The sequence below is a fragment of the Lissotriton helveticus genome, chromosome 4_1 (assembly GCF_964261635.1).
Source record: "Lissotriton helveticus chromosome 4_1, aLisHel1.1, whole genome shotgun sequence".
NCBI lineage: Eukaryota > Metazoa > Chordata > Amphibia > Caudata > Salamandridae > Lissotriton > Lissotriton helveticus.
In genome coordinates, this window is record NC_136063.1 from 433,732,131 (window position 1) to 434,308,846 (window position 576,716).

Genomic DNA, 576,716 nt, shown 5'->3' on the forward strand with positions numbered 1-576,716 from the left:
ATAGAAGTGCACTTTTATTAGAGAGAGGATGTGCAGGAGTGAATTGCACCTCCCAAGCCCTCCACAAAAAACAGGTTAACAAATGTAAAAAAAAAAATAAAGAAGGTGGTGGGAAGGGAGTCTCAATAGTGGAGTGAGCAGTTGTAGTAAGATCTTGTGAATGGCTGGAGCAGCATTGGGGGAACAAAAGAGGGACCTGGGTGGGGTGGGTTGTAGAAATAAAAGAAGACAGAAAAAACAATAATCACAGGGAAGAATGGGGAAAACAATGGGTGAGCTGGGAATGAGGGTTAAACAACACTGGGAATGTGGGGGACGGGGATTTGAGTGGGTAAGCAGCACATGAGGAAAAGTGCAAGAAAACACACGCTCTACCTTGGAGTTATGAGCAATAGAGAAAAAAGTAGTTCCTTGCATGTAAACAGTAGATGGATGCAAGTCATCCAATCAAAAGGATGGTAAGGAACCCATTGTCACGGGAGGGATAAACCCAAAAGGGAAGGTAAGCTATAGGTAAGCTCAGTCAATGGTAAGCTATGGGCTGACCCAAAGCCCACTGTTGTTATTGCCCAAAAAAGGGTTCCACAACAGGAGGTTTAGCCTCTTTGGCGCAGCGGACATTCCGCCAGGGTGTGGCCAAATCATACAGGTGCGCAGATCGGACAGCCGCCGGCCATCCGACGCATGCGCCCACAGTGACATCGAAAAGGTTATAGCTGTCTATAGGCGAGAAACATTCATCCAACGTTCTTAGCATACTACTGCTGAGGTTTGTGAGTTAGGGAAAATTATAATTCTGCACTTGGGATTACTAGTTCTTGAACAAGTGCAGATTTACGATTCCCCTTGTGAATCAGCGCCCCTACCTATTACCATTTCTCCCATGCCCACCACCTGTGGCTCAGCCAAGGGAGCTGCAAAATTGTTCAGCTCTTGCAACTATTCTCTGCACTCCTCCTTCACACTTATCATACAGGGTAGGAAAGGCAGACCAAGTTCAAGTTCAAGTTCGGGCATTTATACAGCGCACTACTCACCCAGAGGGTCTCAAGGCGCTTGGGGAGGGGTTCATTATTTGTCGAAAAGCCAGGTTTTAAGTTCTTTTCTGAAGGAGATGTGGTTTTGAGTAAGGCGGAGGTGAGTGGGGAGTGAGTTCCAGGTCTTGGCAGCAAGGTGGGAGAAGGATCTGCCACCCATGGTGGATTTTCGGATGCGCGGGACTGCGGCGAGGGCTTGATTGGACGATCTTAGTTGGCGGGTGGGTTTGTAGAAGGACAGTCGAGTGTTGAGGCATTCGGGTCCCAGATTGTAGAGGGCCTTGTGTGCGTGGGTGAGAAGGCGGAATGTAATTCTTTTGTTGACTGGAAGCCAGTGGAGGTCTTTTAGGTGTCCGGTGATGTGATCTTGGCGAGGGATGTCTAATATGAGTCTCGCTGATGCGTTTTGGATGCGTTGGAGTTTATTCTGTAATTTTGTTGTGATTCCGGCGTATAGTGTGTTACCATAGTCCAGACGACTCGTGACCAGTGCGTGGGTGACAGTCTTTCTTGTCTCGAGGGGGATCCAGCGGAAGATCTTTTTGAGAATGCGAAGTACGTTGAAGCAGGAGGATGAGACTGCGCTGACCTGTCTGGACATCGAGAGAGAGGAGTCTAGAATGAAGCCAAGGTTACGTGCATGGTCTGTTTAAGACCACAGCTCTTAAACAGAGATCTGCCCATTATTCAAAGTACATTATAGATAAGAAATGCATTTTGTATAGTGATATCAGAGGTAACCTTTTTGTCTTGTCATTACTTGATCCACAGTAAATCATAATAATATTTTAACAGCCTATGGAGCTCACTATTCACACGTAATAGCATTTGTGACTCTCAGACATGTATTTTTCTACACGTTATTGAATTATCTTGGTCTTTGTTTGTTCATATAGCAATGAATTCTACTTTTGACATGCATTTGGGTTTCCTATTGTCCATGCTGATCAACAGTAACTGAAATTATTTATTAGAATTGTAACTATCATGGCTCGGATCAGTTGGTGTATTAGTGGCTTTGGCTTATTATAATGTTAGTCACAGACCCACTAAGTTCAAATTAAATATTGTTTTTTCAAGAATTCAAAATCAGGATTTTTACTTTGAGTCGGTAACAAATGGAATCTGCATTTTTGACCAAAAGTGTGCCATATATGAAATATAATTAGGTAATTTTTTTTACTGCACGTCTCAAAATGAAGCACTGGAACTTCAGACATAATCATAATCACGAAGTATGATATAATTATGACTTTTCGAACAGCTTGCGAGTTGAGGTTGGCATACAAAATGTTTTTCACTTTGATAATATTTCGGATTTAGCCAGCAACAAAATTGCATTTGTTTTCGGCACTGTCATACTGCACCATCTGTCTCGGCACCCTAGACATCAGTTCCCAGTCCTAGGCGCCTCCGCTTGCTGCCTTTGGAGATAAGTCTTTTAATTGCTACAAGTTAATGCGGCTGTAGGGCACTGGGTATGGCTATTGTCTCACAATGAAAGTGAGGATGTCATCAGACTGCTTTCAAGGTTGTGTAGTAGGAAAAGGGGAAGGCAGTGACACACAATATAATTTTAGAAACTGGTATGATTATTTGCAATAATTTTTCATGGCTATTCAGTCCACACAATTGTGATGGCCATAGCAGATGTCTATATTGTGCTGGTATCATCTATTACGTACATGTCCAAATAAATAAATACATAATAGGAAAGTGAAGGGCCCCAACGTTTATCTTTGAAGCCCTGCACAGGAGTGTCAAATTCCAAGATGTTCATTGTCCTGATTTCGCCTCCTGCCTCTTTCTTCAACCATTCCACACATACACGTGGTCAAAGTCTAATGGAAAGAAATAAGCCCGGGGCCTCGGAAATGAGTGTCCATGCCCTCCATCGGTAAACACATGCACAAATTAAGCTCTGGCTGTTTCTTAAAGAGAAATGTGCCAACCAGACTTGTGTACTATGGTCGTTGAATACCCAAGAATTTCCCTTTATGCCAGATGTATAGTAGGCACCTAATGAAAGCAAGAAGGTGCACCAGGAAAAACAAATCCAGTCCAGTATATTTCTTGTAGAAATTATTTATCCCAGATTCATGTACAATCAATGAAAATTAGCCAACGCGTTTCGTTCCCAAGAAACACTCATGGGACTTCGTCAGGGCTCTATATTAGAGTAGTAAAATATGCCATAAAAATCCATAATGATCCAGCAGCAACTGTTAGGATAATTGGGAAATCCCAGGTCTGATGTGTGACACCTTGATAAGTGTCCTTTCACGTGTGACTGCGTTTCTATATGCGGGCAGTAATTTGCTGCATTTCGCAGAGTTGGGAGGGCAATGAGGACAGTAGTCTGACAGAACCACACATGCCTAAACCACACGCGTCTTAACAACGCAGTCTAAACATTGAATGTGTTGTTGCCATGAGTTTCTTTAGCATGCAAGTCGTTACAACGACTTGTTTAGGGAAGCGCTGGACTTTGGAATAGTATAAATTACTATTTAACCTCCAGTCTGTGTATCAGTAGGGAAGGTGTTGGAATTACAATTCAACACCAGTCCAGCACTGCATTCCCTAAAGCAAGTTGTTGTAATGACTTGTGTGCTAAAGGAACGTGTGGTGACGTTGCAGTGGTTGTGGTGCCTACGTTGTAAAGGCACTGTGGGGTTTTGACTGCATGACAAAGGATGTTTCTCAATGAGGACATTTCCAAAATATCAATTTTTTTTTATTTTTTTACAGATGTCAGTGCTGTCTGGAGGCTCTGATTCAGTGTAATGTAAGTTTTAGCATACAGAAGATTAAACTGGAATGTTTTCGTTGAAAGTGTTTTGCTGAGGAAAATGGCATTAGCCTTCAGCATGAAATACCAGGATGTCAACAATTTGTTACACTACTTCTTGATTCCCAAAATTACTTGCAGCACACCATAATATCAACTCTCCATATGGTACATGTAGCGTTATGGCAAAATCCTAACACTTTTATTTGTTTGCTTTGGTGTTTTGAAGGCAAAATCCAATGCACGTTAATTATATAGACATATTTGTGGGCTCTAGTAACTCAAAAACACTTCTCTCTGCAGATACCAGAACTGTTGTTGCAGAAAACAAAATAAGAAATTTGGAAAAACAATTGTCCCCCCTGTTAGGCAATATGGAAAGTTTTGTCCAACTTGAATTAAGTGTTTTTTTGCTATACATGTTCACACACGTCATCTAACAGTCACAGAAGAGAGAATGTAGAATATCTGGAAATATTTTTTGCAAAGTGTGCATTAACTCCTCGTCCATCTTCCTGGCCCAACTTCATTTCTGGAGTTGTTTTCCTTCCCACAGATATTGATTGCCTAGCCCAACTCCAAAACATTCCCCCAATATGCCGTCCTCAGATCCCAGCATGCCATAAAAACCGGACGATGACTGTAGTATCGGGGTGAAGCTGAAATGACTTCAGGCTGAGGCAGTCAAGTAGATAAACAGGCATTTTGTTGGGTAAAATCCAATAATCAAGAACCCACAACTAGGCTACAGACGAGCAGGAAAGCAATGGCCCACCTCAACTCTGCTAGGCAACCCAAGCTCTAAAAATCAGAACCACAAGACATGCCAGAGTTCTGGTAGAAGGTTAGAGCAACAAAACGAAACTTACCCACATCTTATCTACCACATTACCCCCAGTCCTCCCACAAAAAATCAGTTAAGAACATAATCCAGCAACTTAGTAGGCAGCTTTATGGTACGCTGGCTGCGAGAGGATACACACTCCCAAAGATGACCTGGATTGCAACGATGAAGCATGGGAGCAGATTAACCAGCAACAACTTCAGACTGGGAACCTGAGCCACCACTATCAGGTCCAACAAGTGATGAAGGAACATTCAAATCAGCAATCTCAGAGGAACCATGTTCAAGAACAGCTGCATTAAACGTGATACCAGCATGGATATCAAAAGCTGGATTTGAGCCACTTTCATCCTCTCTGTCAGCATACGTACGCCTGAAGATGTCTACTTGACTGTCTGTGAGCCTGACAACATAATCTTTATTCCACCAACCTCTCCCTTCTGACAATACGGAGGGTTTACTAACCGTTATCACACTTACCAGAAGAGAAAATCTAGATTGCACTTTAGGAACCCTAAATAGTTTCATAATGAGAACCCAGTCATTCACGGCTAAATGCTCATCTCTGACTCCTGAATTGCTGTGATATTGTTTCTTTTGCATAAGTTGTTTGGCAAGAACCCTATCTCTAATGAGTTGTTGCTCTTCTCCCTGATTCCTCCTACTGACTAGAGCAGAAACCGCAGTTAAATTTGGAAACCACTTAGGCATTAGCTTAGACCTTGCTTCTTGCCCCTGAGAGCTTTGAAGGAAGTAGTTTAATGAGGCGAAGTGATGTATGCCCAAACCTCTTCTTGCAAAAAACCCACAACATTAACATTGGCTGCAATGGCAGTCTGATTGGACTCCTTCAAAGTATGATTGGCATTTTCAACAAGACCATTAGAGGATGAATTGCACGATGCAACTTGACAATGCTTGATCTCAAACTTTTCCAAAAATCTTGTCATCTGTTTTGAGATAAATAAACCATTATTTGTAACTAAGAAGCCAGGGCACCTTCAATCTTGAATATATTTTTGAGAAAAGTGATCATGTGGATGAATTAGCAGTCTCTACAAACGAGTAATATACCCATTTAGAAAAATGATCAATGGCTACCGACAAGTACCTTTTGTCAGACGGAAGAAGTTTGAACGGTCCAGACAAATCTAAGGCAATCTTCTCCCAAGCCACTTCAGGAAATGGAACAGGAAACAAAGGCTTCTTGTACAACTTCCAGTGTTTATCTGATACAATACACTGGAGACATTTTGCAACAAAACTGGCAACTTGTCCATCCAGACCCAGCCACCAGTAAATTTGCTTGAGCTTCTTCCCCGTAGCCAAAATTGCCATGTGCCCCTCATGAGCAATGCCAATAATCCTCTCCTCAAGTGTACGGGAGGTACAAACTAACCATTCATTACACAAATACCATTTTCAAATGACAATTCATCACTGATTTGTGCAAAGCTCCTCAATTCCACAGTGCTTTACTAGCAGGCCATTTAGTTCTAATTAAGATCTCCACTTTGCTCAAAACTTCATCTTCCCCCATAGCTGCAAACCATTTGTCCTGAGTGCCACTCCCATCACAAGCAGACATAGCATCAACCAGACCAACCACACAATCATTGTCAAAACATCAACAACATCACTATAACAAGGTAAAGGAAGACGAGACAAACAATCTGCTCGGATATTTCTTCCACCTTGAATGTACTTGACCACAAGATCATACTCTTGTCATTTGGATAGTAATCTTACTAAGCGTGCCGAGGCCTTACCTACACCATTCCCAGCTAACAAGAATACTAAAGGTTTATGATCAGGAAATATTTCACATCCTTTTCCCCAAATATATGTCTTAAATTTTTACAGCGCCCAAACAATTCCTAACACCTCCCTTTCAATGTTGCCGTGATTGCTCTCAGCCCTAGACAAAGCTCTAGAAGCAAAAGCAATGGTCTTCTCTTGCCCTTCGACCCACTGACCAAAACAGCTCCAAGGCTTTTAAGACTGGCTGTCATGAAAGACTTTCCACTGGACTCAAACGGGCGTAAAGTGGGTGCATTGACCACTAACAACTTCACCTTCTCGAACACCTCTTGAACAGAGTCCCTCTAGTCAAACTTCACACCTTTCATGAGAAGACATCTTAACGGTTGAACCATTAGAGCATACCCTGGAACAAATCTAGTGTAGTATTTACATGGGCCAAGAAAGGAAAGTAGCGTATTCTTGTCCACGGGGGTGGGGGTGGGGCATTTTTTATGGCTTCCACATTGCAAACTTTTTGCTTGATATCTTTCTCAGAAATTAGATGTCCTAAGTATTCAACCTGTCATACTAAAAGTTTGCACATTACTAGCTTTCACAGTCATTCCTCTGGTTTCCAACACCTCCAAAACTTTGCGTAAAGTGTGAATGTTTTCATCTCTTGTTTCGGTAAAGATCAGGATATCATTCTGAAATACTTGTACATGCGGCATATGTCCGAACAATTCAACCATTAGCTTTTGGAAAACAGTCTCCGCGGATGCGAGTCCAAATGGCAACCTCATGTACTTGAATGCACCAAATGGAGTCACAAACGCGGTGAGTGATTGGGATTCCTCTGAGAGCTGAATTGTGGTGATACGCCAAGTGCAGATCAATAGTTGAGAAGTACGTACAGCTACCAATGTTGGCAATTATCTCTCGAATATGTGGAAGAGGGTGACAATCAACCAGGATGTTTTGGTTGAGAGAACTCAAATCCACGCATAACCTGAGATCCCCAGTCTTCTTTTTGGCCAAAACGACTGGAGAAGAACCTATTTTGACAGGGTGCGCCTTTTTAGAATGGGGAGGATAACTGACACAGCGTGCCTTAGGTGTCACCAGCAGAATGGCGACTTCTTTCACACACTCTGGGGTTGCGAAGTCATACAAGTGTACTGGGAAGGAATATTCACAGAATTAGACGAGGTCCTGGGAGTGAACCTACCGCGCGACCCTAGATTGGCTTTGCTGGGCATGACAACCGAAGTAGACCTGGCTCGCCCCTTGATCATCTTTCTGGTACTTGCTTTGGTGGCGGCGAAGAGGGACATTGCACGATACTGGGGGGCACCCGAACCGCCAGATTTGGAGGAATGGAGGAGGGGGCTGGACTTGTATATGGCGGCAGAGAGAGTGACTTACAAGGCCAGGGGCTGCCCCAAAAAGTTTCGGAGACTGTGGGCGAAGTGGAGACAATACCATGGGCTGGAGTGAAACCCCAAGGAACTCAAGTGGGTGGTGTGGAAAGACCCCCAGTGCGACAGGCCTAACGGCAGTGACTTGGAGAGGCCATATTCAGACTTAAATGTTTAGACCATGTATGAGCGGTGGGTGGGAACGCAATAGGGGGAGCGGGGTGGGCCCGGGGGAGGGGGGGAAGAAGGGGGTATGTGGGCTGCTGTGTTAGGGATTGCTTTCTTTTCTTAAGTTCTTGTTATGTTTTCTGTTAAAGGTCCACACGTTCTGTTGACACCTATGGAACCCAGAAAAAGAAAATGTTGCATAACTGACGGACATGGCGGAATGTTGACGCCTGGCCGTGTGCTCTATTTTTTCATTTGTGATGCTTTCAATGCAACAATAAAAAGAATTTACAAAAAAAAAAAAAAAAACGACTGGAGAAATCCATTCCGAGGCATCAATCGGTGCAATGATTCCCTCAGATTCCAGTCTCTCCAACAGAAGTTTAAGATACTCTCTTATACTGAGTGGAACAGGCCTAACCTTGTGCCCAACAGGCACAGCAACCTTCGTGAGCTATATGCGATGCTCAAAACCTCTTACAGTGCCGACAACATCCTTTAAAACTCCAGGGTAGGATGCCATCATGCTACCAACCACGTCTTCCTCCAAATATAAAGATAAAATATCAGTGGGAGGTGGTCCTAAAACAATTGGAGGATCTTTCCCCGGGTGCAAAATGATCCCCAACGGTGCAAGATATTTCCATCCCACAATATCTCTCCCATTCACTGCCACATATACTTTAGTTTTGCTAGATCTGCCCAGGCATTCAACATCATTCCAAAAGAAACCTAACAGGTCTACATCTTGTTCCCCAAAATCCTTGGGCTTAATGTCAGGAGTGGGAAGAAGACTATCGGTTGGCACAAATCATAAAATGTATGATCCCCAAGGAAAGTAATAGGTGCTCCTGAATCCGCCATTACAGAAATTAATCTTCGATCAACAGTAGCGTCAACAATGGGCCCCTTGATTATTTTCTCTCGACTGACACCCGAACTATTGGGAACATCAACAGTAAGTAACATATTCGAAAATGTGTTGCCACACTCTTGCACCTCACACTCAGAATCATCCTTGCACACATTGGAAATCTTGACTTTGCTCAGATTACTTCCAACCCCAGCCGCTCCTCTACTAACTCCTTGAAAATGCCCCATCTTGCTGCAGCGATTACACTTCCTACCAATCACAGGACAATTTGGATTGTTTCCTATGTGATTCTTCGAACCACAACGAAAACAAACCAACTGCCCTCGACCAGATTGGTTCTTTTGATACTTTTTATCATAACTCAGTTTGCTACTCACTGCACAAACAACATCTTTATCTGTCACAGCATTAAATAACAAGTGGGAATGAGCAGAAGGACTGGACAGAATCTTAGAAGTAACAATTGATCTCACAATGCTTTTGGCAACATCTATAGTTTCAGCTAAAGTTGGATTGCGACATACCACAATGACATCGCATGCTCCTGTGTTTTTTCTTCTGTTGAGATAAATCTGCCTTCCCGAGTTGGTGAGTGTAATTGATGTATTTTATTCATTTTAATAAATTGTTTTGTTTTTGTTTTTAATGATGGTTTGAAGCTCGCTCTACAGACTTCTTAAGTGGGAGTCTTCTTAATTTCTTTGGAGCAAACATCTTTCCATAAGTTATATTTCCTTTTCGTTACTTTCTGTCTTGTGGGACGGGGTCTTCATCAATCTACCTCGACCCTAAACAGATTGGTCAAACAGGCTATCTCCAAAGCTTATGAGTTAGCAGTGAAGGAGCTTCTGAGTGCAGTCCAGAAAGATCAACAACTTCTTCTTGGGCAGCCTTCAATGGTGCTAGTGCGAAAGATGTTTATTGTGCGGCCACTTGGGCTACACCTCACACACTCATGAATAACTACTGTCTTCAACTAGGTAGTTGTTCTTCAACAAATGATGGAGGTTGTGTTTGGTCTTCAGTGCATGATACTTGAATAGCTGAAGGCGTGGCTTGGATGCCGAGGAAACAGGCGGCGTGAGCCCGGAGCTCCGCGCTCGATCCCGGCTGAAATCCTGATAAACGGCACGTAAACCGGCGGACAAGGAGCCTCCTGTCAGTAGTGTGCATCGGAGGGGCGACGGAAGCCCAGGGTTGGAGCTGATAGCCACTCTAAAGCCTAGAAACCCACCCGACGGACCGATCGAGGGAAGTGGAGCTGCGACCCAAAATGGCGGATGGTGATCGGGGCTGGTGCAGCTAACCGCCGAAGTGTGTAGTACACGTATCGCCGGAGACACTGAGGCAGTGGGGGACGCCACCGGAGATACTCCTGCGTGACCACAACAGCAGAGATCACAGTAGGGACCCCTCGAGGACGAAGCGGAGGCACCGGGAGCAGGCGGGGGGGTTCCCCCACAAGTGTGAGTAAAATGGCGGCGGCCTCAGAAGTCAATAACTGAAGCGATAGCGGTACAGGAGGGCCAGGACATTAACCCGCAGCGACCGCACTGCACGGGGCTCGCTGGTGGAGGTAGCGCTCTGACTGCGCGCTGGGAGGTTCAACCCCCCCGGAACCTCGTAGTGGGAGAGCCGACCGGCAGCGGGAAACAGACCTCCTTTGCTTGCCGCCCAGAGCCAGGGGGAGCGGAGTTGGGCGCTCCTGACGCTGTAGGACCTGCTGGGAACTACGAGTGGCGGCCACATCACTGAGGCAGAGAGTGCACGGAGCCATCTGGCAGGGGCGGCATAGTGGCGGAATTGACCCGCGCCGCAGACACAGCAGGAGACGGTGGCATAGCCCGGAGGGCTATGAGTGGAGAGGCGCACCAGTAAATACCACCACTGCCTGAGAGACCTGGGAGACGGTGGAGCGACTGGGTCCCAGCTTAACGGCTCGCTAGGGGGTGGAGAACAGCAAGGCAAGGCTGAAGACGGCAGAGGGCACGGCTAGCACTGATTGAAGGGATAACTATTACCCTTTGATAGACTGGGTCGGCCCAATAGGCGCCGGATGGAGGGCTGATGTGAGGGGCCCCCCAAACTGGGATTATAGCAGTGGAGCTGACCGGTGGGTGCTTACCTGAAAGTGGACCGGACAGAGCGGGATAAAGCCCGTGGTGCCCTTTGAGTGACCCGCGGAGGTGTGGTGGAGACTGCATTCCCAAGCAGAAAAACGGTGAGAGCGCCCCCCCCCCCTCCCAGCCTTGACCCTCCGGGGAAAGAAGGTGCCGGCAGGCGACGAAATCGAGATGGGGAAGCCGAATAGAAGGGTGGAAGGAACTGCTACCTCCGAGACGGCAGACGGCACGGAGCAGGGCCCCACAGAATTACAACAAATGCAGGATCGCATATTGGAAGCTATCACGGCCACGAAGGAAGCTCTGGGACACGATATAGCTCAAGTTGCGACAGGGCTGGGGCTCCTGAGAGCAGACCACGATAAATTGAAGGATCGGGTCAAGAGCACGGAGGTCACTCTAAAAGAGATGGTACCGGAGCAAAAATCTATGGAAGGACGGTTGGGCAACGCTTTGGACCGGATACTAGCGCTGGAACGGCGGGCGGAGGATGCTGAAAATCGCAGTAGGCGCAATAATATACGCTTGGTTGGCCTGCCGCAGAAAAAAGAAGGTGACGACATGGTGGGGTTTCTGGATAACTGGTTGAGAACAGAAGTGGCGCCAGAAGGGCTTTCACCTTTCTTCACGTTGGAACGAGCACACCGGGTCCCGGCTAGACCACTGAATCCGGGTCTTCCTCCCCGCCCAGTGGTGATAAAACTGTTGCACTATAAGGACAGGGACTGGTTGCTGCAGAGGGCCAGAGAAGCGGGCCCATTCCAAGTAGATAACAACAACGTGACCTTGTTTCCGGACTTTACGTTCGAAACACAGAAACTGCGAGCCTCCTTCTTGTCACTCAAGCGGGAACTGCGGGTGGAGGGAATAAAGTACTCACTTCTATTTCCGGCCAAGCTTAGAGTTGTGGTGGGGGTTAAAGTACTCTTCTTTCCCACATCAGCGGATGCCTGGACGTGGTGGGATACTGATTAGAGCTGAGGAGGAAAAGCGCGAACAGCCGGCCCGAAAATCGCAGCGACTCCGGAGGCACCGAGAAAGAACTAAGAAGCCGACAGCAATGCAGACGGAGATGGAGAGAAAAGCGGCTCTGCAAGCGGTGGTGGACTTATCGGGGACAGTGAGCAACCGGTCGGGTAAGGGCTCAGATTCTGAGGACCAGGGCACGGGTTCAGAAACAGATCATTCGGTCCTTGACGGAGCCAAAGGCCCGGTGGTGACACCGCAAACATCAGGGGAAATTATAGAAGCTTGAGAAGGAAAGCGGCCAGAACTGACTTTGCGGAGGTCCTGGGGGACCGGCTCCCTCCGATGCCAATGACTATGATGAAGCAGATCGGAACTCGTTAGTGATTATGGGGGGATTGTGGGGCGGGGGGAAGGGATTGTGGCTGCCGTCCTTGGGGTCACGTCACGCCCGTTGGCCCATAAGGCCACCATAGTGGAGACTGCGGATTGTAAGGGGTAGAGGTTGCGATAGCTGGCCTTTTTGGAGTTTGGATGGGAGCTGATTTTGTACAGTTAGGTCCTGTTCTGGGGGGGAGGTTGCCTAGAGTAGTTGGGGGGGCTCGAGGCGAAGGTTGGGAGGGATGGGGGACTGTTAGATGGGGGGGAGGGGTGAGTTGGGGGGCAGCCTGCATAAGTGCCTGGGAGTGGCCTGTTGACACTGGGAGTTGGTTGATATGGGAAAATGGCTAATTTAGGGGCATTGAAGTGTGTGACCTGGAACGTGCGAGGCCTGCACACTATGGCGTGAAGACACAAGGTGCATGCTTATCTGGTGCGTAGAGGAGTTCAAATAGCGCTGTTACAGGAAACGCACCTGATAAAACAGGAGGGAATAGCACTTCAGAGGAGGTGGAGAGGGCAATTGTTCAACACCACATACTCGCATTTGCAAGGGGGGCACTGATTTGGATTAGGGCCGGGGTTCCCTTCCAAGCGACTAGACAAGTAATTGACCCGGAGGGCAGGTATGTGGCCGTGGAGGGGAAGCTTAGAGGACGAGACATAATATTATGCAGTGTGTACGCACCCAATATTGATCAACCAGCCTTTCTAACAAAGCTTTCAGGCACACTAGCGAGTTACTTGGCAGGCCCTATAGTCATGGGGGGAGATTTTAACTCCGTAGCAGACACCATGTTGGACAGATCCCACCCACCACTGGGAGCCTCACCAGTGCATCGACTGGTGAAGCGCAGGCTTGAGTGGCAGAAGAGTTGGGAGTTGGTGGATGCTTGGAGGTCACTGCACCCGACGTTGAGAGACTACTCATATTACTCCAGTCTGCATGATCTCCACGTCCGTCTGGAGGTGTTTTTGTGCTCCCCGCTCGTGGTCTCTACTGTGACACATGCTGAATATTTGACTCGCACGTTGTCCGACCACAATCCCCTCTTATTGAAGTTAAACTGGATGACCGAGACCTCACAGGTCCCAACATGGCAGTTACGACCAGACACCCTGGACGACCCACCGTTCAGGGAAGCACTTGGGGAGAGAATCACTCATTACTTTGAGGAGAATGATGGCACCGCGTCCTCCAGAGCGATGGAGTGGAATGCCTTCAAGGTTGTCGTCAGAGGTCATTGTATCGGTAACTATGCGGGAGTCCGTAAGACGCTCTTAGATGACTTGGATAAGGCAGAAGGAGCGCTACGGAAAGTCGAGTTAGCTCGTCCTAACCATCCCGAGCTGCAGGGCAATGTTAGTGAGGCCAAGGAAGCGGTAGAGATGGAACAGTTCAGGAGTTTTGATCATAAGACTTATCTCACGAGGGCGCTGGCCCAGGGGGACAAGGCACGAACGATGCTGGCCTGGTTAGCTAACCCAAATAGGAGTAATCACCCGATCTTGGCCATAGAGGGAGATGGGGGAGGTGTTTTCACTACCCAAGCTGAGATTTTGGACAGTTTTCGGTTATACTATGAAAGACTATACGAGAGCGGACTAGAGAGACGGGGGGCTGAGATTGACTCCTTTTTGGAGGGACTGCATTTTCCACAGCTGGATCAAGAACAATCAGACGACCTGGGCAGAGACATTACTTTGGGAGAAATAGGGAGGGCGGTGAAGCAGATGGCTAGAAACAAGACCCCGGGACTGGATGGCTTACCCATAGAATTTTACAGTAAATACCTGGAGCAATTGGCTCTGCGGCTCCAAGCAGTATATAAGGAAGCTAGGTCGAGAGGGAGGTTGCCTCAGTCCATGTGCTAAGCATTAATGATCCCATTGCTGAAGCCAGGGAGGGAGAGTAGATACCTGGCATCTTATTGACCGCTGTCCATGTTGACGACGGACTATAAAATCCTGAGCAAGACACTGACCAATAGACTGCTGAGTCACATGACGAAGTTGATACACAGTGATCAATCCGGCTTTATTCCCACACGGAACACCACCATTAATATTCGACGGTTGATACGACTAATGGGCGACCAGCTGTCAGAGACGAGCAAGCCTCTAGTGTTGTCCGTTGATATTGAAAAGGCGTTCGACAGTTTGGAATGGGAGTATCTTTACAGGGTCATGAAGCGATTCGGCTTGGGAGATGGATATATAGGTTGGACCAAAGTGTTATACACGTCGGCGACAGCGCGGGTCAAAATAGGTTCCCTGATCTCGAGCCAATATCAAGTGGGTCGTGGTACTAGACAGGGCTGCTCGCTTTCTCCTCTGCTATTTGCATTGGCGATGGAACCATTTGCGGCGGAAGCACGTTCGAGACGATACTACCAGGGATTAGTCCACAGGGGACGCCGGCAGGCTATATCGCTGTATGCGGACGACCTTTTATTATTCCTGGAGGATGCGGGTGAGGAGCTAGCGGGAGCTGAAAGGCTTCTTGAGCTTTTTGGCGGGCTATCAGGACTAAAGGTTAACTGGGCCAAATCCTGTTTATTCCCACTCCGACAAGGAGAGCAGCGTCCTACTAACCGTCCCCTACTCAAATGGGAGCCTACCTGTTTGAAATACCTGGGAGTCTATGTGTACCATTCGGCGGCAGATATGCTAGAGGGCAATGTGGGCCGCTGTGTCCGGGCGTTGAGGGGAAATATGACCTTCTGGGCCACTCTTCCACTCTCGGTGACAGGCCGTATCGCTTTACTGAAAATGGTGGCTCTACCGCGTCTCCTCTACTACTTCCGTACATTACTGGTGTGGATACCGGGCTCTGTTTTCCGGCAGTTGAGATCGTTGCTGATATCGTTTCTATGGGGTACGGGCAGACGCAGAATAGCGTTGGATACGTTGATTAGACCAAAAGATGAGGGGGGCATGGCAGTGCCAGACTTTGAGTTTTATTATCTGGCGGCCCAACTGCAGGTCTTTACGCAGGAGGTGGCGAGGGAGTACAGAGGCCTGGAACATGAAAGGGACGGAGGGGTCCCCCGGCATGTGCTTGCGTACATAACCCTACAACAGAGACTCCTCCTTAGAGATCTCCCCCTAGAGGAGCAGACGTTCAGGCTCTGTTGGAATCGAGCGCGGCGACGAGCGGGGTTACGACATATGTATGCTCCTGAGATACCGTTGGGAATGGTGACTGCACTGCCCCACGGCGGCGACTGGTCGCGGCTACAGGGGCTGTTGATGCTGGGAGACCTATATGAGGACGGGGTATTGCTGCCATATCAGACCTTGCAGGACCGATTCGACCTACCTAGAGGAGATTATCTGCTGCACGCTGCAGTGACCAGGGCCATGCAGGCGCACTGGGGGGTAGGCCTACAGGAACCTACCATGTCCATGGCCTGCCAATACTCTATGATGGCGGCTGGCACTTATAAGGCAGTGACCTGCCTCTACTCTCGAATGGTGCGAGAAACGCTACAACCACTGACTACACTGAAGGCCAAATGGGAAACAGATCTCCAGATGGAGATCCCTGACACGACTTGGGTGCAGCTGTTGAGGCGAGCAAGGAAGAGTACGAGGAATGCCCGCTTTCAATTGATACATTTTTATATCCTCCACAGGGCCTACCTCACACCGGGAAAAATTGGGAAATATTTTGGAGTGGAAAGTGCAGCCTGTCCCAGATGTAACACAGCGGGGGCGGACCTGGGCCATATGCTATGGGACTGCCCGCAATTACGAGATTATTGGCGGGAGATTGGAGAGACATTAAACATGGCAACAGACAGGGAGTTGCAATACACTAAAGCGGTAGGGGTGTTGCATTGGTTTCCGCATACACCCAGGAACAAGGTCACTAGTCAGTTTATAGATATGGGGTTACTATTGGCCAAGAGGGAAATAACTAAGAATTGGAAATCGAAGAAGGGACCCACGTATGATCATTGGTTTAATGAATGTCTTAAATGGGCGGCGAGCGAGAGTATGTTAAGATATCAACTGGCCCGCCGCACAGCTGACGAAAAGGTGCTGGAAAGGGCAGCAGCATGGGAAGCACTGGTGCAGGCGCTTAGAGATAGTACTGTGGAGGAGGGCGAAGAGCACACTAACTCAGAACCTGAAGATCCAGCAGTCGCACCAGGGGCACACTCTTTGTGAATAACACGTCCCTCCTGGTACAGACCACACTTCTATGATCACGGCGCATCCAGGCACAGGCAGGGGGAGGGGGGGTGAGGGAGTTGAGGAGTTGGGAAGTTGGGGAGGGAGGAGAGGTTAGGGGAGGGGGAGAGGGTAAAATGGAAAAGCAGATTGTAGATATTCTAGCAAGAGGAAACACAGAACTCAGGGGTTGTTGAGAGATGTTTATTGATGTTTGATGCCGCCCGACCTCCGGGGTGTTGGCCGTTTGGCTGTGTAGTTGGACCGCCCAAACTCACAATACGCGAGAATGATAAATATGGAAAGTACTCATCAATGTATGGCATGTGTAAGATTTGGATCTGCAATAAAAATGATGTTAAAAAAAAAAAATGATACTTGAATAGCTATAAGCATGGTGTGGCATCACTCGGGAGTCTCGAATAATTTCGGGAACTCCGACTCAAACATAATGTTCTCTCCTGCTTGGGTATTGACTCAGGAAGTAAGGACTGGACGAGTAAGACGGATGAAGAGGTAATGTCCCGTTGACTTACCTGTAATCTCCATTATATCGAATCCAGATCTTCCTTGTCACAGTCCTGAATTCCCCCACTCCCAAATCCCTAGCAGCTTTTATTGGATTTGATTCCTGGTCTGATTCGGTTCAGCTTGAGGATGTGTATTAGGATGTGATGTCATCTTCCAGTTTTTAAGGCCTGTTGGGATCTGAGGGCACCATATTGGGGTAATTTTTTGGAGTTGGGCTGGGCAATAAATATATGTGGGAAGGAAAACAAATCAGAAAGTAAGGACTTTAATGAGGAAGACCTTGGATTGGAGTAATGAAGATTATAGGTAAGTAACTGGGTCAATTCCTGGTCAATAAGGAGTATTAGTAACATGAACTAATTCTTGTAAATGTGCATTCCAACAAACGTGCTCTTGAAATTACTTTCTACCCCCTCCCTAACCATATTGTATCTCCGTTCACTCCATGAATGCCACTCCCTAACCTCTGCCTAAACTCAATAAAGCATTGTGCACCCTTCCTGACCCTGACACAATTTAGCATGTTGGAAATGTCAGTCTAATGTTTGCACATGGCATTATACTTGTCATGCCTATTAGGATTGCTATTAGGGTCATAATGCTTAGCTCCTGGAGGCTGGCTGCTTCCACCAGCCACTTGGCTGTTCTGTACCCCAGTGTCACCACTCAAATCCAGTTCCAGCAATACAATCTCCTTCCCAGTGCCTGAGGGTGTGCCAATGTGGTCAGCCGCCTCTTGTATCCAGGCTCAGGCATCTGTGTATGGAGATGCCCTTCTGTATGCACCACTAAGGCCATACACAGCGAGATTTTTGCCTTAAGAGTGGCAAAGTGATGACCACGTTCTTTCACCATGTTGTTTAGGCGGCAGAATTAATTATTTGCCCAAAACATTGAAATGTAAAGCCCTTCCTGGTTGGATCCCTTCTGTGTTGGTAGGTGCACTAGGAGAAAAGGCCTACATCTTCTTCCACCAGTGGGTTAAGGAGTATGTGTGTGGAACCTGGGTCACAAAAATGGCTGAGGAGCTGGCTCTGTGCCCCAAGAGACTGCAATGCTCCCTCCTATGACTTCTAAATGACACTCCTGTTTTTGGCATGGCCCGGCAATGACTCTGCAAATGTATGATCTTTGCTGTAAGACACAAATCGCAACTGCAAAACGTACCAGTGGCAACACCTCATGTTCTCATGTGTTATTTTAGCCAACAATTTATTGAATTCTGTCTATTGAGCCCATGCAAGTACCAAAGTGCACTGTGCTTTGCCCTAAAATACCCAGAACCTACGGTCTCTTGGCAGTAATGGTCAGTTAAGTGCTATTCACCTATTTTTGTTATGCCAGTCAAATAATTTAATAAAGGTTTAATGTGAAAAATGGATTGGACATTAAACGAACCTTTAAGAATCCTTCAGGAAGTCACGTGACTCCGGCAGAGCTGGCATGTCTATAAGGTGAGGTAAAGTGGCAGCCTTACCACGCCACAGTAGCGTCTGGAACCCGCAAACACACCTTTTTTGCAAGGCTGGGAGGGAGGGAACATATGTTTGCACAAGGCTCCGATAGTCCATTTAATAAATATGTTCTCAATGCGCAGTAAACTGGATTATAAAAATGGTTTCAAATTGCAAGCCAGCTTCAAATAATACATTCAAAATCAAGGAAGGCATCCGTAGATGTCTTGGGAAAATGATTAATAGCTTGGAAACAAATACAGTTACAAATTAAATTTGATCTAATATATATATTGCACTATTGGGGCTACGGAATCAGAACTGCTGTGAGGAACTCCTTTCCAAACATACATCCATGAACAAGCGCCTCATTTAAATATTTATATCGTAATACTTGTCTCACCAATCGGTTCCAAGTGCCTGCGCGCCCGGTCCTCTTCACTCCGCTTTCAAAACGTCCCCAGTGAGTTCAAATTCAGATAAGGAAGCGTTTCAGTCTATAATTGTTAGGCAGGACGTTACAAAAAAGGAATAATCACGCTTGGCAGTGTTAGAGGATAGCAGGAAGTCGATTTGTGGCATGGAAACAGTGGGCTTTTGTGATTAAAGTACTATTGAGGACTTGACACATTTCCTATTGCGCCGTCCTTCACTTTCTGTTCTGCAGTGGGTTGGTGCACTCCCATCCCTTTGTTAGCAACAACTGGGAAAGGTTTGCTGGAGTGGGTTTGGATGCAAAAAGGTTTGGAGATAAGGGAAATTAACATCTAAAACATGATCATTGTATTCATAATTGCATCATTGTTGTTTTGCGAATTGTAGTTTTATTCTGTTGTTTTAAAATCTTTTCATTGTTTTTTTCAAAGAAAAAAAACCAAGGGGTACATAGTACGAAAACTGGAGATCAGAAAACATGCAGCAATCAGGCATGGTATCAGGGGATTAATTGGCACATGATTCCCTTCCAGTGAGGCTGGATGTACAGCAGTGGTTGAAGTGGGGGGAAAAAAGTAGGGGAACTGTGGGTGAGATTTCAAGGGCGGTGATAACCCAAGGACTGGATCAGTGGGCGGAGTCAGAGGTGTGGCCAGAATGTGCAAAACATCCCAATTTTTAGTATTTGTTTGGCGTTTCACCGACCAGTTACAGCTTATTGTGTTATTCAATTAAACCCATGGATACACTTGATTATTAAGGTTTAATAGGAGTTATTGGCATTTAAATACATTCAAAAAGTGAAATATATTTCCAATCACACAATGTCCCATTTACGCTTAAAAGTGGAATCACAAGCCATTTGTCTCCAAGCCATGCAGTTTCTCTCATTAGCACTTCTCCTCCCTTCTTCCACAAGAGCAGTTCAAACATGAATGGCAAAATATCCTAGTTTGCAAATGTTTTCTATATAATTATGTCTCTGCCATATTTGTCACATAATACATCATCCACTGCATAATCTTGCAGTTTTAACTAATCATTTTTGTAGCTCAAACGGATAAAAAGTTACTAAAAAACGTGACTTGAGTTGCTGCAAAGTGGAGGGCCCTTTGCAAAGGTTAACTGATCACCTTTCTCACTGCTGCATTTGTATGTTATACTGATACTAATGGGGCAGATTCTTTGCAGAGACTTAACATGTGTAAAAATGTCTAAATAATAAAGTATAAGAAAGTATATTGCTGTACGCTGCAGCCTTTTTTTGTTGCATAATTTAGTCAACGCTGCAGCATCATTTTGTCCCCCATTGCTGCATAATTCCAGTGGTTCCAGAGCACGTAGCACATGTTAAAAGTGCCTGTGCATGAAGCAGAGAGTGTGAAGTTTGCAAACTTAGTTTGGTGTGTGTGCAAATCCTGCATTGCGGATCCTTGGTGAGTTGCAGCTACTACTGCTGAAACTAGGCCAATGGAGGTATCAATGGGTGAGGTAGACTGGCCTCGATGGCAGGGCCGGCTTTAGTGCTGGTGGCGCCCTGTGCAACAATGTTTGTTGGTGCCCCCAAAGATCACCTACGCCTGGGACACTACACAGAGACAATCATTTATACGTGTGTAAATCACTGAATAGGAAATGTTACATAAGACAAAGGACTACAAGGTGTAGAAACCACATGACAACCATACTAGTAGGCAGTATAGTTTAATAGCTCACTGTTCTATGTTAGAATTTTAACTTATAAGCTGCAAGTAACAAAAGGATCTCTCTGACACAAGCAGTAACCTACTAGCCTAGTTAACATTATGTGCACTTTGTAACCTACATGGTACATGTTCTTTGCAGCAGGCACATTAACCCTCTGTGCCACCTTTCCAGGAGTCAACCCTTTCATTTGACAAAACTCCGATCTCTCTCTAGGAAGAACATTAATCACCGAAGTTATCATGACATCTTTATTGTTGCTGAAAGTTGCTGGAGCCCAGGAAGGAGGCAGCAAGTTTTTAAAAAACCATAATATACTTGCAAACACTACGCACCCACCCGAAATAGGTACACAGTATGGTCACACTGTTGGCACCGCCCTAACATGCTCAAGGTTCATGTGACCTCAGTGACAGAGTCACAGTAACAGAGTCACTGTCATTCTAGGGGATCACTGAAAAAATATCGAGGGACATAATATCGACTTGAAAAAATATTGTTGACAAAATATCGACAGACAGCATATCGAGTTTGTATCTACAAACAGGTAAGTACAAAAATATCGACTACAAAATATCGTTTACAAAAATATAGTTAATTAAAATATCGACTTTATTAAAAACAGTGTTAAATTAAATTAATATTAAAAATTAATTACTAAAATATACTTAAAAATACTTACATTACCTTATAATATTTAAATAATTAATGAAAGTTATAAATAAAAAAAATTACAATCATATTTGTTAAAACATATATATAGAGTAACATAATATAATTAAATAATAATCAATATTATTACCGTAGGATAGCATAAGTGTAAAAATTACTATTCCCACTCCAGAGAGTGCAACAGTAGGGAAAGCGTTGGATAGCGTAGGGGTAAAAATTACTATTCCCACTCCAAAGAGTGCAACAGTAGGGAAAGCATTGGATAGCGTAGGGGTAAAAATTACTATTCCCACTCCAGTAAGTGCAACAGTAGGGAAAGCGTTGGATAGCGTAGGGGTAAAAATTACTATTCCCACTCCAGTGGGTGCAACAGTAGGGAAAGCGTTGGATAGCGTAGAGTTAAAATTACTATTCCCACTCCAGTGGGTGCAACAGTAGGGAAAGCGTTGGATAGCGTAGAGGTAAAAATTATTATTCCCACTCCAGAGGGTGCATCAGTAGAGAAAGCGTTGGATAGCGTAGAGGTAAAAATTACTATTCCCACTCCAGTGGGTGCAACAGTAGGGAAAGCATTGGATAGCGTAGGGGTTAAAATTACTATTCCTATTCTAGTGAGTGCAACAGTAGGGAAAGCGTTAGATAGCGTAGAGGTAAAAATTACTATTCCCACTCCAGTGGGTGCAACAGTAGGGAAATCGTTGGATAGCGTAGGGGTAAAAATTACTATTCCCACTCCAGTGAGTGCAACAGTAGGGAAAGCGTAGGGGTAAAAAGTACTATTCCTACTCCAAAGAGTGCAACAGTAGGGAAAAGGTTGGATAGCGTAGGGGTAAAAATTACTATTTCCACTCCAGTGAGTGCAACAGTAGGGAAAGCGTTGGATAGCGTAGGGGTAAAAATTACTATTCCCACTCCAGTGGGTGCAACAGTAGGGAAAGCGTTGGATAGCGTAGGGGTAAAAATTACTATTCCCACTCCAGTGGGTGCAACAGTAGGGAAAGCGTTGGATAGTGTAGGGGTAAAAATTACTATTCCCACTCCAGTGAGTGCAACAGTAGGGAAAGCGTTGGATAGCGTAGAGGTAAAAATTACTATTCCCACTCCAGTGGGTGCAAAAGTAGGGAAAGCGTTGGATAGCAACAGGTCCACCCGCTGGTGCTAAGACACCTGGGCTTCTAAGGTCTAATGGGTCTTTCTAAGGTCTGGCATGGGAATATGCTCCCTCAGTAGAGTGGTCTGGTGGACTGGTCATGAAGGCTGAACCCGACTCCCCGGTTCCAAATTTGACAGCTCTGGCCATAGTGCCACATCCTCTCCCCCACTGAACACCATACTACCCCACTGAGAAAAACTCGCACTGCCTTCAGCGAAAACCGAATTGTACCCCGCTATAAACACCAGGATCCACCTTAATTCAAATTATGCATTTGATAAGAGTAATATGCTGCCTGAAAAACAAAAAAGTAAAAGCAAACACTCATAGGGATTGCAATATTAAGTAAAGCATGTGAAATGTAATCTCTCACTCGCTATTCAGAAATCAGTGAGTGGTTTTACCTAAACAGTTAAGGACATGACTACAGGGCCCTGAAGGGAACTGTTTTCAATGTCCATTGCTTATATCCTTAATAAACGTAAACAGTACAGTTTAAAAAGACCACATCCATAAACACAGAGGTACACATTTTGTTTTCCAATCGACCCATCAACCAGGTATTGCAATACATCCAGGAATGGTGCACTTCCCCATCTGGGGACAACAATGCTGTTCAAAGAAGGATGAGAAAAGAAAAGTAGCGCTTCACTGTAAAGTCTGTAAAGTGAGGCTGATGTGTTTGGATGTGAATAAAGCCAATCTGGCCACTTTGCAACCACTCTGTCTTGCTTTATTTAGTTATGTATTTATTTTTCATATTTAAAACCTTTTATTTCTCTCTGTCCCGAGGCTGCACATTGGAATAGTAAAATGTCAGAAAAAAGGCATTTCCCGCAAGAGTGTTTTTCTTTTTTGGCTCCATTTCACAGAGAAGCAAATGAAATGAAAGAAAGAAAGAGAGGTTGTGAACCGTTTCTTCAAGTCACGGAGGTTGTGAACCGTTTCTTCAAGAGGTTGTGAACCGTTTCTTCAAGTCACGGTTTTCAGTAAGTGAGGAGCAAGACAGAAAGAGAGGGAATAATAGGCAGGGGGGGGGGGGGTCAGCTGCCAGCACAGAAAAGAAGAGGACATTGTCCGTGTCTTCTCTGGGCAGTAAGGAAGAGACAGAGTCCTTTTCCTTCTCTGTCTGTCCCCAATCGTCCGCAAAAGCAACCACACTCACACATGTTGCCCCCTGCCCCCCTCAGAAGTATTCTCGAGCCTCATTGCGTTACAGCCTTAAGAAAAGAGGAAGAAGGAGAGGCATAGTGAGCATTGGAGAGGCAGAACGAGGCGCGTAATAGCAAGCTCTAGGCTGCCACAAGCAAAAGCGTGTGGTGGCATTTTCTGGAGCCACACACTAAATGTCTCGCAGAGCAGCGCATGCGCTGGCTCAGCGAGACCTAAACATGGTAAAAGTAACGTGCAGTGAAAAAAAAACTAAGCCATGATTGTAAGCTCCCTAAGGTTACATATACACTCTCAGCATTGTCCACCTGAGCTTCAGTGGCTCAGTGGATCCTACTTTCTTACTCCAGAACTTGAAAGCAACTTTGGCGGCTGAAGAATGACCGCCCTAAATGTCTTACCAAAACAGTGATGTCCTGCCTCTCCAGCTATCTAATAAATCCTGTGACTTTCTGTGTACTGGTTATACTGGCTTCAAATAGCACCTAGAGCAGAGATTTACACTTGGGCATTGTGCTCATGAGACACAAATGAACAACAGCAGTGGCAGCACTGGCCCGCGCCGGGACCGGGCCGAGGGCCACACCCCCTGGCCGATTGCTATGTACTGCAGACCTAGCTTACTCGCAAACAAAGCTGTTAGAACTTAGACCACCGGCCAACGCGCTCTGTCTACGACGGGATCTCTCTAACGGTAAACACGACCTTGGTGCAACCTGCCCACATTGCAGTTATTCTATCCCTCTAGATATGGCCACTGAGCACTCTAAACACTTGGCCATCACTAAAGAGCACTCATTTCTAATAGCACTTATCAACGCCCGCTCACTATGTAAACATAGCCAAGAAGTAGCCGACCTTATCACGGATAACAAACTTGACATCCTTTTTGTGACTGAAACCTGGACCAATGAGTCATCAGAGCCAGACTTAGTTACCGCGGTGCCCAGCGGTTATAAAGCCTATCGGCAGGATAGAGCTAGGAAAAAAGGAGGTGGTCTAGCTATTATAGCTAGAGACCGCCTTACCGTTACCATTACCCCCATTCCTTCTACTCATTGTGAAGCTTTACAGTTCAGAATAAAGCTCTGCTCACTAGCCAGTTTTAAGGGAGTATTGATTTATCACCCCCCTGGGACAAAAACTGGCTTCCTCGCCAATCCCACTACAAAGATGGAAACGTTAGCTACAGAAAAAACGCTAACGGTCTTAGGAGACTTTAACTTTCATCTAGACCAGGCTGACCAAACAGATACAGCCTTTCTTATAGCGGACATGGCAACCTTGGGGCTGAAACAATTAGTCGCAAAGGCCACGCATGTAGCAGGTCACATTTTAGACGCCATATTTTCCAATCTGGACGACCTCCAAATAACGGACATCAGCCCAATGCCGTGGACTGATCACTACGCCATCTTTGGTAAAATTACCACTAATTCCCTCCAAAACAGGAATCCTGCCACAATAGTCCATGCTCCTTTTAAAGACTGGAAGAATATTAATCCAACTGAACTAAAAACACAGCTGGATAATACCAGTCCAGTAATTTCCACCGACCCTAACGTGGCCACACAACAATTTTATACATGGATTGCCCAGGCCACCGAGAACACAGCTCCCATTAAATCTGTGTCTAAGAATAGGTCAAAACCAACTGCCCCATGGTATTCCATTGAGCTAAGACAACAAAAGCAAACTAATAGGAACTTGGAAAGATGCTGGAGAAAATCATATGATACAGCAAGCAAGAAAGTTTATAAAGATGCTCTAGGACTTTATAAAGACATGATCATTAAAGCAAAAAAGGTATATTATACCAACCAAATTGAGCATGCCAAAAACTCCAGTAAACGACTTTACGAAATCACCAAGACATTGGCAGGTAATGCCCCGGACATTATCCCCCTTCCTTCCCAAGCCCTCTGTGAGGACCTGGCAAAATTCTTTTTTACCAAAGTGAATGATATTTACCAAGCCTTCACAACTAATTCATCTAGGATGAACGGCGCGCCATCATGTCCGCATCAGACTACCGTTTTCTCTAATTTTCAGAAATTATCAGATGACCATATAACAAGCATAGTCTCTACAATTAAATCAGGCTCTGCTTTGGACCCCTGCCCCCTGTCAGTGCTACCACTAGTCTGGGACTCGATTACACCAACGCTGACACAGGTCTGCAATTCCATCATGTCCTCAGGGAACTATCCCAATTTATTAAAGAAAACATTACTGAAACCCCTACTAAAAAAACCTGGCCTCGACAAAAAGGAACTCAAAAACTACAGACCTATAGCGAGCTTACCGTTTCTGGCCAAATTGACCGAAAAGGTTATGAGCGCCCAACTCTCGGACTACGTCGAGAAACATCGATTGTTGGATGACTCGCAATATGGCTTCAGGAGATTCCATGGGACAGAGACCGCCCTTATTAAGGCTGCTGACGACGTTAGAGCTATAAGGGATCAAGGTGGGACTGCTATCTTAGTCCTACTTGATCTGTCAGCGGCTTTCGACACGGTCGATCACAACACCTTGATCGATCGTGTCGGAAGGCTAGGCATCAGTCACTCTGCTAAAGACCTCCTTGCCTCTTTTCTTGCTGAGAGAACTCAAGTGGTCACTCTCGGACTATTTCAGTCGGCTCAATTTACGCTGCCATGCGGTGTCCCCCAAGGCTCATCCCTTAGTCCGACACTATTTAATATCTACGTGTCGGACCTTGCAAATGTCATCAGAGCATACGGGATGAGCCTAACATCATACGCGGATGACACGCAGCTGGTCCTGGCCATTAAAGGGGATGGAAGCCAGGTGGCCCATAATTTTAAAAACGGAATGACGGAAATAAGTGCATGGATGGCCACAAATTGTTCAAAACTCAACTCGGAGAAGACGGAGGTAGTCATCTTCGGTCCTCTTCTCCCAGAATGGTCATCTTGCTGGTGGCCACCGGCCTTTGGATCACCTCCCATCCCAACTGCAAAGGTCAGGAATCTGGGAGTCATTTTTGACAATGGGCTCAGCTTTATGGACCATGCAAATAAAGTTGCTACAACGGCTCATTATAAATTAAAAATGATAAGGAAGATCAGCCCTTTTCTCCCAGAAGCATTAATTAAAACATTGGTATGCTCCTTGGTCTTGTCCTCATTGGACTATTGCAATGGACTCTTTCTTGACGCACAGGTCAGGGTCATAAACAAGCTTCAGTCCATTCAGAATGCGGCGGCACGCCTGCTCTCTGGGACTGCCAAATTTCACCCCATCGCAGAAACAATAAGGCGATATCATTGGCTCACCATTAAAAATTGCATAAAGTTCAAGTCCTTATGCATAGTCTACAAAACCCTTAATAACCAAGGACCTTACACCTTGAAGGATCAATTAAAACCTTATATTCCCCGCAGACATCTGCGATCCTCGGAACAACATCAATTAGTTGTTCCGCGCTCAAAGACGGTGTCATGGGGAGATCGCCGTTTCCTTGTAGCTGCACCCAAGCTATGGAATGCACTTCCTCAATATATTAAGATGAGTTCCTCTCTCCTCCAGTTTAGGAAACAGGTAAAGACATGGCTGTTCAACCAATGAAATTATCTGCACAACTAGGAAACAAATGAATGGTCTAGCGCCGAGACGCCTCAGGGTATTTGTCGCGCTCAATAAATGTAAAAAAATAAATAAATAAAATAAATAAATATTGCATAGTCAAAGAGGCACCAAACAGCCTATGAGGTGATCTTTAGCATCAAGCAGAGGAGACCAGCTGCTTCCGATTTAAATGCAGGTGATGTCATGCACAGGCATACACATGCCCAAAACATCTTCAGCAGGGGACAGAATGGTTGCCAATACACGTGCCACTCGCTCCTCTCCAAGGAATTCAAAAAGAAAATTTTCTTTTTCCAAGGCAGCCCCATGCTCATGGGGCTACATTTTCCAAATGGGAACATTCAGAGACACTAATGTACAAAGAGTGCACCAAGTAAATAAAAACATGCCAGGGGCTACATTAAGGTCAACAAACAACCTTGCTGTGGTCAGAATATTAGTGCTTGCTAGCACTTTATTCCACCATAAAGCCACTATAAAGGGGGCAGAAAAGAAGGAAAGGCAGTAAGACAACTTATGAAATAAGCGATCTTCTACAAAGCGCTTTTACAGTAATTTGGGGATATGCAAAATGTTGACACGGAGTGAGCTCGAGTGTGACTCCTAGACAGCATGAAATTCCAGCACAAAGGAAATGAACACTTTACCGCAGTGCATCTCCCTTCTACTAGGGCATCAGGAGGGTGCAGGTGCAAGGTAGGGATAGTTTAAGAGAAAGAAAAAGAGAAAACAAAAGAAAACTGTTGTTCCTATAGTTTTTAGATAATTGGAACCCCTTATAATCACCAAGTTAAGACACAAGAGGCTGGACGGACGAGGGGGGGTAATGAGGGGGGGGGCGAACATGACCATCAGCAGATAAAATTTCCTAAAGGGAAAGGAATGCTACATTCCAAATGCACCAGGATTTGGGCAGCACGTCATGCACACTTCAGCCAGGATGTGTACAAGTAAATACAAGCTCCTTCTGCTATCTGCCTTCTTAAACCTTTAAAAGGGAATTCTGAGCCACAGCTGCAGGTATCAGGGCTTAAATCCGGTCTACAACGGCTGGTAAGACTCTGTATCTGGATAAGAGCGCAGTGATTGGTGAAGGAGTGGTCCTAGAGGCTCAAGATACCTCTGCTGTGCTCCATGTATGGCGCAACACTACAACCGAAGCAACCCGAAAAAGCTCTACGTTGTGCCCTCTGTCAATCAGTAATGCCCCACAACACTACTGTGAATGTTCCCTTGCAATCGAGGATATAATCCTACATTGCACTAACAGTGTCAGACAAAAACTGGGGATGCACTGTTAGAAGAGCAGTTTATTTTGATAAATCAGTGAAGTTTTACATTGGGTCTTAAACTGCATGGTGCAGCTCAGAAATGAAAATAAAACTATCAGGAAACACAGGCTCTCCCAGGAGAATCATACCACATACTGGTCACCAACAGTGACGGTAACCACACATTTGTTTAACAGGGTGGTGAAGCAACGCTTCCCATCAGCTGAAAAATATTCAACAAGCCACTGACCACAATCAGAATCATAACAAGCATTGGCATAGTCAATGCTTGTTTTCTTTTCCAGGTGGCGTCCCTTGGTCTGCGTGAGCCCGAAAATAAAGGGCAGAGGAGTTCAAGGGGGGCTACCAAAGCATCCTGATGTGACCACTGAAATGGTCACAGTGGGGCCAGGCAGGTAGCCTCGGCAGTGATGAGCTGTAAATCACTGCAGCAGCAGGGCCATCAGAGGTAGCCGTTTTTGCGTGCTAACCCAAGACTGATGGCCCTTTCAGTGTTGCTTTGGAGGCCCCTGCTGTTACAGAGGGGGAGGAGGCCGTGGGCACTGCAGAGGCCTTGCTGGAGGCACCACACTGGGGACACGGCTGAATGCTAAAGCTGTAATTTTCAATTAGGTAAATTCCTGCCGTCCCGGGACGCTTTAAAAAAATAAATAAGTAGGGGAACGGACTGTAATCATTTTTCAAAGTAGGGGCACGCCGTGCCCTTCCAATCCCGCCCACTTCTACCACTGATGTACAGTGGTAGGGAGAAAAGTGTGTGTCGCCGTCATGGTGTGACGTGAATGGTAATGGAGTAGCTTAGGGCCTGATTACGAGTTTGGCAGTAAGGGAACCGCCGTTGAAATGGCGTTGGAAACCTCACCGCCTAGTTGGCGGACCACCCGCCATATTACGATGTTGGCGGTTTGCAGAATGAAAGACCGCCAGACCACTGCCGCCACGGCCAGCCAGGGCCAGCTCTAGGGCGATGAGATCAGTGCCACCGCACTGGGTGCTGACTTGGGGTGGGAGCGTCATTTTTGCAACTATATTAACATTTTAAAAGCACCTGCTGCTGCGTTCCTGGCCTCCAGCAATTTTCACTTAAAATGTCAAATAACTTTGGTGATTAATCGTCTTCCTGGAAAGAGACTGAAGGTTTGTCTAGTGGAAGTTTTGACTCATCCTAAGGTAATGCAGAGGGTTAAAATGCCTGCTGCTAAGAACATGTTCCATGCAGATTAGTAAGTGCCTATGATGCAAAAAAAAAAGGTCAGTGGGTTACTGCTTCTGTAAAAGAGTTCTTTTTGTTACTTGTAGTTTATAGGTCAACATCCTTATATAGAACATTGAGCTATTAACTGTCATCAAAAAATTGTATGCTAACTGCAAGGTATATGTAAGAGCACAGTCTTTCATTATCCTAACCTTCCCAAAAGGGTTAATTTGGATAGAAAACAATTCTTATTATTAAAAAGTACCCCTAACAATGGTGTTACATTTTATATTCTGAATTTGTGCTTTTCCAGCATAAGGACTTTTAAACTATATTGCCTACCAGTAACAATGACATGTCACTCCTACACTACACCTGTAATCCTATCTGATGTAACATTTTCTATACACTGATTTATACACATATGATTGTCTCTGTGCAATGTGTGTGATGTAATGTGCTCTGACACCTTACACTGGTATGAGTGGTGCTATAAAACTAAATTAGTCTGAGAGACAGTGGTTACAGAGACTTGAGGGGCACTGTTAAAGGGTGCTAGTGAGGGAATTCGTGGCAGAGGTGGTCATAGGGGGGCGACAACAAACATTGTTGCACAGAGCGCCACCAGTGTTAAAGCCAGCCCTGCCGCCAGCCATTGGCCATCCGCCTCAATGGGGTATGGGGAAAGCAGCTACCAAAAGACGGTACAGACAATGATTATGGAGTCCGAAATATGAAGTGGCTTTCTGTTGAGCCGACTGAGGTGCAGAGACTGCCTGCTTCGAGTCCACGGAAACAAAGGAAATGCGGTGCACACTCACCCATTTCCTTCTTTTTTCTTCAGTCTTATATTTGTGTACATATCACACACCTGCATTGACACATATGGAACTATATATTTTGAATTGCTGACCGCGTCCTGCACTGGTCCCTGCTGTCAGGGACACCGCCACTGAGAGACCGCAGCCAATCAGGAATATCGTAATCTGCTTGGCAGTAAACAGTCAACACTGAGGTCGCGGAGTGCTATAAGATGTTGTCAGCCACAACATCATAATACGGTGGGCGGGAAGATCTTCAGGGCGGTGGAGTAACACCGCCAAATTCGTAATTGGCCCTTATTCCGTAACATTCAGGGGATGTGAATCTCAAATTTCCGAACTAAACTAGATTCGGGATGGACTGTTTCCATAAAGAGAAAGGCCCGTACTGGTTTGTGTTAGGTGGGCCTCTGGGGCTGATTTAGAATTTGACAGATAGATACTGTATGCCGCTGGAGTAAAGTTACTTTGTCAATGTAAAACCTCCTTTGACGGTCCAATGGATAAGGTGTCACTGGAAGTACGCCATCCAACCATCGGCCCTATTTAGAGTGGGTGAGCAGGTGGCTTTTTTTGTTACTGTCCATCGTGATGGACAGTAAAAAAAGAAAGTGACCACACATAATAGAGCAAAACTGGTGGGAAGGGTCATAAGTTTTTTAATTATTCAAACAAACTCCTGCTTCGAGAGCTTGTTTTTGAAAAATAAAAAACTTTGTAAAACTCCTGCTCGAGAGTTTGTTTTTGAAAAATAAAAAACTTTGGAAAAGTTTGACGGACAGCTTTCGGGTTTGATGGAGCTGGTTCTTAAAGGTTTCCCGCTTTGCCAGGAGCTGCTATGTTGGTGGTTCCTGCCAATGTGCAGATAATGTCTTCCAGGAGGGCAGGCTTCTCTAAATTTGGAGGGTAGTGTAAAGGCAGTAAAGTCCTCCACAACTCTGTCTGCCTTTACTCCGTCTGTTAAATCCTAACCCACACCCTTTGTCCATAGTGGCACAGTGGGTGAAAAACAATGGTTTGGAATACTAGCCAGAGGGATTAGCAGACTATTTGCAAGTATTCATCCACTCACCTTTTGCGTGTTTGATTGCCAGTGGTATACCTGGAAACTGGAGTAGCTAATGCCTGGAAATATGAGACTGGTGTAGCATACCCAGCCTACTACTGTCAATATTTGTTAATTCTAAAAATCTTTTAATTTGCATCAATTCAAGGAGTATTTCTATTGGTGCAGATTTGCTACTTTTTTGGTAAATGGTTATTGAAGGGCATATTTACACACAAGTGACGCAACGCAGAGCTGAAAGTAAAGTTGCTGCACTGCATTGAATCATCTCAATAGAGCAAAACTGAACCATATCTTTAAAACAAGCATTGGCATAGCCAATAGGTCTCGCCTTTGGGTTCTTATAAGTATTTAGTTATACAGCACAATATCCTTGGTGCAACAACATCAACTGTTGCATGGCTAAGCTAAGCAGCCCTGTGGCAGGGGGCTGTCACACAACTGCTGGTGCGCTGCCATTTGTTGTTTTAACTGATCTCTGCTGACTACGAGCAGGTACTTTAATTTACCTCGGTCCTGCTGATTGCAAGCAGCGACCTTTACTTTTAAAATCTTCCTACCTCATCCGCTGAGTACAAGCGGGGACGCTCTTCTCCCGATTGTATCTCCTCCCGCGTGGTGCCTGGCCGCCTGCTGTGGTTGGTCCGCCTAACGGGCTCCCCAGCGGCCGCGGGCGCCATCTTGAAACGGGTTGGCCGCGAGCTAGAGCCTTGCCACACCCCCTCGCCATCCTCCTATTTTAGGTCCCTCCCTTCCGCTCCCCTGTGATTGCTAAGCAGCCCTGTGGCAGGGGGCTGTCACGCAACTGCTGGTGCGCTGCCATTTGTTGTTTTAACTGATCTCTGCTGACTACGAGCAGGTACTTTAATTTACCTCGGTCCTGCTGATTGCAAGCAGCGACCTTTACTTTTAAAATCTTCCTACCTCATCCGCTGAGTACAAGCGGGGACGCTCTTCTCCCGATTGTATCGCCTCCCGCGTGGTGCCTGGCCGCCTGCTGTGGTTGGTCCGCCTAACGGGCTCCCCAGCGGCCGCGGGCGCCATCTTGAAACGGGTTGGCCGCGAGCTAGAGCCTCGCCACACCCCCTCGCCATCCTAACCGCCCCTATGTGTCAGCGCAGCGGACGAGCGCAGCGGGCGCGTCGTAGGCGCGCCGGAGTTGCGCCTGAGTTAAGCCCGTCTGCGCCCGTCCGCGGCCAACCGGGGGTAGGGGCGCGTTACTCTGTCCCTCTCCTTACGTACACCCGTGCATCACTCGTTTTATGTCACAATCCCGCGCTTCCCCCACCTGAGTCTGTCCCCAGGCTGGTCTCTTTAGGCCTGCTCACTACCCGCAACTCTTTTCCTGAAATAATAAGGCCATATTCTACTCCAAGGCCCCTGATCACGGTGCCCAGACCTGGTACCCACCTATCGACAAAACCCTCCCATCATTCCCTCTCGGTGTTCTACCTTAATACCCGGTCTCTGGTCAGTCACCAACTTGACATTTTCCATCTTCTGGAGTCAGAACAACCTGACATCTTATTTTTGACCGAGACCTGGTTAACAGATGACACCGCCCCCGATATTTTGGCCGCTATCCCCCCCGGTTATCACATACTACAAGCTAATCGTGCCCCCGGCAAAGTCGGAGGGGGAGTTGCCGCTGTCTTCAAGCACCCGATCCGCTTCTCCATAGTGCCTACTACCAGCATTCCTTTGGTAGACTGCCTGGTACTCAGATTGGAACTGCCAGGATCCTCTCTTATATGCGCTCTGACCTACCGTCCCCCCCTATCTATGCCCAACTTTCCTGCCCAGTTTGGTGACCTCATTTCTCAGCTCACCATCAACAATTCTAACATCTTGGTTTTGGGCGATTTTAATTATTGGCCTTTGGACACCCACGAATCCCCCAGTTCACTGGCCTTCTCGGACCTCATGTCAGGCCTGAATTGCACTCAGCATATTCATTCGCCCACGCATATAAAAGGGCACATCTTAGATCAGGTGTGGACATCCGGCTTGGACATATCAGTCCCTCTCGTCCTGCCATGCTTATGGTCAGACCATTTTTTAATCACATTCATATTAGGGATCCCCAGGCCTACCATCAAGCCTCAAGAGACGAATTTTCTGGACCGCAACTGGAATAGGTCAGATTTAAATACTTTTCACTCAATTCTTAGCTCCTCAGTCCCCTCTACCTCCGATCCACCTGCCTCTATTGACACCCAGTCATTAAACCTTACTCGCTGGCTTACTTCTGCTGCCGACGCAGTAGCTCCCTTAAAATTAGTTAGAGCCAGACGCTGCCATGACGCTCAAAGGTGGTTTACCGAGGACCTGAGAGCCCTTAAATTAGGTCTCCGCCAAGCAGAACGACGTTGGCGTCGAGGGTACTCCCTTGAGAACAAGGAGGTATTTTCCTCTTTACTTAAAAATTATAAAACCGCTATAGCCCTTGCCAAATCTACCTATTTCTCAACTAAAATTATGGACTCCACAAATAAGTCGAAGGACATATTTGCCATTGTGGAAGAACTATCCAACCCAGCCAGACTTACATTAGGGCCACTCCCCTCCCAAACCCTGTGCGATTCCCTGAACGCATTTTTTATCGAAAAAATAGCAAAAATTAAATCCAGCATCGCTGCTCGAACTTCGTCTGCTCACCCCCTAACTACTGAGCTCTCCAAATACTCCAATTCTCACACTCTTACTGTTATCCCTCCCATCTCGACGGCTATTTTCTCCTCGCTTCTGCACAAAATTTCCTCTGGCTCTCCTCGTGATTGCTGCCCTCCCTCGGTCCTTCGAGCAGCCTTCATCTCCTGCCCCGAGCCCCCTCTGGCCCTTATAAATAGCTCTCTGGCCACCGGGGCTGGCCCGTGCTCCTTTAAACAAGCCGAGGTGGTTGCCATTTAAAAAAAACCTTTGGCAGATCCCTCCATCCTGAGCAATTACCGTCCTATATCCCTTCTCCCCTTCCTCAGCAAAGTCCTGGAATCGCACGTTACCCACACACTCAGTTCCTTCATTGAGGACTCGTGTGTTTTAGATTCTAAGCAGGCAGGGTTCAGACCTGCACACTCAACGGAGGCTGTCATTCTCTCCGTGATGGACGAACTGCGCAGAGGGGCTGATGTTAACACCCGACAAGCCCTTGTCCTTCTGGACTTATCGGCCGCCTTCGACACGGTCGACCACGGGATTCTGGTCGACCGTGTCGGAGAGGCCGGCATCCGAGGGACCGCCCTTGACTGGGTTCAGTCCTTCTTGATGGAACGACAACAAGCTGTCAGGCTGTCTCAGTTCTCCGCCACCCAGGTTGAGCTGTCCTGTGGTGTCCCCCAGGGCTCTTCACTATCCCCTCTCCTTTTTAATTTGTACTTAGCCCCGCTTCTTCGTGCTCTCCGCGGGTTGAGCGTTACTGCGTTCAACTACGCGGATGATATTCAATTGATCTTTAATATTGATTCTTCCGAGGACTCCACCTCTACTTTTCAAAATACACTTTGCTTCATCAGTGACTGGATGAGCCTAAACCACCTGAAGCTTAACCCCGACAAGACTGAATTAATTCTTGTCGGGGGAGCTTCCAACCCCTGGCAATCTTCCATCTGGCCTGCCAGCCTTGGAAGCCCTCCCTCTCCAGTCAACTCTGCCAAAAGTCTGGGTGTCATCATTAGTAATGACCTCTCAATGACTCCCCAGATCAGTGCAGTGGTGTCAGCCAGCCACTTCCAACTCAGGAAACTCTGGAAAATATCCCGCCTTCTTACTACCGAAGCGCTCACGTTAGCACTTCTGGCGTTAGTGATCAGTCGACTCGACTATGCTAACGCGTTGTACGTCGGCATCCCTGAGTACCAACAGAGAAGACTCCAGCTGATACAAAATCAGGCTGCCCGCCTGATTTTCCACCAGCCAAAAGATCAGCATGTCCGTCCACTCTTAAAGAGTCTTCATTGGCTGCCGGTATCCGCCCGCTGCAAATTTAAGTTAGGCTGCACTATTTTCAAGTCTCTCTCTGGTCTAGGTCCCTCTTTTATTTCCTCCCTCCTCCACTCTTACACCCCGTCCCGCAACTTACGTTCATCCCAAATGGCCCTGTTATCCGTCCCCAGGTTCAAGAGGAAAAAACACAGGGGCCTGAGGTTCTCTCTTCTGGCTCCGTCCCTCTGGAACTCCCTTCCACTTTCCCTCAGACTTGCACCTTCATACTCTGGCTTCAGATCACTTCTTAAAACCTTCCTCTTCACTATCTCATACCCTTAGATTCTGTTTCATTTCTTTTTACCACGCCCCAGCACAGCGCCAAGAAACCTAACGGTGTTAGCGCGCTCTATAAAAATTTTTCAAATCAAATAAATACTTATAAGGTCCCAAAGGCGAGACCTATTGGCTATGCCAATGCTTGTCTAATTTTTTTGTCTTTGAGTGACTTGTGATCCCTCTGGTCTGCCATGATTGTGGGCCGTCCAGTGCTTTCTAGTGGAGTAATGAACAGAGGTGGAAGACCTTGGGCAGTGTGGTTTGCACCAGCCCATTCAAGGTGGTGAGTAGTAGGGAATCAGGATGCAAGGAATCAGTTGAGACATCAATCTGGAGTCACAACCTTACCATAACTATCCTCCCTGGTAACAGCGTGGTCCTAGTAGTGGCCTGTATGGGAGAAACCCCTCTCACACGGTGCAGAGTGCTAGCTTGCCAGTATGATTGAAAGACGCACTAATAGGCACTGTACACAGAACACTGAAAGTTGAGCACTGTTTGTCGAGATTATGAGGCCAGCTGAAAGATTCAGGTCTCAGTTGTAGATGATAGGGTGTAAACAGTACTGCAGTGTTAAAGCTAAATAATAATTGCGTCCAAATATTACTGAAGAACCAGGTCAGTACCCAGGCATTCAAAAACGTTCAAATATTCCTGCAGAGACAGGTCAGAAGGCAGTTGAAGCCAGTTGGAACCACGGGCTTAGAGAGCAAAGCAGGAGGAGAGGCCAGATGGTGCCAGGTAGGCATTCCAAACTCAGACTTGGTCTCATTCAATGGGTTACGGCAGACCTCACAGTTTATGAGTTATTACTATGGCAAGCTGAAACCATTCCGATGCAGGATCAATAGATAGCCATCCAGGTAGGGGTTGAAACGTTAATGGCGATAATGGCAATGATAGGGGCAGCGCTAATATACCGGTGGAGACTGAGAAGCAGGGGCCGCAAAGGGCACTCCCTGGATCACGCTGCAGATGCAGATCAGCGTGCACGTTCTTTAGGCATGGGGGAGAAAGAGAGGCTCACTGGGTAGGCACAATGATATCAGCGGTCAACCTAAGGTTGTGGCGTCATTTGGAATGCCTACTGTAGGTCTCGTGGGAGATTTGGTGTTATCCGCAATCAGTTGCATTCGATCACCCGTGAAGCACACGCCGTCACCTTAGTGGTTGCACCGGGAGGCGTGTCGGGAAACAGACCTCGCAGGGGAAGGGTGACCGCGATTATAGCAAAAGTAAAGAAATAGACTTTTTTTCTATTTCTTTACTTCTGCTATAATCGTGGCACCCGCGCTTTACTTTTAATGTTCAAACTAAAGCGCCGGTGCCGCGATTATAGCAAAAGTAAAGAAATAGAAAAAAACATCTATTTCTTTACTTTTGCTATATTTGCAGCACACGCGCTTTACTTTTAATGTTCAAAGTAAAGCGCGGGTGCCGCGATTAGCATGAAGCTGACGAGGAGGGAGTGGGAGGTGAAGTACTGGGTTTTTCAGAACCCAGCGGTGCCAGGGAACACACCCTAAGACTTCGGGTCCTTCCTGTCCTAGACTACAGAAACACAGAGTCTTCTTGGTGAAGTCAAAGATCGAATTTATTGGCTGCAGCCAGTAACAGATATCCTAGAAGTACAACACGGTGTATATTCTCAGGAGACTGCTCAAACTTACAAAGCCAGCCTTCTCTTTTTATACAAAATATTATGCTTCAGGCAAACATTCCTTATTTTACAGTAGACCATTCACATATTTTCACTACAAAGAAAAAGCAGAATCATGATGACAAGCTTATTTTCAGTTTGTCCAACCCAAAATAAATCACCCGGCAAGGCCCAACATTTTCATCAGATATCGACAGACCCCTAATAAATTCGGGCACCTCCTCCTCGTAAAGCAGGTCATAAAGTAAGGAGCAGAGACAGGTGTATGTAAGATTAGGCGTGGTTTGTGTGCGATGAAAGGTTTATGGCATGTTGTGCCTTGATACTATCTCGATCGGCCACTGGGAGAGGAACTGACCGAACAGGTTTTGCCTTGGGCAGTGGAGTCAGCTTGCCCAGGTCCTGCAGGAGTCAGCAAAGGTAAACGTGTTCTTCAGACTCGTTTTTGGCCTTAGTCACCGGCCTATGTGAGGGCAATCACAAAATGGATGCCGTATACAAAATGGAACCCGAGGGTTCAGGACAGAGTCCCTGATTTAATGGTGACTTCGCCACCAACATATGACGAAAATTGGAGTATGTAGTCTACTCGTCATTCTCGGTCTGCTGATACCAAAATCGTCATGATACGACGATGTTTATGACACAGGTCCAAAAATGTTCAGTACCACAGAACCTCCTTTTGCCCTTACATAGGCAATAACCTATACTCAAGCTAATCTGAGTCCAGGTCAATATTCATAAAGTCATTGAGATGTTGCTGTAGCATCATCCTATTACTTAGCTCGTCCCTCAATACAGGTTTCCCTACACACGATGTAGCACAGAGGCCACATATAGCAGGAGCACACTGTATGCACAGACACAACAGGAAAAGAATGGCTAAGATCATCCCAATGGCCATCAGAATCTTCCATCCCCAGGCGGATAACAGTTCCCAGAACCACCCCATCAACTACCAATCTCCTTTATCCACATGAATAGATTCAGAGATCTTATGTAGTTTGGAGATGGCCTGGTACACTGTTGGAGTGTTATTTGGAATGAAAACACAGCAACTCGATTGCATCACTCTACATACCCCACCTCGGTCTGCAAGTATGACGTCTAACGCGACCCTGTTCTGAAGGGTCATAAGGCGATCCGACTGGAGCTCAGCAGTCAAGTTACTAAGGGCACCGGCAGTTACAACTACGGTGGATTCAACCACTCTCGTCAATTGCCTTATGTTCCTGCTGTTAACCATAGGTCCCCAAAACGGCAGAAAACCCTTAAAGAAATCTCCCAATTCTTGTCCTGCAGTGTCTTCGTTACTGAAAACACCTCTAATTATCCTTGTTTTATGGTAATCTGCCGCAGCTGTATAGGTGGGAGGCAACAGGAAAGAAACAAAGCATGTGCCCGAAAAGTCAGGGGGCAACCATGTATAGGCTCTATCATGGCAGATGAAATAGGTACCCTTAGCTGCTAAGAACGAAGGGGAAGTCTGGGACGCGAAAACATATGTCTCAGTGCAGACGCTGTTCCCTAACTGAGCTCTGGGATTCTTGCCAGTACCTTGCAGACATAGGTGACCCTGTTGGGGTACAATCCAAATCAGGGAGGATCTCTTAGCTCGCTGTTTCTCACCCAGAGTAACTCCATATCCGGTCACGTTCCATCCAATATATGCTAGTGTCTCATCTCTCGGGATAGTCTCATAGGAAGTATCTTCCCTAATCATATCTACTATACCCTTAACTAGAGCACTATTCTTTGGATTATCTTTTTCAGAACGTAGGGGGTAGACTTCATGTGTGTAGATGAACATTGTTCTGTATGCCCACACAGAACCATTATGGCTGAAAGGCAGGACCAGATAAGGGATACCTTTATCCGTTGTGTGAGGCATAAGACCACACACCCAACAGTTAGTCGTGTTCACTACTAATTGGTGTTGGTGTAAAAGCTGAACGAAGGAGTTATTGATAAACTCTAATCTCCTAGCGGACTCATGTTCAGGTAAAGGGTGAAAAGAATGTGAGGAAACAGTAGAAGGAGGCATGGGCTCTGATGTGGGTGCAAATGTCACTTGAAAAGAGAATAAAACATATCCTATTAAAAATATCATTACACTAAACAACGTGAAAATGCATAATATCAAAAAGCGTTTCTTGGTCATCATTCTACAAATTTTAGCTTTAAGGTTCATTTCTTTGGCAGGTCTCTCCATCTCGAAAAACTCCATCCTCTCTAATTGCTGCTCGCGATGGTAGGGTGTTTTATGCTAAGGAATGCTTCTGGCAGTCCAGGGCAACTCCCTTAGACCAACCAGAACCGTCGACCTAACGTCTTCGGCTGCACTCCAAAGACTTCGGCAACCGCGACCCTACAGCTGAACCCGTATGGTGGTTCAAAAAACAAAAATAAAAAAGTTTCTCAGATGAGAGAGCTGCACTTCTAAAAATAGCAAAGAAAAAAAATCTTTTTATTTGTCCATAGTTCTCGGCCTCAGGTTATAACGTCTTTTTCCAGGTAATGTCTGGTCCTGGAACAGGATTTCAGGCTCTGTAGTGTCCAATTGAATTGACGGTGGCACAGCTTCTTGCAAAAGATTGTCACTTTCACGTTCAGAAATTGTTCCTTTTACACGTGCATCACTGAAAGGCAGAAAACGAGGCACAGTCTCAGTTTCAGAGTCAGCAACACCCTCCTGGACCCACCGGTCATATGGCAGAGGCAAAGGGACCCTCTTGCAGTGTACGCCGTGGATCCAGTTTTTCTTTCCTTCCACTCGAACGGCTGATCTCGTCGAGAGTAGGACTAGGTGAGGGCCGGTCCAACGGGGCTGGTCATTCTTTGTCCGCTGGAAATTCTTGACCAGCACCCAGGGTCTAGGATCGATAGTATGTCCTGGAGCTTCAGAGACCTGAGGCAGAGTATCGTGAACCTGTTGGTGTAAAACACGCAATTTAGCCGTCAATTCATACAAATAATCAAGCAGTACAGGGTGTTCGATTTCACTGAATTTTGTCGGCCTTGGCACTCGCCATATGTTGGCCGGGCGGCCGAACACTATTTCATATGGACTAAGTCCCACTCGCGAATGCACAGTCATTCTTGTTGATAGGAGTGCTAAAGGCAGAGCGTCAGGCCATTTAAGACCAGAGCTCACTTGAATTTTGGCCAATTTTAGTTTTAGCGTGCCATTATAGCACTCTACTAGTCCAGCTGATTGGGGGTGATTTGCAGCGTGGAATTTTTGCTGGATTCCTAGCCCTTCACATACTTTCTTCATCACTTGACCCACAAATTCGCTCCCATTGTCACTCCAGACCATTCTCGGCATTCCAAACCTAGGGAAGAACTCAAGGGCTTTAGCTGTGGACAAGGCGGTGTTGTCCTTCAGGGGATATGCCTCTACCCATCTTGAAAAGGCACAAACAACAACGAGTACGTATTTTAAGTTGTTGCACCTCTCCATGTGGATGAAATCTAGCTGAAAAACCTCGAACGGATACGTTGGAGGCGCAAAATGACCAGCTGGAGTTGGGGTTCCCCTACCAGGATTGTATTTCAGACACACCATGCAATTCTTGACTACATTCTCTGCACACTTAGGGATTCCAGCATTCTGCCATACTGGAGCCAACAACTTAGAAATCCCTTTCACACTGATGTGAGCCATTCCATGGGCCATTGTAACCACTGCAAGCACATACGCATCGGGTAACAACCATCGCTGATGCTCTGACAATTTAACCCAACAACCATTTGCATCCAATTTACCCGTACTTTCTCTCCACACACTCAACTCTTTCTCTGTAGCTTCAGCTTGAATAGACTTCACACTCTCTATCGTATCTTCACACATTCTAATGTCACCAACCCATCTTGCAGGGCCTGCAACATACATTCGACTCATCACATCCCTTGCTGGTTCTTTTGCGACTTCGTCAGCAAATGCATTACCACGACCAACATCATCAGTAACCTTCTTATGTGCACTGCATTTCACAATCGCGACTTGCAACGGCGAAGTAAGTGGCTCAAGAAGCTCATTCACCAACTGACCATGCTGTATCTTGGCTCCATGCGAAGTCAAAAACCCACGTTCTTTCCACAATCGTCCAAAACTATGGGCCACACCAAATGCATAATGGCTGTCGGTATATATGGTCACTTTCATTCCTTTTGACAACACACATGCTCTTGTAAGTGCAATCAACTCTGCTGTTTGAGCTGAATTATGTGGGATACGTGCAGCTTCAACAATCGTATGCAAAGTCGTGACAGCATATGCCGCAGTCGTATCACCATTCGGAAGCTTGAAGCATGAACCATCCACCCATAAGGTACCATCACACTTCACAAGAGGAGTGTCCTGAAGATCTATTCTCCCTTTCGTTTCTTCTTCTGTTCTGAGAAAACAATCATGCTGTTCAGAAGCATCTGTCTCTGCTACGATCGGCAACAACGTAGCTGGATTCAACGTGTTGCATCTCTTTATGTGTACATGACTCGCTAAAAGTGTCAACTCATAACGTGACAATCGAGCACTATTTAAGTGCTGTGTCTTGGTCCTGTCTAACAACGTGTCCACTGCATGTGGAACCATCACAATCAATGTATTATTCATCACTAAACCAGCAGACTGCCGAATAGAAACAGCTGCTGCCGCTGTGGCTCTTAAGCAACTCGGCAACGCTTTAGCTACCGGGTCCAAAGTTGACGAAAAATACGCGCATGGACGCTGCTTGTTTCCGAACAACTGTGTCAACACTGACAATGCACAACCTTCTTTCTCATGGACATACAATGTAAAAGGCTTACTGTAGTCGGGGGTACCCAACACAGGAGCCGAACACAATGCATCACGCAATTCGGTAAAACTTTTCTGACAATCTTCAGACCATGGAAGGGGATTCGGTGTATCTTTACAAGTCAATGCTACCAAAGGTTTGGCCAGCAAAGAAAAATTCGGTATCCATTGCCTGCAACAGGACGTAATGCCCAAGAAAGCGCGTACTTCTCTCTGTGTCCGTGGCACACTCAATTTTGCAATTGCCTGAATTCTTTCTGGGGTCAGTTTCCTTCCCTCCTTCGATAAGAGATGACCTAAGTAGGTCACTTCTTGTCGACAATACTGCAATTTCGAAAGGGACACTTTGTGATGCAAATCAGACAAATGACGCAACAATGACAATGTTGCTTCTTTACAAATCTCCTCAGTATCTGTAGCAACTAGCAAATCGTCAACGTACTGAATAAGGGTGGCGCCATCAGGTAAAACAACCGTATCAAGCTGTGTCTTTAAAGCCTGACTATATATTGATGGACTTTCACAGTAGCCCTGGGGAGCGCGTTTGAAGCGGAAGCTTCGACCTCCTAAACTGAAGCCGAAAATATCCCTACTCTCTTCGGCAATCGGGATGCTGAAGAAGGCATTCTTCAAGTCAATCACCGAGAACCAGGTCGCGGAAGCTAGAATCATAGTTAATAGGGCAGTAATGTCAGGAACAACTGGAAATTGTGGCACAACGATTTTGTTCACTTCTCTAAGATCAATCACAAATCTGTATACGGGTGGCTGAGAAGGGTCAGTACGCTTCAAAACAGGCAGAACAGGACTATTGCAAACATTGCCTCTTGTCTCTTCAATTACATCTTTTTCAATCAAATCATAAATGATCGCTAGCAATGCTTTTTCACCTTCACTAGAGATTTTGTATTGGGGAATGCATGGCATTTTAACATTGGCTTTCAATGTCACAACATATGGCGGTATTTCCAAAAGACCCACATCATTAGGACCAGTAGCCCAAAGAACATCAGGAAGAGATGACAATTCTGTCGGAAGTTTATCCTTCGACAAATACATTGGGGAGACCACTTTCTTACCTAGTGTAAGTTGCACTCCTGAAGGAGAACAATACAATGTCGCATACAATCTTTTCAACAGATCCAATCCTAACAAGTTTTCACCACAACCTGTTGTCAGAATAAGGGGTGCTTCTAATTCACAAGGTCCAACAGAAAGTGACATAGGACTAGAAATTGGGTTCCTAACTGGGGCGCCAGAAAAACCTACTGAAACATTCATTTCGCCAGACAAAGGTGCACCAGGGAGTTTAGAGTGCATAATAGAACTCTTTGTAGCACCAGTATCCAACAGAAAAGGCTCTGACACACCTGATGTAATCACCTCAACATAAGGTCCACTCTGATCTACTGGAACTGAAACAAATCCCTCTCTTTGTCTATGGCTGTCCTAGCAATCATTACCTTCCATATTCTCATCTTCCGCATAGTAGTCATCAGCATAGTACTGAGGCGTCCTACCAGACGCGTTATTCTGCTGATCAAAACTATTCATTGAATTCTGTGTCGGAAAAGAACGCGCGTTCTGGGGGAAATTTCCACGTCCTCTACCTCTAGGCGCTTGAGGAGTACCTCGACCTCGTGCGCTAGAAACACCATTCATACGCTGTAACAAAGCAGGGCAACTACTTTTAAAATGACCTTCTTCTTTACAATATGCACACTGATTAGGGCCTACAGGAAAACGTGGTTGAGAAAACTCGAACCTTTGCGAGTTGCTCTGAAATTGCTGAGGTTGCTGATAATCACGCTGGCCACCACGAGGCGGATAAGCTTGCTGTAAAAGAACCTTTCTTTTTAACTCTTTAGTTTTCTTTTCTACTCTATCTTTTTCGTCCTTATCTCTATTTTCATAATACTGTGCAGTAGCCAATATTTGTGCTGAAGAGGAAACGGCCCAAGAACTCTCTGAATCTTTTAATTTTTTACACAACTCAGGAAGCAGATTGTGCACAAACTTGTCAACGAACAACCGTTGACCACCTTCTGTACTCATGTCTTGACCACTGTGGTCGATAAACGTCTCTTCAAACCTGGTGAAGAAATCAGACACGGTTTCCTCTTTCTTTTGCTTACATGCAGACAATTTATCCCAGTTCACTCGCATAGCAGGCATTAAAGTCTTCATGTAAGTAACGATTTTGCCAGGAAGTTCTGCAACTAAAGGCTCAGGTTTAGCACCACCAACTTGTCGGCCATCTGCAGCAGCAATATTAACCCAGGTATCACCTAATTCCTGCGCATGATCAGTATGACGAATCAAACCCCATAAAGGCTGTGGAACAACATTTCCAAACAACATGTCTATATCCGCCAAATTCATAACACATGAGTCTGCAGTCTGTGATAATTCCTTGTAATATCCTGCAGGATTTTTGCGGGGGTCAGGTAAAGTCTGCTTGAGGGCCAAAACTTCAGCTCTTTTCCAAGGAACATGTACCCAAACACGCTGAAAATGAGGCTGAACAGGTGGGTTAGCTGCTAGGTCCCCTTCTTGCCAAACTGGGGGAACTTCTCTCATCGGATATTGTCGCACTTTTCTCCTAGCAGAGGGATCATGTTCAAACAATGACCGAGAAACACCTTCACTCCTAAACGACAACAATGTCGCAACTGCTTTTTCAACATCAGAACCCACAATTGTGCCTTTTGCAAACTCGTACCGTACACGACACAGCTCAGGTGGATTGCATTCTAAATCATTTTCCTCCAATTCCTCACAAAGAAAAACACACATTTTCTCGAAAACGTATCTCTGTTTTGGTTCTTCCCACTGATGGAAGACATCCATAACAGAATCGAGCTCATATCTTGTAGGGTCAGTAACCCATTTGTGTGCCAAATAATTCAATGTTTCCCGCTCTCTAGAGTCGGGCAGTTGACTACGCAACTGTTTGCTTGTTGAAACAGGGGTCATACTTGTTGCCCCAAAAAGAGGATACAGAAGACTAGCAACAGTGTCAGTCATTCTCTGTCGAACAGACGGAGAAGTCGACGAAAGAACAGGAGGAAAAACAGAGTGAGGCAAAGCAGATGCAGATGCAGATGCAGAGGCAGTAACAGGAGGAACATCAGAAGAGGTAGTCGCTGCAGTAAGCAAAGTCGTAGGAAGTACAGGGGGAGCAGGTAGCAAAGTCGGCGGCCCTTGAGGAGGCTGCGCCGTAGCAGTAGGAGCCAACTGAAGAGGAGCTGGCGGTTGTGGATGAATCTGAGGCAAAACAATTGGAGGTTGCACAACTAAAGGTTGTGGAGGTGCAGTAGCACTCTACACATAAGGGGGTGGTGAATTCAATAAGTGAGACATTAAAGGATCTTTCTCAAGTTCTTTTGCTGCATCTTGCTGAAGAGGCGGCAAAACTGGATAGCATTTATCAATTGCTAGTTTACGTTGCCTGTGCAACTGCTCACTCGCTTGCTCTTCTTCGTCATCTTTATACTGCATAGCAGCTTGCATTATCGAGATACCCTTTTCTCTTTTATTTTTCTTTGCTAATTTAATTTCTTTCTGTTTGGCTTCCTTTCGCCATAGGCGGAAAGAGTCAAACATCGCCGGCCGGGCTTTCTTCTTAAAAAGTCTAACCTCTAGATTATCTAAGATTTCCGTGTCAAAACTACCATATTGGGGCCATTTTAAAACACCATCCTTTCTGGTGTATCGGATCCATACTTCATTATATGTGATGGGGCCCACGCCGTGTTTCACATAGAGCTCATAGGTCGGAGTTCCAATCGGAGGAACCGGACACGAGTCCTCCAATCGGGAATCCCTATTACAACCAAGACAAAACAAATTTCCAAGTCTGCTAAGACCAGGCATCTTCGCTCTCTAGTCTAGCTTCAAACTTCAAAGGATTATCGAAATACGATAGTCTCGTGAATACCCGAGTCCCTCGGCTTTGGTACTTGCAAGTTCCAAATCAAAGATCCCAAGGGGATACCCAAACTAAGAACCAAACTAAGGACTGGGAGACGCTCCACTTATACTTAACTGAGGTATCGATGACGTCACCAGAAGACTCGTCTATCGTTTCGCTCTACAAATCATCAAGGGTCCAAAACAGGGCGATAGTCAGGGCAGCAGTCCTTTGTAGCCGTCGGGAAGCGGGGAACCTCGCAGCAAAGACTTTCGGACCACATCGACATGCAGGGGTCGATGAAGTGGCGGCCTTCCTCCAGAATTTTCACACGAAGCTCCTCACGAACCTCTGGCTTGGACCGGTACCGCTGATATCGCCCCACGTTGGGCGCCAACTGAAGTACTGGGTTTTTCAGAACCCAGCGGTGCCAGGGAACACACCCTAAGACTTCGGGTCCTTCCTGTCCTAGACTACAGAAACACAGAGACTTCTTGGTGAAGTCAAAGATCGAATTTATTGGCTGCAGCCAGTAACAGATATCCTAGAAGTACAACACGGTGTATATTCTCAGGAGACTGCTCAAACTTACAAAGCCAGCCTTCTCTTTTTATACAAAATATTAGGCTTCAGGCAAACATTCCTTATTTTACAGTAGACCATTCACATATTTTCACTACAAAGAAAAAGCAGAATCATGATGACAAGCTTATTTTCAGTTTGTCCAACCCAAAATAAATCACCCGGCAAGGCCCAACATTTTCATCAGATATCGACAGACCCCTAATAAATTCGGGCACCTCCTCCTCGTAAAGCAGGTCATAAAGTAAGGAGCAGAGACAGGTGTATGTAAGATTAGGCGTGGTTTGTGTGCGATGAAAGGTTTATGGCATGTTGTGCCTTGATACTATCTCGATCGGCCACTGGGAGATGAACTGACCGAACAGGTTTTGCCTTGGGCAGTGGAGTCAGCTTGCCCAGGTCCTGCAGGAGTCAGCAAAGGTAAACGTGTTCTTCAGACTCGTTTTTGGCCTTAGTCACCGGCCTATGTGAGGGCAATCACAAAATGGATGCCGTATACAAAATGGAACCCGAGGCTTCAGGACGGAGTCCCTGATTTAATGGTGACTTCGCCACCAACATATGACGAAAATTGGAGTATGTAGTGTACTCGTCATTCTCGGTCTGCTGATACCAAAATCGTCATGATACGACGATGTTTATGACACAGGTCCAAAATTTTTCAGTACCACAGAGGAGGGAGAAGGGAGGGGTTAGGGGAGGGCATTCACGAACGCGCTGAAATAAGCCAAATGGCAGCTGTGCATGTCACGCGCGCTTGTGCGCGTAATAGCAAGCTGGTGGCCGGCAAGGTAGCACTTTTAAAAGCAGCTACTAAATGTCTCGCCAGAGCAGCGCATGCGCTGGCTTAGGTGAGGCCTAAAAAGGGTGCAGTTCTGCTCTTTCCATGCGCAGGCACACTTTGAGCTGCCTAGCATTAATGCAGGCACTCTTGAGCCATAGTGCATGGGTGTCAGTGTTACGTTCAGGACAGTTATCGTGCAGAAAGGGCTATGTTCCTGAACGAAAACTCTCCTTGGAGGGTTTTTCCTGTTTGAATGTGTGCTGTGGAATGCACACATGCAAAGATGAAATAACAAGGAGAATTACAAATATTTCCGACTCATGGCTCCCAGACCCAACTACAAAGCCATGACTAAATTTATTAGGAGGGTGTCAAACCCCACAAACACCCCCTCAAAGCTACGTCCCTTGTGAATGAGTAGTGTGTGGGCCTGCACCGGTAGTCATGTCTGTCTGGCAAAAAGGGGAGGTGCTGAGGTCGTGGGTGTAGGGGGGCTTAGGCTAGAGGTCATGGGGCCAAAAGAGCCCAAATATGCATGGCAAAATTAAAGTAGTGGGGTTCGCCGTCAGGTGATGGGAAGTGGTGGGTGAGGCTCATGTGGGCAACCATTTGAGAGTTACAGTTAATGTCATCATGCAGTAGTATGGGAACTGGGTCCGGGGGAGCAGGTGGATACATAACGCTGAGGGGAGGACGGTACCCCATTTGGAAATGAAAATAAAACTGTTTAATGGTTATATCAGCCATTCAAGTGCAACTGTGAGTGCCACTCTCTCCAGCCAGTCCTCCTGAGTCCAGACTCCTGTGGGTGTAAACCATTGTCGGAGTATGCACAGTTTAGCAGCGGTCAGTACAAAGGTTATTCAACAGCTGTGTGTGTGGTGCGAGTCTGCAGGCCTTAGTTGTCGTGGCGGATTGCAAGCAGAGCCTGAATGGCGGTGATATGTCAAGGTCATCTCTCAATAGTCAGCACCGTTCCAGAAGGTAGTGATCACAAGACAGGACCAAAGAATGTGCAGTATGTCGCATCCTGTACGGCAACAGCGCAACCCATCGGACGTGCACATTGGCAGAAGACCAGTTGCATACTTGCAGTACCTTGAAATAACAACATTTCATCCGAGTTTCCCTCAGGCCAGGAGTCTGTCAACTTGTAGTCAAACACAACAAACGCATAACATCCCACTTGACCGGTATTACTTCTATAGTTGCTCAAATTGCTCACCGACCTGACCAAAGACAATAGTCAAAGAATGTGACTTTTATTTTTTATTTATTTTTTAGTTTATATTCATTCAGACCATAGTGGATATATCCTACCACATTTTCCAGTTTATATATTCAATATACAATAGTTATCCATATACATCTACATTTTTGGGGGTTTGACAAAAATATTTTTATATAAGAAATAGAAAGAAAATAATTTCATACATTTCACATGCATTTCATTTAAAAACACTTTACAATGTACATATCACCAGTATTTACCATTGTAACATTTTCCTCCGCCATATCACAATCCACTCTATCATTCATGCGGAAAACACGCACATCCTCTAATGTACACCACTCATACTCATCCCAGCTACATATACATACACTGCAGATAACAACTGGTAAAGGTCTCTAAATTCTGATGTTGTGATGTTGTGGACTGGGATTCCTCGCAAGACAGTCAATGAACATTTCAGTGGGTTTAAGGTAATGCCCATCAACCTTCTTCAGTACCACACAAAAAACTGTGTACATAGGTGGGTCAATATGGGGTGATCTTTTTCTCACGTTATGGCAACATCCCGTTCATCACGTTGTATAGCGACAAATGTATTATAAAGATTCTGGACTTCCGGATAAAGAATATCGCAAAAAAAGTAAAGAAATCCTCTGATTCAAATTGAAAATACATGAAGCTATAAATGGTTGTTAATAAGAATGACTGTATGGAGCTCCTTCTTCCAAAGACACTTGGATATAACCTGTTCACTTGCTTCAGTAGGGATGTCTGACGCCATCACAGGCTCCCATTGTGTTGTGGAGCCTGAGGTATTTGTAGTCGATTGTGCCATCGAGTCCAGAGGCTCAGAAAACAATTTTGACACCAGAGACCATTTTTGTTATAGCTTTCCCATTGCACTAAGTAGGAGAGAAGCAAGGAGTGGGTGAGGACCATTCCCCCAAGCAGTTTGGGGAATGGAGGCAATGTCTGACCTAGAGATATATTCAGAAGTCGGAGCTGGTACAATGCAGTAAGATCTGCAAAAGACTTGACAGTGGGCTCTTTCAGTAGGTGTTCTACCTTTAGGACCCGGCACGGACCCAGTTTGGCCAAGACAGTGGTGTGTGATCAATGGTAATGGACCTCTTGTGCCACAGGGGTGTTTTAGGATGTAGGAGGTTGTCCTCTTTCTGGAGGGTGTGGGATGATTTCCAGACTGTGTTTATCTCCATTAGCATTGGATTGCATAGATCCTTCTAGGCTCGGTGACCTACATAGAGGACTGAGAGGCCCTGTGTGCCATTATGGAGTTTTTGTTTAATCTTAACCCAAAGGGGCATTTCAATGTGTGGATTCAAATGATATGCCATCTAGGATAAGTGTTGGGCTCTTCAGTAGGTTCAGAAATGAGACAGATGGAGGCCTCCAGAGGATGTGGTGGCATACAGTTTGCCGAATACCAGTTTCGGAGGCATGGGGGGCCCAACGAGCACTTGCTGATCATCAAGCCAATCCGAGAGAGAAGTTTGAAAGGGACATTTAAGGGGAGCATGCTAAACAGATAGGTAAATCTCAGGCCATCACCAGCTTAACAATTTCAACTCTCCCCCATATGGACAAGTGGAGCACTGACCATTTGGGAAAGTCCCCTTTTATAGCTTCCACAAGGGGTTTGATGTTATTCTTCACCATGATACGAAGGTCCTGCTCACCAATACACACAGATATTTCAGGACGTTTGATAACCACTTTTCCAGGAGATGGGAAAAGGATTGTTCCAAAGTCCAGGGTGTCAGTGGCGTAGCCAGTCTTGCTCAACTTCATCTTGGAGCTGGAGAAGTGGACAAAGGAGTCAACCAGATTTATGAGAGCTGGGATCGATTATCCAGGGTTACTCAGTGTCAGTAGGATATCGTCCATGTAGAGCAGGAGTTTCCATTCCCCAGCCCGCGTTTGAATGCCTGTGATGTGTGCAAATTATCTGACGGCTATGGCCAGTGGTGCCAAGGCAAGGAGAAGAGCAACAGGGATGGGGGTAACTCTGTCTCGTACCCAGGGTGATGACTAGCAAGTCAGAGGGGAGGCTGTTGCAACAGATCACCGGACCATTTGGATACATTTGGGTCCTATTCCAAATGTGGCCATGGTTCGAAACAGATACGGCCATTTGACTCAGTCGAACACCTTCTCTGCATCAAATCATTCTTTTGATGTATTTTGCCAGCAGCCTCAAAGGGAAGAAAAGCTAATACAAGACAAATATGTTGCTTAAAATATACATAAACAAGAGTGCATAAATAACTCTGATTAATGAACTGTATTATGATAATTTTCTAAGACGACAGTAACAGAACTCTCTATGTGAGTTAGTTATGAACAGAAGTGCTGCTATGACCAAAAAGCTAGGAGTTGGTCAAAAGAACATTATTATGGATTATTTTGGATATGACCATCGTTACCAGTCATGCAGTAAATATAAAACAGCTACCGCACCCAAAGAAATTCATCATCTTGGATTAAAAACTGTACCATGATAAACTTTTTACAGCATCGTACAGAATGTGAATTTATCATATGTGATAAATGAAGAGTGTCAATATGTACAGCATACTATGTCACAAAAGGTACTCCCTATACAGCCTAGTTCACCATCCGAGAATTAATTGGATAACTAGAACAGTATGTATCCTATTTGGGTAGGTGGTATGCCCTATCTGAAGTGTTAACATCACTGCTGCGTGGGGAAGGAAGCAATTCCTATTGTTATTTTATTCCCTCGCACACCCTAGTGGTGTCATGCTTCATCATCGGGACACCCTAACGCCAAGAAGTTAGGGTGGGCTCGACCATATTTCAGGGAGCACTTAGTGAGATAGTTTTTGGCCAGGGGGATAAAGATTAAAAATCACTGTGATACCCCAGTGTCCCTTTATTCTTGGCTCTGGCAATGATATTAAAAAAATGATATATAGGGTCTCTCGGGATATTATGGTCCTAGGACCCTATTGCCAACATGTTTCTGTCCTCTGCCGCCCCATGAAGGGTGCGTGGACGTTCTTCAGGGCATGACCCCCTGGAATAAGACAGTATGGAGAATTTCCCTATACTGTACCGCGATAAGGGCAAATAGCTGCTCCTTATTTGAACGTGACCTTTGTTGCAATTATTCACTCCATCTGTAAGGGGAATATGAAAAACAAACATAACAAACACAAATTGGTATTTGGATGTAATCATAAACATATTTCTTTTTCAGTATTTGTGCTCATACCACCGTGTTGCAATGTCTCCGGTGTTAGTGATACCCAGATGTCAACGTGTCTATGGAAAGTTGACATGTGCACTCTGTCACTGACCACATCTTTTGCAGCTCGTGTAATCAAATGGTGGCGGTCACTAGCCGCAAACTATAGTCATGTATTCACTGGTGAGTGACTATTGTTTAGAAAAATCGGTCTTTCTTAATACATTCATACATACACAGGCACGAAAACAGGTACAGGCCGCACCCTCAAACTACATTCGGTGAATATTTAAAAGCATTCATTCTCAGGGTGAAACATCTTATACTCGAGATTACCCCGATTTGGAGGAGGATCCACTTCACGTAGGACCTCTAGGGAATGGGGTAGCCCTGTAGTCAAACCCTGACGGTGATAAAGTATTTTACACCAACAGGATAAATGGCATATTCGGCAGTGTTGATTGATCAATAATGTTGACCAGGAGGAGGAGAAAGTAAACAAAGCCCATACGGGTACATTCACATTAGTATTTTGTTTGGCGTTTGACATACCTTCATTTTCTGTTCGTCATATACTCACATCATCAAGGGTCCTGCTCTGTGTTACCACCTAGTAAGTTGAGGATCCCGCCGCTTGGAGCGGTTACTGTACTCGTAATCCTCTCTTTTAAACAAAGTGTAAGCTGCTGGCTGTGCTCGCCGGCCCGCTTCCTGGACTGCTTGGCCACGCCCCTAAGGGGACGTGCTCGTGTACACTGTGCTGAATGGTTACGCTTGGGTAATTTTGGGTAATGTAGTTTTCCAAACTATCGGAACTTTTAAGCCTCAAAAACTTTATTATGCCTTTTAGAATTTCGCTGACACTGCCTTCACATTGCTTATTAAAGAAAGGAGATACAGCTTGTAACCTGTCTATACATTGCTGTTCTCTCTATTATAAACGGAACAAAGTGCTACAAATTTAAAGGTCAGAAGATATAGCTATAACACATATCTATCTGGACCTCGATGTAAAACCTCACACAGTGTTCAATTCGGAAACGCTACTATCAATGTGTGTGCCTCATATCTAGCATTTTTCATTTTCTATTTAGTAATGTATTTTATTTGCTCAGAAGTCCATTGATATCACAATAGTGCTATGTACAATCAGAGCGTGTCGCGTTGTGTTTGATGCCCATGACGTTATTTGTAACTCGAATGATAATGGACTTGCCAATATCTTGCTATAGGTAGTGATAATCATGGGAATGTACCAACTGGTAGAAGTAGGTGGAGAGACTCCAACAGAGCTTGAGATTTGTATTCTTGTAGGTAGCTATATGAGCGAGATGTATGGTCTCAGTGGATGGGTGCTAATAACAACCTCAAAATACCCTGTGCATGCCCTTAGTCATGGAAGATTGATAATCAGGGATGTGAGAGGAATGGACAGCCTTTTGCCCCCGTTAGTATCTTGTGTTTACTTGTTAGGGACAGAGAGTGTGAGAACGTTTATAGCATGGGTATTTTCTATTTAGCTGGTTCCAAGGAATGCCATCGTTGAGGCCAGAAATATGGGTCTGTAATCTGTACACCCATCTTTGCTCACGTTCTAACAAGGTCCTTGTGACATCACCCTCACCCTTAACCTTTTCAATCACGACCACCAAAGATCTTTGCCTGTATGTCCTTTTTCTACAAAGTGTGCGGTTAACTTGGTGGCAGTTACAGCTCTCCTGATAGTACTTCTGTGTTCGGTTATGCGTACTTTAACCTTTCTCCCGGTCATCCCTATGAACTGGCGAGGAAGATCGAGGAGACCAAGAAGAGGCAACTACAATCAAGGCTATCAGCAACCCCAGTTATATCGATGGCCAGGACCATATGGACAGATTCCGTTTCATGGACCCCACCACTGTTTCAAGGACCACAACATTTCCAACCGGGCCCCTTCTACCAGCCAAACTACAACCAGAATCATTTTTTTATTACATGACGGGAGGAGAGGAAAACGGGGCAGAAGAAACAACACGAACAAACAGGTCCAATGGGAAGACAGCAACACACCAATGGGCACACGTAGTACATCAAAGGGCCCGACAGCAGGGACAAGCAACCAACGGGATTGATCTTAAATCTTACTGACAATATCCTGACGGCAGAAGAAGCGAGAGTCCTGAACAAGGACCTCGGATTCGTGCCAACTGCTTATGCAGACAAGTTCAAGACAAGATGCGAGCTGAGTGAATTCTTCCGCAAAATACGAGTAAAGACTTTCTTCATGGACAAGGAAAAACCAAGTGAAGATCTCAAGTACTCTACGGCCGAAGTCCAACTTCTTACCACTGGCATCTTTGATGCCCCCAGAGGTACTCACCTTCGAGGAAAGTGTGACCAAAGAAATTGAGGAACTGCCCACGAAACGGGGCACATATGACAATCTCAGTAGGAGGGAGAGAGAGGCATTAAAGAATCTGAGCACTAGGAGTGATATCATAATCAAACCAGCGGACAAAGGCGGGGCAACGGTGATCCAAAGCACCACGGCCTATCGCAGTGCTTGCTTATCACTACTGGCAGACACTAAGTTCTATAAACCAATCTCCAGAGACACCATCACACGCCTTAGGACGACAATCACCTCTATAACAACCGAAGCATTGAATCAGGAGTGGATAAGTAAAAAAGAACATGACTTTTTGAACTGTGAAGACCCCAGAATTCCGGTGTTTCACACGATACCAAAAATTTACAAAGGTAAAAATCCTCCCCCAGGCAGACCCATCGTATCGGAAATAGGGTCCCTTTTGGAACCCCTGTCAAAATACACCAATTGGTTCCTTCGTCCTCTTGTCACCCAGATCAAGTCATACATTCAGGACACAAAGTATCTCCTGAATGTCGTCCAAGGAGTCATCTATAATCCAGAGCACCACGTACTGGTATGTCTGGATGTGGAAGCTCTTTATACAAGCATTCCACAAGATGAAAGTATCCTGACAATACAGACACTACTAAATCAAGGGACTTGGGACTGGGAAGCCCCAGTACACTGGATCATCACCTTGATGCAAGTTGCATTAAAAGAGAATTTTTTCAGATTTGAGGATCAGCTATACCTTCAAGTCCATGGTACATCGATGGGCAACACGTTTGCACCCAGTATAGCCTGTTTGTAACTGGGCCAATTGGAGAATGAATACATCTGGGCCCCCAACCCGTTTTCTGACAATATAAAAAATTGGTGGCGCTACATAGACGATATTTTGGTAGTGTGGGAGGGTGACATTACCACTTTGGAACTATTCCATACATGGTTGAACCAGCGAAAACCACATCTTAAATTCACCATGTCCCATGATCAACACCAAGTTTCCTTCCTTGACGTCACCATAAGGGCAGAAAATGGAGGACTAGTGAGTTCCCTATACACAAAGCCAACGGATAAGAATAGTCTGTTACATTTTGACAGCGCACATCCCCGTGCACTTAGAGAGAAGCTACCGGTAGGGCAATTTCTGCGCATACGTAGAAACTGTTCCGAGCTCAGCGAGTACAAAACCAAGGCTGAGGTATTGACAAAAAAATTGGAAGATCGTTTCTACCCAAAAAGAATCATAGAAAAGGCAAAGAAAAGATCCCGCAACACACCCAGGGAAGCCATATTAGAAACACGACAGAGGGAGGAACCCAACACACTCATATGTGTCATAACTTTTAACACATCCTCGAATGACATCAAAAAAATAATAAATAAAAAATGGCAAATATTAACATCGAACAATTTGAAGTTTGACAAACCTATGTTTTCCTTTAAAAGGAACAAAAGTCTAAGAGATGCACTTGTGCATATCGACCTACAGAAGACAAAGAAAATGAATCAGATGACACCCTGGAATCAACCACAGGTTATGGGACACTATCCATGCGGGTCATGTGTGGTCTGCGCCTTCACAGAACACACAAATACACTTGACCTTGGCATGCACCATGCGTGGGAACAAAGATCACATACTAATTGTAATTCAGACAAAGTGATCTATGTGATCAAGTGCCCATGCCAGTTGTTGTACATAGGGATGACTGAGAGAAACGTGAAAGTACGCATAACCGAACACAGAAGTACCATCAGGAGAGCTGTAACTGCCACCAAGTTAACCTTACACTTTGTAGAAAAAGGACATACAGACAAAGATCTTTGGTGGTCGGTGATTGAAAAGGTTAAGGGTGAGGGTGATGTCACAAGGACCTTGTTAGAACGTGAGCAAAGATGGGTTTACAGATTACAGACCCATATTTCTGGCCTCAACGATGGCATTCAATGGAACCAGCTAAATAGAAAATAACCATGCTATAAACGTTCTCACACTCTCCGTCCCTTACAAGTAAACACAAGATACTAACGGGGACAAAAGGCTGTCCATTCCTCTCACATCCCTGATTATCAATCTTCCATGACTAAGGGCATGCACAGGGTATTTTGAGGTTGTTATTAGCGCCCATCCACTGAGACCATACATCGCACTCATATAGCTACCTACAAGAATACAAATCTCAAGCTCTGTTGGAGTCTCTCCACCTACTTCTACCAGTTGGTACATTCCCATGATTATCACTACCTACAGCAAGATATTGGCAAGTCCATTATCATTCGAGTTACAAATAACGTCATGGGCATCAAACACAACGCGACACGCTCTGATTGTACATAGCACTATTGTGATATCAATGGACTTCTGAGCAAATAAAATAAAATACATGACTAAATAGAAAATTAAAAATGCTAGATATGAGGCACACACATTGATAGTAGCGTTTCCGAACACTGTGTGAGGTTTTACATAGAGGTCAAGATAGATATGTGTTATAGCTATATCTTCTGACCTTTAAATTTGTAGCACTTTGTTCCGTTTATAATAGAGAGAACAGCAATGAATAGACAGGTTACAAGCTGTATCTCCTTTCTTTAATAAGCAATGTGAAGGCAGTGTCCGCGAAATTCTAAAAGGCATAATAAAGTTTTTGAGGCTTAAAAGTTCAGATAGTTTGGAAAACTACATTGCCCAAAATTACCCAAGCGTAACTATTCAGCACAGTGTACACGAGCATGTCCCCTTAGGGGCGTGGCCACGCAGCCCTGGAAGTAGGCCGCCGAGCACAGCCGGCAGCTTACACTTTGTTTAAAAGAGAGGATTACGAGTACGGTAACCGCTCCAAGCGGCAAGATTCTCGACTTACTAGGTGGTAACACGGGGCAGGACCCTTGATGACGTGAGTATATACCGAATGAAGAACAGAAATTTAAGGTATGTCAAACGCCGAACAAAATCCTACTGTGAATGTACCCGTATGGGCTTCGTTTACTTTCTCCGCCTCCTGGTCAACATTCTTGATTAATCAACACCGCTAAATATGCCATTTATCCTGTTGGTGTAAAATACTTTATCACCGTCAGGGTTTGACTACAGGGCTACCCCATTTCCTAGAGGTCCTACGTGAAGTGGATCCTCCTCCAAATCGGGGTAAGCTCGAGTATAAGATGTTTCGCCCTGAGAATGAATGCTTTTAAATAATCACGGAAGGTAGTTTGAGGGTGCGGTCTGTACCTGTTTTCGTGTATGTGTATGTATGAATGTATTAAGAAAGACCGATTTTTTTAATCAATAGTCACTCACCAGTGAATACATGACTATAGTTTGCGGCTAGTGACCGCCACCATTGTATTACACGAGCTGCAAAAGATGTGGTCAGTGACAGAGTGGACATGTCAACTTTCCGTAGACACGTTGACATCTGGGTATCACTAACACCGGAGACATTGCAACACGGTGGTATGAGCACAAATACTGAAAAAGAAAAATGTTTATGATTACATCCAAATACCAATTTGTGTTTGTTATGTTTGTTTTTCATGTTCCCCTTACAGATGGAGTGAATAATTGCGACAAAGGTCACGTTCAAATAAGGAGCAGCTATCTGCCCTTATCGCGGTACAGTATAGGGAAATTCTCCACACTGTCTTATTCCAGGGGGTCACGCCCTGAAGAAAGTTCACGCACCCTTCATGGGGCAGCAGAGGACAGAAACATGTTGGCAATAGGGTCCTAGGACCATAATATCCCGAGAGACCCTATATATCATTTTTTTAATATCATTGCCAGACCCAAGAATAAAGGGACACTGGGATCTGACAGTGATTTTTAATCTTTATCCCCCTGGCCAAAAACTATCTTACTAAGTGCTCCCTGAAATGTGGTCGAGCCCACCCTAACTTCTAGGCGTTAGGGTGTCCCGATGATGAAGCATGACACCACTAGGGTGTGTGAGGGAATAAAATAACAAAATGAATTGCTTCCCTTCCCACGCAGCAGTGATGTTAACACTTCAGATAGGCATACCACCTAACCAAATAAGGTACATACTGTTCTAGTTATCCAATTAATTCTCCGATGGTGAACTAGGCTGTTTAGGGAGTACCTTTTGTGACATAGTATTAACCTAAGGAAGGGTGTACTCCCTTCAGAGTTCCTCTCGACCCCTAACCAAGCAATGGACCTCTTCCCTCGCATGGCTTTGTGTTTCACAATATGTACAGCATACCATAACTGTTGCATTGATGGAATTTATTAGGAGCACATTCTACAACGATCCTAAAAGAAGGGTGCATAATTTTGTAGTGAAACATAAAAGGGAGAGCATGGCTAAAGGCTGAAGCTAAGAAGCGGGCAGGAGGATGCAAATAAGAACAGATAACATCAATTTAGTGGTATGATTAAACCCTACCACAGAAAGAAACTGCCTGCCGCACACCAGGCCATAGGTAGGCACAGCGCTTGAAGGGGGGTGGGATGCTGAAGTCATGGAGAGTGGTTTGTGGCACATGTGTAAGTGATGTCAACAAACATTTGCCCTTGGGGTAATACCTCAATTATATCAAGCCCCATAAACCACACATATACCCAGGGAGACTCATTGAAGTAGTGGGTGATGAATGAAGTCAGGCTGCAGAAAGAATATGTCAGCCACACGATATGAAGTAAGTACATATCACAGAATATTGGCATTGTGTAGCCTTGAACAAGCCAACAGCATTTTGGATGAGCTACATCACATGCAACCAGAGAGAGTCCTTGGTAAGCTTAAAGAATTCCTGAGGTATCTCTCAGAATCATAATATTATGTATGTGTGCCTAAGGCTCCCTGCGCAAGGTAAGGCAGTTAGATAAGAGAACATACCTGAAATATCTTCGATTACAGTGAATGAACCAACATAGAGATGCAATTCTCGCTGCTACCTCTTTCACTGCAAGTGGCTCGCAACATAAAGAGCCAGACAGCAAAGATTCCACATGTTCCAGTCACTTAAAAGCAGCATGTGTGTCAAAATCTGCAGTCTCGAAGACAACCGTCATCAAGAATTACTGACCCCAACTCTGCTCCCCCTACAAGGTGACAGTCGTAAGTAGAACTAACTCCCATGGCACTGGTCTATCAAAGGACCCTAACTTAAGCAGCAACAAGGCACATCCTGCTAGCCTGTCCAATGTTCCAGACCCAACTGGCCTCTACCCCAGGGCCCTCCAAGGGAATACTAAGCACTCATGTCAAAGCTATGCCAGCTGATACATGACAACCATCAACCCACCACAGCTTTGCCAGCAACTGATAGTGCAAGGAGTGGTACAAGCACAGTAGACCCAAGAACAGCTACCACCACTGCGTTAGCCTCCAATACCGCAACACCACAAAAACATCCTCAGGTAGACTCAGTGTGGCAAGCATCACTATTGTCATAATCAGAAGCAGCACTGATGCCATCGCTACTACATGTGAGGTCCTCCCATAACGCCAGACAAAGCATAGTTCCACATCAGGCCAGGGGTTCTGGCCCCAATGACTGTAGAGAATTTGCAGGGGATGACCTTGGAGAAATTATCCATCAAGCCAATATGCATATCAGGAGTGCAGAACATTTAATGTAGAGTCCATCGCATGAAACTGTTTCTCTGCTACAAAAGGATCCTCTGAGCAAACCTCAGCCAACCAAGAACATGCTCAGGATACAAGTAAGTTTGAAAAAGGACACACGTATCTGCTCATCATTTATTAAAAGCCACCGAAGTCTGTTGGCCATCCTGTTGTAGTTGCCACTGTTACTCCTGTGAGTTAGCCTCATCACTATTGTTGTCTCCGTCCTTAGTGTCATCATGAACGGGTAAGCACCACCTCATTGCTATTCTATGTAGCATGGTGCATTTGATGACCACTTGACACACCTTGTTAGAAGTGTACTTTAGCGTTACTCCTTTCCAATGCAAATGTCGATCAGACTTTCAGAAGTTCAAATGCTTATTCAATTGTATTGCAGGTCGGATTTGAGTATGGTAATCCATTGCTTGTGCACGGTAGCTGGGTCTATCATTAGCTATTGTTTCAGGAGGCATCCTGCACCATCTAGGATATCAGTGTGGCAATACCAATGCTTATGCACTGCAGCGGAGTCTGGTACATGCATCATTAGCCATTGCTTCAGGAAGTATCATCTACAACATCATCTAAAAGTGTTTCCTAAATTGTGGGTCACAAGCACATTTTTGGTGGGCCGTGAAAGTAAGTGCAATAAATGAAGATGCCTTTAAATTCTGTGTTTATCTTGTCACATTTGCTGCACAGAGGTCAAATGTCATGTTATGTCTTCTGAAAAAAATTATGTTTATTTTAAAAAATGAGGATTGGTTGTTTGCAAACTCTACACTTGTAGTTAGAGAAGGACAAGTAAAGTGAATTAAGTGACAATCATGCTGGGTTACATGAAGTGTGAAAGGAAAGGCTGTAGGATGGTATGTTTCTGTAACACACAACAACATGTAAATACATGTAAATAAACTATACACATTCAGCCGTTAGGAAAACAAAAATGAAGCACATTGTTTGTAATTCTGAAGTGTTATGGAAGCTAAGATTTTAACTTTTGTGATGCACAAATTAAATATTCACTGAAACCTGGTTTCCACACATTATCATTTGTGTGCAATATAGTTTTATCAGTAATATTGTATGTCTGTGCAAATGTAATGGACATTTCTATGAAAAAGATGCTGGCTATAAATGACAGTGTTCTACCATACAATGTTTTAGTTGTACTAAAAAGCCGTCCACCTCTTGCCCATCAAAGCTAGGTCGGTCACTAAAGTTTGTCATTTAAAAAAAAAAGTGTGTCAATGAAGCTACACTGCCTGGCCCTTCAATGAAACTACACTGCCTGGCCCTTCAATGAAGCTACACTGCCTGGCCCTTCAATGAAACTACAATGAAACTTCAATGAAACTACTATCCCAACTAGACGACCACCCAGACAATTTGGCAAATTGCCTTACGAAAATCTATGGCTGGATGTGTGAATCATCACTCAAATTAAACGGGTCGAAGACCGAAGTGATGCTCATGGGAAAGCAATGGGTGACCATCCCCCCATCAGCCTGGCCAGACGTGTTCGGGGAAATTCCCACCCCGAAAAAAGAAATTAAGACTCTAGGAGTCTGGCTAGAACCCGAGCTCTCAATGAAAACACAAGCGGCCAAAACTGCAGGAACCTGTTTTGGGCTTATGCGCACCACCCGCAAGATTCTTCCCCTACTCCCGCCCACCTCCAGAAAACTCCTAGTCCAAGGGCTAATACTGTCACGGTTAGACTACAGTAACATGGTTTACCTGGGTGCCCCAGAGGCCACCTTGGCTAAAATACAACGAACACAGAACGCTGCAGCCCGACTACTCATGAACCTTCCCTCCAGAGTGTCAGCTAAACCTGCCATCAAAGCCCTGCACTGGCTCCCGGTGCATCAAAGGGTGGAATTCAAAGCCATGTGCACGGCTTACAAACTGATTAATGGAGCTGGCCCTCCGATTCTCAGCGACCTGGTAACTCCTTATATAGCTCCCAGATCCCTGCGGTCCGAGAATGAACATCTAGCCAACATCCCTAAATTTAAAAAGACACGCACTGGAGGCCGACGCTTCTCTGTGAAAACTTCCACCGGATGGAACTCACTCCCCCGTACCCTCAGACTGGAACCCAGCTATCTTATTTTTAGAAAAAAATTGAAAACACTTCTATTTCCGAAATAACGTCCCCCCCTTTTCTTTTTTTTTCTCCTCCATCTCATCTGGATATCAAAATCATTACAGCGCGGGGATGCCTTCGGGTCACCAGGCGCTCTACAAGTCGTTAAAATAAATAAATAAACACTGCCTGGCCCTTCAATGAAACTACACTACCTGGTTGTGAGCATGTTGCTACATGGCATGCTGTACAAGAATGGTTATCTAGTGCAGCATTAGGACGTGTTCCAGTACAAGTACAAGTGCATCCGTATGGTGTTGTTGTGAAGAATGTTTCCATGAGGGCTGTCTTTAGGCATACACTTCCCCATGTGTGTGCTTCCAAGAGGGCTATTTTAAGGCACGTGTCTCGTGTCTCACAAGTGTGTCTGAATGGTGCTTGGTGCAGGTAATTGTTTTCCCACATTGGTGTTTCCAAGTGGTCATTTTTCACTTGTCTTTCTTTTCTCCCACAAGATATAGCTGTACTCTTTGATGTACATGACATATGGTTGACATCAATGTGATTTAGCACCTGCTATGAGGTCGAGATATTTTTCTGGGGTATATTGAGCTGCCTTTCACGTGAAAAGCAGACTTCTGCTCACTTTCTGTTTACCACATACGAAAAAAACATACGATAAATAACACGCAGGATACTTTTCTCCTATGGTAATTATAAATGGTTATCTTTCCAGATGTAATTATTATTGTATGTGTTTCTTTTACTTGTAATGGCGTTTGTTGGCTTCTACATGCAACTTTTTCCACCACGTGTAGTAAGGTTCTACTTGAGCGTGCATGTTTATAAGCCGGAGTGTGAGTATTAATAATGGTGGGTATAATGGTGGGTAGGATGTAGCCTGTTGCCCGATGGTACGTTACCTTTTTAACAACACCTAATATAAAATACCTGTATAAGTATATCCCTTTTGTTACAGTTGAGAACTTTTATATTCCCACTTGTTCTTATGAAACCAATAATTGAGTAAGTGCATATAAAGAACTTTGGCTCATGAGAGCACGAAATTTGCCCTTTTCCGATTTTCCGAGCGGCAGGTGTTCCCATGATGCACTGGGCCAGGGACAGACTAATTTGCATATAGCCAGGTTCTGAACTGGGATGGTGCAGTGAGCTAAAAAACGGTGATGGATCAAGCCCTGATCTGTTGACTGGGTAGGAGTGTTCTGATTAACTCAGATACTCTGTCCATCACCACCCACTTTTTGTAATTATTTTGGCCACCATGAGTGTGGAAGGGTATGCTCAGACATGAGTCCCTTGCTCATTGCACCATCAGGATTCAAGCAAGCCGGGCTGAAGACGGCTGTAATGCCAGAAACCGGTCCCCGGAAGCTTGTTTCCTTTCCAGTGAAGAATTGGCTTGGTAGTTTGGTCTGCCCTGTTCCCATGATGCACTGGGCCAGGGACAGACTAATTTGCATATAGCCAGGTTCTGAACTGGGATGGTGCAGTGAGCTAAAAAACGGTGATGGATCAAGCCCTGATCTGTTGACTGGGTAGGAGTGTTCTGATTAACTCAGATACTCTGTCCATCACCACCCCCTTTTTGTAATTATTTTGGCCACCATGAGTGTGGAAGGGTATGCTCAGACATGAGTCCCTTGCTCATTGCACCATCAGGATTCAAGCAAGCCGGGCCGAAGACGGCTGTAATGCCAGAAACCGGTCCCCGGAAGCTTGTTTCCTTTCCAGTGAAGAATTGGCTTGGTAGTTTGGTCTGCCCTGTTCCCATGATGCACCGGGCCAGGGACAGACTAATTTGCATATAGCCAGGTTCTGAACTGGGATGGTGCAGTGAGCTAAAAAACGGTGATGGATCAAGCCCTGATCTGTTGACTGGGTAGGAGTGTTCTGATTAACTCAGATACTCTGTCCATCACCACCCCCTTTTTGTAATTATTTTGGCCACCATGAGTGTGGAAGGGTATGCTCAGACATGAGTCCCTTGCTCATTGCACCATCAGGATTCAAGCAAGCCGGGCCGAAGACGGCTGTAATGCCAGAAACCGGTCCCCGGAAGCTTGTTTCCTTTCCAGTGAAGAATTGGCTTGGTAGTTTGGTCTGCCCTGTTCCCATGATGCACTGGGCCAGGGACAGACTAATTTGCATATAGCCAGGTTCTGAACTGGGATGGTGCAGTGAGCTAAAAAACGGTGATGGATCAATCCCTGATCTGTTGACTGGGTAGGAGTGTTCTGATTAACTCAGATACTCTGTCCATCACCACCCCCTTTTTGTAATGATTTTCCGAGCGGCAGGTATTTTTAAACCTGCAACTGGGATAACAGCAACAAAACCCAAAAGCAACAATGTTTCTAGTACCCCCGCTAGTAATCTGGTGATACTTTTCCAAGCCTTTGAGAAGGCACAAGAACGAGAAATTCCTAAATGGTGGGAGCCCACCTCCCTGCAAAGATACATAGACTGTGACCGCATCCAGAGGGGCCTATGTATTTTTACGGTTCCCTCTAATGAAAATCCTGACCCCCACTCTTAAAGGAATGGGCAGAGCACAGTGCAGAGTCTGCCAAGGGGATGGTCAGGATATTAATTAAGTATGCATGAAGCGACCCCGATAAATTCCTGGCAGAGATTAAAAGGCTGCAGGAAACTATCACGAAAGACAAGGATATGAAACAGAGTGAAACATTGAGGGCTGCCATGATGAATCGTCCGAAAGATTATGAAGCTGTAATTAGATGCAGAAAGCAGACCAAATTTCAGATAGATTAACAAGATTACCTCACTGGCCGCACAGAAATTTGATGCCCCACAAAAAAGGATGACCCAACAGGGCACCTTATTTTCAGGAATATCAATTAATAAGGGAGACCCGACAAAGACCCATGCAGAGAACCCATCCTTCGCAACAAGCCCAACAAAAAGGCGCAAAACAGGGAGGGGCAAGAAAAGAAGGGGAAGAAGTATTGTATCCGAGGGTCACGCGAAGCTAAGGGAGGAGAGGCAAATGGTAGAGGAAGATGATCAGAGGACAGTCATCAATCTCTCTAATCAAACTCTTTCTGAAGAGGAGATTATGGTCCTACAATTGGGCCTAACCTTCTGACCAAAATCTGAATACAACTTTGTACAAACTAGGATAGATCTGTTCAGATATATCAGGAAGTTAAAACTGCAAAAGAGCTTTATCCTCTACCACAAAAAAGATGAAGCAGCTGGAGGTCCTAATCTAGAGGATTCAGTTTCTAACCTACTGAGTGGCCACGATTTGGAGGCTCAAACTCTGGACTCTGGTGAAACACAATATGGAGATGTGGGAAATTGTCTTGAAGCAGCAGGTATAACACAGTCCAGCGGACACAGCATCCTCAAAAGAAAATCACGAATCATTCCACAGACTCCTTTTGATACTATCAATGTTTTTAATGAGGCAGTCCTCCAGGACCTTAAGGATCTGGTGAGGTCAAAACAACAAAAGAAGAGTAGCTATAACATCCCAAGGAACCAATGGGAGGCTACAAAGACACGTAAAACTGACCCGACTCTGCAGATAAAGCCCTCGGATAAAGGGGGCAATATTGTCATTTTTAACAAGGAACACTATCTTAGAGAAGCCTTTCGACAGCTGGAAGATAAAGAATGTTACACAACCATCAACAGGACAGAATATCTGGAATGTATTAAAGCGTATCACATATTTTTGCAAGGTTGGAGGGACGAAGGAATGTTAGATCAGGACGAGTTCTCATTCCTTCATTGAGAATCTCCGGCCCTTCCAACCTTCTACCACTTACCCAAGATACATAAGAACTCCACCAACCCTCCTGGTAGACCCTTTATGGCTTCTATTAACAGTCTCTTAGAGAATACCTCTACCTATATTGATTCTTTTTTAGCACCTTTGGTGAAGGATCTGTCTGTATATAAGGGACACCCTGGACTTTTTTAGACTGATGGAGGGTATCACTTGGGAATCAGATAAGCTCCTAATTACTTTAGACATCACCAGTCCATATACCTGTATTAATCATGATGGTGGAACTACAGCCACCAAATGGTTCTTAAATAAAAGATCACTCAGATTCCAGAAACAACGTAATGCTCCTGCAAATGATCACCTTCTGCTTAAATATTAACATCTTCCTGTTCATGGGACAACTGTACAGGCAACAACGGGGAACAGCCATGGGTACCTGCTTCACCCTCAGCTATGCAAATGTTTTTGTTGGCTGGTGGGAGAAGCACGTAGCCTGGGGGGAAACCCATGAACAATGGTTGGACAGCATTATGTTATGAGCAAGGTACACAGATGACCTCTTTATCGTTTGGATAGGGAGTCGCTCCTCGGCTGAGGAGTATATTACTTCCCTGAACAATAATAATTTGAATCTAAAATTCACAGGAGAAATCAGTGATAGATCAGTCAAATATCTTGATCTAGTGGTCTTCATAGAAAATGATGCTTTACAGACACGACTCTATAGGAAGCCCACAACCGGCAACACTGTGTTGCACACAGCCAGTTATCACCTCAAAAACCTGGTTAAAAATATCTCATTTGGGGAGCTCTTGCGTTTGAAACGCAATTGCTCTAACCAACAAGATTTTGTAACAGCAAAAAATGAAGCTTTGGGGAGATTTAAACGAAGAGGATATACCAACGCCACTTTAGAACAAGCTGAGCAAAGAGTGAGGAAAATAGACAGAAAGAATCTATTGGTGCCCAAAACAAAAGGAAGCCCCACCAAGGAAGAACATGCTAGAATTATTACAACTTACAATGACAGGTTGAGTGAAGTTGTACATATCTTCAAGAAAAACTGGCATATCCTACAGACCGATACCAGCCTAAAAACCCATCTTCCTTCCCACCCTTTGATTACATATAAATGCTGCCAATCTCTCAGTGACCATTTAATCCAAAGTCACTACGATACATCAACAAAGGCAAAAAATAGAATTAACATTATGGGATTCTACCCATGCCTTCGATGCAAAGCCTTTTAGAACAGTCACAAAGTCACTACCTTCAAAGGGAGACAAGGGGATCCTAGGCCTCTCAGACAAATTAAAAAGCTTCTCAACTGCAATTCGGATTTTTCCCTTTATTGCCTGGAATGCCCATGTTCCAAATGGTATATGGGAAGCAGTATACACTCTGCCAAAAAACGCATCCTCGAGCACATGTGTGCCATAAATAACAAAGACGCCACCTATCTGGTAGCACAAGACTTTGAAAAATTCCATCAAAGTCACCATGATCTCTTAAAATTCGCTGTATCGATCAAGTAGAGAGAGGTGAAAGGGAAGGTGACAGAATAAAAAAACTGCAGGTGTTTGAGTCTAAATATATTATTGACCTACAAACAAAGGCTCCTATAGGGCTTAACAATGACGAGGAGATGTGGGTCAATTTGGAGTAAGGTGGGCATGTATCGATTGAACTTGGAGATAGTTCATATATGGGGAAAATAACAGGTTTAACCACATTAGATTACAAATCCTCTGAAGTGACACCAAACTGCCCATTCAGGGATCAATTGTGAGATAGGGGAGCAAATGTTAGTACCTCATATAAGCAACTTTTGCTTTCAGGCATATTTGATTCGGAGCATTATTTGCGAAACTGTAATACATTATATATGAAATGAAAGCTTTTTATGCTAAAATTGTTTTTTAAAGTATTCGCTAAAATGCTTGAGGAATGTATTTTGCTCCCCCGGTACACATGGTTTTAATATCACTAAATCACTCGTACACGTCTTTTTTATTCTTCTTTATTTTAGGCAGTATAAGAATTGTATGAATGTAAACATGTTCAAAGATGGCCGCCATGTATTTGGCTAACAATAATATGCAAGTCCGTCTTTAATGTTGTCATAAGATCATGTGACATGTAATTTGAAATACTGCCGCTTTTGCCCAGGAAATTGACATCGAAAAAGCCAAAAGGCGAATCACGTCTGTCAGTGCAGGGGGTCTGCACAATAAAGCACTTTGCTACAGGCGCAGCGGCAGTGGTTCTGGTTGTTGGAAAAACAATTAAATAAAAAAAAAATATATATATATATATATATATATATATATATATATATATATATATATATATATATATATATATATATTATGCTCCAATTCTTTCACAGTATTGAAGAATTACCCACACTCACGGGGTTACCGTTTTCAAGGTTGCTTTTATTTACAGACAAGACAGACGCCCTCGCGTTTCGGCACTCAGCCTGTCTCGATGTCGGTAGCCACCAAACACCGGCATGATTTTAAACAATGTTCCCACAATCAAGGAAGGACTACTCGCTAGTGAACACTATACCAGCGCCATCTTGGAGTGGTGTGCTATTTACAAGGATATAATCTCATTCTATACATATCGTGATTTAGACGAACATGTAAGCCACTCCTAATGCAAGTGATTTCAAACTATGAAATGTACACATATTTTATCCATTTCAGACATAAACTTTTTGTATTTAGTCGAATTACATTGCGAACAAACAAAATTGTATATATTACCTACTGGCGGTCGCCAGTAGGTAGTTATAATTAGGACCTAGCTACCATAGGAAATCCGCAACATTCTATTAGGAATAACTCTGGCGCCGGTTGAGGAATTTGCGTGTAATTTTCCAAAATTTTGGCCAGCTCCGCGCCTCTCTGCTCCTTCCCTGAAAGTTTCGGGGATTCGTGAAGTGGGGGCTGAGAAAAAAGGCGGGTCCCAAAACGTGTTTTCCCCATGTTAATTCCCATAGGACGTTCTGACACGGCATCTTGACGGTAGATGTGCTTCTAGTCAGATGAGTTGTGGAAATTAAATGGCAGTTTGAAAGTAGGAATTATGAAAAAAAGTGGTTGAGATTCAGTGCACTTGAAAAACAAGAAATGATTGGTGCTTTCTTAAAATTTACCACTGAAAATTAGGGTGCATGCTTTTTTTTTTTTTAAAGAAGTCATTTTAATTGTTGAGAAAAGGTCATTTAAAGAAACATTGCACATGATTAGCTAGTACATTGAGAGGTCAAACACCCTTGCTAAATTATTTTGCAACATAATATGATGAACTTTTGAACTGTGTGCTGGGTTAGGTGGGAGTTACCATGGTAACAGGGTGAATGAGCACTGGGGGGATGGGTGAATATTATGTGAGATTCAAAGTGTTGAAATATACAACCAATTAAAATGTGCAGTTTGGTTTTGAATTTGTGTGGGAAGAATTTTGATTGGTTATGTACAAGAATATGGGAATCTGTGCCATTATTCTGAGGTTGCAGTGACAGAAGCATTATTCAGAGATTCCGCTTAAGAAAATCTGGTGTGTGTGACTGACACTGTTCTAAATCTTCCAAAGCATTTTTATAGGTGAGTAATGATTCTTTTAATAAAGATAGAGTGCTGTATGCAGTATGGGGAAGATTTTCTTGCATTGTGTGTCATTTTTTTTGTAATAATGCTGTTTTAAAAATTGAATGGTGCATATTGGAAATGTATTTTGGAAATGAGTTAGGTTTCTGCTTTGTTTTGTAGTGGTCATTTAAATGGGCTGTGCTCTGTGTTAAAAACGATTTACTATGGAAAATGTTTTCTGGTAAAAAGTCTGGCTTTTAAATTTTGGTCAAGGATTACATTGAGTGTCTGTGTGAAATAAGGAACTATGTTTTCACATTTTTCAATAATGTCACCTGTGTGTGCTGACAGTTTGCCTCTATTAGCCTAAAGAGTACTCTGTGCCTGTGTGTCATGTGCCTAAGATCACACTGTGAGTCAAGCATGATTTTAAATGGATCTGGATGAATAATTTGCTTAGTTCAAGTGTTTACAAATATGGAAATACATGTTTTTTAAAGTCAGTTGGGCTTTAGTATATGTACTAGTAGGGAATCTTAGGCAGCATGTCTGTTAGGCCTCTTACTTCAGAAGTAGGCTCTAAGCTGTGCAATCAAGATCCAGGGTGTGCCTTTGAAACGAAAAATGAATGTTATATCTTGCTTATATATATGTGGTCTGTTTTTTGCCAGTAGAGACAGTGAAATAGTATGAGCACAAACACACATATTGCATGCAGAGACAGACATGGTAGATTACATGTAACATCCTGGTCATGTGCCTAAGATCACACTGTGAGTCAAGCTTGATTTTAAATGGATCTGGATGAATAATTTGCTTAGTTCATGTGTTTAAAAATATGGAAATACATGTATTTTTAAAGTCAGTTCGGCTTTAGTATATGTACTAGTAGGGAATCTTAGGCAGCATGTCTGTTAGGCCTCTTACTTTAGAAATAGGCTCTAAGCTGTGCAATCAAGATCCAGGGTGTGCCTTTGAAATGAAAAAGGAATGTTATGTCTTGCTTATATATATGTGGTCTGTTTTTTGCCAGTAGTGACAGTGATATAGTATTAGCACAAACACACATATTACATGCATAGACAGACATGGTAGATTACATGTAACATCCTGGTCATGTGCCTAAGATCACACTGTGAGTCAAGCTTGATTTTAAATGGATCTGGGTGAATAATATGCTTAGTTGATGTCTTTAAAAATATGGAAGTACATGTTTTTTTAAAGTCAGTTAGGCTTTAGTATATGTACTAGTAGGGAATCTTAGGCAGCGTGTCTGTTAGGCCTCTTACTTCAGAAATAGGCTCTAAGCTGTGCAATCAAGATCCAGGGTGTGCCTTTAAAATGAAAAAGGAATGTTATGTCTTGCTTATATATATGTGGTCTGTTTTTTGCCAGTAGAGACAGTGATATAGTATTAGCACAAACACACATATTACATGCAGAGACAGACGTGGTAGATTACATGTAACATCCTGGTCATGTGCCTAAGATCACACTGTGAGTCAAGCTTGATTTTAAATGGATCTGGGTGAATAATATGCTTAGTTAATGTCTTTAAAAATATGGAAGTACATGTTTTTTTAAAGTCAGTTGGGCTTTAGCATCTGTACTAGTAGGGAATCTTAGGCAGCATGTCTGTTAGGCCTCTTACTTCAGAAATAGGCTCTAAGCTGTGCAATCAAGATCCAGGCTGTGCCTTTGAAATGAAAAAGGAATGTTATGTCTTGCTTATATATATGTGGTCTGTTTTTTGCCAGTAGAGACACTGAGTTACTATTAGCACAAACACACATATTGCATGCAGAGACAGACATGGTAGATTACATGTAAAATCCTGGTCATGTGCCTAAGATCACACTGTGAGTCAAGCTTGATTTTAAATGGATCTTGGTGAATAATATACTAGTTGATGTCTTTAAAAATATGGAAGTACATGTTTTTTTAAAGTCAGTTAGGCTTTAGTATATGTACTAGTAGGGAATCTTAGGCAGCATGTCTGTTAGGCCTCTTACTTCAGAAATAGGCTCTAAGCTGTGCAATCAAGATCCAGGGTGTGCCTTTAAAAATGAAAAAGGATTGTTATGTCATACTTATATATATATGTGGTCTGTTTTTTGCCAGTAGAGACAGTGAGTTACTATTAGCACAAACACACATATTGCATGCAGAGACAGACATGGTAGATTACATGTAACATCCTGGTCATGTGCCTAAGATCACACTGTGAGTCAAGCTTGATTTTAAATGGATCTGGGTGAATAATATGCTTAGTTGATGTCTTTAAAAATATGGAAGTACATGTTTTTTTTAAAGTTAGTTAGGCTTTAGTATATGTACTAGTAGGGAATCTTAGGCAGCATGTCTGTTAGGCCTCTTACTTCAGAAATGGGCTCTAAGCTGTGCAATCAAGATCCAGGGTGTGCCTTTGAAATGAAAAAGGAATGTTATGTCTTGCTTATATATATGTGGTCTGTTTTTTGACAGTAGAGACAGTGAGTTACTATTAGCACAAACACGCATATTGCATGCAGAGACAGACATGGTAGATTACATGTAACATCCTGGTCATGTGCCTAAGATCACACTGTGAGTCAAGCATGATTTTAAGTGGATCTGGGTGAATAATATGCTTAGTTAATGTCTTTAAAAATATGGAAGTACATGTTTTTTTTAAGTCAGTTAGGCTTCAGTATATGTACTAGTAGGGAATCTTAGGCAGCATGTCTGTTAGGCCTCTTACTTCAGAAATAGGCTCTAAGCTGTGCAATCAAGATCCAGGGCGTCCCTTTGAAATGAAAAAGGAATGGTATGTCTTGCTTATATATATGTGGTCTGTTTTTTGCCAGTAGAGACACTGAGTTACTATTAGCACAAACACACATATTGCATGCAGAGACAGACATGGTAGATTACATGTAACATCCTGGTCATGTGCCTAAGATCACACTGAGTCAAGCTTGATTTTAAATGGATTTGGGGGAATAATATGCTTAGTTGATGTCTTTAAAAATATGGAAGTACATGTTTTTAAAGTCAGTTAGGCTTCAGTATATGTACTGGTAGGGAATCTTAGGCAGCATGTCTGTTAGGCCTCTTACTTCAGAAATAGGCTCTAAGCTGTGCAATCAAGATCCAGGGTGTGCCTTTGAAATGAAAAAGGAATATTATGTCTTGCTTATATATATGAGGTCTGTTTTTTGCCAGTAGAGACAGTGATATAGTATTAGCACAAACACACATATTGCATGCAGAGACAGACATGGTAGATTACATGTAACATCCTGGTCATGTGCCTAAGATCACACTGTGAGTCAAGCTTGATTTTAAATGGATCTGGGTGAATAATATGCTTAGTTGATGTCTTTAAAAATATGGAAGTACATGTTTTTTTAAAGTCAGTTAGGCTTCAGTATATGTACTAGTAGGGAATCTTAGGCAGCATGTCTGTTAGGCCTCTTACTTCAGAAATAGGCTCTAAGCTGTGCAATCAAGATCCAGGGTGTGCCTTTGAAATGAAAAAGGAATGGTATGTCTTGCTTATATATATGTGGTCTGTTTTTTGCCAGTAGAGACAGTGATATAGTATTAGCACAAACACACATATTGCATGCAGAAATAGGCTCTTAGCTATGCAATACATGTACTTCCATATTTTTAAAGACATCAACTAAGCATATTATTCACCCATATCCATTTAAAATCAGAAAAGACGGAACTGAAGGAAATGTGGGAGGAAATTTCACATGAAAAGAGTCTAAGCAAGAAATTATACAGTTACAGTCTGAAGATGTTGTCGCTTCGAGAAATTGGAGCATATGAATGTTCTGATCGGTTATCATCAGCAAGTCTATATGCCAAATCTAGAACCATCATTTGGGTGAGTCTAGGTCTTACTGCAACACGAAACCGAGTTTTGAAATCTGTACAAGAAATAGAGTATTTGTCGGAGAAAGAACCAGACAGTACAGATATTTTGAAGACAAACATGTTGGATACATACTATCCAAATAGAAGTAGTCATCTTGAGAACGTTTGTCTCTATGAAGTTCTGCAAACCTATACTTTTAAAAGGAACGTCACAGAAGACATAAATAAAGGTGTATCTGCAGTAATTGGATGTGAAGGCTGTCTGGTGAAACAAAGAAAAGGCCATTTGGTTAATCATCGAAAATTGAGTTGTGAATCTCCAGACAAAAGGGAATTTTATTACTTAGCTCTTTTGCAACTCTTTAAGCCTTGGCGTACAGAAGAGGAATTACTTGGAGATTTTCTTACTTATGAAGATTCGTTCAATGCAACCAAGGATACCATAGAATGTCATGTTTTTTCAAATTATCTGCAAATGTTGAATGAGGAAATACAGCCAGAAGCTACATTTGCAGCAGAGATTGCTAGAGACAGTTCTCAAGACAGTCAGAGTTCTGCTTCATTGAGTCAGGATCCACTAGGAGGACCAATTATACAAAATGAAGCTGCCACTGCCATGGATGAAATTGAAAGAGCCATGGAACAAGCTCAGGAGGATGTAGTTAACTTAGAAGATTTGGAAAAAGAACTAAACTTTGAGCAGAGACAAATATATGACGAAGTGACAGAACACATTGAGCATGGTTTATCTCATGAGAAAAAAAGAGTGCTCATGTACATCATTTATACCTGTCCGACTGTACGTGAGTGGAGAAGCAGGAACTGGAAAAAGTTTCCTGATTAAAGCAATTGCAACGTATCTGCAGAAAAGAATGGAGTCATCGCTGTCTTGTGTTGTTACCGCTCCAACTGGGTTGGCAGCACACAACATTAAAGGGATTACTTTACAGTGCTTATTGATGCTGCCAGTAGAGCATGATAATAAATTACAATACCACAAGCTATCTGGAGAAGCTTGTTGTGAAGTTTCAAGAGTCCTAAAGAAATGAAACTTCTTATCATTGATGAAGTAAGCATGGTATCAAATGTAATGCTTGCTTTTGTGCATTTAAGAATGCAAGAAATTCTTAAAACAGAGTATGATGTGTTATTTGGAGGCAAACAAATCATTGTTTTTGGAGATCTACTGCAACTAACTCCAGTGAAAGGACAGCCAGTGTTTAAAATGCTTACGCATGAAGATACCAGGAAGTGCTTAGGAAGCATTGGAAATGTTAACATATGGTTACATTTCAAATATGCAGAACTACTTCAAAATATGCGACAGGCAAAGGATGAAGATTATAAAAATATTCTACAAGATGTAAGAATTGGAAAACTAACTGAGCATGGCAAAGAAGCTTTACATGGACGATTAATTTCAAATTTGTTTCCAAATGAAAATATTCTCCCAGAGAATATTTTTATGAAAATTCCTGAAAACAAATCTGTCATATGCTTGATGCCAACTCTGCAAGAATGTTCAATCTTCAACAACAAAATGTTAAAGTTGGAAAATCAAGAGATTGTGAAACTGGAAGCTATTGTTAAAATAGAACATGAAGGAGCAACTATTATTTTGTCAGAAAAGTTGAAATCAAAATTGGATTCTTTAGAGAAGACAATATCTAAAACTGCTGGTTTGGAAAAGCCTCTGTATGCATCTTTAAATTGTCGTATAATTTTACGACGTAATTTACATGTGGAAAGAGGTTTAGTAAATGGAGCAATGGGTCATGTTGATGATTTTGTGAATTACCGAAATAGAGATGGAATTGAATTTATAAAAATTAAATTTGATGGTATTGAAGAAGTACAACAAATCAGCCGTTGTTCTGCCCGATTTTTGCTTGTGAAAGATTTATATGTCCGCAGAAAACAGTTTCCTGTTTCTTTGGCATATGTAGTGACTATTCATAAATCTCAAGGTTTAAGTGTAGATAGTGCTTTGGTGAATATTGGAAGTTCTGTGTTCAAGGAGGGTATGGCATATGTTGCTTTATCTCGAGTCAGAACTTTATCTGGATTGTACTTGATTGATTTTGATGACACAAAGATTAATGCAGATCTAAATTGTGTAAAAGAATATAATAGGTTAAGAAGAGAGTATGCTCCAAATTTACCTCAATATCCTCTATTTGAAAAGCGTGTGCTAGGCCGAAAAAGAAGAAATGAGACAAATTGTAGTGAAGTTGTAGCAAAAAGAAAAAAAGTAGAGGAACCAGTAATTGTAAGCAGAAAGGAAAAAGGTTCAGTTAAAGATGTTGTTGGATTTCAGTTTGAAAACAGTTCTGCTGTCAACTGCTATGCTAATGTAGTGGTTAATGTTGTTTTTTTTCTCCAAACTGTACAAGAACAGATTGCTGAAAATCGAGATCAAAGATTTTGTTGTTTGTTGAATTCTGTGTTTGAGAAATTTAGCAGTGATAGAACAAAAATACAAAGTGTTTCTGAAATTCGAAATGTTTTAGACATATGTTCTGGTCTAAATCAATTTTCACAGAATATTCAGCAAGATTGTCAGGAATTTCTAATGTATATGCTTGTTGTATTGCAAGATGAAGGTGTAGATGTAGAAAATCTTTTTGGCCTTTCTTATAAATGGCAACAAGACTGCGACAATTGCTCCTTTTCAAGTAGTACTACAATAGACACTGAAAGATTTATATATTTGACTCTACCAGACTGCAAATCAGTGTCTTTTAATAATCTAGTTAGAGAAGCAAATCAAAACATGGTCTGTACTCGATGTAAATCTGCAATGCTATCAACATTATTTATACAAAGATCTGGACAGTATGTAATTTTAATGTTCCAACGATGTAGACCTGATGGAACTAAATTGACAACTTTAATTAAAAATTTTGTGGCTTCTCAATTATCAATTTCAGGAAGAACCTTTGCAACTGCAGCAATTATTTACCATGATGGTCCTTCAACAACATCAGGACATTACACAGCTTATTTAAAATGTCAAAAAGGCTGGAGTAACTGTAATGATACTCAATTGACTTTCAAACAACGTTTGCCTTCTGACTTACAAAATTCTTACCTTGTGTTCTTACAACCGAAATTTTAGGGAAGGTAATTGGACTATGAAGATTGGAGCAGTTAATAAAATTTAGTTTGTTGTTCAAAATTACTTTCCGAGTGAGAGTGATGAAGATAACAAAAAACATGTAGTTGTCATAGAGGTAGTATAAGTGTATCACGTAGTGTGTGATGTGAGTATTGTAGGAAACATTCATGAAAAGTAAGCGAGGAGTTGGAAATAAAACTATTGTTTCATAACAGTGGATCAAAAGTGACTTAAGATAAGTTTTTTCTAAATTTTACATTATTTATTGAAACGCTGCATGGGTTTTTTAAACACAATCATTTTGATTGTGTTTTTTTGCCCGCTGTCATATGATGAGTAGTATTGAAGTCACGGTTTTAAGTGAAATTCAATATATTCTGAGAACAGCAAAAATAAACCATATAACATGTTGTACAAATTATTTTGTATTTTGTATTCTCAAATATATATTATTCTCCCCTTGTCTTATGCTCACTCACCTTTTTCCATCCTTTATCACTCCTCTTAACTCACCCTCACTGGCCTTCTCTCACTCTCCCTCACTTATCCTCATCCTCCATTTCTTCACTGCCCTTTCCCTCTCTCCCATCCACCACTTTCCAGCTTTCAGTCACTCTACTTCACTCCCCCTCCCCTTCTTTCCTTTCTTTGCTCCCTGAATAATTCCCGTTGTCTCACTAACCTTACTCCACTTCAGTCACTCCTTCTTTCACTCCCTCTGTCCTCTCACATCCTCACTACCTTTCCCTCACTCCCTCTCTCTTAGCCTCACTCTCTCGGTCCCCTCACTCTCTCACTCCTCTCCCATGATGCTCACTCCCTATAACTCAACCACACTCCCTCACTTACCTTTCTTTGCTCCCTTACTCAGTTCTTTTCTCTCACTCTTTCATTCACTACCTCTATGTCCTCACTCCCTCAGTCCCCTTGTCTTATAATCACTCGCCTTTATCCACCCTCTACCACTCCTCTTTCCTCAACCTCACTGCCCTTCTTTCAGTCTACTTCACCCCCGTTCCCTTACTCCACTTCCCTCAGTTATTTTCATTCCTCATGTTTACTGACCTTTCCCTAACTCCCCTCCCACACTCAACTTCTTTCAGTCTCCCTTCTTCACTTCCCTTCCCCTCTTTCTTTCCTTTGCTCCCTCACTCATTCTTCTTCCTTTACTCGCCTCACTCAAATTCTCTCACTCCTTAAGTCACTCCCTCTGTCCTCTCGCTTCCTCAGTCCCCTTCCCTCAGTCCCTCTCTTTTAGCCTTACTTTCTCCGTCCCTTGAGTCTCTCACTTCTCTTTTGTCTCGCTCACTCCCTCCCTATAACTCACCCACACTCTCTCACTTACCTTTCTTTGCTCTCTCACTCAGTCTCTTTCTGTCTCTCTTTCTTTCACTACCTCTGTGTCCTCACTCCTTCACTCCACTTGTCTCATGCTCACTTGCCTTTATCCTCCCTCTATCTTCCCTCTTTCCTCAACCTCACTGCTCTTCACTCACCCTCCCTCACCCTTGTTCCCTTACTCCGGTTCCCTCAGTTATCCTTATTAATCATCCTTAACTCCCCTTCCTCTTTCTCTCCTCAAGCACTCAGCTTTTCCCAGTCCCTTTGCTTCACTTCTCTTCCCCTTCTTTCCTTCCTTTGCTCCCTCAGTCATTCCCCTTCCCTCATTCACCTAACTCCCCTTATTCACTCTTTTTCTCACTCCCTCTATTCTCTCATATTCTCACTTGTCTTCCCTCACTCCCTCTAGGTTACCCTCATTCCCATTGTCCCCTCACTGTCTTACGACCCTACACTCACCCTCACTCATGTTCCATCCCTCAATGTCATGAATCCACCATCAATCACTCCTGCTTCCCTGTCACTCACTCCCCTTTCTTTACTCTCCTTTCTTTCTTTAGTTTTCCTAATGCATATTCCTTTAGTATCTTACTCACTTTCACTTCATTTCTCTCTCTTTCTCTTGTTCTCTGTCACTGAATGTATCTATGACATTTTCCTCTTAGTAATTTGCTCTCCCTCTATTTCTTTTTCACTCTCTCTAACTTTCACCATTCCTTTGTTTTCCTTTGAGTCCTTCACTCCTACTTTATCTCTTACTACCCTTTTATGACTTTTAATCTCCTGCTTTCTCTCTTGTATTGTAAAATATATATTATAAATATTATAACTTACTTTTTTTTCTCTTCCACAGATATTAAATTTACTGAAAATATGTAAGTAAGTTTACATTACTTATAAGGTAAGTTTGACGTACAAAATTTAGTTTTTTAACACTCTTTTCCTTAACCTCACTACTCTTCTCTCACCCACCCATACCCCCGTTCCCTTACTGCGCTTCCCTCACTTATTCTCAATCCCCATGTTTACTCCCCTTTTCCTCACTCCCCTCCCACACTCACCTTCTCTTTCATTTCACTTCCTTACTCTTCCCTTTCTTTGCTCCTTCACTCTTTTCCCTTCCCTTACTCTCCTTACTCCACTTCACTAACTCCTTCTCTTACTCCTTCTGTCCTCTTACTTCTACACTCCCCTTCCCTCATTCTCTCTCTGTTAGCGTCATTCTCTCCGTCCTCTTAGTTTCTCACTCCTCTTCTGTCACGCTCATTCCCTATAACTCAGCCACACTCCCACACTCACTTTCTTTCAGCTCTCCTGTTTTACTTCCCTTCCTCTCTCTTCCCTTCCTTCGCGCCTTCACTCTTTTCCCTTCCGTTACTCTCTTTAGTCCACTTCACTAACTCCTTCTCTGACTCCCTCTGTCGTCTTACTTCCTCACTCCCCTTCCCTCACTCTCTCTCTCTTACCCCCATTCTCTCTGTCCTCTTAGTCTCTCACTCCTCTTCTGTCACGCTCACTCCCTATAACTCAGCCACACTCCCTCACTTATCTTTCTTTGCTCCCTCACTCAGCCCCTTACTGTCACTCTTTCCTTCAGTACCTCTATTCCCTCACTTCCTCACTCCCTTTGTCTCACCCTCACTCACTTTTATCCACCCTCTTTCATCCCTCTTTACTCATGCTCTCTGCTGTTCTTTCACTCCCATTCTCTTAGTCTGGTTCCCTCACTACCCCTCATTCCCTATCTTTCTCTCCCTTTCCCTTTACTTTCATCCCCCACTCACCTTCTCTCAGTACCTATGCTTCAGTCCTCTTCCCCTCTATTCCCTTCATTCGCTTAGTCACTCATTCCCCTTACCTCACTCACCTTACTCCACTTCACTCACTCTTTCTCTCACTACCTCTGTCCTGTCACATCCTCATTCTCCTTCCTTCAGTCCCTCTCTCTTAGCTTCACTACCTCCATCCCCTCACTCTCTCACTCCTCTTCCGTCACGCTTACTCCCTATAACTCACCCATACTCCCTCACTTACCTTTCTTTGTTCTCTCACTCAGTCCCTTTCTGTCTCTCTTTCACTACCTCTGTGTCCTCACTCCTCCACTCCCCTTGTCTCATGCTCACTTGCCTTTATCCTCCCTCTATCTTCCCTCTTTCCTCAACCTCACTGCTCATCACTCACCCTCTCTCAACCTTGTTCCCTAACTCCGGTTCCCTCAGTTATCCTCATTCATCATCCTTAACTCCCCTTCCTCTTTCTCTCCTCAAGCACTCACCTTTTCCCAGTCTCTTTGCTTCACTTCTCTTCCCCTTCTTTCCTTCCTTTGCTCCCTCAGTCATTCCCCTTCCCTCACTCACCTAACTCCCCTTTACTCACTCTTTTTCTCACTCCCTCTATTCTCTCATATTCTCACTTGTCTTCCCTCACTCCCTCTCTGTTATCCTCATTCCCATTGTCCTCTCACCGTCTTACGACCCTACATTCACCCTCACTCACCTTCCATCCCTCAATGTCATGAATCCACCATCACTCACTCCTGCTTCCCTGTCACTCACTCTCCTTTCTTTACCCCCCTTTCTTTCTTTAGTTTTCCTAATGCACATTCCTTTAGTATCTTACTCACTTTCACTTTATTTCTCTCTCCTTCTCTTGTTCTCTGTCATTGAATGTATCCATGTCATTATCCTCTTAGTAATTTGCTCTCCCTCTATTTCTTTTTCACTCTCTCTAACTTTCACCATTCCTTTGTTTTCCTTTGAGTCCTTCACTCCTACTTTATCTCTTACTACCCTTGTATGACTTTTAATCTCCTGCTTTCTCTCTTGTATTGTGAAATATATATTATAAATATTATAACTTACTTTTTTTTCTCTTCCACAGATATTAAATTTACTGAAAATATGTAAGTAAGTTTACATTACTTATAAGGTAAGTTTGACGTACAAAATTTAGTTTCTCAACACTCTTTTCCTTAACCTCACTACTCTTCTCTCACCCACCCACACCCCCGTTCCCTTACTGCGCTTCCCTCACTTATTCTCAATCCCCATGTTTACTCCCCTTTTCCTCACTCCCCTCCCACACTCACCTTTTTTCAGACCTTTTCCTTCATTTCTCTTCCTTTCTCTTCCTTTCCTTCTCCCCTTCACTCTTTTCCCTTCCCCTACTCTCCTTACTCCACTTCACTAACTCCTTCTCTTACTCCCTTTGGCCTCTTACTTCTACACTCCCCTTCCCTAATTATCTCTCTGTTAGCATCATTCTCTCCATCCTCTTAGTCTCTCACTCCTCTTCTGTCACGCTCACTCCCTATAACTCAGACACACTCCCTCATTCACTTTCTTTCAGATCTCCTGTTTTACTTCCCTTCCTCTCTCTTCCCTTCCTTCACTCTTTTCCCTTCCCTTACTCTCCTTAATCCACTTCACTAACTCCTTCTCTTACTCCCTCTGTCCTCTTAGTTCTACACTCCCCTTCTCTCATTCTCTCTCTGTTAGCCTCATTCTCTGCGTCCTCTTAGTCTCTCACTCCTCTTCTGTCACGCTCACTCCCTAAAACACAGCCACACTCCCACACTCACTTTCTTTCAGCTCTCCTGTTTTACTTCCCTTCCTGTCTCTTACCTTCCTTCGCTCCTTCACTCTTTTCACCTCTGTTACTCTCCTTACTCCACTTCAAAAACTCCTTCTCTCAATCCCTCTGTCCTCTTACTTACTCACTCCCCTTCCATCACTCTCTCTCTGTTACCCCCATTCTCTCCGTCCTCTTAATCTCTCACTCCTCTTCTGTTACACTCACTCCCTATAACTCAGCCACACTCCCTCACATATCTTTCTTTGCTCCCTCACTTAATCTTCTTCTCTCACTCTTTCCTTCACTTCCTCTGTCTCCTCACTCTCACTCCCCTTGTCTCACGCTCACTTGCCTTTATCCACTCTCTATCACCCCTCTTTCCTCAACCTCACTGCTCTTCTCTTACCCTTCCTCACCCCCGTTCCCTTACTCCGTTTTATTCACTTATCCTCATTCCCCATGTTCACTCCCCTTCCCCTCACTCCCCTTCCCCTCACTCACCTCCCACACTCACCTTCTTTCAATCTACCTACTTCACTTCCCTTCCCCTCTCGTCCCTTTCTTTGCTCCCTCACTCATTTTCCTTTCCTCTCTCACTGCACTCCACTTCACTCACTCCTTTTGAATTTATAAAGAATACAGCTCTTTTTTGGAGAATTGGAGGTAGTTCTAAAAAGAACTGGGTTTTTTCTTCTTTTTTTTTTTTTTTACTTTTTCCGAACGTTTTTAATTTGTTTTTTTTGTTTTTTCTGAACAAAATCAAAAATAGGGAATGCCAAACTGCTCAATAGGAGCAAAAAAAAGGGGAAAAATTAGGGCTGAGTAGGGCAGCGATGGTCTTCTCTTTTGCGTACAATTAGCATGATACTCTGCTCTCCGTAGCAAAGCAGTTCGTCACACTGCTTACATTTAATGGTGATGTCAGTAAATACAGGTTGAATGTTGGGTATCAGCTCCACTGCTCTTCCTCTCCCCGATGATGTTGCTCGTCCGGTGGAAGTTGAGGCGCCATCTCTCGGGGGATTACGTGCCAGGTCCCTGACACTCTCCCGGGCATAGTTCTGGGGGTGCCTCCTTTGAACATGCCTGATCATTGTTGAGTTGCCAAAACTATATTTTTTGGTGCGGTCACCACGAGAAAGAACAGTGTGGCAAATCTTACACTCCACCTTAGGAGCATTTACCTTCTTTTCCCCTGGTGGAATTGTAAAAAATTTCCATATGAAGTGCTCCTTCACCTTTGGCTGAGGAGGGTCCTCCTGGATAAACTCATCAGAGTCATCACTGCTGCTTGGTGGTCTTGCAGCCATTCTTTCCACTGAATTGAAGAGCAGAAGGGAATAGGTCTTGCTGTCTCCAAAGTGAAAGAGGTAGTGAAGGAAATGGGTGGGGTTTTCATTAGTTGTAAAAAAAACTGTTAACAACTAATGAAAAGTGTTATTTTAAGGTCACATGACTTGACGCGCTTGCGCTGTGCGCACCGGAGCACTTTCGGGGGCGCTTACGCGGCACGAACGTAGGCGCTTCCGGGGGCGCTTACGCGGCGCGCCTGAATGACGTTTTGCTAGGTTTTCGGAAATGCGTTTAAAGTTAAAATACGGTTATTTAAAATCAAAAATACTACTTTTATATGTATGCCACTGAATGTCTTGCATTATTATTTACTTTAAATACATACTTTTTTTTCCACACGCGGGAATAGCGCTCTCGCTGCGCTCTCGGGTGCGCTCACCGGTGTGCGCACCCTGAGCGTTCCAAGACAAAATGATAAAAAAAACACATGAAAAATACATTGACAAATTAATTTTAGAAAAAAAAAAAATTAATAGTTATAAAAAACAGCTACTAAAAAAACTTAATTCACTTTAAAAATCGCAGGTTACAAACTCGATATAGCAAGGAATTAGCTTTATAAAACCTTCGAAATTCACTGAAAAAACCATAGGTTTCACAATCGTTATAGTTAGGAATTAGCATTTAAAAAATCTTTGAAATTCACTAAAAAAAACATAGGTTTCACAATCGTTATAGTTAGGAATTAGCATTTAAAAAACCTTTGAAATTCACTGAAAAAACCATAGGTTTCACACCAGTTATAGTTAGCTGAACATTTTACTCATACAAAACCATTGAAATTCCCACGTTATAATTAGTTGGACTCACTATAACTCGCGCGCCCGCAATCCACTGCTGATGATGTCACATATTACATCATTCATGACATGGTCAGTGACATCACTGATGACATCTAAAATGACATCACTGATGACATCACTGATAACATCATCCATTTGATAATATAATGCACCTCCTCACACTCTAATCTAACCTTTGATACATCCAGTGTTGAATACAGACTACCATTCCTGAAACCATTGACACACCAATACCAGTTACTACATACACACTCACTGATTCCTAATTCTACACACACATCCACTCAATCACCCATCCAATCACTCATACATACAGTCACTCATAAATACAACACTATCATATGCACTCATACACCTATACAGACACTCACACACTGCCACTCATCCATGGAGTTACTCACACACCTAGTCAGTCATGCAAAGAATCAATCACACTCCCATTTCCTCATCTATACAGTTATACAGACAACACCTCAAATATACAAATCTATACTAACACATACTTACTCTCTTTTACAATCACTGATACAAGTACACATTGATCCATACAGTCACTTATGCAATCACAGGCTCTCATGTATAGTCATTTATATATGCCAACTCTCATATGCACTGTATTTTTCATATGTACTTACTTGGACATGTAGCACTGCGATATCCATTCACTCACCAACACACCCATGCACACAGTCAACCACCCATACAGTTGTTTTCACATGCACTCTTGAACCCATACACCAACTCAATCAACTGCTCACACATGTATGCACAGAGTCACACACCTCCTAGCCACCCACACACACACCCAGCCTCACATATAAATACTCGGGTAACCAATCAATAACTCATATAGCCACTTATATAGCTATTGATCAACACACGCAGCAGCTTACACAACAACAGACATACTGATGCACACATTCAGACAGTTTAGTCACTAACCCATGCATTCAGTAAGACACATTTAATTACTCACTCATACAGTCAGTCACACACCTACTAAATCCTTCATCCAGATACTTATACATCCACTCATTCTTCAATATGTAAAACATATTTAAACTTTACAGAAACACACAGACACTGGATGATGTAATCAGTGATGTCATTTGAGATGTCATCAGTGATGTCATCAGTGATGTCACTGACCATGTCATGAATGATGTAATATGTGACATCATCAGCAGTGGATTGCGGGCGCGCGAGTTATAGTGAGTCCAACTAACTATAACGTGGGATGTTCAATGGTTTTGTATGAGTAAAATGTTCAGCTAACTATAACTGGTGTGAAACCTATGGTTTTTTCAGTGAATTTCAAAGGTTTTTTAAATGCTAATTCCAAACTATAACGATTGTGAAACCTATTTTTTTTTAGTGTATACATATATATATATATATATATATTTATTACCTACTGGCAGTCGCCAGTAGGTAGTTATAGTTAGGGCCATGTTTACAAAAGAAAAGCGTTTTTTGACTTGCCTATATCTTTGGCGCTGTTTCGAATCTTCATTAATTTTGCCCCAAAAAAGTGTGTTGCTGATTCTGTTGCGCATAGAAAGTTTCAAGGCGATCTGTCAAGCCGGGGCCGAGATAAAGGAAGGGGTCAAAAAAAGTGTTTTTCCAAACTTCATTTCCATCGAAATATTTAGACACTACTACAGCCCAAACCGCTGGATAGAATTATACCAAATTTAGAAGAAAGGTAGCTCTTGGTCCAGAAAGAACCCTTATTGTTATTCGGTGTAAATCCATTCAATAGTTTATGAGAAATAAAAAAAAGAAATTGTATATATAGGGACCCGGATCCGCTGTGGATTTGACAGTCCCTGTGCTGAAATGTGTTGGCAGCCATCTGGGGACTAGGCTTTAACCGAGTCCCACAAAAAAAATTCAAAAAGAGAAGGGGGCTGGGTAGGAATACCCTGACCCCCTAGGTCTTCTGGGGGTAGGGTCCCACAGAGTTGTGCTTGATCTCTACAATTTAGCCACTGGGTGGGACAGGTCCTGGGGGCATGTGGGCTCATAGAAAATTTAAAGGAGGGGGCACACTGGCACCCCTTTGGAGGCTCATTGAGCCCTGGGGGCCACCACCTCCTGGGGCTAAAGAAAGATTCATGGGGAGACCCCCCCCACGAGCTCCAGGTACCACCACTACCACCCCATGGCAAAACAGCACCCACAAGTGAGTTCACCCACAGAATGATTGCTCAGACCTCTTTGGAGGCCCCAGCCCCTTTCTCAACCAGTGTGAAAAGGAGAATCCTGGTGCAGTACTGGTTGGGGGTCGTTGGTGGCCAAGAACCCCTACTGTTGTATCAAGTAAGTCCCTCACAATGGGATTGCTGGGACCTCATTGGAGGCCCGTCCCCCTTTCTCAACCACTGCAAAGGCACACCCTGGCACAAGACTGGTTGGGGATGAAGTTCCCTTAGCTGCAGATGGTCATTGGGGGGTCAAGAATCCCTTTTATTGCTACAAGAAAAGTACCCATAGCAGGATTGCCGAGACCTCATCGGAGGCTTTGGCCCCTTTCGCAACCACTTTGCAAAGGGGTCCCCTGGCACACTACTGATTGTGGGATGAAGTCTTCTTGGCTGCTGTGTGTCGTTGGTGGCCATGAACCCCTATTGTTGCTACAAGTAAGTCTCTCACAGCGGGATTTCTGAGACATTGTCAGAGGGCCCACCCCGCCCCCTTGCTTAACCACACTGCACAGGAGCTTTCTGGCTCACTACTTGTTGGGGGGTGAAGTCCCCTTGGCTGCTGTGGGTTGTTGAGGACCAAGAACCCCTATTGTTGCCATAAGTAAGTCCCCCACAGTGGAATTGCTCAGACTCGTCAGAAGCCCTGCCCCCTTTTTCAACCACTCTGCAAAGAAGGCCTCCTGGCACACCACTGGTTGGGGGATGAAGTCCCCTTGGCTGCTGAGGGTTGTTGGGTGCCAAGAACCCCTTTTGTTGCCACTAGTAAGTCCCCCCATGGTGGGATTGCTGAGACCTTGTTGGAAGTCCCATCCACTTTATCAATCAGTCTGCAAAGGGGGTGCCTGGAGCACTACTGTTTGGGGGATGAAGTCTAGGGGGAGCGTGCTAGCAAACTCCACTCTGCCGAAGGTTGGTGTCGTTTTTGCTGAACTCTGCACTCCAATCGGAATGTCAAAACTCCACAAACTCCACCAGCGGAGTGGAGTTTACTGCCCCACCCCATCACAGACTCACCAATCGACTTAGACACTCATATCCCCACTTACAGCCCACTCATACTCTCTTACACCCACTTATAGACTTACTCAGACACTCATACACCCACTGCGATACTCATGCACTCACACACACTTAGTGTCAAAGGTTAGTGGTTACAGTTAGGAAATAAAATTTAAAAAACTCACAAACTCTCTTAAAAAACAAAGGTTACAGAGATGCTATAGTTAAGAAATAGATTTTTTTTTAAACAGGAATTCACTGAAAAAACAAAGGTTATAGGGACATTATACCTAGGAAACAGAGGTTTTTTAAAAACCTTAGACATTCACTGAAAAAAACAATGGTTACAAAAACATTATAGCTAGGCTCAGATTTCTCCTGTACAAAACCAGCGAAATTCAGCAGTTATAGTTATCTGAGCTAACTGTATCTTATACCCAGCTTATGCACTGTTTATGTCCTCACATATTACATCACTCATGACATCTCAACTGGAGCCCCCCCTAACAGGAAAAGGCCTGGGGCCTAGAAACTTACTCTGACTCCCACTTTCCCAGCAGTTGAAGAAAAGCGTCACTTACTGTCTGGAGGACCAAGTGAGTTGAATCTTGCCAAGGTGGGCAAGATATCAGGTTTGCCACACTTTGAGTTTTTGCTGCTCGCAAAATGGGTACAGCAAGACATGGAGAAGGAAAATAGTGACTACGTTTGAGTGTAAAACCTTGAATAGATAAGACGGCAAATCTATATCAGTGCAAAGCAACCTCGGCAAATACAAAATCAATTGTTCTGCTCTATGCTTTTGACGCCAAAACAAACAACTTCAGCATAAAAGCTTGACAACAATGCATAGAACTTCGAGGGACACTCATCCGCTTCAGTGTTGGACCTTGCCCCACTAGAAGGCATAGAGCACCAAAAAATTTACTACGTTTCAATGGTGCAACTCACTCGATATATTAGACTTTCACTATATTCGGTGGGCCTAAAATCGCAATTAAGTCCCAGTCAACCACAAACTGACATTTTTCAATGGTGTTTTACCTTTTTTTTTTTACATTCAGATCTCAAATTTCTTATATCAGATTTGATCTCTTTGGTGTCTTTTTGCTTAATGAATGTTTCTATATTTTTATAAATAGTTTTGGGAATTTATTTGTCTTGTTTTTGAAATTGTTGGTTATGCTTAAACTTAACACACATTTCTCTGGGGAACTACTTGCTGCTTACAACTATTAGGGGATGGCCAAAGTTTCACTAGGACTTGTGTTGAGACGTAACCACCCGACTTTCCAAGTTAACCCACTTCCTGACATTGAAGATTCACAAGTGAATTGTGACCTATGCCATAGTTTCTTTATTTTATTAATCATATACGTGAATTGTTGTGTTGGCCTCCATGTCTAATTGTCTTTCTGTTCCTTGTATGCCGAAGCACTCTTTAGTGGGCAAAGAGGTTTTAAGACTTGGTCAAAGTGGGCAATTAACCAGGACCGCCAACTTCCAAGTGGCCCCCTAAGAAAGTGAATTTTCTCTCTGCCTTACATCTGTCTATTGCTCCATCTCAACCTTTTCTGTATTATTGAATATTGTTTGGCATCATATGACTCGAGTTAGCAGTAAATGAATAATAAAATGCAAAGCTGCTCCAGACAGGGGCCTCTAAAATATGGCTTGCCAGGACCCCCTAAAATCCTTAAGCTGTCACTGTTAGTGGGAGTAATAGGTCATTTTCCAAATAATTTGATAATGATAATGAAATCAAGGGTGAAAAGAATGCATGTGTCCAAATTGTTCTAAAAGACACAGCTTTTTAACGTATACAATATACGAAGACAGTTTGTGCATTGTGAATGTGCAGAATTCATGACTGATGATTTAAGATACTTTGGTAATGTCTATTGAACTTGTAATTGCTTTGGTAAAAAACAGAATAATCAAGTATTACTTTGACCACCATACACAATGTGCTTTCCGTGCATTACCAGAATTACAGTAACTTCAAGAAAAGTAATGACATATTTTAATACTTATCATGAATTTGGAGGAAAAGTAATGAATGACATATTTTAATACTTATCATGAATTTGGAGGAATGTAGAAGTCTGTAGTTTATATGCAGGCCAGACTGGCATGGTAGACTTTGTTCTGGCACTAAGTCTGAGTTCTAACAGTGGCACACAGAAGAGACTTTGTTTTCCGAGTGGAGTCATTCTCAGGAGATATTATTTCAACTAAAAACTGTTGACTCTTGCTCATTTTGGTCTCCTTTCTTTGGTTATGATCAGTGCATAATTCTTAGCTGTTGTATTTGGCTTAACTGTCTACTAGTTATGACAATTACATTGGTTAAATGAACATGTACCATAATGATAGTGCTAGGTTGTTTTTATAAGCAACATGAAAGACGAGAACAACTGGTGTAAAAACGTTTACACAAATGGAGACTTATTTATTCACTACGGTATGTCTTCTAACAAGTGGGCTCTGTCGAGGAAAGACCTCCTCCATTTATTTAAGGCGTGTAAGTAGTATATACATCACTTATACAGCCCGGCCTAGCCACAAAGCTTCAGAACGCTGAGCACTAGGGTCTAGTGCAGACCAAGCGGGAGGTGGTCGGTGGCGGGGATAAAGTATCAGGGGCGAGGCTTTAGGGTGGAGAGGGGAAGTGTTCTGCATGGAGGGTTACTGAGTGTGCTGGCAGAGCTGTGCGTGGGAGAGGGCTTGCAGTGGGAAGGGCAAGGCTTGAACACTATGCTGTACTCCACCACAATTAATGTCACCATAAGATGCTATGTAGAATTTTACATAAGTATATCCTGGAACATTTAAAGTGATACTGCTACCTACAATATCAGTCAGTCAGTCAGAAAGGCTTTATTTCGACATATAACAATATCTTAAAAAGCATACAATCAATAAAAAAATACTTTTCAGTACATTTAAAATAAACCGTAACTTTCTGCTATCAGAAAATGGATCTATAGGTTTTAAAAATAAGCATTTAGTTTAAAACAGACCATGGTAAAAAGTGTAATTAAACAATTTGCCTAAGTCTTTTTGACCGGATTCGCCATGCCCACCCAAGGTACTTCGAGGTGGCACATGCGTAAAAAGTACGAGTGTCCGAATAAAGAATTCTTAAGGCCACGTTGCAATGCCTAGTGCCCAGAGTACGACACATGGGTTTGAGCCATTTTGACCGTGGAACTATATATGCAGGACACTCGAATAAAAAGTGAGGGACAGATTCTCTGCGCTGTGGGCAAAAGGGACACCACGGAGCAGTCTGGTATGGGATTTTCCAGTGGCAAGTAAATTCCATTACGGGGAGAAGACCAATTCTGAATTTAAAGTACAGGGACCTTTCCCAAGAGGCTGAGATGGTGTCCAGATACAGTTCTCTATAGGGGGTATCTTTGGACTCCATGAAGTTTCTAGTCGATTTGCATATCGAGGTGGAGGAATTCCTTCTGTTTGTCACCCAATTCCAATAAAGTTGTTTTATTTTGGATTTGGGGGGGGCTGACTGTTGGTGCCAAGCTTCTTCCAGCCCCAGATTGGTAAGTAAGGCTTTGATATCCGTTAGCCACTTTATTTTCGCCCACCCTGCCGAACTTTGTAACTCCCGTAGACCATCCGCATAACTTGAGAGTTCAGGAACTCTCCAGATGCGAGCCCACAGAAGCAAAGGGCGTAACTTCGCTAGATCTTCTATAGCCCGACAGCCCATGTCCAATTGCAGAGGCAAGATGGGGACAGACGGGCCAAGGGACATCAAGCTTCTCAAGAAGGAATTCTCAGCTCGAGTAAGGTCTTTCAAGTTCGACATTCCCCATAATTCCGCCCCATACAAGGCAGCACTTACTCCTCTGGCCGCGTAGATGTCCAATACTGCAGCTATAGGTTTAGTTGAGGCTGCTCTCTGCTCTTTAAGCAGGGTCCCGGTTATTCTTTTTAGGTTTAGCAACATTTTGAGCAGATGCTGGTCCCATTTCATGGAATCCACCAACCTGATGCCCAGATAATCGAAGGTTTTAGTCCTGTCCAATGCCACGGAGCCCAATGTTGGCGGAGGGCCCAGTTTTTGCGGAGGGTTCAAAATAAGGTACTTTGTTTTATCTGTATTTATACAGAGTCCTCTTTGTTTACAAAAATCGTCAAAGCCTGAGAGAAGCTGTTGTAGGCCCATTGGCGATTTTGAAAGGAGCAAAGTATCGTCCGCAAAAAGCAGGGTGGGGATGGAGCGACCTGCCAGACGAGGGGCGTCTGCTGGAATCCTTGACAAGTGGTCCACCACCCCATTAACATAGAGCGAAAAGAGTGTTGGGGCAAGAACGCACCCTTGCCGCACTCCTCTGTTCACATCTATTCTTCGGGTTTTTTGGCCATTGGGACCCCAGCGAATTTGGGCGTAGTTGGTTTCATGGAACTTCATGACCAGGTGGAGCAGGTAAGGTGGCAGGCCAAGATCGTTAAGAACCTTCCAGAGTTTATTTCTGGGGACCAAATCGAAGGCCGTCCGGAGGTCGATGAAGGCCAGATATAATGTACCCTTCCCAATTGTGACGACCTTCCAGTGGATCATAAGAAGCCTTAGCGATTGTTCAATTGTTCCAGTGCCAGCACGGAACCCTGCCTGAAAATCCGAAAGGATCCTGTTCTCATCTGCCCATTGCTGTATTCTTGTTAAAAGAACCTTGCCTGCAACTTTTTGTGAGCAGTCGATCAGGCTGATTGGCCTGTAGTTCCCTGGGTCATCTCTCGAGCCTTTTTTGTGAAGGGGAACCACTTCAGCGGCCATCCAAGAGGCAGGCAAAGGTGCGCCTTCCAAAGCAGCATTCAAAACCGAAGAGATCAGTGTGCTCCAATCATCTATGTCAGCTCGGAGCAAGTCACCCGGAAGACCATCGGGGCCAGCCGCCTTGCGTGGAACCAAAGATTTTATTGCACTTTCCGCTTCTATCTTAGTAAACAGACATTCCTCGAATCTTTCCATCACTCTTAGGGGCTGTGGGAAAACAAAATCCAACGCTTCAACTGCGGATGCCGTATACAATTTCGAAAAATGTGTAAACCATAAGTCCTCGCTTATATTACAGTTGATAACTGTATCAAGGGGTCTGTTCTTCTTGTGAACTAAGTCCCAGAAAGCTTTTGCGTTTTTTCCGCCGCTGGCAGCTCGGAGATCCTGCCAAAACTTGTCTTCCCAGTCTCTCTTTGCTGTTTTGAGCTCCAATTTATAGCCCTTCCGTTCAGTGGATATTAAGGTGGCATTACCACTTTTCACCGCCAGTATCAGGGCTCTCTTCTTGGCACGACACTCCTTCGTGTACCATCCTGGCTTGCCTTGTTGGTTATTACGATTAGAGTTCCCATTTTTTACTTTGGCCTTGAAAAGGTCCCCAATTGAGAGAGAGACCTCACAGAACAATGCTGTAATCTGATTAGGGCAAATAGGCTGACTTTTTAAAATGGCACAGGCTGTGGAAGTAACAGTTCTGATACATGCCATTTTCTCCTCATCTATTGCCACTTTGTCCCATTTCAAGCGTCTTAAGCAATTTGTTGGGACCACTCCTCCCAGTGGCCCTGTTGCGAGAGCGTCATGGTTTCCATTTCCAGGGAAGTTCTCTTTCCACCAGGTTGATAGTGTCAAAGAAAGGGCGTTATGGTCACTGTCCAGGGAGGGTAGGACTACCATATCCTTCATGTGAGCCCACAAAGAAAAGTTTAGAAGGATATAATCGATCCGGGAAGAATGGCCGACCCTATTATATGTATGAGCCCCCACTAGGTCTGATGGTGTCCTCCCATTGACTGCCCTTAGACCATGCTCTAAAGTGAGGGAATTTAGTTGGATGATTCTGGGTGTCCAACTATTTATGATGGGCAAGTCAAGTGACGGGACACCTCTCCTAGAATCTTCATCATTTAGATCCAGGGATTCATCGGGTAACAAAGGCTCAAATGTGCAATTGAAGTCCCCCATGACCAAAATTAGGGAATCGCTACAGCACTCACCCAGGGCTACCTCCAGGTCCAAGAGTGTTGGTGACAAAGCTCTCCCGGTGGCCCCTCGTGTATAGATATTAAAAATCTCCAGTTTTTCTGCTCTCCTTGGGCAAGTTACAGTGAGATGCATCAAATCTGGAGTTTTTTGGGGGTGATGGTGTACCCTCCATCCCAAAGTAATGTTTATCCAAACCAAGAGACCTCCGAAGGGGCGACCTCTTCCCGAGGCTGGAATTTCTGCCGGGACAAAAAAGGTGGCATTACCTACTCGGTGCCTTGGTTCTACGCACCATGTTTCTTGAAATGCGCAAACTGAGTGGGGTTCAACGAGCGCCACCCAGTCTGGGACATCTAGCTTGCTGCTTAAGCCTGCCACATTCCAACTAATAATTTTCAAAGGGGCAGGATGCTGGGGCTCATTATAACCGCTATTCCCACCCTGAGGACCCGAAGTTTGAGGACTATCCCCTAGTTCAAGTTTATCTGTCCCATCACCTGAAGGAAAGGGTAGGATTGGGATAGGCGAGGGATCGGGCACAACAATGTTGGTCAGCGGTACCTCCCCTACCAGAGAAGTTGTCTCAGCCCTTTGGGGGGAGACATTTGTTACCTCTAAGGTGTTAAGTCACCAACCCCAACCCTGTGGAGTGGTTGGTTGGGAGGGGGTCCATGCCCTTGCTCTAGGATCCAAGGTCGGGTAATGAGAGAACCATACACCTCTACCCCCATCTTGAAAGAACTTATTATTATTATTATTGAGCCCCATTAAGGGGGGAGGGTGATAAAAATACCCCAAATCCCTAGTTTGTATGTCGCAAAAGTTGTGCTGCGACTGTTGGTTACAAATCATGCCAGCAGCTCTGGGATCATTAAAATTAATCAACACACAGTCCCCGGTAATAGCCTTGCGTCTGTTACCGATCCAACCCACCCTTCGGACGAAGGCTATTCTACCATCAATGTGCCCTGGGAGGGGTCTATTAGCTTTTAGCCAGGAGAGCGTCTTGTGTTTGAGTTCAGAATAGGACTCACAAGAGCCCTCGTCAAGCTCAGGTACCCCTGTTAGAATAACCACATAGGGCTTGCAGCCAGGCGGAAGGCTAGCATTTGGCGTACGCCGTTTTATCCTGTCTTTGGCTGGGGATTTTATTGTAGTTTTTGCTGGGGATTTGGGCGCTACATGCGAAGCAGAAGGGGATGTGATTATAATTGCGGCGCCCTTGCTTACGGTCACTATATCTCCAGTTGCCTTAGTTTGGGAAGTAATAGGCTTGGGATTTGCAGCAAATTTGACCTTGGGTGCCTTTGGTACATGGGTGCTGGATTTGTTCATTGGACATGCCAAACTAGGCTCAGGGGTAGGGGTCGGTGGGGGGGGTATGGTTCCAGTAATAGGTTTGGGAGCCTTAGCCGAGGCAGGCATTTTTGAACTAGGTGAGGGATCAGGGAGGGCTGTCGGATTAGACGGAACTGTTGGAGCGGCACCGCTCCTTAGCCCACCGTTTTCTTCAGCCTGAGTTTTAGCGTGAAATTTAACTAACGATTTCACTGCATAAAAATTGTCCAGCATTGACTGCTCGAGTGAGGCTAGTTTGCGTGTGAGGCCATCGATCTTATCTACGAGTGGCATCACCACAGACTTAATGATGCTCTCAACTTGGAGGAAAATGCTAGCATCTATAGGGGCCAGTTGCCCAGGAGTGCCCTCGACAGCAGCGTCTCCAATATGTGGCGCTTGGGGTTTTGAGCGAAGAACCTGATTCGGGGTAATACCCCCTTTTGGTGTGATGTTCCTACTAACCTTACTATGGGGTTTTAGAGAGCCTCCCCTACGGGGACTAATGGGGCGCTTTCTCTTCTTTCGAGGGACGATGCCTAGGGTTAGATTACCTACAGGTACAGTTTCGGGGACTACCACTCTAGGAGTGTTAGTATCAGAATGGCCTGCAGTGGATGGGGAATTCACAGCTGTATTAACAAACACAAGGGGGCTCGAATCATCAGGGGTATTGGGAGTGCAATCTGGAATCTGCCTCTCTGGTGATGGAACACTAAAAAGAGAGGAAGTGGAGTGTGTCGGGTCGAGCACAATACTTGGAGCTGTGGTGGTTACCCTTTCTAGGCTAGCCCTAATCCGACTCACTCTCTCATCAATGGTGGGGGAATCAACTATTACTAAGGGAGTTGATGGAATATGACCAGGGCTATCAGCTAGGGCAATGGCGCCCAAAGAAGAGCGCTTATTAGACGTGCTAAAGGAGTCCCGAGACAACCTTCGCTCAGCCAAGATTATCTCCTTCTCAACTATGGAAACAGCACGGGTTATGAACTGGTCCATAGTGCCTATAACAACGTCTCCAGCAGATTTCTTTGTCTTACAAGACCGGGTTCCTGAAGCCATAGTCCTGGTGGCTGGAAGTCCGCTTTGTGGGGCCAAGGGATGTGGCCCAGCCCGGCCTCCTCTGGCCCCGGACGGCCACAGACGGTCCCGCCCTTGTCCCGGGCTTCTCCCGGCGCGCTCCCGCTCGCTCCCGCGTAGCGGTAGAGCAAGCGTCTGTAAATAGATGGTGTGATTGGTGAAGGGGCGGGGCTTGCAGGGAGAGCGGCCCAGGTGATTGCAGGCGGGCTATCAGGGACTCCTGGGATATGGAGTCCCTGACCACGCTGCTCGCAGCCCTGCAAGGCTTACCGGCACCCTTGGCGTCTGCACGCACTCCCGAAGTTCCTCTGCTCCCAGACACGGAGCGGGTCCGGCGAGGGGTAGCCTGGGTCCACAAGAAGGAAGCTGTTCCACCAGCAAACGGGCAGCAGGTACGCACAAAGAAAGTCCCCTACAATATGACTTTCCAGATGAAGCCTTGGCCTGTAATTGAAGGGTGATGACAATGGAGTGTCACAGCCGGACAGTACAGAACCCCATCCAAAACTATTGGAAGGGATAAGAAAAAAGCATGGAGTTTTCTCATGCAATATTTTTTGTTGTCTTCAAAAATCTTTTAAACCTTTGCGAGAAACTCAGATTATGACTCATGGTGATAAAGTACTGTATGCTTGGAGAATAAATGCAACAGAAGCCTCAATGAGCTAGAAGCTTGAATGCTCATCCCAGGTTTTTGAGACACCTCAAGTTATATTATTTTTAAAAGACTGTATTGTTTCGCTAGAAAAGGGATGCAAACTTCCTTAATTATTTGACTAATGAACATGTGGTGTACTGTCTTTTCTGTTTTATTCGGTCACTGACTGTAATTGTGAATATCTATACGTGTGTTTTAATATGGGTGTTTCGACTAAATAAATGATAACTCGAACACACTACTAGACCGCTTTTGCTGCTTTTCTGAATAGCTTTATCTTGCTATAGTCCACTGAGTGAACATGGGATTCCCTGCACAGGAGGGGAATAGCTTATGGGGACTGATATCACCCTCTCCGCGTCAGTGTAGCCTATCTTACCTCAGTGGCTACAATGGTGGGGCTCAGCTGGGTCACTTGCATGATCTAAGATTGCTTGTCTTAAGCTTCTTAATGCATGAACCTTTACTCTTCAAAATCTATCTCGAGGAGTCACATAATGCAGCGCGCTGCCTCCCAGACTGTGCCCTCAAAACAGTGAGCAGGAAAGCAGGTGGGTCTCCTAAAGGGGCGTGGCATATGTAGTTAAGGACATGGCTTAAACACCTAATTTGTGTGACTCCCATAGAGTGTATTTTGGTAACTCTCTAAGCTTTCTGCTACTGAAGCCAGATACATAACACATCGGACATACCGCTAAAACCAGACAAGACTATTGTCTTTGTCAATGGTTGTTGGTTTTTTAAGATAAATGAGTAACAACAATGATTTTGTGGCAAATATTGAAAATGTTTCCATTCTGAAGTTGTGAGACTGTGAATTAAAATGAACGGGGGTCTGTGGAAGAACTAATGGTCTTCTGAGTGTCTCAATCACTCTCATTACGTGCACTCTATGTTAAACATAAATGCCCTTTTCCTCTCTGCATCTCGTGCATCTGCACGTCACCTCTTCCCTCTGCAGCATCCTCTTTTCATTCTCCCCTGAACGCACTTCCTCGCATCTCTTTCATTTCACCACCTCCAAACACACAATGCATGCTATCACCTGTAAGCACAGCATTTTCATCTTTTCAATTTTCATCTTGTCAAAACTGTGTACCTCCTTCACACACATTTGCTGAGACTCTCAATTGCAGCTGGAATACGTGATCATTCTTCTGTGAGCTCTGCAGGGAGTTCAAGGATTGCATCCCATGTATTCTAAGCACCTGTTTGACCCACTGATAGGCACTGTAAGAAACTCTCACTGTCTTAAGCCTTTAACTCAAGACCTCTTCAATCAAGGCTCATCGTAAAGACTTGAAGGCGACTCAGCTCAAAGTATGCACTATGCAAGAGTAACATGCTACACAACAAAAAACAATACAAAATACAGCATCCTGGAAATAGATAACACTCTTAGGGAATGCAAGATTAAGTATAGCAAGTCAAATACAAACAGGAACTAAATCGCAAACATGGATTACCTTAACGTTTTTCACATTCACTGTTCAGAAATGTATGTGTTTTGCCATTAGAGTTAAGGACATGTATATAGGGCCCTATATGGACTCTTTTGAATGTCTGATTAGAATTATTTCCAGGTCTGAGACCTGTGGGTACCAGGCTCACTTAAAGCTCATTTTGGAAAGACTCGTCAACCAATCACAAATACAATGAAAAACTGAAGGAATGCAAAAAGAAATAGCACAGCTGAGAACCTAAAATGGCTTCTTCGCAAGCAAGGTTGTAGACCAGGGAACTTTCTACAAACTTGTGCAGAGAAATTAAGAGGATGCTGGACCTATTAAAGAATGTGATTATGAACAGCAATCAGAGGGTAAAGTGAGTAAATAAGGAAAAGGGAGCTGCAGTTACTGTCAGCAAAGGAGCCATAGCGGAGTGAAATACAAGGTGGAAGTGTTGCTGAAACAGTGAATGATGCACAGAAACTGCTTCAGCTTAAAACTGCACAGATGCTGTTGAGACAAAAACTCTGAAAAACCCCACATCAAATACATATATAATAAAATGCTTTGAAAGAAAGATAGAAAAGAAATAGGGCCAATTACCTTCAATAAGTGAAGCGAGAGGCAGCAGTACATATTCCCAGGCAGGACCCAGGATGCCACCCAGAGGATAAAAGCCTTCCTATGCCACTGGTTAAAACCAAAAAATAACCATCAAATAAAAAATCCTAGATCAGCACCATTTATAGTAACGTGTTCCAGTTAGAAGATCCCTCGGAAGCAGCAAGGGTGTGATCATTGGGTCATTTTTAATGAGAAGATTTGACCAGCTGGTGGGAGTTTAGGAAATAATATATCCTCTAAAATTGATCATAAGAGAGGGAATGGAGACTAACTTTGATTCCAATATTCAAACACCAAAATGGGCCACTGACTGAACATACAGTTAGGCTACACTGACTGAACATACAGTTAGGCTAATAGATATATAGTACATTAGTAATCAAGCATCAACCACCCCATATCCACGTCGTGGTAAAAGGCTGTCAGAGCTGGACTAACTAACTGCAGCACATTTGATAGATGGACCTTGAGCTGTTGAAAAACTGAGGGTATGTAATTTTGAAGGCAATTTTACGATCTTTAATTAATGTTTTCCAGGAGTGGGCTAAGCGAGGATACTTGTAAAGGTAGCCGCAACAAACTCCATACTCCCAATGGCTTCCCATGCAGCAGAACGGTTGCAGCAGAGACAAGGTGCCATTGTGACATGAGAGGTGTGGGAAGCGAGGTTTTCTCAGGTATTGATGTCTTCCACTGATAGGATTGTATGTGGAATGAAATATTGGTCTCCACGAAGTATCCCTCCCCTGCGATAAGAGCTCTAAAGATGGTCACCTGCAACATCACACAAATAGGGTGGCCACACAACTAAGGTAGTGGGTGCTCTACAGGGGAAGAGAGACAGGAACAACTTTAAATTATCATTTGAGGTATGTACAGGAACTTGTCTGGTAATATGCAGATCATATGTGTACATTTGTATTTCAGGAGAATTGGTTTCTTTTTACATGTTAATCTCCCTGCATCGACTGTGATGTATAAACTCCTACAAGTAGGAAGTAGGACGGAGATCTTTATCATTCCATTTGTTGCAAGTTAAGGAGGTAATACAACAATGCGCATGATATTGTTCTTCCTTGATATGCTTTCCATTTATGATACATGGTCTGTGAAAATAGGCGCACATGTGGAATTATTCCTTCTCTGTTTCATTTTTTTTAATGTTATCTTTTGGCAGTATTCTTTTCATTTTTCTTTCCAGAGTACATTTGCACACATCACCAGATGGGTTGTGAGATCCCTTTCATTTGCTTATGTGACACAGTTGGGTGATTGCATGGGATTTTTTCTTGATTTATTCACTGGTGTGAGTTATGGACAATATCTAGAAGTGCAGTTAATGGTTACACACATTGTATCATTTACCTGTTTGATTTCCAGAGGTCTTATATTTTCCATTGAAATATGGCTCCTGACAAAGGCCTGTGAGCCGAAACGTGCGTAGAGAGATCTTCTGAATATATTATTCATCAATCGCCTATGATATTTGGCTTTTGGAATTTCTGTCATGTGCCATATCTTGTTCTAAATAAGAAAATATATGTTTGAATGGTAATCTTCCAGATTATGACCTGTATGCCAGCATAATAGTGATTTGTAGACATTTTGGAACTTTATTTGTTTATTAAGTGGATTTTATGAATGTGTAAGGGTTATGCCAGATGTGGATGATTGTACTGTTTTGTTTTAGAGCTGTATTTTATATATTTATGTATGTCATGTGTGTGTATATTCTGGAATATTGATAATAAAATAATGTTTGTAGCTTTTAAATATTCATGTGTTTATGAGCTCTGTTAATCATGAAATAATTTATTTGTAAGTAAAGAGAGTGGTTGCCTGAGGATTTACATTATAGTTCTTCATTAACCATTCTATGCCTTCTGCCAGTCTCTGAATACACATCTGGGGTGGGTAACAGCTGGGCCTTGTGCATACCCTCTAGGCAGCCACACACAATGGGAGCTTAGGCGTGACTTGATAGGCATTAACTGGCATGATCGAGGGCTGGAGCAAAGCACAGCCCTACTTGCACCTGAATAGGCTGAGTCCTGTCTCCACACAATAGGCCTAACGACCCCTTATTGTCACTCCAGCCAGCTTGGAGCCAGGGGAGGAAAGGAATTCCCTGCACTTCAAAGCCACTGTATTGAAGCTTTTCCCACCATCCAGAACCAGAGCACCAAAGTATAAATACTGTACCTCAGACATCACCACTTCAGTACACTTCTGGACTCTGGATTCTGGATACTCTGCAGGAAGAGTGACTGCTGTGCTCCTGAAAGGACTGTCACTCTGCTGGGCTCTTGCTCTGCTGCTCTCCTTGCCTGGTTTTCTCCAACCCATAACCAAAGTGACTCCAAGGGCTTGCCTCCTGTTTTCTGTCTCAGGGACACAAAAGACTTACAACTTACCTGCTGCAGCACCTGGACTCTGCAATCTGTGAGTCTACCCTGCCAATTGGAGCCACCCCGGTCCGGGACCCTTTCAAGTGGGCCTACTGTGGTCATTCTCTGAACCAACGCCAGACAACGTAAAGCCTTGCAAAGCAACGCTCCACACACCAGGATTTAACCCCTTTAGAGCTTGTAAATAAACCTCCCCAGTGCTGCGCTGTCCATTGGAACTAGTGCTGAATGGACGTCCAACGGTCGTGCGCAGCACTGGGGAGGTAGTGGCCGTGACGACCGTTGGCCGACGGCAGCAATTAAGGGGTTAAGGTTCTGTGATCAGTGGGTGCAGATGGGTCCCGGTAGCTAGTCTATGCTCCATCGCAGTCGGCCTGAACTTGCGACTTTGTCTGGCAGGACAAGATAACCACAGTTGATGATTTGGCTTGGATGCACCTTTTTCACCTAAATCTTTAAAATTGCATATTTCAGGATCTTCTTATTGGATTTTTGTTGTTATGGTCTTGTTTTGTTCATTAAATTAAGTTCTAGGTTATAACCAGGCATTGTACCTTTTTGTGTGGTGTTTTCACTGTTTGAAGTGTTGCACAGTGCTGGCAGCCTAAGTGTACAGAGGCTAATTTTCAGGATACCACCCCTGAACCGGTATGAGGTGGAGTGGAAAAAGGGTGCAAGGCACCTGGGGTTACTCCCCCCACCTCTTTCAGAAACCACAGAGGTTAGAGATCCCTGAATGGCCTGGGGCCTGGTTTTGTACCCAAACAGAAGTCTCTGTTAGTTGTTGTCCGTAAGAACAGTGTTTTCCCTGGGTTGGGTACAGAAGTCAGACCCAAGGGGTGGAATAGGCCACATCACTTTGTTGGCCATGGTGGTACTGCCTGCCTACTGGGATGCATCTGTGAGCCGGTGTCAGGAGTATTTGACGTGTGTTAAAAACAACCAACACCCGTATGTCCCAACTAGATTTAGATGTGGTATGGTACACCATTTGGTTGCATTTCCGAATATGAATGCCTGACAAAACCCCTTGTCCCTGTGATGGAATGAGTAAGCAAAGCACACAGCACTTAATTGTATTATGTACATTTTATAAGGAGCAATGTCAATATTTAAAACCCCTTTGTATTATGCAGAATGCAAGAAACTATAAAGATCAACTAAATGTTCTGCTTGCACTAAACAATTAATTTGTGTGTTTTAGTGTTGCCCTTTTTATTTTAGAAGCTATTTATTAAAGGAAATGTATTGTGTTAGATTCTGTCCAGGGTTTATGATTATATGATGGTATCCTAAAGGATTTTATTGTTCTATGAATTATATTGCTTGAATTGCTTTTTAATTGTATGTACTTTTATGGCAGTTTTTACTCACCACATAAAGTTCTTGAATTGAATTTCCTCCAAGAGCTTGCCTCCTGTTTTCTAAAGTCTCAAGTACACATACAACTTCCAACTCACCTGCTTCAGCACCTGGACTCTGCCATCTGTAAGTCCAAGTGGCACAAATACTTAGCACATTGCCTCTTAAATTAAGCATGACTTCGAAGCTACCAGAGGGTGAGCAAAGGTTAATTTAGGATGTGCATCTGACTTTTCCTGACTAGGAAAGGGTGCACACCTCTGCCAACCAGAACCCCATTTCTAACAGAGGGCCATTAGACATGGTCCAGAGAAGGACCTAAAAAAAACTGGTCCTGTGGTTGAAAATGTTTAAGTATAGGCCCTCGAGTGACACTTGATGAATCCCTGTTAACTGGTTTCAGTCTATTATAACTGGGTGGGTCCGACCTCAGCTGTCAAATGTCCTACGTATACGGCTTAACCAAAGTCGTACTTCTCTTGTATGCAACTTACTCTGTTGTGGTCAAATTAAGAGGTGACACTCCACTGGGGGAACCGTAGACTCTGCCTCTCCCATGAAGCTTGCCCAATAATATATTGGGTGATTTACTCACTATTCTGGTTATCTTTGTTAGAATTACATCAGCAAGTAATTGATGAAGCATTACCCTAAAGCATGTTTTTCCGTTTGTTCAAATGTTGCAACATACGGTTTAATTGCTTTTTTGTTTGTTTAAGCCAGGAGGATTGTAGGTGGATTGTTAATCAATCATGCGCAGCTATAGCTCCTTCAGAAGCAATTATGACGAGGAGATAATTCATATTATTGAGAAATGGTCTCCCAACAACAGCACAGAATGAAGGGTCTTGAGAATTCAGGATTTGGCGGGCGGCACCAGAGGGACACTCATGTAGAGCTTTGTACACTTGCCATGGCCCACAAGGACACGTTTTGGTGCAATGTAAGGGATTGGCTCTCCAATTAAAAGAAAAGCCATATTAAAGCTGGATATATACCAAAGGGGCAAAAGGGCTATTGCGCAAAAAGACATACCTTTTGCCTGCTAATGTCCCTAGGCTGAAGTGCAGATTCTGTCCTCTGCAATATCACTCCACTTCGCAAACGATAGTCAATGCGGAATGAGAATAAGTTAGGGTGATCATTGTGAGGAGCTGAATGTATGCTAAAGCACGGGCAATCTTATCAACAAATGACAGTCTGGTTCTCCTTTGGACCCTTTACCACCCAGATTCTGGAAACACTGTCGTGATGAGCTGTTTCCACCACTGTTTCTTACATGCTGTCAGTCGCTCACCACGGCACGGGTACCAGACTATTGGAAATTGGCGGTGGTTTCCCCACTGCTAAAAAAGGAGAACCTGGATCCTACATGTCCAGCTAATTTTAGGCCCATCTCCCTCCTGCCATTTCCCATCAAGATCCTAGAGAAACTGGCCACAAAACACCTATCCAACTTTCTCGAGCAGAACGACCGCTTGGATGTGGCTCAGTTTGGGTTTCGACCGGCACACGGGACAGAGTCAGCTTTGGTGTCCGTTCTAGACGATCTTCGGACGCGGGCCGACATGGGCCAGGCAACCTTTCTAGTGCTGCTTGACATGTCGGCCGCGTTCGACACGGTCAACCATGTGACTTTGATCAGGAGACTGTCAGAGGCGGGGGTGTCTGGGTCGGCCCTTGAATGGTTGGTATCTTATCTTGAGCAAAGACACCAGGTAGTTGCACTACCACCCTACCAATCTAACATCAAGAGGGTAGGCCAGGGAGTTCCCCAGGGCTCGGCCATCAGCCCCATTCTTTTCAACCTGTACCTCCGGCCGTTAATCACACTGATCAAGTCCTTTGGCATCACGGTCACTAATTATGCTGACGACACCCAGCTTATCTTCTCGCTCGAGGGTAAGGGGGGGGGGGGGGTGTCACAGGAGCTGTTCCATATTTGCATGAGGGCCACGGCAGTCTGGTTAGGAAATAATTCTCTTCAATTTAACTGCTCGAAAACAGAGGTCCTACACTGCTCCTTGGATCGGGCTCCCAGACCCCTTCCCCATGGTTTCTGGCCGCCTGACTTCCGGGGCGCAAATCTGCCGGCTGATTCAGTTCGGAATCTGGGGGTGATATTCAGCTCCGATTTACAACTGGGCACCGCAGTAAACAAGACTGTGGCTACGTGCATGGGTCTACTTGGATCCCTGAGAAAGATCTTACCTTTACTTCCAGCACCGGTTAGACCAGAAGTAGTGCGGAGCATTATCCTCAGTCGTTTGGACTATTGCAACGCACTGCTTCTGGGGGCTCCAACTACCGTGCTCGGGAAACTTCAGCGGATTCAGAACTGTGCCGCTAAGTTAGCGCTCTCACGGCGCCGCTCGGACTCCTCTACTAAGGCACTCAGGGACATTCACTGGCTCCCAATTTTCCAGCGAGTGAACTTCAAGGCTCTCTGTATTGTTTTAAGGCTCTGCATCTTCAAGGCCCGGCCCCTTTACAAGATCTATTCTCTTGGTATACCCCCGTAAGATCTCTTCGGTCGGCCTCGGCCTTTCTGGTGGTGGTACCTAGGTTTCGGAGGACCAGGATGGGAGGTCGTTCCTTCAGGACGGCTGCGGCGCGACTATGGAACTCCTTACCATTGAGCCTTTCCCATCTTTAAAAAGGAGTTAAAAACTCACCTGTTTCCTAGGACAATGCAGTAAGAGTAGAAGCTGGTAATATCTCGCTCTGTGTCAGAAACAGTCGTAGCGCCAGGATGCCCGGTGGGTGACAGTGATAGCGCTTTATAAGAACGCCTATACATACATACATACATGAAAATAAAGAAGCTTTTTCTCTGGAAATTCTCCCCTCAGTAGCAAGGATCGCGGTGAGCAAATAATACTTGGCGGGAGATTTTATGGTTGCACTAAACCCCTCCACAGTCTTCTACATGGCAGTGTGCAATGACTCTGCAGTCACTCCTCAATGATTTGACTGACTTAAACCTAGTGGACGTACAGTGTCCAATCCAAAGGGCTCCAAACTGGAAATTAAACATAAAACACATGCTCATAAAGGGCACATCATGAGTTTCAGAAAGCTAGAGGAGAATTTCGAGCACTCCTTCGAGAAGTAGCCCACGTATGGCTGCACATGAAACAAAAATACTATAAAAGGAGAAATAGCAGATAGGCTTCTAACATATGAATCATGTTAGCCAAAACTTGCAATTATATAAAACGTGTCCAAAAGGTAGAAAGACCGAGCCAAACTTCTTATAAAGATGTCACACCTTCTCACGATATTACTCACACATCTATCAAGCTGAATCTCTTGATCTGGACCATCAATACACATATAGCAGACTGTGATTTTCCCACATTAAGTGTCTTCCACACACTAAAGCCCCAGGACTTCATGCTGTTCCAGCTTCTTTCTAGAAGGCCTTCTGTATCATTCTGGCTCCCCACCGGATAAGTGTGTTTAATTCAATAAACAAATTGAGAGAAGTGATATCTACCATGATGGAGTCCCCACTGACCAGGCTTTTGAGGCAGGTTAAGGGCCCCAGTAGGAGACATTTGGCCAATTATATTCTCCCTGCATCAGGCAGGTTTTATCAAAACTCGACAAACGGGGGCAATAGCAGATTGGCATTGCTTGTGATTGATAAGGCTACCAGTGACAAGATGCAGATGCCGCTTCTCTCACTGGACCCAGAAAAGGCAGTTGATTGAGTGAATTGAATATCTTTGCACAAGACCCTCGATATATCATGCCTGGGCCCGAGAATGCTTATGCTTAAAGCCAATTTCAAGCAACAATATACAATGCTGAAACATCATTCACTGATGACTAAACCTATCATTCATGCAATAGGGTTGCCTCCAGTCTCCATTGGTGTTCACTCTTTCAAAGTATCCCCTCAGATGCCAAACAGAAAACAACCAAAATGTTTGAGACCTGCCAGGTTAAAATGTTGTTATTCACAATATTTTGTGCTTCTTAACCAACCAGCTTCGGTCTTGACCGTGATATCAGAATTGCAATGATTCTCAGAAGTGTCTGGCTTTAAGTGAATTATCAAAAAGTCCAGAGGGATGGGCATAGTAACACACTAAGAAAAGTGTGTAGACGTAATGCAAAGCAATGGCTTTTGTGAAGCCTAGTCTGGTGTTAAATCTTGAAATGATTATTCCGCCCGCCGGTCTCTTCCATTGGTCTATGAAAGTGGTTTACTGCTGCTGCTAGCTGCCTTGTTCAAACATCTCTATAACTGGTGAAAGAGATTTCCTGAATCTGCAGTATTAACTGTTGTAAAATGAACTTTGTCTAGAGAAATTTACTAGTGTCTCCAGCAATAACTGGAAACTGTTCAAAGGAAACTTTGGGCATTTATTTGTAAAGACAAAATGCCACGAGTCGACACAGCAATACTTCTTAAGACCATTTACAAGGGGCCGGGGGGATTGGGGCCCCTAAAACGAGCAGATAGAACACAATTATTCCCTTCGCTAGCCTGGCCCATAGTATGAATGATAACAAAAAGTGTGTAAAACACCTCAGAAACAGCCTATTATATCTGTCTCCACAAACACCAAGAACTTCCCCTCCTGCAGTGCACTATTATCACATTGATGTACTGGAAGGCAATGAGAACTCATTGGATAACTCGCTTTCCCTCTTCCATTGACTTTAACTGTACATAACTCTTACTTCCTACTGGGTATGACAGACAGGAGGTACCTAAAATGGACCAGTTGTGATCATCCCAAAATGGGTGACCTATTCGCCAACAGCTCTTTTAAAATGGAGGACCATCATGACCCCAAAGAAATCAGGGAAGCTTTTAAGCGGTATTATTCCGAACTCTATACTGAGCCAGGTAACAGCCAGGTTAACATTGATGCATATCTAGAACTAGATACACGGCCCTGCTTATCCCAATTGGATCAAGATGTTCTCTCGGATACTCCGGATTGTATAGAAATTCTACTCTTGATAAATAGTCTTCCTCCAGGCAAAGCAACATGCCTAGATGGAATCCCCTTGGAATTTTATGCCAAATTTAGCAGTACACTGAAAGATATTCTAACTAATCTTATTATCCACATTTTTCAAGGTGGACACCCTCCGGCATCTTGGGCCCGGGCAAAAATTATTGTTTTCCCCCCCAAAAAATAAAGACCCCACAGAACTTGGGGCATATCGACCAATTACATTAATTAACAACGATTCAAAAATCTACTCTAAATTATTAGCCACTAGATTATCAACAATAAGTCACAAAATCATATCGGTTAGACAACACGGATTTGTCCCAGGAAGATCCACCACAGACCATATTCAGAGGGTGATCACACTTTTTGACATGGCAGAAGTAGCAGGGGACCCTATGGCCCTGATACTGCTAGATGCAGAAAAAGCATTCGATAGGGTCTCCTGGCAATATCTTTGGACAGCCATGTCAAGAAGTGGGATTGGAGATCATTTTATTAAAGCAGTTCGGGCGATGTATACCTCCCCTGAAGCCATGGTTATGGTGAATGGAGACACAACAGATACTATTAAAGTAACTAGAGGGACAAGGCAGGGTTGCCCCTGCTCCCTTCTACTGTTTGCTATTTTTATTGACCCATTTATTTCGAGGCTAGAAACAAATCAATCTATACAACCTATAAAAACCGCTAATGGTGAAACAAAGACATTGGCTTTCGCCGACGATATTGCAATAGTTACAGTCGATCCAAAGGAGGCAGCTAAACAAATGAAAGAAGAAGCTGAGAAGTTCGGAGCTATTTCAGGGTACAAATTGAACCAAACCAAAACTCAGATCATAATCAATAAGCAAATCAAATACTCGGACGATAGGGTTGTCGACAATGCATTATATCTCGGCGTCAATATTACCTCAAACTTAAATAATTTAGTAAGCCTTAACTTGAATCCACTCTAAAAAAAACCTGAAAAAAGCCTAATTAGCCTGCACAATCTACATTTAACGATTATAGGAAGATGCAACCTTATCAAAATGATTTTTTTTCCTAAATTCCTATACTTTTTTCGTACCATCTGTTTAACTTCGACCCATCGATATTTAAATCTATACATAATATTTTTACTCGTTTCATCTGGGGATATGGAAAAACGCGTAGAGCTCAAAGATTCATTACCCTACCAAGGGAAAGAGGTGGTCTAGGATTTCCCAATTTTAAAATGTATTGGTGGGCTACTATTCTTGAGTACAGTAGAGCTCTCCTAAACCCAAGGCAAGAGTCTAATCCGGACTGGTCAGTGCCAACCCCACAGGAACTCATTCTTGGCAACGAGACAGGTGATCATTTGTGGAGGCTAACTTACGACTGCCATTTCAAAAAAATGCGCTTTAAAACACTAAAAGGTATCTACATCGTCTGGAACCATGTACGAAAACTCTTGGGGCTCGGTAGGTTTTCCTACTATACTACCCTAGATAGAAACACTAACCTTCCGGAGATTTTTACCGATCACTGTATGATGAGATGGGTCAGATTGGGAATCACACAATTCGGCTCGCTGTATGACGGGAAGGGCTTTTGCTCTTTCGATACCTTAAAAACTAAATTTGGGTTAGAATCACGTGATTTTTATAAATATCTACAAGTTAGGGATTTTATTTTAAAGAAGGGCGGTGGCAGTATGGCTATGAAGAAAATTCCAGCAATCGAAACATTGGTGTGCATGGACAGGGCCAAAATTGGCGAAATTTATAAAGATCTAGTTGTAAATCTTCCAGATGACTTAGATAAACATTCTCTTAACTGGCAAAATAAATTAGATATAACAGAGACACAAATACAAAATGCACTAGAAAGTTCAAACTCCTCATTAATGTCAACAAAACTACAAGCCCAATTCTATAAGACATTCTTCCAACTATACTATACCCCAGATAGAATATCTAAATGGAGTACTGGCAAAGGCACACTATGTCCTCGATGTGCGATGCCCGAAGTAGATCTGATACATATGCTGGCCACATGTCCGACCCTAAGCACTATCAGGCGAGAAATTTCTACGTTCTTATCCGGAGTCTTTGAGAGTAACGTCGAGATTACCACAGCAGAAATAATACTAGGGGTCGATAGGAATGCTAGACCAGATAACATGCAGGGATTGTTGTTTATATCAATGGCGGTTCTTAGAATTTGCTTGACATCTGCATGGTTGGACCTGTATCCACCTACATTCCAACAATGGCGGGCACGACTTTTAGCCACCTATAGTCTGGAAATAGCCATTTACAAACAGAAGGGCTTAAAAAAGAAAAGAAAAGGATTAACAATTTGGTATCCTATCACACAGTGGATAGGGAACCCGGATGTTCAATGCTAAACAATTACTATACCAGCTGTGTTTTTCTTTTTAATCATTTTTTGCCCTTACATCCTGTTTCTTGCTTATTACTTGTTTGTTATAGACTTTGTTTAGCCCTATGGAAATCTATTCTTTGATTACGATATCTCTCAGAAGGATATATGCACCTAGTTTCTAATGTTGCCTGTATGGGGGGGAGCATTTTACTCTATATGTGGGTGGGGTGGGTGGGACAGAAATGTAAAAATTCCAATAAAGAATTGAAAAAAAATAAAAATAAAATAGAGGACCAAAGTACAAATATATACAGATTAACACAGCTTCTGAATTAGGCTGAGAAAGCTAAGGTGCAACAGGGAGCGAAAAGGGAAACCACGCAGATAGAAGATCTGGTGTTAGATGGAACTCAAAGAAGAGCATTAGCCTTCCTGCATGGAATACTTGAAATAGGGCAGCCATATCAAACACTAACATAAATTAAGAACTGGCAAGAGGAACTTCAGGTGGACATCTAGTAGAGTTCCTGGGTGATAATCTAGCAATGTTTAGCCAAAGCCTTTAGCTGCAAGAGGTATAAGGAAAATGCACAATAAGTAATGCTAAGAAGGCATGAGATTGAAGGTTATGTTTGGGGCTCTGACCGATGTTGGAAGAGATGGGACTAGGAAGGGTCCTATTTACATAGTAGTGGACATGCAAATGTATCAGATTTGGAGATGCAACCCTAGCCCTCATTAAAGACATTACTAATATTCAAATATTACAACACCCTTGCTTAGTCCTACTGAAGGATGTTGATGAGGATTGTTCATACGCCCCATCTGCGCTGACACTCAGTTTCGTACTTTTTGCTGGTGACAAAACTATAAATAGCTCACAAATGGAAAGCCTCCGACCTCTCAAGCGTGGGTTTGTGCTAAACTAAAATCTTAAGGTCGCAGTCCCAAGTGCTCTTGGGCTGTCTCACTGGGCACAGACTTGTTGTGCTAAATAAAAAGATCTGCGCGATTTGTTCTTATTTATGTAGTTTATTTCCAATTATTCCATATAGTGTTTTCTTCACACTAATACAATGCTTCTTGCATGGCTGTTGTGCATATAACTACAATATCCATAATGCATTATTCTCCTTTCTTAGTTCATGCAATTCATGCAGTTCTCCCAATTCTCCCAATGCATTTCGGCACGTCGTGCCTTCATCAGGGCATACCTAAACAAAAGATATGTTCCTTTTAATACTGAGAAAACTTGTCGTTTAATATGTCACCACCTTAATACTAATGTTAATGCGAGTGAAAGTTAGCTTCATTATTTGTCTCTAGTGTGATGTTAAGGTCTTTGATTGAGAAACCACACCTGCTTGTTAAACGTTGTGAAACTTTGAAATCTTACGCGGGGTGCGCTGTTTGTAATCATTAATCTGTTACGTGTAGCCACTGTTCTAATGGATGTGCCGTTTCCGTACACTGTTTACATGTGCTCGCGTTAAATGCTAACCCGGCTTATGATTTAGTTACCGTGACATGCTGTCATCTCTACGTTTATAAGGTGTGTTACAAAACGCGCTTACCAGGTCCTCTATAATGCCGCTTTCTCCGGTTCTCCTTTACTCCGTGTTCGAATAACGCTGCACCTTCTCTAAGCTGCTATGTCGCACTGATGACGTCTAATGTTAATCAATTAATTCTCGCAGGCCGCTCTTAAAGGGGCCATGCGTTTCATGTCAATGCTGCTGTGTTTGCATAAAGTGGAATATATAAAAAAAAAGAAGAAAGTGATGTGCGTAATTGGGATCTAAAAAATAATCGCGACTACGCGCATGTGATAGCTGAATGTTACTTTAAAATTTAACATCTGGGTACATATATACATTGGTGTTCACTCGACCACATTATACAACTGTGTTCAAAACCAATTGCTCAGTCGGGTAAAACTACAGATATCACAAATGTTCAACCCTTTCATTTAACCCATGTGGTTTGAGGGTATTAAGATGATATATCCAGTGATTTTCCCTCTTCAAAAGAGTATTTTTATTGTCTTTACCTTCAGTTCTTGTGATTACCTCTAGAATGCAGGCTTTTAATTGACTTATCTGATGATTCGCTTACAGAAAATGGGTGACAATGGTGGATTTCATCATTTTTGTTTTTATATTGCTTTTGTGCTCATAGAGTCTCGTTTTCAATTTCCGTTCTGTCTGTCCAATGTATGCTTTCCCGCAGGGGCATTTTAACATGTAAATAGTGTTCATAGTGTCACATGTCGCGTTCACTTTCAGTTGAATTTTATATCCTTTCATTGGATGTGTGATGGTGCTTCCTGTGATTATATTGTGACAATTGCTACAATTCCAACATGGTTTAGTTCCCATGTATTCAGTGGTATCTTCTTCTTTCGGCGATTAAGATTTCTCCTATGTTCTTAGATCTAGTATATACAAACAGTGGATCCTGTGAAAAAATGTTATTGAAATCTGGTTCCGCTCTTAGGATCTCCCAATGTCGTCTAATAATCTTTCTGTAATGTTGACTCATATTTGAATATTTGGTCACGCACGTGATTCTTTTGTCATCTTTCGCTAACTTGGCTTCAAATAAGACTTCTCTGGGCTTCTTCGTCGTTTTCTCAATGGCGTCTTGTATCATCTTATCAGGGTACCCACGTTGTTTGAAACGTGTTGTCATTAATGTGTTCTGTATGGAATGCTCATTTGGATCCGAGACAATCCTTTTTACCCTCAAAAATTGAGAATACGGTAGGTGGAGTTTTAATGGTTGGGGATGATAGCTTTCGTACCTTAAAATGTTATTTCTGTCCGTTTTCTTTTTGTAGAGGTTTGTGGAAAATCCTGTGGGTTGTCTGGTTATTTCTACGTCCAAGAAATGAATGGTTTTATCTTGTATTTCTGAAGTGAATTGTATTCTCTCATCTATGAGATTAAGTTTTTCAATTTGGATTGCCAACTCTTCTTTCGTACCTTGCCAAATAGTAAAGATGTCGTCAATAAATCGTACATATAATATTATATGTTCGTTCCATTTGTTATTTTTCAAAATGTGTGCCTCCTCGAACTCATGCATGAAGATATTTGCGTATGTGGGAGCCGCACAATTTCCCATGGATGTCCCGCTTTTTTGGAGGTACCAATTGTCATTCCAAATGAAATAACTGTGCATCACTGTAAATTAAAAGTTCCATAAGTAATACCTTCATTTCATCCCGATAATCCATCTGTAAAAGGGCCTTCTCTACGGCTTCAATTCCCATTTTGTGCGGTAAGGATGTATACAAGGCTTTAACGCCTATAGTTCCCATTACTATTGGTTGTTGTTCTTGGATAATTACTGAAGACAATTTTTTGAGGAAATCCGTTGTGTCCTTAATGAAGGAGGTCATTTCGGTCACATATGGTTGTAAATACTAGTCTAGAAGTTTGCCTACTGGTTCATGCAAACTATTTCTGGTCGATACTATCCGGCGACAAGGTGGTCTGTGTAAGTCTTTGTGCACTTTTGGCATCATGTAAAAACTCGGACTCCTCGGGTGTTCCTTTGTCAGATATTTTTTGACCTTGTCATGTACAGTTCCAGCTTCAACAGCTTTCTGTAGTATTTGTTCCAGAGTCTGTTGTATTTCTGTCGTGGGGTTATTGTCCAACCTCATGTAGATATTCTCGTCGCTTAAGTGTTGTATTATCTGTTCTTCATAGTATGTTCTATTCATCAGTACGAGAGCGCCTTCCTTGTCCGCTTTCTGACATATAACATGTTTGTTATTAGCTATAGATTTTAGTATGCCGAACTCTTTGTTAGTTAGATTATTGTGTCGGTTCCTTTTGCCGGTGTTTAGTTTAGATATGTCCTGTTTGCATAGTTGCTCAAATAAATCCAATGATTTATGACTAACTGGTGGCATGTAAATACTGGTTGGTCTTAGACCCCTTAATTGGTCCTCTTCTGGTTCTGGCCTTTGATCGGTTATTACATTGTCAAAAAAATGTCTCAATCGTAATTTCCTGGTTAACTTAAACAAACTTACATTCATTTCTAGTTGATTCGTATAAGCTGTGGGGACATATGATGTTCCTTTTTGGAAGGTGTTTAATTGTTGCCTGGTAAAATGCCAATCCGATATATTCAATAGCAAGTTGTCCTCTTCTTTCATTTCTTGACCCTGCCTCTCGCCGCTGTCACATTCCTCGTCTGTGGTGGCTCTTCTCTCTCTTTTACTCCCTCCTTTTCCCCTCCTGGGTCTCCCCTGTCCTGCTGGCCTACTTCTAAAAAAGGACCAGCTGCTGTTCCTGATAAGCTTGCTTCGTCTTGTGGTTTCTCTGCCCGGTCACTACGTTGTGTTCTCCTTGATGATCCATCGCTTTCCGTAGATGATGTATCGGTGTGCGGGGTAAAAGGTCTATTTTGTCTTTTTTTAGCATACACTTCGGCCCAGGTGTACACCTCTCCCAGTTTATAGTCGATAGTGTCTCGTCTATACTTCCTGATCTTCCTGTCATTTACTTCTTGAGTATGTTTCTATAGCTGGTTATTTACGTCCTCTAGAATCTTCTGTAGTTATTCCGTGGTTATTAGTTTGTCTAATTCCGATTTGACATTATCGGTCTCTTTCTTTAGTTCAACCAGTATTGACGATAATTCTTCTATAATTAAGAGGATTAGGTCTAGACTGCACTTGTTTAATATTGCATACCATCTTTGAGTGAATTTGACTGAATTCTTACATAACGATGGTTTGAGGGATATTCCGAGACCTCTCGGAATCCTTTCGGCTTTATGATATTTGATCATTGTAGTAGCATGTAAACGTTGGTTGATTTCTTTGCGTGATAAATATAGCAATTGTTTAATGTACTGTTCCTTGGTTTTGGTGGTGGCATATTCGGAAGTTTCCTCCTGTATTAACGAATATATTAGTGAACTAGATTCTTCGGTAAATGCGAATGTTTCTGCACGTGCTTCCGTGAGTTGTGTAATATCGTCGTATTGCATCTTTGCTTCAGTGTGCGTTCGATCCCTGAGTAGGAATGTTGTATTGAAACTAGTAGAAGTGGATAGTGCACTACGGTTTTTTGACGTTATCTCAAATGTTTGTCGTGCTCCAGTGATACTCTCCCTACCCAGGAGTGTGTAGAATAAAGTCTTAAGGTCGCAGTCCCAAGTGGTCTTGGGCTGTCTCACTGTGCACAGACTTGTTATGCTAAATAAAAAGATCTGCGCGATTTGTTCTTCTTATTGATGTCGTTTATTTCCAATTATTCCATATAGTGTTTTCTTCACACTAATACAATGCTTCTTGCATGGCTGTTGTGCATATAACTACAATATCCATAGTGCATTTTTCTCCTTTCTTAGTTCATGCAATTCATGCAGTTCTCCCAATGCATTTCGGCACGTCGTGCCTTCATCAGGGGATACCTAAACAAAAGATATGTTCCTTTTAATACTGAGAAAACTTGTCGTTTAATATGTCACCACCTTAATACTAATGTTAATGCGAGTGAAAGTTAGCTTCATTATTTGTCTCTAGTGTGATATTGTTACGGTCTTTGATTGGGAAACCACACCTGCGTGTTAAACGCTGTGAAACTTTAAAATCTTACGCGGGGTGCGCTGTTTGTAATCATTAATCTGTTACTTGTAGCCACTGTTCTAATGGATGTGCCGTTTCCGTACACTGTTTACATGTGCTCGCGTTAAATGCTAACCCGGCTTATGATTTAGTTACCGTGACATGCTGTCATCTCTACGTTTATGAGGTGTGTTACAAAACGCGCTTACCAGGTCCTCTATAGTGCCGCTTTCTACGGTTCTCCTTTACTCCGTGTTCGAATAACGCTGCACCTTCTCTAAGCTGCTATGTCGCGCTGGTGACGTCTAATGTTAATTCATTAATTCTCGCGGGCTGCTCTTAAAGGGGCCATGCGTTTCATGTCAATGCTGCTGTGTTTGTATAAAGTGGAATATATAAAAAAAGAAGAAAGTGATGTGCGTAATTGGGATCTAAAAAATGCTCGCGACTACGCGCATGTGATAGCTGAATGTTACTTTAAAAATTAACATCTGGGTACATATATACATTGGTGTTCACCCGACGACATTATACAACTGTGTTCAATACCAATTGCTCAGTCGGGTAAAACTACGGATAACACAAAAGTTCAACCCTTTCATTTAACCCATGTGGTTTGAGGGTATTAAGATGATATATCCAGTGATTTTCCCTCTTTAAAAGAGTATTTTTATTGTCTTTACCTTCAGTTCTTGTGATTACCTCTAGAATGCAGGCTTTTAATTGACTTATCTGATGATTCGTTTCCAGAAAATGGGTGGCAATGGTGAATTTCATCATTTTTGTTCTTATATTGCTTTTGTGCTCATAGAGTCTCGTTTTCAATTTCCGTTCTGTCTGTCCAATGTATGCTTTCCCGCAGGGGCATTTTAACATTTTAAATACTATTTGAAGTGTGTGGAAACCTTTGCAGAAAAAACAGAGCCATGGAAGGGATTATATATAAATTTCAGATGCAAAACTACAATCGCCTTTTGATGTGAAGTAAGCCATTGTTTTGACTGTCGATGCCAGTACCCATGAGATGGAGCAGTACTTTCTCAAGTGAGGGGTGAGTGGGTGCAATGACCAGTGGCTTTCACCCCCAGATTATAGAGGAGTGCAGAAACAGAATTATTCAGAGATAGAGGAGAAGGCGTTGGCAGTAGCTTGGGTTGGATGTGAGGTGTGAATTTCAAGCTACATACAGAGCACATGCCACCTTTGAAAACCCTAGCCAGGAGGAGCATGCTGTGGCTCGGTGATGCTGGAGGCATTGCTGTCAGGTTACAACAATTCAAATACGATGTTGAATATGCACTGAATTGGAAAAATGTTTAAGGAATACATGTATATACTTGAGGTAAAAGGTGATTTAATGGAATGCACAATAGCAAGCATGGAGGATGCACACAAAGAAGAAATGGGGATTGTACTTGTGAAGAATGGGAAAATGTTATTCGTAGGATAGTGTGTTGGAAAAGGTGTTGAGGTGTACAACGGCTGATAGGAAAAGGGAGAAGGAAAAGGGAGAGCAACCTGGCTTCTGGGTTGTGCAGTTCCAGTATGTTGGAGGTTGAGGTAAGCATGGACGTGATAGGAGAGTTGGTAATGAGGTGGGAGATTTGTTTCTCTGGAGGGAGTTAAGTGAAAATAGATAGTGTTAACCCATGAAGGACATTTGGGGAAGACGTTGACTAAGGAGATGTTTAAAGGAAATCTTTTGGCTGCCAGGAGTATGTAAAGGAGGTTAACTTGTAACTTGAAAATGCCAAGAGATTGAAGGTAGGTTGGGAGAAAGTGGGAAGGTATGATAAGGCCAGTTAGGGAAAAGGGGTTGTTTGGACTTTTTATGACAAAATGTACTGCTTATATGAGAGGGAATGGTTTTTAATGGTTGTAGTGGGTTTGTTTTTGCATTGGTATAAGATTAGGATATTACTACCCGGAGGTTGCGAGGCCTCCGGGTAGTTACGCGTTATACAAGTGCAATTTTTCATTTCATTTCATTTCATAGAGAGAGGTATCCCCACTAGGTAGTAATGAAATGGTTACTTAGTAGGAGTAGTTTTGCAGCTTGAAGAGTTTTCTGGATTCACATGCTGCACATTACTCCGCCATCTAGTTGTCTGTTTAGAGAAAAAAAAATGCCATTTGGTTCTAGGTCCATCCCTTGTGTGAAGTCAGATGGCACCATGGAAGTTCCTGTGCATGGTAACCATCTTCGGATTCTTTTTTTCACATTTTTTTCCTCTCGGGTCTGTCGTAAATCCTGTTGATTTTAAATGGTAGTTCTTTGGTTTCAGTGATCTTTGGCCCCACCTGTTAGCATTCTACCTCTGAGGGGAGGTGGGTGGGTCACATGTGAATCTAGAAAACTCTTCAAGCTGCAAAACTACTCCTACTGGTAATCAACCATTTTGTTTTGCAGCATGAATCCTTTTCTGGATTCACATGCTGTTGGGAAGTAGGATCTGCTTCTTATGGTTACCCCCACTTTTTGCTTGATTTTTCACTGTTATGACTAATCTGACTAGAATCCTGCTAATGAGACCCCAGTCTGTCTGCTTTCTCCTTTAAATTGTTTTACATGTACTTTGGCACACTCCAGATTGGATACTGGGGTACCCTTATAAGTCCCTAGTATATGGTACCCATGTACCCAGGGCATAGATACCCCAGAGGCCTCCTATGGGCTGAAGCATGCATTATGCCACCCATGAGAGGCAATGCACAATGGAACTACAGGTCTGCTACTGCAAGATGTGTACACTGGTGCTTGCACCACTTACTTTAGATGTAGGTTCACTATATCTGTAGGTCACTACACTTAAAAAAAGTATAAATCACCCCAATAGTATGCCTTATCCATCCTGAAGGCAGGGTGCTGGGTTTTACGTGAGAGGGTGCCCCTGCATGAGCAGAGCCCCTCTGCAGCCTTCAGAGACCATTCTCACGGGTTGTCTGTGACTCAGCCAGACATATAAGTAGAGGTGCATTATAACTTCGCGGTAAATGCTATTTCGGAAACGGCTGCATGGAAACATATTGTGTTTGGTATGAAACACCTTAACCGCTGTGTAGGTATGATTCCACCCTTTTGAAGCGAGCTTCGTGGGGTCACTGGTCTATCCGGTGCCAGCCTTCTCGAACCGGACAGCACAAAGTGGATTCTGCCGACCAGAGACACATTTCTGCCCTCCTGCTGCTGAGCGAAGCTCGAGCAGAGGAAGGCAGCACGATAGGCATCCGGTACAGGGAGGTGTGACAACCTCCCAGGCCGGATTTAGTGTATTGGGGCTGGGTGGGTGCACCCAGAGTGCCTGAAAATTTGCACCTGGGGCACATTTGGTGTCCCTGTGCATGGTCCAGCTCAAACCAGTTCTGGTAGCCATTGGTTCCTTCTCTGGTGCAAAACTGGACAAATGACATGGGAGTAACCTCCCCTCTGTCCTGCCCCTCCCCTAAGAGGATCCCCTGAATCTGTCCAACCCGCTCCTGTGGGTACAAAAGAGTTTACCGGACTGTAGCTCTTTAGATTTTACGTGGACAAGATTCTACAAGAAGAAACCACTGACCTTCGAATGCGTGGACACTCTGGACTTCATCCCTCTTTCTGCCCAAAGCTTTGTCTGTGCCATTGCTCCATACAAGCTCCGTGTAGGACCTGTGGTGCACTAAGGAAACCGACGAATCTCCCTTGGGGTGAAGGAGTCACTCCCCTGCATTCGCAGCCACCTCAACGCAACTGACCGGTCTGCTGCTCCCGAGCTACTGCGGACTCTGAAGATTCCAGCAACACAGAAGGTGGGTATCGAAGGTCACTGAGGTTGGTCTGCCCTCTCAGCAAGTTTGAGGCCGGTATCCCCTGTGGGGACTGCATAACCTGAACCCCTGTGCACCACGTCTATTTACAAGTGCATATGCTTGTTGGTGATTCCCGAGCTTGTGCATTGGACTCCGTGTAGTCTTGACCCCGAGCAGTATTTCCACCAAAGAACTCCGGCCTCCTCGTACCGAGTGCTCCGTGGGATGGTACTTTTGTGATCTTGCTCGAGGTCCCCTCGCGACTACTGCTCATTTGGCCTGTGGGTCCTCCTGAGGGTCATCCTGATTTCTGTTGGGCTTTCCTGGTTACTCCAGACATGCCCTTACTCCCCATTGCTCCAGCCGGACACCATCTCCTCAGCCCACAACATCCTTCGTGGGACAGCTCGCATCTGGCTCCTGGTCATCGTCAACAAATCATGGTCCTCATGGCTGCAGAGTCAAGCATCACTTCTTCGCACCTGAAGCACCCGACATTGGTGGCCCCTGGTCAATCTGAAGTGACCCAGGCTCTGTCCCCTCTGCTTTCAGATTCCTTCCTTCCAGAATCCAGGCTTGGATTCCACCGGACCCTTTTCACATTCACGGCAGCAGCACTTCTTTGAAGCCTTCCATAGAGAATGATGGTGGTTTCAGACACCACTTGAGCCCTATGAACCCGGCTCCTCTGGGATAGGTAACTCGGGTACTTCGGTATCCACAGCTGGGGTGGCTCTCCAACTTCTTATGTTCTGAAGGGTTTCCTCGAAGTCCTCCTAAAAGGGTCCTTAAACTGTAAAATTGCAACCGCGACTTCCCCATAGAATTGTACGGAGCCCGCGATCGTGTTAGAACACTGCACCCGTCCTCCGTGGGGTCCCTATCTACTCACCTTGGGTGGTTCCTTGGGGTCCCAACGATTCTACGTGCTCCAGACCTTATCTTGACCAGAGTCGTGTTTCTTATACCACTATTTTAGTATATGGTTTGGTCTCCCCCTGAAGCCCACTGTGTATTGTGCTACTTACAACTGTTCTGTTGATATCGTATTGTGTGCTTTGTGTTCTATCCTAGGGTAGAGGATTCTAGAGAGTGTTATATCAATAAATACATATTTTTATATAACTACTGTGTGGTTCTCCATTCATATAATTAATTCAGGAGGTGATATTCTGGTAAAACAAGCTGCTTTACATTCCTTCAAGATTAAGCCTGAAGGCAGCTCTCCACAACTACCACTAGGATAGCTTTCGAAAGGTTATCTTTGACCTCATACATAGTAAGGGTCGTTTGGACTGGTGCAAGGTGCCCACTTTAATTAGTAGACATCATATAGGCCAACCTCTCACACATGCTGTGCATTAGATCATGTAGCGGTTTTTCCCTCCTTGGGGTGGTTGTGGTAAGATGAGGAAGACTTTGCATACAGGTGTTAAAGTACCTTTTGTCCCACTTGAGCTTCCTTAGTTATCTGTATCCACACAGTAATGTTTGGTGACTGTGTGAGGGGATGCCCATGTTGCCGCAGCACATATGGTGTCTATTGGCAAATTGGCAATGAAAGCAAGGGTTGCCCCTTTTTTCCATGTTGAGTGGGATTTTGGCTGTGTGTTTAGAGTTTTTCCTGCTGAGGCATAGCATACTTGAATTGCCAATACAATCCAACGTGCAATGTTCCCCTTTGTCACGGATGCCCCATTGTTGGACTTTGATTGAGAGACGAACACCTTTACTGAATTGTTTCGTCTCCTGTAGATAATATAGTAAAGCCTGTCTTGCGTCTAGGGCATAAAGACTCCTTTCTAGTCGTGTTTGTGTGTTTTGGAAAAAGACTTCTAGCTGTAGGCTTTGGTTCATGTGAAATTTGCTTACTACGTTAGGTAGGAATTGAGGGTTTGTCCTTAGGATAACCTTGTCCTTGTGGACTTGCATGTATGGTTCCTCAATTGTAAATGCTTGTAGTTCACTTCCTCTCTGTAGGGATGTTATAGCTATTAAGAAGATACGCTTATTAGTGATGTATCGGAGTTCTGCTTTGTTCATGGGCTCGAATGGTCCTGTCATTAGTTAAATTAGGACTGTGTTAAAGCTCCTCATTGGGGCTGGAGACTTTCTTGGGGGTGCAATCCTCTTGGACCCTTCAAGCAATCTTCTGATGACTGGTGCTGTGAAGAAACTTTTACATGAATCTCCCCTGGTGTAGGCTGCAATTGCTGCCAGTTGCACCTTGAGGCTTGAGTAGTTGATGTTACTGTCAAGCAAGAGCGTAAGATATAAACACTGTTTCCAGTATGGAAATCGAATTTAGGGAATTCTTTTCTGTACCCCATATGGTGTACCGTTTCCACTCAGCTGCGTATCATTGTCTTGTGGGTTGTTTCCTTGCCTCATTTAGAATTTTCATTGTTCTTTGCAGTAAGTTCAAATTTCCGAACTCTATGAATTCAGGCGCCAGGCTGCTGGGCTGAGCGTCGCTGGTTCTGGGTGAAAGATTTGATCCCTTTGCATTGTGAGGAGGTCCTTGTCTGCCTTCAACTTAATCATCTGTCCCCTGGACAGTTCGAGTAGGCTTGAGTACCAGGTTTGTCTTGCCCACTGCGTGCTATGAGTATTAGGTTTGTTCCTGGTTGTCTGGCTTTCCCCAGAACACTTTGTATCAGAGGAATTGGGGGAAAAGCGTATGCAATGTCCCTGACCAATTTAGTGACCGGGCATTCCCTTTTGATAGGTGGTGTTGAAACCTGGAGGCAAAACATTGCCATTTTTTATTCTCCATTGTTGCAAATTGGTCAATTTCTGGAGTTCCCCAGAGGTTGAAGACCTGTTACAGGCTCCTTTGTTTTATTTCCCATTTGTGCAAGCTGCTCTCTGTCTGCTAATTTGATCCGCTTCGGTGTTGTCCTTTCCTGGCAGGAGAATTGTCTTTATGCTGATCTTTCTTGAATTGACCCATTTCCATATTTCCTGAGCTAGTTTGCTTAGGGTGAATGATTGTGTTCCTCCTTGTTTATTTTTGATTTATTGTGCTTTGATTTAACTTACGGGGTTCAAACGTAAAATAACACTTAAGTTTACATGCTTCACATCACAAGTCGCTCCAGCCGGAGGACTATACAATTGTTTGTTGTACATTATAATCAGTAAATAACATAGACCCGCCTCTTTTATTCACTTAAATCCAACGTTGATTCAGGAGGAGGTGGTTCACAAATGCTCCCTCTAAAGTTGTTCCACTTTCCCCATACCCATTTCCACTTCTTGGGGCACCCCCTATGCATATTGACTGCCTTCATCGCCCCATCCATATCCCTACTCCATTCTCAACACGTTGGTGTATCCTGCGGCCCCAATGTTTAGCGAGGTTGCGTTTGGCTAGCATCATAACAAGCGCTTCCCAGTCTTGATCTGTGTGGTTAAGGTCTGTAGGTTCCTAAATGTTAAGGAGGCATCTCTTGGGTTCAGGTGACACAGAGACTCTGCTAACCTGCGCAATTGTGTGCATAATTGTTCCCCAATATGTCTCTATCTGCGGGCACTCCCACCATGTATGATGAAATTAACCGAGTGCCCCGCAGACCCTTAAGCAAAATGAGGCAACAACCTTTCCTATTTTATGCAGGGTTGCCCTCGTGTAGTATATTCATTGGAGTACTTTTCACCCTTGTTTGTTGAAGTGAAACATTGTTATGGTATTTTGTCTGTCTAGATAAATACTGTCCTCCCTCCAATGTGGGCTTGGAATGCCTTTAGTACAAGGAAAACACGATCTTCATCTCTATGAAGCTGATGTGCTTTATAGAGTCTGCATTGTTCATCTGTTGTGATGGTCACTGAGGGAGTTGGTGTTTTGAAAGACCTGTCTAGTGTTATGTTCTTGGATGCCCACCATTCTATCTCCATCTGAAACTTTTCTGTTACAACCACTAGGTTCTCCCAACTCACTGTGGTTTGTGACCAACTGCTGCATAGCCACTCCTGCAGAGGGCGTACATGGAGGCTTGCATGAGTGATGAGGGAAATCCATGATGCTATCATGCCCATGAGTTTCATGAAAGTCCTCACTGCCATAGACTGACCCTTCTGATAGAGGAGTTTGTCTGATAGATTGTATTCTCCTTTGGATCCGGTATGCCCATGCAACCTTGGAGTTTAATCTTGCTCCTATGTAAGGCTTGTCTGTCTGTTCTGGCTCTGTTGATTACTTTTTATGGTTTATTGAAAAATCTAATTTTTGCAGTGTCATGATCACCTGATAAATGTGTGTGTAACATCTTTGCTTTAAATTTTCCTTCACCAGCCAGTCATATAGGTAGGGCTAGACGTGGATTCCTCTTCTTCTTAGGGATGCAGCAACTGCTGCTAGGCACTTTGTGAAGACTTATGGTGCTGGTTTTATCCCGAAGGGCAGGACCTTGGATTGGGGTAGTGATTGATCTCATGGAAGAACCTGAGGTATTTATTGTGAACTTAGTTCATGGGGATGTGCAGATAGGCATCTTTTAGATCTATTGTTGCCATGAAATCCCCTTTTTGTAGCTGTGGGATTACTTCCTGTAGTGTTGACATTTTAAAATGCTGCATGTGAATGAATTTGTTTATGAATCTGAGGTCTAAGATAGCTCTTAGCGTGAGATCTTGCTTTGGTACCAAGAAGTAAGGTGAACAGTTTCATTTGTAGTGTTCCCTACTTAGTACCGTCTCTATTGCTCGTTTTTATAGGAGTTCCCCTATTATCTGTCTTACTTGTAAGAGATCTGTTCCTTGGAACCTCTTCTTTTTTTGGTGGATTTGGTGAGGGTTTGTTTGTTGGCTCTATACAACAGCCGTGGCGTACCACATTTAAAATCCAACTGTCTGTGGTGTTGTCTTCCGATTGAAGTAGGTGGTGCGCTATTCTGCCTCCTAATGGTGTTGTGTGGGGGTCCTTTGTTGTGGGCAAGTCACTTGGAGCTTGCTCCTCCCCCTCTCAAGGGATGTCACCTGGCTCTTCCTCTGCCAGACAGGGCTGCCTTGGTTGCTGTGCCAGGCTTGGTATCCGGACTGCTGGTTAGGTTGCAGTCCGCCGCCCTGTGTTAGCTGTTGTTGGCCTTTTGAGAAGACTCCCCTCCCTGTGGGTCTTCGGAGGGAGGAGCGGAAGAACATGGAAGAGGCATTACTCCTCTCTAGATTTGACCTCCCATCCTGCGACGACCTCAAGGCAATTGCCTTAAGTATTAAATCTGGTTCACCTAGTGACCCCACAACTCCGAAAGTTCTGAGGGAGAGCATGGACACCTTAGTACCATATATTGGCCATCTCCTTAAACTCTCCTTTGAAGTGGGGGTGGTCCCTAAAAGGTGGAAGGAAGCAGTGGTGATCCCAATTAAGAAGAAGCCAGGGGTGAGCATGAGCCAGTTGGAGAACTACCGCCCAGAGTCACTCTTGCCTTACTTTGCTAAAATAGCTGAAAAAGTGGTCAACTCTCAACTGACAGCTCACATTGAACAGCACAACCTACTGCATCCTACACAATTGGGATTCCGGGCCTCCTCCTCCACTGAGTCAGCACTGCTCCTGTCAACTGAAACTGTTCGCAGACACGTGGATGAAGGTCAGACGGTGGCTCTGGTCCTGTTGGACCTAAGCGCCGCCTTCGACACGGTCGTCCATTCAATGCTTTCTTCAGCGTCTTAGGGAAAGCGGGCTAGATGGTTTGTCCTTGGACTGGATGGATTCTGGATGAAGCTTCCAGGTGTCTCAACAACCTTATTATTCAAAAAGTATGGCGATGACACAAGGGGTCCCCCAAGGGTCTATACTGAGCCCAACTCTATTCAACCTATATATGGCCCAGTTGGCAGATATAGTTGATAAATATGGCATCAGTATTGTGACATATGCGTATGACACACAATTGGGGTCTCACTGTCTCAATCTGAGGAAGAGGTGGCCACCAGTTTTGGCACGTTTTTCAGGAACTTGCAACCTGGATGTCTAACCACTGCCTAAAGTCAAATGGTAACAAGACGGAGGTTTTAATTGTGGGGAGGACTCCCTCATTATGGTCATCGTGGTGGCCTCAAACACTGGGCACAATCCCCCCCCTCCCAGTAACCAGGTGAAGAACATGGGGATGTGGTTGGACTCCAAGCTTTCCTTCGATAGCCAAACAAGAATTGTGGCGGGGAAATGCTTTGGACTGATGAGAGGGCTTCGGAAGATTCTGGATGTGCTTCCAGTAGAAGCCAGGAAACCCCTAATACATGCACTAGTAACTTCCCGCCTGGATTACGGGAATGTCCTATATTTAGGAGCAAGTGGCAAGAGTGTGCAGAGACTGCAATGCATACAGAATGCGGCAGCACGCCTTGTGCTGATGCTACCAAGGAGAGCGTCATCTAGAAATCGCTACCCTACACTGGCTCCCGGTGAAGGAGAGGATAATCTTTAAAGCCTTATCAGTATCTTGCAGGGTAAAGGACCTAGCTACCTACATAGCCTACTGCTCCCTTATCTCCAACTCAGGCCCTGCGGTTCTCGGGGGCTGGACTGATTAAGATGCAAATTATTAAAACAGCAAGAATGGGTGGCCGGTCTTTTCGCCATCTGGCAGCTAAACATTGGAATGCCCTCCCTTTCGACCTCCGGACTAAACCAGTGGAGAGGATCTTTTGGAAAAAACTAAAGACCTGGCTTTTTCGAACATAAGGGGCTCCTGCTAACAAGACTCTGAGGGTACCACACAAGATGGGGTTAGGGGCCGCAGCCCTGGGACACACTAGTTAAGTGTAACCAGGCGCTTTATAAGCTCATTATTATTATTTTATTATTAAAACCTCCTCTCTTGAAGTTGCCCCTCTGTTGTAGGGTTTCCAAAGCCCTGGCCATCTCATTTTCCTCCTTATTTGTTGAAGGGATTCATCAACCTCACTTCCAAACAGGGTGTCTCCAGTGAAGGGTTTGTTAATTATTGACCCCTTGGTTGAAGCCTGATTTTCTGAGCCAGGCGTGCCTCCTTAACGTTAAGCCTGTGCACATTTGTCTGCTGTTTGTGTCTCAGGTTGATTTCCACGAAGGCGTTTGTTATGTTTTTCCCTCCTGTATGATGGATTTTGCCCTCTTTTTACCCTCTTTAGGGAGCTTGTTCATCAGTTCTTGGATGTCATCCAATTGTTGGTGGCTATACTTGTTCAGGAGGGCACTGGAGTTAGGAATAGGCCATTGTGTTGCTGCTTCCTTCTCCATCTTTCTCCTCACCATGTTCACTTTACTCCTTCTTGCCTTGGTGACAATGATGGAGTCTGGCACTGTATCCCTGAACGTATTTAGGGTCTTTTGTGGAAGACTTATATTTTTACTCCACTCTTGGGGTTACCCCCTTTGTTGAAACAGGCTCATTGAAAGCCTCCTTGCCCTCATCCAGGATGCTTGGTAGCATTGAGAGGTATTTGGTCCCCTTGGCGGATGGTGTCAAAGTCTCTAGGAGGAAGCAGGTGTCTCCATGTTCCTCCTCTAAGGGAACCGGTAAGGTATCAGCAGCTCTCTAGATGAAGCGGTTGTAGAATTCTATGTCGTCTGGTGGCGAAGCATTCGAAGGATAGCTACAGACCATTTTTGGGCTGTGTCGGGGTCCTCGAAAGGCTACGGGGCTCTCTCCTATTCTGGAGCATCGAGCTCCTCTTAGACATCCTCTTTGTGAGGTTCGGGGGTTACCGGAGCTTCAAGGATATCTTCCTCCTCTTTTGCGTTTTCGGCTGCAGCGGGTTCCACCAGAATTCCTTCAGTGACCCGTTGAACTCCTTTTTTTCGTTGAAGGAGTGCCACCATTTCGGCTTCCAGGCATCTCTTTTTCTCCACCTCGAGGGCCCTTTTGGTGTCTTGAGGCCGGGGAGATCCTCTTCTTGGGTGTGGTGGATTCTGCTTCCGAAGGTGTGGTCCTTTCCCTAGCGGCCTCTTGTTCGGCACCTGCCTTTGTCAATTTCCATTATCTTCCCTCGTCTGTATCCCTGGGGTGGGATCTGTGGGTTTCTTTTGATCACTGTTGACTTTCGGTCGTCGTTTTCTTTGACGCATGGGCTGCCCTTTGCACCTTCTACTTCATCCACCTTTTTTCTGTATCTGTTGTCGCCTTCTTCGCGGTACGGCTCTTCTCGTTGTCCCCTTCGCGGATCTCGATGTTTGACACCCTGTGTATTGATTCTGTGGACACTACCTGGTTGTCCTGGTCACTAGAGAGGCCCAAGTCCCTCAAAGATGGTTGTTTCAGGCTTTGGAGCATGGCTGTGTAATGGTCCTCCCTCTGCTTTCGTCGTACCTCGAGTGACTTCAACACGAACACCATGCAGGCCTCACAGTCTTTATCCTTGTGATCCCTCGGCAGGCAGAAGTTACAAACATTGGGTGGCTTGTGTTAAGCAAACTTCTGGTGGCACTTTGGGCAACATTTGAAAGGGGTACTTTCCATGGCCCCTACCCCTGCCCTTTGATCCATCTGCATCAACTTCCAGGGTGCCGTCTGATGTCACACAAAGGACGGACCTAGCACCAAAACAAAGACATAGCACGAAGACAAAGACAATTCTTGACCCAACCACTAGATGGCGGAATAATGCACAGCAAGCGAGTCCAGAAAAGGATTCATGATGTAAATACTATAATGGCATGCAACTTGCTTTCAATGAGATGCAGACATTTTCGAGTACTGATGACATACAACATATCAGGATCTTTTTATACAACCCGCAAAGTATTGATGTGGTGGAACTGCTCGGTCAAGTTTGTATTAAAGAACAAGGGTACCCCGTATTTTGACCCGGGGTGGAAATGTATTTTGCAAAACAAAGGTCAGGATGAGGCCACTAAGGTTCTCGTGTGGCCTGGGCCACTAAATGATTCTAAACAACTGGTTTAGTTCTGGTGCTCACACAATTGAGTGAGCACCAGAACGATTACCAGATTTCTACTATGATACTTATGCTGTTAATAAATGTGAGTACACACTAAAACCCTGTGTCCCTGCATACATTGCCTAACCAGGCCAGCCTGGATTACTTGTCTTTATGTTAACCTGACTAACGTTGTTTAGAATCATTTAGTGGCCCGGGCCACACAAGGACCTTAGTGGCCTCATCCTGACCTTTGGTTTGCAATATTACCGTTTGGTCAAGAGCACAATCCAAAGGACTATCAGATACAGGATGAATGTGAGAAACAAGTTGGATGAAATGGAGTGCGCTTGCCAAATCACATAAAGCTAATGTGATGGCTGACACCGATTGAGAGTATGGAGGTAGAGCAGCAAAGAAAGTATTTGTGAGACAGATAGTGGTAGAAGGTTTGTGTGTACAAGCTGGTGACTGATGAACGGATTGTTTGTGATTTCATAGAAAAACAATTTTATGGAATACCATTACTGAGAAACCATTTCATCTAAACTGTTTAATGGAATTTTCAGAATGAATGGCATTCACCTTTTCGTAGAAAGTTTTTGGGTCAAAATTCGCTTTTGAATGCTTATTATTTAAGTGCAAATGCAATGTTTGCAGGTCTTACTTTCACAAACCATTTTATAGGAGGTTTTTATTACAGTGTTTCACGTTAGGGGGACATTAATTCATATTTATATCATTTACATTATCAGACAATTACTATGGATGCTTTTAATTATCTGATCCATCACTACCCATAAACACCATCCATTGCTGACCCCTGACAACACCTAACCACCATCAATCACTGCCCCCTAATTTCCCTCACCACACCTTAACTACACTCATCCCTGAAGCCTAAAAGCCCTTTCTAATTCAAAAATTACACCATCCCTAAACCATAAAATCACTCACTACCTCTAACTCCACCCGCTCCGGAATCCTAAAACACCATTCTATGCCTAAACCCTAACCATCTCATACTCGAAACACTTCAGCAAACCCAAACGCCACCCATACGAGCCCTAATAAAATCCTCACCACCATTAAACACCAGCCATCCATGACCCATAATAACTCATCACCCTAAACTACTCATCCCTGAACTCTAAAAACCCTTCCTACATCTAAACTCCACTCATCCCGGAATCCTTAAAACCCCTCACCACCCTCTACTTCACCTCTTCCTGAATCCTGCAAACTCTTCACCACCCCAGTCGCTACCCATAATTGAACCCATAAAAACCCTCACCAGCCCAAACTCTGCCCATCTATGAACCCTAAAAATCTCTCGACACCCTTACACTCCACCCAGCCCTGAATCCTAAAAACAGGCCACACACCTAAATGCCACTGATCAGTGAACCCTAAAAAACCCTCACCACCCCTGCACTCCACCCATCTCTGAACACTAAAAACCCCTTTTTATGGCCGAACACCAATTATTCCTGACCCCTAATACTCACTCATTAACCTAAGCATTGCCCATCCCAGAACCCAAAAACCCCACAGTAGTCCTAGACTCCACCCAGTTTAATGTTTTTTTTGGATTTTCCTTAAAATTACCTTTCCTTTAAAATGTTTCCTTTCATTTTTTTGTATTTCCATAAAATTGTCTCTCTTTAACATTCGTTTTCAATGATTCGATTTCCTCCACTGTGGTTTCTCAGTTTTTGTTTTCCATTAATTCACACACATCAGAGTGAAAGTTGTTGGGTAGGAATGAAGATGGAGCCAGCAACGTTTCTGAACCACTTGACGCGAGTAATGTGCAACAACGGCACATGGTGAAAATGGGCAGAAGTGGAAGAGAAGGAAAGTGGCTTGTATTGTAGTAAAGAGAAAAGAGATGACAGGGATAGTAGAATGGTGGAGGGTGGTGTAGAATATGGTGGTTTCATGAGGATGCCTACATTTTGGAGGGGAATTCAGAGTGAGAAGGAAAGAGCAAAGATTGGAGTAGAGAATCGGCTGTGGTGCAGTCCTGAAGTAGTGCACCATATATCATGAAACTCCAAGATTATGTTACATTATAGTTATCAGTTTCTTTTTTGACAATTTCTATGGCTATTGCCCTTATAAAGGCTGATGGTGTCAAAAGGGAGGTGAGTCAGTTGTGCCTGAGCAGGTACAAGGGATTTCACTGTGCTGCTGGATATTGAATAAAAAGTTCATATGCAACACTTGTGTGGGTCTACATCACTTCACAAATAGAAGTAGTATGTCTTACTTTGCAAGGTGTATTGATAAGAACACATCGAAGGATGTCATCAATGAGATTATTGTTAACCCAGGAGTCTTTACACCTCATACAAGCATTTACGGGTCTGTTGTCACTGATGCTGTTGTCTACAAGCTTGTCACTGAAGAGAACGTTATCAACGAGAAGGGGATCAACTACGAGGATGCTGTCCATAAGCTTGTTATTGACAAGTACCTCATCCATGAGGATGTATACAAGAATAACGTCTGAGGATGTGCTCTAGGAAGAGGTCGCTTATGAGCATGTATAGGAGGTTGTCCCTGAAGAGGAGGATGTTGAGAAGGTAATTGTCTGCAAATATGTCATTTAGGAGGATTTTGGAAACTAGGGTGATTTTTACAGGAAACGCACAGCATACACTGAGAAGTTTGATTTGTGGTGGCAATTGGGATTTTTTTTCTCAGTCCTAAGACTGTTTTGAAATCAGCAAGGGTGTGTCAATTTCTCCCAAGAAGCCTCTATCAAGGCACGTTCACTTTACAAATGTCCAATTTACAATATTTTTTGGAGCCTTCACTTTTGTGACTTTAGCATGAGATCAACATCTCTGAAGAAACACTTTTGAAGGCATCTTATATTTGGCAGTTCCAATCAGGGAATTTTGAAGAACATACATAGTATGCCATTTTATAGGGTATGCATCCTTAGGGACCTCCGCTCTAGGGAAAGCTCTTGTAAGGACAGTGCACAGTGTTGCAGCATTTGGGTCTTGGGAAGACTTCACAATCCTGGTTGGTCTCAATTTTCATGAATATGTATTGAGTTTCGATTCAAGTGAAGTAGTCCTGTTTTTCTTGAATTTCTGAACTCATCCAATAGTATTACCTGGATTGGCACACGTTAAGGTAGTAGGGTTACTGAAACATCACAAAATAGTCGCCCATTGTGCAGAGTTGTTTCCAGCGAGGAAGGTGCAACGTTAGGACTGGGAAGTGGAAGCGAATGCATCCTCATTCTGACTTCTGCACAACCCATCTGTAAATCCTTGAGCAAACTTAGGAAACCGATAGGAGCTTCCAGAATTTCATGTGCTGCTAGCCAGCAATTTGTACAATGAGCAGATTCCTTTCCACTGCCACTCATCGACTCCTTCCCTGGGCATGCACAGTTTACTGCACCAGCGCATACAGTGTGCCCAGCTTGTGCAGGGAAGCCATGCTACTGAGTTCCAAGTGGGATCATCAATTGGACCCTGGTGCAATCCATTGGACTCTAGTTATGAGGATCAGATCCTAGCATTAATAAATGTATTCTGTGCGCGTTTGGGCGCGCAAGCACCTTGGAAGGTATAGCTGTCAATCAAACATAGATGGTTACATTAAAAAAGGCATGCCAATATATCATTTAATATTAGGCCACTTGTTTTATTCAGTAGTGTTTATGTTCCCAAATTACAATTTAAGTCTATCGATGTAAGACTACAAAAGTTACCATTAGAATTGTCTGTGCTTATAAAATACCAACTTTTTTTTTACTGTTATACACGTATTAATACAAGTCTGAAACAAGTTACATAGAATCATAGGCACTTAAAAGGCTTCAAAGGACTTTTACAACTTAAATTCATTTTTAAGAACAAAACAGGTTTTTAAAACCCCTACTCGTACCTTCAACCTGGAAAGAAATTAACTCGAAAAGTGGCCATAAAAATCCGCAGTAACTTCTCAGAATACTGTTAAGAGTCTTTGGGTTTGCTTCGGCTTGCCAGTAGCTTACATCAAATCTTTCTTAAATAAGATTCGCTTGGTAAGAACACGACTACGCAGTTTGTTCGGAACAATCATCCAGTTATACACATAGACCGGTTGCAGCAAATGTGCCTGATGCGACACAGAGAAACAAAGCAATGTGTAAAATGGACTGACGGAAAGGAGGCAAAAGAATGAGAGAAAGAAGAGGCTAGAGTTCACACAGCTGAAAAGAAACACATTTACAATAAGATTATCTGAATGAACCGAAGACAAATTGCAACATGACTACTACAGAAAAGGCATTCTATTTTTTTGGAAAAAGATAAATTAATGAAATAAAATGAATTTAACATGCTGACACAATTAAACAACTTTCATAGAACTGCAAGATAAAAATTATTTCTATTGTAATTTTTATATTTATGCATGAAGTTTGTTTTCCAGTGAACCTCAATGGCCTTTTAACTTAATAGTTGCCACTGCTATTCACAGAACAATGCAGACGTTTAAAAGTGTGAATTTTACACCGTTTCAAAAGAATACATGAAAAAGTTTTAAATACAATGGGATTTTATCATAAAGGGCCGTACTGGTTCCTTAATGAAAACATATCTTCAATATTGTATGCAAAAGCTTTATTTAAAAAAAGTTCAGTGATCTCATTAATAGAGACACTAGGTTGGCGCTCTATGCATAAAACTCTTTAGTTGGTGCCTTTTGGTAGGCTGCACTGGATGGTTTACGCTCCCCAAGGTCATAGCTGCCTTCATCCTTCTTCCTCATGCGATACACCAATAGCAAGATCAGGAAAATTGCAAACAAGAAGCCAATAACTCCACCAGCAATGACCGCTGTAAAACAAGAGAAGATTTAATAAACTGTACAAATATGTTTTCATAATCACATTAGTCAATATCTTGTTATTTCATATGATCCCAGAAAGACATTAGCAAATGAATATTTTTGACTAGGAATAACAGTGGGAGATTCTTGGCGTCTCTTTATAGCTTTGTGCGACTCGTGCTAATGCTTTAAAAATATCACTCCTAAAGCCTTCTTTTTTATCTGGTTCTGCAAGAAAATATCATGAACATATCACACTTTGAGAGATCATAATCAGGGTACCCAACATATAGAATTAAATATATGGGTAACGATGTCATTCACGGAGTGTTATCATAAAGTCAATGAGAGCAAAGCTTGAGTTGTCTATAATGTCACTCAGGAACCATTAGTGAAACAAGCTTTTGCAATGCAATAGGTCTCGCATTTAGGCGTGTTTAAGGTATTGGCATTGTAAATGACAATGCCTTTTATTTATGATTTAAAAAACTAAAATAATAGGCATTGTTATTTACAATGCCAATAGATAAAACTCGCTTAAAAGTGAGACCTATTGCATTGCAAATGCTTGTTTACATACGTAATTTGCCTCTTATTGTGAAGCATTAAATCTATCGATTTCTTTAAATTTGAGACAACACATTTTTGTGATGTACAATCAAAAGACTGAAAAAAAGAAGGTAAATATGGGGCTGGAGACTGGGAAATGATTACATCACTCCCATATCACAGAGCATGCTAGCTCAAATAGACTTGCAAAACGGGGGCTGCTAGCTTTCACAGCATGATGGCCTGCCTTGACCGAAGCAAATTCCCGGGCCCTATTTTAATGGTGGCCCATTGTAGTGCGGGCTCATTTTAACAGTATTGTTGATGCTGTTGATTTCGGTTTCTACTTATGTTCGGCCTGCATGCGTGTTCTGAATCGACCTTTGCACAGACACGCGGTTCAGGAAGTAGTCTCTCGCACTTTTGGCAGACATGCAAGGGTTGGGCAGTTCTCGCTCTCTTGTTTGGGTTGACTATTCGGGTCACACCCCACAGACTGTCACAAATACCATTCCTGCTGGTTTCACCTCAGCGGGGCTTACTCAGGCACCAGTGAACCAACTGCTAGCACCAGACTACTAGATGCACACGGTTAGATCGCGCCGAACTAGAAGCGCACGAGCCAGCAGCAGCAACACCATGGCAGTCAGGTCACAGCAGAGGATCATCATCCTGTCGCTCCTGCAGCCAAGGCTCGCGGCGTGCGTGTTGGACATCCAAGGGTGAGACATGGTATTTTAACGTACGCTTTGAAAGTCGACCGCGGTTGTCTTGACTTTGGTTCTTGGGCAAATGCCCTAGTTACTGCATGGTTAAGAATACCCACCGCAGACTATAGAAAAAGCAGTTTTTGATTTCAGCTATGACATTTGAAGTTGTTGATTTTGGAATGCTGCGTGCAGGGCGGCTAACCCTAAATCTTGTGGATGATCCAATATTTCAGCTGTGGTGAGATGGCCTGTAGGCTTGGGGCGAGGAGGTGGTCGTGAAAGATGGTGGCGGGGAAAGGAAGCCATAAACACGGAATGGTTGGGGGGAGGGAAATGCTGTGAAAGAGGGAAATAAACAAGGAGGCACTGAGCTGGTGCCCTGCGCACCGCTGCTCGCTCCCACAGGCAAAACGCCGTGGGAGTGAACATTTTAAAAGAGGTGGGACATGCACCCACGTTTATCCATTTGCGTGCTTTCATTAAAGAAAGACACACGCAAAAGCCAATCAAAGGTGTGGGAGGAGTCACACCCACACAGAGCAGTTACAAGAAGCCTTTCAGAGCAGCGCATGCGCGCTGCTAGGCTCAACCTAAAAATCACGTCTCGTTCACTGCTTAGCTTTCTTGTTCACTGCTTATCCTTCTATAATTTTATGTTATATATGGCCCCCCCAAAACATTAGCCTCTGCTTACAACATACAGACAGCGACAGAGAAGGAATGGGGGAGCTACACATAACATGACCAACTCTTCAAATGATAAACAAAAACTGTTCACCTGCTAACCACACCCATCACCGTCTCCAAATAACCCCTCCCCACCAAATCAAATTATAAATAGAAATACCTCAGCTCCTTCCATCTGTGACTTCCCAGAGGAGTGGGATCCGTGCAGACAGTGATTCTGTTTTCTACTCTCAGCACCGGTCCACACAAAAAGCAGCACAACAGTGGACAGCGCTGCCCGTGTCCTCATGCCTCCCTCAGGTCTGTGGAGGCTCGGGACAGGTGAAAGGGGTGCGTGAGACCGTTCTCCTGACACCAATCTCTGGTCTCCTAAGACCCAGGAAAGACGCGGGAAGAAAGGGGAAGCAAGCACTTCCCCAGGTGACTACTTTTGTTACCCAATGTTACATATTATTATTATTATTATTATTATTATCATCACAGCAGTGCCTAACCGGATTTCAATCTGGTTGTTCATAAAAGAGTCTTCCAATGGAAGCCGTCTATAATAATCATTCTAAATGAGGATCATTCTCTGAAACGTTTCTCTGCCCAAACTAGACAGACTTTGAAACTAGCCTACTCTGGAGGTTTTATTTTAAAGAATGTTGTGTGTCCAGCACAGAATAGTAAAGATGGTCCATGGCCCCCAATTCTGAAAGCCCAAATGTCATTTATGTTATATTCTATGCTACAAATTACAAAATGAGGAGGGCCTATTTACACATCTGCAGAAGCTAGGTTGATTGAGAGAAAACAAGCTCTACGAGTCTAGTAAATACACCAGTGGCAGAGCTGAGACAATGACGTCTTGTTTTGTGTTTTTTATTTTTTACCCAGAGCATTCCCAACTTAATTTGGGCGAGTACGGAGATGTAAAGAAGAACCAATGACCGGGAACAATGCATTCTGTGCAACTCTGTGGCGGTGCTAAACTATTTTTTCTTTTCCTCTATTTCAGAAAAATGACTATTGTTACTTTTCCAGCGTTTAAGATTTTTTTTGCTGTTTTTAAAAGCACACGCCTGGCTTAAAGGGCAGTAGAGCTCTTTAAAACAGAACCAGAAATAAATATAAAACCTATTTTCATGGAAACACAGTATTCAACTGATGGCAAATCGAGGATTTTGGCTCATTCTCCTAGTAATACTTGACCAAAAATGAATGTACTAAATACGGAGATGTAAACGGATTTGACAGAATGCTTGGCTGAATTAAAGGCATTTGTACTTGTAAGTCTCAGTGTGAGAGCCAGGTTACGCGCACTGCTGTATTCAATACACAGAATCTCTATGACAGCAAATAGACCCTTAGGAATAAAAGGAAGATTGTTTTTTAAGTGCAGAGACACGATTCTAAAAATACTAACCCATTGTGTTGATCTCTGGTATAAAGGACAAGTCAGAATTCAATAGAAATGCAAGCACTTGCAGTAAGAATAATGGTGCGGACTAGCGAATGGAAAACAAAGGCAGTCCGGCTTTGGGCACACCCCTAGGGATTCAGGTTAATCTGATTACAGGTTCGGTTGTCAGGCTTGGCCGATATGGCCACACAGGCTACGATTTACATTATGAGGACATGTTGTATCCACATAAAAATCAGGTGGAAAAAGGTCGGAGGCTAAGGACACTCACTCAATGTAAACCAATCTGACGGATACCAAAAAGAAGAAAAACTAAAATAAATATTGGAGTGCGCAAAAATTCTATTAGACATTTTCCTGGCACGGCAAAGCATGCTCTGCCACACCCACACACACAGCAAGCAGGGCTACTGTGGAAAGCAGAAAAAAGAAAAACCAAAAGGAATTGAGCCCAGCCCTGCTCGTTCCGAGCAGGGTTGGAATGCTTTCTCCAGAGTGGCATAATGTAAAAGGAGCTGTAGAACTCTGGGAGGGGCCCTGTCACTCTATGCCTCAGAATATCCTAGGCTTTGGGCTGGGTGGGTGGCTCCCTGAGGGTGGAGCCCGACTGAGTCGCAGGGCCACTGAGGCATGTAAAGTTTTCTTTGCATTGGTCTGAATTCTCATCACTAATACCGCTCCAAAGTCGTTTAACGCCTTCAACAGTATCTTCTACCAGTTACATAACTTGAAAGGAACTCAGTATATAGTCACAATCAGTGTTTAAACTGGTTAGAGAAATACACATAAATGCATGGACTCCAAGTTCTCATTATGAGCCCGCTGTTGGTGCTGTCACATGGCAACATAACACAATAGCAAGACTGCCTAATCTTTAATCCACCACATGTCTTTTTGGAGTACTTATTCCTGCCTCTATTTTTTGTAGGTTCTTTTTCATCTCAGTTTTTTATCTTTGTCACGGTTTCCCTATCCTTCTCTTCTGTCATCTCCCTTTTTTACCTTTCTCTTTTTCTGGGTCAAAGTCTGGTGATGAAATCTAAGCACAAGGCCCTGAGCACCTATGCCCGCCACGTCAGACCACCAGCTCAAATTCTTCACTGTTCACAACGTGCTATCCTTATTTTCAAGCAACAACTGGCAGATAGAAAACAAATATGAAATAGTCAAGGCTTTTCCACATCAGGTTTCCTGTTTTCTCAATCGCATTTTGTCTTTACCAGTTATGGGAGGCTACATTATTTACATAACTGGAAAAATGTATTTATAAAGTTTTATATAGCGCGAACATGACCCAAGTGGGCATTAGAGCGCTTACATATAGTCAGGGAAAAGAAACAGGTGGACCAAAAATAAACAACAAATTCAAGAACGAAACTGGATGTCCCCCAGTCAAGGAGAGGGGAGAAACCCCCCCCCCCACCCCCCACAATGCCCACTAAGGACAAGGCAGATATATAAACAAGCAGGAAGGAGAATAGGTAGGAAGTAGTAAGCATGGGTGAAGAGAATGCTCCATAGAGTGGTCCGGAGGGTACAGTCTGGGAATTTTAGTTCAGAAAAGTATTGATCAGAAAGCAGGAATTCAGTCTGGTTTCGGGGGCGAGGAGTTCCAAATTTTCAGGGCAATGTCTCAGAAGGCACAATTGTAGGTTTCCTTTTTATGAAATTTCTGTGGCTTCAGTAATAAAGTGTTGGTGCTTCTAGAGGACCTGCAGTCGCCAGATAACTCCAATTTGTGTGCAAGGTACAGTGGGGTGTTGAAGTGTGGGGCTTTGTAAGTTATGCAGGCAATTTTTGGCTGAATCCTAGTCTTATATGGGACCCAGTTTACAGACTTTAAATCCAGTGAGATGTAGTGGTTTCTTTTGGATCCTGTGATGGGTCTTGCTGCAGAGTTAAGAGACACCCTTAGCGGAGCCAACTTGCATCTCGGTAAACCACAGAGGGTTGCACTTCCATAATCCAACCTGGAGATTACTAGGGCTTCAACAGCAGACTTGAAGTCATCTGGGAGGAAAGAGGGTTTAATTTTTCTTAAGATGCTCATTTGGAAGTTCGCTCGTCTGGTGGCAGTGCGGATGTGATCCTGCATGTTCACACTCCTATCTAGTGTTATTTCCAGTGATCTTGTGGAATCTATGATCTGTGGTACACAATTAAAAGCAGTTTTTGTTTAAAATATTCTTCACTAACGGGAGACAGCTTGGGTGGGGCGATTAGGAGGAATTGTGTTTTGAGAGTGTTTAGTTTGAGGTGGTTGGAGGTCAGCCAGTTTTGGGTTTGAGAAGAGTTGTGTTGGGGCACGTTATATACTCAGGGGGAAGAGATTTTCAGGTACAGTTGGGTGTCATCAGCATATATGATACTGGATGCTAGATGATTTCAAAATTTCATGTAAAGGCTACATGAACAGGTTGCAGCGAGTGCGTAAGAGCGTGGACCCCCTGTGGTACCCCTTAGTATGACTGGTGTAGAATTGGACCGGGACTGATTGACCTTGATTCTTTGCATTCTACTGCAGAGAAATGATGCACACCAGTTTAAAACAGACCCAGATAGATCCAGCCTCCATTCTAGAAGGTCTAGGAGACTGTCATGTTTGACAGAATCAAGGAGGCAAGATTCATCCTAACCCAGCATTTTTAATGTGTCATCAACTATGTGTGTAAGGGCCGCTTCAGTGTTGAGACCCTGACGGAAGCCAGATTGGAACTGGTCAAGGAGATGGAATTTATCTATGTGGTTACAAAGTTGGATATGAACACATTTCGCGAGGAGCTTCACCAGAATTGGAATTTGGCGATTGGGAAGAAGTTGGTGAGGTCCTTGTGGTCCGCTGTGGATTTTTTCAAAATAGGAGTTAGCTGTCCTGACTTTAGGCAACCTGGGATCATGCTTGGAAGTAGGGAGGCATTGACTATCTTGGCTCAAATTGGAAGTACAGAATTCTTCATCTTACTGAAGAAATTCGCAGGTAGAGGATCTCTGAAGTGGTTTGAGGGTTTAAGTACTGTAAGAATATTGCAGATGGAAACGTTGTCAAAAGTTTTGAACTTGTTCCAAGAACCGTTTCTATTTAAGGAGTGGTCGAGGGGCATGGAGTGGGTCAGGGGTGGGTGGGTGTGGGGACGGGGGGGGGAGGGGGGTGATCTGATATGAGGAAGACTGGAAAGTGGCCCATTGTTGATTGCAAATCACTCATTCTTCATCTTTTCAAGAAAGGAGGCAAATTCCTCGCAGTTTGGCAGCAGACTAGACCCTATTGTGGGACGGTTGGGTTAACTATTGGATTGTAGTTTAACAAACTCGAACAGTTTTTTGGGGCAATTTCTGCCTTTATCTAGTTGATTACTAAACATATTCAATTTCGCACTTCTGATTCATTTGTTGTAGATGCTCCTCATCAATCTCAGGTGCTAAAGGTGATCGAGGGATGGTGAGAATCTCCACGAGCGTTCAGCTAGTCTCAGATTGCCTCTATCAGCATTTAGGCTGCCATTAAACCATGGTTTGGAGTCTTTGGTGGAAATTCTTTTTAATTGTAGTGGGGCAATCATGTCAAGAATGTTTACCATGGAATTGTTATAATGGACTGTGAGGTCATGGACATCAGACATGTCTACACAAGGAGGCAAGGCATTATTGATGAGGGATAACATTTCATTCAGGTTTGTGTTTCGCATGTTTCTTTAGTTTAGTTGAGTCAATTTTGTAATCCGGCATTCTGAGATGTGGAAAGTGATGCAGTGGTGGTCAGTCAAGTCACGCGGGACGAACGATTCAAGCTGGATGGAATAGGCCTTAAAAATTATTAGGTGCAAGTTCGCACTCATGATGTGGATGGGACTGTTGCAGATTTGGATTAGGTTGAGGTCCACTAGAATGTCTTTAAGGCTATTCACTACTGGGTTATTCCAGTGGAGGTTAAAGTCTATAAGGAAGAACTGGGAACAATGTTGTTCCATGTTGGATGAGATTATTTCCATAATTTTTCGATAAATGAGGGGTTGTCACCTGGTGGATGGTAAATAGCGTGCAGTTTGCATATAGGCTTGTTGTTACTTCTATCTAAGCATAGGTATTCACAAGAAGATAGAACCATGGTTTGAGCCGGTTTCACTAACAGACATATGGTGTAGACAGGCGATGCCACCCCCTGATCTATTAGCTCTGTCCAATGTAATGATGATGTTGTTGTTGTTAGGTGGGACTAGGGTGTCCAGGATTGGTCCAGAGGGGTAATTTAGCAAGGTTTTGGTAGGGGAGCAGGAGGTCAATTTTCTGTGCAAGGATAAGGTCAGTAACGTCTGCTGCATGTTTCACTGCTGATATTCAGTTGAAAAGCATGCATTTCAGGTGTGGATTGGTGCCAGCTGAGGTAGTCTGTGTGATGGGCACTCGCTTAAGGTTGGCCATGTTTATAGTATTGGAGTTAAGTCTGATGTCACGATGTGAGTTTAAAGGAATTGTTTGGATTTGGCCTAGATGGTCTAGGTTGACGTAGTGTGTGGAGTTATAGGACAGGAGGAGAGAGTGAATGTCCTTGTTAGTAAGTGTATCTTTCATTCTAGTGGGTCTAGAGAATGCATTAGGGTAGGATACAGTTCCCCACCTCAGATGGGAGATGCTGAGATGGAGGAGATCGACTTAGATGAAGGAGGTGACAGCAGCCTTGAGTGGTAGGTAGTAGATTGTAAAACAATAAGGTGGATATTCTTTAATCAATGGGTTATACTCTCCTGTACTGTACTAATAGCTAGGAACTGTAGACTCACATCTGTAACACAATAAACTAATTATTTTACACTAAAAGAAGAAAAAAATATTTTTGGGATGTGATTCTGCTAGCTTCGGTTTTTACATGTTTTTTAAAGAAGCATATAGAAAAGAGGTTTGTTCCACACTAAAACGGCAGCCTCCAAAATTTTAAAAACAATTTAAACGCACTCTTCTTAAAATCTTTAAACGCTGAAGTATTTGAGAAGCCTTAAAATGTCAGACATCTCTTGGTAAGCCAATAAGTTCCACCTTTAGGCATGCTATCGAGTGTGGAATACTAATCCCAACTGCTCAACAATGGGCTATAAAAGACATCTGGATTCATAAACGAATCTGGATTCACTGCATAACAATTTTTTTGTAGTTTTCTTTTGGTCTCTTTTTCTTATCCCTGGAAATCAAACACCAGATAAAAAACATATTTCACACTTAAAGTTCTACTCACCAGCCAGCACTTCTGTTTTATGGAAGAAGCCCTCCGAGTGTTTCTGTGTGGTCACATCACCGTCTTCAACTTTTTCAAACTGGCGCTTCTTGTTATCGGCGTTGCTCTTGGGAACGGTAACTTTGTCGATCTCATCCGGTCCCTGCAATCATAAAAATAATGATTAAAAGCAGGAAACATTAATCAACACAGACATGTAACCAACAAGAATGTAATAGCAGCACCTGTGACCTCAAACGTGTGGAGCACGTGATCCATTCCAAACCTTCATCTACGACATACATCCTGCCATTGTATCGACTATAGGTCAAAATATACATCCAGCCGTAACACTCACATTTCTGTTTTTGAGCACTATACAGAAAGACCGTCACAAAGTGGCCAAGCATGCACCGATTTTCATGTGCATCCTACATCTAGACAACATGTGCATCCTTAGCACAACTCCTTTCGACAGAATACATAATACATGCAACCTGCATGCAACACTTAGTACACACTAGAGACATCGTGCGCAGCCTGCACTCAGCACGTGCTACAGATTCACAGATGTGTAGCTTGCACACAGCACGTGCTACAGATTCCAATCATCATGCACAGCCACCTAGCTATAGATTACAGGGATCATACGCAGCTTGCATGCAGCACATTGCTACAGATTACAAACATCATGCACAGCCTAGCCGGCACACAGCGCATTACCACAGATTCCAGATACCATGCACAGCCTATACGCAGCACATTACTACAGATTCCAGCATCATGGGTAGCCTGCATGTAGCACGTTACTACAGATTCCAGGCATCATGAGCAGCACATTGCTACAGATTCCAGAGATCATGTACAGCTTGCACACAGCACGTAGCCAGATTCCGGGCATCACACACAACAAATTGCTACATATTCCAGGCATTTCACACAGCCTGCATTCAGCACGTTGCTACAGATTTCAGGCATCACGCACCGCCTACATACAACATGTTGCAACAGATTCCAGGCATCACGCGCCAAACATTGCTAAAGATTTCAGGCATCACGCACCGCCTGCATACAACACGTTGCTACAGATTCCAGGCATTATGTGCAACACATTGCTACAGATTCCAGGCATGACGCACAGATTGCATACAGCACATTGCTCCAGATACCAGGCATCACGCAGAGCCTGCATACAGCACGTTGCTACAGATTCCAGGCATCACGTGCAACACATTGCTACAGATTCCAGGCACAGATTGCATGCAGCACGTTGCTACAGATTCAAGCATCACGAGCAACACAGTGCTACAGATTCCAGGCATCGCGCACACACTGCTTGCAGCACATTGCTTCACATTCCAGGCATCATGTGCAGTACATTGCTACGATTCCAAACATCATGCGCAGCCTCCTAACTATGGATTCCAGACATCATGCGCAGCACATTGCTACGATTCCAAACATCATACACGGCCTGCATGCAGCACGTTGCTACAGAGTTCAGCCATCATGCACAACAATTTGCTGTAGATTCCAGGCTTCACGCACAGATTGCATGAAGCACGTTGCTACAGATTCCAGGCATCACGCACAAAACATTGCTACAGATGTCAGGCATCTTGGCTGCTTAATTGAAGCTCGCTGATCGACTCGAATTTGCAAATTGGGAATTAAAATAGCTCCTGGGAGGATTGTGAATTGTTAGTAATGTTTTGCTGCTCATATTTTTTTAAAAAAAATTTGGGCACATCAACTAATTTCAGTGTTTTTTTAACACTGTTTTTATCGTGTGGAGCAAACCTTTATCACCATTAAATTGTGCCTCACCTGGGGATTGTATTACGGCCTTCTGAGCTCGTGTGGGACTTGTTTTTGGTCCAGGGCGGCCATCTGGAAATTGCCGTGCGCTGACGAAGGTCAGCGTTCTAGTGTTTGCACGACCACCGGCCCTATTACTATTTAAGGGGCTTGGTTTGGTCGGGTGAGCTGCTTAATTGAAGCTCGCTGATCGACTCGAATTTGCAAATCGGGAATTAAAATAGCTTCTAGGGAGATTGTGAATTATTAGTCATGTTTTGCTGCTCATATTTTTAAAAAATAATTTTTTGCACATCAACCAATTTCAGTGTTTTTTTTTACACTGTTTTTATCTTGTGGAGCAAACCTTTATCACCATTAAATTGTACCATGGTATTGACGCGCAGCGGTTTTGTGCGGCGGTCGCGCCAATGTCACGACTAAGCCGCGACAAAGGCAAGACCGTCTGCGACCGTCCGAGACCTACGGGACCAGGGGCCAGGACTCATGCCCAATTTTCTCCCCTCCCTAATTCAAACCTACATTACTCGGCAGATTACTTGCTCAGCTTGCAGGGAAGGAAGGGTGAGGATTGTAAGCTATTATGTCCATTAGCAGCCTACTCTCGGTGCAGTGGTTGCAATTTTGGCTTTAATAATCCCAGCTTGAATAACATATCGTACGCGGAACAAAACGTACAATTTTTGGAGCATTAACTGCCGCTCCCTACCAAAACACGGGGAGGATGTGTTTAATCTATTACATAGTGAAGGACCTGATGCGATCTTTCTAACGGAAACGTGGTTGAATGACAGTTCAGGTCCTGTTGGCGCCCTCCCTGATAATTACTCAATAATAGGGAGAGAGAACTCCCAGGAAGGGTGGTGGAATCGCGATTATTTATAACAAGCACTATTCATGCAAATTTGAGGATTTTCCTCTACAGGAGTGTGAAGCAGCCTTGTTCAAACTTATGCTTTCTCTCCAACTCACCCTATCCGGGGCCTTGATTTATCGTCCCCCAGGACCAGCTGGTGCCTGGGTGCCCCAGCTGTCAGACCGGTTGGCTCCCTGGCTACTTAAGTTAGCCAATTTTACCGTTTTAGGAGATTTAAATCTTCATTTAGAAGACATTCAGTGCCCAGCAAGCAGGGCGCTCATTGCGGACCTTTCTGCATTGAATCTTCCTCTTTGCAATGATGGCCCCACGCACAGAGCGGGTCGCTTGCTGGACCCTATTTTTTCTAATCTGCCTGGCATTAAATGTTCGCCTGCATTACCACTGAGTTGGTCAGACCACTATGTGGTTAAATTCCAATATAGTAGTGCCACCCTGCCACCTCTGCTTCCTGAATTACCCGGTCGATCTAGAAATTGGGGGAAATTGGATATTGCTAAATTTAATCAAATGTTGTTAAATAATGCCCCTGCACAGGAATCTATTTCTCTCGCCTCTTTGAATACTATTTATAATTGGATTGCCTCTGCGGCCAATGCGTGCCTGCCATTGTTGGCTAAAACATTTAATGGCATCGCCCCCCTGCCCCATGGATTACGGAGCAGTTAAAAATCGAAAAAAGTAAGTGTAAAGCGGTGGAAAGAAGGTGGAGAAGTAACTATGCTCCAGAGGCCAAACATATTTACAAGGCAGCACTGAAAAAATATCATGCATTGTGTAAAAAGGCACGTGCTGAATATGTTTCATTGTCCATCTCGGGGGCAAAAAATTGCTCGCGGACTCTGTTTTCTATGGTTAAAAAGCTGGCAGGTGCTGGGATTGTACCCAGTCCGCCTGTTCTTGATGAACTTCAATGTGATTCCCTAGCCGAGTTCTTCATAAACAAAGTTGAGCAAATTTATCAGAAACTAGGTCGAATTAATGTGTCAACCCCAGCCCTCCAGAACACTGCCCGGATGTATTCCGGTTCAGAAGGCCCGCGGTTAAAACTGGAGCAGTGGGATCTTTTGGATATGGGTTCCCTATTAAAAAATTTTTTTAACTGGTATTAAATCGGGTTCTCCTTGTGATCTGCTTCCAGCTACAGTGCTTCTTCAGATGGAACAACCTGCTCTTGAAGTATAGATGGGGTTATTAAATGCCTCTCTTGGAGAAGCACAGATGCCCACAGTCTGGCAACATGCGATGGTCTTACCTCTGTTAAAAAAGCCTAATGCAGGTCCGACCATGCCATCCAATTTTAGACCCATTTCCCTGCTCCCGACTTTCTCGAAGGTCTTGGAGAAGCACGTTAATGGACAGTTATCCTTGTTCGTGGAAGCGTCTCAATTTCTGCACAGCTCGCAATCAGGATTTAGAGCAGGGTTCTCCACGGAGACTACTTTGCTGGGCGTTACGGAGATGTTACGCCAGCGCTTGGACGCTGGCGACACAGTTGCCCTTATTTTATTAGATTTAAGTGCCGCTTTGGATATGGTTTCTCATACCGTATTACTTGAATCTTTACAGGCACTGGGTATTGCTGGGACGGCGCTTGGTTGGGTGTCTTCCTTTCTAGCAGAACGAACATTCCAGGTGTGCTCCACCAGGGCCTCGTCTAAGTCTTATTCCTCCCCGTATGGTGTGCCACAGGGCTCTATTTTGAGCCCGTTGTTTTTCAATATTTATGTGCAACCACTAGCAATTATTGCGGAAGCGGCAGGGCTTGCATTTTTTTCCTATGCTGATGATACACAAATCATATTTTCATTATCAGCAGGGGGGAAAACAGGACCCTTCTAATTTGCAACTAGGCTTGCGCAGGATTGCAGCTTGGATGCAATTAAACTTGCTCAAGCTTAACGGGGAAAAGACGGAAGTACTCATTTTTGGGAAAGAGTATGAACGCTGGGGCCCCCAACATTGGCCAGCGGAAATGGGACCTTTACCCACACCTTCCTCTCAGGCACGCAATCTAGGCTTTATCATTGACAATACATTGTCAATGAAACAGGCAGTTCAGACAGCAGCCACCTGTTTTACCATCTTAAAATGGCAAAAATAATTATCTGGATGCTCCCTGTAAACACCTAAAGAACAGTCGTCCAGGCTTTAATACCATCTCGCCTGGACTACGGTAACATTCTCTTTCTGGGGTCTAACAGAGAGGAACTACGAAAGCTTCAGGTGGTGCAAAATTGTGCTGCTAGATTGCTCTGCGGCCTTCAAAGAATGTCCAACATGGGAAATGCCCTGAGAGAACTGCATTGGCTCAAGGTAGAACATTGCATAAAATGTAAAGCCTTATGCTATATGTTCAGAATAAAGATCGACTCTGCCCCCAAATATTTACAAGATCTGGTTCATGAGTACCACCCCCGACACCTGCTTCGTTCGTCATCAGGAGAACTGTTTGAAATCCCGAGGTTTAAACTGTTGAGAATAGGAGGCCGCTCCTTTGCTCTTCTTGGGCCAACCCTATGGAATTCCTTACCTGATGCGATGAGGAGGGAGAAGCTGTTTCCCGTCTTTCGGAAACAATTGAAAACCTGTTTTTTTTAACCTACATTGCTAATTCCGCTTGTCTCCTAGCTTATGTTATGGCCTGCGCTCGGAAACCCTTATTGGGTAGCTGTGCACATTACAAAATAAAATAACATACACAGCCTGCATACAGCACATTGCTACAGATTCCAGGCATCCCGCGCAAAACATTGCTACAGATTCCAGGCATCACGCAGAGCCTGCATACAGCATGTTGCTACAGATTCCAGGCATCCCGCGCAAAACATTGCTACAGATTCCAGGCATCACGCAGAGCCTGCATACAGCATGTTGCTACAGATTCCAGGCATCCCGCGCAAAACATTGCTACAGATTCTAGGCATCACGCACAGCCTGCATATAGCACATTGCTACAGATTCCAGGCATCACGCGCAACACATTGCTACAGATTCCAGGCATCACACACACAGCCTGCATACAGCACGTTGCTACAGATTCCAGGCATCACGTGCAACACAGTGCTTCGAATTCGAGGCATCAAGCACAGCCTGCATGCAGCACGTTGCTACACATTCCAGGCATCATGCGCAGCACATAGCAACGATTCCAAACATCAAGCGCAGCCTCCAAGCTATGGATTCAAGACATCATGCGGAGCCTGCATTCAACACCTTGATAAAGAATCAAGTATGCTCTACAACCAAAATGTGTTCCAAGGTACGTTCATGAGGCTACAGCAGCTCTGTCTGTAGCAGTGTGGCTTTCTTAATGAGCAGTGCCGGGTGGTTCTAAAATCAAACTACTGTCACTGGTTTTACGCACTCTAATAAATGGTTTCTTCCTTGGGGAACTCTCTTATCTGAACCCGGGGAGGCTTGTGGGTAACTAAATAATTATTGGGAGCTGCGTGAATAAGTCTATTGGCGCTATAGTTACTGTTGTTTTGTAATAGGGTCAGGGTGTGCTCACACTAGGAGACCCAGAAATGAGGCCAGCTCCTGGGGTGACTTACGAGCGACAGGACAATAAGGAAGAGTGTGGGTGTAGCATGCGCACAGGCGTTGTAAGTTCAAGAGATATCTTATAGGAAGGTCTCTTCACAGACACAGGAAAGGTTACAGCCCCTGATCTTCACCCTCTGTGCCGGAAGATTCAAGCCAATCATTCATAGTTCACTTCTCTCGCCCACCGCTACAAAGGCTCAACTATCAAGCATTCTCCTTCACCTCTACATCAGCTGCAATATTCGAATGATGACAACACTGTGCGCGCTGGGACCTTCTACATTGGCAGACAATATACACATACAAAAACAAACGAAAGCAGGATAGACTCACTCCCAAAAAGTAAATCGCTCCAACTCTGCCTTGAACCCTGCTCATACCAGCTAAAAATCAGCCGGTGTACTGACCTGACTATCACATTTCAGGGTTTGAAAAGTAAATAATCCACCAGAAAAGACTTTTAGCAACATATTGGGAAAGCACTAACATTGTATGGCCTCTTTGGTCACACTTAAGTGATAATTGTGTGGATTATCAATATGGTACTAGACTTTTTTCTTCCCCAGATGCTCATCCCCTACCAAATCCTTAGAATTTGCCATAATTCTTCTTTATTCTTTGACGTCATATCAAGAAAAATCAGTTGGTTTCCTCTAGTGTTATGTTATAGTGCAAAATTAAGCTCTCTCTTCCGGCTACCAACACTACTAGGCCACAGTCCAGACTCCCCGCGTCCTTTCACACATTATCAGAGGTAATGCTCTTCTCATTGCCATCCCTGATTTCTTAATAAACCCACTTCTCATTAATACTAATGAAATCATTTCTCAGGCAGCAGCTCAATTAATTACCAACCAAAGTTTGAGCACATTTTCCCTACTTCGAAGATTGATCCCGACTCCCTCTCGCTGCCAGACTAACAGTTGTGCGTTATACAAAGCTCCCGAGAAAACCAGATGATCTAGCCTCCAAAAGTAACGCTTCTGGTGGATCACTCTCTACTAGGAGCACAATCCTTGCCAAGCATGAAGTCCATAAGCCAACAAGTCGTTTTGTCCATAAGCCAACAAGGCTCTGGGACGACCACCCCCTGAATCTTCCACTTTCTCCCTCACCGGTGCAGTTCAGGGAAGAATGGCAAAACCGACTTTTCACTATCTTCTTCCTTTTCTGGCCGCAATCTCTTCTTCACCTTCCTTCTCTCTGAAATAATTATATTTTTAACAGTTTGTTTTGCCTGACTTCTTATTGTAAGTTAACTGAATGCTTCTTGTGTACACATGTATCCTTGTTTTGCAGTACACAGTGCTGGGCCACACTCCAAAAATACCTCCAATAAATAAAAAATAAAAAAATCAATAAAATATGGATTAGGTGGCAGCATCATTGGCAGCATGATCAGCATCCTCGATTGCTGTAGAAATGTTGGTCTGTCAATGTTCCAGTTCAGTAGGACAGCAACTTCTCAAAGTGAGTGATGGAAGAGCACGAAGAAGGACTATGTCAAATATATTGGACTCCATTTTTTAACAATGCCATCGTTACAAATAGTTGACTATACACATTCTTGGATGTATTATAAACGTAACCAGTACATATGGAATTACAAACCATACATTCCTCCGAAAATATAAAAACAAGAATGGAAAGTTTGTCTTACATAAACGCAGACATAATTTTACAAATAACAAAAACACTAGGCATCAAGTAAAATGGCTACCAAGTCAAAGTAATACATACATAACATACTATACATATATACACACACACAAATAAAATGTCATCATTCGTTATAAGGTAAACAACTCACATCTACATTCTACCTTTTACAACTAATCAAATTAATAATTGGAATAAAGTAACAGTCCTTCATCCAGTTTCAAACAGTTTATCATCTTATCGTTGCCTGTTTTATCATGATTTTAGATAGTAATTGTGGTAATCTCAATTTGAGTTTACCTTCTAATGGATGTCATGTTATGTTATCATTACACTTCAATTAGACAAATCGCAGTTGTGATGCCCCGTATAATATATTGTTACTCGATAGTTCATGCATTCTCTTCTGATGGTGCCATTGTGTTCAGCAATTTTTATTTTAAGTTTGTGTATTCTGCTGCCCACGTACAAAAGACTACAGAGGCTGTGCAACACAGACGCAATGAGTACTCCTACAGTGGAGGAAAGACAGGATATTAAATGTTCTACTATTACTACCAATAACCTTACTTAATTCGTTCAAAGGAGCATACATTACAATCACGACAACAGAAAAACAATCGGGGGTACTGTGAGGTTTGCACATAATTCTCATGAATTTGTTTCCAAGTTTTTCTTCTCTCAAAAACGTCCTTTCAAGTGACAGGGACAGAGAGTTTTCAAATACTGCGTCCAGCATTTATAGTGACCGTGTTTATTAACAATAGTCCTAAATCTTCCACTGTGATTCAAGAATGCATTAGGAGAAATATTTCATTATATGCAATATTAGACCTTGCAAACTGTCCCATATTTGCTTTAGAGTTTGGATAGTCATTCCTGCTTTTTAAATCCATCTCTTCTTAAAGGTGATTATGCAATGCTTTGAGTGTTTCATATGTTCCTTCTCAATCATTAAAGCTGTTTTAATATATTTGGTATTAATACAGCAGTTTAATTTTTAGTCTTAACGAATTCACCAATTCTTCGGATGGCTAATTTCTTCCAATCCTTGAGACTAGGCGTTGATTTATTTTATAGAACCCCCTCATTAGATTGGCATATGAAGGGACGAGGGTGCGCCTATGGTGGTACCACATGGATATCGGTAATAATTGCCCTTGAGGAGGAAGTAGTTATTTGATATAAAGGTAGCCACATCCATTAACATCTTGGAGATGCTCAGATAATAGTCAAGTCAAGATAATAGAACTATCTATGCCTGTGCCTAGGTTTTCAGCGGGTTCATGCTGAATGGATACAGTGAGATCTGGGACTGGAGGACTTTTAAGTGTCTATGACAATGTAACTGTTGAGGTGGCTTTCAGGTAAAGAAGATCATCAATGTAAAGGTGAAAAGAGATGTTGGAATGCCACAGTAGGAAGCAGATGAGCTCCAAGTACAGACTGAAGAGTGTCATGGACAGCAAATATGATTATGATTCTCTTTGGAGAAGGGGGAGGGCCTTGTGAAGGAATTTGCCAATTGTATTTGCTGGAATTAACTAGTCACACATGATTTGAATTACCTTATGACTGTGGCTCTAATGTCCATTTGTTATTCCAATGTTTTCAGAAACGGACGGAGAAGTGTTCAACACAAATGGCAACTCAACAATAATCACAACGGCTTACACATCAAACCATCTCGGACATGATACAAAGGGACAGCCGACAAACCTTTGTTTGAGCAGGTATCTTAGACTGCGTTTTAAGTGTAGTTGCCTCTTTTGGAGCATCACTAGTTGGTGGGATGTCGGGAAATATTCGAGATGTTATCAATATTTCATCATCCTCGTCGTCTACTCCGAAAGCTCCTGTTTTGAAGAAAAAACAATAGTTATTTGAGATACTTCTTTTATCAAAGTTGTTTTTGAGATAACTTAAAAAAATATTTAAGCAATTACATTCATTGCCATGTATGCCGGTAAGACCTGCACATTAGCATTCATATTGGAGCACTTTCAATAGTATTTACATAAAAATATTTTTACTAATTTATTTTAAAGTTTACAAAACTTTTATAATTGTTCTTGTACTTTACCATAAGGGGAGATCTACACTGAGACTGTGCATTCTCTCTTTGGAAAAGTATAGAGAAAGTAAAAAAGTTTATTTAACTAAAAAGAATTAGCAAAAATATTTTATATTAAATATTTCTGGTTTCAAAAGATCTATTGTGGGCTTACCAAAAGCTTACCTGGGATTACAGCTCACCGATTCCGCACCACTGGTTGATTTGATTGTCAATTTCATTTGCGTGCTTCTTTCTTACTCAATTAGGGTGACCAGATTCTCAAAACAAAAAAATGGGGATGTCTATGTCTATGTTCATAGACATAGAAGTAGGACTACATTTTGCAGTAACCGTCAACATAAAAGTAGGACTATTTGACAGCTGTCAGACATAGAAAAAGGACTACAATGACAGCTACCTCCTAAGACACAGATGAAGAATTACAGAAGACAAATCAGATGTGTGAAACAGACAGCAATGGATTTTTAATTGTATTGTATTGTATTTATTATTTGCATCGCGCAACTGTCACCCTACGGGTATCCTGGCGCCCAAACAGGAAGTAGTCAGATGGAACAACAATACACTGGCTGTCATGACATAAAACAGCCGCCAGATCTATTAGATAGAATCAAGGGGATTATACTTTGGCAAACAGCCATGTTTTCAGGCTCTTTCTGAATCCTAGCAGAGTGTCAATTTGCCTGATGTTCTGGGGAAGCTTGTTCCACAGCCTAGATGCGGAATTGCAGAAAGCTCTGCCTCCCATCCTCGATCTCCTGATCCTGGTGGTTGCTGCCAAACCCAGGCTAGAGGAACGCAGGGACCTGGTGGGCTTATACCACTTGAGCCTTTCCTGTAAAGGAATAGGTCCCGTGTTGTGCAGGGCTCTATATACAATACATAAGGACTTAAAAGCGACTCTACTCCCGATTGGCAGCCAGTGTAGATCTCTGAGCGCCAACGTAGTGGAAGAGCTGCGAGGTCTTTTAAGTGCCAGCTTGGCCGCTATGGACTGGACCCTCTGGAGCCCCTGTAAGATGTATAAGGGGGCCCCTAGATATAGGGAGTTGCAGTAGTCCAGTCTGGCCAGGATCACACTCCTAACCACTAGCGGTCTAGACTCATCAGGCAGAAGGGGCAAAATCTGTCTGAGCGCTTTAAGCAATCCAAAGCAGACACTGATGGTTTTATTGGTCTGAGAAGTCATTTGGAGATCCGCATCAAACATTACCCCTAGATGCGCACGGTCTTGACTGGGATGCAAGGATCAGCTCCCGGCGCAAGCCTGATCTCGTAGGAGGGTTACTGACTCAATTTGGCTGACGAGCAGTAGACTACCTCTGTCTTACCCTCGTTAAATTGGAGGGAGTTTATTTTCAGCCACCTAGAGACCCTGCTCATGCAGTTCTGAAAGGTCTCCATGGTCACCGCTTGTCTTCCTTCTAAGGAGAACACCAGTTGGGTGTCATCGGCGTAGTTTATCAAATCTATTCCATAGGATTTGATCATGGGGATCAGAGGCTGCAGATAAAGATTAAAAAGAATAGGGCTGATCGAGGAGCTCTGAGGTACTCCATGAGTGACTGGGGACTTGGGAGATGAAAAGGGTGCTAGGGTCACCACCTGTTGTCTGCCTGTCAGGTAGGATTGTATCCACCTCAGGGCCTTGCCCTTCACGCCCAGTTTTTCCAGCCTACTTAGCAGAACTGCATGGCTAACCGTATCGAATGCGGCCGACATGTCCAACAGCACCAAGACTGAGGAGTTGCCAATGTCGGCTCGCATTCGAAGGGTGTCCAGCATGGTTGCCAATGCAGTTTCTGTTCCGTGGCCTGGGCGGAAGCCAAATTGGTCCTTGTCCAGTAGACAGTTGTCTTCCAGATATCCTGATAGGGATTTACTGACCACCTTTTCCACGATTTTTATCGGGTAGGGCAGGAGGGATATGGGCCTGAAGTGCGCCGGAATAGTAGGGTCCAGCGAAGGCTTTTTAAGCAGGGGGGTAACCACTGCCTGCTTCCACGCTTCCGGCACTGTGCCTTCCTCAAGGGATTGACGGCAAATCTGATGCATCCAGGGGAACAGCTGTGGCCCATATTCCTTCCAGATCCTATGCGGAAGGGGGTCTAGAGGCGACCCTGATGACACATTATGGGCCAGACTAAAAAAGAGCTCCTCTGTAAGAGGGGTGAAATTTTCCAATGATGACAATATTGGTAGAGGTTCCTCTTCTTCTATCTGTGCCACTGCCTCTTTACAGCTATCCCTTTCCTCCTTCAGTCCCCCCACAATTTTAGCAATCTTTTTCTCAAAATGGAATGCAATCTCATCACATAGTTCTTGAGTAGGAACCACCTTATTACTCATACAAGTGGGGTGTGAGAGCTCCATTATGATATTAAAAAGGGTTTTAGTACTGTTAGGGGATTGAAGAATAGTAGTGGCATAGAAGAGTGCCTTAGCTTTGGCAATAGCTCCTTTATATTTTGCCTGTTCCATTTTCAGCAGTTTTTCATCCGGCTCTGAATAGCATCTATGCCATTTCTTTTCTGCCTGTCGGCATGCATTGCGTAGGGATTTCAGCTCCTCATTAAACCAGGGAGCAGATGGTTTCCTCTTATTTTGTATATTTTTCAGAGGGGCAAATGTATCCAGGGTATTTATGATGTGTTTACAATACTTTTGATAGTTCAAGTCTACCGATTCCTCTGGATCATAGGATATATTGCTTATAAATATAGGCTTTGTTTTATCCTTTGGTAATTTAGACCAATTCCGTCCCTTCCTATAAGTCACCAGGCACTCACTTCCGTTCCCCTCAGGCAGTATGGCGATCTGTAGATGGATTAAGGAGTGGTCGGTCCAGCACTGAGGTAGGATATCAATCACCTTAGTCTCAGCCTGGTTGGCAAAGACCATGTCTAGGATATGTCCCCCTGAGTGGGTTGGTTTTTGTACCAGCTGATCAAGGCCCCAGTTAACACAGATGTCCTTCAGACCCCTCAGATGGCTCCCCAAGGATCCATTGTCCCATAGATTAAAATCAAACTAATAGGACTGTCACGCTGTTGCAGAACTTCTGCTGTTTAAAAATAGTTTTAGGAGGATTTGCTTGTTTTTAACAAATTTTCAAATTGTTTGTGTTGTGGTGTTACATTAATAATACTGACTTCGTGGCTATCTATAATTGTATTCCACGCTCCCCCTATGCCCGCATTGCCTACAAACTAAGAAACACCCCACAGGACTCACCAATCGGGTGAATTTAGCGCTGCCTCACTCCCGACCGCCATTTTGGGTGTGGGCTTAGAAACGCTCCAGGGGCTAGCGCTCTAGTGTTTGCGAGTGCCCTTGACAAACACTATTTAGGGGACCAGTCAGCTTCGCGCGGACAAACTAATAGGACTGTCACGCTGTTGCTGCTTTTGTAGAACTTCTGCTGTTTAAAAATAGTTTTAGGAGGATTTGCTTGTTTTTAACAAATTTTAAAATTGTTTGTGTTGTGGTGTTACATTAATAATACTGACTTCGTGGCTATCTATAATTGTATTCCACGCTCCCCCTATGCCCGCATTGCCTACAAACTAAGAAAGACCCCACAGGACTCACCAATCGGGTGAATTTAGCACTGCCTCACTCCCGACCGCCATTTTGGGTGTGGGCTTAGAAACGCTCCAGGGGCTAGCGCTCTAGTGTTTACGAGTGCCCTTTGCCACACCTCATTTAAAGATCAGTAAGTCAGCGCGCAGCGCACGCGCGCATCGCGCCGGAGGAGCGCCAGAGGAAAGCCCGTCCGTGCTCCGGACAGGCTTAGGGCCAAGACCGCTGCCGATTTTAGGTATTCCAAGGACGAGCTATTGGCCATAGGTAAGAGCGTGGAGGGAATCTCTCAAAATGCTCTACCACAGTCCTCTGTAATGCTGGATTGTGGGCTGATCAATAGTAGATCCTGGGTAAAACATCACCAGGAGGTGTCAGACTTGGTAAATGACATGGACCTAGATGCCCTATTCATCACGGAGACGTGGACTAGTGTGGACACCTCTGTAGAGTTGGGTTTGTCGTCGTGCCCGGAAGGGTATTAATTATTCCATAAACCTAGGCCACTGGGTAGAGGAGGGGGGCTTGGAGTGATTTATAAAGACAAGTGGGACTTTTCCCCTTTACAGATTGACGGGGTGGCGGGGTGGAGCTACTGGGGTTCTCCTTGCAAGAACCAAAAGGTAGGATCCTGACTGGATTGTTATGTTATAGACTACCTGGTGTGGATACACAATACCAGGCGCTGTTTGACACTATTGCTGCCCTTGCCCTGTCTCACTCCAGAATGCTGATTTTTAAGTTAACAGCATGTGCATTATAGGATGTAGGGTTTTTGCTTTAACAATGGCAAGAATGGACTCCAAACAAGCAACTTGCAAAACGGCTATAAAGCTTGCCCCATGCCAGAAGTTGAGAAGGTGAAGGAAGAGAAAGGGAGACAAAAAATACTATGATGCGGTAAAGGCTGAGGAGGTAGGTCTGTCTGTGTCTCTGAGATGAGGAGATGTATGAGAGAAGGACTGTCTGTGCCCTTTGAGGTGTGGGATCGGCTGTGACTATAGGCCTGTCTCTGCCTCTCAGATGAGGGACAGGGACTGTGGCATTTTTCAGGTTCAGGGCTAACTCTAAAATAGATGCAGGATGTTATTGGTGATGTCCGCTCTGTGTAAGCTGCTGTCAAACATAAATGTCTCCTGTTGAGCTTTAAAAATACCTACAGGCACTGTGTATGCATCCATTCTTTGCTGTGATAAAACCCATGACATCATTGTGCTCAAAAACATTTCCCCAAGTGCATTTTGGGGACTGCCTTTCCTCAGGGGACAGTTACTGTCCAATTACATGGCAGCATTTCTGGTCGTCTGGTAGAACCGTCCAGCGCCCAACTTCCTCCTAGGTAGCTGGTCTGAGTAGTGCAGAGAAGGGAACTACAGCACTGACGTGTTGTAGGTCACAGTAAGCAGAGCTTGCCTCTGACCCTGTGTATCTCACACAACCATGTCCCATGAGACAACTGCACCCGCAGACGTTTCACCGCTTCTACGTCACACAGGGCCTTCAGATGTAGTAGAAATACTACCCGAGCAGGCTTGGAGGCTGCAGTAACTTGACCACATCACCACTCCGGCGATTCCCCCCCTAGACTCCCTTCAACCCCTCATGCACCCTGTGCCCTCCCAGCGCTCCCAAACAGGGCAGAGCACTGAAGTCCCATACAGCACTCTATGAAGACCAGGTGACATGACAGAAGTAAGTGGGATAAAACAAACTAGGGAAGGTCTCTCAAAGGGGTGTGGCCGATGTAATTAGGGCATGGCTTATAACACATAAACTAAAAAATCTATGCTTACCATGGTGTCCCGCCTGAAAAATTTGCTGTTTCTGTCATTGTATTCAGATAAATAATACAACATGTAACATTACACCTACAACATGCCAGGACTATTAGCTTTGTCCGTTGCTGCATAAGATAAATAAGCAACAACTTTGGCTTTGTTGTACATAACATTGAAAATGCTTCAGTTCTGGAATGATGAGACTGTGAAAGAACTATAACGGGTCTCTTTTAAGGCAGTGCAGGGTGGTATTGTTGCAGTGGTAAGATTTTGTCTTCATCCTGAGGGCAATAATGGAGAGTCCGATAGAGACCCGTCTCAGCACCTGTGCGAAGTAAGCAGAGAAATGTCCCCCGCTTTTTAAATAGTGTCTCGGTGTGAGCCACTATTTAAATACCGGGACATTTCTCTGTTGAACCCGGGCACTGCACAACAACTGGGACACTTATGTAATTTGGAGCAAAGTGTCAGGACACTGCTCCGGAAACCGGGACCGGCCGGGGAAAACCGGGATGTCTGGTCACCCTATACTCAATGGCTTTCCATGTTGCAGCTTGTCAATCTTGTGTTTGTCCCTCTCCTAGAGCATTGCCTTTTTAGATTGGCTGGCTTTCATAACTTCCCATGCTGACTTCTAGTGAATTCTTTTTTTCTTTTAGCTTAAGCACTTCATGTGATACCATGTGTTTTCAAGATGTGTCTCGTGCTTCTCACTCCCAAGCAAAGCTTGTGTTCTTCGGTCACCTGTCATCTTCTCTACTCCGCCTCTCAATGTTTCTTTTCTCTCTTTGTGCTCCTCTACCCCACCTGGATTCATATTCTGGTGTCTCACCTGTGTGCTTCTCCCTTTGCCCAGTCTTGTTTTTCCTCATATTAGGTTTCTCCCATCTTCTATGTCGTTCTCCCCTGCCCCTCCGTGTTGCTCTCCCACTACCTACCCTATAAGTTGCGTGGCCCTCACCCACTCCCAGACCTGGTCCTTCGCAGATATTTTTTTAAAAAAAAGGAAAAAAGGCTTTCCTGCAATGGTTTTTGTTTTTAAAGCCCAATAAGTCCCAAAAGTGTGACCTTCTGGGCTTGCCAATGCACGTTAGGTCTGGAGTTAACAAAGACATTTTGATTTTACAAAAAATATACATTATTTACTTACTTACTTATGGCTCTTTCAGCTAGCCCTCATCCTCTTTGGTCTATTTTTTGAGTAATTCATGTTTTTATTCTGCTCACTGCAGCCCACAGCACGGGGCAGCTCTCTTCAGCCGCTGGCTAACTTCACTGTGAGAAAAGGCATGTTGCTCTTTTACAAGAAGCACCTGCTCAAACAAAGTAGCTCCCTACAATGCCAGGGATTAGTATAGCAAAGTGCGCTTCTTGAGACCAAAAATATGATTTTGCTTTTAGCCAATGATATTGGCGAAAGCCTGGCATGTCCTACCACAATAATGTTTTGCAAAAACTTTGAAAAATTAAAAAAAACATTTACAAAACCAAAAGGCTGTCAGCCAAGGCCAGACCTTTTGCCTTTGCCAATTCTTGCTACATTACATTTCAGACTATGGGTCTCGCACAATAAATCTTTGTAAATAGAGGGTACGAATAATTCTTACAGTGAGCCTAGTGCTTCAACCCTGCTACTGAGATATACACAGGCTGCTGCAGAAAATACCAGACTCCCGTGGCTCATGTTTCGACAAAAGTTAGAACAGCGCCCCTAATGAAAACAGAGGACGCAATCCTGAGGTGAGACACCGTGATCACTCTACTAAAGAAAGACTCTTGTATTCTTACCTTGCACAATTGCAAAGCTGGCTAGTCCACATATGGCCCACTATTCTTAACCTTTGCATGGATTTACCATGAATGAATGCCTCATGGTATTCTTCTCGGAATCCCTAAACAAGCATTGGCAAATCCAATTGGTCTGGCCTTTTACCTAGCTACAGTAAGTCAAGTACTTACTACGTTCCTCTAAATTCCAAAGCAACTGCCTCAACTGTACTTTGCAAAGTTGAGGGGGTGTGACTTCAACATAAAAATGTACATACACTATGTTTACTCTAATAAATTGTGAATATTTCCGCCTGTATTTATCATATTTATTTTTGGGCCATTTTATCTGTATTTATCCATATTTATTTTGTGTCTTGTGTATATATAAAGGTATAAAACTGTACATTTACATATTTATTTAACCCATAGACGCGCACTCCTACTTTGAGGTCTGTCCTGTTTTAGCTCGTTAAGCTGCCAAATATTACATAACAATACATCCACTGGTAATTATTATCATTATACCACAAATATATGTTGACACCTGCAGTTATTTAAAAATATGTCATTGTGTTTTTAATTTCCCATGCTGTCCATCTGCTCAGCTCTTGGGCTATAATTCATGTAAGACAGCACGAAAAGTCACTTAAAAGGAGTACGATTTTCTGTATTTATCCACTTTTAAAAATAAATGCAGACAGAAAACACATTGTGTTCGTCTGTATTTATTTGTAAAAAGGGAACACAGGGAGCCTTAGTTATAAACCCATTTTTTGTGGGTCAGGAAATTCTAAACAAATAAAAATGCATTTATATTATGTGTTTATCTTCTCACATCTGCATGCTTTAGCGACAGAGGTCAAATATCAGTCTATGACTTCTGACAAGTTGCTGCTTATTCTTTTAACATGGGATTTGTGTTTACTTTACTTTCTCAGACTGCAAAGTGAAAGGACTTTTTAAAATTAAGTTGTATTTTTTTGTGACACAAAAAATTTAAATATATGTAATTAACTGTATGGGTTCAGCTATTAGGAAAATAAAAATGAAGTACATGGTTTTGTAATTCTCAAGTGTCCTGAAGACAGAGACTGTAATAGGCTCAAAAGACACTTTAATTGGTAATGCACAAAGATAAAAATTCACCGAGACCCCATTTTCACATATTATCATTTGAGTAATGCATGCATGCAAAGTTACTGTCCATTATAATGGAAATGTGCTGTCCGTAAATGTCAATGCGGCACCATCGCTTTAGATACATTCAAAACCACCCCTACTCATGTCCATTAAAGGTAGGTGGGTCTCAAAAGTTTGTCGTTCTAAAGGGTGGGTGTGGTTCTAAAACATTTGGGAACCACTGGTCTAAAAAGAGTTCTATTCTTGGGGAACTATTTTTTTATGTAAATATACATGTGAAAGGTTCAAATGTAGTCACTCAAAGTGAAAGCATCTAATGGCTAGAGGGGACTGATCTGTGGATTTATCCTTTGTGCTTTGGTGGGAGGAAGCATAAAATGAGTGATAACTCAGCATACCAATGGTAAAAGAGTGAGGTTAGAGAAGTTGGAAACAGATTTTTGAGTTGTTTTTTTTTTAACTCTGGTCTGGAAGAGGCGGACATATTTTTGGCTTTGTAACTGCTGGTTTTATTCTGTCAACCTCTTCAATAGCTAAAATCTGCCAACTCACACTCCGCTCCAACAGGCTGTTAAAAGAGCTCACTAGCACAGATAAACGTCAGCAAAATCTTTCTACGATCTGAACTTCAGCCTGCATAAGGCAGTTGGGGAGTGGGGGGTGAGTTGGTAACATTTGCTAATGCGGGTTGCGTTCGTGACACGCAGCAACTTGTCCTGTAGGGGTCTCAGTGCACTATCAACCTTTACATAACATTAGTGCAGTCATCAGAGGATAAATCATGAGAAGATTAATAGGAGAGGTTTAAGGACTTTCCAAAGTTCCATGTGATCTGAGATTGTTCTAATCTTAAATGGCACAAAGTCCAAGACTATGCAAGAAATCTTGGCAATGGGAACGGCAGGTGCCTGTACATAGGCTGTTACAGAAGATGCCCAATTCTAACGGTTCCGGTGATACATATGGTGCTTGCTACCAGAAGATGCAGTTCTCAAATGCGGACACTCCATCAGCTCTACCTGCAGCACCTTGAGGCATTAACATCTATGCACCTGGGCTTTATGTGGAATTCAGGTTCTGCATAGCAACTAAATAATCAGTTACATAGACACTCAGATGACCAATGTATTTTTATTCAACCAACACTACGCTTTCAGTGTATTTTCCAGGTATACTGTTTACATTTTCAAATGTCCTTGTATATCGAGCAGAAATCTAATCACACATCATACTCCCTTTAGAACTCTGCACATAGCTATCCTGTTGCTCCCAAATCCCCTAGTCTCATTTTTCTCATTCATTCTTTAGGCGTTTAACCCATACTTTCTCAAACGTTTCTGAAGCACCTCAATGGATACAAAGCCATTATCCTATCATTAAAAACACCAGGAAAAGGCTGACTATTTGCTCCCAATCAGGGTTATTTTGTTACTCGATTTCTAGCTACTTTTATGGATTCCCTGAGCAGTTGAAGCAGAATTTGAGAACAAAGGTCGCATAGGCGTTTCTTACATATTCCAAGTGAAGGGAAAATTAGATGCAAGGCTGGACTCCTCTTAGAAAGCTCCTCAATAGGCCACTAGAATAGGACGATATTGAAAACAAACTTCAAATGTTGTCTGTGTTATGCAAATATACTCTCATACAATGCTGTGTTGGTAAACGCCCAAATAGTCTTGAAAATATCAACTATTAGAAGCAAATATGGATGTTTTAAATTAGTTCGAGGCCTGGCCTCCTCTAACATGATGATGAACAGTGAAAGCTTGGATATCACTAACTCTCTTGGCGGATGTTAAGGCTAAAAGCAGTGATACCTTCCACGAAAGATACTTCAAGTCAGCTCGATGGATGGGCTCAAATGGGTGACGCATGAGTTGACCCAGGACCACATTCAGATGCCACAAAGGAGGTGGACGACGTACTGGAGGGAACATTCTAAAGAGGCCTTTAAAGAACTGTTGGATAATTCTAGATGAATACAGAGAATTGGACCCATCCTGTCGATATCTGGATATTGCAGCCAGAAATACCTTCAAAGTAGCATGGGACAGACCTGTTCGTGCCAACTGCAAGAAAAAAGGAAGAATTTCCTCAGGCTTTGCCAAAAAGGGGTGAACACCTGCTGAACGGCACCAGATACAGAAGCGTTTCCATTTGAGACTGTAAGTCTTGATGGTTGCGGGTGCTCTAGCTTTGGCCAACACCTCTTTACAGTCTGCAGGGATGTTCAAGTGTGCAAGCTCATGGTGTTCAGGAGCCAAGCCGCTAATCTCAGCGATGCTGGGTCCGGATGGAAGACTTGACCTTCCTGAACACTGAGCAAGTTCGGGATTGGATGTAACTGAATTGGTTTGCTCTCTGATAGTAGGAGGAGCTCCGTAAACCAATACTGGCGCGGCCATCTGGGCGCGATCAGGATCAGTCGGCAAGGTTCCTTCCTCATCTTCCGCAGAACCTTGGGGACTAACGGAATCGGTGGGAAAGCGTACGCAAACCTCAGGGACCAATCGAGGGAGAATGCATTCCCCAGAGAATTCTTGTGGGGGTGCCAGCTGGCGAAGCTCAGGCATTTGCTGTTGGTACTTGTCGCAAATAGGTCCAGGTCTGGCCAACCCCACTGATGAAAGATGTGGTCCACTGTGTTCCGGTGAAGCTCCCATTCGTGGTTGGTGATTGTTGTCCTGCTGAGTGCATCCGCAAGGACGTTTTCCGTTCCCGGAACATGCACCGCATGCAACTGTACATTGTGGTGAAGAGCCCATGTCCATAATTCCTGCGCCTCTTGAGACAGGAGAAGAGATCGAGTTCCTCCCTGTTTGTTGATGTAGTGCATACTTGTTGTGTTGTCTGTTCTTATCAACACATTGGTGTTCTGAATGATGGCACAAAACGCCTTGAGGGCAAGAAAAATGGCTCTCAGTTCCAAACGATTGATGTGCCACAGTTTCTGTTGCACAGTCCATTTGCCACTGATCGTGAGGCCTTGCAGATGAGCCCCCCAGCCCTCGAGGGATGCATCTGTAGTGATGGTGAGACTTGGTGGTTCTTGAAGGAACGCATGACCCTGACTGAGATGACACCTCTGTGTCCACCACAGAAGAGACTCCTTCATGAGTGGTGTGATTTGAATGAGGTCCTCGAAAGTGCCTGAAACCTGTTGCCACTGCAGGGCTAGTTCCTCCTGCAGCGGCCTCATTTGAAGCCGGCAATTTGGAAGTAATGGAATACAAGCCGATGCCATCCCCAGAAAGGATTTGTATAGTCGGACAGAAACTGACTTTCTTTGCATGAGATCTTGTGCTAGCCGACTTATTTTCATTTGTCTCTCCTTGGAGACGAAAGCTTTGCATTTGTGAGTGTCCAACATTGCTCCTAAGAATGCTATTCTTTGAGACGATTGCATTTGGGATTTGGAGAAATTTATTGTCAGGCCTAGAGACTGAAACAGGTGGAGACACTGGTGAAGGTGACGTTGAACGGTGCCATGAGAATTGGCCTTTATAAGGCAATCGTCCAGATATGGGAAAATTTGTATTCCCTCCAGCCGGAGGTGCGCAGCTACTGGAGCTAAAACCTTCGTAAAAACTCTTGGAGCTGACCGTAGTCCAAAAGGAAGGACTTTGAATTGGTAGTCCCTGCCAGCCACCCTGAAGCGAAGGAATTTCCTGTGGCGAGGTAGGATGGGGATGTGGAAATATGCATCTTGGAGGTCTAGGGTGACCATGCAATCTCCTGCTGTTAGAAGATGCAAAATTTCTTGAAGAGAGAGCATCCGGAACGTCAATTTCCTTAGATATTTGTTTAATGCACGAAGATCGAGGATCGGGCGCCACTCCCCGTTCTTCTTTCTGATCAGGAAGAACCTGGAGTAAAATCCTAGTCCTCTCATCCTCTGAGGAACGGTCTCGATAGCTCCTTTTTGTATCATCATTTTGATTTGGGTAAGCAGCTCCTTCAGGTGAGCTGGAGGCGGGCCCTTTGGCGGTACATTTGGGGGAAATTTTTCGAATTCTAGGGCATGGCCCCTGGCGACAATATCCAGGACCCATTTGTGCGTTGTTATCGACTGCCAATTGGAGTAAAATTTGGAGATTCTTCCGCCAAGTCTTTTGAGAGGGTGGAAAGACGGTGGTGGCAGGTGAAAAATATCATTGTCGCTTGTCCTTGCCGCGGTAGGTAGCCTTACCCCTGTTTGGGGTGTATTGGGATCTTTTCTGCCCATAAGACTGGTAGCGCTGATTTTGGTAGCGCTGATTACCCTGACGGTATGAGGATTGTTGATGTTGTTGCTGGTATCCACCTCTATTGAAGGACGTTCCTCGTCCTCTCGCTCCTCGAAAGGGCGGCTTGTGAAATTGTAGAGTGCCCAAGGATTTGGCCGTTTCGGTATCCTTCTTGATAGTCTGTAAGGCCTCCTCTACCTTGGGGCCGAATAAATATTCGCCATCAAATGGCATGTCTAGAACTCGGTTTTGTACTTCCTGTCTGAAGGCAGTGGAACGTAACCACCCCTGTCTACGGAGAACCGCAGCCCCTGCTAATTGGCGAAAACCTGTAGATGCCACATCAACAGCTGAATCAATTATCTCTTCAGAGGTCCTTTGACCTTCATTGAGAATCTGGAGTGCCTCCGCCTTGGATGGCTCAGGGAGCAGATCGATAAATGGTGAGATGTCAGACCACATTTGACGGTCGTAACGACCTAAGATGGCTAATGCGTTGGCAGCACGGACAGTCGTTGCAGCCATGGTGGAAACTCGTTTTCCTATTGAGTCTAGGCGTCTGCCATCTCTATCCGGCGGCGCCGTAACTGCAGAGGACGGATTTCTGGCCCTTTTCTGAGCCGCCTGGACAATTACCGAGTCAAGTTTTGCTTGTCCAATGAGACAGGCAGGCGTCTTGTCTGGAGCTTTATATTTTTTATCAATTCTTGGCAAGACTGGAGGAATGGAAGCCGGCGTTGACATCACCTTAACACCTTCCTTCCAGATGAATTCCACAATGGGTATTGTCCTAATTTGTCGTCTGGGCTGATCTTTAAAATCGTAAAGGAAACATTCTTGTTGAGTATGCCCCATTTTCATATGAAAACGTGCGGTTGCACGCTCCATCAGCAAGTGAAAATTTGCTACATCAACAGGAGGGGAGGCCGACGCAGTCTGAGGAGATGTGGAAGGAGATTGGACCTGATAGTCCTCCCACTCCGATAAATCATCCACTTCTCCTTCTTCCCGTTGGTCGTCATCTTCCGAGGATTGCGGGTCCTCTTCGTGAGCAGGTTGTGGGTGTGAAGGTGGGCACACCGATGGGAGCACGGGTGGAGGCGTTTCCGAAATTGGAGTTGCTTGTCCAGAACCTGCCGATTCCGAAGGTGGAAACCTCCGATAGTAATCGTCCAGCATAAATTGTAAGTTGGATATTAAATCCAAAGGCACTTGAGCAACAGGGGTAGTGACAGGCATCGATACTTCAGCAGGAGAGTGAGGATCCTCATATTCATCATCTTGAAGTTTAATATGTAACTCCGATGGACTAGTGGCTTGTCCAAAAGTATTCTGGACCATCTCATTGTCACTGTCAGAATCCAGTAGTTGGTCAGGGACTTCAGAGGACACCTTGTGAGGTGAAACACGCAGGGGTGAAAGCCTCATTACAGTGTTGCGCAGTTGTTCTGCTGCTTGGCGTGGTGTTAAAAACACCGTCGACGGAGACCACACCTGTAGTGCCGTGCATGAGGATAACTGCGGCGTCGTCGGAGGGTTAACTTCCGATGGATTTGTCGTCGACGGATCACCTCTCGTCGACGGGACACTTTTCGGCAACGAAATAGACGTCGTCGACGGGACACTCGTCGTCGACGGAAGACCTTTCGTCGACGGAACACTCGTCGTCGACGGGACAGTTTTCGTCGACGGGACACCCATCGTCGACGGGACACTCTTCGTCGACGGGACACTCTTCGTCGACGGGACACTCTTCGTCGACGGGACACTCTTCGTCGACGGGACACTCTTCGTCGACGGGACACTCTTCGTCGACGGGACCGTCTTCGTGGACGAGTCACTCCTCGTCGACGGTGTTATTTTCGTCGACGGCGTAGAGCCTGACGACGAGCTCGTCGACGGAGTCTTTTTCGTCGGCGGTAAAGCCTTTAAAGGCGTCGACGACGAGGCGTCGACGACGGACGTCGACGAAATAGGCCTCACAGAAACAAAAACCATCGTTGGAGATGCCGTAGACGAGGACATAACCATACTAGGTTTATGAGATGAAAATGTTACCGTAGATGTCACTGAAGTCGTCGTTCTCGTCGACGAGGAAGCTGAAGAAGACTTCACAGGAGGCGGAGATGAATTCTGTGGTAACATCCTGTCAGAAGATAGGGGAAGCTTGAGTTTTTTCCCCTTTGAGGAAGCAGAAGCGCCTTCCATGCCCCTGGAGGTGGGGACAGCCTGAGAAGTGGAAGGTTGATCCAGTCCTTTAGCAGGTGGTTGTTTTTTAGGCAGTTTAGCCTTGGGAGATGACATTCCCTCAGGCGCAGATCTCTTCCTGGAGGCTGAAGTGGAAGCAGAGGTGACACTGCCTACTTCAGAAACAGGATTAGAAGAATCCTTTAGCCTCTTCAACCACAGCAGTAAACGACCCTCTCTATCTCTGAGAGTCTTCTGAGGCATGGTTCTGCAGATCTTACAATCAGAGGCCTGGTGGTCTGGGTAGAGACAATAGATACACTTTTTGTGTGGATCCTTCTCAAAAAGCCGAGGCTTACCACAGCAGTCACAGGCTCTGAAGAGAGATTTCTTTGAAGACATCCTGAAGAAAAGACACAGATGAAGTTAGAAGTTTGAAAAACTGAGCAGAGCTCAGGGAGACTCCCTTCACACGACGTGCGGTAGAAAATCTGAGAGCCTGAGCCTCTGGGGAGAACATTCTGGTGGGTGCTGGCGCTTGATTGGCTGTAGTTTGGACTATACAAAATGACTGTGATAGTCATAGATGGGAAGTTTTTGCCTACTGTACCATTGGCTGTTTTACTTCCTGGTTCATTTCTATTGGTATTACTATATATTTATAGCATTTTATTGCTTTTTTATGTACCGTGGGACTCCCACTCCGACGACGGGGAATGATTCAGGCATGTGAATCTATGAAAGACACCCCTAATACTGAAGAACTCAGCATACCAATGGTAAAAGAGTGAGGTTAGAGAAGTTGGAAACAGATTTTTGAGTTTTTTTTTTTTTAACTCTGGTCTGGAAGAGGCGGACATATTTTTGGCTTTGTAACTGCTGGTTTTATTCTGTCAACCTCTTCAATAGCTAAAATCTGCCAACTCACACTCCGCTCCAACAGGCTGTTAAAAGAGCTCATTAGCACAGATAAACGTCAGCAAAATCTTTCTACGATCTGAACTTCAGCCTGCATAAGGCAGTTGGGGAGTGGGGGGTGAGTTGGTAACATTTGCTAATGCGGGTTGCGTTTGTGACACGCAGCAACTTGTCCTGTAGGGGTCTCAGTGCACTATCAACCTTTACATAACATTAGTGCAGTCATCAGAGGATAAATCATGAGAAGATTAATAGGAGAGGTTTAAGGACTTTCCAAAGTTCCATGTGATCTGAGATTGTTCTAATCTTAAATGGCACAAAGTCCAAGACTATGCAAGAAATCTTGGCAATGGGAACGGCAGGTGCCGGTACATAGGCTGTTACAGAAGATGCCCAATTCTAACGGTTCCGGTGATACATATGGTGCTTGCTACCAGAAGATGCAGTTCTCAAATGCGGACACTCCATCAGCTCTACCTGCAGCACCTTGAGGCATTAACATCTATGCACCTGGGCTTTATGTGGAATTCAGGTTCTGCATAGCAACTAAATAATCAGTTACATAGACACTCAGATGACCAATGTATTTTTATTCAACCAACACTACGCTTTCAGTGTATTTTCCAGGTATACTGTTTACATTTTCAAATGTCCTTGTATATCGAGCAGAAATCTAATCACACATCATACTCCCTTTAGAACTCTGCACATAGCTATCCTGTTGCTCCCAAATCCCCTAGTCTCATTTTTCTCATTCATTCTTTAGGCGTTTAACCCATACTTTCTCAAACGTTTCTGAAGCACCTCAATGGATACAAAGCCATTATCCTATCATTAAAAACACCAGGAAAAGGCTGACTATTTGCTCCCAATCAGGGTTATTTTGTTACTCGATTTCTAGCTACTTTTATGGATTCCCTGAGCAGTTGAAGCAGAATTTGAGAACAAAGGTCGCATAGGCGTTTCTTACATATTCCAAGTGAAGGGAAAATTAGATGCAAGGCTGGACTCCTCTTAGAAAGCTCCTCAATAGGCCACTAGAATAGGACGATATTGAAAACAAACTTCAAATGTTGTCTGTGTTATGCAAATATACTCTCATACAATGCTGTGTTGGTAAACGCCCAAATAGTCTTGAAAATATCAACTATTAGAAGCAAATATGGATGTTTTAAATTAGTTCGAGGCCTGGCCTCCTCTAACACTGAAAATGCTTGCCACTTTTTGTGATTCTAGCAGGCCCTGTTGCCATAGGGCTTAGGGCGAAAAGTGCTACGCAAACAAATGATGGACGGAATGCTGAATAAATCATACACTCACACCCAGTCAAGAGACCTGGGTTAAATCCATTGTTCTTTTGCTCACCATGCCACCCTAGTTTAGAGCCAGCCATATGCAAATCAGTCTTGATCCTGTTCCTTATGGGAACAGTCCAGCCCGAACTGCCATGCCAGGTCCTCCCTGGACAGAAAACATGCATCCTCCGACTTGTTTCGGGGAATTTTACCTTGCATATTTCCTAACCGCATTACCTCACTTTCCAACTTAGCAAGTGGAAGTGGGATTTGGGGAGAATAATTGTTTACATAAGAAGGATATTTCCCCCTCAAGACCGTTCAGCGTTTTCTCACAGGGAAGATCCTTCCGCCTGCATACTAGATAAGATTTCAGCCACCTGAACACTAGTCAAGTTATCACTGAGAAGAACAAGCTACAGTCACGTGATTAAGCTTCAATGCCTGTGGCATCACACAAAATAATGACCCACCACCCCCCTAATAGAATGTGATGAGGGCACATCACATCACATTCTGGGGGGGGGGGGGGGGGGGGGGGGATTATTTGTGTTACGCCACAGTTTATTGAAGTGTGTTGTGAGAAAACATACATATTTTTATGAATTTTAGCTCTATGCTCCAACTGACTGTCTTCTAGCAAGAGTCCTAGTCAGCAGAAATTACAATTGTCTGACATTTTGCTGTGCTGTTTGCTATTTTGCATTAAATGCTAGTTGGAGTTCGCAGCTCTCAAGGTGTTGTTTTTTATTTTTAACAAGAAACTGTTTTTGTGACAGAATCGGGTGTTAAGCAGGTGAACGGTTTTCAGTATCAGACACAAGCATGGCCCTAATGGTATGTAGGATTCTGTGAGACACAACCTTTTGTAGTCCCCAAATTATGTTTGTGCTGGTCTTCTAATGCTACACATGCATCAAGACACTTGCACCAAAGCTGGGAATTTCGATCTGTGCCATGTGATAAGGATGTCCCCCAGTATTTTGGAAATGTGGAAAGTGGATCTGCACCTATTCCTTTTTGTTGAAAAATCCTAAATACCCTAAAGGGCAATTGCATACTCAGATGTCCCTTAAGACCCCTCATAATCCTGAAACTAGGCTGCCTGGGAAGGCCCCTGCACTTGTAATGAGCTATTTCTCACTAGAAACCTTATGTACTTTCTTCAAATTGGTGTATAAAAGTAAGAAAATACATACTCCGGCCAAGGGTGTACAAAAGACCTGATAAACGTATCCATCAGGAAGTAGCCTTTTTTCATGAAGAGGTTCATCAAGCCGGTCCAATACTAGATAGCCCTCTGGTCTTTTGAACAACAAAGTATCCTGAATATAAGGCTCATTCTTGTTTGAGGATTCAGGATCCACTGCCTCTGAAACATGCAGAAATAAGCTCCAACTGCAATACATGTAAGGTTTCACATTGTCGACGGTTGTCTGGGCAGGAAATAAGGGTGAAGCCCTCCTCTCTGATAGGAGGGCACAATTTGTCACTATGGGTGTCAGCGTTGGAGTTTGCCTTTAGAATTTGGCCAATGACCAGCCTTCTGGTAAAGCATAAGGCTGCATCAGTCCTAGAGATAGGATATGGAACCACAGTTAAGTTAAAATTTGGACGCAGTGTTTGGTGGCCACTGCTTTGCAAGTTTCTCACTGTTCTTTAAAACATTCATCCCACTGGGTGCTGTGCGCCCAAAGCTCCATTCTCCAGCACTGATTGAAAGCATCAGCCACAATCCTTCCATGATGCTTTTTAAATTCATGCTCATTTGCAGCACCTAAGCAGGCGGGTGCCAATAGGAATGTCTTTCTTGCATCCTTGCCTCTTCAGAAGTTGGCCGTAGACAACCAGTGTAGGTTTACTGCTCGTCACAATGTCATACCCAGGCAGTTTGTGCCTGTGCTCTCCGGATCAAGGCCTAATATGCCTAGTTTGACAGTTGAAGTTATGCAACGTAGCAGTGGAAAAACACTTTGGTTGTTGACATGGCTGGTGCTTGTGAAGGACTGGAAGGGTGGAGCCATCCCCATTTCTTGAAGAAGAACTTCATTAGGTCATGCTGACATCAACAGGTTTATGAAGCAGCTTATGTGGAAGCGGAGTATCAGTCTGCTAACTGGTGGTGGGGTACCTACTTGATCAAGCTCCAGTGAGTAGGGGAGTCATGCATAGTCACAGTGCTAGCAGTAGTCTGTTCTCCTGTGTGCATGTAGAGACATAATTCAACCCAACATAACCCCATTCAGCCGCTGGTTTTCAGCATGCCATCTATCAAATGCTGGAAGATTTTGCAGTGTCTGATGTCCTAGAGGGACTATTCAATTAAATAAATAAAATAGCAAGCCAGGACAGTTTTTTACAACATCACTGTCGTTACTTGTGTATGCCTTGGAGTATAAACGAACTACTGCTTTACAGAGAATGGCTTATTCCTAAATCAAGAGGAAACACTAGAGCCAACTGGCTGAAAAGCAGCAATGAGAGAACTTGTTTATAATTCAAGCAATATCCTGATCAGGTAACTCGGAGTGACTTCCAAAACTGCAGCACGCGACAAACTAAGATGTGCCAGGGTTTGTACAATGGGAATCATGTAGTGGTAAAGCTTTTTATTACATATCAACAGTGTTGAATGTTTCACTATTTGTTTATACTTTGGCAAACTTACTTATAGTCAGGCATTCTAAAAAAAAAAAAAAAAAAAGTGGAGTTTTATATAGCGCAAACTAGACCCAAAGGTATCAGAGCGCTTTACATGAGCACAAGTTACACTTTAGTGTACACTTCAGTTACATTTCAGTGTTTCAGTGTTCTGCGCACAGGAGCAATGCAAAAAGAGAAAACACATTCATTTGACAGAAGGGAAGCTTTATTTGCACGTCTTTTGACCCTACAAAACACGTTATTTTATCAGGTCTGGTGTTAGCCACGACCTACTGATTTTACTAAAACTAGATGTATAATATAATTACTTATAGGTGATTATATCCAGCCCTCTTCATCCATCGTTCTGTTATTTTGTCATTTTCACTTTTCTTCTACCAACTACAGAATACAGCATGGGGCAATGGAACAGCCCAATTCAGCCATTGGCTAAATTTACTGAGAGTGACGGCACTCTGCCCTTTCACAAGAAGCGCCTCCACAAAAAGTAGTTCCCTTCAATGCAACTGCTAAGCAATATGTGCTTTCGGAGACCAAAGCATACTTTTGCACTTTATTTAATTTTATTTTTTAATGGCGAAGTCCTGGCAGCTGCCCCAATTTTTTTTTGCAAGATCCATGACAAAACAAGCATTGACAAAGCCAAAAGGCTGGCAGCCAAAACCAGACCTATTGTCTTTGCCAATGCTCATCTTATTCGCAACTGTGCAACATGTCACCAAGTCCTCTCTGAGAAATAACAGACGTCCTCCGAACCTTAACTTCTCAGGAAATGTGGCACAATTTTTCCCTTTATTTTACAAAAACATATTTACGCACACTAGTATCTACAGAGAATTACATGCAAGTCTTCAAATGCTGTCAAGCTCTGTAGCGAAAGGCCCACCAAGTTGAGATTTTGCTTGAATAGAAACTGGGACCAGATGCCTTTCTATGAAGGACCATGGCCAGTGGTTTAACATTAGCCCCCACGGTGCAGAGGGATCCCGAGCTATAAGGTGTCCCCTCCAGAACTGTGCACGAGTGGCGGGCCCCTGGCCTGAGAGCTCCCGACTAGGTCCGGGTGGGGGGGGGGGGGCTCAATGTATTCTGCAGGGGGACCCCCTCAAGTTTCATTACGCCACTGACCCAGCAGGAGATCTCTGGTCTTATAGTCTCAGGAAAATAACTACAACTGATGATCCCATTCGTTCTCTGAAACATTGACAAGTGCACTGTCTTACCTGAGCCGGACCCAGAATAGTCGTCATCGTCAATAGGATAAAGTCCTGAGCTGACAATGTAGAGGTCTTTATCAGACGTCGTGTCCACACTCTAGAAAAACAAAAGGAAAGAGAATTGAGTATCAGCCACCAAAGGAGACAGAAAAGTACCAGCACACGGATTAAAAATCCATACAGCACTCATGAATTGTCAATGTGATGCATCTGTACAGCTGCGACTATCGCTTCATTCAACTCCTGAGGGAATACGGCTGGAATACAGAGACGTGGCAGCACCAGCAATTTCTGATATACACATCACACATGGGAAGTTGTGTTAAAGCAAGCCGGGCCGAAGACGGCTGAAATGCCAGAAACCGGTCCCCGGAAGCTTGTTTCCTTCCCAGTGTAAGAATTGGCTTTTGTAGTCTGGTCTGCCCTGTTCCCATGATGCACTGGGCCAGGGACAGACTAATTTGCATACAGCCAGGTTCTGAAACTGGGATGGTGCAATGAGCTAAAAAACGGTGTTGGATCTAGCCCTGATCTCTTGACTGGGTGAGAGTATTCTGCTTAATTCAGAGACTCTGTCCATCACCACCCCTTGTTGTAAATATGTGTTTAAACTTAAGCTGGGGCAAGCTTGGAATGCTGGCTAAGGAATAAAGGCGATCCAAACACACGGGAAGATATATTAAAGCGAAATTGACAAAAACTATTTTGAACGTAAACAATTCTAAAGGTCATGAAAAAATATTAGAGGTTGGCGGGCCAACAAAAGGACGGTGCGAGTCCGTGCACGAGCCACGACCTGAAAAAGTTTTCCATGACAATTACACAACAAACAGATAAAATATGATGAAGTCAAATCACAATTCAAAAAACGTGTATTTCTTTCACATGTGAAACCCTTGACATTAATATGTCAATTACATCACTGCACTGAAGAAACACTTATTTAAAAAAAAAATTTAAACATTAACTTAGAACCCTTCGGCCCATGCCCCCAATCTTGTGACAGTGTCATTAATGAACTAAGACAGTTGTCACGTGAACCTATATATAGCCCAGATTCTTGTAGATAGGACAACAGTATAATTTATTAAACCCAACACAATAGGTTTTGTACAGCTGGTATTCGGAACTCGCCTTTTTGAAGGTGCTTTCATTTGCAATAGTGAAAAAAAAAAAAGAGGATGGGTAAATTGCCTAAGGTTACACAATTTGGTTGAGCGGGAAAGCCGTGATTAATGTGGATGTTCTGGCTTCACTCTGTACAACTCAGCCAATAAATGCGTATCTATATGTCTCTCCTTTTTACAAAAAAATGAAAGTGTGTCCTCATGTAACGTAACTGGTGCTATGTAAAGCGCTCTGATAACTGATTCGGTTCGGTTCTAGTTCGCGCTATATAAAACTCTGCCAAAAAAAAAAAAAAAAAAAAAAAGCTTCATTTTTGCCTCTTTGTCCATGACGGTAGAAGAGCGAGTGTGGCAGGCACAAGCCCCCGGAATGCTTGGTTCGTCTTTGGCTCGAGGTACCAACAGAACCTGGAGCCAGGCTTAAGCCCAGCTCAAGCTTTCAGCGGCTCGGCCCCTCTAAAAAATGATTTAACAAACTATACCATACTTTTTTCATATTATATTTTTCGTTTTTTTTTTGAGGTGCAGCTCTCTCCCCAGTCTCCCTTTGTGTACGTGATGTCAAAATCCCTCCTCCACCAACAGGTCTCTCCCCAGCCTTTATGTGTCCGGATTTCAAGGTTTTTGCCCCATTCCTTGCCTGACTCATACAGACTCAGACACATACTTGCCGCACCTGCTCTACATAAAGGCTTGTTGTGCTGGTAATCCTACCACACTGGGGAACAGAAGAGAACCTCCAGTGGGTGGCACAGTGTCTTGGGCTGGGCAGCTTACCAGAACCCCTGGTGTCTCTCCCTTTTCGGCAGGTGATGCTCCACCGAGGCATGCACAGATACCATGTATACATGTTATGATCTACTATTAGCTGCTGGTGTTAGATATCAATAGGAATTCCGGTGGTGTGGGGAATTCCACTCCCAGGCCTGTAGGATGCAGCTAGGCCAGCACAGTGTGTGGCCTCCATGGTGGTTACAGATGGTAGATGGAAATATGTGAACAGAAGAGACCCCGCGCCAGCCCATAAAGCAACCCTTTTATCCAAGCAGGTAGGCGGGCTTTCAGAGACTTGGAATAGGCATTTGCCATGCAAGGTGAGCCACGGCGCTTCCCTTGTCCTAAAGCTATTAGGAGCTAAGGATGCTCTTGCTGGTCCAAAGAAAATGAATGTGCAGAGGAATGTTACTCTTCCCTAGAAGAGAACAGCAGAGCGATCAAAATTCAGGGGCATGCTTACTTAAAGCAGCATATCTTTCTCAAGAGAATCTTATGCAGTATCTTCACATAAAGGTACTAAATAAACTGGATGGGAGGATAGTGGGGGCAACTAAGATCATGGGGCAAAGGACAATGATACTGCTAGAGATGGAGTTCTGGATAAGGGCTGCAGCTATGGGGAAAACTTCCTGTCATGCATCAATAATACTGTCCCTCGAAAGGAGACAAGGCAGGGAGAGCGAGAAATCCCCCAGAAAGCTTTGGAGGAAGTCTGAATACAGCCAGGGCTTTTGCATCCTTGGAAACTGAGAGGTAAGCTATGGGGGAAGTTCTACTGGTAAGGCGGGTCCGCCTGGCGACAGCCTGAAGAGGGCCTGTCAGTTAAGGCGGGAAGGGACTGGGAATCTTCCAGTATGGAAGACGGGGAGAGGGGCATGGATGGAGTCAGTTACGAGTCACACCAGAAGGAGCTGGGTACTGGTAGTATGTACTGGTACACAGGGTGTGTCTGATGGTGCTGCCACACTGCGGCTGTCTGAGGGCAGTAGTGTTCTTAAGTCTGCGGTAAGGGGGTAGTAGATTGGGGTAGTTAGCCCAGAGTGCACGCCGGTGCAAGGAGACAGTGTTAATGCCCCCATCTGCCATTAACAGAAGACAGTAACGCCATTTTTAAGAGAATGTTTCCGAGACCTGGTACAGGGATATCGTGCATAGTCCTTGTAAGAAAACCATCAATTTTAAAATCAAGAACATACATTCAAATAAAGATCCTACGGCTCTCATCCTGTTCTCTCAAATCAAGGGAATGAACAGTGTTAAGTGGGGAAACAAGTTCACCGAAGTTGTCACGTTCAACAGCAGTCACAAAACGCGAACGCCACTATCAGTGAAATAATCTCAACATATACGGTTCAAAGCCCTTCCTTCAGAGGAGTAATTATACTTATAAACAAAAGTGCCACAGCTTCCTTCAAATACAATGTTACAAAAAAGCTGCTTAAAGAGGAAATGTCTTGCGATTTCCTGGCACATGAAAAGACTGCGCGGATTTTAATTCATTCTTGCCAAAAACATAATCAGCTTAGCAATATAATATTTCAGGCAACCCGATACGTTTGGAAAGGTTGTGAATGACCAGAAAGCTACAATGCAGATAGTATATTTTCACACTGTGATGGCAGCTAATGTGAAATTAGCCTCCAGTGGCTTCAAGCCTCTTTGCATCCTAGTTTCAGTACTTTTGAAGAGGCAGGCAAACCAGGAGGGAAGTGGAAACGTTCGGCATTGCATGCCACAGCCAAGAGGCCCTCGAACTAAATAACCTCTGATACAATGCAAAAAATGTCCACTATTATAGGTAAAAGCGACACCAAATCATTTCTCATATCCAGTGCAAAGTAGCCCCTCACTAGGCTTTCTGGTGTATGTATATCCGCCCTCAGAATGCACATGGAAAAATAAATATTTTGGGAAGTAACCATTGTATTCCAACCAACAGGGATCTGAGCAATCCACATATATCTGCAATTGTAATGCTACAGTTATCACATTTTTATTGTATGAAGCCTGCATCCTATGAGCCTTGCGAAGTAGTGCTACCTCCACAAGAGATAGGCAGCTGCGTCCGATGTATTTGTTAGGGATGGGGGGAAAACTGGATGCTTCCTTTTGGACGCTTCTTCTGTTTTTTGCCAAGTGCCATAAGTCCCTGTTTAAAAGTATTAAATAAACTCCAAAAAAAAGACAGAAAACATGGCATCTGGAGCCATAATAGCGGGATCGCCACATAAGATGCCTTAATATTAATTTAAGACAGTAGGCTGGCTTTAAATAAATAAAAAACTACAAGTACATTGTGGGGCATAATGCCAGCAGCCCCTCCCTACTCCCAAATACACACGCAGAGGGTCAATGGGTTGTCACTCAGCATGATTCCAAGTTTTACCTGGTGTGAGAACGCACTTAAAACTCAATTCAGAACACATTTTCCACCTGCTGGGGGCAGGTGGGAAATGGCTACGGTAAAAGACCCAGAATCAGGGAATCGCTTGTGGAACTGGGCCTGAAAATTCTCTGCATCCAGAGTCAGGGAAAAATGTGGAACAAACTTTTTGTGGCCATTAACTGGGGTTGGTATATCAGCTGGGATAAGTAATTCTCGACTCTGTTTTCATCCTTCAGGTACAGCCATCTCATAATGAGGGCCCAACTGTTGCATGCGTCAATTACCAAAGCCTCGTACCCACTGCATTTCGGATGCCATTTAGGTAGTCTTTGCTACTTTGACCCACTTCAAACATAAAAGTTGACCTATACAATTGAAAAATTAAAACTAACGAGAGCGTGAATGTACGGAAGTATATTTTGCTGCACTAAAGAGACAAACGCACCACCGTGTGCATTAGGTATGAATATATCAAATATTTTCAAATCAATGCAACATGTACAAGGGAAATTAAGAGATGGTTCTCGTATCACAAGAAAAAAAAAGTTCCCTTGAATCTTGTCAGTCACAATTAACTTCAAAATACTTTAAGGTTTGTCCATGTTGTCGTCATAAGGATCACCTACTGGAGCCTAAATACTGCAAGTCTTTACATAGTCCACCCCCAAAAACCAAAACCACAAGAATGTTCTCGACAATCTAGACAACCCAAAAGGCAGACGCGCAAATACTTCCCGGGGATCCCATCTGAGGCCCATATGTACTAAATCTTTTTTACAGACGCAAAATGGGTAAAACCCTTTAATTTATCTGTCCCCAAGTCTTTACATTGGCTTCCATTGGCACATAAATTACAATTGAAGATGTTTCTACGATCTACAAGTCCTTCTATGGCAATAGTATGCCTACGGCATGCTGAAGAGTAATATGGACACCATACTGACTACAACAAACGATTGCTTTCCAATTTATCCTTTTTTTCTGACCTCCCGCTTTACTAAAATTTTATTTTTTGGGTTCAATCCCTTTATGTGTAATATGGCCAACAGACCAGCACCTTTAATTGTATGGATATATGGAAAACAGTTCCCTCCTCTTTCCTCATGGGTTTTCCGTCTGTCACACGAGTAATTTTTATCAAGTCCTTATTTCCAGGACCTACGGTGAGTGAGCCACTGAGGCAACACCAACCTCGTGCTTAAGTGTATGTCGTTCTCTCATACCCAGGTCTGGGTTCAACTGAAGGAGGTAGGGGACCATTACATCTCTGGTGCCGGTGTATGCAAATTTTACTAAGCATAGGCAGTTACAAATGAAAGTGACCTAACTCAGAGGTATTTAGTCATCATAAGTAATCAGCTGCACGAGACAGCGCTGCTGGGGTAGGCACACAACTTCACCTTCAAGGGCACATACTTTCTGTAGATTTGGGACACCAATGTGAACTCGAAATGCTCCACAAGATGCAATTTGTTTATACATGGACTAAAGACTTTCTGAACCGCATCAGAAACTGCTGCCATATCTCAAGAATATTTTCTCCATGATCTCCAACCCTTCAAAGGCATCCTCTGAACCTTATAAACTACCCGTTTAAAGTAAATAGGCAGTAATTACAAAAGGAACAGAAGGCCAGGCTCAAGCACAAGGAAATATGCAGAATCTTGGAACTAAAGGTTCATCACAGGGCCACTTCCCAAATGAAGGCTTCTTTCACGTGCTCAGCTCGTCATCAGCACAGCGCAACCGTGCCTCATGACGAGCTGAGCTTGTCATGAGCACGGGAGGGGTTAACAAAAATAATAACAGACAAGAAACACATTGTTTTCTAACTATCTGTAAAAATCAGTCAAAATAGAAAGCTGAGAGCCTTATTCATAATGTACGATAGTGGTTATTTTATGTGCAGTTACCTGAAGATAAAAAAGTTCATTATTTTGCTTTTTAGCCACGCCTTTGACCCCAACACCATGCTCACTCATCCCCTCCCCCATTGCGTACCCTAGAGCCGGTCCAGGATGCTTGTTTCCGGTCCAGGGAGGACCTCGCCTGGCAGTTCGGTCTGGACTGTTCCCATGAGGCACAGGGTCAAGACTGATTTGCATATGGCTGGGTCCAAACTGGGGTGGTGTAGTGGGCAAAAGAACAATGGATTTAACCCAGATCTTTTGACTGAGGGAGAATCTTTGCATTGTCAGCATTCTGTCCATCATATGTTTGCTGTAACCCATTGCGTGCAGCATCACTGTTCCCATACTTTTTTTAATGCACTTGTGTATGTTTCGTGAATGAGGTCAGTCTGTGACAGAAAGCACTTTGAATATGTAAGTTATTTTAAACTTGCTGTACAAACATTTTAGGATAGGCTGCTACAAAATGCGAAAAAAGATTTAAGATAAATAAAAATTCTAAAATATAGATTTTGGTAATACCCAAAACTGAATGTAGTGCAATTTATTTTTATAACTATCTTTTAAAATCATGCACTTCACAGCTCAGATAACTCCTGTGTGCTGTCACTCAAAACGAATAAATCTGTGCCATGAGGAAACTTCAAATAACTGTTAAAGTCAAAACCAGCTTCCAAGCTCAATTTACATGTGCAGATTGACCAGTTGAGCACATTTACATTTCTTTCAGGCAAGCAGGCACCCTGACAAGAAGCATTACTTAGCTGTCTGCCCTTCCTTCTGATTCACAAAACAGGAGAATCCCTGCATTTACACTTCAGTTGTTGGAATGAACCGCCATGGGAGGGTCGTCATTCCACAAAAAGTAGGGTAAATATTTTTTATTAAAATCATGTCCCTCAGCTCCTGGCCACTATGACAACTGGGGAAAATCAACAGTAAAACCGGCCCAGCAGACCATAAAACAGGCCTACAAAAGGCCAAAAATACAGGCCAAAAATAACCAGTCAGACCAGCCCTTTGGGCACTGCCTGTTTGCTCTATAGGTCAGTCTGACTCTGGTACCAAGTGACAACTGTGCCGAGCAAACAGTGCTCTGCACTGGCGAGATAAGCTGCAGCTCAACCCAGTGGTGCTGGAACAATTTTAAGAACTGAGGTGCTGCCATCAATGAAGTCCGGGATTTTGAAAAAAACAAGCCATCACACACACAAAATAAGTTTAGTAAATGTGCCATGCCCATTCAGGAGGAGAGTGGTGCGGGTGTCGTATGGAGCCAGTGGTGCATTTAGGGGCGCTGGTGTTTTAGAGCACTGCCATTTATAGACAACGCATTTTATGCTAAAGTTGCCACTGAATTTGCATAGACATGCAGTTTTACTGATAAAACTATAGTGCACAAATGATAATGTTTAGAAATCAGGTTTCAGCGAATATTTATTAGCAGATCACCAAGTAAATGGATTCAATTTATTTTGATCCTATTAAAATCTGTGCTTCCATCACACTTCAGAAATACAAAATAATTTGCATCATTTGTGCTTTCCCAATTGCTAAAATATGTTCTCTTCTTTAATTAAATATTGTGACTTTGAACAAAAAAATGACACCCTTCATCTTTTTCACTCCCTGTAGGTCAGAAAATTTCTCACTTAGGTAACTTTTATAAAATCTTCTCACTTTACAATCAGAGAAAGAAAAGTAAACACCGTCTTTCCAGTTAAAATAAGCAGCAATTTTTCAGAGCAAATTCAGAGCAAACTGCCGACATTTGACCTTTGTCCCTGAATGCACAGCAAATGTGATAAACAAAAAAATGCACAACCCTCTTTATGGCTCATTCACCAAGTGTTTTATGGGTGCTGCAGCACCCCTGCCCCCCTCCTTCCAGTGCCTATGGGTAAACCAACAAATCCTTCAAAAAATGTTTTTAAAAAAAGCTTTACAGACAGTGATTGAACACTAACTTCTGATCTACACTTCATATGACAGTATATGCACCATACACACTGCAATACTGGCTCTATTCTTTACAGCACTGTCAAATACACAGTGACGATGAGGTGTTAGCACACAGCGTGGGCCCGTGACACGATGCCCGTGTAATTCAGGTGGCACACAAGTAGTCACCTTGGCTCATCCACCCGACGTCTAATAAAGCTACTGTGCATTGATCCATCAAGGCCCAGAGCTACATTGCTGGGCAGGAGACACCATCTATCACACTCACTGCTAAAAAGGATTTTTTAATACAGCAGATCCATTCCAACTCATTTAGGTTCAGAAAATGAAATCCCATTAGGGTTTGGTAAAGCAGCTCTTACCCTGGCTTCAATCACAGAAAACTAGTTTTAATTCTCATGAACATTGATTAGGTTGAGTGTTAGTCATCTCAGATACTCTTGACATGCCTTAGCTTCGATCTGTTAACAGTACATAAACCTTAAGAGAGCGGCCAGGGGAGTAGCAGCTACTCGACAAAACCCATACTCCGGGATTATATGATGATGATCTTAGCAAGGGTGCAAAACCCTCTGACTCACGCCCTCAGTTGCTCCAAGCCTGTAATCTTTCACAACCCAATGTGGCTATTGAATAAAATCTTAAAAATACGGGGAGACAACCTTGTGCTCCAGAGTGACGTGAATCGGAGATGCTATAGAACTGCTTGTGCTGCCACCTAGATGGCATTCTAAGGCATGACATATGAGCAGGGTGCTGGAATTATGCGATTCTGTGGCTGTTGCATTTTCTACCTAATTATGGATTTGCTGCATTCGCCGCATAATACCACCGTCTGCTGCATAATCTGCAGATGTTGACCAAAAAACCTGTCTCTAGCTCAAACGGATCAAAAGTTACTAAAAATGCTACATACGACCCCCTGTTGCTGTGCCATGGAGGCCCTTTCCAAACATTGGCTGGTCACTTTTAAATTGCTTCGTGGTGTGTTTGGGTGTTAATCTGAAACTAATTTGTTGAAACCTTTGCCCAGACAGTATTTATATATGTAAAGATGACAAAACATTGAAATAATGCTGTCAAAAAACATGCTGCATTATGCTGAAAAATGTGTTTTGTTGCAGCATAATTTTCTCAACCTTGCTGCACAATGTGGCCCTCCGCTGTCGCAAATTTCCAGTGGCCGTGCACATAATATATTATCCGCTGTGTAATCTGCAGATTTTAACAAAAAGATGCTTCTAGCACAGTGGTTCCCAAACTTTTTAGAACCACAATCCATTTTTTATAACTAACTTTTGAAACCCACCTACCTTTAATGCTCATGTGGCAGGGCAATTTTTTTATGTTACTAAATCATTGTGTGGTAGTGTATGGTCATTTACAGACAGCACGTTTTCCATTGAAATGGGCACTAAATTTGCACAGATACACAGTTTGAGTGATACAACTATATAGTACTCAAAAGATAACGTGAGGAAACGAGGTTTATGTGAATACTTATCATTTGGGCAACACCAAGCAAATGTCCTGATTTGTTTTGCTCCTATTCAAATCTTTGTTTCCAGCATACTTTGAAATTACAAAAAATGACTTCGTTTTTACTTTTGTAACTGCTAGATGCATATAGTGTATGTACAATATGTTGTGTAGTGCAAAAAAGCAACTCCCTACATTGTCACATAATTCACTTTAAAAACGCCTGTCATTTTGTGTAGACAGAAAATTATACATCAATGCTCATGTTAAAAAGATTATAGCAGCCTGACATTTTACCTCTGTCTTTGAATCACTGGCAAGTGTGACATACTAACCACAGAATTTAAATACATCTTTATTTAATTCTCGAGACCCAACAAAAATCATCTTGCGATCAACCAGTGGGTATAAACCAGAGTTTGGGAAACGCTATTCCAGTTTAAACAGATCAAATGTTTCTAAAAACGCAGATAAAAGTGCTGCCTCGCAGAGCAAGGCAATTTTCAAATATTGATTGGCCCCCCTTTTGTTGCTTATTGCTGTAGTTCAGTTTTAAAATGGTAATAATGATATGAAACCTTTCCTCGGAGTTAATTGGTGTAAAAACAACAAATAAGAAAGTAATGCTATAACAAAATGTACCGCATTATGCAGCATAATTAGCATTTTCTTGCTGCTTAGTTTAGTCCATCCTACTGCATAATTAGGCCCTCCATATGAGGTGCAGTGACTTGGAACTACAACCACCAGTGTGTGCGGCACAGCACCACTGTGGGTGGTCTGAACTAATGGGACAGGCAAACACCAACTTTATTTCACTACACCATGTCCTCCTTCTCTACTCATTCATCGGCATGTAGTATTTTTCTGTTTTGTTTAAACAATAAAAAGGTTTTGTTCAGGTTCTGTATTTCATAAAGTTCTGCAAGTTTAAGGTTGCCCTCTCGGTACACATTTTTTGACAGCGCATAATGAGAAGATTCTTACTCTCAGCAACCCAGCCAAAACACCGATTTGCAGTTTTCCATTAAGAGAAATAAACCTAGCTAAAATGCTTCTTTTCAAGTTTACCTTTTGTAACGTAAATTGTTTCGGGAAATGCGCAGTAGTGAGCAATTTGGGAGGCTTTCTACAGAACCTCATGACACTTTGCAACGCCGCACACCTCTACACTCCACTGGGTTTTATCCCGCAGAACCTGAAGTCTTTACTGCGTGCAGGTTGTAATTCTGGAAGCCGACGCACATCCTTCACCTCAGACTGAGAAATGAAACGAGCTTAACGCGGCAGCGATGGTTTATTTATGTGTGCGCGCCGGTCCCGCCCCGTCCCCCTACTGTCTGCCAGATTGTGCTGACTCCAGGTCTGCCGGAGCGCGGGAAGGCCCTGAGGCAGCAGCTCACGCGCAGCTCTTGATCAGAGCTAACTTTCAACCTTGTAGCCGTCTCCCCTGGTGAAGCACACAAACAGAATACAATAAACCTCGCGCTGGAACTGGAAAACAACTTACAGGGACCCCGTCAATGGGGGGTCAGGTGTGGCGGAGTCAAGGGCGGGGCTTGAATAGTAGAGTTTGACAGTCATTGTATCCATTTATTTTTAAACAAAATCTACTGCAAAGAAATTGGCAACAAGGAAGGACAAAATGTGTGGGTAAATCTGTTCTGGCTGATCTAATTGATCACAAAAGGCTGCATTTTAAATATCATACACCTGCAGCAGATATCTTTGTGTGCTGTGCAATTTTGAGAGGATATTAACAGCAGTAATATAACCCTGGTGGTTAGTGCAGTTCTGGGGGGGGTCTGTTTTTGTTCAAGTCACAGTTTTGCCTCATGAGGTAACATATAGTACATGCCTTCTGTAAAGCACCCTGGTAACATGTAGATCACACATTTTGTATTATGTAGAGAGATCAGTGTGTTACTGCTTTTTACACCAAATTTCATTGTATTATTTCCAGTTCATAAGTTGCAATTGTTCTAATATAGCACAGTGACATATTTACGGGCATCAAGGAGCTGCATGCAACCTGTAAGTCGTGTGTTTGGGTCCTTATTGTTTTTGCTCAATCTGTTATTTAAACATCACAAAGAAGGGTTCCTTTGAGAAGTAATAAAGTCTTGTTAGGAGAGATATCCCCAACTACTGTGTTATGTTTTATATCCAGACTTTGTGTTTTTCCTAACCAGTCACTATTCAAGTCTACAAGTATAAACAGTATGTGATTCCTACACCTTATAATCGGTAGATTGATTTACACACTAGTATGATTTATTGTATCTGTGAGTGATGTAAAGTGCTCTGGTACCCCACACTGGGATTAATTGCTCTATAAAAGATTTTTTTATATATAGCAGGTACCATTTAAATCAATATTTGTGTAATTACTCATACATGCAGATACATCTGGCATTATTACACTGCATCCACAGGTCTTATTTAGGATAGCTGTACTAAGTGAAAAACCTGCCTCCAAGTCCTAGTTTCTCTAAAGCATTTGTGAAGTGATGAGGTAGGTGGCTTTGTTTTCTCCATTGCATTGGTGTGCAGGTGTTAACCACGAGATGGTTCATATCCAGCCTGATACTTCAACAAAAGAACGACTGATGGCCCTCTAAATCAGTCTATTGTTTTGGGCCCAGATGGAAGTGAAAAGTATAAAGCCCCAATGCCACCTGTTTATGGTTGCTGCTCCATTCAAACAGAAAGCAGACAACATGCAGGTGTTGCTGAATTGTTTCCTGGTGTCAAAAAATTAGATCAGGACAAATTCTGCATAGTCCCCAGATCAGCTTGATCCCTGATCTGGCCCAGAAATGGCTACCCGAACCGGGATTCACCACAATTCCCTTACTTTCCGGCACTGACTAAACAATTTGCATTTTTTGTTGGGATTCTCCAAAACGCATATTGAATTCCAACTATTTGAATGAAAAGTTTATGTTGCACCAGCATTCCAAATTCATTTGGAACTAGCAGACCTATATGCAATACATTGTTAAGTACTCTGAGTATATTGTTTGATCAACACATTTAGACATTATCAAATGCTCTCTTTCAATCAATTGTGTTTCACAAAGTTGACGGCTAGGCTAATTATCTTTAAGTTGTGATGACTCATTTCAGAAATATACATTAAACTGCAAGCCAAAAACCAGGTCGCCTGGTTCGAAATAAGAGGTCCCAAATCCGAGCAACCTGTAACATAGCTATAAACTGATTTTGCATAAAGGGCTCTTGTTTATTTTCCTTTACTGTTATTTTAAAGAGTGCATAAAGAGTTAACTAACTTTGGGTCTCTTGGCGGCACTAAGGCATGAAAGCACTGAATGGCCAAGGAACGCTCACAAAAAATAATGTTTTCAATAACTTGCAAAACTAGGGATGGTCAATGGACAATTCTGTCCATCTTGATGCAAAAGACAGAATTTTCAGCAAAGGACTAGAAGCTCTGAGTGATCAGTTATTGACTTATTTCACAAATGGTGTTGTTAGAAACCAGGGTCCAGTCAAAAAATAATCCTGATGTACCATGCAGAGTGTTGTAAACTTTGGGGGCTCAATTCACTAAGAAAAGTCTCACATGCTCATAGCAAAACCTTTGTAAATAGGGCCAAATGTTTTGTGGAAAGGGCAGTCAGTCACTGAATGGAATATAGGTCAGAAGCAACATAGCTAAATTTCAAAGGTGTCAGTAAGTCTCTGGCTGGAATGTGTGCTTGCAAACATGTTATGGTACACTTCCGAAGGCCAAAGTCAATGTGTGCAGATACAAAAGCAATGCAGAGAGCAGCAAAACAGCGCTGCCAGTTTGAAAATCCATGGAAAGACCTGAATCCTAGACACTACCTAAACTGCAAATCATTTCCACCAGTCCCAGGTGACGGCCTATAAACTGGGGACAAAAGTGCAATTCTCACCAGGGGAAAAACAACTAGAATTAACAGAAGGTGTGACATGGTGGCATTCACAAACTATTGGAGACCCTTTGCCTGTGTGACTTGGACTGCATGATAGTGAGTGAGGATTATAGAATAGCCCTGTAGTCAACCGGACTCCTCCTACTCCACAAATCTAGACTTAATTTGCTCTGCACATCACTCTAAAAGAGCGAGGAGGCGACTTGTAGCACTAAATAAAACTTACTAATAAATAACATTTTGTCTACTGCCACCTTACAGAATTTAGCACTTCGCAAATGCAATGTCACTTTTGGTTAGATCACTGCTTTTCTTTCACACTTTAATAAGACAAGCACAATGCTGTACAAAATATTCTCGCCCCTAAATATGTGAAAATTGCCAGCCTAAGGCTGAACATTTATGTTAACCACAATGGGCAAGACAGCCAGAACCCCACACCCCTGCTTGGCTTAACAGGTGGGGGACCGGCCAGAGACCTACTCAAATCATCCCTCCCCTCAAATGGGAATTCCTTTAAGGCAGACAGAGACACACAGACACCATCACTGCGTTAGAGAATATACCATTCTCAGGCCGTATTTATTACAATCAACATAAACACAACATTTTACATCAACAAAATGATTTGATTTTCCAAGCTTTCACATGACATTTACAATATGTACATCAAGAGACTTTGATTAAGGGGAACTAATACATGTCTTTTCCTAGCAACAGATCCTCAAAGGGAGTCATGGCTGGCCAGCCCTCCAGGCACCATGACATTGACTCTTCCAAACGATTCGAGACTGTGGTCCCCATAACTCAAGTTGCATATCACAAGGCAAACTCACCAGCCCCCTCAAGATAGAGGAAGCGTGGGCCAGCATGAAAACTGGACTCCCACCATAACCATGCCAGACCCAACCAAAGAAAGGGATGATCCCCTCTGGCACCCAATGGCGATGGGCCTGGGAAACCGGGCCATACCTTGAACCCCTGGCGCAGACGCCAACCCCCCCCGCCCCAGCCCCTGAAAATCCTCCAGGGCCATGTAATGGAGTACTGTGAGAGACTAGGGACAATCGCTGTAGCAGGAGTCCCAACTCTACTCTACACCCCCACGGCAACACCACCTGGTTTTAAGCCAGAGGCTTCCTAATTCAGAATACGCCTATACATCAGTAACTGATGCCAAGGTTTTCCGCCTGTTTTGTGACCAAACATGCCTCCATCCTTGCCCCAAGAAGGAACAAGACTGTCTAAGGGGATGGGAGGGTGGGAAAAAAGGCAGCTTCACTGCCGTGTTCAGAGCAGCAGCATGGCAAGGTCCAGGGCGAGGACACAGCAACAAGGTCGTTGGAGGCAGCCTGGTGAGGCAAACCAGGTAACTATGTGGGGATGCACTCCCCACTTTTATCCTCGCCTGGCTGCCCCTGCGCCTGCCCAGGGGCCACCTCGCCCCCACCGGCCAATCACAGGTCCCGCCCGTGAAAATTCAAAATTGCAGCACCACTGTTGCCGCCGCCGGGCACTGATCCGAACTGGCCCGCACCTGTCTTGGGGGCTCGCCATCAGTTAGCGTTGCCACGTGGGCCAAAGGGAGTGGTGTCCAATGGGGCCAGCACCACATTCTGTGATTGATTGGCAGGATATGATTCAGCCCAATTCAGCGCTGCAGCAGAGAGGACAGCACTCGCTCAGGTTGCGTTGAAAGCATGATGCAAATGGGTTAAGAATGCTATGCTTTGCAGAAGAATCGCATATCCAATATTTCATGTGCAGTGGATTAGGTATCTAATGTTGAAACCAATATTACTAACAGATTTCCTGGCATTTAACTGAATAGAACTCACCAGGGGACAGAGACTGCTAGAGGCCAATATAGAATGAACATTGGCCTCTGAAAAGATTAGAAAACTGGTGGACAAGGGGCAAGGAAACTTTTCCTGGTGGATCTGGAAGACGTTGTTCTTTCAGTGGTTCAAATGGCATTCAATGGCAACTAGAATCTGGGTGACCTTGTCTAGAAAAACAAATATGCTGGCTTTTTACAACGATCCAGTGAAATTCATTTCCGAGATGAATATGCCAATTGAAGAAGAGGCTTTTACCATAAATGCTCTTACCATTACCACGGATAAAAAATAATGTTTAAAATTCAATCAACACCATTAATTAAACAAAATAGTACAAACCCTAGGAACTTTCCCTCATCCTTGGTGGGTCCACAAGTCCATGCCCGACAAGAAAAAATGCAAGATTGTCGAGAGATAAATCAATCAGGTTATCCGAGGTGTACATATGAAACTGAAAGAATATGGCTGCATGAGGGTACATTTTGACTGATTACACAGACCACATTCAGGTGTTAATGGCTCTGCTGGAGTTACAGCGATCAGTGATGGAAAGCATCTGTTTTGTGTACTTAAGGTTCGCATGCTGCAGAGATTTATGCCCTGGTACTCAGGTTTTGCCAATTAGTGACTAGCCACTGGTCAGTAGGCAGCACCAAATTCTGTGTGACTTCTTATCATAGTCCTGGTGACAGATCATATGGGGGCGCGGGTGCTTCCGTAAAAAGTGAAGAACTCATGCAAGATTTTCTCAAATGTAGGCAATAATACAAGTTGGTGTCTAGGGAGTGCAGAATTCGCAAAGGTTGATGGGACTTTTCAAGAAAGTGGGTGCTACTAATGATTTGACAGTGCATGTTGTACTGAAATACACTTTCCAACTAGATCAGAGGGATGGGGGGGGGGGTATGATCCAGGAGTAAAGTGGTATCTAGGCACATTTCCGCTTCGTTATGAAATATTGCTGCTCTGCTGCTGGCCAGCAACTGCACTTAAATGCTGTGTTCTCCCTTTTGATAGTCAGAACCTTAAACAGATGAATTCCACTCCTAACACCCCTCCGCAGTCTCCTTTGACCTCAGCAGTAAAGCCTGCTGGGCACAGTGATCTCATTGTTACAGGCGGGTTGTTAGTAGTATGCAGAACAAACCAACTGTATGAATATGTGTTTATAAGAAAGCTGCCAGGGTAGAAACTAGGTCAAATCCTGCAAGCAAAACACTGAATGGAATTATTACTCCACTGGTACCTCTTTTTGTTTGTTAGATCAGTCGAAAAAGTTCCAAGTGCAGCCAGTATACTGCCTGCAGAGTTTGTACAAGGCAGCTTTGGTAAACACAATCAAACGTTTGTGTGTTGTTCTGAAATATATACCAATGTAGATAGCCAAGTCCAGTGCCTCAATTAGAGTCTGAAATCTCTGAACAAAAAGTTAATTTCACACTAAAAATATCAATTACTAGAGTACATTTAAAATGCATAAGATGAGTAGATCTAGACTAAGAAAGCACATTTCTTCTCAATGTCCCATTAAGGGTTACCACTGGAAATCTCTCTGAATGTTTGGCATCGGTTGATTAATCCACTGAAACGCTCAGAAATGAACACCAGCTGTACACCCGACTACACCCACCGCCAACACAACACTCGCTGTATGCTCTTTCAAATCTATCGCCTTTACTGAAGCCAGGCATTATTCTCAATTCTGAATATAGCACACATGCAAAAATTCCAAAACTGAGAGATTTTGGAAAAAAGAAAATATGATGCCTTGCATTTTCCCCAGCGGCTTATTCTGAAGCAGAGGCACTTTTAAGTGAGACACATCCAAAATAAAGTTACTTTTGGCTTCAAGAATTCGGAGTCACCTGTCTGGATGGGGACAATCTATTGGCATGTATGACAATAAAATGTAACTGTAGAGTGTGGGCCAAGCAAGGCTGGACTGGCCATACCATCATTTTCAGGCAACAATAAAGGTGTCATGATAACTCTGGTGATTAATGTACCTGCCAGAGACAGATCGGAGTTTTGTCTAGTGGCAGTTTTAACTCATTCAAGGTAGCCCGCAGAGGGTTAATGTACCTGCAGCAAAGGAGCAGCAAAAGACGTGTGCCATGCAGATCACAGAACGTGCATAGCGAGTTACTGCTTTTTTGGTGTGTAGTTCATAAACTACAATCATAATCTAGCATCAAAGAGACTGCATTCAAGCTACATGGTACAGGTTAAAAAATAATGTTTTTTCCCCAGACTCTTTCATTATCCCAATGTTGCTAAAAAGGATTTGTTTGGGTAGAAATTATTTCTTATGAGTAAAAGCCAACCCTAACCACTGTGTTATGTGCGGATTCCTGAGTTTGTGCTTCCCCAGACCAAGCACTCTTAAAAAGTGCCTATCACAATGGATTAAATGAATCCTACACCTTTAGTCTCCTTTGTCTCACGTAACATTTTCTATACACCGAGTTACACATGTATGATTCATTGTCTCTGCATTTGTGTGTGATGTAAAGTGCACCGACACCCTACAGTGGTATGAGAGGCGCTATAAAACAAATGAAATGCATGTGAGAGAAAGGCTATAAAGTGATGAGGGGCACTATTGGAATATGGCCTGATATTGCAGAGTCACCCTCTCCTGACATGATCAGTTAACCACTGCCCAACACCCTCTCCCCAGCAGAGGCATCAATAATAATATCCAACACAAGTTCTTTTGATTAGGGGTCGTATAACCCCAGCAGTGTTTATTACAAATTAATAAAACATTATTAAAATTCATAATCAATTTTTTTTTAAGCATATACGCAGAAAACTCAAACACATTCAATCACATTTAGAAATACAGAGATTGATACATTTTATGGCTAACATTAACAAGAGTCTAATACATATCCATACCTAACCGAATCAGGTATCAGAGCGCTTTACATAGCACCAGTTACGTTACATGAGGACGGACACACATTCATTTTAGGCACAGGGAGATTAAGTGATTTGCCCAGAATCACAGGAGGTTTTGGCGTCGTTACCGAGGCTCCGAGGTCGAGCGTCCTAGCCGTTAGGCCAACTCCTCTCCAAGTATATGGTCCCTTAAACTGTAAATAGAACAATGCCTTCAATGCTTTACTGGCCGCCTTAAGGTATAACTTTCTCCAGACGGTTTCGGCCCCTTCATCACAGGAAAAAGTCCCCCGTCGGCGGATTCCCCAAAATTAAGTTGTTTCTCGATGTCAGGTTGTTGGCAGCAGTATACACGTGATATACAATGTAGAAGTGAAATTTAAGAGAACGGTTGAAATGCAGTTTCTGAGACGGCTTTATGTACTGCCTGGAGACTGCGGGAAAAGCAATGGACTTGATTTCCCTTCAGGTGAATGAGAAACGCTATCAGGGAGCAGTGTTACCGCCGGGGAGGCAGAATAGGAGGCTCGCACTGTAGCGCTGACAGGGCCACGTGAAGCTGCTAATCCCGAGCGCCATTTTATGGACCAATTAGAGTTAAGCCCCGCATTTTCCACTTCCACATATAACAAGCAGAGAATCCTAAACTTACAAACCCTCCTTGTCTGTGCTCCAGCTTTCCATCGCCGGGACGTAAAGCCTCATAAAGCGACTGAAACACAAATGGCCTTGAGCGTTTTCTTCAATGGAAAACCACCTGCCACGAGGGCTCTTGACACAGAGCAGCAATGGAACATCTGGGGCTCGGAAGCGCGCGCGCCCCTCCCGCCATGTTGGGAAAGTCGACAGGGCCAGGCTGCTTTGATGTTCGGTGGAGCTGCCAAATGAGCTCCAATCAGACGCCAGAGATTCCTCCTCCACAACAAAGGCAACCATGCACACTTTCTGGAAGCACCCGCCCGCTTGTTACTTTAAATGAGCTACTTAAAATTGCATTTATATAGCACTTTCTACCCCTGGCGAGGGGTTGAAGATGGGAAGGCGGTTTAGTGGCTTGAGCGCAGTGGTCTTTTCTTTTGCCTTAGGGAAGGAAAGTGAAAAGCAATACTTCAATTATATTCAACTAAACTAGACCAACGCGCATAAACAACTACTGGAAGAAAAGCAACTGAAAACATGAAACTGGCACAACATGATGAATATAGCCAAAAGGTGCTCAAGCTTTCCGTGCTCCAAATTTCGACAGATGAGTAAAGGTTTTATTTAGCCAGGTTTTCTGGTTTCCCTCTGTATAAACCAGACAGTAAAATAGGTAACTATTTGGCTTTCCTTATGCTAAGGCTTTGTTTTTACTTCTTCAGCATTTTTCAAAATATTCGGTGAACTCGACCCAAAGGTATTGGAGCGCCTTAAATGAGGAGCAGCTACATTAGACAAGGTCACATGCATGGTTTATAGGCATTATGTGATTGAGTTGCCCAGAATCACATGATGTTGAGCCAAGACTCCCCTAGTTTCCGTATTCCATAGTTCAGGACCATGAGCTGAGCAAAAGTCAGGCGGCAGGCTCAAGCTTTCAGTGGCTCGCCCACTTCTACAGATGAGTGAGTAAGAGAAAGTAGAGTGGAGTTCATTTGCTCAGGATTTGGTTGGTTATATCCGAAATCTGCTGTTTTCAGGAGTCAACAACTTAAGAGAGTCGGCAGAGGGGGAATATATTCACCAACTTCAAAAAGTATTACAGATACACAATTAATTGGTCGAAATCCAAGATATACGGCCTGCGCAGCCGGTCACAAACCCTGCCACCGGAATGTGCATCGCAGGTGGTAAAAGACGGCTCCCGATACCTTGGGAAATACATTACGACAAAACCAGATCTTTTTTACACCCACAATCTTCATGCCCCACTGACACGACTGCAGGGAGAGGTTTGGCATTGGAAATCACTGCTGCTCTCCTTACATGTACGGGCGGCCTTATTTAAAATTATGGCACTTTTGCGGTTTCTCTACACTCTACAAAATGCACAGTTCCCAGAGTCGTATTTTAAGGCCATAGAAGGTGAGGTAGAGCACTACTGTGAAGCCCGGCAAATAGCCACAGTGAAACGGACACAGGGTGGTGTAATGGGGGAATAGTACTACTTGATATCTGGAAATATTATGGGCTGTGCAACTAACAGTCATCAATCAGTTGGTGCACCAGCCTCAATACAAACCTACATATCTAATGGACAGGAATTTCCTACGTCCAAGAGGATATGTACATGCTCTGTATACTAACCCCAAATGCCTCCATTTCACCGGACCAACTGAATAAATGGTTTGAATCTTGCACTTGGAGCATAGAATGCTAGGTTGACACGACACGGTTACACAAGCCACAGGCTATGGGAAACTGAGACTAGGCACGTTGAATGAGTGCCCAGGTTTTGAGAGATGGGATCTTCAAGGCATCTCAAGAGTGGGAGACCTGTGGTCAGGGATAAAGTGGTTCCATTCACCACTTTGCAGCAGGAATATGACTCCGCAACAACAGAAACATTCCGATACCTACAAACAAGACACACCCTCCTTGCGGTTATCACATGAGGAGACGAGCTTCCAGAGGCATCTCCATTAGGAGATAGTCTAACAACGGAGCATACAGATCGTAGGGCAATCTCCCTAATCTACCAAAAACAAATCAACAACTCCCCGGATCCTCTCCTCCATCTTCGAGAATAATAGCAAACAGATTTGGGGGACGTAGCAGTTGTGAACTGACCTGAAGCCCTAGTCTCTCCTTAGGAGGTGACCATATCAGCAAGATTTAGACTGCTTCAACTCATGACACTCGATAGATCTGATCTCTTCTGAAGTACCTTTGTTAAGATGGGCAGAGGTTAGGACTCTAGCTGTCGTAGACAAAGTGGGAGGGAGGGTACTTTTTATCACATACTAGGAAAATGCCCAGCGATGAGTGGTTTCTAGGAGGCCATAATGCACTACATGTAGGAAGTGTGTGGGAGTTGTTGGCCTCACCTAAGTTGTGTCTCTTAAACATATGGGAAGCTACAGATCTGAACCGAAGGAGCAATCCTGGGTAACCTTGGGGATGACCTTAGTCAAACATAATATTGCCCGCCTGTGGGGGAGCGCCCACTGCACCAACTTTCTTGAGACTGGGAAAAAGACATGGACAGGTGCATGGAGGCCGAGAAAATTGTTTACGAGAGCAGAGGTTGTCACAGAAAGTGGGAACAGGTCTGGGGTACATGGAATGTCTATTGGGGAACTTTGTGTATAGGCCACTCTGCAAGGCAGAGTAGTGCTGTAAGCCTGGGGTATGTCGTCTTTGATGAGAATGCCGGTGGGGCCGGGCGGGGGAGTCTGGCCTAATACTGGAAATATGGATCTGTCCGTTGTATACCCTGTTGACACCCAAAGCTATCTGGGTGCATTTGCTGCTGAATACTTTAACAACTTAGTCACTAGATCACATGCTCTTTCTAAAACATGTATGTGTAATGAGTGCGGCGTTCACAGTAAGGTTAAACTTGCAGTAAGGAAGTGGAGGAACACTACTTCCTCAAACTCTTGTTCCTCCCAGTCTTTATCTCCATCAGATAGTATGTCTGCGTGGAGTCACCATGCACCTTAAACATGTAACACCCACCTCTACTCCCATCTAGTGGTGCCACCTTTCCAAGAGGAAAATACTGGTCATTTGTTGTTGTTTTAAAAGGCTGCTAAGGCCCAGAAATTATAGTGAATACAACTTTAAACAAGACGGAATGTATTCCTTGGTAACATCACTATTCTGCCTTTGTTAACTATAATTTAATTATTTTCAAGGGCTGTTAATTTAATGCAGCTCTAGAACACATTTAAAAGTGCTGGTTATTTAGATCTGCTGCTTCAAGTACGTACAGATAAGGGCTAAATATACTGTCGTTAGGTGATTTTTCTTATTTTTGGAATCGCCAGGACATTACAATACCAGGCTGCTGGTAGAAAACCGACCAGGTGGCAACTCGGCTCCCATCTTCTCCGTCGGGCCAACTGTACTCCGATTGATGGCCCTCTAAAGGACGGGACCATCCTTCCACTGGGCGGTATCTGAATGCACAACATTTTAATAGGGGAGCAAAATATTAAAAGACATTTTGAAGGATACTTGCCTTGCCCTGGCAACCCACACAGCGCCCGCTGGCTTGGATATATGATTTCTAGGAGTGAGGTGTCGACATATCCCAGAATTTATATCAGGGCTGGGAAATGGAAACCTGAGTAATACCGAGTACCTGTAAGTAAGGGGCATGCTATTCAAGAAACGTTTTCTAAGTGCCCTTTCAACCTATGCTCTTGCCAGTATGAGGCCATCTAAGTACAGAAAGAGCAATGTATGCGAAAAGCTTCCAACAGATCAAAATATACATGGAAACGTGCCATACCACAGGCAGATCTAAGTTTACCAACAACATAATTATTTGTGTAAAACAAGCATTTGCAATGCAATAGGTCTCGCATTTAAGTGAGTTTGAGCTATTGACATTGCAAATGACAATGCCTTTTATTTTTGTTTTAAAACATAAATAAAAGGCATTGTCATTTACAATGCCAATAGCTTAAACTCGCGTAAATGCGAGACCTATTGCATTGCCAATGCTTATCTTCTATTGTGATTAATGAAGCAGTGCAATGCACTTGAAAGATGCTTCCACAGAAGACAGATGTTGACTGAGGGACACTCAGGCTTCCACAGAATCGGATGGACTACAATTTGCATTTTCAAATTTATATTAGCATTTCCAGCTGTCCTTTGTCACTGCCAATCACGTGTGCGAGAGAGTGTTTACACTGGTCGAGGCAAATACTAAGAATCCTATCTAACGTTATTCTAGTCGGCTAGGAATAGGAAAACTTTCTGATATTTTTAGGTGTAAAGATGGCATTTAGTCAGGTTGCGTTTGTGTTTGGCAAGTTAAAGATAAGAGGCTAATTATGTGTTGATTACATGGCCTTACGAGCATAGATAATAGAGAAATACTATATTGCCAGTGTCAAGATGGCAAGAGTAACTGTAGGATGTATAGGAGTTTCCTTAGAAAAGTCTCCTTGGGGACACAATAAAGTCTATCGAGGAGAACACAAATGAGCACTGATACAGTGAAGTAGCAGTGCGATAAATCTAAGGAGTGCCGTTTAAGAGTGGTGCATGTAATATAGATTGTGGCAGGAGAGTTGAACAGCACTGAAATATATATAGCATCAAAGAGTAGTGAAATGATGAAGTGACGACAATACTGGCACACAACACTTAGGTGTCTGTTGCGCTGAGAACCCAAAGATTTTCCAAGATGAGAATCCAGTATATAAACGAGAAGACAGTCTGTGAGACTACAGAACGCCAGCTATTCAAAAATCTTAGATAAGTTCAAAAGTAGCAAAGAGAAAATCGATGGTTCAAGTGGTGTGAGTGCAGCAACCGGACTACTCTCCACTATGGCGAGGAGGCCTGCGTCTATCAAATCTATATCATGAAATATGTTCCTTCCATAGATTAAATTTACAGGATCCAGCTGATACAACTGCGCTGCATAAATTAGATACTACTCGTTTAAGGCGATTATACTTTACTGGGGGGAAATAAAAAGCACACTTTAGTCAACCGGGTCTTTGGCTATTTATGGCACAAAAGAAAGTCACCAGTTTTTCGCATATCCACGGAAGAAAAACCAGCCCCGTGACCTCGCCAAAGAATCCCCCTTTGTAAATAAACATGGCAGACCAAATCTGCCCTTACCGCTCGTGAGATAAAATCATTCCAAAGGAGGTGAAGCCAGGCCGGCAAGGAGAGCAGCGTTTGCCCACTCCCGCTCGTGGAGGAAGACAGCCCGCCCTCCCCCCGGCGAGCCCGGCTTGCTCGTCTGCTGCCCCAGAGCCCCTCGCCGGGGAGCCGCGGTGAGCGCGCACGCAGGAATGGCAGAACCATTGTCAAGGAGCAGGCAGACCACTCCTTTCTGAACGGCGGAGCGTGCCTTCGAGGATTCAGCGCTGATTAAATAAATGCCCCAGAACACTTGACATCGGATCCGCGTTAGCAAAAAATTATCTGTGTGGCGAAGAATTCATTTATGTTTATTAAAAGCGTTTTAACTACAACGAATCGACGAGTTATTAAAGGCTTCCGAATTGAGCTAATATTATAACGGAGGCACTAAAGTATCAACGATTGACCATGATCACACACTAGTTGGTCAAGGGGAGAATCCGGATTTTGAACTCAGGTCTCTATTTCAGAGAGTAAAAATTTGAGCTACTGGACAACACATCCCCAATGCAATCTCAATAATGAAATTAAACAAACTGTGAATCCATAAGAAATAAATACATGTACCTGAAACACAAGTCACGTTTAAAGTACTCGCACGGGTGTCTCTGTACGTGACGCTGCCTACGGAAATAATAAGCAAAGCAACAAAGGTGATTGGCCCATGCTGCCGTTTTTGCTGGGGTGCACGACGCACTGTGCAGTTAAAATGATGGCGGACCAGAGAGGGAGCATCTCTTCAAGGAGTTCTGCCTCCTGATTGGCTGTTGAAATAAACACTAAATAGAAATCTGTGGTGCGCACCACAGAGGAGCCGACGCGGGAATCGAAACCAGTGGTGCGCGCGCACCAGAGGAGCGGGGGTAAGGGAGCTGGAAGACGCCGAGACAAGGTAGGGGATGTGTGTGTAGGGGGGGGGTTCTCTGTGTGTGTGTGTGTGCGTGCGTGTGTGTATGCTGGGGGGGACAGGGGGGGCGGTATGTGTGTTTGCACGTGTTGTGCACAGCCTGCCGGAATCTGAGCGCGCGCGACCTGATCCCGGCAGGCTGCTGCTGCCTGCGCGTGCCAGTCTCTTGTCCTCTCCCTTTCAGTCCTTGAAAGGGAGAATGATTGCAATAGTCTCGCTCTGCGACAGCAGGCCTTTGGCCTGCAATCGCAGGGCGAGACCTAAAAATGGCTACTGCCTGGGCTGCACGTTGAAGTACCAGTCAAAGGTTAAATAATCTCTTTGGACTGGGAGGTAAAGCCTACGCACTCCACCAACTTCTGCCACTCAAAATGACTGTATCAGACACATTTTTTTTACCAATTTAGAAGGCCGTTGCTGAATGGCTGCGGCTGCCCGGGAAACGTCCTGGAATGCGTGCCACTAACTCCTCACCTAACCAGCCTCTCCGCCGCATGACTGACTGCCCGGCCCACGTCTGATCACCACAAGCCTTCAAGTGCCCGGATAACAGGCCAGGCCCCGTGGGGACCCTTTGTGGGCTGCCCGGGCTCGCGCTGAAGAGTGAGGTTTGCAATCCCGATTGTTCTCTTTAAACGTGCTGAATGGCGGCGGTCATCAATCGCGCCGGAGGCGCCGTTCAACATTCCGGGCTCTCAAGGCGCTGCTATTGATCCCTTTCCAGCCCAACGGTTTCAAGAAAACAACCCCCATGCCGAGGAACTAGAATCAATTTTCCAGACCCCGCGAACATGAAAAAGAACCAGAATTAAAAGCGACGCCACGAGACGCACACAAACACTTGGTTACACTGACCGCCGTGTGCACAGAATGGGATAACAAGTGCACAGAGACACAGACTCCTGTCCAGCTAACCCACTAATTACTAAACCCGTGTGGTCGTTGCGCAATGCAGCCCCATTATTTTAGGTGGTCGAAGCTAGCTTCCTTTGACTTTGGAAAGAAAAAGTTAATTGAGGCAAGCCTGGAATTATGCGGGAGGGAAGGGTCAGATTATGCGGCAGGGTTGAGTACATTTTGTGCAAGAAAATGCAAATTATGCAGCATTATGTTTTACTTTTTGTCATAGTATTTCTCAATTTTTTGTTATTTTAAAGCTTGTTACCACTGTCTGGGCATTAGTTGTACATCATTAGTACCAGTTTAACACCCAAATATAGCAATAAGCCACAGAAAGGTAGCCAGTAAAACTTTGCAAAGGGCCTTCCACTGCACAGCAACACGTGTTGCTGTGCTTTTACCAACTTTTGAACTGTTTGAGCTAGAAACATTTTTTTTTTTAAAATCAGCAAATTATGTAGCAGATGATAAATTATGTGGCAAACGTGGTAAATCTACAACTATGCAAAAATCTCTTTCGCCATACAGTTGCACAATTCCAGTGGCTCTGAACATAAGGAAACAAACCATTACTTTTTAAAAATTATTTTTTATTAAGCAGTACAAAATCAACAAAGTAGTGTTTGACAGCGAGTAAAAGCATTGTAGAGCACTCGCAGGGGGCCTGGACATCACTGGTTACCATTGTGTCGCCCAACCCAAGAGTAGCATATTACACTGCACAGAAAATTGTCGACAGCTCGCCTGCGGGCCTAAATTGACCACTTCCCTCCCTGATCAGCCTGCAATGTTAACCCCCTGTGTTGCACCCACGGTCCCCAGATCTTTTCGAATTTGTGGGGTCAACCTCTGGCCCGGTATGTTTAGCGTTCTGGCAATTGGCACTAATTAAGGTCCTTTTCCGACTTTCTGACCGTAGATGGTCTGGCGCTTCCATGAATCTGGCCAAGTTGTGTTTCGCCACCCCTGCAGCCGTGTTCAGCCACGGGCTAGAGTAGATGTTTGGGCCATTTTTCTTCCCCTGCAATACCTAACAAGAGCCATTTAGCTTCTAGTGGGATTGCTAGTCCTGCAACTTCCTTCATCACCTCTATAACCCTGTCCCAGAAGCGCTGGATTAATGGACAGTGCCAGAGTGTGTGATAAAAGGTTCCTATGGTGCCACATCCCCTAGCACAGGCGGCTGAAATGCTGCGGCCCATCTTGTGTATCCACAAATCATTACTTTTATGGTCTAACCCAGTGCTTTAAATAAACAGGTACGGTTGGGTACTGAGTACCTGCACTTCCTTCATTTGAAAGGGAGAGTAGATGCACTTTTAAGCTCGGCTGCAATACATTTAATGGGAGAGTACCAGCACTTCTCAGGAACAAATCAGTACTTTGAATAGAGGATACCAGGAGTTATGTATTTCCAGTTAAAGCACTGGTCTATCCTTGTCTAAAGCTGGTGTTGCAACTATGTGAATACAACCTGCATCCTTCAGTATGGTGCTCCAGTGTTTTACAATGCAAATAACTAACAGCCTGACATAGAGGCTGGGTCAAATGACAGCTGGGGAGCCAGGGTTTGGTGGACTCCAGTCCTGAATCCTCCCCTCCATTCTGTGTGCCATCAACATGGCATACAAAAGCACATTAGTTAATTTTTTTAAAATATTTTTTTAAATATATTTTTTAAACACATTAGTTGCTTTGTCTCCTTATTGACCATGGATTTTTTTTCTGAGAGTGAGATTTATCATTTTATACACAGAAATTGAACATAGTGGTATTGTCCTGCACTTCCACTGTTGGGATCTACGCATCTTCCCTGTGCTCTTGAAGAGTTTCCTAAGAGGCAGAAAATAAATGGGTTGCAGCAGAATGTGGTGTGTGGCAAGGTCACATCTATGATGCACCTTACAAAATATACGCAGAATAAGTATCTGCTTAGAAGCAATCAGGTATGCGTAGTTGATCTGCAAAGCCACATGTGGCCACAGTATTCAGAAAAGGCTTACAGAAATGTATAGACCATCTTAACCCCAGCCTCAGCCCGTTACATTTATATGTAAAAACAAGCACTGGCTAAGCCAGTAGGTCTTCCCTTTGCCACCAGACTTGTGGCTTTGTGAATGCTTTTTTTGTCCTGGTTTTGGCAAAACTTTATTGTAGGGAAAGCTGCCAGGCCATCGCAATCCGAAAAACAAAAAATAGTGGCAAAAAGCAAGAAATATGGTTTTAGTCTCAAAAAGCACACCTTGTCACAAAGGTCCCTTGGTGTTGTGTAGTTTCTAAAAATCCATAGAACATGCGTGTTTGGACAACATAAAGTAAGGGATGGGTGTCCACACTGATTCCGGACATCCTCTGATGATACGTTGGCCTATAGACCAGCTAGCTCACAGTGCCACCAAAAGACCCTTAGCCTTACCAAGGAGCGAATAGTTTCTGGCAACCATCGAACATGACTGTAATCAAGCGTACCGACCTGAGTGTACCTAGCATGTATGTGGGAATGGAGCCAAGAATCCCCTAGGAAAGAGACTAACCCATTACCTGACATGAGAGAATGAAGGACCACGTCTTGGTCTTGAGTTGGACACCTCGCAAGGGATGTCAGACTGCTGCGTGTTAAAGCTTCAGCAGGCTGGGACCTCAGTGTCTATGTCAGCGTGGTGCATTTATTTTATATAAAAAAAAGGTATCCTCAGGGGTTCTACCACAATTGATATGTTGTGAGTACAATTATGTAGATGAGCCTAAATCAATAATTGCAACTATGCAAAGTAGCCTGGTCGCCCTAGGATTAAAGATAGTGATTACTTTTGTACAGAGATATGTACGTCATGGGTATGGGATTTTACTAAGAATCCTCATGCATAATAAATGAGGCTAGTTTCAAGGAAACCAATCGACAGTTATTCAGCAGGTAATCTAGGCAGTAGGTCAGTGCTAAAACCGTTCTACAGAGTAAGGTAGGACAAATGTTGGTAAAAGTTCACTTTGCTACTTACGCCAAGTTTAGAGAACATAACACTGGCACTTAAGGGACCTACAATGTCTGTGGGGATGTTGTCCTTGTGAAAGGGGAGAGTGCAGTGACTCACAGTGAAGTTAGTCAATGGCATATGTGGGCTAATCCACTGCTTCATGCTATATGTTGTAGCGGCAAGTAGTACAATGTGAATTACAATAAAAGACCAATGGATAAAGAGGGCTGGATGAAAGACCCTATAAGTAACCTATACATAAGTATATTATACATATATAGGATGGAAAAGAGATCATAGTTTAACCAATAATTACAGAAAAAGAGGCAGGAGAAGAGTGAGTGATCTCACGAGGGCACATCTGGTTCTGTTCACAACAGAAGTACATTTCAGGTCGTACACATGGCTTAAAAGCAATGCTGTTTATGAACCTCAACAAGAAGAAAAACACAAACATGGGGTGAAACACCTTATAGGTTTCATCAAAGTCTTCAACCAAATCAATTCATGGTGTGCAAAGGAGAAACACTGTATAACCTCTAGGAACAAAGCACTAAGGCAGGCAAATGCAGTGTTAAAGTTAGCACATCACTACTCTCCCGCTTCACTAATGTGTGGTGCAATATGTATATAGCAATCAGATAACATACAATATTAGAGAGGGCTTTCCCTTTTCGGAACTCTCAATTACCGCATGCTTCGTTTTTTTTAAATTAAAAGCCGTGAAAATGAGTTTTAGTGCACATTAAAACAGGTGAAATCACAGTAGAAACCAATGTTGTTCCTATCTCAGAGTACTGCAAACAAAGTATACAAACAACCAATTCCCACGTTGATAGTTGCCAAATCCTCGCAGGGACAGAGCGCCGAGCTGGGTGTTGGAGCCCAATAACATCCATGAAAACATTGCTTCAAAGTAGCAAAAATCAAAACCACAATAACACATTACATTCCCCAAATGCTTCTTTGTTTTCTGTGCAGAGTCAACTAGCCGACACGTTTTGGCTGAACTCAGCTTTGCTCGTGGACGGTTGTGTTCAGCCGAAACATTTGCGGAATGTTTTTGCGAGCATGGTTTTGCTTTTTTGCTACTTTGAAGTAACATTATCTAACATACAGTATAGAACCTCTAGTCCCTCAGTTTACAAATGTTTAACAGGCAATACACAGAGATATTGCCACATAATCTGTATACGTTTACATATTCAGGCACCTTTCAAAAACATTGGCCACAGCACTTAACCTGAACGCAAAGCACTGAATCTAATTTGGCAAGATAACTATGTACCGTTACTGGGTTGCTGTATATAATCAATCCTCCTCAAATACATCAATATCTCACAAAAGATAATGAATCCTTAAATAGCCACGTATACATTGTCAGATCAGTGGCGTACTACATTATAGCTAATGAGAGGAGTATATATACCAGTCTACTGTGCCGGGTCACCTGAAGGATGTACATACAAACCCATTCAGCTCCAGATCACCTCAAAACCACTTCTTTCGTTCGAGTGATATGGCTCGAGGGCCACAACTTCATGTAAGAAGCGCACTAAAGAGCCAGTTGTACCAAGCCTGATACCCATGTATCTCAACTGTGATCTAGGGCTGTGCCCAGTCTAGGCGGTCTTACTCTAAAAGGAAATAACATTCTTCTAAGATTGGCTAATTCTGGCGATATAAAAAGAAATACAGTTCACAAAGACAAACGACCCCAAAGCTTTCAGTACTATTACTTGACGTTTTAAAGCCTGTAGTCACTAACATCAAGGCCGAATAACATCTCTGCTGAATGTGAACATTCTGGTGTGTCACCCTGATCCCCTCCAACTCCACTTTTCCACAGAAACAACTTGCACCTCAGAGCAATGCTGCACTCCGGTACTATGGGTATCACAGCTCCTAAGAACACACAGGTCCCCTACATCCAATCTCACATTCAGTCAGTATATGGGAGAAAACGCCCATTGTCCTGATTCCACCTGCGATCACGGGGTTCCCCTTCCAGATGACACATTAACACGAGAACTAACTGTACTGACTCACAGGCCAAACATCCAGGAGCCTGGGGCCCTCTGGTGAGCTAACAAGCAAGAGCGCCCAGGTAGGGCTTTTACATCGAAATCTCCTCCCTGGAATCACCTCAAATGAAGGCTCTTCAGGACAGTAGGTGAACCCCTCCCTCCCCGTCCTCAGCTCAATCCCAACGGTCACCAACTGTCTCAGACAGCTGCCTGCCCCAGCATTCCGTGATGACATCACAGACTCCACAGCTCTGGTTGCACTAGAATGACAGCACCTCAGTCCAACTGTAAACACCAAAATAATCAGGAATCTGACATGAAAAGCACATTCAGACTAAAATAAAATCATGACACAGGACAGCGCACATCAGGTTCACTTCTGCCAAGCAACTCAGAGAAAAAGAACTCAATGGCACCCATAACTCGAGTTACAATATTGATTTAACAGCAGGTGTGTCCGTCTCATGGTGGGTGGTTTGACCTTTTGTAGGGTCTTTAATAGATTTGGGCCACTGTGGTTGCAGAAAGGAGTAGAGAACAAGTAGACTGGAGAGGTGTACCCACATGGACAAGGACTCCCAGCATGACTTTAGATTAGAATTTTAAAGCGTACCCCCTCTTGGCAGATGGGACCCTTGAGGCGATGTGTTCAGAAAATTGAGAACAAGTGTTTCTGGATCCTGTCAGGCAAATTCTTGAACAATGAGCAACTGGCGCAGGCAGAATGTCCTTCATTAAAGCAGACCATTCAGAGCAGGGGTCGGACGGCTGAAAACTACCAAGCCAAGAGAAATGCTGGAGCGTGTCCATAGCAGTGGAATAATTGGAAGTGAGGCAATAATCAGCTATGTTATATATATTTAACTCATCGAGAGCCAAATGGCACTGGAGATCACCTTACACTGGACATCTGACAATTAGCGAGTAAGGGAAAGGTGGCATCCATGCCTCCAGAGAAGTAGGACAAACAATCCTTGGCAGAGGAATTTTAAATTCTTACCAGAAAACATTTAAAAATCAGAACCATAGCTTACTGCTTCACTGTCTCCTGCATGCGTTTGTGGGACAATATGGGACCCGGATGGGAACATGTAGAGGTTTGTCGCCGACCCTCAAGCCTATCAACTGCTAAATGTAAAAACTGTATTTATGGATATTATATAGGAAAATACAGTCACAACTATTTACATCTGAATATTTATGCACACTGTCAGTAATTGGTGGGTAATGAGTGGCTAAGGTGTGTACACAACAATCTGCATCCACAAACTAACGTGGAGATTTCTGTTATTGAAAAGGCCCTTTTTTGCTCTGCTAAACTTGAGTTTGACGAATATGCATATATTGGACTCATAGTTTGTGCATTCGGTTAAGTTTCAAACGTCCAGTTTTATGCAGATCTGTTCACAGTGAAAACCTTAAAATGGGTGGGGTGGTGGGTCCAGCAAACTAAGTATATTTAATTCTAGGCCCCGTAGGAATATTTGCTTTCTACTATAGCAAAATCCCCTCAATGCAATGGCACCATACTTGGCATAGAATTTTACTCAGACCTTTTAGGGTTTGGAGTAAATCTGTTTAGTTGTATTAGAGATATCTCCCTTTTAGGAAACGGGTCAAAACTTGTCTGTTTCCAAAATGTTAACTGCCTATTATTCAACTGTTGTCTCCCAGTGCATCTTTCTTAAGAGTTATCTTGGCGCCAGGATACCTGCAAGGTGATAGTTGCGCTTTATAAATGTTTTAAATAAATAAATAAATAAATAAAATATCTGATAAATAAAATGGTGTCAGGTGGGCATAGATAGGTTAAGCTGGTTATCTAGTGACATTCACAGATTTTTGCATTCAGTCAACCTAAAGAAAGATGTGATTGATATATGAAAAACAAATGTATTTTTCCTCTGTCTTCAATTGGTGTATATAAAAAATAATTTTATAGATGCTGTGGAAAGTATTTCAAGGGGTAAGTGGTGCGTTTGATAATGAATATTTCTGCAACTGAAACAAGCAGCCCTCTGTCAATGTGGAAAATTCATTTTTCTGGGAGAGGGAAAAACGCTTTCTGAAAAGTCGAGAAAAAAAATCCCACTGCATACAGACATTGGGAGAGCAAGGAAAATAATATGTCAAGTGAGCAGGGTGCATTCATGAAGAACAAGCATATGCAAAGCGCATAGGTATTACCAGTAAGACCTATTGGTTTTGCCAGTGTTTTTATCTATATTGTACAGCACTCCAAGGTTGCACATACCTCTAAACAGACATGTTTTTGTTATTTATTTACCATTTTGAGATGGCTCAGTAAATAAAGTAAAAAAGTAGGACAAACATGCTCTTTTAACCCGTTAACCGCACTGTAAATTCCGCCTCAGTGTGGGCGGTTGATTGAGCGGGCGGGGCCGCGTCGGCCAACAGACGTGCGCAGAACTACGGAGGTAGTGTTCACGACGGCCGCTGGCCACGGGCGCAGCTAACTGGTTAAGACCAAGCAAAAGCGCTTGTTTTTTTCAAACAGATGAGCGGGTTGCAGGAGTGTGTTGGGGAGGGGATGGGGATGAAGCAACACGGCGGTTGGGGAAAGAAACAGTGGAAGCAACACGGCGGGCAGAGAAGAAATATGAGTGAGAAAACATAGGTGAAAGCAACGTGGAGTGCGGGAGGAAAAGCGCATGGGAAAGAGCAATACAAGTGTGGGTGGAGGAAGAGAAACATGTGAAAGAGCAACGTGGAGACGGAAGCACAAAACGGGGACTGCTGTAAAACGCATACATTTTTCATAGTCTATAAACAAAAAGAAAATAAATTCCCTAGGGCCAAGCTGAAGGCCATGGGTTAGTGGGGTAATCTACTGGGTTACGCCAACATCGGGTCATCACACTGTTCCTGCAAGCAGGACTACTGCAGTTCTTAACCTCACTGTAGACCCTAATCCAGTTTGGGTGCCCAGTGAGTTATGTCAACCCATGTTTCTGCACACAGATCCATCCCAAAACCAGGTCTTCTGCCCAACCTATCTTCTGCTTAACTGAAGGGTGTGCACTATTTATTAGCTATGCATGAGGGCAGAGAACAGGTTTGAGCCGCAGGCCTACCCTAGTGGGGTTAGCCTCTGGGTTATGCCCAAATGGGGTTCAGCATAAGTGATATGTGCAAGTCTACAACTGTAGCCCTAACGCAATGTGTCAGGCCAGGCGCGGCACCTGGCCTAGAGCTAGGCTCTATCTTCAAGCTCCGCTGCACCTGGGGTACTTGTTAACTAGTCTCAAAATGGTGTGTTGAAATGATGACTCCTATTGCATGTTACTGGCAAGGTTAAGGTAGAGTTGAGTATTTTTATTGTGATGGATTATATTGGAATAATGGATGGATTTGTGCACCGAAGGACATTTCTGCTGGGGTGTACATTTATCCATTGCTTCAAGTGTAGGTGAATTTTCAAAACATCTTTGTCTTTTAGGTGGCATTGATGCCAAACCTTGCGTATGTGGGTGTAAAAGGTCTTAATTAGCGTTAAGGGATGATTAATGTGTGTATTTTTGCAGTACCTAACCCTCAACTAACTATAATACTTGGGACTATATAGGGTACACATGAAGGTGCCAGGTGATGGGCCGAATGTAAACTGTTATTTAAGGGTGAAGGTGTGATTACAAATTGATATAAGTGTGCCTGTGAATTGGCAAACGCTTACCCAACCGGATGGCTCTTTGCCGTGTGGCGTGCATGATGGTGCTTAGGGCTTTGTCCAATGTGTAATGAAGTTGCAAGGATGAGAATGCATGTGGCATGAACAAAGTGTGCCATTCAGCTGTCAAACAGTTAGCCAGGTACATGGTTTAGTGCAGTGTTTTTTTGTTTAACCCCTTAAGTGCTGCCGTCGGCCAACGGTCGTCACGGCCACTACCTCCCCAGTGCTGCGCACGACCGTTGGACGTCCATTCAGCACTAGTTCCAATGGACAGCGCAGCACTGGGGAGGTCTATTTACAACGCTTTAAAGGGGTTAAATCTTTGTATTAACAGTTTTGCACATTTTAAGAAAACATACAGTCAGAGCTGCGCTCTTGCATCTTTTAGAAAAGAAACGAAAAGAGGTTGCCAATAACATGATGCACAATGTCCAGTATTATCAGGAAAGACAGATGCGTGAGTGATGGCGAGCATATCGAATCGTGAAGCAATATCCTAGACAGGGAGGAGCAGTACTAGTATGTCACACCAGTGTGGCATGTAGGTGAGTTAAACATAGTGCAGTTTGAATCCAACTGAAGACATAGGATACAACAAAATGAGGACAACATAAGTCAAGGAGGGGAAGGGGGGTGTCGCTTGAGACCTGCTGCCGCATCTAGCGTAGCAGGGTGCCAAGGCTGCCAGAGACCAGTGGTAAGGAAGTTCTGGAACTGGAACTAAGGGGCTAAGACAGCTGGGTGTCAGTGCTATTCAACACTCTCGTCAACTGGGGGTGCACCCTGAGTCCCATCCCCAGGCAGGGCTTTTGGATTCCTAGTACGGGTAACCATGTCCTGGAGCTTCGAAACCGTTGTATCTCACTGAGGCACAAGGGGGAATTTGCGAATGCCAAACAGGTCCTCTCTACGTAGCGCCACTCCCTGCACCCATGCCCAATTAAGAAGGGATTGGCGCCAAGCAAGCGGGTGAGGTGACAGAGGGGACTTCCCAACGCTTGGTAAGCAGTTGTTAGGTTGTTATTAGACCCAGGTCTAGAAATCGCGTGACGGCTCTGTATTTTTTTTTTTCTGCTAAGGGGGTGTAATATATGGGTTTCCCAGGTAGGGGGATGGCTCAGGAGGTGCAAGAGGTGAGAGTGATTGTCACAGTGTTCCAGTAGTCCTTCAAAACCAGACAACACCAGAGTATGTGGAGTATGTCAGCATCTCATTGTCAGCAACGGGGACAAGCTGCATCCGCGCGAAGGAAGAATCTATTGATTTGAGCAGGATGGTTAAGTGCAGTGTTGTGTGCGTGATGGTACCAGGTGCAGCGTCTGATGCATACTCATGGACGTTTATCTAGAGTTCCTGTTGAGTTGGCAGGCACTTAAATGAACTACATGGTTTGAAACCTTGTTGTGCACAGGTTTGTGCCTGGAGATGTGTACAGTATGTACTGCTGGTGTGACTTCAAGGTTTTGCTTGCCATAGTCCACTGTACGGAGGACTGTCCTTTGGGAGAGGAGGTGTTACGCAGGGACATCTATATGGTCATATCATACATCTGTAATGCAGGACATTATGGGCAAAGGATTGAGGGGGCGGGGATAATGAAGCTGCGTTGCTCACCCACTCTCAATGGTGTCTATCTAGGTTTTGCCTTTTAACTAGAACATCACTAAGTGACATTAAAGAAACTGTGGTTTTTAAAGTGACTTCATAATGCTTCTATAAATAAATGTGTATTTCTTGTGGGCAAAGGTATAACATAACTTAATTCCAACAAAGTGTTCAAGTTAAAAAATGTGTCTGCGCGCGCACACACACACACACAGCAGATTCAATTACATGCATTCATGAAACCAGAAATGTTGTTCCATTGCTACCAAACTGATAGCTCTATTTCTCCTACTAAATCCATCAATACAGCTATTAGGACTGCAGCAGAGAACCTCGGCGCCCGACCATCCATCCATTCGATCCTGCGTGCTCCAGGCCCGAGCCACAGTAGCCGAATAAAAGAATAAACCTTTTAAAGCCGTCGTGCCTACAAACCTCCCGGCGCTGTTAAACATGCTAAGGATTTCTCCGCATTATTGACTCGGGCAGCCTTTTCATCCTCGGCGGGCTATTTTAAGGAACTTTCTGCCAGCAAGAAAAGCTCTTTGTCAAGCTTTGTCAACATAGATGTAAAAGCCCTGCTGGTTACCAGCACACATTAAAATAAAAAGATAACTTGTAAATAGATGCGCGAAGGCTGCATAGAGAAGCGCAGCTAACCAGAAGCAACCCTGGGAAAAACGCTCCAAGCGGCCCCCCCACTCTCTTCCTTTCCCCGCGCTCTCTCTTTTCATCCACCGATTCTCTCTCTCCTCTCCCTCTTTGGTCGCTTTCTCTCTACCATGTACCTCTTTCTCTCGTGAAGCCTCCTACAAGTAACCTCTGGGAGCTAGGGAGATTGACAGAGGCAACAGGAGAGGTCCCAGGCTTTCAAACCCCGCCTCCAAGCACTCCAGCCTACCGGGGAAATGCCCGGTGGAATAAAAGGCCTGTCCATCTGTAGCACTGCATAAATTCGGAAGTGAGACAGCAGAGCCTGTTTGCTCAATTTCAAAGCACTAAAATAGGTATTTATGATTTTTGTGTCAAGAGCGTGAACGTTACTTAGTGGCGTAGCAATGGGGGGTGGTCTGCCCCAAGCGACACGAGTTTTGGGGTGGCGGCCTCACCCTCCCTCTGATCCAAGGCCCTCGCGGGGCGCAAACGCAGGAATCGCCACCCCACCCCATGCTCTTACCTGCGGCCGTCACGGGGCGGCAAATGCAGGGACCGCCATGGGTGGCAAAAGGTCTAGACGTTACTTTTGGTATTTGTTTGTTGGAACAGGCTGAAAACTATACGACTAAACTGAACACTGCATGCATTTATTTAGTACTTTCTTGTATAGCGAGCAAGCATATCCACTGAATCGGATTAAGAGCATTCGTATGTACGCAGCTTAATTGGCGCGTGCAATGAGACCAACAGAGGAGCAGATGACATGAAGATTCAGCCAACGTGATGCCCCTCGGAACTGAGCATTACAAATGACAAAAGGACACACAGAGGGGCCCATACACAAAGACATATGTACATCTGCAGCCACAGGTTTACAATCTCAGATGGGGGAGGACTTACTAATATCCGGAAATCACAAAACTTTCAAAGAGTACTCCTGGAAAATTGCAACTGTCTCACTTTTCCGGAAATATACCTGGAAATGTTTTGAGAATCCCTAATTACATGTAAAAGAAAGGCGTTCTGCATGTATACTAAAACATGGTCTATGTAAAATCGTGTTTTTTAAATTCCAAGAGGAAAACCTATCCCCTTCCTGTGCAAACCTGTCAATTTCGGGAATCTTCCCTTCCCAATTCCTACCTCAAATTTACTCTTGTTCTTGACAGGAGAAATCTAGCGTTTCAAGAGTTTCAATCGGTCAGATAACTGTTGCCAGTAATCACAACCTCAGGTTTGTGGGTCTCCTAAACTTTACAGGGCACTGCCCACTTCCTACCTATAGAATAGGATTTACCCATGCGTAATATTGCAGCATCGTGTGGAAATATTTCACATGGGTAAATCGATTTACGAGTGCAATTTCACATTTTATGAATTTCTCGTAACTGTAAATCAATAACTCTGCATTTATAAATTGAATTTACATATACAATAACTGTGAATCAGATCCAGAGGGTTGTTACAAGATCAGATGACCAAAAGACGGGATTACTCATGACCCATCATACGTAGTTAGAAATTACGGATCATTTCAGGGGGAAGGAGGTGTGTGTGTGTGTGTAAAAGCCTTGATAGCTAATAGATTACAAGTGACAAATCCCAGGTTAAGATTAGAGACCGGAGACCAACACTACAAAATATCCAAACATTTCTTACGCCGATATTGAGAGCTACTGATTAGAACTACCTTCTAAAGAGCTTTTTACTGCTGTAGTAAAAGCTATCTGAGGGATCAGGGAATGAATGGATAATACTGCTAAAACGAGAGGCAACTAGATTGGTTACCAGAGATTTCATCTGTTGTGAACATTTTTGCCCATAGGCCGTCATCAGTCTATCAATATATTGGAAGTACTTTTAAAAATGGTACCGTGTAATAAATGAGAGCAACTCAAACAGTATTAAGAAACCCCTTCTTGCACTGCATTTTGGTGAATAACATAATTGAAATAACAAATTCCTTAGGTAAATGGAGTTATAATACTACCACTAAACCGAAGATGGTGAAATGGTCCACAGATAATTAGAATCCAAAGTTATAATTAAAATGAGAACTAAGACTCACTGTGGAGAGGGACTTCATCTTTCTGCTTACATCATAATGATTCATGAAAGTTGGGGGTTGTTCTTTCCTGTTAGAGCCAGTCTATTGGTTAAGAGCTACAGCAGATAAACTTTAGAGACAAATATACTTGCATAGGGATCTATGTTCACCCATATTTTATAGATTTCTTGCCAATATTTTATGATCCGATATGATGAGTGGGGTATCTGATGTTATGGTTTCCCTGATTAAATAAATGATCTGAATGGATGCAGCATACATGACTTAATAAAAAAAACTATTTTGTTCCTTTCTTTGCTCTTCTGGTACTTGCCTTGGGCTTACGCCATAAAAAAAAACCCTACCCAAAACTCCGATTATTTAGCATTACCTGCACCTACGAAGGGGCTATTCGGAAACAGAGTCCATTTAGACCCAGGGTGCTACCAAGATGGATAAAATGATTGCATCATGGCGACATCAAGAGTTCATAAAGGATGTTTCTTCGATTCATGATAGCATGCACCGGATAAACCAGATATTTGTCAGTATAAAAGGGGATACTTTTTCTCTGCAAAATAAAATAAAAGGCCAATCCAAGGACGTCTTTTGACACCAGCTCCATGACAATTAGAGGAGATTTTGACCTAATCTCAAAAGGGTTGGCAAGACAATGTAATGCTCTGGTAGAGGATGCCAGTGGGATTAACAGACAATGAAGGGCAAAGCTTTTTCAGATGATGCTCAGAAAGAAGGCTGCATAAAGCTGTGAAACTTCACTTAGTCCAACTTTGGATTTCTTGAAAAAAGTTCAAATGTTTATGGGGAAAAAAAGAGTGGAAAGATTTGCTAGAAGTAGGTGTCTACAAGATAAATACACACATAAACCTATATATCTTTATGATTGAAGTGCTGCAGTGTAGTTTTGAGGGAGGGTTAGTTTTTGGAGTGGTGACTGTTTAGGAGAGGTACGTAATGGGTTGGGCGTTGGTGGGCTTTAGGGGTGCTCCATGTTAAGGACTGTCCTGTTGTTATGTTATGTTAAAAGTATTTGTACAGCGCACGGTCACCAGGCGGTTTCATGGCGCTAGGAGCAGAAGGGCAATAGTGGGAGGCAATATTACTCATAGGCTTGCCGAAACAGATGAGTTTTCAGGAGTTTCCTGAATAAAGGGTAACTGGAGGTGAATCCGAGTTCATTTGGGAGTGAGTTCCATAACCTGGGAGCAAGGGATGAGAATCTGAGGCCACCATGTTTTTTCCGTTTGAAAGTTGGAATGGTAAGCAGATTGTAGTGTGAAGAGCGGAGGACACGGAGGGGAACGTACCGATGAATCCTGGAGGAGATAAAGGCAGGGCCCTGATCAGATGGCTGTAAAATGCAACGCTTAGCCACGGGAAGTCAATGGAGGTGCCTCAACAGAGGAGAGACATGTTGGTGTTTGGGCTGGCGGAAGATAAGCCTGGCTGCTTGGTTCTGCACCAGCTGCAGGCGGTGAAGCTGGTAGGCTGGGATGCAGACGTAGAGAGCATTGGCATAGTCGATACAAGAGGTTACCAGGGCCATGATGACAAGAGTGAGGGCCTCAAAATTCAATAGAACCTGCAGATTTTCCGGATTCTCCGGAGATGGAAGAAGCATGAAGAGGTAACAGCGCTGATCTGAGATTTCATAGATAGATCTTTACAAATAATAACACCGAGACTCTTCACGGAGTCTGCAGGGTGAGGGGGGGTGGGGGGTGCCCAAAGAAGGTGGCCAGAAACTAGAGTTCCAGGGGTTGGCAGGTCCCCCAGTAAGGATAAGCTCTGTTTTGTCTGGATTAAGTTTCAACTGGCTGTTGTCTACACATACTTCATAGGAATGGTTTGTGTGTTCCGGGGAGCCGCTGCACAATTAATAATTGGTCTGTGATTTGTGACATCAGCTAAGATCACTGCAATCCACCACTAGGAAAACAAGAAAATTACAATTTCTTCTCTAAATCTGTATCATCCATCTGCAACTCGCTTCCAGCCGATCTGAGAATACTTTAAGAATGTTCTACAATTCTGTCAAGGATTAAAACTTCACCTGGTTGAAATCTTTCTACAGTGACCTACTTTGAACTCTGATCTCACATTCTATTCCCTTAGCTACCTCTCCTCTTCCCACTTGTCTCTCTAGATACTACTCAATTTTCCTGCATTAGGTCCTAAAATATTATCCTAAGTATCAGCCTCATTTATACTGAAAACCTCTCTACTCCATTGCTGTCCCTCGTCCTAATTTTCTACCACTGGCTGCATCTTAGTAGCTAGTAAAATTCCTGCCTCTCTCACTGCATCCTCTATTTTTCCTCTGCAGATTTTAGCATATAATTCATATTTTTGCCCAGTGCTTTAAGTGGGCAGATAATGTCCATTACTGAGTACCTGCACTTCTTTAATTTGAAAGGGAAGGGACATGTACTTCTCAGCACTCCTTCAATATATTTGGTGGGAGAGTAATAGTATTTCTCAGGAGCGAACAGGTACTCTGGATAGTGAGTACCCGAACCTCTAGATTTCCACTTAAGGCACTGGCCTTGCCAAAATACGAGCACATGTAATGGTGACTGGTTCATTCTATTCTCTTTTATGGATTTGCTTACAATAGTTTACTGTGCGTTTCATGAAAGATTTTTTGGCTCATGACTGGAGATGTTTTACTGTACGGCACAGTGACACATTCCTGGAAGAGTGGTGCTTTATAAAAATGAGAACAGAAATCGAAAGAATAAAAGATAAGGAATGAAAGAAAAGAAACAGATGAAAGAAAGGGACGAAAGAAGGAGCAGCTAAGCAGGATTTTCCACAGACTCTCATAAGACCCTAACACAAAGAAGAAAAGTCAATGGCATCCTTCACAGTTACTGATAAATTGCCGACCTGTTATGTGTTTTTATAAATGCGCACTATCACTCGGAGGGTAAGTTGGAGCCGAGCCGGGGTGTGTGTGTGTGTGTGTGTGCGCGCGCGCACGCACGCACAACAAGCCATGCCTATAATGGGTTGGTTAATTGAAAAGGCAAATCTTCAGCTTCTTGCGGAATTCAAGAAAAGCTTTCAAGTTCTGAATGGTTTGTAGTCTTCTGGCGAGATGCTTGGTGATCCTGGCATAGAGTGTTCCCATGGTCCATCTTGCTGGGGACTAAGGCGCGAGTGTTCCCATGGTCCATCTTGCTGTCGACTAAGGCGCGAGTTACGGTTTTTATAGGGTTGCCTGGGTCCCATTGGAAGATCTTACTCAGCGTCTGCAGGGAATGGAAACAGCATGTAGTGATGACATTGATTTGCGTGCTCATGCCTAGTCTGCTGTTGATAGTGATTCCAAGGTTCCTTGAGTGGGTGCTGGGCTGGGGTCCAGGTTCTGCCAGTCACTAGTTGAAGTCCCAGTTTTTCTCAAAGATTATTACTTCTGTTTTGTTGGTGTTGAACTTGCGGCAGCTGGCTTTTCTCTAGTTGGTAACATTGGTCATACAGACATTGAACTTGTTTCTTGTGTTGGGGTCTTGTCCGAGAGGAAGAGTATGAGTATGAGTTGCAGGTCTTCAACATAGGAGAGGATGTTGATGTGTGCGAGGATAACGTTATCCAGAGGGATCAGTTATGCATTGAAGAGGGTGGGGCTGAGCGATGAACCTTGAAGTACTTCACAGATGACTTTGCAAGCTTCCGAATACTAAGGTGTCAGGCTTACAACTGGTGTTCTTTCCGTTAAGAAGGCGCAGAGAGGGTCCTTGCATGCCAATCTCTTGCAGGCGCCTGATGGGGTGTAAAACTGCATCAAATTCTGCAGAGAGGTCAAAAAGAATGAGAGCTACTGTGTCTCCTCTGCCAAGGATCATGCCGGTGTCATCTGTGGCAGTGATGTGTGTTATTTATGTACTGTGGTCGGGCCTGAATCTGGAGTGCATGGAATCACAGAGCTGGTGGTTGCTGAGGAGGTAGGTGAGGCACCAATAGAGTAGTTTCTCCAAGACTTTTGCCGGGGATGGTAGGAGGGAGATGGATCTGTAGCTGGAAAGCGTAGCTGGAACAGTAGATGGTTTCATGGGCAGGGGCAGGACGCAGGCATGTTTCTAGGATTATAGCTGAGCTGATGGATGTTTTAAGGATGGATGTTAGTGCTTCCATGACTGATATTAGTTCTTTAGTGAAGGAATGGTAGAGGCAAGGGTCAGAAGGAGCCCCGGAGTTGAAGGTCTTCATGGAAGCAGCAGTTTCATCAGTTGTGACAGCGCATGCCCCAGTCGGGGTTCGGTCTTCGGCTGTGATAGGAAGTTGAGTTGTGATGATGAAGGTGTCTGGTTGAGGTTCCAACTGCCATATATGGAGACGATTTTGTTGCACAAGAATTCGGACAGCTTGTCGCAAAGGTTTTGCTGGGTGATGCTGCTGTAGGCGGCAGGAGGCATGGTGAGATCTTTGATGCTGTTAGTGCCAGAGTCGCTGCGCAAGAGTTTTCCACTTAGTCTTTCGCATCTGCTGGTGGTAGTGTCTTTAGGTGGATTTGAACAGGTCTTTATTTGTGGTGTCTTGACTTGATCTCCATTTGAGCTATGGTTTCATCAGCTGGAGTTCTTCTGTGTACCAGCTGGCCTGTGGCTGGGTTTTTGCTGTTGGATTGCACTTGAAGGGAGACTTGGTGCACAGAGAAGGTAGAAGCCCACTCCTCTTCCCTAATGAAGGTCCAGTGGTGGTAGGTCAGTGGTGGTGCGCGATGGGTATGCTGAAACTGATGAGGGCGTGGTCTTTCAAAGAGTTGCTGGCTGGTCGACTGTGATGCTGCGGGTTGAGAACATTGGGTCCAATAGGTGTCCAGCAGTGTAGGTGGGTTTGGTAACATGCTGGTGTTGAGGCAGAGGTTTCCAACGCTTTCTAGAAGGGCCGTAGAGTTTGGGTCAGTGAAGTTGCCTAAGTGAAAGTTAAGGGCTCTAAGGAGGATGAAGGTGCAGACATTGATGAGGGGTGCAACAAAGTCTGTGATGTTGCTGGACAAACTGCTGCGCATCCTGGAAGTCTGTATATCAGGGTTCCGTCCAGGGAGAAGATAACTGTGATGCTTAGCTTGAACATGAGGTATTCCATGTAGCTGTGTAGGTGGTACAGCTGATGGTATTTTTGAATGATAGCGACTCCACCTCTGAGCTTGCTCTAATGGTCTTGCCTCTTTCTAGATCTTGTATCTGGTGGGGATGGTTGAAGCAATGTCTGGAGCAGAGTTTGGGTTTAGCCATGTTTCTGTGAGGAAGAGGAGGTCCCGAGTGTGGTAATGCAGTTCATCCCATATCTCTGCAGATTTTTTAGTGAGCAAGAGGTTTTTGAGGACCATGAATGGTGGTGGCTGGTCTCAGAGTGGGTGGGGTGCTGTCAGTGTAGGAGTGGTGGGTATGAAAGGGTGCATATGAAGAATTTGCAGGAGGTGCATGTGAACTCTCCTTCATTGTGCAGAGCGGCAGCAGTGCGGCCAGGGGAGCACCCTGAGTATCATTCTTCTTTTATAGACTGTTTTGGTGGAACATCAGAGATATCACTTCCTGTACAGATGGGTGATCGGAAATTACGACCATGTGCTTGGCTTCTTCTTTTAAAAACAGTTTTGGCAAGAAACTTGTTCAGTTTCATTATAGTTGTGGGGACTTGATCCAAAGCAGCTATCATTTTTTTCGAACTTCAACAGCTGAAAGGTTAACAATTACAAGTATAAGAGAGGTTACTTTCAGTGGAGCATGATGCAGTGTCATGCCCTATGAGATGCTGTGGAACAGGACCGGAGATGGCCTGCCTCAAGCACTGGAGGGTGAGGCGATTTGGTCAAGGGGATGGTAATGTGCCCATCTGCTAGGAACTGCTTTGATCAACGTACTTGCGCAGCAAATCCTGGTACTAAACTCAGCAATGCAAGCTTTCATGTAGCCGGGATTCAAAAACAGACCTACGCAAAACCTTAGCTCACATTCAACCCAACTGAGTGCAAAGTGCACTGCGTTAAAAGTATCGATCAATTCAGTTTTATTTTTTATTTTATTTTTAAAGTTTTATATTGCGCTAGCTTGACCCGTAGGTATCAGAGTGTTTTACAAACAAACGGTAAACAGCAGCAGCAAAAAGTTAAAAAGTGCGCGGATAAGCTTTAAAATTGAGCTCGGGTCTATATTTATCTATTCTCGAGCTAGAACTCCAGTCCCATACCTTGGCGAAAAACAACCTCACTGCCAACTTAAGAAACGAAGCTGTACAGAACACGCGTGACTGCCAAGCTGCAAACATTGAGGCCGCGTCAGACTGGAGGTGGGTGAAAATAACACAGCTGAGATCGTCAGGTAGAGAATACTTGTTGCAATTAATTAACTGTGAGGACGCCCTGGGGGTGTTGTACAGACTAATTCGATATTGGCCGGGAAATGAAGTACAGATGAAAAACAGTACAGAAAATCTGCGGTTTTACAGGAAAATAACGGCACACACCAACCACGAAAACCCTCACACTGCATAAAATACGGTTCTAAATAAACGAGATGGACTAGCTTAGTGGGGAAAAGGGGCCTCTCTTTCCGACGTGGGTGTCAAGTGTCCAGGCTTGGGGAAAGGCCAGTGAGCCGGCCGGGGGCGATCTCCTTTCGCTCACTTAAAGAATTGTTTCTGTTCCAACACATGCAGGGAGAAGAGCCTGGGGATCACATCCGGTTGGATCCGTTGCTGGGCAACCGCAGGCTGACATGTGAAGGCATGAAAGTCTGGCAGGATCATTACTGAGGGTTGGGAGCGATCGCAGATTGAGGGATTTTCACTGGGGAAACCCACCTGCGACGCCTGCTCCGTACTTTAAGCACAGACCACCACTTAGGAGCATTAAAAAGTAATGGCGGCAGAATCCAAGCGTGACAGAAGGCAGGCGCGTGGAATCTAAACAAGTCCTTCAGCTGTGTCATAGCAAGCGAAAGCAATCGATGGAGGATGAAATGCAGGCCACGGTTCAGCGGCAGGAGAAAACTTTAGACACATACATAAGTGACAAGGCACAAGTCCATCGCTAGGTGTGTGGGACTCAGCTCGCTGTTGAATCCTTGGGCTCTAGGCCCACATTCCGTGGAAATAGACAGACGCCAACACCGTGATTGTAGCTGCTAGTAATCGCCCCGAGCACTGCACTCGGGCTCCTTTAATGAAGGGCACCTAATTGGTGGCACCTGTGTTGGATGGGTGTGGGGTGAGTATGGGCCAGCCCTCGAGGGAGTGGCTAGCGAAACATGCATCTGTGTCCAACGGGACACAACACACGCAAGTCCTATTCCTCACCTTCCAATACCCCCAGGTGCCAGACAAGATTCAGACTTCTGTCCAGCAACAGCTTCCGCGTGCGGACAGGTGACGCCCTCGCTCCCAGAAGTGGTGACGCAGCATTGTACAAAGGGGCTTTTTCTGCAATCTGGACTCAGTTCCATCAAGACAATTTCTGAGCCCATAGATGCGGAGCAACCAACCAACAGCGTGCCAAATCTAACATGGAACCGTATGGCCTATTAAAAAGTCCACTTCACAGAAGGGAGAAGAAGAATGGTTGCCATGGAATCTGTGGTTATCTCGTCGTATCCACTAGAAAGAGTGCTACCAAAGGAATCTGTGGTTAGAAGTATACATCTGAACAAAAAGTTAGTTACCTTCAGCAAGGTTATTTCTAGTGGATGATGAAGGGTGATGCCCTGAAACCGGTCCCAAGATGCTTGTTTCCGGTCCAGGAAGGACCTGGCTTGGCAGTTCGTGCTGGACTGTTCCCATAAGGAACAGGGTCAAGACTGATTTACATATGGCTGGGTCCAAACTGGGGTGGTGTGGTGAGCAAAAGGATGATGGATTAAACCCAGATCCTTGTGACTGGAATTGAATGTTTGCATTATCCAGCATTCTGTCCACCAATTGTTTCTTTTACAAATGGAAGGGCAACACTACCTGCAGAAGAAAGGATATTTGAGTCCAGAGCACAAACTAAGCTGGAAAAAGGTGGTACACTGTGCCTGCACTGACAGTGCCTGCTTTTCACTTCCAAAGATGCCTTAGTAATCACAATTAAGAATGGTATTAAGACTTGGCAATCCTAAAAGAAATAGCCCTGTAAGGACCAAATTAGGGCCCCCATGTGCCATAAAAAAACACAAAAGATGTAGAAGGAAACATATACAACAGGTGAATTAAACAGAGGGCTAATCAGACAACATAAAAAGGCTGAAAGGGCTAACATATAACCTTTAAAAGTGCTCATAACAAGGCCTTGCTGACCAGAACAAATAAAATAGCATCAGAAGCCTTCACTTGCAGTAGACTAACCTGACAGTCCTCACTTTTGCCACAAACTTTGCCCAGTGTGTAAAATATATCAACTTGGTGGACAGATGACTCAACCAAAATCGCGTCTGCCTCTTCCGAAAGGCAGATCAAAATGACAAAACTGGTTCAGCTCAATCTTCATGCATGGAGGAGTATGTTGTGGGGGTATAGATGAGGAGCTCTACCCTGTTCTGACAGCAGGCTTTCCCGCAGAGGCAGACTCCACAGCTTAGAGTACCATACCCTCTGAGTCCAGCCCGGGGTCATTAAGATGAGCATAGCTCGCATCGCATCGCTCGCATCGCATAACATGGCACCCCAACCCAACCTCAACATCATCTCTTACGCCGACGACACCCAGCTGATCCTCTCCCTCACCAACGACCCCGCCACCGCCAGAGCCAACCTACACGAAGGGATGACAGACGTAGCCGAGTGGATGATGAACAGCCGCCTGAAACTGAACTCAGACAAGACGGAAGTCCTCATCCTGGGCTCTTCACCCTCCGCCTGGGACGACTCCTGGTGGCCCACCGCCCTGGGCAGCGCACCCAAACCCACAGACCACGCACGCAACCTGGGCTTCATCCTGGACTCCTCGCTCTCCATGACCAGACAAGTCAACGCCGTCTCCTCGGCGTGCTTCAACATCCTGCGCATGCTACGGAAGATCTTCCGGTGGATCCCCACCGAGACCAGGAAGACGGTCATCCAAGCCCTCGTCAGCAGCCATCTGGACTACGGCAACTCCCTCTACGCCGGAACCACCGCCAAACTCCAGAGGAGACTCCAGCGGATCCAGAACGCCTCAGCAAGACTCATCCTCGACATCCCCCAACACAGCCACATCTCCGGACACCTGAGAGACCTGCACTGGCTCCCGGTCAACAAAAGAATCACCTTCCGTCTCCTCACCCACGCACACAAGGCCCTACACAACCAAGGCCCAAGATACCTCAACAGCCGCCTCAACTTCTACACTCCCACACAACAGCTTCGATCGAACAACCACGCCCTCGCCGCCGTCCCCCGCATCCGAAGAGCCACCACAGGAGGAAGGTCCTTCTCCTACCTGGCCGCCAAGACCTGGAACTCCCTCCCGACTCACCTCCGCCTGACCCAAGACCACCTCGCCTTCAGGAAGCAGCTCAAGACCTGGCTGTTCGAGCAGTAGCGGACCCCCCTTCCCCAAGCGCCTTGAGACCCTCCGGGTGAGTAGTGTGCTATATAAATGCTTGATTGATTGCTCTGTCCCTCCTGATCTTCTTCAGAACTTGGGGAAGCAGTGGCAGAATGTGGAAATGCATAAAGGAGGCCGGAGTCCCATGGAAGTCACAGCGTTTCTCCTAACAAGTCTGAAGTGGAAACTTCATGGCACTAAACACAAGGCAGAGACTGTTCTAGGTGGTGACGAACAGATCCACCAAATGCACACTCCATAGGGTAAATACTCCTTGAGCCACCTCATGCTGCAAACACCACTCGAGGCTGGCTAGATGACATTTACTGACTTTGTGTGCTCCAACACTGAGGGAGCATGCTAGATGATAGACTGCTAGGAGAATCTTGTGAAGTTCCTGACATTTTCAGAGTCTTTGCACTTCCTGGCACAGGACATGCAACCCCACTCTAACCTTCTGGTTGCAGTACCACCTGGTGGTTATGGTGTAGACCAGGCCCTTAACAGGTTGGCTCTCTATGCAAGTCAAAATTGCTTTGAGTGCCAATCAGATGATACACAGCTCCAGGATTTTGATATGGTGCCACTACTTTAGTGTAGTCTTGAGGTAGCTGAATTACACCTCTTCCAGATGGCACTCCCCAGCCCAGAGATGATGCATCACCGCGGGTACTGGCTGAGGAAGAGAAAACGATCGGACGCAAGGGTAGGTTGGCCACCATCATCCTGAAAATCTTGGGCTGATTCATCCAATAAACAATGTTGTCTGCGAGTCTCAGGCGGTCTCATAAAAAAAAAATAGATATCTCCAGTGATGCCATCTTTGAAGGTGATGCTTCCACTGCAGCACCCTCACATGCCAATTGGCACTAGTGAGAGGCATAATGCCAGGAGACCAAGACACCTTAGAACCATCCAGGCCGGAAAAGAGGACTGAGCTCGAAACATCAAGATCATATCCTGAATGTCCTGGACTCATGAAGTGGCGGAAAAAACTTTGAAAGCCGCAATGTCCAGATGGACCCTTTAAAGGGAATCTTCTGAACTGGCTGGAAAGAATTTTGGTTTACTGACAGACAACCCAAGGGAAGACTGTAACAAGAAAGTTGTCTCTAGGCGGTCTGCAACTGACTGTGTTGATTTCGCCTTTAATAGCCAGTCTGTTTGGCTGCAGTAGGCAATGAAGATGTGGATGACTGCTGTCCTTGCCGATGGCCTTGGCCTCTGGAATCACCTAGTCCTCCAGAGAGGCAAAAAAGCTCTGCGGGCAGATATATAGGTTGAGAGAGTTGCCTCTGGCAACAGGCAAGAGTAGTCTCAGAATTTCGGGTACTACTGGTGAAACTGGCAGGCCGGAGACAATAAGCTTATTAAGCAAGCCATAGCATCAGAGAAATCTTAAGGATTTTGGAGGCCCTGGACCAAAAGTATTTTGGGGGCTGCAGTTTCAGAACAGCTTTGAATTTATGATCCAGTTTCAGCTCTTTCATGCCCTCTTTGGCCAGGTCACTGAGTGGCACATCCTACATGTGTTTACATCTAATATTCAGGGATAGTGACGTGTGTTTTCAATATTGTAATATAGCCGTAGCTCACAAATATTATTGCAAATAATCTTTGCGACCCCCACCCATTTCTCAATGTGAGGTCCCGTTTTGATCTAAAATAAACTTTTTTGTGGATGCTGCATCAAACAAACAGAACATTTCTCTGCAAAATGTATGTTTTAAACTCCCATGATCACCCACATTAATAATAAAATAAAGGAAAATGGTATTTAAAATAATCTGTTTGAGAATTATTCAAAGCCATGAGGCCAAGACTCTCCAAGGAACAGAGCTGGCTCATTCAGGGGGCGCCTTAAAAGACTGGGGTCCTGGACTAGAGTCCACTTTGCCCATGCCTTAAAATGTCTCTGCGTAGTAGCATGGCTATCTCTGAAACACTCCAAGGCTAAATCAGACATAGCAACTGACAATCACACGGGTACCCACAGCAAGGCCAACATAATCTGTGGTGTCCAAACTAGCTCACAATATCTACGTGGTTGCATCTTGTCCATTAGGAACCATCTGAGCGAACTAAATCCAAAACTCCTTGGGTAGAGTTGGCAAGACCTGGCTCACCATATTCCAGAGGGCATGAGTGTAGTGCCCCAGAAGGCAAACAGCATTTGGCAGATCTGAGACAGATATCAGTTTTCTAAATGTGCAGCACGGTTTAAAGCCTACTGTCTCCGGATAGGGCATTATTCCTAAGCACACTGTCACTAGGTTTTTTGGAAGTCTGTGAAAACCTTTGAAAAGTCCATTTGGAGAGCTTTGAATCTGGCGCCAATATACAGCTCTGCTTCATAACTTCTGAAGGTGGTGCAAGCCTGCTGCAGAGTCCAAGGGCACCACATATCAGCACGTGGGAGCTGTTGCAGGAAAAAGTTTCCAGATCCAGCCTGGCACGTGGGTACAATGAGGAATCTGTAGTCCGAAGCATCCATCAGAATCCAAGCTCCCAGTCATTCATTAACGTTGGCATGAAAGAGCACTGAAATACACAGAGATAGAGTTTTGGCTAAAATTCAACAGCCAATGCACTAGAATGAGGCCACATCTCTACAGACATTTATTAGGGATTATAAGAAGGTGTTCAATCAAGGCATTTCAAAACAATAATATCTCAAAGTTTCCTTTTGCTGCATACACACCAAGTGTGCATTTGCAGGTCCCTAGAAAAGGCACAGCACAGGCAGTAACGGGTTATGTCTCACCCGGAGGCATTTTACTCCTTTGGCAGTGGTCTTTCAAGGGCGGCTGCTAATACAAACATGACAAACAGTGCTGGAGCCTGCTCGTCACTGCCACATGACGGGGTGGGATCCTAAGCATTAGCTATGTTAACCAAACCTCCCCTTCCTGTGGCTCTGCAGACACCTGGGCCAGGAGTGAATCCTTGGCCTACAGGTGTAACGCTCTCTGTTGGCTAATCCTGGCTGATGAAGGCTGATAGCCAGAAACCGGTCCTAGGATGCTTGATTCCAGTCCAGGGAAGACATGGCTTGGCAGTTCGGTCTGGACTGTTCCCATGAGGCACAGGGTCAAGACTGATATGCATATGGACATGTCTGAACTGGGGTGGCTTGGTGAGCAAAATAATGATGGATTAAACCCAGATCTGTGACTGGGGGTGAATGTTTTGCCATTGTGCAACATTCCGTCCATCATCTTGTGTGTTTTGCTGTTCACCCTATGTGGGAAGGGTATGCCCAGACGTGGGTCCCGCGCTCACTACGCCACTGGAGTCAAGCTATCCTGGCTGATGAAGGCTGATAGCCAGAAACCGGTCCTAGGATGCTTGATTCCGGTCCAGGGAAGACATGGCTTGGCAGTTCGGTCTGGACTGTTCCCATGAGGCACAGGGTCAAGACTGATTTGCATATGGCCATGTCTGAACTGGGGTGGCTTGGTGAGCAAAATAACGATGGATTAAACCCAGATCTCTGACTGGGGTGAATGTTTTGCCATTGTGCAACATTCCATCCATCATCTTGTGTGTTTTGCTCTCTGTTGGCTCTGCAGGAGACCCTGGCAAGTTAAGCCAGTGACATCACATCACCATGCAACTGCAGTGGTTCAGGCAGCAATTACACGGAGATGATACAAAAGCCAATTTAGAAGGGAGCAGGGCATTACACACTAACGTGGTGCGGTCGAAAGCAAATGACTAGGTAAGATTAGGAGGGTATATTTTTAAACAGCTTTACAAAAACAGAGAACACACTCTGACCACAAACAAAACGTTGCTCTCGTTTACTATCTTCTTTGGGGGCTTCAAAACGTAATATATAGCCCTGACTGCAACGCAGGCCAAATCCGAGCTTTGCTCCCTCTCGACATACGCAGCGCACAACAATCTTTTAGAGCTGAGAATGGATTAACTTCTTTTCAGTGATTAATTTGTAATTGTGCATGAACCGAAAAGCTCCCGGGGAGGGCAGATTAATCGCGCTGCTTACCGTGGCTAAACGGAGACCAGTGTTTTCCTCTACGGCCTAGCAGGCAACAACACTATGATATTTTTTTTCTGGTATGTGATGTTCGGCGAGTATAATTATATATTGTGCTTCAGTGCAGAATCTTCCGTACTGCTCCCGCGGCGGCCGGAAGCAGAAGGGTGGCCGCGCGGAGTCACCTGCCGCGCTTCGGCCCCATTAAAGAGGTGCAGAGGGATCAATCCGCGTCTAGCCTCCAATTACAGAGTCACAGCTCTCGGCCACCAGCAGTCTTCAGCACAGCTTACACCAGCTTTGGTGCACACAGATATAATTTCACATGTTTTTCAATACGGTCGGGGCATAAACCAGTCCATTCCTTTCAAGGTTGGACAAAAATGCGCGTTTACAGCTACGCCAAGGGACGGTTTGTTTTTGAAATTCCGAAGCTTCCCACAGACAGGCACTTCAAGGGATGCACATAACTGAAAACGAGCAATGGCAAACCAATGGGTCTGGTTTGGGCTGTCATCCTTTTGGCTAGGCTATGCTGTGGCACGTTTTTTAAAAACATTGTTGGGGGAGCTGCTGGGCCCGCCGCAAAATAAACAAGCATTGACAAAGACCTATTGGCATTGCGAATGTGTTTCAACAATGTTGAACACCACATGGCTGCTGTTCAACATGATTAAAAATTTCTGGCATAGAGAAGAGTGGCAAGGTGTAGAGTGTCTTGAAGTTGCGTAGAGAGGAGATGGTGTAGATGTTGTAGATTTGATGTATAACTCCACAGACTGGATGTTGCAGGAACAGCTTTATTGCAGCACAGAACAGGTAAGCCCAATCCTCCCCTGGCCAGAGCTCCAACTGCCAACAGGGCAACGGAGAATTCCAGAACAAAGAACATTACAGAGATCTAGAGTGTTAGCTCAGTAGATGAGCTAAGCACTGTACAACATATCTTCCCCCCTTAACAAGGAAAGAAGCAACATCATACAAAAGATCAAACACAATCAATGTACATAATCATTCAAGTAAGTAGGTGGACGACGAGAACGAGTACACCTCAAACTAGCTTCTGATGAGGAAGAAGAAGAAGTAGTGGGAATAGTTGTAGTAGAGGCAGTTTCAACTGAATAATTATCTTGTGCACTCAAGGAAGTGGAAGCATCACCACTACCCACCTCCCCCCGTACAATTGGTTGAGAAGCGAAAGAGGCGCTACCATCAGAAGTTAACAAGTACCCATTGCATCCCTCAGTACTACCAGGTATTACGCCATCAAAACAGTCATTCTTTCTTTGGTATAGTGCAACTCTCCTATAATTCCAACTTTCCCCATTGGCCAAGACAACAAAATGTGGAAAAACCCTTTTGACTCTAAAGGGACCTCTAAACTTGCTAAGACCCTTGGCACATCTCCCTGGCTTTACCTTGACCAGATCGCCTACAGATATAGGTAAAGAAGCACTGCCCTGGGATAAGGACACCTCACTTGCAGAGCCCCTTAACCATGCAGGAGTCAATCTTGACACTGGCGTACGACCTCGCATTAGCTCAAAAGGGGATTTTTCTCCATACTTATGGGGCGTTGACCGGTAGGCCCAAACAAGTTCTTGTACCCGTTCATGGGAAAAACAACCACCTTCAACAAACATTTGAATCACCCCTTTTACAAGACGGTTTACTCTCTCGCAAAGGCCATTTCCTTGCGGATTGTACAAACTCGTCCTCTGATGTTTGATGCCACATTCACGTACAAACTGAGTCATTTTTGAAGAAGTCAGTTGTGTGCCATTATCCGTAATAAGAACAGAAGGGTATCCTTCATTCAAAAACACTCCTTTAAGGAAGCTAATGGTAGTATCAGTGTTTATCTCTCTCACAAACTGTACACAAAGCCACTTCGAATAACAGTCTATTACAACAATAGCGTAACGTTGATTTAATGGCAATTCACTCATGGGACCTATAAAGTCCAAACACACACTGTGCCATGGTATATTTTCAAAACTAATTTTCTGTGTAGACTGAGACCCCAACACTTTCAGACGTTTCTCCCCTTCCTTGCAGAAATTACACCTTAAAACACAATCTACTGCATCACAATCGACAGAGGGCCACCAAAAATGTTCCTTAACTCGACGTTGCGTGAGACTTTGGCCCAAATGTCCCTCATGGGCTAAGTTTAGGATCCTACACCTTAAAGAACTAGGTGGAATATAACGGTCACCTCTCATCAAAACATGCTCCCCTTCTAAGGAGAGTTCGTCTAAGACTTTTAAAAACGGTCTGACTTGAGGTTCTACAGTACTCTCTCTTCTTGCTCCTTTTGACACAAGATTTATGACAGCTTTTAAAACCTGATCATCTTCCATACCTTTTGACCATTCACTACAAGAAAAAGAACCACCACCTACACTCATAACATCATCCATTACAGCAACTGCTACATCATCCAATACATCTTCAACTGAATCTTCACCACTAGAAGATCGCACAGGAAGTCGTGACAGGCAATCCGCTTGGATGTTTTTCCATCCATGAACAAACTCAATTTCACATTGGTAATCTTGTAGGCGAGAGGCTAACCTTGCTAAACGTGGAGACCCCTTTCCAGCACCTCCCGGAGCCAACACGTTTAAGAGAGGTTTATGATCCGTGCGAAGGATAAATTTGTAACCCCACAGATAGGTCCTAAAATAACTCGTGCCCCAAGCAGCAGCAAGAGCCTCACGTTCTATAACCGAGTAATTCGACTCTGAGACAGATAATGGCCTAGAGGCAAACGCTATGGTCTTTTCCACTCCACCATGTTTTTGTAAAAGAACTGCACCAAGACCTACAATACTAGCATCTACCATCAAAATAGAGGACCGAGCAGTGTCAAACGGTGTAAGGACATTGGCAGACTTTAGCTCTTTTTTTATCATATCGAAGCAAGACTCGTGCTCAACAGTCCAATTGAACTTAACACCCTTCTTCAACAAACTCCTCAAAGGAGCAGTCTTTGAGGAAAAATCCTTCACAAATTTCGAGTAAAACTCGATCAGACCCATGAATGATCGAAGTTGATCTTTATCAACTGGAGAAGGAGCTTGTTCAATGGCCTCTAACAAATTCTTTTTTGGTTTAATCCCCTCTTCGGATAGGCAAAAACCCAAGTACTCTATTTCTTTCAAAAGGAATGCACACTTCTCTTTTCTCAATGTCAGACCAGCAACATCCACTCTTTGTAACACATTCCACAAAATCTCATTGTGTTCTTCTAGTGAATTTCCATATATCAAGATATCATCCTGAAAGTAAAGGACTTTATTTAACCCTTTAAACACTTCAGAAACAAGTCTCTGGAATACACTAGCGGCAGAGACAAGTCCGAAGGGCAATCTCGTGAATTGGAATGTCCCCTCACTAGTGATGAATGCGGTAAGATGTTTGGAGCTGTCATCTAAGCAAATTTGATGATAAGCATGCTTTAGATCCAGTTTACTAAAGAACTTGGCCCCTTTAAGTGTCGAAACTAGCTCATTAATGTTTGGTAGGGGAAATACATCCGCAACCACACATCTATTGAGTGAGCGTAAGTCCACACAGAACCTAATTTTATTGTCCGGTTTCTGGGAAATCACTACAGGGGAAACCCAGGGAGATGCTTCAATTGGTTCGATAATACCACCTTGAAGCATTTCTTCTAAAGTGGACTTAACTTCTTTACGTAGGGCAAAAGGGACTTTCCTCACTTTATGTTGGACAGGACAACTACCCTCCTTGAGTATTATGCGATGAGAATATCCTATAAGTTCCCCCAATTGGTCTCTGAACACATTTTTAAATTCGTCTAGTATCTCACCAATAGAAGACTTATCAACTATAGACACAGGATCATCAGACCTAGGATCTACTACAATGTGTAGGTCAAATTGGTGGTGACGACCTAATATGGCCGGTCCTACAGTCGATATGTAAACCTTTCCAGGCACCGATCTATTCTTGAATTCAATTTTTGACTCGAAATATCCCAATAGATCAATTTTCTCGCCTTGATATCCAGACGGAAAAATATCACACTCTTTCAATGCTCTCTCGCCCCACACACTCTTCATTAAGGATAGTGGGATGATGGTCCACTTTGAACCTGTGTCCACCATGAGGTTCACTACCCTCTCATCAATTTTGAACTCAGCTTTAAAAGGATTCTCTCTTCGATCTTTGCATGAACATACAGTGTCAGACAAAATTAATATCTTGTTCTTTTCACGTCTCACATCAGTACAGTCATTAATTACAGTCACCCGTGAACCGTTTGAACTGTTTTTGTTTTTACACATCTTTGCAAAGTGTCCCGTTTTCCCACAACGTAGACACTCTTTATTATTTGCAAAGCAAAACTTAGCATCTGAAGAATGTGAAAAACTCCCACACCTCGAACACACTTTCTGACTATTCCTACTACCTGAGGTTTGTTGAATATTCTTCTTCTGAAGAATATAGCCCTTTTTTCTTACTATAGCAATCGCCATAGCTTCATCATCACTATTGTCACTAGTCATACTCTTATTGGAAACTTCTGCCACTTTAGTTTCCAAGCCACTCTTCTGCAACTCTCTCATACATTTCTCACTCTCTTCTACTACTTTAGCCAATTCTATCGCAACTTTCAATGTTGGATTTTTTGCCGCCCATAATCGTTCTTGGACTTTTCTGTTATTGGCTTGAACAATCAGTTGGTCTCTTATAAGTTCATCCGCCATTTGGCCGAAGTTGCATTTCACTGATAGTTCGCGTAGACGCGCAACAAACTCATCAATGCTCTCTTCCGCTAACTGTTTGTTCTTGTAGAATTTGTATCTCTGTAAGACAAGGTTTTCTTCCTTACCGAATCTGGTTTCAAGTCTTTCTACCGCCTCCTTAAATTCATCTAAATCTGCTTGTGACCCAGAAGGTAATACTTGTGGTAAGTATTTAAACAGACGTTGTCCTTCTTTACCTAATGTCGTCATCAAGAGAGCTTTCTTGCGCTTAGGTGAGAAATCCTCCCCGTCTAAAGCTTGGATATAGTTGTTAAACATTATTATCCAGTCTTCCCACATTATGGGTGGATTCCCTGGTTCGCACAAGAATTGTGGTGGTAGTGCTACATTAATTATTCAAAATGGCCGATTTACGTCAGTTACGTCTGACGTCTGTTGTCACACGCGCATGAACGTGTGCGTCTCTGGCATGCGCATGAGGACAATGCGTACAGTGTCAGAGAAACGCAGTTGTGCGTTTCAGTGTGCGCTTTAGCATACGCTCCAGTAGTGCGCGTAAGAGATGCGCAACTCACCCAGTCACGTCGTGCGCTTCAGCGTGCGCTCCAGCAGTGCGTGTGCGCGACTCACCACATCTCGTCACGAAAGACGTTGGAGGGTGTGACGTCACCTTCGTCGGCACATAGAGGAAACCTCGTATTCTCCCAAAATTCACGATCGGTTCCACTGCAATTAACGCCAATACGCTGAAGGCTCCTCTCGGTCTGCTTACCACGCGGGTTCGTGAGGAATCGGTGCTGCCGTTCTGTAATTCCTTAATTAGCTGCAATCTTCAACAGGAAGCTATGGCCAGATGTCTTTTAAGTCCAAGTCGCCAAATGTTGTAGATTTGATGTATAACTCCACAGACTGGATGTTGCAGGAACAGCTTTATTGCAGCACAGAACAGGTAAGCCCAATCCTCCCCTGGCCAGAGCTCCAACTGCCAACAGGGCAACGGAGAATTCCAGAACAAAGAACATTACAGAGATCTAGAGTGTTAGCTCAGTAGATGAGCTAAGCACTGTACAACAGTAGACTGGCACAGAATGGAGGGATGTAGAGTGGTTTAGAGGGGCACTGAGTGGTGCGGTACAGAGTGGAGTAGACTGTCGTACAGTGGAAGGAAGGGCATAGAGTGGCATAACCTGGGGTGAAGTAAAGTGTTTTAGAGTGGAGTACAGTGTCGTAGAGTGGAGAACAGTGTCAGAGTGGAGAGGCATAGAGTGAAGTGGAGAGTAATAGAGGTGAGTGTCATGACTAGAGTGGAGTGTCAGACTAGTGTAAAGTGGATTAGAGTGTCGTAGAGTGCAACGGAGTAGAGTGTCAAAGAGTGGAGTCTCAGAGTGGAGTAGAGAGGCTTGTAGTGCAGTGTAGAGCGGCATAGAATAAAGTGGCATTTAGTAAAGTGGCGTAGAGTAAAGTGATGTAGACTGGAGTGTTGTAGAGTGGAGTAGACTGGAGTGGCGTGGAGTAGAGTGTCATAGTGTGTTGTGGAGCAGAGTAGATTGGCATAGAGCGGAGAAGAGTAGAGTGTCAGAGTAAAGTTGCATAGAGTAAAGTTGCGTAGAGTGGAGTATGCATGCTGTAGTAGCACACTGCCATTACAGACAACACATTTTCAATTAAAATGCTAATTACATTTGCACACACAGTTTTGCTGATAAAACGATACCTTGCACAAACAATGTGTGGAAATGGAATTGATTTGTTATGATCGTAATAAAATATTTGTTTCCTTCACACTTCAGAATAAAAAAAAATCAGATATAGTCTGAAATATTTGCAGTTAATTTACAGACATTAAAAAAAAGAATCTATAGCTTTTGCTCTCACATGGGTTGCTAGCAGGATTGCAACATAAATCCTCTCACTTGCAATGTGAGTTTAAAGCTATGCAAGGGACTGTTTTTTAAAAAAAATACAGAAGCTGCCCACAAACAGGCACTTAAAGGGATGCACATAAGTGAAAACGTGCAACGGTAAACCAATTGGTCTGGTTTGCGCCGTTGGCTAGGCTATGTTGTGGCAAGTTTTTGTAAAACTTTATTATTGGGGAAACTCTGCTGGAACCTCCACAATATAAGCAAGCATTGACAAAGCCAATAGGTCTTGCCTCTGAAAGACCGATTGGCATTGCCAATGTGTTTCAGCCATGTTGTACACCTGCATGGCTGCTGTTCAGCATGATTACAAATCAGACAGATCCTGACATCTGACCACTGTCTTTGAATGCATAGAAAATATGACAAGATAATAACAAGATTTTAGGGCCTGTTTACAGAAAGTGAACATTTGTGGAAGAATACAGTAAACAGGGTATGCTCCACAAGAGGGACAAATTAGTTGGACAGCCTAAAATAAATTAATTTGGCAAATAGAAAGCAAATAAATGTGAGTAACAAGCTACAAAACCATCAGCAATTGGCGGAATGCATTCTCGGGTAAGCTTTCAGAATGTCCCCAAGAAGTCTTCTACATACCAGACAGGTGAACGGTCTGGTAGGCTTCAGCCTAAAACGTAAAACATTGGCTAAAGTCAAATATTTTGTTTTTATCTAAATCAACACACATTGCTATAGTAGTTCTTGGAAAAGAAGATATCTACTTTGTGTGCAGATGTGTTTATTGTGAAAGAGCAGAGTGTACTTAATTACAGTGAAGTTATCCAATAACTGAAGTAGTGCTGTAGTGGGAGAATGACAGCAACAGACCAATGACTGAAAGTTCCTAGAAGCATATTATATATATAATTTTATTAGTGCCAGACCTACAAATAAAACGGTGTACATGGCAGTGGGTGCACGCCAATACTAGCTGCTTAAGAGTAAATAGGCATTCATAGATCGTGAATCAGGTTACTACCATGCGCTTTTGGCTTAACACAGACTGACTTTGCACATCTGCAAATAAGTGTGACAAGATACTATGCTAAGTAACAATTTATCTACACAACCTCCTGTACACACTATACACTTGTTAGTATAGACCATCAATGTTCACAAACCACAATTTTGCCACATCACATCAACACCATACTAAAAGCTCACAAGCTAATAATCACTTTTAATAGGCCTCTGCCCTCAAAGCCTTGATGAAGTCCTATGGACAAAACATGTGTTGGCTGATCCTTGAAGTAAATTTGCTCTAGGTTGAATCAAACCCCCATCAAGAAAAGCAAGCCACTAATTCCTCTTGAGGAACTACACTGTTGCGTCCCATTGCCATGTACCCTGTTATGAGTGACTACCTTCCAGTCACTTTTGTAGCTTCTGTGAGTAGGATACCCAAACAGTAAAGCACCACTTGGATATGTAGAGACAAAGAAAATTCATATACAAAAACATTTATTTTTACTATAGCTACTCTTGTGGGTGTGCAACTCGTATATCCCTGAACGACTCCTCTTGGTTTTTTACTCTTAAAATGGTAGCCAACACTAGAGCTAACAACAAGCAATGACAATGCTAATAGGTCTGGCAGTGGATTCCAGCCTTTTAGCTTTGTCAAGGGTAGTTGTGTTTTGTTATTTGTAAAAAAAAAAAAATGTATTATGAACTGCCTGGCCCTTCATAAGAAAAAAACATAAGTGCCTAAAAGCAAAATGTCTTTTTGATCTCAACAAACACACATAACCATTCTAGCAATTGGCACTGAAGGAACATACATTGTGCTCCTTAGCAAGAAAAACAGAAGAATGTTGTAACTCACAAAGAAGTTAGCCAATGACTCACTGCCCCAAGTTGTAGTGGGCAGAAGAAAAATATTAGTGTCTCAACAGCAAACCAACCGATGAAGAAGGCTGGCTAAAAAAAAACTAAGTATATTCTATAAATAATTTTAGTAAAATCCTACAGTCTTGGTTAGCAACAGACCTAATAAAGCAAAAACAAATCAGGACCATCCGAAAACACCACACATTCAAACATACCAAACAAAGGTAAACTATTCTGTATATGACACCGAAATATTATACCCTTGCACTATTATATAAAGGTTCTATGTTTATGCCGTGTACTAGAAATCAAGATAATGAAGATGATGGTTAATACGAGGGTTTGCTTTTGCATCACTTACCAGTGAGCAGTATCGAGCAGCTGAAGAAGTAGAAGGCTGACAATTGGTTGGCAAACATGCTGATTTCCTTCATTATTTCCTTAGCCTACCCTTAAAATAAAAAAATTGCTTGCATATTACTCTCTGGTACTGTTGCCTTGAATTTACGCCCGCCACCAATTTACAATGCAGGACGGACTGCTACAAACATTAACATTTGAAAATAAATCCATATACTTATGATTAGCCCAACTCCTCCAGCTTTAAAAATCTTTCTTTATTGTGGAGAATGCCAATGAGGAAAAAAGGAAAGAGAGAATCGACAAGTGCAGGCTTAAGGGTGGTGCCACTAGTGCCACTGCACTGGTCGTTAAGCTCGAGGGGATGCCCTTTGCATGACAGGCCAAAGCAAGATTAGAGCATCCTACATAGATGTTTTTGTGCCTGGCATTTTCCAGTAAATAACAATGGCATGACAACTCTGGTGGCTAATGCACTTGATAGAAAGATCTGTGATTTGTCTAGCAGTTTCGACTCTTAAGCTACTTTGCGTACCATAGGCGGCACAAGAACGTTCCCATGCAACCACTAATGGGTTTTGACATAAACCCCTGTCTACTAACTGTGGTAGAAATGGATTTGCATCCAAAAATTCAACCTCCTCAAGGAAGGCATAATGCTAGAGAAAAGGTGTATTTTCTGTTCATTTATTTGTACAACACACATACAAAGTGGTACAGTGTTAAACTCTGTCAAAGCATAGAAAACATATGCTTAACATTATGCACACATCGTTGCACTATGCTGCAAGGGTGTGTGCAGTGGTGCAAGGCAGCCTAAGGTATGCCAGGATAAGAGGAAAGATCTTAGAAGATATAGTGCATGCGGTTGTGCTCTCTCCTTTTCATGCACCACGCGCAGTAACTTTTGTTACTACACGGAGTAAAAACTGCTCAATTACGAGTTTGACGGGAAAGAGTACTCCACGAGCTGAAGGCATTCCCGCCCGCCATATTAAGATGTTGCAGCTGGAGTACTCCGCCGCCATCAGGCTGGCAGTGTACCACTGAGCCAATTTGAATGTTCCCGATGGGCTGCTGGTCTCTTGGCAGCAGTGTCCTGACGGATGACATGTCGCTGCTTTAAAGATAGGTAAGTACTACATGTCAATATCAGAAAATACATATATATGTTGTGTATGTGTCGTTATGCATATGTAGGTTATGTGTACGGTCTGTTTTGTTGCATGTAAAATAACAAGAGCCAAAAGTAACTGTCAGCATACATCAATAACATAGGAGACGTGACAGAGAAGCCTACCTTTGATTCCGGCGACAACGGGGTTGCCGAGTGACATGGTCTGGGGCAGTAGCACAGGAAGGATCTGGACAATGGCGTCCGACATGGATTCCGAAAAAAGGTGAGTATGCATCTCCTTTCCTACCTTTCCACCGAGTTGCTCATGACGATTGTAGGAAGGTGGCTACCTGACTATGGTTACCCCAGATTTTTTGCCTGTGTTTAGCTGGTTTTTTGACTTAGTTGACCTGGTTCCCTGCTAATCAGGGCCCCAGGCCATCTGCTCTCTCTGTAAAATGGATTCCATGTACCCTAGGTACATACCACAATTGGAAATGGACTCCTTGTCAGCCCCTGTATAATGCACTATAGGTGCCCAGGGCATAGGGGCCACCAAGGCCTACCAGGGGCTGCAGCATATCTTTTGCCACCCCTGGCTGGTTCTTAAATTGACACAACTGGCTGATCACTCAGCTGGGGTAAGGTGGTGTAATCACCCCTTACTTAGATATAGTATACCTATATCTAAACCTATATCTGGACACATATAAACCTGTGAGCCACTCCTATGGAAGGCCTCATCAATCCTGGAGGCAGAGTGCGTGGTTTAATGTGAGATGGAGCTCTAGCATGAGCTGAGCCTATCTGCAGCTGTCGGGAACAACTCCCTAAGCTGTTTCAGGATACTGCTATACCATATACTCTTAAGTGCCTTATAATCCTCGCGGTTATATAGCAACTCTGGTTTGGCTTTATCAAAACATGTCGTGTAAGGTGTCATACGATTTGGAATACTATCCCCTCGCCAGTTCTGGCGGCGGGGATAGCATTCCACCCCTCTAGAGGGGTAAGACATGTTACTTTACTTAAATGCGGTTAATTTCTAACCTTAGATCCACAAAATGGATGCCTCTGCCACAGACAAGAGTCTGACCCCCTGAAGCTGACCGAAACTCAGCCAAATGGGGCCTGGACAAAGGGTTTCCTGTCGCAGGAGGGTGTCACCACCCTCCAGACAGGAGATAGTGGATTGTAGCAGGGAGGTCTGAAAGAAACCAGACACTGCCTGGGGCGCACAAGGCTGCCCCTTGCATAATCCGGCCAAACCGGTTCTGGGGCACTCCAGCCCTCGTGCCAGGGCGGCCTGGATCAAAGGAAAGGGGTGTATCCACCCCCTTCCTGGGTCCCACCCATAGGAGGGGACCTAGCAGGTAATCCAGCCCCCAAAATTAGTATAAGACTGGGAGCAGTGCCAATGCACTTCAGATTATCCTGAGGAAACATAAGAAACGAAATTCTGGACCCTTCGACATCCTACTCGACGTAGAAGCCCGAAGAATCGCCCTTGTGGTCAAGGAGTGACCACCCTGTGCAAACAGGCACCATCCAGCTATCGACGTCTACTTTGTTGCAGTTCCCGCCGGAACTCGAGCGACAGAGATCGACGAGATCAAGCTTGCCTGCTTTCCAACAGCCCGATCCACAGTCCCTGCAGAGCTGAGACCCGTGGAGGCGACCGGAAGCGTGGGGCACGCCATCTTGAATTGACCACGAGACGCTGACCGTGCAGCCCACGAGTGACCCTCGAAGCTGTACACCGGGGTTTGAGAAGCCCCAACCCTGAGCCACACTTGCACCGAAGTTCAGCCCTCCACACTCGACGAGTGCTGCGTGGGGCCCTTCTGCTTCTTTTGGCTCAACGCGTTGGCCCGGTCACTTGCCAGCCGGCTAGTGGCCCCTGTGCCGACGAAAACTTGAAATCGACTTGTGAATCTGGTTGCTCCAGATTTGCACCAGCTCCCCTGAAAAGGAGCCCCCACTCTGACCCTCCTGGTTCGAGTGAGAAGCAATCTCCCAGTTCCGCGTGGATTGCTTTTGCCAAGTGTTGTTTGCTCCAATCTTGAAGCCGACAGCGCCGACGGCGAGAGCCTGCGTGGGACAGATCGTGACCTGCTCCTGTACGTCGTAGATGCCCCAGAGCCCACGTGACAGCGGAGAGAAGCACCTCGACAGCGACCTGATTGCGCCCGACATTGCCTGGTTCCGTCCTGGTTCCACCCTGGTCACTGCTGAGTGACCCAGACTCTGTCCCCTCTGCTTTCAGGTACTTTTCGACTCGAGTCCACCCTTGGACTCCACCGGACACTTCGCTTTCACCCCGCCTGCAGCCCTTTCAGCTTCAAGCACCAAGAGCCTGCGTGACGAAACCCGACTCAACTTCGACCCTGTGCACCCGCTTCCTGTGGGTGAGGTAACTTTGCTCCGCCGGTGTTCCCACACTGGTACACATCTCTAGGGTCTGTGTCTTAAGTTTTGTTCCTCTAGGTTCAGCGGAAGTGTCCTTAAACTTTAACTTTGTAACTTTTACGCACCATTGGTTAACATTGGTGCATGCGTGCGCTTTCCGCACTGCTCCCGAATCCCGTGGGCCTCTCCCGACTTCAGCACTGCTTGTCCTGACTGCTCCCAGAGATTCCCTAGGCCCTAGGCCTAACCACTGTTCGATTGGTATCTCTTATACCACTTGTTTAGTATATGGTTTGAGTGGCCACCCGCCCTCATCCATAATTGTGCAACTTGTATGTTTAAACTGTGCTTTTGATTTAACGCCTGTGCCCCTTTATTCATAAAGAATACTGGGGATTGTTTTTAGTAATAAACACATATATTTTTATGATATATACTTGTGTGGTGTCCTTTCATTTGATATTACAGGATTGTATGTGGTAAAACAGCTCGCTTAACACGACCTCTTAAGTTAAGCCTTTAGGCTGCTTAGTCCATGCTACCCCTAGGATAGCTTGTCTAACAAGGTTGACTTACAACCTGACACCATAAGGGATTGTTTGGTCTGATAATAGGTGGTTCCAGAATTGGAAACATCACCTATCAGGCCAACTTCTCACAACGATGTCCCCTACAGGAAAAAGCTCGATGGAAAGGCAAATTGTACTCTGGACGGCGGGAAGTTTGGTGGGGCAGACTCCTAGACCTGCCTCTGGCCTCCAGCTGTCGATGTGGGAGCAGGAGTCTTGGTGGTGGTGGCTGCGGGACTGCAGCAGTCTTGCAGCCGAGTTCCCACCAAGATCATAATCGGGCAGTCCGCCCTCCACAGCAGCGGGCGGGAAGACCACCGAAAAAGCGAAGGCAGCACCATTCCGCCAAACTCCTAATCAGGCCCTTAGTAAATCTGTCCCCTTCATTTCTCCATGTCAAACAACTCTCAACACATAATTCCTACCAGGATGACACGTGACTCCTAAACCATTTAGTGCACAATCTTTCAAGTGGCATTTCCTGTACATTGATGTACGCAATTGTATGTCTCTTGTGTCTGTATAATATGGTTTGTAATGTAATGTGCTCTGACACATGCAAAAAGAACAATTGATGGACAGAATGCAGAACAATGTCATACATTCACCCCAGTACAGAGTCCAGGGCCTAAATCCATCGTTTTTTGATCACCATGCCATTCCAGTTTGGACCCAGCCATATACAAATCAGTCTTGACACAGTGACTGGGGGTGAGTGTCTGAATAGTTTCAGCGCTCCGTCCATCATCTTCTTGTGTTTGCTTTGTGCTCTGACACACCACACAGGTATGAGTAGCATTATCTAGTAAATAAATGTGAGAAAGGAGCAACACTTGAGGATGGTAGTGAGGGAATCCGTGAAGAAGGAGGTAATTGCAAGGTGGGGAGACGCTAATAAAGTGTATCGCACCGGGCCCCACCAGAACTCAAGGCAGCCCTGGGGGCAACATTTCGGCTGCTAAAACATAGTGTTATTCAGCAATTGGTGCACATACGAAAATAGATTGACAAAATTAAAAAGATATTCGACAGAAAGCTGCATCTACGAAAACAATTAACATCATATACGGCGAAAGGGTGAATCTAAAAAAAAAAAATCAAAATCATATTTGACATAAAGATACGCCTACAAACAAAAGAATCCTGTTGTCAGTTTTTGGCAGACGTGTGGTGAATGAATCTCGGTAAACTTCCAACTGCCCGCCATTCACTAGAAATTCATGCATGTAAACAAATTGTTCAGCTGTAGCTTCACAAGCGCCCTGGAGACACGAGGGAACACACTCACTCCTATCGCAGCCAATGGGCGTTGAGGTAACAGCTATGTCTAAACAAACCACAGGCTGATGTCTAAGGCGGGCACACATTCCAGGGCCCGGGCCTTGACAACAGGCGCATTGTGCTCAGGTTTCAGGCCAGCCATTTCAGAGTCTGGCTTCACGAAAACTAAAAGCCCGACAGGAAATATCGCCTGGTTCCTTCCTGCTTTAGATCTCGAAAACACCCAACAAAGTCGGTCTTCTTTAATATAAATCAACTCCCCACCGACCGGCCAATCACACCAAACGTTAAGCGCGCCATGCAAATTAAGGAGAGTGCAAATGTTTATACAAGTCAAAATAAGTGCTTTCACATCCCTGCAAAAACGCGCTACTGTAATTAAAACAGTTTACGCGTTCAGGTGTCCTGAACAGGACAAAAAACATTTTATGTAACCAGCTATTAAGAAGCCAAAACAGTAACTCAGCTCACCTCCTCTTCATCAATATTGGTTTCCAAACATTTACCCTTAACCGAGTTTTCTAAATAATTATTAGGTATACTTTGAAAACTGCAAGATAAGATGTAACGATGCATTATTATGCATAGCAAGAGTCACAGGTGGACAGTTTAGGGACTACATTGCCGATTTTGAAACCAGGAGACATGGGTAGTAAACATAACTCACTTGAACACAATCCCGAGTACGGGACTGCCGTTCCTTTCGTGTGTTGATTTTCTTCGGTAACAGATTAGCGCCAGTGTTAAGCTCTATATTAATTTATTCATTTGACGTACATAGCGTCACAGAAGCCATTTTCGGTGCAAGCAAAACATGAACAGGATGTATAAGACGGTTGATGGAAACCTGGTATTGCAAGGGGTAAGTGGACTGAAAATAACAGAGTTTAATTAGTGACTGTGTTACCGAAGCAGACAAAGTACATCTTGAATGAGAATAACAAAACCGGGTGGGATCTGGAAGGGTGCAACCTATTTAGTCTTAACTCGAGTTGGCCGATGGTGTGGTGCTCAGTGTGGGTGTGCGTAGGACTACATAGCGCCTTCCCCAGGCGCTTTCCTGGTGCCGGACCTGGGCACCAGGGTCCCTCCCGAAGACCACAGACACTAGAGGTAGAAGTTGGGGGAGTAAAGAACATGGAACAAAGTAAGTAAAAAGGTAAAGAACCCAAGATAGCAGTTAGCTACGAGCACATAGGCAAAACACACAGCAGCATTTACAATGAATGAATAGTGGGATTTGTAGAGCGCGCGGCTACTGCTAGAGTGTCAGGGCGCTTGGACGTGGCAACAAGGGGGGTCGTCAACTTAGTGCTAACGGGAGAGCATTCCAATGCTTAGGTGCTTCAACAGAGCCGCCCCATTTCTTTCGTTTGGTAGAAGGGATACATAGCAGATGGGATGATTGAGATCTCAAGGGTCTATTAGGGCAGTAGGGTGTCAGACGGTCCTGTAGGTATTTGGGGCCTGTCCTGTGGAAGGCTGTGTGCGCTTCTGTCAGTCCTTTGAAGATAACCTTCTTCACTGGCAGCCAGTGTAGCTGGCTGAGGTAGGGGGATAGTGAGGTACATTTCGGCAGTCTGCGAATTAGTAGGGGAATAGCCATGCTCTGTACCTTTTGTAAAATGTAGTCAGATATATATATATATATATATATATATATATATATATATACACACACACACACACACACACTTCAGCTGCCAAAGACGACCAGGACTTTCGTGCCGCAAAGTTCTCAAAATCAAAGAAGGACTACTCTCAAGGCGAGTCACTTGCTCCCTTACTGCACTCGCCATCTCAGAACAAACAAAGACATATAGAAATTCGATTTCATCCATTGCAGCGAGTACTAGAGTTGGTTTCCATGTTCATGTAAACGATAAATGTCACACTCAATATTATATGCGTGATTTAAGATACTTTATAAATTACAAAATGATGGAGCAACGAATGTGTTGGCAAGAATTACATGATCGCAAAATGAAAATCACAATGCTAGACTTGTGACAATCACAATGTTCTTACATGGGTCTCAGATGACCAACTGAAACATTGACCTATAATGTGAGTTCACTAAACCCCTATATATTACATCTCGGCTCAGACAAGTGGAGCATGAAGCTCTTTCATGATGCTATTGGCTGTTTGGGTGCATCCTTCCACCTCCAAACCAGTGCTTTCCCTACACTGTGTTACTTTACAAATATATCTCTCTATGCCCACTCCTGCCGGCTTTCTCCTCTTAATTACACTTGCGTGTGTTAACGTTACAAGACTTAGCACCTTAACTCTACACCTACGGGGCTTGCCATGCCTCGTTTAGTATTTGTGGGGAAATTTGCTGAAGCAAGGACGAAACCATAGTCCGGACAGGAGATAACCAAAGCACCCACTGCCAGCTTCAGACCATGGAAGGAGAGAAAGTATTTAAACTTCTCAAGTTAGTTAGGCGTATGGAATGAGGTCTGGGAGCATGAGTGTAAACAGCGTCCAAATAGAAAGTACTATGAGTGGATAATAGTTCCTTTGCATTTGGCAGTGGAGGATAGCATATCCGTAGTTCCTTCCTGGTCATAGAGGAAATATCCAGCCGTTTGTGGTTGGGGAGCTTTGCACCATACATCCACAGCTCACACAGAAAAATCTGGTTATTGCCAATTTTAAGGACTTGGGGTCTTAGACAATGTAGACCAGCTCTTCTTAGACTCCAAATGTTGGAATCAGAAAATGTTTGTTATTTCTTGAGCAATTTTTTAAAATGCATCTTGAAGCACAGAAATAACTTATAAACCGTCTTACTGATGCTACTTCATGCATATTGTTATAGAAAAACTTTTTAATCAATCTTTCGATAATAGCTTCTTTTTTTTAACCATACAAAAATGTAATGAATGTTGAATATTGTGTCTTTTATGGTTTTTCCACTGTGAACAAACCGAAATAAAGAACTTATTATTATTATTATTACCATACATCCAACTAAGCAGGACCTGTATTTTTATTTTATTACAAGTCTTGAAAAAGTTCCAGGCCTGCATGCACCAAGGGGGCAAAACTGGTGTTCACTGTATGAGAATTATAAGAAATCTGGAGGCAAATCAAGAAGGTTGAGACAACTCTTGTCATCTCTCCCACCAGCTATGTGACTCAATTTGTACCATACACAACGGAAAACTATGTAATTAATGATTTAACAAGTTAAATAGTGTAAGCATTTGATCGGTATCCAAGCTGGCATTTGCCTGGATGGGATGGGTGAGGGGGGAGGAAACACGATTACCAGGAACATACGGTACCGAGGTAATAGGGGCATGCCATAATTTCACTCAACATTACAGAGCAGCCTATTTACGAATCATTGCTGAATGGGCACATAAAAACTGAAAACAAATTGAGGTTTATGGACAGAGCCGTAGCTGGGCGAACTCTGTGCGACCTTCTGTGGCCCTCGAAACGTGTATCTGCCATACCATGCTGAAGCAACGCTTCAAGTGAGGGACTAAATAGCAGTAAACGGGAGCTTAACACTCCCATCTTCTCATACATCATAATCCAGATTGTACATCAGCAAGCAGTACTTCAACATTCCAAAAGCAGAAGGGGTAAGTGTAGAGCCCTAGGAGGCTGGTTCACCCAGCGAAAATTGAATAATTTAAGGAATGCAAGGAAAATGTGGAGTTCCACGTGAAGACCGGGCCCGATTCTGCCAGCTCAAGCATTGAGCCTTGTACAAGAGCTGCCATAAGGGACCCTCGCTCATTCCGAGAATCCGATACGAAAAAACGCATGGTCAAGAGGTCCCATGTAGAGTGCTATTGCTCCAAATTAGATGTTAGATGTATATCTGAAAAGCAGTGGTAGTCACTGTGTTCGGATATTACCAAGACATTCAGAAATAGATCTCAAAGAGAAACAGCATTTAAGATAATGTATAATGATACAGGACTCATTCATGCTGACATTGCATTTACCTCACGACCTCTGAACTCTGCTGGAGATGCAGGGACCAAGAGGGCTTCTTTCTACACACATGAGGGCAGTGTTAAACGATACAGACATCTGGACCGAAATACGGAGTCACATCAAAGGGATTGTGGGATTCTCGATCCCGATGGATCCATCCGTGGTCATTTTGGGATTGCGGCATGCCAACTCTGAAGAAACGCCACAGAGTGAAAGTATGCTGATCTACCACATGTTAAGAGCATGAAACCACTCAATACTAAATAAAAAGAGGCACCACGTGTAGCCCAATGGCTTCTCAGGTTATGGTATGTACTCACACTAGAGAAATGAATGAGTAGTATATGTTCTCAAAAGAGCGTGCTGCGAGTTTGCACTATTTCACCAGACTAAAACATTTGTGTCTCTTGCCTCCAAAGTTGTGAGATTTGCAGCTGCACGACCTGCATGAGTCAGAAAGCCTAATGAATACAGAAGGACAAACAAAAAGAAAGTAAAGAGGTCAAAGAAACAAAAGGGGAAATTGTCCCAAGTAAGCGTACACATAATAGTGGACACCACGGACAGCGTAGAACAGTACAGTGATCTGAATTCATTTACAATGAACTGGGCACCTGGTAGTGGGGGAATAAAGTAGAGGAAGGGGAGAACTACTCTTTTCTGTTGAATACAATCAGAATAGTGTGTGGTGAATTGTTTGTCTCTATATGTTTAACTGTAAAAATCTACCACAACCATTTCTTGAACGTACTTGACTGTGACCATTGTCAGTGAAAGGTGACAACAATTTGAAAAATCCAGAAGCATCAGGCCAGAGGGGCAGGATGCACAGATTTGCAAGTAAAAAATATGTAGCCCTTTTTCACTCCGATCTGTTACAGGAGAGATTGATTTCAAAGTGGAGGCTTGCAGCTTTAGCTGAGAGGATGGAGGATTTGCAAAGTTCCTCTTCTACTTTGAGCTGGGTGAGTGACAAAGGAATTTTGTTTCATCATCATTTTCCAGCTCTTCTGAGCTAGCAGCTCTTGAAAAGAAGGACAAGAATCAACTAGAGGTTGTGTTTCTGTGCAAGTTCTCTTGGAGGAGGGGTTGATCTCGTTGACAATGGCTTCAACGGAAGAACTGAATGTATCAAAGAGATTAGTAGTTCGGATGAGACAGGAGGGTAGCGGGGGTGAAGGGGTCCGACAGTTTCCAACAGTCACTGCCCCAGGAGTACTAGATCTTGGTTTGCGAACAGGTGGCATTTGTGGTGTTGGACACGAAGAAGGGGATAACAAAGCGGGTCAGAGCAGTCCAATAGGACTGAATCTATAGTTTGGACATCATCTTGCATAGAGATATTACCGTCGTGTATGGAGCCTTTGCCAGGAGTAGATTTCTTACAGAGTTTAACAAGAGTTGCAGTGTGCAGGTTATTGTCAGTGCAGTCTGTTGTCTAATTATCCATAGGTTGCCATGTTGTGTTCTGGATTAGCGCTCCTAGGACGAAGTGTCTCAGAAGAACTTTCTCAGGTATGCTTCACACCAGCAAAAGGAGCTAGAGATCTGAAAACCAGAACAAACTACAACGGGAACCCGAGAAAAACTCTTGCTTGCAGCACTTGTACTCAACTTCTTTTGATGTAAATTAATTACCATGGCAAATCCGGAAAGGTGTTCTCTAGCCAGACCCAAAAACCACATTGAATGAAGCTATCATTTAAACTATGTCAGCAGCCTGAGCATTAACCCACAGAGCGCGAGCTGTGCGTGTGGTCAGCTGGTCACAGGTACACAGCCCAGCAGAACCAATGCATCCTTCTAAGTGCATCGAGATGGTTAATTAAGACACATACTATCAAAGTAATCAATGTCATTCAGTTTGTGATGTTAGTTATTCGAAAGAGGACTGTTATTGTGACTAATTAGACGTGTGCATTGTTTCACTGCAGGAACGAGGGGAGCAGTACTTACACCCCAGGACGACGAAGCAGTGGTGGTGGTATCATTACTGCACCGCCACCTTGTGCGGGTCACCACTGCATCAACACCCTGGGGTGCATCATCACTGCACCGCCACCTCGAGTGTGTCCCCACTGCATGGTCACTGCAGGGTGTATCAAATGTGCACTGCCTCCCTAGAGTGTATTACCACTGCATCACCCAAGGGTCCATCACTATTTCATCGCACCCTAGGGTATATCATCACTGCATCGCAACCGTAGGGTGTATCACCATTGCACTGCCACCCTAGTGTGCATTACCACTGCATCTCCCTAGGGTGCATCACTACTACACTGCCACCCTAGTGTGTATCATCACTGCACCACCCTATGTTGCACCACCGTACTGTCACCACTGCACCACCCTATGGTGCATCACCACGGCACTCACCACCCAACGGTGACCACTGCACCACCCAACGGTCACCACTGCACCGCCACCCTAGTGAATATCAGCACTGCACCCCCACCCTAGGGTGCATTACCACTGCACCGCTACCCTAGTGTGTATCACCACTGCACCACCACCCTAGGGTGCATCACCACTGTACAGCCACCCTAGGCGGTATCACCACTGTACAGCCACCCTAGGCGGTATCACCACTGCACCACTACCCTAGGGTTTATAACCACTGCATCACCACCATAGAGTGGATCGCCATTTAACTGCAACCCTAGTGTGTATCATTACTGCACCCTCACCCTAGTGTGTATTACTACCGAAACCGGTCCTAGGATGCTTGTTTCCAGTCCAGGGAGGACCTGGCTTGGCAGTTCTGGCTGGACTGTTCCCATTGGGCGCAGGGTCAAGACTGATTTGCATATGGCTGGGTCCAAACTGGAATGGCACGGTGAACAAAAAAACGATGGATTTAGGCCCATATCTCTGTACTGCGGTATGACATTGTTCAGCATTCTGTCCATCAATTGTTCTTATTACTACTGCACCGCCACCCTTGGGTGCATCACCGGTGCACCCCCACTCTAGGGTATATCACTAATGCAGCCCCACCCTAGAGTGCATCACCACTGCACCCCCACCCTAGGGTGCATCACCACTGCATCCCCACCCTAGAGTGCATCTCCACTACCCTAGGGTGTATCCCCACCGCAGACACACCCTAGGCCCAGAGAGTGCATCACCACCACACCTCCACCCAGGACGTATCACAATAGCACTGCCACCCTAGTGTGCATCTCCACTGCAGCACCACCCTAAGGTGCATCACCACTGCACCGCCACACTAGGGTGCATCACCACTGCACAGTCATCCTAGGGTGCATCACCACTGCACAGTAACCCTAAGCTGCATCGCCACTGCACAGTCATCCTAGGGTGCATCACCACTGCACAGTCATCCTAGGGTGCATCACCACTGCACAGTCATCCTAGGGTGCATCACCACTGCACAGTCATCCTAGGGTGCATCATCACTGCACAGTCATCCTAAGGTGCATCACCACTGCACAGTCATCCTAGGGTTCATCACCACTGCACAGTCATCCAAGGGTGCATCACCACTGCACAGTCATCCTAGGGTGCATCACCACTGCACAATCATTCTAGGATGCATCACCACTGCACAGTCATCCTAGGATGCATCACCACTGCTCTGCTTCCCTAGGCTGTATCATCACTGCACAGTCATCCTAGGGTGCATCACCGCTGCACAGTCATCCTAGGGTGCATCACCACTGCACAGTCATCCTAGGGTGCATCACCGCTGCACAATCATCCTTGGGTTCATCACCCCTGCACAGTCATCCTAGGGTGCATCACCACTGCACAGTCATCCTAGGGTGCATCACCGCTGCACAATCATCCTTGGGTTCATCACCCCTGCACAGTCACCCTAGAATGCATCACCACTGCACAGCCACCCTAGGGTGCATCACCACTGCACAGCCACCCAAGGTGTATCATCATTTCACAGCCACCCTAAGGTGTATCACCTCTGCATAGTTACCCTTAGGTGTATCACCACTGCACAGTGACCCTAAGGTGCATCACCACAGCACAGTGACCCTAAGGTATGGCACCACTGCACAGTGACCCTAAGGTGCATCACCACTGCACAGTGACCCTAAGGTGCATCACCACTGCACTGCCACCCAGGGTGTATCATCATTGCACAGTCACCCTAGAGAGTACCACCCCTGCACAGTGACCCTAAGGTGTATCACCACAGCACAGTGACCCCTAGGTGTATCACCACTGCACAGTGACCCCAAGGTGTATCACCACTGCACAGTGACCCTAGAATGCATCACCACTGCATAGCCACCCTAGGGTGTATCACCACTTCACAGTGACCCTGAGGTGCATCACCACTGCACAGTGACCCTAAGGTGCATCACCACTGCACTGCCACCCAGGGTGTATCACCACTGCACAGTGACCCTAAGGTGCATCACCACTGCACAGTGACCCTAAGGTGCATCACCACTGAACAGTGACCCTAAGGTGCATCACCACTGCACTGCCTCCCAGGGTGTATCATCATTGCACAGTCACCCTAGAGAGTACTACCACTGCACAGTGACCCTAAGCCTAAGGTGTCTCATCACTGCCCAGTGACCCTAAGGTGCATCACCACTGCACAGTGACCCCCAAGGTGTATCACCACTGCACAGTGACCCCAAGGTGTATCACCACTGCACAGTGACCCTAAGGTGCATCACCACTGCACAGTGACCCCAAGGTGTATCACCACTGCACAGTGACCCTAAGGTGCATCACCACTGCACAGTGACCCTAAGGTGCATCACCACTGCACAGTGACCCCCAAGGTGTATCACCACTGCACAGTGACCCCAAGGTGTATCACCACTGCACAGTGACCCTAAGGTGCATCACCACTGCACAGTGACCCCAAGGTGTATCACCACTGCACAGTGACCCTAAGGTGCATCACCACTGCACTGCCACCCAGGGTGTATCATCATTGCAGAGTCACCCTAGAGAGTACCACCACTGCACAGTGACCCTAAGTTGTATCACCACTGCACAGTGACCCCCAAGGTGTATCACCACTGCACAGTGACCCCAAGGTGTATCACCACTGCACAGTGACCCTAAGGTGCATCACCACTGCACAGTGACCCCAAGGTGTATCACCACTGCACAGTGACCCTAAGGTGCATCACCACTGCACAGTGACCCCAAGGTGTATCACCACTGCACAGTGACCCTAAGGTGCATCACCACTGCACAGTGACCCTAAGGTGCATCACCACTGCACTGCCACCCAGGGTGTATCATCATTGCACAGTCACCCTAGAGAGTACCACCACTGCACAGTGACCCTAAGCCTAAGGTGTCTCATCACTGCACAGTGACCCTAAGGTGCATCACCACTGCCCAGTGACCCTAAGGTGCATCACCACTGCACTGCCACCCAGGGTGTATCATCATTGCAGAGTCACCCTAGAGAGTACCACCACTGCACAGTGACCCTAAAGTGTATCACCACTGCACAGTGACCCCAAGGTGTATCACCACTGCACAGTGACCCTAAGGTGTATCACCACTGCACAGTGACCCTAAGGTGCATCACCACTGCACTGCCATCCAGGGTGTATCATCATTGCACAGTCACCCTAGAGAGTACCACCAATGCAGTGACCCTAAGGTGTATCACCACTGCACAGTGACCCTAAGGTGCATCACCACTGCACAGTGACCCTAAGGTGCATCACCACTGCACAGTGACCCTAAGGTGCATCACCACTGCACAGTGACCCTAAGGTGCATCACCACTGCACAGTGACCCTATATCACCACTGCACAGTGACCCTAAGGTGCATCAGCACGGCACTGCCACCCAGGGTGCATCATCATTGCAGAGTCACCCTAGAGAGTACCACCACTGCACAGTGACCCTAAGGTGTATCACCACTGCACAGTGACCCTAAGGTGTATCACCACTGCACAGTGACCCTATGGTGCATCACCATTGCACTGCCACCCAGGGTGTATCATCACTGCACAGTCACCATAGAGAACACCACCACTGCACAGTGACCCTAAGGTGTATCACCACTGCACGGTGACCCTAAGGTGTATCACCACTACACAAGTGACCCTAAGGTGTATCACCACTGCACAGTGACCCTAAGGTGTATCACCACAGCACAGTGACCCCAATGTGTATCACCACTGCACAGTGACCCTAAGGTGTATCACCACTGCACAGTGACCCTAAGGTGTATCACTACTGCACAGTGACCCTAAGGTGTATCAGCACAGTGACCCCAAGGTGTATCACCACAGCACAGTGACCCCAAGGTGTATCACCACTGCACAGTGACCCCAAGGTGTATCACCACCGCACAGTGACCCTAGGGTGTATCCCCACTTTACAGTCACACTAGAATGCATCACCACTGCACAGCCACCCTAGGGTGGATCACCACTGCACAGTGACCCTAAGGTGCATCACTACTGCACTGCCACCCAGGGTGTATCATCATTTCACAGCCACCATAGGGTGTACCACCGGTGCATAGTGACCCTAAGGTGCATCACCACTGCACAGTGACCCTAAGGTGTATCACCACTTTACAGTGACCCTAGGATGTATCGCCACTGCACAGTGACCCTAAGGTGCATCACCACTTTACAGTGACCCTTGGGTGCATCACCACTGCACCTCCACCGTAGGGTTTATCAAGTACGCTAAATATTAATGGAAATCCAGCAGTACCGAATCAAAGTGGCGAGTTAAAGCGGAAGGTTTCATTACTGGGGTGGCAGAAGTCGTATCGAGACGATGCAGAAGTCGTATCGAGACGATGCAGATACAAGCATCTTATTCTGAACTAGCGCTACGAAGAGGGTGGAAGACACGCAGCCCTTAAATAAATGCATTAGCCATTTATGGTCAAAATCAAAACTAGCGCCTGGAGGAGTAGAGTTGACGCTACCAGAATACTGAAGTGGTCTCGAATCGTTGGTTAAATGACATACTTATGACCACTGTATGGTTCCGAGAACAACCGAGCGAGTCGACCAAGATCACACTTGCTCTGCTCGCCGCCTCAGCAGATCGGCCACGTTATTCAATAAACAATAGTCCCGGTGTAGACTGCAGGCCTCGTGACTCTGTCAGGAAGGAGGAAATGCGTTTACTCTGTTCGTCTTCTTCATAGCCTTGGAAGCGCTACAAACAACTCTGTGAGTGAATGCACAAAACAAAACAGCCCGAAGGGTCATTTTCATCCGTCAAAACGTCTGGCCTCCCGTTGACTCGCTGACCTCTGGAAGTAACCCGCTTCTTCAAATAAAGTTTCAAATAACAAATTCAGTACGGAAAAAACACAGAAGGAAACCCCCAGGCTGCAGTAACCGTTCTCACGAAGATAACTCACTGAATATTAAACGTAGTGGCTATTTCCGCTGCGAAGCCTATGTAGGCTGCATCAATTAGAAATTAATGTGTGCGAAATTAGAATTCCACCCGCAGATGTATACGATGGGTGACACAAATCTCAAGATCCGAAAACTGAAAAATGCGATACCCTCTAAAGTCTAAACTGTAGGACAACTAGCTCACCAAATGTCCCCCTTCCACCGAGAATTAACCTCGACATCCCCTGAGCCACTTACCCCTTAGTCAAAAAGTCAGTTTTGTGGGATTTTGTATCCCCGGTTTTTTGAGGCTCAATAGGGTTGTTTAGTTGCCCACGTTTGAAAAGGTTCAAGTTCACCCCATTTGATCGCCTCCCGTGAGAACGGTGCTTGGTTTACTGTTCCCTCTTTGGAACCTAAGGCCAGGTCTGTAGTTTACATTACTACACGGCCAGTGAACGAACACCTGCTCACGGCCAGAGTTTACTACTGTTCTGCGCGCTTGCGTACATTTCCGGCCGATAGACGATTAGGCTGGGCAGGGTGTATTGTAGATGTAAATATGCATGGTGTTCGCATGGACGGGTGACTATGAGTGCACAGACAGACAGATGCCCTCCAGAAGAGGAGACCGATGTCAAAGTGTTAAAGGGGTACAAATTCCTCTCCAAACGTCCACTTAATGCTGTCCATTCCTGCCGACCCAGCGCCCTCATTCCTCCTCGCACCGCCTTTCCATCTTTCGCAGCTTCTGATCTTCCTTTTTATGTACAATCGTTGGTTTTGAATTCTGTCAATGTGCATTCTTCACTTTTTACATTTCTCTGTGCAAACCTCAACGGGCTCAATGCTGAATAAACACCTGAATCGATCGGACCAGTATCCTCAAACCAAAGCGACCTTTAAATACACTTTGTGTTACTGGCCTACTACTGTCAAATGAGTAAACACTGCTCCATGGCGTGGGCCATGGTCTCAGAGTCCAGCCTGAAAATTACGAAGATACAAAAAAAACAAATTCGACCACGCAGGGGGGGGGGGGGGGGGTTGTGGGGGGGGGTGCGGGGGGAGAGAAGGTGCGCTGGTGGTAGTGGGGTCTTACTCTCACGATGGTGACCTAAACTCTTGTGAGCCTCCACTCAACCTAAGAAACTTTAGGCATTGCGTGAGACAGGCAGAGATCTTTCCATGTCTCTGGTAATATCCTACTTCTGAGGGAGAATAAATACAATGGATAATATATCTAATAGCTAAGTGACATACTCATCTCAGGCACTGATTTAAAATGAAAAGATTTCATTCGGTGCTGGATTACCTACCTCACCTGTTAACATAAATTTATTATTCACGGATTAAAAAAATGATCTCAGATACCTTCATACAATGAACGTGTAAACTGATAAATAAACAGCCCATCTAATCTAGTCGTTTAAAATGGGTTAAAACATCAAGTCTCAAATTCCGTTTCACAAACAACTCTTGCTTTTGATTTTCTGTATCAACAAGACATGCAAGAGGGTCACATAATAAAACCTTTAGTGCCACTCACCAGATGTTCTCACTGGAATGGGTCTCTTATACGCTGAAGGTATCAAGGTTTTCTTAGTTAAGAAGTTCCTACTAAAGCACTTCATAGCATAAAGCAATCATTGTGTTGTTGATGCCTGAGCGATGCCTTTCCACAGTAAAGCTATTAAAGAAAACTATCAATGCATAAACATACAGCTAGCTTCACACTAATGCATTGGAAACAAATGCAGGTGACTCTCCTGGTCTACATAATAAGACTTGCCTTCACCCCATACATGGATGTGTGGGTGGTTGCAGCTGAGAGATGCGCGTCGGCACTGCCACCGGCGCCTCTTTGTCTACTGTCACGTAGTCTTCCCTCTCTAGTGGGATGAGTCTTCTAAGTCACCAGAGAACCTCTGCAACAGCTTAGGTGCTGCTGTGGACTCTTCTGATAACCACCACTAAACCTGGGAGAAACATCTCCGAGGTATGAAGCTTTGACGCATGCGTCTACCAAACCGACCTGATTCTCAGCTTTTCTCCCCAGATTGAGCCACAGGACTTCCATAACAATATCCTCCTCCGGAGATCCGTGGCATCTCTGGGAAAACTCTTAAATATTAATACTGGTAGGCTTTCAACTAGGAAACCCCTGTGAATGCCACAGCAAAGAATTTCAGGTTCACAGGCTAGGTGAAACCCTCTCATACTGGAAATACAAAGGTACTGTAGCTCATAGCACAGATATCTCATTGTTTAGAAAGGACTGTAAAAAATATATGAAACATTTTAATAAATGTTGAAGGAGGTTACGTTTTAAAAAAAACATGATGTTTTCAGTACGCCTTAATATACAGCACTCATTGTTGAATATAAGGGTCCAAGTTAATATTCTACTTGTTCTGAGTTTTGTACCAAAGGTTGGTGCAATGAGATATTTTTGTGGACAGTTAAGAGCATATTCCCACAGTGCTCTCATTCTTGTTCTTTTACTAACAGATAATCCTGTTTTTGGTGTTTATGTATCCAATCTTGCGACTTAATGCAGGGACGAAACAATTGAATTTGTACAGCTGCATATGAAAGTGACTTGATTAATGGCTTCCCATCGCTCTACATTGATTCTCCACAGAAGTCCTGTGTCTCTTCAAGGTGGCTGCTAGACGTCCAAAGAGGTCCAGCTGAAGACTCTACATTAGCATGAAATATGGCTTCCATCTCTGCATTGAAGTGCTATGTCGGGAAACTCACAGCGGTACAAGAGAAACTCACTCTCTCTCCAACGAAACATCAAATGTCCCTACACCAATAGGAATTTAAAGGCCCTTGCTGGAACTGCAACAAAGGAAAGGGGGACTTATCACACCTCATCTTTTACTGCCCCAAAATTAAAAGGGTCATAAAAAAAGTGCTGGGGTACACACTAAAGCCAGAATTCGCTACCCATGCCACCGCGTTTATGACCACAGAGCTAGATCTGTTAGATCTCCTTCTGACAGCCGCAGTGAAAATAGTACTGTCCAAATGGAAGGACACAGCCATGGCGACATTCAAAGGTTGGCTTAATTGGGTGACGTACCTCAGAGGAGCAGACAGTACAGCCCTGCGGAACTCACCCTGGAGACCAGCAACCAGAAGAATGTGGGCATCACTTGACGAGTACCTCGACCCCTACGAACCCCCATGAACACAGCTGGAGAAGAGCGTTTGCTCACGAGTATACCCCCATAACCCAGAACAGACCCACAACTGAAATCTACTTATATAGCGCCTTGAGACCCTCCGGGTGAGTAGTGCGCTATATAAATGCTTTGATTGATTGATTGATAGATATACTATCTCCTCCTTTCCCTCTTTTATTTTCTATCTTTTCCCTTCTCATCCACTCTTATTCTTTTAGCAAGACAGTGGAAAAGGGAACAGCCAAACATGTATACCACTTACCTCGTTCCTTGACAAATACAGCCAATTTGGGCTGGTACCCGGTAATGATAAAGCGATGATAACTGTATGTATAAAAATTTAATAAAATACTTTGACATTAAAACCTTCCTATTAAAGACATTCCTCGCGTGCAAGCAAAGGGCATGCCATTTTCCAAACCAAGAGGCCAGTTAATGTCCACTAGAGCGCACTGGAGGACCCTTCAACCAGCACGAGAGTGAGGTTATTCATGAGTTTACCTGCCTTAGCCCACACAATGCGCATCCTCTGAAGCCTACAGCAAAACATACTGCATTTCACTGATCTTCAAAATAAAGATTTTGTTAACCTGTGCACTGTTACTCTACGAAGGTAACAACTGTACAAATCCAAGTGACATGCAGCCTATTCAGGGTACCACAATGGACAGCTTGTATTCCTTGTACCACGGCTCAGCATTAGGTTGCCTTACCTAAATTAGTTGCCATACTGATGCTTCCATTTCACTCTTTAATTCATCCAACACGTGTACGCTGTCGCAATCAAGACCCTGTTAAACCTCTGGGTGATGTAAACTCAACCGCCCTTTGAAGACCCGTATAGCTGATTTTGCTCTATACCAACTATCTCTTCATGATTGTGTAATTGAGGTGTTTTCTATTCACTGTGGTATTGAGATCTTTACTTGTACACCTCCTTTGTGGAGCTGCTTACGCATAGTACACTGACGCACGTTACATCCTTGTTCGCACTTTACAAAGCCATGAACTTAAATACATGCATAAATACCAGGATACAGTGTTGAATCCAACTCCTATCTATTAACTGATATCCTAGATTGTTTGGAATCCGCCTCTGCGGGACTGTCTTTTGACTCTGCATAAAAAGACCTTGGCAGCTCACCCTGGAAGCTCTTGGCCCAATTAAACACTTATATTTGGAACTTGCATACCAATTTCAACCTACAGTGTCCTTCCTGTTAGCCGGGCGATCACATTACATACAGATCCTTCCGCAGTGCCTGTACAGGGTGCTTTTCTCTGCATGTCTGAACTGGGGTGGTGGACTGAGCTAAAGAATGATGATGGATTAAACCCAGATCAGTTGACTGGGGGAGAGTGTTGGAATTGCTCAAACGCTCCGTCCATCATCCTCTTTGGTATCGCTTTGTTCGCCCTAAGTTGGCAGGGTATGCCCAGACGTGGGTCCCTTGCTCGCTTTGCCACTGGATTCAAGCTAGCCTGGCTGATGAGGGTTATGAACCCGAAACTGGTCCCATGATGCATGTTTCCGGTCCAGGGAAGACATGGCTTGGCAGTTCGGGCTGGACTGTTCCCATGAGGCACAGGGTCAGACTGATTTGCATATGGCCATGTCTGAACTGGGGTGGTGGAGTGAGCTAAAGAATGATAATGCATTAAACCTAGATCAGTTGACTGTGGAGAGTGTTTGATTTGCTCAAACGCTTCGTCCATCATCCCCTTTGGTATCGCTTTCTCTGCAATAACTTTATATCAGGTGTGTTCAAGGGCATCTCCAACATGGGATTTTGTTCAAGAGTTTAGGCAAGGAGCATTGGTAAGAGATTAACTTGAGGGTTCCATACAGGAATGGACAACCACCGGCCGGATCATTGCAAGCTGATCTTCAAGGAGCCCACAATGTCTGCCAATCCAGATATCTCTACTAGACATTGCTTTTTTAGGGTCTCTGTAACACATTCTTTACCTCAAACAAATAAACGAGCTACTTCCATCCCCAAGAAACTCAAAGTCATGACCCTGGTGTTGCCATTTTATTATTAGGCAACCTTCTCTGTCCTCTCTGGAATGTTCAGGGATTCGCAGAGTACAATAAGCCCAGTCTCTATTTTACAACCTTATACTCCGAGATTAACCCACAACACACTACCATTCTTTCTCCCTTCAGTAAAGCACTCCGTCCCTGCTTCCACAGCATGTCCAGGGCATAGAAAATGCAGTTTCTCTTTTCTTAAAGCAACACACCACAGACTATTTGGGGCTCACCAGTTAGACACTCAATACTTCTTGAGACGAGTCTAGTCTCGTCTAGACTAAATTAAAATTGGGTGCAGCAAAAGTGCCATGCGATGGCATAAGGGATCTGAAGATTAACTTCAGCAGATGGAACGGACTACCTAAGAAAATATGTCAGTACAACAGAATCTACAATTTACTCTTTTTTAGGCTTCATGCTGCCTCCTGTGTGAGACCTTTTGTTGCCTTACAGAGGTCCTAGAGGCCGCCCACTAATTATGATTGTTTGGCTTCAATGTCACTCATTTGCATGCTTCTTATGCAACTACGAGAGGTCTCCTTCCTCTTAAGGAGTTTGTCGCTCTCTTCGATGATGGACGCATTACATTGTTTTTCCAATGCCTACCTTTTCAGGGATACTACACTCTAGGGAAGATGTTTTCCAGCTGTCTCTCTCATAAACCTCTCTCTCTCTTATGTGCTCCTCCCCCCAGATCAATAGCACTGGCCAAGTCATACCACTTTTTATCATTAGTTTTTTGGCCATGCTGCACAGCATAGCTACAAAACATTGCTAAAATCCATAGTTCTTACCGGTGAGACCAGTTGGCTTTGACAATGCTTGTTGTGGGTAGAGGTGGGAACGGGTGTTGCCAGAGGAGGTGTAAATGATAATTAGCAAGAAGACAGTAAGCGGCTACTACAGCATTCATTTGTAGGGATTTGCAAGCCTTCCTGGTGGTTTTTGAACAGAGGATCTAGGAAAAACTCGATTCATGTAACCTACACAACACAATCCAGGTTCTAAATCTTCCACCTCTTCCCCCCGTTTGGTGGCTAGGCTAATGTCTGACTGGGTGACCCTATATCAAAGCTCAGATGAGACTGTGGCCTGGATTCACCCTAAAAAATGGCGTAGCGGGAGCAGAGTTATTCAAAGACATGCATATGCAGATACCGCCAGGGCTGGAAGCCGGCCTGGTCGCCCTACAGCCTGTGGGCATGGGTCTTGGCTCAATCTGGCTAAAGGTCTATGAACAAGGAGTGGGACACCACCCCAGAGGTCAATGCAAAACCCCGGAACACACTCCATGCCAGGCCTGGCGGGCAACACCACATCAAATCTGACTTGAAGGACGTTTTCAAAGTAGCGTGTGCTGTCCACAGTGCTTTGGGGATACCCTCTACCCAAGCAGCTGAACAGAAACAGCCATTCTTCAAATAATCCACAGCATTGCACTTCTGCAGGTTTAAACTACTGCTACACCAATAACCTGCACCCCCGGTTCAAGACAAGGACCTCACCACACCTGTGCATGCATTGCCCAGGGTGGTCACCTCACTCAATGGCCATTGAAAGTGGTAAGAATCTCGACCATTTTACCTTTAAGTAATTCAGGTAGGTCAGTCTGTTTCAAAACCAGACTACAACTCCCAGAGTACATCAGGCTGTCATACGAGCATAGAGATCTGGAATTAGAGTGTGCATGATTGCATGGATTGTAGTGGCCCCCCGAGGTTTGTCCCTTAGGGTCTGAGGGCCAGCTCCTCACTTCTGCTTTCAGACCGAATCTAAAAGCATGACCGCTAGCCACCCGCTGGCCTTCAAGTCACACAGCAGCCGCTACTCTGATTTCACCACTACTGTTTGATTATTATTTGGACTACTTTACAAACACACCGAAGTCGCCATGTGGTGTCAAGCGGAGGTTACATAAAAACACAACCATCCAGTAAGAAAACACAAAAACCTTTTCTAAGGCGTGCTCTTATTTATTTATTTATTTTGAAAGTTTTATATAGCGCGAACAAGATCTTTGCAGATATCAGAGCGCTTTACAAAGCCGGAAATGCCAGCAAGAGAGTGGGGTTACACATAATAAGTGGGAAGGGTAGGTACGTGAGGGAGCAAAGTAGTACAGCACATCAATAATACAAATATAACAGTTAAATGTGTGCATAGATAGTCAGTAGCGTCAATAATACAGGTGAAATAAATAGTATAGAGTTCGAACAGAGTAATACAGGTCGGTGTAGAGTCTTTCCAGATCCACGCTAATAGGTCAGGTGTATTTGGCCATAAAAATAGCTTTTACTTCTTTCTTAAAAAGTGTGAAGGAGGAGATGAGCCTGGTTTCAGGAGGGAGTGAGTTCCAGATCCTGGGTGCCATTCCTGAGAAAGAGCGTTTATAAGTTTTTACCTTCCGGAATCTTCGAGGTTTTAGCAGAAGATTGTTTGTGCCTCTAGTGTTTCTAGAGCCGCCGGAGATTGACAGCTTCTGAGTGAGGTATCCGGGAGAGCTCAGATGTAGAGCCTTGTGTGTCATGCAGGCGATTTTCAAATGTATTCTGGCTTCAAAAGGCAGCCAGTCCAGTGTTTTCAAGTCAGGGGTGATGTGCGAGTGTTTTTTTGATCCAGTGATGAGTCTGGCTGCAGCGTTTAGAGAGGCTCTTAGGGGTGCAGTGCTGGTTAACGGGAGACCGCAGAGGGCGGTGCTGCCGTATTCAATTCGCGGGATTACTAGTGCTTGTACTGCAGTTTGGAAGTCTTTGGCTGGTAGGAAGGGTTTGAGTTTCCTCAGGGTATTGATTTGGAAGTTCGCTCCCTTAGTAGCCTTGCTGATATGATGCTGCATGTTGAGGTTGGAGTCGAGGGTTATGCCTAGGGATTTCGCTGAGTCCACTATGATGGGTTGGACATTGAGTGCAGTTAACTGTTTAAGCCAAGTTTGCGTGGTGGGGATATTCGCGGGAGGTGTGATCAGCAGGAATTCTGTTTTCAGAGCATTGAGTTTGAGATGATTATCAGCAAGCCAGGATTGGGTGCTTCTGATCGTTGAGTTCAGTAGTAAGATGTCATTGGGGGATTGTATTTTGAGATATAGTTGGGTGTCATCTGCGTACATGTGAAAAAGTACATTGGATGCTTGAAGCAAGGTGGTGAGAGGTTCAATAACTAGGTTGAACAAAGTTGGTGATAGGGAAGATCCTTGGGGGACGCCTAATGAAACAGGTATTGGAGAGGACATCAGGTTGTTACTCTTGAATTTCTGCGACCTGTTGTGTAAAATGGAGGTGAACCACTTGAGAACAGTCCCAGAAAGACCCATTCTTGTGCTCAAAAGATCGAGTAACTTCTCATGTTTGACAGTGTCGAATGCTGAAGAGAGATCAAGCAGGATGAGGAGGCAGGTATCACCTTGATCTAGGATTTGAAGGGCGTCGTCGATTATGTGAGTCATAGCAGTTTCAGTGCTGTGTCCTGCTCGGAAGCCTGATTGATGAGGGTTGAGGAGATCAAACAGATCGATGTGTTTAGTCAGTTGTAGTTGAGCGCATTTTTCCAATAATTTGGCGAGAGTGGGAATATTGGTAATGGGACGGTAGTTGTTAAGGTCGGATGGGTCGGCAGAAGGTTTCTTTAGCAAAGGTGTGACTTGTCCAACTTTGAGGGAGTCAGGGATGGTTCCTTCTTGGAGCGAGCTGTTGATAATTTTAGTCCAGAGAGGAAGGAGCAGTGGGGTGAAATCTTTGACAGCGTTTGCAGGGAGGGGATCCGTGAGGTGATTGGAAGGTTTCAAGGTGCTGAGCAGTTTGCCAATTTCTTCTTCGGAGTAGGTTTCAAAGGTTGACCATGTTGCATTGTTTTTAGGTTCGGTGGGTGTTATGCAGTTGAGTGTGTTGTGGAGTCTTGCGTCAGCGCGGAGATCATTCTTTATGTTGTCAGTTTTTTGGGTAAAGAAAGTGGCGAAGTCTTCACAGGAGGGTGCTTCGTGCAAAGTACTGAGAGGTTGGGGTTGTTCCTTGGCTTGTGTTCTGATTAACTCAAACAGTTTTCTAGGGCGATTTTTTGCTTGGTCGAGCTGGAGGCTGAAGAAGTTTGCTTTTGAGCGCTTTATTTTCCTGAAGTAGGCGTTTCTCTTTTTCTTCGGGGTTTTCAGGTGCAGTGCAGAGGGAGCTTCCCTCCAGGTGCGCTCTGCCATCCTCATGGCTCGTCTATCTTCATTGAGACTCCCGTCGTACCATGGGTTAGACATTTTAGCTGAGACTCTTTTTAGCTGCATGGGAGCAGCCTCATTAATTATTGAGGTCACGGCGTTAAGATAGTGGTCAGTCAGGGATTGGACATCTGTAGCGCCCGTAGGCGGGAGTAGGAGGTCGCGACTGCTCGGGGGTATGGAGAATGGGTTGAGTTTTTTCAGGTCTCTTTTCCAGACTTTAGGACTGGAGGGTTGAACCGAATTGAGTTTGACTTTTTCATTGATGTGGAATGTGACAATATGATGGTCTGACCAGTCACAGGGTTGAATAGACTCAAGTTGAGTAGCGTCCTCTTTGGCGATGACAAGGACGAGGATAGAGCCTTTCTCGTGGGTCGGACTGTTGCATAATTGTGTGAGGTCCAGGGCGCTGAGGAAGCTTTTAAGACTATTTACCACCGCATCATTGAGATCGTTCCAATGGAGGTTGAAATCACCCAGGTATATTTGGGTGAGCTGTCGTCCTGCATTCGTTGAAATCAAGTCCATCATTTGTTGGGCGAAGATGAGGTGGTCTCTGGGAGGGTGGTAGATGCCATGAAGAGAGCATATCGGTTTGCCATCGCTGATGATATCGAGGCAGATGTATTCGTAGGAAGTTGGAGAGGGTAGGGACGGCACGGAGACTTTCAGAACAGAAAGGCTGTTCCTGTATATGCATGCGATTCCGCCACCTATCTTGCCAGACCTGTCAAGCCTAATGATGTGGTAGTTAGGGGGGACCAGAGTGTCCATTATAGGTGTAGAGGATTCGGTTAGCCAGGTTTCAGTCAGGATGATTAGGTCAAGGTCCAATGTTAGGATGAGATCAGCAAAGGAGGAGGAGTGTTTAGAAGCCAATCTGCAGTTTAGGAGAGTGCATTTGAGACGGGGTGTGTCGGGGGAGGAAGAGGGTACTAGAGAGAGGGGGACTTTTCTAAGGTTATTCGGGACGGATATTCTGTTGTTAAGAGTCGAGGGTCTACGGGGATTTGAGTGTATTGTGGGGATGGGGAGGTGCGAGGCGGTTGTGAGGTTTAGGGGAGCTGGGTCATAGGAGCGGAGGAGGGAGAGAGTGTGGAGGTCCGAGAGAGGGTTGCATGTACGAAGGGGGCGGTTGTTGCGATTGTGGGCAGGGATCGCGGTCCAGTGAGTGCGGCGGGTGTGCTTGTTGCGATTGTGGGCATGGATCGCGGTCCGGTGTGAGGGACGTGGCTTAGGAGCGTCGTCGGGACGGGAGGAGAGCAAGTTGAGAGGGGGGGTGGTGATGAGTGAGGTGAGTCTAGGGGGTGTGGTGAGCAGCTCTTTGATGGTGTGCATGTCTTCTTTGATGGTGTGAATTTCTTCTTTGAGTTGTAGGAGGAAGGACATAATCTTGTCTAGCGTGGGGTAAGTGCTGGGGGTGGAAGTCATGGTTGGGTGGCTGACCTGGGGCTTATCGTGCGGGTGGGGGTTGGTGTTCATGCAGGGCTCCGTGTTGTCGTCGTACGGGTTGGTGTTAGGGAGTAGAGAGGGTAAGGGGGCGATGGGAGTGGATGAAGTACGGAGGAGGTTGGAGGCGTCGAGGCGGGAATTCGTGGTAGGCGGAGAGAGCGGGGTGGAAGTGGAGTGTATGATAGTGGTGAAGGGGGAGCCTGAAGGGTAGTGAGGGCAGAGAGTGGGGGGGAGCTGGGGTTGGAGATGGTCCTGTCGTGGGGAGGGGGAGTTAAGATAGAAGATGTGGTAGATGTGGTGTGCTCTGCATGCTCTTTATTATGGGACCTTCCTGCCTCGCGCAGAAACCCTGCTGGAAACGGAGAGAAAGTGTTCCTGTCCTGAAACCAGAGACACAGCTTCCTGCAGCCTGAAGTGAACATCTGTGAAAGAAGTTGAGGGTAATTGGACTCTGCTCGCCCCAGTAACTGCCAACTCTGCTTTCTGCCAGAATCAAGCAATTAGCACAGCCACAGTAATGATCACTGGCACAGAACTGGGTATTTTCCTGAAGTGGCGTGCACTGCTGTGGGCAACATGGCAGACTTATGGGATGTGGCAGTGTTCAATCATCGTAGACGTACATGAGGCGCTACACAATGGCTTCTAAGCCAACGTCAGCCAAAGGCTGCCAGTGTGGACTAGGCAGGGTCTGTGTTAACTGTTCGCTTTCTTGTGGTCAACAGGACTTTAGCGATGAGGAGGAAGATAATACACTGTAATAATTTATACACTTTTGCACAAGTACAGTTTCTCTCAAGAAGTTGAACTCCAGTCAAAAATTATTTGGGATCATGTGTCTGCTGCAGGTCAGAGGTAGATCACAGAGGGTAGGAGAGGTTGGCGTGACTAACATGGCCTCCACTCGAGGCAATCCACTGTAAGCAGCATAGCCAGCACAGTAACTGCGCTACTTATGGGAACCGCAAATGTGTGGTGCAGCCTTCTGTATGCACCAGCAGGTCCCAGTTCATGGACAGAGTCCATCTGATTGACACAGGAGGCAGAAGCGGGCAGTACTCTTGCAGAGCCGAGGGTGGCAACACGTGGTTCTCCGGTTTCAAACAGAGTGATGTGTAGCCTCACCTCAGCACACTTCTCCAGAAGAGTAAATCATGCTGCTTTTAGTGAGCTCCCTTTTCTTCTTTCGCTCGCCGCCAGGTTAGGGACGGGTTGGTAGGGTGTGGTTCCTCTGCCCTGCTACCTAAAGTCCGCCGACAGAGATGCGCTTTCTGTGCAGGTTCAGCAGCCATTATTGTGGCGGTGCAGCATCCAGGGCCTGCTCGCGGTGCTCCTTCAGAAGACCGAGCTCCCGGTGGCCGGAGTGAGGGCCGGCTGGCTTCCGGTGAGACCCTGCTGACCCCGGGACATGCGCAGGCAGATTCCCTCTGCCAGACTGAGCCCGAGACCACGCCATCTTGAGCTCTCTAGAGGAAGCTCGTCACTGCCAGAGGGATCACAAAATCAACTCCAAGCCCATTGTCAGTCTTCAGAATAACCAGAGGTAATTCACCCAATGCCCCTACATCTGCCAAATGATAACGAGGAGGGTATTCGGATGGCGACTCTAGTTTCTCAGGTTTGCGTCAAGTTATGAATATTGTTTATAGTTGGTAATCCAAAGCACCATGGACACATGGAACAACTGCCTGCTGCAATGTAGAGCAGGTGAAGACAGTTTCCTCGAACAGTAGACACTGGGAGCTGATCATTCCTGGCCACTCCCAATGAATAGAGTCGCATGGAGGACTGAAACAGATAAATACAAATATATACACACAAGTGCATAACCTGCTCTGAGAACATCCTGCTTCTTGCAGCTCTAGCATATTTTCTTATCATACTTCAGTTTGAGTAGCTCACGCTTTGCCATTTAAACGTGTGTGATGTAGATAAAAAGAAACTAAAAAAAAAAGGTAAAAAAAAGGGACTGCTGTTAAATGTGCACGATAGCATTACAGGTTACAAATTACATTATTGCAATGGGACATATCAGTGTGTAATGGAATGGTGCTATGCCATTCCTTCACTATAACCGGTGTCCCAGAGAGATGAATGGAAATTAGGTTAGAAGAGCACAGAGTTCACAGGCCACATGCTCATAGAGTCTTCTAACATTGGGTGGCCACCATACCCCAGACATCGGATGTCCTCTGCTCACAGGGCAACCCACTGCCAGCCATTATGGTGGCCCAGTCATGAGAAGGCCTACTGTGGGCATGCTGTCCTTTAAGGTGTCGCCGCCAAAGTGTCAACCTTCTTTGGCATTCTGGGAACATTTCCATTATTTCTGCCATTCTGTGCATACTAGTGGCCATTACTAGCATAAGGCTACGCTTGACATATGAACTGAGATGACATTCCTGAACAAATAGTGCATATTTTCAGAAATCATGAAACAAAATTATGACACTATCATAATATATGCACAGATTATAAACGTGTAGTATTTAAAGCAGAGTTTGAATTTGCATTGTTGCCTTTATTTCCTTGGTGCCAGCGAGCACCTGCTGCTATAGCAGATATTTCATGACTCACAACCCAGGCAATTCACCCTACATAGTGGCAGCTCTTTCATGGCATTTTCAACGCAGACCCTGTGTGATTGGTGTAACTTGATAGCTATGGCTGCTGTAGGAACAGGAATGATGCCTACTCCAAAGGGTAGCTTTACTGTCTGGGCCTGTGTGATGTGTCTAACTCAGCTCTCTGGCTGAGACTATGTAAGTTATTTAACTTTTTACCACTTTCTATGCTTCAAAAGATTTTCAGTCGTGATACAGGAGTGAAAATCGACTTGGAAGGGCAGGATAGAACCACGAAGGAAGGTGGATTGTAGAAGAGAAGAAAAATACAATGTACTTTGTGACAAAAAGATGATAGGACGACATGTCCCGATCCATAGTCCGTTTTAAAGCTTTTCCCCAAGAAGGATCAGACTTGTCTGGTACACCATGAACCTATTAAACTATTTCCTTCTTTTTTGCCAATTTATTTGAAATTCATACAGTCTGTACATCATAATGAACATTTTGACATTCTGACCCCATTTATTCAAGATGTTCTTTGCAGGGAGAACCCAAGCCAAACTACCAAAAGAAAGTGATCCTTTCCAGCTTCCCTCATTCTGTACAACTTGGACAGGCCAGTGACTGCCCATCGTGTTCACCAGTCACTGCTCCTGGTCCCCTGCTCCATGCCGGCACCTTCCTATCCAATCTCAGTCTCTCTGCTCCTTCTCTCCAGGGTCTACATCCTTCTGTGTCCGTCTCACCCCTCCTCAGCTTCTTCACTCTTCACCACCATGATCCTCTCATCAGTCAAAAACCCTTCTACGCATGACGGCCCTCCGACTCCGGCCTTGAGCCACACCAAAATCCTCTAGGGCACGCCGTTGCAAGGATTATCGCATATTTACATTTGGACAGTGACATGGATAAATGTGCCTAAAATCGGTGTTACTTGTTTGAACACTTGTTTGAACACCTTGATCCTTTCAAAAGCAAACACTGCGATAAATTTCAAATCCCGCCAAGCCTGCACTCTATCTAGCTATAATGCTGCAATAGACATTTATTATACAGAAATCCCTACCTAAGAATGCATCAACCAAGATTTACCCACAGCTTAGCTTCAGCAAGAGAATTCAGAAAGCGGCTACAACAAGGTGGGCTGGATGATGCTCACAACTCAGAGCTCAGAAAGAAAGTATTTGGGAATTAGGCAAACTCAAAAAAGGATCTATTTACTCCCGCCTTTTAGAACTCGGATTACTGAGAAAATGCCCTCTCCCTTTATTGGCCCTTTAGTCTCAAATGGCTATTCATAGATTCCTGACATACCTGCGATTCTTTTCATTTATCATCCAGGAACTCTCATAAGATTTAATGAATTGAGGAAACTCTATATGCCACCAAAGACAAGATGCTTCAAGACACACAATGATGTGTTGTTTAAGATCGCAAAGCAGTGACGGCTCTTTCCACGTCTGGTAGGAGGAACTAGGTGGATTTTGGAAATCGATTTAAAGAGAAGACCAAGGCACGCTTTTTTCACTGAAGAGTAATTCAAGCCAGTGATCAAAGGTCAAATACAGCTACAAAGAAACTTGGCAACATTCCCAGGGAGTCTTGGGTAATTAATGGTTGTCCCTTTAAAGAGTGGCTTAGTACAGAATTGTCTAGCGATTCCTATATATGGTACATGAGTGTCTGTCGCACACACTTCGACATTCCTGGCAAGCAACCAAGCTGCATTAAATAGTCTCTAGTAGAAAATTTGTGGAAAATACTTCTCATTCATCTCTGCAGGCACAATATCCAAGATAATAGTTTAGGGAGTGGGTCCCATCACTCAAATAACACATGGGCGGAGGCGCTGGCACCCCAAGGGAAACATTAGGAGTACATTCTGAGGCAGTGGAGGGAAACGGGGCTTGTGCAATGGAATGCATGCTTTACTCAAAGACTTAAAATAACTGCAATGCATTAAACTACAGATTGGCAGTGGTCAGAAATGTGGTGGGTGTCCAGCCAGAGGTCTAAATTATGTCACACACGAGAGTGAAGCGCGAGTTATCTGTTGTTCCTTGGAACCACGAGGTGCAAACTGTCAGCCGTTGTAGTCCACCTGCAAATTATGCTATGCATGCCCTCCATTTCAGCTGATCCCATGGATAAGCTATGCAGAAGCTGAAATATTACGGGAGACTAACAAATGCACTTCTATGCCCTTGGGTCCAAAATTAAAATTAAACAAACACTTGTCGCTTTGCCACCCTCCCCCATTTTTCTTGTACACCCTCCCAGTCTCAAACCCAGATATTTTAAATAAATACCTGGAGTATAGTGCTCCCCCACTCTCCCTCCCCCCACCCCCCAAAAAAAAGTTTGTCTTTCCACCCTCTCAGTTTCCTTGTGGGACTTCCCTCTTTCTTTCAAGCCGAATGCCAAACTCTACACAGTCCAACAGAGGACAGAGCAGGTGTGAAGACTCTGTGACAGCTGCTGACAGCACAGAGACATCTCGCCCTTGTCACAGGTCAACCGAGATCAGGCAGTGGGCTGATAGGGGCATCGCCGACACTCCCTACATCTCTCGGGGTTCCAGAGACCCCAGAAATGCAGGGAAGTTGAGTGACAATAGTGAACTACGATCTGCCATTCCACCGCCCCTCAGGTGTGTGGAGACCTGCCACAATTACCATCAGCCAAAACTCTCGACACTTTTATTCCTTATTGTTCTTTCTAGGAGTGATCAAACAATTTCAGTTCTTTAGCAAGACAAATATAATATGAATAAAATTCACGATCCCAAATTAATTCACAACTTCCCTTGTAAATCTTACGCAAATGCAACCCAGAATCCAAGTATAACTTAAATGTGAGGATCTAGAATGTTTTGCTAACCAGCAATGCTGGTTAGCAAAACATTCTAGATGCGGTGCGTCCATTGGGGCGTAGGGGGGTAGCCCCACTAAGCCTGGACGCACCGTGACAAGAGCATAATTGCTGCCTGCAATTATAATTCACAAATATAAAGCGCTGCAGCGCAGCGCTTCAATTTCGGGACACACCCGATGGAATGTGGAGTGCACAGGGTGGTGGGGCTGGCTGTCTGCAGCAGGCCAGCAGCAGTACTACAGTTACAGTATTGTCTGCGCATGAGGATTTTCGGGCTGTATCTAGCCCGAGCATGCGCGTTAGTGGCTGGCAGTCAGTGGCAGTGTGAAGTTCCCATTAGAGAGGGACCGAAGGGACGGAGGGTGCTGCTTTAGCCGGGCCCCGGGGTTTGAAAGGTGCCAGGGCGAGCAGTCAGTTTGCCCCCCTAGCGCCAGGATTGGCTAGTCCACCGCACAGAAGGGCAGGTAATCCTATTGGATGCCGCGCGTCGTTGGTGGCACACAGCATACTGCCTCTGCCTCAGCACTGCATATCATGGCCAATCACTGTGTGACTTCAGCAGGTGAAGCCATGCAGTGATTGGCCATTCGGGACGCGCGCCGTGACGTTTTCAGTAAGTAGTTCGTTTTCTACTGTACTTTACTTGTACTTCTAGTGTGTACTAGGGGGCTGTAGTTGTCACCATGTCGCTTATCTAATCCTAAACTGTCACGGGGGTTGTCGAGTCAAAGCAGTAAAGCACACGTCTGAATGGCAGGCTAACACGTGCCGGCTTCGTATAGGAAAGAAGAATAAACCTGATAAGGAAAGCACAGCGCTGGCGGCACCTTTGTGTTTGTGCTACCATCTTTTCAGTTTCTTGTAAGAGAACGCGTGGCAGTCACGATATACCATCAATGAGCCAACAGGAGTCTGACAGCGGGTAGCGTGAGCTTCAGCGCCCCCGCCGACATGTAAGTCAACATAAATAGGGAGGTCTGTTTCACGCGCCATAATTTTTCCTCTTTTTGCCGATGCTAAACAACATTAGTGAAGTAATTATGTCTGCATTGGCAAAGACAGAATGTGCCAGTTCTTGTGTTTTTTTGGGGGGTGGGCGGGCAGGATTATTTTCTTAAGAGGCAGGTTTACCTTGAGGGTCAAAAGAGGCCTGAAATGAGTAATATTGGCAAGCAACTACGTTGTTTAACTTTGTATTGCTCTGGTCCTTGGTTCACATCCTATATCGTGTAGGATGTGAACCAAGGACCAGAGCAATACAAAGTTAATGCTATATCTGTTTCAGGAGTTGATTCTTCACTACGCCTGCCCGGGCTGCGCTTTCCATTGGGGCTTTGCGGGGGGTGGCCGACCGGAGGGAGGCTCGCCCCCCCCGGGGATTTTGGGGCTCCGGGAGGTAGGGGAGGGGGAATAATAAAATGAGGACACAGGAAGGGATATTGGGCTGGTTGGGCTTGGCGGCGTTTTTTGGGCTTCTTTTGGGCTGGGAGGGTACTTAAACGGCCATTTTGGGTCACTGGTCACCATTTGATGGGACAGTGACCCAGCAGCCGGGGAGGTGTAGGGGTTTTTTGTGAATTTGTAGTATTAGTGCGTACTTGGGGTAGTGTGGAGGGCGATCGTGTTTTGTTAAGCCTTTCAGGACAGCGGCGGTGATTGGAGCGGTACGGGTGGTTTCCAGTAGGTTTCAGGCGTAGTGACGGGCTGTGGTGCGAGGAGGCGGCGGTTGACGCGAAATACCTGAAATGGCGGCGGACGCGTTAGCTGATCCTCGGGTGCAGGAGGCGCTGCGCCTACTTGAAGAGGCGGGCAGGACCGATCTACTCTGTAGCGGAGTGCGGGTAAGGCCACCGCGGCGCGCTGCTGATGGCGCCGCGGCGACTGTGGTTGCCTGTGACCCGCCGAGGTCACGTGCGCGTAAGGGGGAGGGGGCGGGAGCTGTGAAGAGGGCAGCGCGCGGTGGCGGCCTACAGGCGGCTGGTGCGCCGAAGCGCAGGAAGGCTCCGGGGAAGAAGCGCGGTCCAGGCAGGAAGGCGCCCCTGGTGTTTGTGGGGGATGTCGTGGGGCTGGGGGAGGTTAGGCATGACGGGGGGGCGGGGGGGGATGGCCCAGGAGGATCGGGTGTGCACACAGAGGACGCGAATGCGGGGGTGGAGGGAGGGCACGAGGGGGGAGGAGCCAGGGGGCTGGGGCAGACGGTGGTTGAGGTAGGGGGGGATTAGAGGGGGAGGGGGGCGAGGGGCTTTTGGAGGGGGTACAAGGGGGACCAGGGGGGGCAGTGCAGGGAGGTGTTGAGGGGGCTGGAGGGGTGTTCCCACTGTTAATTGAGGATACTGAGGGGGAGGAGGAGGAGGGGGTGGGGGGTGAGAGTGGGCAGGAGGTGGAGGAATCTGAGGAGGAACAGTATAACCCGTCAGGCGGTAGGAGTTCACCGCGGGGTGGGGGGCGGGGGGTGATGGGGGGAGGGGGTGCACAAGGGGGCAGGAGGGTGCAGGTGGGGGGTTGGGGGATGCGACGGGGGGTGGGGGCGGAAGGAGGTGGGGGGAGGTTTTTTGGGGGACCCAGCGGAGGTGAGGGTAGTTTTGAGGGTGCGGGGGGAGCAGGGGGGGGGGAGTTGCGTGGTTGGGGTGGGTGGGGGGGGTATGGGAGGGGGCGCGTGGGGCGGTCCGGGCGGGGTAGGAAGCTGGGGGTGGGGGGAGAGTGGGTGGGGGGGGGGTCGCCCGGCGTGGCGGGGAGGACATTCTGCGGCAGGGGGGAGAGGCGGTTGGGGAGGTAGTGGAGATGGTTTTGCCCCGGCTTGCTGGACTTCCCCGTTTTTCTCTTGGCAGGAGCAGTGGGGGAGGGGCTCGGGTGAGCAGCATGCGGCTCCACCCCGCCGAGTGGATGGGCCGGCTCTGCCTAGTACGGGCGGTCGCGCTCCAACGAGGGACCTGGGGTGGTCCGAAAGAAGATGGACGGAAAGTAGCTCTCCGGCGCCCCCCTCCCGATGGGTCGATCCGGCCGCCGGGGGACGGGGATGGAGCAACGAGGCAGCTGTTTCTTCTGATTACCAACATGAGGGTAGACGGAGAGTGAGTGTGGACCTAGGGGCCTTGATGACGGAGTGTAGAGCTAGAGCAGGGTTGAGCAGGGTATCTCCTGGTAGGATTGTGGTAGAGGGGGCAGTGGGGGGCCGAGCTGGAGTCGGAGGAAGAAGGGGAGCTGCGGGAGGCCGGGGAGGTTTGTAACGTTGTTGCCAGTGTTTTACAGGACTGCCCCCGGCAAGTGGTGCCGCGAGTGACGGCCCCCCCTGATGATCTGGTTAGGCGGCGGGATCCGGTGAGGACGCCAGCCTTGACGCCAGGTAAGACCAGTACGGGGTCGGGGAGTGGCTTGGGCACGCCTCAAGGAGGCAAGGCGGGAGGGAGTGGTGTAGGAGGACACCACGTGTCGGTTGGGACGGATGCGGAGGGTGGGGATACAGTGAGACTGGTGAAGGGTAGGTATGTGATGGATGCCGGTGTGTGTACGGAGGCGGTTTGCGGGTCGGCGGGGAGTGCGGGGTCGAGCGGGTCCTCTAGTGAGTTAGTGGCGGCGAGTGTCGGAGCGAAAGGGAATGGCGAGGGTCCGGTGGCGAGCGCGGCGGTGGGGACCGCGGGGACGGACGTGGCTTTAGGTGGGTCGGCTGCGTCGAGTGCCGGGGCGAAAGAGAGCTGCGACGTTCCGGTTAAGAAACTGCCGTACATGGGAGTGGCGAAGCCGTTGGGGGCGCATTTGTCATTGGCGACCAGGGAGAAGATATGGAAGGGGGAGTATGTCGAGATCTTTCGGTTGTTGCATCGGGAATTGATGGCCAAAGAGGGGTCGAAGGAAGAGGAACAGGAATTGGCACGGCGGCCGAGGGTGCCGGTTACTATTGAGAATTGGTCAGCGGCGTTCTTAATCTATGCGAGCGTCTATTGTGAGAAGTATCCTGACAGAGCAGTCGCGCTGTTCAAGTACATGGATGTAGTGCGGAGGGCGCAAGTGACTTACGGTGGTAATGCGTGGTCGCATTACGACGAGGAGTTTAGGGCGCGCATGGCGTCGGACCCGGAGGCTAAGTGGGGGGAGTTGGATGCGGACCTTTATCAGCAGACAATGAGTGGGGCGAAATTTGGCCGCACTATCTACACGGCAAGTGGTTTGCCACTGGCTTCCACACCCTTTTCGGCTCGCCCCACCCGAGGGGGGGTGGGACCGGGGGGAGCCGGGAGCTTCCAGAGTGGGGGGGCCTGCTGGGATTTCAACAGGGGTTCCTGTCTCCGGCAGACGTGCAAATTTAAGCACGAGTGCTCCTCTTGTGGAAAACGCCATCCAGAATCACGTTGCTGGGGGCTTTGGGGAGGCCCCACGCAGGGCACATACCCGGCTCCCGTGCCAGGCAGTGGGAGAGGGGGGGGAAGGGGGGGTGCGAGTACCTTGGGAAAAGGCTCGTACACCGGTTAGGCTGGACCGGTTGGAACCCCTCTTGGAGGTTTATCCGCGGGCGGATGATGCGTCGGGGTTTCAGGGAGGGTTTCCGGTTGGGGTACGAGGGTCCGCGGATTGCTCGTTGGGCGGAGAACCTGAAGTCTGTGAACGCACACAAGGGCATCGTCCGGGAGAAGCTTTTCAAAGAAGTGAGAGAGGGGAGGATGGTGGGACCTTTTGAGGTGGCGCCGTTGGAGGATCTGATCATTTCACCCATTGGAGTGGTGCCAAAGAAAGAGCAGGGTCAATTTCGCTTGATTCAACATCTCTCGTGGCCAGAGGGCGCGTCGGTGAACGATTTTATATCAGCAGACTTGGCGTCGGTGTCATACTCGTCCGTGGACGTTGCGAGAAAACTGGTGACGACGGCGGGACGAGGGGCGCTCATGGCAAAATGCGATGTAAAGTCGGCATTCAGACTGCTGCCGGTTCACCCAGAGGATCATCAGTTGCTGGGAATACAGCTGGATGGGTTAATTTTTGTGGACAGAGCGCTTCCGATGGGGTGCTCCGTGTCATGTGCCTTGTTCGAGCGTTTCAGTTCTTTCTTGCAGTGGGCGTTTTCCTGGCGCACAGGCTCTGAGGCGATTACGCATTATCTGGACGACTTCTTCCTGGTGGGTAGCCCCGGTTCAACGGACTGCCAGCAACAGCTGAGTAGTTTTATGGACCTGATGAATTACCTGGGGGTGCCTTTGGCGCCAGAGAAGACACAGGGGCCCAGCACGGTGCTGTCGTTCCTCGGGATTGAGCTCGACTCAGCGGCCATGGAAGCACGCCTGCCGGAAGACAAGAGGTCAGCGATGGTGGTTCTGGTGAGGGACATGTTGGCCAAACGGAAGGTGTTGGTGCGGGAGGTACAGGTGTTGTTGGGGCACTTGAATTTCGCGTGCCGCGTGGTGCGGGCGGGGCGGACCTTTTGTCGACGGTTGGGACTGGCTTTGTCGGGGTTGTCGATGCCTCATCACCACGTACGGCTGCCGGCGGGCGCGAGAGAAGATCTGTGCATGTGGTTAGCTTTTTTGGAGAGATTCAACGGTGTTCCCATGGCGCCGCCGGAAGAGTGGGAGTGGGACGTGACGATGTCATCGGATGCGGCGGGAGTCGGCGGTTTCGGACTCTACTGGGCGGGCCGGTGGTGCGCGGAGCAGTGGCCGGAGCAGTGGCAAGCGGGGGGGAGAAGCATTGCTTTCTTGGAGTTGTTCCCGCTGGTGGTGGCTGTGACAGTGTGGGCGCGTGAGTTGGCGCACAGGCGCGTGTTGTTCAGGGTGGACAATATGTCGGTGGTGCAGGTGGTGAACCGGCAGTCTGCGAGGGAACCTCAGGTGCTGAAGCTGATGCGCGTGTTTGTGTTGCGGTGCCTGGAAAACAATATCTTGTTTCGGGCACAACATCTGCCGGGAGTGGACAATGACATTGCGGATGCTTTGTCTCGTCAACAGTGGCAGAGATTCCATGGGCTAGCCACGGAGGCGGGTTAAGACGAAGGTGCCGGAGGAGATGTGGTTAGTGGGAGAGCGCGGGTCGTTCGACTGGTGAGGTCGTCAGTGGCGGTGTCCACGTGGAAGAGTTATGAACAGGCCTGGCTGGAGTTTCTGCGTTTTGGAGCGGTAAGGCAGCGGGACAAGTGGCGTCGGGAGGAACAGGTGGTACAATTCATGCTGGGGTTGATGGACAGAGGTCTGGCGAGAGTGACCATTGCGGGTAAACTGGCGGGTGTGGCGTTTATGGGCAAGCTTTGGTGGGGCTATGCTCCCTCGGCGGGGGAATTGGGAGGGCGTCTTCTGGAGGGTTGGGAGAGAGAGAAGGGGGCCCGGGTGCGGCAGAGACGGCCCATTACGGAGGCAATGTTGGAGGGGTTGCTGAGTCGGTTGCCTGTGGTGTGTAGAGATCAGGAGGAGGCGGTGCGGTTTTCTACGTTGATGTCGTGGTTGTATTTTGGGGCCTTTCGGGTGTCAGAGCTGGTGGGTTTGAAGGGGCAGGCGGGATTGAAGTGGGGGGACGTGGAGTTTCGGGGTAGGGAGGTCGCCGTGCGGTTTCGACGTTCCAAGACCGATCAGCGGGAGAGGGGCACGTGGGTGGTACTGGGTCCGGGGGACAAGGAGGCGGTGAGTCCGGTGGAGTGGGGGAGGCGGTTGGCGGCAGGTGGAGCGCAGTCGGGTGCGGAGGTTTTTGACAGGGGAGAGGCGGGACGTGTGACGGCCGCGCAGTTGCTATGGGTCCTGCGGCACGCCCTGCGGTATATGGGTGAGGATCCAAAAGCTTTCGGGACGCATTCTTTCCGTATCGGGGCGGCGACGGAGGCGGCGCGCCGGGGTTGGGGGAAGGAGGACATAAAGCGGTTGGGGCGCTGGAAATCGGATTGTTTTAAGACATACGTCAGGTTGCGAGGGGTAGTGGTGGAATGAGTGGGTGTGTGGACTTGCTGCTTACATGTGTCTCTTTTCAGGTGCAGTGGCGGGGCCTACGGCGGCGGCAGTGTCCATTTATGTGGTGGGGCATTCTTTTGTTAAAAGAGCGGAAAAGGCCGAATGGGATAAATGCAGGAACCTGAACCTGGAATTAGATGAACAGTTGTTTCAGTGCCATTGGAGAGGAAAAGGGGGTATGCGTTGGCACGAGTTGGTGCCGGTTTTAAATAACGTTCGGGGAGGGGTGTGCCCGGATGTTTTAGTGGTTCATCTGGGTGAAAACGACCTGGTGCAATGTAAGGGCTTGGCTCTGGTGAAACAAATGCGGAGGGATCTGTTGGAAATCAAGAGGCAGTGGGCGGGGTGTCACATTATCTGGTCTGAGTTTATTCCGAGGAGATGCTGGAGGGGGGCAGTGAGGCCGGGGGCGATTGACAGAACTAGGAGGAAGATCAACAGGGAGATGAGGACCTTTTGTGAGAAAGAAGGGGTGGGCAGAATGGAGCACCCGGAGCTAACGTATGGAGCCATATATTTTTTCTTGGAGGATGGGGTACATTTGTCCAGGTACGGGATGGAACTTTATGTGGTACAGTTGAAGGAGGCGTTGGACAGGGCGATAGGGGTGAGACGGTATCCGAAGGTTCAGAGGTCCTAGGGGGGGGGGTCGAAAGCAGTAAAGGCTTTCGAGTGGCGCTTTCCCTAGTTATAATGGGGGGGGTAGGATAGGAGGAAGGAGCTTTACTGGTTGGAAGGGAGTGAGTGTACATAGGGCAGAGGTTTTAAAAGACATTGAGCCAGGCGTTTGTGTAAATGATAAAGAGGTTTATGAGGTTGTTGGGGAAATGTTTAGGGGTGGGGGTGGGGGGATTTGCAGATATGTGTATATTTAGTTAGGCCTAGTTTTGTGCGGCAAAGGCCAAGGTTGGGGTTATGTTCAGGATGCACCTGTTTCCAATAAAAGCGGCCTTTAACACACCATATACCTGTGTCCGGTCGGTTCTTCCCCTCCCCGTCTCCCGATGGGCCCCAATGGGGCTTTGCGGGGGGTGGCCGACCGGAGGGAGGCTCGCCCCCCCGGGGATTTTGGGGCTCCGGGAGGTAGGGGAGGGGGAATAATAAAATGAGGACACAGGAAGGGATATTGGGCTGGTTGGGCTTGGCGGCGGTTTTTGGGCTTCTTTTGGGCTGGGAGGGTACTTAAACGGCCATTTTGGGTCACTGGTCACCATTTGATGGGACAGTGACCCAGCAGCCGGGGAGGTGTAGGGGTTTTTTGTCCCACCCTCCCTCCCTGTTTTCTGGTAGCTAGGGTTGGGGGGGGGGATAGCTCAAGGGTTTTTGTTGGTTGCAGGTGCTTTCTGTGGTAGGGATGACGAGTGTGTCGCTAGGAGCAGGTGCTGGGGTGGTTTTCTTGGGGTTGGCGCTTTCCCTAGTTATAATGGGGGGGGTAGGATAGGAGGAAGGAGCTTTACTGGTTGGAAGGGAGTGAGTGTACATAGGGCAGAGGTTTTAAAAGACATTGAGCCAGGCGTTTGTGTAAATGATAAAGAGGTTTATGAGGTTGTTGGGGAAATGTTTAGGGGTGGGGGTGGGGGGATTTGCAGATATGTGTATATTTAGTTAGGCCTAGTTTTGTGCGGCAAAGGCCAAGGTTGGGGTTATGTTCAGGATGCACCTGTTTCCAATAAAAGCGGCCTTTAACACACCATATACCTGTGTCCGGTCGGTTCTTCCCCTCCCCGTCTCCCGATGGGCCCCAATCAGTGCTTTAGGAAATACCACAACGAAAGAATTCACATGTATACTGAAAGTTTCTTTTCTGAACGCAGCTCGCCCATCTTTTTACTTGCTGTTATTAGGGTAACAACTAGAGAGACAGCTCAACTGATCCCTCGCTTGCTGAATGTGGGCGCTGGTTAGCCTCAGACCGAAACCAGGGATGGTCGTCTTAGCCTGTCACCCTTCAGTGTCCCCACCACGCACCACCTTGAGCTTTACATCATTACCTCGGAACAGGTGCTATATGAATAACGAGATATGAACATCATCGCCCCCCCCCCCTGCGTTTTCTTTATAATTAATTAACCGTGATATAAATGCTTACGTTGCCAATATTCAAAGGTGAACAACAGACTGAACGTTTACTTATTTCAGTTGTTTTTATAGCGTTTGAGTCGCCAAAAGACTGTTTCACAGAATTCGATCCCACTTGTTTTGTTTAAATATCACAGACTCGTTTCTACTCAAAGTACAAGCACCGCGATCGAATTAAAGTAAAATTGCTGACCCCCATCTTTCAATGGGTGTTCATAAACTTCAAAAGAGGGGAGTCCACTCATATGAGAGTTTCAAACCCCGTTTAGGGGCGAAGACTCCGAAAAGCCCCACCTACCCCTCTATCGCCACTGTCTGCCATACCGTCCCTTCACATATGCAGCGGAGGCAGGCTGCATTTACTAGAGTTCTCGATATCTGTAAAGTAGTCATTGTATTGTAATTGCATCTATATAGCGCTTACTACCCCGGGCAGGGCGTTGAAGCGCTTCTTTGGCGAGTCACACTGGCAGAGGCTGCAGTGTATGCTGTTCATTGACAGTTACTGAAGCAATGTGTTTGTGGGCTTCAAGGGATGATGTCAGAAATGCTGAGGAGCCCAACCCTGGCCTCTGAATAGGTTTCGAAATAGGAGGCAGGCTGCCTGTTTTTGGGCAACACTTTCATTTTCCTGGAACAAACCAACTTTCCACTTGATGCCCCCTAAGTAAACAAGCATCTGCACTGCAATAGATCTCGCATTTATGGGGGTTTGAGCTATTGACATTTCAAATAACAATGTCTTTTTTTTGTTTTAATTTTTAAAACATAAATAAAAGGAATTGTAATTTACAATGCCAATAGCTTAAACTCGCGTAAATGTGAGACCAATGGCATTGCAAATTCTTGTTTAAGTGTTCCCAAAACTCATAGTGTAGTTACGCTGTGCCTGCAGAGTGACGGAGACGTGGCTCTAAAGATCAGCGCTTTCTCATTTCTTGCATAATCTTTATTGAACCCCTCCTCATAACAATAGTGCATTTTGACATAGCACTTGCTGCTACCGAGTGCTTTCACTACCACTGCACTGACTGAGCCCAACCCAGGGCCGCTCGCTTTATTGCCCACCCAAGGCTGCCTTGCAGGCTCTGAAGCCTTTCTAACTAGAAAAGTGTTCGAAAAAACATTACACATTGGAAGGCCTGCGATAGGCTCTGCATTCAAATGATTTACTCAAATTTAGTTTACCACAACCACAGCGTGGAAAGGAACATTATCTGCCCATCATACGTAAGCACTAAATGTGGCTCGTGCGTCTATTTATGTTTTTTACTTCTGGTGCATCTGGCATTTTCACTCGACTCTCTGAATATCCTCAAAGCTACTTTGAAAGTAATGTACATGCTCTCGTTCATTGTGTCTGGTGGAAGAACACCAACAATTGGCAGAAGATAACCGTATTACATAGTACTTTAGTGGTGCAGATAAACCAGAGCGAATCTAGTTGCATCATTTGGGATGCGTCCAGCAAAGGGAATTGTGTAACTACTATTTGGCTAAAAGTAGTTTTCCTCCAGAGGAAAACATAGGGCAAGTTGATTTCACATTAAGCAATTTAAAAGAAATTACGGGTCCTGATTTTCAAACGTGAAAAGACAGAGCGGAGTGCAGGGCAAAATCAGTTTGCTGCACTTTATCGCACACTATTGGCAGACAGAGCAAAATCAATTCGCCCTATTGGTGTTCCATTGACTGAGATGTAGTGACTAAAATCTGTATTACAGCTAGGCCCAGGTGAAATCTAGTTCATGCCGGTGTAATAATTAGTCTAATTGTGGGGAGTTAGATGTTACCCTTCTTAGCTTAAATTCCACTGTGAAGCCACATTGTATATTTATGCTACCATTCACTGTAAAATTATAGTGACAGAGCACGAGGGCGATGCAATCAACCAGAATGTGAGCAGCCGTGTTTTTTGATGCAATTATGTATTGTCCGATTTGTTTTGAGCAAAAAGTATACTTTTGTCAAATTGATGTGAGGACGCACTTTACCCTAAAACACAACACTAAATAATAGATTTGTATTTTGTGTAATTATGTGTAATTTTCCTACATTTCATGCAATTATGCTAAAGCAACTTTTTATGATGTATAGGTGTAGCAGTAGTTAAGAAAATCATTCTGTCATTTGTGCCCTGATGCAAAAATCTTTCTGTAGAACTGGCCAGAGGAAGTTCTGTTTCCAAAACTCCTTATTTCCCAAGCAACACCATTGTGTAAAATGGATTTGTCTTGTTTGTCACCAACACAAGGGAGCTGTACTATGTCCCTCTTACCATTGTCACCATTACTTTTTTCTGTGGCTATGGAGCCACTGGCTTGCCGCCTCAGGACGATGCTATGGGGTGGGGTATCCAGATTGAGGATGCCACCCACGTGGTGTCTCTCTATGTGGATGATGCATTAATATACCTACGAAGCTTAAGTTACTCTGTTCCCATCATCCTGGCAGTTCTGGTGTAATTTGGTGAGAACACCGGGCTTCATGTAAGCCGCACCAAGTCCAAATTTGTTCCTTTGGGCATACTAGCAGGGAGGCAAAAACATGATCTGCCATCTCAGTGGAGAAGTGTGACTCAGGGGTTAGAGGCGGCAGACCCGGAATCTGAGATCGGTCCTGGACCAGGGTTCAATTCCCCGCCCCGGCGGGTCTTGGGCTAAAAATTCCACGGACTCGATAATTCTCGCCCCGGTGCCTCCTCGACTCACGGGTTCACACTCTGCGACTCTGGGCAACAGCTTGCTTAATCTCCACAACGGCCTCTCGCGGCAGGATGCCTGACTTCACCTTGTGGATACCCTGCTATCTCACAGGGGAATATCAGGAAGGGTTCCCTAAGCAAGCGCCGGGAAACCCACTGCGGGTAGCTGTGCGCTATATAAGCTCAACTACATTTACATTTACATTTACATCTCCTGATCTCCCCAGGGAACTGAGGATAGCCAGGTATCTGGCAATCCGAGTTGCACACGGGGTCAGGACTTTGAGGAGGCAGACATGGGTAAAATATGGTACTACTTTCCAGGTGATTATACATCTTCCAGGGAACCCTGTTTGATATACGTAGACAGATCTTTACAGACCTGGATACATTGATTGTGGAACTATTGTGGGACAGCAGGAGGAAAAAAGTCAGCCTGGCAAGATTGAAATGTACCTGGCATACCTGCAGTGCTTAGGGTATTATTATCTGGCCGTGCAGCTCCAACACATGGTTCACTTAATGGCATGTTAACCATTTTATGAGCAAAAAATAAATTGTGGTTGTTACTGACGTTTGCAGTTATCGTTTCTGTTAAAATGTTAAAGGTGTTTTCCACGAGCAATTTTTTATCTTTGGTGCACAAACACAGTGTACATCCGTGCAATCTTCATTTGTAGTACATGCCAGTATTACTTTACTAGTACAGAGAACTTATTTATTTCCAGAAAGACAAGAATGCATAAAGCACTTTATATAGGTGGAAAAGTGTAGGTATCAACCAGTAGGAGATTTGTAGATTCTGGTACATTGAAACTTTGCCTGCAGTCTCCGCTTTCCCCACTTGACCCAACTGTGTGGTCTTGATCAAACTCCCTTTATCTTTCTGGGCCTTGTGTTTTTTTTCCTTAAGTGACAATGCCCTGCTAACATGGTTAGTCATTCAAGATATTTAGAAAGCCACATATTACCATGAAACTCCCTGGCAACAAAGACTGCCAGAAACACCTGGTTTGTGTTCGTGTCTGGAGATTAACAGAAGTTTTGCCGAATTTATAGCAGGATCTTCCGATAATTTCTTAAGGCTTAAAATGCTCTAAAGTAGCAAAATTGCTGGGGTGGTAGTCCCCCTTTGTTTTTGCGCTTTAAAGCTTCCAGTATATAGTGCTTGTATATACTAAGAAAACTAAAGCAAATTATCTGATGAAAAGCAAAGTAGGTTCCTTTAGAGAGCATGGCAGGCTGGAGCCAAGTTAAGGATGTGAGGTTTAGGTCATAGGAAAGAAAACAGAGCAGCCCTCCCCCCACACAACTTACGCACTCCAAGATGCTTCAATGTAAAGCACATACAATTAGTGGCAGCAAATTCTTCCCATTTGTTTATCTAGCATAATCAACCCCAACATCACTGCCTGAAAATTTGCACATCGCAGTAATGTCAGGCGTATCTATGATTTGATTTCTTATATGAGACGAAAGCATTAATACTGGGCTAGGAAAATGAATGGATGCCAAATGACCACCATCAATTTCTATGCAAGGGGGAGTGAGTTGCTGGCTACTCTACTTTCTATTACCTTCTGTGTGTTTCTTTTTCGCGCTCCCTGCTTAGATACAATTCTCTGGAACCGAGTTTGCAGTTGCTTGCTTCGCCGATGGGAAGACGTCAGGGAAATTACATTGAACGAATTCACCTAACACACCTGAAGTCAGTCATTTGCACCGGAAAAGCTCAAGACTGGAGACAATGTCCATAGTGACCTGGGATGAAGTGATCGCCCTAATCACGCCCCAAAGAACTTAGGGAAGTTTGGACTGTGGCTCTTCTTTGTACTGCACTTGCTTGTGAGGGAATCTGGTTCTATGAATACCTGCACCTGTGTGTGAGAGACGCTTTCTCAGCAGACGCCTGATTTGTATCTGCTGTGAACGTTATGGCACCTTTTACTGTTATTTCCAGTATTATAAACAGTCTGATAACTGGAATCATGCCATCCGGGCCTGGTTCTGTGTGTGGGAAGCTTGCAGTGCAGATCTGTATCATGGAAACAAATATTTAGTGTGTTTGTGCGTACGTGTGTGTGAGGAAAGCTTACGAATGCACCTGCTTTTTGTATTAGGGCAGTGTGTGTGTGTGTGTGTGTGTGTGTGTGTGTGTGTGTGTGTGTGTGTGTGTGTGTGTGTGTGTGTGTGTGTGTGTGTGTGTGTGTGTGTGTGTGTGTGTGTGTGTGTGTGTGTGTGTGTGTGTGTGTGTGTGTGTGTGTGTGTGTGTGTGTGTGTGTGTGTGTGTGTGTGTGTGTGTGTGTGTGTGTGTGTATGAGCAAAAAATAAATTGTGGTTGTTACTGACGTTTGCAGTTATCGTTTCTGTTAAAATGTTAAAGGTGTTTTCCACGAGCAATTTTTTATCTTTGGTGCACAAACACAGTGTACATCCGTGCAATCTTCATTTGTAGTACATGCCAGTATTACTTTACTAGTACAGAGAACTTATTTATTTCCAGAAAGACAAGAATGCATAAAGCACTTTATATAGGTGGAAAAGTGTAGGTATCAACCAGTAGGAGATTTGTAGATTCTGGTACATTGAAACTTTGCCTGCAGTCTCCGCTTTCCCCACTTGACCCAACTGTGTGGTCTTGATCAAACTCCCTTTATCTTTCTGGGCCTTGTGTTTTTTTTCCTTAAGTGACAATGCCCTGCTAACATGGTTAGTCATTCAAGATATTTAGAAAGCCACATATTACCATGAAACTCCCTGGCAACAAAGACTGCCAGAAACACCTGGTTTGTGTTCGTGTCTGGAGATTAACAGAAGTTTTGCCGAATTTATAGCAGGATCTTCCGATAATTTCTTAAGGCTTAAAATGCTCTAAAGTAGCAAAATTGCTGGGGTGGTAGTCCCCCTTTGTTTTTGCGCTTTAAAGCTTCCAGTATATAGTGCTTGTATATACTAAGAAAACTAAAGCAAATTATCTGATGAAAAGCAAAGTAGGTTCCTTTAGAGAGCATGGCAGGCTGGAGCCAAGTTAAGGATGTGAGGTTTAGGTCATAGGAAAGAAAACAGAGCAGCCCTCCCCCCACACAACTTACGCACTCCAAGATGCTTCAATGTAAAGCACATACAATTAGTGGCAGCAAATTCTTCCCATTTGTTTATCTAGCATAATCAACCCCAACATCACTGCCTGAAAATTTGCACATCGCAGTAATGTCAGGCGTATCTATGATTTGATTTCTTATATGAGACGAAAGCATTAATACTGGGCTAGGAAAATGAATGGATGCCAAATGACCACCATCAATTTCTATGCAAGGGGGAGTGAGTTGCTGGCTACTCTACTTTCTATTACCTTCTGTGTGTTTCTTTTTCGCGCTCCCTGCTTAGATACAATTCTCTGGAACCGAGTTTGCAGTTGCTTGCTTCGCCGATGGGAAGACGTCAGGGAAATTACATTGAACGAATTCACCTAACACACCTGAAGTCAGTCATTTGCACCGGAAAAGCTCAAGACTGGAGACAATGTCCATAGTGACCTGGGATGAAGTGATCGCCCTAATCACGCCCCAAAGAACTTAGGGAAGTTTGGACTGTGGCTCTTCTTTGTACTGCACTTGCTTGTGAGGGAATCTGGTTCTATGAATACCTGCACCTGTGTGTGAGAGACGCTTTCTCAGCAGACGCCTGATTTGTATCTGCTGTGAACGTTATGGCACCTTTTACTGTTATTTCCAGTATTATAAACAGTCTGATAACTGGAATCATGCCATCCGGGCCTGGTTCTGTGTGTGGGAAGCTTGCAGTGCAGATCTGTATCATGGAAACAAATATTTAGTGTGTTTGTGCGTACGTGTGTGTGAGGAAAGCTTACGAATGCACCTGCTTTTTGTATTAGGGCAGTGTGTGTGTGTGTGTGTGTGTGTGTGTGTGTGTGTGTGTGTGTGTGTGTGTGTGTGTGTGTGTGTGTGTGTGTGTGTGTGTGTGTGTGTGTGTGTGTGTGTGTGTGTGTGTGTGTGTGTGTGTGTGTGTGTGTGTGTGTGTGTGTGTGTGTGTGTGTGTGTGTGTGTGTGTGTGTGTGTGTGTGTGTGTGTGTGTGTGTGTGTGTGTGTGTGTGTGTGTGTGTGTGTGTGTGTGTGTGTGTGTGTGTGTGTGTGTGTGTGTGTGTGTGTGTGTGTGTGTGTGTGTGTGTGTGTGTGTGTGTGTGTGTGTGTGTGTGTGTGTGTGTGTGTGTGTGTGTGTGTGTGTGTGTGTGTGTGTGTGTGTGTGTGTGTGTGTGTGTGTGTGTGTGTGTGTGTGTGTGTGTGTGTGTGTGTGTGTGTGTGTGTGTGTGTGTGTGTGTGTGTGTGTGTGTGTGTGTGTGTGTGTGTGTGTGTGTGTGTGTGTGTGTGTGTGTGTGTGTGTGTGTGTGTGTGTGTGTGTGTGTGTGTGTGTGTGTGTGTGTGTGTGTGTGTGTGTGTGTGTGTGTGTGTGTGTGTGTGTGTGTGTGTGTGTGTGTGTGTGTGTGTGTGTGTGTGTGTGTGTGTGTGTGTGTGTGTGTGTGTGTGTGTGTGTGTGTGTGTGTGTGTGTGTGTGTGTGTGTGTGTGTGTGTGTGTGTGTGTGTGTGTGTGTGTGTGTGTGTGTGTGTGTGTGTGTGTGTGTGTGTGTGTGTGTGTGTGTGTGTGTGTGTGTGTGTGTGTGTGTGTGTGTGTGTGTGTGTGTGTGTGTGTGTGTGTGTGTGTGTGTGTGTGTGTGTGTGTGTGTGTAGCTCGAAGTGCCAGCTTCTCGCCTTCTGTGTGTGCTACAGGGAGCTTGCACTGTGGATGAGTTTATATGACCTACTCTTGCTATGAGGAAAGTGGCAATGGTATACAAAGTGTATACAGTGGTGTGCATAATATGATATCTTAAAGCAGGTCTTTTTTTGTGGCTGATTCACCCAAGGACAAGAATCTGTGTCCTGTATCTATGTTGAGAGAAACATGTTTGCGTAGCCAGTCAGTGTGCTAGGGATGCTTACACCGTGGATGCCTGTAGTATGCCTGCTGTACGTTTGAGGGAAGCCCGAAGTACGGATGCCTCTGTGAATTGTACACCTTCTTAGGTATTTTGTGAAAGTGTTTTATTTTTTTAATGCGCATGCTACCTATATTGAGTCTTTTTGAAGCTGCCTACATATTTCATTACAACTCGAACATGGCGGTAGTAGATAGTGAGACTTTTTCTTTTGGACCTGGGACATTAGGTGGTTACTGGGCACTATATGTGGTGGGCACTGCTATGTGGTGGGCACTGCTAAGGACCGCAGGATGGCACTGTTCAGGACGGCATTTGTTTTAGCACTTTGTGAAAGCTGATAATCTAAATCATTGCAACTGACATGCCTTTATTTAATTGCCTCAAGCTGTGCATGGTGCGAGCGTGAGCCACACTGTTAAAACATGGTATTTCAAGCTGGTATTTATTTAAAGTCTTATAGTCTGAATTCAGCACCTGAGCATAATAGGACGGAATGTATGCAGCTCTGTGGTTATACTGAATAAGCAGCTACCTATGTTATGACATCTATTAATCTAATAACTGCACTTTCACAATTGCTTTATTAACCTTCCTGCTTTCTCAAATTTGCTTGAAAATGCACAATTTTTCTTCTTTTTTTTCAAAATTTTCTTGGGGGGGGGGGGGGGGGTAATGCCCCCAAACCCCCCTTTTGGGGTTCGGGCTCGCTCGCTGCGCTCGATCGCTACGGTGCTGTATGCAAATCACTTTTCGCCCCACCGCCCCTGGCACCTATTATTGTAAGTAAATCACGCAGTATCAGTGTAAAGGCAGTGCAACTCCATGAGTGACTTTCCAACATAAATGAGGTCTTAAAACATTTTCAAATATCAAAAATGTTTGTCTTTAGCAAGACGATCCACAAACCGGCGAAACCACACACTTGCGACACAGGTTTACCTAGCAATTCTCCTACAGATTATGTAGAATGAGAATGCAGTAAAATACAAATCATTCAGATGGAGAAACAAAAACTACTGAGAGCAGCTCCTGAAGAGAGAAATGCATTAAGATGCAAACAAAAATGGAAGTGCAGCATAACAATGTGCAAAACAAATTATATACAAGGCAACATTCACAACAGGTCTCCCCTTTAGTCCAAATATGTGAATTCTAGACATCGAATCCCTCCAAACCAGTTTCATATGTTATATCTTCCTCAGCAATCTCTCGACCAATATCAGTACAAACAGTATATGTTTGCCTCGAAAGCTTCCTAGAACGATTTGGGGTGCAGAGTTAATTTTCTCTCCCAGCTTCTTTGGGGTCAGGGTGTGATTGCTAGCGCAGGACTTTCGATCACAAGGGTTCCTCATCATGTGTCTAGCTAGAATGGCCATATCCTTCTTGAATTGTATCTCTGGCCTTTTACGGATGGCCACCACGTACGATACGTTATGTTGAGGCTCTCCTGGGTCAGCTACTAATATTCATATTCATGATTGTATTTATAGAGGGCCCTATTCAATGACTGCTAGACTTGAGAGCTGAATAATCTTCTGCCCCAGAGGCACCACAATTTGAATGTTTGGTCTAACTCATAAATAGGGCTCCCAGTGTTGTTTTTACTGATTTTTACAGGCAAATAAAGACAGAAACAATGTGTTTCCTGCCTGTACTTATTTTAAAATGAGGAAAAGTATTAAAAACTGTGCTTCATGTGAGTGACTCTCCCAGCTGTTCTTCGTGAATTCCTGGCAAACAGATGAGCAGATAGACATCATGAGCAGTAAAATAGCAGAGCGAGATTTCCTTAAATACAGGCATATGTTAAGATATATGTGTGTATCACGCATATATTTACCTATGGGTGTAGTGTTTTGTCATATTTAGCTGCTTAATTAGCTAAAATGTGACATGAATCAAAGTATGACTGCATGTTTATCAGTGAAATACACATGGAACTATACAGTGCTTTAAGAGGGATGAAAAAACTGGGGGGTCTCTCAAAGGGGCGTGGCCAGTGTAATTAGGGGTGCGTGCGGCTTTAACAAACATACGCTAAAAATCTGTGCTTAGCATAGTGAGCCGCTTGACTTGTATTTTGCTGTTTCTGTCATTGTATCCATATATGTGAGACAACAAGTAACCTCATACCTACAAGTAAGTACTATTGGCTTTGTCAATGGTTATTAGTTGCATAAGATAAATAAGCAGCAACTATGGCTTGTATATAATATTGAAAAATCTTCCACTTAAAGCCCTGGTGAAACCACGACAATGTTGATGCTCCTGAGTTTCAAAAAGAGAAGGGAAATCCAGAAAGAAAATGACTCTTTAAAGGATTTCCCTTCCCCCGTAACTCTCACCTGGCATGACGTCATGCCGTAACTTCCCCTCTAGTGAGAAGTGAGCAGTGTGGGCAGCGCACATCGATGGGCCTGCTGTCTCGAAATGGGTCTCTATTGGGCTGTTTTTCGCCCTGGCACTTTTTCCGGACTGCAGAGACAGCAAACTGCTGTCACTGCAGTCCGGAAAAAAACACAGACCACCTGTGCCAGGGCTTAATACAGAGCCCGATAGAGACCCGTTTCGAGGCCCCCTTTAAAAAACTGTCGGTGCTCAGACCCCTTGAGACCCGGCCCACTTAAAGCCCTGGAACTATACCTTTTTACAAATTCATAGTTTTTTCAAAACACAAAACAATTTTGGATAAATACAGACGTAAGTCTGGAAAAGATTAATACCATAAAACTGCGAGCCCTCTCTTCTGCTACATCACGTAACAAACTAAGATCAGGTGGCTGGTGTTTGTGCCCTCAGCTGACGAGTTCTCCAATGCAGGATGGATTTCATTAGATCTGTACCAGTGCAAATTCCTTTCTTGCACACAATACGCAGATGAATGAACTCTAAGACTAGCTTCTTGCGGTCTTTGGCAATCAAGTGGCACATGTAAACTCCCAGTTTGCCTAGCAGCAATTTGAGGTCTATTGCCTGAGTCGGCATGATCCTTTATGCCATGACATGCAGACTTCTTTGTGATGGGATGTATTCCATAGGGCAGGGGTTTTTACCCTGTGGTCCAAGGAACTCTGGGGGTCAGCAAGGCCTACTTTGGGGGCCGCAACCGTTACAAAATTAAGACTAACATTTACCAATTAAATAAATAAACTGTATACAAATAAAAAAGCTACATTGAAAATGTAAAATTGTTTTTATAATGGATTGTGAATTGAATAAATTATTATAACAGTTGGTGTATACTAGTTTTTTTTTTAAGTTCAAATCATAGAAATTGCTTAGACTGGGGGTCCCCAGCTTCCAACAATGCCTCAGGGGGGTCCCTGGACTCCAATTATGGGTCCACGGAATCCAAAAGGTTAAGAACCACTGCCCTAGGAAAGTTATGGGCGATATTCAAAAGAAGGAAAATAAGAGAGCGAGACAAAAGAGCGAGAGAGAGACTTGGTGTGAGAAAGTGCATCTCTGTGTGAAAGTGAGCATGTGAAAGAGAACTTGAATGTAAGAGTGTGTGTATGCTTAGGGTGGGGAGTTTGAGCAGTTTGAAGGGACAAACTGATTTCTTAATTTGCATCTTCCAATCACCAAAAGTGGAGCAGCCGAAAACATTCAATTGTCTTTGTAGCGAGCCCCAGTAGGAACAGACAGCTAGTACCAGAGACAGCTGCCTCGCGACAGCATCTTTATTAATACTCTCGCTACTCTACTAAGCACCAATGTGTTCCTTAGGCTCTCTTCAGATTTGTTCAGAGGTTCACAACGTTCCTACATAGCTTCTGGGCAATGCCAGCAAGGCTCCCTTCCGGCTGCTCTGGGCACTTCAGCGTGAGCCCCTCCTGACTGTTTGTCCTGTTCTGGCTTGCTTTTACCTTCACTGGGCAGCCAGCGAACGCGCATCTAGTACAGGGCTCATTCGGCACCATAGGACATTTATGTTCCAAATGCTTTGAGATAAAGAGACCTGTGCCACATAGTTACCAAGGGTTTGGCATGACCCAATCAGCCGTTCAAAACTGTACCTTATACATTTTTAAATATTTTCAGACTTGCCTGCTCCTACATTTTATCATTTACTCTATTTCAAGAATGGTTCATTGAAAAGCAAGTGGGTGTACTTTTTCAGATACTGCAGTGAGCACATTGTTCCAAGCCTGGGTTTATATCAATTCCTCATCTAAAGTTTACATTCTTCTGCTTGCTGAGACTCATGTATTTTTGCATACAGATAGTAGAAGTCAAACTGAGAAACTAGCAAATAATATTGGCCACTTAACAGTCACGATCCAGACACTTGAGTGAAAATGATGTTATTGCAGTTCCAAATGTTTTGAAAACAGTATGAAATAGACATAGGATTTGCACATTGTCTGGGTGGGTAGGACCGTTTCTAGGCTGCGGTACTCAAGATGAACTCTTTAACAGCAGCACACATGACTACTGTTGGTTTCGCATGTTCTACTAATACATTTACTCCAGTAAATATAGCAACAGAAGATCTACATTGCGATCGGTTTGGCAAGCTAGAGCAGCAAGGCGCATACATTTATGTTGGTTTATAACAGCGGGGTGTCATGGCCACTAGTCCTTGTGAATGAGTGACACATGATAGCAGTTGAGGTCCACAGAGAATGAACCACTAGAAGGCGCACCCAAAGAAAAGTCCACAGTCCTTGGTTATAGATTAATTCTCTCCAGCAAAGAAGTTGGGAGTAAAGGAGAAAACTCATCTATAACAAAGGACTGTGGACTTTTTTTGGGTGCACCTTCTAGGGGTTCATTCTTAAATATTTCGGTTTAAAAGAAATGCCAAGCAATGGCTGACACTTTGGTTGTAGTGCACCATATTTTGAAATTGAAGGGAAATGTGTGGAGGAGCGGGCCCATAGTACCGCTGTTGCTAGTGTTGAGGTCATACAGAGACTTGGAGGGGTACAAAACCTACGGACATAAGTTCTCCTCAGTGGAGACCCCACTGTGATCTGGTATATGTATTATGAAGCCATTCTTACCCCGGACTACGAGCTGAAGTGCTCTATGGACAGACAGAAGCCATGTGTTCGTGATTTAGCCACGCATACGGTTTACAGTTTGTCGGGCTGCTCCCGTTTAGTGGCAAGCTATCTTGAGTTAGCGGGACAGTTCTCACTATTACTAACACATCTGCACAGGGATGATCACTTTGTCTGCAGTCTACTTGACTTGGGAATCTGTGGACCGATTTCAAGCCATTCTTGTAGAGATACATTTGTTAGACAGAACTTAAGAGTGACGGTTATTCTGATGGTATGATGGGTAAGATAACTGCCCCAGGGGACAGAAAAGCACACTATTTAGACACATTCACCACTCTACAGCTATGCCTCACATATTAAATTTGAAACACAGAAATGTACTTTCATTTGGACTGCCATGGAATGGGCTATACTGCTAATCCAATACACAGTTTTTGAGGTAGGTGATGGGGTAACATGCAGCACAACTAGAGTATTCTTTAATTTTTTTTTGCAAGTGGTATCAAGTTAGGTTTTTTTGGGGGGGTTTAACTGCCAAAACTTTACTGTCCGTTACTAACCAGGATGAAGGACAGTTTTGGAAAACGTCCCAAAATGAATCTCCCTACCACACAACGTTTATGGCCTGCCCTAGAGTCTCCTCCAACACTGGCTTTGGACTCTAACGAAAAGTGGATGACATTAGTGGGTTTCCTCTGGTGTGATGGATTCGGTCTATAAACAAAAAGGCACTAAACACGCGTGGAGCACTGCAAGTAACAGCCTCTCTTGTGTTTTTAGACTGTTACAAACAACTTGCAGGTTCACTTCTGGGAATCAAATCTGCAGGACGGTCTTTTCCAGAATAAAATGAATGCTATAACAATTTACAAGTCAATAAAAGTTTTCCTTTGCAATGGTTGGAAGAATTAGGCTTTACAAACCGTTCTGACAAACCCATAAGTGCCGCGAGGGATGAGATGATAAAAAATACGACTATGTAAACTTTCAATCACAAATGCATTTTAATCGGACAGGTGATTTTTTGACATAAGAAAACTTACAGTCTAAACTGTTTACAAACATTGGCTACATGAGCACCAGCCTGAACAGAACGGTAACAAATACAGCAGGTACAGCTAACAACTCGGGCCTGACAATTACAAGTTTCAAGACACTGTACCCAACAAACTGAAAAACAATCGGTCCGACTTTCTGTAGAGATGCATGCAGTAGAAAAACCGGACTGCAAACACTGGACAATTATACTTTCGCCACTGCACTATTTTGCTTTAAATATATTTTTAATACAGAGGCCATAGAGGCTTCTCATTTTTTAAACGTTTATCATAGCAATAGTCCCTAAACTGTTTTAAAAAGGCCCCTAATTAGTAAGATCTCTTTCGTGGGTCAACAGACCAGCCTCGTATATACAATTACCAACTGCAAGGGACGTTGTTCTTATTACTGGACAATCAAATCAAGGATCATTTCTCTCAAATTCTGGATCAAAATGAAAGTCAAACTTTAATTATATATATATCAAATAATCCATTATTATACACTTTACGTGTCTAATTCGAATGTTTTTGCTCAGAGATTCACCCTCTGGATTCAATATGCACTGGCATTACCAGTCTATTATTTGTGGTTACTGCACCTGGTCTGCTTTTCTGAATATGGTGTTTGTTCCACTTGCTGGTGAAATGGAAAGGTTTCATTTTATTAGGGTGTCATTTCCAATGAAAAGGCATCTAATGTAGTTCTCCATCAATGAAACAGGATGCAGCCCTTACTGGAGCACATTGCTGAATGTGGTTCTGTCCAGGTTCCTGCAAGTGAACAGTGTATAGAGAGATCCTTGCTGGACAATTGTTGAGTGTGGTTTTGCTGAGGTCCCTCCAGAAAGTAGAATATAGAGAGGCAGGTTGAAAACAGGCCCCTCGTGAAACAACTACTGGTCTGAGTATTCCAGCAGGACTGTGGGTGTTGCCACTATAGAGTACTCCTTGTTGCAGCATCAATTTTTCCTTTCTCCAGTAGTCAACAACCTCCTCCACATTCGTTGAATTTGTTAATTTTTTGCTGGTGTGTACAAGGATTTTGATGGCTCCTCGCCTTTCGCTGTTTCTTGCATCAATGTGCTCCTAGCAGCCCTGCTTGTTGCATTTCTTCATTGAAATGGGTCTGCTTGCATTGAATGCTGTCCAAAATCTGGAGTTCACCATTATGGGAACAAAAAACGATTTGGTGAGTGGGATGGTGGGGGTGAGGTGAAATAGGACCAAAGCAAAGCATATCATTTAATCTCTGGTCCTTGTCTGGAAATATACTGCTGTTAATCGAGGCATCCCGTCAATCTACACACACGCTTAGATTCAATGTCTGTAAGAAAGTGGACATTTTATGCAACACTTGATTCCATCTGGCACCACATGACGGATTTCTGTGCCCTTGCCTCAGACTGAAGCATCACATTACGAGTTCCGGGAATTAGGTCTATCGCAATGGTCGGATTCATTTTAAAATCAACTCAGTCTCTGCAAAAGCCTCTAAATTGCACTTGGTTCCATGAATAACGGTAGGCTACCAATCGGTGCTGTGTGTGAATGAGCGTACAACCTCTGCGAACCAACTCCTGGGGATCATTCTGAAGAACAGACTGTGTGCAGTGAGCAGGATTGTAGGGAGTGTTTATGTGCACACTATCTTTCAACTATGCTGTCTAAAGACAAATATGCTCTTAAAAAACTCACATACCGCATAATTGTTATTAATGGGAAATAATCCAAACAAACCAATGGTTCTCTACCAAACCGGTGTTGGCTGATGGATCGTTAATTTAAGGAAGCGGTCTGCCCTCGTGAATCCGTAAACATTTTTGGTTTTTGTGCATGCACATTTATTTTACTTGGTCTTGAGTCATACCAGTTGAAGCCCTCCTGTGCTTGTTTGTGTTCAAATAATAACCCCTCGTCTAATGTGTGCAACACACTGGTAGCCAGGATTACAGCCGAGTAAAAAGGACTTCATCATTGTATAAACTGACATTACTCCACACATGGCTGGCTTTTAACCTGGGCGAGCTGGGCCCACGCCCAGGGCGCCAAACTTGACTTGGACGCAGGAATTTGGCTGCATACAGATTAGGCAGCAGTCTCCATTTGACCCGACTCCAGAGCTTCAGCCCACATAGCAATTCCTCATTCGGGTATTTGCTCTTATAGCGGCTGCAGGCGCCCTGTTTAGCATCCTTTCCCTCTCCCATTTCTTTCACACCTCCACCCTCCTGGTAGGTCACCTACAAATCAGCGCCTTTGGGAATGAATGAGACGCAAACAGGCCCTGGCAACTGAGTCGGACTGGCAGTGAGGGGTGTTTGGGGGTGCGAGTGGAAAACACTGCAGCTGCTTTTGTTACAGAGGGGCAATATTGCAGCTATGCTGCAAAACCGGCTCCCGGTAAAAAAAAAGGTCCCAGGGGTCAAAAAGCAGCACCCACCCTGGCGGCCCACCGGGGAAACGCCTGGTGCCCGCTACGGCCAGTCCGGCTCTGAATGAGATGAGCTGTGGGTGATTCAGGTAACGGTTAGTGAGGTAGTTGGGAAGTGTGCTTACTTAGCCAAGGTAACGATTACAAAAGCCACTACCCCATTATCAAACAGTTGGCACTTTTTAGGTCGAACCTAGGCAGCAGGCATGCACGGTCTCTAGACATGCTGGATCTACTTCTGTGGGCTTTCACCACACCCATCACATGCCCATCACTTTCATTTGTTCCTTGGCCTTTCTTTCAAAATTCTTTTTGTTTCTTTGGTAAATGCTTTACATTTGCCCCTCCTTTTAACTGTTTTGTTCCCGCCATGAAGACTGGCCCTATTACATGGATCAATCTACTTCTGCCCATGTAGTTAGTTTCAGGGCACTCATTTTTCATTTGACTCCGCTCGTGGGGCGGTCTCCCAACCACCTCCTACGCGTCACAGCGGTGTTCCTGCTCATGTCAGCGCCCGTTGCAAACACTTCTCTGTGTTAGTGGCTGGCGTCACTTCTCTACTGCTCACACTGTGATTTAGGATTGTTTTAGTTGATTTTCTTTCTGCTCCCACCCAGCTCTTCTCTGCCTTGCTGCCCCGCCCCACACCCTCCCCACCATCCATGTTTGTTTTATATATACACGTCGGAAAGGGAGCAGACCTGGGCAAGCACTGGTTCCAATTCTGCATTCCCCTACCAGAGCTTAGTGTAAATAGTCCGCGTCGGCTTGCTGTAATCTCTGGAGTGCCTATTAATACCAAGAAACTGTGCAAACTTTGTTGTGGGAATGCAGCTTTTTCTTCAAACTGGTTTCCAACAGAAGATTATGCGTTCCTTTGCATAAATGCATTGTTTATTTTAATGCATATAGTCCCTGCATAAATGCATGCCGTTTCTCAGGACAAACACAATAGCCTCACATTTAGCATGCGCGACCCTCACAAGACGTTCATAATTACGGTTAGGCGGAGGATTTAAACAGCCAGAAGCATCTCCTCAATGTTACGGTCAATAGGACAGTGGATTTCTTCAGCGTGCGACACATAACTCAGTAACATAACATAATTCATATAGCAGGACTGTTTACAGCGTGTATTGTGTTTATTTTGTGCACCATAAATTTTAGTTATCTTGTGTTTTTTGCTTGAACTTCCTATGATTAGGAGTTCTGCCAATGTCCATCTTTTGTTGAAATTCCGTCTAGGACCCAACTCATTGCTGACGCTCCCTGGGGAATCAGCTGTGCGGTGTTTTCGTACAACTTCACATTAAGAACTTCCAGGTAGATGCTGAATGTAACTGTGTGTCAAATCAGGCAACTGCACGAGATTCTGACCATTCACAGTAACTGTTAAAGGGTTTAACCTTATGCACAGAACTCGAAAGAAGTTTTTTTTTAACACACTGAATTACCCAATTTTCTTATAAATCAAGATGCTCTGTGTGCATTCATACGTGGCTGCCACTACCTCTGTCCTATTGATCTTACAACGCAGGCTTGGTCATCTCTTCTGGGACAGCTCTCTAATAGAATGCACATTCCCAGCATGTGACACAACTTTACAAGCATCTCGACATGGGTGGAGGCATTAAAACGTGGTGATTTCACTTTTAACGGCCCAGTATTCATCAGCTTTTTTGGAATTGAATTTTAGTGCTTCGACTCCACTCTGGTCCTTGATGAATCCAAAAATATAAGACTAGTGACAGATTTCAACTAATATTACAGAGCTCATTTTGTTTGTCAAAGTGTGGCAAAACAGTATGGCATAATTGGCTTAAAGAAAGTCTCTCATAAAACCAAAGAGGGTTAGGACTTGGGTTTCCCTTAAAATTGGGGTGCCATTCTGGATATATTGTACAGAGTTCATTCTGCTTTTGCTATTGACAGAGAAAACCAGAGTTTGGTTTATTACTTTATGAAATTGGCTAGATGCGAGCTGATATGGGAAAGTACTTGTTGTAGCTATTAGTTCTTTAATATATGTGAAGATTAGGGTTTGGGCAAGTTAGTGGGTTTGATTTCAATGTTTTATCTGTTGAAAGGACTAGGCAGAATCACTGTGGGTGATTATCTACATGTGTGGCTCGCATCTACACCTTCAACGACTTCTGGTCAGGACTCCTGCCTTCCATCTTCCCTCTGGCACGTTGGGTTCTACCAGTACTATCCTGTTTCGGCTCATCTACACTTTCTAGACTGATCCCTCTTCTATCCCTCCATCATCTTTTTCAATCCAACTAACAGACCCCCATGTCCACCGCTCAAATTGACTCATACTTCCCTATACTAATTCACCACTAATCCTTTTTGGGTTCTGTAGTTGCGTGTTACTTGTCGAAAAGCACTTTGACGCCCCGTCAGAGGTAGTAAGCGCTTATATAAATACAATTAAACTCGTTTTGTTTTTTTATAAATACGGATGCCTAGCAACATCTGACTGAGGCTATGATGATCCTAAGGGAAGGAAATGTATGTGATCATTTTAATTTAAACAAGCCATCGATATGAATGGGGACTTACTTTTTATAGGGTCCTTCTCCTGCCCAGCACAATTCCTCTTGCATCAATATCATCGCGCAGCAAACACTCTCGTAATGAACTGGGTACCAGTCACACTTGGCACCTTTTATACCCAATTCTACACTGCCCAGTGTTGGCCTACCCTACGGTATTGTGTGTCACTCTGCAATTGGCCACACCGTGTATGTATGTGCTGCATAGCTAAACATTTACAAGATCCCAAAGGCGAGACCTGTTTGATATGCCAATTCTTGTTGCTTAGTAGTAGTAGGGAAGATGAGGTCAGACAAGACAAGAGCGTGTCAGGCAGTGAAGGTCTCAGTCTGGAGCAGCTGAACCCTAACTGCCAATTATTGTTTTCTAAACCTGAACATCTTTCTTTCTAGTCAACTGTTTGCAAGTACAAAATTAGTGTTTATGAATTTCCACAGTTTTTCTTTGGATTCTAGTACTTGCTGTCTTGCTTGCCCTCTATACAAGTACCAGAATGCAAAGAAGGCATGTATTTCAAAAGTCAATGCATTGAATGGTGTGCACATTGTTTAGCTTGTATACCAAGTTGTGGCTACAGCTGGGGGAAAAGTGGGCAAGGAAGGGGGGCCAAATTTGATTCCGCCCAGGGCGCTCTCTGAGCAAAGGCCAGCTCTGACGCCATGTGTGGTAGATGAGAGCCACCTATTTCGTACAACAGTATGCCATTTTAAAAAATGCACAGGGGAGACAAAAAATGTCTTCCCCGGCTACAGTGTTTCTGCAGTTCTATTGGCTGTATGACTGAATGCAAGATATTTCAATGAAAAATGCAGGGTCATTTGCATTGCAACTTGTAAAAATAGGTTTGTAGAGCTGGGGTTCAAATTTAGCATCTTCTATGGCTATAAAATAGTAACTAGAAGTTAAATCAGCCTTCGATGAATAGAGGCTGTCCGAGCAATTCCCCGATGAGCTGAACAGATGCGGGCATATGCTGATGAATCCTTCTGGGGACCATGTGCAGCACAGCCCTTAGGAGTGTGACCTGGAAAATCATTTCAAACACATTAAATAGGTGAGGACACTTCTGTGGTTGCAGGGCGCTGGCCTAGCTGCCTAACTATATCCAGCATCGGCAACTCTTTCTGCTCCGTTTTACCACAGAAAATTCCTTTGATGGCATGGACACACTAAACAAATAGTAATTGAGATGTTATCAAAATCAGAGCTTTTCTTCATGGGATATTCAAGAAATCACATGTGAGTGGCCTGAAAACTTTCACTAGATTTTTTCCGAAGTCATATTAAAGTAGCTCTACGTTTATGTATTAACATGTGATCACCCAAAGTTATGTTGTCAGAAATCACCAACAGGAATCCAATAAGTACTTATAGTGACTTGCCAGGGACCACCGAGCATTGTACCTTGGAACCAAAACACTGTCCACTCTGGAAGAGGAGCTCCACATATCTAATGTCCAGCTGAACTTGACCGGGACCATCAGAGTTGGTTCAGTGACCAATTGAGCCTGGTTACAATTGAGGGACCCATGTTTTGCCCTGCTTGCGTGTGGTCAGGCACTCAAGTGCTTGGAGACAGGAGGTGAATTGGTATCGGCGAGACCAAGAGCATCGTATATTTTAATGCATTTAGAATTTTGCTCCTCGATACTTCTAATAAAAGGTTCAAACACACTGAAATATGAACCCCATCACTAAATCCCAGTTCAGTCATTGGATGTATGACTAGATGACCGCAAGTCTGCAATGCCACCCAGGATCCCGGAAATCCCAGTCTACCAAACATTCACTAGAAGACTGTCTGGACTGCCTTAAGGAAGATTGCCTTGGACAGGATATTAAAAATGATTCCTTTTGTGCTACGACACTACTTTATGATCGCAGCAAAACGTGTTTGAGTTCACAGTGTTTATAATTTACTGAAATGTAAATAAAAAAGTGAAGTAGTTATAGGCTGTGGTTGAACACCCCTGAGAGATAAAAGGCTTAGCTGTACTTTCCCTTCTCTGCCCTTGCTGTGGGCAGGAATGGAGCCTTTTCCTGAAATATTTCAGGGAGTTATGTAAAAAAAAAAAAAGGTCTGCCAAAAAGTCTTTGGTGTGCAGCACTCAAATATTGCCAAAATCAAATGGGAGAGAACTTACAAAGTTTGGGCTCTCTTTGGAAGACAAAGTTTCAGGAACTGCATCAAGCGGACAGCCCTTCTCCTTTTCCAAAATCTCCAACATGCATGCCTGCAAACTGAATAAGAAGTCAAGAAGCCCTATTTATCCTTATCCATCCAGGTGGGAAGAGCACATTTTGGTAAAACAAATAGAAAAAATAATTAAGATGGAAACCAAGAGAAGCCGTCAAGCGTATCTAGCATCATCAATTTAACTCCATCAACGTTGTGTTTTTTCTCTTCACCATGTTAGCCGAAACAGAGTACCGGACCTCCTCAGAGGGCCCTTGCATAATTAATCCTTTTGATATATCCTATTGGTTGTGATTTTAATGCAGAAAAAATTATTTGGTCCATAGACAACTGTCACCACTGGGGTTAACCAATCTTCTTTCCCAACAGTGTACCACTTTCACGTCAGGATTTTTTTTATTGCAACCAAGGCACTGTCAACAGCATCTGTAAGGACACTTTGCATGCTTTACCATCTGGTGTCTCTCAGAACCTTCCTCTGGCTTTAACATGATCACTTCAACTAGTTTTCCTCAAATTCATTGGGTCTATTAGTTAACTACTGAAGGGTGAGGTCTGCACACCTTTAAGAAATCTGTGGTTAGCCTCAGCAGAATTCCCAAACCCAGATTTTTGTCACAGTTTGATTTCAGCTTTACTGCCCAAGAAACTTTACAACTGATAGAAAGATACTTATTTTCAAACAGATTAAAAAGTGATCATCTCTCTGTCCTTTCTCATGACGCACCACCCTCAAGCCATTATGTAGAAACAAGTGCCTATTTTTTTTCACATTCAGGACATACGAGGCCTTTAAATCTACAAACTTTAGCTAGATTTCATCCCACATCTGTGATATATCTCATGCTGGTGCCTAAACATTGCTGCCTGGATCACCATGGTCATCTTGTATATTACTAGGCCAGCCTTTACAAACACTACGCACCATCTGCACCAGAATTTCATAAGTGAGGTCACTCTGTTACACACTTCCAAATAACATGCTTAAAGTGGTTTCATGAATGCTGACAGCATCTACTAAAAGATACTCAATGAATGTGCCAAGAAGATATGGAAAAGCGTCTACCTGGACTATCTTCAGCTTCCCAACTAAATGGCCTTCACTTTGCTATCTTCATGGCTTCCCTCTCCCTACCCCACAGGCCGCCTTCCCTGGTTTCCCGATTCCTTACCACTCCTCACTGTGAGTACAGCTCTCTAAGCCTTCTTCGCCTGCCAATGTACCTTCTCTCACATCTCTCAGTCCACCCCCTCACACTGGTACTGCTCTACCTCCCCTCTTAGGATGGACCCTCAGTATTTCCATACCGTCTCGGGTGTTCTGGCCTTTGCTCTTCTCGCGTTGTCTGACCTAGGACTTGACCTCTATTGGACTCAATCCCAACCCCCTATTCTAACTCGAGCACCAATCCTCGCTGGCTTGAAGATCTTCCTTTCCTCGAACGTTGTTTACATGACATTGCAGCATAGAGGCTACTTGCATCTTCACACCGTTTCTGCTTCTCCGCATAGTGTGCAAACTTTCCAGTCAAGTAGTAGTTTATAAACATTCAAAATAAATGCAGAAATGATTTAGGCGGACCTGCTAAATACATCTGTCTGAACAAATGTAAGTAACTTATTTTAAAAAAAAATGGTACATGCTAGAACAAATTGTTAGGCAGACCTGGAAGTTATCAATGTGTTAGTGGAAATGCAAATGAATCACCCTCGCATCCAACGCAGCAGGTTCGTGACACACGTCAAACTCTTTCCGGCATCGCAGCCCAAACATGCTCTCGGAGAACGATTTTCTGCCCAGCGATTCCTCATTACCGACATCCGGAACACACATAGTTCAAATACCGCACTATAAATACTGTTGGCGCCAAAGGGCAATGAAACAACTTTGTCGGGGCGGCCTCCTTCATGTTAACAGCCGAAATGATTTTCTCATCAAAAAGTCATTACGCGTGCCTCGTGGATACGATTGAGTTTATCCTCGGACCTCATTTCCGCTTGCAGCAGAACAAAGCTCTACAGGTCTGCAGAACTTTGTTTTGTTTAGGTTTAAACGTATACTGCCTTGCCCCGGCCCCCGAAGCAATCGCTGTTCAACGCGCCACCGTCGATAACATAACCAGTTTCCCCCCATCATTTTGTGGAGGGGGGACAAGCTCACACACTCGACTCGTGCGAAGACGCTTTGATTTCCATCAACAGTCCTTGAAGGGCGCGAGTCTGCCTGCAGGCGTGCCGCGTGGCCGCCCCACGTGCATTCGAAAATGGCGATGCACACACCGCGCGTGAGGAAACTAGGCCTCTAGCTAAAGATGACACCTTATAAAGCGGACAACTTTTCCAACCGCAGCCCCCCCCCCAGGGAGTGGTGCCCTACCCACCAACATTGCTTTCAGCGCCTTGTCCGGTGTATGAGGCGCTACAGAAATGAACAACACAAATACAAAGGCCTCCTGCCCTTTCCTAAAATTTCTTGCATGACACCCTAGACAGATGAATGGCATTTGAAACCGGTTACATAGGTGTTGCCTTAGTATCGCAAAAATCCCTAAAACAGCTTCAGAAAAGGTAATCTCCTCTATAGGTTCTCGCTTTCAAACTATATGCATACAGATATGCATCCATACAGGTACATATTCAGAAATGCTCAAGCTAAAATAAATACAACAAAAATTCTACGGTTTAGGTGCAAATACGTTAAGTAGAAATGCGTTTCGTTGCACCGCACTAAAAAGAGAAAACCTCTCAAAACCATGGCAAAGACCAGGCACCACACGTCCCACTGGATGCCTCCACAGCTTTTTTGAGAGGAGGACCAGTTATATATTTAAAGTTCACTGGAGGCTCCAACGAAGGGGAGCCGTGAAAGGCCACGTCATTATGAAATCTAGTTCAAGTTCAAGCATTTGTAAAGCGCACTACTCACCCAGAGGGTCTCAAGGCGCTGGGGGAAGGGGATTAATTATTTGTCGAATAGCCATGTTTTGAGTTCTTTTCTGAAGGAGATGTGGTTCTGGTTGAGGCGGAGGTGGGTGGGGAGTGAGTTCCAGGTCTTGGCAGCCAGGAAGGAGAAGGATCTGCCACCCATGGTTGATTTCCGGATGCGCGGGACTGCGGCGAGGGCTTGATTGGACGATCTTAGTTGGCGGGTGGGTTTGTAGAAGGACAATCGAGTGTTGAGGCATTCGGGACCCAGATTGTAGAGGGCCTTGTGTGCGTGGGTGAGAAGGCGGAAAGTAATTCTTTTGTTGACGGGAAGCCAGTGAAGGTTTTTTAGATGTCTGGTGATGTGATCTTGGCGCGGGATGTCTAATATGAGTCTCGCTGACGCGTTTTGGATGCGCTGGAGTTTTTTCTGTAATTTTGATGTGATTCCGGCGTAGAGTGTGTTACCATAGTCCAGTCGGCTCGTGACCAGTGCGTGGGTGACAGTCTTTCTTGTCTCGAGGGGAATCCAGCGGAAGATCATTTTGAGGATGCAAAGTAAGTTGAAGCAGGACGACGAGACGGCGTTGACTTGTCTGGACATCGAGAGAGGAGTCTAGGATGAAGCCAAGGTTGCGTGCATGGTCTGTGGGTGTGGGTGCTGTGCCCAGAGCTGAAGGCCACCAGGAGTCGTCCCAAGCTGAGGGGGAAGATCCTAGGATGAGCACCTCCGTTTTGTCTGAGTTGAGTTTTAGGCGGCTCTGTTTCATCCATTCGGCTACTTCTTTCATGCCTCCGTGAAGATTGGTTTTGGCGGTGTTGGGGTCTTTGGTGAGGGAAAGTATTAGCTGGGTGTCGTCGGCGTAAGAGATGATGTTGAGGTTGTGTTGACGTGCGATGGAGGCGAGAGGACTCATGTAGACGTTGAAGAGGGTGGGACTGAGTGAGGATCCTTGAGGTACGCCACAGATGACTTTGGTGGCCTCTGAGTAGAATGGGGGAAGTCGGACTCTTTGAGTTCTCCCAGCGAGGAATGAGATGATCCAGTCCAGGGCTTTTCCTTGTATGCCGATGTTGTTGAGGCGATGTATAAGGGTGCTGTGGCGACTGTGTCGAAAGCGGCGGAGAGGTCGAGTAGGATGAGGGCCACTGTTTCCCCGTTGTCCAGGAGTGTTCGGATGTCGTCGGTCGCTGCAATGAGGGCGGTTTCGGTGCTGTGTTTGGCTCGAAATCCGGATTGGTATGGATCAAGGAAGGCGGCGAGCTGGGTGTTGACGGCTTTCTCGATGACTTTGGCCGGGAAGGGGAGGAGGGAGATGGGTCGGTAGTTTTTCAGTTCTGAGGGGTTTGCTGTGGGTTTCTTCAGAAGGGCGCTGAGTTCGGCGTGTTTCCAGATTTCTGGAAAGGAAGCAGAGTTGAACGAGCAGTTGATGACATCACGGAGATGGGGTGCGATGACGGAGTCAGCTTTGTTGAAGATGTGGTGGGGGCAGGGGTCGGTGGGCGAGCCAGAGTGGATTGAGTTCATCAGGCGAATGGTGTCTTCAGTGGTGATTGGGTTCCAGGCGCTGAGGTTGTTAGTTGGCGGAGTAGGATCTGAGGGGGGTGGGGAGGGTTGATCGCTGGGAGAATTCTCGAAGCTGTTGTGGATGTCGGCGATTTTGTTGTAGAAGAAGGAGGATAGCGCATTGCAGAGGTCTTGGGAGGGAATGATGTCGTTAGATGCTGCGGTGGGGTTGGTGAATTCTTTGACGATATTGAAGAGTTCCTTGCTGTTATGAGTGTTGTTGTCGAGACGGTCCTTGAATGCTGATTTCTTGGCGGATCGAATCAGTTGGTGGTGTTTGCGGGTGGCTGTCTTGAGGGATGTCATGTTGTCTGAGGTTGGGTTTTTTCTCCATGTTTTCTCCAGTGTGCGGCATAGCTTCTTGGATTTTTTAAGTTCGTCATTGAACCAGGGAGCCTTTTTGCTGGTTGATTTCGTCTGGTGTTTTTTCAAGGGTGCTAGTTCGTCCGCACTGTGGGTGATCCAATGTCTGAGGTTGGTGGCCGCTTGGTCTGGGTCCATAGAAAGGGTGGGAGTGTTTTGGCTGAGTGATGTGAGGAGTTGGTGGGTGGTGATTTTGTTCCAGTTTCTCCGAGGGATAGGTTGAGGACGGTTGTGGGTCAAGGTGGTTTTGTAGCTGAAGTGAACACAGCTGTGATCCGTCCAGTGGAGAGCTGTAGTGCGATCGAAGGAGATGTGTTTGCTGGAGGTGAAGATAGGGTCCAGCGTGTGTCCAGCTAAGTGGGTGGGGGTGTCAACAAGTTGTTTGAGTCCTAGATTGGCCAGGTTGTCCAGAAGGGTGGTGGTGTTGCTGTCGTGTTTGTTTTCAAGGTGATAGTTGAGGTCTCCTAGGAGAATGTAGTTCTCGGATGTGAGGGCATGTGGGCTGACGAAGTCCGTGATGTCATCGCTGAATTGAGTGCGGGTGCCTGGAGGTCTGTAAATGAGGGTGCCTCTAAGTGTGGTCCTGGGGTCGGTGTGGATCTGAAAGTGGAGGTGTTCGGCGGTTGCAAGATTGTCGTCGGAGCTGGTAGTGACTTTAATGGTGTTTCTGTGGACGATGGCGATGCCTCCTCCTGTTTGATTGGTGCGGTCTTTTCGGATAATCTTGTAAGCGTCCGGTATGGCTATGGCGATGTCGGGAGCAGATGATGTGTTCATCCATGTTTCAGTAAGGAAGGCGATGTCAGGTGCCGCGGTGTCGATCAGGTCCCAGAGTTCTGTTGCGTGTCTGTGGACCGAGCGGGTGTTCAGCAGGATGCAATTTAGGCGGTTAGATTCGGAGTTGTGTTTGGAGGACGTGGATTTGGTGAGAGTCCTGAAGCAGTTGAACTTGCAGGAGAGGCAGGCGAAAGGGCCGTGGGTACTTTTTGGAGTAGCTTCGCAGCATAGTGGAGTACGTCCGGGGTTGAGTTTAATTTATGAGAATTTATGAGATGACCCAACGTGAGCTCATGGTCTTTACAAGTTGACATGCAACAATCAGTCAAAGACAAACTATCGGCCAACGCGAGGAAAAGACAAATTAGAGGATTGTCGGTTTCTAAATAGATTTTTTTTAAAGTAATAAATAACAGCGTCGCACAACTTTTCACCTTGGATACACCAGGCAGGTGAAGATGAGGGGTTTCTGAGACTAACGTCTCAATGCAGAACCTCGGAGCGCAGGTAGTGTTGCATGCGCCCACAGGTCTGAAAACGACCAGGATCAGAAAGGGCTGTGTGAGAATAATCTGCAGCTTGACATTAGAAGTGTACTGAACCTTCAGCTCAGAGGACATTAGGCTGAAAATGTATCTAACCATTGGAGAAGTTCGGGATATTCCATGGATCTGGAAACTCTAAACTGTCAAACGTGAAACAGTTATTTTGGTGGCTAGGAAGACCAGATTTCTAGTCTTGGTTTACACACTTCAACAAATTGTTAATTCGGGCAGGTCTCTGTATCTCTAAGCACTTCTCTTTTAATACGTAAAACAGTTGTATTTACACTTGGGCGAAGTCACAAGAGGTTGATGGTACAAGTTTCCGTTGAAGTCAAAGATCATCGAGTGTCCACAACGCTAGCTAGGGAATCAATGATACCAGAAGGAACAGAAGTGTTGCTGCAAAGAGACTATTGGGCAGGTTATTGGATTCAGATGCGGTTCGCTCTGGCGAAGGATAACTAGAACCTCAAGTCACCAGTACATACCCAAAACGGGAGCAGGTCTGAGGGACAATATGTGACGGCTCAACACTGGCCAGGATACAGTCGGAAAGCAAGGAATAGTGCATGGACGGACACGGACACACACACGGACACGCACACACACACACACACACACACACACACACACGCACACACGCACACACGCACACACACACACACACACACACACACACACACGCGCCCTATACAATTCAGATAATAAACAACTACTGCAGTTACAACTAATAAAGGCTTTTTCTTTCTCTTTTTAAAATTATTGGATTATGGCATAGTAGGACCTGCACCAACAGGGGCTACAATGTTTTATTTTCACATATTATGTGGAACAGTGTTAATAACCCTTTGTCCACAATATTCAAAACATGGTACCACTGACTAGTTACGAAGAGCTTAAGGTTTTTCTGGCATCTGCTACACCCGGAACGGACGTCTAGTGGGGGAGGGGAGAAAGGAGAGACAGCAGTGTGAGAACATAATGCTTACAGAATAATGCCATGCAGCCACTGGCAAAACCTTACCGTACAAAAGGTAATATTTTAGTCAGGTACAATACTGCTCAGAAAAGTAATAAATCACTAGGTAACTACAGAGCGCAATATAAATACATTGTCCATGTGGTAACTTATGGATGTACGTAGAGAAGTCATAATGGATCAGCTGAGAGGACACACGTCTAATTTAGAGATACGGAAGAAACTAGGCCGAACATACAGACACAGTCCAGGGAAGAGAAATGTCCATCAAGTGCTAGAAACTTGTCAATGAAAGGAGAACAGATGGTGGGGGGTGCACTGTGAGTGTATGAAGATGATGGGAGGCCAAGATAAAGCTGCTTACAGGATGACTGATAGGACCAACATGTTTAAGAAGGCAAATGCAGGCGAAAAGGCTGGCACACCATGCCATCAATGTGATCATTTAAGTTCAATGAAAAATGCTAAGAGGTCTCTATATATTTGAAAGCACTTTCAAGTGTGAGGAAAAGAAAATATGCACTAACCAGGCATGTGATGGAGGGGTGCATTGTGTAAACCAGGATCAATGTGGCTTTGAAAGACTGGGGCAACGTGTGTGGTATTATATGTCAGTAAAAAGTGTATCCCGTTTAAAGTCCCAATTACCCACTATTCATTTATAGAAAGGAGTATTTTGGAACTCATGTTCGAGGTATATCATTAATGGATTACACTAGTGCTGGGGAAAGGCTCTAGGGCTTTCAACATCACCGGATATTATTTAGCCATTTTCTCAGGTAGGCTTGTCAACAAGAGATTCTGAGCTATTATAAGAGTGGGTTCAAAATGAAGCCATATAAAGCAATGGCGGAGGTAGCCCCTTTCAGGTGGTAAACAGCAAGGGAGGCTTCTACAGACAATACAACCTAATGCAGTGAATGAATGTTATTAGCAGAGAACGATCTTAACTGAATAGTGGCGAGTTGCACCCCATAGAGTTCTTAGAGAATTTAAAGTGCTCCCACAAGAGATAAAACTGAAAAGCTGTTATACATAGTGAGGATTCTATTCGTGAATATGAAGGAACAGTGGAGCGAGAAGCTGAATAGGCCGTGCGATCTGGACGCCAATGAACATATGGAGGCATCAAAATGACTGACCTAAATTTTGGTCACGTGCAAGCTGAATAATTCATAGCTGACATTTTTGCAACCACTAGCAAATATTAATCAGTTGTTGGCTTCAATGGAAATAATGGAGTGATTCCAACTTCAGACTTCTCGCCAGTGCATCATCAGTCTTAATTCAAGCAAGAGCCCGATCACCTGACAGTTCTGTCAATCCACTTGAAGCATTCCAGTTCAATGGCTTGTCATTTGGGTTTGCTAGTGTTAGAAATGTGAAAAATATTTGATAGGATGCAAAGTGCAAGTCGTTTCCATCAATATACATTGATATATGGGTCAACATAGAAGCAAGATTTTCCAATGGCCACATACTATCAGGAAAAGCAGTGATTATCATGTGGTCATGGAGGAGTTCAGTGGTATCTTGGGTTGTGTCATTGACAAATATTGGTACAAACCATGCTTCGGATGGTGCAGCTAATAAAGCTGGCCCATAAATGTTATTTACAGAGGAGAAGATCATGAAGTGAAGGTAGGTGTTTGTACTCATTGATAATTCCAAGTGGCTAGTGACAGTGTGTGTTAGTGAGGGGCCTACTCAGAACGTAATACCTTTGCAGAACTGTTGGTTTAGATGACAGGGTGGTCTCTCAGAAGTGGTAATGGATTACAAGGGATGACAGTGCTATTCAAATAGAGGCTATTAGGTGTCCAGCACTGTACTATCCGCAGGTGAATGGGTCAATGAAGAGGAACAGCAGAAACATCAAGGGGAGTATTCAACTGACCAGAATGAGATGATTACTGTGAAGGACAAGATGTAAAAAATGTGTTGTGGGCTTACTATATCGGAAAATACAATCTGGCGGTATCAGTCAAAGTGGATGGGAAGAGACACAGAGATCAAGATGGGTCGGGAGCTTGTTATTGTACTGGTGAAGAAAGAGCTGCTAACGCATATGATATACTACGAAGAACGAGTTAAAAGACAGAGAGAGTACAAGGTAGGAAATGAAGGAAGGGTGCATGGCTCCAAAATGGTGATTAAAGAAAGACTGAGTATTTTGCCACAAAGTATCAAAAGGAAGGTGAGAAGAAGGCAAGTCAGCTGAGAGGATAGGGCAAAACATGACGAGGGACAACTAATTGAATGGACTGATGACGGAGGATGTGGATGAGAGAGCAGAACTGCATAATGAGAACAAGGTTTAAGAAGTCCGATCAAGTCCTGCTTGTGTGAGAACTGCATTTAAGCAGTCAGAGGACTAGGATAAGTTTTGGGGCAATGCACATATTATGAAACCTGGTTTGGTGGCTCTTTTACAATCATAAATAAGGAATATGTATTGTGTTTATACAAGTAAGACTTGCAGCCTCCATGCTGAAGATGAAAGAATGAGGATATTCTAGAAGGATGGTGGGCGATGTCAAATGATCGGAGGGGTAGAGCTACCTCTACTGTGAAGCATCTCCAATGCAATAGACATTAAACATTCTAAAACTATACAAACTATTAAAAAATTGCCTATCACAAAACATGGTGCTTATATCTTCCAAGATCCCATCATAACACAGTTTACAGGAGTTTATGATTGGTCGTCTGAACTCTGCTTAGCGGGTCACCCACACTCCAAAAAGGGAACATTTCTACCCTCCTTCATTGCGGAGTGAGTGCTTACAATAGTCGATCAGATGGTACATTAAGGATTACTGTCGATGCTTGGACACCCTCTTCCTTTATAGACTTTCATATAATCCAATTTTCTGTAGCTATTAGATGCAACTTTTCTTCGCTTTGTGAAATATTTTTTATATCGTTCATCGAAAATAGCAGCTCTACTGCTCAACAACGACCTCAACATGAACACAAGCTGATCAACGCTCCCAAAGACCCTACCCTTATCAACTAGACCTGCAGAGGCAGCCACCCGATTCGTTCAGTCTATATCCGGTCTCCAATGTCATTACCTTAATGTTATATATTATTGTGACTATTTAACACTACTTCAATTCTGAATTTTATATGTTTCTTTACTTCATTGTATGAAGACTGTTCTGTCCCATATGAATTCCCACATGTACTTCAAGTCAAATTACTCACATAATATGTAAAGCACTCCGATACCTTCTTGTCTAGAAAGCGCTATATAAAAAAAACCTCAAAAATAAATACGTTTTCAGGCAGAAAGTACTAAAAAATGATTGTACATGAGACACTTTCCAAAACGAAACTAAAAGGCAGGTAAATCAAAGTTTAAACTAGTGGAAGGCCGAATTAATACCACCTGTGACGGAAGGAAGGACCAAAGATTGTTGTCTCTGGGATAGCCACATCTGCACATTTTACACCCCTAGTTAGTAAATCCCTCAGATAATTGATTGTGTTGAAATAAATACACTCAACTCGGCTTCAAGCATTTCGCCGTTTTTTAGATGTCAAAGAACACCGCAAACCACAAATATGAACAAGGAGCATCACTGAAAAACAAAGATTGCAAGAGGAGAACCCTAATAAAAATGCCACATTTCAATTATAGAAAAATGAGCTCAACTAAACTATTTCATATGTATGGAATACTTGGAGGAAATCACTTAATCCCAGGATCTGGAGACAATGAGTCACAGCAGCGAACACTAAGCTCTGGCAACATATACCAGAGAAAAGACCCAACAGCCTATCCTCCCTCTCTAACCACAACAGCAAACAATGGATGAAGTTACATTCTGAGAAAAACAGGGAGACCAAGGGGAAGGTCAGGATCAAAGCCAACGCTTCCCGGCTAAGGCGTATTTGTGCTGGCAAACATTCACCGAGTCACGGAACCACAACTCCAAAAGCAACCACAAATTACAGTCCATCTAATGAAAACAAAGCTGAAGTGTATTTCTAAATGTAAGTAACTGTATGCTATGGTTTTGCCACCTATAATTTGTGATCACTCACCTGTACAGAATGTGCTGAATTGAGAGCATTCCTCACTCGCCCACTGGGTAGCTAGGCGCATTTGTAAGGGTAAGTGGACTGAACTTCAACGAGCACCTATTTTCATACCCTCAAAACTGTTGCAATGCGCTTGCACTTCAAATGTACAAAAATATTACTTTTTTTGTCTTCTTTCGGAGACTGCAATTTTACACAAGTAGCATAATCATCTGCTCCCATGTATCAACACTCAAAGACACCAAGATTTCGAAGGGAATAGGATTGCTGCAGATACTAAACCAGTGTTTAACTACAAGTGTGGCTCAGTTGGTCAGAGGTGCTCCATGAGCAGGAAACAGCTAATCACAAATTGTTGCTTGTATCTTCTTAGGTGTGCTCCGTGGCCAATCAATAGAATTGGTACAGCCTCTATTCAATTTTGATTGGGCAGGATGCCGCGCACAAGAATATCCCGACTCTGAGGACATAGAGATGCTCTTTTCAGGAGCAGGAATAATAAGGGAGGGTCGTTTAACTATGTACAAGGTAAAAAATTGATAAACCGATGCCTCTATTTTAGTGATGGCCTGGAGGATAAAGGGTGGATAAAGAGAGATGAGGGGAGTGAAGATATGAGGAAACATGATGGTAGCTGTTCCTATGGGAGCAAGAAAACCTATGACCTGTATATGGGTGGTTTCTTAAGTTATTTTTTATTTTAAAAAGATGAACTGGTCTGGACTGCAGCCCCAATGGTCACCATTTATTCAATACTTCAACCATCACTTTTTTTTTTTATTTACCAGGCAAGTATGAAAGGTTAAAAAATACACTTCATCCTGTAAGAACCAGGCCTAGACATACAATCTTACGTACATTGCTCAGATCATTGTATGGGCAAATGAGTAATCAAACCAAAATAATATTCCTAATTTCTCTTTGAAGAAGGAGGCATGCTTAATCTTGTGTGGCCCATGAACACATTTAAACAGTACATCCTCACAATGCTCTCTGCCTTCCCTCATCACCTCCATCATCCTTGCTGGTAAGTTCACAAACCTACTATGGCAGAGAAGGCTACAAAAGTCACCAGCTGTCGGTATTATGATCTGTCAGCAATTAATATCATTCATGTAATTTCCACTTACTCCAGACACATCAGGGTGGATTCTCCCGACAGTTCTTGGTTCAGCTATACAAACAGTCTGTGCACAGGTATGGGAAAAACAAAAAACTGACCCAAAAACTTTTAAGCAGCCAGGGTTGCCCTGGTGGATGGATTGAGATGGAAAGAGCACGTCTCTGGTGGTCAGAGAGCTCTTCACGGGCTTAAGATGCAGCATCTCTATACAAGGCCTCCAACAGACTACAGACGGTCACATACACCTTCACTACAGAAGTAATTGTAAACACTAAATCCATATAAGCAATCAAACTTGTTAGTGTTTTTACTGCACCTGGAGCTCTTTACCAGGTGGAAGAGATGCAGAGCAGACATCGATTGTTACTACAAAACAAGGTTTGAATGAAACTTTCATTACTCTTACAATACAAGCCCACATGCTACTCTCCAAATACACAACGGGCACTTTCAACTTCTAAGTATGAGCAGTATACATTGGGTAACCCCTTAAGTCAATCCTGATCAGTCCTCATATTTTCCTTTATGGTCTAACAATCTGACGACTGGGATCACAAACTGAAGTCTGCCTATGTAATTGTACTCCAGTCCATGCGCTACCTACATATACCCGTCCCAAGACAGGGATCATAAACAACTGAACAAAAAATAAGAGAAAATAATCATATATAGTATATATTCAGATGACCAAGTACACGTGGCGCCGGGAGCTACTATTACCTGGGGCCACTGTTTTACGTGTGCTCCAATGAAGGGTGCAAGAGGGTTTGCTGTGTACGAGGAGAGGGTCAGCGAGAGTACTTTCAAGGGGAGGTTTAGAGGGGGAGCTGCCCCCACCCACCCCCGACCTCCCCAAGAGCCACGAAGGGGAAATGTTTAAGTATTAGCTGAGGACATATAAATACGACCCAAGAGCGTACAATGGCCACGTAAAGGTTTAAAAGACCACTTTCCAAGTTTTCACAGTGGCTCACAAGGACCTTTTCTTTTTAGAAAAGAAAGGCAGAATAGTGTTAAAAGAACATTCTAAATTTAATAAGATTTGCAGCTCACAAATCCCCCAAAAATAAATATTTAGTAGATGTCGGCAAAACAGTCATTTAAAGAATAATGGTGAAATAACCTGGCTCAAATCTGGATGGTATTTAAAGATCACTTTACTAGGTTTTGGTTTCATATCTATTAGGAAAATGTGTTGCAAATTGTGCATTTTAAAACACACTTGAAAATTGACAGTGAACATTCCATAACAGATAGACCTTTGTATCAGAGATATTAGTGGGCTCTCCATATAGCACCTATAAAGAACACATTGCTGTGTACTACTCAACCAGAGACTGCCACACCAGGTTCCACATTGCCTTAGCATGGCACATACGTCTTCAATGATAACTCAGGAAAGCACAACTTGCAGTGTCGTATTACAAACTGAACCAATAAAGCATATATACATCCCGTGGATGGCTCAACTGGCTGGGCGCACACTCAAACTTGCAGATCGTGTTCAAATACTGGAAAGTCAAAATCAAACTTTCATCCTTTGGGGCTTGATAAGTACAATTAAATAACACTTCAGTTTAGCCACTTGGAGATCAGTCAGATTGTGGTGCGTACTATACAAGTAGCCATTAAAATTATCGGTCATGAGCAATGTTAACCATGTACAATTGGACTCTTTTTACATAAGCAAAAAATTGGTCTCTAATGAGTGAATGTAGGCAGCGCTGAAATACTGTGAAGGGTTCTGAAATGCTTAGAGGGGTTGATTGGGGATTTGCTAATACAGTACAGTGGCGAAGAACCTCTTAAATCCATATTTCTGTGAATTTCTATCCTTTATGCTGTTCTGGCTTATGACTGGCAAGGCTATTGAGCATGAGACGCCCTTGAAGAGGAGGAACTGAACGTGCAGCTGAAGGAACTAGAAGCCGCTGGGAAAGCAAGACAAGAGCTACTTTTTGTTGAAATTTCAGGCCGGTACACACGTATTTTGTTCGCTGCTGCAGTACTCACATATTTTGTTAGCTTCTGCTGTTACATATAACGAAGTTCAATCTCTGATTAAACATGCGTTTTCAGACATGTGACAGCATTGTAGAAGGGAGTGCCACTAGACTAGATGCCAGCAAGTGACACCCTAGGCAAGCCATGCAATCTTCATCATCACCATTGTTTTATTACTTTTTTTCATATCTTTTTCCTAGATTCTGGAATACCTGGATAATGCCCTGTTTATGTACATTGATGAGTTGAGAGAGGTCACAAACACTATGCCAAGATTTGGCCAAAGGTGCGGATTTGGCCAACGTTCAATATTTTCTGTCTCATGTACTCATTGTGCGACTCTACATAATAGCCATTTCACAGTAGCTACATTGCCAGTCGAGAGAAGTACAGCACACCAACAAAATGTTGCTGGGAGAGTGGGAGGGCATGACCACTTCCAGAACCTTCCTGCATCTCCAAGAGATGAACAATTGGCCATGATCAGACTAGCCTTGACAAAAGAATCTTACTTTTGTCAGATTGGACTCTGGGCCGACCCAGCCCACTTAAAAGGTTGCTTGCGTTTAATAAAAAGATATTAAACAAAAAAGGTTGCTTGCGGTACTGCTCATGCTGCTTTTGCCACACTTGGCTACTTTTGCAAGCAGGAGAGAAGAAGGGGGAAAGGAGGGAGAAACACGGCTAGGAGAAAATTTTGCTTCTGGACATCAGGGAAAAGGGTTAAAAAATATATATCTGCATTTTCTAGGTTGCTTTTGTACGCCTCATTGCTAGGTTTCTCTATATATTCATACCTCTTGTGTCCAAACGAAAAGCAGCTCTGATAAGGACCGCAACAGGTGCCCCAGAATTGTCCAAGTTTTAAGTGCAGGATTTCTGGAGTGTTAAAAGTCTGCCACTGGCAACCTGTTCAGTCTTCCGCAACCTAAGCTCACCTGAGCTGCTCTTCTAACAGCAACCTTTTCCCTGACAGACCGAAGACCTCAATAACAACCTCCCGTCGGTGCCTCTTAACTTCTTTCCTCCACAGCGCTGCAGCAGGCCAACTCACCTTCCCTTTAGAGAGAGATTCCATTGGCACACAGGTCGTCAAACTCTATGGAATCCTCTGTTTCACTGAAGCTAAGACATGAAATCTAAATCTCATTGGGGTTTGCTCCACCATGGCGCCCTCCTCTAGCTCAGATAAAGGGCTACTGCAACAGCATCAGTTCAATTGCAGATACATGCTGCAGTACGAAGCTGCAGCAGCCATGGTATGTTGAATCAATGCCCAAGCTAAGTGCAACTGCTGCAGCATCTGTAACAGGGCAGAACTTCCTCATGGCTTTAGGTCTCACCCCATCATCCTTCAAAACCCTTAACCCTGGGCGGAGTTCGCGGAGTTGGACTTCACAGAATTCTGTAAAGTGCAAAAAAACTCTGCGGTACTACGCAGCGCTCCGCAAGCAGCGGAGTACGATAGAAAAATGCAATTTGCGGTGATTGCACAGTGCCGCATGCTTGTCTGCACTGAGCAATCATTGTGAACGGCACCATGCACAGTGCAAGTTGTCCCTGCTTTCCTTTTCTGCCGCTCAAGTAGATTTTTACTCGAGCAGCAGTTTTCCCCACACGAACGGGTAGTTTCTGAACACGAGTGGTCGCGAGCATACGCAACCACTCGCAATGAGAAACCTGCCCCCCCCCCTCCCCGGTTGAGAAATTTCACCGAGATGTTGATTTTCCACGCTCGCCAACTTGATGTTGACGATCGCGAAAGAGGAAAAACCTCACCGGGAGGTTGATTTTCCTTGCTAACCGTTGCCAACTTGATGTTGACGAACACGAGCGAGGAAAAAAAAAACTCTCCGCAGGGCGGAGTTTTTCGGAACTCTGTGAGCTCCGCATAATGCAGAGTGCAGAAAACTCTGCAAACTCTGCGAGTGGAGTGGAGTTCACCGCCGATGGTTAATAACCCTTGCCAAAATCCCTAGGCTTGTTGGGTTAGGGCTATGTCTGGAGCAGTATCCACCAGTGGAACTTCATGCGCCATAAAACTTTGATGCCGCAAAAGAAACCAAGGGTGGATCCTCTGGATACTGCATTTTCTCCAACTATCGTAGGATTTTCTGTCACCACACAATTCTAAATCAAGGTATATGGTTTAAGAACCCAATTCACAAAATATTTTTCCTAATAGACGAATTAATGAAAATTGCATTTTTTTTAAAACAATTTAAAAGTTACGTTCAAAAAATGTTCTGCATGTGCGCAAAATAAACTATGGATAAGGAGACAGCTTAATCCTTTGTTTTTGTCTGGAGGCCAGAGCAAAGCCAAGCATTCCACCATACCCAATGATGCTGCTGCCTACGTGAGCTATATCTCTGCTGTCCATCACCTGCATGGTCAATCAAGCTCTCCTTACCTCTCTCTATTTAATGCCCTTGTACTCCTCTACTCTCTTTCACAAGCAATCACGTAAGTGATTTTCTTGCAACTTTCCAACTGACATCTATATAATTACCTGACCTCTTACTGTGTAACTACTTCATCGTACTCTACAATTCCTGGATACCTGTGGGACGTTCACTTCTCTCTCCTATCTCCCCTCTGCCTACCTTCTTTCTCCCTCATCTGGGACATGGTGCACTCTTTGCTGGTATGTTCAGGACCAATGTGCTGGGGTTGAAGTTGGCGAGGAGGTTGTGCCTTTTGTGGGTCTTCGGGGATATGCGTCACACTTTCATAAATACCAGTTCTGTTGCAAATCAGCAACTGTCAAAATCGGGACAATGCTGGTATATACGCCACAGATGTTTCTTCATATGCGACAAGTTAATGTTTGGTTGTTTTCTTTTGTTAAATATGCATTGTACCAAGCCCTGAGAGCCGGTTTCGAGTTCACTCTTCATAAGACAATAAACTAAATGGGAAGCGTGCACGGGTCTTGCTTTGGCCAGTAGTCCTGGGCCTGCCAACTCACCCCTCCACCCTCCCCGTGTCCCATGGCAACCAGCGAATACTAAAGCGCACGAGCAGGGATGGGCACTTGTCATTTCCTTTGCGAATGGCCATCTGAGTCCGGGTCTACGTGGACGCAGATCATCAACAAGACACCTAGAGCAGCCAATGCGCGCCACTCTGAACGGGCCCGCGGCGCTGCGGAGACGCACGCCCGAGCGCATGCCGATGACGCGTGCTTCCAGTGATCTATCAGAGTGTAAAAACCTTAACTTTCACTCACTAAGAAGCCATCAGACCAGTTCTTTTCTTGGGAGTTCTTTCGTGCGTCTGTAATTTTGTTCCCAGCCAACCGAAGGGGGGGGGGGGGCGGGGGGCGGTGCATGCACCTGGTCAGACTTCAGGCTCACTAATCCACAAACGAGGCCATTCCACACATAGCTGTCCAATCAATAACACACACATCCAGGGACTGCAGACCCCGAAGGCCACTCGTGCAAGGCCGGGCTGGATGTTCAGAAATGCACCATCAGAGCTTTGGAGATGGGACCGCAGAGCAGCCACTCCACCCCAGAAGAGACCGCTTATTGAAGAGTGCACTGGGAGAACACACTGCCAAGCAAGCCACACATCAAGACCCAGGATCAGGACAGCTTATAAGAGAGGGTTAAACTCAGGGGGACCAGCCTACCACTTAAGGCCTAAAAACTTTAGAGTAAAGATGCTTCATAGATGAGAGTGAACATATAAAAAAAAGAGACTGAAGTAGGGGTAGCGTGCATGTATCACACTGCTTGTGCAAAGGTCTGGCAGGAACTCCCTGCATCCTTTCGACTCACCCCATAGCCTCCACCCCTCAACACAGCCTCCACAACTTTTCAAATTCAAATTAACATAACAAGAGGGGGCAGCAGCTGCTCTGAGTGCAAGTGTGCACTGAAGTAGGTACTGTAGTAGAATTTGCCGACAGCATGTACTGCACTGTGGCATTTACACAGCACTTCATCCCCGGGCTGTGGAGCGCTCCGGTTTGCACGGAGGCCCTAGCTAGGTTGTTGTAAAACGGTAATTGCCGAGCCTTCTCTTGTAACCGGCGCATTAGGGCTAAAGGGTGTGATATTGGCACTTACTAAATGCATTATATTCACCTTGTCTGAACTAAATCTCATGATCTAGCTGATGTAAAGTGATTGGCATACCACTGGAATGCAATTACATATGTAGGCGCTAAAAGTGCAGGAGGCCACGCCACCGGCTACTAGTATGGGAACGTTAAAATAACTTAGAAGGCAGAGCAGGAAGTCAGTGCGTTACATAAAAGAGCGCCGAAATAAGGCGCAAACGAAGCAAAGGGCAGCGAGGAGCTGGAGGGGGCTGGGCGCGGGATGCTGCTGGAGGGGCTACGGACGCATATGCGGCTTGAAATGACAGGCTGCAGAGGTCCAGGCCAGCCTGACTTTTGCGTTCTCTCCGGCCCACGTGCCTTTCAGCGGCTGACAGGAAACTAGGCTTGTGGCCTCCGCTTATAGTGATATATTTTGGTAGCTAATGTATGGAATTATCCCTGACAATCCATCAGTCACAGGGCTGTTTATCACCGTGCCGCCACAAGCTGAAGACACTGAAAGTAAATCTTTGTCTTTCTTGTGACTGTGAATGGCGAGGAGTAAAATAGTCCCCTGTGACTGATATTTTGTCATCAGAAACTGAGTCTTTCATGCACGCTCCATCACTAACTCACACCCCCTACTCCTTTATTGCAAAGGTTTTAAAGAAACATGACCTAGGTCTCGATGTACTAACGCGTTTTGCACTCGCAGGACTTGTGGTAAACAAAAATGGAGCCAATCCAAGTGCATAACCCACCCAGTGTCATTATGTACTGAAAACAGGAGTCACAAATGGATTTGCACTTCGCAATGCCCGTTTTGCAACTGCTTGCGGTTTGCAAGAAAAAACAGTAAATAAACATGGCGCCCCACTTCCTTGTGACTCAGAAGGATATATAGCAATGGTTGCTGCCCCCATTTGCAGTCACAAAGCATTGAAAAGATACCACCACCGCATAATTGGTGGTATACATTTGCAAAGTGGAAGCTGTCCTTGAGAGACAGTTTCCACTTTGGGAAAGTGGCCTGAGGGCATTGAGGGAAGCATACATCAGTGCAGCCTGCTGCATGCTCCCCTGAAGTTCATTGACCTCATATATAATACTTTTGAGCCAGAGGCTTTCAGTTAGCTCTCTTCATCCTTTGGTCTGCTGTAGTGTCATTCAAATTTTGCTTCTGCCAACAGCAAATGCGTCCATCTAGTTTAATGTTTTTTTCCCTTTTACTATTGTTTCCCTTTGTGAGGTGGGTAGATCCCCACATTGCTGCACGGCTGCTCAAGTGTATATTTGTATTTATATCTGCACATTGCCCTCTTGCTGCATTATTTTTTCTGTGGTTTTTGGAACATTTTATTACAAAAGTATACACAGGCAGCTAAATTAAAATTAATTTTGTAATAAATTTGATTTTTTTTTTCAAACGAAGAAGGAACTGACAAACTTGAATAGTCTGAAAGCCATGTCACGTGAAGTAGTGGGTGTGTCTGCGTTATTCAGGAGAAGGCCTGTCTGGTCTTTGTTGAAAAAGGAGATGTATGTATTTGAGGTTTAGTGTGGGATGTGTGCTGTGTAAAGGATTCAAAAAGTCGCTATAGGAGGCAAGTGAGAGTTGTTTGTAGTCTGTGATGAGTAATTCAGCTGGTGTACAATGTGCGGTGAGCAGAATGTGGGCGGTATCAGAGGTGTTTATCCATTCACTAATGGCAATCTATTGCTCAGCAAAGGCTGTTTGTTTATTCAAAGATTTTTATTGAAATTGTTTTCTAAACAAAATAAGACCAAACTGAGGCAACTTCGAGATGCTGGAGTAGCTAGTTGCATGGGAAATAAGTAAGTAAGCAGCATACTTTGCAACCGGTAATGATATAGGGGTTCTACAGGAGCATAATATAAGCAAAAGCACGAGCTCAGCCTCATAAGACAATATGGGAAAGAAATTAAAGATAGCAAAATAAGTAAAAGAAGATAGATGGATATGGTGATTCAATCATGATTTGTTGTTGGACTTTGATATATGATGCATAGGGGTAGTAGGTGATTGTAGGCTAGTTGATGGAATCTAAAGTCCCTAGGTGGACAGGAGTGGGAACTTAGTAAGCAGCCATAAAGGGTGAGATGGCATTGCACTAGTATTTGCGTATTGTTTAGTAGATGTGGGAAAGTGCCTTATTTTAGATCGTTCCTAAATCTTCGGTATTCTAGAAAGTTGTAAATTAATCTAGGAAACATGTCTCATGGTATTAGCTGCTTGGAGTGAGAAGGGTGTTTGGTCATTTCCCCTCTTGTGGAAAGGGGAGGTGTCTACATACTGACCCTAGGTTTTGGTCAGGGACATTCACGTCTCATGTAAGCTCAGTAGGTGATTTAGTGGACTGTGCAAAGCCCTTCGAAGAAAATCCTCTGAGAAACTGGGGGCTATTGGAGGTGTGACATACGTTACTAAGCTCTGTGGCTGTAAGATGTAGAAGAAGCCTTACTGCTGCCTTTTGTACACGCTGGGTTTTGCACTTGAGTAACAGAGCAAGGCCTACACACAGTCTACTGGATTCTTCTATTTCTGTCACTATGCTGGGTAATATGTGGAGATCTTAACCCTGGAAATTTATGTAAGGTTTATATTCAGTAGGGTCTTGAGGAAGAAAAAGGATTCTTTCCATATTGGTTTGACGTGTTAACGTGTGAGATGAATAGCTGGATGGAGATAAGGATGGATGGAGAGAAGAGGGAGTGTGAGCGTAGCTAGGTGGGGGCGGTCCGCCCCAGGCGGCACTATTTTGGGGACAGGGCTGTCTAGACCTGGACCGTGTCATGTTTCTGCATGTAACTTGCATGATCGAGGTAACTATTAGCGGCGATACTACGTGTCTCTCGGACCTCTTTCAGGTGCTCGCCATCCTTTTTCCCGAGCACCCTCCCAGGGGGGCGGCAATCTGAAGGATAGCCCCGGGCGCCACAAGCTCTAGCTACGCCCCTGCTAGGTGCAAAGGTTTAAGATGGCGTGGGTTCGAGCGGGATCAGTGCCTGGGATGCTGGGTTGACACGTGTGAGGTCTGGAGACGGGTAGTCTTTGCGCAAGCGCAGATCGACCCTCTTACATGGATGGTTATACTACTTTGCGCAAGCGCAGACATGCCCTCCCTCTTATATGGCTGCAGCCAAGTTTGAATGTGCTCCAGTTTTCTTGCTGTTTGCAAACTCCTCTTATTCCAGCTGGCGAGGAATGGCGCATCTTCGCCGTTTCACCCGGTGCGAGATTTGTTGAAGGAAGGAACAGACAGGCGAAGGGGCACTCCATGACACAGTGGTTGACTTGACAGTAGGTGCTCACTTTTTTTTGCTGGCGGGAACGAGGTCACGAGCTGTGGAGAGCATGACGCACTATGCGCTAACTTTAAAGGCGATAGATACATCTAGGAAACGCTAGAAGACTATGACAAGCGCGAGTATAACTAAGCGCGCCCTTAGGACCCGGGCCCCCCGGGTCACGCCCCCCGGTCACGTGGTCTAGGGCGGCTGGTCGCCCAATAGGCGCCGGCCGCCAAGTACTTCCGGGTCAGTCAGTACGTATTTCCAGGTGGCAGGGGGCGGAGACCTTTGCCCTATTTAGGGTCAGGGCACCGTGGCCTCAGTCTCTCTTCACCCTCTGCCACTCCAGCTGACGAGCTCGCCGGGCGATTCCATTCTACCCCCCCCTTTTTTAGCTTTAAGTTTAAATTGGATTTCCTGTCCCTCGTCCCTCGTGCCTCGGCGCTCGCACCTCCCGTTGGATTGTCGAGGGAGTGCGAAGATCTGCGTCGGAGGTCGGCGATCAGTGATCCGAGCCCGGCGGCGAGGCTCTGCAGCTGGGAGGAGAGACGGCGGAGACCGGCACGCTGCAGCGAAGAAACGCCCATTTGGCCAGGTAAGGAGCCGGGCGCTCTGGGGGCCTGCTTGCAGCCGCTGATTGCGGGAGGGGGTTCGAGTGTGCGGGTCGCTTCCGGTGGTTGGTGGCTGCCGGTGGGGCTCCGGGGTGCGGGCTCCTTCGAGGGCGACGTGGGCGGTTCTGCAGGGGGGGCTGGGTGCGGGGCTTGAGGCTGCGTGGCAGGAGAGATTGAGGGCGCGCGAGGCGGGCTGTGAATTTGTGGTGATAGCGCTGACCTCGAGGGCATAACACGCGGCAGGCGGGGGTGATTAGACACGCAGCAGGCATTACCGCGTAGGAGCAAGGAAGTGCGCGTTTGACACCGAGCCGTTTAAAAGCTCATAACCCGGTTAGAGAAGCGATGGCCCCTAAGAAGGTCAGCCACAAAAGGAAAGGGAAGGACCCCGAAATCGCCCAACTATTGAAATTAGTGCTGGCTAAGTTAGGAAATGACCAGGAGAGTGCGAGCGATAGTGATGCCTCGCAAGAGGGACCGGAACAGGAAGACATAATAAATGAGCGCCCGCGTAGAGAGGGGGTGCCACCCAGGGCTGCCTTCCCCCCGTTGGTGAAGAAGCCCAGAGCCCAACAGAAAAGAAAAGGGGGGACATCACAGAAGAGAAGGAAGTCTCAAGACATAGTAACGGAGGATGTGAGATCAGTAGGTCCCGTCCCCCCTCCATTAGAGGATATACCTGCCCCTCCCCTCATGCCAGTGATACCATAACGCGAGTTGAGGTGGGAAGCTGTGTACCACTGAGCGGAGCGACAAAGAATTTATACCCTACGCTTTCATCGAAGACACGGGCACTCGATGTCAGATGCGTTCGGAAAATAATCTTGAAAAATACACCCGTGAACACATGCGTTGGTATAACTTTGGATACTAGCATATTGTGAGTGCGGATCAACCGTCGCACGTTTTTCTTGTCAAGGCACCACTGAAGGGTGCCCTATGATAGCCGTTTTTAATTGACGTGCACTCTGAGAGACATTCCCCTACTACTCCGTCCTGATGAAGACCCGTTGTTGAGGACTTGAACCACCCACTATATGGTTGGGTCGAAACGTCGACGACATTCCCCTTTGGGAGCCTGTACCTACTGACCCTTGTCCCTTGTCCACCCCCCACCCCCTCTTTCCTGGCATTTTGATTGCCATTGGTGCAATTCAAGGACCAAGGAATTGTAGATAGCATTAAGCTAGTAAAAAAGAAGTATTTTTTACAAGCATTACCGAGGACAGGCTCATGTTTCTTTGTATATAAATGATCCACACTGTTTTTCTGATCCTCTTGATCATTCACTTGAGCACATACTTTATCTTTCTCTGTGCACGGTCTCTCTTTTTTAAAAAAAAGTTTATTTTTGCCTTATGATTCATGTAAATATATGTATATAGATACATTGATTGTTATATTGTGTATTAAATTGATCGTCCGATTTGGACTTTTTTCAGTCTCATTGGTTTATTGGCACTTATTAAAAAAACTTTGGGGCTAGTTTCATCTGTGTTATTAAGACTATAGAGTCAATCTTGATGTGGAGTGAATTAACTTGACCAAATGTTATGATTTTTTTCAATGGTGAAATTGTGTCGAGGACCAATTGTTGTCTATACTACTGAATACCCAGGTCCTTGGACTAAATTGGGTCCACCCCTGTTTTTATAACAGTGATACCAAGGGCAGAATTGCCAGTAGGGACAGGACCTGCCGGGGGAGCGCCCGGGCCAGCATCAGCACCAGCTGACCCAGTGGGATCAGCGTTGGAAGAGATTAGGGAGGCACTAAAGGCATTGGCACCTGTGAATGGGCCTCGGGCAGGAATTGACTTACCAGCACCTCCTCCCCCTCAACCAGTGGTACAGGCAGCGGTCACACAGGACCCTATGGCGGGCCTGTTGGCGTCTGTGGCTACCCTAGTAGGGCAACTGGCGCCCCCGGCAGCTGATAATACCCCCAACACAGTGGCAGCAGCCCCTTGGACACCAGTGCAGACTGTAGAGCAGGGTGCGTGTTGTAAATAGATGAATATATGATATTTATTATGTGCTACAGAGAATAACTGGTGTCCCCATCAGAAAGCAGGGAGCTAACTGACAAGACAGAATACAGAGACCTGTGACATCAGAAATATAGAATGTGGGTCTTAAAGCAATACAACAATATAGAAGTGATGAGAATACAACATATCCTCTCTCCTTCGCGTAGATAACAAAAGTGAAATTGACAAATAATAAAGAAAAAAAACAGAACTCATGCTCTTCATTACAAACCCACATCAATGTGAAACAAAATCTCGTAAGTAACTAGGAGGCCTCCTTTTCCTCTGACCCCTACTAGCCTCGGCAGAACTTCTACTATCTGGTTCTAAAATATGGTCAGGTTGAGGTGGCTTGACCTCTTTTTCAGCTTTCTTATATAATGCTACCCGCCTCAAGTTCCAACATTCACCATTAAATAAAGTAACGAATCTTTTATGAACAGACTTAACTTTAAACGGACCCCTAAATTTCGTTAACCCAACGCCAACCCTTCCAGGTTTCACTTTCACCCAATCATTCACCGACAGATTACACTGGCTCTCTGACACCTTTCCTTCTTTCAGCTTGTCTACGCCCGTACCACCTTCATGTTTCTCAAACACCCCAGTACTCAAACATTCCTTCATCCATGCAGCAACTAGTTTGGTACCAGCCGAGCGTCCTCTCATCATGCAAAAGGGAATCTGCCCAGTTACACCATTTTCAGTAGTCCTATAGGCCCAAACCATGTCATTAACCAATTCCCTCACATTTGCTTTAGATGAGAGGGCCATTTGAATTGCACCTTTGACCATACGGTTCGCCCTCTCCACAATGCCATTACCCTGTGGGTTGTAAAGTGAAGTTCGTGAATGTGCAATGCCACATTTTTCCAAGAAACTAGTCATTTGTGTGGAAGTTAATTGCGTTCCATTATCCGTGATGATCTTCATGGGAAAACCATCTTCCCTGAAAATGTCCTTCAATGTATTGATAGTGCTGCTGGTGGTAATTTCCTTAATGAATTTAACCACCAACCACTTTGATGAAACATCTACAACCACTAAACCAAACCTCATGTCCTGACTTAACTGATAAAAGGGCCCAATAAAATCAAGACATATGGTGTGCCATGGGCACCCTGGGTCTTCGATTTTACCACAACCATTCTGACTACCCACCTTAAGCCTTTTCTCACTTTCTATGCAATCTGAACATCTTTCCACCCAATCAGAAATCTCACGGTCCATACCTGGCCACCAAAAGTGCTCCCTCACTCTTCTTTTAGTGATAGACTGCCCCAGGTGACCCTCATGAGCTAACTTGAATAGGGTAAATCTCACCTCTTGTGGCGGGATGAACTTATCCTCTTTTAGGACAATCAAACCCTCATCATCTAAGATAGACAAATCCTCCAGCACTTTTAGATATGGGCGAAGAGCAGGAGATACACAACTCTCCCTCCTTGAGCCCTTGACAATAAGGTCTTTCACTCCTTTCAACACCTCATCTTCCGCTATAGAGGTATTCCACCAACTCCTACTAATTGCTCCAGCACACATCTCTACTATCTCATCCACAGCTGCCACGGACCCTTCTGAATTAAGTGAATCTACACCTGGTTTATCCACTGTCTCCCAGGGCAGTGGTAGTCTGGAAAGACCATCAGCTTGGCAGTTTTTCCAACCAGGAATATATTCTACTGTGTACAGGTATTCTTGGATTCTAGCAGCTAGTCTGGCCAACCTCGCCGATCCCTTCCCTGCCCCACCAGGTGATAAAATTTTAACCAAAGGTTTGTGATCCGTTAACAGTGTAAATTTAAACCCCCACAAATACATTCTATAATACTCACAACCCCATGCTGCAGCAAGGGCCTCTCGTTCTATAATAGAATAATTCCTCTCCGTGGTTGTGAGTGTTCTTGACGCAAAGGCTACAGTTTTTAAACCGGAATCATGTATTTGAGCTAGTACTGCACCGACACCCACAGCACTTGCATCCACTGTTAAAACAGACTTACGATTGGTGTCAAATGGTGTCAAGATACCAGCCTCACATATTTCTCTCTTGATTTCTTGGAAACAATTATCCTGTTCCAGATCCCACACAAACTTGCATCCTTTTCTCAAAAGAAACTTAATTTTTTCAGTTTTCTCTGCAAAATCTTTTACAAATTTCGCATAATATTCGATGAGGCCAAGAAAAGATCTCAGCTGATCTTTGTCACATGGAACTGGTGCATTTCTAATGGACTCTAACAAATCTCTTTTTGGTCTAACCCCTTTGACTGACAATGTATAGCCAAGGTATTCTACTTCCTCTACTGCAAACTTGCACTTCTCCTTTTTCAATGTCAACCCCGCTAGTTCCATTCTCTCCAAAACAATCTTCAATATGAGATTATGTTCCTCTACAGTCTCTCCGAAGATTAACACATCATCTTGGAAGTAGACAACTTTGTTTACTCCCTTTAACACAGCACCCATCATCCGTTGAAAGACTCCTGCCGCAGACGCAAGTCCAAAGGGCATGCGAGTGAATTGATAAATCCCTTCAGTGGTTATGAAAGCCGTCAGTGCCTTAGAGTCCTGATGTAACTTAATTTGGTGGTATGCACTGCGGAGATCTAACTTGGAAAAATATTTTCCACTCTTTAGCGACAGGACCAACTCGTTGATATTTGGCAACGGAAAATTGTCCACGACAATGTTCTGGTTTAATGTGCGAAGGTCCACACAGAATCTGAAACTGCCATCAGATTTGGTCGTGATAACGACTGGAGAAATCCAGGGTGATGTTTCAATTTGTTCTATCACTCCCTGATCTAACATCTCCTTAAGCAGTTTCTTGACCTCTTCTCGCGCAATGAATGGAACCTTCCTGACCCTGTGTTGTACTGGCATGGCACCATCACGCAGTATAATTTTGTGCTCATAACCCTTCAATTCCCCAATGTGTTCATCAAACAAACTTGTCATACTATTGACTATTGACTCAGTTGTTATGCTATCTACCACCATCACTTGTGGTACTGCTCTGGGGTTGATGATTATACTGAGGTCGTACTGTTGTTCCCAACCTAAAATTGCGGGACCTGACTCTGCTATGTAAACCTTCCCTGTTGTGAGACGATTTTCAAATGAAATTTCACACTCCATGTATCCCAATAACACTATACTCTCCCCTTGATATCCACAAGGACTAATATCACTAGCCAACAACCGTACATTCCTCCAATTTTCCAAATACATATCCTTTGGAATTATAGTCCAGAATGACCCTGGGTCAACCATCAACTGGACTTCTTTCTTATTAATAAGGAATAGGGCCTTGGGTCTTTGCCTCCTGCCAGGTTCTCCTTTACTCATGTTCTGTCCACCTAAGCATAATAATTTATTGGTGCCCTCAACCCCAGTGTCATCTCTCAACATTTCCCTCTTTTCTACCACTGCTACTTTTTCGCCAATTACTCCTTTACACATTTTAAAAAAATGGCCTTTTCTCCCACATTTCCTACATACTTTGTCTAGGGCAAAGCACCTCTTGTAATCCGAGGTATGAAATGTGCTACCACACCTACTACACATCCTTGCTTGGAATCTATTCCTCTCAGTACCCGGAAATCCATTACTATATCTCTTGGTGTTCTTTTCTCCTGTATCTACATTTTTCTTACTCACAGCCGCAACTTCTTCCTGTTCTACACAAGAAACTCCATTCCTACCCTCCTTCACTCCATCCTTTTTTTCCATCTCTTTCATACATGCATTAGATTCTTCTACCACTTTGGCTATGTCAATGGCTGTCTGTAGAGTGGGATTCTTCGCTGCCCATAATTTTTCTTGCATTTTCTTGTTCCTACACTGTACTATCAGCTGATCTCTTATCATTTCATCCCTTATTTCTCCGAAATTACATTTGATGGACAGTTCACGTAATCTAGTCACAAACTGATCCACAGATTCCTCTGCTCTCTGTGGTTGTGTGTAAAACTTGTGTCTCGCCATGACAATGTTTACTTCTTTTGAATACTGTCTTTTCATCCTCGCTTTAGCTTCAGTGTATACATTGGACAATGTTCTGCCATCTTGGTTTAGACCTACTGGCAAGTATTTAAAAGTGTGCTGCCCCTCTTTCCCTAGAGCACTCAACAACAAAGCTTTCTTTCTAACAGCGCTGAAATCTTTCCCATCAAGTGCTTCTAAGTAATTTTCGAAAATATCGATCCATTCATCCCATTCGATGGGAGGATCTCCAGCTGACTGTAGGAACATGGGTGGTGTTATGACGTTAATGTTCTCCATGGCACTGGTTCTTTCGTGAATGTCACGCCCTTGTAGTTGCTCAATATCACACACTGTCTCGATGGGGTATGATACACAACTAATGCAGGACGTTCAGTTGTGACTCTTGTATGATAAATAAATAAACGTAGCTTACTTGTGAAGACAACTCTATTTTGTCTTTAATGCGGTATAATTTGTTGTCCCCGCTGCTCTATGTAGGTCGCTACTCGTGGAGACAATGCTGTTTTATTTTCTTTCCAAAAATAGTTCGTCGTTTCTGTTGCTCCGATCGACAAACCGGTTGCCAGGTAACGTGTGACACACAAGATGGCCACTACGTAACGTCCGTCGCTCCGCCGCTCACGTGGTGACGTTGGCTTTTGTACGTTCAGTTGTGAGTGCGAGAAGAGCAGCACGGTTCTAAGAAAGTCGCGGGGAAGGCAAGTTCCAACCGTGAGTACTCACGTGCAGGAGCGTTCATGTGATTTTCAAATGATGCTGTACCTGGCTGAACTGGTTCCGTAACTGCGCTAGGTTGAGTGATTTTCAAATAATGCTATTCCTATGTAAGTCAATGTACATGTCACAATCCAATTAATTTCACCGCAATTCTGCCGCAATCTCAATCTCAGTACAGCGTAAATCAATATCAGGGCTTGGGCTCACCGGTTGTCTGGAGTCACGCTTGGCACTTAACACGAAGTCTCAGCTTCATCACCTCACTGCGTCCGCCTCGTGAAGTATGAGTCTATTTGTCTGAACAAACAAGTAGCGCTTCGTCCACAGTACCTTCAGTTGTAGCGCTTGGTCCACAGTAGCTTCAGTTGTAAATACACTCTCCAATTAGCAATAGTTCTTTTCAATTGACAGTAATTTTCATATCTCACTCTTCTAGGGTACGATTTCTTCCCTTTTTTTTTTTGTTTCTCCTTCTTCTTCTTTTCTTCTTCTTGGTAGCAGTAACTGGTTCTCAACTTTTTTTTTTTTACCAAGAGAGCTTGCGTGGTTCTTTTCTCACCAGTGGAGTCTCCTTCTCCCTCTGTAGTTGATTAGCTCTTCCTGCTCATCGTCGCCATGTGTTGTAAATAGATGAATATATGATATTTATTATGTGCTACAGAGAATAACTGGTGTCCCCATCAGAAAGCAGGGAGCTAACTGACAAGACAGAATACAGAGACCTGTGACATCAGAAATATAGAATGTGGGTCTTAAAGCAATACAACAATATAGAAGTGATGAGAATACAACAGTGCGCTTATAGAAATCCAGAAACAGTTAGCTCTCCTAGTAGAAACGCGGAGTGCGAAGCCCAGTGGGACTCCAGGAGCGGCACCCCTGACACCAGCGATAGCGACAGTACCTGTAGGAGGTAAGGCATGCGAGGCGACGACCAAAGGTGGGGAATTGGGTGTAGCGCCCAGTGGGGTACACGGGAATGTATTGTCCCAACCGGGAATGTTAGCCACGCATGTTTCCCTGGAAATGAAAGAAAAGATCTGGAAGGGGGCATATGTTGATATATTTGCGCTCATCAGACCCAAGAGGAGGGATATTGAGTTCAGGGAGAGGGAGGGGAAAGAGGGCTCCTTCAAGGACAGGAAGCCAAGGGTAGAGGAGTCCCTGACTAATTGGCTCTTTGGTTTCCACGTGTACATGACGGTGTTGTTGGAGAAAAGGCCCGAGTTGGCAATATCATTGGTCTTTTACGCTAATAAAATTGTGAAAGCGCATGCGACTCTTGGTGGGACAGCATGGTTAGATTACGATAGGGAATTCCGGTGGGCGAAAGAGGAGAACCCTAGCATTGGTTGTGACCAGGTAGAAATAAATGCCTGGCTAGAGAACGTTAATGGTGGGGGACACCACACGAAGCAGCCATTTCGGACCTCACAGGGAGGCCCGGGGGAAAAGAAAGGATCTTGCTGGGCATTTAATAAAAAGGCGTGCAATTGGCCCGCAGGGCAGTGCAGATTTAAGCATGCATGCTCCTTCTGCGGTCACCCCTCCCCATCCTGAGTTCAAATGTAATAAGAAGTTCAAAGAGCGTGGGGGGGCGGGGGCAGAGAGACCAAGCCTGCACAACATTAAGCTACCTTCGCCTGTAGACATTGGGAAACTGATTTATTGGCTCAATCAGTACCCAGATAAGGCAGCAGCCAAGATATTGTTTGACGGTTTTTCTGTAGGCTTCCGCATTCCCGCCCTAGGCGTTCCTCCCGTTGACCAATGCAGCAATCTCCTGTCAGCTAGAATGCATCCAATGGTGGTAGCAGCAAAGGTGGAGAAAAAAACTGGCCCTAGGCAGGGTCGCTGGCCCTTTCCCCGCTCCTCCGTTAGCAGGCTATGTATGTTCCCCCCTAGGGGTAGTACCTAAGAAGGATCCCGGGCAGTTTAGAATGATACACAACCTTTCTGCCCCTAAGGGTCACTCTGTTAATGACTTCATTGACCCAGCTTTGTGTTCTGTTACTTACTCATCTTTTGATGCCGCAGTGCAAATGGTGAGGGACCTAGGGCGGGGTGCTATGTTAGCCAAAACCGATATTGAGTCTGCCTTTCGGCTGTTACCTGTACATCCTGAGGATTACAATCTGCTGGGGTTCCAGTTTCAGCACCAATTTTATTATGATAGGTGCATGCCCATGGGTTGTGCTGTATCCTGCAAGTATTTTGAGACCTTTAGTTCCATGCTGCAATGGGTGTTCTCGCGCAGGACGGGTTGTGTTAATGTAGTGCATTATCTAGACGATTTCATGGTGATGGGGCCTACAGCCTCTGAGGAGTGCGCTAGGGCTCTCAACAATCTGGTGTCGATGTTTCAGGAGTTTGGGGTTCCCCTGGCACCGGACAAAACAGTGGGCCCGGCCACGTGCATGTCTTTTCTGGGCATTGAAATTGACACAGTTGCGGGGGAGTGCAGGTTACCTTTGGATAAAGTGCAGGCTTTTTCCCCCGAGCGATTGACGCCACCCTGGCGGGAACGAAGGTTACCCTTCACCAGCTTCAGGTGCTGGTTGGCCAGCTCAATTTTGCCCTGAGAATCATTCCCATGGGGCGCCCTTTCTCAAGATCCATAGCTAGAGCCATGGTGGGCTTAACGCACAAGCACCACCATGTCCGCTTGAGGGCCGAGGTGAAAGACGACCTTAGAATTTGGCGCAGTTTCCTGAGTGAATTTAATGGTAGGGTGGTGTGGCCGGCCCCATTGGTGTCTAGCTCTCAACTCGGCCTGTTTACTGATTCGGCTGGCAGCATCGGTTTTGGTGCTATCTTGGGTCCTGCCTGGTGTGGGGCAGAATGGCCAGCGGATTGGCACAAGGCGGGCCTGACAAAGAACATAGCTTTCTTGGAACTCTTTCCCATAGTTGTGGCTGTGACGATTTGGGCTGACCGTTTCAGGGACAGGGCGGTGGTGTTCTGGTCAGACAACATGGCTGTGGTAGAGGCTATTAACAGACAAGGGGCCTCTTGTAGGCATGTGCTGAGATTGTTGAAGCGTTTGGTGCTAATGTGCTTGAGGCTGAACTTGACTTTCAAGGCGGCACATATACCAGGAGTTGATAACAATGCTGCTGATGCTTTGTCTCGTTCCAAGTTGCAGGAATTCCGGAGGTTCCACCCGCAGGCGGAGGAGCGAATGACGGAGTTCCCACCATCACTGTGGACAATTGGTGCCCCGCACTAGCGGGGCTGGTAGGTGCTTCTCTGAGCGATCGCACCAGGAGATCTTACCAAAGGCATTTTAATTCCTACAGGTCTTTCGTGGTAGAGGCTGGGTTGGCACAATTGTTTGCCCCAGAAGCTATTCATGGGCACTTGCAGGCGTTAAGGGATCAGGGCAGGGCTGTCTCGTTCGTTAAGGCAAACCTGTCGGCAATAGGCTTCTTTGCGAAACTTGCAGGGTTACGAGACCCGGGGTGTTCCTTTTTAGTCAGGAAGGCTGTGGTGGGCTGGGCTAGACTTGAGGGACCTAGGCGGGATCCTCGTAGGCCTTTAGACATCCCTACCTTGTGTGCCATGGTTGATCTGTTGCCTTCAGTTTGTAATTCACCTTTCGAAAGTGTCTTGCTGGGGGCAGCTTTCACTCTAACCTTTTACGGGGCCTTCCGTCTGGGTGAAGTGGTTGGGTCATCTAGAGCTGACCAGGAGGGGGGCCTGCAATATAGGGACACTTGCCTGGCTACGGGGAGTCTGGTAGTAATTTTGAGGAGATCTAAGACTGACCAATTAGGCAAAGGGGTCCCCATTCGCCTGGGTCCAGCGCCAGGGGTCTCGGCCTGCCCGGTAACCCGGATGAGAGCGTACCTGGCCCTGTGCCCGGTTGGGAGCGGGCAGGCCTTGTTCATTCACGAGAATGGGGACTGTGTCGCAATTCCAGTTTAAGGCAGTCTTTGGGTTGGTGCTAGCGCAACTGGGTCTGGGGACAGCAGGATACTCATCCCATTCATTTAGAATTGGCGCGGCTACATTGTTATTGTTATTGTTGTTTTGTATAGCGCCAATTCACCTGCAGGTCTCAGGGCGCTTTGACCGCAAAACACAACAACCGAGTCAGCCGAAAAGGAGCGAAGGAACTGGGTAAGGCTAAGCTGGGCTAAGCGTTGCTCTGAATAGAATTGTTTTTAGGGCTTTCCTGAAACGGAGTAAATTGCCATCCTTGCGGAGGGCCTCAGGCAAATCGTTCCAGAGCTTGGGTAGTAGGACGGAGAAAGATCTCCCGCCCTTTGTGGCCAGTCTGAATCGGGGACATAACAGTAATTGGGCGTCGGAGGATCTGAGACTTCTTTCCGGTCTGTACATCTCTAGTCGTTCCTTAATATACGCCGGGGCTTGTCCATAAATGGATTTGTGAGCTATACAGAGGCTTTTGAAGACAGACCTTTGCCCAACTGGCAGCCAATGAAGGTTACGTAATAACGGGGAGGCATGTGCTCTTCTTGGGAGTTTGAAGACGAGTCTAGCCGCGTCATTTAAGACCACCTGCAGTCTGTTGATTAAAGTTTTAGGTAGGCCCAGGTAGAGCGCATTTCCGTAATCAAGCCTCGATAGTATGGTGGCAGAGACTACCGTACGAAGCATTGACTGGGAGAGGAGTGGAACTAATTTGCGCAGCAGTCTTATGAGACCGGTGCAGGTTCCAACCACAGTGGAGATCTGGCTGACCATTGAAAGGGCGCTGTCTATCTTAATGCCTAGACTTTTGACCGCGTCAGCTGGCTTAGGGGTCGGGCCCAATTCCTGAGGCCAGTACAGGTCACTCCAAGGCGAGCAATTTGAAGAAACTATCAGCACCTCAGTTTTTTCGGGGTTTATTTTTAGGAGGTTCGTAGACATCCAGTGGACTGTGTATCTAAGCACCTCCTGTGCGTGTAGCTGGGCCTGTATAGTGTTGTCTATGCTCAACAACAGCTGTGTGTCGTCGGCATAGTTAAACACACGGCAGCCCATCTCAGCTAGTGTGTTTATCAGAGGTTGGAGATATAGGTTGAACAGGAGTGGGGACAATGCTGAGCCCTGGGGGACTCCACATGTCAGGTCTCCCACTCCTGATATCCTATCTCCCAACTGAATCCTCTGTGTTCTCCCGGTTAGGAAAGATTCCAACCATCGGTAAGCTGAGTCTCGAACCCCAAAACCGGACAACCTGTCCAGAAGTAGGGTATGGCTGACAGTATCGAACGCCGCTGAAAGATCTAATAATATCAGGGCGCTCGGTTTTTTCCTGTCAGCCATCCCTCGGAGCTCGTCTAGCACCGAGAGCATGACTAGCTCGGTGCTATGATGTGCACGGAAACCTGCCTGCATCTCATGGAGAAGATGATTAGATTCCAAGAATGATGCCAGGGATTTCAGCACATGTTGCTCAAGCACTTTTGACAGGAACGGGAGCTGGGAAATGGGTCTGTAGTTTCAGAACTTTGGTGTCTGCCCCGGCTTTTTTTAGTAGTGGTTTCACTCGTGCTTCTTTGAAGCTCGTGGGAAGCCGTCCGGTATCTAACGATTTATTTAATATTGTCAGTATGTGATTCTCTAGACTGGGGCGGGCTAAGCGAAACACACTTGGGGGGCATGGATCTGCTGGGGAGCCAGACTTTGTCTTTCTCATCAGGGATTCAAGAATTAATGGGTCAATCGGGGGGAAATTTGACATGAGAATTCCTGTCGGCTTTATGACAGCTTGTTGCTCAATGGGATCGACCACCGTACTTTTTATTTCTTGTAGGATGATGTCGACCTTTTCCAGAAAATATTTCTGGAAGGTGTCGCAGCTAATATTGGTTTCCGTATCTTGAGTTCTTTTGGTTAATTCTGTGAGAATTTTAAATGTTTCTTTCTGGACATTGCCCGCCTTATTTATGCGGTTTTAGGCTGCGGGGGAAGGCCTTCAGAGCAATGCAGTTAAGAAAGTAGGGCGCTGGTCTTCTGAGTGTTACCGAAGATAGGTGAGGCCTGAATTGTTATAAATGACTGATCGATGACTCACTGCGACATGTGCTTGACTTTTCCATTTCTCTCCTCTAACTTAGTATGCCCGCGAAGGTGGTGTGGGTATTGGGGCACTCGTTCGTGCGTCGCGCTACGGTGCGTTTACACCAACGACGTGTGGTGAAGCCGGCAGACTTAAGGGAGACGGAACTCCTGTGGCGAGGCGTCGGGGGCATGCAAATTCGTCACCTGAGGCAGCTCGTAGAGGAGTTAAAGGAGAAGGAAGGTCACAAATCTCCAGATTGGATTATCATTCACTTGGGAAGCAATGACATGGTGGATCGTGGACGCTTGGCAGTCAAAGAAGCTTTGCTGACAGAATTTGCGTGGTTGGGGCGAGTTTTTCCATTTGCCAGGATTGCTTGGTCAGCAATGATACCGCGCAGAACATGGGGCCCTGGAGTTCGAACAAGGTCCTTGAATGTGTCAGTAAGGCGGCTCAACGGGGAGATGGCAAAGTTGTGCTCAGTGAAGGGCCGCTTGTGTCATATCCCTCACCGGATGATTTCAGGAGATGCCATGTACCACCACGACGGAGTGCATTTGTCGGACTTGGGCACAGACACATGGATTAAAGGACTTTGGTCATTTGTACAGAGCGCAGGTGGGGAGGGTGGCAGACCTGAGGGCTTTGGCCAACCTTGTGGCGGTAAAGAGACCTGCGATCAGTGACATTGACTAACACAATGGACGGGAGTCCGCCTTGCGTACTCCCTAGGCCAGCACTGAGGGGGGAGACGGTAAGCTCTTCGCTGGGAAGATGTGACCACCGGCTGGGGAGGCTAGGGCGACAGATTACGAGCCTCCTGGGTCCCTGGGCAGCCTGGTGGTCGGGGGGGTGGGCCCTGGATTGGCGGACAAGGATCAGAGGTTGGGGCCCACCTCTCTTGGGCGCAGGTGCGCTGCACCTTGATTGGTAGGCTCAGTGCGAGATGCGAGCCAGAGGGCCCCCTTGGTGCTGGGGGGCGATGAGATTATTTTGCATTTATGAAAGTCAATATTAAAAGTGTTTGTGAATTTTAATTATGCATGTTACTTTGCTTTTGTCATGTTTATGAAATGTTGAAATTAAACATGGCCTCTTTTTAAAACCACTCAATTCTTTGATGTTTCAATTGTGGGTTGGTGTGTCAACTAGGGGGAGGCGGGGCCATGCTGGGGGGATCCGGGTCCTATGACAAGCGCGAGTATAACTAAGCGCGTCCTTAGGACCCGGGCCCCCCGGGTCACACCCCCCGGTCACGTGGTCTAGGGCGGCTGGTCGCCCAATAGGCGCCGGCCGCCAAGTACTTCCGGGTCAGTCAGTACGTATTTCCGGGTGGCAGGGGGCGGAGACCTTTGCCCTATTTAGGGTCAGGGCACCGTGGCCTCAGTCTCTCTTCACCCTCTGCCACTCCAGCTGACGAGCTCGCCGGGCGATTCCATTCTACCCCCCCTTTTTTAGCTTTAAGTTTAAATTCCCACCCACCCGTCCCTTTGCTTAGGAGTTAGAAGGGGTGGTTTGCGGTAAAGAGACCTGCGATCAGTCACATTGACTAACACAATGGACGGGAGTCCGCCTTGCGTACTCCCTAGGCCAGCACTGAGGGGGGAGACGGTAAGCTCTTCGCTGGGAAGATGTGACCACCGGCTGGGGAGGCTAGGGCAACAGATTACGAGCCTCCTGTGTCCCTGGGCAGCCTGGTGGTCGGGGGGTGGGCCCTGGATTGGCAGACAAGGATCAGAGGTTGGGGCCCACCTCTCTTGGGCGCAGGTGCGCTGCACCTTGCGTGGTAGGCTCAGTGCGAGATGCGAGCCAGAGGGACCCCTTGGTGCTGGGGGGCGATGAGATTATTTTGCATTTATGAAAGTCAATATTAAAAGTGTTTGTGAATTTTAATTATGCATGTTACTTTGGTCATGTTTATGAAATGTTGAAATTAAACATGGCCTCTTTTTAAACCCACTCAATTCTTTGATGTTTCAATTGTGGGTTGGTGTGTCAACTAGGGGGAGGCGGGGCCATGCTGGGGGGATCCGGGTCCTATTGCAGGACGGTTGTTCGGACTACTAGTATTATTTGATTTGGTGGTCGCAGAGTTTTCTGCATCATTTTGGATTTGATGCACTTGCCACATAATCTATCATCAATATGTAGATTTTAATAAAATGTCTTTAGCCCACCGTATCAAAAGCTGCTAAAAAAAACTGCCATACGTGTTGCAACGCAATGGCAGACCTTTTGGAGCACAGAGGCAGGTCACTTGACAGTTGCCATTTGCTGTATTTCGATGTAAAACTGATATTAATGAAGTGAAACCTTTGCCCATACGATTGTTAAAGTGTAAAAACTGCAAACAGTGAAGTAATGCTGCCGCAAAATGTGCCACATTACGCTGCTTAATTTGCATTTTCCTGCCGCATAATTTAGTCAACCCTGCCACAGAATTCCAGTGAACCTGGTGATTGGTAGCTGGTACTACCGAGTCAAAGCTAGTTTGTTTCGGTTTTTTTAGAATGGGTTTCGTAGATACAATTAAAATCACTCTTATTACGAGCACTCATCATCGAGTACAGCAAACAGGTCGACGTTCGCATAAAATGGTAGAAGAATTTGCATACGCTGCCGTGACAGCTTGGCACATAAGACATCCATGTCATCTTTCAACAAGCCTGCAAAAAAGACAGCCTTGGGTAAAGAACACCCGGGAATTCTGTATTTTTTTGCATTCACAAAGTGCTATAATTAAATAAATCACGACACTGATGCCAAGAGAAGAAGGAGCAAACGGAACAGTGTTATTTATTTTAAAAAACAGCTCTGGGTGTGCGTTGAGGGGTTCGGACGGGGTACAGGGCTAGTTACACATGGTCTACGGTTTATGCTCCATAAATTAGGACAACACGTCAGCCTTGGCGCACATGAGAACTGAAAGGCCAGGAAACATCACAGATTTCGTAAGGAAATACGTTTTATGAGCGGAGGAGCAATCACACACCGTTCCCCTCAAAAACACTCAAACTGGTCCAATTCACGAGGAACTACTCGGACTCCGAGAGCTCGAACTGGGTGTTTTTGCTACAAGTTTCTTCTTTCTTCCTCTAAATTATCCACCCTGCTCTTTGCACGCCGCCCAACCTTTCCAATACTGACCCTCCTGGTCTGACTTTCCAATACAAGGAGCTATTATTATTCAAGCAAGAGGCTTCACAATTCAAGTGCCCATCCGAAAGATGGGAAAGTCAATCACCCAGCCCACGAAAAAGACAAAAATTAGTATATTAGCTGGAAAAATTTGAGGCTATCCAATGCTTGTCGAGTGAACCTATTGATTCTTTTATCAAATATACGCAATTTTTGCAATGATTGATCCATTTTAGTTCTCCTTTAAGCAGATTGGTCAATGAAGGCGCTCCAACACTGCAATCTGCAGACAGACTGCCAGGCATCCCCCATGTCTCCATCCTAGCTCAAAGAGGCGACCGAAGAAAGGGAGACATTCCAACCCCAGGCCCAAGCAGCAGGTGGGGACCGCCTCTCATTCAAGGAAAAGCTAATCCCCGTGCAGAGACTCATCACCACAGTTACTGGCCAAGGCATTCCAGGGCGAATTTATCAAATGTTAATGTTTGGAAGCTACTTAAGCTGATCAGAAAGGCTGAAAAATGACCCTGCACACCACGCGAAATTCCACACCCATGTCCTGCTGGTTACTCAGAATGAAGATCTACTTCACTTGCTGTTTCACACAAATTATAAGATTTTTCAATGAAAAAAGATAAAAAGAGGTTTGTTATCTTGCAAAATTTACAGAGATCAGGGTATAGTAGAATGCCCCCCTTTATCGGCTTGATATGCATTAAAGAAAACAATGCATGAGTACAACATATTATGTGGGGGCCTAAGAACAAATCGAGGCAGCCCCTGCACAAATATACAAAGCCCTTAGGCCGAGCAGGAGTACCATTAGGGTGGCACTCCCTTGCACTGGAGCACCAAAGGCGGAGGTGTTACGCCCATGATGCAAAAAAAAGGTTCACAGGAAAGTCCACAGTGTATTTGCTGTGGTCAACTAAATCCATCCGAGTTTGTTGTGCAGCTCCTGCAAAGGGCTTTCAGGTGAATATATGACGTTACAACGAATTCCGTTGCAACGCATGCCTTTACCACGCATGCGTTACAACGGAATTCGTTTACCACGCATTACATTTACCACAATTACTAGCGTGGTGACGTCATACGTCGTTAAGAGAAAGCGGAAGTTTATTTTCCGTTTTCTCTTAAACGACGCTGATACCCGACGTGACTTCAGGTGAGTTTCTTTTTTGGGGGGGGAGACCCCCCCAAGCCCCCCTTTTTTTTCTTTTTACCTTTACCACATATACCTTTACTACAAACCTCGTAGTAAAGGTATGCGTGGTAAAGGCTTTCGTGTTAACCACGCATGCGTTGTACTGCATGCGTGGTTAACGATTTCGTTGTAAAGGCTTCGTTGTAATGGCCGTTTCCCCTTTCAGGTCGCACCTAGGAATGCACTGATGCAAGTTCTCCAGCACCGGTTTTGAATTCAGATGTGACCAATCGCCAGGGCCGGACTGAGAACCAAAACCGGCCCTAGCAAAGTGCTCGGCCAGCCCCCTGGGGGTGCGACCGAGCTCTTTGCCGGGGCCGGTTTTCGGCCGATTAGCGTTCATGAGGGTGCCTGGTTGGGTGAGATTCACTGCAAGAAGATTCCACTTCGTAGCTGTGAATTTATGACCAGACATCGATGTTGCCCAAAGCGTAGGCTAGATGTTATTCCAGCCCCCTTTTTACCAATTCCATCTGTCAGATGTTCTGTTGACAGAGCACCGGCGGTAGGACCAAAAGCAAGTTCTACATCCTCATTGCAGTAAGTATGTAGTCTAGTCACGCTACCCTACACCCTGGCACTTAAGCTAAGCCACTTCTGGTTAATTGTGCATCTATGGCATCAGCCTACTCAAGTCCAGCATTTGGATTTAGGGGTCCAAAAAAGAAACAAAAGCAAAGCAAAAAGAATGAAAGTTTTCACTGGACTAACATTTTATTATTGATATACTATAGCCGTGGTCCGTAACATTTTGACTTCTGTGGACCCCCACTTAATCATAATTGGATTCCAGGGATTCCACTGAATCATTATAGGAGTTTGAGGATCCCCGCTCAGGCACTAATGGCAGCTTGGGACCGCAGCTTAAGCAATTTCGATGTTTTGAATCTCAACAAAATACACAAAAATATAAAACACGCTTTCATCAAACAAATACACACAATTCAATATTTCATTTAATTCACAAACAAAAAACATAATCTAAATTTTCATTTTAGAGGGAAGGTTGAGGTTTTCATAAATTCAATTGAGGCCGCCCACCCCACATACTATATTCTGTTTGATGGAGCTGCACTGCCCAACGAATCAATCGGAGGACACAGCATTCCTTGTGTTACATTTTGGTTCCTTATGTCTATACACTTTATTAATCTGTTAATATTATTTAATCTTCAAAGCAGTCTCCGGCCCAGTGGCGTAACAAAATTTGAGACCCACCCTACAATGTACATGAGGGAGCCCCAAGTGCTCCAGACCCAGCCATGTGCTCTCAAACCAGAGTCCCACCGCCCATGCCGCCCATGCACAGTACCAGAGGGGCCACCCCGCACCGCGGGGGCCATTGGTACGCTACTGCTTGGACCCCCGAGAAAGAGCAGTGGAACCCCCCCAGAGGAACCAGAACCACAGGTCAAGTATCAATCGTGTTTAAAACGGATAAAACGCCAATTATAAGTTCAGATCCAAAAATGATGGTGGGGGAGGGGTGGTAAAGGTCAATCATCAAGCTGTGGAACATGCTTTCTGTGTGCTCTTGCTTGATGAACTACCTCAGCAATGCGGTGTCGTAGTATTTGGAGCACTTTGAGATGGACTAAGCAGCAACAAAACCTGAGGGAGACGCCATCTTGTTGGCTGGTGGCGTAATAACAAATCACATTACTAAGGTTGTGACTAGCGGGCCTTTATTGCCGGAGTAGGTCTTCTTGCGCAAGGCATCATCAACATTGCACAAAACCTGCAGGCACCCAGGAATGAATGGCTAAAGGGGAAAAGAGCTAAGCCCTAGGAAAGAAAGGATAATAAACCTCCCTGATGAGCGGCGAGGCGATTCGTACAGTTGTGCATGCCCACTGGTAAAGAACAGCCTGAACATTCCTTTGTATGGGCTAATAGCAGCAGCTAGCCCTCTCACACAGCACCACACTTCATGAAGATTATTGCTAATAAGGGGTTAAACTCAAAGGCACACTATTCTTTACCAAGCTTGGCAGGATGAAGGGCTGCATGGCCCCTCTGGAAGCTCAACCTGGCACCTTCAATTTACACAAAGAGCTCTGCAGTCGAAGCTCTGGTTTAACTGTTGTCTCACGGGCATTCATTACGTTATTGACAAGGATAATCTATGCACCAAACCACTAATTAAAGAGCAGATAATCATGCTATTTCTCTCCCAGAAGATGGAAGGAAAATACATATTCTTATAAGAAATCCTCATTCCAGCTATGGTGTGTGCAAGGCATCAATTATGTACAACATTAAGAACTACTGAAAAAGCCAGAACACATTACAGATCTGATGTGGATCGAAAAGCACCACTCACATTTCGGTGCATAGGCCCTTGAGATGTACAATATAAATAAAATTAATACTCAAGAGGATGCATTTTATGTACTAGTCAGATGCCGATTCAGCTGTCACTGTTCCTATTACCTACGACCTCTGCGCCAAAGCACCAGGAACACTAGCGTCAAGCAAGGAGCATTATATAGACATTCAGCCTGATTCACTAAGCTGATTTGCGCTCGCAAAGGGCCAGATTCTGAGAATCTGGCCCTTTGCGAGTGCGATTTTTGCATTTGGTATTCATCATCCCAAATGCAAAAATCACTATTAGCGAAATCGCATATTTGCGAGGAATTGGATTTGAGGAATCTCTAATAGAAATTCCTTAAATGCAATTCATCAACCAAATAGAAATAGCGAAATTGCAATATTTGGTCTCAATTTACCACCAGGTCTGACTTGGGGGTAAATTGCGTAAATAGTGTAAAAAGCACTTTAGTGCATTTTTTTCTTTTGCATGTTACACACACACACACATGTCCTTTGGACATGTGTGTGCGCAACACCTGTTCAAATGTGCATTTTAGGGGTGCTACAGGGTGTCCTTTGGACACCCCTGGCACCCTTAAAATCGCTATCTGATTTGCGAGTAGCAAATTGCTACTCGCAAATAAGGGATACTCCCCATTCATTCCTATGGGCCTTTTGGCCCATAGGAATGAATGGGGAGTTATTCCTTTTTTTGCGAGTAGCAAATTGCTACTCGCAAATAGAGAACATGTAGGAATCGCTATTTATTTTGCAATTCCTACATGAATACCGTTTTGCGTGTCCTCAATAGCGAGTCGCTATGATTCGCTATTAGGGCCACGCAAAACGGCACGTTGATGAATCAGGCTGTATGGCCTTTTTAATTACCTTTTGGTGCACGTACATTCCAGAACATCTGAACAGGTCTATTTAGTTTTTAATAAATCATGCATCAAGGAGATGAATCAAAGTTAAGTGGATAATCTCTCCTGCATGGAATCCCAGAGTACCACAGTGAGGCGTGCACACACAATGAAGAGCAGGCTCCCAGCACAGCGCATTTATACAGAGCTTACTAGTCCTATGTGGGGCACTGAAGCACTAACATACATGGGTAGCATGTTACACCGCGTAGGGTTTGTGGTTGAAATTATGCCATTTTTGTTATTATCCTATGTGGGAAGTTTCCATGTGTTGCGTGATGACCACGGAGGTGCAGATATCATTTTAAGGGATGCACTGCAGAGCAGTCTGTTGGATGAAGTGTGAGAGGCAGACACACAGTTTTATGTTTTTCAGTTTGCGATTACCTCTGCAGGTCCCTTTATGATATTTCTTATGATATAGTCTGCTTAGTTGGTTACTGCACTGGGGTGTCCATGACATCTGAGAGTGGGTATAGTTGCAATATTGAGCTGACGTGGCTTGAAGAAGTGAGAAGTGGAGAGATCTGCAGGGATAGACATTTTTATTATCATCCAATAGCGGAGTGTCTTTGTGAGATGTAAAGCAGCTTCTGGGGCCTGCAGGGGTGGACTATAATAGAGTCCTCTGAATTAGCCAGCAATGTGTTACAAATCTCTTGTTATTCCACGTCTCTTCATTTGATGATGTTTGGGTTATTGATTGTACAGTGCTGCTGATGAACAACTCTCATAGCAGCTATATCTTACGTGAATTTAAGAGGCACAAGTTACAATGTGCTGCGGACCACAGTGTATTAAGGTATCAGTATTATTGTGGAACATAATTGTTCTATATGCAAGCACATAACTATATAGTGCCACGGCGAACCATAGGTCATCCCTTCTAAGCGTACCTGCGTATCGAAAGCAGTTAGCTAGTGGAGTTCTTTTCAGTTCATGGGTTGTGGGCAGGTTGTCACCTGATGTTGTGACGGTTTTCTGGGCTCTGTTGCCAGAATGTGGGTGGTAGAGGTATCTAGGATATAGCCAGTTTCAATTGTCTTTGGAGGTTTACATGCTCCTGGATGCTTCTTATGCTGGATGGTAGTGTGGTCTAGAGCTTGGGAGATCTTAACCATTTGTAACCGGAAAGCAGTGCCCCCTGCAAATTTCTTATAGTAAGGTGGTATGATAATAAGTGACACAGTATTTTGCCCCTTAACCACTACCACCTTACCCAAACCTTTGTGTCAAGAAATAGGACCATTGTGTTACTTTGCTGTCACTTACTCTTTGCACAGCAAAATACCGGAGCATATGGGATTGGCCAATTATAGCAAGCATTCACATCAAGCAGAACTATCCAATGTTAGCTGCCCATGTAAGGAACTAGGGAGGAGTCTTGAAGGTTGCCCAAAGTGGTAGTACCTCACCGGAGGGGGCAGAGTGTCTGTTGTCGGTTGGCTGGGAGAGCAGGTTAGGGAAAGACAAAACTGGAAAAAGGAGAAAGGAGAAAAAAGGGGCGATGACAAGTGGTGGAATCGAAAGAACTAAGTTAGAAATCATGATACACTTAAAGAGGTATATGGGCATGCTTAGCTTGTGACACAAAAAGGCAAGACGCTGTCCATTCTACCCCCGGTCTCCACCAAGAGGACTGGAACTCACATTCTTGATGCAATGTGTAAAACCATGCTGCATTTGCTTCAGGTCTTCTGGGCGACCAGCAGGATGGATAGATTAGCTGAAGCTTGGCCTTATGACTAGCAATCGGTCTAGAAGCACAACAGTGGGAGAGCTTAACTTTGCAACATAACCCAACGTACATGGGCACTCAAGTCACAAACTAACACCTGCTTTTTTAGCTAAATCTAGCATTTTTCCAGGGGAACAGCTCTCTTCTGGTGATTTTCAAAAACCTGGCGTGCTCAATCAACAGGTTTATGCCCACAATCCCAAGCAGAGCAGCCCAACCTAATCACATTCTGTGTGTGTCTGGGCAGCAAAATTCTTTAAAAAGGCGATGCTTGGGGCGTGGCCAAGATGGCGACCTAGGAGGCCGCTGGTTCCAGAGGCTCCCCGCTCCGAACTCCCCTCGCCGGACAAATTCCCCTTAAAGCTCCGCCTCCGAGCACGGGAGTTGGCGAGGAGAAGAGCACACAGCGGGCGCCTGATACTCTGGTGCTTTATGAGTTCGGGGGAGGCGGCGAAGACATACAGTGCCCAGCCCGGGCACCGCGGAATGGCGTCCTAACTAGGAGGACAAGGGAACACCCCACAGCGAGACCTGAGCAAGTGTCCCAGTGCCAGGAGACCTGGCGCGCAAACTGGAGGAGGGTAGCCGCATTGGAGAGCTGATGGATCGCGGCTGCGGCGGTGCAGCGCGAGACTGACTGAGGCCCCCCGTGGACAGCAAGTAGGCGGAGGGCCGCGTCCCGTGTGGAAGCGCGAAAATTGGGGCCTACATCAAAGACGCGGCAGTCTGGGCGCTGCCCCCCCCCCCGGCCTTCCACAAGAATTCTGCGGCCTGAGGTAGCAGCGCGATATCAGAGAAGTGTGCGCACAGCAGGCGCCGATTCCCCGGGTGAGTTTGGGGCCCGGGAGAGGCGGTGGTGCCCCCACGAGGGCAGGCCCGGACATCACAAAATGGCAGCGCAGTGGGCAGAGCGCCGGCGTCCTTGAACCAGCAGTCACGATAGGAATCGCCGTGCCTCCGAGACTTGAGCGAGCTTGCCGGGATTGAACAACCCGCTTTGGAAGGCGGCTGGAGCATACCAGCAGGCACATTACAAGCCTGCGAGCAGCGTACTGCAGCACCCCGCTGATCACTAGCGAGAGGAGGGTTGCGCTGCACGGGGAGGCGCGCAGCGCGAGGCTTTGAGGCCTACACTAGAAGGGCGGCGTGGCCTGGGCGCCGACTCACAGGGCCCGGTCACGAAACTCTGCCGTCTTGGGAGCATGTGGGGGGAGGCGCCCGAAGCCCACCGGGCCTAGACCGGGTGTACTGCGGGGCCCTGGACAGGCCCTCTATCACTGGGCCCACCACTCGGAGGCAGAGCCGGCAGTGGGACCAGGTGGGCCACAACCAGGTGAGTTGCGGCACAGAACGGAAGGCGCGAGGGGCCCAGGGGCACCGGTGATGGACGTTAGAGATCCCCAAAGGCACTGCCGACAGGTTGATAGCTGAAGGTCATACCAGAGCAACGGGGAGGTTAGGGTCTCTTACAGGGACCCAGGAGTTGGTGGTGTTCCTTCGCCCGACCCACATCAACACTCAATACCCCGGGGGCGAAGGGGTAGACCCACGCGGACCAAGCGAAGCGTCCTCCTCCTCCCGCTTGATACGCCGTAACCGCAAGGGGGAGAGCAGCCCCATAGCAACCCACAGAACGAAGCGGACACAGCTCCATAGGTCTTCGGCCTGGCATGGCCAGCACCAGGAAAAAAGGTGAGCGCACGCTGACAGACATGCTCCTTAAGGGTCCACCTAAAGGGGGACACCAATCAGCCTCGGGAGACGGGGATGCGCCCATCGCCAAATTATTTCTAGAGACCCTGTTCAACTCCTTGAGGGACGATTTCCATACATTAAAGCAGGAAGTTGCTGGAGAAGTTCGGGAGATATGCGGGGATGTGGACGGTCTGGGTGAGAGGGTTGCAGCAATCAAGGACTCAGATCAAACCAGAAGCGAGGAAATCGAACAGCTACAGCAAGAACTTCTCCGCCTACGCGATCAACAGGTAGACCTATAGGCGCACGATGAGGATCTCGATAACAGATCTAGGCGCAACAACATACGGGTCCATGGGATCCCATCCAAAGCAGAAGGGGCGAACATCACTGAGTACTTACAAGGCCTATTCCGAGAGATCTTGGGGGAGCCGGCAACCTTTGAAGTCCGCATTGACAGGGCACACAGGGTGGGGCTGGCGAGGCGCGCACCTGCTCTGCCACAGGACACCGTGGCCTTTTTACCTGACTTCTCCTGAAAGAGCGGATCCTGCGTGCAGCCTGACAGAAACAACCTCTCCAATATCAGGGTCACCCATTGGCCCTTTTCCAAGACCTAATAGCCATTACACTGCAAAAGAGAAAGGGTTCAGGGTTTCCGCGATGTTTCTGCGAGACAAGGGGATTCCGTACGTGTGGGGACACCCTTTTCGACGGATCTTTAAACAGAACTCTCCAACAATTGTGATCCCTTCAAGACACTTGTGCCCTTCTAGACATTGAACGCGAAGAAAGTCCGGCATCACCGAGGCCATCCCAACAATCCTCGCATGGAGGGTGGCAAAGAGTAGGTCGTAGAAGATCACCCGGTGCGGACCTGAAACCAGACACGGCCACCATAGCCCAAGAATGTGCCATGGCCATCGAGGAGGTGTCCAAGGACACATCACCAGCGGACTGAGCTGGCAGCGTGAGGGGGATTCACATGTAATGCAACAAAGCTGATCTGGGGGGGGCGGGCAGGAGGGGGTCCGAAGGGGTCGCCTTGGTTACACGCTCTACAATGACCTTTCACCACAGGCCTGTGATACAAGTTTCCTGGCCCGGGACTATGAGTTGTTACGAGGATTTGGGCGTTGGGGTTAGGGCGGGGGGCGCCATTTACAGTTGGTTTGTTGGGGAGGGGGGGGCAGGAGGGACGTGGGCTGGGAGGGAGGGGCGGGCGTTGGGTGATTTGCAGGGTTGGGGGGGGGGGGGGAACCAGTGTGCCGACAGGGTCTGGGGCCCACACGAGAGGTGCAGCGCGAGCGGCTCTCGCCAGAATGGGCAGTTACCACACTTCTTTGGTGAGATGTCTGGGGCCACATTAAAGGTTGTTACCTTGAATGTGAAGGGGCTCAACAACCCCATTAAGCGGAGGGCAGTCCTATCGTATTTAGCGGGTGCCGCTATACGTTTACTTCAAGAAACCCATTTGCTCACCAAAGACTGGCATAGGATGCGGTCCCGAGCATTTCCTCAACAGTTTTTTCCCTCCACTACCGACAAAAAGGCAGGGGTTGCGATTCTATTTGCCAAACACTTTCACAGTCAAATTGGAGACAAGGTCGGGGAGATTAAAGGCAGGCTTCTTGCATATAGTATTAAGGTGGGTGGCATGGCGGTGACAGTGGGATCCCTGTACACCCCTAATATGAGTCAGGAGTCCTTTCTTAAAAACGCCCTGTCAGAGGCTTTACGCTCCCCAGATCTCTTCCTATTCAGGGGAGGGGACCTCAACCTGGTTATGGATAGAGAGAGGGACAGAACTGGCCAACGTTTTGGCAACACAGGCGCCTTTTGGCGGACAGGAAAGGCTGGTTGGTACAGAGGGGGCTGGTGGACTTGTGGCGGGCTAAGCACCCAGAGGCCTCGCACTACACATTCTATTCTCATGTGCACCACACGTATGCCAGACTGGACCACTTCATAAGCTCCTCTGAGCTGGGGACTCAGGTAGAGGATGTGGACATCGTCCCGGCTGCCATCTCAGATCATGACGCTGTGGAAATAACGATTAGAGTCCCACGCATCAAGACATCACTGGGCTGGTGGAGGCAGAGAGAAGCCCTCCTGCAACGAAGGGAGGTAGCCCAGCAGCTTCACAATCGCATCACTGATTACACTGAGCTTAACGACCGGCCAGACACGCCTGTGGCGGCTTTGTGGGGGACCCTAAAAGCGGTGGTGAGGGGGGACTGATAGCCATCTCAGCGGCAGAAATCAAGGACCGCAAAAACAAACGGGAATCCCTAGCAGCCAAAGTGGTCGAAATGGAAAGGGTACACAGTCGCACGGGAGCTCCACGAATCTGGAAACAGCTAAAGGTCGCCAGGGATCAGCTGGCAGGTCTAGACACGGACAGGGTCGAATATGCTGCCCTCAGACTCCGGCACACATACTATGTGGGTGGGAACAGAACGGGACGGGACGCCTTCTGGCAAGTGCGCTTCGGGCCAAAACCCAGCGCTCTTAAATCTCAACCCTACAAGATGAGATACATGACGAGGTAAAAATCGCAGAGGCGTTCAGGGACTATTATGCATCTCTCTACAAGGCAGATGCCCCCCCCCCCCCCACCTGACGTGAGTGCAGAGGCTAATCTCCACAGCGCAGCCACCACTGCGCTTAACATAGACGGTGCAACGTCACTGGACGCACCTATCAGAATTGAGGAGGTGGTTCGTGCAATCTCCCGTCTCAAACCCCTGAAATCGCCAGGCCCGGACGGCTTCTCCTCAGGTTTTTACAACGTTTTCTGCCCGGTAATCGCACCGATTCTTACGAAACTTTTTAACTCGTTCCAAGGTCCTGGCTCCATCCCACCCGACATGTTGGAGGCCGACATCATAGTGTTGCCTAAGCCAGGCAAAGATCCCACCCACTGCACCGCCTACCGGCCGATTTCCCTACTTAACCTGGACCTCAAACTTTTCACCGGGGTGCTCGCTTTAAGGCTGGGACCACGTCTACCGGGGATTATAGACCCAGATCAGTCGGGCTTCATCCCTGGTAGGCAGTGTAGCGACAATACCAAACATATTCTCCACTTAATTGATAAAACCCACTACTAACAGTCAGACTCAGTGCTCCTCTCCATAGACGCTGAGAAAGCGTTCGATAAAGTGGATTGGTGCTCTCTCGAGAGGGCCCAAGTGCACTTTGGTATTGGGGAACGCTTCAGAGCGTGGGTTGCAAGCTGCTATCATCACCCACAGGCACGGATCCGCATTAACGAGTTGAGCTCTACATCGAGCCGCTAGCACAAAGGATGCGAGACAACCCAAATATTTATGGCACGACTTTCCGCGGAGAGTCCCACTCAATTAGCCTATACGCCGACGATAACTTGGCGGCGCTCCATGATCCCAGGCGGTCAGTGCCGGCCTTTTTAGAAGAGGTGGAAACCTTGTGCAGGGTGTCGGGCCTCAAGATGAACAAAGGAAAGTCGCTGGTACTGCCACTCGGCAGCAATTCCCAAGCCGCACACGAAGCATTCCTATACGGAGGGGGACTATTAGTCCAAACGCAACTTCCTTACTTAGGAATTGACCTTACGCCGTCCACGGAACAAATAGTTGCCCTAAACTAAACTAAAGTTACATTGCAGATCCAAGGAGATCTCAGAAAGTGTCAGAAACAACCACTGTCCCTGCTGGGGCGGATCGCGGCAGTAAAAATGTCGGCGCTCCCCAAGATACTATACATTTTCCAGACTATTCCAGTCCTACCCCCCACGGGGACCATTAGGACTCTGCAAGAGGCGATACGACACTTTGCCTGGGCAGGGAAGAGAACGCGAATGCATAGAAATCTAGCTTTTCGGGGGCCAGACGAGGGGGGCCTGGGGATCCCCAACCTGCAACAATATTTTAAGGCGGCGCAATTGAGATAACTGGTGGAATGGTACAGGCCTGAGTCAGAGAAGAGGTGGCTCTTCCAAGACAGGGCAATGGCCCAGACCTCACTCTGGAAAAATATAATTCCTCCGTCGCACGCACAGGCCACGATATCTCCAAAAATCACCCATTACACGCACAGTGTTGGGAGTGTGGGACTCAGTGGCCATTAAAAGGGAGCTCACGATATTCCCGTCCCCGCTAACTCCCTTACTAGACAATCCTGACTACGCCCATGGAATGGACACTCACATGTTCCCACAATGGCGAGGTACCAGCTGCAGATCGGCAGGGCAACTATTCGACCTGGAGGGCTTTCTACCATTCTCTACGACTTAGTCTGGCCACAGCGTTTTCAATATTTCCAACTTTGGCATAGGTTAACACACCCAGAGGTTAGTCCCTTAGTTGGTAGAAAGTTGACAGGATTTGAAAAATGGTTCGTTACCAAAGATTCGGACCGTAGCTTAAATACAGATCTCTAGAAGATGCTTTCCCCTCCCCCCGAGGTGCACCGTTCGGCCGGCCAGCGGCGATGGGAAGAGGAGCTGGGAAGAACGCTTACAAACCGGGAAAGGCAATCAATATATTATAGGGTCAACAACACGGCTAGTAACACAGCAGGTAGGGAGACAGCTGTGAAGCTCTCAATATACTGGTACCTAACTCCAGTTAGATTACATAGGGGCAACCCATCCAGTAGCTTGTCCTGTTGAAGAGGGTGTGGTGAGAAAGGTACCTTGACGCATCTTCTGTGGGACTGCAAAGAGGTCACGGCCTACTGGACGTCTGTTCTCAATGACATGGACACCTACTTCGATACCGAAATTCCACGGTTTCCAACATACACCATTCTGGGACTCCCAAACGTGCTCACTTTCCCGTTGAAATCCATCAGGGGGAGACATATGTGTTTAGCGATGCAGGCAGCCTCCCAACACATCCTATCCCTTTGGGGGACAAGTACACGGCCCACTCACACGGGTTAGCTACACAAACTCTGGTACACACTGGGTATGGAACGCATTCAAGCCACACTCACACAGTCCACGGCTTCCTTCTACACGGTCTGGCAGCCACTGCTAACACTCTTATCAGGGGAATTCAACAAAATAACATGCCCCAGATACCTCCGCCTTCTACGTCTCACTGATGCAGACCACACTGACGCAGATTCCAGGCCAGGGGCACAGTGAGTCTACCTCAAAGGAGCTTCACCTAATTGCACATTTCGGCACACTGGTTGGGGTGGGGGGTGTTCTTGGGGACGGGGGGGAGGGGTGGGGTTGTTTGCCTTGCTGTTCTTTGTTTTTTCTCACGAGAGCTCCATGTCCAGATACACAAGTCATTATAGGGGCATTATTCAAGGACATTTGCAGTGCCAGAAGGCTCCGGTATGTACTGTTCAGCTTCGTGAGGTGCGCTTATCACAATCTGCCTTTGACACATCTTTATGGACTTACTACAGCAATGCAATGTATTTGTGCTTTTATCTAAAACCAATAAAATAAATTTAAACCAAAAAAAAGTCGTTGCTTAAATTCGACTGTGCACTAAGACTTGTATTGTGTGCTTGTGTTTCAGTTGTGGTAAATATTTTGGCTTATGCCGGTCACGATACAAGAGAATCAAAAGGCAGCCATTCTCTCCCAATCAGGAACAATCAGAAGAAATGACAGCAGCAGCCTCTAGACCTCTGCAATTGCCAAACATGCTTTGTGCCTTCATACCAAGTCCTCCGATTGGTCGCGGAAAAATAGCTCAGTATTCCAAATAGAGTGCCAATACGTAAAATGTTCTAGATACCTTCAGAATACTGTCGTAAAATGGTCATATGCTAAATGAGCAGTGTTAGTGTGAACCAGGCTGAGATCTGAAGGTCTTCATGCATGACACTGGTGATCTAGGAAGCTAGTTGTTAACTGATGGCACTGGCACCAATCAGTTTCAATGACAAAACCGGTAACAAACACAATTATACACAATTAAAGGAAACAGGCGGTGCTGGCAGAACCTGCACTCAGAGCCCTGGAATCACACCCTCATAAACAGGCCAGAGTCTGTAATTCCGTATGGCTTTATTTTTGAACCACTTCACAAAAGTAGAACATTGGCTAATATTGTGAACCCACTAAAGAAAAATGTGTAGTAGCGCACCATCTGCATACATCTCAATTTAGGAGTAAACGCAACGGATTAAGGGCTGTCGGCCTGTGCAGCTGCACACGAGGAATCGTTATTTTGAGATTGCATAATAAGGACTAGAGTTTTTCCCATTTCACGTAAGGTGTACATGAACTCTCCAATAGTTCTAGTTATTTTTATATATTTATTTGCTTATAGGCAACAAAATATATTACAGTAGCCATTCATTTAATTTGCCTAGCATGACTTTACAGATTTTGACAGATTTTAAAATAAAAAATCCTACTTTAGGCAATTTTCACTTGGGTTTCCCAACTCTGTTGTGGCCACAGTGCTTGCTGTCCACCAGCCAGCTATCCTCCTGCCCATGTGACAAACAGTGAATAGCCAAAAAACTGCAACTGTGTTATATTAGGAGGCTTTGGATTCAATGTAACCACACAGGAAAGCAACAGGAAAATGGTGGCGGTGGGAAGTGGTACGGAGAATATGAGCCAAATTTGATGGGCGGTAAATGGGCACTGAAATGGGTTGGGATCACTATACATGCACCCGCCGTTGCAGATAGGAACCACTGGCAGTGATAGAAGCACACTTAGGATGTGACCTAATGACAACGTGGGTGGTGACAACAGGAACAATGTGGGACACCAAACTCTCTACGGGAACCAACTAGTGCAGTGTTGGTGCTTTAAAATTTTAAAACATGCTTCAAGCATTAAGAGAAGTATAAAATCGGTTGGTGATGGTGGCAGGAGTGGACAAGCAACATATTGCGCGGGCGTGGGGCACAGACACTCCCTCGTGCATCGATAATTGGGAATCTGACCTTAACTGGTGCCAAAGGGCGGAAAAGGTATAAAATCGGTTGGTGATGGTGGCAGGAGTGGACAAGCAACATATTGCACGGGCGTGGGGCACAGACACTCCCTCGTGCATCGATAATTGGGAATCTGACCTTAACTGGTGCCAAAGGGCGGAAAAGGAAGTCTTCAGAGCAGGGGTGTGACCCAAGAAATGGGAGAAGGAGTGGGAGGCCTGGGATGCAGACAGGGGTCTTTGATGAGGGACTGTCCTTCTGAAAGGAAAAATATGAGTAGGACTCTCTTTCTGTGCTGAGGTAGCATACTATCTATGGATGTGGAATGGTGGTAAATGCGCCCACCTGGATATGCAGTCTATCAATGCCTTGATGATGTACACATTTCAATATGATGTATGACATTTATCAACCTGTCTTTACCTCCTGCATAAGCTGTACGATGAGCAAAGTTTAAATAAATAGAGGTTTGTTTAAGAAAAGAAAAGCACATAAAATGTAAGTAAAACAAAACTGTTGATCTAAAAAGCAAACGTTTCAACAAGTAAATACTTATTAGCCTCACCCAGGATCGGACTGGCCTATAGGGCAATCTGGCAGAGCCACAACGGCTAGTTAGACAGGTCAGGGTGTGGGCCGATGTTTGGTTTTTTTGGGCCTATTTTATAAACTGGTGGGCTAGGTTTTACTATTAATTTCCTTGATATTAACAAACATCCTTCTCAAACTTCCCTTTACTTTTTAGACATTTCACCCAACTAACAGGAGCACAAAACGACTACTTACAAAAACAAGTTACTACATCCCCTTTCAAATCCATTCTCATCATTCTATCACTACTCTAACCTCTACTAAAGACACAAGGAATGAAGAACATAAACCGACACAAAGAATGAAGAACACAAACCTAACGCAAGTAAAGCACAAAGTAAAAAACGAATTCGTTATCTAATAACAATTAAGCTCTAATCTTAGGTTCCAGAGACGCATGCTTCTCACCACAAAGCACTTCAACGCCTCCTATAAGCGCTATATAAATAAGATTTAGAAACATTGTTTTCAACAAGCAGTATCCACCACCCTCACAGTATGACTTATGTTCAAAACTGCTCTGTTTTCCAAACGTGGGGCCACTTTTTAGGGTCGAGCTTGCAAAAGCCATACATTTGCGAGATTATGGTTTACTAAAAAAAGGCTTGGAGCCCACACGTTACCTACCATTCATTGATTGGCTTGAGTGTCACTTCTTCCTTGCTGCCTCCTAATTGGACAGCGCAGGCCAAGCATCACTTCCTATAACCAAGCACAGATTGATTTCCGTCTCCGCTGCTTGAGCAGTCGTTCAGGCACTTTTTTTTTTTTTACTCTGTTGCTTCTTTTTCCTTTCACCCACTACTTCTCCGAGTTGCTCTCCACTGCTTGCGCTGGGTGATTGGGGTACCTTTTATAAATGTATTTTAACTGTATTCATGCATGGCACTGTTGCTGCCAGTCACCCTCCCACTCCATGTTGCTCACTCCCTCCCCAATCTGCTTTCTGCCCCTCAAACACCACAAATAGCTTTGGCGCTACTAATGTTATTCATAAGTAATAACCATTTGCAACGCAACGCAAATTATTGTTTTTTTGTAGCTACCAGATTAGGCAATTGGGCCCTCTTTTATTTTGGTGCCCTGGCCTGCTTTCTGTCCCTGTCCGACCCTGCCCTTTCCTCAAGTGCCGTTTAGCTGTACGTGGCAGCCCTCACTGAAACCTGAGAACAAACCCAGGCCTGGAATTCTTAAACCCCACACCAGACAGAACAGCAAAGCATCGCAGCGACGAAACTAACGCACACCAGGTTCCCAGTGCCTGTTCCCGCCTACAGGCCTCCTGCCGGCGAGTCACACTGACACGTTTTATTGGAATTCTGTGACAATTTAGTCATTTGGAAATCAAACCGCATGTTTAAGAGGCTAGCGCTGGATACCTGTTGCGGCCTGGGAGGGGGCGGCCTGAGCTCACAGCGCTTAATCAAAGCACTCAGACAACAGCTGCGCAGTCCGATATAATCCTTAAATAGTCCTTCTGAAAAGCCGGTGCCTCCATCGCAGGGACACTACTTGGCAACATCTCAATGCCTGTTGGGTCATATAGATTCCAGAAACAGGACCGTGCCTCTATCTCCATTGAGAACTGGCAGAAATGTGGGAAAAAACCCCATTAAATATGTGATTAGAACCCCAGAATGAGGCCACTGGCCATACCACCAACACTAAATTCTGTATATAGGAAGCACATTTCACCTCCACTTACACTTCAAGAAAGCTGTTACGGTAATAAGGGCAAAAGACAAAGGTCACTGCAAACATTTAGTATATGCTTAATTTAAAGGGAAATGTAATTTTTAAAGCGGAGAAGAGCGTGCAACGGGAGGTATTTTACAATACATGAATTTTACTTTTCACAGCATAACTACCTGGGATTGTCAAAGGTCTGGGGTAAAGGAGGAGCAGTGTGGGGTGGGGGGGGGGGGCTTATGCATAAAACAGACAAAAACGCACCTACACTCTCCCCCTCTAAGTTATTTTACAAAATATTGTCTTTTCGCCCACTTAGTGGTCCTACCAATACACATTTGTATCCCTTTCCACTGCACCTCTGGCCCTCTCATGCGCCCTGCTTGTCGTAGATTGTATTTTAACTGTATATGCCAGCGTGATTGCTGAAGCTCGCTCAAACTCCACAACTCAATCTTTCTGACCAAGCTACGCCCCTGGCCCGGGGACAGAAAAGTATGTTACCCCTTTTCCCCAGTTAACCACCAGCCAGATCGGGGCTCGAAGCCCCACCATTTAAAGTGCCGCTACTTAAGAAGCCAAGATGGTGAGGGTGTCACCCCTGGCATGGCATGGAGGCACTTGGCTGCTATAGGTTTAGAAACAGGTTTAGGAAGGGGCTTCCCGCTTTTCCATACAAGGAAAACTGGTGCAGATGCTGCCATATTCAGGCATGATCCTAGTCAGCAGCGACCTTTACACAGATGAGGCCTTCCCCTCTTCCAGCTGTTCAGAGGTGGTCTTTTCAGAGCTTGGTGTATTGGAAATAAAACCCATATACTCTGTTCAGGACTACATCACCTGACCTTCACCTCAGAGGAAAGTATTAATACACCGTCATTCTTTCATTTTTTTTTTTTACTTTTATACTACACACAGCGCGCTCCAAGGGCGTCAGAGCATTGCATAAAAGACAAGAAAAGAACAATAAGAAACAAGAAAAGTACAACAAATATTCTATAAATGAAGGGGTGCAATGTCGATCTGGCCAGAGGAAATCCAGATTTTGGGGAACTGTTGTCAGAAGGACTGATGTAGGCACTGCCACTTTATTTTACACAGGGATTACTTCCTTCCTTTGGGTTAGCAGGTTTTGCGGAGGCTCCATATAGGGATATTTTAATTTTGCCGACAAGGTGCAAGGCTGCACTTTGGTGGATTGCTGTATAGGTCAGACAAAACATTTTGAAAACAAACTGTCTTCAACTAGCAACTAGCGCTGGTGGGGCAGGGGTGTTGATGATGAAACAGAACTTGGTAAAAATTAGAAAAGCAGCGGCATCTTGCACTACTTTTAGCGGGTCTGTGAGCAGAGTGGGGCCATTGGACAAACTTGACAGAACCAAAGCCTGAAACGCTGGGCACAGGCAATGCACTGGAATCACATGTTAAGGACAAGAGTTTGTAGCGTTCAGTAAACCACAATATAGTTCATGTGATTATTAAGGTCACACTTGCTGTGCAGAGTAAACGCAAAGGATTTAACATTTGATGCAACTGCTGGAGTAAGTAGTTTGGTCGAAAATTGATTTATCCAGGTCTAGATGCAAGAACGAGTGATGGAAAAGGAAAGTAGGAACTTGTTTTTTATTTGGATGAGCCTCAGCTAGTCCAGTTATGAATAAGTATGAAGTAGTCATGTAGATGATGGATTCCTTTTCCATTGTCCATTTTAGATACAGTTGTATGTAATCTGTATATTGGCCAATGGCAATGTTGAAGCTTCTCAACAACTCTTCCAGCCAATCCACATGTGTGAGAAACAGCTGCAGGGAGAGGCAAGAAAACTGCGGCACCCATGTCCTAAATAGGAAGAACTTGTACTAGTCAGTTTGCTTAAATACTTCCTTCCTTTCAAAGGTTCCAGCAAATTTGGTAGGGATTCACAGCATACTTCTTTGGCATTTGACCTTGCAGATGGACATCTCGTGTACAGTTAAAGATTTTTCATAAATTCTGTTTGCATGTAATTATGTGGTAACGGGTTAATAAAAATTTTTTTACATCTTTTACCGCGTGTTTTTATTTAGCTTTACCCTGACAACATGAAAGAAAGCCTCAGCAGCAGAAGATGCATTCATAGGTGTATTCTATTTACAGGTATTTACACTGTGTTGTGTTAAAAAAAACTTATAGCCTTTCCTTTTACACTCTGTATCCCAGCAAGACTGTCACATAATTCATTTTACTTTCTCTGACTGTAAAGTGAGAGAAGTTTGTAAACAGCAATCCCCATGTTAACAAACACAAAAGCAGCAATTTATCAGAAGACATAGTTTAACACGGACCTCTTTCACTGAAGCATAGCAAACGCTGCAAGATAAATACAGAATTTGAAGGCATAGACCCTCAGAAATCTGCTGGGTAGGGACGCACATTTTTCAGAAACATTGCTGTATGTAAACAGGGGAAATAAGAGTAAATCTGGGCAAAGGCAATCACCATTATTCAAGACCCATTTGGTCTTGGAAGGAAAACACAGTGGTGTAACAGGCCCCTCCAGGCCAGGGGGGCCCCCAAGCTCCAGGGGGCCCCCTCAGCACAGTACAATGACCGTACAGCTCCCGATTGAGTCCAGAGGGTGGCCCTCCATGTACCTTTCAGGGGAGAGGGGGCAATCAAGTTTAGTTACGGCCAGTGGGAAAACGGCAGGTGTGGGTGGTACGAAGGCACCTAGCTACTTACACCGCACTGCCTAACAGAAGTTGCCACAGTATTCATAAACTCTCTTGCTGTAGTAACATATTTTAGATTGCCATTGGGTCTCAACTATGAAGACGCAATATTATCCAAAGGCATGACCCGCTACTTCTGGCCTGGTGGAAAAAGCGCATCCGAAGTGCAGAAGAAGGTTGGCTCCGCCTTCCTCAGCTCCCCGAACGTGCTGATGTTACTGCGGACCACCAAAGGAGAAGAACGACCAAGGACCTAGCCTCTTCTGCAGTTGATCCAATTTCTCTGAAGCCCGTCTCTACTTCTTTTCAATGGATAAGGAGAACACATCAGTGATGCTCAGAAGACAAGGCCTTTTTAGTGTTAACAAAAGAGATGTGGGCACTAAACCAGGATGCTGGATGTTGGGGTTCTATAAAAGGCCGTTCTAAAAGACCTAGAAGCCCATTTAAAAAAACAAAAAAGAAGAATCGGTTATGAAGGGAAACAACGTCAATGCATTTTAATGTACAGAGCATTGGAAGAAAACCAATCCCTTCCTGAGATTTTTGCCAGGTTTGATAAAAAATGCATTTCGGGTCCATCCCTCGGATGCCTTCCTCTCTCGGGCCTGCTTACTGACAAAGGTCTACTACACGACATATAATTATTTATTCCCTTTCAGTACAGTGTCCGACTTCACATTTCCTATAAATGACGGATGGACACCGATAAATAATACATCTCTTCCGGAGCCATGGCCTACCGGTGATGAAACACGTACTTCTACTTCCGTCGACTTCCAAGTTACCTACCGCTAATTGCGTAGGGAAAGGTCATTTTCCAAAGTGTATATATAGATTTTTACTTTGTTTTATCTTCTGAAAGACTTAGACATAAAACATGACAGTTTAAAGCAATGCACTGTACATTAGAAGTCAGATGGCCCACTGCGAGGGTTGACATTTACAAAAAAAGGAGTGCAAATTAACTTTAAACCAAAGGTGTGGGGCTGCGGAAGTATCCAATATAGGCTGCAGGCCGGTTATCAACGTCCTCTAAAATGAAAGACACCAACAACGACATTACGTTTTTTGTATCACCTTTAAAATTACACAGTACTAGTCGAAGCTTAAAAACGGGCAAGGCCAAAATAAATACTCCTGTTAACTGTGCTGAGAGTTTAACAGTGTTAGTCGGAATGGCCTTTTTTTAATTTCAGTCAGTGAATCATATTTAATGAATTGTGCCCTTGGGGTATTATAAAATTCCTTCACTTCGGCAGATGTTCTAAATAAACATTTAATTTGCTCACAAACCCCATTCCCGTAAGTATTTCAGCAGCGTTATCAGGGCACGCGTGGAGTAAAGTCTTGGGCGAGATTGGCATGCCGCCTGCACACTATGCAAATGGACGCCTCCAGCGCGCCCTTTCTCCCTCACAGGTCAAGCTAGCTGTCCAGCGTGAAACCTCGGGACGCAGCCGCGTATCCAGAGCCCCCCTCGGGCGCATCTATACGGGAATAGAGACACGAAAACACGATCATGAACAGACACCGTCCTCCCCGGGGAAACACCTTGTTATGCACCGCGGAGCCGTAAATAAACAGCCACTGGGCTGGCATCCCCAGGGGCCGGGGCTGCAGCTGTAGTAAAAAGTTCTCACAGCAAACGCACGACTGCTTGGCTTTGTAAACAGCAGCCAAGAGCCCTACCACCTCAGACTGCAGAACATTCATGCGCAGCAGAAGACGGAAAATGCAAGAGTTTAAATCCTGCAGACTCCTTTCCTTACCAAGGTAGCTGATTGTTTATGGTAAACTTCTAAATAGTGCCAGCGCGTCTCGCCACAGATGGTCTATGCAGTAATGACGCCATGGCCGCAAATGTCATTAAAATGCCAAAGTGGTTAGATCAGACTTTATGGAAACATACCCAACACGTTTTAACTGTAACCTGGCTAAGAAGATGGAAATGTTTTCATATACCGCGCTTTACCATAGTTCACGCCATGTACTTCTTTTTCTTGCTCGAGTCATTCACTGAAGCAGGACAACCCAAAGCAAGTGATGTCCTCGGCGTGTCAAAGTATTTAAGAGATAATTCGTTTCCACGCGTATGGCCAGGAGAGTGGGATCCATGACATGCTTTCAAGGTATACACCCATAGTACATTTACAGACAAATGTATGTATTCAATTTAGCCTCATTTACAGAGGGTGGTCCTCTTTGTAGTAACGTAAGACACGGTCTAGTGTCTCAGTTCTTTCTGTAACTGTACACCTAACACCCACCCACCACCAGGCGTCACAGGTCATGTGACACTGGCCAATAAAGGGGCCGAGCGCACGTGCTCTGGGGCCCATTCACCCATCTGTTACCACTGTGTCGGTGTCTGCCTCATTGTGTGCTTGCTGCGTCATGAGGGCCTAGCGCCCCTCACCTCAGATCACGACAATGGCGACGAGGTCGGTATGTGCGCCCATGCGTGCCACTACCCAAATCTAATGAAAAGGGGAGAGAGCTGCCGGGCGACATCGCGCCCCCCCCCCTTCCCCCCACAGGATCGGCGCCTGCCTTCCGTGAGGCCCGCGGGGCGTGAGCCAAGCCCCGGGGCGACAAGACCGAGGAGGTGACCGGGAGCCGACCCCGCACCTCATGAGCACATCGGGAGCTGCCCCCTGCGTGGGATAAATAGAGGGCTGCGCGGATCCCACCTGCAGCGGCTAAAACTGGGCCGCGACTGAGCCCCACCGTGAGGTGACCAACGCAGAGCCCACCCGCGTGGCAAGAGTGGCCCTGTGGCCGAAGGTAAGCCTACGCGCAGTGTGCCCCGAGTGCAAGAAGGCCAGCGGAGCCCACCCGCGGCCTGCCTGAAGCGTCCCCTGTCCTCGCCGCGCAGCGTGTGTGGTGAAAGGCTGCGGCGGCGGCGTGAATGAACTGAGGAGACCACTGCGGAGCCTACCCGCGTGGCAGAAGAGGGCCGCCAAGCATAAAGGGGTGCCCCAGGGCGAAGCGTTTCGAGCGGAGCCTACCCGCGTCAACCGCGACTGCCCCTGAACAAATAAGCGGCAGCGGTGACTGAGCGCCCTGAGGGAAAAATGAAAGGACCACGCGGTGCTCACCCGCGTGGTTGAAGAGGTCCGCCGGCAGGTGAGAAGCGACCCCGAGTGTCCCTGTCCCCGCCGCGTAGCGTGTGAGTGGAGGCCGCGGCGAAGAATCTACAAAAGAAGTGCCCGCAGCGTGTAGAAGAGCTGCCAGGCGGGAGAGCATCGCAAGCGGAGCCCGCCCGCGTTTTGAGGAGAGGCTGACGGCGCTACCACACCCCCGGCAGCGCGTGAGTGAAGGAGCTGCTGCGGGGGGAGGAAAAGTGTAAAGTGAAGGGAAGCGGGCAGAAGGTGAGCCCGCACAGCAATGGGGCAGTGAGGCCGCTGGGAAAACAGTGGAGAGTGGAGTAGCTACCCACTCCTCCACACCCGTCAAGGAAAGCGCCAACTCCAGCCCCCCCCCCCCCCAGCACTGAATGGGCATCGTGCGAGACTGGGGATAAAAAAAAAAAAAAAAGAAATAAAGGACTTACCGGGAATTCAGAGGCAGCGAGGCTGTCTGGTGATGTGCCCGCCCAGGGGGTAGTGACTGCGGGGCCGTCGGGAGCAAGCTGCACAAGGCCTGCGCGTTTCCGGGGTGAAGACCGGGAGGTGCCTTAGAGAACCAAAGAAAAACTCAGAGCGAGTGAAAGCAAAGGCGGCAGGCAGCCAGTTCGGGATATACTGCCACCCAGTGGCCAACAGGCAACACTGCAGCCTGCAAGACAAACTTTCCCCCAAAACGATGCAAGGCATACAGATATGCCAGAAGGGTGCAAGGACATTACCCAGTTTGGGGTGACTGAAGGACACTACTGTACCCCCGCAGTGTAATGCTATGGCACCTACTCACATGCCATAGAGTGTCAGAGACTAACAAGGACAATTGTACAGCACACAAAAGGGGCTCAGGGGAAAGTAGTGCCCTCAGGTGCAGCTGCAGGGAAAAGACTACAAATTGCCACACTCGACCGGCAATCACGTCCAGGTTAGATTGCAAACCGCTACACACCCGAAACAAAGAAGCAAACAAGCATTGCACAAGCCTAGGAACGGCCAGCAACAGCACAAGACTGTAGCAGCAAGTGAAGGCGCAGGAACGCGCCAGAAAGGCATAAATACGCCAAGCACGCAGAATTAACGCACCAGGAGAAGGAGTGAGGTAACTCCACGCACGAAGGAGGGCGCAAGGACTGACGCTCGCAAGCAGTGACCAGGAGCAGGAGACAAAACGGAAGCGCAGACCACCTGACGCACAGGGGACAAGCAGAGACCAACTGCCAGCGGAGCGGCACCTGATGGCCACAGGTTGTCGTTGCAACAGCAGGGAAGGAACTGCAGTTCCGTCACCACGGGAACAGAACAGAGGTCCCAAGACTCCCCAGCAAGCAAGTACGACACAGGGAGGAAGTGCGACGACCGTCAACACTGCTCCAAGGTCCCAGAAGAAAAGCAAGCACACCCGTGACGTAACGGGGAGCTGACCTAACACGAAGAAGCTTGGAGTGGCGGCGTAACCCTCCGCACAGAAATGCAGCACAGGAAGAGCGCGGACGAAAGCGCGCCAATGCTCACGCACCGGAACGGAGCGAAGAGTGACCCAATTGAAAACAGCGAAGCGTGGGGACTCACGCAGAAGACCACCCCGTCTGGTCGCAGAGAAGGAAAAGCCGACCCCTCAGACGGTCGCACGAAGAACACAGACAGTCACACACGTGCCACACTCAAGAAGCCGGCCAGCCAGATGGCTGCACCAAAAGCTGACCCACCGGCGGTCGCAAAAGGAGGTGACCGAAGTAAGGGTCAACAAACCGTAACACAGCAAGTATCCCACAAGAGGACCGAAGATAGCCTGCCAGCATCGGCAGAGTGGACCGGCAGAGGTCCAAAGAAGTTCGAACACCAAGACACAGTCCACGATCAGCGACTAACGAACTTCGACAACCACAATTCAACATGTAACGTCTAAAGAGAGAGAGAAGATCGCAACGCCCGGTCCAGTCACAGACTGACGAGAGAAGACAGTGTCCGTGAACCAGGACAGGACCGGATGGAAGCAGGTGGAGTGCACGCTGCCTGGAGAAGTCTGGTTAGGTAGATGTAACAGCAAGGTGACCAGACCGCGTTGCGAAGAAGATGGAGAAAGGAGAAGAAGTCTGAGTGGCATGACGTCACCAAAGAAGGAGAAAGGAGAAGAGGTCTGAGTGGCACGTTTGCCACCACCGAAGAGAAGAAAAGGAAAAGAGGTCAGAAACACGACGACAGGACGACAGGTGAATGGAGGATAACCAAGAGGAGTGTGGACCAAAACACCACGACACTCAAAAGGGGAAACACCGAGAAGAACGTGAGAGGTGCACGACAGTCCACAAGCACGACCGGGACAAGTAACATCACTGGAAGGAAGCATCCACGTGCGAACCCGACAGTCATCCATGGAAGGACAGAAGAGAGCACGCCAGTCTGTTGGCAACACCCACCTCTGGGATGGAACGGACGAAAGGGCCGCGGAAATCCAGGGGCAGAGGCCTCAGGGACACCGGTGGCAGCGGGTCCCCAACGAGAGACGGACTGTTGAAGCTCACGCTGAAGATCCTGGAAGACCGAAGGTCGCACACGACTGAACCAGTGCCAACAACACCCTTTCAGGTGGAACTCGGACACGGAGAAGATGACCCGTAGCGACGTCCTTCAACATGTTGAAGAGGCAAGGCGGCATGCACACCGGTCCAGTGGAAGCCTGGCAGAAGGGCCTCCGGGTCGTCCAGTGAGAGGGGACACCCACGAGAGAGGGGCATCCGTGAGAGGGATGACCTGCAGCTGAAAGTCCAGTCCGGAACAGACACCAGTTTCAACCAAGCACTTTGAACAGGACGGTCCAGCGAAAAGTAACACACTTGGGACTCAATGTATATTTATACTTCTGCACGTTCACAGGATGTGAAACAGAGCGAGAGAGACTGTAAAGCCCACTTACAAGCTGCAAGTCTGCCAAGGCAAAAGAAAAGACATTGCCAGCAATCAACTGAGCCAGCAGTAAAGACCACCACGTGGGAATCGTCGTGTAAATCATAGGTTTTGTTTGAACTGTATTTTTTCCCCGCAGGTTGAACTCTAGTTAGGGTAATTTGCTTAACTAAGGTTGGGAGGGATGTAGTAACGTAAGACACGGTCTAGTGTCTCAGTTCTTTCTGTAACTGTACACCTAACACCCACCCACCACCAGGCGTCACAGGTCATGTGACACTGGCCAATAAAGGGGCCGAGCGCACGTGCTCTGGGGCCCATTCACCCATCTGTTACCACTGTGTCGGTGTCTGCCTCATTGTGTGCTTGCTGCGTCATGAGGGCCTAGCGCCCCTCACCTCAGATCACGACACTCTTGATGTGTGGCATGAATCTGGACTGAATGAACAAAAGCGGTGCATTCACGCTATGAAGTAAGCAAGGACCTGCTCTCTCTTCACCATATATTCCTCCTTCCACTAAATGTGGAGTCCTCATAGGGCACAAGGGCGCAGGAGGGCCCAATCAAATGATCTACGGTGTAATTATTATATAGAGCAAACACACCAGCACATACCTGCTGCAATTGGGGAACATTGGTAGAAATGAGGCAGGTTGACTGTTAACTCGAACGAAAAAAGGAACAGGGAATTTAAACAAACACTTGCTTCAGATATTGGAGAATTCTGGACAAAAAAGCAAATTTTCCTTTTCTTTCGGTCCACAATTGTCGCTCCAACCAAATTTGTAATTTTTCAAAACTTGAAAGTGCAGCTTCCGCGGACAGAACCAGACGGTAGGTTTAACATCAATGGCCTCCATTATCAAGTTATACGATTCCCATTTCCTGGACCAACAAAGAGGGTATCTTCCTGCAGCAACTTCTGAACGAATGTATGACGTTACAACGAATTCCGTTGCAATGCATGCCTTTACCACGCATGCGTTACAACGGAATTCGTTTTCCACGCATAACCTTTAACTCGAATACTTGCGTGGTGACGTCATACGTCGTTAAGAGGAAACGGAATTTTTTTTTCTGATTTCTCTTAAACGACGCTGATTATCTGCATATCCCAACGTGACTTCTGGTGAGTTTTTTTGGGGGGGAGACCCCCCCAAGCCCCCCTTTTTTAACGTTTTACCTTCACCACATATGCCTTTACTACAAATCTGGTAGTAAAGGTATGCGTGGTAAAGGCTTTAGTGGTAACCACGCATGCGTTGTACTGCATGCGTGGTTAAGGATTTCGTGGAAACGGCTTCGTTGTAGTGGCCGTTTCCCCTTCTGAACCAGTCCAGAGATCCTTGAGGTAGACTCTTATCCTTTAGTGACCGCCCAGAAATCACTTTTCATGGCTGGTGTGATGGAGTCCCCGCCTGCATGGAACTAGGACGAGCTGCTGCATAATGTCACAGCCCCGAAGGTCTATGTAGAGTTATGTTATTAAGGAACAGACACACCAAGGTTGTATGTGTCTAGAGTGAATACACAGTGATAGAGCGCAGTATTCTGCTCAGTTGGGAACATAACAGCATATCACTAGCTTGTGCTAGTGGTTTAATCTTGAACAAGACGTGTCCAAGCCCATAGCAAGCATCAGGCGATTCGGCAAGTCTTGGTCCCATGCAATTGCAAACTTGTTTCTGATCTAGCCGCAAAAGTAGCTTTAAAGCAGGTTTATATAAGTGGTACGTCACAAATCACAACTTGACGAGAGTGACAAATCTGCATAGTCTCTTCCTAAAACAGTGGCATGCTGACCGAAGAGCAGGTTATTTAATGAGCTACTTTCTGTTCTTAAAACCTGGCTTTTAGTCCTTTTATCACCTTGGTTAAAGGTATTTTGTTGTTCTAATAGGTTCTAAGCAAGGAGGTTTAGAAATTTTGAAGAAACACAATTAGAAACAGGTCATTTACCAAAGCCAGGAACTGGGTTATCCACAGCAAGAAAGATCCAGAAAATAAGCCTCTTGGCTCATCAGGAGTTATAACTCTTGGAGGCAGACATATTTACTTAAAATGCAGACGTTTTTATGGAATTTCTTTAGACAAGAAAGAAAAGTTTGGGAAAGGCTGTAGCTCACTTTGTTTTGCAAGCCTGTACAAGAGACCACACACCTAGTTGTTGCTAAGGACATGGCTAGACTAAAGTAATTATTTTGGGATGCACCTTTAATCTTCGGGAGGCCCAATTCAGGTCTTTCCGACTGACAGGTCTGCCTCCATGCTATTTGGCAAAGGAAAATAGGGAATTATGTTGCATCTTAATGCATCCTCCTCAGCGTTCCCAGTCCTTGCTGCTCAGCCGGGAGGGGGGGTGTGGGGGGGGCTTAGCTATCTACTCACCTATTTGTAATAAAGATCTAATAAACCTTCTTACAACCAATACTACGGCCACTGATACCACCTAGCTAATAACGTAAAACTACAAGGTCATTTCTGAATTCAACTCCTATTCAGTACCTGGTAGCGAAGGCAGGCCATGCCTGCCCTTAGCAGGGAGCTGATGCATGACCTCCCCCTCGCCAAATATGGAAATGGTCTCACTCACACTCCATACTGCAGCCCACTAGTCACAGAGAGCAGCTACGTGCTCTGACAGGCGCATACCATCCACGCACAACAAGGCAAACATACATAAACCATACACCCATTCACATTCCCACCCACACATCTCTCACACTACAGGGCTATCCCGACCACAAACAAACAATCGACAATGTTATTCATTGCACGACAATGGGGTTTGATCTTAGAACAGAAAATGGCATATCATTTCACGAGGGGCTGCACAGACATCCTGCTTGTCATCATACAGAAAGCTTCACCACTTAAACCACAACGTTACCAGTTTCAGGCATTGTATACAAAAAACTAAGCAACAAAAAAAAAAGTTACCACCTATTGGAAAAAGTACAAAAATCCGAGCAAATTCGCAGCATGTTTGTATACAGTGCCAAAGACAGTTTTCCAAGGGTTCCAAAATGTTAAATGCTTGGAAGCTGAAGTAAAGAGAATGTAAACAGTAAAATGTACAATAGGCAAAGAAAATATTAAAAGTAACGAGCCAGCCGTGGGCAAATAGATACTAAAATATGTAAATTAAACACTTGAATTAACAATCTGGAAATATTTGTAAACACTCACAAACTTTCTCTCAGTGATGGGGTTTCTCTCAGTCTATGAAAACTCTGCCTTATTTCTACCCCAACTATTAACCACTCCACAATATATCGTACCAGATATAATCAAAGTTATTATTTACCCCATTTCAGTACCTCGAATGGTGTAATAGTGGCCCTTCTCACCTAAAGACTACAGACACTGAACACCACAATAAGTGACAAAGCATTTTAAAACAATGCCAGTAGCATTACTGTCACCCTTTTGGTTTTGTCAATGCTGGTTTTATTAATACAAAAAAACATTTTGGTAAATGGAGCTGTGGCCCAGCACATACTAGGAAAACACACAATTTTTAAAAAAAAATTCATAACCCACATCACCATAGTAGTTCCTGGCAATAAAGTGAACTTGATTTGTGTGTGGGTGTGCTCTTTGTGAAAGAGGTTAATACTGTTACACACTGTGCAGTTAGCTAGTGGTACAAGTAGAATAACACTTTGCCCCACACTGCATTACGTAGTGGGAAAAAGAAGAAAAAGGTGGTGTATGTCTGTGTTGCTAGTAAAATCAAAAATTCTTGGCTAACGCCAGACATAAAATCAAATAATCCACCATTACTGATTTACCTACAAGAGATTGTCAGCATCTCACTAGCCACAGTTAGCGGATGATCATCTACTAAGGGTCACTTGCTCCTATTGCTATAAAGGCTAAATAAGGGATAAAGTATCCTCTAGGCATAATTTAGTCCATCATTTACTGCACTCCAAAAAGAGGGAGGCTCAACAGATGATGTACTGCCTTCAAGACATTGGAAGATCTCACTCAGCATGTGCAGCCACTCAAGCTTGATTGCTGACAAGATCATGCCTCTTGACTCTTGTTCCACTTTGTCTAACCCAAACCCACACACCTACTGCCTTTCATCCCCTATACATATTAGAACTGTAAACATCAGAACAAAAAAGTCAAACCCTCGGGTGTCTTCCAGGCAAGGAAGGTTTACAAGTTACAGCTTACACAAAGAAAAGAAAGGGCACCTGGGAATAGGCGAGTAGAATCCTGCAGTTTCCATCTTCAAGCACTGCCGTAGAGAATGTCCTATGTAGGGAAGAGTAACTTTACATTCCCAGGATGCGTGTGATCCACAACACTCAGATCCACCGGGGCACCAAAGGGCTGCTCCTCTGCTATTGCCCCTGGTTTGGGAATTCACCTTGAGATTTGCTTTAGCTGAATGGAGGAAGATTTTTAGAGCTCATAATGGTGGACCTTGCTCGGCAGGAACGGTGGAACAGATCCTTTGAGATTCTGGTGTGCGAGGCATGAAGTATACCCCAGTCAGCACAGGCCATGAGACTCTTTGGATGTGATATGTGCGCAATACAAATATCCTTACTTGACTTGAGCCAGATAAACTTCTCAGCTGACAGGCAAAGTATTGGGGCCTCTTTAGTTTGGATATTATGCACTTTTGAGTATTTTGGAGGCTGTATTTTTCCATTCTTGGAAGAGAAGTTTGAACATGGATGGCGAGAAAGAACAAGGTGATAACACTATTGGTGGCACTGATTGTGGCCAGTCCTGGGCTGCCACTTCACCTTCAATGCATCAGTCTCCTCCTCACCCTGAATAAATACACATCCATCATAGCATCTTCTTGAGCCTGCTGTGCTGTTCACAGAAACTCTTGTGGCAGCCATGCTGTTAACCGTTGCTGACTGCAAACGGTCATATCTTGATCCCAAAAATCCAGTGCAGCTTCGGGTGACTTGGGTGAGTCTTAGAGGATGATCTGCAAAGAGTTCAAGGATTGGGAATAGTTGGTGACCCCAGTGATGTAGCAGTTGTCAAGGTTCCACTTGGTCATCCCTCTCAGCCTTCGCTCAGATAGAGTTGTGCTTGTCTGCCGGTGTAAGAGTTTGTACTGGATGATGATTACTCCATAATCAACATCAATAATACAAATGCCAGGTGAAGCAGCAGACAATCAGATACAAAGACCCAATTTGAGCGTACAAAAGAAAATCATGAATAAAAGCCATATTGTATAAAGATGAATCTTATAAATTATGCCGAATTCGAATAAAGTAAAAAAAATTCAGCACCAAATTAGCTTTAACAAAGTCTGGGCCACTGCAACACACGCTTACACTATGGCATGCAGCGCAGGCAAAGTTGGGGTGGCAGGGGGTATTGACGCAACTTACTCCTCTATGGGACACAAAGCGGCTGGGAAAACTCAGGCACACCAAGGGTTTCGACCGTTGGGACGCTATAGGCATATCGACGATTGGGGATATGTGGGAGAAAGGAGAAGTAATCTCATTTGATATGCTAGACAGCAATACGACCTAGCCCCCACTGAACAGTTTAGATATGTGCAGATACGACACACATTACTGACAGAAATAGCACCTGGCACGGAAGTCCCGGAGGCATCTCCTCTAGAGGACAGACTACTGACTGACTACATGCCAAAGAGAGCGACCTCCCTAATTTATCGTAAATTAGTAAATAATTTACCTGACCCAACGGGAAACCTACGGGAACAATGGTCTCATGACTGTGGGGAGCTTGATGAATCAGAATGGCAGGAGGCACTGGCATCCCCAAAGGAAGTGGGCATTCCCTCACGTCTCCGTTTTGTGCAATTACGCATATTACACCGCTCACACTATACTAGAAGCATTCTGCACAAAATAGGACGGATAGATCACCCCTACTGCCTGAGGGGGTGTGGTGAGGAAGGGACCTTTTATCACATCATATGGGAATGCCCCAGAATAGCTGAATATTGAGCACAAGTATTAAGGACCATGTCCCAATCAGAGGGAGACTCCCTGCTACCTGAACCCAGGCGCTGTCTTCTAAATATATGGGAACCCAACGATCTCACACGATCAGGACAGAAGTGGGCAACACTGGGTATGATGGTGGCCAAAAGAAACATAGCACAGAGATGGGGTAGAGCGGAGAGACCTACCTTAGCAGCATGGAGGGGGGGACATGGATGCGGCCATGATAACGGAAAGGACAGTGTTTAGCAGCAGGGGTTGCCCTAAAAAATTGAAGACAATTTGGGGGGCGTGGAATGCCTACAGAGGAAATATCTGCGAACCACCATCAGATAATGAGGATGATAGTACAGATTCAGACTAGATCCACGAGCATGAGAAAAGCTGTGAAATGTATGACCTTAACTGTTGGTATACTATATACTGGTGACTTTTTTCATAAATGTAACTGTTTCTGATGGGAAGACACTGTGCAAACTTTATTGTATAAATTATGAACATATACGTTGTATGATTCAAGAAAACCAAATAAAAATATATTAAAAAAATAAATAGATCAGTACCACTCACCCTCAATAAAATGAGTAAATCTAAACTAAAACATTCTGCTATGCAATAATTAAATATGCCCTCTTGAGTCAATTTGACTCAGAAACTGAAAAAGTGTGTAATCATAAATCTCTATGTTGACCACCTGTCTATCCAAGTAAAGTGAAAGCAAATTCCAGCAAAGGGTTCAACTTATACATTTACGTTAGAACTGGTCATAGAAAGTTACAAAATGCTTTAGTGCGCTACTGCCATTCGAAATTCCCCATCACTTTGCTTGCTCTCCGACACTCCCACTGAAAACATGAAGGGTTCCAGTCACTGTTCTATACTCTAGGTGACGTCTCCTGTCTTGCTTTCATGCCAACGACCTCTCACAGGTATCGATACCGCCATGGCCCAGTGTGGCATGAAAGTCTTGATAGCAACAAATCACAAACTCTTCTGCAACAAGGAAGGTACATTGTGTTCGAAAAAAAGATAAGACAATGATGCCTAACATGAACCTCTCTCTCCAAGATATTAATGCTGAAAGCGTCACAACAATCTCCACCCAGGACCACGGTCACCTTCATTGCTATGTGAACCTGAAGGCATTAAACAGAAGAGGAAATCAAGGCCTGAGGCTCCGAATCTTTCTCATTAAAAGTGGCTCAAGGGGAGCCAAAGACATTTAGGTGTGCCAGAGTTACCACTTGGGAAGAAAACAAATAGAAGAAGCTACTGGTATCTATGGAATTTAGACAGACAACAGGAGTTAGAAAAGAAAGCAGCCATTGAAATAAAACATAAAAAAGAAGTTATAGAAATGAAAACCCAAACAAATATTGCAAAATGAGTCAAAAATCCAAACCAGGAGTCATTTGCCATAAAACAATCTGAATGCAAACATAATACTAAACAAGTTAAAGGGATTACACATCAATACACAGACAAGAAGCAAGCAAAAAAAAGCATTTATCAATATATTGAAAAGAAAAAACTCAAACAAAAAGGAGAAGGATTCACATTCTATCAATGGAAACAGAAAAGTGAAAAAAAATTATTCTGGCAGTGGAAACAGAAGATCTGAAACCCTCGTTCTTTAAAAAAAAAAAAGAAACAAATATGCAGCTGTCGTGACTCACTTAGCCCAATAAGAACTGGTAGGGGTAGTTCTACTTCCGAGGCAAAACTAATAACACTAATGGTCCTTTTAATGCAGAACACAAACAAAGCCACACATTACAGAAACAACTATTGAAAGCAGAAAAACAATTTCTGTACAACAAGCTCACATCGCAGCTTCATGCAAATGTCCTTGCCCCACTTCACATCCTTCCACAGAGCTTTCCTCTTCTCAAGTTCAGACAAACCACCCAGTTACGGTCGCCAGTCTTCCCTTGTCTCCGTAACTGTGCCCATCCGTCTTGGCAGCAAGGCCGGTTTGAGTAACTAAGTGCAAAGGCTGTTCCCAAAATAGCTAGAATAATGTCCAGACGCCTATGAAGCAACATTCCTTAATCATACATCAGTCTGGGAAATATTGGCCTTAAAGAGAAGGCCTATCTGATACAGAAACTGGTGGGTCGTGGTGGGATTTCACATTTTTGTAAATTACTGGCCCTTAAGGTTTCACAGATGACAAGTAAAAAATAAGATGTCTGGCACATTTTGGCAACTGTGTACTTTCAGACCCATAGTTCATGTATGTCCCTTGGAGGGTGACAGATTCCATTGTTAAAATATAACAAAGCACTTTTGTATGTTGTCATTTTCTGGTGGCATACAAAAAAATTCTATGCTCAATTCCAATTTTACAATCACTTACGTAATGCTCAAGGAGTAAAACAGAATAGCCAGCTGAATTAGATATAGGGGTTGATCTGGATTAGCCAATGGATGAGGACAATTTGTGAGGAAACACCTGGAAGGGAATGGTGAAATTATACAGCTTTTAAATAAAGCTTAGTTGAGTCTTTCTTCTTGTCAGAAAGTGCCCTCTTCAATGTGTCGCCTAACAACTCTGCTCCTAGCTCACTACACTAAGGTCACACGCGTCCCAATCCAGGGCCAACTTCCCCAGCGTGAGGCGCAGGCGCAAGCTGGCAGCAGTACAGCCAAGGATGTGGCATTTGTACAGCCCGACCCCGGAAGCCTGTTTGTTACACGAAGGAGCAAGCAGTTTCAAGCCGTTTGTTCATTAAGCAAACTAAATAGCCCTCAAATACAGCTGTAAACGTTAAACCTGATGTAATCTAGAGGTGCATCAGGATTTATCCAGTGGTTAGTTCAGACATGGGTAACAACAGGGTATAATAAATACACATTATTCTGTTCCTCTTGGACAACAAACTCTTATCAGCAGCTAACTCGCCCTGGCTTGGATGCTATTGTAAACTACTTCAGTCTTTAAAACAAGATGCATTCAGCAGTTGTGCATGCACAAATCATATGCATATGCATATGCCTGTCTAGCTGGTTTGTTTGTCCACCTGCCAGTGCGTGCTATATGAGAGCTGACTGCGTTCTGATTCCCACATTAAACATAACAACTGAGAACTCAGAGATGTGAGTCATAAGCTAAGCAGCCCATTGGCCAGGTGAAAACAACACATAGTACAAAAAGTAGCACCATACTGGCTTTTAAAAATACTTTTCACTAAGTTGATTCTGGGAATCATTTTGATACAGAATAGGTTAAAACGTGTGACATTTTTGTGGTAGATTTTGGAGGTTCACTAAGGAAGGGACTTAACATGTTTTTTAGGTCTCGTGACCTATCAATGCGCATGCGCATTGAGAGAAGCGAGACTATAGGGCTTTAAACAAAGTTTACCTAACTGCGGCAATTTGGTGCTGTGCCCGTGGCTTTTAGGTCAAAAATGCGCGTGCACATCACCAAATCGCCGTCTGTTCCCTCAGCCGCACTCCTCCCACACCTTTGAAGTGAAGCTTAGCTTCACTTCAAAGGCCCCGGCTGCTTCACACCCTCATGCCGCTCTCCCCGCTCCGCCCCCTCCCCTGCCCGCCGTGTGCATTTCTCCTCCCCCCCCCTCCCCACAGCAATGCCCTCCGTCTTGTTTCCTTTCTTGTTTTTCTTTCAGGTGAGATATCTTTTCCATCATTTGCGATAATACAGTTCTCATATGCATTTTTTAATTATTAGCAGCATATACACAGGCGCCCCTTCGGCGCTTTTGCTCTCAACCCTACTATCCTGTCAGCCGCATCTCTATAAGTTACTCGAAGCATGGCCTGACATGTGCACAGCTTATTCCGGCACCACCATCCTGCCAGACGCTTCTGCTTTGTTCGCCCACCGCATGGCCCTATTTGTGCACATTTTACTTTCGTGCATACCCTTACCCGCAGCCTCTCCTTCCCCACTTCTGCCTTTTCGGGTCTCGCGCTCACCGCAGACCCCTTCACATGGCTCACACCCACCTTTTTTTCAGGTTACCATGCCATTCCCCACCTATCCCCCAGTCATTCCTGGGTAGGACCCGTGCACCCAGTGGACTCTCGGCCTTGGCCCGCTTATTCTGCCAGCCGCTTCTGCTTTGGTCGCCCACCGCATGGCCCCATTTGTGCACATTCACTTTCGTGCACACCCTTACCCGCAGCCTCTCCTTCCCGACTTCTGCCTTTTCGGGTCTCACACTCACCGCAGACCCCTTCACATGGCTCACACCCACATTTTTTTCAGGTTACCATGCCAGGTTACCTCACTCACCCTCAACCCCTCACCCTCACTCACCCTCAACCCCTCACCCTCACCCACCCTCACTCACCCTCAACCCCTCACCCTCACTCACCCTCAACCCCTCACCCTCAACCCTCACCCTCACTCACCCTCACCCTCACTCACCCTCACCCTCACTCACCCTCACCCTCACTCACCCTCACTCACCCTCACCCTCACTCACCCTCAACCCCTCTCCCTCACTCACCCTCACCCTCACTCACCCTCACCCTCACCCTCACTCACCCTCACCCTCACTCACCCTCACTCACCCTCAACCCCTCACCCTCTCACCCTCACCCTCTCACCCTCACCCTCTCACCCTCAACCCCTCACCCTCACTCACCCTCAACCCCTCACCCTCACTCACCCTCAACCCCTCACCCTCAACCCCTCACTCACCCTCACTCTCACTCACCCTCAACCCCTCACTCACCCTCACCCACCCTCACTCGCCCTCAACCCCTCACCCTCACTCACCCTCAACCCCTCACCCTCACTCACCCTCAACCCCTCACTCACCCTCACTCTCACTCACCCTCAACCCCTCACCCTCACCCTCACCCACCCTCACTCACCCTCACTCACCCTCACCCTCACTCACCCTCAACCCCTCTCCCTCAACCCCTCACCCTCACTCACCCTCAACCCCTCACCCTCACTCACCCTCAACCCCTCACCCTCAACCCCTCACTCACCCTCAACCCCTCACCCTCACTCACCCTCAACCCCTCACCCTCACTCACCCTCAACCCCTCACCCTCAACCCCTCACTCACCCTCACTCTCACTCACCCTCACTCACCCTCAACCCCTCACACTCACCCACCCTCACTCGCCCTCAACCCCTCACCCTCACTCACCCTCAACCCCTCACCCTCAACCCCTCACCCTCAACCCCTCACCCTCAACCCCTCACTCACCCTCACTCTCACTCACCCTCACCCTCAACCCCTCACCCTCAACCCCTCACCCTCACTCACCCTCACTCACCCTCACCCTCACTCACCCTCACCCTCAACCCCTCACCCTCAACCCCTCACCCTCACTCACCCTCACTCACCCTCACCCTCACTCACCCTCACCCTCACTCACCCTCAACCCCTCACCCTCAACCCCTCACCCGCACTCACCCTCAACCCCTCACCCTCACCCCCTCACCCTCACTCACCCTCAACCCCTCACCCTCAACCCCTCACTCACCCTCACTCTCACTCACCCTCACTCACCCTCAACCCCTCACACTCACCCACCCTCACTCGCCCTCAACCCCTCACCCTCACTCACCCTCAACCCCTCACCCTCAACCCCTCACCCTCAACCCCTCACCCTCAACCCCTCACTCACCCTCACTCTCACTCACCCTCACCCTCAACCCCTCACCCTCACTCACCCTCACCCTCACTCACCCTCACCCTCACTCACCCTCACTCACCCTCACTCACCCTCACCCTCACCCTCACCCTCACCCTCACTCACCCTCACCCTCACCCTCACTCTCACTCACCCTCAACCCCTCACCCTCACCCTCACTCACCCTCACCCACCCTCAACCCCTCACCCTCAACCCCCCTCACCCTCAACCCCTCACCCTCACTCATCCTCACCCTCACTCACCCTCACTCACCCTCAACCCCTCACTCACCCTCACCCTCACTCACCCTCAACCCCTCACTCACCCTCACCCACCCTCACCCACCCTCACTCACCCTCACTCACCCTCACCCTCACTCACCCTCAACCCCTCACCCTCACTCACCCTCAACCCCTCACTCACCCTCACTCTCACTCACCCTCACTCACCCTCACCCTCACTCACCCTCACTCACCCTCAACCCCTCACCCTCACCCTCACCCTCAACCCCTCACCCTCACCCACCCTCACCCTCTCACCCTCAACCCCTCACCCTCACTCACCCTCACCCTCACTCACCCTCAACCCCTCACCCTCACTCACCCTCAACCCCTCACCCTCACTCACCCTCACCCTCACTCACCCTCAACCCCTCACCCTCAACCCCTCACCCTCACTCACCCTCAACCCCTCACCCTCACTCACCCTCAACCCCTCACTCACCCTCAACCCCTCACCCTCACTCACCCTCAACACCTCACCCTCACTCACCCTCAACCCCTCACTCACCCTCACCCTCACTCACCCTCAACCCCTCACCCTCAACCCCTCACTCACCCTCAACCCCTCACCCTCAACCCCTCACCCTCACCCTCACAACACATATTGTGTTACAATAGGTGTCACATGTGCGAAAGATAAAACTATTGGCATTGTAAATAACAAAGCTATTAATTTCGCTATTTTCAAAACAAACACATAAATAAAAAATGTGTCCTTTACAATACCAATAGCTCAAACTTTCCTAATGCGAGACCTATTGCATTGCTGTGCTTCTCTCCCCTGCTGCACTCTCCTGCTCTCTAGAGATGTGGCCTAACGACCAGAGCTGCCATCTAAGTGACGTAAATACAAAACATGTTGCATTCCAAATGCTATAGGTGTCACATTCGCGAAAGTTATAACTATTGGCATTGTAAATGACAAAGCCATCAATTTAGCAATTTTAAAAACCAACAAATAAATAAAATATGTACTTTACAAGACCAATAACTCCAACTTTTCTAATGCGAGACCTATTGCATTTCCAATGCTTGTTCTCCTATATTTTCCAACCACGCTTATTCCTGTCAATTGTTTTTGTTCTTTGGAGTATGAAATGATGGCAACTGCAAATGTGTAAAGCAGGTGTGCGCCACTGTTTGGCGAGCTATAACTTACGGTCCAACGACATTTTCTTGGGATAGCGCCATGTAAGAAGTGTCAACACGTTTACAACGGTCCTTTCACTTTTTTGGTCCACGTAGACCTCACACATGTGATATCACTCTTAGTTGAGGGCATTCCACAGGTCCTGAGAGAATGTGCATCCAGCTGACAGCATCCTACAACTGGGCTACCCACATAAATCCAACAAAGGAGCATGGGGTAAACAATATATATATATATATATATATATATATATATATATATATACAGTGCAAAGGATCTCTGGCTTTCAATTTGCAGAGTAAATTGATCTCACCACAAGTCCTCGCTCAGGCAGATCACCAAAAGAGAATGGTACAAGAGTGTAATACACAAAGTACACACACAATGAGGTATTCAGAACTACATATATTTAATTGACATTTACTGTTTCAATGCTAAATACTTCAGTGAACGCTGCACAATGCACAGTGAAAAAATGGTCAGAAAAAGGAACAAAGATCTTGTGCAAAGAATATTTCAACTTCTAAGTCATTGTGTGGTGCTGAATAAAGTCTACAAGTGGGAAAAGTAGTCGAAATTTCAACCCTAGCTGGCCACAATCTAAGTGTCTCTTTAGGGCGGAAGCCGTCTAACCAAAGCCTATGTCAAAACAAAAACACAGCTGTGGGTGAAACAATAGGTTGAGAAAACAGAGTGACCCAAAAATGTGGTGATATTCACAGTAGGAAAGCAAACAAACGTTATCTGAAGCGTTTAAGGGATTCAAGAGATCTCAAAATGAGAAATCATATTGGCCCAAAAAAATACAGTGCGGGTAGTTAAGATGAACTGATCACCCAAAGAACTCATAACAAGCTAGTCTCAACGTTAAAAAGACTTGGCCATGCATGAACATCAATTATAGGACTGGGGAAGAAGGAAAGAATGGTCAGGTCTCTGGAACTTTAATTGGAAAACAAAAAATGCAGTTACGTGTATTTTACTCAATATCATCAAATACTGAAAAAATTAAATACCTATAAAGCGCCTCAAATTAAGAGTTTAGGAACAGAATCTAACATATACATCTCGCTTAACAACAAACACTACACTAGTGATTCATAAAGTAGACCGCACACATACAAAAAATATAGATTATATATTTATTAAACCAAGACCTAAAGAGAAGGAGCAAGATAAGGACGAATGGTACATAGAAGATAAACGCAAGATAGAAGGAAAGGAAAGACGCTGCTCATAAGGTGTGTGACCAGGAGTGCCTATATTCTTCAATGTCTGAAGCAAGGCCTTGTATCAAGGAAGTGATGATTGTGAAGAAATGTCCACACTTCATGGAAGATTTATAAACTATACTGTGGCTTTGAGCAGCGAACAGACCCTGTACCAAGGTTGGCATACTCCAGGCTATGTTTAAAAGGGCTGTCCTAGGGTTAGCACACAGCAGGCTAGACTATTAATGTTTACGTGATGTGCACACTCGAACTTACATGTTTTAAGCGGTATGCCCCGGATTTGGAGCACTATGTATAATGTTGTCTGTTTTTTTTTTTTTTTTTTTAAGGCTTACATCTTCAGATTGCTACCTCCAGCTTAGATCCTTAGATTGTTTGCTTAGATCCTTAGATTGTTTGCTATCTCAGAAAGCCACCTTCCACTATATTCCTAAAACAACTGCATGAAAATACTGAAATGGGAGTATTCTACTTGATTCCTTTACATTCGACCCCACTCCTTTCTTCAGACCCTCTTCTAACCTTCTATCCTCTGCATGCTTTCGGAGTATAGCCTCCTCTCAGTCTCGTGATTGTCTGCCTTATTCTCTTATTGCAATTCTGCAAAGCCGGACACCTCATTTCATAGATCACAGCCTCTCCTACTTTAAAATGCTGTCCCTGCAACCTAATATCACCCAATCTCCCCGAGCCTGCTTCTCTCACCAGCCATTCACCTGAAACCACATAGCCCCCATTAAGTATCGCTCCAAACTGGCATTAATATAATCTATCACGTAGTAACCAGAATAAATGCAAATAACCAACATTTAACCACTGGATTAACTACTAACCATGGGTTCCGGAGCTGCGTGCTACTAGTCATACATGTGCTTCATTTCCTCATCGGGGAGGTAAACACTATATAAATACAGTTACAATATATAGCCACTGTTTACATTTTCAACTTTAGGATAGATGTATATAATAGTGGAATGGTAGTTCACTCACAAACTACTTGGAAGAAATTATGGAATGAGAGGAGTTATTCCTCTGGGAGCATTTCATATCCTGACTGTCTGACTTGGAACCCTTGGAGATTATGGAGTAGACTTGAATATTTGATTCATCCGCATAGTGTGGTCTTAGAAGTGTTTGGAGCAACCCAACACCGCAGTCTTTGTAGTGCACAGCTGCCATTATGCTGGTCCCTTTAACTCCAGTCATCTTTCAAGAGACCTCAAAAGTAGCTGGTGACTATCTTCAAGTCCATTTAGCAATGCCTTCTTCCAAGCACCGCTGGTGGTTTTGCCTTAAAAGGTGTGATGGCACAACACAGACTACACATATATGTACTGGATTAGCTTCCACAAATATAGTTTTTAATTTATTTTTTAATGGTACTCCCTGCTGCAGCAGTGGCTGCAGTCTAAACTAGAAGCCTCAAAGGGAACGGAGACAGAAACGTACATGGTAATGTATTCAGCCCTACTACACCTTTTTTACTACCTGGAGGAGTTGGGCAGCTGGGAAGGGAAAACGCCACTGCAATCGTGAAGAGAAGGGGAACAATCTCAGATGTGGTCCTCTGGGTGGAAAAACTCAGCAGTATAATTTGAGGGTCTTTCTATACAAACCAAGCACCCCTACCTAGTATATAAATCAGGAGTTTGGAGGGCCGGGGGGGGGGGATACAATGAAAGCAGTTAACAAAACATAAAGGCAAACTAACAGATTATGGTATGGCTCAATACATATGTCAAACTGTTGAGATTATGTAGACATCAAGCTAGATAACCTAGGCGCAAACCTAACGGCAGGGATATTCGTTGGGTTTATCAATTTTTTAACTAAGCACTAGACCACTCAGCCAATACTCCTAACCGAGTCGCAGTACGTGCTGCACCTCTGGTGGTTGCCAAAGGGCCACTGATTTGAACACTGTTATTACTTCCTTCAAGAGGCAAATCTAGCAAAAGTGTGTACAATATGCAGGACAGTCCCACAACACAAGGAGAAGCGCTCTTCAGCTGCCCATGTGCTGACACCCCACAAGGCAGACTAAAAGAAAAGAAAGTGCAGTCTCTTGTGGTCTAGCATCATCCAGTTTCTGGCAGCGTGAATGTTATCAGGCATTTCAAATGTGCATGTCTGCTATTGGCAGAGCTTGTTGGCAAAGGATTACCAGGGAGAAACCATCAGTGAAGAGAACAAGTGCAAGGGAAAGCAGTATTCTTCAACCAACACGTGCCCTTTCTTTGCTTGAAAAGCTAATTACATTTGCAGGAACAGAAGGATCTCCTCACAACCACAAGCCAGCCATACGTTACCTCTTCTAAAAGTAATAGGACTGGAAGCTACTTCGTTATGCATCAAGTGACTTATTAGTTGCTCAACCTGCGTCACGCAGCTCAGAAGTGGACAAACCTTCTAGATCTTCCTTTATATGAGAGATGGTCAGGTGGCGTGCTGGACAGACCTCCAGCAACACCTTAATGAAACTGCTGCATGGGGTTGCATGCTCCTACCGCTTCCAGTCCATGATCCTATGCTGTGCTCCATCTCCCCAAGCCTTGCCCCATTCTTTGGACAAACACGGGACCCAGCATCGGAGTGTGCGAGAGAACACAGACTGCTAAATCAGAAATCACCCAAGAGATGCTCATCTTTCTGTAATGTTTGACCCACAATTCACTTCTTTACTGGTCTCAATTTCCATGTGTTCCGAATCTGCCTTGCCAATACATACATTTCTTGCGTGTAGCCCGTCAGTGCATAAAGATTGAGTGCATTGTTTCCAGCCTAGTAATCGAGAGCACAGGACCTAACAACGGCTAGAGTCCCTGGACTCCCCTCAGTGAGATTCAGGATCGAGCCAACCTAAAGCGACGGGAGAACTGTCTCAGAGGCACCTTAATAATGTCATTACCTCCAGAAAATTCAGTTTAGCTGCCATTATAAAACAGTAAGCAAATATTAACTTTTTAAAGTATGCTACATTTATCCCTAAAGGCCAGGTGTAGCGTTTTTTCCTCTGCGTTTGATTATTTTAAAGCGGTCAGAGACCCAACAATGTATAATTAAGTGATTTCTTGAGAAAAAAAAGTGCATTACAGCTGGTGTGGTTAAAACATTTTGTGTGGCTACAGCCTGACCATAATGTTCCTGCATATTTTATTTACATTTCTTTCTCAGTTTGATCGACCCGATGTAATGTGTCTGCTAAAGCAATTAAGCTGTGGCTGGTTCTTTTTAGTTGCCAAAAGCAATATTCTCTTTGCCAGCACAATGACCGAGAGAAGGAGGGGAAGGTGTGTTGGGAACTGAAAAACCTGCGAGGTAAGCCACTCAGAAAGTATTATGGGGGGAGGTCACTTCACCCATGAGGCGAATTCCAAACACAAAACTCAATCCCAAATGGCCAGGAAGCATCTGCCAGGCGAACGTACCACCTAATAGGCAGCACCACATGTAGGCAGCCAAGGAAGTGAGGTACATTTGTACCTGTCTCCTTTAGGGTTAGCTTTAAAGAGTCCCTCTAACTGTTCGACGCCACCCATGAGACCGCACTTCACTTGCTATTCCCGTCCTCCAACCTCGCAGTTGAAGAGTACCTAGGACGGAGGGAGGCACTGGAGCAAGGTAACAGACTGGTTATGCAAGAATGAGCTGCCTGGCTCTGTGCAGGGTCAGTGCTTTCTCAAGGCTCCACGGGGTGCTCTGCGGCAGCACTAGGTACACTAAAGCAGTGCGCGGCTCCCTGGCAGACATGGGTGCAAATAATCGAGAAGTCTCCTTTTGTTGGTTGCACATGAGCGAGAGGCTCAGTTTCCGAAATCATGACCAAAGACTACCACAGAATCCACGGGACAGCATTGTATATGAATTTGACCTCTCTTTAACATGGTATGGCCTGCAATGGAGGTTCAGTCACAATGACCTTGAAGTCGTACAGATGACCATTCATGAACGAAGGGCATGTTTCATTACTGGTCAGGTCACACTGGTGATACTGCTGTCCATCATCCAGTTGACATACCTCAACTGTTCCATATAGCATGAATCAGGTTCTGGTCTATTTTGCAATATTGCTTCTGAAAATTCACATGGGATGCAAGGACGCATTGACAATAATTAGTATACCAATATAGAAAAGACTACAAGATTCAGCTTTCAACAAGTGAGGACACATCAAATCATTACCAGATGCTAACCCTACTGTCTCAACAGTATAGTAAGCCGTTCAAAAGTAGTCTGCACCTGCGCTAAATTATGTCAAACCTCACTTCACTCCTGGTCTCAGTCAGTGTCCCCAACTTAGTCACTAATGGGTGAAAAGGACAAAAGACTAGAGAAAGAACCACATCAGACCAGGAGGGCGGGAAGGTCTTCCACTGAATACTCCTGTATCGCCCTCACCTTCAAACAGCAGCAGTCGAGTGATAGAGCATTCATTCACCCCTTGTACCATCTGCGTGCTTAACAACAGATGGTTATTATTGTTATCCGACTTCTCAAATTTTTGAAAGAGACACCAGGTAAGAGATGTGCAAGGCTGCAGGGGGACTCCAAAAACGGGCGGAACTAACAAGAATATTATATTGGCACAATATTGAAGAACAGAAACAATGTGGACAACAAATATTGGAATTTGTTTAAAGGTAATCGAGACAAATCTTTCATTGTTAGTGCTCATGCCTTTACACCACAAAACAATATTCCTTCAATAACCATCCCTATCTTTACAGCAAGACATCACATCCTGCGGTGACTCAATTCATATGTGCAACAATTGCCACTACCCAATTCTCGGGTGTACCCCAGTGTAATTCCTCATTTGAATGTAGTTACGCTCTGGATAGTATTTCCTTATGTTCCATACACATATTCATCATTTGCTCAGGGCATGCATTCGCTTTACCTACTTCCAAAAGCCATTACATGTTCTGTGGCATCCTCACAGGACCGCCGGCCTTTCCGTTGGTTGAATTTGATAAGAAACCTTTGGCGACAAATGTGCATTTTTGATTCTGAATGTATGTACATATGCTGATGACACTTAACTTCTCATTAGGCTTAGTAAATCCACAAATGATGCCCACACACTTAAGTCGTTTTTTAGTGATTCACAGCTTTATAGTAAAACACTTGCACGGTCAAGACTGTAAGTCTGATGGCCAGCAGGAAATACATTTGGCAACCAAATTTCTGGCCTGTCAATTTCAGTCCCGGTTTCCTTCCTTCGACTAGTGTAAGGAGCCCAGGAATTCGAATTAATTATTCCCTCCAGATGAGTGGTCAACTCTGCTCTGTCATCTATTCATGTATATTTAATCCAAGATGTCTTCGTTCTCCATACTCTCAATCTGAATGCACACGAGCCAGTTTATCTGCTATAAATGGAGCAAAACTGAACTGTTGAAATAGCATTTATTTAGCCTTGACAAATTAGTTTCTTACTTGGGTACAAGTCAGAATCACGCAGCCTGGCTGGCGGTTAGTTTCTCCTGTTTTAGTCACACCGAGCCGATCCTAAGCGGACTGTAGTGCTTAGCTCACCTATTCAAAATCGTATCATCTTTAAAGTGCTATGTATAGTCCACTGCGCGCTTTAAGGCTAGCCCCGAAATGTATTTCTAGAAAACGTACCCAATATACCTCAGTTCATCCTCCTCAGCCCTTCTAGTCATTCGCTGGTTTCAGAAACTTTGTGCCAGATGTATCAAAGGGTTTTACCCACTCTGTGTCCATGGGAAAATGTGTTCGTACATATGGCCCCTTGTCTTGATGATAGGGACCCTTTAGTCTAAATCCCACAAATCTGGAAGCAGTTACCTCACAAGTTTCTGACTAAGATAACGTATCTTTCATTCATTCCCAAAAAACGGATTTTTATTGTAACAGCTTTTTTGTTTTCTGGTCAAATCAGTGACAGCCCAAGAGACCTTTAGTGGTCTAAATGTAAATTAAATTAAAAAATAGAAAAAAAGTGCCACTTAGACCAATTAAACAATTTATTTTATTTATTTATTTATTTACTTATTAAGCGCGACTGCCACCCCAAGGGTATCCTGGCGCTGAGACTGCAACTATCCTGCTGGCGAACTGTCACTACCTAAGTTTTAGGGAACAGAAAGGTTTTGAGGTTCTTTTTAAAAGAGGTAAGATCTTGTGAGCACCTCAGTGCCAATACATATAAGAAGCCATGTACTTTGTGCAGTGTGAATTATGGGGGACTTTGTTCCCCTTTGATACCTTTCTTAACCCCTTCGCTGCGGGGGTAATTCCCCCACTGTGCTGGGGGGGAAGAGGGGCGCGCACAGTGCCCGCATGCTCATGACGAGCTCAGCTCGTCATGAGGCACGGCGCTCCTGTGCTCATGACGGTGGGAGAGGTGTGGCGCCGCGGCCAGGGCGACTGACGCTGGAATCAGGGGACCACGGTTCGATCCTCGGCTCCGGCGGCAGGTTAGCCCAGCACCATGTGACTCTGGGCAATAGCTCGCTTAATCTTCCCGACGGCCCCCCAGCGCCTAGAGACCCTTACGGGTGATTGTGCGCTTTACAAATGTGGACTTTACTTTACTTTATGAAGAGCTGAGCTGGTCACAGTTGCACCGGCTCCCGTGGAACGCTCAGCACAGCAGGGGAATTCTCCACGCACCTGAGCGTTCCACAGGCCATGACGAGCTGAGCTAGTCATGAGCACCGGAGCGCCGTGGCCCATGACGAGCTCATGTCGTCATGAGCATGGGAGGGGTTAAAAACAGGATACATTTTCTAAGTGGCTGTTAGGTGAATCCAAAGTAATAATGAGAAGAAGAAACATTGTGGCCTGAATATATGCATAACCGTAACTAAATTGAAGTCAACATAAATATGAAATGCCATACAGTGATCAAAGATGATAAATCTATGTTGTATGAAATTTGAATCTTAATTGATTATATATATTGTCATGTTTATATGTGATGGTTTATAATAAACATTACCCACAGCTCTGGTTTCCAAGACTTAATTTGTGGATTTGATGGGGGCGGGGCCAGGAACAATCTGGGGGTACGGGGCCTACGGAAAAGCGGGTACTATAAGGCAGCGCGCCATTAGGAACCGGGTCCCCGGTCACGCCCTAGTGGCTCCTGGAAGAGTTATTGGTCGCTGCCTTCAAGGAGAAGTACTTCCGGGTCAACACCGATTTAACTTCCTGCTGGAGCCGGTAATGGGGAGAGGAGGGGGCGGGTCTATTTAGGGCGCATTGCCCTGCACCTCGCCCTCTCTTTCTTACTGCGCCGGCCGTGTGTGCTATGGACTGCCTGAATCTCCCACCCACCCATCCCTATAGGTAGAGCTTGGGAAGGTGTTGGAAGTGGAATGAGGAGTGGCGGTAATGAGGCCACATAAATTGCCATACATTGTTAAGGGGAGTCCGCGTGCATACACCCTAGGCCAGCACTGAGGGGGTGATACAGTAAGCTTACCCCAGAGAGTATGGAGACACCGGCTGGGGGCAAGGGTGTCAGTTCACAATCCAGGGCATGGGGCATCCAACCCTGGTTATTCCCTACGAACCCTGATGGGCAGCCTGGTGGTGGAGGGGTGGGCCCCTCAGGTGGTGGACATGGAGCAGAGGGCACAAGCTCACCTCTCAAGGACGCAGGTGGGTTGCGCCTTGCATGGCTCTCAGTTGGGGAGGTGCGAGCCAGAAGGCGCCTTAGTGCTGGAGCGATAGAGAACATTCTTTGCCGATAAAATTAAGTTCTGTCATCTCTACGGATAAATTATGAACTTATGATCAACATAAATATGAAATGTCATACAGTGATCCAAGATGATATTCTTTGTCGTATGAAATTTGAATCTTAATTGATATATATTGTCATGTTTATATGTGATGGTTTATAATAAACATGGCTTCTTTTACCCACAGCTCTGGTCTCAAAGTCTTGATTTGTGGGTTTGATGGGGGCGGGGCAGGGAACAATCTGGAGGTCCGGGGCCTATGAAGTACAGATTAGGAGGGGTAAAAAAAACTGACCAATGATGGAAGTTTTCCTTATACTTGTATTGGCTGTATTATATTTATGTCCTGAAGAGGGTGGTACAGATGGACTGAGTTCCACCAAAATTATTCATCAAAGCTTTTTTAACTGAATTTAGTGGTTAAGGCCTACAGTATGAATTTCCAAATCATGGATTGTCAACTGAGGAGGATTCTCTGCATTACAGAAATCAGAGTTTAGTGTGTGTGCAACTCTAAATGAATAAGTAGTACAGGACAAATGGGATCTTTCCTTTGTATGATTTTTTTAAATATATATTTGTATGCATTTTTGATACTGATAAAGAGAAATTTTACATTAAACAGTATTGGTAGAGAATGGGAAACAAAATCATAAACTGACTTTAAATAATTATAGGTAAAAAGTGGGCAACGTTGTTTGATTGATGTTTAGTAATACTGACACCCCTCCATTCCACCGTTATTGGGGGTTGACTGTGTTTCAATAACGAATTCAGCAAAGTTTCCATCCATGCTTTTTTCACTGGAAAATAATGATGTACAAAATGTCTTGAAATTGTGTTTGTTGATTAACTCTTATTTGCTTGTCGATATGATTGAGAAATTTAAACTACAACAAACCCACTATTAAATACTGTGACCTTAATAAACCACTGACACAACCTTTGCTGCGGCGCACATTCCGCTGCGGTGCGGCGGAATTTGACGCGTGCGCAGATTGGACGGCCCCTGGCCGTCCGACGCACACACCCACCGTGAAGTAGGATGGCCGGGGCCGTCAGACGCATTGGAAAAGGTTACACAAGAACAACATTCTTCCTCCCTCTGTATGATAAACAAACTTGCAGAAACAGATACTTTAACCGGGGTCTATAATTTTGGTTCTTGCTTCACAGGTCTTAAAATAAATCTAGCTGAGCTCCCTAAATTTCCAAATCCTAGGGGCTCAACTGTAAAATCTTTCAATCTTAGGCGATTTGTGATACTTCCTTAGGCAGACTCTGCTTCGGGCACTTCCAGATCTTGGCGAAAGGTCAATTTTGAGGGTGGCGCCTAGACTTTCACGCTCTAGCCTGCTTTAATCTCAAAAGACTGCTCAGCAAAAAAGTTGCTGTTCTATAGACTAGGCCTCGCCAAAACAAGTCTTTTACACACACAACCCTCGGTATTCACACACAATCCCATTGCAATATTTTAGAAGGGAAAAATTACTATGCATTTACCTAGATGACTGTGGACTTCCATCAGTGCAATCTCCGTCACAGCACTAAGGACTTGAGGGGAGCATTTTAGCTGTGCCATTTGGCCCCCATACTAGTAGGATTTAAACCTCCTCAGTGCTATAAGGAACCAGGGTCAGTCTGATCACCCTGCTTGCACCCTGGGACAATTCTGTGTCAAATTCCCCGTTGGATGTGAAGGAACATAAATTGCTTCTTTTATTGCGACTTGCTGGTATGGCTTTCCCCAACTTGCAGGTTTAAATTTAAAAAAATGTTTTAAAGAGCTAACACCGTCTGATAGAAAACCAGGTATCTGTTACTCTAAAAATGTGTGTATATGTATAATCACTGAAGTACTGGAGCCCCATAACACAATTCTTTAAACAGAGGAGAACAAAAGCATGGAACAAAAGCAAAGATATATAGCCAGATTATCTTTTGATGAAAAACCTCCTGGCCTAGAGCTCTTGTTTGTGGTGAAGACGCATGTCAATGAGTCCATCCCTACAACGTCAGTGTTCATGATGTTATTGATATTCCTATAGCATATGTTGCTGATCTTCAGAAACAAATAATCCTGCAAATGTTAGCAAAGAGTGAAACTTTCAAGCACATTTCTGCCAGGTGATACTGAAAATGGACCATCATGCTGCAGAAGAGCTGATTGAATCCACTGACTCCAATAAAGTGCAAGGATCCATCAGTCATCTATGCTGATAACCACACTGCAGGGAAAAGGATGCAGGATAACCTATTTACTGATTTGTAAGCAATGTAAATCAAGTGCTGAATAATTAACCACTTCAGTTTGGAGGACAAGATATTTACAACCTCTGAACTACCTAAATGTGGAGGGCATTAACGTCTGATATTGGCTCTCACCCTAGACAACCTTGTGCACCAGAAGTATTGTCTGTTTTCTATTAAATCACAAGTTGCTGTATTGGAAGAGCCTCCCACGTAGCAGAAGGTACGTTTTTTTTGGGGGGTGGAGAGAGGAAATCTGTGACATACAGTGCACATATGCGCGGACGTCACACACTGAAAGCGAGCGCAGTCAAAGTCTTTGGGCTCCTGCAGCTTATACTGTAATCAGTGCTCCGGGCGTACATCAACCCTGATTTTAGCCATGATGACCAGCACCCCACTCCATTTCTTGCCTCACTTTTTTCCATGGTAGCCTAGTGAGCTATCAGCCCCACTGGGTACACAGAATAGGTTAAATACCACTTGGCACCCACCAACAGCCCTGCCAAATGCCTTGCATCATGGATTAAAATTACATATTTTTTTCCACGACCACAAGCACCAGAGATTTACACGCAGTTAGTTTTCAATCTAAGAGAGCGGTGCCAATCCAGTGACTGTCATTCTTAAGAGCGTTGCCCAGGCGAACCGTTTCTGGTGATAATAAAGCAATACTTGCACGCTTTTCCTCGATGACGTTCACTGTGTTCCCATTTCTTAGTGGAAGGCTGGACTTTCCTCTACACTCCCCTTGCTGGCACTGATTGTCTGCTCAGAGCAGAGGTCTGGCTTATCCCACATGCACTGTGAAGCCCAAAGTGGCCCAGGACCACGAGTGACTTTGTGAAAGAAATAGCTGATGGGAGAATGAGTGCCCTTCATGGACAGATGACGGTACTTCCAACAAACAAGTAACTATCTTTGATCTCCTCGGTGCAGTGAGGGACAGACCGCAAGAAAGTTAAGTAAACTTCATGTTTATGCTCAGAAACATCTTGCAAGGGAAAATATACGCATGAACCGAGGACCGGTTTTAGTGCTGGTGGCGCCTGGTGCACCAATGTTTGTTGGTACCCCACAATGACCTCCTTCTCCACGGGTACCCGCACTACCACCCTTTAACAGAGCCCCTAAAGTCTCCATAACCACTCTCTATCATGCATTTTTGTTTTATAGCACCACTCATACCAGTGTATGGTGTCAGAGCACTTTACATCACATACACATTACACTGAGACAATGAATCATAAGTGTGGAAATCAGTGTATAGGAAACGTTACATCAGACACCGGACTACAAGGCGTTGGGAGTCACAAGTCATCCCTACTAGTAGACACTACAGTCTAAGAGTGCTGGGTCTGGAGAAGCACAAACTCAGATTTTTAAAAGTAACGCCATGGTTGGGGGGTTGCCTTTACTAATAAGAATTGATGTGTACCCATACGTTTGCCCATATGCTATCAGTTGTGTAATAACTAATGCAAAATACATGCTGTATCCTTGTACTATAATACACTACTGTTGACCAGTAACGTTGAATATATGTATAATCTCTCTAAAGAGCCAATAAAACAATTTTTAAAAAGATTTGATTTGTACTCAACTGACTCCTTTTTGCAACATTATGATCATGAAAGACAGGGAGCTTTAATCTGCCAATCACGGTTCATCCTGGTCTGAAATCATCCACCAACACAGGGCCAGAGGTACACAGAAGGAAGAACATGTTGATGGCTGTCCAGAGGCCAGTGTTGTGTTAGAAAAGGACCAGATTAGTGACGTTGCGCAAGCAATTCTGGAGAACTGCAGCTCTCTTAAGGGATTTTCATTACATTTCACTGCAGGATTTTTTTTTTTATAAGTACCTTATATCATGAACATAACAGCTTTGCTTTAACACACTATGAAGTGTCACTTGAGTGTCCGCACAAGGCATTGAAATGTCACACGCAACCACCCCGAAAACATGGCAATGTAACACGTAAACAAACTGAAATCTTGGCATCTATGTGTCCACAGTGGGGAGGGGTGTCAGAATGCCTGTCAGAAAAAAAAGTGAGACAGAGTGGAGTACGTACTTGCCCAGCCTGGCACTGCACTGCCGCCCCTCCAACCCCCACGAACCTGATAGTATTTCTGCCCACAGGGGGTAGACAGGTTACCTCTATCTGGAAGTCAGTATATCAAAACTATGCCCAAAGAAATCTCCCTCACTTGCCATGTGATATGGCTGTATTAGGCTGGATGCAAGTCAGCCGGTAACCAGGGAACCGCACCAAACTTGTGCAATTCTAAAACCTAGAGGACCAGGGGAATCCAGAGTGGTGTGGCTTGCATTTGTCCCAGTATATTTTCTTAGCCAGAATGTCAAAGGATGAATTAATAAATGACTATTGTTATCATATTTAAGTGACAGAAAACTCAGCCATCTCCAGCCAATGGCTAAAGTCTTACCACACATGCACATCATAGAAATGGTCCAAAACTGAAACAATGTGAAGACCCCAGTGACATTACTCTGACATGACATGGTCCAAGTTTATGTGGAGAAGTGGTGAATACGAAGACAATGTAGATATGTGCCATTTTTATTGTCTCAAAATGGTATCTAGCAAATCAAGGGTGATACCTAATGTTGATCCCTCAAGCCATAATGTGCAATTCATCCTGACCACTTGCGGATCAACCACTTCTCAGACGAGTAGGTGAACAACAGCGGACATTCTTTCTTTTGACGCTTAGTGATTTGCTTATCAAGGATGGTTCATATATTTGGAAACATTTAAATACAAATAATAATGACATTCTAAAAGACTTTTATCCAACATCAATTCTTCTCATACCCAAAACCTTTTCCAATATCAGCAGCCGTGCAAGCACTAGTGAGACCCACAGAGCGCCCAGTTTTGATGGACAACACGCTCTCTGCCGTTCACAGAGAACAGTAATCATCTCTGTGCTAGTCGAATTCCAGTCAGCAGGATGCATACAAAGCACTCACAGCCTTCAGTCACGTAAATCTTGCAGTCAATATATGTTGACAGACCCTTCAAAACTGATTTGTACTTCACAGACTGCAGTAAAAATCCGCTGGAGTTAATAATACAAAGTATCCGACTGATCTGCTCTTGACAAAAAGATGACAACTTTGGTTCTCTCCCACAGTATCTTTCACCTCCAACTGTCACTTTCAATCTGTCCGAATTGAACTCTGCACTGACAAAAGAGGTTCACAAAATGTCTGCCAAGCTTACCCAATCAAATATGGAGGCACATTACAGCTCCATCTTCTAAGGTATGATGGATTATGAAGCTTAATTAAATTTCCAAGCATTGTTTTTGTACAAGAATGACTTCTTGTTAAAAGTTATATGCGTTGACAGAGATAAATCATCCACATAGAATAGTAGAGAATTATCCATAACCTCTCCGTCCAGAAAGTAAACCATCAAATAAATGTCTTTCTGAACCTCCAACCCAAGACTTTGCGAAAACTGCTGCTGTTAGCTTTGCTACATTTTTCACAATAATGCTGCGAGGATTATATCTGACGTGCCCTGGAAAAGAAGAGGGTCCAGTGTTCTGACATGTAGGAGAATAATTCAAAATTAGCCCTTGGCAGGTGAGAAAGTGCAAAGGTCACATACATGCAAGAAAGGTAAACAAACATCCAGATTAGGTCATGTGATATTGAAAGGATGAAGGCAGACCGACATATGGATAATTTTGTTTCAGATGAGACCTGTAACTAGTTGAAGAAAGCCATGCACTCTGATAGTTCCGGCTCTTGCAATCAGAATCAAGCTATGAATGAAACATTTATATTTCAGTGGTGCTAAAATATCAAATCCTTCTGCCTTCAACAACCGATAAAGTTTAAAACTAGACTATTTCTACAATTTAGGAAGGAATATTTTGGTGAATCTGTCTGAAGTTCATGAAATACAACGCTCTTGAAGGCGGCAGTTCATTACCTCAACAGAGGAAATTAGGAGTCGAAAGAGTGGCAGATTCTACTTACAGAACTAATTCAAGTCATTGACTGAAGAGGGCTTACACTACTTCACATTTAAGCAAGGAGACCACCACAGCTTTTGATAACACTCTGAATGACGCAATCTTCCATACCGCTGGGCTTTATGCCAAACATCTGCAAGACCGAATGCCCACCTTTTTGGAGGGACCTGATGTTTTCATAGTGCTCTAAACTAGCCATGGGAAGATAAACACAGCAATCACTGAAAAGAATGTTCTGCATAGTCGGTAACCAAAAGAGGCTCTAGTATACATAACTTATTCCATATGTCCTGGCTTAAAAGTGTCCTCCCACTGACAACCATATTCACATAACCATAGTCAGTTGTTAACCTCTAACTGATACGATTTTATCGTACACGTTGAGAAATAAGATTGAAATATTTGTTAACACTGAACTGAAACAACTGTGTCAGACAGTATTGACTACAGGATCAAGGCCAACTTGATTTAGACTCACAACAAACTAAGAGCCCGCATAAGATTTCCAAATTTCCGCTTGTTCTCACCGGATAAGAATCTGATTACCTTGCAAGAACTGTAGGCTCTTTGGTCTGTGTGTGGGAGAGTTTCTCCCTCCATGCTCTAAAATGTTTTGTATTTCTAAACAATGGATTAAGGTGTTGATGGAGCGTGAAGGACAAGAGGGAAAAAAACACATACATCAAAACAAACCTACTGCATGGAGATTTTGAGGATAATAACTTACTTGACTGTGCCGAATTCAGGCATGCAGTAGCATTCACTGCTTGTACTGTATTTTGAGGATAATAACTTACTTGACTGTGCCGAATTCAGGCATGCAGTAGCATTCACTGCTTGTACTGGTTTTTTTTTCTATGTTTTGGGGCATTTATTTAATAATGAAATTAAGGCTCAGAATGGCCCGGTGCCATGCAGAGGGAAAACAAGCAACAAAATAAGGTGATAAGAAAAACTGTTCAATCAATATGGAGTAGGTGGTGGTGAATAAATTCTTACTTCGCCCGATTAAAACGATGTCAGCGTTAAAGAGGCCCACAGATTTAGGCCTGTCATGTTAAAGAACTGCCTAGGTGTTGCTAGATTTGCAGAATTCAAGGATCATTACCCAGGCTCTTGTTCCATGTAGGCCCTCAAGAAATAATAAGATGATGGTGATAAATGCCATCCAGATATTAAAGTCTAATGTGTTGAAAGCACATCAGAATAAGCTTTATCCTTTATCAATTCTTTAAGAAGACATTACTAGCTTAGTTGTGCACTAAAATTATGCACAACTTACTTTTGTCTGGAGGGGGGTTTAATGTTTCACAAATCTGCTGCTGAACAGGTGGTGTTAGCCCGAAAAACAAAAGATAAATATTTACAAAGGCAGAATAGTAAATTAAAATGAAGACTTGCTCTGTAGGCGGATCTCTTTTTGTGAAGGCATTTATTTACAAACAAGGGGGTGGGCACCAAACAGTACAAGATGACACGCAATACATGTCATCTATTCACAAAGATCTCAAAGAGCAACGTCACACGAGGCACAAGGGTTGCTCTTCTGTACAACTGATTTTCAATGTTGGCATCTGCTTACCCTTAATGACCACTAAATGACTCCTAAAACAAATAAATGCCCATTCCTAGTTCAAACTTCAGGCCTTCTTGAACCATGTGGGGAATTTAATAGCCATCGAACTCGATTATAACATATGTTTAGATTATACTTGGGACTCTTACAGTGGAAGAGGTGTTGGGCAGAATGTTGCTGGTCGTCCTCCACTACCAGCTACAGATTAATGTGGATTGGCCCACCCGCGGGTTGTGGGTAGGGGGTATTGGGCTCATGTCCCTCCCAGAGGAAAAGAGTGATTGTTTTCTTGTTCTCTTATGATTCAGTAGCCCAAAATAAAATATATTTTCCTCCCAGCTCCACTGGCCTCATAAAATTAGGGATAAACCCTACTACATTTACTGTAGTGCTTCTGCAATTCGCAACAATATTATTTTAGCAAGCCACTTGGAAAAGCTATCCTGAAAACATCTGCTCTCGAGCGTGCCTCTTGTTAGCTTCTTGAACAGAGGGTCTCTTGTGTCCTCCGTTGTGTGTGTTTGGAGACACGAGCTTGCATGGAATGCGGAACACACATTACATATTTCTGCTTCCCAAGATGTCAGCTTGTTTTCCGAAGCCTGCAGCCCCCCTCTAGAGATGTTTTGACAATTCAAAGCATTAGGTGCATACAAGTAAAAGAACTACAAGTCCACAAAGAAAAACAGGAATATTACCATCCACTATTTTAGAAAAAAACTTAACACAAATATCCAGCGACAACCTGTTTATTTTTGTATTTAATTTTTTATCGGCACAGTATGGGAACTGTTACCCAAGATTACATAGGACAATTCTATGGAGTTTTTTTAGGCATCTTAGTACCATCAGAAGCAATGAGTTGTAAAGATTTTTTTTAAAGCCATGCAACCTGGGAGTACAGATTCTGCATGTTCAGAAATTGTATTTGAATTCGTTAAAATATCAACGAACCTTCACACTGTGTTAACGTGTATATCATGCATGCATTCGACGAAATACATGTACAACGGCTGGCACTGGTAGCCAGGTAGGCCTTCCAAAAGTCTACCTGGTTCCATAGCACACCTTCCACTCTACTCCATTAAACCTCCCCATACTTAAGTAATGTGGCCATTTTAAGTGTGCACAAAAGGGGCAATGAAGCCCTGGTAGGTCTATGTTGACAAACTGTGTCACCCTCTCTGGTCGACAATATACTTGCTTGCAATGGTCTTTGGGACTCGTTTGTAAAGCCACAGGGTCCTCTATTGACCTCAGATGCAACCCCTCCTTCTCTTGCTTCAAAAAGGACCTGAAACTCCTTCTCCTCAACCAATACTCTACCAACCAAGTCAACCAACCTAGGCATCAACAACATTATGGTCTCCCCCCTCACTTTGACCTTCAAGGATGGTGGTTTTCTGACTGTTTCAAACACCTGCGTCTTTCCCCCCTCATAGGATACACAAGTATTATGTCTTTGCTTTGATCTTTATGCATCCTCATATCCTGCGAGGTTATGTAATTTTTCTTTTCCTCTGTGCATGTAAAGCGCTCTGATACCCACGGGTCTAGCTAGCGCTGTATAAAACTTTATAAATAAAATAAGCAGCCTACTTACAGGTCAACATTTTGGGAGGCTTTGAAAGTGGATAGGACGGGCCGCCCTACAGGGCAACTTTCAGTTAGTCCAATAAAAGGACCAACCCACAAGATATCTGAAACCTCTAGGTTTTTTAGATGTGACCTTAACTAGTGCAAAGCACCACAGCAGTACGACAACCCTACGAACCCAACTAGACATTAACCCTTTCTTGAAGTCTTCGGACTGAATAATCAAGTTTATAAAGTCAAGCAAACTGAACAGTGCTGCTGAAAATCGATAAATAAGATGTGTTCTTTGTAAAACTTCGCCGATTCCCGCGCTCTGCAGACAACAATATATCTTTTTAGGTCTGTCTTCACAGCGCAGCTCTCAGCAATCCCCAATGTCAACAAATATTTCAAATACACAGAGGGTGCACAGGCTCTGCCCAGAACAGGATTTTTCTCTACATTGTCATACTACTGACAGTTGAGGGTATAATTCCGCCTCCTGTGAAGAGTGAGGGACTATTTTACATCTAAAGTACACTGAAACGTCACACATCAAGTTCCTTTTCTCCTGGATGCCCTGTACACAGACAACAATCATTTGTGATATGTTTTTTTTTACTGCAGCAAGCTTTTTACAAATATTTTAGTCAGGACTAAAATTGCAAGCCAGACCTTATTGGCTTTGCCAACAACGCCTGTTTCCTTTGGTGCAATAACCGTGTCTCCTGGACTGCTGACTGCAGGGAAACTGAAAAGAACAGGAACTCCGCCTGGAAAGGGTTTCTTTGAAGAGAGCTGGCGCACTCAGGGGCTCGCATTGTTCGTGTGCAGAGGGTCTTCTGTCGGCAGAAAGGGGGACTTCAGTGGAAAACATCTCGGGAACTGTTGTGGAGCCGCTAAAGACACAATGAGATGTTTCCTCGTCACACATGCTTTGGAACAAACAGTGCACACCAGCTGATGCAACTGTTGACACGCCATATCACGGAGGGTCAGGAGAAAGTAGCCACATGCCCACGGCAAGTCATTATGTTCATTAAAGTCACCCAGTGACACAGCTAGAAAGATTAGCGCCTGCGTCAGGGGGTCATTAACGCCCCGTGAAGCCTGCATCTCGCCGGCTCTCATTTAGTGTAATTATACGGGGCGCCCCTGTGGCGCTTTCTTCCAAAACCAAGCAGGGATTCACATGGGCTGTTATTGCCGAGAGCTGGAGAGCGGGGAGATGGCTTCTCTGGCCACTGGACTGCGCCTCGCGTCGCCCCGCCGCTGCCACAAGGCACAAAGAAATGTGATTTATTGAACGTTACTGTAGTGGGGCTACGTCTCGCCCCAAACAAACGCACGTGCGTTTGTTTGGGGCGAGACGTAGCCCCACTACAGTGATGTATATAATTCCCAGTGCCGACAGGGCATGGCACTTTCAACAATCAGCACGCATTCTTTTGACATAATGGAGATGAATTTGAGGAATTAGGCATATGAGGTGTGCATCCGGTCCCCTTTTACAGTGCAATTTATTGAACGTTCACATACTCGTCCACACCCCACGCTAAACCACCCAGTAAACACAAAAACTACACACCGCTTCTTTTTATTAATTACGAAAGGACAACGTGTCTACACCTCGCACTCAACATGCGGGCACCGACTTGTTCTATAATAAACCAACGCTGCCCAAGTGCCGGACACACCAGTGCAGCCTGTCTCACACCCCCTCAGCGGTGATGTAAAATCACGCACGGCACTCTCACCCCACGAGGTGCCCCGGGCACAGCAGTGTATCTGGTCTATTCTGTCGGTGGTTGCAAGGGGTGAGTGAGGCACGATTCTCCACACACACCAGCCCCGAGGTGAACACTCACTTTTGATACGCTCTCTAAAGCCCTGTATCTTGTTTCCAGAATTAGTTTTAAGGTCACACACAGACAGTACAAAAGTCCCAGCAGCCGCGTGTGGGAGGCACAAGGGGGTCTGCTGGGAGTAAATTTGGACAGCGGTACACATTTGCAAACCCTACCATTACCACTGGGATTGTCCCTATTCCGCAATGTAGCGCAGTGTGTGTGGAACCACCAAAATATTTATTATGGGGGGTGCTTAAAAAAGCCCCAACGACAAACACTTGGAGCATTGGGGGTGGGCAGGAGGTTTGCCCTCGCGGGTACAAAAAACATGCTTGAATAGTACAGTAGAATATAACCGATCAGGTGAAAGCTGCACGCCTGTTGCACGGTGAGTGTGTGTAATGTAGAGGGGGTCGTCAGCCAGCCTCTGGTCTTAATGCGGAGCCCCGGCGGGGGCACGCGCAGTGCCGGCTGGAGGTCCCGTGTCCCCCGGCGCTCGCAGCCTTCCATGAGCAACAGGCTGCGCGCAGCCGGTGGAGCCGACCCAGAAAAGTTACACCAAGAAATAAACAGTGCATCATTTCTCTCGCCCAGTTTCCATCAAGACCACAGACTTCCAAGACCTGTAAGACCAGCCACGAAGGAAGACAACACCCCCCCCCCCAAAGAAAAATAAAGAAAAAGCAGAGCCGGCGCTCTCACCGTTTGTCCCGAGACGCAGGCGGCCAAGCCGAGCGCCACCACCATCCACAGGGTGGGCATGCTGCCGGCGGAAGGGTGGGCGAGGGCCTGTCGCGGGGGTCTGTCCAGCCGCCGCTCCTCGCCGCTCTCGGGCTCCTCTCCCGGGGACGGCTCGGGTTTCCGGCTCCCTCACAGAGCTCCCGGCGCCGGTGTCGCACTGGCTCCGTCCCCCGCGGTAGCAAAGTTTCCTGCGGACCCTGCTGGCCGCGCTCCGGTGGCTGCGTGCGTGAGGGGGTGTATCCGCCCGGGCGGGGGTGCAGCTGGTCCGAGAGCTGCGGCGCGTGCTCTGCTCCCTGCACTCTGAGGCTCCCGCGCGCACACTGGCTGCCAGAGGGAGCGGCCTCCCCCTCACGCCCGCCGCCCTGCCCTGTCACCGCGCCTCGTCCGCCTCCCCCTGGCTGAGCCCAGCAGACCTGCCTCGGGATCCGTCTGAGTGCGGGAGCGCGGCTTCCTCGCCACGAGCTGCGTCTGGGCTGTGGAAATGCCTCACTCGCTTTCGTAACTCCTGGGGGCGCACCTGCCCCTTGCCTCTGTTTGCGATGACTCGCCACGGAATCTTTTTGCGAAAAGCAGTGATTTCACTCCCCTCCCTCTGAACATGAGACAACATTGTTTTCACCGCCTTTTTGTGGGAAGAGTCGGTCAGTAGTTTTACTGGATGTAGGTTCTAAGGGGGCCTGACCGTCCTTAGTAAGTTTGTGTTGAAATTAAGACTCATTTTGAGGTCTGAGCGAGTATCAGGTCAGGGTTTAGCACTGGTTGCACCTACAACCCCCACCACGGAGTCTCTCATTACCACCCTTTAACAGTGCAGTGCCACTCACGTAGGGTGACCAGATTCTCAAAACAAACAAGCATTTGCAATGCAATAGGTCTCGCATTATTAAAGTTTAAGCTATTGGTGTTGCATTATTTAGCAATGCCAATAGCACAAACTTTAATAATGCGAGATCTATTGCATTGCAAATGCTGCTGAGCACCGGCATGACCCCGCCCACCTGGTTCAACATGCTGTGATTCTGGGCAAGTCACTTAATCTCACCGTGCCTAAAAAAATGAAACCAAATGGATTTGCCTCTTGGGTAGTGTAACTGGTGCTCTTTTAAAGTGCTCCAATAAGCAATTCGTGCTATATAAAACTGCAAAAAAAAGAAAAACAAAGTTCTTGGGTAATGCCAGACTCCTCAGAGGTTGGGAGATGCACGGATATCTTCTCATTCCTTTGAAAAGAAATATAGAAAAAGTTCAGACACCCAACATATTTTTATCAGTCCTGAAAATGGAAACCAAAAGTTCTTAACGGGTCTACGGGTGTCTGTCAACAGAACAAACGGAAAATCTATGTACAAAAATACCACGTACGTAAACCGTACAGTGTACGTGGATTTAATGTAATATTATCAGACAGAGTTACAGCGAAACCGAAAGCAGCTCTCAGGACTGGGCTGCGACTGAGGGCGGGGGCTGCCCGCGCATGCGCGCTTTTTGCTGGAGAGGGAGCCCCGGCGCTAAGGCAGCTGAAGTCCCGGGTCCCGTCCCGAGTGACCACCAGCGCTGTGGAGCTCCCACGCCGAGACACACCCAATGGCTGCCGAGGGAGAGAGGGACACGGACGAGGCAGAAAGAGCACGGTGAGTGGGAGGGGGGGTTGTATCTGTGTGTGTGTGTGTGTGTGCGCGCCCGTGAGTGGTGGGGGTGCGTGCGTGGCTGTGTGTGTGGGGGGGTGCATGTGCGTGTGCGTGTGTGGCTGTGTGTGCGTGCGCTTGTATGTGCCTGCGTCTGTGTGTGTGCCTGCCTGCGTGTGTGCCTGACTGCGTGTTTAGGTAAGAATCACAGGCAGGGGATGTGCACGGCGACGTGCGCGCCCTCGAGGGCAAATCGGAGACGGCAGAGGCTCGTGCTTGTAACCCGTCTCACATTCCCCCAGACACGCCAGCAAAAGATCTTTCGCAGACAAAAGCATGCTTTGCATGCTTTTTAGGTCTGCTCGACCTAAAAACGGGGACAGGTCATAGACATAGAAGTAGGACTACGGTTTGCAGTAACCATCCACATGAAAGTAGGATTATTTGACAGCTGTCATAGACATAGAAAAAGGACTACAATGACAGCTCCCTCCACAGACCGAGATGAAGCATTACAGACTACAAATCTGAGGTCTTTTATTGGCACCCCTCTCCTTTACACAGCAGCATTAGTACTTCTTATTACATTAACACTTTTAAGGAATATAGCATATATTTGCCAAAAATCAATAAAACATCACAGGCTAGCAAACACCAGTGCAAAGAGAGCATGCGCGCACATGCTCAACTGGAACAATGAAAAACAGGGACATTTCTGTGTTTAACAGGGACACTGTTTGAAAACGGGGACAATTGAGTCACTTGGAGAAAAGTGTCGGGACACGGGGACACTTCTCCAAAAACGGGGACCGTCCCAGGAAAACGGGGACGTCTGGTCACCCTACACTCACGTCTCCACAACTACTCCATCTTAGATGCATTTAATTCGTTTTCTAGCGCCACTCATACCAGTGTAGGGTGTCGGAGCACTTTACATTACATACATACATATTACATAGAAACAATTAAAATATGTGTGAAAACCAGTGTGTAGGAAACGTTGCATAAGACAGAGGATTACAAGGGGTAGGAGTCAAATGTCACCCATACTGGTAGCTAGTATAGTTTGAGTGCTTGGTCTGGAGAAGCACACATTCAGGATTAACCCATTGGACGCTCCAGACGAGCTGAGCTCGTCATGAGCCACGGTACTCGTGTGCTCATGACGAGCTGAGCTAGTCACAACGGTCCGGACGCTCGCACGCGGTGTAGTGTAGTTCCTATATTCCCAATAGGCTCTGCGCATTGGAATAACAAACGATAGTTTAGACGTATGACTGAGGTCGACTAGGTCTCTATTGAATATGTTAGACTTAATTATGAATGCCAGCTAGCTCAGAGGTCACTAGAAACTTTCTCGAGTAAACAAGAAGGTGTTAACTTTCCTGAATAGACAAGAAGGGATTAGTTTCTGACAACCGCATAAACATGACAACTTTGCTCCCTCCAGAATAAGGAGTATATCTCCAGAGTCGCGGAAACAATAGATAACTATTTCACTCAGTCAATCGTGCATGCTTAGTTTCACCAGAAGCGCAGAGAAATAGAGAGACAGGTGTTTTCAATAAAAGTGGTTATTTATTGAACAGTCTTCTTTCTCATGAAAGAGAAGTGAATTGCCACAATTCCAATACTTGTTATAAAGTAAAGTGCGTACAGTAAAAGGAGTATTATAAAATAATACTGTAAAAGCATGGTACGGTTTCTGAGCCATACGGTGTTTAAAATAGATAAAATATATACATATATAAAACCATGACTAAACGTACTCAACTGGTGCTTCTAAAATACGCCTACCCCGGTGTACCTAACCTAAGCCTAGTACGTGGGAAGGAGTAAGTGAGCTGCAGTTTAAGTTAAGATAGTTTTTGCCAAGAATCTGAATCAAGAATTCTCTAAGGATCTAATCAACTCTGTACCTTGGTTATAGAATGAAGGAGGTCTTGTATCTCTTTCTCAGGACTCGAACTCTCAGCAACCCGCAAGGGTGAATGGAAACACTGGAGCTGGATTTCTCGGCAGGAGAAAAGACAGCGTCTCTCTCAGTGCGTCAATGGGAGGGTCGGCTTCCTTCGGCACTTGCCACAGCAGGGCGTCGGGCAAGTAGATAGCTGATCTGCTCCAAACCACTGTGTGTTTTGTTAGGGCAGCTGCTGGTATAATTATACCTGGAAGGTGCCGAGTTTGACGTAAGGTTAGACATAAGACGTCACTAAGAACTCGCAGTTCTTTTTAGGACTCCAGGAGTTCTAGGACAAATCAATACAGAAGCAGGGGGAATTCCCGGGCTGCTGGAGGCTTGGTTTGTTTAAGAATGCGTTGTGCTTTTTTAGGAGTCTATGGGAGTAGCCTTGCCGTATTTGGACTGCATTGGCTATGACTAAATATGGATATGATTCTTATGCCTTTATAAGGATATGATTTGTTATAACCACATAAGGGCATAAATCGGGTATATTTAAATAGGGTCCTAGATACGTTTACAACAGCGGGGCTAATTCCCCTGCTGTGCTGAACGTTCTTAAGAAACGGGTGTGGCCGTGCCAAGCTCAGCTTGTAATGAGCACACGGCCACCGTGGCTCATGACGAGCTCATGGTGCGCCCCCCAGCACAGCGAGGGAATTACCCCCGCAGCCAACGGGTTAAAACATAAGACCTTGTTTGGGGGAGTTTCTTTAATAATAAGAATTGATTTTTACTCAAATGAACCAATTTTGCAACATCAGGATAATGAAAGACAACCCAATGACGACAACGATGACAACCCTGATGGGGAAGACCCTACTGCAGGAGACCGATCTCAGGATAAACCTGTTGACCCTGAGTGCTGACCACATGCTAGTACTGACCGGTATGGTAAGCATCCCACACAATCTCATCAATAAGTTCAATGGAATAGAATACACGGTGCACTGTTAGACTGACCAACACTCATGTACGGAGGTTTTGACAATTCAGCGGCATGCCTGGGGGAGGGACGGGTGGTTGTTTGGAAGGGGATTGGGGGGGGACTTTTGTTGGGTATTAATTGAGAAGTAGAACCGGAGAACTATGTCTAATAGAGTGTATTGTGATGCACTACTGCACTACGGGACAAAGAGCTGAGGGCTGACATAGGGCTAGGATGAACATTCATTTGCTTGCCCATAGGTGGGACTGACAACTGATACGGAATGACTACCCTGTAATTACAACAAGCTCTGTGAGATGTTTTCTATCTCTTCTAAAATTAATAACATTTGTTCACAAAAAAATGTAGGATAATGAAAGACTGGGAAAAAATATATAACGCTGTTGCCTATACCCAGCAGTTTTTAGGGTGCTCTTTGATGACAGTTAATTACTCATGGTTCTACATTAGGATTTTTACTTATAAACTACAAGTAACAATAGGATCTCTCTGACAAAAGCAGTAACCTACGGGCCTATTTTCATTATATGCACTTTGTGATTTGCACAGTACACGTTCTTTGCAGAAGGCATATTAACCCTCTGCGCTACCTTATGGTGAGTCAAAACTTCCACCTGACAAAACAACTTCCACTCGACAAAGCTCTGATCTCTGTCTCTCTCTCCCACCAGAAAAACATTGATCACCAGAGTTATCTTGACTTTTTTTATTATTGCCTGAAGACTGCTGGAGGCAAAGAACGCAGCAGCAGGTGCTTTTAAAATTATAATATATGGCGCCTCCACACAAAGTCAGCACCACATGCAGTAACACCAGTCGTATCGCCCTAGAGCCTGCCCTGGCAAGTATTTATTTGTGGAAGGGAACTCTTTCAGTCTGTAGGTCATGCATGCATTCCAACAATATGTTATGTGGATTTCTAACAAGGGTATCCAGGCACTAAGTAGTGTGAGGGCCAGAGAAAGGTGGGCAAATGGAATCATCCCTGCTTTTTCTGGAAAAGCCAGGTCTTTCGCTTCTTCAGGAAGTTCATAAGGGAGGGTCGGTTCTGAGGTGTAGTGGGAAGTCATTCCAGGCTTTGGCTGCGAATAATCATTCCCTACATCTGTTCTTCTTGATGTGAAGCGTGCATGCGGTAGCTTGGGAGGTCGACTGAAGGAGTCTGGTGGGTTGGTAGAAGTTAAGGTGGTGGTACTGGTCCTGTTTTGTGGAGATTTACATGAGCAGCTTTAATTTGCATCTTTCCTTGAGTGGAAGCCAGTGGCGTGCATTGAGGTGCAGTGAGATGTGGGCGTTTCATGTGATTAACAAGATGAGTTTAGTGCCGGCGTTCTGGGTGGTTTGAAGTCAGCGTAGGGTGCGGGCTGGTGTTCCAGCATAGAGGGCATTTCTGTAGCCAAGTCTGCTTGTAATTAGAGCTTGGATGATCATTTGTCTGGTGTTCCTAGGTATCCATTTTATGATCTTGCGTAGTAGTCGCAGAATGTGGATGCTTGATGAGGAGACAGCGTTAATCTGTTTATTCATAGTGAGGTTGGTGTTTAGTATGATCCCAAGGTTCTTGGCATGATCAGTAGGGGAAGATGGGGTGCCCAGTTCGGAGGGCCACCCTGATGCATCCTAGGGGGAGCGGTTGTTTCAGAAAATCAGGACCTCCATTTTGTCTGAGTTGAGCTGGAGGCAGTTGTTACTCATCCATGATGCGATGTTGCTCATGTAGTTAGCAAAATTAGTTTTTTCGGTGTTGGATCAGTCAATTAGGGTGAAAATGAGCTGTCACCGGCGTATTATACAATGTTGATGCTGTGCGATCTGACAATGTCTGCGAGAGGTGCCATATATAGGTTAAAGAAGGTTGGGCTGAGGGACGAGCCTCGAGGGACCACGCAGATGACATTTTTGTGTTCTGAGGTGTAGGGTGGTAGTATCACACGTTGCGTTCTTCCAGTGAGGAAGGAAGATATTCACTGAAGGGATGGCCGAGGATGCCCAGGCGGTGAAACCTTCTGATCAGTGTTTTGTGGGAGATAGTGTAGAAGGCTGTCAAGGAGGATGAGGGCTGCTGTTTCTCCTCAGTCGAGGATGCTTCTGATGTAATCGTTGGCCGCGTTGACGGCTGTTTCAGTGCTGTAGTTGGGGTGGAAGCCTGATTCAGATTTGTAGAGGAGTTGGTGGAACTCTAAGTGGTCTGAGAGTTGAATGTTGATGGCTTTCTCCTGACTTTGGCTGGGAAAGGCTTAAGTGAGATGGGCCTGTAGTTGCTGAGGGTGTTGGGTTCTGCTGACAGCTTCTTTAAAAGAGTGGTGACTTCTTCATTTTCCTTTTTTCTCGGAAGGTGGCAACGGTTAGGGAGTAGTTTATGATTGGGGTAAGAGCAGGGGAGATGATGCTGCCTCCTAGATTGTACATGAATTGGGGGAAGGAGTCACAGGGGGCTCTGGAGTTGACAGTTTTTATTAGGGCATTAGTGTTTATGTTCGAGTGGGGTTTCCAGTCGAGGTTTAGGTCGGTGAGTCGAATTTGTTGTATCTAATGGCGATCATCTGGTCGAAAAAGTTAGAGAGGGCATCACAGAGTGTTTGGGATGGGGTGATGTCACTGTTGGCTGTTTAATGATTTGAGAACTCCTTGACAATGGTAATGAGTTCTTTGCAGTTGTTAGAGCTGACGTAGAGTCTGAGGGTAAGATCTTTACTTTGCATCTAGTAGTTGTTTGTGGTACAGGTTGAGGGCAGCTGTCTTGCAGTGGTGTTTTTGTTAAATCTCTGTAGGAAAGTGCCCCTTTTTGACATGGTCACCCCCACTTTTTGCCTGGTACTTGATGTGATTCGACTGGAGTGCACTGGGTAACTGCTAATCAAGTCCCCAGTGCCATCTTTTTCCTAAAACTGTGCGATTGTACCCCAATTGACAATACCTTTGGAACTCCCTATATGTCCCTAGTAAGTGGTACCCCTGGCACCTAGGGAATGAAGGCTAAAGAGGTACCTGAAGGGCTGCAGCACATATTGTGCCACCCTAAAGGACCACTCACTAAAACGGATACAGACTGCCACTGCAGGCTGCCTGTCTTGGTGCAGACAAACGTGAAATCATGACCTGGAGACATCCCTCTGTGCCGTGCCCACAGACACTGCATGCAGTATAGGTAAGTAACCTGTACGGCAGGCCTTACAGCCTTAAGGCAGGGTGCGCTATACTACATGTGAGGACATATCTGCATGAGCTGATATGCCCCAGTGCTGGTCAGCTCTATGGCTGCCAGTATAATTGAACAGGGGAGCCATTTTAAGTTCATGTGCTGGACCCTGATAAAAACTAGTTCCCTAGCTACATGGAGGCCGCTCTAAAAGTAGGGATATTTTCGTATCAAACATCTCGTATTACTAAACCCACACTGATGCCAGTGTTGGAATTATTAATATATGCACACAGCGGGTACTTTAGAGGTGCCCCCTGAAACCCTACCAGCTCCTGGTGTGCTGACTGACTGGTGTTCACCTGCCTGCCACTAGAGACAAGTTACTGACACCCAAGGATGAGGCCTAAGCTCTCAGGAGGCCAGGAATCAAGCCTGCTTGGGCTGGAGTGCTTAGACACACTCCCGCAGGATGACCTACAAATTAATCTGAAGCAGGGGATCTTCAAAGAGCCACTGTCTTTGGAATGTGAATCTGGCTTCTCTCACAGGAGGAAGCCATCTCCCTTTGTCTAGAGCCGTTGGCACCTGAACAGGCAGGAATATTAACTAGTCATATAGGCTTTTCCACCCTGAGGCCAGTACCACCCCTAAGGGGCTACCTGAAGTGTTGGCGGCTTTTCAAAGTTAACCATTTTGGTGACGTCGCATGCAGCCTTTGTTTGCAGGCCCTTTCAACTGCTCCTGGATGAAGAAACCCAACACCTCAAAGACCCTCTGCACCCGGCTGCCCCGGCCCAAGGAGAAGAGGACCACTGGTTTCCCTCAGGTGGCGTAGCAAGGGGGGAGTGCGGTCCACCCCGGGTGGCATGAGTTTTGGAGTGGCGACCTCCCACCCGCAATGCGACGGTCGCGGGGTGGCAATCACAGAAATTGCCAGCACCCCCCTGCTCTCCGCTATTACATGCGTCCGCAGCGGGGCAGAAAATGCAGGGACCACCACGGGCAGCCAAGAGTCTAGCTACACCACTGATGTTGTTACGTCCCCTAACATTACAAGACTTGAGCCCTTAGCTTAGTTTAACCCGACTGGCCTCCCAGTCAAAACCTGCAGCCTTTCTTCATGAAGACCAATCCCCATAGACTAACATTGGGCACCCAATGCTATATTGCACCCCTGCACCTGGCCACCTTAGTGCCCCTGGAGGTGACCTGCTGGTGCTGCCTTGGACCTTGCCAGCTACTCACCGTAAGTCCCGGAGATTGGGCGCGTAAGTTGCTCTACTTTACCTGAATGCCTTACCTGTTTATCCTTCCATAATATAACATTGCAGATTCCTATTAATGCACAAAGTGTCAATTTTTTAACCACGACCGTATTTCTCTTGAAAAACGCACTTGGGAGGACTTGGCTTGGCACCGGCCAAGATGGGGCGACATAAGCGTTCTCCGAGGAATCACGTAGGCCCACCCCGGCATCTGACACAAAATCTGCACGCATCATTATGTAACTGATGCGCACCTACCCCGTTATTCTCTCTGTGGCTAATGGCTATTGAATCGAATCCCAAGGGAGGCTTGAGCTGCCGGGCGGAAAGGTAGCTGGGCTGCCGCTGGAGAGCAGCGGGGGCTGAGGGGACTCGACCCGACCGGCCCGACGGGGCTGCTCAGCTACAGACTGCGGAGGGAGTGGCAGGGAGCACCATCGAGTTTGCCAGAACTATCCCCGGGCCTGGGACTAGCTGGAGGCGCCCTGGGGGACTGATGTGCTCGGCCAGGCAGTGAGGATGTGCAACCTGGGCATGAGGGCAAAGTAACCACGTCCTGCCTGCTGGGACTGTCTGGCGAGGAAAGTGCTTGAGTACCAAGCGGTGCTGCTTTCTCCACTCCACCACTCCAGATGTATGCCACATGAGGCGGTGATCAGCTCCAGGGACCTGGCCGTGGTTTGGCACCTCTGTGGACATGGTGGGGCCTTCCCTCGACAATATACCCAGGTGAAAGCAGGGGCACATTTTGGGCTGTGTGGTCTGCTGCTTGACTATTGTGAGTGCAGGAATAGCTCTAAGTCCCTGATGAAGGGACCCCTGGCTGTTTCGACTGGCGGCCCACATCCGGATGGCTGTGGACTGTGAGTCCCTACCCGAGTGCTGGTAAATATCTCTTCCCTCGGGGGTCTGCGCAGTTAAGGCGACTGCAGCGGAGAGGGTCCCTTCCTGGCATCAGTTGCTGAGGTGGGCCACAAACAATTGGGTTGGGGACGCTAGTTTTCCTCAAGACTGACAATCATGTCTTGGAATGTCAGTGGCCTGGGAAGCAAAATTAAACAAACAGTAGTACTGCACTTTATCCACCTGCAGTTTTATCACAGGAGACCCAACTAAAAGGAAACTATTATAGAGTCCTCAACCGGTGGGAATATTCCCTGGTAGCCGTCATGGTGTTTTCCTCCAAATCTAAGGGCACTGGCATACTGCTTAAATCATCAGCACCATTCACTCCAGGCCAAACCTGGCATGACCCGCTCGGCAGGTATGTGCTGCAAGCGGTAGTTTGGGAGGGTTGAACACTCAATCTCGGCTCCATTTATGTTCTGCCCACACTACAGGGCCCTAGCCTGCAGGCACTAAGCTCCTCATTGCTAGATCTGCCAGAGGACACTTTGGTATTAACTGGAGACATGAACGACATAATGGACCCGAGAGTTGACAGACTTTCCGCGGCCGGGCTGGTGGACATCTGGTGGGTGCACAATCCAACCCTAGCACAGTACACCCACCTGTCGGCTCGACATGGAAGCTTCTATAGGTTGGACTATGGTTTTTTTTTCCACCGCTTGAGTGCAGGACAATTCCACGAAATAGGTTATTTGCCACAAGGGATCTCTGACCACTCTCCAGTGATGGGCTTCCTCGAGGATACGCTCACGGGATCAGTGTTGCCCCCCCCCCCCCCAGCTACCCTCCTGGTATTTTAAGTATAGGAAGCTCCAGGACAAACTCCATGATCAGGCAGACCTGTACTTTCAGGAGAATGAGGGATCAGTGGACTCAGTGTGTACTCTGTGGGAGGCCTTTAAGGCAGTCCTGCAGGGCAATGCCCAAGCCTTCATCGGGGTTACAAAAAAGGAATAGGCAATTAAGCACAGCAAGTTAGAGTGGGAGATCACTTCCTGGAGCTAAAACTAATGGGTGGGGGAAGGCCAGACACTAACTTGCTTCATGGCTTACAACTCAAACAGTAGGAACTGAGAGACCTAGTGGAGGGTGCTCCCTGGGCACGTGCCCTAGCGACCCAGAGGTGGCTTTATGATGTTGGTCATAAAGCTAATAAACTTGTAGCCTGGCAATAGCGAAGAGAAAGGGGTAGGAATTGGGTTGTGGAAATCCGGGATCCGGCCTGATGGTCCCACACAGCCACAATGGACATAGCAGAGACGTTTGCGACGTATTACAAAGCTGTATATCCGCATTGGTCAGGATTGTAGCGATCTCTTAGGAGATATTTCCCTCTGGTCTTTCTCATTGGAAGACAGGGAGATATTAGACTCAGATCTAAGTGCACACATGGTAGGGGGAGCGATCTGCCGGCTCCAGTCCGGTAAGGAGCGGGACCTAATGGCCTTCCAGTGGAACTATACAAATGTATAGCATTCAAAATAGCACCCCACATGCTCAGTATGTTTCACACAAGCTGATGTTCTTCCAGCTGACCAACGGACAGCCACAATAGTGGTTCTCCCCAAGAAAGGTAAATCCCCCACTGCATATCCTACAGATCCATATCTCTATTAAATCTAGAAGCCAAGGTCCTGACGACGGCCCTGGCAAATAGATTAGTGAGGGCAATACCTAAGGTGATCCATCCGGATCAATCAGGATTTGTGCCCCACAAGAGTACAAGGCTGAACCTGAGGCTGCTGTATGGAGTGCTGTACATGACGGCGTATCCCCGATGCGAGAATGCTGTCCTGCTTTTTTTGGACGTGCGGATAGCCTTTGACAGCATAGAGAGGCCCTATTTATTCAAGACCCGTTGGAGAGGGTGTAGGTCAACGGGGTGCTCTCTTACCCCTTTGCCCAACACAGGAGGACGTGGCAGGGATATCCACTGTCGCTGAAGATCTTCACCTTGGCATTGGAACCGTTGGCCGCGTGGGTCCAGCACGACCCCCTCGTGTGAGACATAAGAAGAAATGAGTCATGGGAAGAATGTACCTCCCTCTATGCTAATGGTATCCTATTGTGTGTTATGAGGCCCTACCACACGATACACAGACTCCTACATTCTGGCTACCAGATCAATTGGGATATATCCCTAATTTTCCCCCTGGCATGAGGACGACCAATGCTGCCGAGAACGTGCGTGAGGACGACCAATGCTGACGAGAACATGCGTGGCCCCGGTGGTGACACAGGGCTTTTAGTATTTAGGGGTCTTCGTGACCAGAAGTGTAGAGGAGTTTTGTAGTAAAGTAAGATCTGCTTTTATGGTTACTCCCACTTTTTACCTGGTGCTTTTGCCTAGCCTAGATACACCAAGATGTGGCTCACATTAGCAGCGGGGTGGCACAGCGGAATATGGGGACATGGGGGGCGGGCGGGCCCCTCACAGTCCGTGAATGGGAGAAGGACTTAGATTGGTGCCAACAAGCGGAACAAGTGATATACTAGGGAAGAGGGTGTCCCAGGAAGTACAAGAAGATCTGGATGGGATCCCGGGCCTGGGTAGTTGAGAGCGGGAGCGGCAATTGCGTAGGGCTGTGCCTCGGGCGGTCAGAAGAAATTTCACTCAAATCTACTCCTCCGCAACAAGTTTGTTGATATGTCTATTTGCTATTAATCCATCCTCCACATTGGAGAAAACCTATTGTCAATGGTAATCATATGTTTGTAGTGCACTGAGCATTAGTCAAATAATTGCTTAAAAAAATAATAACTTACTTACCTGATTGTATTGATTCTGGGGCCTAAAACATATATAACGCTGCATGTTATTTTTTATAAATTGGTGTGGATCTCCTTATTGAGTGATGGGCATCATTTGTTGACTACTGTGTGTATTTGTAGATGTCTAACACAGCTCTCTAATAAGCCTAAGGCTGCTTGACCACACCACCCCCTAGAAGAGCACCATGGGATTGCTAGACAAAGCTGCTGTCCACTCATAAGGGAACCTCTGGACTCTTTGTACGAAATGCCTCATTTTGATTTATTATATAAAGAGCCAGCCTCCTAAAGTCTTCATTATCTTTCAAGTTGTTTGCAGCTGTATTTGGAATCCCCGAGGTTGTTTCTGTACTAGTTGGATCATTTGTTGTTCTTGTTGTTATTGATAGGGGGAGGGGTACGATGTGGTTGGCACAGTCCATGATCCAGTCATTGAAGATTTTAGTGATGCCATCGGAGTTTGTGATGTGGCTGGGTGGGTGTTCCTGTAGGGTATCGGTCCATTCTTCCTCGGATACTCTACCCCAGTGTTGTGATGATGTGCTGTTTTTTTTTTTAGGGTTTATTTGGTGGGCGGGTATCCTGAAGTGGACGATGTAAAGGCCTAACCATGTGAGTGCTGTTATTGATGTTGTTGATGATCCTATTGTTGGAGGAGAAGATTGGGTCGAGTGTATGGCTGGCAGTATGGGTAGGTCCATGGACTAGCTAGGTGAGTCAGATGTTGATGAGGCTTTCAAGGAGAGCAGTGGTGTTGGGTTCTGTGTTGTCTTCTAGGTGGAATGTGAGGCCTCTGAGGAGAATGTATTTGCTTGATCTGACGGAGAGGGGATTGATGAGGTCCGTAATGTGGTTGCAAAATTTGGCTCGGGGTGGTGGACGGTAGGCAAGGATGCCCTTTAGGAAGGTGGTATTTTCCGTTCGTATTTTCAAGTGTAAGTGTTCATGAGTTTGGTGTCTGAGCCCGTGGAGGTGGTGCAGTTGATTGTGTATTTGTGGATGATCGCGAACCCAACTGTCCAGATAAACAAATATTTTTCAACCTTAATATCGCAAATACTACTTAAAGGGTTTACACAAAATCCCAAAAAGCACACTCTGTGGACTGGAAATCCAGCCATTTGCCAAATTCGGTGTTATTCTATTCCGCAGTTTTTGCGGTATTCCAGGGTGTCCCTCCATAAAAGGTGCCTTGTAAGTGCCCTCGGATGGACAATGGGACACCCACTTAAAGCTTAAAAAAATGTCTGGCTCCCACATAGGGAGCTATCTTGGGATACAGGGCCTTGGGCCCCCGTGGTCTCCTACAAAAATGGAGCAGTGGGTGCTCTCGTTGGGCACTGGCGCCCCATTCACTTAATAAAGAAAAAATGCGGCTACCGCTGGCACCCATGAAGGATGCCACCTAGGCAGTCTGCTGCTGCCACAGGATCCCTGGGGCTCCTCCCATAGCCCCCAATGAAAATTAAAGTTGGGAGTGCCCTTAGTGGGCACCAGGATACAAAACAAAATGATAAATACAAAATTAAAAATAAATGAACTGCTGGAAGTACTAATTTATTATTCACTGCTGAGGCAAGGAGCGCCGCATAATGCCCTAGACCTTTTTTTTCCTAGATATTTTCTTGCTGGTACTGCCCCTAGAAGTGGCAGGGGCGCCACTAATTTTTTTTTATGTTGTGGGGGGGCTGCATGGAGCGTAGCTGCCCCCCAGCAGCATTGAAAAAAACACTGTAAGTCTTGTGGGTCATTAAAACCATGACCCCAGGAGAGCTTATCCTATTTTTCGGAAGCAAACTTAGCTGGAGCTCTATGCTCTTCAGCTGGAGTACAGGATTGTGTGAAGAGGGGTAGCGTTGCAAGACTTCTGCCTTTGACCCAGATTAGGGGCCAAGGCCTGCAAGTCTCTCTGCTGGGTGAGGGGACATCTCTCAGGGAAACCAAGACCATATGCTCTGGATTGATTTGCAAACAATGAATGTTAAAAATGTTTAGTTCCTCTCTTATTTTACATGCTTTACTTAATCTTGCATTCCCCAAGAGTTAGCTGTTTTATAATGTTGTTGTTTATCTGTATTTTGTTCTGTGCATACTTTGAAGCTTGCGTCATGCCAGGTGTTTATGAGGGGCTTTGATTTAGCGCTCAGCCGAAGTGCCTGTCAGTGGGTTGGCCTCTCTGCAGAGCACACAGAACATTGTTTGTGTATTCCATTTGCAAGTGAAATTCTGTGGATATATGTGTGAAGGGGGTACACTGATGTTAAAATATTTTCAAAGCAAAAGTAAGAGAAATTAAAGTGCTTACATTTGAGGGAGTGTAGTGCATGTTGGGGTGGTGAAGTGAGAGAGATGTGAGGAAGGGCATTCGGGGAAGAGTGAAAATAGGATGCTTAAGAGGAAAGAGAGGGGGTTGAAGATGTGCAGATGGACAAGATATACAGAGAAAAAGAGGATACATATCTAACATAAAGCACACATAATTGAAGGTCAAAACTCCTTTCAAAGGCCTAAATGCTATTTAATTCACAGACTCACTATTGCAGAATGTAAACATTTCCAATGTTCATTCTTTATAAGAAATCATTGTTGTTGCTCATTTATCTCAAACAGCTAACCCCCAGTGACAAAGCCAAGCATACTGACAAGCTTTAGGCGTATGTCAGTTGCTGTTCTATCTGGATAAAATTACATCTCGGAGAGAAAACAAAATACCGGTCTGATGGCACTCTATGGGAATCACAGAAATCTATTTGGCATGTTCCTTATAGAGAGCACCCACTTTTTTCATCCCACTTAAAACCTGTCTGCACATATTTCTATATGACTGGTTACAGCTAGCATCTGTGGGTGCTTCTAGAGGTCAGGTTAGAGCACAATTTTCCAAAATTAATGATGCATGCAGTGTAAGACACTGGGCAAGCATACATTTTAAAGGGCTTACGTTATCATGCAGAGCAATTTACACATTAGAGTAACTGTTGAACAAATTAATGCAAGAAGATATGGTGTTGTTTTTAATGTGTTTAATCATTTAAGACTATATGTTCCTACTGCTTATTAAGCCTTGCTTTATTGCTACATTCATTTGCTTTAAAATGCACCATATGCCAATCTTTTTTCATTTCTTTCTCCGGAGAGGACTCCCCCTGGATCCCAGGTTTGTCCATTCAACTTGTTCCCATTGCTTGCTATATACAAATCATGCCCACCTTTTGTGCCTCACCACCCAAATGTCACCACCCACCACTGATATGTTCTACCCTGTGGTGAGGGCCGGAGACTTGGCTGGTAGAGTTATGGCAACCCCGTGTGTCATGAAGGGCTGCCATTACCCAAGTTGTTGCAATTATTGGGCTGTCACCCAAGAAATGTGAGCTGTGACCTGTAGGTAACCCAAAAGCATTGAGGAATGAGCCTGGTTTACCCCTGTGGACTGAGGAGAGCGTAATAGGTGCATCACCACATCATCAGGACCCAAGGTGGGAGCATCAGAATCTGATCCTCCACTCTCTGTTGAGGAGCTCAAGATTTACCGTGCAGGAGAAGCACCAGAGCCGGCCGAGTATGCTCAGGAGAGAGCCTGCGGGCAGCCGACTCTACAAACAGGACCGGAGCAGTGTGAGTGCCCATGGCCAGGGCACTTGCTGGGTCATTGCACACCTCCTCATTGCTGGAGAAGGTAAGACTGGTTACGGGCCTATCGGACCCTGGGGTACTCGCTGGTAAGGGTGCTGCGGCATTATGATACTTTTCACTATTTTGACAAGAGTCGTGGTGGACTCTTGAGTTAAGACCTGCTAGTGAGCACTCCCTGGATGCGGCCAGCAGGGAATGGGGAATAATCCCAACCACAATATTAAGAGCAGTCGGACAGGTATTTGTTAGCAAAACACTGAAGCCCCAACCTCAAGGAAAAATGTGTTATTGTCTATATATGTCGTAACATTAATTTCAATGCATCGAGTTAGAAATAAAATACTTCTTTTTATTATAAAAATAAGTAATTGACTGGTCATTGATTTATTTACACTGCTGTGTGTTCTTTGAGTTATGAGTCATGACACCCATTGACGCTACACAGTTGCTTGGTTCTTTTTAACTTAAAAAACTCATATCTTTGAATCCCCAATTGGATTTTAATAATTTTTGTGTGTTTTTAATAACTTTTTTATTTTTAGAAACTGGTTTTGGACTTTATATTATGTTGTTTTGAGTCTTTTTTACTGTTTGGTAGAGCCAAATACTTTACACATTTAAGTTTAGCCTGGCTGATTTGTTCCAATAGCTACCAGATACTGAGCCCAGGTTCATTTGGTGAACATCGTGTTTCACCTGGCAAGTTTGTTGCCTTATCAGTTGTGCATGACCCACACTTTCCCCAACAGTAACCCATTTTCTTACAGCCCTCATTACAAGTGGCCCGGAGGAAGATGCAATATTTTTGCACTCAATATAACTCAACACCACAGGGATTGGAATTTATCAAGTACAATAAATAGCACCTATTCCAAATTGTCCCTAATAAAATTTATATACATGCAGATTTTAGTGCTTAGTACAAAAAGATCTGCATGTTCGGGTATTTACCAGACATGTTTCCCCTCTTAAGCACTGTCATGTATTATGAGTGTAGACATTTTACAGTATATATGAACTTTATCCCACTCAATAAAAATTAGGTGTAATAACATTCACATAACTTATAATTCCAACTCCTGTGAAAACAAAGTTTTGTGCAGTGGTTAGAAAACATTGAATCACTTGTACTGAGGGCTGAAGAAAAAAAGCTAGTGCTAGAGATGTCCCTTTTTACGAGAGAGTGATGGAACGAAGGCTAAGCCCAATGTAGAAGGCAATGACGGGAGTACATGGTTAACCAGGACATGTATCCAGATGTCACCACTTTTCCTCTTCTTTTTTCTGTCCTCCAGGTGGTGGTGCAAATAGGAGGGGTGTGGACGAAGGAAATACTTAACAGCTGCACAGAGTAAATCCTATGAAAGGTGCAAACAGTGTAGGAAAAGCCAAAGCAGAGATTGGCCTCTGGGATTCGAAAAGGTCGATTAGGCGTGGGCATTGGGCAATTAAAAGACCTGACAAGTGTAAGGCCACCATGTTTGGTACCAAGATAAAGACCAACCATCTCAATGCTTTGGATTAGAAGTCGGGCCCGGTTGTGTGAACTAAATCTTTTAATTTTGTTTTTTAGCAGCTGTCACAGGTGGATGGTAGGTATAGAAGTGATCAGTGAGACATTATGACTGCTCAGGTCTTTGGAACATATAAGAATGTTCTTCAGACAAAGAGATGCCAAAAAGCAAGAGCATTGAAGGAAAGAAAACCATGCCCCTTGAAGAAGGCTGGTTCTGGGCATGTGCAGTGTGAATATACATTAATGGAAGAGTGAAGTGTATGAGATCCATCCCCACGGATGCCCCGACACTAGCAGGCGAAAAAATATTCATACTAATGTTCGCCGACGACACATCGATCATTTTCAAGACGCCAAGTGGTCTCCAGAGAGCCCTAACAATCTTTGATGAGTTCTCCTTGAAGCGAGGCTTGGAGGTCAATGTGTCGAAAACTAAACTTATGGCCTTTAATCTGCATAGGGCTTTTAAGGGGGGTATACAAATGAATGATCAGCTGCTAGAGCGAGTTAAGGAGTTTACATACTTAGGAGTTAACATTCAGGGGGATCTGAAATGGAATCACCAGATTGACTTGGCATCCCTAAAACACCGGCAATTATCAGGGGTGTTGAATACGGAATAAAATACCTCATTCTCAAAGTCAATTAGCCCAGTACTCAAGATCTATAATATGAAAGTTATTAGTTCAGTCCTATATGGTACAGAACTTTGGGGGTACAAGAACATATCTAAGCTCACACTATCAGAAAATAGGTTCTTGAGTAAAATTACTAACTTACCCCAAAGCACCCCAACGTGTCCGGTATTGTATGACCTTGGGAGAAAACCAATTATAGATATAGCTAAATTGCGTCCCCTTTTGTGTTGACAGAGACTCTGGACTGATCCTGAGCTTGGGGTATATGCAGCTGGTTTATAATAGATATAATAAGGGCAGACACTTCCCACCGAATAAAATGGCTAAGGGAGGTTAGAGATACTCTAGCAAGTATTAGCATGAACTCATTGTGGGAGGCCCCAACAAATTCCACTTTTCCCTCAAAAAAGGTTTTGAAAGATAAGTATTGGCAAATAGTGCAGTGTAATACACTGAGAAATAGTGAGTCGTCCTCTCTAACAGGATTATTCCTAGAGTGCAAATGAATCCCTAGATTGGAATTATACTGGGATTTAATTGCAAAACCCCATGATCGAAAACTATATTTCCAGTTTAGGATAGGTACACTGCCGGTAAGAATATTTACTACCAGATGGGCTAAACCTGGCAATGACTTGGGTCCGGTATGCCAGTCTAGTAAAGAATCAGTGGCCCATCTATTGTTTGCCTGTGCTGGATACGAAGCTCCACGCCGTGTTTGGTTGACACTAATCTGCAAGCCTTTAGGAACAAGAAAGTGTAGTGTAGCAGAGAGGATTCTAAGAACTGACACAGCAACTCTGATTGGCATAGCAATGGCAAAATACCTGGGGTGATCATCGGCAATAAAATAAAGCTTCCTTCTACCACTACAAGGCTACAAGAGGCAGTGTTAATCTGAATGTGGGTCCTCATCATCTATGCCCTGTAATCTGTAAACTGTACTTTTTTTAAAATACGTTTTTATTACATGAACTTTTAACTGGTTTTAACGCTGTATATATTACTCTTAAGGTGATTCTATTTATCCAGCCATTTAGCCTTGTATTACATTTTAGCTGATGTTTTATGAAATCATTTTGAATGTATTTTGTACGCGCTTTTATGACTTAATATGTTGAATAAAGCTTTTTGGATTGGAATAGCAGCTGTGGTGTAACTTAAAATGATGGGACCGCCCTGCAGAATGTGAAGAGAGGCCAAGAGTCACATATATCTCACAAATATTCATTGGCCTTTGGTTAAATGAGCCCACTTGAATGGTTGCAGGCCCCCTTACACCACAGGGGCCTGGTATGGATGTAATGGTGGATCACCATGTGAAGTCTTGGCGGAGTTGTGCCACTAGTGATAAATCAGCGAAATCATTGATTACTGATGTCTCTCATTTTCAATTTCGGACATTATTGGTCTATTTGCTGTATTGTCCCCCAAGAAGCTTACAGGGTTGTTGTGGTGGATTAATTTTCAAAATAGCCTGAAATCAAAATAGGTTGACTTTTTGGATGAAAATGTTTTGCAGGTAAGGTATCCTGAAGGGGATTGTGTCAGACCGTGGTCTGCAATTTATTAGTACATATATTCAAGGTTATCATAGGGTGATCTCGGTTGTCCATCCCGTGTCCAATAAACAGGTTGGGAGATTTAGTAGAGTGGTGAAGGATGCAAATTAACTCCCTGTCAAGAGTGGATTAAACTGGACAAAAGTGTTACGATCTATGTTTTTGACATATAGAAGATATAGAACTACAGCTAATTCAGTGACCCTGGAAAGTCCTTTCAAGTTGTTGAGAGGACAGAAGCTGAGTACCAACATGGTGCCTTGGTGGTTGAAGAATAGGAAGGAAAGCAATTTTGAAATTGGTTTTTAGTATATAAGGAAGGCAGTGGAAAATTATAAACGCAGAATGAAACACAATATGAATGTGAGAAGGGTAGCCTGTAATTAACAGCAAGTGGTGATTGGTGATTTGGTACGTCTCAAGAAAAACAAAGTTATAGGAAAGGGAGCAGCTTGTTTGCGTGATCCTGTGAGAGCCATTGAAGTTGTAAAAAATGCTGTTCTGTAGAAGTTGGTGTTGCAGTGCAAGTGTGGTTAAAATGTTCTGTACTCTTACTCTCCTTACTACTCTAACCATACTGGGCCTTTTACGTATAGCCCATCTTCAACTTTTTCATTCACCACAGAGGCAATGATCCTCTGCTAAATTTTTCTCCACCGATAGGGTTGTTGGAAATTCAGGTGACCCAAACACCACGTTATCTGTCCAAGTAGGACCATAAATTGACAGCTAACTCAGTCATTTGAAATCAGGTTTAAATGCGCCATTCTCAAGACCATGCTGTAGAAATAAAAATTGCAATAGGAAGACCTAACCTCCTAAAGAAGTTAAATCGGACTAGAATTATGCAGACCAAATGTTCTTCCACGGCTACACAGAATAAAAGAATCAAAACTTGATATTACTAAAAAGCTCATTGAATCTCCCTATAACACATTTAAACCATTAGAGAAATAGCATAGTTTAAATTCCCTTAACAGTAATTTTGCCACAGTCAAACTATCATCCCTACGAGTAGGATAGGCTTCAACCCGTTTTGAGCAAATGCACACAATGATCAAAACAAATCTTAAGCATTTGCATCTGGTTAAAAGGACCCGCAGATTTACCAATGTGACTCATAACAACTTGTGTTTTCCTTCCTGGGTTTTGTTGCTGGCACACCACACAACAATTGCACTGTGTGTCTCCATTTATTCGCAATCTGGGATTGAACCACACTTGTTGATATAGACGCATCATTCCATCTCTCCCAACATGTGCAGGCCCATGATAATTTCTTGCCACTGGTGACAATAAGCTGTCAGGTAATACTGGTCTGCCATTAGTGTAAACCTGCACATCGTCTTCCCTCTTGGTGCAACCATCTTGCACCCATTCCTGCTGTTCTGCTTCTGTCACTTCGTCCTTGTGTTTCCCTACCTCCTCCCAGGTATCTAAAGCCAGGCCCGGACTGGCCATAGCGGGCACCGGGTAATCCCCCGGTGCGCCGCAAGGGTGAGGGCCGTTTTTGAGCTCCTGGGGGCCGATTTTGTTAGAGGGCCGTTTTTGCAGCATAGCTGCAAAATCGGCCCTGCAACAAAATAGGCCGAAAACCGGCCCTAGCAAAGAGCTCGGCGGCACCCCCACCCCCCGAGTGGGGAGGGGGGGCGGCTGAGCACTTTGCCAGGGACGGTTTTGGTTCCCAGTCCGGCCTTGTCTAAAGCTGACAACAACACATTACAATCTGTGAGGTCGGGTGTTTTTTTTCAGTATTTCTTCATTACACGTATGTGCATTTACCTCACAATATTTTACCATCTCATCAGTATATCGGTTGCTAACTGTCACATAGCCGGTACCTCGCCAATGAGCAACACATTTCACAACAGCAATTTGGTCAGGTAATTGTAGGGAATGCAGAATGCTCCTCATGCACTCTCCGTTTCGAATGGGAGAACCAGAAAACGTCATGAATTCATGCTGTGACCACAATTGCTCAAAGTCATGTACGACTCCAAAGCCATAATGACTATCTGTATAAATTGTAACTCGGAGCTGTTCTGAAATAGAACATGCTTGTGTCAGAGCTATAAGCTCTGCAACTTGTGCAGAAAATACTCCCTGCAACCATAATGCTTCCACAGCACCTCCAACTGTACGCACAGCAGAAGCAGCTTTCAAATTTCCTACATTGTTTTTCAAATACGAACCATCATCAAACAAAACATGATCAGATTCAGGCAATGGCTCATCTGAGGTATCAGGTTGGGGCTTGGTACACAATTCAGTCATATCCAAACAATTGGGCTCGACCTCATCAGTAACATTCTTATTTCCAGGCAATAGAATCAAAGTAGCCAGATTCAATTCTGTGCACCTTTTAAGAGTCACATTCTCTGCACCCAGTAGGATTTGCTTATACTTAGTCAATCGACTGTCAGTCAGGTACTGTAATCGAGTACAAGTGAACAGTATCTCCTCTGAATGGGGCACAAATACTGTCAGTGGGTGACCCATAACAATACTTTCACACTGCTCAAGACACACATGGAGATTAAACCGATTTCAAACATCCAGGCAATGCAGCAGCAACGGAATCAAATGTTGCTGAAAAGTAGGCTATAGGCCTGGGAATGCTTCTGTGCATTTGTGTCAAAACTGAAAGAGCACAGCCTTCTCTCTCACTGCAAATATATACAAAATATTTGTTGTAATCAGCCATTCCCAAAGCTGGTGCGCTGCAAAGGCATTCTTGCGGCTCTGTGAAGGCAATCATGCAACTGTCATCCCAGGGTACCGGATCAGACATGTCTTTGTGTGTCAACCTCTGGAGACGTTTTACTGTTAATGAAAGATTTGGAATCCACTCTATGCAATAGCCCACCATTCATAGGAACATACAGATTTCCTTTGAAGTAGCTGGAGGATTCATGTTAAGAATCTCAGATTCTTTCCTGCAACATTTTCCTCGCTCCCTTACCAATGTGATTTCCTAAGTACAGGACCTTTGTTTTGCAAAACTGTAACTTGGTCGAAGATACTTTATGTCCATTCTCTGCAAGATGGTTCAACACAGCAATAGTATCAACTTTGCAGGCCTCCTTCGTAGTTGACACCACCAGTAGCTTGTCAATATACTGCACAAGCACTGAGTGATTCAGCATTACCAGAGCATTGAGATTCTTTTTGAGTATCTGGTTAAAGATTGAGGGACTCTCTATGCACCCTTGTGGCACTCTGCACCATGCCAAAACACAATCGCTGAAACAGAAAACAAAAAGATACTAACTATCTTCGAGCAATGGGATAGAAAAGAAGGCTTGGCATAAATTGACAACTGAAAATCATACAGCTTTGCATAGAATTTGAAATATTATTACAGCTGGATTCGGTACCACCGGACAACATAGAACAACAATAAAGTTAACCCGACGCAAATCCTGCACAATACGATACTTGCCGTTCGACTTCTAAAAGCCCATAATGGGAGAGTAACATAAACTTCCCATTATCTCCCTTCTGATTCCCTGCTCAATGATTTAGTTGATCACTGGAGTAATTTCAGCAATAGTATCTGGAGACAAATTGTATTGTAGGATTCTTGGGAACTCTGCATTTGGTTTGACTGTAATTCGGACTGGGTCCACACCTATGATTAGTCTGATATCTTTACCTGTAAAGTTCCAGACTTCATGTAACACTGTCTTTCTTAATTCATTGGGCAAATCATCACTCGTCAGGAGAGGCTATATACCCACATCTGATTTCTTTTGGACAAGTTTATAAGCAACATCCTCATCATTGGTGTGAAATTCAATACCTATTGGTGTGCAATAGATTGAACAATTTAATTTACATAACAAATCACATCCAGGCAGATTACTGGACTTGTATCACACACCACAAATCGATGTTGATTTTTATCTGAAACTCCTACAACTTGGATACTTTCTCCCGAGCGGGGTAGGTTAGGAACCTCTGCTGTTTTTAAAGTAGAGCAGGTAGCACCAGTGTCAACAAGGAATGAGACATGGTTCCAAGCCACTTCTCAATCCACATAGGGACTACTCTGGTCTGCCTCTAAGGCTGCTCCAAGCACGCAGTCCTCCTTACTTCTTAGGCTGATGGGTCCTGGTCAATGTTGTTTACTTGAATCAAATACAGCTGCGATACATTCTGGTTCTTGAAAGAATTTCTAGTCATCTGCTGATTCTGCTCCTGTAGAGTCTGTCCCATGTTATGGCCTTGAGACTGCATATTCCACAGTCTGCAAATTATTTCCTATATTATTCATAACAGACTTACACTCACGTCTCCAATGTCCACATTTTCCATAAGCAGGACACAGTTTTGTTTTCTTCAAAAGTGGCACATCAACACCAGATCTGGAATCTACGGGATTACCACAACCTCTACCTTGCAATGTAAAACTCTGTTACTGAAAACCATTACCACCCTGCATCGCTGGAGCTTGATTATAACCTCCCTACATTTGTAGTGTATTATTAAAACCTATCTGATTTTGACCTTTCTGCATAGCTCTTATCTTTGGCAATCATTAACTTCTCTTTAAGCTTCTTGTGCTTCATCTCAATCTCGTTGCCTCAATATTTTGTGTAATGCAAAATCTAATCCAATGGCTTAATTTGCCAATACAGTAAACGCTGTTGAATCATGTTGCAAATTTCAATTCTGAAACCATGCACAAATCATTAAACAAAATGTCCCACATCCTTGTCTGCAATACTATCCAATCCACAATACTGCTTAAAAGCTTGTACCAATCTCTCATAATAGGTATGCACTGACTTGTTGAGCTCTTGGTTCATTCTGTCAATCTGTTGCCAATCAATTTCTTTAGGGGAAATCTTAATCTTCAGGTGATTTATCTCCTGATGGTATTTCTTCAATACCACTGTTCGATGAAGCTCCTGTTTAAGGATCTCTCTGGGGTTCTGCTTCAGGCCATTCCATGGAGATCTGACAATCTTCCCACAACTCTGCAGGTACCACAATGTCAAGCAAAGTGTTTAAAACAATCCACAAAACCTTCAAAATCTTCACAAATCCCTCCATCTCTCTGTACCATTCCACAGGAATTTCTCTCAGTTTCGGGAAACTGTTTGTGAATGCCACAATGTCCGTTCTTGTCCAAGGTACATAGGTGTAACCTCCTCCAGTTACTTCTCTCATAGGGAGCATCTATATCTATACTACACGTCATCAAAAACATCAGATGGTGTCTGCACCCAAAACTGTTTTTTTTCCCTATTTTTCAACCATCTACCTTTCCATTTTTCTCTTTCTTCCAATTTTCTGATTTGTGCCTTTAGTTCTTTTATCTGCAGTTTCTTTCCTGGTGCCCTCATGTTCTCAATGTCTTTCTCAGTAAAGTCTAACCTGTATAATTTTTGTAAAATCTTTGAATTTTAGAATCTAGTCCATATTTCAGAGCCAATTCTACCAATCTCTCATTGTCAATTTTACTCATTGTGTAATGTCTTTGCTATGGAACAATAATTCCTCCTCCCCTTGGTAAAAGGATGCATTCTAATGAAAGGCAATAAAAACACTAGGACACTTTATTAATAGCATGTTATTTCATCAACAGATGGCAATAAACCACATTGTCATATGTATTCTCACTAGTGCAACTTTTTTATATGCATTAGTATTGTTTTGTATATATGTTTCTTCATCTTTCATTTCAAAGCACGCTTTTACGATGCTTCTACTACACTTGTTTTAGTTTTGTGCTTTACTGTGTCTAACATGTGCAAGGTACACTTTCAGCTGCTTGTGTCTTAAATCATTAAATGTGTTGTGTATTATGATTTTTGAAATCTTGCGTCATAAGTGGAACGGTGTGCATACTTAATCCTGTTTCTCTTTTTGATGGGTGAGTGTGGGATGTGTAAGAACAAAAGTAAAGTATTTTTCGATGTCCTCGAAATTAAGGGAGGAAGACCATCGCACAAGAACCACACTCCACGCTGTTACTTGAAGCGTAAAAGGACATTTTATTAGGACAAGGTTGCAATCCTAATAAACTTTATTACATAGTATATACATGCAATAAATATACTTTCCCCATCTCATTCAGACTCATTCTCCATTCCTCCTTCTCAAAACCATCTCACCTGTTTGACTCTTCCCCATTCACTTGATGACCTCCTTCCTCTCCCATTCTCACCTTCACTTTCCCTCCGCGCATCCCCTGTTGAATATCCTTCATTGCCTCCCGCGCCCCGCTATCAGTCACCCGTGTACCGTTCTCTCCCCCGAGGGGTGGATCCGCCCACATGTGACTCACCACCCCTCCAAAGTACCGCCAACCAGGGAACCCCCGTAGGGCGGTTCCCTGCCCCACCCCCCCTTGTGCAGAGAATGCATCCGCCACCTTGTGGCATCCGTTGGCCGACCAGCCACCACCATACCATGCATCTCGCACACCCACATAACATAACCAATGCACTCCCTGTCAGGGAAAGATGCCCCCTTCGCGGTGAAAGACCAAGCCCACTTTTGCTTGAAACCCGTGTAATCAAAACCTTTGTTGGGCCAAACCAGGTCAGTGACAGGAGCCTCCCCATTTGGTGAACGACCATTCACCACCTGCATCCGTGCCCATATTTACAAATCACCTCATGTCAGGCCAATCCGTGGTCGGAGAGACACCCCCTTTTCGGTGAATCACCACAAATACAATCCTACACTTGGAATTCATAGCCTTGAGGAAGTTGCGGGATAACCCCCCTGAAAGCGATGAAACACGTGTTGGCTGTGGCTGAAATCAACAGAATAAAACACGGGATAAAAAGAACATCCAAAGAATTTGTTGTATATTTTGTATTGTGAATTACTTTATTTTGTCCGCTAAATAATTGGGAAACCCTTGTCTTATTTACAACGTGTGCTTGGGAGTTCATTCATGTTTTTGGCTCTCTTTTTTGTAGGGGTCAGTGGTTCCCCACACCTTTGAGCACCGTTAGGTTAAACTGAATAAAATAAGTTAGTGCAACTCTACCGTAGGCGCCAAATCCCCTATACGAATTACCACATTTCTTGAGTTTTAAATGCTTATACACTTGTAAGGCGACCACCTGGCTCCACTTCATTAATGACACTGTCTTCAGTCCTGAACTTTTTACCCACAATGATTGACTTCAGGTCCATAAGCCAAATTAGTCTATCACAAATAAAAGCAGGGCTGGAAATAGCACCCCTGATGAACTGGAGGGAGGGGTCATCCTAGACCTTTGCCGGGATGGCATTTGGTTTAAATCACTGACACTTGTGGTGATGCACGTTTAACACAACTTAGTATTTATTTAGGCCTTCACTTAATGACATGGCATTGCCAGTTTTTAACGGCATGTTTTATACACTGTGTTAATGAAACTGCGGTGCCACGACTGCATGGGTCTCCCTCACCTTTCCCCTACTGCCCTCCCCACCAGCTGCCTGCAAACTGAGAATTCCTTCGTCTATGTGATGGAACGTTCCGCTTTTATTGTAGGCACGAGCCGAGCTCAATTACTTGGCGTCCTCCGGAAGCCCTGGATTCGCGCGCGCTGGAAGTCGGCGTGAAGCCGGGCCGCTTCCCGCCTCTCCTTCCGCCCCCTTCGCCTGTCGGGCCCCGAGCTGACAGTGCACCAGACTCGTCATCTGCCTCTTTTCTCTTCCTACTAACCTACTCCCTCCCCCGCTCCCCTCCACCTTCTGGAGTATTATGTGCTGATCCCGCTCTGCCACCGCTGCCTTAAACCCCGGGGACATTCCTGCAGGATTACAATGCGTACAGATTGGCAGCTCATCCGGCCATGCAAGGGGAAGGCTTTCTGCTGCTTTACTCTTTATATTTTCTGTATTTTTTTCTTTTCTTTTCCCAGCAGCTCAATGTGTTAACGCGATCAGAAGTAGTCCGAAAGCCTGCACGTTTCCCCCCCATCTGGGCAGCATATTATTTTCAGTCAGGCCAATCAAAGGTGTCAAGACCCGCTCTGTTTGGACTTTTCCTCCACACAACGGAAGCTGGTGTTTATATGTTTTCCCTTCGTGTTGCTTGCTTCATGCAAATGGAAAACATTCGCTGCAACCACAGGGGGCTGACAAAATACCTTAAAAATGTGCGCGCTGGAGGCCGGATTTGTTTGGCCCTGGTGAAAGGAACTGATTCTGCAAGTTTGGTTATTTAAAGACTCCCTGTGTGTGCCCGGTTTGTTGTGAGATGTTATGCTGGAACTATTTTTGGGCAAATGGTCAGTTAGTCAGGGAGCTGGAAGGGAAAAGTAAACAGCTGGCAAAACTTAAGAAAGAAGAGACCGCAAAAAGCCATCCACGTCTCTCAACACATTCTGCACAAAGGCTTTTGGTGGAAGCAGTGCGCAACACGAGACCACAGGCTTTTTTCAGACGTTTGAGTCGAGGGGGTGATTTGAATACCATTTGACGTTTATGTGAGCCGGCCCTTGTGTTTGCTTTCCAAAAATGCAGTTAGTTCGGCGTACACACTGAAAGCCTATTTGATTTTCTTTTTTGGCAGACGTGGTTTAGAAAAATAATGTTTTGAAGGTAACACACGCCCCACCCGCCCCCCCCATTGTTATATCTGCCTGACTGCTGCTGAGACAACATGCACAGAACTTGGAAGGAACTTTTGGCCTCTTCTTATTCTAACATGTCTCTGCAGATTTCCCAAAATATGGTAGAGGGATATTTTCACAAGAATTGCACAGTTTTACTTTTGTTGAGTTTAATGGAACAATGTGCATTTTGTATCCCCAGAACAAGTTTTGGCAGAAAAAGCGGATCTAACAGAAAGCATGAAATGTTGCCTGTAGGGGGACAGGAGGCCGCTACAAAGAGTTTTCTTTTGGCAGGGGAAAGGGAAATAACAACTGACGTATGAGGAGCTTCAGGCACTATCTTTTAATGTCTTTCTGTTTGTCGTGAGCATTCGAGCAACATAAAGAGACACTGACATCTGTTCAGCGCCCATCATTCCTTGCTAAAGGCTGAATGAAATGTTCTGGATAAGGGTTTAGCAGATATTTTAGCCATGAGCCCACCGCCACGTCACCGTTTTTCTCCAGCTGATCCAAACCAGCTTTTTCTTGCAATGCTCAGGCTCTTTATAAAAAAAAGTCACTGGAAGCCAACCATACAGCAATTTCCTCTTCCAAGAAATCTATTTTTACAGAAAGATCTCTGGACTTTAGCAATGCTATGTGTATTAAATCTATTAGCCCTACAACTAATTTTCTTTAGTTCCAAATAAACAAGGTCTGAAAATCCTTTAGTGAGATTTTACTCAAAGTTAGAGCTATGACTTATGGCGTTGATCTTATCCGACTACACAGTGATCCCCAATCTAATTTGGAGTCAAGTCAGCCGATGGCAGACACCTTGGTCCATGCCTCGTCTTCCCATCAGAGGATTGCCTCCTTGAAGTTGTTGATGGGCTTGTGCGTTTCAGTGACCAGGACCATGCCTGCACGAGCTTGGTCTTCTGGCAAGGTCGCCCATGACGGACAAGTCTAAGAGTAGAGATCAGACAAACCCTGAGCCACTTGTCCTCTAGGTTGGACACAAGGCGAACAACCTTGTCCCCTTGAAGAAAACAAAAACATTTGTTAAGGAAATAGCAGCAAAAAACACTAAATCCTATTGGCTCAAGCGACTTCCAGAGTCTCTGTAGGAGACATGCATGCTTGACAGTAGTTAAAGCAGCAATGAAAATAATGACAGAAGTTCTGAGTGCCAAGGACAAGTCCAGAATTGTATTCTGGAACATACAGACTATGTATGACACAGGAAAAATGGCTCAAGTAGTATCTGAGATGAGGCCAAAGAACATCTATAAAGTTATAAAGGAACAAAAGGTCCCTTGCCAAAGAAGTAAATGCAATATTCTTTGTAGAAAACAAAATGATTTCTTTAGAGACCTAAAATAGGGTCAAATGCATGACAATTTTAAAGAATGTTTTTAGAAAACGCAAGGAAAAGGAGCGGCTGGAGAGGAAAACAAAAAAAACAGGGTGGACACAATCATTTATGTACATAAAACACACTCAGACATTTTTTGAAAGAGGTGCCTGTTGGACCTGTCAGCCTCAGGGTGGTCTTCCCCTACCTTTTTGCCCTTTAGCCTCTCATTTTTACCTTACCTTTTGTTGGACTTAGGACTCTTGGTGCCTCACCACTGCTAAACAGTGCTGAGGTGCAGGTGCTCTCTCCTAAAACCTTGTGAGGCTGGCATATCTGCCACAAGCCACTGCTACCGCAGTAAGGCTTAATCCTCCATTGGCTAACATTGGGAACCTCCCCTTATGGGATAACTTCTGACAGGGACCTAATAAGTCTGTCATGTTTGGTCTTGTTGGACTCGGGGTGGGGAACCCTTCCAATGATATATAGGGTTTGGGCATTACTACGCCAGGGATCCCACTTTTATAAAGGGGGCCTTTTCCTGCCTACACTTAGATTAGGCTCTGCAGACTCCCCCCTCCCCTCTGCATACTGATAGCCTGCCTGGGTTGGGAGGTGGGAGTGGTGATTCACACCTTCTTCCCTGGGATGAGCTGTGATGGGCTGCCCACTGTAGCCTTTACGGCCTGTCTCTCGTCACTGTGACAGCTAGGTCAGGGAAGGCAGGGAATATACCAGAACTCCCTGGACTCTTCCAGAAGCCCCTGCCCCAGACCCTTCCAGAGACTTCCACCACTTTCTAGCCCCTGGACTGTAGAATATATAAGGGAGGGTCCTGGCCTCACTCTTTGTTACACTGCTGGACCTGGAAGAATCCCTGCTGGACCTGGAAGAATCCCTGCTGGAGTGAGGACTGCTAAGCAAGAGGATTACCACTGGGAAGGAGGCTGACTGCTCCAAGGAACTGCTGCCCCACAACCTGCTGAGCTGCCCTACTGTCTGCTGATCCTGCCCTGCATGGGAGACTGCAACATCACCACCAGAGTGTCTCCACAACATCCCAAAGGAACTACTTTTCTTTGAACCACATTTTAAAGAGTCTTCAACCTTTTAAAGATTGCCTGTTTGGGACTGCACCCTTTTTAAGCTAAATGAAACTACCTGTCCTTGGACCACAGCGTTTTAAAGACTGCCCTTTGGAACAGCAACACTCAAGATTTGCCCTGCAACGCTGTGCCTGCCCTCAGCACTGCTTGCCCCGTGATCCTCCCGAGGGCTCTGTGATTGCCTCTGCTTCTGGCGCAAGCCGACTGAAACCGGCCCTGAGGTCACCGCCACTGGGACAGGAGCGTGCTGTGTAGCGCTGAGAAGCGAAGCGCTGTGTGGCAGGAGGCTCAGTCGTTGCCCCGGACTTGGAGGCACTGTTAAGCGCTGTGCTAAAGGAGCGCTGTGTGGCCGTGACCCCCAGACTGAGGGAAGAAGCACTGTATGTGTACTAGCACACCAGTTCAGGGATATTCATATTGGCCACCCCGTAATCACCGCCGTGGCCCGGGAGCTTCGGGAGCCTAGGGCGCGTCATCCCCAACGTCAGGGGAAAGGCGCGCTGCGATTGGTGGGAGTGCTGCTGCTAAAGACCGGGGACGCGACCAAGAGCGGGAGGGGCTGCCGCGCCCCCACCCGTGCAGCACCTGCTGAGCCCGAGGCCCCAGGGGGAGAAGAGCCTCGCACCCGCGCCCGCAACCACAACCCCAGGTAACGCCTCAGTGCAACCAGGCTGCTGCGAGGGGGCGGCGTGCGGGTTGGCCGGGTACCTGGAGTGTGAGCTTTGTGCTTGGCTGGGAACCGTCCTTCACTGACCGGCCTACGGGGGCATAATTACTTGGTAATTGACACTGGGGCATTTTGTAGCATTACCAGCAGCGCCTGGACAGCCGCACTTCCTACGCTGGGAGCATCATTTCTATGAGAGGCACACTTATTACGCTACAAGGGAACTTTGGCCTAAGAACCTTCCCCAGTGAATTTTGACCATAAAAACCTACCTCAAGTGAACTTTTGCCATCCAAGGACACTGTGAGAAAGACATTACCAGCAGGAGCCCTTGGCATACATGAGCTTTTGGTGATTTGATCAGGCCTTCTTATTGGTTATTGATCTTGCTTGGAAACTGGAATCCTTTTTATTATTGATCAGGCCTGGGAACTGGATTCATTCTTATTGATTATTGATCTTGCTTGGAAACTGGAATCCTTTTTATTATTGATCTTGCCTGGAGCTGGATTTACCTGCTTTTGGTTCTCGCATAATTTTTAGATAAAGAAATTCTTATTCTTATACAAAACTGGTGTGGTGTTCCTCTTGTGAGTGTTTTTACTGTGTCATCGCCATTGTGTGTTGCACAAATACTTTACACATTGCCTCTGAAGTTACGCCTTTGCTGCTCTGCGCCAAGCTACCAGGTCGGAAGCGGTGGTCCCTACTTGGACTAGGGTGCATACCCCTGCCAACTAGAGACCCCGGTTCTAACAGTGCCATAGATATTGATATAGCACCACAGCTACTTCTATCATGCCCATGCTATTTAAAAATCAATACAACAATTATAACAGTTGTAGTAAGGTGGAATCTGACTGCATGGTTACCCCCACTTTTTTCCTGATGTTTCACTGTTTTCGACTTAAACTGGCTGGGATCCTGCTATCCATGACCCCAGTCTATCTGCTTTCTCCTTTAAATTGATTGTATGTACTTTAGGTACACTCCAGATGGGATTCTGGGCTACACTTATAAGTCCCTAGTATATGGTATACTATCTACCTAGGGCATAGGTACCCCAGAGGCCTCCCTGGGGCTGCAGCATGTATTGTGCCACCCCTGAGAGGCCACTCAAACTGACACCACAGGTCTGCTACTGCAGCCTGTGTAAGGTGGTGCATGCACCCTTTACTTAGATATAGGTTCACTATATCTACCTTATATCACTGCACATGTAAACCTATCAGTCACCCCAATGGCAGGCCTTATCAATCCTGATGGCAGGGTGCTGGGTTTTATATGAGAGGGTGGCCGTGCATGAGCAGAGCCCCCCTGCAGCCTTGGGAACCTATTTGCCGGGGGTTGTTCTGTGATGCAGCCAACTTAAGAGCCAAACTCTTAAGTGCATTATGACCTCGCGGTAAATGCTAACTTTAAAACGGCTGCTTAGAAACATGTCGTGTTTGGTGTCAAACACCTTGGAAACATACCTCCCTGCCAGTAACTGACGGGGGAGGTATGATTCCACCCTCCTGAAGAGACATATGCGACACACCAGTACACCCGGTACCAGCTTTCTCGCCCTGGGCATCACAAAGTGGATGCTGCCAGCCACAGACACGAGTCTGCCCTCCTGCTGCTGAGCCAAGGAAGGCTTGACAATAGGCTTCCTGTCACAGGGAGGTGTAAGTCCTCCCAGACAGGCTTTAGTCATAGTCATAGTCAAACACTTTTATTTCGGTTAGAAACCATAAAAAGGCATATTACAACAGTTCTATTTATACATGGTTATAAAAACGTTAAAATACATCATAGGATCACCATACAAAATTTCCAAGTTAAAAAAGGGATAAAGGGGGTCGTGGCTTGGATGGGGGGGGCGTGGCTTGGATGGGGGGGCGTGGCTTGGATGGCAAGGAGGCAGGAGACCTAAGTCCGGAGCTCCCGACCCCCAAGTTGAACGAGCGGCGCGCATCCAAGTCTAACGCGAGAGAAACGGAGCCAAAAGTAACAAGGGTGTGCAGGAACCGAACCGGCACCCCATGAGAAGCTCAACGGCTCAAAAGGGCAAAGAACAAAGTGACGGCGGGGGAGAAGGTGATCGAGCCAGGGGGAGAGAGGAGCGACCCCAAGATGGCGGCGTGACTAAAGAAGAACCCGGGAGGACAGCACGGCCGTGCAAGCGACAGGCAGAGCCAGATCAACCGCAGTATCCGAGCGCCCCGGCCCCCCGTACCAACTGTCTCAGGAAGGAGGAGAGAGAGGCAGTCACCACGAGCGACCGGAGTAATCAGCATAACCGCTGGGAGGCAGCAACCAAGTAAGCGAGCCCGGGCGATAGACAGCTTACCGAACAGCGCAAGCAGAAGCCAGGTCAGCGCGCAGCAAACGAGCTGGCCGTAATTACAAATCGCCATTTCGGTGAAGGCTGAGAACTAAGGGGCAGCCATCGCGGCACAGCACAGGCAGCTGCAGCAAAGAAGCCAGCCAACAACGCAGCGGCCATCTTTGTAGAGGGGGAAGAAGCACGGGGCGGCCATCTTGCTGAAGCACCTCGCCGCTGCGGCAGCGGAACGGCGGAGACACCAGCTTAAGCAATGCAGACGGAGGCGGCAATAAGGAGCAGAGCACAAGCTTTCAAGGCGGCATAGACAAGCCGTGAGCTCAGACAACAACGTCGTGGAGCAGCTGATAATAAGGCGGCCATCCTTGTAAAGAGGTGAGAAGTACGGGGGCCAACAACACAGCGGCCATCTTTGTAAAGGGGTAAGAAGCACGGGGAGGCCATCTTGCTGCAGCATCTTGTCGCAGCAGTAAGCGGAAGGCGAAGAACCAGCTCAGGCGATAAAGACGAGAGTGGGGAGTCACCTAGATGCTGCAATAAGGCGTGGAGCACGAACCTGGAAGGCGGCATACACAAGCTGTGGGCTCGGTCAACAACGCCGAGGAACAGACGATAATACGGCGGCCATCTTAGGACAGAAGAGAAGTACTAGGCGGCCATCTTGATGATACAGCGAACGGCGAAGTGAGAAACAAACAAGCACACAAGCGACACGCACAAGCGGGGGAGCTCAGGCAGACAACGTCGTGTGGCGGAACGGAAACACATAAAAAAGAGACGCCAGAGACTAGAACGGAACGGAAACAGCGAAGGACGCGAAAGGCCAAGCACAACAAACATCCGACTAAGGAAATAAGAGGCGCAAGTAGCCACCTCGAGGCAGACAGGGCAGCAAGCACACACGAGCGCAAGGGGTGGAAGGGGAAGCCCAGAGAACCGGGGGAGCTGTAAGCCATAGCCAGGCCCTACACCCCCCCCAGCGAAACGCGCAACAAACAAAGCGGCGGAAGGGGCAAAGCCACCAGAACAAGGGCAAAAAGACGAGAGATAACACCGCAAGAGGCTGGCGGAGTATAGAACAAAAACCAGAGTGGTCAAGTGGCCACCCAGGTTCAGAGACAACCCCCTAACGGCGATAAACACCCTGAGGAACAAGGAAGGGAAGGGGGAAAACAAAGCCGCAAAAAGACAGCCGTCAACAGAAGGGAAACCCAAGACCAACCAGGCCAAAGGGGGAACCAAAGCCATGGCAGGCAGGGACGGGAAACAAGGCACAAACGACTTGAAAAAAAGCAAGAATGAGACTCCACCCTCTCCGAGCAAGGAGCGCAACAGCCATGGGGACGGCACAATCACGCTAGACACGCTCCTGAAGAAAATAACAGAAGGGAACGAGCTGGCAAAAGCCACGAAAAAGACAGTAGACAGCATTCAGATGGAGCTAATAGCAATCAGAGCCGAGCAAAGCAGAGCCAATGGCAGAATAGACGAGGTAGAGAAAAGGATAGGCATGCTGGAAGACAACGCCAACATAACACATAAGGACCTGGGGCTTGTGATAAAGAGAACAACGGCACTACAAAAGGCCATGGCGGAGCAAGAGGACAGGAGCCGCAAGGGGAACATAAGACTCCTGGGAGTTCCCGAAGAGGAAGAAGATACACCGGGGGCATGCGCCCTGATGCTGGAGTCTTTAATACCCAAAATCACCGGACTCAGCTTCGACAAACCGCTTGAAATCACGAAAGCGTATCGCATACCGGCCAGGAAGCAAGTGAACAGCAACGCCCCCAGACCCATAATATGCAAACCTCTAAGAGAAAATCAAACAGATGCGATCTTTGCGGTAGCCAGGAAGGGCCGTCCGATGCTGATAAACGGAAGCAAAGTAACCATCACCCAAGACTTCTCCAAACTAACAGTCGAGGCGAGGAAAGGCTTCCTAGCCCAAAGGGAACATCTGCGAAAAAAGAACATTGCTTTCACATTTGCAGGCCCGTCGAAGTTGAAAGTGACAGATAGACACGGAAGCAGAATCTTCGATGACCCCAACGACCTACACCAATACCTACAAGGCCCAGAACCAGAAGAGATGGAGCTACCAAGCCCGGGGGCAAAGCGAAGGGCATCCTCTGACGAAACACACGAAGGAGGCAAATAAGAAGGAATGCTTGGTGTAACACGCATGCGCAACCATGCACCGAGACTCTGATCTTAACAACAACAACCTACCTCAGACAACCACACAACAAGAGCAACAGCAGCTACCGAGACTCTGATCACAACGAACAATATACCTCAGACAATCGCACAACAAGAACAACTGTAGCTACCTCAGCAGAGCCACCGCAGCCACGGGAAGAAGGGGCAAGACACCGACTGCCATATCCTTTTTGAGCAACCGCAAGGGCGGGGGGACGGCCAACACCAGAGACTTAGGAAGAACTTGGGGGGGGGAGGGAGTGTGAGGACCCTTGCTGTCGCACACCCGGTTTACTACTGACGGGGGGAGGGGGGAGGGGGGGAGGTGGTCGGGCGAAGGGGGGGAGTGAAGCTGGCGGATAAGACAGTACATGGTAGAGCCACCATTTGTGTTATGAACAAAAAACCTCGACCCTTGCCTTTCTCCACAGGCACCCTATACTTTTTCTTTCTCTCTATTCCCATCCAACACCCCGGGGGGGGCTGCAGAACGTGAAGCACCAGCGACGCCAACAGACCACCATGATAGACCCAACAAGAGCTGGCCTGTCCACTGACCTGAAGATAGTGTCCATGAACGTTAAAGGACTTAACCACCCGGTCAAACGAAGGAAAATCCTGGAACACCTGGCCAAACTAAAAGGAGATGTATACATGCTCCAAGAGACCAAGCTCTCAAAAGAAGAAGCGAAACAACTCAAAGCTAGATGGATAGGGGAAGTACTCTGCTCGCCGGCAAAAGGGAAGAAAAGAGGAGTTATAACGATCCTGAGCAAGAAGGCCAACCTAACAACACAAGCAGCGGACGCAGACGAAGACGGCCGCATGCTCATAGCAAGCGTCCAGAGAGGAAGCGATAGAATCCACATGGTCAATATTTACAGTCCCAACTCGGAAGACAAACAATTCTGGCAGGGAGTGGACAGCAAACTATCCGCCCTCCCCCAAGAGGACCTCCTGATCACAGCTAGGGACATGAACAAGACAATGGACCAGGCGACAGACAGGCACCCAAACAGACCAAGCCACAACTCCAATAACAACAACAACACCCTGAAAGACCTATGCGTTAAACAGCATCTGGCAGACCCATGGAGGCTCCAACACCCGACAGCGCGCGAGTACACATTCTACTCACACCCACACAACTCCTACAGCAGGATTGACTACATACTGATGTCCAACACACACACGCACCTCATAGAAGAAACGGAAATAGCTCCAATCACCGTCTCGGACCACGCTCACATAACACTCACTCTAAGTGGGAAGCACAACGAAAACCCAACGAGGAGATGGAGGCTTAACGATGACATCCTCCAGAAAAGAGAGAACGTTAAAGAAATTGAAGCCACAATCAAAGAATACCTCGAACACAACGACAATGGCGAAGTAGGGAAAGACATCGTATGGGACGTCCTCAAAGCGACACTAAGGGGGAAACTGATAAACATCAAAGCCAGGATGAACAGAGGCAGAAACAAGAAAATCCTTGAGCTCGAGGAGGAAATAACAGCACTGGAGAGAGGTCACTGCGCAAACATAACGGACAAGAACACGCTCACCCTGCTCACAAAAAAGAAATACGAACTGAACAAGATCTTAAGCGAGAGGGCGGGATCCTGGCTGACGAAGTTCAAGTCAGTCAACCTATGCGCAGCAAACAAAGCAGGGAAACAGCTGGCGTCCTACTTAAAGGCGAAACAGAGGCAGCACACGATAGCAGCAATAACAGATCGAGCGAACAAATCCCAAACAACTAACAAAGGAATACTAGAGGTCTTCAGACAATTCTACCAAGAGCTATACACTGAGGATCAAACCCTGAGCAAGGATGCAGGACTAGATCTGCTCAGTAACACTAACCTGCCGAAACTCAAGGAGGCGGAGAGGGAGTCGCTCGAAGCCGACATATCGGAACAAGAGATTGGAACAGCCATATGCCAACTGAAACAGAACAAAGCGCCAGGACCGGACGGCTACTCCGCAGCATTCTACAAAACTTTCAGCGAACACATTAAAACGCTAATGGCACAAACGTACTCCACATGCATCCAGAACGGGAAGATGACGGAGTCCATGTGCGAGGCCAACATCACCATAATTCCCAAGGAGGGGAAAGACCCACAATATCCCCAGAACTACAGACCAATATCGCTAATAAATGTCGACTGCAAAATCTACGCGAAGGTCTTAGCCAATAGATTAAACAGGATTCTGCCAGACATCATCCATACCTCACAAGTGGGATACATTAAAAACAGACTATCGCAGGACAACACAAGGCTACTGTGCCATCTAATCAACCACACAGCAAGTAGCAACGAACAGGCGGTCATGATAGCGCTGGATGCGGAGAAAGCCTTCGACAGAGTTTCGTGGCCCTTCTTGAGGAACTGCATGGGAGCTTTTGGCCTGGGGGGGAAGTACACGGCAATGGTCATGGCCCTCTACAACAAACCGAAAGCAAAAATAGTGGTAAACGGGAGTGCATCCGAAACGCTCACGCTGGGAAGAGGCACCAGACAAGGATGCCCCCTTTCCCCCGGACTCTTCCTGCTTGCTCTAGAACCCCTGCTAGCCAGGATCAGGGACAACACAGATATAACAGGCGTCAAGCTCAAGAAGAAGACCGTCAAACTAGCGGCGTACGCAGACGACATCCTAATCACAACAGCAGACCCCTCCACGTCAATAAAAGCGCTGATGGCCACAATAGGAGAATACGCAGAAGCCTCAGGCTACAAACTCAACAAGGAGAAATCGGAGTGCAAGCCAATGAACGTCCACACCACAAGAGAAGTCCTAGGCGAATCCGGCCTGGCATGGCAGACGAAACCACTAAAATATCTAGGTCTCCACTTTGGGAGAGACCTTACATCAACGTTACAACACAACGAAGACCTCACGCTGAAAAAGATAAAAGAGAGGCTGGAGCTATGGTCACCAAAGTACATAAGCTGGTGGGGGCGAATTGAAACCATCAAAATGATGATAACCCCAGCGATAAACTAAACGCTAACAATGCTACCACTCCCAATGACAGAGACATTCCACAAGAAACTAGACCAACTCATAAACATCTTTCTATGGAAAAACAAAAAACCAAGGATAAGCCTACAAAAACTAAGATTGTCAAGGGACCTCGGAGGCCTTAACCTGGCGAACTTCAAGACATACCAAACGGCATGTCTGGCGAGACAGGGTATCGCCTGGATAGATGCCACACAAACGTACAAACCAGTATGGCTAGAGGTCGAACAAGACATCCTAGGAGGGCTCAAGCCAATAGCACTCCTAACAGCGAACCGGCACCCACTAAAAGCCAACGCCATACTAAAACACACGAGGGAGGCACTGCTGAAAGTGGACAGGCGCATGGCGCAGAAGCTGAAAAACACAGCATGGGAATCCATCTGGTTCAACACAAAAGTGACCTACCAGGGAGCGACACTGCATAATGACACATGGATCGAAAAAGGCATCAGCATCCCCAGCCAAACAGAAACCAAGCAGGGACCGCTGACGTTTCAGAACCTACAGCAGCTACATGACCTCCCAAACAAAGAGCTCTATAACTTCCTAAAGATCAAGACAGCAATAACAAAAGCCAACTTATGCAGAGGAGAGCCAGGCATCATCAAATACCTGCAGCTCCTCAACTCAGCAGGTCACCAAACTGCAAAGATCTATAAGCTCCTGAGCCCATCCAACCTGGCGCAGAACAAGAAAGCCACTAATACATGGGAGACGCTCCTGGGCAGGCAACTGAATGAAATAGAACGAGCAAAAATGTGGAGCTCAGCGACAACAAACAAAGTCACCCCACAGCTAGCGCAAACAAAATATTGGCTACTCCACAAGGCCTAATGGACGCCATCCAAACTCCACAAGGTCGGCATCGCAGAATCAGACAAATGCTGGAACTGCCAGAAAGAAGAAGGCACCCTCGAACACCTCATCTTCACCTGCGTGAAAGTCAAGAGGTTCTGGACACAAATCAACACCTTCTTGAACGATATGCTCAAAACCGACCTAACAATCAGCTTCGTAAGCCTGGCTACAGAACACCTAACAGCGAACCTAAAAAGTCGAGAAGAGAGAGAACTCCTAGACCTACTCCTCACAGCAGCCCTTAAAATAATCCTAACGAACTGGAAGAACACAGCCAAAGCAAACTTTAAAACATGGATTAATTGGGTCACCTTCCTGAGAGGAGCAGACAACATCACAGGCAACTTCTCGAAAGAACATAAAGCCAAGCTACACATGTGGCGCCCACTCGATGACCACCTGAGGAAACCCCAATAACCCCCCCCCCACCTCTCTCCCCCTCTCTCTCCTTTTTTTTTTTCTTGTCCTCTTCCTCCCTTTCTTGCTTTGGAGGGAGAACAAACGGAAAGCGCGCGCATCCACAAATGGACTGTTATAGAAAGGACCGCTATTGTACGCCCACCTGTATATATATATTTTTGTATGGTCTTCTTTTGTACGCCAATAAAGTTTTTAAATAAAAAAAAAAAAGGGATAAAAAAGGGAGGTGCAAGAATAAATATCTCGAAAGTGCTATAACAAGTCCTATAGGTGCTGTAACAAGTTGCAGTAACAAAAGGGGGACCTCCCCATTTTTTACATTAAATGCCCAGGGAAGATAATTAGTGTGGAGTGCCTTTTTAGGGCTCGGGCCAACGTCACACACTGCGAAGCAGTGTGGGCGGAGCCAAGAGTCCTATAATCAGGGTCTCCGAGAAGCAACCCAAAAATTCCTGAATACTCGTGATTTTTCGTGTTCGTTTTTTGCCATCTGCATGGTAATTGGGCCTCGCATGCCTGTCTTTTTAGAAGACAGCACGCAATAGGCCATAGGCTGTAGACTTTCTCCACTTCCTGCATAATCCGTGCGGACACGAGCACCAGAAGGGCATATATCATCAATTACCAGCTGTCAGGGGCCAAGGTAATTGAAGACAGATGCTGGGCACATGTTTCTTTTTTTTGTAATCCATTTCACGGAGACTAGATACGCTGGCGTCATTGGCTGCGGGAGGATGTGCCTCTACCCATCTCCTTTCATGCCTCTGGAATGCGGTGATGATGTAGCGGCAGCCCCGGACCCTTCTCCCCTCCTCCTCCCGCTGTTCCCTTCCTTCTTCCACATCCTCCTTGCACAGATCCGTGCTCTGCTGTCTCCTGCTGACGTGTCTGCCGCTCGGCGCGCATGCGCATCTCCCGGCTCCATCCACACATACACACTCCAGCCGGCACTGCTGGCAACATGGCTGCAGCCGGGCGCCTCCTCTGCCTCCTGGCCGCCCTGCTTTGCAGCTGGCCCAGCCTGGGCAACAAGAAGGACTCCGTGGACCGGAGGTTCTCGGACCTGAAGCGCTGCGTGGACGCGGAGTGCAGCAGTAAGTGCCTGCCCCCTGAGAGATGAGTGAGAGAGGGCTGGGGCAGCAGGAACCACTGAGCATCACTCGCCTCTGTTGGGCTTGGTCGGTGGGTTCGTGCCAAAGCTCAAACTTCCTCCCTAGAATGGATTTGTATGGAAAATAAAAACGATTGAGCTGTTTGGATTTCCTACAACTGTTAAATGCGTCGCAAACACACTGGTGCCACAACTGCCAACTTTGTATATGTGAAATTGCTGAAAACGTGTTGCTGAGCTGGGCGATGTGCGAAAGGAAGGCTCGTGGCAGAGAACACCCGTCCGTGCACTTTCCCGAGCGGTGCCCCTTTTGCCCCAGCCTGGTTGGGTGGCATTCCTCCTCATTATCAGATCCGGAGTTTGCACGCGAGTGGTGCACGACGGGACGGTACGGTACTGCACTGCCTTTGTTTACTATAGACCCATCATCGGCGCAGCACGAGAAGGGCAGAAACCTGCTGTGAGCGTGGCAGTGATGGAATATTTGGGGGCAGTGCCACCTTCCCCAAAACAGTCCCCGAAGTTTCTATTTTATTCAACCTCCCGCCCGTGAATATTTTGCTGAAAGTTAATAATCCACCTGATATTTAAAAAAAAAAAAAAAGATTAAAATGATGGAATCACGCTTTGCCGGTGAAGTGCGGCCTTGAGAGGAACGTGGAAGACAAAGTAATACGGTGATACATAAACACACAGACCTCGAGGCGGGGATAGCACACTCCACCGGAGCACACTCTATTTATCAAGTGCTTACTGCTTAGTACTTTCTTGCAGGGAGTCTCTGACTGTTTATATTGTCATTCAGGCGTGGACAGTGACCGCTACACCAGGAGGCCTGTTGTGTGTCTGTGTGTGATGCCTTTTTTAGAGGAGGCGCGACCCAAAACACTCTTAATTTGGCTTTTCAGTAGTCCGAGTAGGAGGAACCGTGAATGGACGTGCATGCGTTTGTTGACATGTGGGAAGCATCTGCCCCATAGACCATCACCCTTAGGCTGGGTGTAATACCGTGTCATCGTGTAAAGAAAACATAGCAATCTTTCAGATTACCGTATGTTAACATTCTCCGGTGTGGTTTCTTCTTGAAGCAAGCGCTCGTTGCATGATCATGGTTATGTGTCGATTAGTGTGCAGGGGGTCAGTGGTCAAATCCTACACATAGGTTAGGGTATGTGCATGTGTATATTGTGACCACACACATAAGACCACACACATAAGACCACACACATAAGACCACACATACACACACCACTCTCACCATCACATACACCACCACACACACCACCATACACACTCCACCACACACTCACCACCACACACTCACCACCACACACTCACCACCACACACTCACCACCACACACTCACCACCACACACTCACCACCACACACTCACCACCACACACTCACAACCACACACACACACACCACCAGCCGTCACTGCACACTTTCACCGGGCATAAACACCACCACCATCCGTCAGTGCACGCTTTCACCGGGCACAAACACCATCAGCTGTCAGTGCAGGCATCCACCAGGCACACAACACCAGACATCTGTGCATGCTTTCACCAGGCACACACACCTCCAGTCGTCTGTGCACACTTTTACCAGGCACACACACCACCAGCCATCAGTGCACCCTTCCACCAAGCACACACACCTCCAGCCGGCAGTGCACGCTTCCACCAAGCACACACACCACCAGCCATCAGTGCACAATTTCTAAGGGACACACACCACCAGCCATCAGTGCACACAACAATTGTTAACGCATCCACAATTACCTATTGTAGCAATCGCAGTATGGTGCACTTTACTTTTAAACATATTCATCTGAAGCGCAGCATGCCACCATTGCTACAATTTCAATCCAACCCACATAATTCCACTACACACCAAATGCATACACTCCATAACACATGGCTAAAAGACATTCCCATTTACAATGCCATTAGCTCTAACTCAAATAAATCCGAGACCTATTGCATTTCTAATGCTTGTTTTAGTATAGCACACCTAGTAAACCACATGGACAACAAAAATTTTGATGTTGCATATACTGTCATAAATGCAGTGTCGGTTTTGAGGATTCTATAGGTCTCCCTAAAATCTCTAAGACCCCTGGACTTGCAGAAAGAGATTATCCATTTTGCTCTAGGCCTAGTATACGAGGGGCAGAAGAGCAGAACGTGCAGATCTGTCTCTCTGCTTCCCCGACATCCAGGACAAGTGCTCACTGGGGGTGTGGCTTTTAACCACTTTTCTGTGACGTCCCTGAGAGGGAGTGAGCCATGTCTGAACTGGATATACAGTTTCCTGGCCAGGGGAATCTCTCAAAGACAAGGAGTGCCTTAAATTCCAGGAAAGTGTTAGTCAACCTACCCTGGGACGAACATGAAGCTAAAAGGGCCAGGCCATGCTCTCTCAGAGCTTTGCTCAGACTTTTTTTCTGGGTAAAAAGGCGCAGGTCTCCTCAGGAGAGGACCATAAGTCCTCCCTACCTAAGGCCTTGGAGTGGCACCGAATGTGCCTTATCCAGGATATTTTCCCCGCGCCCCTGCTAGCTAACAGGTCCCGTAGGGCCTCCCTATAGCTCTCGAATTCAGGGGTGGCCCAGAGTCGTCTCCAGAATAACAATGGGCGATTCGAGGCGACGTCCGGTATAGGAACCAAACCCAGGTCCAACCTTAGAGGTATGAGGGGTGTGCTCTGGGGTAACCTCAGGATACGCCTCATGAAACTGTTCTCAGTGATGGAGAGGGGCGCCGCACTTACGTGTCCCCACAAGTCCGCACCATAAAGTGCGCCCCCTCTCGCCTGGGCTCTGTATACTTCAACGGGAGGTCCCACCTGTTTAAGAGGGGATTCATTAAAAACTTTTAAAATGACACCCGAGGATTGGGCAAGCTTCAGGTTGACTTTAGCAATCTGCGACCCCCAATCCATTCTATCAGTTAAGGTGACCCCCAAGTACTCAAAGATCGACACACGATCCAGAGCCAAGCCATCCAAATGCGGATGAGGGCAATGGGGGCGTTTCAAATTGAATACCATGTACTTGGTTTTGGTGAAATTGATTTCCAGGTTCCTCTCCTTAAAGAACATGGCAAAGGCCTCCAGTGTGCGCTGAATGCCCCCCGATGATTTTGACAATAGGAGGGTATCATCGGCGAACATTAATGATGGTATTTTCCGTCCCACTAGGATTGGGGAGTCTAGATTTTTTGCTCCCAAATAAAAGGCGATCAAACCGTTGAGGAATAGGGAGAATAGTGTGGGTGCTAGAACGCACCCCTGCCTTACTCCGCGTTCCACTGGAAATGAGGTTGAAAGAGTGCCTTCCCTCCTGTACCTCACCCTAGCGTACGTGCCCTTGTGCATCCGTTTAAAGAGGTCACACAGATAGGCCGGCGCTCCCATCCCCTTTAGGATAGCCCAAAGCTTGTCCCTCTGGACCAGGTCAAATGCGGATCGGAGGTCCACGAATATTAAATACAGGCTACCTGCTCCCAAAGTGACCGTTCTTCAGTACACAAGCTGTAGCCTGAACAGCTGGTCGATTTTAGAGACCCCTGCCCGAAAACCCTGCCTGCAGGGAGGTTAGGATGTGATTGTCGTTCATCCTACACTGCAACCTGGTTAGGAGGACTCGGGCGAAGAGTTTCTGGAGGACGTCAATCAGGCTTATGGGGCGGTAGTTGGCCGGGTCCAAGGGAGAAGCCTTCTTATGGATGGGTATGATTACAGCTCCCAACCAGCTTGGGGGGATAGCCAAACCCTGCATGATGGCATTGAAGAAGGTACAAATATAAGGTGCCCACACCCCTTGTTCAGACCGATAAAGGTCCCCACGGATCCTATCAAGGTCAGTTGCCTTCCCCGGAATCAGACTCCTTAAGGCCGCCTTGACTTCCAAGATCGTGCAGGGATAACTGTCTGAGGCACCTGAGGGGTTGGGTCAGGCAGACTATCTACTTCCAATGATTCCACTAGGGGTCACCCAGGGTCAAGGGAATAGAGGGGCTTGAAATGTGCAAGCCACACCTCTTCACACAGGTTGGGAACAACTGCAGGCGTCCCTGTGGCCGGGCCTCCACGCACCAGGTTCCAGAAAGCCCTAAACTCGCTGGCTGCTTTAATTTTCTCCCATCTGTCGACTTCCCACTCCGCTTTGGCAGCTTGGGTCATGCTAGTATAAATTTGACGTGCGTTTGTAATCGACGATTGGGTTCCCGATTTCACCTCCTTTATGAGGGTTGCTTTTGCCTCCCTACATTTTTTATTGTATCAATTCTCTCTCTTGTAGGGTCTCCCCCTACCGGGCTCGGGAGCTGTAAAAAGGTCAGCCAAAGAGGTGAAGAGCACATTGTGGATGGACTGGATAGCCGGGAGATACGAAAGCCCAGAGATCCCATTCCTCAGGTCACTGACCTCAACTAAGGCCCCTGCTACCTTGTTGTAAATTTCTGCCAACTTATCCGGTGCCTGAGCCACCCTCTCCCACCTGACCCTCCTACCTCCCCCTGTTAAGAGTAGATGCCGATTGGTGGAAGTCCCAGGTGCAACCTGAGTAGTCAGGTTCCCCAGGTGGCTGAGTACCTCAAGTGACAATAAGTTGTGGTCGCTGTCGATTCTTGGCAGTACAGCGAACGATTTTAATTGAGCCCAGAATTCCACGTTGGTCAAAATATAATCAATTGTCATGCTTTTCCCCAGTCGGTTATAAGTGCGTGCGCCTGGTATATCTGGGAGGAGCCTGCCATTGCAGGCCCTTAGGGAAAAAGCTACGAGCAATTTATTAATGGCAAGTGCCAATGGCGTCAGACAGTTTACTGGGTACGTGGAGCATTCAGGGATGTGTCACAACTCGTCCTCCTCAGAAGTAACTGGGGGAATCCCCGAGAAAGGCTTAAAGTGGCAGTTGAAGTCTCCCCCAATGATTTTATGGTACGTAGGGGGAAAGGAAGAAAGGAGAGCCTCCAGGGCGTCCAGAATAGATAGACCTTGTTGTCGGGGAAAGGGACGTAGGTAAATATTAATCACTATAACACAACAAAGAGAGGAGTACCCCCTGCAGGCGTAACAGAGAAAGTCTCTGTGCCTAAAGCTTAAGGCTTTAAGAATAGCTTGTGCCCAACCGATATGTGGGACAAAGCATGTCCTTTATGAAGACCCCTCACTCACCAACCTAGTTGGTGACATGCTTCATCATCGGGGTCCCACCCCGTAGGCCGAGTGCCAACGGGGTGTGCTTCGACACCTGATTACAGTGGAGCGGGTAATGGTTTCTTTTATATGTGCAGTAATAAAACAGTGGTAAGTGATTTAAAAAGGACCAGTACTACTCACTTCAAGACTTTAAACAAACAATTGTTGAGACCACAATACAAAGGACATACATAGGTACACACAACAGAAATAGGCGGTACACAAAACATTTCAAGTAAGCATGGCGCTTCATCTAGACATCGACTTGTGAATACCGTAACAGTGTACCGCCTATTTATGTTGTGTGTACCTATGTTTGTCCTTTGTATTGTGGTCTCAACCACCCACTACTATGGAACCTTTTTTTCCCTAGGTTTTTCTTCCAGAACCAGGAAGGAGAAATTTTGTATATGAAACATAATTTTTGTGTTTCCAACTTTCACTGCCCAAGGGCTGGACGCACCTTAGCGTGTGCGGACCACCCTGGTCTGTCACTGGTCCTGACGAATACCTACAATTGTTTGATGGTTGAAACATGTAGACCGACTTTTAAAATTCACATAGCACACGTCGCTATTTTAATACACTACACGTCTTGAACACCGAAGTCTACCTAATTAGGCATAGGTGTCACCATTTTTTTATAAGGTGTCCAGTCACTCAGGAATAAAGTCTTGAAGTGAGTAGTACTGGCCCTTTTTAAATCACTTACCACTGTTTTATTACTGCACATATAAAAGAAACCATTACCCGCTCCACTGTAATCAGGTGTCGAAGCACACCCCGTTGGCACTCGGCCTACGGGGTGGGACCCCGATGATGAAGCATGTCACCAACTAGGTTGGTGAGTGAGGGGTCTTCATAAAGGACATGCTTTGTCCCACATATGGGTTGGGCACACGCTATTCTTAAAGCCTTAAGCTTTAGGCACAGAGACTTTCTCTGTTACGCCTGCAGGGGGTACTCCTCTCTTTGTTGTGTTATATTGAACAGGGGACCGGGAGTTCCCACCCTACAATTCTGTAAAACACCCTACTCTCTCTCATTGTTTTCAATAAATATTAATCACTGCCAGAACCAAACCCCCCTTAAATGTTAGTGTAATACACAGGATTTCCTGACAATTGGTATCGATTACCTTGACTGTGCACCCCAGGTGGACTGCCACCCAGATGCACAGCCCTCCAGAGGGTCTTCCCCTGGGTCCCTGAACCGCTGCTCTAAAGTATGACACAAAACCTACCCTTGCGGGGACAGATGACAACCAGGTCTCTTGAAATAAGCAGAGGTCATACCCATCCACCAACTCTCCCCACTCAGGGTTTTGTAGCTTTGTCCCCAACCCAGGAGGCAATCAGAGTGGGACGAGAGGCCGGTGATCCAGGGAGAGCCACATTGGGATGCACTAGGCCAGGGGGGGTGGGTATCGCCCGTAATTTAGAGACCAAGTCCCATCCATCCGAAGTGGCTTCATGGTTGTCGGGTAGTGGAAACAGGCCATCATTCCCTAAGTTGGGCGCCTGTATTTGGGGCCCTGCTTCCTTGCTTTGGCCTCCGACCTCAGGGGGTGCCACTGGGGAAGGAACTTTGTTAAGGGCACCTAGCGATAGTCAATTTACACTGCTCACCCGGAACATTCCCACCTGGGACAATAAGAGGCAGGGTAGTATTCCTACAGAGACCAGTGGTATCCGCTGGTGTGGGAGATTTCCTCACAGCTGCGGGTGCCACAGGTTGTGGGTGATTTGTAGGGAAAAGGCCATCGTCCCGTCCGATGTCCTGATGAGTGGACGGTGTAGGTCCAAGACTTATTCTAGGAGCGGTATTCCCCACTGCGTCAACTGCCAGGTCTTTCCCCAGACTTTTTTGGTTAATAAAGGATGCCAATCTATCTATCCTGGATGTCAATATTTTAAAGTGCGAGGATATGACCTGGTCTATGTGAGCCTGTAGATCAGCTAGTAAATGTGTTGCCCACAGTGGGAGTCCAGTGAGGGGTGAGTGAGGGCCAGGATCCAACTGTATAGGAACGTGTGTTGTGTTTGTGTTATTCACAGGTTTGCAAGCGGGTTTCGTCTTCCTACGTTTAGGGCGAGGTTTAGGGGCCTTTGTGCCTAAGGGTGGGTGATATTGCGGGGGATCTACTTTAGGAGCTAAAGCTTCTGGGACCTGTTGTGCGCAGGGTAACTCTGAGAAGGACATGAGAAGGGAAGTGGATTCAAAGGGATTGACTGTAGTTTCACGGGAATCCCCTTCAGGCTGGGGAGGAATGATCGCTGGAGTGAGTGAAAATCGTCTCTAAGTATTTTCAATTGCAGTTGAGACGACTCCAATCGTTTTTTGTAACATTTTATCTATTGCAGTAAGGGTGGGTAGGGACTGGCTCGAGGCTGCTAGCTGTCTAGTCACTGGACGTGAAGTGGGCACATTGTTACTTTTACCCATGTTGTACAACGATAGTTAAAAAAAATAGAAATAAAAAATGAGAAGATAAAAAAGTGAGGATAATGTTAAAAAGCCCAACTGAGGCACAGATTACCGTTAAGAACGAATTATACTACAAATTTGTTAAAAAGCAAAACATATTCACAGTGATAATTAGCACCAATTAGAGAGAAACCCCCTAGCTATGCCTATTCATTAAAGGGTCAACTTTGACTACTACGTAGTATAAAAACAGTAAGGGTATATACCCACAGGAAAGATCAAATCTTGGTAAATACCAGTCAATAACGGAATAACCGAGAAGTCTTAGGGGGTGGCCCAGCCCGGCCGCGTTCGGTCCCAGACGGTCACAGATGGTCATAACTTGTCCCGGGCTTAGCCCGGCTGGTCCCGCGCGCGTCCCGTGACGCGGGGAGATGGGCGCTGATTTATGCGCCTCAGGGCGCGTCCCTTCCGTCGGCGGCTTCCGGCCGCTAGGGCTGATGGTCTTTGCAGTCCCTCAGACTCGCGCCCCCCACCCCAACAGCGGCCGCACTCAGCTGGAATCGTGCTGCGGCAGCGGGGAGAAGACCGGCGGTGATTTTTAAGTCCCTTTGCTGAAGCGCTACCTCGGACGTGAGGCCCCCACTTCCCCGGGAGATGAGCGCTGATTTATGCGTATCCAGGCGCGTCCCGTCCGTCGCCGGCTTCCGGCCGCTAGGGCTGGTGGTCTTTGCAGTCCCTCAGGCTCGCGCCCCCCCCAACAGCGGCCGCGCTCAGCTGGAATCGAGCTGCGGCAGCGGGGAAGACCGGTGGTGATTTTTAAGTCCCTTTGCTGAAGCGCTACCTCGGACGTGAGGCCCCCGCTCCGCCGGGAGATGAACGCTGATTTATGCGCCTCCAGGCGCGTCCCTTCCGTCGGCGACTTCCGGCCGCTAGGGCTTATGGTCTTTGCAGTCCCTCAGACTCGCACCCCCCCCAACAGCGGCCGCGCTCAGCTGGAATCGAGCTGCGGCAGCGGGGAGAAGACCGGCGGTGAATTTTAAGTCCCTTTGCTGAAGCGCTACCTCGGACGTGAGGCCCCCGCTCCCCCGGGAGATGAGCGCTGATTTATGCGCCTCCAGGCGCGTCCCTTCCGTCAGCGGCTTCCGGCCGCTAGGGCTGATGGTCTTTGCAGTCCCTCAGGCTCGCGCCCCCCCCCAACTGCGGCCGCGCTCAGCTGGAATCGAGCTGCGGCAGCGGGGAGAAGACCGGCGGTGATTTTTAAGTCCCTTTGCTGAAGCGCTATCTCGGACGTGAGGCCCCCGCTCCCCTGGGAGATGAGCGCTGATTTATGCGCCTCCAGGCGCGTCCCTTCCGTCGGCGGCTTCCGGCCGCTAGGGCTGATGGTCTTTGCAGTCCCTCAGGCTCGCGCCCCCCCCCCAACAGCGGTTGCGCTCAGCTGGAATCGAGCTGCGGCAGCGGGGAGAAGACCGGCGGTGTTTTTTAAGTCCCTTTGCTGAAGCGTTACCTCGGACGTGAGGCCCCCGCTCCCCCGGGAGAGGAGCGCTGATTTATGCGCCTCCAGGCGCGTCCCTTCCGTCGGCAGCTTCCGGCCGCTAGGGCTGATGGTCTTTGCAGTCCCTCAGGCTCGTGCCCGCCCCTCCCCCCCCCCCAACAGCGGCCGCGCTCAGCTGGAATCGAGCTGCGGCAGCGTAGAGAAGACCGGCGGTGATTTTTAAGTCCATTTGCTGAAGCACTACCTCGGACGTGAGGCCCCCCAGGCTTTAGTGTATTGGGGCTGGGTGGGTGCACTCTCAGGGTGCTTTGATGTCTGCACTGGGGGCACATTTGGTGTCCCTGTGCGTAGTCCAGTTCCAACCGGTTACAAGAGCCATTGGCTCCTGCTCTGGCGCAAAACTGGACAAAGGACACGAGTGTAACCACTCCTCTGTCCTGACCCTCCCATAGGTGGTTCCCCAGAACCGTGCAACCCGAAGCCTTGTGTACCATGCTCTTTTGCAGCAGCATATTCTTTCCAGCAACATCTGAGGCTGTGCTTGTAGTCCTAACTCGAGCAGTATTTCCACCGAAGATTTCCGGCCTACACTCCACGAGTGTTCCGTGGGCTGATATTTTGTGATTCCTCTTAAGGTCCCTTCGCGATTCCTGGTCTGTTGGCCTGTGGGTTCCTGTGAAGGTACCTTTGACTTTCCGTGGGCTTTCCTGGTTGTTCCAGACATGTCCTGACTCTCCATTGCTTGGAGAGTCCCCAGGACCTTGCTGGTCCTCACCGAAGCTGATTTCCTCTGACCGCGTGGATTGCAGTTGCCAAGGCTGGTTGGTGTTCTATCCATACACTGACCCCCCAGCACTCGACATCCTTCGTGGGACAGCTCACCTCTAGACTTTGGTCATCCTCGACATCTCCTTATCCCCATGGCTGCAGAGACAAGCATCGCGTCAACTCACCTGAAGCACCCGACATCAGTGGGCATTCGTCTACCGAGCCCCTGGTCACCCTGAAGTGACCCAGACTCTGTCCCCTTTGCTTTCAGGTTCTTCTCACCTCGAATCCAGGCTTAGATTCCACCTGACATTTTCCTCTCCACGGCAGTAGCACTTTTCAGCATCACGCCATTGAAAACAACGAAGATTCCTGACATCACTTGACACCAATGCACCGGGCTTCCCTAGGTTAGGTAACACTCCAGTGCTCACAAGGGTGCTGGCCTTAGAACCTTCTATGTTTGAAAGGGTTTGCTCAAAGTCCTCTCCAGAGTGTCCCTAAACTTTAAAATTCCAACCGCGACTTTCCCATAAAGTTGTACGGAGCTCACATCGGTGTTCTCACACTGCACCCGTCCTCCGTGGGTCCCCTGTGTCACTACCGTGGGTGGTTCCTTGGGGTCCCAGCGATTCTACGTGCTCTAGGCACTGTGTCTAGTCAAGTCGTGGTTGTTATACCACTTTCTTAGTATATGGTTTGGTCTCCCCCTTGAGCCCGCTGTGTATTGTACTATTTACTGTCGTTCTAGTGATTTAATATTGTGTGCTTTGTTGTCTAATCTCATAAAGAGGTTAGTAGAGAGTGTTCGGTAATACAATTCCTTGTGTGGTTCTTCTTTCATTTGGTCATTCAGGAGGTTCTGATCTGGTAAAACAAGCTGCTTTACATTCCTTCGAGACTTAGCCTGGAGGCTGCTCTCCATAGCTACCACTAGGATAGCTTTCAATAAGGTTGTCTTTAACCTAATCATCAATAAGTGTTGTTTAGACTAGTACAAGGTGCCCACTATAATTAGTGGTCAGCATATACCAGGCCAACTTCTCACAACAGCCATGGTGCAATTCGGTCGACGACGTTTCGATAATTCAGTGAAATATGGAGATCATCATCAGGACTTATAATATATGCCTGAGAAGGGAAATGCCTGTCTCAAAGAGATTTGGCCAACCTGTTTGGGAAAAACCAACAGGGCATATCAATGTACTGATGTAGATGCGACTTGCGTCAATAGGGCATCGCCCGTTATGGAAACGTATCGTGGCACAATAATTTAATGCTGGTAGTTGAGGTGTGCAATAATGGAAAATTGCTGTATATTAATTAGAGACCATCGCTCAAATGCGGCCAAGTCGCGGTACATGAGTTCAGGCGGACTGTCAGACAGTGCCGAGGACGACCTGGGAAAGAAGACGAGTAGGTCAGTGCTATGACAGTAGCATTCACGGTGCGGGAGCGGCTACAATGTGCAGCTCTAAGCGGAGGAACATCTGTAGGCAAAAATGTGGAAAACAGAGATGAAGGCCCTGAACTACAGATGGGGCACGGTACCAAAACTTGCAACAGACAAACAAAAGGTGAGGTCCTTCCTTGTTGCCAGCCAGCATAACGGTGAATAGAAGTAGTATGCCCACTCTTAAACACACTTATTTTAACTGGCAAACACTGAATTCAGTCCTCTACACAAGCTCCTGATTTACATTGACGCAAGAACACACAAATGCAAATAGTGTCAAAAGTACTTTTATTGAGCACCTATACGGAGACCACCATCCAGGACAGAATTACCAAACATATGCATGAAACAAACTCCATATGCTTGTGTTAGGAACAATAATTAGTCAACCTAAAAGCTAGAAAATGAAACAAATATCCAGATCCTCAGTCCAGGGCAGGTTAACCACACACACACATCTGATAAGTTCCCATTACTGAAACTATCTACACACCTAACCCAAAGAAATTGAGTGTGCTGCCGACAATATAACCTGGTGATCCTGACATCTAAGGAGATGACATGCGTCACACGGAAATGCAGCAAGAGCTGGCATATACGCTATTTGGCTTTGTAAGGAAGAGACGGACAGCACACAGTAGAACTAACATCAAAAAAAGATTTCACTACAAGATGGTATAGGTTGGGAATGAGCTAACGTCTAAAAAAGACTCACTCAAGAACTTCTACACTTAACAAAACACAATATCAGACCACAAAAGAGGATTCTTGAGGTCTTATTTGCCAGAAAAAGCTGCTGTGTACACTCCAAAATAATTCTGCTGGTTTCCACCAGATTGTCAGTGAAGACGCACTTAACATTTTACAATCATCCTATAACAAAGAAACCTGGTGCATCACGCACTCACTAAAACCACATGGGGCATCTTTTGTCACCTTACACTGCACAACATGGGAGTATTATTTTGGTGATGCAGTTGGTGCTTTGCAGGGTGTTTACCGGGTGCTTGGTTTGTGTAGCGGCTCCATCTGGGCAGGCTCTCTGAAGTTGGCAGCAAATCCTGGAATCTTCTCCCGTCCTCACCTGGTTGCATGTAGCTGCATCCTTGCGGCGCAGTAGGCGCGCTACAACAAGGTTTTGCATCCGGGGCCTCCTTGGAAGAGGCAGTGTAAGCGGTATGTTAGACCTGTCATCCTTAGGGTGGTTTTCCTTCCTAAAACACGATCACATTTGTAAATACTTGATTGGCATATTTAGTTTACCTGTAAGTCATTTGTTAAGTATTATACCATCTACCCATGGCCTGTAATCTAAATTCTACTAGTGGGACAACAGCACTGATTGTGCCTCCCACTCAAGTAGCCTTTCAAACCTATCTCAGGCTTGCAGTTGGAAGGCTTGTGTGAGCTGTTTACTGCCATTTCGACTTGACATTTCAAACCCCTAGCCAAGCCTTAAACCCACCTTTTATTACAAATTGGGTGGCCCTAAGGTAGGGCTACGTAGCCCCATGGGCAGGGTGCTGTTCAACTAAAAGGATGGACATGTACTTTTAAGTTTTACATGTCTTGCTAGTGACAAACAGATACATTTGTTTTTCACTAATGTGAGGCCAACTCCTCTCATAGGCTAGAATTCGGAATTCCTTAAAACACGTTTAAGCTGTAATTCCTGAGAAGAAAGTAGTAGCTGCATCATGTTTCATATCTTTGGAATTCTAATGATAAATCCTCTTTAACGGGAAAGTGGATTCGGCATTACTATTTGAGAAATGCCAGTTTTAGAGAGTGGACATTTCTCTGCTCTCAACGATGCTCTGTGGGCCTGCAGCCTGTCTCCAATACACGTCAGGGCTGGGTGACAGCTACACTTTGTGCATTCTCTCTAAACAGCCACAAACACAGGAAAGTGAGGCTCATCTAAATTCTGAGCACTTGACTGAATTCTGATGGGTCTTCCTGGGTAAGGAGGAATGGGCGCGTCTGACACTTGCACTTAAATAGGTAGTCTCCTATCCACCCACAAATCACTGATTTTTCCCCCCTCCCCACCGATAGCCTGGCAGACAGGACTAGGTTGAAAGGGATGTTTGTGAACTTCAGAGAGCTCCTTTGAAGTCACCAAGGGCACTTTTGTTGAAAAGTACAAGGGCTCTGACACTACCAAATCAGAACACTACTGGACCTGGGAAGAGCTCTGGTGGAGTAAAGACTGATGTGCTGTAAGGATTGCCACTTTGTCTTGACTGACAGTTCTGAGGAACTGCTTCTCTGCTTTGCTGAGCTGCGCTGCTGACCTCTGCCCTACTGAGGAAAAGGACTGGACCCATCTCACTTGAACTCAGAGTGACTCCAAGGGCTTGCCTTCTATTTTCTATAGTCTCAAGGACACAAAAGACTTCCTGCAATCCTGCCGGTGCTTCTGGGCTCTGCCATCCGTGGGTCCTACCCTTGTCTGAGGTGCCCCCTCCAGTCTTGGGCCTCAGAAGTGGGTTCTGCAGGTGTTTTCTACAAAAACCGATGCATCATCCCAACTGCATAAGAAACTTCGCCACATCACCCTTCGAACCAATGCAGAGGCTGCTCAATGACAGTAGATCCACAGCCTGCGTGGCTCGACGACGATGCTCTGCGCAGTTCGATGACAATGCTTTGCATTCACTACAACAGAGCTCCATGACTACGTGGGACACCTTTGCGCAGCTTAGGGACGATGCAGTAGGCGCTCCACATCGACACTTGCTCCAGCCAAGGTATTTCTTCATCAGAACCTGCCTGGGTCCTTTAGACGGCCTGCCAACCATTGTGGTTGGCCTGAACTTTGGATTTGTACCAGTCCCTCGTGACCTCAAATGACCTTTTAACCGCTAGTGACTTATAAGCACTATTGTTGGTTTATTTTTTGCAAATTCATATCTTTACTTCTACTTATTGGATGCTTGTCATTTTGGTCTTGTATTCAGATACATATTCTCTATTTTCTAAACGTGTCTGAAGTCTTTTTGTGGTGTTTTCATTGTGTTATTGTGTGTGTTGCACAAATACTTTACGCATTGCCTCTTAAGTTAAGCCTTCCTGCTCTGTGCCAAGCTACCAGAGGGTAAGCGCAGGTTAATTTGAAGTGTGTATCCTGCTTACCCTGACTAGGACTGTGGTCCCTATTTGGACAGGGTGCAAACATCTGCCAACTAGAGACCCAATTTCTAATACGGTAGTTGTGCCACAGAATTCAAGAGCATTGGTGAGATACCTTGTGGGGGTCCAGGGCATCGGTGGCAAGGTATGTCTCAGCATCTAGAGGGGGGAGTAGGCTTTCTGCCCCAATACATTTACTGACCGACGTCAACTAATTTAGAGTTGGGTCTAAGGGGCTTAGTTGGAAATTGGTACCACAACAAACTCTGCCCTCTTCTATAGACGCTCTACAGGAGTGAATCATTTTGGAGAGGGTCTCAGACTTATAGCTATTAGAGCCCCATAAGACTGGTTCTTGTACCCTTCCCCCTCCCCTGAGTAGATATTAACTAAGGTTTATAATCCCTCCAAAACAGAGACTGGAATGTGAATTTGGATGTCTGGGGGAAGTCGTGCCGGCAGAAAGTCTCCCTTTCATATTAACCCCTGGAACACCACTAAAGAAGAAGTTAGGAGGCTGAAGTGGTTCTAAGGATGGGAACACCCCTATTCCAATGCAAACAGAAGTATATTAGAAAATTATACCATCTCTTAATTCTTACTTTATGGTGATGGAGAACAAAGCAAAGTCAGGGGCGGACAGACCTGTTCTATCCGACTTACAGCATCAGACTGTCTCTGGGCAGGGATCACTGGGTAGCTCAGTACTACACAAGGTTCTTTCCCTGAACAAAAATCCCTGTAGCTCTATAACTCTTTCTTCGCTTCCTAGCCAAAGGGCTGCCTCTGCCAATGCTTCCTTAGTTAAGCTGGTAAATAGGTATTCTCCCATGTTATCAATGAGAGATCAGGAGATTGGCAGAGAAAATATGGTGCAGAATTTCACCGCCTCCAAGCTTGAATTTTCCGCTTCCCTGAAAAAATCAACTACAGCAATAGCCATTCCATTCAAGATATCTTCCTGCAACTATAGTGCCGGATGTTGTATAAACGTAGTATATCAGAACATAATCAGTAAGAGATTCAGTAGGTATGGGGGACACTTGTGGGTAAACTTGATGCTCTAGCAGTACGTGCCACGGCACTGGAGGGTGAAATTCTAGCTGTAAATACCGAGTTGATTGAGAACTCATGGGACATTAAAGCATTAAAGGTAACAAATTGTCAACAGCAGCAGAAAGTGGAGAGACTGGAGATCCATTCAAGAAGGAGTAACCTTAAATTGCTGATTTTTTCAGAGGACCTTGAAGTCACTAACTTAAAGGGTTTCATTAAAAAGATCTTAACAGAGGATTTCAAGGAGGAAGTTGGGGGATTCATCTTAGAAGATGTGATCCAAAGGATCCACAGAGATCCTTTTAGGCGATACACCACACATACGACCACAGGAAGATACAAATTAATCTCTATCTGTACACGCTAAAATAAAGGATACTCATGGAGCCTTAAAGAAGAAGGGTATCCAGCATGGCCCTTTCTCTTATCAGGTCTGAAATTGCTCGATTCATAGCTCAGACAGTGAGAGTAAGGGGGCAAAATGGCTGAATTGAGGAGGCTGGGTGTCTTCGTCCAATTTAGTTTCTGGCAGTGCTGAAAGCAATGTAGTGTAACAGATGCATATCAGTAGGGGTAGATGGGACAGACAGCTGATTGGGAAAACCAAGTTGAATCTCTAAGCACCGTCTCTGTTGCAAGTCCTTTATTTCGGCACAGGGTAACACAGGGGTTCTGTGCTTGGTTGGGTAATGCTCCTTTTCCCTAAAAAAATATATTAGATAACCATCTGCCCTCTGAGTGGTAAGTAAGGTTTATTCAAGTGTATCTTGTACATAGCTCTGCGGGCAGGTTTGAATGTTTGTGGTTTACTCCTGCTTCCTTTATTTTTTTTTTTCTTATCATAATCATTTTATAATCTCTCCTTCCACTCTAACGTCCTCCTAATGGCAAGAAGATATCGACAAAGTTAAAGGGTCTGGTTCTTCAGGAAGGGTGCACCAGGGTGGGGAGAATGATGGAAAAAATTATTCTCAAATCACCAAATTACATCCTATATCACCACCACATAACATAGGAGGTCTCATAATATGCCCTGATAGCGGGAGCTATATAGCTTATGGATAATACAGTAAAAATATTAATCGCCTGCGGGAAAAGAGAAAACGGATGACTGCTATTGAGTATATTAACGACATAAATACCCAGATAATTATTTTACAGGAGACTCACCTTGAGGGAAGAGAATGCAGGGATTGTTTTTCAAAACTTTCTTGGGTCCAGGAGGTTATCATTTTGGAACAGCTTGGAGCTACAAAGGGGGTAGCAATCATTATTTAAAAAAAAACTGATTTGAGATTGTTGGATCATTGGACAGATACATTGGGGAGATAGCTGCTTGTAAAACTGTTGGTCGGCAGGTTAGAGTCATGGAACAAAGAATCTTGGATGCCAATCTCCCTGTGGTAATAGGGTGTGACTTCAATGTGGTTGACAATGAGGCCTTGGATAGAAGGTTTAATTATAAGTAGAGTTTGATGAAGAAAATGAGATCAAAAATCATTTATATGAAGAAGAAGCTTGGTCTTATGTATATTGGTGGAAGGTAGTTGACACACTGAAAGTCTTTACCTGTCATAGCAAATGATATGGCTCTGACTCCTGTATTGACCTCTTCCTCTTAGACAATCCCTTTTTAGTTAAAGTGCAAGCTGTGGTCCTCTATATCAGTCTGCAGCAGTCAACCTATCAATTGCCTTTCCGATGCAGGGGTTAAGACTTAGGTGGACTCTGGATAGAACTCTGTTAAAGGTTCATGCAGTAACCAATGACTTATCTATCCAGACCCACCGGTTCTTAAAAGAAAAGTTGGGCTCCACCGGTGTAGCGGTTGTCTGGGACATCTATACGGCATACATGAGGGTGTTTCTTATAAAAGCTGCAAAATCAATCTATCGGAAAGCACACACACAGGAGGAGGAGCTTATGCAAGAAAATGTTACCCTCTGCTATAATTCCGAGGTACTGAGGTGTGTGCTTGATCAGGCACAAAATGAATTCAAGGCAAATCTCTATAAGAAATCGCTGGTTAAATGGAAAGCAAGCAGGCTACAACATTTTAACTATGTGGAAAACTGAGGGATACTCCTTGCATGGAAAACAAGATCTAATACTGCTAGGAATTTCATTCACTCCAAGGAGCAGGCAGGAACAGCAGTATTGCTCTCCAGAATGGTAGAGCTCAAGAAGGAACTTGCTAATAGCCTAAGCTTGGTATACCAGGAAAATCTATAACCTGATTTCCTATATATATCAAACGTTGGCTTGCCCAAAAAAAATTCCCCGACTCACAGAATCTCAAATCCAAGAGATCACTGTAGAAATCACAGAAGAAGAGATTATTGCCCAAATTAAGCTACTAAAAAATGGGAAAGCAGCAGGCCCAGATTCGATACCTGCAGAGCATTACAAAATATTCCCTTTAGATCTTGCCTTTTCACATCTATCTAGATGGCCATCAGCCGCCAGCTTCCTGGGCTGAGGCAATAGTTGTGATGATATTAAAACCAGGAAAGTCACCAAGACGAGCGTATTCATACAAGCCTATATCACTGTTGAAGAGTGATTATAAAATCTTAGGAAAAATAGTGGCAGGAAGGATAGCCTTTGAGCATCAATACATAGTTAGCAGAACTATAGTGAGTGCAGACTACAATCCTTGATTCGCATATAATGACGTTTCCATCCATTGGATAGACAGCACCAACAAGAATTTCGCAAAAAGTGGAACGTTTAAAAACACGGTTCAAAAAACATGAAATTAGCACCGGAGGTGTTTTCCAGCAATGAATTATATGATGGAGAACACCATCTTGGCACAGTCATGGGATGTACATGATAAATCATTATAATTTTTATATGTTAAGGGTGGGCAAATCAAAGATGGATTACGATGTTATTTTATTTTTGTATGAATGTGTTTAAGCAATTGATTATTTGCAAATATTTGCGTATTCTGTTTTCACTTTAATTCTTTTTTATTAATGACTTACCTAGTAATTGCCGGAGGATGGGTGGTCCTATGATGCAGGCATGGAACTGTAGTTCATAGGGTGCAGTTTTCACTGTTCACATCCTGCCGTGTTCGGCATGTTGTGAGTCTGTTTAGGTCGAGGACCGTAGGCTGTGCTTAAGCAGTTCGGTCCGAAGATTTAATGTTTTTACTTAGGGGGCTTGAACCCGCCCCTCTTCTCCATTGGCTGGCCTCGTAAATGCTGGCCAGCCATTGGAGGAGAGGGGCATCACTCCCTTTAAGCCCCGTCTTTTTCGGATTCGGGGGCGTGTCTTTTGCGTTCTTTCTCACCGTGATGTCATCAGTCACTCAACAAAAAACACGCCCCGATTCCGAAAATGTCGGAGCTTTGGGCAGCCATTTCTGCCCGACCGCGTCCGGCCCTTGCATCCATCCGCTTGCTTCCACGAGCCTCGTTACTTATAAAAGTCAACGTGCACTTGCACAGAAAATGCCACGGTGATTCCACAGGCCACAAACCACTTGTCTCCAGCCTCCCTGCTAGAAGCACACTCACACCTCAGCCGGATTCAGTGTCAACATTACCTCGAACAATGAGCCACAACGTCACTCGGATTTCCCTGTTAGTACTGCACTCTCATCTCACTCTTGGTGCTGCACTTGGATCTCAATTTTAGTGGTGCACTCTGATCTCACTCTTAGTACTGCACTCTGATCTCACTATGATTACTGCAGCCTGATCTCACTCTTTGTACTGCACTCCGATCTCACTGCTAATACCACTATGATGTCTACCAGTTCCTGGCATTGGAGCCTGTAGGGTCTTGCATTATGGGATTTGTAGTTTGGTTTTGGAACTGTGAAGTGAGTATAACTGAGAAGGCAGGAATGGCCTTCTTGTGTGTGTTTTGACAGAGAGGCCAGGCGGAAAGCGCAAGCTATGTGATTCCAAGCTACGTGTGACGCTGTAGCTCTTTCAGCTAGCCCAGGACAGATGCCGTGCTTGACGCGGGACCACATGGCACTTCCGAAGCCGCTCTGGGCTCCTGCCTTGGAGTGAACTGGATTCCTCAGACAGAGAGAGGGAATGGTGAGCCTGAAAACCAGGACTGACATTCTGCCTCGCTTGGAGAGGTTTTACCAGCAGAGGGTGGGCAGCGCGCCTGACAGGGCAGAGGGTGGGGAGCGCCAGAGCCAGGAGGGATAATGCACGGGAGCGGCGCTTTGAAGTAAACTCTTTTGTGAATGAGCCCAAGACAGTGCTGGTGGGGAAGAGGGGGCGTCTCCAAAGACCTGTGTGTGAGTGCCTGCTGCACATGTATGACACCCCCAGAAGAGCGGAGTACAGAGCGCACTCCAGCGGATGTGTGTGCTGTGACCCGGACTGGAGGAAACTCGCACTTTATTAATGAAGCAGAGACCGAGGCCCGGTGGGCTGGGGGGGTGAAGTGACCGCCTCCCCTCCCCTTGACGTTACCGTTGCCTGCACACATTACAGTCTGGGACTGGGCCAGTGTGCTTGCTCCGTGCCAGGCATGTCAGCGGCTCGCGGGGCGGGAGGGACTTGGAGAAGACGTTCCCAGGACGAGGGACTTTCACTGGACTAGCCCGGATCTTCTATCCTATCATGGCAAGACTTGTTTTACCGCCCAAAAGAGCTCTTGCCAGAAACGGTGCAGGTATAAACCTCCTGGGGAAGGCGGCTGGAAGGTCTGCTCCAGTGCTTGCCACCGTGTAATATGTTTTGCAAATCTCGAACCAAGAACTTTAAAGCGAAAGCAACGTTTCTGTATCCGTTTTTGCGTACACTGTGTTTTCTACATAGCATGCTGGATTAATACATTTTCGGTACAGTTGACATATTTTGAAAGAATGTTCTGAGGGGGTAAAGCAGCAGGTAGACCTTCCTGTGCACCGTCCCTCGTGGGCTGTTAGTGCCCTGGTGTGGGGGGTGAGAGGGGAGGGGGATAAAGTGTGCCCTCGCAGAGTGGGCCCTGGAGCTCCCACGACTTGAGCCATTTTGAAAAACGCAGCGATGTTTATATTTAATAGGACGATATGACATACTGCCTTAATTGCCCACCTTCGACGAAGGAAACGTCACACAAGGTTTGATCTTGGGGAAGTACCCGAGGACCTCAGCACCCTAATATGTCAAATATTAAGACCTACAAGAAACCAGTTCGTCGCACGTTGGAACATTAATGCTGTATATCTATCCTCGCTTTATCTCCCGCATATATCCCACCCCTCACTTTCTCAGCTGTACATTCAGAGCGCGTTGTAACTTTTAACATAAGGTGCCAGATGTTTTTGGGAGAATCCACTTAGAGGGTTCAAGTTGTCTTGTATGCCTCTCAAACGTCTTCTCATTTCATACAGATTTTGTAAATTTTAAGTAGGGCTCTGTTTTCGCTTTTGAAATCTGTGCCCCTGGAGAGACGAGGGTACATGTCCCGTTGAGCTGTAGCAGCGGAGTGAATGGCTGCAGCAGGCCTTGTGGGGTGGCCCTCCAGCACAGGGCTGGGAAACATTATGAATCGAGGGTTTGCCCGGGGGGAGCATGGGTGTCAGCTTTTCTTCCAATAGCTGGGAAAGGGGCCGTTGTCACTAGGGTGACCAACTGGCATTGGTGCAAATTCAGGATGGTAAGTGTAAAAATTCAGGACAAAGGGTCAAAATTCAGGACACAAATTCAGGACAGGAGGTCAAAATTCAGGCCATGGAGCATGGGTCACTCCGCTCACAACTGCAGTGCAGCTGCAGAGCATGGGCCACTCCACTCACAACTGCAGTGAAGCCGCAGAGCACGAGTTACTCTGCTCACAACTGCAATGCAGCCACAGAGCATGGGTAACTCCACTTACAACTGTAGTGCAGCCGCAGAGCATGGGTCACACTTGCAGTGCAGCCGCAGAGCATGGTTCACTCTGCTCACAACTGCAGTGCAGCCACACAGTATGGATCACTCCACTCACAAATGCAGTGCAGCCGCAGCGCATAGGTCACTCCGCTCACAAATGCAGTGCAGCCGCCGAGCATGGGTCACTCAGTTCACAACTGTAGTGCACACGCAGAGCATGGGTCACTCCGCTCACAACTGCAGTGCAGCCACAGAGCATGGGTCACTCCACTCACAACTGCAGTGCAGCCACATACCATGGGTCACTCCACTTACAACTGCAGTGCAGCCACAGAGCATGGGTCACTCAGCTCACAACTGCAGTGCAGCCACAGAGCATGGGTCACTCTGGTCACAACTGCAGTGTGGCCACACAGCATGGGTCACTCCGCTCATAACTGCAGTGCAGCCACAGAACACAGGTCACTCCGCTCACAACTGCAGTGCAGTCACAGAGCATGGGTCACTCCGCTCACAACTGCAGTGTAGCCACAGACCATGGGTGACTCCACTCACAACTGCAGTGCAGTCTCAGAGCATGGGTCACTCTGCTCACAACTGCAGTGCAGCCACAGAGCATGGTACACTCCGCGTGCAGCCACAGAGCATGGGTCACTCTTGCAGTGCAGCCGCAGAGCATGGTTCACTCCGCTCACAACTGCAGTGCAGCCCACAGAGCATGGGTCACTCCACTCACAACTGCAGTGCAGCCACAGAGCATGGGACACTCCACTCACAACTGCAGTGCAGCCGCAGAGCACGGGTCACTCCGCTTACACCTGCAGTACAGCCACAGAGCATGGGTCACTCTTGCAGTGCAGCTGCAGAGCATGGGTCACTCCGCTCACAACTGCAGTGCAGCCACATAGCATGGGTCACTCTTGCAGTGCAGCCGCAGAACATGGGTCACTCCGCTCACAACTTCAGTGCAGCCACAGAGCATGGGACACTCCACTTACAACTGCAGTGCAGCCACAGAGCATGGGTCACTCCGCTCACAACTGCAGTGCAGCCACAGAGCATGGGTCACTCTGGTCACAACTTCAGTGCAGCCAGACGGTATGGGTCACTCTGCTCACAACTGCAGTGAAGCCGCAGAGCACGGGTCACTCTTGCGGTGCAGCCGCAGAGCATGGTTCACTCCTCTCACAACTGCAGTGCAGCCACAGAGCATGGGTCACTCCACTCACAACTGCAGTGCAGCCACAGAGCATGGCACACTCCACTCACAACTGCAGTGCAGCCGCAGAGCACAGGTCACTCTGCTTACACCTGCAGTACAGCCACAGAGCATGGGTCACTCTTGCAGTGCAGCCGCAGAGCATGGGACACTCCACTTACAACTGCAGTGCAGCCACAGACCATGGGACACTCCACTCACAACTGCAGTGCAGCCACAGATCATGGATCTCTCCACTTACAACTGCAGTGCAGCCACAGAGCATGGGTCACTCCACTTACAACTGCAGTGCAGCCACAGAGCACGGGTCACTCGGCTCACAACTGCAGTGCAGCCACAGAGCATTGGTCACACTGGTCACAACTGCAGTGCAGCCACACAGTATGGGTCACTCCGCTCACAACTGCAGTGCAGTCACAGAGCAGGGGTCACTCCTGCGCCAGCAGCAATCCATCCATTAAGCATGGCTCGCCTTTACAACACCAGCAATGCATCCAGGAAGCATGGCTCAACTATAGAACACCAACAATGCATCCAGGAAGCATGGCTCACCTATAGAACACCAGCAATGTATCCAGGAAGCATGGCTCACCTATAGAACACCAGGAATGCATCCAGGAAGCATGACTCGCCTATAGAACACCAGCAAAGCAACTAAAAGCATTGGGCATTCCCTCACATCCAGCAATATATTAACAAAGCACAGTAATGCTGCCTTAGCACTCAGGTGTCTCATGCAACATAGATTATTCTTAATGCTTCAACAAAGTTCCCATAGAGCATGGTCACTCCTGACACTTCAACAAAGCTCCCATAGAGCATGGTCACTCCTAACACTTCAACAAAGCTCCCATAGAGCATGGTCACTCCTGACACTTCAACAAAGCTCCCTTAGAGCATGGATCACTCCAGACGCTTCAACAAAGCTCCCCTGGAGCATGGTCACTCCCGACGCTTCAACAAAGCTCCCATGGAGCATGGTCACTCCTTCCGCACCAGCAATGCATCCTTAACTCACTAGTTGCACATGGCACACCTGTAATGCAGCTTTACACTCGGTCACTATTTCAATATCACAGCTGCATGTTATCTTTGGGCATGGTTGTGTTATTGTTGGCACGGAGCCTCATTTTAATTTTCTCCAGTTTCTACCAATCTTCTGCTTCTCCTTCCCTCCTGTCCCAAACATGGGGTTGTGAGGAGCTCCATACATTGCATGTTTGGGGGGGAGCGACGACCCCAACGGCCTCGTTTAAAGAACACAACTTTAAATCTGTTTGTTTCAGCTTGTAATAGCCATGGAAAGGAATGTGGGATCTGCCCCTTACGGACACCAACTGCTGGAGTCGGTATCAAAGGGTCGCCTCTTCCCCGCTTTCCAAGAAGCAGACTCAGTTATAGTTGAGACTCTATGTGTGGGTGGCTCTGTGTGTGTGTGTGTGTGGCTCTGTGTGTGTGTGTGTGGCTCTGTGTGTGTGTGTGTGGCTCTGTGTGTGTGTGTGTGTGTGTGGCTCTGTGTGTGTGTGGCTGTGTGTGTGTGTGTGGCTCTGTGTGTGTGTGTGTGTGTGGCTCTGTGTGGATAGCTTTTTTTGTAGGTGACTCTATGTATGGGTGGCTCTGTCTGTGTGAGGGTTGCTCTGTGTGTGTGGGTGGCTCTATGTGAATGACTCTGTGTGGGTGGCTCTGTGTGGGTGGCTTTGTGTGTTTGGCTCTGGCTGGGTGTAAATGCAATAGGTCATGCATTTGCGAGCGATTAAGCTATTGGCATTGTAAATGACAATGCCATTTATTTAACAATTAAGCTATTGGCAATGTAAATGACAATGACATTTATTTATGATTTAAAAAAAAAAATAAACACACAAAAAAAATGTCATGAGCAATGCCAATAGCTCTACCTTTAATAATGCCGAGACCATTGCTTTGTAAATGCTTGTTTTGGTTTCTTCTTCGGGTGGTCCGGGACACCTGTGAGTTATCAAGTGCACGGGCACTTTAAGCAGACCGTGATGCACAGGGGTTCATTGGAATTGAGACACCGACGGGGCCGCCTTCAGACGTTTGTTTGAAGGACGACATGAAATAAATGGCGACTCCAACAGCCAGCTTTGAAGAGTGGGATAGCGTTGCACGGCCTCTATGTTTAATCATGGTTGAAGTTTTGGTAAGCATTTCAATAGACATTCAACACCAGAGGGGGTTTTCTTTTGGTTGGAGGATGGTGGCATTTTTTTGCAGACAATAGATGATTTTAATGTTCACAGGATTTATGCACGTAAAGGTGATGTCTGATTTATGAAGAATTAGAGGTGTGTTAAAGTGGTTTATTTTGGAGATTCAGCTCTTTTTGCAGGCACGAATATTGAGTTGGGAAGGCTGCCACTTGCAGCATAAAGCAAAGATTAATTGTTTTGCACTAGTTTAAGTGTTTGGATGACTTTTTTTTAGCAGAGTTTATGTCTCATTTATAAAATCTGATGGGTTCTTTTTGAAAATGTTGTGTTTTGGTTACCCCTGAGGAAGAGAATCATCCCGAATTGCATTAGGTAGCGACTAAATACGCTGTGATAGGAGGAACTTTGGAATCTTCTGTGCTGCTGTGAAAGCCTGGATAGGCAATCTTGAACATAAAGTGTTAAATATGAAAGGATCATGAACATTCTGGATGAAATTTGAAAAAATACTGTAAAAAGGAGGAATAAAGAATGATAAACAGGTTGAAGATTTGATTCATTTACTCATGTGGCTGTGCATATTGCATTTACATTTACATAACCAGCCACATGCAGCAACTAATACACAATGACCAAAAGGGGTTTATTCCAGGCAGGCAACTTAATGACCTAACCCACTTCTTAATAGGTGCCATAAACCTCTGATCATCCACTAACAATTATCATTTCAGATGCGGCATTCGACCGGGTTAACTGTTCTTATCTATGGGAGGTCCTCAGATGCCTTAAATTCCATGAAATCAGGATTACTGTAATTTAAAAGCTATATCACTCACCAACTGCCAGGGTTTTAGCTAACTGAGAGTTATCCCTAGTAATCACTATAAATACGGGTACGCGGCAGGGTTGCCCACTTTCTCCTCTCTTGTTTGCCCTTGTGAATCCTTTGCACAGATGATCTGCGTGGATACTATAATTAACCCCTTTATGTCACAGTCTCTCACCATGAAATTGGCTCTTTATGCAGGTTATGTCCTTATATATACTGCAGATCCACAGGTCACAAATCCCGGGCTTTATGACTTAGCTTAGGAGTTTGGCTAGCTCTTGGGATACCAAATTAACCAGGATTAAACAGAGGTTATGTTAAGGTCTAAAGGTGGATATGCACATAATTTGAAACATCAAATCAGCTATCTAGGGGTCAAAATGACCCAGAAGCTTGACTACATAGCTTCTTACAATATCACTAGAGTGGCTAAAGAAATCAGCGTACTGATGGGAAAGTGGAGGAACCTCCCTCTAAACATATGCTGCCGAACAAATCTGATAAAGATGATGATTCTCCCAAAATTGACCTGTTGTTTTAACTGCATACCATAAATTTTTCCTTAAGAAAATGATAAATGGATTGCAAGGGGATGTGAGCTCCTTTATTCGGGGGTATAAGATACCGAGACGTTTGTGGAAAAAGCTTAGGAATAAATTAAAGAGTGGTGGCTTAGCATTACTGGACTTTCTAGTATACACGTATGCCTTTCAGTTTAAGAATTTCTGCATCTATATCTCAGCCCCAAAGTATTTGACTTTGAGGTATCTCTTTTCAGCTATGTTAAAAGAGCATGGGCAGGAAGAGAGTCTCTTGAAATTTGGGAACCCGAAGTTTTTTCAGAAAAGGCTAAGGGTACTGATAGCGACCCTATCTGTATGGTGTGACTCAAGAAAAATCTTCAGAATACCCTATTTCTTTAATAACTCGCCGATCATGGATTCCCCTGGAACACCTGAATGCATCAAAGACAGCCTCACTATCCCTCTTAGGATAGCTGGTGTTTGAACTTGGGAGGATCTCAGATCTGGATATCAGTTAATGTCCTGGCAGGAGATTTCCGATATAGCTAGGGGCTCACTTTCTAGGTTGAAATATTAGCAAATTGCTTCTTGGTAGTCAGCTCAAGTATGGGCAGGGCATAAAAAGGAAACTGAGGATAAGATTGGGTTCAAGTTACCACTTAGGAAAGAAGTAGCACACTGGCATTGGGAAATAATCAAAGCCGAGAATACTAAAGTTAGACAGCCATATCTAATTTGGGTAGATACAGTCCCACTCATGCTTTTTGAAGATCTTTGGCTGAAATCTTTCAAAGTACTTTATCAAATAGTTAACCAGCCCACCTAAGCGTATTAATTTCTTTAAATTGCATAAGCTGCATTAGTTGCCAAAAAAGGTGCCAAAAATTGCGAAACAAACACAAGTATGTTAAGGTGTAAGGTACCTGAGGCGATGATGAGCATCTGTTTAGCACAAGTCCAAAGCTCTCTCTATTCTGGCAGTATATCAGTAATTCTTGTGTCTGTGGTTTTCAACGGCAGGTGAAGTTAACCAATACCCTGATTCTATTTGATATTGATCCCGAGCTTAATTGGAGACTAAATAAAACAGAGGAGCAGCTGCTATTTTATCTGATCTTGTTTGCACCCATGGAAATTTGTATCCGCAATCCTCCCTGTGATGCCCTTTGGGCTAGAGCGGTAAATCAGGTCTCCCAGATGGACGTGGAAGTTAGTTGGAGGAGAGCGAAAACTCTGTGGGCAAGCATACAGACTAGAAATGTGAACCAATTACCGATGAATACACCACTATTGCGCTGAGCGTGGTAACATCTGTTCAGTAATACATATATCAGTCGGGTGGGGCGCATCCAGCTAGATGACAGCTAATGTGGTTATATGCCTGACGGTGAGATGAGGATAAGAAAAAAAAGGAACACTGAAGATATAATAGGTCCCACATTGAAAACACTCTGCATTTTTAAGAGAGCAATTGTGGCACTCAAATAGCTCATCATAAACTCTGCAGCTTTTGTTTTTATTAATAATAATAATCTTTATTGCATGATTAATTAAAATCTTTGCAATTACTAAATAAAAAACAAGAAGGAAGCAGGAATATAAATGTAACGATTTTGCAAAGCAATTAAAAACACTTTTAGAAAAATTAAAAAAAAGAAGCCGTGCAGCTAGTACAGTACTGTCCGTTAATAGAAAAGGTCCTTCGCGATCAGTAGTGACCTTAGTTATCAGAAGAAAATGGTCTTAGAATGCAAAAACAAATCACAATAATTCAAGTTTAGTTACTGGCCTCTGGGTTTAGGGCCGTGTTGACTATTTTCATAAAGCGCACTAGCCTGCAGGCTAGTTGAATGTCTTCTCCCTTGAAGCTCATCAGCAGAGCTTGTCTGCAAGTGCGCACACGTCTTTGATTCCAGAGCTGTGTTAGTAGGTTTTTTCGGGCACTATCTAGAGCTTTACAGCTGCACAGCAGGTGCAGGACGTCCTCCTTTGCGTTGTCACAGAGCCTACACTTAGGATTACAGTCCAGTCGCATCCAAGGGGGGAGATGTACTTTGGATGGTATTACCCCCATCCTCAACCGTAAAAAGTCTTCCTTCGCCTTCCTTGAAAAGCCGGTGCTGAGATTTGGCTGTGGTGAGGCGCTGGTGTAGCCTTGAATCACAAACCACCCATGGGACCTCTTGGTTACTGCTGCTTTGTCCTCTTCCAACGAGATTGTTTTCACAGATTTGTTGACAAGGAGCTTGAAGCAATTGTGTGTACAACTCGAGGCCCAAAGATATTTTGTTAAATTTTAGCAGGTCAAACCTGTTTGAATTTAACCAGGGAAAAGAGTACAAAATGTCCTGTGACATCCACATTTTGGAGCAGTTAGCACTAAAGAAATGCATGTTACTCTCCAAAACTCAAAATTGGGGAAAATTGCAACAGATAAATTCTGAGTCCCATGGATTCGATTTTCATCAGGTACAATAAATAGCACCTAGCCCTCCTTGTCATTTGCAGTCAGGCCCTAAATGGGGAAACTGGAAAGAAAATGTTATACTCACAAAGATAATTGGTTAAAACAATCAAACTTTATTAAATATTTGGGTTGATTTAGACCCTGGTGGATGGGCCGCCATCCATCAGAGTAGTGATGGATATCTCCACTGCTAAATCAGCTGAACTGCCACTCACCGATGTATTTCTTTTTCAGAACACATTCCCAAAGATGGAGTTTGTTTTTTAAAATCAATAAATAATGGCCCCCACCCATGGGAGTTTTTTCTCACGGCAGGAACGCCATTATTCTAATTTCTCTTCATTTCTTTGATAGACAGAAAGAAAGGACAGCAGAGCATCTGCTCCAAATGGGTGGGGGGAGTATACTTGGTTTTACCAACATTGTGCACATCATGTTATAGACATCATGCCTTTGCCCAACCAGCTAGTAAAGGGTAAACTATTTTAAACCTTTACTAGAGTGTCAAGTCTGGCCATGTACGGGGCACTAAGTTTATAAATGTTATGATAGTTTTAGGACCCAGACACATACACAGACACAAACGTATGCATTATAGACTGTCACCACTGGAGTTTCCAAAAAGGCTTAGGCCACCTTACCACCAGTTCACTACTGAGACAGGGAGTCCCTAGCTCCTGTTGCACTTGTGCAGTGCTAAAGGTTAATGATAAATCAGAGAGCTTTTCATCTGCCACTGGCCCAATACAGTTAATGATAGCATAGTGTCAATAGAAAGGTACAGACCATGAAAGACCTACTGCATACATACTGGCCCTTCAAATAAAACAAAGTCAAGGTTGCAGGATGATTCACCCTGTGGATGCTAAGATCCATCCCGTGTAGGAAGTACCTACTGTCCAGAGACTGGTGAGATTGTTTCAAGGACTCACTGGCGATTACAGGAACTTTAGGGCCAGCTGTAGGATCCCAGTTGTGCCCTTCACTACACGGACTTCTATGAAGCAGCCTAATAATGTGATTTAAACTGTGGAGTACCAGAAGGCCTTGAAGACCTGAACACAGACTATGCAACGCCTTTGTGTTGAAGGCAAATAACTATAGGTAGCCCTTCATTTTACAGAGTGACATTTCGGAGAAATACTTGTAGCATTAGTGTCTCAATTCAATGCCAATGGTATAGAGAATCCAAATACTTTCACTGGCAGAAGACTGCTCCCTAGGAGCAGAACTGGGCTGCCATTGAAAAAGAATGCTCTGCAATAGTGTGGTTTGAAAAGGTTCTGGACTTACTTTTTTGGTACCAGGTTTGTCATGCAGATAGATCCCAAGCCACTCAAGAGGTTGATGACCAGGAAGGGTGAAAACATCAAGTTGTTGACGTGGTCTGTCACTGGAGTACAAAGCTGGAATGCAGGGTGAGAATGTAGATGAACTTTCACACTGCTTTTGCCGGTCACATGCCTGAATCTCTGCAACACTGGAGCTTGATTCCAGGTTGTCATATCTGGGAGGGACATCTGTTGAGACAGGAGTGTGCACTGCTTGGTTACACCTCCTCACAATGACCTGACTACACGTGAAGCTGGTTTCCTGACTCAGCTGGCCCAGCTAGAACACAAATCTAGAATGCGCACTGAGGCCTAGTCCTGTTCCTGGTAGAGCCAAGGTCCAGACCCTGTTCTGTGACATAAAGGGGTGCACCAAGTGTGCCCTGTTTAATGGCATGGACTGCTGTCAATTTTCGGGTGTTTGTAACATAAAGAGGTGGTGGGTGTGTACTGACATTTGAAGATTAATAGCCCTGAGCAGAGCCTTCATCTGTTCTAAAAGGGAGTGTGATCTACTGGCCAAACCTACTGGTCACACTCATTAAAAAATATCAGCTAGACCCTTGCAGTAACATCCTGTGTGCATGTTAAGTGCAAAAGAGTGTACAGGTGTGGTACATAAATAACAATAAGTATGTGAGTATGTTTGCTGGTACCAGAGGGATACGTTTTGTAAGACCCCTGGTTTAGGATGGCACAAGATGGAGGTTGAGGACAGCTTCCCAGACACACAAAGTGCATTGGCTGCATTCTGAAGGTGGAGGGTGGTGACGACCCAGGCACTGAAGTGAGTGTAGGTGGAGACAGGGCTGCTCATAAGAATTAAATGAGGGAATTTTAACAACGTATTACTGAGTAGGGTTTTTTGGATGGTAAGGGAGAGGGGTTGAGTTAGCCAATTCTATTGTCAAAAGTGGGTGAATTTCTAAGCAAGGCTTGCAAGATTGCTTGTGCTCCTCCAGGAAGGCAGATAAAGCCAGCTGCATAGTTTTCACACTTCATTTAGCCCATGTTTTAGATACTTCTGATTGAAGCCCGCACCATCACTACCTGCTGTGAGAGCCTCCACCTTTTACCAAGGCTGAGCCTGCTCTGCAGCCAGAAATGACATTTGAAAAGATACCCCGCCACACCAGTTTCAGAGCCTCAGACACTGGATGATCATCCTCAGTCTGGCAATGAGCATACAAGTGGGGTGCAAACCACTCCACTTTTTTCAAATTGCATGCTACTTCACTAACCAAGGGACAAAGTGCCCCTCAGAGCACTCAAAACACTGAGGTGAGATCAGGGCTGGTGTCTGCATGAGAGCTAGTCTCCCACAGATGAGTTGACATCACCTGAAGTATGCACAACTTGAATGAGAAGCTGAGGGTCTGCCTAGTACCTAAAAACATGCCTGTCTGCTCAGAGGGGCAAGGAGTGTGCCTAGCCCTTTAGGAGGAACACCTGTCCAGGAAGAGACTCCCAATGAGTTCCGTGCATGTGAAATACCCAGAAACAGTTGACTACTTTTGGAAGCACAACCGTACAGACAAAGATGTGAAGGGATATCTGATCTCCCTTCGTGGTTCATATGGGTAACTGCATGAAGAAAACGTGCAACTCAAGACTGCTGTGTGCTGTCCTGTGTATGTGCAACCTTCATGGCTGGGCTAATATTGTCGCTTCTCACTGCGTGACATGCTGAAGAGGATTGGTGTTAATTGCTATAGCAAAGAACCTGCCCCCATGGCTGGAGGGTGCAATTGCCTAGGGCAAAACACCAGACATACAGGCCTGTTACACTGTGCCATGGAGTGACTTCAGCAGGGACTGAGGCTTCCATCCATGATCTTGCGCTACTTCTGAGGATGCTGCTGTTGCAAAACAGACAAGTGTGCTGACTGGAGCAGCGGCAGTTGGTTTCCCTTCAAAAAAGAACACAGGCCTGAAAGAAAGAGATTGAGACTTTATCTTGAACTGTAAAAACCAGCCTGTTGTTAGGACACTGCATTATCAATGTGAAACTTTTTAGCTCAAGATCACACAAACTGATCTATGGGTTGATACTGCATAGTAATCACTTAATGAACTCGCATTTCTTCTGTTCTTTCCTACCCCTTGATATCCCCTCAAGATATTCCATGACCAGTAACCATATCGGACCAGGAAAGGGAGCACTAGAGATGTTGAGGCTACTACCTGTAGTCAGGAACACCATACCATGGACTGAACCTCAATCGAATGAGTAGTATTTTGTTATACTGTGACATTAAAGTACTTCTCTTTATGTTAGATAAGCACTGAACCTGATAGTGAACTATTGTGCCAGTTAGTTGACTGTTGAGTTCTGAGTTTTTGCTCTCCACACCACCTCCTAGAGAAGCCTTTGACCGCTCGTCCTTACTACCCTGAGAGTGAAGTGTTGAAGGTGTGTTCTTACCCTAATTTGCAGAGCCTTAGTAGGATAGACCCTGATGCCCAGTTGCAAATGACCCCAACCATCCCATTTGTTATGTTATGTTGTGAATTTCTTAAGCGCGGGCGAATCATCCCCAAGGGGATCTTTCAGCGCTATGGGAGAAAGCACAGAGCGGCAGGGTCATCTAGAACAACCAGGTTTTCAACAGTTTTTTAAAAGTAGGTAAGTCGCTGCAGACCCTGATATTTACTGGCAGCTTATTCCAGTATCTCGGAGCTAGGTGGCAGACAGCTCTGCCACCCTTTCTAGCTCTGTGTATTCTCTGAGTACACAGAAGGTAGGCATTGCTGGATCTTAGCTGTCGCGCTGGCTGATACCACCTGAGTTTGTTACTAAGATACACAGGTCCCTTCCCCTGAAGAGATTTGAACGATACACATAGCATCTTAAAGACGGCTCGTTTCCTTACCGGAAGCCAGTGCAATTGGTTCAGCAACGAGGCCGATGGAGTTCGCGGCAGCTTATTTAAGGCAAGGCGGGCCGCGGTGTTCTGCACCACCTGCAGATGTGTCAGCAGGTCCTCACGGATACCCACCAAAAGTGCGTTGCCGTAGTCCAGTCGGCTCACCAGGAGAGACTGGATTAGGGTCTTCCTTGGTGCTAACGGGATCCAGGGAAAGATTTTCCTGAGCATCCTCATTGTGCCGAAGCACGTACCGGAGACTGTCTTAACCTGTTCTTCCATGGATAATTCATCATCTATCCATACGCCCAGATTCTTCGCCCACTTCCTGGGTGGCGGAGGTTCACCCAACTCTGGTGGCCACCACTCAGCGGACCAGATTGTGTCGGCCTTTCCGAAAAGGAGAATTTCGGTTTTTGAGGAGTTAAGTTATAAAAAATTTCTCCTCATCCAGACAGCAGTACTAGACATACATCTTCTGAATTTCCGTTGAGTTGATATAATATCATCCTCAATGGGGACGATTAGCTGTGTGTCGTCCGCATAGGAGATGGTCCCAAACCCGTGGCTTCTGATGATATCCACCAGGGGTGTAACATAGACGTTGAACAGCGTGGGGCTCAATACTGAGCCCTGCGGAACACCCCTATCCAACCCACTAGTCTGTGTATGAATGATCCCAACTGGATACACTGTATACGTCCCGATAAAAATCTCTGAATCCACTCCAGAGCTTTACCCCTCACTCCAATCCCCCTCAATCTGTCTAGCAGCAGTCAGTGAGAGATGGTATCAAATGCCGCAGACAGATAAAGGAGGACGAGGATCACCGGACTCCCTCCGTCTAGTGTCATCCTGATGGTATCCGTCACCTCGAGCAATGCAGCCTCAGTACTGTGGGATGCACAAAATCCCAACTGGGAGGGATCCAGGAGGTGGTTATGTTCCAGGTACTGGGACAGTTGTGTGTTCACTAGAGTCTCCAGGACCTTCCCACAACAGGGGAGAAGTGATATTGGCCTATAGTTCTGCAATTCGGATGGGTCCGCCAACGCCTTCTTTAGTAGTGGCTTGACCCGCGCTTCTTTCCATTCAGTTGGAAATATAGCTGTTTCCAACGAGATGTTATATGTTTTGGATAGTGTGTCTGCTAGAATTGGGCTAAGAAGTGCCATTACTGCTGGTGGCGCCGGGTCAGATGGGAAACCCGACTTTACATGGCTTAATAGGCCTCCCACTTGCATGGGGGTCATGGCGGTAAATAAGTCCAACCTGTGGAAGAGGCCCTCTTCCAACCCAAGGTTCATTGGGAGCATCTCCCTCTCCGTGTTCTACCATAGTCATCTCAAAAGACTGATAGATCCAGTCAATCTTATTGATGAAATGCCTGGCTAAGTCCTCACATAGTTCATGTGTGGGGGGAAGTGGCACATTGTTCACTTTAGGATTTGTAAATTCCTTCACTATCCTATAAAGTTCCCTAGATGAATTTTTGACCTCACTAATACGTACCCCCAGATGTGCCCTTCTTGCTGCCTTACAGCTATTCAGGTAATCTCTGTTTGATTTCCGATAGGCCCATTCATCTTGCTCCCTCCTTAACTTCCTCCATCTACTCTCCAGAACTCTGCTCTCAGACTTTTAATTTCTAAGGGTATCTGAGTACCAGGGGGCCGGGGCTGTCCTGTTCTGGGTACTGACTCTTTTCAGAGGGGCTATGGTATCTAAGGCTACCTGAATTGCTACCTTCAGTTTATCCCAGGCCACATTCGGGTCTACTTCCAGATTTAATAAGGGGGCCACAAAAGATTGTCCAAAAGCATGGGCTGTTACCCTCGACCAGGGTCTCCGGTGGCTCCTCTGAGCTTGTGACTTCTGCGCTAAGTGGGCAGACATTACTGAGAAACTCAATGCCATATGGTCGGACCAAACAAGGTCCCGCGGAGGCTCAACGGCCAGGGCTGATAAGTTGGAAAATATAGCATCCAGTGTGTGTCCAGCACTGTGCGTAGGACCGCTGGTTCTCAAGGATAGCCCCAAAGATTCAAGTATGGCAATCAGACTAGCTGAGTCCTAGTTCGCAGGCATGTCTAGATGATGATTAAAATCCCCTAACAGTTGGACGTTTTTCGTATTAATAACATGGGGAACCAGACTCTCTAATAGTATGGCGCCAAACTCCTTATTACTGCTCCCTGGAGGATGGTATACCATTGCTCCTGTCCATTCTATACCCAGATTAGACTCAACCCTGAAGATAAGGAGCTCCATGCTGGCCAAGGAAAGTCTATCAATCGTCCTAATGTAATAGGGGAGCCGCGTGGCAATGGCTAATCCTCCTCCTCGTTTCCCCGCTCTATCCAGTCTAGTGACTGCATAGTCCTCAGGAAAAGCCACTGCTAAGACGGGTGTAACATCACTGTTTAGCCATGTTTCTGTAAAAAAACATATATCGGGCTTCTGGTCCTCTAGTAGGTCCCAGGTCTCTATTGCATGCTTGGATATAGACCTAGCATTTAGGTATAATCCCCGGATACAGGATCTCTGGTTATCCAGGCCAGTCCCACACCTCCCCACCTGACCCTCCCAGTAGTTCTCCTGTCCCCCAGACTGGGTGTTGGAGGGGGGAGCTAGCTGTTTGACCGGTAGCCAGTCACAAATCATTCCCCCATCAATGTCAGACCTCTTACCCTCCTCTATCCACCGCTCCGTGTCTCTAATACAGTGTGACGGAGGATTATAGGCCAGAAGAGTCTCCCTTGTATAAATCAATCTGCCCTCCCCGGTATCCTGCTGGTGGGGTGATGGCATTTCCTGGCGACTGGCGGCGTTCTGGCGCGGACGGGCGCAGACGTGCTTGCCTTTCGCGCACGTTCGGCGCGCGTCCGCCAGGGGACTGGAATTTATGTGTGTGGCATGTTGGCGTGATGGCGAGATAACAGCTAGCGCGCCAACCGCCAGTACAGTTTCCCCAAGAAATAGATAACAGACTACTCTCTCCACTCAAACAATCACCGAAGTGATTGCGGTGGACCGGAGAGTGTCTGAAGATAGCCCCGCAAAATTAGCACAGAATCGCAATATAAAACAAGTGGAAATGAATTTTTTTTAAAAACACATTGAAGTCACGTTAAAACAACTTTGTGTATGGGAGCCTAGAAGCTGCCCTCCGTACCTTCCTCCAATCAGAGGGTTACAAACATTTGTAACCCAGTAGCCACTTTGAGCCTTATGGCCCCCCGAATGAGTACTTGGACAAGTTTCTAGAGACAGAAGGATGGACCACAAGACACCAATGACAAAAGATCCACTCCACCATGGTTGTGGCCCAATAGCCCTTATTTGTTGTGTTGCCCTCGAAATGGGGTCTCACGGTCTACTTTAGTATCTGCATGTGCATTCCTAACCTACTCCTTGATTTTCCATTAACTTCACCCATTTAGTGCTAGATATTCCCCATTTTCCTGACGCTCTCGTCTGCCCCTTTCCTAATACATATATTTTTATGAGTTCTATGCACTTGTGGCGAAGAATTCTGCACATACGAGATCTCTGCCAAAACCAACGCACTATGAGATTAATACTAGTAAATGTACTTTGTGAAATCGCTACATTATACAACATGTTGCTGTAAAATGCAAAATGTCAATAAAAATATGTTTAAAAAAAGAGATCTCTGCCAGTAGTTTAGTGAATAACATTTGCGTATATGCAAAGCAGTGCCACCGGAATGCTACTTTACATATTAAAACATACTTTTGTGAATAGGCCCCATAATCTTTGTCTTCAAAGCAGACCTAGGATTAAACCGTAAGGTCCCCATTTTAGTATTCCCAGTAGTTTTTTTTTTGTAGTCCTCATTCTGCCATTGCTCTTGTTTGGACTCCTCCTGTTTCTCTATACTAGCATGTTCAAGCCCTCGGGAAGTTAGAGAGAGCAGAGATCCCCCACAAGATAATGCTGTTTCCACTTCCATCTCCTGTTCACTTATGGGGGCCCTCGGAGTAATACTGGAGAGGCTAGGACCGACAGCATGTTTGGCTTAATCATTGGACTCACTTGTCTTCTTCCTCCAATTCATCAGTGCAGACCAAATCCTCTCTGCTTCTTGGGTCGCAAGCCATGTCTGATTCACTAGTATAAATAATGTTCTTTAAACATTCAACAAAGATTTGGGGATTTTCTGATTTCCAGAGCCTGCATATCTCTTGTCTCGCCAATATTATCAGGTAAAATGTTAGCTTAGAACTAGGTGCATTCAACTGATAGCCATTCGTAAGTCCAAAGAATATCAAACTGATGCTTACTTCCATTGGTTTCCCAAGTATTTTCTCCAGGAAATTGCACTGCCCTGCCCAATAAGGTTTAATTATTAGGCACTCCATAAACAGATGCATGTCATCTGCTGTAGGATACTTGCACCTTGGACAGTTATATGTATTACCTGTGACTTTTGATAACTTTTGTGGAACCAATAGACTCTGTAGGCAGTATACAAATGATTCCTCTTAAGCAATGCAGGTTTTACTACTGTCTGTAACATACCGAAAGAGTCAAACCAGAGTTTCTTGATGTTTTCATCTCTGTATTCTCTACCCCATTAATTTATAATTTCAGTTTCTACATTATCCTCAGTTTCCAAATGAGCCCAATACCAAAAAGATATTTCTTTCTTCCACTTATCTGTTCTTGTCACTTGGTCCAGTTTAGGGTTTTCTTCCTCCTGTGGCCAGTTGTGTGTCGCCCACCAGGAGCACAGCTAGTAATATTTAAACCTAGTCAACCTACCTCTTGTAAGGTTATTAAGCACTTCCCAGCTTACTAAACTGGATTCCTTTTTGAGATCTGCCCAATAATATATGCCTCCCATTCTCAAAGGCTGGCTAAGTTGATCTCTCAGGCAATCAGGAGTGCCTGGAGATTCCCAGATGTGAGCCCGCGATGAATAGTTTGGGATCTTCAATCTCTTTCTTATGAAAACCCAGGTTTCTAAAGCCGCCCTTAACATCTTCAGCCTTACTTTTTTTTTTAAATGTGGATCTCCATATTAATAGAGAAAATGTTGCTGACCTTGACAAACATCTCCTAACATGGCATTAAATAGAAATGCCAGTGATCTATCGGTCTTACTGGCCAACGTACAATCTTTTTTTAAATGAAGGCATAACAGTAGGTAAGTAAATCCGGTAACGCCAATCCTCTCTCATCAAGCCCTCTTCTAAACTTTTTCCAAGCTATTCTTAGACCTTTCGAAGACCAGATAAAGCTACCTATTTTTCCCTGTAGCTTAGCTATATCTTCTTTCCTGAAAGATAGGGGGATAGAGTTGTAAAGCAAAGTAATTTTGGAAGGATAATCATTTTTACCAGGTTTACCCTCCCATAGATGGTTAAAGGGAGGTTTGCCCATCGTGAAAATAAACTCGTTATCTCCTTGCTGACTTTCTTCGAGTTCACTTCAGCAATGTCCTCTAATTTCTGGGCTAACTGTACACCCAGGTACCTCATTTGGATTTTGGTTCCCAGACTCCTCGACCTCTGATTCCTCTCCATTATTTCTGATTTTCCCATATTGACCTTTTCCCCTGAGATTTCACCAAATCTCTCCGCCTTCTCCATTAGACTAGGGATTACTTCTTGAGGGTTTGTCGTATAAAGGATCAGGTCATCTGCAGATAGGACTAATTTAATTTCTAACTCGCTGAAACTAAAGGGAGAGATTGAGGTGTCTGCCCGGAGCCAATTAGCGAAAGGCTCAATATATAAATCAAACAAGAGCGGGGACATGGGGTACCCCTGCCGTGTGCCTCTTGTAATGCTAAACCAATCTTTTAAGTCCCCATGGACCAGTACCTGTGCCCTAGGGCTTAGGTATATATTTTGCACTTTAAACAACACAGGACCTGTAACTTGCAGTGGTACAGATACCCTTAGTCCAACCCACCTGTCTCACCTTTAGGATGGGGTGATCACCAGATATTCTGGTCAGTCTTTTTGGACCTGGTTCTCCACTTTCTACTTGTTTAAAACAAAAGAGAGAATGCTGTTAACCCCTCTATCTCTACCTGTCTCCCAGTTACAGAAAGATAGGAAAAGGAAAATGAAAAAGTGAGAAACGGAGTGGTGTCGCCTCACGGGAGTAATACCATGGAGGCTTTGCAGGAAGGTACTCGCCTGCCGCCTAGGTTCTCATCATCAGCATACACCACTCCAACATAAATTGTGAAGTGAAAAAAGAAAGATAACGAATAGAATAGGTGAAGGTGCTTGAGCAACAGCACCTGCATGCACCATGGGTTGAGTGCAGCAAGACTGTGCTCGTCAGGACAGAAGTTAAGAATGAGCGTCTACTTGCTGGCCTGCTATATTTTATTCTAGGCTGCTAGTGAGCTCGTATTAAAATGCCGACATGTTTCGTTGCCTATTAGAAAACTTACGGCAACTTCTTCAGGGCTGTGTGTGTCACTTCACCCTTCACCCAATCACAGATATGCCTATACCTGTGGATAAAAAGACAAGAAAAAACAGCATTCTCCATATCAGTGACATTAAGTGTACACGGCTAGCTCTCTCTACAGCAGCACATATATTCTTAATTGGGCATGTTTGGAAATACATTCTAGAGTGTAAAGGTACGTTTACCTTGTCTCCTGTGTCAGAGGGCATACCTATACCTCTCGCGAAGTGATACCTATATCACCGATTCGTGATTTGTTCCACTTTTACTGCACCCGTCATTTTCTGCAACAGATATAAAACCATGTTGGTGGTTCTATCACCAGGCAGTCCAAATCATTACTCAGAATTGCCCGTTTAGCATAGTCAATTCCCCCTTTATTTGTCTGTTGCTCCATGTGGCTGTTATTCATGTATCTCTGATGCCACTATGAATTGCCAATAGGTTTCCCCTTTATAGTTAGTTTCTAGTGTCCACGCTGTTATGAAATGGCCCACTCGAAATTCCGCCCTGTTACCATCAAATGTAAAGAATGTGCGTGTATATCGCTCTTTACACATCAGTAGTGTGGTGTTCTATTGACAAAGTACATTAATCACATGGAGTTGCAATCCCTCGATAAGTGCATGGAATCCCCAATTACAAATTACCCCTTTCAAACTCAGTATTTCATCCCGGTAGGTTCATCTTACCAGGAACGGCTTGGTCCGGGCGTTGTCTCGGCAGCACCCGGTGCTTAGCGCGGCTAGCTTTTAAATGTTTGTGAGCATATCCGGAGTCGTCTTCGTACCGCGACTCCTCCCCTCACCTGCCACAACTATGGCCGCCATCTTATAGTGTGTATTGATACCGATAGTGCATCATGATACTCAATTTTGTGTGGTGTAAGGTCGCTGCCTATGTAGTTAATACACCATACGATGTTTCTCTCTAATCAGAGTTTAAATATCTTAATTTTGATTAGTCTTTCCGGATTTATCAACTTTTTCCAAATTTTTGCACTGCTTCCGGGACGAATGGTGTTTAATTAAAAGGCAAAGGGAATTAATAGAACAACTCAGTAATGCAATTCCATTAAGATTAATGAAGGAATTTCTTCATGCCCCGAGCCCCATTACGTGACATTACATACCCATGTTCACAGTGCTCTCAGTATTATGTTCCAATTAAAACCGACACAGCATCTCAAGGATACTGTCGTGCAATGCAGGAATAGTTCATAGGGCCATCTCATCATTCCTCATTCATATGAGTGTCAGGGCAGTGTACTATATGTTCCACTGTACCCCAGTCAGTTACTGATTTCCGTGGTTGGGCGCTGCAGGTTGATGTACATCTCTCACCAATGGTGGTAAATTATTATTATTATTATTATTAATAAACTTTATAGAGCGCGTAGTCACCCGTGAGTATCACAGCGCTAGGAACAGTTAACCTGAGGGTGGTGAGGGGCAGTGAGTTAGGGATTTATGGAAATAGAAGGGTTTTCAGCCTCTTTCTGAAACGTAGGTAGTTGGGTTCTGTTCTTATCTCGCGGGGTAGGGTGTTCCAGAGACGTGCTGTGTGAACCGAGAAGCGTCTTCCGCCCGTCCGGGCCTTCTTGACTCTGGGGGTGGTGATGAAGTATTCCTGATCGGAACGGAGAGATCTTGAGGCTTTGTAAGGTGTAATGAATTTAGCTAGGATCGGAGGTCCTTTGTTTTGCAGCGATTTGTGGGCCAGGCAGGGGGCTTTGAACTGCACTCGTTCCCTGACCGGGAGCCAGTGGAGGAGCCTCAGAGCGGGTCTGGCTGAGGCTCTGGCAGGAGTGTTGGTAACGATGCGGGCAGCCGCGTTTTGGATCCTTTGTAGCCGGTTCAGGGTGGCCTCAGGAGCGCCCAGGTAGATGGAATTGCTGTAGTCGATCCTGGAGAGTATTAGACCTTGGATCAGTAATTTTTTTGCGGTAGGAGGGAGTAGGGGCAGGATTTTCCGAATTGATTTGAGGAGTCCAAAGCATGTCCCGGCTACTTTTTTTGCCTGTGTGGCAAATGATAGGTCCTTTTCGAGCCAGACACCCAAGCTCTTAATCTCGGGCTTTGGGTCTGGGGGCGGGCCTAAACAAGGTGGCCAGATGTTCTGTGACCAGATGTTTGGTGACAGGGAGAGTCCCTTCTGACCCAGGAGGAGGATGTCGGTTTTTGAACCGTTAAGTTTGAGATGAGATCGGTTCATCCATCCATATATCTGTGTCAGACAATTGTAGAGGTCCGCAGGTTGTTGGCTTGGGTGAGACAGGGAGACCACTAGTTGTGTATCGTCAGCATAGCTGACGATGCTTACTCCGAATGGGATGACGACCTCCTCCAGTGGGGACATGTAGATGTTAAATAATGTGGGGCTCAGGGAGGAGCCCTGAGGTACGCCACACTGGAGGGGTTTTTCGGAGGAGCGGGTGTTGTTCTCCCAGATTTGAAAGGACCGATGGCCCAAAAAGGACGATAGCCAGGTGAGTGCTTTTCCTTCCATGCCGACACTCCTGAGACGATGAATCAGGAGTTGGTGGTTAACGGTGTCGAAGGCCGCACTGAGGTCGAGGAGGATCACTGCCACTGATCCTCCAACGTCGAGCAGTGCTCTGGCCTCTTCCACCGCTACCAGGAGGGCGATGTCGGTGCCCTGCCCTGGGCGGAATCCTGTCTGCGATTTTTTCAACCGATCATTGGTTTCCAGAAACTCTGAGAGTTTTCTGTTTACCAGCTTTTCGGCAATTTTGCTAGTTCCCGGGAGGAGGGAGATTGGCCTGTAGTTGGCCAAATCGGCGGGGTCAAGGGAAGGTTTCTTCAATAACGCCTTGACAACTGCCTCTTTCCAACTGGGAGGGACAACTCCCTGTTCCAGCGAAGCGTTGATGAGCTGAGTGAGGGGGGGAATGATTGTGGATGCTACTCTTTTAAGGAAGCGTAACGGCGCAGGGTCCCTGGGGGAGCCGCTTTTGATGGAATAGAGCGTGCTTTCGACCTCCTCGACGGTCACTTGTCCCCAAGAGGTGAGACAGGGGACGATAGGAGTGTTATTAGTCTCTTTATCCTCCCACATATTAGTGGTTGGAATTGAGTCGAGGATTTTCTGGATCTTATCTGTGAAGAAATTGGCTAGTTTATAGCATTTTTCCTCATCAGCCTTGGGGTCCGGTGGAATTCTGGGTCCGGAGTCGGGGACTTTGAGGAGCTCTTTTAGAATGGTGAAAGATTCCTTACTAGAGCATGCGGAGTGTTCTATTCTTTTTTGAAAGAATAGACTTTTAGTTTTTCGGAGGGAGGTTTTATAAGATTGTAGAGCGGTTTGGTAGGCGTCCTTTTTGTCCTTAGTCTTAGCCTTCCTCCAGGAGCGTTCCGTTTTCTTGCATTCCTGTCGTAGGACTTTAAGCTCTTGAGTGTACCAAAGAGCGGGGGTGACTCGCTTGGAATGTTTAAGAGTAGTTGTTATGGGGAGGAGATGATCCAGTGAGGATGTGATCCAGAGATTGAACTGATCATCAGCGATGATAGGGTCACCGGAGAGAGTCGGTATAGAATTAGCAAGGGTGTTGGCCCATTCCTCTGGGACAAGTTTGTGCCAGCGTCGATCGGTGACTCGGGTTTTGGGCGGTTGTGGGGGGGCTGTGAATAGAGGACAGGAAAAAGGGATTAGGAAATGATCTGTCCAAGGGAGGGGGAGAGAGGGACTAGTGGTGATGTCCGTAATGTTGGTCAGGACGGGGTCCAGAAGATGGCCCTTGTCGTGGGTGGGTCCCTTATTGACCAACCGAATGTTAAATGACCGCAGGTCATGCAATAAATCGAGTGCTATGGAGTCTGTCGACTCTCCAAAGTGGAGGTTAAGGTCGCCCACTAGTAGAAAGCTGGGGGCAGAGGAAGCTAGTTGTGCCACCGTCTCCGTAAGGGCGTTGATGAATTTTCCTGATAGACCCGGAGGTCGATATATCAGCAAACCCGTTATGGAGTGAGCAGGGGAAATTTGGAGACTAAAGTGGCAACTTTCGCAGTCGTCAATGCTTGCATTGCTAGTTCTGCAGATAAGGTGTTCTTTATGGATTATTGCCAGTCCCCCTCCTCTCCCTTTGGGTCTGTGCAGGGTTTTAATCAGGTAGCCCGGAGGGAGAGTGTTGACGATGTCGGAGTCAGAAGTTGCCGAAAGCCAGGTTTCTGTAAGAAACAGTACATCCAAGCAGTGGTCTTGTATCAGCAAATTGGTTTCAAGTGCATGCTTGGGGAGGGAACGGCAATGGAGAAGGCCCATCTGTAGCTCTGGCCTGGCCGGGGTATGGGTGCCTGGGTTACAGCGTGCGCAATTGGTATAGGGTTTGCCTTCAACATGAATGTAGAGACATTCCGGCTTTTTTTCCAGGTGAAGAGCCCGGAGCGTATAACTTGTGTACACCAGGCGCTTGAGCGGTGAGACCGGCAGAGTATCTGGGCCTGGGTCCGGGTCCGGCTGGGCCCGGACGGGCCCAGACGGGCTTGCCTTAGGCGCGCCTTCGGCGCGCAAACGGCGCTCCCGCTGCGCTCGTCCGCTGCGCTTACGTGGGACACACATTTATGGTGAGAGGGGGGTGGGCGTGGCCTAGCGGGTGGGCGTGGCCTCGCGTTACCGGCGATGGCGTCCTTGTAATGTTTTCCTTCCCACAGCGCTATGATCCGCTTTTTGTGGGTGCCTGCTTGGCGGGAAAGTGATTGTAGTAGCTTGGGGTAGGTGCAATAATTTTAAAAACACAAATTAGCACAGTTTCAACAATTTTTAAAAACGGACGAAGTAGCACCTCCGGCTTCCGCCTCAGAGGTTGAACAATTCCAGTGTCTGGATATCTGGATATCATTCCCGTGGTTTGGCGCTGCAGGTTGATGTACATCTCTCACCAGAGGTGGTAAATCTGGATACCATTCCCAAATCAGTTTCTTAATAGAGCTAGAGATATGGTTATATGGTAGATCAGATATTTACTTTAGCCCAATCAATGTAATCATTCAGACCAATTTGGTCCGCACCCTCCCGGTATATCCATCTAGCTTCTCTGGTGCAAAGTCTGCGTTCAATATTGTACTGGTCGCCCTGTACTCGTTCCAGTACTGTCCATCGCAATTGTCTTGGGTTATGTTGCATTGTTTTAAAATGCTGGACTAGTTTGGTCGTCAATTTGCCCATTCGTATGGTGCTCAAGTGCTCCTGGATTCGAATCTTGACCTTGCGAGATGTTAGACCTATGGAATGTAAATCACACGGACAGGTTATTCTGTATATCACATGTGTTGTATTACAATTACTGAATTTGTTAAGGTGCCAGATCTGATTGTTCTGCAAGGTTACGGTTTTGGTGGTTTGTGTAAGTTCACACACTGAACACCCCCCACACGGATAGTGTCCCTGGGGGAGATTAGACTCCTTCAGTGTGGTTTTGGGGCGTGTGTGGACTAGTCGATCACGGAAGCTTGTGGACCGTTTAAACGCAAATCTTGGTTGCGGCATAGTCATGTTTTTAGTACTTAAGAGGTGCCAATGTCGTCTGATGATCTGGCGTACCTGGGTGGAAAGTGGTCCGAATGTCGTGACCACTGGAATACAGTCCTGGGTTTCTTTTGTTGATCGCTCCAGTAATGCAGATCGTGGGGTGTTCAGTGCTCGCTTCTGCTCATGGCGAATAATTTTCTTTGGATATTCACGTTCCGTCAGTTTGACAGCCAGTTGTTGTGCTTGCTCTGTAAAGTCCTGCGTCGTTGAGCAATTTCTCCGATATCTTAAAAATTGTCCCACTGGTAAATTGTCACGCAGTGCTCGCGGGTGATAAGATTTGTAATGCAGTAGCGAGTTCTTATCTGTCGGTTTTTGATGAACTCCTGTGACTAATTTGTTGTCTACTGCATGGATATCGAGGTCAAGGTATGTCGCTGTTGTTTGACTCTTGATCCATGTAAATTTCAAACTGGGATCTAGAGTGTTTATCCAGTGGAGGAACTCCATCAGACGATCTTCAGTGCCATGCCAGATACACAAGACGTCATCAATAAATCTCTTCCAGAGGATGATGTTCCCCTGGAAGAGATTGGTCTCGTGATTGATATAGTGGGCCTCAAACTGACCAACATATATACACGCCAGGCTCGGGGCAAATGTAGCCCCCATTGAAGTCCCAGACACTTGTAGGTAAATCTGGTCTTGGAATGCAAAAAAGTTATTAGTTAGGGCTATCTCTATGCATTGCAGGACGAATGACTGAGGTGTATCATAGAACCACTCGCAAACCCCCAGGGAGCGCGCTGCTGCCACCAGCGTTGCCTCCTGGGGGATGCTGGTGTACAGGGATTCTATGTCTATGGTTACTAACCAGTCTTCGTCGGGATTGAAAACGACTTCTTGTAAGATTTTTAACACGTCAGTAGTGTCTTTCACAAATGACGGTTGTGTCACGACACATTCCCTTAGAAAAAAGTCAGAGAATTGTGATAGGGGTTCAAGTAATTATTGTATCCCCGAGACAATCGGCCTACCGGGAGGGGGCCTCTGCGGCTTATGGATTTTTAGCACTATATTGAACGCCGGCATTCTGGGTGTTGTATTAACCAGAAACTCAGCCTCTTTATAGGTCACCCATTTTTTCTCCTTAGCATCTGCTACCAGTTTACTGATCATATCCTGTAGCTCTTTGGTAGGGTCCCTGGCTAGTGGTTTGTAATTCCGACGGTCACTTAACAACCGTTGGACTTCCATGTTGTAGTTCACCGTGTCCATGACCACCACTGCGCCACCCTTATCCGCCGGTTTGATGGTGATGGCCAAGTTGTTCTCCAGGTCTCTCAAAGCATCCCACTCATTTCTGTTCATATTTGTGTGGGTAGATTTAGAGGCCTTTTGTTCTAGTATGTTGATGTCTTGTAGGATTTTCTGTTCGAAAACCTGTACTTCTGGACCCACTGTGCTATTAGTGGGACAGAAGGTCGATGGACATCTCAAGTTGGTAGAGAACAAAGATTGTTGATTATATTCATCTCGTTCCTTGCCCTGAAAAAATGTATTTAGCTTGATCCTTCTCATCATGCCGTGGATTTCTCCTCTAAGTTGAAAACTGTCATGTTTGGGAGTGGGTACGAAGCCTAATCCTTTATTTAAAACTCTCAGTTCGTCTGGGCTCAGTTGGTATTCTGATAGGTTTACCACTATTATCTCTGGTGTTTTTATAGTTGCAATGTGCCCCTGCCTCGACTGCGTGTCTGTCGTGGTGAGAACATTTGCCATGTTGTGTTGGAGTTCTGCTGCCCTCGGCCTCGCCCCTTGCCCCGGTTGCCTGTCCCTCTTGTGTTGTGGGGATGTTGATTCTGTTGGCCTAAAAAAGCCCTGAACAGTGCTCCTAGGTCTTCGTTAGTTCTTTCAGTAGTGTCAAATCTAACCCTTTGGTTAGATGAGTTCGGATGTGTGCTTCCCTCCTCCTCTTCACTGCTGGTATTTTCAAAGGACCAATTATTTGGCGCCCTTTTACCTTGCCGTTTGCCCCCTCTCTGGCCCTGTGATACTGTATTCTGCTCTGGACCCTGTTGGTAATGTTGATCTTCTGTATAGGGGTAAGCCCACTCGTGGCTAAATCTCTCCAGGTTCCGCTTTAGTCCTTTGATTTTTTGATTTACCATGTATGTCTGGTACTCGCCTAGGTCGCTTTGGATTTTACTGAGTTGTTCTTTTAAATCCGTTATGGTCTGGTCAGCTTTGAGGGTTGCTTCAATATCAAGGATTTCTTTTAGAAGTTCCTCGCTGAGTCTTTTAGCTGTTTCTATTATTAATACCAGCCAATCCCTTGTGCACTTATTTGCGATGTAGCTCCAGTCTACCCTGAATCTTTTATCTTCTAAGAAGATTTTGGGCTCTATACGAACCAAGAGGCTAGCTGGAGCTGCTCCTGCCCTAAGGTATTCTGTCATTAAGGCCCCATGCAGTGCTATCCTTATCTGTCGCTTCCTAGTGTTTGAAAGTTTTTCCCATTCATCACGTGTGGTAGATTTAGTATTAAGTGGGGCGTCTGGTAGTAGTGAGGGGCCCGATAGAATGGAGGCTATGTGCTCATCTGTGAAAGCTAAACAGTTTTTAGCCATGCTCATGGGAGACAGGTAGAGATAGAGGGGTTAACAGCATTCTCTCTTTTGTTTTAAACAAGTAGAAAGTGGAGAACCAGGTCCAAAAAGACTGACCAGAATATCTGGTGATCACCCCATCCTAAAGGTGAGACAGGTGGGTTGGACTAAGGGTATCTGTACCACTGCAAGTTACAGGTCCTGTGTTGTTTAAAGTACATTGAGAGGGGGACGACCTGTTTCTTATATCCCCTAAGCTCCTATATGGAATAAATTTTGCACTGCCTTAACCAGGTTTTTCAGGAAACCAAAGCTATTTAACGCTTCCCACAGATATTTCCAGTCTACTTGATCGAAGGCTTTGGCAGCATCTATTGCAACTATAGGTAATGGAACCTTTCTAGTTTCTGCCATATTTATAGCCCCCATTATCTGGAAAGTGAATTCATTGAGCGGTCTCCCGGGTATAAAGACTCTCTAGTCAGAGTGGACAACCCCCTTTATAACCTTAGCAACCCGTGATGCCACGATGCCTGAGAATCTATATTTAATAAAGGTATGGGTCTATACTAATCTATTGTCTGCAGATCTTTATTTGGTTTTAAAATTAGTTTGACTGTATCCTCTGCCCATGAGCTAGGCGGATTTTCTTCATTTATATATATTTTATTAAACATAGTTTTTAAGAATCACTGTTTGTTAAATTTGTTGCCAACAAGGGTAGGGGGAAGGTTAAGAAACCCGCAAACTGGTACAATGAAGCATGTCGAGAGTCCCATTCGTTTTTGTTTAAGGCTTTAAAATTAAAGAACCCAGCCCTAATTAAAACTAGTAGGAAGGCGTATAATGAAGCCAAACGTCGGGCTAAAGCCGCATGGGATGACGAGCGCTGGAGCTCATTAGCCGAGGCCTGTGGCTCCAGGAACCTACAGCAGTTCTGGCACCTTCTTAGGTGGGGTCAGTCACAGGACGACCGCCCAAGCCCCGCATCCGTTGAACAACAGAAATGGGTGTCCCACTTCGGGGAACAATTTAGATGCCATAGCACCACGCAAGATCCCATTAGTTGGCCAATAACTTTTGATACACTTGTGTTCTCGGCCAAAGAAGTTGAAACAGTCCTGAATGCCATCCCTAGGGGTAAAGCGCCCGGTCCGGATTGTATCCCAGCGGACATATTCCAACAGGATCAAGATCTATGGGTACCGTACCTAGTGCGACTGGTAAATGCGCTGGCTATGGGTGCCAGGGTTCCTGACTCTTGGGCAGGCGCTGAAATATTGCCTATCTTTAAGAAGGGTGACCGGTCGGTTCCATCGAACTACCGGCCGATCAGTTTAATTGACGCAGTCCAGAAGATCATAACCCGTCTTGTTCTGTCAAGGGTTCAGGCTTGGATAGAGGAATGTAACATTCTTACTCCTCTCCAAGCTGGGTTCAGACCTCATGTGAGCACCCTGGATCAGGCATTTCGTTTCATGCTTCTGCATTGGAAGACGGTCACCTTGGGCAAAGGCAACTTATATGCGGCCTTCGTGGACCTACGGTCTGCGTTTGACCTTGTCCCGAGGGCCGGGCTTTGGAATTGCCTATTAGACATGGGCATACCTCCCATTTTGGTACGTCTTATAGTGAACCTTCATGCACAGACATTTGCATTTGTACGATGGGGTAAACCGGGTGAGGTGACGGAGAATTTTCCAGTGGCTAAAGGTGTCAGGCAAGGTTGTGTTTTGGCACCCACCTTGTTTTCTCTATATATCAATAGAGTTACTAAGTACTATGACAACTTTTCCACGGATGCTCCAAGTTTGGCTGGTATGAGAATCCCCTTGCTCATGTTCGCTGACGATACTCTCCTGATTTCACGAACCAGACAGGGTCTGCAGAACGCACTGTCAAGGTTCGAGAGTTTCTGCAGCGAACATGAGCTGGAGGTGAACGTGTCCAAAACCAAATTTATGGTTTTAAGGGGGCACAAACAAATAAATGCCAGGGTTTCCATGGGGGACACCCCCCTGGAGCAAACAAAGCATTTCACCTACCTGGGAGTCACTTTGAGTTGGACCCATCAGATCGAGCTTATGACCATGAAACACCAACAGCTGGGCGGGGCACTGATCAAGGAACATAAAGGGTCATTTACGAGGCCAATGTCCCCGCTTATTAAGATCTACGGTGGTAAGGTTCTATCAGCAGTCCTGTATGGTGCGGAACTATGGGGTGGTAGTAATTTGGATCCGCTAAAACATGCCCAAAATAAATTCTTAAGAATGTCCACTGGTCTGCCACAGTCGACACCACTAATCCCCCTTCTCTACGACTTAGGTTGCCACTCGGTGGTGGACCAAGCAAGACTCCGTCCATTAACATTCTGGCGCCGTCTGTGGACAACGCCAGAACTCCATCATTATGCAGAAGCCTGCTTGGAGGTTAAAAATAGCTCTGGTGCCGCTAATATTGGATGGTTTAGAGACCTTAAGGCTACCTTATTAGCTTTGGGTTATGGCGATCTGTGGTCCTCGCCTGAGTCAGCCAATTTCCCCTCTAAAAAGGAACTTAAAAAATGTTATTGGGATTGGGTGACTCACAACATGTATTTAAAAATGAGCTCGAGCAGTCTCACTGGACTGTTCATTGTACATAAAGACACGCCCAAGTTAGAAGGGTACTGGGATACTATAACGAAACCCTTGGACCGCAAACTATTTTTTCAATTTAGATGCGGTTCACTTCCCATTGGGGAGTTCACTAAAAAGTGGGGAACAGAAAGGTCGGGGTTTTGTCCTAAGTGTCAAGGTATTGGGGAAAGCCTGAATCACTTTTTGTATGTGTGTCCACTATACTCTGCCCCCAGAGCCAAATGGCTAAGACCGGTATGTAGACATCTAGGTACCAGATCGGCTGTGGAAGCAACTAGATTGTTAAAAACCAACCTGGATCCCCTTATTGTTGTGGGGGTTGCTAAATTCTTTGGGTGGGCCTGGGTGCTTAGAAGCAGGCTCATCAAAAATAACCAAATGGTGAGTGCCTAGTATCCTGTAACCTGTAGACCTATGGCTGTACACGAGTCCCTCTGTAAAGTTCTGTATATTTGCACAAGAAGCTGATTAGCTTATCAATGATTTAATACTTGTTTTAACTGTTTTATATCTATATATTGTATTTTATGTCTTTTATGATGAACTAATCGAATAAAGACTTCTTGAACTTGAAAAAAACTTGAATGGCACCACTCTATCCATGATGCACAGATACAACTCCACTGGCAGACCATCCGTTCCTGCTGCCTTTCCCCTTGCCATTTTTTTAAACTGTACCCTAACTTCTTCTTCTGTAATGTCTGCTTCTAAGAATATCTTCTGTTCTTCTGTTAATTGGGGGAGTGTTATCATTTTTAGCCAGTTCTCTATATTCTCCCGACCTGGTGTTATGTCTTCGCTATACAGATCACTCATAAAACTTCGAGCTTCTTCACAAATATCTATATCCGCCTGAATAGCTTCTCCTGACCCTCTTTTTATTAGGTTCCTTATTGTATTTCTGACCCTATCTGCTTTAGCTTTCCACGCCAGCAAGGAACTGCACTTGTTCCCATATGCAAAATGCTGAAGCTTACTTGCTCTCCATCTGTCTCATAGCTTCTTATCTAGCTGTGCCTGGAACTCAGTCTGACGACTCTCTAGCTCTTTCGCTAACACTAGTACATTGCTTAGGCCTTCCATTGATGCTTTCTGCAGTCCTCCTTCTTTTTCCTTAATCTCTCAGATTTTTCTCTCTTCGTCTTGTTTCATAGTCTTTCTCTTCCCCCCTTATGGACCTGATTATCCCCCTTAAATATGCTTTGAAAGCATCCCAAACTATCTGATCCTTAGCTGAACCCATATTAAATTGAAAATACTCATCAGTTTTTTACCCCACATCACAGATCACTTCCTCATCTAATAAGATTGTCCTGTCTAGGGTCCACCTGCTCTGCACCTCTTTTTGCTGAAACCTCAAAATCATGGCCACTGCTGAATGATCCAATAATATCGCAGGGATATGATTTACTGTCTCCACCTCTGTATACAACTCCTGATCTAGCTTCCCCCATCTTGCTATGCCAAATATCCAACAAATTGAATTCTCTTATCATATTCTTTAGGCATGCAAATGTTTTTGGGGGACTATTGTATTTGATTCTTGAGGTGCGGTCCAATTCTTTGTTTAGAATTAAATTAAGATCACCTCCCATAATAATCGGTGCTGTTGTATCTAATAGGCAAGATTCAAGCTTTGACAGAGCCCCCGGATTGACTTTGTTCGGCCCATAATATACTGCACACACCAATGGTCTGTACTGAATCAATATAGTAGCTACCAACCATCTCCCTGATTGATCTGTCTCATATTTAACTACTTTAATATCTGCATTGATTCTTATGATAAGGGCCACTCCCCTTGTACTTGCTCTATGCTCAGAACAGAGCACCTCCTCGACCCATCTTACTTTACTATAGCTCTGTCTACATTCTTGTTCTTCCAAATGAGTCTCTTGTAAAAAGATAATGTGTGCCTCACTGCTCTTTAAAAATTCTGTTACCCAAGACATCTTTCTCCTATTCCTCAGCCCATTCACATTCCATGTTAATAATTTTATTGTGTTCGACCTATCCCTATTTAAATATTTTTTCCTTGTAACATCCTAACTTCTCCAGTCTGAGGCCCAAATTGATCATGAGGACTTCATTTTTTCTTTTTTTCCCTTTGCTCCCTACACCCTGTGCCTCCTCCTCCCCCAGGAAACCCCTTTTTAACTCCTTTGGCGGTTCAAACCGCCTTCGTGATCCTCCTATCCCAGCGGGAAGCATTAAACATGAAAATGAAGAAACAGCCTATTTCTTCTATTAAATAATCACAGTATCTTGATCTCTACAGACGATACCCCCTTTCTAATCTCATATGACTGTTTAAGACTCCTCCCTCCATCCAAAAAAGTATCCACGCCCTCTGGACTACTGATGTTATGCATTTTGTTTTGCCACATTATTTTTAACATGGGTGGAAACTTCATTTGGACTTGGGCACCCCTACTTCTCAGATCACTCAGTCTGGTCCCCAGCTCCCACTGCCTCTGAACCGTTCTTTTCCCAAGATCCGATCTTATTTGGTAGCTGAATGACTCGTACTTTAAGGACGCCTCTTTCAAGGCTCTCCCCAGTACTAGCTCTTTCACCGCATAGGTAAGGAAATTTACCAATATTTTCCTCGGCACCTTCCTGGCCGGGTTTAACTTGAAAGGATCTCTGTGGACTCTCTGGATCTCTTTCTCGAGTTCAATATGTGGTCTATCCTTCAGAATTCCTTCTCTCAACATTTTACATACATAGGCCTTAATGTCTCCTCCTTCTGCGACTTCCTGTACTTTAAGGACTCTTAGGTTGTTTTGTCTGGCCTGCATCTCAAGCCTCTCCATGTCCTCTTGCAGGGTCCTGTTCTATGCTTTTAATTTCTCTAGATCTTTAGTGTTTTGTGCACCTGCTTCTGACAAGATCTTCAGCTCGCTCTACAGAGCCCCAGTTCGCTGTACAATGTCATCCAGCTTTTCTTACAGGATATCACATTTATTATGAATCCCTTTCTGGTTTGTCTCAGAGATCGCAAATTTCGAGAGGATATCTTGTCTCAAGCTCAAAAACATCAATTCAACCCGACTCTTCGCCACCTCTACTCCTTCTGTGTTTTCCATGTTTGCCCCCTCCAAGGCACTGCCACTACCTTAAGTTGGCTAACACCAGAGGTGGAAGAGGTGGAAGAGGTGGATGAGGTGGAAATGGTGGAGGAAGGGTTGGCGTTCCTATCTACCCCCTGGCTTTCACACTGACTATCCCCACCTTGTTCACTCGCTAAAGGAGCAAACCGGTTTTCCAACTGTAAGGGTACTGAGTTTGGCTGGGCGATCGTATTTCCTCCTCCCTGAGGTGCTGCAAAATGCTGCAATATTTTAAAGAGCTGAGGGACGGGGCCGATTTTATCAGGGTTTTAATCGCCTTATCACCACACTGTTTTAGTTTCCCCCCCGGAGTTTGTCACTTTTCTTTTTGGGGAAACTGGTACCACCTGTCTAACCACCTGTTCTCTACCCACACTAGTTTTTCCACCTCTACTTTTGGCCACGGGTTGGGACCTTAACTGATATCTATTTTTAGTCTGTGTTGGGGGGACCCCTTATTCACAGATGGATTGAAAATGCCTCTGCCTGCCCCTTACAGTATCTCTGACCCTCTCTGTGGTCCAACTGTTCCTTCCATGGCTATAGCGTCATCCCCCTCTCGCTCCTTCCTCATCTCTTTATCCCCCTGCAGAGCCTTGGAGAGTGGGTCACTTTCTATCAGCAGAGTTACTATTACCTCTGTATGTTGATTTTGCGCGCTCCTGCACCTTACCCCCACCTCCGGTCGGAAATTCAAGCGGGCTCCTCACCAGGGCACCCACCACAGCTCTTCCTGGGCTTTTCCGCATCCCTCGACGTCCATCGTCTTGTTCTGACACTGCCTCCCCGGCCCGGAAACCAACCAACGCTGAAGCCGCCCTCATTCTCCTCCAGAGGTCTGCTACACGTCTCCAGATCCCCAGCAGACTCTCGGTATCCTGACCCTTCGTAAGAATGTTTTTTTTTTTTTTGAGAGGTCCGTCCTGTCTGATTGTCTCCGTTTTGTCCGTCTTGTTTTATGTATCTTTTCCTGGCTGAATCTTCGTTTGAAACTGCGCTTAATTCAGCTCATGCTTCACGCTGCTCAAGGAGCTCCCGCAACCGGCGTCAGCCTGCCGTCATGTATCCCCCAGTTGTGGCTGATTAGGGAGGTCATCCAAGTACCCTTTTCTTCATGCCAAATTTCCTTCAACTTGGAGGTAGTCTGAAACTTTTATAACACCTATCTTCACTCAATGTGCGCCCGAAGAATCATCCCTTCTCTTGACCTTTGCACCTTTAGTAGTTATGAATGAATGAATGAATTTATGATTTATATTGCGCTCGAATGCCCAAGGGCGTCTAGGCGCTACAGCGGAGGAAAAATACCGGAAAGTGAGACATCAATGCATGAAAAGCCAAGTTTATATCGCCTTTCTGAAAGAAAGAAGAGTTGTGCTGTTCTTTATAGATATCGGCAGTGTATTCCACAGTTTAACAGTGTGGAAAAAGAAACTGCTACCTCCCCAGCGCACCCTCCTGATTTTAGATACCTGAAGAAGTTTGCTCATGGCTGAACGGAGTGTTCTGTTTGGATGATACCATAGTAGATGTTGTTTCAGGTATTCTGGTTCTGTTCCCTGAAGGGCCTCGAAGGCCAAACATAAGGCCTTAAATTCCACTCTTTTTTTCACTGGCAACCAGTGAAGATGTTTTAGGCCCTGGGACACCGACTGAAACTTTGGACTATTCAGCAGCATCCTGGCAGTGGAATTTTGAACCCGTTGAAGCTTAAAAAGATGTTGTTTTTGAAGACCCAAATACAGGGCATTGCCATAATCCAATTTGGCTAATGCCAAAGATGATACCAGTGTTTTGACTGTAGATGACGGAATATAAGGTTTCACCTTCTGAATCAGTTTTAGGGTTAGATGTACCTGAGAAGCAACCTTATTGACTTGAGATTGAAACGTAAGACCGTCATCAAAGATGACTCCCACATTTTTGGCCTTTTTTACTGGGATAGGAGGAGTTCCCATCATCTGAGGCCACCATTTCTCAGACCATCTAGAGGGATCTGAGCCTCAAGAGAAGCACCTCAGTTTTACTTCCGTTCAACCTTAGGCAATTTGTACTCATCCAGTGGTCTACAGATGTCATACATTGATTGAAACGGGCCGCTGTCTCATCTGGATTACCAGAAATAGAAACCACGGTCTGGGTATCGTCAGCGTAAGACACTAACGAAAAACCAAACTGCCTGATGACACCTGCTAGGGGGGTAACATATAAGTTGAACAGCGTAGGGCTCAAAGATGAGCCCTGTGGAACCCCACATGGAAGCGAAAATTGCTTCGAACATCGGTCATCAATCTGGACAAACTGGCGCCTATTGTTATGATAGGATTTAAGCAAACTTAATGCCAAGCCTGAGACTCCCAGTCTGTGTAGCCTTAAGATGAGAATGTCATGGTTCACGGTGTTGAAGGCCGGCAAAAGATCCAAAAGGATCAAGGCGGCCTTCCCACCGGAATCCAGCGAAGATCGAAGCTCCTCTGCTGCCATGACCAAGGCTGTCTCCGTGCCATGCCCCTCCCGGAAGCCATATTGCGTGGGGTCCAGCAGGTTCTGTAAGGCAACAAAGGACGTGAGCTGGCGATTCATGATTTACTCCAGAACCTTAGCTGGAAATGGGATCCTGGCTATAGGTCGATAATTACTATGAACACCAGGATCCAGACCAGGTTTTTTTAACAGGGGAAGAATGGAGATCCTCTTCCATGCCTCTGAAAAAATGCCAGAGTAAAAAATCTCCTTAAAAAGCAAACAGAGTTGTTCGCTGATCTCCTCAGCGGTTATGTTATGTTATGTTATTAATACTTGTAGAGCGCACGGTTACCCTTGGGTGTCCTGGCGCTAAGTACTGATTACCTGGGAAAGCTGAGGCCTAAAAGTGAGAAAAGAGCCATGTCTTCAGGCTTTTACGGAAGGATAGGAGATCAGGGGCATTTCTAAGTTGAAACAGAAGTTCATTCCATGCTCTAGAAGCGCAGTGAATAAAGCTTCTACCTCCCCAATTTGTGTTTTTAAAAGGGGCAATTTGCACTTGTTTAGACCCAGTAGACCGTAGTATTCTACCTGGAACATACCATGAAAGTTAACGTTTAAGAAACTCTGGTCCTGTTCCATTAACAGCCTTAAAGACAATACACAATGCCTTAAACCGTGTTCTTAGCTTTACTGGGAGCCAGTGCAATTTCTTGAGTTCTCACTTGACAGAGACGAACTTAGGTGTTCCAGTCAGCATTCTAGCCGCCACGTTCTGGACCAGTTGCAACCTGTTCATGTATTGTTTTTGAACATTAAGATATAGACTACTGCAATAGTCCAGACGGGACATTATAAGTGCTGTCACCACTATCCTAAGGTTACTCTCAGACAGGAAGAATTGTCCTGATTATTCTAAGGACCATAAAGCAAGCTGAAGTCACCATACTTACTTGGTCCCCCATAGTAAGTTTATTGTCCACCAAAATTCAGAGATTCTTGGCTTTTCTTGTGGGTACTGGACATAGGCCCAGATCCTCCGGCCACCACTCTGGTGTCCACACCCGTGTATTGTTGCCAAATTTTAAAACCTCGGTCTTGGTAGAATTGAGTTTTAAACAATTGGAGGACATCCAGACCAAAATGGCACTCATGCAGTCATGGAAGCGATCCCCTGCCTCCTTTTCAGCTCCCTCCGTCAGCGACAACACCATTTTTGTATTGTCAGCATTAGAGGTGAGCTGAAAGCCAAATGACCTAATGACTCCATCTAGAGGTGCCACATAAATATTAAAAAGCATAGGGCTGAGAGCCAAACCCTGTGGCACCCCACACGGAAGTGAGAAAGGTTCTGAGGGGTTACCGTCTAGGTCTACAGTTTGCGACCTCTCAGACAGAAAAGATAGTAACAACAAGTAGTTGTTACCTAGATTGATTCTGCCACCTTACTCTTGGTAGGGTAACTTAAATATACGTTATTTCCCCTGAGGTAAGTGCTACATGCAACAGCCAGACTGGTTGTGTGTCATAATGTCTAGGTTTCAGATGAATTGGTAGCCTGTATCGAGGGAAGGGCACATTTTGAGATAAAGTCTTTTATGACACCACATCCAGCTCTGTATTCTAGAGCACACTGCACAATGTTGACAAATTTAAAGCATTGCATACTACAGAACTCTTCATGAAGTTGGCACTTCTTGGACAGAACAATGTTCACCATTTTTGCCTGTGCTTAGGAGTAGCAACGGATCAAATGCCTTTAAAGATGGCCTAATGCCAAATGTGTGTCAAATGCAATTAACACAACTCAACTATACTGAGTGCAAACCATGGGTTGTTTCAAACTTGAATTCAGTTGGTACCCATCACCCTTCCATGACATACTCACCCCCCCACCCCACCCTGGCCAACCCTATCCTCCCTAAAACTTTCCACAATATCTATCAAGATGGAGAAAGCAGGAAACAACTTAATTTAGACTATATACCCTCAGAATCTCTCCAAAACCTTGGATAAAAGATTCAAACATAACATCCTGAAAGAATTCCCAGACATGCTCTTTGTCTATCATTGCCATAGTGGTCTATATGGAAAGCTTAAAATTGACCTACTCTTCTCCCTTCATAACACTTTGCCCTGGACCAACAATTTCCACAAGAAACTCATTGTTACATCTTTGACAAACATTCCTCATGTCTGCAAGCTTCAAATTGCCCCCTAATCACTAGTCAACTGAACAATCACTGTCTCCATCTACAATAATGACAAAATACTGATTCAATCCACAGATTTATACCTCTCGTTATTCGACCACATATTCCTCATCTTACTTAATCCCTATTGCCAGCTCCATCTGCCTCTCCTTCTACTACTCTATCTGACTCCTCAAGCATAACTCAACTGAATCACTGACAAAATATCGAAGGTCACAATATCGACCTACAAAAATATTGCAGCAAGAATATCGAAGTCAAGAATATCGACATCCTACCTACATTATGGTAAGTACAAAAATATTGAGAAAAAAAATATTGATGTCAAAAATATTGTGGTTAAAAAGATCGTTTTTTATTTAAGTTAAAAAAATAATGTAAAATAAAGTAAGTAATACAGATAATTAAAATTAACATAGTTAAACATATTTTAAAATGTTTAAAACTGATAACTAACATATGTAACTAAAAAATACATTAAACATATATATATATATAACAGATAATATATATATACATACTTATTAATATGTTTTAATATTTATTTTAATAACTTATAAATTGTTTAAAACATCTTATAAATGATAAATACATCTATGCACATAAAACCATAATATAAATAAAAATTAAATAAATATATGTAACAAATACAAAAAAATATATTTTTAATCTTTTTAAAATTCATTATACCCTACATTAGCTAAAACAATACAAGAAATATTAGATAGCGGAGGACATAAAATTACTATTCCAACTCCAATGAGTGCAACAGTAGGAAAAGTGTTGGATAGCGTAGGGGTAAAAATTACTATTCCCACTCCAGTAGGGAAAGTGTTGGATAGCGTAGGGGTAAAAAGTACTATTCCCACTCCAGTGAGTGCAACAGTAGGGAAAGTGTTGGATAGCTTAGCGGTTAAAATTACTATTCCCACTCCAGTGAGTGCAACAGTAGGGAAAGTATTGGATAGCGTAGCGGTTAAAATTACTATTCCTACTGCTGTGAGTGCAACAGTAGGGAAAGTGTTGGATAGCATATGGGTTAAAATTACTATTCCCACTCCAGTGAGTGCAACAGTAGGGAAAGTGTTGGATAGCATAGCAGTTAAAATTACCATTCCCACTCCAGTGAGTGCAACAGTAGGGAAAGTGTTGGATAGCGTAGGGGTAAAAATTACTATTCCCACTTCAGTGAGTGCAACAGTAGGGAAAGTGTTGGATCGAATAGAGGTAAAAATTACTATTGCCCCTCCAGTGAGTGTAGCAGTGTGGAAAATGTAGGATAGCGTAGGGGTTAAATTAACATACTTATCAATTAAATAACTTTTGTAAAATAAATAACATATTAATAATTAACAAAATAATTATTAATACATTCCAATAAAATTAAATTAAGATTTACTTAAATAACATTAAATGACTTCCCACCCTATTCCCCACAAACACACAACGCGCTACACATAAAAAAGAACCCAATTCATTTAATTAGCTATTAATACAAATTAATTACCAATTAATAATTAACAATAACAATAAATAGAAAGTAATACATTAATTATAATTTAATTATAAATGAACAATTAATAAACATTAATTACCAATTAATAATTAACTAACAATAAATTAATAATACATAAAATACATAACAACATATTAATTAATTACAATTAAATTACTTCCCACCTTATTACCCTATGAACCCACAAACCGCTACACATAAAAAAGTAAAATTATCAATTAATCAATTAATAAAAATGAATTACCAAATAATAATTAACAATACATTAATAATCAATAAATAAAAACATATTAATGAATTAAATATAATTACATTACTTCCCACCCTATTCCCCTATAAACCCACAACCCCCTCTGACACTAAAACTCAAAATGTACTGTAAAACAATTACTATTTTCTAAACATTTAATACATATATTTAAAAATAATGAAAAAAATATTAAAAATAATGTTAAACATACATATAAAATACATACTAAAATACATAACACAAAAAAAATCGCAAATATTGACAACAATATTTTTGCTAACGATATTATTTACTTCGATATTGTTCACATCAATATTAAAAAAAATCAATATTACTTACCTTAAAGTCGATATTCTTGACTTCGATATTCTGTCCCTACGATATAAAAAACACCATTTTAAGGTAGGTTAATATTAAAAAATCGAAATTTTGACTGCCCACCAACTCAACCTACACTCAACACTGCCTAACCCCCAGTAATCCTCACTCACCACCCCAAGCAAGCACCTGAATGTCTACTTGGCCCTCCCAAACTTACCTCCTATACCCTACTCCCTCTTTCTTTCCCAACAATGCACCCACACTCAACTCCTCAGTAGTCCTTTCAGCACCACCACACTCCTCTTCTACCCCTGCTGCAATCCCTCTCATCCCATCTCTCACACAACACACAACCTCATGTAATAACCCTGCAAGCTTCACCTCAATGATCTCCTGCACTATGACTCTCCTCTCATTCTGAATCCCCACTATCATAACCCCCTCATCACTGCACTGACACCCACACACCGCAATCTTACTTATAGCTATCCAGCTCCAACTATCCATGCATCCTCTTCATTCACTCAGGACACAATTCCTCATCTATAACTCAGTTTACTCTTCCTCCCCATATGACTTTGACACACAGCAACCAACATCTGTCTGGACCTCACCCAAATACCACCACTAAGGCCATCTTCCACAGCCCCACTGAGGATACACGTCACAAATCACCTCACTGTTCTCCTATACACTTCATCTTACTCTCCTTTCTGCCTCACACATCAGCACAATGTACTTTCCTCCCCACATCAATATAACACACACCACATCTTCCCACCCTCCCTCTGAACTCCACTCCCCCATACCTTCATCTCTATACCAACCACCAAGAACGCAAACTAGACCTTCTCTACTCGAAATTCTCCCAGCTAGATGACACTGCATCTCATTTATGAGATAGACCGACTTCTCTCTTTGGCTCCCCACTCATCCAGTTAAAGCTACACTCCCTGTCATTCAATACCTAGGTGTAGCAGTCTACACCACCCCAAAAGAGTCACACTCATTCTTTCCCAAGCTGACATTGGCAACCTAGTTGCAAGTTACAGCAACTCAGTACCCTCACTTCCTCCACATCCTCTAATCGCACTGTCACCACCTCTGGAGATAACTTTCCAATACAGAATTCTGACCATTTCCTTGACTCGTCCCAGGCAACATACCCATGCAAAGCAGTAACCAGCTACCGGAACATTATTCCTATCATACCCAAAACTACTGACACCCCTCACACCAAATCAATTACCCCACCTCTATTTTCCATGCTCCTCAACTGCAGATATGAAATAAAGCACAAGCTGGAATTTTCAGACTATATTACCACTACAACCTCGATCTCTATCACCGGTGACGGTGTACAGGTGCTGGTAGGGTCCACTTGATTAGCCAACTAGCCAGGTCTTCCGGGATTTTTGGCACTCTGGAAGAGATGGGGAGATCCGTAGATGAAAGGGTAGCTTGTTCCATGTCTCGGCTTCTAGGTAGGAGAAGGAGAAACCTCCCCATCTGCTACGTCAGATGTGGTGGCGAGGGTTAGAGAAAGGGACGTTGACCGGAGGTGTCTGGAGGACTAATGGTGGTGATTCAAGTAGGAGGTTCCGCAGTTGTGTAGGGCATTGTAAGCATGGGTCAGGAGCTTGAACTGGTATGTATTATGTACAGGGAGTTCCCTGAGGTAAGGGGCAATGATGGTTCATCCAGAGAAGTCCAGGACGCTTCTGGCTGTGGTGTTCTGTATGGTTTGTAGTCGTCAGAGCAGGTGAACTGAGATCCCTGCATAGAGTGCGTGGCTGTAGTCCAGTCGGCTGGAGATGACGGCCTGGGTGATAGTGCGCCTTGAATTTTGGGGTAGCCATTTGAATATCTTACAAAGCAAGTGGAGGATGAAGAAGCAAGAGGAGGACACTGAGTTGACCTAAGTCATCACCGTTAGCTTGTTGTCTAGAATGATGCCTAGGTTCCTAGGGTGGTCTGTGGTATATGTAGAGAAAAGTCTCAAAAACACATGGATCAATGCCCTCAACACCACCCACCCCATCTCCCCCAACAACCTAGAACAGGACATCAGAAACTTCAACAATAAGATCACCAACTGTGCTGGCAGTGTTGCTCCTATTGGCAACAACCCCCACAGAAGGTCCAAAAGCAGGCTAGCTGGTACACAGAAAACCTCGGAATCACTAAACGGCACTGCAAACAATGGATAGTAGATGGCGTGTCAGCAAGGACTCTACCATCAAGACCAAAGAAGACATGCTCCTGGTGGATGACCAGTAGACTGGTTTGATCATTTCTTTATTCCCGTCACCTTTCGACTCTCTTATACCGTGTCAATAGGCTAACCTAAAAGAGCAATTACCTGGTTTCGAGGTACCAGGAACTTGGACATCAGTATACTTAGCAGTACTGCCCAGAAAGTACCACCTCCCATCGGCCCCATCACAGATGTCAAAGACTTGAACTCCCTTAGTCTTGGCTATATATCCAAATCTACTTTTAACTTGAGAACACAAATGCCCTTGCAATTATGCATATCCAGCAAAATGTATGTAGGAAACATCACATCTCTGCAGCCACTAGCAAACTCGCTTCCATCGCTGCTACATGAAGTCTTTCTAAATTCTGCGCAAAATGTACATACACACCATCTGCATCATTTACAAAGTCGTCATGACCAGTAACTCTGCATTATATGGCAGACACACTCACTATCACTGCTGGCTCTTAGCACACCTACAGCTATGACGGGAGACTACAAATGTAAAGAATCAAAACAAGGGGGCAGGCCTTTTCCATCAATGCACCCAGTATCAAGAACAGCATTCCCATATCTATCGACACAGGACCAATGATACTCCAATTTAGGTAAAATTTGAAGACTCACCTCTTTAGAAAGCAGTACATAACAATGTGTTAATTGCCCCCCCCCTATCACTCATTGGCATTATGCTTGTCTTTCACCCTGTACAGACTCCTCTTCCGTCTCGCTAGGGCCACGCTATAGAACATACGATATACATACATACCCCAGACCCTCTGGTATAGAGAGGATGTCATACTTGTCTTGTGCAAGGTGGATGTATAATCAGGAGTGGAGAGGTTACTATTGGGAGTAGCTTGTAGTATTTTCATTTAACCATTTTCTGATGCACACATCTGGGAACCACTTTTTAATATGATAACACTAGCCCCAACTAGGTTGTTCACATTTAAGTGTTTGAGCTTTCCATCATAGTTAAAAGAATTCTCACATTTTATACTGTTGTTGCTTGCTTTTGTGTTCAGTTCAATTGTAGCACCCCCAAAGCATATATGTAGGTTATGGGTGCCTGAGAATTGCTTTGCAGAGATGAACCTGAGACATATTGACCAGGGTTGTAATTTGACTTTAGTCTGAGGATGCTTTCAACATAGATTCCTCTTTGTTATATTTTAGAGTGAACATCTGAACAGCGGTCTGTCTGTGTGCTCCCACTCAGGGAATAAACTCAGAGAACAATCCTGGAGTAGCCAGAGCACCAAAGAGGCTGTGAAGATATCACAGACTATTGAGACCTGGTGTTGAATCAAAGCTGTGTGTGACTTCCTTCATGGCTTCAATCGACTGCTTAGAAATACCATCCTGGGTAGATTGTGCTCTAAAAACCCACCTAGAGCCTCTCTTATAGTTTTTATGAGAATAGCCCCAGGCCCCTGAGTTATTGACCATTTTCAGGTTTGCCAATCCCTTCCTTCAGTGAAGGGCAGAGGGTGAGAGGTGGTCCTACAATCACAGGATAGTAGGTGAACCATCAAGATCCCCATTCAGTGGCACTGACAGAAGGTTTTACCCTCGGATGCTGACAAGATGACAGCAGATAAGTTTAACAGGTTTGAGAAAGTGCGTAAAGGCGCTTGCCTTCCCCATTGAAGACTGTAGTCTTTAGTACTGCAGAACAGTGCTAATTAGAAGGACTGGTGTCCTCTGTATCTTCTCCTTCGTGGAAAAGAGGAGAGTTTAGGCTAAAAGGAATATCTTTGTTTAGTCAGAGGTCTAGCCTTTGATAAAGGAAAACATCTCTCACAAATTATTTTTGGCTCCAATAAAAATAATTGATTAGGAGATGGAAACAGACCTATAGCCCTAAGATTATTGTGGAAGAGTAGAAGAACTGTTACTGAAAGTGGGATATACCAAGGCTCTGCCAGTGCAAGTGATGTTCTCCCTGAGGAGGAAAATGTAAATAAAGAATCAACATGGATCACTGAAAGAACACCAATATAGTATTGTGAGTATTCTCTGTCTTATTCAGGTACAAGTTGGAGTAAGGAATGATGGTCAATTACTTACAAATTCACGGTTTAGCTATAGAATCACTAAGTAGATGTGGTCCAGTGGTGAACCCGCAGCGGGGTTAAAGAAAATGTCAGTGAACTCTACATTTGGACACTGCGCAGGATTCATCTTACTCAATATTCATTCAGAAGCAGGATGTTTTTGTACGCTGATAGGGTTCTCTGGTAATAATTCTCGAACTGAGCTGATAAAACTCTTCTTCAGTTGTAGACTAGCACTACTTCTTACACTGTTGAGATAAGACAGGTAGTAGGAGCTCCGTGTGGACAATCTTAATGGCACATGATGTTTCAAATCGTCCTTCTGCATTTTAAGTACACTTGTTTGAGCAGTTCAATAACATTTAGATTGGTTTTCAACCAGATGATAGCCTTGGATAGAGTTTCAAAGTGCTCACTACCTGAATTTCTAAGGATTTATTGTGTAATGACTCTACCCATCATGCACTTAAAATATACAGCTTCTTGAAATGTTTAGAAGGCAGAGGGGAGGTACTATGTAATTTATTTTACATTATAAAGCACACTTTTGTTAGAATGCTCAGGAGTTCGCTGTGCCCTTGTCCCTGATGCTTAATACCTACTCCTCATCCCACAGTCTGTGGTTTATGTATTTTTTTTTATGAGAGCCTGGCAGCTGCCAAGTGCTGCACACTTTCTTTTTCTATTTTTTACCTCTTTAATTTGCTGGTCTAGCATGGCCGTCTAACCTCTTAGAACAGCAAATCGGTATGTTTAAAATGGCTACATGATCTAAACCATGGAAAGCACATACCATGATGTATGTGCACTGCATACACGTGACAACACGTGGCATGAATTGTAATACCTTTCTTTCCTCTCTTAGAGGTTTGATCTCCTACCAGGCTCATCCGTCTAACCTCAGTGATTAACTATATTTTTAGGTCGAACATTCGAGTCTTCTTGTATATACTTTAGTATATACTTATATACTTTACTATATACTTATATGTGTATGTACTTTGTAGGCTCTAGAGATCAGCCCTAGGACTTGTCTACTTCGGCTTAGGGACTTTTTTCTGTTCAACTGCCTCTCTTTAACTGTCTTGATAGAAAACGACCAGCAGATGTCAGTATAATAACAGAATTGCTCTCTGCTGAGGGTCTTTCTTTTTTCTATTTTTCTGTCTACTGCCTCAATTTAACTTTCTTGATAGAAAACAACCAGCAAAGGTCAGTAAAATACCAGAATCACTTCAGCATTCTCTAGATTCCAGTCCATAGAAATTGTCTTCCACAAGCACCCGTAGACAATAATATTTTGTTCAAATCTTGTATTTTCAGTGATATGACCACCGAAGGCCCTGATTTTATATTAAAAACAGAGCTTTGGACTATACCATTTCCCGCTGAAAAGCAATATTTCTCCCCATGTTTTCCCATACCTGGCGCATCACGCAGTTTGGTGCTTACTTTCCCTCCATGTTAAAGAGCAGTTGATGTTTCAGCACCCAGGCTAATGTGCTGCATAGCTAAATACATATAAGGTCCCAAAGGTGAGACCGATTGCATTACAAATGCTTCTTTTATAGATCTTCACAGTAGGAAATATTTTGCTAGTTTTTTGATTCCAAACATCTCAAAAACACCTAGTTTTACTGTGAATTAGATACCTGTAAATGGCATGTCATACCTTGGGCGTTGTTTTACCAAATATATTTATTTACTTCCTGAAAGAAAAATGTAGGCATAAACTGCCACAATGTGTTGGTTGTTAACTGCTGCGATTAAAAATTAATGCCAGCCAGAGGTTAAGAGGCGTGAAATCGAGAAGAGGGTTTTTGCAATGATTGCAGACAGAAATCCCTTTGTGACACATATGGGTTTTCATAAGACAGCCAGTTGAGGCCTTGGCACCCGCTGTGATAGTTGTGTAAGAGAGAAGTCTTCGAAGCTGAAATTTGTCTAGACTGATGGAAACATGCACATACCCTCCTGCCCTGCCCTCATTCACTCTGCCCATTGTCTCTGTTGTCATTAATGTGCAAAATGGCTGACATGCTGCTGTACAGCGTTAAATATGATTATAAGTTATAACAGGTATTTGTACATTATTTGGTGATCGTCACACCTAACGGAGTACCCAGCTGGGTGGACGGAAGTATTGGAAGTGGTGCTCATATTTATGTCCCCCACCATTAACCCCACACCCAGGGTACAAGTCGGGGATACACGCGGGTGGACGGCGTCCACCCACTATTTTCACAGGGTGGACGCTGTCCACCCTGCGAAGAAGTTGGGCCCCACTGATTAATGTGCTTCATTCGTCCCAGTGTAATTTTCAAACACCGGGACACATTCAGCAGCGCCTGCACGTTGTGTGCTTTTGATAAGCAACAACTGAAGGCGAGGACAGGCGTTTTTATTTCAGACTCCAGCAGGGCACATAACAAAAGCCCAATTTGAGGGGTCATCAGGCCTCCTCTTATTCGAATCTCCTATCTGGGAGCAGTCAGGAGACTTGCCTGCAGCAGAGATGAAACAAAGGCTCACAGCTTGTTAGCACTTCACACATACTTTAAAAAGGCAGCTTTTCACTTTGTTCAGGCCTTGTTTACGAGATATGCATGCACTGTAAGAATGTCAGATGTGTTGATCTTCTTCAGTATTCACACAAAATAAATTTATTTTATATAGAGTTTACTAACCCTGAGGAGGCTTTGAAAGAATTTAAGTACCACTATGTTTTCCTGTATAGTACTACTCATCCCAATGCAGGGTGTCAGAACTCTTTACACTACTCTTACATATTACATTTACAATAAATCATCTGCATTTGTAAATCATTGTACAGGATGTGTAATGTAAACCAGTGGGGGATTACAAGGTGTAGAAGTCACATATCATCTTCCATAGCTCACTGTGCTATATTAAAAGGTTCACAATGCTACTGCAAGTAACAGAATGATCTCTGTGTTCAAATCAGTAACCCACTTACCTAGATACATTGAAAAAATAGAATCTGACATTTGCATGTTACATGATGTGCTTTGCATTAACCCTCTATGCTACTTTGAGTCAAAAATGAGGCTAGATAAAACACAGATCTTTCCAGCAACTGCATTAACCGCCATCCAAAATTATCTCACAATTATTATTCATTTAGATTTACTGGAACACACAGATCTCTAAAGCAGGTGCCTTATCCGCATGCGCACTGTGGCGATTTTCGCGCTACGCGGCTTTTTTTCAAAAGCCACGTTACATGACGAGCTCAGCTCGTCATCAGCGTGCGAGCGGCGCAACTGATGACGAGCTGAGCTTGTCATCAGCGCCGAAGGGGTTAACCTCATAAGATATTTTTAAATACAGTCTTTGCAACCAATTAACCAGAACAGATTTACTGTGAGTTTTCTTCTTGTTGCCACTTTCTTTGTGGAGTTTAAATAAAAATAAATGTACAAGTGTACTCGAATTGTGCTCAAATGTACTCAAGATAGACCTGCCAATCATATGTGAGGGCTTAAGATTTGATGTAATTTCTTGTGTTTCCTCTTCCTGTAAAGTCATGGCTTGAGATGCCAATTCCTATGATGTCAATTTCTGTGATGCCATGTGTGATGCAGCGCGCCATAAAGCCGCGCACTGTCATATCGCACGCAGTGATGTCATGCGCCGTGATGTCCCTTGCATATTGCCTATCTAGGTTAGTCACCTCACTTTTTTTTCTTCACGGGGAAAATCGAGTTGGCAGTCTTTTCCCTCTAACTCCCACTTTACAAACAGAGCTACTCCATCCTTTTTAGGAGTAACCAGACAAATGTTTCCTGCGTGGGAATGGCGATGATAAGTGTTTGTGAATACTAATTAACGCACTTGTTTGCGGTGTACTCTTTCCATTTCCTGCTCCTAGCTCTAAACTTACAACACGAGAGCATCTACTATGCCAATAGATTTTCTGCAGGTGCTCCTTACAGTTCTAAAACTCCACTTATCCTTTTTCCGTGAAGCAGGATGTGGAATTTAGAATGGTAAATAACCTTTATTTACACGCATAAGTTACACATAGGTACACACAACAAAAAAAACGAGTCAGGATGTATGCACCTAAGCCCCAAACTGAGTACAGAGGGAGGTGGCAGAGAACATAGAATGCAAAAACGTGCGAAACAGATGGCATTTAATAATTTTTCAGAAGAAACTAATTTCTTGGATAATGCATCAGCAGTCTTGGAAACAAAAAATGAGACACGCAAGGAGACTTTTTTTTGTGCCTTTGCTCCACAAAAGTTAAGCTCTTCCTTAACCTCTGTCTAACCTAAACATATTTTGGAAGAGCCCAACAATCAAGGGGAATGGGAAGCCCGACTAACAGCAGATCAGCACCCATACTCCCCAGGCATCACGAGACTTGCACTTTCTGGTCTGTAACTGTAAGTGTTCTTGCCCTCAGTGTGAACACATCCTACTGGAGCTATGAGGTTTCAAAACCGGTAGGATGCACAAGTGCTGTGGAGTGCTACTTAATCTGAGACACATCACACATTAGGGAGAGGAGTTGGCCTAATGGCTATGGCGGTCGAACTCGAATCTGGGGAACTGGGTTAGAGTCTCGGCAATGACGCTGAACATCCTGTGATTCTGGGCAAATCACTTACTCGCCCCGTGCCTAACAAAAATGAATGTGTCCTCATGTAATGCAACTGGTGCTACGTAAAGCGCTCTGATACCCGATTCGGGTCAAGTTTGCACTGTATAAAATTCTGTAAAAAATGTTTAAAAAAAATCACACAACACATCATGCACTCCCATAGCTACCAAGGTTTCAGATGACTTATGTGTGACATTCTCAGAATTTCTGTGTAATTATGAGTGACAATAAAATATACACAAACTGGTGGTGAGGGTGGCAAGCAAAGTACACACAAGTGTCTGTCCTGGGATACTAATTCACAAATTTCTGATCATGCTCTACTTTATGTGGTCCCACCTCCACTGGGCCACCAACAATAACTACGATCTATACAAAAGGAGAGTGTGATTCATCCAAATAATGATAACGTTCCAACCAGTGTGCTCATATATCTTCCATTCTCTGTGTATCCAACCAAGAAAATCCCAAGGGAGTCTTTTTTAATTGGAAAGCCAATTCCGAATTTATTATTCAATCCAATTTTAAAACACAAAGGTACATTATCCAATTTATCCAGACAACGCGTTTCGTCCTACGCGGACATCATCAGGGCTTCTAATATCATGATAATCATATGCCTTTAAATTCCATGTTGTGCACCCCTCCTTCTTCTAGTATCAATCTTTGTTTATTACAAACGTTAATTGCCTTCCATGCTTCCTTCTAGCGCATCACCAACACTGTCCTTCTTACATATGCCGGCTATCTCTTCAGCATCCATGATAGGGCAAATCAGCACAAGTTGACCCAGTCCCAAAGCCTACTGGAGCAGCGTGAACACGCATGCTGCCAGCTTTCTCTTACTCTGTCAGTGCTAATTAATAGCAGCCCTCAGGCTTGGCAGAGATGCTATAAATGAGTCACTGCATTTCAGTGGGGTGATGAGGACCACCACGCTGAAATGCGTTAGTCTAACACCTGATGCATGGTACTTGGCAGGGCGCACCTCCAAGCGGACATGTTTCTCACTGATGCTGGACAAGTATCCAGAAGTTCAGTTGTATAAAGATACAATGTACTGGCTGCATCAACAAACGGTGAACACCCTACAACTGTAGTGTAGTTCCTATATTCCCAATAGGCACTGCGCATTGGAATAATGTATCCTATAGATTTGACATAGGACTTAGGTCGACTAGGTCTCTATCGAATATATTAGACTTAATTGTGAGTGCCAGCTAGCTCAGAGGTCACTAGAAACTTTCTCAATTAAACAAGAAGGGATTAGTTTCTGACAACCTCATAAACATGACCACTTTGTTTCCCCAAGAATAAAACTGATCTTCAGAGTAGTGGAAACAATAGATAGATATTTTACTCAGTCAATCGTGCATGCTTCGCTTCATCAAAGGTGCAGAGAAATAGAGAAACAGGCGTTTTCAATAAAAGGGTTTATTGAACAGTCTTCTTTCTCAAGCAAGTAAAGTGAACTGCTACAATCGTAATACTGATTGCAAAGTATAATGCATACAGTAAGAAGAGTATTATAAAATAATACTGTAAAAGCATTGTATGGTTCCTAGACCATAGATAAATACATACATAAATAACAAAAGCTAAAAAGTACTCCACTGGTGCTTCTAAAATACGCCTACCCCAATGTACCTAACCTAAGTCTAGTACGAGGGAAGAAGTAAGTGAGGTGTAGCATAGGTTTAGTTTTTCTTTGCCAAGAATCTAACCAAGATTTCTCTTAGGGTCTAATCAGCTCCGTACCTTGGTTTTAGAATGAAGGAGGTCTGGTATCTCTGTCTCGGGGCTCGATTTCCCAACACCCTGCGAGGGGAGCTTGGAAACACTGGAGCTGGATTTTCAGCGAGAGAAAGGCAGCATCTCTGTCAGTGCGTCAGCTGGAGGGTCGGCTTCCTTTGGCACTTGCTGTAGCGACCTGCGTCGGACAAGTAGATAGTCGAGCTGCTCCGAACCACAGTGTCCTTGCTAGGGCAAGTGTAGGCATATTTATACCTTGAAGGTGGCTAGTTTGACGTATAGTCGGACATAATAACATCATCAAAGAACCCCAAGGGAATGGTAGTTCTTTGAAAACTCCATGATTTCTAGAACAAATCAATATTCAAGCAAGGGGATGTCCCTGACTGCTGAAGCCGAGTTTTCCAAGACATCGTTGTGGCTTTTTGGAACTAGTGGAAGTAGCCATGCCTGTATTTGGACTGGATGGGTTATGTCTAAACATGGGCCTGGTTTCTATGCCTATATAAGGGCAATGTGAATTGTACCTATATAAGGGCATGAATCAGTAAATTATGCTTGGATTCTAAAATGCTACACAACACCAACTCCACTTTAATATGTTCGATATTACTAAATTCTAAGCATTTTTAAACATATCTAAAGCATGATGTGTAAAAATCCTTTCCAAAATACATAAAATGCATGTGAAATGGTTGTACATGAAAGATGAGCATTTGTGCTGTATGCATTTAAAATACAATATTTTCATTCAAAGCATGTAGTGTGACATTCGGAGATGCTTATCAGAATGAGTCATGAAATAACATTCATAAAATGGCTCTTAAATACAGAAGAAAGGTCGAGACCTTTCCATGACAGAATTTATAAACTGTTTAGGTTGTGGACAAGGACAAATATTGTCATTTGGAAGTGTTTCAGAGAATTCTTGTTCTCTAAGTATAGTTCTACTTTAAGCAAATTACTTTGTGCCAAAAAAAGTTCAATTTTGGAAAAAGTCAAATCGCAGAAAAATAGAGTTTTAAAGTTGGAAGTTTGAAAAGTGAAGGTCGAATACAGAGTCCCATAGAACGCTGTGTGCTAACTTCAAAAGTCATTCTCATTGTTTGGAGAAAACATCAAATCTTCTAAGCTGGCAAAGAAATCGTCTACCACAGTAGGTGAAAGTTGGACCACTTCATTAAGTAAACCGATTGCACAAAAATGTGAAGCATCGCTGTTAGCGTTAGCCGCATTAGCAACGTTCGTCGGAGATGGAGATGGTACCCTTGTGCCTGTCGATCCATGTATCTCACCATCAGCAGATTGCATCTGTGAGATCTCAATGAATGCCGTCATCAGGATTGGTAGCCGCTGGGGACAACACGATGCATGGGCCGTTACTGAACCAAGCAAGATATCAACATCCGTTGGCAGTGCTGATGGAAGTGTTAGACAGATGTCCAACACGCATTCTTCTCCACATAGCAGGCATCATAGAACAGGTAAGATGCAAAATTGCCAGATTGGTCGGAATGATGGGAACCATGTGGTATTCAGGTCTCTTAACCAAGCCAGGCCCAGGATCTGTACCATGCGCTCACGACACTTCATTGCTAGGATAGTGTTCTCTATGGTAATCTGACCGGACTTGCCATATCGGAGCAGAAGGAACAAGAATAGTATTCCTGCTACAAGTCCCAAAATGAGAGGCAGGCCGCCGAACACAAAGTGCACGAAGTTTGGAAAAATGCCAAGGACTGCTTCAAATGGTGCTAACAGTCCCGAAAAAACTGTCTCAAATACATGTACAATACCACTGGTATCAGACATGTTTAAGATACGACCCAACATTTCTATGAAATGTACGGGGCAGTTTGTGGATAAAAGGGCATGTATCTCTGCAGAGGACCTTGCAACTTGTAGTTCATACGTCTCTTTAGACGAGGTCAGTGGCACAGTTTTTTGTAAAAGAAGGGCTTTTATTCTGCTTAAAGTATCAATTCGAATAGAAGAGATGTTCAGTGAAGGCCATAACAGTGACTCCCCGTCTGTCTTAGCTTTAGGAAACAATACTTGCATACAACAAGTGACCCTGGCTGACACGGTTTCGAGATAGGCTATTCCTGGCATCATTCTTCAACAGCTGTGATCATTCAACATTATATAGCTCCCGTTTGAAAGCTGCCTAAAAATTGAATCTATCACTGCTGCTGGAGAACCTTGCAGGTGGCAGGATAAGTTGTTCGAAGAACCTTCACAGGCTCCATGTAAATTAATACCCTGGCATAAAATCTTAGTGCGCTTTTACATTGTGTACCACTAAGAAGTTCTTCTTTTCCCCCACTCCAACATTTGTGTGTGTATGGTAATTCCCAGGTTGACTTTGTGTAGTCCTTATCCAACCTTTTATACACGGCAACTGGAATATGTTTCAAACAGTATTGAAAATTGAAAATTGTGACAGGCAGAGTGATTATCCCGTGTATTAGCCATTCTGTTGCAGGTTTTTCCGAAACAGTTAAAGGTAATCTTTCCAGTTTTTCAATGCTCAGCACCGTATAGTCTGCTCCTCTCTTTGCCAAAGTTATTTGGTTATCTGTAAGGTTAAATACAGAAAACCATGACGTTGTGTTGATTAGACGCCATGGCACATATCTAGAACGAAGATTTTCCAACGTCTAGTCTAAAAGCATTATAGAACGTAATTGCGACTGTCCATGCTGTAATATGAGCAAGTCCTGTTCCATTATGTCTATGTCAGAGGATACTATGCTGTCCAAAGAATACATTCTGGATGACAGGGTCGTTAACCCATTGTCAACTACAGAGAGTGCTTTCTGTAAATGAATAGATCCATTTCTCGTATTCTTTCTGCAGTCTCTCTCAGGTATACCTCCACGGGATCCAGCTGATGCAATAATGGTTCCACCTCCAAATGTCACCAACACCCTGAATTGTATATACAGGGTGTTCGAGCCATTAGGCGAGGGAAAAAATAAAAAAACTAAAATAATAAACAAAAACAACAAACAATAACAGGGCCAGCAGGGAAAAGGATACCTGAAAAATAAAGCAGGACACAATCAATAACTGCTATGATGTAAACACATTGCTACTCTTATGAAGTCTCACTAAACATGCGCAAATGTACCTGTTCATAAAGGAAGACAAGACCCTTGATACAGAACCAATATAGGCGGATTGGTGTCACTACAACGCATGCTTTTACCACGCATGCCTTTACAACGCGGTTTTTACCACGCAGTCCATTACAACGCATAATGCTTTTAGGCGCTGGATAGTGAATTATTTAATTTACTATTCCAACTCCAGTCCCCGTGGATAGCAGGGAAGGTGTTGGATAGTATATTAAATACATTCCCTATCCTAGAGCGCCCCCCAGCGCATTGCGTTGTAATGGTTTGCGTGGTAAAAGTTGCGATGTAATGGTAGTGCGTTGTAAAAAATTCGTTGTAACCGTGCTACACCATATAGGCACTCCAGCATTCCCTTAGGATTCCCTATGGAAACATAAACAAGATAAGAATATGGCCTTCTCACTTTTCATACAATGCTGAAACAATACGCAATCCTCCTCCTACGTACCGCAGGGTAGCACAGAGGATAGTGTAAACGGGGGGGTCTATTGCACCTCAAGCAAATCAATAAGGAGTGGTCAAACGAGTCAAGGGCACGGAAGTGTGTAGGAGGCAAGAACCACAGCACTCCGCCCCTCACAACTCTGGTAGCATAACGTTGAATATCCCCCCAGAAAAGAAACAGTAACGCGTAGTTGCGTCCACCACAGCGTTCTGTTACTTACAGAACACTTTCCCTTTGATACACGGTAACGCGTAGTTAAAATCACCACAGCGCTCTGCTACTTTAGTTCAGGGTTTCATTGATAGATTTAAATAGTACATTGCCAGGTTGTCACGGTAACGCGTGGTTACGACCGCCACCGCGTTCCGCAACTGAAAGAACACAGAATCCAACTCCTTGGATGCACAGAGACAGTAATGTGTACTGATACTATCCTCGTATCAGCTTGATAAGGAGTACAACAAACAAAGTAACAAGCCACTGCATCCGTGGTTGAGAAAAGCACTCGATGTAATGATCACCAATAACTATAATGCATAGTCTTACCGCTGCCGGAGGAACAGCGCGTAGAACCGAGGAACTCCCAGCCGAGAGAACCTCACAAGGACTCACCGATACCTCTAACCAAGGAAAACCGGAAAGCAGGAACTTGGCGTGCGGAGCATCCGCTCTCACGCCAGGGAAAGCAGAATCAGTTTAACACGCACCCGGAAGCGTGTCTCCACCTCCTAAGTACTTCCTGAGGTGATCAGGTAAGGATCATGGGAACTGTAGTTTTTGAGTCTGGGTAGGTGCAAGTACGGCGGAATCTGACAGTCTCTGCCTGTGTCGATTTCCAAGCTCCATTATAAATGGCATATATGCCTGCGTATATGAAACGTTTATGATGTCGTTTTTCCGGAACTTGTAAGAAGTCCCTTAAATCAACGCCATCTTTAAGTAAAGATACGTGTTGTTTAACCTCTGTAAGTGTAGATTTTTGTAGCCACTCAAGGCACAGTTTTCCTACACTGTATGTTGTTACTATCCCTGGATGTTATCTCTGGACATGTCTTGGATCTGGCCAAGTTACTGTAAACCCTATTGTCTTGTTCAGGAATCTATCTTGACAGTTATTTGTGTCTGTGGGCCAGATTAACCATTTTTTCCAATCAGGATCGTTTCTGTTTTTTAGAAAAATTAATTTTACGTCGACCCCTCCCATTGAAGTGTTTTTACTATCAGGCATAGGGGTAGGTATGGACGGTTTGTTCAAATCTTTTATCTTGGCCAGGCCAAGGCAGGATGTCTGTTGCACAGTGTCGTTTAAAAACATAATTTGTTCAGGGATAATGCAGGCTCGAAATAAAGCTTCTATTCCCTGCACTTGCCAGTCTTTTGAGCCCCAGACAGTTTTCGTTTCTATGTTGTCACTCCAAAAGTCGAAACTTAATGAGGACAGCTGGGCATAAAAGGCTGCTGAATAAATTTGCTTTGTATTGGTTAACATACTTTTCATTCCTGTCTTATTAATATTTTTAAAGTAAAACGTTTCCGGATTTGAGACATTAAAACCTGAGAAGTTTAGACATTTTTCATAGAATGTTTTTGAGCTACCTTTTGGTGGCGTTGGACAATGTTCCCATTGATTGAAAGTATAAATATTTCAAAGGGTTTTCAGATTTGTGCAAGTAATGATGGCCATAATGATTATAACAATACATTTGTGCATAATCTGATGAACCTTCTAAGTATTCATGTTTTGTGAATTTAACAGACATCTCTAAATCTGACATCATAATATTAACAGTCTCAAAGTCCCAATCATCAGAAAACGTGCTGGGTGAAACAAAGTCACTCAAGGAAACCTTGAATTGATGTGGAATCTTCAACAGCTCTGCAGGGCCATAGATGTCATAATCAGTTCTGTCCCATGCTATACCCCAAGGTATAGGAATGGCTGTGATGTTCACTGATGTCAAGTCTCTTTGTTCACAATGAGATGATTTGTGCGGCTTCAGGAGCAAGTTGATGTTCTTACTTGCTATGTCCATTTTACTATATCTTCCAATTATCAACACCCCCAAAGTTAATACCAGGATTGGCCAAAATAGGAGAAAAAGTACACCTAGCACAATCCAAAATTCAACCCATGGTGAAACCAGATAAGTTTTTTCAAGTTGCTGAACGAGTTCTGTTACTTGGTCTTTAAATGTTTTATTTGCTGGAGTCGTTTCAGGCTCACTGGGATCCTCAGAAAACGTATCAAAGTTAATGAAATTGCCAGAGGCAGTTCTGTCAATTGTAGGAATTGCATCAGAATTACTTGAAATCACTGGGGCTACCGGATCCTTTGTCATATTAGTATAGTCAGATGCTGCATCTTTGTAGACAGGAGTGTCTTGACAAACTGTTATTTGGGTCTCAAGAGGCACAAGTTCCATAGCTTTATTGCTTAGTCCTTTGTTCTGTGCTGCAGAGTCTTCTAATGTTATTAGTCTCTCAGTCTGAACCTCTTGGATAGTAGCAAGATTTGGTCTTCTGCTACATATTTGGAGTCCACTGGGCCTACAACTTATTATCGGCCACATGATGTGGTTTGACCAGGTCGACAGATACAAACCTGTTCTCTTTTCTTCCAGCAAGGGGCGGCAGTAACACTGTTCTTGATCCGTGGATTGCTAGCACAGGTACTGGTTTTCTGTAAGAAGGCCCAAATTCCTTCTTATCCGTGATCTTTTCTATGACTAGATCCCCAATCTTTGGAATCCAGACAGGCCTTGCTGGGATGGGTGGTTCTCCTTCAGTGGTCGTTGGCTTCTGTATTGTGTTGCTTTGACTTCTCCTTTTCTCGTTTAAGTCCTGCAAAACAGCCAAACGGTCTTTGATATTAAAGGGTTTTTGTTCCACCACTGAAGTGTGACAATCGAGGTCCTGGACAAGCATTCTAGTACCAAAAAGGATTTTATATAGAGTGATTCCACCCAGAGAATTTCTTGGCAGAAACTACGTTGGACACTTATTAGATGTTTGACCGATCCATCACCCGAGCCTAATACCCTAGCTGTTATAGATTGCTTTATGTCCCGGTTTTTTCTTTCCACTACAGAATTTCCCTCAGGATGGAATGGACTCAAATACCGCAATGCAACGCCCAGATTGGCCATGGCCTCTTTGTAAGCTTTGAAGCTAAACGCAGGACCCTGGTCAGAATTTAGCGTGCCGACTGCGTATGTGCCAATAAAGACTCGCAAATCTTTTATAACAGTTCGGGCGTCAGCCAAGTGCTGAGGCCACATCCAAATGATTCTTGAGCAGGAATCCACTGCGACCTTGATTTATTTATAGTTACCATCCCTCTATAAGGGACCACAGTGGTTCAGGTAAACACATGCTAATGGTTTCTTTGAAATTAGATGGGGCGTCTGCGTCGGGCGTTTCACTGTTGAAACCTTCATTTTTTGGCAGATTTCACATTCGAAAACATAGTTTCTGGTCTGTTTCCTCATGCGCGGCCACCAGTATCTTTGTTTTAATAATGACACTGTGGCGGAAACACCTGCATGTGCAGAGGCAAACCCTTCATGTGCTGCTAAGATTAGTCCTAATCTATGTTCCATGTTTGGAATTACTCTATCCCCCACTCCTGGGATTTGAGCATCAGTTATATATGAATACTTGAGTGGAAAGCCTTTTGGTAACATTTTACCGCTGTCTTTATTGGAAGCGGTGACAGCCTGCATTATTTCGCTGCCTATTTTTGTTTTTGAACTAGTAGGTATTTTCAAGCGCCATCTTGAAAGCCTGTAGTTCAGCTCGCTGAGCTGTACAGTCTCCGAGAGATTGTGTTTTTGTGACCATAGGTCGGAATTTACCATCGCGCCAGCGACCTTTAACAATCACACATGCAGCACTATAAGGTTGTTTACCCCCAATTGCGGGCTGTGCTGATCCGTCTGTATATATTATACATTCTTACTGTTCCAGAGGCAGAATCTTAGTGGGCAGAGGACATTCTTGTACGTATTGTAGAAATTCTTGAGTTTTCAAGTAGGGGTCAAAAATGTATTCAACGTCTGTTGCAGCAAGAGAGTTAACCCATTGTATCCATCTTGGATGTAAAGCCTTTGCATTCGGAATGTGTTGGACCCGGGCCTTTATGGCTGGTTCACCCCTGAACTTTTTGCTTTTGATGGCGTTCATGATTTCTGGCTTGGCGCACTTTTTCCCTGGGTCCCAGAGTGAAAGTGCGTGCGTGGAGTATGGCTGCCCTGCCCTCCCATAGGAATGCATGGGGAATGTGTGTGTCCCTGGTAGTTCCTGATGCGTGGGGAGTGCAGGCTCGAGTTTAGTATGTGTGAACTCGTGAGAGTGAATGCTGCAAGATGGTGTCTGCGGCATGTGTGTGTCTAGTTGGGAAGTGCTACTTCTGGACATTGAGATATGTGTGCAGTGAGGGTGCTGGCATGTGATTGGCTGGAGCTGGCTGGCATGCCAGGCTCCAGGAAGTCTGGATGGGTCTGCCCGGTGGTGAGTGGGAGATTAGCATGAGTGATGTGTGGGAGGAGTGTACCTGTGTCCTGGATGGGCTGGGTTTTCCCCACACAATGCTGGCTCCGCCCCCCTGTGGTGTGTCTAACGACCCTAGCCTCCCCAGTGAAAGAAATGGGTGGTTGGGCCATCAAGAGTGCTCCAGAGCCAGCTGCAACTGGTTTTCCCCCACCCTGCACCCTTAGACAAAGGGATTTTGCAGTATAAAGAAGGGGCTGTGTCCCCATGAATGTGTTCTGCTTTTGGATCCTGCCAGAGGGGGCTGGTGCTGCTGCTGGGGCCAGGAGGACCGCCACTTGGACTGTCTCCCTGCCTGGAGACCCAGTGTGCTGGCTCTGGCCCAGCCTTGCCCCCCTACCTGCCTCCAGCCCCTGCTGGAGCCTTGTCCTGTCCTCCCGTGCTGGGGAGCACTGAGGATTCCTTGCCTGCAGCCTGAGAGCGCTGCTCTCTGCCCTTCAGCGCTGGGGAGCGCTGAAATCGCCTGCCTAGCGCTTGAAAGCGCTTGATTTTGGCCATAGCGCTGTGAGCGCTGTGTTTTGGTCCTGGAGGTGCTTGAGAGCGCCTGCCCTTCGTTGCTAGCGCTGCTAGCGCTGGGTGTGCACAGCCGGTGCCCACCCGGCATCTGACTGCCCCGTGTGGCGATTTGGCGGCGCGGGTGCCACCCCGCTCATTGCCGCTTTGTTGTGCCCGTTGTTGTTGATCCACGAGGGAGCCCACTCCTCGGATCATGGGAGCCCGCCTGCCTGCCTAAGAAGCGAGCCGCCGCGCTGCCCGCGGCGACCCGGAAGCACTGGGCCGGCTGACCAATTGCAGCGCGGCCCGAGACAGGCAACCCGGAAGTCCCGCCCCTCGCAGCAGAGAAGCTGCCGGCCGGGTCCCCGAGGCTCCCCGAGTGGAGAGGAGAGCCCCGGGACGAGTGAAAAGGAGCCCCGCCGCCCAGGAAGAGTCCTGGTCCTTCGAGGCCCCGGAGAGGAAGAGGAGGCCGCCCGCGGCACCAGAGCCGCCGCCCAACAGCCGGTGAGTGAAAGCCGGCTAGGGAGAGAGGCGCGAGGTCGCGCACCCTCTCCCCCCCCTGCCTCTACTCGAGCGGCCCCACGTGACAGCGGGCCGCTCCACCAGGGCGCACAGTTGTTTCCCGAGTCCCCCAGAGGTGGGGACTCCCACAGAAGCGCCCCCACGTGTTCGAGGGTCCCCCGTGAGGGGCCCCGACGCCCACATCATTGTTGAGGAGCCCGGAGAGGCTCCTGGGGGCCATTTGTTCTTTGAGCCCAGAGAGGTTCTGAGGGTGCCATTCCCTCAAGTTGGAGCCCAGAGAGGCTCCAGCCCTTTTGCGTTGCGAGCCCCAGAGAGGCTCGAGTGCCCATTTTCGTTTTGAGAGCCCTGAGAGGCTCTGGGGGCCCAGTGGTCCTGGAAAGAAGTGCCTGAGAGAGGCTCAGGGCGCCAGTTCTTGTCCAGGAGCCCATAGAGGCCCCAACGTTGCCCTAACTTTCCCTGCACCAGTTGCCCAGCACTTTGTGGGCAACTGCTACGTTTAGGCCCTGACATTGGGACACAGGGACTGTCACAGGTGGTGACTGATCTGAGTTTTGCGCAACTGTGTTTATTGCTACACCTCTGAATGTATTGTGATGCATCATGTGTTTTCCTCCTTACACCTCTGAATGAATGTTATGCATTGCATCATGTGTTATGTGCTTACACCCCTACAGGTATTGTAATATTTAGGTGGTTGTTTTCTCCCTAGTACAGGTGGTGCTAGTGAGGTCCTGTTACCAGTAATTACTGGTTGTGTTATAATTGTGTGCTACAGTGATTTTTATTTCTACTAAGTTCTAAAAGTGCTGATACCCCTGACAGTGGTCCAAGTGGCCCTGTCCTGTGCAATATCCCTTGTAAATTCCGCCCGTGCCTGTTGGCACAGTGTAACAAGATGTGTGTTTTATCTGATGTATATTTATTATAATACAAAGGCTATTTTTATATAACCTTGTGTGGAGTTTTCCTTTGTGGTGGGCCTTTGGTTGTTGTTGCTGGGGTGCGTGCGCAAATACTTAACTTACATCGCCTCCAAGTTTAGCCTTGCTGCTCGCGCCACGTTACCTAGAGGGTGAGCAGGGGTTATTTTGGCGTGTAACTCCCTTGCCCTGACTTGGGAGTGGTGGTCTCTGACTGACCTTGGCGAAAGCCCTGGCCAGCCGGGGATCCCATTTCCAACATTGGCGGCAAGCGGTGAGGATAAGGATTTGTGTTTGCGTTGTACCACAGTAGCGGCTGGCCGCACTTCAAAGCTCTACATGTTTAGATAACCACATTTTGGGGATTATTGTTTTTGGTAAAATTCCATTGTTTCTTCTCCTGAAGAGTGTCATTTTATAATTGTGTCCTGTACATTTGTCCCCCGCCCTGCTTCCAGAGTTTGGTACCTGTGTCACTTTTGGTCAGGTTGAGAAATCAGGGGTGGTAAAAACTGCCTTACCGGTCCGAGGGGAGGGTGTGTGTGGATGAATGGTGTGTTTTCCTGGACGCATGAGTGAGTTCTCTTTGATAAGGAGAGTGTTGAAGTTTTGGAATTGTGTACTCTTACTTCAGATTGCTAGGTCCCCTGTGTTGCCCGTGTCTGTGAGCATCCTGTCAAGATGGAATCTCCTTTTAACCTCTGTGGCCTGTTTAAGTACAGTGTGCATGAGTTGGTACGGTTTTGTGAGGAGAGAGACATCCCAGTGAGTGAGTCAGACACCCAGTCCAAGCTTAGGGATAACCTGATCCTATGGCAGAAGGATGACTGGGAACGTGAGCACAGTGAGAGAGAGAGAGGGCCCGGGCCGCACGCCATGAAGGTGATGGGTCTGAGGGGAGCCCTGAAGAGTCTGATGTGGAGAGTGAGTTTGACAGTGGATGGGCGCCAGCAGAGAGCGAGTACCCCCTAGATAGGGAGTCCCTTGCTGGGTCCAGTGTCAGATGTAGCACCCCATCCCTTTCCCTGTCCCCAGATGAGTGGTTGGATAGGAGAGAAGAGAGGGAGCACCAGCTGGCTATGGAGAAGCTCCGGTTAGAGTATGCCAGAGAGATGGCGCAGCTGGGTGTGAATGAGCGGATTGCAGAGGCTGAGAGGGCCTTGGCCAGGGAGAAGATAGCCCTAGAGGGTAGGGTATCCCCTGACCGCAGTCCTAGTTTTCTGGATTCCCCAGGGAGGGTTGGATCCAGTGGTGGCAGCAATAGAGAGTTTGGTGCGGGAAGTCCCAGTCCCCTTCTCCAAAGAATAGTACCTTGTTTCAGAGAGGACAAGTACCGGTTGAAGTTCAGGGGCAGTAGGAGACTGCCTCACCAGGATTGGGGGGATTATGTGGATGACTGCCATGATGCACTGATTGATTGGATAGAGGTTCACGGGGAACCTGATTTTGATGGACTGCTCAACCTGGTTATCAGAGAGCAGCTGCTCAATTGTTTTGCGCCAGAGTTGCGCCGACACCTGTCGAGGGATGACTATGTTAGTCCTTGGAAGCTTGCAGAGGAAGCAGACCGCTGGGAAGGTGCCGGAGGTTCTGACACGTCATGGGTGAGTGAACCCGAGAGTAGTGGGTCAGGTATCTTCCAGACCAGTGTGGTGGAAGAGGCTCAGAGTAGCCCAGCTAGGTCCCAGTGTAGCGAGAGGGGTGTAGGGGCTCACGTCTTGTCTCAGTGGAGTAAGAGTGAGTGGGGGACTGAGAGTTCCCAGGTGCCCGAAACCCAGTCTCAGAACCTGGATGGTTTCTTGAGGGAACACCAGGTTGGGGACCTAGGCTGTCCTGTTATACCCTTTGAGGGGGATCTCCTAGTGTCTAGAGAACCTGGAGTATCTTTAAATAGTGTTCCAGTGGTTCTGGTGTCCGGCAGTGCCGCTCCCGTTGGGGAGGCACAGAAGTCCAAAGTGAGGAGTGAATGGGGGATGTGTTCCCCAGTGGGAGAACCAGTGGGTCAGGGACTACCCAGTTGGGCGAAGTTCCCGGTTAGTGGCCATGGTGACACCACTTCTGTTCTGGGGGATCTTCCAGCACTGTCAGGTGGACAGGGGACGGGAGATCTGCGTCAGACAGACAGTCACACAGCACATGAGTCATGTGTTAGCCTCAGAGGGATGGTGAGTGAGTCCCCAGAAGTCCTGGAGTGCCAGGCAATTATCCCACCTGTGGGTTTAGACCGAAGGTTGGGAGGCCAGGTTCAGGATCGGCCTGACCTGAAGGGTGGGACGTCTGTAACCAGAGTCCTAGCCAGTGCTTCTTCCAGGGGTACCTCTCCAGTTGGGAGGGTGCAGAACTCTGGAAGGGGGTGCAGAGGGTGGGAGAGCCCGCCTCTGACCCCGGTGCAACCTGAGGGGCTAAACCCTGGGTTGGAATGGCGTTCTAAGGGTACCCCTCGCAGGAGGTGGAGGAACCCTAGAAGAAGAGGTAGGGGGAGGAGAGCCTTCCCCGAGACTCCTGGTCCGCCTGAGGGTGTAGACCCTAGGCTGGAGAACCAGTGGCAGTCTAGCCCTGTCTCGCAAACAGGAAGAGTGGAGAGTGGCTACTATGTGCCAGGGGTTACTACCCCCCACTCTGTGAATAGGCAAGGACCGGTGGCACCTGGGTGGCCCAGGGCCTGGTCCTGGCCGCGGACAACTTGGGAGTACCAGTGGGGTAGCCCAGTTGTTCCAGATGGTGGTTTTAGAAGGAATCCCAGTGGTTCACAGTGGCGTGGAACAGGACGGTGTCCCGGCAGTGGCGGACCCGTGTCCGTGTTCTTTCGCCCAAAGCAGGGAAGCCCATCACGGTGGTGATCGGTCTACCCTGCGTTTTGGCTGGAAGGGGGTTGTGTTGGACCCGGGCCTTTATGGCTGGTTCACCCCTGAACTTTTTGCTTTTGATGGCGTTCATGATTTCTGGCTTGGCGCACTTTTTCCCTGGGTCCCAGAGTGAAAGTGCGTGCGTGGAGTATGGCTGGCCTGCCCTCCCATAGGAATGCATGGGGAATGTGTGTGTCCCTGGTAGTTCCTGATGCGTGGGGAGTGCAGGCTCGAGTTTAGTATGTGTGAACTCATGAGAGTGAATGCTGCAAGATGGTGTCTGCGGCATGTGTGTGTCTAGTTGGGAAGTGCTACTTCTGGACATTGAGATATGTGTGCAGTGAGGGTGCTGGCGTGTGATTGGCTGGAGCTGGCTGGCATGCCAGGCTCCAGGAAGTCTGGATGGGTCTGCCCGGTGGTGAGTGGGAGATTAGCATGAGTGATGTGTGGGAGGAGTGTACCTGTGTCCTGGATGGGCTGGGTTTTCCCCACACAATGCTGGCTCCGCCCCCTGTGGTGTGTCTAACGACCCTAGCCTCCCCAGTGAAAGAAATGGGTGGTTGGGCCATCAAGAGTGCTCCAGAGCCAGCTGCAACTGGTTTTCCCCCACCCTGCACCCTTAGACAAAGGGATTTTACAGTATAAAGAAGGGGCTGTGTCCCCATGAATGTGTTCTGCTTCTGGATCCTGCCAGAGGGGGCTGTTGCTGCTGCTGGGGCCAGGAGGACCGCCACTTGGACTGTCTCCCTGCCTGGAGACCCAGTGTGCTGGCTCTGGCCCAGCCTTGCCCCCCTACCTGCCTCCAGCCCCTGCTGGAGCCTTGTCCTGTCCTCCCGTGCTGGGGAGCACTGAGGATTCCTTGCCTGCAGCCTGAGAGCGCTGCTCTCTGCCCTTCAGCGCTGGGGAGCGCTGAAATCGCCTGCCTAGCGCTTGAAAGCGCTTGATTTTGAGCCATAGCACTGTGAGCGCTGTGTTTTGGTCCTGGAGGCGCTTGAGAGCGCCTGCCCTTCGTTGCTAGCGCTGCTAGCGCTGGGTGTGCACAGCCGGTGCCCACCCGGCATCTGACTGCCCCGTGTGGCGATTTGGCGGCGCGGGTGCCACCCCGCTCATTGCCGCTTTGTTGTGCCCGTTGTTGTTGATCCACGAGGGAGCCCACTCCTCGGATCATGGGAGCCCGCCTGCCTGCCTAAGAAGCGAGCCGCCGCACTGCCCGCGGCGACCCGGAAGCACTGGGCCGGCTGACCAATTGCAGCGCGGCCCGAGACAGGCAACCCGGAAGTCCCGCCCCTCGCAGCAGAGAAGCTGCCGGTCGGGTCCCCGAGGGTCCCCGAGTGGAGAGGAGAGCCCCGGGACGAGTGGAAAGGAGCCCCACCGCCCAGGAAGAGTCCTGGTCCTTCGAGGCCCCGGAGAGGAAGAGGAGGCCGCCCGCGGCACCAGAGCCGCCGCCCAACAGCCGGTGAGTGAAAGCCGGCTAGGGAGAGAGGCGCGAGGTCGCGCACCCTCTCCCCCCCCTGCCTCTACTCGAGCGGCCCCATGTGACAGCGGGCCGCTCCACCAGGGCGCACAGTTGTTTCCCGAGTCCCCCAGAGGTGGGGACACCCACAGAAGCGCCCCCACGTGTTCGAGGGTCCCCCGTGAGGGGCCCCGACGCCCACATCATTGTTGAGGAGCCCGGAGAGGCTCCTGGGGGCCATTTGTTCTTTGAGCCCAGAGAGGCTCTGAGGGTGCCATTCCCTCAAGTTGGAGCCCAGAGAGGCTCCAGCCCTTTTGCGTTGCGAGCCCCAGAGAGGCTCGAGTGCCCATTTTCATTTTGAGAGCCCTGAGAGGCTCTGGGGGCCCAGTGGTCCTGGAAAGAAGTGCCTGAGAGAGGCTCAGGGCGCCAGTTCTTGTCCAGGAGCCCAGAGAGGCCCCAACGTTGCCCTAACTTTCCCTGCACCAGTTGCCCAGCACTTTGTGGGCAACTGCTACGTTTAGGCCCTGACATTGGGACACAGGGACTGTCACAGGTGGTGACTGATCTGAGTTTTGCGCAACTGTGTTTATTGCTACACCTCTGAATGTATTGTGATGCATCATGTGTTTTCCTCCTTACACCTCTGAATGAATGTTATGCATTGCATCATGTGTTATGTGCTTACACCCCTACAGGTATTGTAATACTTAGGTGGTTGTTTTCTCCCTAGTACAGGTGGTGCTAGTGAGGTCCTGTTACCAGTAATTACTGGTTGTGTTATAATTGTGTGCTACAGTGATTTTTATTTCTACTAAGTTCTAAAAGTGCTGATACCCCTGACAGTGGTCCAAGTGGCCCTGTCCTGTGCAATATCCCATGTAAATTCCGCCCGTGCCTGTTGGCACAGTGTAACAAGATGTGTGTTTTATCTGAGGTATATTTATTATAATACAAAGGCTATTTTTATATAACCTTGTGTGGAGTTTTCCTTTGTGGTGGGCCTTTGGTTGTTGTTGCTGGGGTGCGTGCGCAAATACTTAACTTACATCGCCTCCAAGTTTAGCCTTGCTGCTCGCGCCACGTTACCTAGAGGGTGAGCAGGGGTTATCTTGGCGTGTAACTCCCTTGCCCTGACTTGAGAGTGGTGGTCTCTGACTGACCTTGGCGAAAGCCCTGGCCAGCCGGGGATCCCATTTCCAACAGAATGTTTGCTTTTGTCACTGCTTCTAAGGCAGGTACAGGAGTAACAACCATTTTGCGTTTTCCCCGTGCGAGAGCTCTTTCTTTTGCTACTGCAGTTTGAACCGCTGTCAGAATTTTTTCTGTTGAAGTGAATTTCATTTCAGCTTGTGTGAACAAGTGTAATTTGAAAGCAATTGGTACTTTTTCACCTTCATTAAAAGTTAAGTACGTGAATCGCATTTTCCTGGGATTATTCTGATTACAAGTTTGCGTACGTTTACGCGTGTCTGGAAATGTGATGTTGCTAACATGTCTGTTTTCACTGCAGGCAAAATTTCTGTGTGTTTTTGAGTCCAATTAGTAGTTTTAAAATCAGGTTTAATTAATTCGTAGAGAGGTTTAAACCTTTCTGCGTAGTTTAGAATGTCTGTTCTTCCGGAATTCAGGAAACCTAGAATTGACTGTAAGTTTTTCAGCATATTTGGAGGTTGGAGCAGCGCACACTTTTCTAAAAAGTTGGCTGCCAGGCTTTTGTCTTCACTTGATAATTCGTATCCTAGAAACAGGACGTTAAGGTGGGCAAGTCTTGATTTTTTAAAGTTGAATTTGTACCCTTCAGAGGCGAATCCAAGTATAATGGTATTCACTCTGTTCAAGTGCCTGTCCAAGTCATCATCTGTTAGATAGATGTCATCGACATAAGATAATGCCTCATCATCATACGTTTGTAGTAACTCTGTTACTCTGGCTGAAAACAACCCTGGACTATTCTTGAATCCCTGGGGGAGATGACAGAAGTGACGATGTGTCCCCATAATTGAGAAAGCGTCAAGTTCCTGCTTTCAGGTGCAATGTTTTGACAGAAGAAACCGTTAAAAAATCTAATCTAGTTTTATATTTTTTGCGCACAATGTTATTCATCAGTGCTGCACTGTGTGCATTTTGTACTGCAAAGGTTTTGCAACAAGAGTTTAAATGTCTGTAGTCCAGAACTAGACAATATGTATTGTCGGGTTTGGAGACAGGAAACAAAGGATTGTGCATTGACGAGGTGCATGTTTCAATCATCCCTGGGTATTCAAGTTGATCTAATATCTCCCTGACCTGTTTTTTTAGCTTCTTGCTTTACTGGATACAGCCTCTGAGCAGTTGGTTGAGTTTTTAACTGGATTTTAGTGTGAGGAGAATCCTCATCCCATCCTACATGATTTTTATATAATGCTGGAGCCTGGGCTACTGCCCATTTTCTGGCATAGGTGTATTTTAAATGAAGTGGAATATGATTAGAGAAGGCTGGCATAATGATGTCTTCGCCATGTGAGCACTCCCTGAGAAATTTTGGTGGCCAGTCTTTTTCAGCTAGAAGAATGTCATAACCCTTAGAGAGCTTCTCCCAAAAGATTGCTCTTATTTTCCTAGTTATGTCCCCCTCCATCCGGAGCGTTACTTCATATAACCTATGGGGTACACTAACCCTGGTATCAGCTGTTTCCACTTGAATGTACTCATTCAAGTCCACTATCTCCAGATGATCCTTCAAGATATTGCGAGCTATGGTGGATTTTGATTTAAATAACTAACTTTTCTTTTCAATACTAACATTACACGACGTGTGAATGGAACCCCTCCTTTTTTCTTCGTGTACTCTCTGACCTACTTTTGGGTTCAGGTTAGAACTTTAAGTAACATGTATAATATGGTTATAATATGTTTCTTATGTTATTTATTTCTGGATTGCAGCCCTGATGAAGTCATGATGCACTAGAAAGTGTGTGAGGAAACACGTGTTGGCTGCTTTTTTCGATGGCTACAGTAATATTGTGGAACTGTATAACTATACATATTGAGAAGATTTGTTTTGTACCTGGAGATCTTTTTGGATTTAAATAAGGACTTCTTTTGAAACAAACAATTACATATTTTGCTTTGTCATTATTATCCAGACACTGGAGTCATTGTATTTGGAAGTGTGTGCACCTAACCAAATTTACATTGTGGAATGTATTTACTTATATATTTGATTGTTTATATCTTGTAGTACTCAGGGAGGAATTGCATTGTAGCATATGGTTGCTCAGTTATATCAATTTCTCTTATTTTTGGGCGGATCGCCACAAATGCTGCTTCACCTTTAATATTAGCTAGTATTATAGCTGAGACCTGTTTGAACTCTTTCAGTAATTTTATGCCCAGATTTAAAGCAGGCTCTGCCCCGTATTCATTTTGAATCTGTTTCAGACCGACTGGTATCAGCGCCATAGACGGAACACCATGTGTTTTTGTGTAGATTGCAGCAAAGACTGTACCCCAAGTGTCGCAGTCCTCCAGGTGTGGTGCGATCCCCATTTGTAAACAGATTGTTAAAATTCTGTGTTTCTCATGAGGTGTACTGTCAGGAAATACTGCCTCGATTTGAGTAATTTTTTGAGCTATCCAGAATGGAATTTGTTCCCTTTTTGCGGGTAATTTACCAATGACTGATTGTATAGTCTGTGGTGTGATTTTATTTGTGTTCCCCTCGTGAGGGGTTTGTTGTGGAATCCTTATAGGAGGTTGGACTGTTAGAGTCCGCATGACATGTTGAACCAATTGTCTATGTATTTTTATTAGTTGTTTTAGTTGAACTAATAGTTCTTCACTTGACATTTCTTCAATGTCAGGATGTGGTGTATAGCTGGCTAGTACTGGCCATGTTGCTCCTGGTCTACCTAGTGGACTGAGCCTGGTAATGTGATTTTGATGTTGTAGGCCGCCTTTAAACCAACGCTGATGCTCTTGGTAAGTTAGTGAATTTCAATGTCCTCGAAAGGAACATATTCCGTTGGATTATCCTCTACTTTGTAGAAGTGAAACCGATCACTGAAAGAATGTCGATAACACAAATATAGACTTACTAAAATATTGAGTAAAAAATATAGAATGCAAAAATATTGAATCCCTATCTCCAAACAGGTAAGTACAAAAATATCGAATCAAAAATATTGTTGTAAAAAATATAGTTAGTCAAAATATCGAATTTTTTTAAATGTCTTAAAAGTAATTGAAAATTATTTAAATAATAAATATAATTAACTTAAACATTCTTAAAATACTTAAATAACCTTAAAATGAATAAATAATTAATGTAACTTACCTTTTTTTTAATACATATATATATATATCTAAACATAACATTGATAAAAAATATACAATATTTTCACCGAAGATTAGCGGGAGAGTTAAATTTACTATTACCACTCCAGTGAGTGCAACAGTATAGAAAACATTGGATAGCGTAGCAGTAAAAATTACTATTCCCACTCCAGTGAGTGCAACATTAGGGAAAGCGTTGGATAGCGGGAGGGTAAAAATTACTATTTCCACTCCAGTGAGTGCAACAGTAGGGAAAGTAGGGAAAGCGATGGATAGCGTAGGGGTAAAAATTACTATTCCCACTCCAGTGAGTGCAACAGTAGGGAAAACATTGGATAACATTGGAAAACATTGGAAAACATTGGAATAACATTGGATAACATTGGATAACATTGGAAAACATTGGATAGCGTAGGGGTAAAAAATTACTATTCCACTCCAGAGAGTGCAACAGTAAGGAAAGCGTTGGATAGCGTAGGCATAACATTTACTATTCCCACTCCAGTGAGTGCAACAGTAGGGAAAACATTGGATATCGGGAGGGTAAAAATTACTATTCCCACTCCAGAGAGTGCAACAGTAGGGAAAGCGTTGGATAGCGTTGGATAGCGTAGAGGTACAAATTACTATTCCCACTCCAATAAGAGCAACAGTAGGGAAAGCTTTGGATAGCGTAAGCGTTGGGGTAAAAATTACTATCCCCACTCCAGAGAGTGCAACAGTAGGGAAAGCGTTGGATAGCGTAGAGGTAAAAATTACTATTCCCACTCCAGAGAGTGCAACAGTAAGGAAAGTAAAAACTTCATATATGAATAAAAATAAATTAAGTATTAATACCAATTACAAATTAATTAAGTCATTAAAAATGTTATATAATATAATAATTACTCAATAAAAAATACAAATAAAAATTAATTATTAGAAATGATTACCTATTGGTACAAATTATTTACCAATTAACAATTAATTAACAATTAAAAAATTAACTAAAAATTACAAAAAAAAACTATAAATAAATTAAAATATTTAATTAATTACAATTAAATTACTTCCCACCCTACTCCCCTATAAACACACAACCTGCAACAGAAAATAATTTAATAAAATTAACATAATTATCAATTAATCAATTAATTAAAATTAATTACCAATTATATTTTAAATAATTACCAATTACAAATTTAAATAACAATTAATTCAAAATAAATACCAATAAATAAATTAAAAACTTTAATTATTTATAATTAAATTACTTCCCACCTTGTTGTTTTAACGGTTATGAAAAAAAATTACTTCCCACCTATTCCCCTTTAAACCCACAACCCGCTACAGAAAATAAATAAATTAATAAAATTAACATAATTATCAATTAATCAATGAATTAAAATTAATTACCAATTATATTTTATTTAATTACCAATTAACAATTAATTCAAAATAAATACCAATAAATAAATTAAAAAAATTAATTAATTATAATTAAATTACTTCCCACCCTATTCCCCTATAAACCCACAACCCGCTACAGAAAATAAATGAATAAAAATAACATAATTATCAATTAATCAATTCATTAAAATGTATTACCAATTATATTTTAATTAATTACCAATTAACAATTAATTAACAATTAATTTAAAATAAATACCAATAAATAAATTAACATATTTAATTAATTATAATTAAATTACTTCCCACCCTATTCCCCTATAAACCCACAACCCGCTACAGAATTATATTATGCAAAAATTAAATACCATAAAATTAATTAATATACACATTTCACACATATACTAACATAAAAAAATCAATAAAAAAAATTGAATATTATTAAAAAATTGATATTAACTTTCTTACCTCAAATTCGATATTTTTGTTGTCTATATTCTGTCCATTCTATATTTTGGTTGTCTATATTCTGCCCATTCTATATTTTTGTTGTCTATATTCTGTCCATTCGATATTGTGTCCATTCTATATTTTTAATTCGATATTAATGCAAATCGATATTAAAAACTCGATATTTTGAGTGTATACCAAGTGAAACGCATGCGACACTGCATTTGCTTCAGGGAAGACTATCCATGAATAGAATATCTCTGTCTGCTGATATTCATGTGCCTCTATGACAAAAATTACCCTACCACCTCTAGTTGATACGCCATTCATTATAAGCTTTATAGCGATGGTTTTCCTTAAGTTTTCCATGATGATTATAGTATCCGGGTCATTTTCTTGGAAACCTGTAATGTTTAAACCCGGTTGGGCTGCAGCTGCTGCAGCTCCACCGGTCCCATTGTTGCAGTCAAGCAACATTGTTTAATGAAAGCTGCAGAGCAAGTTTTCAAGGAAACAAAGATAAGGTGCACTGTATCCTTCAACATTGAATCAAACCAAAAACTAATACATAGGATTTTTGTCCTACTTAGTTATGGCGGATATTTTATAACTTTACCCACTCCAGACGTCTAATGGAGTATTTTACGGGAAAAAGGGGGTCTCTGTGAAAAGCACGACTGAGATACTCTAGTATCTAGCGTTAAATTAGTGCCTTACCAAATGTTGGGCGCCATGTAGTGTAGTTCCTATATTCCCAATAGGCTCTGCGTATTGGAATAATATATCTTATAGATTTAAAGTAGGACTTAGGTTGACTAGGTTTCTATCGAATATATTAGACTTAATTGTGAGAGCCAACTAGCTCATAGGTCAATAGAAACTTTCTCGAATAAACAAGAGGGGATTCGTTTCTGACAACCGCAGAAACATGACAACTTTGTTTCCCCAAGAATAAAACTGATCTTCAGAGTCGTGGAAACAATAGATAGATGTTTTACTCAGTCAATCGTGCATGCTTCGTTTCATCAGAGGTGCAGAGAACTAGAGAGACAGGCGTTTTTAATAAAAGGGTTTATTGAAAAGTCTTCTTTCTCAAGCAAGTAAAGTGAACTGCTACAATCGTAATACTGGTAGCAAAGTATAATGCGTAGAGTAAGAAGAGTATTATAAAATAATACTGTAAAAGCATTGTATGGTTCCTAGACCATAGATAAATAACTACATAAATAACAAAGGCTAAAAGGTACTCAACTGGTGCTTCTAAAATACGCCTACCCCAATGTACCTAACCTAAGTCTAGTACGAGGGAAGAAGTAAGTGATGTGTAGCATAGGTTTAGTTTTTCTTTGCCAGGAATCTAACCAAGATTTCTCTTAGGGTCTAATCAGCTCCGTACCTTGATTTTAGAATGAAGGAGGTCTGGAGGTATCTCTGTCTCGGGACTCGATTTCCCAACACCCCGCGAGGGGAGCTTGGAAACACCAGAGCTGGATTCTCAGCGAGAGAAAGGCAGCCTGTCTGTCAGTGCGTCAGCTGGAGGGTCAGCTTCCTTCGGCACTTGCTGTAGCGAGCTGCGTCGGGCAAGTAGATAGGCGAGCTCGTTGTGGCTTTTTGGAACTAGTGGAAGTAGCCATGCCTGTATTTGGACTGGATGGGTTATGTCTAAACATGGGCATGATATCTATGCCTATATAAGGGCAATGTGAATTGTTCCTATATAAGGGCATGAATCGGTAAATTATGCTTGGATTCTAAAATGCTACACAACACTACCACCCTACTACTTGTGAGTAATATAAAGTGACTGTAATGCTGAATTGCATCTCCCATGGATCTGGGAGAACAGGTGATGCTGTGCCAAATAGGGTGCTCCCCTCCTCCGTAATATGGTATTTTGTGTGTATTTGACAACAGTCACAAGATACCCTCTTCCAGGGCTTCCACAATAGTGTTGGACTAAATCACTATACTTGTCATTGGTCACTTTGTCAAAACCGACAACTGGAACACAGAAGGACACCCATCAACACGTCTACCCGGTATCAGACCTATCGACACCAGCATCCTCCTCCCATTGCCTGGAGATATGCATCACCCTACGCTGTCCCATAAAATGACTCCTTGTTTCAGTATGTGATAGAGTTTGCTTCAGGATCAACAGTTTGTTGTTTCATGGCCAACCCTTGCGTTCTCAAAACTATCTGAACAGTAAGACCCATACCCGTTCGCCAGGCTGGGTCCTTAGAAAGCAGTCCTTCAGACTAACTGTTCACCTCACCGTATGATCTTTCTGGGCTCAATTCAAAGTCTGGACTTTTCAAAGTCAGATCATCGACTTGTTGAGATTCACAAAGCATTCCATCTGTACCCAAGGGGATCTCTAATAGCAGTAGTTTTCTTGGAGTATTCATGAATACCGTTTACGGAGATTGAATTTCCACCAGTTGGTACATTTTGCATGAAAATGTAAGGCAGGTGTGATTTTGCCCATGTAACATTTTACTTCCCTCCACCCCCTTTCCCTATACCGACATTGAATACGGATATATTTCTTCCACATTCCCAATGAGGAAATGGATTTTCCCCTGCTTTTGAAAGGAACGCATTGCAGGAATTGCATAGGAAACTAGCCATCAATTGCTGGTTTTGATGAATTCACCTACGAAATTCTCACAATCCCACACATTACTTCCTACTTGATATTGCAGCAATTCTGCCACACTCTAATTCCATCAATTGTTCAGTACTGTACAAATGTAAAATCCCACCAGCGTTAATTTGGCATATCAATATTGAAATTATTTGTTCGCAAAGAGCTCATTTTGTGCACACAACTTTAGTGTTCAAAATACTACAAGGTTCGTAACCTTTGATGGCCATAAAAAAGTGCTATTGCAAACGGTGTTCATAGTATCTGTTATTAACAGGACTCAGAGGCATTTACTTACCTTTCTGGTCAGTTGTTAGAGTTGTTAATATTACTGTAATGATATTTACATCAGCTACCAAAAGTTTGGAATTCATATGCGGAAGAATCTTCTTAGCTATTTTTTTGGCTAAGTGTCCATTTGAACTTCAGACCAGCTGCATTCGTGCACATACAAGAAGCATGGAGTGGAGATGTTAGCTTCGCACAGCACACATCTTCCTGCTAGCGCCAACAAGCTCCTGCAGGTGTCCTCAGCAGGTGAGTTTCTGTGGGGGCCAGGAGTGAAATCTATACCTGGTTACTGACGACCTCAGGTAATTGTACAGAAGCATATGTATGAGAGGTCACTGAAGGTCAAGCGCATCCTTCTCACACCAGCAGTGACGCCAGGGTGAGTCAGGTTCAACTGAGAGCGTCAGACAGGGAGGATAGCCGAAGACAGGGGGCAGGTGTGGTGAGGGGATTAAACGCTTCGTGCGTGTTGGAAGGAGATTAAAACAGGAAAGAGAGTGCGTGCAGTTGTGGAAAACAACTGGTGATCCCAGGCACAGTTATTTTAAGGAAGGGCAGATCCTCCCCTGGTCTAGAGAGATTAACTGTCAGGTTCCGTGTCTGATTTTTTCTGAATCCTTTAGAGCAGGTGCCCAGGCCCGGCCCCACCTACCTGGGATTGCCGCTCCTAGGACATTTTGGACCCGGCTCGCTCCCACCTCGCTTCTGCGACTCCTTCCTTTCAGCTCTCTCTTACCTTTCACTCTCATTGAACTTTCTCCACGTCTTCTTTAGCTTTTTGTGCCTTCTTTCTCAGGCATCTTTCTGTTTTTCGCCCCCACTTTCTGCTTTCTTTTTAGCACCTCCTTTGCATCTTTCTCTGATCTCTATACCCCTTTTTGCGTTCTTTTGGCTTCTTTCTGCATTTTTTTCACCCTGCTTTCTGCCACTCTCAGCACCCCTGTAGGGTCCTTCCCTGGTATTTCTTCCCCTTTTTTTGCTTCGTATGCGTTCCCCTCAGCCCCCTTCCCACATCATCTCTCCCTTCTCCCTACCTGCATTGTCCAGCATCTTCATTCCGCATCTTCCTCCTCCATCCCACACCTGTGCGCTCCTCCTCCTTCCCAGGACGTACCAAATGGCAGCCGCACCTCTGGGCCTGCCTCAGTGCCACAAATCATGGCCCGATGTCCCCGTGATACTCTGCAATGCTCCAGTGTTCGCTCAACCTGGGAGACCGCTCCTCTTGCTGCTGCCATACTGCACCACACACCACGGTAGCATCATTCACCTACTCCCACTGCTATTTTACCTGCAGCAACTCTCTCACATACCCCATACAAGCACCAGCAACACCATTTTTTTTTTAGTTTAAAAAGCTTTATTGAAGAGAGTATACAATGTAAACATCAGTACGTAAGAAAAAGGCAGCAAAAAGGTCAATAAATTGTTAAAGTAGAAAAATTCAAAAGTAACAACCCCGAAGGGGTTAGATGAGCTGTACTAAGGGAAAAAAGCTTTTAAAGAAGATTTTGTTTTAAGAGAGAAAAAAGAGGGGGGAAGAGAAAGAGAAGAAAAGAAAAATAAGGAAAGAAGAAGAAAGAAGGAAAGAGGAAGGGAACAGTCTATGAAATCAGCTCATATAATAAAGGGTAATGCAAATGTGAACAAGTCTACTTATATAGAACAGAAACTGCAGGTGCAAAGTAAACCTTTAAATCATGTAACACCTCTGGAGAGAAAGTCAGTTAACGGGAGCCATACTAGGTCTTTCTTAATTAATAAAGTAGTCGTGGTGGCAAAAGCACGGTCAAGTCTATGATGATGGCAGAATAAATTCCACCAGGCATTATAGGAGATCTTGGAGGTATCTTTCCAGTTGGTGGTTATAACCTGAAAGGAAATTGCTATGAACAGATCTATAAATTTACGAACATTACAGTGAACATCCCAAATAGGTGAGGAGCCACCTAAGAAAATATGTACAATTTCAAAAGGAAAATCAGTAGCTAAAATTTTGTTCAATTGTGACCAAATTCGCAACCAAAGGGTTTTGACTAATGGACAGTAAAAAAACTTGTGTAAGAAATCAGCATTGTCATGACAACAGGACCAACATTTTTTGGAATCGAGTAGCTTAAATTTATATAAGTCAGAATGAGTAAAAAAGATCCTATTATAAAAAAAATAATAAGTCTGCGTAGTACTAGCTAATCGGGAAACTGTGTGTATTTTAGACCAGATAGTATCCCATAACTGGAAGGAAAATTCTTGAGGTAGGTCTTGTTCCCAGAGTAATTCAAGTTTAGATTTAGTCCTAATAATGTCAGATTGAGAAAGTGTTTTGTAAATCGCAGCAGCCTTGCTAGGAAGTGAAATATCTGGTGTATGAAGGAAGGTGGAGGGAGAGGTGGGTAATAGAGGTTGTTGCGAGATAAAGTCAGAGAGAAGCTGTTTGAGCAGAGGATATTGAGAGGAGTGTGTATTGGAGAGGTGGAAGATATCACGAATATGAGAGAAAGTGGGCAAGGTGTTATCATGAAGTAAGCGAGTATAAGATATAATGCCTTTATCAATCCATTCTTTCCAAACAAGTGCTTTATTGTTAATTTTAAGGGATTTGTTGTACCATATGGGAGTAAGAGAGTGTAGATAAGCTTGTGAGAGAAAGGAGCGAAACAAAGATAAAGCAAGTGCCTTGGAGTGTTTAAGAGTGGGGCCTAAGAATCGTGTCGGAGGATGAGTAAGACGAGTAGCATTAAGGAAAGAAAAAGGGGCAAGTTGCTCAAGTTCTAGGGGACTCCATGCAGTTATGGGAGGAGGAACAGTATCATCCAAAAAGGACCATATTTGCTTAAGAGTAAAGGCGGAGTGAAAACGAGATATGTTGGGGAAATGTACTCAGCCTAAGTTTTTGGGTTGTTGAAGGCGAGAAAGAGACAAACGAGCTTTACGATTATTCCATAGGAATTTGGTTAGTAAACTATTTATGGATTAAAAAAAATAATGTGGGAGAGAAATAGGAAGCATAGAAAGATAGAAATTAATAATGGGAAGTAACATCATTTTGACAGTTGCAAGTCTTCCCCACCACGACAGAAAGAGAGGAGACCAGCCATTTATAAGGGAAGAAAGTTTTTTTAGCACCTCTTTGTGATTCATTTTAATTGTTTCTCTGATAGTATTGGCATAAAGAATACCGAGACATTTAATATTTGCAGGGTTCCATTCAAAACCAGAACCATGAAAAAGATGAGAAAGACAAAATGTATTGAGTGGTAAAACTTCGGATTTATCTATGTTCAATTTGTAACCTGAAACTGAAGAGTAATCCTGTAACAAAGAAAAAAGAGCAGGTAAAGAAGGGAGAGGGTTAGAAATATAAAGCATGATGTTGTCTGCATAAGCTGTGTATTTGATCTCAACATTTTTATAAATAAAGCCAGTATAAGAAGGAGAACGACAATTTGTTTCTAAAAACGGTTCTAAAGCAAGTACGAAAAGAAGGGGCGAAAGGGGACACCCTTGCCTAGTGCCCCTACGAAGAGAAAAATAATCAGATTGCGAACCATTAACCCAAATAAAAGTAGAAGGGGCTGAATAAAGCAGTTGAATGTAACGAATGATAGGAGGACTGAATCCGCGCCATTTTAGTGCTCCAAACATAAAATCCCAATTAACCCGATCAAAAGCCTTCTCGGCATCCAATGTAATAGCCGCAATAGGGGAATCCATTTTAGAGGCAAGGTGTATAATATTAAGGAGAGTTCTCGAATTGTCTGTAATAGATCTACCTTTAACAAATCCAGACTGATATATGTTTGTGAGATCAGGAATAACTTGGTTAATACGTAAGGCTAGAATTTTTGCATATATTTTACAATCAGTATTAATAAGGGATATGGGCCGATATTTTTTACATAGGGAGGGATCTTTGTCTTTTTTGGGAATGAGACAGAGCATGGCTTGAATAAAAGAGCCTTTTGATTCTCCCCTGGCAAGAAAAGAGTTAATCAAAGAAAGTAGATGTGGTATTAAAACGGTTTTAAAAGGAAGATAGAAACGTATTGTAAAGCCATCAGGGCCAGGCGTTTTATCCTTGGGTAAAAGATTAATGGCATTAAGTATTTCAGCCTCTGAGATAGGAGCATCTAGGGAAGAAAGATCAACAGCATTATGAGAGGATTTAGGGATGGATTGAAAAAAAGGATCAATTTGTGCTAAAGAGGGGTTGGATTCTGGGGTGTAAAGAGTAGAGTAATAATTGACAAAGCAATCAAGGATTTTGGCGTCAGAAGACTGTGGTGTACCCTGCGAATCAGTAATAGATATAATTTTTGTCTTTTGCTTTTTAATTTTGAGATAATTTGCAAGTGATTTACCTGCCTTATTAAGTCCACCATAGATTTTAGCGTTGAATTTAAGAAAATTATTGAAGGCAGAGTCCCATGAATGCTTGTTATATTGCATTTTAGCTTTAATAAGAGAAGACAGTGTATCCGGGGAATTAGTAGTGAAATAGAGATGTTCCAGATGCTTAATTTGTTTAAGAATTTGGGTGGAATGAGCTATGGCTTTTTTCTTCTTACAAGATACAAAATCAATAATGCAGCCTCTAGCGGCGGCTTTAAAAGCATCCCATATGAAATGAAAGTCAGATGTGGAGTGAAGGTTAGTATGAAAAAATTCTGCCATAAACAACGAAAAATGCTCTACAAACAGAGGGTCTAGAAGGAGAGAGTTATTAAAGCGCCAGCGCCTGGAGGTAGGAACAGGAGAGGGATAATCCATATCCAAAATAACGGGGGCATGGTCATAAATAAGAATGGAACCTATTTCTGAATTAGTCATAACCTGAAAAGCATGTTGGGTGAGAAAAATGTAGTCTATGCGGGAGTTTGAGGCGTGAACTGGAGAAAAAAAGGAGAACTCAAGAGAGTCAGTGTGGGATACTCTCCATGAGTCGATAAGGCCTCCGGAGGAGATTGCCTTATGAAAGGATTTTTGCATTTTGTTAGGAATGTATTTGGTTTGTGATTTCCTGTCCAAAAAGGGATCCATTAGCTGATTACAATCACCCCCCAAAATTAAATCTTCAGTGTCATGAGAGGAGAGGAGCTAAGAGAAATCATTCCAAAATGTGTGGTTAACAACATTAGGACCATAAACATTGCAAAAAGAAAGCTTAACGTTATTAACAGTACAATCCAAAAACAGCCATCTGCCTTCAGTATCTTGCGATTCATGAAGTAGTTGAACAGTCAATGATTTATGAAACAGAATAAGAACACCATTTTTGTTATTAACAGCTGGGGAGCAGAAGACCGCTCCAACCCATTGTTTACGCAAAGAGGACAAATCCTGTAAAGATAAATGAGTTTCTTGCAATAAAGCAACTTGACATTTCAATCTCGCTAAATGAGAAAGGACACACTGTTTTTTAATAGGATTACGAAGTCCTTTAACATTCCAGGAGATTATTCTAAGACCATTCATTTAAATAGAAGATGGAGAGGGTAAGCAGAAGTTTGGAGAACCTAAAAAAAGGGTAGATAATGAAAAAGAAAGGAGGAAAGAATGAATGAGAAGCTTATATGAGCAAAAGAGAAGAAAATAAAAAAATAAAAACAACATTTTATCCGTATATGCACCAGAGGAAGCAGAAAGTGAATGAGCAGTAAGAGAGTAAACAGAAAGGGAGAGGAAGAGATGATAAAAAGGGCGAAAGGAAAATCTAAGAATACAGAGAAGATAGAAAAGAGAGAATAGAAAAAGAGCAAAGGGAAAGACATGAAAAGGAGAGAAAAAGGAAGAGAGGGAAGATGTCCCTCAAAAGATGAGAGCAAAATGAAGATGACAAAAAGCCAAATGGCTTCAGTCACAAAAGACATGCAGTGAAAAAAAATAGAGTGAGAGGTGGGCGGCGAAAATCAGACTACCGCTCGAGCAGGAGACAAAATTAAGAAAAAAAAAGGTCACAATAGTCATGACGAGGGAGAAAAAACAAAAATAATAGAAAGAAGAGAAAACCAATGACTAATTGCGACTAAGAAGAACATGCGAAGGAGACTTACCAATGAGGAGAAAGGAATGGCAGCAGGCTGGGTTGAACAATACAAACATCAGGATAGTACGAAAAAGATAATGACGCAGTACAGTTTCATAAAGGGAACCTATAACATTAATAGATAATAAAAAGGATGTTATCACATAAGAAGAAGGAAGAAGAGCAAAATATTAACAGAATAAAACAACAAATAAAACTACATAAGAACTAAGGTTTGCTAAGTTCCATGGGATCATCTTTGTGGGTGTGGATGAATTTCCGAAGGTCAGCCGGATCTTCAAAGCTGAAAGAGCGTTCCTTATAGGTTACTTTAAAAAAGCATGGGTGTATGAGACCATAACGGGCATTCATTGAGCGAAGCGCAAGTCTCAAATCCAGGAATTCCTTCCGTCGAGCAGCAGTTGCTTTGGAAACATCCTGAGTAAAAAACACCTTGTGTCCAAGCCATAGTAGTTGTTTATGTTGCTTAGCATTGTGAAGGATTGTCATGAGGTCTGAATATAAAAGAAAATATGCAATGATGCCTCTGGGTTTTGAAGTGCAAGAAGAGTTATTTGGGCCTAGACGATGAGCTCTCTGAATATTAACATCTAAGTGCTTAGGAATACCAGTAATAGGAAGGACTTGAGTTTTCAAAAATTGGATGACATCTGACCCTTCAGAATTCTCCGGAATACCATAAATTCGGAGATTATTGCGACGGTTGCGGTTTTCCAAATCTTCTGAGGTTTTTTAAAGTTGGTCAACCTCCTTGATTAGGCTGGCAACCTTAACAGCAACATCCTGTGCGTCACTAACCCTCTGCTCCACGTCCGTTAGCCGCATATCTAGGCTAGACTATTTATCATCTAACCTCTGTAGAGTCGTAGCTGTGTCTGTCATAAAAGGGCGAATAAGACGCAATTCCTCCATAATGTTTTCCAATGTGACAGGAAGCGGAGAGTTTGATGGAGGGTCTTTTTTAAGACGCTTGCCAGTTGCAGGATCTTCACGCAGATTAGAGGCATTGCTATGCGTTTTAGTATTGTCCATATTGAAGAAAAAGCCCAGAGTAATAAGAAGAAGTATGCACCCGGAGCAAAAAATCCACAATAACAGCCAAAATGAACACCAATGAGACCTTTGCGAATGGGTCAGCAGTATAGCAAAGAGCAGGTGAAGAGAGAAGCAGCCGCCAATGGTGTAACAGTCTGAGCTTCAGAAATTGTGAAAGCAAAGTTCCAGTCAGGAAGTACACTAAGGATAGGCAGCCAGCGACATAATATAAAAATGTTTACCAAAGGTAAATCCACAACATGAGGTCCAAATGACAGGTAATAGCATTGCTTGTTGTGTTCTGAAGTAAAGGAAAAAAAATGCAGCGATAGTCAATCACCAGAAACAGTGAGAAGGTGGAAAAAAGAAAAAAAAAACGCTGCGTGTGAAAAAAAAAATGGCGGCCGCATTTCAAGAGGAGTAAAAATCGTGAATAAACTCACTCAAACGGCCACTGTAATAGGTGAAAAGGCACCCAGGGGAGGCATGATGGTTCCGACGTAGGAAATTGCGATAAAATCCAGGAACCTCCGCCGAAAAGCCGCCCTTCGTTTACGAGCGCCGCTCGTCACATCGGAGCTCCGTTACGGCGCGGCCATCTTGATTCGCCAATCGCGCGCCTCTCCCCACCAGCAACACCATTAACACCGCTAAATAACTCAACATGCCACAGCAAGTCTGCACTCCAGCACTCACTCAGATGCATGCTACTCAATGTGCAATCCCTCAAAAAAATGCACCACCAAAATTTGGGACCTGCTGAGCAGTGATGCGCCAGACCTCCTCTTCCTCATGGAAACCTGGACCTCCCCCACATCGCCACCCTACATTGCCACATCAATTCCAGAGAACTACAAGATTGCAAAGCCAAGCGGAGGACTCGTTGTCATCTACAAAGACTCCATCAAGTGCCCAACATCCAAGTAACAATATCTCAGCTGGATTCACTGGAAGTTGATATATATGTATATTTACAATGAGAGAACAAAAGGGAAAGACTCTGAATTATTTGTACATATTTGACATCACTTTTTCACTTCGCGCCTACTGCTGTTTTCTTCACTTGTCACTTCCGCCGTCACCTCTTGTCACGAGCACAAAGTGCACTAAGTTCTTTAGGGTTGCCTCTGCTTTTTGGCGATACAGTGCTGATATAACTGTCATGTTTTACTTTTTTTAAAATATATGATGCCATGAGCACATTCAACAAATAATTCAAAGTCTTTCCCTTTTGTTCTCTCATTGTAATGTACATATATACTAACTTCTAGTGAATCCAGTTGAGATGTTGTTGATATTTGCATTGAACTCACCCAGATATCAACGTGGTCTATGGGTTACACTCCTGTGGTGTTTTACAACATCCAAGTAAAGCATCACCCCATTCATTGAATGCCTGCACTCCAAGCTGCAAATCTCGGAAAACTTCACCCTTGATGGAACCCACCTCTACTGACCACCAAGGCCATGAGATTCATTTGCCAACCTCCTCACCGACTTCATCGCCCTACTCACCATCGACTCCAGAGCCTTCATGCTTTTTGGCGACATTTTTTTTTACATTTGTATAGCGCGCTGCAACCCCACGGGCATCCTGGCGCTGAGACAAATAGGGAGAGGCTGGACAGAAGAAAGAATAAGAAGCGAATGCGAGACTCATGTAACTGAAACAGGGATCAGGCTTTGGGAAAGAGCCATGTCTTAATTCTCTTACGGAAAAGCATTAAGTCCTGTGTGCCCCTGATTTCCAGAGGAAGGCGGTTCTATAGGCGTGCAGCCGCCACGCCAAAGGCTCTTGCCCCCAGGGTTACTCTTTTTATCCTGGGAATCCTGGCCAGGCTGGCAGTGGATGAACGAAGATTACGTATAGGTTCATGCCATTTGAACCTATCATGAAGCAGTTTCGGTCCATGTCCATGAAGTGCTTTGAACACTATGCATAAAGATTTAAACAAAATCCTTTGAGTAACTGGGAGCCAGTGCAGTTCCGCCAATGCTTGTGTTGTCGAGGAGCGGCGTGCTCGAGACAGAGCCAGCTTTGCTGCTGCCGCCTGGATACTCTGGAGTCTAGCAATCAGATATCCTGGAGACTCTAAGAGTAAAGCATTACAATAATCCAGGCGGCTTAATATAATACTCCTGACTACCATGGTTCTAACCTGGACTGGTAGCAATGGTAGCACTTTCCGGAGTCCTCGGATGAGAGTATAGCAGCCTCCCACCAGCTTGTTAACATGGGACTCCAGATTCAACTTCTCATTGAAACTGACCCCCAGATTACGTACTGTACTCACTGGTGTCAGATGGCCATCCATGGTTATTGGCCAAAAATCAGTTGGCAGTCCTCGTGGGATCCTTCTCACCTTACAATGTAGAATTTCAGTTTTTTCGCTATTAAATTGAAGCGAGTTGTTCTTCAGCTATTTCACCATTTCAAGCATACAGGTGTGAAACCTTTCCAGGGGATCAGCCTGATCGCCGTCCAAAAAACCATGAGCTGAGTGTCATCAGCGTAGTTAACCGCGCTGATGTTATGTGTTTTTATAATCTCCAGCAGTGGTCGCATATATGCGTTAAACAAGATAGGGCTTATTGATGACCCCTGGGGTGCCCCATGTTCGTTTTTTACAAACTCCGATTGATACGGAGGGAGTGCTACAGCTTGCCATCTATCGGAAAGGTAAGAGCGCATCCACTTCAATACCCCCCTGTCACCCCTAGGTTTTACAGCCTCGAGAGAAGTATACCGTGGTTGACCGTGTCGAAAGCGGCGGACAGGTCTAGCAATATTAAAGTTGCCGATTGACCCTGTCCGCCCGCATTCGAAGATTGTCTAAAACGGTCACCAAAGCTGACTCCGTTCCGTGACCAAGTCTGAACCCGAATTGCTCCTCTTCCATTTTGTTGTTTGTCTCCAGAAAGAGGGACAGCGCCCTACTAACCAGACATTCTAGAATCTTAACTGGGTAGGGTAAGAGGGAAATAGGCCTGTAGTTCTTGTGGCAGCTTGGATCTAGTGTAGGTTCTTTCAATAGCGGCGTGATAATGGCCTGCTTCCAGCTGAGTAGCACCTCTCCGCTGTTAAGGGATTGGCAACATAGCTGATACAGGATAGGGAAGTTTGAGTTCCTTCACTATCTTGTGGGGTATAGGATCCAAAGGTGACCCGGAGGAAATTCCCAGGGCTACTCGGGCAATCTCCTCTTACGATGGTATCATGAAAGCATCCATGACAACCTTAGGTACAGCCAAGTTAGAATCACTATCCCATTTTAGATTGTTCCCACTAGTATCTCCCTTTTCCGGCTCTGCAGCACCAGATGGCGTCACATCTTTCAGGCCATCCACAATCCTCCTGATTTTTTCTTTGAAGAAGAGAGCCAGCCCATCACATAACTCCTGTGTGGGTTTAATTTCACTGTTAACACATTCAGGGTGGGTCATGTCTCTAACTATCCTAAATACGTCCTTAGATTTATTAGATGATTTGAGTATGGTGCAGGCAAAGTATTCTGCTTTAACAGTGGCTATTTCTTTTTTATATTTTATTAAAGTGATCCTCCAGCTTGCTTTGTCCTTTTCCGCATGGTTCTTTCTCCACTGTCTTTTTGCCGTTTTACAAATCAACTTAAGACTCCTTAAATTCTCTGTATACCATGGGGCTGAGGGACTACCTCTTTCCCTGATATCTTTAACCGGGGCAAGCTGGTCAATCCTCCTGGTTAGGAACTCACAGAGAGCTGTATCATTCTCTGTGACCTGTTTCTCCGAGTTAAACAGGGTCCCTGTCTGAAATAAAGGACCCGTGTTTGCCTTTCTTAGTAGTCCTTTCCAGTCCCTGCCATGGAAGGTCCTTTCTTGCTTATTCAAAGGCCTTGTTTTACTTACGATTGGCATACTAAAATTGGTTAGATGGTGGTCCGACCATCCCACCGGCAGAATTTCCCCCATAGTAATAAACCCTTCCTCCACAAATATCATATCTAAGTTATGACCTTCGGTATGCGTTGGGTCTGTCACCCATTGTGTCAGGCTCAGGTTTGCATAAGGTTATTAAATGACATATCCGTTCTACCATTAGCCCACAAATTGAAGTCCCCCAAGACTAGGAGCCTGGTGTGGGTAAGGGCCATGTTATTGATTATATCAATCAATTCTTTCTGTTGTTGTACATTAAATGCCCCCGGTGGCCTGTAGCAAATCATACCCGTAAGAGAGTGTCCTGTCTGATCTTTAACAGAAAACCCCAGTATTTCTGTGCAGGTGATTTCATCAATATCTAGTGGAGAGATATTCAATATTTCTTTAAAAATGATTCCAGTTCCACCTCCCCGACCCCTGGATCTTGGCTTGTGAAAGACCTTGTATCCTACTGGACAGGCCGATTCCAGTTCTAGCTCTAATCCTGCCGTGGTTCATGTCTCTGTCATAAATAAGACATCTAAGTTGTGTGTCTCTATCATTAACTGTATCTCTGTGGAGTGTTTAGAAGGCGATCTTACATTAAGCAGACCACAATTCATGCTGTCCTTTCTTAGAAAGCTAGGCATTATCCCTGTTACGTTGACTAACGGCAGTTTGCTTTGCACGCCATCACTATGCCTATCACTTCTTCCAGTTAAAGTGGACACCAATTTGCTGGAAAGAGACGTAATCTGTGGGAGGGCAGACTGGCAATTTATACAGGGAGCTACTTGACCTTGAAGGTGGGTATTAGGAGAAAATCTAGGGCACTTTGCCTTCCCCCCTCAGTGGGTTAAGGTTCACTAGGGTGTGTCTGGTATAGTATATCTTCCCTGGGGCAAAAGATTCAGGGGGACTGGCCCTGAGCCCGGTCCGTGCATGGACGGGCGCAGACGGGTTTGCCTTTGGCGCACCGCCGCTGCGCCCGCTGCGAGCGTCCGCTGCGCGACGGCTTCATATCTGCCCTAAATAGAGTGAGGAGAGCCCAAATACTAGAGCGCCCGCCTCACTACCGCCGAAAGTGAGTACTCCTAAACGAGAAATCCTCCGCTCTTCTCCTCCACTCAAACAGCTACAGGGAAGCTGCGGTGGACCAGGAGTACAAATACAGGTAAAGCAGTAACAGCATGTAATTTTAAAAAGCAATAAGAGCAATATTAAGAACAGTGAAAAACGTGGAGCTAAAAAGATAGCAGCAGTATTGGAATTATATTCAAAATAGCAGCATTAATGATTAAGAAGCTCCAAAATAACAGAGATTGGGTTTAAATGGTTTCAGAAGCCCGCAGCTCTAACCTTTATGTCAACTTCGTCTTAGCAGACAGAACCAACCAATGCTCCACAACACTATTCGAAAGCCTCAAGAGCATCGAACTTACCCAGCTAGTCACAGTACCAACTCACTTCATAGGACACACTCTGGACCCCATTTTCTCCCCCAGCGACAACATCGAGTACATATCCACATTACTGCTCTCGTGGATGGACCACTGTATCATCCATTTCCAAATGAACACATGGCAAGCCATCGCACCCACCAGCTTCAGCCTACCCAGCCGCAGCTGGGGCAAAATCTCAGAAGCAGACTGACACGACTCCCTCAACACGGACCCACCTAAAACCACCAACAACCTAAACAAGGACATCACCTACTTCTACGACTGAATGAATCAAGAACTGTGCACACTCCCTCGTACCCATCAAACACAACAAGCAAATGAGAACCAACAAGCAGGCCTGCTGGTTCACAGAGGAACTCCAAAACTCAAAATAACACTGCAAACAGCTAGAAAGGAAAATGGAGAGCCAGACAGAAATCCACTGACAGAACCACCTACAAGATCTCACTCAGATACTACCACCAGCAACTGAGAGAAGCCAAGAATAAAGCATTAGCTGAATGCATTGAAGGGATTTCTAACAGCTCCAAGCTGCAAGGAGATTTTCTTGATTGTTAAACAATTCACCACACCCTTGGCCTCTGTCAACAGTATCAACCTCTCCTATAAACTCTGGGACAAACTAACTTCTTCCACAGCAAACTCATGAACATCTACAACAACTTCACACACCAACCAGACTCCAGAGTTCTCATCATCTGCCTGCCCATCAACTTCCAAAACTGCCACCTGAGCAAATGGAAAACTCTCACAAGAGAAGATACAGAGAAGATCAAGCAGACCATACACTCAGGGGCCCCAACAGAGCCATGCCTACACTAGATCCACAACTTTGGAGCACAGTCAATCAGCCCTGCCTGTCCTCACCCACAACATCAACACCTTCAACACATCTGTCACATTTCCAGAAGCCTGGAAGCCCCCAGTAGTCAGCGCCCTCTTCAAGAAGCAATAGGCCTAACCCAAAACAACTAAGCAACTTCCGTCTGATCTCCCTGCTCTCCTACCCACCCAAAGTGAAAGAGACAGCCATTGACATACAAGCCGGGAAACATCGTTTACAACGCAGTATTTACACCGCGTTGCCTTTACAACGATGCCATTACAACGCAAGTCGTTACTACGACTTGCGCCGGATGGCGTTGTTGTATAAGGAATATTGTAATTTTATATTCCAACACCTTCCCTACTGTTACGTGGGCTGGTGTCAGAATTATAATATTCCACAATCCATGCACACTAACGCAAGTCGTTGTAACGACTTGTGTTGTAATGGCAGCGTTGTAAAGTACCGTGATCTAAAAGATCGCGTTGTACTAACGTACATCCTACAAGCCGCCTCGAACAACACAGCTTCAGGAGAAGTGTGGCTCAGTGGTTAGAGGCGGCAGACCCGGAAGCTGAGATCGGCCGTGGACCAGGGTTCGATTCCCCGCCTCAGCGGGTCTCGGGCTCTAAAATTCCACAGACTCGATAATTCTCGCTCCGGTGCCTACTCGACTCACGGGGTCACACTCTGCGACTCTGGGCAATCGCTTGCTTAATCTCCACTACGGCCCCTCGCGGCGGGATGCCTGGCTTTCACCTTGTGGATACCCTGCCGGGGTATCTCACAGGGGAATACCAGGACGGGTTCCCTAAGCAAGCGCTTAGATACCGTGTCGGTGATTTGCGCTATATAAATACATGTACATTTACATTTATTGAATGTCAATGAGGTTTCAGAAAACAACTGCACCATCATGGACCAAGGAGAAACAAAAGCCCATATCCTCCTTGACCCTCTGCAGCATTCAAACACCGTCTCCCATGGCACACTCATCAGAAGTGTTAGAAATTAGGTCTCTAGTTGCCAGAGGTTTGCACCCTGTCAAAGTAGGGTCCACAATCCTTGTCAGAGTAAATCAGATACACAACCTAAATTAGCCTGGTTGCCCAGAACGCAGCGGCAAGGGCAATTCTTATGCTCGGCCCCAGAACACGGATGTTGCCCCATCTAAAATTCATGCACTGGTTGCAGATCGGTAAGCGGATCAGTTTTAAAACGGCCGTTTTGGCCTTTAAAGCCCTCCATGGTACAGGTGCTTGCTTTATCAGGAAAAGAGTCCAGATCTACTGCCCACGTCGAACTGTGAGATCCTCACCATTGCAGCAGGCAATTATCCCCAAGTTCACCTGCACTCGACTAGGGGGACGCTCCTTCAAGGTGCAAGCCGCCCAACTTTGGAATAGTTTGCCTCTGGTCCTCAGACAGATGCAGGACCTTCTCACCTTCAGAAAGGAACTGAAAACGTGGTTATTTCAGCAATAGTAGATTTTTCAAAACCTGGTCAGCTTTTTTGTCAGCCCCGCCTAGATGCCTTCAGTGCAGGGACACTCGATTGAGTAGCTGCACACTTTACAAGTACCCAGATAACATAACATAACACCCTCTGGTAGCTTGGAGCAGAGCAGCCAGACTTAAGTTAAGAGGCAATATGTAAAATATTTGTGCAACACTTTAATTAAAGTAACACAGTGAAAACACTGCAAAAAGACTCCAAACCATTTTAGAAGAATAGAGATCATTTATCTGAGTAAAACAAGATCAAAACAACAAAAGTCCAATAAGTAGAACTTGAGATATATATGTTTAACAATTAAATCCAAAAACAGAGCTTAGAAGTCAATAGCACTAAAAAGGTACTTGAGATCGCGCTGGACCAAGGTAAATCAAAAGTTTCAGGCCAATCTTGATGGAGGGCAGGCCGATTACAGGCCGCATGTAGGTTCCGCTGAAAAAGTACCTTGGATGCAGCACGCTTCGGCACCGAAGACTCGATGAATCGGTTCTGATTCACGCCGTTGGGCCAATGCGTCGAAGTAGAGCCAAGCAGTCGGGTCCTGCATCATTGTCGAACCCTAATGATGCAGGTACTGCATCGTCGTCCAACCTTGTAGTTGTGTCCCGAGTTGTCATCAAACCGTGCAGGGATGTCCTTGGATCGGCATTGCCTCAGCTTTGTACTATGCTGTGTCGGTTCCTAACGGCGCAGAGGTGACAATACGACAATTTTTGAGCAAAACAGCTCCAATCCCATTATTCAGCCCCCGGACTGGAGAGGCACCTCGTGCAAGTTAGGACTCACAGATGGCAGGGTCTAGTAGAGCTGAAATAGAGTTGACGCACGATTTTGATGGCCCTGAGATTTCAAGAACAGGGGGCAAGGCAACAAGCTCTTGGAGAAACTTGGGTTCAAGGATGCAGAGAGTAGGTCCAGTCCTACTCACTCCCAGGCAAGAAGCAGCAGCCAGCAGGCCAACACAGAAAAGCAGGTAGCAAAGTGGCAGCCGCTCCAACAGCACAGCAAGCAGCAGGCAGCAGGTCAGCACAGCAAAGCAGTTAGCAAAGTGGCAGTCCTTACTTCAGAACAGCTGCTCCTCTTCCAGGCAGAATGTCCTTGGTTCAGGCAAAAGTTCTGATTTGGTGGTGTCAGGGGTCCAGTACCTACACCCAAATGTGCCTATGAAGTTGAGGAGACTTCAAAGAGGCCTTTGAAGTCCACACCACAAGGTCCTGCATTTCCTTACCTGGCTCCAGACTCACTACAGACACAGACCTATTCAGGTGCAAGTGCCAGCTCCTCCCTCCCAACCTACGCCAGGAAGGCCCATCAGGATGGAAATATCACACCCCAGTTCCCTTTGTGTGACTGTTCAGAAGGAATGCACAAGGCCAGCTGTCACCCAACCCAGATGTGATTTCAGAGGCAGACAGAGGCACAGAATGGTTAAAGTAAGAATATGGCAACTTTCTAAAAGTGGCATTTTCAGATTTAAAATTTAAAGTCCGACTCCACCATAAGTTGTGATTTTAAATTGAGAGCACAAGGTCACCGAACTCCAAATTTCTATCTTTTTCTAATTGGAAATTACACTTAAACAATATTTTAAAGCAATCCCAATGATAACCTACGGGAGAGATCGGCCTAGCAGTAGTGAAGAACGAATTTTGCGGTTTTTCACTATCAGGACATGCAAAACTAAAAAGTGCATATCCTACATTTTAAATACACCCCACCCTGCCAATAGGGCTGCCTAGGGCCTTCCTTAGGGGTGCCTTATAAGTAATAAAAGGGAAGGTTTGTGCCTGGAAAGTAGGTTAACTTTTCAGTTAGAAATGAAATGGCAGTTTAAAACTGCACACACAGGCTCTGCAGTGGCAGACCTGAGAAATGTTTAAATGGCTACTGAATTGAGTGGGAGAATCAGTGTTGTAGGCCCACTAGTTGCATTTACTTTGCAGGCCCTGGTCACATACAGTGCACTTTACTAGAGACTTATAAGTAAATTAAGTATGCCAGTTGTGGGTAAGCCAATGTTACCTCATTTTGTGTACAGAGCATATTCACTTTAGCACTGGTTAGCAGTGGTGAAGTGCCCAGAATGCTAAAGATAGCAAAAATGAAGTCAGCAACACCGGAGGTCAGAAGGCAAAAAGTCAGGGGAAAACACACCAATAATGTCAGGTCTTACAAGAAGACTACACGAGTTCGGAACCCAAGAACCCGCACTCAGCTGGATGTGCTCCTTCCTCATGGGAAAACCCAGAAAGTCAGGCTCCCTCCCTTTACATCGAAGACCATAGCTGGACTGGCACAGAAAATAGGCAGAGGTACCAAAACAAAAGTCACCACCATTATGAGTGGCAGATGTTTTCAAATCGGGGTAGTTTTGAACTCGTAGGGACATGCTGCATACGATTTTTGCAAGGTATGGAACACTGCATAGATTTGAGCTTGCTGCAGGCAATGTATTTTTTATATCACGGAAGTCAACAGTAAAAGAAACACCTCAACAGACCATAAAACAGATCCATTTACAGCCAAAAAACAGCCGTAAGTTCGTAAGAGTTTTATTGATAGTTGCCAACAAGACACAGCTTTATGCCTACAACCTGGAGGCCGGCTGCTTTTCGTAAATATTGTTATTAGATGCAAGTTACACAGCTGTTCAGCCGACAACCTCCGGTCCGGCAGCAAGTTAACCAGGACGGCACTAAAAACCATAACATCATTTACCACGAAATCACATTTTCTCTTACTTTTGTATTTTTCTAAACATAACTCAACTTTTGACTCAGTAGTGTTTCAGACATCTTATAGCATCGCACCTAATTGTGTAGAGTTCTACTTGCGGCCAGTCTAGGCGCATACATTCCTCATCCCTGTTCTGGGTGTCCCCCCGTGTACCTGCCTGGTTGTGTATTGTCCGCCGATTACTCGGCTTTACTCCGGTGTGGAACTTTAATTATCGTTTCTCATCCCTCCTCTTCCTCATCTTCTGAGCTGTCTACATCGTCCTCTGCCAGAGGGTCACATAGGTCTCCCCGGTATTTATTCCAGGGTAACCAAACTTTATTCCATTTGCACGGGTTAGCTCTCGTTTCGTACACCGCCCTTTCAGTTACCATAAGCGCATCCATATTCCTGCACCATGGGCCAGAGTCGGAGTTTCCACCGCCCCCCATTTCTGAGCTATATCTCGTTACCTGATTGCCTTTTTAAGCCAGCTTGACCCTACCAGAGACCAAGAACCTAATCTGCGGAATCCGCCAGGGATCATCTCTCAGTTAAAAACCTGTTCAACATCTACATAACTCCACTCGACAACATCACCATCATCTCCTACTCTGATAATACCCGGCTCATCCTCTCCCTGACGGAAAAGACAACCAGGACTGGCGACAACCTCACCAACTGCATGATGTTGGTAGCTGCATGGATAAGAACCAACTGTATGAAGCTCAGTTCTGACAAGATGGAAGTACTGGTCTTCAAAAACAAGACCTTCTCAAGGGACAACACCTGGTGGCAGACAGAACTAGGAACAACACCCACCGACCATGACAGAAATCTGGGAATCATTCTGGATGGCAAACTCAACATGATGGCTGGTACTAATCAACTCAGTGAATGCTGCCTGCTTGCACAAATCGTACACTATGAAAGATCTTTAAGCAGCTGCCACAAAACACCAGGAGAACCATCTCACAAGCACTCATCACAAGTGGGAACGACTATGATAACACACTCTTTTCCATAATCAACAAGCAACTCTTACATATTCCTCAGACCATTCAGAACTCTGCATCAAGACTTGTACTCAACCTTCATCACCATGTCCACATCTTACCTTAGGGAGCACCACTGGTTCACCCCTCCACAAATGTAGCCAACTCAAACTCCTCACACAAATCAACAAAGCTTTACACAACACAGGACTAGCATACCTAATCAATTGCATACACCTTCACCAGGCCTACTAGACACCTACACTCAGTCTCCCGCTGACCTCACCTGACCCACCCAATCCCGTAGGTCGCTCATTCTCCTACATTGCACCTAAAGCATGGAACAACCCCCCACAACACATCAGAGCCTCCTCCTCACTGCTTAAGTTCTGCAAGAAGCTGAAGACTTGGCTCTTTGAATTACTCTGTGGGCACTATACGACTACACACCTGCTCAAGCAACTAGATACCCTCACAGGTGATTATTGCGCTCTACAAATCGACATAACATAAAATAATATAGCATAACATAAAATAACATAACATAGCATAGCATAGCATAGCATAGCATAACATAACATACCATAACATTACATATGTTAAATCACTTTGTTTAAGTTACAGCTTTCATGTGCAGTTGAACATCTTCAAAAACGTTCGGCAGATCTTCATTGTTTGTCACATTTCTTAGTGTAGTTGTGAGGGAGACAGCCATGACAACGCGGGCTTTACACCGCGCTGCCATTACGACGCTGCTATCACAACGCAAGTCGTTACAACGACTTGCGCTGGATGGCGCTAGATACTAAGGAATAGTGGATTTACTATTCCAACACCTTCCCTACTGTTGCGTAGGCTGGAGTTGGAATAGTAAATCATACTATTCCAAAATCCAGTGCCTACAGCGCAAGTCGTTGTAACGACTTGCGTTGTAATGGATGCATCGTAATGGCAGCGCGGTGTAAAAGCCTGCGTTGTCATGACGTACATCCAGTTGTGAAGCTTGGAGTGAAGCATTGGTGCCACCTAAGTGCTTGGATTTGACAGTGCTAAATTAGCAATTATTTTTTATTTTGCCGCACAACTTCAGGATAAGGTACCCTGTGGCAGGCCCGGACTGGCTGTTGTGGGCACCGGGCAATCCCCCGGTGCGCCGCAAGGGTGGGTGCTGGGGGCCATTTTTGTTACAGGGCCGTTTTTGCAGCATAGCTGCAAAAACGGCCCTGTAACAAAATCGGTGAAAACCGGCCCCGCCAAAGAGCTCGGTCGCACCCCCAGGGGGTCGGCCGAGCAATTGGCCAGGGTCGGTTTTGGTTCTCAGTCTGGTCCTGCCCTGGGGGATTGTTATTTATTGGCTGTGATAAAGAACTCTGATTACAAGTTTCTCATTTAAAACTAGGCATAACAGGCAGATTTTGGTGCCTTGCTCCCCAAACTTAGAATGTCCCGCTATTCACATGACATTTTTACTTGGTAAATATTGTCAGGTGTAACCTGTTGAATTTCATCTGATGAAAAAACAACTGCCGGATTTGAACAACATCCATATAATTCAAACACCTGATAGCGCAAACTGGGCCCAAAATGTTGTTATCCATCAGGGTTAAGTCCTGTTTTCTGCACTAAATTCTTCTTCTCAGTGTTGGAACTCAGAATGTTGAATTAGGAGTGAAGGAGCAATTTAGGCATTTCAAACTTAATTTCATTCACAATTTTATGTTCAGTCAATGATTAGAGTTGTATTGTTGTTTCAAAGCTTTATTTCTCATTAAGAGGTTAGTAAATGTATTTTCTTTATTTGTGGTCTTTATTTAGTTAGTCCATCAATCAAATAAGTTTACAGAAATCTCATCAAAAAGAATGGTTAGAACAAAGCATCAATTTATACAATTGCATTAAGTGTGTTTCATAAAGGAATACTTTCACTATTCTTTAAATCAAGATGAAGCTTTAGATTTTAAAAACCCATGAAGAGTTAGAACTCAGTGGCAAAGAGTGAAATCAAAGGAGTATGAAGCTTAAGAGCCAAATTAGAGTAGCAGACCTTCCAATAAAGAGTAGTTAATAGGGCTCAGTGGAAATCCAAGTAGGTCAGCATACAGGTGCAGAAGCAATCTGTCAATTCAAAATAGCAAAGTAAAGCAGAGAAGAAAATGGTTACAGCAGTAACCACAACTGCCCATGGTCTGGGGCCATCCACCAAATAACAAGCATTTACAATGCAATGGTTTCGCCTTTTGAAAAGTTTGAGCTATTGGCATTGTAAATGACAAAATTTGTATTTATGTGTTTGTTTTGAAAACAGATAAATAAATGGCATTGTCATTTACAATAGTTCATTATTTGAACGGGTTGCACACCTTTTTTCTCAAACTTCATCTCCAAATTAATCAACAGTTTCTTCATGGTAGCGTGCTCACTATTTACCGTGCCAAGCCCAAAACTGCACGTAATGAACCAAACGTAGTTAATAATTAGGGCACCTTTAATGCCCCAAATCAGTGGCGACAGCTTTTTTTCAAAAGTGCATATGCTTATTTATTCCCTTAAACTCGAGTGTTCTTATCCATTGTTATTTGTGTTTTCATCAAAAATTGTTAATCCTTTCATTCTGCATCCTCCTGCACCGTTATGCAATTTCCATATTTTCTCATGCTTTGGTCGGCCTTTCGAACCTTTCTCCCCAAGCACGCACTGAGGCAAAGTTCTTTCAACAGCAGTTTATTCAGTCCCAATGCATTTCGAACCCCACCGGGTTCTTCGTCCGGGGTAACTGTAAGTGACAATAAAACAATCTTTTTTATAAAAATTGATATATACGCATTTCCTCTTTGTCTTCTAATTTAGAATAAAATATACTCGAATTAACATTTCTTTGCTAAATCGTTTCCCTACTTGTATTATCAGGAGTGACCCTTCAATGCCAATAGTTTAATCTCTGGCAAATGCCACACAAAAACACACAGACCCACACACACACACACAGACCCACACACAGACCCACACACACCAACAGAGCCCCCCCCCACACACACACACAGAGAGCCACACACACACACACACAGAGCCACACACACACACAGAGCCACACACACAGACCCACAGACCCACACACACACACACACACAGACCCACACACACACACACACACAGACCCACACACACACAGATCTCCCCTTAGGCAGACACAAATGATTTACCCCTGTCCTCCTCTCACCCTCTCTCTTCATTGCGTGCCCCCTCCTGTCTCACCAGAAAACAAGTGCCCAAAAATAATGCCATTGGGTGTCTAGATGCTACAAAGATGCAAACAGCACTGCGCTCCCTGCTCTTCTTCATGCTGTGCCAAAACAATAAACTTTAGCTCAGACAGTAGATAATTCTTTTTTGTTTTGTTTTGAAGGCAGAGAATAATTCCATACTAAGAAAGCGGATCACTGACCCTCACGGTCGGTGCTGGCCATGTCAGTGCTTTTTTTCTTCTAACTTTTAGCCATTCTGCACAGCAGCCTCACTACTGTACCGTAAAAATTGGCAAAGCCAATACATCTCTAATAGGCCACAACAGGGGTTTTCATCGGAAACATCAATAGTGTGAGCATGATCGTCAATATTCAGACTTCCGAATGATATACAGGAACTAAATAAAAAGGAGAACGTTGCAGCTTTACTTGGCTACCTTCCTGTCAGCGGTAAAGAAACAAGAGAGAGATAGGTGCTAAGTGAGTGTTCCTCGCGCAAAAAGTTTACCTCACACTGAGCAGGACTGACCCTGAAGCTTTCCATGTAGGTAGTAGCAGAGGGAACAAAGGCACACAATAGGCTGCAGTACAGCCCAGTGTAACTAACAGCCTGTGAGATTAATTCAAGGACTTCTAACGTCACATTTTGTCCTTTAAAATGAGCCTTGAGCGGAAACGGATGCTGGATTACTCTGGACAAAAATAAAATGTTTGGGAGTCAGGGTTTCAAGAGGGATGCAAAGAAAGTGTGTGAGGGGGGCTCTAAAAGAGGCGCAGCCTATGTAATTAGGGGCGTCGCTTACACACACTAGTTTTTCTGATCCCTATAATGTGCCAGCCTAACGGTAATTTGGTGCAAGAGTAAGTAAAATATGAACAAAAACTTTATTTTCTGAACAAAGTCTAAAAACCATTATCAGATATCCCAGTACAGTTAAGGACATTAATATAGGGCCCCATAGATACCAGTGTTAATCTGTGTTTTTGTTTTTTATTACGAAAGGGTCTGAGACCAGGGTGGACCCGGCCCACTAAAAGCCCTGCTGGAAATAGAATGTTCATAGGTAACTCAGGTTTTAGTGTACGGACATTCAAGGCCCCATAACTCTTTTTTTTCTACCCAATATATGCACCACAGCACCACCAAAGCCAGCAACCAAAAATGAGCTAGTATAATTGAAAAATCAAATGTTATGCTTTTTTTTAAAAAAAAGAATGGAAAAAAACATAACTAGCTTGGGGGCACGGGTGAATAACAAAACAACAAGCTATCGTGTTTTGCTGATCATCGTTCAGTCCAACACCCAATGCAGAGCCAGTGAAATACACGAACGAAAGAACTGAGAAAAAATAGTGCTGCATTTCAATAAATACGCCTGACCATGTCGTCTTGGGATGGACTGGAATTTATGTAAACACATGCACCGAAAGGAAGTAATTAATAGTCACATATCCTGTAGATCTGCTTACACAATACATAAGACCTCAGTATTTGTAGGCCGCCCACCCACAACCCCTGCATAGAATCACGCCGGGTTTCTTTCGGCCGCGCTGTAGAGGGCACATTATTTTCAAAAAGATAATACATTCTTAAAACAATTGAATTTGAAGAATGTGTGTTTTTTTCAGTGCAGAGAAACACCTCCGGGGAAACGCAGCATGTGCGTGATTACATCTGCTTAAAAACTAAAATAGAAACGGTTTCTAAGAAAACAGAGCGCTTCTCTGGCAAACATTTCTAGCAATGCGGGGCGCTGTGGGAGTTTAAAGACATTCGCTGCAAGCAGCAGTGGGAAAGAAAAAACGCTGCGCCATGAGCGTGAATACTTACTAAACGGGTAACACTTAGGTGTGTTGTAGAGAAATATATGCACGTGTGGATTCGGAAGCCTGCAGCCGTAGAGCCCACCTTCACCAAAAAACTGGTCTCTCTAGAAGGGCCTCCATTTAAAGCCCTCGAGGGACGCGAACAGCACACACGTTATTAATTAGAAGTACCCGATGGCATTGGCGGCACGTACAACTAGCAGATGCGCTAAGGGTCGATTTGTTTTAGGAACGTTTATACGTATCTATAAATATGTAAAATTCCACTGGGTACAGATAATAAACATTAATTTCAAAACATATCTACCAAGTTGAAACTAATTTGGTTGGCAGACAGTATAAATATTCCATGTAATAAAAAACAAGTCAGGTCCCGGGCCGTGCTGTGATTGGCTGAAGTCACGGGGGTGTCCCGGGCCGGCAGCCAATCACAGCGCGGCCCGGGAAATGACGTCACTGGGGTGTCCCGGGCCTGCAGCCAATCACAGCGCGGCCCGGGACACACGGCAACAAGGGGCGGGGCTTAAAAAAAGACCCAGAAACGCCCCCGAATCGCGTTTTCTCTGGAAAACGTGATTGACGGCCAATCTCTTCCAATGGCTAGCCTCCATTTATGGAGCTAGCCAATGGAAGAAGGGGCGGTTTCAAGTCGCCACTATAGAGCTAACATTAGATTTCGCCCTTGGGCGGAGCAACTGCTACGCAGTTGCAACGCCAGGGCGAAACCTAAAAAGCATTGAAACTGCCTGGAGACAGCACTAATATGAAAGTCAAGAAAACTAATTGAAAACATTGTAGCAGGCTTCTTCCTCTGCGAACCCAAAAGTTCTTCAGTAAGTAGGTTCAGCCCCTCCATTCCCAGGGAAATACATGCAGATTAAACTTTTTTATTTTACAGTTAGCTTCAACAGTTTTATACCGTTAGATTTTAGAAACATCAGGCATAATTCCCATAGGCCTTAAACACAGATCGACCTTCCAAATATAAATTTGTTTCATTGCAAGAACAATGAACTACTAATTGAAAGGCAAAATCACTGCTAGGAAAAGCATTCTTTTAAACTATGAATCAATCATTATTGTTTAAATGCGCACATTTTTCTATTCCAACCTTCTATGGAGCATAAGAGAATAGGAAATTCGTGACATCCAAGAAAAGAAATGTTGCTTTATAAAGTAATTAATTTTGTTAAATCAAAAGATTCCGTAGTTATGACAACATCTCTAAGCAAGTGATTCTAGGATCAAGGTTCCAAATCATGTGGTGCACATTTCAGCAATGATGAATTCCCTTCTAGCTAGAAAAAGCTTGCTTCATGGCTGTTCTATGGCCTTCTAAATCCCCAAAGGCTTCGATGCTCCTACATTTGAAGTTGATTTCTCACTTTTTAGAGATTCACAAATCTGTCATGGAGTATTTGAGAAACCTAAGGCAGTCAGTATTTTATGAAGTACCTAAATGTGCAAAATTCATGCATGTAGAATTTCTACAAGATGGGGAATTATGCATGCTCAAATTAATTTATAACTATTACCACGCTTGAAAATATTTTCAATCAATCAATCAGTAAGCTTCAATTGATCGTTTAAAAATAATCATTAAGGTACTTGAACATTAAAAAAAATGTATCAAGATAAAAACATAAGTTGAAGATAATTAACAATAACATCAAGCCATATTTTATGACATACAGGTTGGTTTGATGACCTATCTTGAAAATGCAAAGCTAATCGGCGTTGATTAAAAATGTCAGTATCAATATCATATAATAGAAGTTTAAAATTAAAATTCTAAAAGTTAAATTGATAGCATTTACATTAAGTGACTTTCAGAAAACACCGCCACGTGGAGCATACAAACTGATTAGAAAGCATGCGTAAAAAGTACAAGACTGGTTTATGTTGATAACATCAGTTAGACTTAAAAACAGGTACTAAAAATGTCTTCATAAAAGGTACATATTATTTACAAAAGAAAAAAAAGTGAACCAATGACTATGCAGAAGACTAATCACAGGGGCAAACCAGAACTGATGCAGTTTCAGATTGTCCATGGTGGAAACACAACAAATTTTAATCCCCGCCGCTGACATTTTGTGAGGAGCAATCTATCCAAGATAGGAGGTTTGCGCAATTCATTTACTTCTCTGGTCGCATTAGAAAAGGACAAATATAATTTTCGCCCTGCAGATATCTACTTTTTTTTTTAGCAGGTAAGGTGAGGTTATTCTAAGTTTTTAACATGTATATAAGTTACTGAATAAATAAGTAAATCTTTTTATCATTACTATTTATCTACAATTGCTTCACTATTGATCTAAAAAAAAACTATATATATATATATATATATATATATATATATATATATATATATATATATATATATATATATATATAAAAAATATATATTCCTCTCTCAATATATCCTCTAGCTCAACTCTGGCTCATCACAAACCTGTTTCTACTGTTTCCAATGTGGTCGCCCATTTCTCACCTTAAACCTTTATCAGTATATCCATTACCTCCACTCTCTCATTCATCCCAAACCCCATACCACTACTATGATCCTCAAAATAACTCTTTCGAGACTCTTCCCACTCCACCCCTTCTAGCTAGATCTCATAACTCTTTTTACTATTCCGGTCTCCCAAAACAATCCTTTCTAAACCCTCCCTCTGACTCTTCCCCCTCCACCTCCCTCTTACTCAACCCCCTCCACCTCCTTTTTACTCATCCCAAACCTCCACCTACTGCTATGAGCTCCAAAACAAAACTAAAAAATCCTTCCCATCTATCCCTCCACTATCATTTTCAATCCATATAACAGACTAACATGTCCACCACTCAAATTAATTTCATATTTCACTATACTAATTCACCAGTAATCCTTATGGGTTCCAGAGTAGTGTGCTACTCGCTGAAAAAGCACTTCAGCACCTCATCAGGGGTAGCAAGCGCTATAGAAATGCAAACTTTTTGACCTCTTCTACCCTTTTGCCATCCTTCTCAATCCAAATACCTGACGTACATGTCCACCACTCACATTACTTTCATATTTCACTATACTAATTCACCACTTACACTGTTTGGGTTCCAGAGTAGCGTGCTACTCCCTGATAAAGCACTTCAGCACCTCATCAGGGGTAGCAAGCGCTATAATAATGCAAACCTTTTTCCCTTCTCTATCCCTCCACTATCCTTCTCAATCTAATTAACTAACTAACATAACCACCACTCAATTACTTTAATATTTTCACTATACTAATTTCCCACTAATCCTTTATGGGTTCCGAAGTAGCATGCTACTCACCGAAAAAGTACTTCAACACCCATCAAGGGTAGCAAGCGCTATATAAATTTACACCTTTTTCACTTCACTATCCCTCCACAATCCTTCTCAATCCAAATAACTGACTAAGATATCCACCACTCAAATTACTTTCATATTTTTACTATACTAATTCACCAGTAGCAGTTGGTGGTGGGAGTGCTGCCGGGCGGTGACGTGGGCCGGGGGAGGGGCAGGGTGGGGGGTAGTAAACTATGGAATACTGCCAAATGCAGGTAAGTAAACATATAAATAAATAAAATGTGTAGCTTACTATGTCAATTAATTTTTCGTTCTAATGAATTGACACTCTTACACCTGTGTAAACAGGTCTATCATGGTGGTTCACTTTCAAACTTTAGGGTGCAAGATGATTTCTACTTTGAGTGCAGGTATCATACGAGAGCTCTTATTGTTCACCGTCTGCCTTGCCTCTCTGTCTTCAGGGCGGTGCTGTGCCTCCCCAGGGCGTGTGGTAGGCGCTTGTTCTGTCATTTGTGTTCTTTTATTGTAGCAATTTAGATATTCTCGTTTCAGCGCACACAATTTCCCTCAAACCGCTGTTTGTATATACATATCCCTCTCGATGTTAAGCATTTAAAAGTTTAAAATAAAAAAAATATATTGTCTACTGGACCACTTATTTCACAATTCGCAAGTGATTAGAGAGGTAAAATACCACGAAGTACCTCAATATTTGCCCACTAAATCATCTGTTTTTCGTCGTTCCAGATGGTTTAATTCTGTTTTTATTGTACACTTAGCATTGCATGCACATATATTAAAATTGTATTGGCGCCCTCTGCTGGGGCGGTTTTCTCAGTCAGTTTACAAAATACTGAACCTACACACGAAGGCTGATAGTGAGACTGACACATTTGACAGTAGGTGTGTAATGCACTCAGGGAAACACAAACAGAATAGGGTTGGGATGTTATATAATAAAATAACCGTGCAATATTGTTTTAACACATATTAGTTTCCCATGGAAAATAAAACTTCACTACATTTTGCACTGAAATGTTGCTTCCAGTGTGTCTAATCTCATGCTTCACTGTGATCACTTGTTTGGGTTGTGACATACAGCAGATGTCCTGTTTAGTTATCTTTATATGCGTTTCTGACTGCCCGGAAGGAGTTATTGAACACGAGGATTGTATGGCCCACTGTTGGATCGTGTGCTTGCACCTTTTGATGTCTGATGTTGAGATAGGCAGTGATTTTGTGTGTGTGCCTGTGCACTCGGTTTTGACCTTATAGTATTTCATTTGTTGACGCATGTTACATGTTGAGAGGCACATGCCATCACACGATGTTTGTGGAAGGTAGTGCTGTTAAGTAATGTGTTGAATTTTTTTGAATTGTTAATCGTCAAGGCTTTTTTTGTGCAAGTTGTCTATTTACTTGCACTTCACACACACTGACGTCTGGCTTTTTCTCCATAGACACCATAGCAACAGTTTTAGACAACTGTTTTGTGGTTGCGAATCGCAGCTTACTGCTTGCATATTTACATCTAATAAGATTTCACAATCTGCTCTGTTGATAATCCTGAACATAAAACTAAGCATGAGGGAGAATAAAATGAAGGGACTGTCGCTGCCAGCCTCGCACACAGGGTGCCAATTTGGCAGGTAGCAGCTTAAAGCAACATTTCCCTGCCAGGCTGTACGCCTCACTGCGTTATCTCTCTCGGGGTAGGGCTTGTGAGGATTGGTTGTACCTGGGGAGGAAGGCCGAACCCCTTCAGCGAAGTCACTTCTGGGGCAGAATCCTCCTTATATACTCAATCAATCAGGATTTCAAAGCAGGGCTGATCACCTGACAGGGTATGCATGCAGGTGCTTGCAGGTCCCAAAGGCTCCTTCGAACAGCCAGGTATTGAGGGCCCTTCGGAATTACAGAAGGTGGTGGTAGTTGCGTGGGAATGCTGCACAAAAACACAGGGGAAAAGCAAGGAGGAAGCTGTGAAAATGAGGAAAAGCAAGGAAAAGGCACACAAAAATTTGGAGGAAAAGCCGGAGAAAGCAGCAGGAACGTTGAAAAAGCGAGGAGAAGGTATTCAAAAAATAGGGGTAAAAGTTTGGAGAAAGCATTAGAATGAGGGGAAAGCAAGGAGAAGGCAATAAAAAAATGGGGGGAAAGCAATTAGAAGAAAGGACAAGAACGATGCAGCAGCACATGGAGAGCTGGGCCTGGGGCCTGCTCAGTGGGGTAGTGCTGCAGCCTCCTTTGAGTAGATCCTCGGAGGAGGGAGGGGCACTGGGAGGTTGTGGGCAGGGCTAAGTGGGAGGCAAGAAATAATAGCAGGCATGCGGGATCGGCATTGAGGGAAAAAGCAAGAAAAAAGCAGTGAAAACGAGGGAAAAGCAAGGAGAAGACACAAAAAATGGGGGAAAGTAAGGAGAGAGCAGTGAAAACGAGGGAAAAACAAGAAGAAAGCACACAACAAATGGGAGAAATAGCAAGGTGAGAGCAGTGAAAAACGAGGGAAAAGCAAAGAGAAGGTACACCAAAAAAAACTGGAGAAAAAGCAGGAGAAAGCAGTGAGAACTAGGGAAAAGCAGGGAAAAGGTATTAAAAAAACGGGGTAAAAGGCAAGGAGAAGACCGGAGCAATGAAGCAACTCAGGGAGAGCTGGGCAATGGGTCTATGGCTCCAGGGGTCATCCTCTTCGGGCGAGCCTGTCTATATTTATGTTTAACACGTTTTCGGTTCACAATATTTTCAATACCAATCAACAGACTGTCTTCCACCACATATCTACCTGCTCAAACTGAGTGCATCACTTCCAATTCAGCAACTACACTAGTGCTTCTAGTCTTCTTGGTTGTATTGTCTAAACCTACTCAAGCAATTGCAAACCTCATGCTATACCCATAGAATGTGTCAATCATGTTGTACACAGACCAGAAAGCAGCCAAAGGACTGAGCAACCACTCCAAACTGGTTGTATTTTAGAATACAATGAGATCAGCTGGCTCATTTGACAGCATCAGGGCCAATATAGCTTCCTTTAATGCCACCTTATTAGAGATCCTTGTGAATCAGCTTTGTTCCCAGATCGACCGCCCACCTTACAGTGAGTGCCATATGAAATTTCCCTTTCAATGAAAAAGGTCTATGGGATATGTTTCCAATACAAAAACTCTTGCCTAGGACCATCTCAAATGAAGACTCCCGCTCTTCAGGAAATTTGGACCCAGTTTTACTAATGGTGTGTTTGTATGGTTTTCATGTGGCTCTAACTAAAGCCTAAATCAACATACGCTTGCAAACCGATTTCAGGGCCGAAAGATGGTGGGGGTTCATCTCCAATTGGTACTGATTCATGTAACGCCAAACCCTGACAATACATGCTAAGTGGGTGTAACTGGGTGGGAACAAACACCTTTGAGATTTCAGGCAAAGCCAGATCTACTAAAATCATGCCGGGCTTAGCTTGGAATACTAGCACCAAATAAAAACAGGTAAAAACATTAAGCATGTGGAATTTGCATGAAAAAAACGCATATTATGTGATTGGCCTTTGGTCAGTCGGCTGCCTGGAGAAATTTGTATTGAAGGGTGTGCCTTGCGTACAACTCTCATGCAAGACATGGCTAACTTGCCTCTGTGTCTTGGCCCAATGCTAAAACAGGTTTAGCATCACATAAACACAGCATTATTAACACTGCAATTTTTTGCTAGTCACACAATGCACCTGTGGATTTTTGTGTAGCCTGGTGCGATTCTTGGTAAATCTGCCTCAGGTTTGCAGCTTATTTGAATCTTCAGCTCAACCCCCCAGTCTGTGTCATCTGCTGCCATATGTATGCTTTTCAACCAGCATTGGACACAAATGGGGTGAAAGAAAATATTGTGTTTTTTTTACAGGGAATGAGCAAAGACATCCTTGAAATCTTTTAGCACCATAATAGGGCAACCCAACACCCCCCCCCCCCAGAAAAAGGGCTCATGTTTGAAATGTAGGAAAGAAGGTCTCGTTAAAGGTGAATAATTTGGAGATATGTTTAGGTGCAACACCATGAACAATCTTAAATTGGAACTGTGTATTGATTGGCATTAAAGATCATGAACACTGAAAATAATATTTGCATACAGAAGCAGACAATATGGAAGAATTGTGTGGTGTTGCTGGTTAAACCAGAAGTGTCCAACATTGGGTCACTTGTGTTAGAGCCATACTAGTTATTCAGGGGCTTCATGGACTATGAATCTTGTCCCCACCCGGATTCATGGAATGAAAATGTTCCTATTGTGGATATTACATTGATGTGGCACTCATGGCACCCAGACTAGATGAACTGGGTAGCCAGTGAGTACCTTACCTCCCCCTTCGCTAGGGTGACCAGAATTGTACATCCAAAAACCAGGACATTTCCCAAAAATAGAAAAGGAATACAATTTTACTTCCACACAGCACACAGAATGACAGTGCTCCTTAGCAGAGAATTACAGAAGAGGCAGTACGAACATACATAAAATGCTATTTTTAAAGCAAGTAGCATGTCTGTTAATTAAATTGACTTCTTATAACGCAGCTGAGTCTCCCTGCTTTGCAAAACTTAAAAAGATACCTACCAGCGTTTTCAGCTGACCCTCTCTAAAAACCGGGACCTGAGCTTCATTTCTTGAAATTTGCCAGGACAACTCGTGAAAAACGGGGACTGTCCGTGCAAATCCGGGACGACTGAACACCCTACTCTTCGCCCCAGCTCTGCACATCCTGCTTTGGCCCTTGCTACGGTCTGTCGTTGACGAGGACTCTTTGTTCACACTAGCTGCTTGAATACCGCACTGCAAGCGCTCCCACCCACCTGTTCGTTGCACCTCTGTTTGGCTAAAGCAGGGAAGCGGAGGAGATCATGTGAGGCGGGTCGCCCTCGCCTCTCAGTCGATGGGGTATAATTTATCCTGGATAACTATCCAGCGTAAATGGATCGACTGCCTCCGTCAGCCTGCCTGATGGTGGCAGCATGGCCTGTGCTTTAGAGTGGTGGAACACCGGACAGTCTGGCTGCTCTCGCCTCTCCTCTCGCCCACATTTGTGTGAACTGAGCAGCAGCTGGCGTTGGTTCCCGAGAAGGACAGCCATCACAGATATCCAGCTACTGACCATCAGCCCCCACCAGCTTGCTAGGCCTTTGTGGATCCCAGGCAGACCTTGCACACCCTTCCCCTAGTTCGCCTCAGCACTTATTGCCACTGGGTCGTACCTCCCTCTACCCAGGTTGTCGAGCGGGATCCTCTCTCTGGTCCCCATGCCGTCCTGGCACTTTATTTTGGCATAACAAGGCAGTGCTCCACCTCTATTCCTTAGATAGAAGGGTCCCATGATATGTTGCTGCCCCAGGTCTATCGGTCATTAGGGCCATAAGGGACCAAACCTCCATTTTGGGTGTCACTTTGTCTATGTCTTGATTTACACACAGAAGGTGGCACCCCCTCACATAGAAGGACAAATGAATGTAAAAGTGCATCTAAAACCGGACTAACCCCTTCCTACATACAAACCTGCAAAAGGGGCAGCCATCTTTGACTGCATATGTCTAATACCATTGACCTATAAAAGAAAAAGAGATTAAGACGAATAGGGGGAAAGGGAAAAAAAGGGGAAAAAACTCTCTCTCCTCCTCCCCACAATCTTGGAAATACTTCAAGAACCATACAAAATACTTTTTTCTTCTCTCTTTGAGGTTCCTAGTCATTCCCCAGAGGTATCCTCTTTCATCATATAATGGACAAAAATTAGAACCCTCAGGTCTCCATGCCTTCTTCATTAAATACCCACCCAATCTATTCAAAAATGCATTGGAAAGACTTTGACACCAGCTCCTCAAAACCCGCCTTGAAACACTTATCTCAGACCCATATTTCATGGGGTAACAAGGGCAGATTAACCAATGACCTCATCTTCTATACCAAAACACGTGCACAATGGAGGAATGTCTTATATTCCATGCTTCGAAACACAGACACCAGGAAAACACATTAGGGCCTCAAACTATCTGTCTCTCCCTCGCCCTTCTGCAATGCAAACACTACCATATCCCTATACAACAATGGTAATATTCTAATACAATCCTCAAATGACAACCTAGCTACAATGCATGAGATCTTCCCTATCCTCAAGAAGGTGGTGATCAATAAGAGTTTACATTCACTCCCAAGTCACCCTAGCTACCATGTTGGCACTCTCACACCCCACCCAATGGCCTTGGTTACTCCAACGTCAATTAGCCCACTCCCTACCACCAGCGACTGCTACCCAACCTACTCTCCTGACCTAACCGAGCCAGAGTCCACATCCCCAGCAGGGTTTAGGAATGAAGTGTTGAGTTACCAACTCATTGCACTTTCCCCACTGGCCCCTATGAGGACAAACAGTGATTCCCTCATCTCTGGACCCTCTCCAGCTCATTTGCTCTATCTCCCGTTGATAGAGCGCGCAGGTCACCCGACTATAATTTTACCATATACGTATTGGGCCCATAAAATTTTAATTTACCATATTCATTAATCGGGTAACCTTACACTCTACTACCAGTAACCCTGTTCCTTCCTATTTTTTTTCCACTGTACCCGACTTACCAATCCACCGTTACGGGTACCTATGACCACAATGGATCAGGGAGCTAGCTGTAAAAGAAAGGCGGACACAAAAATACCAATATCATTTATATTCTTTGCACTCATGTAATAACCACAGACTCAAAAAGTTTTAAAACCTTTATCTAGAGTTCGTCAGTTTCAGAAAGCATAAGGTTCACAGCAAGTAAACTGTCAATAACTAAAATTATAAAGAGCACATATCCATATAGGAAGTAAATAAGACCAACCAATTATGAGTCTAAAGGAAAGTAAGAACAGGGAACATGCTAGTAAACATTTTCAGGAATTTAGACTTGACGTGAAGTAACTAAAAGACAGGGAAAAATTTAAGGAACCAGCTAGAATGTCACAGGTGGTATACCCTTTAAAAATGGGCAAAGCATGAGAATTTAGTCAGTCTATGGAAACTCGAAGGTAACATGTAACTATAGGGAAGGTAAAAGTGGAACACGCTAATATTTCAGAACAATCATTTCATTTAGCTAAAGGAGGGTAAAGAAAAGGAACATCTATATTTTATGAACAGTACGTAGGATAGTACTTATAGGACGGGGAAAATTGGAACATGCTAGTATAACAACTATAATGTATGACTTTTTCATTTATCAGTGCAAAAGGAAAGCATGGAAAATCAATATGCAAGAACACGTCTTTATTGAAGCAAAGAAAAAGAATGAAGAATGCAGAATAGGATCCCCAGCACTATATTTACCTAGAACGGTGTGAAGACCAACCCTGGCCACGGGTCAGTTTAGGACAGGAGAAAGAACCCCAAGAAAGGACAGTCGCCAATAGGCCAACAGGTGCAGAATGGACACCCAGGACAGGAAAACCAGATTAGGATCAGGACAGGACCATCAAGGAAAGACGAGCACCCGCAGTTCGGTAGCAACGCCTGCACCATACCATCTCTGCAACTATCAGTCAAAACCCCGATTGGGTTATCGAATTCCCCAGCAAAGTGCTCCGCCAGCACTTAAGGTTCTCAAAACCCCGCTTGGGTCTATGGAAATTACGGACAGAGTGCTCCGCAGCTCTCTGTATCAGTCACCTATTGAGTGCGTTGGGTCAGTGACAGGTCAGCTATTCGGACAAGTCAGACAATTTCTCTAGCTAATCCTAGGCTAGTTATACTGTTTTCGGGTCAGTGTACCACCCCCCAAATGTTGCAAGTGTAAGAATCCCCAATTTCGATTGGTCCTCAAGTAGGACAGGTCAACACACCAACCAGGATTTGACTTTTACAAGCCCCAATTTACATCTTTTGGGACCGCCTATTGAATTTGGGGTTCCCATGATATGTGCTCTTCTCCTAACAAAGGATTATACAAATGTATATACAATTGTTTCAAATGTAGTACAGTTCAGCTTCGTCCTACTGGGTCACAGGTCGGTTCTCATGAGCATCTTGACGGTGGCTGGCAGTTGGCTGGGTTCCACTGGTCCAAGGTTTTCTTCCCTCTGCCAGGGTGACATGCGCAGTAGGGACTTCTAAGATGGAGTTTCATACACCTTCTCGGCCCAAAAGATTCGCCAAATGAAAAGTAAAGGAAAATAATTTAGAACATAGAAATAAATGAATACACTGTATACCAGGAATCCCTATATGACTCCCCTTACTTTATTATAATAATAGCATTAATTTTAGTGCAAGACGAACAGCAGTACGAAAGCTGCAGTGCAAGCTTCAGCATGTGAGAACACAAAGCAGCCATTTTAAAGCCAGTGCGCAAGCGCAAAGATTTCCCACCAGAACTGCGAGTATGTCACGTCACGTGAGTGTGACCAACGCATGCGCAGAAGAAATTTCCCGCTAAGCAGCAGCCATTTTAAAGGCAAGCGTATTAGGATAAGTAAACACATAGGCAAGCGTTACTGGGACACCCCGTGTAATGTAGAAATGTGCAATATTAGTAACACAAACAGGTTGGTTATACTGATTAACATTATTTGAGGTTCTTGATACAAGCAAGTCGCTGTACGTGCGAATCCTTGCTCCATCACCGTCCGTTGAACTATTCTGCGAGGCTCCCCCAGGTACGTCCACAGCTCCTCCTTATGCCCTAAAGATCTCTTCCTCAGAACCTATACACCCCAACTTGATTAACCTTTTACCGCCCAGGCGATCGACGCAGACCACAAGCCTACCTATCCTCCCTCCCACCCACCCCTCCACAGAAGCGGGCCCTCTGCAATACCTCCCTAACCCACAAACACCCCTTGGTCTGAATGATGTTGTTTCCACTCAACCATCTCTCCCATGTGGCCTCTACTAGATCTCACACCACATCCAATAACCAATTGTCACCACACTGCCTGGGCTGCACGCCTGGATGAGATCTCGTAGATTGCTCCACCTCAAGGTTGAACTCCAGAAACTGAGATCCATCACCAAAGAGCTTCTGCCCATGCATAGACCCAATAGTGCTTTGATGAACCGGACTAGCTACCAAACAGGCATGGATCTCTCCTATGACCCACACACCTATCATCTCAACTCAAAAATTATACCCTTCCACAATGCCTCCTGTCGTCCCAGGAGAATGAATGCTGATCTAGCTGACAGGGACATCCGCGACCTCTTCTTCTCTTATTCCCACTTGATAAACACTAACAAGTCCTACCGGAGTAAAATCCAAAATGTTCAAGCTAACCTCTACAGAGAATCCAGACACAATCACAGCTCTTTATATAGCAATAACCTCAAGCACATTAACATCTCTTGGGCTGCCACTGTGCATTCCACTAACCAACTGAAATGCATACGTCTCAACTGCAGATCAGCTAGTAAACAAGCACCCAATATTTACGTTCTCATCCTGACACATGAGCCCAAAGTCGTTATCCTCACGGAAACCTGGCTAAACAGCTCATCTTCCCCTATCCTACACTTACTAGTCCCTCCAAGCCATGGCATAATTTGACTTGATAGAACTAGGAAACCTGATGGTTGAATAGCCTGCATCTACAGAAACACAATCTCTCTTTCAACCAATCAGAAAAACTGTCAATCACTCTTCCTACATGTGAATATCTCTGCATCAGCATCACTAGCAACAACAGCCTCATTTGCAAACTACCCTCATTCTACCGCCTTCCTGGAGACAATCTGCCATTCATTGAGCAAATCATGGAAGTCATTACATCTGACGACGACCCTCAAGTGGCCCAGATCTTCCTCAGAGACTTCAACCGCCACTGGAATACCCCAAACGACCATGCAGTGAACTGCCTTAAATCCTTCCTATGAGACCACGATCTGATCCAATTCTGCAACAGGCCCACCCACAACAAGGGAAAGACACTGGACCTTATCATCCCTAAAAGGAATAACATCACATTGGAATCCATTTTCCCCTGCGACTGGTCAGCCCCCTACAGCATCACCTTCCTCATCAACGTGGAGGTGACCCCGAAGAGAGATTAACCCAAGAAACAAAAACAATGGAAAAGGAATCTCCAAAACATTAATCCCAATGACTTATCGACCCAATGTAACACTACCTTGTCTCCTCAGTTGGGCATGGTAGATGTACTTGACCTCACACAGTTCTATAATACCTCCATTCTAGACGTCCTTGATTGTATTGCCCCCCTTCAACAAAAAAAACATTTCCACTAAAGTCTCCAAACCTTGGTTCAATAACAATCTAAACTCTGAAAGACACAATCTAAGATTAGCAGAAAGAACCTGGAAATCCATACCATCCACGGAACACTTAAAACACCTCACATCAGTGAGGGACACATACAACAGGAAAATCAAAAATGCAAAGACCGATTTCTTTAGAACTCAGCTTAACCAAGCTTAAAATTGACTAAAAGAACTCTTTGAAATCGTCAAGCAACAATTGCTTAACACCCCAAACCCGCTGGTTCCTGGAGAGAGCACTCCCCCAAACTGTGAGGATTTGGCCTTATTCTTCTTTGAGAAAACAAAAAACATCGAAAATTACCTACAGTCAAAGAGGGAACTACTCCCAGCTACAGGGCACGCTTTCCACTCACCTCCCAGGTCGCTGATCTGCTTGCCCTCTTGGGGATGGCCCCAAAAACAATGCCTCCTGGCACACTTTAATTCCCCTCAATGAAAGTGACAGCTATAACATTCTTCTAGCGGTTAACCTATCTAACAACTTCAGTGACCCGCTACCACCATCAATCTTCAAGGAGATAAAACTGCTATCCTCCCCAAGATTGTTAATGCCTCACTACGGCAAGGCACTAACCCTGACAGCCTAAAAGTAGGGCAGGTAACCCCACTAAAAAAAAAACTACAGCAGACTGATCAGATCTTAACAACTTCTCCCTTATCTCCAACATACCCACTCTGGCGAAACTTCTAGAACAATGCATGCAGATTCAACTCTGCAACCACATAGAGAACTTCCAACTCCTGGATCAACACCAATCCAGTTTACGTCAAGGTCACAGCACAGAATCTGCACTCATTCACATCGTGGATGATATGTTAAAAATGCTAGACCAAAATGAATCACGTCTTCTGATACTACTTGACTTATCCTCTGCTTTTGACACTGTTAAACATGACAGTTTACTGTCCGTACTGGAATGGAGGGTGGTCCTGTAAGGACCTGTGCTGCAATGGTTTACTTTATTCCTCCAAACAGAACGCAAAGAGTCAAGCTGAATCAGTCCCTCTCCCAGCCCTCTGTGGTCTCTCTGTGGGTACCACAGGGTTCCGTCCTTTCACCCATTCTTTTCAGTTTATTCCTGGGACCTCTTGCAGACGCATTTAATTCTGCCAACGTTATTTATCACATGTATGCAGATGACATTCAAATGTATCTGAAAATCTCCTCCCTCAACTCTACTCTGCAGAACACTCAAAACTGGCTCACTGGCAACCACCTAAAGCTCAATACAACCAAAACATAATTCTTCCTCATCACTCCTCCGAACCACGCACCCAAGATCGACATATGGATGAAGCCTCTAACAGACCTCAACTGCTCTCCTCACATTATTGACTCTTCTAAATTCTTGGGAATTACACTAGACAAATACCTAAATATGCAGAGTCATATCAGTAATGCCACCAATGGAGTGAATTACCAGATGAATATCCTAAGGAAACTTAAACCATTCCGCCCACAGGACGACTTTAAGATGGCCGTCCAAGCTCTTGTGTTGTCTAGGCTGGACTGCGGAAGCTCCACACTATGCAGCCTTCCTTTATACAAACTGGCCACACTAAGAGCCTCCCTGAAAGCTGCTGCCAGACTGGTCTTCAGAACAAAAAAAGAAATCACATATCCCCAGCACTAAAAGCACTGAATTGGCTCCTTCATGAGGCAAGAATGCAACTAAAGATTGCTTGCATGACTCATAAATCCCTATATTTCAAGACCCACAGATTTTTGGCACAAAAACTAGAATCATCGGGAGGATGCAGACCTTCACAAAGTGTGAGCTCCCTGCAACTGAAACCACAGATTTTCCAGAAAAAGAAAACGTGTTACAGAGCCTTCTCGGGTATTGCCTCGAAGATATGGAACTCTCTGCTGCCCGATGTCTGCCTAATCTCATCTACCTTCTCCTTCAAAAAAAGAAGTGACAACTCTTCTGATGAACAAGTTTCTGTCCTAAGACAATCACCTTATGTGCTATTGATAGCACTTTGGGCCCCATTAGGATGTCGGGCGGATTGCCTCCGCCAGGGTGGAGGTGGCCACCGCCACCCTGGCGGAGGCAATCCGCCCGACAAGCACTCTCGTTTTCCCCTCTGCCAGATTAGGATGGCGGAGGGGACAGCGGCGGACGGAAAGACCGTCCGCCGCTTTACCGCCGCGGTCGCCTTGCGACCGCGGCATTAATGGATTAATATGGTGGCGGTGTCCAATGGACACCGCCAGCCATATTACAATGGCACAAAGTAGAGGCCTTTCTGTGGCGGCAATGCCGCCACGGAAAGGCAGGCGGGGATTGCTGCGGGGGCCCGCTACAGGGCCCCCAGGTTGCCACCACTGTCGGGGGCACATGGGGGGTACCTACCACGCGGTGCCTGCCGCTTTGCATATGCAAATGCAAAAAAGCATTTTTAGCATTGTGGCGGGCGGTGCAGAGTGCACCGCCCGCCACAATGCTAAAACTACAGGATGTGCCCGCCACTGTGGTGGGCACATCTTAATTCCCCCCACGGGACCCCCGCCCTTATGGCGGGCTGTCCCGTTTCCCACTATGGTGATCATAATGACCCCCTTAATGTCTTACTGACTATACACCTGCCTACTACTCCGGTACGATGCATGACTATTACATTGATGATCCTCCATAGATGTCAAACTGACTATTCTCCGTTCATATATGTGACACGTTTTCGTTCTCACATCTATATCTTGCCATCCTCTCTTGTAAAGCGCTCTGATGCCCTCGAGGGTCATGTTTACGCTATACAAAACTTTAAACATATAAATAAATTAAATAAAAACTCATGGCCCCATGTTGGAAATTCCAAAACATGGAAAGGATGACCCATCATCCTTGACTCTGGAGCTGCTTACAGCAATTCAATAGCTCTTCACAAGTCCATAAAAAGAACATTGCCATGCCAAAGACACGAGCTTCTCGAGAAACAGAGGTGCATTCCTTGACCCTTTCGTGGTACAGTGCATTTGATTGTCTTAGGGTTTCATGGAAAATGATATATGGGAAACATAACCTAAAAATTCTGCATTGCATTTTCTTTTTCTTTAGCCACTTTGTCCCCAGATACTTACAGATAATGAAATAAGCAGCTGCAGAGACCAAATAATATTTCCATAGAGCCTCCAGTCATAGGAGATAACAACATTGCTTCTTTTCTAAATTAAATTCTTTAATTTCAAGAGTTCAGTAATAACCTGAGGGAAAATGAAAAAAGAGCTCTTCCTGTCTCGTGCATTCTTGTTTTTATTCTTATAGGAAGACTTCCAACTTAATACCGGTAAAAATGGAGTAAGATGTCCTCAAGCAAGCTTGGTTAGCATACAGCACCTGACACTGCGGTTTATACCTTTGCAAATGTTTGTCCTGCTTTTATATATATTTAATTTGGAGTAAGAGACGCATCGTTTTTGTTGATGCTTTCTTGAACTACTTTGCTGTCCTTCATTAGTTTTTTCAGGTCTACCGATTTGTTTCACTTCTATTCAGCTTATTGTCATACTTGACAATCGAGGTGACGCTATCCCGCTTCATTGGTTAGCAAGTACACAATGAAGCCACTTCACTAAGCTTTTTACAAGTGTAAGGTATGCTTACATCTGCAAAAACCAGCAACATACACATGTTTGCATTACAGTCTAACCAAAAGTAAATATATGTGTGATGCTGACGTGTGACCTAAGTGTGCTTAATGATCTTTTAAACGTGTTCTAGTCACGCCTACATTCATTCACAATCTAAAATCCATGGGTAAATGCTACTAGAGGTGTGGCAAAAGTACTGGAGATGTGTGACATTGCTAATCTGTTTTCCTTCACAACATTGCGAGATATTTTTAACCATCACAATTCTTGTGAACATCGCGACTTTTGGAAAACAAAAAAAGAGGATAGAAGCCCTGTTGGGAAGTGTTGGGCGGATTCATGTAAAACATTGCAGGCAGCTAAAAACATATGTTGGTGCTGGCCCATTAAAGGTATAGGAGCCCCATTGTGAGCTGTCGACATTTTATAAAGATAAGCAGACCTGCTGAAATGTGTTGGTACTCTCAGGTGAAACTAGGGCAGTTCTATTCAAATGATAAACAGCCCTGCTCAGAGGAATTGCCACTGACTAATAAATGGAAGGCAGTCCTGCTGAGAACTGCTGGGCCTGATTCACAAAGGGCCTCCCACTCGTGACAGAGGGCCCGCAGTCGGAGAGGGGGTGTTGAAAATAAGGGTGACACTACCAACCAGAATATAAGATCCTTAAGTATTGCCAGGCGGTGTCGCCTCTTGAACCCACAAAGAAGTTAAACTATTGAAGAGGCAGGCGCTGGAGACTGGAAGGCAGGAAACAAGGTTTTTATTCTCTCCGGAGGAGAACACAACGAAACGGACAGAAGGTATCGTTCTGAGGTGCTCTAACTGCATCCCTGAGGCCTGGCCTCTTATACACAAGTTTATCTCTTTATTGCATGTAACACATTCTCGTCGATACTTTGATGTACGGAAAGACATCCTCAGAATCCCCCTTCCCAGCCCGTTCCCACGCAAGGTTACAGTGGAAGTCCCTGCCCCGTTCACAACAGGTGATGATCATCGCGCAGCTGGATATTCCGCCGATTCACGGAGTGTGTGGGGTTCGATCGGATCTCGTAGGGCGGGGGGCTTTGATCAACCCGGGGATCCCTTGCTGGGGGGAAACTTTCTATTGTACGGGGAGGGGCAAGGATTGGTATCGGCAGAGCTGGGTGTCGGCCTGGGAACGGGGAAGACAAACGGGCACACGGGGAAAAGGGGTTTGCATCAAAGGGCCGGGGATCATAAATGGGAAGAAGGGAGGTGTTGCGCTGGGAACAGGACGAGGGCCTGGGGCAGAGCAGCGCCGAAGAGGGGTTTTATGATTCGCGGCAGGTGCAGGCAGGGGGGTTGTCAGCGAAGCTAGGAGGGAGAGAGAGGCGCGCTGGCTCTCGGCGAGAGCAGGGAAGCCATGGTGCCCAAAATGGCGGCTGTTTTACGCGCACAAAAGGTTTAAGGAGAGCAAGAGGGCGCCGATAATGTTGACGGTTTCAGCCCAACTTTCAACAGTCCCCCCTTTTCAACATATCTAGCCACCTTGCTTTACTCAATGTCAATTTTCATCAAATTCCTAACTTCGGTATCATACAATGCTCTCATATGTTCGCTTCCAATGTCCACAGTTTTGGGAAAAATACAACTCGCACATAAAGAACACATAGGTGGCAGACATTGAATTCCTAAGCATAGGCCACATATTACAACTACGGGAATCAGGATAATGGTGAGCAGTCTCCAGCCCCAGCTTTTGACGGTGTCCCAGAACCAACCACCAAGCGACCATTCTTCTTGCTCTTGGTGAACTTCCGAAGAGAGTCTGTGAAGATGTTCGATGGCTTTGTACACTGAGGGTGAGTTGTCCGGTATGTATGTACAACAGCTGGACCCAATAATGCGGCATGCTCCTCCACGGTCCGCCAGAACCACATCTAGAACGAGGCGGCTCTGAAGAGCCACCAAACGGACCGCTTGGAGCTCGGCAGTGTTGTTGGCAAAGATGCCCGCTGTGATGTTCATGGTTGTCTCGACTGCCTGAGTCAAATGTCGGATGGCACGGCTGTTTGCCATCGGGCCCCAGAGGGGGACGAGTCCTTTCATAGCATCGAGGAACTGCGCCCCTGTTGAGTCGGCTTGCTCAACGTCTTTGGCTCGTTTTTGCCTGTGGTGATTCGCTGGGGCCACATAAGTTGGAGGAAGGACGAAGGAGATGTAGCAAGTGCCCCCCCAGCCTTTGGGGAGCCAGGTGTAGGCCTTCGTGCCGCAGATGAAATACATGTTTGGGGATGACACAAAGGAAGGTGGATCCGTGGAATCCAGAGTGCTGGTAAAGCGGCAAGCGCTGCGACCCACCAGCTGTGTCCCAAGTCCTTCTACACACATGTGGCCTGTGACGTTGATGACCGACAGGGCCACAGTCAGAGTGGCAGCCGTTCGTTTCCGCAGATAGGAGAAGGTGGGTCTGGTTGGATTGTTGAACACCTGCATTTCGATTCGTTCTTTAGCCGGGATGTCCATTTGGATCGAGTCGCTGGGGGTCAGCGGGCAGAAGTGTGTCTTTGTCTTGTTTCGCCCGGCCCCATGAGAAGAATGTGCTGCAGTTCTGCTGGAGGTGGCATTGCCCGTATAGCTCTCTTGCAGGAGGATCAGCCAGGCAAGGCAGGAGCCGTGGACAGAGAAGGGTGAAGGGATGAATGGTATTGAATGTCCAGTGGCATGGGGTAGCAACCCACAGATCCAGCAGTTGGTGGTGTTGGTGGCAAGATTGTGCTGGTGAAGTAGCTGCACGAAAGAGTTGTTCCAAAACTCCTTTCGCCTCTCTCTTAGTTGAGGAGAGAGCGAAATTAGATGATGTTCCTTCATGGTGGTAGGCTGAGCAGTGGTTAGGAATGTTTCGTGAGCAGGTGCGTGTTCTTCCATAATCCAGAGCGTAGTCATGAGGAGAAAACAGAGGAGGATTACGATGAAGAGTGCAATTGTCTTTGAGCTATGGAGTCTGTCTGTTCTCGGATTTCTGTAGTGGGTATTTCCTGCTGTCTCCGTCGGCTTCTTATTTGGCGCTTCCATCATCTTCTTATCTGGCGCTTCCATCATCTTCGTCTTCAAGGTGCTCGGTAGTGGGCAGGACCACAGACTTAGTTTTAGCTTCTCTCCAGGTAACCCTTGGTAGTTTGGGTCACCGTTCTGAGATCCTTTAACCTAGTCCGTGGCCTACTTAGCCGAAGCTCCCTCCTTTCGACGCAGGAAATACCCTTCTCGAGATGGCACAGTGGGGTCAGGATGTTTTGAAAGTTCAAGTGTCTCAGTATCAGGGTAGCAGTTCAACGATGGTCGGTCCTGGTTCAGGAGCTCTTCTTGGGTGTTGACGGTGTCTGTCGTGGCCAGGGCTGGAGAGACCTTTTTGCAGTGATGAGCGTGCAGCCAGTGTTTCTTCCCCTCCACTCGAAGTGCGGTCCGAGTGGTGATCAGCACTTGCCAGGGGCCCGTCCACCGGGGTTCCAAACTCTTTGATCGCTGAAAATTTCGGATCAGCACGAAGTCCCCCGGCTGGATGGCGTGACCCGGACCCCTGGAAGCATCGGGGATGGCCTGCTGCACCTGCTGATGAAGGACAGACAAAGTTTCAGTCAATTTGTACAGATAATCAGACATTAGGACGTCCGGAACGTCATGAATGGAAGTTGGTTTCGGGGCAGACCAGACGCTCATGGGTCGACCGAAGACAACTTCATAAGGGGTTAAGTGATGTCGGGTGGGGGTAGAGCGCATCGATAGCAATGCCAATGGGAGGGCGTCTGGCCATTTCAGGCCCGTCGTAGCCACTATTTTGGCCAGTTTAAGCTTTAGTGTGGCATTGTGTCGTTCGACAAGCCCAGCAGATTGAGGGTGGAAGACTGCGTGGAATTTCTGTTTAATACCCAGCCCATTTAGGATGAGCTGGATAACTTTGGCTACAAAGTGGGGGCCATTATCACTCCATAAAACACGACAGAGGCCATAACGGGGGAAAAACTCCTTTAACAGAACCTTTGCAGTGGCCATAGCGGTGTTGTCACGGGTTGGATATGCTTCCACCCACTTGCTAAATGCGCACACCACGACGAGTACATATTTCAGGCCTTGGCATCTGTCTAGCTGGATGTAGTCCATCTGCAGGACTTCAAATGGGTGGTTTGGGACCCCAAATCCCCCCCGGGGTACTACAGTTCCTTTCCCGGGGTTGTGTTGCAGGCATATTAAGCATTGTTGGACCAGGCGTTTGGCGGAATCTGGGATCTTGTCATTGTGCCAAACCCTGGAGACAAGTTCGATCATGGGGGCTGATCCTATGTGGGCAGGGGAGTGTGCCATGGTTAATATGGGAATCAAGTACGAATCAGGTAGCAACCATCTGTTCGTGTCTTTTGTCCGCCAGCAGCCTTCATCGTCTTTCAATCCCACCCGTGTCCATTCAGTCAATTCGTGTTGTGTGCTAGCCGTTTGTATGTCTCTAATTGTGTCCTTGGCGTCAGTCCAGTTTTCTGCTTGTGACCTGGTCACGTACATATGTGTTGTCGTTCTATTTTCAGCTGTCGTTCGGGCGGTGATGTCGGCTAGTGCATTTCCCTGTCCAATAATGTCTGTCACTTTCTTGTGTGCCTGGCATTTGATAACGGCAAGTTTGTTGGGGAGGAGGACAGCTTCGATTAAGGCGGAGACTAAATCCCCGTGCAAAATGGGTGTGCCGTGTGAGGTCAAGTATCCTCTCTCCCTCCAGAGGAGCCCAAAATGGTGAACCACCCCGAAGGCATACTGGCTGTCGGTGTAAATGTTCGCTGTGGTTCCTGTTGCCAGGATGCAGGCTCGCGTCAAAGCAATCAGTTCCGCTGCCTGGGCAGATCGCTGGGTGATGCGGGCTGTTTCTACTACAGTTCGAGCCGTGGTGACTGCATAGGCAGCGGAAGTGGTACCATCGGAGAGTTTGATGCAAGAACCGTCCACCCACAACTCCCCGTCGGGGTCAGGGAAAGCTGTGTCTCTGAGATCGACCCTACTCCTGGTCTGTTCGTCCGTAAGAGTCACGCAGTCATGTACGGGGTGCACATTGGGATCGTTCTCTGGCAAGGGTAACAGAGTTGCTGGGTTCAGTGTGGTGCATCTTTTCAGGGTGATATGGGGGGCAAGCAAGGTCAGTTCGTATCCAGTCAGTCGTGCACTCGTCAGATGTTGCGTCTTGGTTTGGTTCAGGAGGGTGTCGACTGCATGGGGTACCAGTACCGTGAGGGAATTCGAGAGTACAATCCCCTCACTCTGTCGGATAGAGACTGCAGCAGCAGCTACAGCTCGAAGGCAGGCAGGCAAGGCTCTGGCGACAGGGTCAAGAGTGGCAGAGAAGTAAGCGCACGGTCGTTGCTTAGGGCCGATGGCCTGGGTCAGGACAGATAAAGCGCACCCCTCCCTTTCGTGAGTGTAAAGGGAGAAGGGCTTTTTGTAATCAGGGGTACCCAGGACAGGGGCTGAGCAAAGGGCATCTCGCAGTTCTGTGAAGGAAGTTTGACACTCAGGAGTCCAAGGGAGTGGGAAAGGAACGTCTTTGTTTAGCAGAGAAAGCAGTGGTTTTACAACGAGGCTGAAGTTTGGTAACCATTGTCGGCAGAAGGAGGTGAGGCCTAATAGGGAGCGAACCTGCTTCTGGGTCTTAGGGACAGGGGTATCTAGAATGGTTTGGATTCGATCAGGGGTGAGTTTTCTTCCATCTTTGGACAAAAGGTGGCCTAGGTAAGTGACCTGGGGTAGGCAGAATTGCAACTTCTTCTTGGAGACCTTGTGGCCATTTTCCGCAAGGAAGTGCAAGAGTTGAATGGTGGCGGTAACCGCTAGAGGGGTGGTGTCGGCTGCCAAAAGGATGTCATCGACATATTGTACCAACACCACTCCGTCGGGTAACTGGACTTGGTCTAGTTGTCTTTTGAGGGCCTGGCTGTAGATGCTAGGGCTTTCCGTGTAGCCTTGAGGCGCTCGGCAAAACCTATATGAGCGGGCTTTTAGGGTAAAGCCGAAGAGATATCGGCTGTCTGGGTGGATGGGGATGGAGAAGAATGCGTTCTTGAGGTCGATGACGGAAAAGGTGGTGGCAGTGGATGGAATCAAGGTCAGGATGGTGGTGATGTCTGAGACCACAGGGTACTGGGGTACCACCACTTTGTTGATCTCTCGGAGGTCGATGATGAAACGGTATGCTTTCTCATCTCCCTCTCCCTGCTTCTTGATAATGGGCAAGATAGGGCTGTTGCAAACGTTGCTAACCACTTCCTCTACCACTCCTGCGTCTATCAGTGACTGGATAATCATTACCAATGCCTTCTCGCCCTCTGGCGATATCCGATATTGTGGGAGTTTTGGGAGTGTTGCGTCTGGTCGGACAGTAATGTGCACTGGGTCAATTAACATACGCCCTACGTCCGAATCCGCTTTGGCCCACAGATACGGAGGTAGAGTGTCAAGCAGGGACGCGTCAACGTCGGTGATGGAAAACATGTGTCGGGGGGAGCAATGTCTAAGCAGGACGGGGTTGTCGTAAAGAAACACTCGAACTCCATCTTGAGAACACCTGATCGTCGCTCGGAAGTGTTTCAG

The 576,716-nt window shown here is 45.2% G+C and overlaps 1 protein-coding gene across 2 annotated transcripts; it reads right to left on the minus strand.

The window, feature by feature from the left end:
• Nucleotides 1-130,941: 130,941 nt before the first annotated feature.
• On the minus strand, nt 130,942-394,261 carry SDC2 (syndecan 2). 2 transcript variants are annotated; one of them, XM_078686998.1, is made up of 5 exons: nt 393,682-394,261; nt 171,453-171,543; nt 150,312-150,448; nt 140,711-140,852; nt 130,942-132,140 (listed from the first exon to the last, which is right to left on the minus strand). In XM_078686998.1, exons 1-5 carry the CDS (start codon nt 393,739-393,741, stop codon nt 131,977-131,979), a joined length of 594 nt encoding a protein of 197 aa, XP_078543124.1. In that variant the 5' UTR covers nt 393,742-394,261; the 3' UTR covers nt 130,942-131,976. The 2 variants fall into 2 exon arrangements, with proteins under 2 accessions (XP_078543124.1, XP_078543123.1); XM_078686997.1 differs by lacking the exon at nt 393,682-394,261 and adding an exon at nt 182,159-182,245.
• Nucleotides 394,262-576,716: the final 182,455 nt, after the last annotated feature.

What these genes read in the sequence shown, in the direction of transcription:
- SDC2 (XM_078686997.1), bottom strand. Translation starts at nt 182,230, where the DNA reads ATGAGGTTCTGTAGAAAGCCTCCCAAATTGCTCACTACTGCGCATTTC. An exon ending in AACAATTTACGTTACAAAAG is followed by an intron (nt 171,544 to 182,158) that starts GTAAACTTGAAA and finishes TTGTTTTTCTAG; the next exon opens with AGTGTGGACACGACGTCTGA. An exon ending in TAAAACAGAAGTGCTGGCTG is followed by an intron (nt 132,141 to 140,710) that starts GTGAGTAGAACT and finishes CTTGTTTTACAG; the next exon opens with CGGTCATTGCTGGTGGAGTT.